The sequence below is a fragment of the Manis javanica genome, chromosome 16 (genome assembly GCF_040802235.1).
Source record: "Manis javanica isolate MJ-LG chromosome 16, MJ_LKY, whole genome shotgun sequence".
NCBI classification, from domain to species: Eukaryota; Metazoa; Chordata; class Mammalia; order Pholidota; family Manidae; genus Manis; species Manis javanica.
The window spans coordinates 20,183,847-20,708,355 of record NC_133171.1 but is presented as its reverse complement, the minus strand read 5'-3'; the positions used below and the strand labels follow the sequence as shown (position 1 = coordinate 20,708,355).

General features: G+C 41.7%; 6 protein-coding genes, 2 long non-coding RNA genes, 1 other non-coding gene and 2 pseudogenes across 26 annotated transcripts in view; 6 read left to right on the top strand and 5 right to left on the bottom strand.

Annotated features, from left to right (window-relative positions):
• Positions 1 to 71,785: 71,785 nt before the first annotated feature.
• LOC118967598 (uncharacterized) lies at positions 71,786 to 82,105 on the bottom strand. The gene is made up of 4 exons (XR_005054773.2): positions 81,655 to 82,105; positions 80,242 to 80,361; positions 77,948 to 78,029; positions 71,786 to 74,689 (listed from the first exon to the last, which is right to left on the bottom strand). It is a non-coding gene; the product is annotated as an uncharacterized lncRNA (long non-coding RNA).
• A 15,009-nt stretch (positions 82,106 to 97,114) lies between these two features.
• Positions 97,115 to 427,610, top strand: CARMIL1 (capping protein regulator and myosin 1 linker 1). 9 transcript variants are annotated; one of them, XM_073224190.1, is made up of 39 exons: positions 97,116 to 97,603; positions 101,006 to 101,103; positions 248,222 to 248,272; positions 253,635 to 253,694; positions 258,328 to 258,449; positions 266,824 to 266,921; positions 267,259 to 267,329; positions 267,590 to 267,663; positions 276,852 to 276,927; positions 281,634 to 281,722; positions 282,889 to 282,983; positions 306,742 to 306,828; positions 313,650 to 313,753; positions 316,083 to 316,160; positions 316,290 to 316,366; positions 319,645 to 319,749; positions 321,142 to 321,211; positions 332,170 to 332,251; positions 332,968 to 333,067; positions 333,170 to 333,224; positions 337,276 to 337,448; positions 338,964 to 339,032; positions 341,771 to 341,864; positions 353,589 to 353,687; positions 362,765 to 362,893; positions 363,611 to 363,742; positions 375,125 to 375,300; positions 378,160 to 378,247; positions 380,861 to 381,010; positions 396,775 to 396,841; positions 397,075 to 397,271; positions 407,358 to 407,470; positions 409,613 to 410,045; positions 413,643 to 413,724; positions 414,836 to 415,048; positions 417,693 to 417,833; positions 420,268 to 420,417; positions 426,585 to 426,743; positions 426,925 to 427,610. In XM_073224190.1, exons 1-38 carry the CDS (start codon positions 97,564 to 97,566, stop codon positions 426,719 to 426,721), a joined length of 4,275 nt encoding a protein of 1,424 aa, XP_073080291.1. In that variant the 5' UTR covers positions 97,116 to 97,563; the 3' UTR covers positions 426,722 to 426,743; positions 426,925 to 427,610. The 9 variants fall into 9 exon arrangements, with proteins under 9 accessions (XP_073080293.1, XP_073080294.1, XP_073080291.1 ...); XM_073224189.1 differs by having other exon boundaries at positions 426,879 to 427,610; XM_073224192.1 differs by having other exon boundaries at positions 97,115 to 97,603; positions 413,646 to 413,724; positions 426,585 to 427,610.
• Positions 215,178 to 215,289, bottom strand: LOC118967624 (U6 spliceosomal RNA). Its single transcript, XR_005054830.2, has one exon. It is a non-coding gene; the product is annotated as a U6 spliceosomal RNA (small nuclear RNA).
• LOC140846688 (uncharacterized) lies at positions 235,549 to 274,495 on the bottom strand. 5 transcript variants are annotated; one of them, XR_012126064.1, is made up of 4 exons: positions 271,936 to 274,388; positions 269,293 to 269,385; positions 268,631 to 268,949; positions 262,997 to 266,455 (listed from the first exon to the last, which is right to left on the bottom strand). It is a non-coding gene; the product is annotated as an uncharacterized lncRNA (long non-coding RNA). The 5 variants fall into 5 exon arrangements; XR_012126065.1 differs by adding an exon at positions 235,549 to 241,638 and having other exon boundaries at positions 263,445 to 266,455; positions 268,631 to 274,389; XR_012126063.1 differs by having other exon boundaries at positions 268,631 to 269,385; positions 271,936 to 274,393.
• An 11,663-nt stretch (positions 427,611 to 439,273) lies between the features above and the next one.
• On the top strand, positions 439,274 to 474,155 carry SCGN (secretagogin, EF-hand calcium binding protein). Its single transcript, XM_036994410.2, has 11 exons — positions 439,274 to 439,633; positions 440,568 to 440,638; positions 445,309 to 445,398; positions 448,740 to 448,829; positions 452,667 to 452,723; positions 453,139 to 453,216; positions 459,542 to 459,597; positions 463,753 to 463,798; positions 464,063 to 464,122; positions 466,821 to 466,889; positions 473,605 to 474,155. The coding sequence occupies exons 1-11, from the start codon at positions 439,552 to 439,554 to the stop codon at positions 473,731 to 473,733; spliced, it is 828 nt and encodes a 275-aa protein (XP_036850305.2). The 5' UTR covers positions 439,274 to 439,551; the 3' UTR covers positions 473,734 to 474,155.
• Positions 474,156 to 488,846: 14,691 nt separating this feature from the next.
• On the bottom strand, positions 488,847 to 491,028 carry H2AC1 (H2A clustered histone 1). Its single transcript, XM_017640314.3, has 2 exons — positions 490,570 to 491,028; positions 488,847 to 489,119 (listed from the first exon to the last, which is right to left on the bottom strand). Exons 1-2 carry the CDS (start codon positions 490,952 to 490,954, stop codon positions 489,112 to 489,114), a joined length of 393 nt encoding a protein of 130 aa, XP_017495803.1. The 5' UTR covers positions 490,955 to 491,028; the 3' UTR covers positions 488,847 to 489,111.
• A 115-nt stretch (positions 491,029 to 491,143) lies between these two features.
• Positions 491,144 to 495,251, top strand: H2BC1 (H2B clustered histone 1). The gene is given in 4 exon segments (XM_073224283.1): positions 491,144 to 491,150; positions 491,199 to 491,286; positions 491,288 to 491,678; positions 494,947 to 495,251. Coding segments are annotated over 3 exon segments (369 nt in total). The 3' UTR covers positions 491,562 to 491,678; positions 494,947 to 495,251.
• Positions 494,959 to 495,498, top strand: LOC140846710 (small ribosomal subunit protein uS17-like; annotated as a pseudogene).
• A 3,239-nt stretch (positions 495,499 to 498,737) lies between these two features.
• On the bottom strand, positions 498,738 to 499,896 carry LOC108383716 (histone H2B type 1-A). The gene has a single exon (XM_073224442.1). It carries the CDS (start codon positions 499,872 to 499,874, stop codon positions 499,491 to 499,493), a length of 384 nt encoding a protein of 127 aa, XP_073080543.1. The 5' UTR covers positions 499,875 to 499,896; the 3' UTR covers positions 498,738 to 499,490.
• Positions 499,897 to 500,152: 256 nt separating this feature from the next.
• On the top strand, positions 500,153 to 501,709 carry LOC108383715 (histone H2A type 1-E-like; annotated as a pseudogene).
• A 20,327-nt stretch (positions 501,710 to 522,036) lies between these two features.
• Positions 522,037 to 524,509, top strand: part of LOC108383710 (sodium-dependent phosphate transport protein 1-like) — a 39,265-nt gene continuing 36,792 nt past the window's right edge. For all 6 annotated transcript variants that reach the window (XR_012126083.1, XM_073224261.1, XM_073224260.1 and 3 more), the window contains exons 1-2: positions 522,037 to 522,156; positions 523,409 to 523,488. Coding sequence is in view for 5 of the 6 variants with exons in the window: in XM_073224261.1 (XP_073080362.1) it covers positions 523,455 to 523,488 (34 nt within the window). In the remaining variant the exon portion in view is untranslated. The remainder of the gene's footprint in view (positions 522,157 to 523,408; positions 523,489 to 524,509) is intronic.

Sequence of the window (524,509 nt, the reverse complement as noted above, 5' to 3'; positions counted from 1 at the left end):
CCCCCCCTGTTTTGAGAGAAATCTTCTGCATCCGTGGATGTTTTGCTGCCCTTGTCTAGCTTGGATTAATACTTAGTTCATAGGCACACACCTGATCATCTACATTTGCCCTCTTACAGCACTAAACTATGTTTTCTACCTTTATCTTGCATGTACCTACCACTTCAGCATTTTATTAAAAATAAAAATAATAATAATAATAAAGGGAGAAATGTGGGATCCACATATAAATCAAGTATAAAAATCAAACGAATATTCATATTTGACCTGATTGTTTATAGTTCATAATGCGTGATCAAAACCGAAAGTTTCTGTGATGACTGCCCTTGTACTGTTCACCATGTAAGAATTTATTCACTATGTAAGAATTCTTTCAACATGTAAGAACTTGTTCGTTATGCTTCAGAAGATTGGAGACTGACGAGAATTAGGCTTGAGATGGATTAATGATTGTGCATTGAGCATTGACCCCCCTATACATAATTTTATTGTTGTTAACAACCATTTGATCAATAAATATGAGAGATGCCCTCTCAAAAAAAAAAAAAAAGACTTCCTCCTACCCCCAAGTTCTTTCTCAACTTTTCTCTACCACAAGAGAAATGTCATCAAAGCCTAGTTGGCTCTTCAACTTATTACCATAGTATACTGAATATACAAAACACAAAATTGCATATACAATGTCCAAAAGTAGGAAGAAGGAGATATAATCAATTCCCACCCGCCCTCACACACACGCATACATACTCATATACAATTCTGTCCTCTCCAAATGGATGATCCCAGAACTGACCCCAGGCATCACAATTTCATCTTCCAATATTTAGGTATATATCTCTAAATTACAAGGATTCTAGTAAACCTAACTAAAATGTCATTACCAAATCTAACACATTTACTTAAAAGTGCTTAATATTATCAAATATTCATTCAGCAGTCAAATTCCCCCAGTTGTACATTATATGTATTCTGGATCAAATCAGGATCAAAAGCCAGTCCATACATTACAGCTAGACTTTTAAAGTCCAACCTTTTACAATTTCAATTTTGTTTATATACAGCCTTTTCATTTCAGTTTTCTTTTAGACATTAGACCCTGATTGGCTCATAATCTAACTTTCTCTGGGTCTTGAAGCTGCCCTTGGTTTCAAGTGTGAAGTGGTACAGGCTCACATCTTGAGGTTAAGTAAGCCTATCTTGCAATTTAGTTAAGGGAAACTAGCCCAGCCTTTTTAAAAATGTTTTTAAGGAGTGGAGAAAGCGGCAATTATTCTCTTAAATGTGGAGTTTATTTGGTAGCCTTATTTATGAAAACTTCAGTTTAGGACTAACCCAAATATCTATTAGAAAGGACTGGGCTAGACGGACTATGGCTTGTCCAAACAATTGGAAACCAAGCCACACTTTAAAATAATGAGGTTGCTGTACATGCAATGACATGGAAATGCCAAGTACCAAGAAATCTTGGTGAATAAACATGAAACAATATGAGTAATGTGATTCATTTTTGCCTAAAAATTATGTGTTTCCATGTACACATAAGAAATCTGAGAGAATAAGCACCACATCTTAGAAAGAAGGTTAAAAATTATAGAGGAATTTTACTTTCTACTTTTTACATTTTTGTATCACTTAAATGTTTTTGACAGTAAGTGTAAACTAGCTTTATAATGTGAAAAAATAGATACTTTCATGTTGAAATATTATGTATATATTGCATATATATATTATAAACGTTACAGTATACCATGTATTATTGTATATTATGTTCACAACATATGAAATGTAATGTATATGTTGTATGTAAGATAATATATAAATAATTTTCATATAATCTTTCTTTCTTTAATATCAGAAATAATTTGGAGCTGACTCTACCAAAGACACACTGTTTTCATCAACTGGAAGAATATTTGAAGACACAACTCCAGTAGTCTTCCTTCAAACACAACAACAATATTGAACCACGACCATGTACCAGACACAGACCTAAGCTCTAGACACTGCAGGAGTCCAGCTCCAGCGAGTCCAGGAGTCCCTGAAGGATGAATGGCAAGGACAACTGATGGAATGAGTGAGGACACAGACACTAGCAAAAGTTGAGCCTGGCCTTTAATGAAAAGTGGCAGTTTGATTATATACTCTTAGATTACATAAAGTACAGATGTTAATCATAGAATTGACACATAGCACAGTTACATGAGTTTGGAGAATAAGATTACATCATTTGGCAGGTCTTAGCAGTTAACTTGTTTCTAAGTAAGCTTGGTTTTTAGTTAATGTGGCCAGAAAATATCACAAAGGTTAGGTAGGTGCCAGACTCTTGGTTTCTTTACAGATGACTATCTAAAGTTCACTGTTCTATTGTTTTTATGTACAGCCCTCATTCTTTCATAGTTATACTCCCATTCTTCATCTCCAGTAGGAAAGAAGGAGGCTCTCCTTAAAAGAACACCATGACCTTTTGGCAGGCAGGGACAAATTTTACAGACTGCACCTCGGGCCTATTTTTAATAAGACTTACAATGGAGATTTTTCTGATCTGGAGTTAGGCAATGCCTTGTTCTCATTTGTTTTATAGTTTATCAGGTTGTTCTCTGGTTGGCTAACCACAGAATAGCATTTGTTCTCTGTATGCACCTGTTGCCATTAATCATTGAATATGTTATTTGGAGACCACGTAGGGGTGGGGGAAGGAACCTTGACCCAGGTAAATTTCCCATATCTTTTTCCAGTAAACTTGGGTTCAGTTCTCATGAGGTCTCACTTTCCCATCATCGGGGGTACTCACAGGGCAGTAGTGGTTTTTTCCAATTTCCTTTAAGGCCAGTACCTAAAATTTTCAGGGAAAATTAGATATGGCCTATTCTCTGAAGGCACAGTTTGAATTGAAACCAAAATAAGCAAATTTATTAGGAGGAGCATTTTGAGCAGGAAGGACATCGGGGTCGCTCCCCTGGGAAGGCTGCGGTGCAGCCCCTTCCATCCGACTGCCCAGACTGTGTCATCAGGCTGGCGGTTCGGACTGGCTCCCAACAAGACACACTATCTTCTTTAATCTCCAAGATCATTCTTTGATGTAAAGATCATTATCTACATTTCACATGTAAGGAAACAGAAGCCTAGAGTGCAAAGTCACTTACTCAAGTCATAGCTGGGATCCAAATCTCAGTCTCTTTCATGCAAAGGTCCATAAAATCTAGAACACACTGACCCTACCCTAGTAAATATAATAAATATAAAAACAAGAGGCATGTATTAAAGATGGCGGCGTGAGAGGAGAGACAGAGGCTTCCTCCTAAAACTGGATACAATTAGAAAATTTAATTGGTGCAACTAATCCTGAGAGAGCAACAGGAAAGATGATGGTGTCAGACTGCACACACCTGGAGATAAGAGCAGACCTCACTGAATGGGGTAACGTACCAGAGCTGTGACTCCATGGGACCCGAGCTCTTCCCCACCCCAGCTCACCAGTGGGAGGAAGAGAAACGGAGCAGGGAGGGAGTGGAAGGCCTGAGACTGCTGACTACCTAGCTCCCGAGATCTGCTCTGGGAGCACAAACCTACACTTCATGGTGTTTTCATGAGACTCGCTTGACTACAGGGTTGGAAAGTTAATACACGCAGAGTTCCTGGGAAGACTGGGATTCCGGCTGCTTGTGGAAAGCAGGGATCCATATCCGGCTGCTCTGGGACAAAAACTTACACCTGTGTGACCGGCCCACTGGCTCAGGCAGTGGAGACAGGCACAGCAGCCAGGAGGTGGGGAACAGCTCTTTCCTACCCCCAGGCACCAGTACTGCTCCCCTGTGACCCCCGACATTACTTCAGGGGCTCAGCAGTTCAAGAATAGAGCTTCTGGACACTAGAGGGCGCCATATACAAACATGAAACACAAAAGGAACCTTGTCCAGAGTAAAATTATTAATACAACTCCTGAGAAAGGTTTAAATGATATGGACCTCATGACTCTTCCTGAAACGGAGTTCAAAATATAAATCATCAACATCCTAATGGAGGTACGGAAAGACATCCAAGAACTCAGGAATGAATTCAGGTCAGAGATCCAATCATTAAAGAACACAGTGGAGGGTATTAAAAGCAGGTTGGATACGGAGGAGGAGACATAAATTAAATAGAAACTAGAGAAGAGGAATACAAAGAAGCTGAGGCACAGAGAGAAAAAAGGATCTCTAAGAATGAAAGAATATTGAGAGAACTGTGTGACCAATCCAAGCAGAACAATATTTGCATTATAGGGATACCAGAAGAAGAAGAGAGAGAAAAAGGGATAGAAAGTGTCTTTGAGGAGGGAGTTGCTGAAAACTTCCCCAGTCTGAGGAAGGAGATAGTCTCTCAGGCCCTGGAGATCCGCAGATCTCCCAACACAAGGGACCCAAGGAAGACAACACCAAGACACATAGTAATTAAAAAGGGAAAGATCAAGGATAAGGACAAACTGCTAAAAGCAGCCAGAGAGAGAAATAAGATCACATACAAAGGAAAGCCCATCAGGCTAACATCAGACTTCTCAGCAGAAACCTTACAGGCCAGAGGGGAGTGGCATGATGTATTTAATGCCATGAAGCAGAAGGGCCTGGAACCAAGATTACTTTATCTGGTAAGATTATCATTTAAATTTGAAGGAGAGATTAAACAATTTCCAGATAAGCAAAAACTGAGAGAATTTACCTCCCACAAATAATCTCTATAGTCTATTTTGGAGGGACTGCTATAGATGGAAGTGTTCCTAAGGTTGAATAGCTGTCACCAGAGGTAATAAAACCACAGTGAAGGAAGTAAAACAGCTAATTATGAAGCAAATGCAAAATTAAATTAACTGTCCTCAAAGTCAATAAAGGGACAGACAAAAAGTACAGAATTTGATACTGAATGTATAAAGAATGAAGGAGGAAGAAAAAGGAGGAGAAATAGAAAAGAACCTTTAGATTGTGTTTGTAACAGCATACTAAGTGAGTTCAGTTAGACTCTTGGATAGTAAGGAAAGTAACCTGGAACCTTTGGTAACCATGAATCGAAAGCCTGAAATGGCAATAAGTACATACCTATCGATAATCACCCTAAATGTAAATGAACTGAATGCACCAATCAAAAGACATAAAGTCAGTGAATACATAAAAAAACAGGACCCATCTATATGCTGCTTACCTGAGACTCACCGTATACCCAAAGACATGCACAGACTAAAAGTCAAGGGATGGAAAAAGATATTTCATGCAAACAATAGGAAGAAAAAAAGCAGGTGTTGCAGTACTAGTATCAGACAAAATAGATTTTAAAACAAAGAAAGTAACAAGAGATAAAGAAGGACATTACATAATGATAAAGGGGTCAGTCCAACAAGAGGATATAACTATTATAAATATATATGCACCCAACACAGGAGCACCAACATATGTGAAACAAATACTAACAGAACTAAAGGAGGAAATAGACTGCAATGCATTCATTCTGGGAGACTTCAACACACCACTCACTCCAAAGGACAGATCCACCAGACAGAAAATAAGTAAGGACACAGAGGCACTGAACAACACACTAGAACAGATGGACCTAATAGACATCTACAGAACTCTACATCCAAAGCAACAGGATACACATTCTTCTCAAGTACACGTGAAACATTCTCCAGAATAGACCACATACTAGGCCACAAAAAGAGCCTCAGTAAATTCCAAAAGATTGAAATCCTACCAGCCAACTTTTCAGACCACAAAGGTATAAAACTAGAAATAAATTGTACAAAGACAGCAAAAAGGCTCACAAACACATGGAGGCTTAACAACATACTAATAAATAATTAATGGATCAATGACCAAATTAAAATAAGATCCAGCAATATATGGAAACAAATGACAACAATAACACAAAGCCCCAACTTCTGTGGGACACAGCAAAAGCAGTCCTAAAAGGAAAGTATGTAGCAATCCAGGCATATTTAAAGAAGGAAGAACAATCCCAAATGAATAGTCTAATGTCACAATTATCAAAATTGGAAAAAGAACAAATGAGGCCTAAGGTCAGCAGACAGAGGGACATAATAAATATCAGAGAATAAATAAATAAAATTGAGAAGAATAAAACAATAGAAAAAATCATTGAAACCAAGAGCTGGTTCTTTGAGAAAATAAACAAAATAGATAAGCCTCTAGCCAAACTTTTTAAGAGAAAAAGAGAATCAACACACATCAACAGAATCAGAAATGAGAATGGAAAAATCACGACAGACTCCACAGAAATACAAAGAATTATTAAAGACTACTATGAAAACCTGTATGTTAACAAGCTGGAAAACCTAGAAGAAATGGACAACTTCCTAGAAAAATACAACCTTCCAAGACTAACCAAGGAAGAAACACAAAAGTTAAACAAACCAATTACGAGCAAAGAAATTGAAATGGTAATCAAAAAACTACCCAAGAACAAAACCCCAGGGCCAGATGGATTTACCTCGGAATTTTATCAGACATACAGAGATGACATAATACCCATTCTCCTTAAAGTTTTCCAAAAAATAGAAGAGGAGGGAATACTCCCAAACTCATTCTATGAAGCCAACATCACCCTAATACCAAAACCAGACAAAGACCCCACCAAAAAAGAAAATTACAGACCAATATCCATGATTAACATAGATACAAAAATACTCAACAAAATATTAGCAAACCAAATTCAAAAGTACATCAAGAGGATCATACACCATGACCAAGTGGGATTCATCCCAGGGATGCAAGGACGGTACAACATCTGAAAATCCAGCAACATCATCCACCACATCAACAAAAAGAAGGACAAAAACCACATGATCATCTTCAAAGACGCTGATAAAGCATTCGACAAAATTCAACATCCATTATGATAAAAACTCTCAACAAAATGGGTATAGGAGGCATGTACCTCAACCTAAAAAAGGCCATATATGATAAACCTACAGCCAACATCATACTGAACAGCGAGAAGCTGAAAGCTTTTCCTCTGAGATCAGGAATAAGACAGGGATGCCCACTCTCCCCACTGTTACTCAACATAGTGCTGGAGGTCCTTGCCAAGGCAATTAGACAAAACAAAGAAATACAAGGAATCCAAATTGGTATAGAAGTCAAACTGTCACTATTTGCAGATGACATGATATTGTACATAAAAAACCCTAAAGACTCCATTCCAAAACTACTAGAACTGATACCGGAATACAGCAAAGTTGCAGGATACAAAATTAACACACAGAAATCTGTGGCTTTCCTATACACTAACAATGAACTAATAGAAACTGAAATCAGGAAAATAATTCCATTCACAATTGCATCGAAAAGAATAAAATACTTAGGAATAAACCTTACCAAGGAAGTGAAAGACCTATACTCTGAAAACTATAAGACACTCTTAAGAGAAATTAAAGAGGACACTAAAAAATGGAAACTCATCCCATGCTCTTGGCTAGGAAGAATTAATATCATCAAAATGACCATCCTGCCCAAAGCAATATACAGATTCAATGCAATCCCTATCAAATTACCAACAACATTCTTCGATGAACTAGAACTAATAGTTCAAAAATTCATATGGAAATACCAAAGACCCCGAATAGCAAAAGCAATCCTGAGAAGGAAGAATAAAGTTGGGGGGATCTCACTCCCCAACTTCAAGCTCTACTACAAAGCCACAATAATCAAGACAATTTGGTACTGGCACAAGAACAGAGCCACAGACCAGTGGAACAGAATAGAGACTCCAGACATTAGCCCAACCATATATGGTTAATTAATATTTGATAAAGGAGCCTTGGACATACAATGGGGAAATGACAGTCTCTTCAACAGATGGTGCTGGCAAAACTGAACAGCTACATGTAAGCGAATGAAACTGGATCATTGTCTAACCCCATACACAAAAGTAAATTTGAAATGGATCAAAGACCTGAATGTAAGTCATGAAACCATAAAACTCATAGAAAAAAACATAGGCAAAAATCCCTTGGACATAAACATGAGCGACTTCTTCATGAACATATCTCCCCAGGCAAGGGAAACAAAGGCAAAAATGAAGAAGTGGGACTATATCAAGCTGAAAAGCTTCTGTACAGCAAAGGACACCATCAATAGAACAAAAAGGTGTCCTACAGTATGGGAGAATTTATTCATAAATGACAGATCCGATAAAGGCTTGACATCCAAAATATATAAGGAGCTCACCCACCTCAACAAACAAAAAGCAAATAATCCAATTAAAAAATGGGCAGAGGAGCTGAACAGACAGTTCTCCAAAGAAGAAAATCAGATGGCCAACAGACATATGAGAAGATGCTCCACATGGCTAGTCATCAGAGAAATGCAAATTAAAACCACAATGTGATATCACCTCACACCAGTAAGGATCGCCACCATCCAAAAGATAAAAAACAACAAATATTGGCGAGGTTGTGGAGAAAGGGGAACCCTCCTACACTGCTGGTGGGAATGCAAATTAGTTCGACCATTGTGGAAAGCAGTATGGAGGTTCCTCAAAAAGCTCAAAATAGAAATACCATTTGACCCAGGAATTTCCACTTCTAGGAATTTACCCTAAGAATGCAGCACTCCAGTTTGAAAAAGACAGGTGCACCCCTATGTTTATTGCAGCACTATTTATAATAGCCAAGAAATGGAAGCAACCTAAATGTCCATCAGTAGATGAATGGATAAAGAGGATGTGGTATATATACACAATGGAATATTACTCAGCCATAAGAAAAAAACAGATCCTACCATTTGCCACAACATGGATGGAGCTAGAGGGTATTATGCTCAGTAAAGTAAGCCAGGCAGAGAAAGGCAAGTACCAAATGATTTCACTCATATGTGGAGTATAAGAACAAAGGAAAACTGAGGGAACAAAACAGCAGCAGAATCGCAGAACCCAAGAATGGACTGACGGTTACCAAAGGGAAAGGGACTAGGCAGGAGGGGTGGGAAGGGAGGGATAAGGGCGGGGAAAAAGAAAGGGGGCATTATGATTAGCATGTATAATGTATGGAGTCATAGGGAGGGCTGTGCAACACAGAGTAGACAAGTAGTGACTCTACAGAATCTTACTACGCTGATGGACAGTGACTGTAATGGGGTTTGTTGGGGGGACTTGGTGAAGGGGAGAGTCTAGTAACCATAATGTTCTTCATGTAAATGTAGATTAATGATAATAAAATGAACAAGAATAAAAAAAAAGGACAACTTTCCAAAATTCAAGGCTATAATCTTCTCGTGTCTCTTTTAATAAAACTAATAGAGCCACTGTGTTGGAAGGTCCCAAGTGCCACCCTGTAGTTTTGATGATTACTGTTAAGAGGAGTCACAGAACTCAGCATATATTTGAACTCATGGTCATGATTTATTATAGCCAAAGGAGGCAAAGCAAAATCATCAAATGTAAATGGTACATGGGCTATGTTTTCTCTCAGTAGAGTCCCACAGGATGCACTTAATTTCTCCAGCAGGAAGTTGTGACAACATGTGTTAAATGTCCCCAAACAGGAAAGCTTATTAGAAACTCAGCCCCAGGGTTTTTATTGGGGGCTAGACTGTTTGACACATATCCAACTTCTACTACTCCCAGAAGAAAATCAGGTGTTGAGCATAAACCATACTGTTCTTACAAATAGTTTAGGCACAGGGAGCTCCTCTTATCAATTAATCATGAGAAGCCTCCCAAAATCTAAGTTCCCAATTGCTAGCCAAGGGCCAACCTTGTAAGTAGAGCCGTCAAGCAATATTGTTCAGGCCTGCTCTGTTAACTCATTTCTACATAGCTATAAAACAATTAGAAGGGGTCAAATACACAGGGAAAATAAATTTATATCCATCTGTTTGCAGGTGAAAGTGGCAAAGCCAATCGATAGCATCTCTTTTCAGGAAATCACACTGCCCCTCCAAAGGTCTAGGATACAGTTCAGAGGCCTAGTGTCACACTTACAGGCCTGACAGCCCTTTGACATCCTCTTTCTGGGGAGAAGTCACTACAGTTCTTGACTCTTTCTGCATTTTTCATAGTATCATGCAGGAAAGTTTTAGGGTCAATGAAACAATCCATAGGAACGGTTTTCCCTATCACCATAACAATTCCCAATCATTTGCCCTGTGTAAGTAAGGCCTTGATATGCTGATTAAAGGTCTTTAAATATGAGATTTGATTTTTAGCTTCTTGGTCACTATTGCTGATTTATTTTCAAATCAGATGACTTGTACCAAGAATGCCAGGTTGGGAAAGACCCTGACCAAGTGCTTGAGCACTCAGAAAGCACTGCCCATCCCAGGTCAGTGTGCTGTACTTGGGAAGCTCTAGCCTTACTTTTGGGGTGATAACTTTTCCCCTGTGCTTTCTATGTAAAATATTGCACTTTGTATATCCCAGTGCCCACTCCCAAAACATTAGGATATGCTACCTGATATGTGTCATAATAGGTTCAGAATCAGAGTTCAGCAATTTACGGATTGTCCAAAACACTAGACCAACTTGTCTGCTCTGAATGGAGTTCTCTCCTTGTTTGCAATTCAGTCTCTACTGAAAATTATGGAGGTGGAGGGTTTGAAGACTACCACACTTAGAAAATCTGAATAAAAATTTTAAAACTCAGATTGGCTCTGATACTATTTATTTATGTTGTACTTAAAAAATGAAGTGTCATTACTTCACCACACCCACATCAACTTGTTATAACCATGAGTCAGATATTTGCCTCTTTGGGCTTGGAAATCATTGAAGTTGCGCATCTGCAAGTATATACTTACAGTGAGATAACTCTGGACAACACATAATATTTGCATAAAAAGAAATGACACATTTGGGTACTTTATGTCCTTTTATGGATTCTACTGAGAGGAAATTTTAGCAAACAATTTGGGTAATGTTCTTTTTCTCTGTTTTAAAATGTGTCTCAAATATTTGTGCTTGGATTGAGTAATCCACAGTCAAAAGTATGGGATTTCCTTAAATCAGAATGCAATTCTGTGTATGAGTAATTGTGAACTGGCATGTCAGAAATCTTTCATAAAAACTTAGAGGCTTTTTCCTACTGTTTTCTTGATTTGCTTTGTGATCAATCACTTCCTACTGCTAGGAAGCAGTGGTCTAGCTGTAGGCCTTATATCTCTTGTTTCCTGCTTTGTTATTTAACACTTCAGGCCTTGGTCGGCTCTTCATCAAACCTCCCTAAAAACAATGACTATATTTTTATTCATCTCTACATTGAGCCAAATGTGGAGAAGGTAGCTGGTACTTACTAACCTTTCGCTAAATGGATGAACACATGAATGAACAACAGGTTGCAAGCTCCTGAAGAATATGAGCTATCTATTTCCACATCTTCCACATTGCATTTATTAGATAAATATATATTCTCCTGAGAGGGAATTGGAGTACTCATGTAAAAGCAGAAATGTGGTTGTGCCGTATTGCTTCTCCACAATCAAAAATTCACAAGCAGTTCTCATCTCTTAGAGACATATGTCAAAATATTTATGAGTGAAAAGATTTAACATTTGGGATTTGCTTCAAAATAATCAGGGGAAAATGCAAGGGGTAAGTACAATCATAGCTAAAACACTATTAACCATGAATTGAAAAATTGAAACTTAGTATATGTTTGAAAGTTTTTATAATAATGTTTCATAGTGAACTTTGCAAGTGATATTGTCATTTAGTCTGTTTATAGATGTGCCCATTCTAGTATGTTATTTTCTCTGGGAAGAGAGAAGAGGTTTTATTTATCTATTACCCACTATAGCAAACATGTGTCAAGCTTTCTGGCAACATTTTAACATCCTTGGTGAATGTATTTGGGGAATTCCCCACCATCTGAGTCCTTGCCTTCCTAATACAGAAGCCAAAAACTCACTTTTCCAACCTCCTTTGTGTCTGGGGTATAGACATGGGTCCTGGACTCTATCCAAGTAAATCAGCAGTTTAGAAGAGTGTGGTGAGGGTGGTGAGGGTGGTGAGGAGGCATTTAGCCTGCGGAAGCACCACCGGCAGGGAGCCTAGCAGTTGCGTCCCATATCCAGGCCTGTGTCCAGGCATGAAGGATTCATTACTGTAATTTGGACATTGTTCCTTGTTCTTTAATCCTCATGGCTGATTCTCAGGCCCTCCTAGACACTACAATATTCTTTAACAAATTACTACTTATTAACTAAAGTAGGTTTGCTTTTTTGTTTTTGCAATGAAATACCTTGACTGGTATATGTAGCTCAACTAGGCACTCAATACAATTTAATACCTCATTGAAGCTGAAAACAATAACCCACTGAAGTCTGAAAAAAGGGCAGGGCCAATATTATGACAAACCTTGTTGGTCATTGTCTTGCCTGAGGGTTTCAGCCCCAGAGAAGTTCACTGTAGATTCAGTGAGACTGAGTAATGACAATGGGACGTTCTAGGGGCAAAAGGGATTATTACCTTGCTTTTTCTCCTGGAGATAAGTTGAGCACTAGAATTCCGTCTGCATCCAACAGCCTGCAGGTCAATAATCCTCCTCATCTCTGCCTCCACCTAGAGCACTGGGTGTGCTCTTTATATAGTGACTTAGTAACAGCTTATTGCCTAAGGGTGTGGAAGCAGAAGCCACGCAGTAGGCCAATTAGATCATCAAGTAGTTTAGGGTCAGGTGAGGATCCTGCCTTAGGAACTTCCATTTTCCCCACAGCCATGCTCAGTGGTTTGAAATTTATTCTGTAAACATAGGGAGGCCTTTGAAAAGGAAGTAATGGGGCTACAGAGACAGTGAAGGAAAGCCTGAATTACCTTGAGGTTTTTCTCATCCAACACAGAGAAAACAAAAGTGAACAGCAGGTGTGCTCGAGCACACTCACTCCAGGATCCCTCCGCAAAGTAAAGCGCCCTTACTTTGGCCACCAGAGGGCATAGGCAGCTCACGTGCCGGCCCCTCTTCCTCATGAGCGGCTCTGTGTGACTGTGCCAGCCCACTGACCTGAAAGTACGTCCATACTCTCCTTTCCCGTTGTGGGACTGTGTCTACAGACCACTGAGGAAAGTAATTCCAACTATGTATGCTAATGAATCTTATCCTTCATTTTAAACATAAATGAGCTCCAGTGGAAGTCAGAATAATGGCCACCAAAGATATCTGTGTTCTCATATCTGGAAACTGAATAAATTAAGTTACAGGGCAAAGGAAAATTAAAGTTGCAGGTGAAATTAAGGTTACTAATCATCTGACTTTAAAATAGGATTATCTTCGATTTTCCATGTAGGCCCACTGGAATCACGAAGGTTCATAAAAGAAAAAGACGGCAGAAGGGGAAGCCAGAGTGAGGCAATGCGACGGGAATTCACGGGGCCCGCCGTTGCTGGCTGCGACGGCAGCGCAGGGAGCCAAGGCTGCCCACACCAGTAGCACCAGAACGCTAGTAGGAAAAGAATAATAAGGATCTTCAAAATCTTTTATCCATTGAATTCATCAAATACCATTCAGAAGGAAAATGGGGCCATACTAGAGAAGGAGAATTGGGGTAGATTTTTAAAAAGCCAAACCTGGAAAGTGGAAATATTCTATTGCAGGTCATTCATTCAAAGGAGGGAGGTCAAATGAGGCAAAGATCCCCTGCCAAGTGAGTTTGGTGAGAGTTTAAAGGACAAATCATTATAGGATCTGCAAAAGAAATTGGAACTGTTACAAAACAAACATCTGTATATGCTCTTCATCATCCAAAGGAAAAGCTGAGGGAGAAAATTAATTTTGCATAATCAACTTATAATAAGACATCTGGATTGTTGTTCAGTGGTTCCTACCATTACCTCATAGGAAAGCTTTCAGTGAGTTGTCCGGCTTTTCATCAGCTAAAAATAATAAAAGTCAAATAATGAGAAAAGTTTTGCAAGCAAAGAATGAACTGCATTGGGAAGTGGTCCTTTTCTTTTATGTGTTTCACCATGGGGACGGAAAAATGAACCAGAAAACAGTACATTAGCAGCCAACAAGTGAACCTGACGCCGATGACATTTTCTTCTTTCCTGTGTGTGATCCGACAATGATCCGCGATGGAGGCCCAACCAGTGTGGCCGCTATCCGCCACTGCACAGAGACACCGCGGACCGCTGATCGTATTCTCTGTGCTGCACTTCCGTCCCCCTCGCTGATCCGCATCATGATGGAGATGCTCTGGCTCCTTGTCCCTTCACCGGTTCCCCACACCCACCTCGACCCCTCCCCCACGGCAAACACCGGGCCCGTCTGTGACCTTTTGCTTCTTTCTTTTCTTTTTCCTTCCTTCCCAACTCCTTTCCTCCCTCCCCTCCTTGTCTTTCTATCTTTATTTCCTTGTTTTCTTCCCTCCCTTGCTTCCTCCCTTCTTTTCTTAGTGAAGAAACTCAGCATTTTCTCATCCACTAAGAACTCAGCTCAAGGGAGGTCCGAGATGGCAGAACCCACCTCCTCCCACATACGTACCAAATCCACGTTACATACACAACAATTTCTTCTGAGGCTTGAGCAAACAGCCTCTGTGCAAGGAGGGATAGAAAGACCTTTTCTAACTGATATACAGAAATACTGGACTTTTGTACACTGAGCTATCTAAAAATGCTGTTGAAGTCTTTGATTCCATTTGTTTGTCTCTAATGTCCCTGGGATTTTCTACATGGACAATCATACATACGCAAACTAAACAGCTAATTCTCTTCCTAATTCCTATAAATCCTGTATTAAATACCTCTTTGTGGAGAAAGTGAAGGTTCCTGTGGCCAGGATTCTCACCTGGCCCTGGTCAGCTGGCTCACTACACACATGTGGGCAATGCCTTGTTATTGACTCTATATAAAGAGCTCTGCCCAGTGCTCTGGGCTGCTGCACGGCTGCAGGGCTGCAGCAGAGCGGAGACTGGAGAGGTGGCAGTACCAAGGACAGAGACTGAGATGGCTGCGGGGGCAGAGAGACCCAGAGGCAGACACCAGCTTGCTGCATGATGGGATTCTTGTGCTTGACCTGTCACCATGGGAATAAAGTTGGGTATAAACCCTTTTACCACAAGAACGTTCCACTGTCATTTTTTTAGTCTAATTGAATCTAGTGAACTTGTCCAGTGCTGAAACCCATTGACAAGACACTCTTCCTCACCACTTCTGATGTCTTTGCCCAGGTTTGCCCAGGTACAACCTTATTAGCACATATCTGTGACCTAGGATATTTTCCTGCCTTGGGAATTTGCTCAACAGCCCTGACATATACACACAAGCCAAAAGTGTGAGGAAGTTACTGTTCCATGAAGAAATCCTTGACAGGAGAGGAGTGCAAAACAGTGGATAAGCATGTTCTCCTTCTGCCCCCCAAAAAGACTTATAAGATGCATTTAATAAGGCATCTGAGGTCCTGTTGGATAAAGCAAACAGTTGCTGCAGCAGACACTTCCGATTTGTTTCTCAGGTCTCATTGCATTAGCTAAATTCTCTCTACAGTGTTGGCTGAAGCGATGAGAGAAGCATCCCTGTCTGTTCCTGACTTTAACAAGAATGCCAATAAAAGAGGGATAGGGATGGCCCTGTTGGAATAGGTAGAAAATGTGGATACTTGTGTCCCAAATGGATGCTCACCAAAGGGCAACCACTGTGATGGACAAAATAACATTCTTTCAGCCTCTTCTCCCAAACACAAAGTGGCCATAATGGGACCAGTAAGGTCTCTTCTTCATGAACATGTCTTCCCGGGCAAGGGAAACAAAAGCAAAAATGAACAAGTGGGACTATATCAAGCTGAAAAGTTTTGTACAGCACAGGATACTGTCAATAGAACAAAAAGGTATGGGAGAATATATTCATACATGAAACCAGTGCCTAGTCTCCAATGTAGCATCATTCCCCAGGGAGAAGCAGCCAATAACCTGGTGGCAGATTGATTATATTGAGCCCCTTCCATCTTTTTTTTTAAATAAGGTATTATTGATATACACTCTTATGAAGGTTTTCCATGAAAAAACAATGTGGTTACTACATTCACCCATATTATTGAGTCCTCCCCATACCCCCACTGCAGTCACTGTCCATCAGTGTAGTAAGATGCCATAGACTATTTGCCTTCTCTGTGCTACAGTTCTCCCCGTGACCCCCTCCGCACCATGTGTACTAAACGTAAAATCCCTCAATCTCCTTCTCTCTCCCTCTCTCACCCCTCCCCTTTGGTTAAACACTAGTCTCTTTTTGGAGTCTGTGAGTCTGCTGTTTTGTTCCTTCAGTTTTTTCTTTGTTCTTATACTTCAAAGATGAGCTAAATCATTCGATACTCTCTTTTGCCACCTGGCTTATTTCACTGAGCATAATACCCTCTAGTTCCATCTATGTTGTTGCAAATGGTATGATTTTTTTTCTTTCTTGTGGCTGAATAGTATTCCATTGTGTATATGTACCACCTGTTCTTTATCCATTCATCTACTGATGGACACTCAGGTTGCTTCCATTTCATGGCTATTATAAATAGTGCTGCGATAATCATAGGGGTACATATGTCTTTTTCAAACTGGGCTCCTGCATTCTTAGGATTAATTTGTAGGAGTGAAATTCCTGGGTGAAATGGTGTTTCACTTTTGACTTTTTTGAGGAACCTCCATACTGCTTTCCACAATGGTTGAACTAGTTTACATTTCCACCAGCAGTGTAGGAGGGTTCCCCTTTCTCCACATCCTCGCCAACATTTGTTGTTGTTTACCTTTTGGATGCTGGCCATCCTAACTGGTGTGAGGTGGTGATATCTCATTGTGGTTTTAATTTCCATTTCTTTGATGACTAGCGATGTGGATCATCTTTTCATGTGCCTGTTGGCCATCTGTATTTCCTCTTTGGAGAAGTGTCTGTTCAGCTCCTCTGCCCATTTTTTAATTGGAGTATTTGCTTTTTGTTTGTTGAGGTGTGTGAGCACTTTATATATATTGGATGTCAACCCTTTATTGGATATTTCATGTATGAATATATTCTCCCATACCTTTTTGTTCTATTGACGGTGTCCTATGCGGTACAAAACTTTTCAGCTTGATATAGTCCTACTTGTTCATTTTTGCTTTTGTTTCCCTTGCCCGGGAAGACATGTTCATGAAGAAGTTGCTCATGTTTATGTCCAAGAGATTTTTGCCTATGGTTTTTTCTAAGAGTTTTATGGTTTCATGACTTACATTCAGGTCTTTGATCCATTTCAAGTTGACTTTTGTGTATGGGGTTAGACAGTTATCCAGTTTCACTCTCTTGCATGTAGCTGTCCAGTTTTGCCAACACCAGCTGTTGAAGGGGCTGTCATTTCCCCATTGTATGTCCATGGCTCCTTTATCATACATTAATTGACCTTATATGCTTGGGTTTATATCTGGGCTCTCTTTTCTGTTCCACTTGTCTGTGGGTCTGTCGTGTGCCACTACCAAACTGTCTTGATTACTGTGGCTTTGTAGTAGAGCTTGAAGTTGGGGAGTGTAAATCTCACTGCTTTATTCTTCCTTCTCAGGATTGCTTTGGCTATTTGGGATTTTTGTGGTTCCACATGAATTTTAGAAATATTTGTTCCAGTTTGTTGAAGAATGCTGCTGTTATTTTGTTAAGGATTACATTGAATCTGTAGATTGCTTTAAGCAAGATGGCCATTATGAGAATATTATTTCTTCCTACCAAAGAGCATGGGATGAATTTCCATTTGTTAGTATCCTCTTTAATTTCTCTTTAGAGTGTCTTGTAGTTTTCAGGGTATAGGTCTTTCACTTCCTTGGTTAGGTTTATTCCCAGGTATTTTATTCTTTTTGATGCAATTGTGAATGGAATTGTTTTCCTGATTTCTCTTTCTAGTAGTTCATCATTAGTATATAGGAATGCAACAGATTTCTGTGTATTAATTTTGTATCTTGCAACTTTGCTGAATTTTAATATTAGTTGTAGTAGTTTTGGAGTGGATTCTGTAGGGTTTTTTATGTACAATGTCATGTCATCTGCAAACAGGGACAGTTTAACTTCTTCCTTGCCAATCTGGATGACTTTTATTTACTTGTTTTGTCTGATTGCCATGGCCAGGACCTCCAGGACTATGTTGAATAAGAGGTGAGAGTGGGCATCCTTGTCTTGTTCCCTATCTTAGAGGAAAAACTTTCAGCTTCTGCTAAGTATGATGTTGGCTGTGGGTTTTTCATATATAGCCTGTATTATGTTGAGGTACTTGCCCCGTAATACACATTTTCTTGAGAGTTTTCATTATGAATGGATGTTGAATTTTGACAAATGTTTTTTCAGCATCTACGGAGATGACCATGTGTTTTTTTGTCCTTCCTTTTGTTGATGTGGTAGATGATGTTGATGGATTTTCAAATGTTGTACCATCCTTGCATCCCTGGGATGAATCCCATTTGGTCATGGTGTATGATCCTCTTGATGTATTTTTGAATTCAGTTTGCTAATATTTTGTTGAATATTTTTGCATCTATGTTCATTGGAGATATTGGTTTGTAATTTTATTTTTTGGTGGGGTCATTACCTGATTTTGGTAGTAGAGTAATGTTGGCTTCATAGAATGAGTGTGGAAGTAATCCCTCCTCTTCTATTTTTTGGAAAACTTTAAGGAAAATAGTTATTATATCTTCTCTAAATGTCTGATAAAATTCTTCAGTGAATCCATCTAGCACAGGGGTTTTTTTCTGTGGTAATTTTTTGATTACTGATTCAATTTTCTTGCTGTTCATTGGTCTGTTTAGATTTTCTGTTTCTTCCTTGGTCAGTCTTGGAAGGTTGTATTTTTCTAGAAGGTTTTCCAATTCTTCTAGGTTATCCAGTTTGTTAGTATTTAGATTTTTATAGTGTTCTATAATAATACTTGGCATTTCTCTGGTGTCCAACATGATTTTTCCTTTCTCATTTCTGATTCTTTTTATGTGTGTAGATTCTCTTTTTCTCTTAATAAGTCTGGCTAGGGGTTTATCTATTTTGTTTATTTTCTCAAAAAATCAGTTCTTGGGTTCATTGACATTTTCTATTGTTTTATTCATCTCAATTTTATTTATTTCTTCTCTGAACTTTATTATGTCCCTCCTTCTGCTGACTTTGGGCCTCATTTGTTCTTCTTTTTCCAGTTTCAATAATTATGACTTTCGACTATTCATTTGGGATTGTTCTTCCTTCTTTAAATAGGCCTGGATTTACATACTTTCCTCTTTGAACTGCTTTCACTGAGTCCAACAGAAGTTGGGGGATTGTACTGTTCTTTTCATTTGTCTCCATATATTGCTTGATCTCTGTTTTAATTTGGTCATTGATCCATTGATTATTTAGGATCATGTTGTTAAGCCTCTATGTGTTTGTGAGCCTTTTTCTTTTCTTTATACAATTTTTTTTAGTTTTATACCTTTGTGGTCTGAGAAACTGGTTGGTTCTATTTCAATCTTTTTTAATTTAGTGAGGCTCTTTTGTGGCCTAGTATGTGGCCTATTCTGGAACATGTTCCATGTGCACTTGAGAAGAATGTGTATCCCGCTGCTTGGGTGGAGTTCTGTAGATGTCTGTTAGGTCCATCTGTTCTAGTGTGTTGTTCAGTGCCTCTGTGTCCTTACTTATTTTCTGTCTGGTTGATCTGTCCTTTGGAGTGAGTTGTGTGTTGAAGTCTCTTAAAACGAGTGCATTGCATTCTATTTCCTCCTTTAATTCTCTTAGTGTTTGTTTCTCGTATGCTGGTCCTCCTGTGTTGGGTGCATAGATATTCATAATGGTTATATCCTTTTGTTGTACTGACCCCTTTATCCCTATGTAACATCCTTCTTTATTTATCCCTTTTACTTTCTTTGTTTTGAAGTCTATTTTGTCTGATACAAGTACTGCAATGCCTGCTTTTTTCTCCCTATTGTTTGCATGAAATATATTTTTACATCCCTTCACTTTTAGTCTATGTATGTCTTTGGGATTGAGATGAGTCTCTTGTAAGCAACACAGAGATGGGTCTTGCTTTTTTGTCCATTCTATTACTCTGTGTCTTTTTATTGGTGCTCTCAGTCCATTTACATTTAGGGTGATTATCAATAAGTATGTACTTATTGCCATTGCAGGCTTTGGATTGATGGTTACCAAAGGTTCAAGGGTAGCTTCTTTAGTATCTAACCATCTAACATTAGCTCACTTATTTCACTATTATAAACACAGTCTGATGATTCTTTATTTATTTCTCTCCCTTCTTATTCATCCCCCTCCACTCTTTATATGTTAGGTGTTTTAATTTGTACTCTTTTGTGATTTCATTTACTGCTTTTGTGGATAGCTGATTTTATTTTTCCCTTTAGTTAGTATTTCATTGGTCTCCTTTCTTTGCCATGATTTTATTTCCTCTGGTGACATCTATTTAGCCTTAGGAGTACTTCTGTCTAGAGCAGTCCCTTTGACGTACCCTTTAGAGTTTGTTTTGTAGTGGGTAAATACCATTAGGTTTTACTCATCTAGGAACTGTTTAATCCCTCCTTCATATTTAAATGATAATCGTGCTGGATACAGTATTCTTGGTTCAAGGCCCTTCTGTTTCATTGCATTAAATATATCATGCCATTCTCTTCTGGCCTGTAAGTTTTCTGTTGAGAAGTCTGGTGACAGCCTGATGGGTTTTCCTTTGTAGGTGATCTTTTTTTTCTCTCTGGCTGCTTTTAATACCCTGTCCTTGTCTTTGATCTTTGCCATTTTAATTATTATATGTCTTGGTGTTGTCCTCCTTGGGTCCCTTGTGTTTGGGAGACCTGTTTTGTCTCCATGGTCTGAGACACTATTTCCTTCCCCAGCTTGGGGATGTTTCCTGCAATTATTTTTTCAAAGACATTTTCTATCCTTTTCTCTCTCTCTCTTCTTATTCTGGTACCCCTATAATGGAAATATTGTTCCATTTCAATTGGTCACAGTTCTCTTAACATTCCTTCATTCCTAGAGATCCTTTTACCTCTCTCTGCCTCAGCTTCTCTGTGTTCCTGTTCTCTGATTTATATTCCATTAACAGTGTCTTGCACCTCATCCAGTCTTCTCTTAAATCCTTCCATTTTTTGTTTCAATTCTGTTATCTCCCTCTGGACTTCATCCCTTAGCTCTTACATATTTCTCTGCAGCTCCATCAGCATGGTAATGACTTTTATTTTGAATTCTTTTTCAGGATGATTGGTCATATCTGTCTCACCAGGCCGTCTCTCTTGTGTTTGAGTGATTTTGGATGGACCAGGTTCTTCTGCCTTTTCATGGCAACAGAAGTAATCGCCGGTGAGTGGCGCATGTGTCAGCTGGGATAACAAAGTTCCTTCCTGCTTGCTAGTCACCTTGCCCTTTTCCGTTGCTTGTGCCAGTTAACTGCACACAGGGAGCAGTCTCTGGGCTAATCCCCTGAACTCCTGTGGGTGGGGCGGCCCTCAGGATAGATGTCAGGTGTTGCAAGCAAGCGGTGTATGTTCTGCAAGAACAGTGCCCTTTCGTGCCTTCTGGACTTTGTGCCAGCTTCCCTGCCTGTCACAGGTAACTGTGTGCAGGGTCCATCCTCTGGGTCTGGCCCAGTTAACTGCGTGGTGAGAGAAAATTCTGTGTGGTTGCTGTGGGCTGGTCTGCTCCCCAGCTGGGCCACAGCAATGGCAGGTCAGCTGATTTGCTTGCACTGCCAGTGGCAGGGAATGACAGTAGTCTGCTTATTGTCATGATGGACTTTGGAGCTGCATTGCATCCAGGAGGTTATGGTGCATGAAGTTCCTTAAAATTCCCAACCTGCTGGCTGAGTGTGCCAAGACAATTTTGTCCACCTGTTAAACCCTTCACCTCTTAAGACTTTTAAAGTGCCCACTTTTCATTTGTCCCAGGACAGCCAGTTGTGGGGATCTGTTCGCAGTCTCAGTCTCAGATTTTACTTTTCTGTTTCTCTAATATCCGGTACACCATGCACGGTGTGTCTCTGCTCCTGGTGTGGATTACTAGGGCTGGTTACTCAGCAGCCCTGGGCTTCCGCTCCCTCCCCGCTCGGATTCTTTTCCTCCCACCAGTGAGCTGGGGTGGGGGTGGGGTGCTCAGGTCTTGCTGGGTTGTGGCTTTGTATCTTACCCTTTTCATGAAATGCTGAGTTCTCACAGATGTAGATGTAGCCTGGCTGTTGTACTGTATATTCTGGTCTCTATTTTAGGAATAGTTGTATTTGTTGGATTTTCAAAATATATCTGGCATTGGGAGGAGATTTTCACTGCCCCATTCATGCTGCCATATTGAGAAATCCCCCAACACCCCTACAGCTTTATAACTGAAAGTGTTCAGGGACAGAAGAAATATGTGGGGAAGTTGGGGTTCCTATGGCCAGGATCCTCACTGAACTTGAACCACTTGATGATGCAACTGGCCTGTTGCTAAGCTCCTGCTTCCACACCTGTAGGCAATAAGCTATTACTGCCCTATATAGAGAGCTCTGCCCAGTGCTCTGGGAGGAGGCAGAGATGCTAGTGCTTGACCTGCCACCGGGAGAACAAGCCAGGTAATAAACACTTTCACTCCCATGTAATGTTCTACTGTCATTTCTTTGGTCACATTGAATCCGTAGCAAATTTGCTGGGGGCTGAAACCCACTGACAAGACAATTGGTTACACTGACAGGATTCATTGTTGACAAAGGAAAAGAACAGGATGCTCTTATGGGAGGGGTGCTTCAGCGGGCTGCCCCTGTGAATGGGGAGACAATGAATTGCTCCCAGTGGGTATGTGGTCTGGGGTGTTGCCTCCTAGAGGGCGGTGCCCCACCCAAAGGCTGGAAGCAAGTGGAGGTGATACCTGAGGCAGTAGGTGTAGCCCTTGGTAAAGTAAGTAGGTTTTTTTAAGAGTGCCCGTGAGGCAAGGGGATGGTGGGTTGGCTGCTTCTCACAGTATTAAAAAAAATCTACTGAAGAGAAGGACAGACTCCAGAAAAAGACCCAAGAAATGGCAGCATGAGAGCACAAGCTGGAAACTTCTGTGAATTCACTGAAGGAAATGACATTGATGTGAGAGGAGGCAACACAAGCAAGCTGGCAGTGAGATGCCATTGAAGAGGTAAAAGATTCCTTACAGAACATGACAGCAGTGCAGCCAGGTGCTCTGAAGGAGGAAAAGACCATAAAGGAAAAAGACGAACTTCTGAGGGAAGCACAGGCACAGGTGGCACAAGAAAGTCAGCTGTGAAGGTAAGAGACCTTCTAAGACTGAGCCGGCATTGCTGTGAGGCACTGTAGAAAAGGTAAAGGTTGTAGCAGAGGAGGCGCTCGGGGGAGGGGAGAGAAAGGTGACAGAGGCACTGACCCCTGCTCTATTGAAAGCATGGCGAGTGATTGTAAAAAAAATAAAGCCCAAGCAGCTGAGAGTTCAAAAAGGGGAGGCACAGCCTTCTCCCAAGGTCATGGAGCACCCTATGCTTTGCCCTTATAGTCAGGCTGAGCTGGTGGATTTGGGCTCCAGGTTTAGGCAGAAGCTCTCTGAGTCAATATCAGTTTGGATCCTATGTCTGAGGGACTTAGGGGGGGATGGGATTGTTCTTTCAGGAGCAGAGATGGGAAAGCTGGCTTCCCTGACAGTGCAGCCCGCCTTGAGGCAGCAATTACAAAATGCACATCAGACCCCAGGGAAACACTCCCTCCTCAATTGGCTTATGGCTGCACTTTGTGCTGTGTGGCCCAATTCGGGTGATCTACCATCCTCTCCTGTTAGATGGCAGGTGTTTGCTGAGCTCCAATAGGTGCTACGAGAGCTAGGCATGAGAAATGCCACCTATAGTCCAGAGAATTATGGCCCAGATGAAGAGATTTTCACTGCTGGGATGAGAAATACTGTACTTCAAACAGCTCCTACATCCCTCTTTGGGTCTCTAGTGGCCATTCTTTCCCCTCACTTAGGGCAGCCCACAAACGAGGTGACACATACAGTAGCAGGCTTGGGAGAGGCTGAAGCAATGAGAACACAGAAAGAAAGAAGGTCTGCTACTCACAAGAAGAATTTACAGGGCCCCATGAAGGTTATGAGGACCCAGATGTGGGTTGATTTAATATGGGCAGGAGCAGATGGAAGGGAATTAGATGGGAAGTCAAATAGGATCTTACTGGAGCTATGGCAACAAATAAAACCAGAGCAGCAGTTCCAGCCATTAAGACCAAAGAGGCAGAGGTGAGAGACAGAGCCACAAGTATGGCCTGTAGGTTTGCAAGATTTTCTGCTGTAGAGTAAGCCAACTTCACTCAAGCCCACACAGGAGGATGATGGGGAACACAGATTGACTGAGGGGAAGGTTGAGGTATCTTCCCTGAGGAACCAGGGGAGAACCAGAGGCCACATGTTGAAATAGCTATCCATTGGTCTCCAGTGAACATACAATGTGTCCTGGCTCTTGTGGACACAGGCTGAATGTTCACTGATTCATGGTAACCCTGAGCGGTTCCCCAGGACCCCCACTATCACAGACAGATACGGAGGGAAGGCTATCAGAGAGAAAAAAGCCCAAATTCCTTTGGGAATAGGGCATCTACCCCTAAAAGAATATACTGTGTATATATCTCCTATCCCTGAGTATATTTTGGGGATTGATATCCTGCAGGGTCTGTGCTTACAGACCACTGCAGGTGAGGTCAGACTGAGGGTATGTGTGGTGAAGGCAGTTCTGAGGGGACATGCTAGGCACCCACCCATAGCTTTGCCTGTGCCTCGGTGGGTGACTAATACCAAACAATGCAAACTGCCTGGAGGGCATAAGGAGATTGGAGAGACTCTCCAGGAGCTGGAAAAGGGGGGTATTATGAAACCCACCCATAGTCCTTTCAATTCCCCAGTGTGGCCTGTAAAAAAGTCAGATGGCTCTTGGTATATGACCGTGGATTACAGAGAACTGAATAGAGTCATACCCCCTAGGCATGCTACTGTCCCCTCTATTGAGGGCCTGATGGATGCCCTCAGCCATGAACTAGGAACATACCATTATGTGGCAGATCTTGCTAATGGCTTCTTTTCCATTGACATTGAGCAGAAAAGTCAGGAACAGTTTTCCTTCACATGGGAAGGACAGCAATGGATTTTCACTGTCCTTCCACAGGGACACCTCCACAGCCCCACCATCTGTCATGGACTTGTACCCAGGACTTGGCTACATGGGAGAAACCGCCAATGGTGTGGCTGTATCATTATATTGATGATGTCATGCTCACATCCAATTCTCTTTCAATTCTAGAAGGTGCAGCACCTAGACTGCTGTAACATTTACAGGAGAAAGGATGGGCTGTGAACAGCACCAAGGTTCAGGGACCTGGTTTGTCTGTCAAGTTCTTGGGGGTCGTCTGGTTTGGTAAGACCAAAATTATACCAGAAGCAGTTATATGAAGTCCAGGCCTTTCCTACCTCTACAACTGTAGCATTACTACAAGAGTTTTGGGGTCTTTTAGGCTACTGGAGAGTGTCCCACACTTGGCACAAATTCTGAAGCCCTTATACCAGTTGGTATGAAATGGTGTCAGGTGGAACTGGATGAGACATGTGCATCTACCTTTACTACAGCAAAATGGGCAGTCAAGACTGGGCAACCCTCGAGTGTGACAGATCCATCAAGGCCCTGTGAGCTGGCTGTTCATGTGACTGAAGACGGCTATGGCTGGGGTCTCTGGCAGCAGCTTGAATGTACTCACCAACCTACTGGATTCTGGTCACAACTCTGGAAAGGGGCAAAGGTATGATACACTTTGATAGAAAAACAACTGGCTGCCGTGTATCATGCCTTGATGGTTACAGAACCCATCACTGGAATGGCCCTGATAAAGTTCATAACAACCTATCCCATCTTGGGGTGGTTATGAGACTGGACCTAAAAGTCAAGGAGTGGTCTGTCATAAACGCCAACTCTGGCCAAGTAGGGTGCTTACCTACAGCAGTGTAGTGCCCTCTCTACTAACCCCTTCAGTGAAGAACTCCAATGCTTATTGGGGCCAGTGACATATACTACTGAAAAGTAGGAAGAACTTGCTTTTGAACTATTAGTAGCAGAGAGTCCCTATCAGGAGGGAAGATCCCCTGTACCCGAAGATTCATGGGACAAAGATGGCTCCAGCCATGGGCAGCCCCCAAAATGGAGGGCCATAACTTTCCATCCTAAGACTGAGACAATATGGATGGAAGATGGTGAGGGGAAGAGAAGCCAATGGGTAGAATTGTGGGCCGTGTGGCTTGTGGTCAACGAGGAGCCCTCCTCTGTAGTTTCATGCACTGACAGCTGGGCTGTCTATGGGGGGTTGACCCTGTGGCTACCAAATTGATATCTTGCCAACTGACTGGTTGGTCACTGACCCCTTTGATGGCAAGAATTGTGGCAAGACTTATGGGCCTGTGGTCAGAGCAAAATAATTACAGTATATCATGTGACAGGTCATGTGCCACTGGCATACCCAGGAAATGATGAAGCAGATAAATTGGCCCACATGCATTGGTTAGAAGGAACGCCTGCCTCTGATGTAGCACAATGGTTACATCATCACTTGTTGCATGCAGGGAAAAAGACAATGTGGGCTGTATCCCATTGCTGAGGCTTGCCTTTAACCTTTAAAGAAGTTAGTAGAGCCTGGCAGGAGTGTGTTGTGTGATCCAAAAGGGACTTATACTGAGTTACACAGAAACATGGGACAATAGCTAAGGATCCTATTCCCCTAATCAGGTGGCAGATAGACTATATTGGGCCTCCACCTGTGTCAGAAGGATGTTGGTATGCGATGACCTGTGTGGACACAGCTACTGGACTTCTAATTTTTTTTCCTACCCGTTGTGCAGACCAGCAGGGGACCAAAAGAGGCCTGGAGCATCTCTTTGCTGCCTATGACCTACCACAGGTGATTGAGAGTGACCAGGGCACCCATTTTACTGGACATGCACTGCAAGAATGGGTACAACAGCTGGGAATCAAATGGAATTTTCATGTGCCATACAGTCCTACCGCAGCAGGCGTGATAGAGAGGCACAATGGCTTGTTAAAATTCAGACTAAAGTCAGATACCAGTAGTCTGCAGGGATGGTCAGTCTGCTTATGGATCATGCTCCAGAATTTGAACAAGAGACCCCAAAAGGGAGCCCAGAGACCCATAGACATGTTAACACATATGCCTGCCTCCTTTATACACTTCAAGTACAAACCAAGGAAGAATCACTGAAGCTGAGGTTCGGGCACCAGAATAATATTTTGCTGCCAGCACCAACTGCACTGAATCCTGGAGACTCCATTGAGTGGGCATGGCCTTGGACCTTTTGACACATGGACCAATGATGGCTGGCTCTCCTGGAACCTTGGGGACAAGGCCTGGAATCTGGCCTCCTGTGTATTCCTGGAATAGCAGCAGAGTGGCCCCCAAAGGTCATAGTAGTATATCCTGAATGACCAGAAGGTAGGAGCATCTTACTAGGAAGTTTTGTTTTATCATTCTGGCCAGTGCATTCACCAGCAGTAGCACTATGTATAGACCCTTCAGGAACCCCCATGGGGAAAGGAGTAAGAGTGTGGTATGCTAGACCTGGAAGGGACCCCCTTCCTGCTACAGTCCTGTCACAGGACCACTCTCTTGCATGCATCCTACATGATGGACAAGATTTGCCTATGTTGGTGTCATTAAAACATGTGTCCTATGGCCCCTAAGGTCTTTGTGGATTGGGAACCTCCTCTGGCTTGAGGAAAATTATAATAATTTTTGTTACCTGTATCAAAATCTTGTTGTATCTTAATTTTTGTTATTATCTCTACATTGTTGTTAACCTCTGTTGCTGTTGTGGAATCTGGTTACAGTGGTCCAGGCTTTCTCACAAAGGGACCATTGCAGAAGATTCAGAGTGTGTAGATTGTAAGGCAAGAATCCTGGAGGGGCGGAGTGTGGGAAATTTGGGGTTCCTGTGGCCAGGATCCTCACTGAATGTAGACCACTTGATGGTGTAACTGGCCTGTTGCTAGGCTACCACTTCCACACCTGTAGGCAATAAGCTATATAGAAAGCTTGGCCCAGTGCTCTGGGCTGAGGCAACAATGCTAGTGCTTGACCTACCACGGGGAGAACAAGCGAGGTAATAAATCCTTTCAATGCAAAGAAATGTTCTACTGTTATTTCTTTTGTCACACTGAATCCATAGCAAACTTGCCAGGGGCTGAAACCCATTGGAAACACAGAATACTTCAAAAACTGGAGAGTGAGGTCTGCTATGGGGTCGGTTCTTTAGCATCGATATAAGTGGAGCATTATCTAATAAACCACATTTTCTGTGTCTTTGAGGGGAGTCACTGACCTACACCCCCAAACATCTGCAACCTCAAAGAAATGTGTGTTGGATGTCTTTATATTAAAAGAAATATTTAACCCTTTTACTTAGAAATAATAATATGCCAATGCTGATTTCTTAGTTTTGACAAATTTTAGTGCTGTAGGGTTTCAGCTCCAGGCAAGTTCACTCTGGATTTGGTGAGATCATATAATGAGAATGGAATGTTATGAGTTAAAGGTCTTATAACAACTTTATCCTCACAGCAGCACATGGAGCAGTAGAATCATGTCCAAATCTGGCAAGTCTGCAATTCCCTCAGCCCCCATCAAGAGCGAGGTAATGAACCCTTTATATAGAGCTCTTTATATAGCAACACAAACAATAATGGCTCATTGCCAACGTGTGTGTAAACGTGTGCCTGCACAGGAAGCCGATCATTACATTATTGCATGTGCACAGCTATCCAAGCCACCACAGGCTGCTACTTCAGCCTCTGCCTGCTCCACCTCCCCAAACTCCATCCCTGGGAAACTATTTCCATCTAGTTAAGATGATCAGCTTGAAATGGTGTGGAATTAACTTGCCTACATCTAAAATTTGGCTTAAAATGTATTTCCTCTCTATTTAAGTTATTTGCATATGTACCTACTCTGAGGCTCACACAAGGCACCATGGGTGAGGGTGGAAAAGAAAGAAAAACTGAGGGGCTCATCAACTTTACTTGAAATACTTAATAAGAGCACAGTTTAACTTTTCTTTTAAGAGTGGGTTTTTAAAATTGTGCTCCATAATTTGATGCTTATTTTAAAAGCTAACTATTCAGAGGGACTTTTTTTTTTCATTTTTGATGAGTGTTAGGCCCTTATAAAACTCCCAGTTAAAAGAATATCAAGTAGGGGAGGAGCCAAGATGGTGGCTTGAGTAGAGCAGTGGAAATCTCCTCCCAAAACCATATACATTTTTGAAAATACAACAAATACAACTACTACTAAAAGAGAGACCAGAAGACACAGGACAACAGCCAGACCACATCCACACCTGTGAGAACCCAGCACCTTGAAAAGGGGGTAAGATACAAGCCGCAGCCCAGTGGGACCCAAGCACCCCTCACCCCAGCTCCTGGTGGGAGGAGAGGAGTCAGAGAGGGCAGGGAGAGGGAGCCCAGGGCTGCTAAACACCCAGCCTACACAGCTGGTGGGAATGTAACTTAGTTCAACCATTGTGGAAAGCAGTATGGAGGTTCCTCAAAATGCTCAAAATGGACTTACCATTTGACCCAGGAATTCCTCTTCTAGGAATTTACCCTAAGAATGCAGCAGCACAGTTTGAAAAAGAAAGATGCACCCCTATGTTTATCACAGCACTATTTACAATAGCCAAGAAATGGAATCAACCTAAGTGTCCACCAGTAGATGAATGGATAGAGAAGATGTGGCACATATACACAATGGAATATTTTTCAACAATAAGAAGAAAACAAATCCTACCATTTGCAACAACATGGATGGAGTTAGAGGGTATTATGCTCAGTTAAATAAGTGAGGTGGAGAAAGACAAATACCAAATGATTTCATTCATATGTGGAGTATAAGAACAAAGAAAAACTGAAGGAAGAAAACAGCAGCAGAATCACAGAACCCAAAAATGGACTAACAGTTACCAAAGTGAAAGGGACTGGGAAGAATGGGAGGGAAGGGATGAATAAGGATGCAGAAAAAGAAAGGGGGTATTACAATTAGCATGTATAATGTGTGGGGGGTGGCATGGAGAGGGCTGTGCAACACAGAGAAGACAAGTAGTGATTCTATAAAATCTTCCTACACTGATGGACAGTGACTGTAATGGGGTTTGTGGGGGGACTTGGTGAAGGGGAGACACTAGTAAACATAATGTTCTTCATGTAATTGTAGATTAATGATAACAAAATAAAAAATATATGTATATATAAAAAAAAGTAGAAGGACACTTGTGGGTAACATCTTAATCAAACTGGTATTTAGTACAGTGCCTCAAGGAGTAGTCTTGAATTTCTACCTGTAAGGCTGGAGGCCCCAGAGGGATGGGTGAGCATGTCATAGGACCTCAGCCTTCACCAAATAAGGAAAGGGGGCAGCAAAGCCCCCTACCCCAGCCTAGTGAGGGAAAGAGACCGACAGATTCCGGCCTGATGACGTGCCAAAATCCCCAGCTGCTGCCCCCTCCCAACCTGGAAAAGGAGTAGTGACTTTCTAGTCCTTTGTCTACTGTAAAGGCCAGTGACACGTGCCTTAGGCTAGCCAATCCTCGCGCCACTGTAGACCTATGCTCCCCCTCCCCCTAACTTCTTTATGAACTCACTGCCGGCCCTGATGGGCACAACTTCTCTGGCCTGTGACTAGCCAGGCCTGCGGACACTGCCCGGGACTGCACCATTAAACTTTCAGCTCCTTTGTCGCCTCCTCGCCTGGTCATTTTGGCTTGATTTTCTCTCGCACTACCACCAGCTACTTTACCTTGGGAAAATCACTTAAAAACTGTCAGGATAATAATGGCTACTTTTCTGCATCTTTATATGTATCAAATGAAATAATATTTATGAAAAGAACTTTCAAGGTACAAAATGCTTTAAATAAAAGGCAGTCTTTTTTTATTCATTTATTCATTCATTCAAAGACATTTATTTAATACTTAATATATGCCAGACCCTTTGCTAGGAGCTGAGTAGGAAAAATGAATGAATATAACTTGGTGACATGGTTTCATACGGAACTCACAATTCTAGTGAAGAATATAAAATTCAGGAAGAGAAATAAATTGTATAATTATAGACATTACTATGAAATAACCTGTATAGAGAAAGGAATAATTAACTATGATCTAATAAGGTAAGGAAGTTATGGAAGGCTTCCCATAGAGAGTGAGGTTTTAGTTGAATCCTACTGACTTACAAGTGAAAATTAACCCATTGTTATGGAGACTACCACCTGGCCCCCTAAAGCCATTCTCCACCTATTCCACAGTAGACAGAGTTGGAAAATAGCTACCTAGCCAGGGTGTACAATCTCAGCCTCCCTAGCACCTAGGTGTGATACACCTGTAACTATGTTCTCTCTTAGAGGAAAATAAGTAACATTTGCGATGTGTGTGTCTTGGCCTTAAAGCCCTGTGTATGATACCCTCCAAGCTTCTTCCCTCTCTCTGCAAGAGCACAGGATGTTTCAAACATCTTCTGTGTTTCACACCAAACTTAGCCACACAGACAAGGACAGCAACCTAGGAGACAGTTGAGCAGTAAGATGGAAAAAAATCCAGAATCTGAATGAACAAGTGCAACTGAGACATCTGCTAACTTGGACTACTCACCTCAAAACTGTTATATGAGAGAAAAATAACTTCTGTTTTATTTTAACAATTCTGTTTTGGACACCTTTTGTTATACTATCTTACCTGTACCATATCCAATTGCCCTAAACAAATACTTCTAAAAACTAATAAGAAAAAGATGAACAAGTCTAATGGAAAATGGGCAAATGTCACAAATAGGCAAGTTATGAAATACAGATGGCCAAAAAACACATGGAAGCAAATGTTCAAACTTACTAGTAGTTAATAAATACAAATGAAAATAAATAAGAGAGCTTCTTGCCCATCAACTAATTTCATTATATACAATGTATATAATTAGATAGATAGAGATAGAGATCTAATAATTTACTTCTAGGTATTTGTTTTAAAGGATTATTTTTCAGAAGATGGGATACATGTAGAGTTGTTACACTATATACATAAATCAGAATTGGGAATAATTTATATGCTTGAGATCATGTTATTGAGTTAATAAATGATGGTATAGCAGAATGATATTCCATCATTTAAAATGATTTAGTAGAGGCCCAAGAAGTGCCATGTGAAGTGAGAGTTATCCCAGCTAACTAGAGATGAATAGGTGTGAATAACAGTATTGTGCACCCAGTTCCTGGGTACAGAAACACATTTTAAGTGACCAAGCCAAGCACAAGAATCATAGAAAGTTTGCCATCCTTTTCCAAATCCTCATTAGAGGAAAAAAAAGTCATCTAGAAATTGTGGCTGTGACCTGGAACATAAAATTCTGGGATGTGTACAGGCCCCTGCCTGAGAAATAATTCAATGGTAGCTGAACATATCTGCTTAACTCCAGTGGTTTTGGTTTATCACAGAAAGCCCATAATAAAAATACAGTATTTTACTGAGGTTTCTCAGAACCATGAAATAACATAAGTTCTGTTCAACAGGAATTTGACTTTAACTTCTAGTGAAAGAGAAGTTCACTCCTAGCCCTTAGAGTTGTGTAGGGTTGTCTTCTTATGCTCACCAATAGTTTACAGAAACAAAAATAATAATATATCTCACTTTACTGCTGTGTTAATTGTTGCCTTTTATAAATTCATTACTCAAAAGTCACTCTGAAGAATATGTAATAATTGGCTATGCTTACTTTAAGCAATCATGGCTAAGCTTGGAGATGCAGAAAGATATCTATTCTGAGAACTATGAACCAGGGAGGGAATCATCACCTTTCTTAAAGCCCAGTAATCAAACAATGAATGAAATATAACCATCTACTTCTCAGCAAAGTTGAAAAATATGTGAAAGAAATATTTTCAACCTCAAGGAGGTGAAAATGCAGTGTGAAAATTTTCTAATGTTGTTTGAAATTTCCAATGTTGTTTAAGAATACTTTATCCTAAAGAAAACCTTCATATTCCACAAGAATATAATTAGTACTACTATGGAGAAATAAAAACATTTATACCAGAAAGGACAAATACCAATCACCATTAATTTATCTGAGATTGTGAAAACATTTAAATATATAACTATTTTCTTATTTTGAAAGGTTTTCAAAATGTTTTTAATAGGAAATAATGTTAATATTTTGCTCACACTAAAACACTAGGTGATCAAAATATCACAATTATTAACATTTAATAGTCATTTACTTTTTATAAAAACACTATCCTGTTGAAATAAAATACATCTTTGAAATCAGGGTTTTACACTCAGAGAGAATGTTGTATTGAAACTAATTTCACACAGTCTATAAAGCTCAGAAACATTTCTGATAATCTGTTTTTTGCCAGAATCAACACGTCATGAATGCATATAAGACAAGAGGTAAATACTACTTTGTAGATGCTTGATATATTTATAAAATTAGCTGAATTATATGCATTTTTTTACTGTGTTTCTAAAGTCTTTGGGTCTTTGACATTTACATTTCTTTTATTTTAATAAATTCATTATTTGTAGCTCCTTTTTATGGAAGTATATTTATCCACATAGTAAGATTATCACACTACATATTAAGGGGAAATATCAGACTATGAGCTCATTTTTGTGACCCATTTTTATGTAGGCATAGAAAAGAAGTCTAGAACACATACTAGCAATATAGTAGTGATAGGGAAAAATTTACAAGGACAGCAATTTACAGGGACAGCAGTCTAGCCCAGGTGGCTCCCCTCTGTCTCCCCCTCCTCAACATAATCAACAAAAACACTCCTTTGATTTCCCACTCAGCCTAGCACCTGATCCCAAGATTCATTCTCTAAACTCCCTCCCCCTCGCCTGCTCGCTTGCTGTGCGTGTAGGAATGTTACAGATACAGAAGCAGAAAGATACATATTGCTCCCTTTGCCATTGTTCAGGCTCAGACTTCTGGGAGATTACTCCCCTCTGCACCCACCGGTGTGAAATAAAGTCTCAACACGCCAAGACCTTTCTTTGAGTGCTGCCTGGTTCTTCCATCAGTAATCCAGTCCAGGCTTCCAAGTATTTTCTGTAACATTTGGTTCCCTGACCAAGAAACCCAACCACGCGTGCCCTCTGTTGCCACTGGTATGGGGCAAACGGTGGGCGGTGAAGGAACAGGAGATCACAATGGAGAAGGCGCGCCCTGCCTGATCATTCAGCAGTCTCCCGCCCAGCCACCCTGGGCCGCCCTGCTTTGCTGTTCCTGCCGGTCTCAAGGAGGCTTGGCAGGTGAGGACCTGGTTCTGACATCAAAATGCAGAAAGGCCCGGGGCCCCTGACCCAGCCAGTCCCACCCATGGGGGTGGAAGGGGTGCCTTATCACCTCCTGGAGACTTCTTAGAAGTCTCACAGGTAGACATTCCCAGGAGAGGAATGTTTAAACTCTGGTCTGAGTGTGTGACTGAGTGTGCAGGGTGGCTGAAGTCATTCAGTCTGCACTGAATCTGTGATTCCACAGCCTGCACTATGGAATCTGAGTGAGCCCTTTGCTGCATTTGCAGTCGACCGCCATGACATAATGGTGACTCAGTTTGGCTGACCTGGCCCGGGTCTTATATGGATGCACCTTAGTCAAGGCTGACCAAAGTCTCCATGAGGAGCATGACCAGACAGGCATCTGACTGGTTTCCTCTCTATAGGAGGCACCCCTCCCTTGTCTGTTGTCACAGCACCATTGACAGACACATCATGGGGTCAGGGCACAGCAAACCCACAGTCCTTGACACTATGATCAAGAACTTCAGGATGGGATTTTCAGAAGACTATGGAGTGAAATGAACTCCTGGCAGGTTGAAAGCCGTGTGAATCTGAATGGCCCACCGTCAGTGTAGGGGGGCCTCTGGAAGGTCTCTAGATGTCCCAACAGTCCGCCAGGTCTGGCGGGTCGTCACTGGAGATCCAGGTCATCCAGACCAGTTCCCATACATTGACTCCTGGTTAGGAGTTGCCCAGACTCCCCCCCCCTTGGGTGCGATTCACTTGCAACAGGCAGGGACAGGGTTGGTTCTTAGTTGCCTCAACAAAGGAGCCTGCAAAGAATCAGCAGAAGCCTCAGCCTCCACAAATTTTTGCTGGTGACCCAGAAGAAGAGCTAATATTGCCCCCGCCTTATGTGCCTCCAAGGCCGTCAGCACCCAGGACTCTGTTCCAGACACCCTGCAGCCTTCAGCCTCCCACCACCTCTAGTACCAGCAGACGCACTCTCTTTGGACCAGCAGCCAGACTGCGCCCTCAGCCAGGAGCAGGTGCTCAGATGCCAGTGTGAGAGACATGGGAGCCTGAGAGGTGTGATGAGGATGGGACCACCCAGCGAGGATGGGACCACCCAGCCGGGCCGGTCCGTGCTTTCCTACCAACCGTTCTCCACGACTGACCTCCTTAATTGGAAACACAACACCCCACCGTACTCAGAGAAGCTACAAGCCTTGGTTGATCTAATGGAATCCTCTTCCAAACCCATTGGCTGACTTGGGAAGACCGCCAATGGAAGCTTCTCTGCACCCTGTTCAACACAGAGGAGAGGAGGTGGACTATAAAAGGGGCCCACCAATACCTGGAAGAGCACGCGCCAGCCAGGGTCCTTGATTGACATGCACGGGCTGAAATTGCTGTCCCTGAGGAGCACCCTGAGAGGGACTTCACCACCCCTGAGGACAGCAACAGATCTACCAATATCAGGATGCCCTCCTCCAGGGGATCAAAGCAGGGTCCAAAAAGCCTATGAACACAACCAAAGTTTCTTCAGTCACTCAACAACCAGGAGAGTCTCCTAGGGACTATTATGAAAGACTGTGTGACGCTTATCGCATCTATACCCCTTTCGACCCTGAGTCACCAGGGAGCCAGCAGATGGTAAACACCTCATTCGTAGCTCAAGCTGCCCCAGACATCAGATGAAAGCTCCAAAAAATTGAGGGCTTTGCTGGGATGAATATCACTCAGCTGATTGAAACTGCCAACAAAGTGTACATGAGCAGAGACGTTCAAGCTGACAGGGAGGCTGAAAGAAGAATGAAGAAAAAAGCCAGCCTCCTGGCAGCTGCCCTGAAAGAAAGAGATGGGCAGAGGGCAGAGAGAAGCCAGCCACCTAGAGGGGGGAAGCCCAGGATCCCCTTAGCCAGGAACCAGTGTGCTTACTGTAAAGAAAAAGGGCGTTGGAAGAACGAAGGCCCCCACTGAGGCAAAGCCCTGAGACCCAGTCACTGCCAAGAGGAGCCTCACAGAGAAAGGCTCCCCGGTCTGCCAGGAGCTCTCAGACTGACAAGGACGGGCTCTCTCACACTCAGCCCCCATGAGCCCACGGTCAGAATGAAAGTGGGGGGCCAGAAGATGACTTCTATGGTCGACACAGGGGAAGAACACTGTGCGGTGACCCTCTCTGTATTCCCTCTCAGCAAAAAGACTGCAACTATTCTCAGAGCCACAAAAGCAGTCCAGCAACACTTTTGCCAAGCCAGTCAATGTGAACTTGGAGGCCACAAGGTCCAACATGAGTTTCTCTACCTGCCCGAGTGCCCCATTCTCCTCCTCGACTGAGACATGCTCTCAAAGCTCGGAGCCCAAATAACTTTTAAAACAATGGGACACACCAGCCTCAAACTACACCCAGGCCAAGAAGAGCCAGGGTCCCTCATCCTGGCAATAACCACACCCAGGGAAGAGGAGTGGTGGCTGTTGTGTGCCAGGCCCCTCAGGTAGCCCACCTGAAGTCAGAGCTGCCTTCCCCTCAGTATGGGCTGGAGACAACCCACCTGGACTTGCTCATAACTGAGCCCCTGTCATTGCAGAATTGACTCCAGGGGCCCAGCCACAAAGACAGCGGCAGTGCCCCCCCTCACAAGAGGCGAGAGCAGGCATGCAGGAGCACCTGATCAGACTCAAAGAAGCAGGTATTCTAATTGAATGTCAGTCGCCCTGGAATACCCCCCTTCTACCAGTCAAAAAGCCAGGAGGAGGGTACCAGCCAGTTTAAGACTTGCGAGCCATTAATAGAGTTGATTATTTCTTTACACCCAGTGGCCCCAAACCTGTGCACCCTCCTCAGCCAGATCCCCGGGTCTGCCAAATGGTTCTCTTGCCTAGACTAGAAGGATGCCTTTTTCTGCCTCTGACCGGCCCCCAAAAGCCAGCTCTTGTTCGCCTTTGAATGGACTGAACCAGACATGGGGTGGCAGATGCAGTTAACCTGAACACGGCTTCCACAAGGGTTCAAGAACTCACCCACTCTCTTTGGAGAGGCACTGGCTGCAGACCTTGCCAGCTTTCCAAGGGAAGCTACACACTGTGCCCTCCTCCACTATGTAGATGACCACCTCCTTGCCAGTGACAACCAGGAAAATTGTGTGGAATGCACAAGGGCCCTCCTGCAGCTCCTGTCTGACTGAGGATACCGAGCCTCATTGAAAAAGGCACAAATCTGCCAACAGCAAGTCCGGTACTCGGGCTTCCTCTTCTCCTAGGGAAAGAGGGCACTAGGGCCGGAGAGGAAGAAGGTCATCATCTCCCTACCCCTGCCCCAGACAAAGAAACACATACAAGAGTTTTGGGGAGCCACCAGATTCTGCAGAATCTGGATTCCTGGGTTTTCAGCAATGGCAAACACCTCTACAGTCTCCTGGGGGGTGGGGGCCAGACTCAGAGCCCCTGTCTGGATAGAAGAGGCAAGGGCCGCCTTCCTGGAAATAAAACCCGCTTTAAGACAGGCACCGGCCCTAGGCTTACCAGATATATAAAATCCCTTTAGCCTCTTTGTACATGACAGAGATAAAGTAGCCCTCGGGGTTCTCACACAGACTTTTGGGTATTGGCAGCAGCCGGTTGCATACTTGTCAGAGAGACTGGACCCGGTAGCAACAGGATGGCCACCCTGCCTCAGGGCACTGGCAGCCACAGTTCTACTCCTTAAGGAGGCAGATAAACTCACTCTGTGCTGCAGTCCAGCTCCAGCAGGGGGGTGTGAAGCCCAAAAGGATGAGACGGAGTCAGTGCACGGACAGACAGGACACGGAGTCAGATGGAGGTGATCTCTCGACAAAGTGCCAATGTCAGCTTTATTTATACCATTTTGCACAAGGATATGATTATTTTTTATTTGTTCTTTTGATTAACAAGCATAAGCAAGCTTTCTTCTTTCTGTTTCTTTCTAATCTATATATGGTTAGCCAAGTGTTAGACAGGTGATCTTTTTCTGTTCCTTGACCTAAACTTTTCCAAGCAACATATACTCTATTGTGTCTCCCATTTCTATGCAAAGCGGTTTCTAAGTAATGCATGTGACCACAGAAACGTGCAGCATGTAGCAGTGACTATGGAGTCTATCAGCTCAGGGTGAAATACATGTCACTCACTACCACAGTTAGCTAGGCAGCTATCATCATCTATATTTCTAATGCAATGGGTACATTTTATCCCCTCATAATATTTATTCTATCGTAAGTAGATGCAAGATAAATATAGAAAGCATGATTTAGAACTGTAAGAAGGCAAGTGTAGATGATCAGGTTTGTGCCTATAGACCAGGTATTAATCCAAGCCAGACAAGGGCAACAAAACATCCACAGGTGTAGACAATTTCTCTCAAAATTGGGGGGGTGAGGTTCTAAGCCTCACCTCTGTTGACCCCCATTTTCTCACCTGATGGCCCCCCTGAGACAGTGCCTGTCTTAGGTTGTTCCTCCCTTGAGGAATCTGACCCGTCTCTGGCTAACCAGCCATCTTCCGGGGCCATACAGGGAGATGTAAAGCTGGTAAGTAAGAGAGAAGTAATGTTCTTTGAAAATGGTAGTTTTTCACTTCTTTGTAGATTTATGCCCTGTGGCTTCTATGCCCAGCATTTGTCTTGAGGTATCTTTACCACTTGGAAGAATTATGGTACTTGGTAATTTCACATATAAGGCACGAATTCTAGTAAATGGCTGTAATTGGGAAAGAAGAAGAAAAGCTATAGAAGTAGCAGTGGGAAGAAAACATGAGAAGGTGGATTAAGTGTCAGACAGGGTTATTCTACTCAGTATTCTCTCATAACTCTATTTCTATAAAACTCTCCATTACTAGTTTCACTAGCATTGTAATAAAAAAGGGGGGGGGGCGTTCCCACCTAGTGGAGATGGGGTGGTCAATGTTTGACTTACTAACAGTAGGTTTTGGTATTTCATGCCAAGATTGCCATCTGGCCCTGCATGTTCTATGCTTCAGGATCACTGTCCTGAAAAGCTTCTGGGAAGTTTATGTTCTCCTTTCTGTGCTGCTTAGCAAAGGTTAGCTTAGTCTTTGGCAAAAATGCCAGCAAAAGCAAAGCCAATAGTATAATGGAGAATAACAAAATTAAGGTGCGTAATAGGGGGAGCCAACTGCGAGGGCCCCTGCTTTGTGGGGGTCTTCCTCCAGCCTGAGCTTTGCTACACAGCTTGAGTAACATAGCTCCTGGCAACTCTGGGACAAAAACTGAATGCTAAGGTCCCCCATGCTGTCGTGTCCCTCATGAACACGCAGGGACACTGCTTCCTCTCCAACTCCCAGCTGGCACAATATCAAGGGCTCCTCTGTGAAAACCCATGGGTCACTTTAGAAACAGTACAGACACCGAATCCAGCAACTTTCCTCCCCACCAAAGAGGGGAAACCGGATCATGACTGTTCTGAAATAACTGATGAAGTATAAGCAAGCCGTCCAGATTTGTGAGATTAAGCAATACAAAATCCAGAACTCACACTGTTCAGTGATGGCAGCAGTTACCTACAAGAGGGTGTCTGAAGAGCAGGTTGTCCAGTAACTACTGCCACGGAGGTCTTAGAAGTAGAGGCCCTGCCTGCTGGATGGTCCACACAACAAGCTGAACTGCACGCCTTCATACGAGCCCTCACCATCACCAAGAGCAAGTGAGCCAACTTCTACACAGACTCTCGATATGCCTCTGTCACTGCGCACATACATGGGGCAATCTGCAAAGAAAGAGGTGTCCTCACAGCAGCAGGAAAAGCAATAAAAAATTAAGGAATAAATACTAAAACTCCTCGAGGCTGTCTGGCTTCCAAAGGAAATAGCAATTCTACATTGCAAAGGACACCAAAAAGGAAACCACCCTACAGCACAGGGGAATCAGATGGCAGATGAAGCTGCCAAAGCAGCAGCCAGTAAGGAGGCAGGGAGAGCTCCTTCCCTCACTGCGGCCCTGACACCCCCGGTGGAGGCCCCTCCACCCAGGTACACTGAAAAGGAGAAAGACTGGGCCATGGCTGAAGGAGCCACCTTAACTGAAAATGGATGGTGGATGCTGTCAGACAGACATATCTGTCCCAGCTGCAACCAGGAGGCCACTCGTCAGTGAATACCATCAGCTCACCCACGTGGGAAAGCTGGACTGGAGGCCCTCCTCAAGAAGCGGTACTACGCCAGCCAGTTGCCAGCGCTGTGCCGAGCAGTGAGCAGTGTGTGACTTGTGCCCGAGATAATGCTCCATCTGCACCATGACTCCACCGAGTGTCCAAAGAGTGGGAGTTGCCCCCTTTGACAACCTTGAGATAGACTTCACAGATGTCCAGCCCAGGAGGGGACTCAGATGCCCCCTAGTGACAGTGTGTACATACTCCCGGTGGGTGGGTTGAAGCCTTCCCAACCAGAACAGAATGGAGCCGGGAGGTAGCCAAAGTCCTCCTGAGAGAAATTGTGCCCCGGTTTGGCCTACCGTCCACAATTCACAGTGACAATGGACCCGCCTTTGTAGCAGATGTAGTGCAAACATTAACTAAATCCCTCAACATTACCTGGAAACTTCACACTGCATACAGGCCACAGAGTTCAGGGAAAGTAGAGCGAATGAATCGCACCCTCAAGGGAACCCTAGCTGGCTAAGTTTTGCCAAGAAACTGGCCTCCTGTGGCTGGACTTACTGCCCCGGCTCTTCCACATGCTCGCTGCACACCTGGAACTCAAGGATTTTCCCCTTTTGAATTAGTGTATGGACATCCTCCCCCGTGTCTAGGAAGCATCCCAGGGAACCTACACCAAATAGGATAATGGAACAAGAGAACAGCTCCAAGCCTCGGGAACTACTCTGAATAAACCACAGTACACCATAGAAAGAGCCCCGATCTCTCTAGGAACCCCAGTGCATTCCTTCCAGGCTGGGAACTCAGTCTGGGTTAAAGATTGGAAAAAAGACCCCCTCAAACCTCAGCGGACTGGCTCCCACATTGCTGTTCTAACCACTCCTACTGCCCTCAGGGATGCAGGCATCACTCCGTGGGTCCATCATTCCAGAGTGAGAAGGGCCCGTCATCCTGATGAAGAAGCACATCAGTGGGACGCCCAGCCAGACCCCCAGACCCTCTCTGCCTCCGCATGGACAATCGCCCTCTGACTAATGGACACCTGCGTGCCGTGGATCCTGGCTCGCATCGGAGTGGTGTCTTTTACTCTGGGCATTGGACTCTCTGCTGTTGCTCCTCCCGGACTCAACTATTCCTCAAAAAGTTGCCCTTTTTTATTGTCTATTGGGTAATTATAGGTTGTTTTGCTGTGCTTACCTGTTTCTCCTAATTATACTCAAGCCTCAGCCTGTATCTCCCCAGTACGACACACCAAGATGTTATTTTTATGCCTATTTGGACTGTGCTTAATTACACAAACTGTGTCAGAATGGAGAAACTCTAAGCTATACAACTTCACATTGTCTTCAGGGGGAAAAAATCCTAGCTCGAAGTGGTTGGAAGTGTGAATATAAGCCATCTAATCCCCAGGCAATCACAACTGGTCCCGTGCTGACCCTCTACCTACCTCACCTGTTTCCTGAAATGCCAGAGTCCAGCTCCAGCGGGGGGGGGGGGGTGAAGCCCAAAAGGATGAGAGTCAGATGGAGGTGGTCTCTCGACAAAGTGCCGACGACAGCTTTATTTATACCATTTTGCACAAGGATACGATTATTTTTTATTTATTCTTTTGATTAACAAGCATAGGCAAGCTATTTTCTTTCTGTTTCCTTCTAATCTATACATGGTTAGCCAAGTGTTAGCCAGGTGGTCTTTTTTTCTGTTCCTTGACCTAAACTTTTCCTAGCAACATGTATTCTATTGTGTCTCCCATTTCTATGCAAAGTGGTTTCTAAGTAATGCATATGACCACAGAAACATGCAGCATGTAGCAGTGACTATGGAGTCTATCAGCTCAGGGTGAAATACAGGTCACTCACTGTTACAGTTAGCCAGGCAGGTATCATCATCTATATCTCTAATGCAATGGGTACATTTTACCCCCTCATAATATTTATTCTATCATAGGTAGATGCAAGATAAATATAGAAAGCATGATTTAGAAATGTAAGAAGGCAAGTGTAGATGATCAGGTTTGTGCCTATAGACTAGATATTAATCCAAGCCAGACAAGGGCAACAAAACATTCACGGGTGCAGAAGATTTCTTTCAAAACTGGGGGCATGAGGTTCTAAGCCTCACCTCTGTTGACCCCCATTTTCTCACCTGATGGCCCCCATGTGACTGTGCCTGTCTTAGGTCGTTCCTACCTTGAGGAATCTGACCCGTCTCTGGCTAACCAGCCATCTTCCGGGGCCATACAGGGAAATGTAAAGTTGGTAACTGAGAGAGACGCAATATTCTTTGAAAATATTAGCTTTTCACTTCTTTGCAGATTTATGCCCAGCACTTGTCTTGAGGTATTTTTATCACCTGGAAGAATTATGGTACTTGGTAATTCTGAATATGAGGCACAAATTCTAGTCAAGGGCTGTAATTAGGAAGGAAGAAGAAAAACTATAGAAGTAGCAGAGGGAAGAAAACATGAGAAGATTGATTAAGTGTCAAATAGAGTTATTCCATTCAGTCTTCCCCTATAACTCTATTTCTCTAATTTTCCTATAGAACTCTTCACCACTAATTTCACTAGCATTGCAAACAAGGGGGGCATTCCCACTTAGGTGGAGATGGGGTAGGCAGTGCTTGACTAACTACCTGTAGGTTTCGGTATTCTATGTCAAGATTGCCATTTGGCCCCTGCGTGTTCTATTCTTCACTGTCCTGAAAAGCTTCTGGGAAGTTGATGTTCTCCTCCTTTCCATGGTGCTTATCAAAGGTTAGCTTAGTCTTTGGCAAAAATGCCAGCAAAAGCAAAGCCAATAGTATAATGGAGAAAAACAAAAATCAAGGTGGGTAATAGGGGGAGCCAGCTGCAAAGGCCCTTGATTTGTGGGGGTCTTCCTCCAGCCTGAGCTTTGCAACACAGCTTGAGTAGCATGGCTCCTGGCACTGAAACAAACATACCTACATACTCAGGCTGAGTCTAAAGAACAACCAAAAACCCTCCCGTGTACATGTGCCCTGATAACCCCCCTGAAACCCAAAAAATGAGACCTTGCAACAACCGCAGACAATTTTATTGCCCCTATTGGATATGTGTTACTTCAGCTACCTATTCAGGAGGGCCAACTAGTAATCCTTGGCTATCTTCAAGACAGGGGTCAGCAAGAATACGTAATCTCACCATAAAACAACCTCTACATTACCAGTGGGGAACTGGGTACACTTGGGGAATCTGGCTGTACAAGTCTAGATATAATCCAGGAGCTCTAATAACTATCCAGCGAAAGGAGCCAAGATTTACCCTAAGGCCACATGGACACTTGGCAGGCTTAGGAGACGCAAACTTCGATCCCCATAAAGTTCTCCCTGCGGGCCCTAGACTGTCCTCAGCAGAAGCTTCATCCCACCTGAAAAGAAAAATGCAACAAAATCCTAGCTTATTCCCTATGTTGCAAAGCATGCACCAACTCCTAAATATAACACTGCCTGAGCTGGCTAAAGATGGCTGGGTGTGCCGCAGAGCCAGACCTCCTTAGTATATTGGAGTAGGGCTCACTTTGCCTCCCATCACTGCTCATAATCATTCCCTGTGTCTGCACCCAGGGCCCCAACTAACTATGGGTGACATAACAGGAAATGCCACCTGCCTCTGGCCCTCTAAAAGCCCCCTGAACCACAGAAAAGAGACTTTTCTGACATCTGTACTAACATCACTGTTAATAAATTCCTAATTTACCTGGCCCCAGATGGCACATGGTGGGCCTGTGAAACTGGACTGGCTCACTGCATCTATAATGCTGCCAGCCTGGACTATGCATCCTTATTTGAGGGCTGCCCCAAATATTCACTTGTAGTGGGCCTGAAGGGAGCTATCTCCTTTCCCCCAGTGAGATTTCTCAGGTGAAACGAGCTGTGCCTTTGCTGACCCCTGCTCTGGTCGGGCTCAGTGTAGCCAGATCAGCTGCGGTAGGCACAGCGGCCCTAATGAAAAGAGACTTAGGGCTCGCTGCCCTAACAGAGGAAGTTCATAAGATTTAGAGCAGCTTGAAACCACCACGATTCAGCTGCAAGATCGAATTGATTCCCTGGCTGAAGTGGTGTTGCAGAATCATAGAGGACTGGACCTCCTGCTCATGTCCCAGGGAGGCTTCTGTGTAGCCCTTGGAGAAGAGTGTTGTTTTTATGCAAATTGGTCCGGCATCATTAGAAGCTCTCCAGCCAAAGTAAAAGAAAACATCCAGCATAGGAAGAAGATGTTAGAAAACATATTAGAAAGATGGTAGAAAAGTCTTGGTTCCAGGGACGGTTTGAATCTCATCCATGGCTAACGACTCTTCTAACTGGCCTTGCTGGGCCAGAGGTTCTGCTGTTCCTTTGACTATTAGTGGGACCCTGTCTATTTAACTGACTCATTAACTTTATCAGGGAACGCATTTCCTCCATGCAGCTCATGTATATGCGGAGCCACTATGACCCTGTCATAAGCCAAGGAGATGATGCCCCCTAAAATGAACTGCTTAAAGGGGCATCAGAAGGGGGAGTGATAGGGAAAAATGGACAAGGACAGCAATTTACAAGGACAGCAGTCTAGCCTAGGTGGCTCCCCTCTGTCTCCCCCTCCTCAACACAAACAACAAACCACTCCCTTGATTTCCCAGTCTGCCAAGCACCGGGTCCCAAGGTTCGCTCCCTAAACTCCCTCCCCCTCGCCTGCTCGCTTGCTGTGCGTGTAGGAATGTTACAGATACAGAAGCAGAAAGATACATATTGCTCCCTTTGCCTTTGTTCAGGGCTCAGACTTCTGGGGGACTGCTCCCCTCTGAGCCGCCGGGGTGAAATAAAGCCTCAACACTCCAAGACCTCCGAGTGCCGCTTGCTTCTCCATCAGTGATCCAGTCCAGGCTTTCAAGCATTTTCCATAACAGTGGGATCTTGAGTAGCTTTTTAAAAAAATCCAATAACCAGACTTCAGCTCAGTACGATTAAGTCAAAATCTTTGGGTGAGGATCCCAGGCATCTACTTCAAAAGCTGCCCAGGTTAGGAAAACTGGACAGCTAAGCTACATGCAAGAAAATAAAACTGGATTACTGTCTCACACAAATAAACTCAAAATGGAATAAAGACCTAATTATAAGACATGAAACCATAAAACTCTTAGAATAAAACATTGGCAAAAATCTCGAACATAAGTGTGAACACTTTTTTCCTGCACACATCTCTTACGGCAAGGGAAACAAAATAAAAAATGAACAAGTGGAACTACATCAAACTTCTGTACAACAAAGGACACCATCAGCACAACAAAAAGGCAGCCTACAGTATGGGACAATATATTCATAAACAATTTATCCAACAGGGTGTTAACATCTAAAATATTTAAAGAACGCATACACCTCAACATCAAAAAACAAATAACTTTATTAAAAAATGGTGAGAGGAACTGAACATTTTCCAAGAATACAGATGGCCATTAGGCACATGAAAATATGCTCTACATCACTAATCATCATAGGAATGCAAATCAAAACCGCAATGAGACATCACCTCACCCCAGTCAGAATGGCCACTCTCCAAAAGACAAGAAATAACAAGTGTTGGCGAGGATGTGGGGATATGGGAGCCTCCTACACTGTTGGTGGGAGTGTAAATTGGTGCAGCAGCTGTGGAAAGTAGTATGGAGGTTCCTCAAAACACTAAAAATAGAAATACAATGTGATCCACTTCTAGGAATTTACCCCCAAAAAACAAAATCCCTGATTCAAAAAGATATATGCACCCCTTTGTTTATTGTTACATTATTTACAATAGCCAAGTTATGGAAGCAACCCGTGTCCATGAATAGAATGGATGAAGAAGAGCTTGGTACATATACACAATGGAATATTATTCAGCTGTAAAGAAAGGAGATCCTGCCATTTGCAACAACATGGATGGGCCTATAGGGTATTATGCTCAGTGAAATAAACCAGGCAGAAAAAGATGAATACTGTATGTTTTCACTTATTCATATAATATAAAAACAAAATGAAGACAATGAACAAAATAATAGTAGACTCATAGACACTTAGAAGTGACTACTGGTTACCATGGGGGAGGGGTTGGGGTTGTTGGGTGGGGAGGATGAGGGGGATAAAGGGAGACAAAAATCCTCAATCATAAGTTGGTCACAGGGATGTTAATACAGCATGGAGAATATAGTCAGTGATTCTGTAGCATCTTCCTATGTTGACAAAGAGTAACTGCACTAGTCAGGGTGAGGATTTAATATGCATAACTGTTGATCTACTGTGCTGGGTGCTTGAACCTAATATAAGATTATGTGTCAATCATATTTCAATTTTTAAAATTATTAGAAATAAAAAAAGCTTCCCCAGGTGATTCTTTCGTGTACAGCCATGGTTGAAAACTGCTAGACTAGAAATACATACACACAGGTTCTCTCTCACATACATACACACACACACACACACACACACACACACACACACACACCTGTAGTACATATACCTGTGATGTGGATAATGGCAAATTTTTTATTCTCCTTATGGCTTATCTGTGTTGTCTACAATAAACATGTACATTTTCTGCAATAAACATGTAATTGAATGCCTGTAACCTTTTTAAAGTAATAAAAATTGGAAAGAAAAGTAGAAGGAAGGATGAGAGGGAGGGAGAAGGCAGAAAATGAACAAAAGGAGGGAAGGAAGGAAGGAAAGTCTCTAACTAAACTTGACCTTGCATCAACACGTGACTTGAGGTAGTGGGGAGGGGAAGCATACATGGGGTCCTTTTGCAGACCTCACATGTGACTACAGTGTGCTCGAGGAGCACGAGAGTGAGCTGGAAAAAGAGCTGACATCTGCTGAGTCTCTAGCATGTGTCAGCGCTTCACTTTTTATCCCGTTTGATCCAATGGTCTACTCTGCAGGGTGGGTGTACCATCTTCTCTTAAAGATGGGGGCAGGGACTCTTAGAGGTGAGGTGACCTGCTGCATCTAACGTTTGGATACTGTAGAAAGCCAAAGCCACTCCCCGCCCTAAACTCGCCGGTGGCGAAGAAGGCTGTGGAGGTGGCCACAAAATGACTTTCCTTTGTATTTCTAACAGTTGTTCATCTGTCTTGCTTTTTTCTTTTGGTTAAGTCATACCTTTCAAAGCTTTTTAGATGCCTCTTCTGCCTGAGCCCCACCTCCTGTTGTTTACCTTTGGGCGACCTCCGATTCTTCACTGCCTGAAGCATCAAAAATGCCTTAAAAGGGGGCTCTTTTGTCCCCTTCTGGCATGAGCCAGGAGCTCTGTCTGTCTTCTCACTAAAAGTCTCTGTATCTCTCAATGGGTCTCCCTGGCTCTCTTACCTTGACTGTTTGCTAAGCTCATTCTTTGACTCCGCAAACAAGAGCTCCGGCATCATCTTTGGGGGCTCATCTGGGATAACTTAGGAGGTCTCCCTGGCCTCTGGGTGAGGCAAGGAGGCTCTTTATTTCCTTTACATGCTCTATGTGTGCCTCTAACTTCGTCAATTTCATGGAACCCAATGCTCACCACCCCAAGGTGGGAGCTTCCTCTTCAAGTTTACAGCCAGACATGCCTCTGACCTGCATTCTAAAGAACTGGGAGCAATTTTGATCCTCAGATCCCTGAAAAAGAAGTCTTCTTTCTTTGTGTGTCTTCTGCACACAAGCTTGGCCTCAATACAAACTCTAATAGAGAGGCTTGGTCCCTGAGAGAAGTATACAATATAATAAGGTTATGCAGCCAAATTTATTTTAATGCAGGGAAGGAAAATAGTCAAAAGTCCCATTGACTACTACAATAAGAGACAAGTTTTCTAAACTTTTTGGTGAAAATCTATTCTACTTATTGGGTACATTATCTTCAAAAAATTGGGACGTTTTTAAACTAGACTCCCTGAAACAGAAGAAATGTATCTTCTGAAATACAGCCTGGCTTTAAATAACTGGTGCTAGAATTGTACTTGCATTTCATTTCCAGCCACCTGGACACACACAGTCCCTATCAGTTCAGAGGCTTCATCAGCCCTGTTAGTCTGGGGCCATCTAAACCTAAACCCAGTTAGGTAAACTGCTCTCCCTTAGAGTGTATTCTTGAGAACTGAGATACTTTTAGTCAAATAAGCTAAAAGGAAAGAAGGCAGTTGGATATCAGTAACTCAAATCTTTGTATCAGTTTATCTGTGTATATGTTCTTTTATGAAAAGTGTTGCTAACTGTAAGGCTGGAGGCTCCAGGGGAAGGGGTGAGCCTGCTGGACAAGCTCAGGCCTCACCAAACAAGGTGAAGAGAACAACAGGTTCCTGTCTGACAACATTCCAGAGACTGATCAGATTACATTTGTGACTAGAGCCCCCCCCCAAGCTAGAAGGGTAGTGGTAACTTTCAGTACCTGGCTAAAGGCCAATGAGAGAACCCCACGTACCCTAGGCGAGCCAATCCCCATGCCACTGTATACCTTTTCTCTCCCTCCCCCTGCCTTCTTTAAAACCTCATTGCCTGCCCTGCTGAGTGTGACTTCCCCGGCCTGTAATACCCAGAATGGAGAACATCACCTGAGAATTGCACTCAAATAAACTACCTGGACCTTTATTGCCTCTTGTTGCCTGCTTATTTCGGCTAGAATTTACCTTACACTAACTGTAGTCATTACTTCTCAATCTGTATGTTTGTGTGTCTAAGTGGGTAAATGAAAAATATTTTTCTATATCTGGATGGTATTAATAAAATTGATTTAAAGACACGTGCTTATAAATTTTGAGCATTCTAAAACTTCCAGAAAATTCTAATAGAAAATATTAAGTATTAATGCTAATTTAGAGTTGAACTGAAATGAACATGTCCTTATGGTTATCAGCTGCCTAAGTACCTAAAGTCATTTAAGTTGATATTATCTGTTAAATCTTTCAAGAATAAGATGCTTAGAGGCTTGACTTTGTCTAATGTTCAGTAAAGGTTTTGTAACTAATCTAACATAGTTGCTAGGAGTGAACTAAATAAGTGCGGCAAGTGAAAACCTTAATAATTGTGTGTTACAGTGTGTACACCTACAAACAGCCTGAGAATCTTTGTGGTAACCTGGAACCTTAAAGTTTTGTTAAGTTGAGTAGACCATATTTTGTGCTTAGAGAAAAATTGTGCTGTAAAGCACATGGTTCCCGAATTATAAAATGTGTTCATAAATTTGTCAATCTAAAGAATGTTAGTGTAACAGTTTACAATAGCCTATGTCTCAGTGTTCACTGAAAATTAAGGTACATAATGGTTTTATGTTCTAATTAAAACTACTTAAAGTAATAAGGAAAGCATTTCTCCATGCTAAAGAATGTGTATTTTGATAACAGAAAGTAACTTTGTTCTAAAGTACAGCTGTTTATTTAAAGAGGGAGAACTCTAAATGCAAAAACAAGGTTGTAGAAAGTTTGTGGAAGAATTTAATATGGTCATGCTATGTGAAATTAAAGCAAATAAGTCTTAATATCAAGTACAAAACAAAACTAGAATTTTGTTTTCAGTTATAAAGACAAAGTTTTCTTAAAAAGTCTGCTCTTAATGTTGAGAGATTGCAAAGGGTTCTCTAATTGTTTCATCAAAGCAGTTCCTCATGCTTAAAGTCTCAAAGAGTTGTCTAAGTACTGTGTAACTTTCTGCATTTGCCTTTAGTCTTTTATTGTCATTCTGATTAAACAGATAAGTATTGTTTCATAGTGACCTGTGACTCCATTTAGGCAAGTGACTTAAAAACTTTCTTACAGCTTCCAAAAATCAAATTCAGAAGAGGTGCTTTTACATCTAATTACCTCTGATATTTTTCAGAGGGTCCCTGGAATATGTCAGAAGAATTCTTTCTCATTGGAGAAAGTATTGGCTAACTTAGCTTATTTTTCTGATATATAATTACCTGCTTAATTATCTAGAAAGAACTGTCAAAAAGAATAATGCTAAACTTTGTTACTAAATGTTTTGTGTTACAGAAATATCAGAATTTCCTTATGTCAACTGTCTTACAGTAAGCTCTCATCAAATCTTTAACCATTGTCATTTGTAAGTCTTTTATTATTTATAGTCACTTTTATTACTCTTAAGCTAGTAAAGAACTAGATTTCAGCAGAACAGGTATTAGTTACATAAGATTAAGTAAACTAAGGAAGATGATTTTGTGGCTTTTTGTTTCAAATGTTGTTGATAAAGTGTTTTAAGCTTTTTCTCTTAAGCTTACAACAGTTTAGTAAATGACTGCCTTTATAAGCAGAATTGAAACTTTATCTTTCTCTCTACCTGATCCCTCCAGAATTTAAAAACTCTCAGTGACTATTTTTATATTTCATGGAAGTCTGTTTATTTGCACAAGTTCAGTAAGAATCTGCTTTCCTTGTAAGAGGACCAATTAAAAACACTGGTTATATTACAAAGGCTTTGACTGAAACGTCATACCTGAGAGACACATGTGTAAACTCCGATATGAACAGACAGCTTTAAGGAACTAAGGTTGACTTTATAAAGCCAACAAAGCCCCTTAAAAGAACTGGCCTGGTACCTTGCTTACAGAGTTCCTAGCAGCCTTACCAGGTGAGTAACGAAGGTCACGACCTGGCAGGTGCAGGAACCTCAAGAATGTTTTGGGCACCTCAGAGAAGAGAGGAATTCACCCAAATGTACAGGTACTGCAGGCACAACCTGATGGCAAGTCTGGCTTGGCTTTCTGGCTTCAAGAAGCCTTTAAAAGTTCAATCTGAAATTCATTACAAAAAGTTCCAGCAAAGCACATTTAAAAGATCCCATGTAATCAATTGCTCTTGCTGCATTTATGCAAATAATCAAGCCAACTGTTAATTATTTTCTTAATCTAACTACTTCTAATAAAAATGAGGGTAATTTTAGAGAAAAGTATTGTTTCAATAATGCAGTCTTATCTATACTAAATCCTAATACTAGTCATTGAGATGTAAACTCGATCCAGAATTCCAGTCCCGCATAATGGCCTGACTAATGCCCCTACTGGGCCCCTTAATAACAGTTTGTGGTTTACTCTTAGTTGCCCCTTGTGTCCTCAGGTTCCTCCAACAGCGGCTAACCTAGATGACCCGGGTCACCACCAACCAGATGTTACTTCACCGTTACGCACCTCCTCCCACTGAACCCCCTCCTTCAGCCTAATATCAGCCTCAAACCCCCATGACGCCCCTTGTCAGCCGGAAGTAGCCAGATCAAGTCGTCGCCCATTACGACCAAAAGGCTGGAATGTTAGGTTGGAGGAAGGAAAAACAAGGACATGCAAACAGAACAGAGAGATGCCATAGGGGGAGAACAGACCAGACCTCAAGGTCCTTGCCTGATATGGAAAGGGGACAGCTCTCCCTGAATTCCATCCTGATGTGCCAACAAAGACCCGGATATCAGCCTCCTCCCTCTTGGAAGGAAAAAACTTTCTAGTTGTCTATTATGTCACCTTTAGCCAATCATACCTCTCCACGCCCCCTAGGATAGCCTGCCCACTCCTCCCCCTCCTATTCCCTTATAAGCCCCCACCTCCCTGACCGGGTGTGACTTCCCTGGCCTGTAATACCCAGACCGCGGAACATCACCTGGGAGTTGCACTCAAATAAACTACCCGGCCCATTGTTGCCTCTCTTTGCCTCTTATTTCTGCTAAAATTTATCTTACAATACAATTTTATTATGTTATAGCAACAACTACATAATCAGTGCACATATTTCAAGAAAAGCACACAGAGATACACCAAAAATGACAGCAGCTGCATTATTAGAAATATAGCACTCAAGAGCATAGGTAACTTAAAAATACTTTCCAGTTCCCAAGTATTTCCTACTTTGGTTATATTTAATAAGTTAAAAATATGAAATAAGACCTAGAGAGGAAGAAATTAAGTATCTTTTCCTTTTCTTCCTCCAGTGAACAATAAACTCAAGTGTCAGTGAAGTCTTCCTAAATCCAATTTGCATTTCCCATGCTGTGGTTTAAGGATATTTTATGCTGTTCCCCTATAAAAACTAAGATTTCCTTTCTCTACATTGTTATTTTGGCCAAGGGTACTTGTGGGTAAAATTGTAACATTTCCAGAGTATCTTGCCTTGGCTTTAGTATCAAAAGGCGTTCAGAGGTGGAAAAAAGTATGGCTTTAGTGCATTTACATCTTTCCTCAGGGGTGGATAAGTCATTTCCATATCAATGGGTAATTACCTGGGCAACAGAGGGCTTATCTTTACCTGAGAGGAGAGGGGGAGGCCCGGTGTGGTTGCTGCTGGAGCAGAGAAGAAAGATGGGCTGAGACTGCAGTTTGTGAGAAATAAATGGGTTTTAAACTTTATTTCTCCCTTTGACTGATCTTGGTTTTTAGGAGTTTTTTGCCCGGGATTTCCTTTCCCTGGGCTGACAGTACTACAATTCCATGTTACAGTTTTCTTCATTCTTTTTTTTTCCCCCTTGAGGTTGCATGCTGGTGTGTTTGAAACAGGAAGTTTAAACTATAAATGAATTAATAAATAAATGGATGAATGAATGAGTGAGTGAATAAATAAATGAATGAATGAATACATAAATGAATGAATATATATATATATATATATATGAGACAGGGACCATGGGTGTAGTCAGAGTAGGGTGAGGGCCTCTGGAAAAAGCAAGGCAGAATATTTTCAGTCAGAGCAGTGTAACTACATGCAAGGAAACCCCCCTACTAAAACTCTGTGTTAAACATTAAGCTCTAGAGTCATTCTTCAATGAAAGCAGTTAATATTCCCCAGATAAAGAAGAGTAGCACGTTTTTATTATGCTAATAATCATATGTCAGATTCACTTTAGCATGCTAAAAGACCCAAGCCTGTGTGCTGTCTTTCCTCCTTCAGACCTGGTGAGGTGATTTGCAATCTGGACAGTTAATAATGGTAAGCAAGCCCTGACATAAACAACATAGTAAAAGGCAGAAAGGATTCCAACTTAAAGATAAGATAGCATTTTAATACTATCTTAAAGATAAGATAGCATGTTAAGAAGTAAGATTCTTAACTTACTCTTCAGCAAACAGACAATAACTAGCCCACCTTGGGGTTGGGCAGGCGGCGTTGTTCGATATGTTCCCAGAACAAGACTTTGGTATCTCAGGAAAAAATCAGAGCAGGAAGTTCCTTGTATTAAATTAATTCTAAATATTCAAGTCCACACCCCTAAACCTTTTATCATGTTCCCCAAAATCCTTAACTGAACATAAAACCCATAGACAAAGCATCATGACAGGCTCTCTTGTCCCCTCCTGGTGTGAGCCACAAGCTCTGTACTTTATCTCTAAATAAAAGCCTCTCCCTGGCACTCCTACCTTGAGTGTTTGCTAAGTTCATTCTTTGACTCCACAAACAAGAACCCCGGTATCATATATATATATATACATATATACATATAACCCAATGAGGAACTTTCTTTTGAAAGCTTATTCAACCATTAACTGGTTATGCCGCAATCTAATGGACATGAACTTTAATTCTAAAATTATTTGGTTATCTACCTCCATTTGTGGACTTATCATATTAAAAAGGAAAGCACAAAAAGCCTTATTTAAGATTAAACCAGGAACATGACCTTTCCTGTATTTGAGAGCCCTTTTGAGTTCCAAGCTGAGTAAAGTGTTATTCAGCTTTCCTCATATGATAAAAAACAAACAAACAAATTTTCATGCATTCATCCTAGAACTTCACCAAGTTCCTTCTTTCCTTTGGGGCTTTCAAAAACTTGCACTGTCTTTGAAAAAAAATAAGATCTTCTACTTTTTAGACTGTGGGTAAAACTGTAACATTTCCAGAATATCTCACCTGGCTTTAGTGCATTTGAATATCCTCAGGGTAGGAGAGAAGTACATCTCCGTATCAATAGGCGATAACCTAGTAATCCAAGGGTTTATCTGTACCTGAGAGGTGGGGGGCGGATGGGAGGGGGGTGGATTTTGCTTCTGCCAGAGCAGTAAAGGGAAACAGCCCAGACTCTAGTTAGTAAGCAATAAATAGATTTTAAACTTTATTTCTCCCTTTGACTGATTTTGGTTTTAGAGTAATTTGCCCCGGGATTTCCTCTCCCCAGACTTATAGGGACCCATTCTGATGGTGGCATTTGCTCTGTTCCCCAAGGATGTCTCTTTTGTTATGCAGAAAACTAATCTACCAATGACAGTTAAAGGTGTGTGCTATAGCAGGAACCTGAGCACTAATACCGTATAGTTAAGAACCTGAGTTCAAGTACTAGCTCTTTCACTTACTAGATGTGTGTGTAGCTTTCATCAAACAAAACAAAATAAGAAGCTCTCATTTCCTAGTACTTGTTAGTAGAATAATAAGAATACTTAATGAGGATGAATTTTTTAAATGGGATAATGGATTTTGGGGGTTTTTTCCCCCAAAAGTGCTTTATGATATAAAATGTATATGTGGTTGTATATTTATTAGTATGTATATCCAAGACATTAATAACAAGATGCTAGTTACACAGCTGATTGCCACAGAAATATGTTTGTTCAGCCTCACAAGAGTCAGCCACAAATCTGAAACATCCCAACAATTACTGGGTTCTTTATTATATTTCTTCTTGAACAGTATATATAAAATTATGGGAAATATTAGCCTAGAGCACCTCAACTATCACACAGTGAATAGACAGCAGGTGTGTTTGTTAGTCAGTAAAATAGATATGAGTGGGGTGGAAAGATAAAAAAGCCAGGAAAGTGCACTAAAAAGACCCAGAGTTAATCAATTAAAACTCAAAAGCCAGGAGTAACAGCCTGGAATGTTTGAATGTTCCCCAGATAAAGGAAGGTTGCATAGCAACCTTTATTGTGTTAATCATGCAGGCCCAGCCATAAACAACATAGTAAGAAATAGGAAGTTAAGAAAATTCTTAACTTACTCTTTAGTAAACAGACAGTAACTCAGCTCATGTTGGGGGACTGGCAGGTGGTCTTGTTTGATATGCTCCCCGACCAAGATGCTGGTTATCCCAGGGAGAAATCAGAGCAGGAAATTCCTTGTTTTAAGTTAATTCTAAGCATTCAAAGACCACTTAACAAGTCTGCACCCCCAGCCCTTAGTCACATTCCTAAAGAATCCTTAAAAGAGGGAACACCCAACCTTTCAGAGCACTCCTCTCTCTGATGTTGCCCCCACCTTCTAATTATGTAACCTTTTTTTTTTTGAGAGGGCATCTCTCATATTTATTGATCAAATGGTTGTTAACAACAATAAAATTCTATATAGGGGACTCAGTGCACAATCATTAATCAACCCCAAGCCTAATTCTCAACAGTCTCCAATCTTCTGAAGCATAAGGAACAAGTTCTTACATGGTGAACAAGTTCTTACATAGTGAATAAGTTCTTACATGGTGAACAGCACAAGGGCAGTCATATTGCAGAAACTTTCGGTTTTGATCACGCATCATGAACTATAAACAATCAAGTCAGATATGGTTATTTGTTTGATTTTTATACTTGATTTATTTGTGAATCCCACATTTCTCCCTTTATTATTATTATTATTATTATTATTTAATAAAATGCTGAAGTGGTAGGTAGATACAAGATAAAGGTAGAAAACATAATTTAGTGCTGTAAGAGGGCAAATGTATATGATCAGGTCTGTGCCTATAGACTAAGTATTAATCCAAGCTAGACAAGGGCAACAAAACATCCACAGATGCAGAATATTTCTTTCAAAACGGGGGGGGGGGGGGCGGTGAGATTCTAAGCGTCACCTCTTTTGATCCCCAATTTCTCACCTGATGGACCCCCTGCAACTATGCCTGTCTTAGGTTGTTCCTCCCTTGAGGAATCTTACCCGTCTCTGGCTAACCAGTCGTCTTCCGGGGCCATACAGGGAGATGTAAAGTTGGTAAGTGAGAGAGAAGCAATATTCTTTGAAAAGGTTAGCTTATTACTTATTTGCAGATTTATGCTCTGTGGTTTCTATGCCCGGGATTTGTCTTGAGGTATCTTTACCACTTGGAAGAATTATGATACTCGCTAATTTTCAATATGAGGCACAAATTCTACTGAAGGGTTGTAATTAGAAAGGAAGAAGAAAAGCTATATAAGCAGCAGATGGAAGAAAACATGGGAAGATTGATTATTTCTTTGACATATCTTCTTGTAGAGTAACATAAGCATGTATAGGTTTTAACAAACTACTACTTAAATTGTGTACACACATTAACATAACAGAAATACAGCTACATAACAAAAGCAGACCTACAATTACCAGCCATATCCAGTGAAACCAAGAAAACGAGTTAGGTACCCTAGGCATTTGTGTAAACTTATCAATGATATGATGGATATTGTCTAACTCAATTTGAATAGTTTGAGAAAAATTAGACAAATTAAAACAACACATTCCTGGGAACTGTTCACATCCCATATGTTCTTTTAATAGTAGATAGTCTATAGTTGCACGATTTTGGAGCACTGCAACTTGCACTTCTCCTATTTCTTGGTTGAGTTCCGACAATATAGATCCAGTCAAATTTGTTGTTTTACTGTATGCACAGGCCAGCTTAGATATCTCCTTCTTCATTCCAATGGTAAGTCCAGGAACCGGAGGGATGAATGCAGCTACAACTGCAACAGCGCCAGGATCTTTGTTGAAGTTTTTTGATGATCATCTTCTGGAATGACTCTTCCAGAGGATGTTGATGCTGGAAGTTCTTCTCCATATCATGTCTTAATTCATTTTCTGGGTAGCCAAATTAGGCTTTGATCCTCTGTATAAACACAAAAAAACCCTTTGCCCACACGTTGATATGACCTCTATACCATTGTGAAGAACCTATTGGAGATCACCACACAGGACGTGCTTTGTTTTTTTAACAGAAAGGAATATAATCAGAAAAATGTAATTCCATAGCTGATCATCTGACACCCTTTAAAAGATCAAAATTAAGGATATGTAAAGCATGCATTAATCATTGATTTGCAGTTAGTTTTATCCTATCAGGGAGTAATCCCCCTTTTCTTTCTTTTTTTTGTTATCATTAATCTACAATTACATGAAGAATATTATGTTTACTAGGCTCTCCCCTACACGAAGTCCCCGCCACAAACCCCATTACAGTCACTGTCCATCAGCATAGCAAAATGTTGTAGAATCACTACTTGTCTTTTCTGTGTTGCACAGCCCTCCCCTTTCTCCCACCCTCCCATTATGCATGCTAATCTTAATACCCCCTTTCTTCTTCCCCCCACCCTTATCCCTCTCTTCCCACCCATCCTCCCCAGTCCCTTTCCCTTTGGTAACTGTTAGTCCCTTCTTGGGTTCTGTAATTCTGCTGCTGTTTTGTTCCTTCAGTTTTTCCTTTGTTCTTATACTCCACAGATGAGTGAAATCATTTGGTATTTGTCTTTCTCCGCTTGGCTTATTTCACTGAGCATAATACCCTCTGGCTCCATCCATGTTGTTGCAAATGGTAGGATTTGTTTTCTTCTTATGGCTGAATAATATTCCATTGTGTATATGTACCAAGTCTTCTTTATCCATTCATCTACTGATGGACACTTAGGTTGTTTCCAATTCTTTGCTATTGTAAACAGTGCAGTGATAAACATAGGGATACATATGTCTTTTTCAAACTGGAGTGCTGCATTCTTAGGGTAAATTCCTAGGAGTGGAATTCCTGGGTCAAGTGGTAAGTCTACTTTGAGTTTTTTGAGGAACCTCCATACTGCTTCCCACAATGGCTGAACTAATTTACATTCCCACCAGCAGTGTAGGAGGGTTCCCCTTTCTCTACAACCTCGCCAATATTTGTTGTTGTTTGTCTTTTGGATGGTAGCCATCCTTACTGTGTGAGGTGATATCTCATTGTGGTATTAATTTGCATTTCTCTGATAACTAGTGATGTGGAGCATCTTTTCATGTGTCTGTTGGCTGTCTGAATTTCTTTTTTGGAGAACTGTCTGTTCAGTTCCTCTGCCCATTTTTTAATTGGATTGTTTTTTGTGTGTTGAGGTGGGTGAGCTCTTTATATATTTTGGATGTTAAGCCTTTATCGGTTCTGTCATTTACAAATATATTCTCCCATACAGTAGGGTACCTTTTCGTTCTATTGATGGTGTCTTTTGCTGTACAGAAGCTTTTCAGCTTAATATTGTCCCACTTGTTCATTTTTGCTTTTGTTTTCCATGCCTGTGGACATATCTTCAAGAAGAGGTCACTCATGTTTATGTCTAAGAGATTTCTGCCTCTGTTTTTTTCTAAGAGTTTTATGGTTTCATGACTTACATTCAGATCTTTGATCCATTTCAAATTTACTTTTGTGTATGGGGTTAGACAATGGTCCAGTTTCATTGTCTTACATGTAGCTGTCCAGTTTTGCCAGCACCATCTGTTGAAGAGACTGTCATTTCCCCATTGTATGTCCGTGGCTCCTTTATCGAATATTAATTAACCATATATGGTTGGGCTAATGTCTGGAGTCTCTAATCTGTTCCACTGGTCTGTGGCTCTGTTCTTGTGCCAGTACCAAATTGTCTTGATTACTATGGCTTTGTAGTAGAGCTTGAAGTTGGGGAGTGAGATCCCCCCCCACTTTATTCTTCTTCCTCAGGATTGCTTTGGGTATTCGGGGTCTTTGGTGTTTCCATATGAATTTTTGAACTATTTGTTCCAGTTCATTGAAGAATGTTGCTGGTAATTTGATAGGGATTGCATCAAATCTGTATATTGCCTTGAGTAGGATGGCCATTTTGATGATATTAATTTTTCCTAGCCAAGAGCATGGGATGAGTTTCCATTTTTTAGTGTCCCCTTTAATTTCTCTTAAGAGTGTCTTGTAGTTTTGAGGGTATAGTTCTTTCACTTCTTTGGTTAGGTTTATTCCTAGGTGTTTTATTCTTTTTGATGCAATTGTGAATGGAGTTGTTTCCCTGATAAGTGTGTAACGTTTTAATCTTACACTTTCTCTCTTCAAACTTTCAGGGTGCCTCTCCTTGCTGAGGTGGCCTATAGTTTTTCTTTCTTTACGTAACTTTAAATAAAATGTTTACTCTGTTTCACTACTGTGTCTCTTCCCTTCAATTCTTTGTTGCAGTGGAGAGAAGCTCCTAGAAAAATACATAACACTCCCCCAACATGTTGTCATCTTGATCCTCTCAGCCCTCAGGGCAACTGGACAGGGCCTAGGGATGTGCTGGAGTCCCTAGGAAGACTCTCCAGTTGAAAGCCGCCTTATTGTTTACATCTGGGTGTTGGACAAAATAACCATTTTCTATCTGTGAATGTCAGGAACAGGACTGGGAAGTCTTGTGACAGATCTGGGTTCAAGTAATAGAGTTTTTTGACTTGTCTTGACCTTTCATTAGTTCTCTTTCTAGCTGTTCCTATTTTGTTGCTTTAAATGAATTCTGCTTTTCCCATAGATGGTGCTGCCTATTCTAACCATGGGATGTCCAAGGACTGGAGCATCTGGTTTACTTACTATAAGAACCTAGTGGTTCCAGATCGAAAATGTGAAATGTCACCATTGGTCTATGTTAGGCTGGAGGAAGGATAAACAAGGACATACAAACAGAACAGAGAGATGCCACAGGGGGAGAACAGACCAGACCCCAAGGTCCGTGCCGTATATGGAAAGGGCACAGCTCTCCCTGAATTCCATCCTGATGTGCCAACTAAGGCCCGGATGTCAGCCTCCTCCCTCTTGGAAGGAAAAAAGTTTCCAGTTGTCTATTATGTCACCTTTAGCCAATCATACCTCTCCACGCCCCCTAGGACAGCTTGCCCACTCCTCCCCCTCCTAATCCCTTATAAGCCCCCACCTCCTTGACCGGGTGTGACTTCCCCGGCCTGTAATACCCAGACTGCGGAACATCACCCGGGAGTGGCATTCAAATAAACTACCTGGCCCTTTGTTGCCTCTTTGCCTGCTTAATTTGGCTAGAATTTATCTGACAGTCTAGACTTATTTGAGGTTGAAAGGTTTCAGACAATTTGTAATGACTCTACATAAATATATTTACTTACTCACCTTACTATATTTATTTAAATACTTAGAAAACTGTTTATGAGCCAGACAATGGAAGAACCTTTACAAATGCAAAATATTACTTTTAGAAATGTAGTTTAATATATTTAAGGAACTATAATTAAATTTGCAAATGGGACCAAAGAGTAATCAAAATCCACCTTAAAAGTGAATGTTACAATGTCACTAAAATTATAAATAGGGTAAAGAGATTTGTAAGAAGAACTTAAAGTATAAGGGAAAACTGAGCTTTTGTATTTGTTAGTTAAATCAAAACTTAATTTTAAAAACCAAAGTGACTCAAATAATTTGGAAGGATGTTTAGAGATGTAAAAAAACTTCAGTTGGAGTTAGTGGAAAAATAGACTATATTCAAAGTGTTATTAAAATGCTAACTGTGAAAGGGAAATTTGTGAATTCAATTTTGTTAAAAATAATTTTAATGTGTTCTGTGCAAAGTAAGTGTATCTCATCATTGCCTTTTTATGAAATTTGTATTTTCATCCTTAAAAATTGATTTGTGAGATCAATAATCTCAATGATCTCTTCGGATTTAGAAATAGGTATTTTGAACTGAGTTCTATTTATTAAATTGCTTTCACCTACATAAAGAGTGACTAATGCACAAAACTCAAAGTTTAAGTCATTTTGGATGAAAATTAGAAATTTATATTTTAGTGAAGGACATCTACACTTCCTTCTTTATTTAAACCACAAAACTGTCTCTCAGATACTTTTAGAATAGAAACTGTGTGTATAGTTAAGTCTAGCCTCCTCAGTTTTCAGTTAGAAAGCCTAAGCACAGAAATGCCAGGTAATTTGAGCAAATATACTGTGAGAAGGACAGTATGGTGTGGTTAAAGGTCTATTGGATTTGGAGTTAGTAACCTGGCTAGTTTTTTTTGTTTTTTTTTGAGGTATAGTTGATACACAATATTATAATGGTTTCAAGTATACAACAGTTACACAAATTATTAAATCCTCACCCCCACTAGCACAGTTACTATGTATCAACATAGATGTTACAGAACCATTGACTATATACTCCATACTGCCCTATCATCCCTGGGAGCAACTTCTATTATGATTGAGAGTTTTGTGCCCATATATCCCCCTCACCTTCTCCACCCACCTACCCAACCCATCCCCCATGGTAACCACCAGTTACTTCTCAGTGTCTGAGTCTACTGCTATTTTATTCACTTTGTTTTGTTTTGTTTTTATATTCCACAAATAAGTGAAATAATATGGTATTTGTCTTCTCTACATGTATCATTTCACTGAGCATAATACCCTCTAGGTCCATCCATGTGGCTGCAAATGGCAGGATTTCTTTTTATTTCTGATGGTTGAATAATATTCCATTGTGTCTATGTACCACACTTCTTTATCCATTTATCTATTGATAAACATTTTAGTTGCTTCCATAACTTGGCTATTGTAAATAATGCGGAGATGAACATAAGTGTGCATATATTGTTTCAAATCAGGAATTTTGTTCTCTTTGGGTAAATTCCTAGAAGTGGATTTACTGGATTGTGTGTGTTTCTATTTTCAGTTTGTTGAGGAATCTCCACACTGCTTTCCACAGTGGCTGAACCAATGTGCATTCCCACCAACAGTGTAGGAGGGTTCCCCTTTCTCTACAATCCTGATAGTTTTAACTTGTTATTTCTTGTCATTTGGATAGTAACCATTCTAGGTGGTGTGAGGTGATGGCTTATTGTGGCTTTGATTTGCATTTCCCTGATGATTAGTGATGTGGAGCATCTTTTCATGTGCCTGATGGCCATCTGTATTTCTGCTTTGGAGAAATGTTTGTTCAGGTCCTATACCCATTTTTTAATAAGGTTATTTATTTTTGGGGGGCTGAGCTGTATGAGTTCTTTATATATTTTGGATATTAACTCCTTATCAGATAAATCATTTCTGAATATATTCTCCCACACGACAGGGTGCTTTTTTGTCCTGCTGATGGTGTCCTTTCCTGTACAGAAGTTTTTTGATCTAATATAGTCCCACCAGTTCATTTTTTAATTTGTTTCCCTTCCTTGGGGAGATGTGTCCAGAAAAAAACTGTACATGCATTTTAGCATATGTTTACTTCTAAGAGTTTTATGGTTCCATGTCTGATATTTAGATCTTTAATTCATTTTAAGTTTTACTTTTGTGTTAATAAGTAATGCAGTTTCATTCTCTTGCTTGTAGCTGTCCAGTTTTCCCAAAACCATTTACTGAAGAGACCTTCTTTTCCCCATTGTACATTCATGGCTCCTTTATCCTATATCCATTGACCATATATACGTGGGTTAATTTCTCAGCTCTCTATTGTGTTTTGAACTGTGGGGTCGGTTCTTGTGCCAGTATCATGCTGTTTCTTGATGACTGTGGCTTTGTAGTGTAGCTTGAAGTCAGGGAGCACAATCCCCTCAGCTTTGCTCTTCTTTCTCAAGATTGCTTTGGCTATTTGGGGTCTTTTGTGATTCCAAATGAATTTTAGGGTGACTTACTCTAGTTCATTGAAAAATGCCATTGGTCATGCTGGTTTCTTTTTTTTATTTATTACTTAATTTTTATTTTGGTATCATTAATCTACAATTACATGAGGAACATTATTTTTACTAGGCTCCCCCCTTCAACAAGTCCCCCTCACAAACCCCATTACAGTCACTGTCCATCAGCATAATAAGATGCTGTAGAATCACTACTTGTCATTGCTGTGTTGCACATCCCTCCCCATGCCCCCTACCCACATTATACATGCTAATCATAATGACCCTGTTCTTTCCCCCCGCCCTTATCCCTCCCTCCCCACCCACCGTCCCCAGTCCCTTTCCCTTTGGTAACTGTTAGTCCATTCTTGGGTTCTGTGATTCTGCTGCTGTTTTGTTCCTTCAGTTTTTCCTTTGTTCTTATACTCCACATATGAGTGAAATCATTTGCTACTTGTCTTTCACTGCCTGGCTTATTTCACTGAGCATAATACCCTCTGGCTCCATCCATGTTGTTGCAAATGGTAGGATTTGTTTTCTTCTTATGGCTGAATAATATTCCATTGTGTATATGTACCACATCTTCTTTATCCATTCATCTACTGATGGACACTCAGGCTGCTTCCAGTTCTTGGCTATTGTAAACAGTGCTGCTATAAACATAGTGGTGCATCTGTCTTTTTAAAACTGGGCTGCAGTATTTTTAGGGTAAATTCCTAGAAATGGGATTCCTGGGTCAAATGTTATTCCTATTTTGAGCTTTTTGAAGACCCTCCATACTGCATTCCACAATGGTTGAACTAATTTATACTCCACATATGAGTGAAATTCCCACCAGCAGTGTAGGAGGGTTCCCTTTTTTCCACAACCTTGCCAACATTTACTGCTATTTGTCTTTTGGATGGTGGGGATCCTTACTGGTGTGAGGTGATATCTCATTGTGGTTTTCATTTGCATTTCTCTGATGACTAGCGATGTGGAGCATCTTTTCATGGGTCTGTTGGCCATCTGAATTTCTTCTTTGGAGAACTGCCAGTTCAGCTCCTCTGCCCATTTTTTAATTGGATTATTTGCTTTCTGTTTGTTGAGGTGCATAAGCTCTTTATATATTTTGGATGTCAAGCCTTTATCGGATCTGTCATTTATGAATATATTCTCCTATACTGTAGGGTACATTTTTGTTCTATTCATGGTGTCCTTTGCTGTACAGAAGCTTTTCAGTTTGATATAGTCCCACTTCTTAATTTTTGCTTTTGTTTCCCTTTCCTGGGGAGATATGTCCAGGAAGAAGTCACTCATGTTTATGTGAAGAGATTTTTGCCTCTGTTTTCTTCTAAGGGATTTATGGTTTCATGATTTACATTCAGGTCTTTGATCCATTTTGAATTTATGTTTGTGTTTGGGGTTAGACAATGATCCAGTTTCATTCTCTTACATGTAGCTGTCCAGTTTTGCCAACACCAACTCTTGAAGAGGCTGTCATTTCCCCATTGTATGTCCATGGCTCTTTTATCATATATTAATTGACCATATCTGTTCGGGTTAATGTCTTGTCTGGAGTCTCTATTCTGTTCCACTGGTCTGTGGGTCTGTTCTTGTTCCAGTAACAAATTATCTTGATTACTGTGGCTTTGTAGTAGAGCTTGAAGTGGGGGAGTGAGATCCCCCCCCCCCACTTTATTCTTCCTTCTCAGGATTGCTTTGGCTATTTGGCGTCTTTGGTGGTTCCATATGAATTTTTGAACTATTTGTTCCAGTTTGTTGAAGAATGCTGTTGGTAATTTGATAGGGATTGCAATGAATCTGTAGATTGCTTTGGGAAAGATGGCCATTTTGACGATATTAATTCTTCCTAGCCAAGAGCATGGGATGAGTTTCCATTTGTTAGTGTACTCTTTACTTTCTCTTAAGAGTGTCTTGTAGTTTTCAGGGTATAGGTCTTTCACATCCATGGTTAGGTTTATTCCTAGGCATTTTATTCTTTTTGATGCAATTGTGAATGGAATTGTTTTACTGATTTCACTTTCTATTAGTTCATTGTTAGTGTATAGCAAAGCCACAGATTTCTGTGTACTAATTTTGTATCCTGCAACTTTGCTGAGTTCTGATATTAGTTCTAGTAGTTTTGGAATGGAGTCTTTAGGGTTTTTTTTTTTTATGTACAATATCATGTCGTCTGCAAATAGTGACAGTTTGACTTCTTCTTTACCAATCTGGATTCCTTGTATTTCTTTGTTTTGTCTAATTGCTATGGCTAGGACCACCAATACTATGTTGAATAACAGTGGAGAGAGTGGGCATCCCTGTCTTGTTCCCAATCTCAGAGGAAAAGCTTTCAGCTTCTCACTGTTCAGTATGTTTGCTTTGGGTTTATCATATATGGCCTTTATTATGTTGAGGTACTTGCCCTCTATGCCCATTTTGTTGAGGGTTTTTATCATGAATGGATGTTGAAATTTGTTGAATGCTTTTTCAGCATCTATGGAGATGATCATGTGGTTTTTGTGATTCTTTTTATGTGGTGGATGATGTTGATGGATTTTTGAATGCTGTAACATCCTGCATCCTTGGGATGAACCCCACTTGGTCATGGTGTGTGATTCTCTTGATGTATTTTAGAATTTGGTTTGCTAATATTTTATTGACTATTTTTGTGTGTATGTTCATCAGGTGTATTAGTCTGTAATTTTCTTTTTTGGTGGGGTCTTTGCCTGGTTTTGGCATTAGGGTGATGTTGGCTTCATAGAATGAGTTTGGGAGTATTCACTCCTCTTCTACTTTTTGGAGAACTTTAAGGAGAATGGGTATTATGTCTTCTCTGTATGTCTGATAAATTCCATGGTAAATCCATCTGGCCTGGGGGTTTTCTCTTGGGTAGTTTTTTGATTACCAGTTCAATTTCATTGCAGGTAATTGGTCTGTTTAGATGTTCTGTTTCTTCCTTGGTTAGTCTTGGAAGATTGTATTTTTCTAGGAAGTTGTCCATTTCTTCTAGGTTTTCCTGCTGGTTAGCATATAGGTTTTCATAGTATTGTCTAGTAATTCTTTGTATTTCTGTGGAATCTGCTGTTATTTTTCCTTTCTCATTTCTGATTCTTTTGGTGTGTATTGATTCTCTTTTTCTCTTAATAAGTCTGACTAGAGGCTTATCTATTTTATTTTCTCAAAGAACCAGCTCTTGGTTTCATTGACTTTTTCTATTGTTTTATTCTTATCAATTTTATTTATTTCCTCTCTGATCTTTATTATGTCCCTCCTTCTACTGACTTTAGACCTCATTTGTTCTTCTCTTTCTAATTTCAATAATTGTGACTTAGACTTTTCAGTTGTAATTGTTCTTCCTTCTTTAAATATGCCTGGATTGCTATATACTTTCTGCTTAGAACTACTTTTGCTCTGTACCACAGAAGTTGGGGCTTTGTTTTGTTGTTGTCATTTGTCTCCATATATTGCTTGATATCTATTTTAATTTGGTCGTTGATCCATTGATTATTTAGGAGCACGTTGTTAAGCCTCCATGTGTTTGTGAGCCTTTTTGCTCTCTTTGTAGAATTTATTTCTAGTTTTATACCTTTGTGGTCTGAAAAGTTGGTTGGTAGAATTTCAATCTTTTGGAATTTACTGAGGCTCTTTTTGTGAGCTAGTATGTGGTCTATTCTGGAGAATGTTCCATGTGCACTTGAGAAGAATGTGTATCCTGCTGCTTTTGGGTGTAGAGTTCTCTAGATGTCTATTAGGTCCATCTGTTCTAGTGTGTTGTTCAGTGCCTCCATGTCCTTACTTATTTTCTCTCTGGATGATCTATCCTTTCGAGTGTGTGGTGTGTTGAAGTCTCCCAAAATGAATGCATTGCATTCTACTTCCTCCTTTAATTCTGTTAGTACTTGTTTCACATATGCTGGTGCTCCTGTATTGGGTGCATATATATTGATAATGGTTATATCCTCTTGTTGGACTGACCCCTTTATCATTATATAGTGTCTTTCTTTTTCTCTTGTTTCTTTGTTTCGAAGTCTGTTTTGTCTGATATTAGTACTGCAACACCTGTTTTTTCTTTGTTGCTTGCATGAAATATCTTTTTCCATCCCTTGACTTTTAGTCTGTGCATGTCTTAGGGTATGAGGTGAGTCTCTTGTAAGCAGCATATAGATGGATCTTGCTTTTTTATCCATTCTATTACTCTGTGTCTTTTGATTGCTGCATTTAGTCCATTTACATTTAGGGTGATTATTGAAAGATATGTACTTATTGCCATTGCAGGCTTTAGATTCATGGTTACCAAAGGTTCAAGGGTAGCTTCTTTACTATCTTACCATCTTACTTAGCTCACTTATTGATCTTTTATAAACACTGTCTGATGATTCTTTATTTCTCTCCCTTCTTATTCCTCCTCCTCCATTCTCTAATGTTAGGTGTTTAATTTTGTGCTCTTTTGTGTTCCCTTTGACTGCTTTTGTGTGTAGTTGACTTTATGTTTTGCCTTTAGTTAATATTGGTTTTGTCTGCTTTCTTTGCTGTGATTTTATTTTCTCTGGTGACATGTATTTAGCCTTAGAAATGCTTCCATCTAGAGCAGTCCCTCTAGAATACCCTGTAGAGGTGGTTTGTGGGAGACAAATTCCCTCAACTTTTGCTTGTCTGGGAATTGTTTAATCCCTCCTTCATATTTAAATGATAATCATGCTGGATACAGTATTCTTGGTTCAAGGCCCTTCTGTTTCATTGCATTAAATATATCATGCCATTCTCTTCTGGCCTGTAAGGTTTCTGTTGAGAAGTCTGATGATAGCCTGATGGGTTTTTTTTGTAGGTGACCTTTTTTCTCTCTCTGGCTGCCTTTAAAACTCTGTCCTTGTCCTTGATCTTTGTCATTTTAATTATTCTGTGTCTTGGTGGTGTCCTCCTTGGGTCCCTTCTTTTGGAAATTCTGTGTACTTCTGTGGTTAGAGTGACTATTTCCTCCCCCAGTTTTGGGAAGTTTTCAGCAATTATTTCTTCAAAGACACTTTCTATCCCTTTTTCTCTCTCCTCCTCTTCTGATATCCCTATAATGTGGATATTGTTCCGTTTGGATTGTTCACACAGTTCTCTTAATACTGTTTCATTCCTGTAGATCTTTATCTCTCTCTGCATCAGCTTCTGGGTGTTCCTGTTCTCTGATTTCTATTCCACTAATTGCCTCTTGCACGTCATCCATTCTGCTTTTAATTCCTTCCAGAGATTGTTTTGTTTCCGTATTCTCCCTCCCAACTTTATCTGTTAGCTCTTGCATTTTTCTCTGCAGCTCCATCAGCATGGTTAAGACCTTTATTTTGAATTATTTTTCAGGAACATTGGTTAAATCTATCTCCCCAGGTTCCCTCTCAGGGGATGTCTGTGTTATTCTGGTCTGTATCAAATTCTTCTGCCTTTCATAGTGATAGAAGTAGTCGTGGGCAGTTGGTGCATGTGTCAGCTGGGTGAACAAATTCCCTTCCTGCTTGCTTGTCACCTTCCTCTCCTGTGAGAATGGTGTCCCCTAGTGGCATGTGCTGGGCAGCTGCATGCTGATAGGGCTTCTTATTCTGTCCCGGGTGGCTGCAGAGGCAGCTCTGCATGGCTTCTGTGGGCATGGCTGGTCTCAGGCTGGCGGGGCTGCACCAGAGGGGGAATGGGTGGGAGGCTGTTTATTGACTTGAGGGGCCTCAGAGCTGTGCTGCTGCCCAGGGGGTTAGGGCACCTGGAGTTCCCCGGGATTCCCAGCCGCTGGGCTGAGTTTGCCATGATGCTTCCATCCAGCTGTTAGACTCCTGCCCCTTTAAGACTCTCAAAAGGCACTTGCCTTTCTTTTGTCCTAGGGGTGCCAACTGTGGAAACCTGCTCGCAGGTTTTACTGTTCCATTTCCCTTGTATCCAGCATACCACGCACTCTGTGTCTGTGCTTCCGGTGTGGATGACTAGGGCTGGGTATTTAGCAATCCTGGGCTCCCTCTCCCTCCCTGCTCTGACTTCTCTCCTCCCGCTGGGGAGCTGGGGTCGGGGGCACGCACAGGTCCCACCAGGCCATGGCTTGTATCTTTCCCCCTTTGTGAGGCGCTGGATTCTCAGTGGTGTAGATGTAGCCTGACTGTTGTACTGCATCTTCTGGTCTCTCTTTTAGGAATAGTTGTTTTTGTTGTATTTTCAAAAATATATATGGTTTTAGGAGATTTCTGCTACCCTAGTCATGCTGCCATCTTGGCTCCTCCCCCCTTGCTGGTTTCCTTTTAAAGATACCTTTTTTTAAAAAATCACATACTTGTTTCCAAACAACAAACATTTATTGAGTTGTTTACATATTTCAACATGCTTTACATTGATTTATTTCACTTAATCTCCAGAATACCTTAGTGAAGGGGATGGAATCCTCATTTTATAGAGACAAGCTCAGCAGGTTTTTGTGAGTAAATGAGGACAAGTATAGGAAATCACTATCTAAAAGTAACATTACTAGTTAACAACATGGTAATGCCTAGAACCCATTTACTGACTTAATTAAATAGTACCTTACTAATTCCTGAAAGGGTATCTCGCCACAACCCTCCTTAACCAGAATGACTCAGGAGACACGGGTCCACACAAGAGATTTTATTATCTGAAAAAGAAAGTGGCTGCATTCAGAGAGAGAGAGAGGGTGCAGCAGCATGGTGCAGAGTTGTGCCTTTTATTGTGGTGGAGTACCTCTTGGCCTGTTGCCTTCGGAGAGGGTCAGAATGTTTAGAAATAAGAAAAAAAAGTATCTTAAAAAAGAAACCAGCAAGGGGAAGGAGCCAAGATGGCAGCATGAGTAGGGCAGCGGAAATTTACAAACAAGCCCAGGCACGCCCAGACAAGCCCAGGCATAATTCTCACTGGTTTAGGTGCTTGGGACCATGGGGTAAATGGAGGATAAATTACTATTTTCTTATAATTCCCAATCAACTTTTCTTTGCTTTCAAATTATTTTCTTTTCCATCTTTGCCCTTTTCTGCCTACAGTGACCAACATTTACTGGTATTGTTAAGCAGGAAAGTAGACATGAGCAGGGTGTAAAGAGAAAAAGGCCAGGAAAATCCACTAAAAAGATCCAGAGTTAATCAAGTAAAGCTCATAAAGCCAGGTGCAACTTGGTCTGGAATGTTTGAATATTCCCCAAATAAAGGAGGGTACCTCAGCATAGCCCACGTGTTTATTATGTTAATCACACAGGCCGGGCTTATTTCTTAACTTTACCTAAATGCTGTTTTTCTCTCCTTCCAGCCCTAATCAAGTAGTTTGTAACCTAGGCAACTAATTCAGCATGCAGGCCCAGTTGTAAACGACATAGTAAAAGGCAGGAAGGATTCCATCTTAAAGATTGTATTTTAATATTAAAGAAGATAAGAAGTTAATATTCTTAACTTACTCTTTAGCAAACAGACAATAACTCAGCCCACCTTGGGGACCAGCAGGCAGCCTGTTTGATCTGCTCCCAGACCAAGACTCCAGACGAATCAGAACAGGACGTTCCTTGGGTTAAGTTAATTCTAAGTATTCAAAGACCACTTAACAGGTCTGCACCCCCAGGCCTTACTCACATAATAAAGAATCATTAAAAGGGGGAACCCCCCAACCTTTTGGAGCGCTCCTCTCTCTGAGATCACCCACACTTCCTAAGTATGTGACCTTTTAATCTTAAACTTTCTCTCTCCAAACCTTTCAGGGTGCATCTCTTTGCTGAGGCAGCCTGTAGTTTTTCTTCCTTTAAGTAACTTTAAATAAAACTTTTACTCTGCTTTACTGCTGTGTCTCTGCCATTCAGTTCTTTATTGCAGCAGGGACAAAAACTGAGGAAAATATAGAATGTTTCCCCAACAGTTCTTAGCACTATAATATCATGCAGAGCAAGGTATGTGAAAAGTTGGCTAATGCTGTCCAGATACTGCAAAGTATAATAACGAATACAGAGGCTGACTGAAATCCTGACCTTGAACTATTTCCTTTGCTTCTCTGAACCTCAGTTTTTTCCATATGTAAAATGAATGATAATATTATCTTAAGAAACATCACATAGAGATTTTAGCACAGTAAATGAATACAAACCATGTGTAATAACATGAATGAAATCCGGTGAGACAGGGACCATGAGTTTAGGCACAGTAGGGTGAGGACCTCCAGCCAAAAAGCAGAGCAAGATAATTACAGTAAAAAAAAATGTAGCAATGTGCGAAGAAGTCCCTATCAAAATTCTGTGTTAAGCATTATACAAAGTCAGTCACACTAATTCTCTAGGGTAAAGATACCAGACTAGGAATATACACATCTTCAGTGAGATCAGGTAAAGCTCAAAAGTGTTTGAGTGTTTGAGCCTGAAGTGTCTGAGTGTTTGAGCCTGGAGTGTCTGAGTGTTTGAGCCTGGAGTGCCTGAGTGTTCTGCAGAGAAAGAGAAATGTCTCAGCACAACCCGTGACTTCACTATATCAATTAGATCATGACACTGTAAAATTTACCTTAGCATTCTAAAAGGCCCAACTTATTTTTAAGTTTACCTATGTGCTGTACTTCCTTCTCTGATCATAATTAAGTAATCTTCAACCTAGGAAAAAGACTAAATTAGCAAGCAAGCCCAGCTATAAACAGCCCAAAAAGTTAAGAAGTAAGATTCTTTTTCTAAAAAAATTTTTTATTAAAGTATTATTGATACATACTCTTATGAAGCTTTCACATGAAAAAATAATGTGGTTACTACATTTACTCATATTATCAAGTCCCCACCCACACCCCAGTGCAGTCACTGTCCATCAGTGCAGCAAGTTGACAGAGATCCACTATGTGCCTTCTCTGTGCTACACTGTTCTCCCCGTGATCATCCACACCACGTGTACTGAACATAATACCCTGCAGTCCCCTTCTCCCTCCCTCCCCACCCACCCTCACGCACCCTTCCCCTTTGGTAACCACTAGTTCCTTCTTGGAGTCTGTGAATCAGCTGCTATTTGGTTCCTTCACTTTTGCTTTGTTGTTATATTCCACAAATGAGAAACCATTTGGCACTTGTCTTTACCTGCCTGGCTTATTTCACTGAGCATAATATCCTCCACCTCCATCCATTTTGTTACAAATTGTAGGATGTTTCTTTCTTATGGCTGAATAGTATCCCATTGTGTGTATGAACCACATCTTCTTTACCCATTCATCTACTGATGGACACTTAGGTTGCTTCCATATCTTGGCTACTGTAAAAAGTGCTGTGATAAACATAGGGATGCATATGTCTTTTTGAATCTGAGAAGTTGTATTCTTTGGGTAAATTCCAAGGAAGAGGATTCCAGGATCAAATGGTATTTCTATTTGTAGTTTGTTGAGGAACCTCCACACCCCGCCCGCTCTGTCAAGGAGACCACTGGAAGCAGGACTGCGCTCAGCGGCGTAGGCAACTGGGAACGGACTTGCAACAAGGTGGTCAGGACTGAAGGGGCCCGGGGCTGCCCACGCTGGCTCCTGTCACCGTCATAACCCCACAGGAGCCCCAGGTGATTCTCTCTCTGGGAGGCCACACCATCGATTTCCTGCTTGATACAGGAGCCGCCTATTCGCTCCCCCTCCATAATCCTGGCCCCCCCTCCTCCCAGTCAGCTACTGTTAGAGGCGTATCTGGGGAGCCCATGACCAAATATTTTACTCAGCCTTTAAGTTGTGAGTGAGACTCAGTGATGTTCTCCCACACCTTCCTAGTGGTCCCAGAAAGTCCGACGCCACTTCTAGGCCGTGATATACATTCTAAAGTACAAGCCTCTGTGCATATGAACATAGAAAGAGATGAGCAATGTCTTCCCTAGCGGAAGCAGACATTAGTCCTGAGGTCTGGGAAATTAACAGAATCATTGGAAGAGCAAAATCAGCCCAACCAGTACAGATTCATCTTAAAGACCCTAATCACTTTCCTCATAAGAGGCAGTGTCCCCTAAAACCAGAAGCTCCTGAAGGCTTGAAACCAGTTATGAATAACCTAAAAACTCAAGGCCTCTTGATAGCCTGTAACAGTCCCTGCAACACTCCCATATTAGGAGTACAAAAGCCAGATGGAAGCTGGCGCCTTGTACAAGACCTACCAGCCATTAATGAGGCAGTCATGCCCCTGCATCCTGTAGTACCATATCCCTATACCCTGTTATCCAGGATTCCCGAGGGGGCAGCAAGGTTCACTGTGCCAGACCTGAAGGATGCCGTCTTTTGTATCCCGCTTGCACCTGAATCCCAGTTTCTCTTTGCTTTTGAGGATCCTGTAAATCCCTCAGCTCAATTAACCTGGACAGTTTTGCCCCAGGGATTCAGAGATAGCCCACATCTATTTGGGCAGGTCTTAGCCAAGGACCTGGCCTCCTTTGATTCAAGGAAGGCAGAAATCATTCAATATGTGGATGATATACTTCTCTGCACCACTACAGAGACAGAGTGTCAGGAAAATACTCAGGGATTAGTGAACTTTCTAGCTGATTGTGGCTGTAAGGTCTCTCATCAAAAAGCACAGATCTGTCAGCAGCAAGTAAAATATCTGGGCCTTAATCTCCCTCAGGGAACTAGAGCCCTAGGAGAAGAGAGAATTCAGCCCATTCTCTGCCACCCATTGCCCTCTACTATTAGGCACCTGGGGGGATTCTTGGGCATCACTGGGTATTGCAGAATTTGGGTCCCCAGATGTGAAGAGTTAGCCAGACCCCTCTACCAACTCCTTAAAGAAGCCCAAAGGGTAGGTACCATAAAACTCCAGTGGGAACCTGATGCTATTAAAGCCTATGAGGTTTTGAAGAAAGCCTTATTCCAGGCCCCTGCCTTAAGCCTGCCCACTGGAAACCGGTTTAACCTATTTGTTACTGAGAGATCAGGATTGGTGCTGGGGTACTGACTCAACCTCGGAGAGAAATGCAGCAGCCCGTAGCCTATCTAAGCAAGGAACTAGACCCAATAGCTAAGGACTGGCCACACTGTCTGAGATCTGCTAGTACCTGAAGCCACAAAACTGACCCTGGGAACAGACCTGATAGTGCATATACCCCATAACATCACCAGCTTACTGAACACCCAGGGAGACCTGTGGCTGTCAGACAGCAGGCTACTAAAATATCAGTTGCTCCTCCTTGAGGGCCCTGTCACCCAGTGCGGACATGCTCCACCCTAAACCCAGCCACCTTTCCACCTGAGTCCATGAGCGAAGGACCTGAGCGTGACTGCCAGCAGGTCCTTGCCCTAAACTATTCTGCCAGAGAAGACCTAAAAGACACCCCCTTAGAGGACCCAGAGCCTGTCCTCTTCACAGACAGCAGCTCCTTTATTAAGCAGGGCCAGCGGAAAGCTGGCTATGCAGTTGTCACTCTGTGGGATACTACCGAGTGCCAAGCACTTCCACCAGGCACGAGTGCCCAGCTGGCTGAATTAATAGTCCTCACTAGAGCCCTTGAAATAGAGAAAGGGAAGAGAGTCAACATACACACTGACTCTGAGTGTGCCTACCTAGTGCTGCACGCCGTGCAGCCGTATGGAAAGAAAGACACTTTCTAAACTCTGAAGGATCACCTATCAAATACCATAATGCCATTTTATTCATAGGGTTCATCATTATCCTCATACTAATATTCAGCCCCTGTATACTTAACCTAATAACACAATTTATTCTGTCTCTCCTAGAAGCCATAAGACTGCAAATGGTGATGGAAATGGAACCCAGGATGGAAATGCCCATCTTCCGAGGCCCTCTTGACTGACCACTGATGGAGACCAACTGCACCCCTTACTGCGCCCCCTCTCAGCGTGAAGCAGCCAGAGCAGTCGTCGCCCCCTTTCCCTAGCAGCAGCGAGGGTCTCCATCTGTAGAGGGGGGAATGAGACGGGGACCATGGGTTTAGGCAGAGTAGGGCGAGGGCCTCTGGAGAAAAAGCTGAGCAATATAATTACAGTCAGAACAATGTAACTGTGCAAAGAAGTTCCTCTCTAAACTCTGTGTTGAGCACTATGCAAAGTCAGAGCTACACTAATTCTCTAGGTACACCAGACGAGGAATATACATATCTTCAGTGAGATCGGTTAAAGCTCAAAAGGCCTGGAGCAACTTGGCTTGGAATGCCTGAGTGTTCTGCAGATAAAGAGAAATGTTTAGCATAACCCACGAATTCACTATATCAATTAGATCATGACACTGTAAAATTTACCTTAGCCTTCTAAAAGGCTTATTTTTAAATGTACCTATGTGCTAATTTCCTTCTCTGATCATAATCAAGTGATCATCAACCTAGGAAAAAGACTAATTTAGCAAGCAAGCCCAACTATAAACAGCCCAAGAAGTTAAGAAGGAAGATCATTAACACACTTTAGCAAACAGGCAACAACGCAGCCCACCTTGAGGGCAGGGCAGGCAGTCTTGACTGACATGCTCCCAGAGGGAAGCTGCTATTCTGAAAACGAATCAGAGCAGAAAATTTCTTCTGTTACTCATCAAAAATGAGCATTCTAGGACCACTCAACAAGTCTGCACCCCTAGCCCTTTACCCCCATTCCTGAAAATCCTCAACCGCACATAAAACCCCTAGACAATGAGTCAACCATGGACTCTCTTGTCCCTTCCTGGTGTGAGCCAGAAGTTCTGTCCTCTCACTTTCTCTCTAAATAAAAGCCTGTCCCTTGCTCTCCTACCTTGAGTGTCTGAGAAGCTCATTCTTCGGCTCCGTGAACAAGAACTCTGGTATCACTGGTAAGAACAATTACCAGGAAGCTGAAGCTAGACAACTACCAGAGGGCTGGGGAATGTTCAATCTCTGATGATGAAGCAGATATAAACATCTTGTTGAACACCCAAGGTATTCACTAGAGACCCTCAAAGAACCACACATTAAGAGTAAGGCTAAAACAGCCTAAAGTAAAAGCTACTTTAGGCTGACCCTAATAAAGATAAAACACAACTTTTGAAAGCTAATCAATAAGATTGCTAGAATAAAACTCAAATTTGTTACCTTTAAAGGAAGATAACAAAATCCAGACACTAAATAATACAACCTTCATAATGTCTAGCATTTAATCAAAGATTCTGGGCAGAGGAAAAAGAAAATGTAACCCAAAAACAATGATCAAAAGAAACTGTGTGTGGGGTGGGGTGTGTGTGTGTGTGTGTGTTTAGGCAAAGAAAAACCCTGAAAAGCAAGCAACTGATAAATAATATTTAAGATCAAGGTGTCCTTTGAGAGAGATGCAGCAGGATGGGATAAGGAAGGAACAGAAATGAGGGAGATGGAAAGGAGAAAGGGCCCCCCAAAGATGACTCAGGGAGTTGATCAAACAGAACCAGAAAGCCAGAAACGACTCAGAGAGTTAATCAGATGAAGACACAAGGTCCAAAAGTGACTCAGGAAATGTCCAGGGTCCCCCAGATAAGAAATATGAGAGGCGCAAGCACAGTACCATCCCTGTCCCCATTTCACCAATCAGAACAAGCCTAGAGAGATGACCGCTGTCAGTCAAGGACCCCTCTGCCCTGCAAAACCACATAAAAGAAGCCTCAGAATGAGCATCCACGCCTGCCTGTCTCACGTTAGGCAGGCCCGCTCTTCTGCTCTGTGCAGGGTCTGTTAAGACTTACTTTGCTTTCTTGACTTTGGTCCCTCGTCTCACTATATCTAACTTCCTTGTGACACTGAGCAGAGTCCTTTCCTTCCCAACATAGGTAAATATACGTTACTGGTTATTTTCTGGCTTTTGGGTTGGATGGTGTTCATGATATTATTGAAATAAATAGAAGATGTTTTTGAATGGACCAATGATGATGGCACATCATTGACCAAAGGTCATCATTGATATAATCCTATGCACCGGCAATGTGGCAGAGCAGGTGGGTGGGGAGTAAAACAAGAGGAACAGAACAGAGTTCAACATGTGGGAGTCTCGGGCGGGAAGAGTACAGCCTTCTAGAGAATGAGGAAAAGCTCATGTGGCTGACACAGAGAAGTATCAACAAAATGTGTCTCTCAGGTCAGACTCTTACCAATTCAAAAGAGTCAGTTGTTTAAACAAGAATGTACATTTTAAAAATCATGTTGTAAACTATAACAGTCATACGGTCTGGAATGTTAGCCTATTTTTAGCAAATAGTTGCACTCACTAAATATTCGTTCATATCCTTTTTTATAATTGTTGTCGGGAGCTGGTCGGAACCGCCAGCCTGGTGACACAGTCCGGGCAGTCGGATAGAAGGGACTGCACAGCGGCCTTCCCAGGGGAGCAACCCTGATGTCCTTCCTGCTCAAAATGCCCCCCCTAATCAATTTGCTTATTTCGGTTTCAATTCAAGCTGCCCCTTCAGGGAAGAGGCCATATCCAATTCCTCCTGAAGATTTTGGGTACCGGCCCTAAAGGAAATTGGAAAAAACCACTACTGCCCTTGTGACTACCCCCAATGATGAAGAGTGAGACCCCATGAATATTAGACCCAATATTTATGGGGTAAAAATATAGAAGATCTGCCTGGGTCGAGGTCCCTTCTCCCGCCCCTACGTGGCCTCCAAATGGCATATTCAATGATTAGTGGTGACAGGTGGGTACAGAGAACAAATGATATTCTTTGGCTAGTCTGCCAAAGAACAGCCCGGCAAACTATAAAACAAATGAGAACAGGGAAATACCTAACTCCAGATCAGAAAAATCTCCATTGTAAGTCTTATTGAAAATGGGTCTGAAGCGCAGTCCATAAAATTTGTCCCTGCCCACCAAAAGGTCACAGTGTCCTTTTGGAGAGAGCCTCTTTCTTTCGAACAGGAAATGAAGAATGGAGATATAGCTATGAAAGAATGAGGGCCCTACATAAAAACAGTAGAATAGTGAACTTTAAATAGTCATCTGTAAAGAAACCAAGAGTCTGGCACCTACCTAACCTTTGCAAGATTTTCTGACCACAATAACTAGGAAGAAGGCCAAGTGATTTAATCTCATTTTCCAAACTCTTGTAAGCTTGCTATGTGTCAAATAAATGATCAATACCTGAACTTTACTTTATGTAATCAAAGAGTATATAAACAAACTGCTACTTTTCATTAAAAGCCAGGCTCAGCTTAACAATTTTGCTAGTGTCTGTGTCCTTACTCATTCAGTCAGTCGCCGACGCCATTCTTCCTTCAGGGACTCCTGGACTCGCTGGAGCTGGACTCCGCCAAACTGTAAAGTTCTGTACAAGACAGTATTATTGTTTGGTTTTCATGTGGAAAAATTAAATAGAAAGAACAAACATGATATTATGAAAAGAACACTTAAAATGAGAGTTCTGGTGTGGACAGTAACTAGCTGAATGATATCAGGCAAATTATTCTCATTGGGCTCCATCTGTAACTGAGGATATTAAAACTTTCCAATTGAGTTCCACAAAACCCTCGCATTTCTTGAGATTGGATAGGAGTTTAGTGAAAAAGAATTGTGTAGTCAGGTAAGTTTAGGAAGTGCTACAACCTCTGTTCCCCCACTCAGAGAGGCTTAATGAACAGCAGATATTAACTACTCAGAGAAGCTCTACAGTGAAGCAACCGATGGAGCTTTATTTATTGCATTGTTCCTGAAGCTTATTTGTCTAGGAAACACTTCTCTGTCACTTTCTTTAAAAACAGGACTTGAGACACACTAGCCAAGATTTATGTGGTCCTTTTCAGTTCTGAAACTAAGATTCTTTCTGAAACCTATACAGTTCAAACGATAGAGCTAGACTTAAACACAACAGTGAGACTCCACTTGTAAACCAGGTTAAAGTAATGAGATGTGAAGTGTGTATATAAATACAGGGGCAGCACCGTGAATGGAGTAAGCAGTCTACGATAGCGTTGCCTTGCATGGATGTAGCCCCCATATTCTTTCTGGATTTGGTTCTTCGTTAAGTTGAAGAACAGCTTGAGAACTTTTACCAACAAAAATTCTCCTGAGTTTTCCCACTCATTCATTTCACAAATGTTGAGTGCCTTCTGTGTGTCCAGCATTGTTCTAGACACTAGCGTGACAGGTGGCACTGAAGTCTTTCAGAATCTTAGTGCAACCTGAACAAGAGCACGTTAACTCTCCTGGACGCCAGCAGGTGGCAGTAGTAGTCAGTTCTTAAACAGCATATTGGATTTAGGAATAAATTGAAATACCACGAACTCTTTTGCTCAACCTACAATCAGAGCTACTCTGTCAAGTTGATGTGTGACCTTGGGACAGTTACTTAACCCCTCTAAAGTGAAATCTCCCTGTCTGAAAAACAGAGATATTAAAGCACCTGCTTAATAAGTTGTTGTGGGTAAAATTTCCAGAATATCTCACCTCACTTTAGTACATCTGCATATTAATAGGTGTTCAGAGGTGGAAATAAGTATGGTTTTAGTGCATTTGCATCATTCCTCAGGGGTGGAGAGAAGTTGTCTCTTTATCAATGGGTAACTACCTGGGCAGCAGAGGGCTTATCTGTACCTGAGAGTACATTCGTCACAGCTGATGGATCTACATGGACACATCATTGTCACCCAAAGTCCATGGTTCATGTCAAGGCTCACTTGTAGTGCTGTACATTCTAAGGGTTTGGACAAATGTATAATGAAATGTGTCCACCATTACAGTATCATACAGAGTAGTTCCAGGGGCCTAAACATTTCTCTGAGAGGTGAGGGGGAGGGCTGGTTTGGCTAATGCTGGAACAGAAGAGAGAGATGGGTTGGACTGCATTTTTGTAAGCAATGAACAGGTTTTAAACTTTATTTCTCCCTTTGACTGATTTCGGTTTTTAGAGGTATTTTGCCGTGGGATTTCCTTCCCCCGGACTTATAGTTGTATTGGTGATAAAATGAGAAAAGGCATTTTAAAGTGCTCGACATAGAGGAAGGACTTGAAAATGTTATTATTTAGAATGGTTGATACTGTTCTCTCATGCCATGTGACAGAAGGTCACCTGGCCAAAATAGCAACACAATCAGGTGACTAAAAGCAGTATTTCTTCATACAGCAATAACAATACTAGCAACAGAGAGAAAGATCTAAATAACTAAAAGTACAACAAAAGGAGTGATACAATCTTAAGGTAATTATATGAAAAAAAAGCAAGAAATTGGGCAGTAATTTAAAATCTTGTTTCCCACAGGCCACTTTTAGAGTATGTTGGTTGTCTGATGACTATCTAGTTGCACTGACTCAAAGTAATTGTGAATTACTTGTATATTTTCTATTCACTAGAAGAGTTATTTGGCTTGCTAATGGAGTTCCCAGATTGATAGCCAGGGGACCACAGGACTGTTAGAAAGTGAACAGTTTGACTTAAGCTTAATTGTTTCCCGGACAAAGGAGACAGTTGTTCCAAGACCTCTGGAATGACACAGTTAAAATGAGCCAGAATTCAGAATTTAAAAGCCTCAGATTCAGCTTACCTTACTTCTAGAATTGATATTGGAGAGAAAAACTGGAGAATAGAGATGGGGCTGAAGGCTGGGTTAGGAGGCCAGGATCCTTTTACAGGCCATTGAGAACTGCTTAAGCAGCAAAGATTTCTGAAAGAGATAGCTATTTTTAGAGATATTCTGGATATGCAGACATAGGTGTTTATTGAATAAATTCATCCATATAAGAATGATTAAGATGCTTTGGGGTGTGGTTGATTTCAGTCCAGTCCCAAGAGTTCAGTTAAAAGAGGCGAACCGAGGTACCATTTGTAGTCCCGAACATTCACGCTTTTCCCTTGTAGCAAACATAAGAAATATTATCCTTTTGGGGAGAGAGCTCCACAGTCTGAGCAACAATATTCTCATTTTTATGAAAACTGATGTAGTGAAATTGAACAAAGTAAAAATAGAAAAATAGAACATAAACATAAAAATGGTGATGAAATATATCAAGGGCTTAGCATCATTAAGTGGCAGCTATTAAACATTATTATTTCTCATATGACTAGATTTTTTTTAAAGCAGACTTTATATTTTAGAACAGTTTCAGGTTCACAGCAAAACTGAGTGGAAAGTACAGAGATTTTCCATATACTCTGTGTCCCACCCCCCACACCCCCCCCCCACACATAACCTCCCTGTTACCAACATCCCATACCAGAGTGGTACATTCGTCACAGCTGATGGATCTACATGGACACATCATTGTCACCCAAAGTCCATGGTTCATGTCAAGGCTCACTTGTAGTGCTGTACATTCTAAGGGTTTGGACAAATGTATAATGAAATGTGTCCACCATTACAGTATCATAGAGAGTAGTTCCAGGGGCCTAAACATTTCTCTGTGCTCCCATTCATTCCTCCCTCCCCTGCTGCCCCTGGCAACCAGTCATCTTTTCCTGTCTCCACAGGAAGGACATTCTGCTTTTTCCAGAATGTCACAGTTAGAATCCTACAGCCATACTGTATGCAGCCTTTTCAGATTGGCTTCTTTCCTTCGCTAATATAAAGTTAAGCTTCCTCCATGATTTTTCATGGCTTGATACTCATGTTTTTTTAATGCTGTATATTTCATTGTCTGTGTTTTTAATTCATAAATTTCAGATTTGTTATTTCCATGAATTTTTCTGCAGCTTCTCAAGAATACCTTTATATTCTTTAACAGGAATGTATATTAAATACGTCAAATGTATATTAAAACTGAGACATCAGTATGGACAATAGAAGTGCTTTGTGACCTTGCTGTAGATGTTCGTAGGATTCTCTATCAACAAATAAAACAACAGATAGTTTTTATTTAGTTAATATTCTTAGTTAAAACATGAGTTTATTTTCTGAAGTAACTGAATGAGTAAATTATAGAGATGAGAAAGTGTTACACGACAACTTTGCTATTCATACCTGTAGATTTTCTTTTTCCTTTTGGTTGGAAGAGGATATTAGCCACTAGAAGCAGGCCTCATTATATTTCTTTTTAATGGGAAGTTAGCTTGAGTATTTTCATGACAACTTGGGTTGTTAAGGAATCTCATTTATCTGCTCTTTTCACTGTCACCTAAAGCAAGCTTGGAAGAAATGTGAAATTAGTTTTTCAAAATATGTATGTTTTGCCTAGTTTTAAAAAGTTGGGCATATATAATTAAATCATTTGTAAATTAAAAAAAAAACCATTGTCTGGATGTCCCACAATTTATTTATCCATTCATGTACTGAAGGGCATCTTGGTTGCTAGATTTTTTAAATAGAGAACTTGAAAATTTTTCATGAACTGCTATCTTCTCTTTTAACTTGGCTTATTTCCTATTCCCACTTGAAAGTTCCTTTCTGGAAACTGTTCCTGATATAAGGTTCCAAGGAGATAAGCAAAATGAGGGTTACACCGAGTATATAGATATTAATTAAAAAAATACTTATACTCATTAATAAAAACAGTTTGATGTTCTTATTGATTTTGTGATGGATCTAAATGCTAAAAATACAACACACACACACACACACACACACACACACACACACACACACACACACACACACACACACACACCCCAAAGTCCAGTAAAGCAAAGCAGATGAAAACAAGAACAAGTATAGCTCATCAGTCAGCAACTATAGAACAGTAATTCGCTCTTAATTATTGTTCTCTAAGTTTTATGCCAACCTTATTGTGGTATCAGAATTCTAAATCACTTCCAATGACCCCTGCCCTTTTATATTCCTTCCCCTGGAAGGAACCTGTGAATATAGTGGGACATCACTATTGTGACTAGGTCACCCCACAAAGCACGGTTTACTTTAAGAAAGGGCCACTGTTGTTGGTAGGCCTGACCTGATCCGGAGGCCCCTACACAGAACAGCGCTCTACAAGCAAAGGAGATCTGAAGCATGAGCGGGATTTGATGCAAGACAGAGTTTAGCTTTGCCAGCATTGAAATCAAGGGGGGTCGCCTGCCAAGGAATATGAACAGCCTTTAGGAACTAACAACGGGCCCTGGCTGACAGCCAGGAATGCAGACCTTGGTCCTATAATCACAAGGGACTAAGCAGGTTCTTCCCAAGAACTTCCAGAAATGAAAATTCCTGGTAATATATCTTAAAATTCTGAGAGGTCTTTTATCTTCTCTGATTACTAAAATGAAATTCCAATGGATTTTTAGTTTTCATGATGTAATGATCTTTTAAATCTCTCTGATGATACAATTATAGATGTTTTCAAATGACCTTATGGTAACATAATGTACAGACAATGATGTACATCCCTTTTCTGTGCACGATTCAATGGGGTCCAACAAACGCGTGCACTCCCTTCCTACGACCAGCGGCAGGACACAGAGCCTGTCGTCACTACACATTTTTCCCTGTGCCTCTTTCCACACACCTCCCAGCCCTACGCCTTCAGGTAACAGCCGATCTGCTTCTTGTCACTATGGATTAAGTTTGTCTTTTGTAGAGTTTTATATGAAACATTTTCTTAATTGTTTTTATTAAAGTGTCATTGATACGCAATCTTATGATGGCTTCAAATATACAACACAGTGGTTCAACATTCACCCACATTATCAAGTCATCACCCCCTCCAGTGCGGTCACTGTCCATCAACTTAGTAAGATGTTACAGAATCACCGACTGTATTCTACATGCTGTACACGTACATCCCTGTGACCGACCTATATTGTGATTGTGAATTATTATGCTCCCTAATCCCCTTTTCCTCTTCCCCCACCCTCTCCCATCCCTCCCCTTTGGTGACTAATAGGCCTTTCTTGGTGTCTGTGAGTCTACTGCTTTGCTTTGTTTTTATACTCCACAAATAAGTGAAATCATTTGGTATTTGTCTTTATTTCATTGAGCTTAATGCCCTCTAGATCCATCCATTCATGATAAATTATCATTATGTACACTTTTGTATCTGGATCATATTGCTCAGCATAATGTTTTTGAGATTCATCCATGTTGTTCCATGTAACATTAGTTCATTCCTTTGTACTGCTGAGCAGCATTCCATTGTTTGAATATGCTACATTTGTTTATTCATCTGTTGTAGACATTTTGTTTGATTCTGGTATTTGACTATTATGACTAAAGCTTCTGTAAATATTCATGTATAAGTCTTTGTGTGGACAAGTATATTTATTTCACTTAGGTAAATGTATACAAGTGAATTGCTGAATGTATATTAAGCATACGGTTAATTTTGTAAGAAACTGCCAAAAAATTTTGCCAAGTAATTGTATAATTTTACATTCCTACCAAGAATGTATGAGAGTTAGGTACCCTATAGCTTCATCAACACTTCATATCATCAATCTTTCAAAATTTTAGCCAGCCTAGTGGATGTGGTGATATTTCAGTATGGTTTTAATTAGCACTTCTATGATGATTCAAATTATTTAGCACCTTCTTATATGCTCACCAACAATCTGTAATGTCTTTGGGGAAATGTCTGTTCAAATGTTCTGCCTATTTTTATCAAGTTGTAAGAGTTGTTTGTGTACTTCATAAAACCATTCTTTGTCAGACACACGTATTGAGAAAATGTTCTCCCTTTTCATTTTTTTAGGAGTCAAAGGGCAGTAATTTTCAAGTTTGATGAAGTTCTCTTTATAATTTTTTCTTTTCTGACTTATGCCTTATATATACTATCCAATAATAATTTTGTCTACCTTAAAGCCCTGAAGATTTTCTCCTGTGCTGTCATCTAGAAGTGTTTATAGGTTTAATTTTTAAATTTAGTTTTTTGACTCATTTAGAAATTAATTTTTGTATGGCATGAGGTAAGGGTAAACAATCACAGTTTTCCATGTAGATATCCAGTTATTCCAGCATCATTTGTTGAAGTTGTTTCCTGTTGAATTACCTTGGCACCTTTGTAAAAAAACTGATAGATCAAATATGTGTGGGTCTATTTCTGTACTTTCTACTCTGTTCCACTGATCTATAAGTCTCTTCTTATGCCAAAATCCCACATTTAATTATAATAGCTTTAAAATAAGTCTTGAATTTAGATAATATAAATACTATAACTTTGTTCTTTTTCAAAATTACTTGGCCATCTTCATTCCTTTGGATTTCCATATAAATTTTGGAATTATCTTGTTAATTTCTACAGAAAATTCTGTTACAATTGTTATTGAGATATCATTAACATCTCTAGTTCAGTTTGAGAACTAACATCTTAACCATATTGAATCTTCTAGTCCATGGTTATTGATGTATCCTACAACTATTTAGGTCTTTACTTTTTCTCATCAGTGTTTTTTAGCTTTCATAATATACCTGTTAACACATAGTTTATTAAGTTTATTTCTATCTATTTAATGTTTTTTGATGCTATTGCAAATGATAACTAAAATTTTTTTCATTGCTGTCATATGGAAGTACAATTGATTGTATATTGGCCTGCTGTCTTGCAGTCCTGCTAAACTCACCTATTATTTCTAGTTTTTTGTAGTTTTTTAGGATTTTCTAGTACACAATTATGTTGTATGCAACTAAAGGTAGTTTTTTCTTCCTTTCTGATCATTACGACTTTATTTTTATTTCCTTATTAGAAAGGCTAATACTTCTAGCATAATATTAAGTATAAGTAGGAAGAATAGATATCCTTGTCTTCTTTCTGATTTCAGGGGGAAAATATTTAGTCTTTTACCATTAAATATAATATTAGCTGTAGGTTTTCTATAGAGATGTTTTATCAAGTTGAGGTAATTCTCTTCCATTCCTAGCTTACTGGGAGTTTTTATTATGAACAGGTGTTGAATTTTCTCTAAAGTTTGTTTCTGTGTGTGTGTGCGTGTGTGTGCGTGTGTGTGCATGTGTGTGCATGTGCGTCTGTTGAGGTAATTGGCGTGATTGTTTTTCTTATTCCTTAAGGGAAAATTTTAATTTCAAATTCAAATTTCTTTAATAGGTATAGGGCTCTTCAGATTTTTCTATTTCTTCTTGAGAATACTGGCAATTTCTGTCTTTCCGGGAATTCATATGTCTCATCTAAACTGTCAAATTTATTGATACAAAGTTATTCATAATATCTCTTTATTATCCTTTTAATGTTTGTAGTGATGCCCCCACTTTGATTTATAATATCAGTACTTTGTATCTTCTGTCATGATCAGTCCATCCAGGGGTTGTATCAGATTTATGGATATGTGTCAGATTTATGGATATGTATCAGATATGGATTTTCACCCCAAATAACCAAATTAGATTTTACTGAGTTTTAACAGTATTTGTCCATTTTCGATTCCATTATTTCTGCTCTGCTCTGTTTCTTCTTCTTACTTTGACGTTATTTTATCTTCTTTCCCTCAAGTCTCTACTGAATGCTTAGGATGAGAACTGATAACTCCTCACTGCGGATGGTCTGAGGTCAGGTATCTCTTTGCCTTGTGTGAACTCTAGGAAGGTCTCAGTTCCAACATCCTGGTTGTTTTTGCCTGACCTTGTGGGATTTCACCCGAGGCATTTCTGGCCTAGTTCTCAGGAAAGACTCAAGGGAACCCCTCTGCAGATTTCTGGAGCTCTCTTCAGTATAGCTCCCTCGTCCTTAGAACACTGCCTCACGTACTCAGCCACCTCCTGCCACTCCAAGCTTTACATCTCCTAGACTCTGCTTACAGTCTCCCTCTTTGCACCCATCTTTCAGTTATTTCCAGACAGAAATCTGGGGCAACCATAGTGGTCACTGTGTTTCTCTTTCAAGGATGACAGTTCTGTCCTGTCAGATGTCCAATGTCTGAAAAATAACAGTTTCTTATATTTTGTACAATTTTCTGTTTTTTGATGGGAAAGAATGTGTAATCTTTGTTAATCCATCATTACCAAAAGCAGGAGTTCCCTCACTACAGATTCTTGAGTTTCCTTTTGTTCCTATGCTCTTCTGTGTTTTGTCAGGGTTTGTCTGTTTGTGTCTCTGGCTTCTATGACAGTGGCTTTCCTTAATTAGATATCAGCGCTCCTTGGAGGTCTATATTTAACAACAGGCATAACAAAGCTGATCTGAAGCTCTACACGAATGAACAGGGCTTATCAGTTTGTGGGGCTCAATTTAGAATGAGAATGATTAATGGGGACCTTTTCATTGGCAAATCTCCATAAATCAGTAACTCACAGGTTTTTCTTTAAAGATGGTCAGTAATCCAGGAGAGAGGAATTCTCTAATCCTCTGCCTGTGATTATAAACTTGCTGCTGGACTTTTGAGAAACAAGCAGAGAAAGAAGTTGTGGAGGGTTTGTATTTTAGACTCAAAATTCTCCCCTTTTCAGTATGATAAGACTTCTCACTTTTGACCTTGGCTGTACCAAGACTTTGTTCTTTTGGTTCAGTCTCTCCCAAGAGTAAACCTCCAAGAGTGGGGCAGGGGCAGGTGGCGGCTGACTGGCTGTGTGAGGCAGAGGAAAGAATCTATGGAGCGTCTAACTGTTCCTTCTAAAGTGTTTGCCAGTCCCCCTGTTTTTTGTTGTTCTCATTCTGCACTCTGTATTTATAAATAATTTGTGTCTCTAGTTTCTGAGATTTTTCTTGGGTCTGCTACAGGAATTAGCTTGCTTTTTATTTGCTTATTCCCCATGGGTTTAGAATTTGTCTTTTTCTGGTCTGTTAAGTCAGTTACCATTCCTCCATCGTCCTCCCCAGTTTCCAAAATGTTGAACTTTATTTGTTACCATTTTCTATTCTTTTTGTCCCTGTGCTTTTATGTTTTTTATATAAATTAATACACTATCTTAAGAGCAGTTTAAAATTGACAGAAAAACTGAGCAGAAAGTACAGAGGGAAAAAAAACAGTTTTTCTCCCTCTGTATAAGGAAAAGTCCGGTTCTTTTCTACTGTGTCTTTCTTTCCTATGTGTCTCCTTTACTTTTACATAAAACATTTCACTTCTGACACTTCTGGCCACCAACCATGTGGAAGGTCTTCCTCACACCAAGCGATTCGCTGTGACACCAGCTGGGTGTCCTACAATCTTACCGCATTCTGATATTGCCTACCTGGAGACAGCATCAGATCACACAGGTGGAGGGCCTGGTCCCATGAGATTGCTCCCATCCTATTTCAGATGCCAATAGCAAGTAATAGGGCTGCAGGTTTGATTTGGCTATAAATCAGATCCCCTCCTCAGTTTTGATTAGCTTGCTAGAGTGGCCCACAGAACTCAGAGAAACACTTACATTTACCAGATTACTAGAGGATATGATAAAGGACCCAGATGAACAACCAAATGGAGACAGACATGGGGTGAGGTCTGGGAGGGTCCCAAGCACAGGAGCATTTGTCCCTGTGGAGTTGGGGTACACTACCCTCCCGGTATGTGGATGAGTTCGCCAATCTGGAAGCTCTCTGAACTCCGTACTACTGGGATTGGATGGACGTTCTCTCACCAGGCATGATGAATAACTCCATTTTTAGCCCCTCTCCTGTGTCTGGAAGACGAAGGGTAGAGGTGAACATCGCAAGCTTCTAATTATGGTTCGGTCTTTCTGGGCATCAGCCCCCATCCAGGTGCCCAACCAGAGTGGCTTCCTTAGAACAAAAGATGCTTCTAGTGCTCATATCACTTAGGAATTTACAAGGGTTTTAGGCGCCCTGTGTCAGGGATGGGGTCAAAGACTAAATATTAGAACAATAGATGTTCCTAGTGTTCTTATCACTTTGGAAATTACAAGGGTTTTAAGAGTTTTGTGCCAGGAAAAAAGGGACAGAGATCAATATACATATTTTCTACCATCTCATAATGCTTCAGTCTCCACCTCCCATAATTTCCCCTATTGTTAACATCCCACATACAGCATCATAAACTGAAGTCCATTGGGAGCTCCATGCATTTTTTTTCCCTCCACTGTCATCGGGAGGAAGCAGAGTCGGTCACGTTATTGCCAGTATTGGATCCTCTGTGTTTAACAGAAAGTCTCCAGTATAACATTTTGGCTATTCCTCTACTTTTCTGTTCTCCCTCGTGCCCACAACTCCGGAGTTACCTGCGTTCTGTTTTCCTGTCCTTTTCCATCTTCTAATCACTCTTCAACCCACCGTAATTTATCTTCTTCCCCCATTTTTCTACTAAAACTGATCTCTCCAAAGAAAGAAATGCTTCCCTTTTTTAAAAATTCAAGTAATACAGGTTATTTCTTATGACATTTGACTTTTTAGCAGCCCAGACACTGTTAACCATTTCCCCTTTCTTAAAATACTGTTATTTCCTGGCTTCCAAACGTGACATCCTATCTTTCTGGTTTCCTACTACTTCTCTGCTGGTTGGCCTCTGCTGTAACCATTTTCTGATATGTTCCCAATGATCCCAGCTCTCGGTACTTGCATCTTTTTGTAGCCACCTCTCTAACTGACCTGGGTCGATCCATGTGACCCACAGAATACAGCAGAAGTGACGGCAGGTTCATTCCAGGAGTAAGTCATGAAAGGCACTGCACTGGCGCTTCCCTGTCTGTCTGTCTGTCTCTGATCGCCCACTCTGGGGAAAGCCAGATGCTCTTCATGAGGACACTCAAACAGCCCTGCCTGAGGAGCTGAGCTCCAGCCAACAACCAGTGAGGAACTGACACCTGTCAACACCACCTGGAGCCCAAGTCGAGCCTGCGATCGCCTGCAGCCCTGCCTGACAGCCTGCCCCCAACCTCAGGACAGACTGAGCCAGAACCACCCAGCTCAATTTCGGGCCTACATAATCTTTGAGATATTAAATATTTGTTTTCAGCTGCCAAGTTTTGGGGTAATTTGTTACTTACACAGTCTCCTTTGTACCTCTTCTTTTTCTGATAGCCTGTAATGCTTCAGCATTCTATTCCATTTCTTTCCTCCTCACATTCTAAATTTTCCTTATTCAATCTCACTTCCTGAGAGGGAATTGCTCTTTAATATTACCTCCCATTGTCATCTAATCAGATAAGCTAGTTTTTCCTATAAAACCTTACAATTTTAAATACCATGTGTTGATGAATCTTGAGTCTACATGCCAGAACTTCTCCTGGAAGGCAGACTTACATATTCTAGCCACCTAACTGCCATCTCCCCCTGGACGTCCCGTAAGCACCTGGAACTCTTCAGATCAAACCTGAACCCTTCGTCCCGACCCATCGCGTGTGACTCCTCAGCACTTCCCAGCCAGGGGCGGCCACCCCTGGGCCTTACGACTCCTCCTGTCCGTCTTGATCCGAAGCTCTGTCATAACCCTGGCTCAGTCTGACAGACAGATACATATATTCACCTCATTTACTGATACTTCTCTCTGCTTCTAGCATTCTTGCCTCTCCTGCAGTCTTTTCTATTATTCCAACCAGGTAATCTTTCTAACAAAAAAATCTCATTGTGACACTGCCTTACTTAAATCTCTTAGGAACTCCATTTTGCTCTTTGGGTAAATTCAAACTCATTTAGTGGTTCATGAGGTCCTGCATGTTATGATTCTTTCTAACCTTCTGTTCTCCCTCCATCTCCATTGATTAAAACCTTCTGACTTTACTTCAGTTACTCCACGTTTTATCCTGTCTTCTGGTCTGTATAAAGTCTGTTCCTTCCATCATGAACATTTCACTCCCCTTCTTTCCGTATTGCCATCATTCCCCATTCCCATAATACTGTTCCCCCACCTCAGCACTTAACAGCAATGATATCAATTGCCTGTCTCTCTCTTTCTCTTGTTTTCTCTTTGTCTCTGCCTGTATCTCCCTAGATTACTTCATAAGAATTCCATGAATCATCTGTGTAATTCACCATCATATCCTCTGGCAATTAGCATGTGCTTAATTCATATTTGTTGGGGAATTTATAAAGGCATCTCTCCTTTTACTGCTCTCTCCCCTACTACCTCCAAGAATTTCTATAGCACTTACTGAACACATCATTTGGCACCTGCCTACCACATTTTCCATTTATTATTTTCCAAAATTGTTCAATTCAATTAGATTAAACTAATTTACCACCTACTATGTGGCTGGTAGTGGACTAGTTGCAGGGCAATCAAAGATCACCTTACTCTTCCTTCTAGCTTGAGTTCCTTGTGGGTGGTTGTGGCCAAGCCCTGGCCACCTGTATACTTCCCATGGCACAGAGACCAAGAGCCTGGTAAAGTGGTGTAGTAACATGAAACTTGGCCTGTGAACATAGCTCCAACCTTTGCTTGACTCTTGCGAGCTATGTGACTCTGAGCAAGTCACTCCACAAATCTGAACTTATTTCTTCATTGTGATAATGATAGTAATTTCATTTTCTAACCCAAGGGGTCACTGGATAGTTCAAATATGTCAAACCCTTATTTCCTTAGTTGTCAGAGGCCATCAGTTGTTAGATGTACTATTGATCAACAGCAGATTTTGTATTTGTGTTGGGGGTGGGGTGTGAGAAATATGTTGTTAATTGTCTAAACCAATTATAAAATCCATTCTGATTTCATTAACATTAAAATTAGAAAATGTGCCTCTTTGAATTAATGCAGTATGGTATCTACTGAAGTGCTTAGTATGGTACCTATTGATTATGTTTTGGATAATCATGAGCTCTGATTACGGCATACTCAAATTGATATTTTCTGGATTAATGACTGACTTGCCTTTCCTTCCTGCTCAGTCATATCTGTCAAGGATTTGTTCTTCTTATTATTGAAAATTTCAAGCGGACATATAAGTGGGAGCACTGAACTCCCTTGTACTCATTATCCAACTGCAACAAAATCAATACAAGGCCATTCTTGTTTCATCTATAACCTAACCAGTACCCCCACCCTACTCTGCAAATGCCACCCCTCTGGGATTATTTTTTCAAGCAAATCTTACATAATATCATTTGTAAGTTCTTTAAAAGGAATATTGTTTATGAAAACCTATATGCTAAGAAGCTGGAAAACCTAGAATAAATGGACAACTTCCTAAAAAAATACAACCTTCCAAGACTGACCAAGGAAGAAACAGAAAATCTAAACAGACCAATTACCAGCAAAGAAATTGAAGCGGTAATCAAAAAACTACCCAAGAGCAAAACCCCCGAGACAGATGGATTTACAGCAGAATTTTATCAGACATACAGAGAAGACGTAATACCCATTCTCCTTAAAGTTCTGCAAAAAATAGAAGAGGAGGGAATACTCCCAAACTCATTCTATGAAGCCAGCATCACCCTAATACCGAAACCAGGCAAAGACCCCACCAAAAAAGAAATTACAGACCAATATCCCTGATGAACATAGATGCAAAAATACTCAACAAAATATTAGCAAACCGAATTCAAAAATACATCAAGAGGATCATAAACCATGACCAGGTGGGATTCATCTCAGGGATGCAAGGCTGGTACAACATTAAAAAATCCATCAACATCATCCACCACATCAACAAAAAGGACAAAAATCACATGATCATCTCCATAGACACTGAAAAAGCATTTCACAAAATTCAACATCCATTCATGATAAAAACCCCCAACAAAATGGGTATAGAGGGCAAGTACCTCAACATAATAAAGGCCATTTGTGACAAAACCACAGCCAACATCATACTGAACAGTGAGAAGCTGAAAGCTTTTCCTCTGAGATCGGGAACAAGACAGGGATGCCCACTCTCCACAGTGTTATTCAACATAGTACTGGAGGTCCTAGCCACGGCAATCAGACAAAACAAAGAAATACAAGGAATCCAAATTGGTATAGAAGAAGTCAAACAGTCAGTATTTGCAGATGACATGATATTGTACATAGAAAACCCTAAAGACTCCACTCCCAAACTACTAGAACTAATATTGGAATTCAGCAAAGTTGCAAGATACAAAATGAATACACAGAAATCTGTGGCTTTCCTATACACTAACAATGAACTAATAGAAAGTGAAATCAGTAAAACAATTCCATTCACAATTGCATTAAAAAAGAATATAATACCAAGGAATAAATCTAACCAAGGAAGTGAAAGACCTATACCTGAAAACTACAAGACACTCTTAAGAGAAATTAAAGAGGGCACTAACAAATGGAAACTCATCCCATGCTCTTGGCTAGGAAGAATTAATATCGTCAACATGGCCATCCTGTCCAAAGCAATCTACAGATTCAATGCAATCCCTATCAAAATACCAACAGCATTCTTCAACAAACTGGAACAAATAGTTCAAAAATTCATATGGATCCACCAAAGACCCCAAATAGCCAAAGCAATCCTGAGAAGGAAGAATAAAGTGGGGGGGGATCTCGCTCCCCAACTTCAAGCTCTACTACAAATCCACAGTAATCAAGACAATTTGGTACTGGCACAAGAACAGAGCCACAGACCAGTGGAACAGATTAGAGACTCCAGACATTAAACCAAACATATATGGTCAATTAATATATGATAAAGGAGCCATGGACATACAATGGGGAAACGACAGCCTCTTCAACAGATGGTGTTGGCAAAACTGGACAGCTACATGTAAGCGAATGAAACTGGATCATTGTCTAACCCCATGCACAAAAGTAAATTCAAAATGGATCAAAGACCTGAATGTAAGTCATGAAACCATAAAATTCTTAGAAAAAAACATAGGCAAAAATCTCTTGGACATAAACATGAGCGACTTCTTCATGAACATATCTCCCCAGGCAAGGGAAACAAAAGCAAAAATGAACAAGTGGGACTATATCAAGCTGAAAAGCTTCTGTACAGCAAAGGCCACCATCAATAGAACAAAAAGGTATCCTACAGTATGGGAGAATATATTCATAAATGACAGATCCGATAAAGGGTTGACATCCAAAATATATAAAGAGCTCACACACCTCAACAAACTAAAAGCAAATAATCCAATTTAAAAATGGGCAGAGGGGCTGAACAGACAGTTCTCCAAAGAAGAAATTCAGATGGCCAACAGACACATGAAAAGGTGCTCCACATCGCTTGTCATCAGAGAAATGCAAATTAAAACCACAATGAGATATCACCTCACACCAGTAAGGATGGCTACCATCCAAAAGACAACAACAAATGTTGGCGAGGCTGTGGAGAAAGGGGAACCCTCCTACACTGCTGGTGGGAATGTAAATTAGTTCAACCATTGTGGAAAGCAGTATGGAGGTTCCTCAAAAAACTCAAAACAAATACCATTTGACCCAGGAATTCCACTCCCAGGAAGTTACCCTAAGAATACAGCAGCCCAGTTTGAAAAGACAGATGCACCCCTATGTTTATCTCAGCACTGTTTACAATAGCCAAGAAATGGAAGTAACCTACGTGTCCATCAGTAGATGAATGGATAAAGATGTGGCACATATACACAATGGAATTTTATTCAGCCATAAGGAAACCAATCCTACCATTTGCAACAACATGGATGGAGCTAGAGGGTATTATGCTCAGTGAAATAAGCCAGGCAGAGAGAGAGACAAGTACCAAATGATCTCACTCATCTGTGTAGTATAAGAACAAAGAATAACTGAAGGAGCAAAACAGCAGCAGAATCACAGAACCCAAGAATGGACTAACAGTTACCAAGGGGAAAGGGACTGGGGAGGATGGGTGGGAAGGGAGGGATAAGGGGAGGAAAAAGAAAGGAGGCATTAAGATTAGCATAGATAATGTGGGGTGGGCACCGGGAGGGATGTGCAACACAGAGAAGACAAGTAGTGATTCTATAGCATCTTACTATGCTGATGGACAGTGACTGTAATGGGGTTTTTGGGGGAGACTTGGTGAAGGGGGAGCCTAGTAAACATAATGTTCCTCATGTAATTGTAGATTACTGATACCAAAAAAAAAGGAATATTGTTTAATAGCTATTTACTTCTCATTGTCTTTTAATCAGAGATAAACTAATTTTTCCTAGAGTTTTTTGCAAGCTTTAGCATTTACATTGCGTATGTTTCCTGAAAGGTCTACATTAACCCAGTTGAGAAAAACACACCTCTTTGAGAAGCCCCCTGACCAGTGGTAGTTGCTAAGGGTGGGATGTTAGTCTGCAAAGCACTACTTGCAGAGTAGAAATGTTGGTTCCCAGAAATCTGAATATATTCCAGTTTTAAAACCAGTTCTAAATGCAATAGGCAAAATCAGAAACTGACTTGGGCAAGTTTGTGGGTTTTTGTTATTGTTGTAGGCTTGCTGATTTCTTAACTTTTTTGTTTGTTTTGTCTCCATGGATTTAATCATTCTAATGATAGTAATATGTTAGATAATTATAGACATTATACATTTTCAACAGGTTTTTTTTTTATTCAGAGTATTTTCTCAACATTATATACTGTATACTATATAGATATGAACATAAACCTAAGACCTAAAAATAGAAATCCATATATAATTTTCCAAAATTATTTTGTTGCTCAGTACATAGTAACATTTATTTCATGTAGTAGTTTAACTATTTTCGTGTAGGAAGGGATAAACCTAAAAGTATGGAGGTTGGAGGGCAAATAAGCTGAGGAAAGTGTAGCATTGGAGGGTTGTGCAGATTGCAGTCAACACACATTTCAGAATTCGAAATGCCTTCTCTAAGCTGGCACCGAGCACCATGACTGTACTGTGCAGGAGACAGTCACTGCTGGTTGGGTTTTACAGTTTTATAAATAGTGTTACTTGGAGTTATCTGCTTGCTATTCTCAAACACATTTGAATTCTGCACCCAAGAAGTAAATGACTTTCCTCTCCGAAATCAGTCAGTCATTTTTGAACATTGAGACAGGAGATTCATCTGAATCTGAATCCATGCCTTCAGAGGGGCAACAGCCAATCAGCGTCTTGCGGCAGTGAAAAAGCCAGATTCTTTATTGAAAGCCCAGCTTTCTTTAAAGGATGCCAAGGAACACTGAATTATGGGACTGCTATGTAGCCTTTCTTCATTCTTTCAGGACCCTCCAGGCCCCAGAGGGAAAAAAAAATCTTTTGTTTTTATTTTCAAGAGTTAACCACATGGTTTGGTACCCTCAGGGCTATTGCTAAAACTTCACTGGTATGTGCCAGAAAATATTATTTAACACACACAGTTGAATGGAAGATAGTTTTGAGATGTTCATTTCCATTTATTGCACAAAACGGTATTTAAAGCATAAAGGAAATGTTCAGCTTTAAGAAATAGCCAACTTCTGAGACAAACAGCCTGATGTGCAAAACTCTAGAACCCATCAGTTAACAAATGGTTATTGAACACCTACTTTGCAGAAGTCTTCGAGAAGATTCAAAAGACTGAAATAAAAAGTCCTACCTTCAAATTGTCTAGTCTAGAGTGCAATGAAGAGTTAAACAGTAAAGACAGACAAATAGTGTTTGCAAACATGTTTCAGGCAATATATATTCTAGTAGTTTTAAACAGGGGGATCACAGCGATTTGAAACACCCTGGAAAATCTTCACAAAGAAGGAACACACTGGACTGGAATTGAAAACACAGAGAGAAGAATCAGAGGACTTTAGAGGGAAGAGAAAAGCAAACAGCACATAGTCTTGGTGAGAGTCAGGGTGTGAAAATAAGGGGTGGGAGAGGGTAGGGTGGGAGGGGGCCAGATTGATAAATGCCTTAATGGGAATATTAGGCTGGCGGGGAGGCGGAAGGTTTCTTCTTGGGGATCCGAGGGCGACCACCGACAGACCACCATCACGCAGGGTTCCCCTTCATATACCCCCTTCCCTTTTTCTGTCCTTTAAAAGCAGCCTAATTCGACGAAGGTACTCCCGGCCACCGGGCACTAGGCAGCAACCGGGGCCCCCACAAGTGTTCTGGGGTGGAGCCCAGGGAGGTCGGAGGCAGAAGAGCCCGGCAGGATCAGACCCACCAGCAGACCGAGTCCGGCCTCAGTGAATAAAGCTCAGCTCCCGGAATATGCCCTGAGGTAGCGCGAGGTTGCGCCGCGAGTGAAAGGCGTTTTTCAAGGCGTCTCACAATTCCCAGGTCTTGAGGCTGAACACGGCAGCTGCGCAGCGCCCGCCGAGCGCACGCAAGGGGCCGTCTCGCCGCGCGGTCCGCGTTTGCAGATTCCGCCGGGCTCCCGCTCACCATTTCTGGAATTAATGACGCCGAAGAAACGCCTGGCCCCGGGGAGGGCTGGAAACGGAAAGCGCGTAGCAGGGTCCCAGGAGGAGCCGGTTTCCGCACAGACGGGGCCGCAGGGTCTGCGGCCTCCCAACCCTCGGCCTCCCCCGGGCCGCCGGGAGGCGGGGACGGCGGGCCGGGAAGGCGCTGCGGGCCCGGCTCTCCCCCCAGGCGGGGCTCCCTCGGCCCCTCTCCCGGCGCAGGGCTTCTGCGGTTGGGCGGCGAGGCTGCCAAGGGGGGCAGGGGCGCCGAGCCCGAGGCCGCCGCAGCGCCCCTCCCCCGTGGGCGCCCCCCGCACCGGGGAACCGGCTCCGGCTCTCGCGAGGTGAGCGGGAGGCGCTGCAGGAGGAGGAGGGGAAGGAGGGGCAGGGGGAGGGCCGGGGCCGGCCGGGGAGCGCGCACACGCCGGCCCCCCGCCCCGCCGCTCTCCCCGCCCTCGCCGCGAGCCTTCCGCGTCCACCTAGGGCCCCAGGTGCGGCGCGGGGCGCGGGCGGGAGCCTGGCAGCGGCCGGAGCGGCGAGCCGGGGGCAGGAGGGTCCGCGCGTCCGCCCCGAGCCCCCTCGGAATCCCGCCGGTCCCGGTTCCGCCGCCGGGAACTGCCGGGACGCGTCCTGTGCAGGCAGTAGCCGGGATCCACCTCGTATTGGCAACTTTCTCCTTTTTTTTTTTTTTTGGCGGGGCGGAGGGCGCGGCAACGTTGTATCCCCGCCCCCGCTTTCTGGCCCACGCATCTGTCTGAAAAATTGCGGGACTCGGGGAAGGGCGGGGACCCGCGAATCAGAGCTGGAGCGGCAGCGCCCGCGCGCCTAGAGGGCGGCCATGGCCGAGGAGAGCGCCGAGGTCCCCGGGGAGCTCACAGGTACGGGTCGGTCGCGCGGTCGTGGATTTTCCGCCAGCCCCCGCGTACCCCTCGCCCCCGACCCCCTGCCCTCCTCCGCCGCCCCGCGGGCCCCGCCCAGGCTGGGCGCCCCTGAGGTCGGAGGGGTGGACGGCGGGGTCGCTGGGGGGCGCCGGGAAGTCTGCTCCCGTCTGACCGCCCGAGAAGCCCAGGCGAGCTGGGGCCCCGGGACGGCTCCGCTGGACCGCCGCGAGCCCGGGGCGCCGGCTGCCTCGGTCCTGGGGGTCCTGGAAGCGAGGAGGACCCTTCCAGGCACCGGCCCACGCCGCTGACCTCGGGGACGTCCGGGGAAGCCCAGCACCGGGACGGCTGGCGAGCAGCGGGTCGTCCCCGGCGTGTGCCAGGCATTCCCCCGCCCCCAGGAGGTCCCCGGCGGGAGGGCGCACGGACTTGGGGGAGGGGGCGCCAGTCCGGTTGTAATGACCGAGCCTGGAAGGCGTGGGAGCCGAACTGGGAGCGAAAGGGTTACAGGACTGACGCAAACTCGGACTAGGAAATTGAGGGTAATGATAAAAGCTTTAGTTTGATAATCATTAACCTGTTTTTCCCCACCCCGCATCTCTTAGGAAACCGGTATAGTACCCCGTGTCAGGTGACCCATTCTTTGGCTCCCTTAAGGTTTTGTGTTTTTTTTGAGGGGGGGCGCGGGGTGGATTTTATGTCTTGCGATTTAACTTAACTATGCGGTGGTTAAGATGACAGCTAAAACGAGGTGGGGGAAGGGCTCTGGAAATCCGGCGGTGGGGCCGGGGGTGTAGGGGTGCTGGTGTGTGTGTGTGTCGCATGTGTTGTAACGAGGTACGTGTGTCTGTGCGCCAGGGCTTTGAGCCCCGGTGACCTGTGCCCCTTGCTGTACCACCCTTGGCACACTTCACGGCCTCCACTCCTCAGAAAGGTGCCGTTTGGTCGGTGCTGACACGAGGAAGTTCTAACTGCCCGTTCGTGCGCATTTGAGGAATTTGCCCCCCGTTTCTCCTTAGCCTCAATACTTTGGAGGAGTTGGCGCGCGCTCTTCCATTAGTGGCTAAAGTCAGCGGGTGAAACTTGATGTAAAGAAGCTGTTGCTACGTTTATACGGAAGCTTCTGCTTTTGTTGAATTAAAAAATTTTTTTACCCGAATTTAGGGTATGAAGTTATTCCCCGCCCCTTCCCCATTGTACTGCCGCCTCTTGCGTCTCCCCGAGCCTGAGATAAAGCATCAGCTGCCTTTGCTGGAGGAGGGGTCTATGCGGTTCTGGGAAGCTGACATCTTTCCAACACCCTACTCCGGAAGAAGACACATAGGCTCAGAGCCTCTGAAGATGCCTCCAGAGGCCCCGGAAAGAAAGTTCAGGGATGGGGCGTTTGCCTCCCTGGCCAGGGGATAAGGGTAGCTGAAGAGGGTGGTGGATTTTTTAAATGAGTTGTCTTTGAGCCTGGTAATGAAAAGGTTAAGTAATTACTTAGACCCAAGAGAAAGGGTGGGAAGGATGGGATGGAAATAAGGTGCCTGGTTTATACTGGTGGTTCCCAAAATTTAACTCTTCTCTGTAAATGGAGTTTTTCTGTTTATGAAGTGTTGCCCGTCTCACATATCATTCAACTGAATGACACATGGTTTTGTGATAGGCCTAATGTGTCTTTTTCTGGGCCTTTAAATGATCTAAGTAGTCTGGGATAGGGGAAATTCCTGCACTTGCTCTTCTCTCATTTTAAATGCTCACAGGCCTTCTCTACTCTAATTAAAAATGACAGCCTTGTGTGAAAACCTCAATATATCCCCTTAAGGTAATCCCCAAGGTGTTTTAAACATGTGTTGTGTATCTTTCTGATTATGAAATACAGGCTTATTATTTTAAAAAGTTACATGCATAGAAGAATGCGAAGGGTATATGTCACCCACACCAATACTCTGAGGTAGCTACTTTTAACCTTTTGGTATATAACTTCCCATCTTTCCATGGGTTTACCTTCTTAAGTCAATTTCAGTTGCTCACTTCCCACACTTTTTTAGGGGAGGGAGGAGTGCCTGTACCTGTTTAAAGTTATGATAAGATAGGAGCTGCATGGAGAGCTCCCAGGGTAGTGAGGACCCGTACGTGCCTGTCCCCTTTCCCCCCAATGTTCCACCTCATTGCTGTTCCCTGAATGAGCTGTGCTTTCTCATGTTTTCATGCCCTTCTTTTCACTGGCAGTGCCCTTTCCTCCCCCCTTCTTCACTATTCTCATATAACTAGGTGACTCTAAACTTTTGTGGGGGGTTTCCAATAAGAATATTTAGATGACCCCTTACTAAACACATTTATTTGTTAACCTGCATATACACTTCATTTAGTGAATCATCTAAAACAATCTGAAATACTGCAAATAGAAGTAAAAAGTCTGTTTTCTACCTGTATCTGTGCACTCACTCTGCTCTGGAAACCAGCGGTCTACTTCCTGCTCCTTCAAGATCCATCTCAGGGGTCCCTTCCTCCTTGAAACCTCATAGAACAAGAAGGGCCTGATCACACCTGTGGTTTGGAAGGGTCACTTTGGTTCATGTAGGAACTGAGGCCTGAGAGGTTGAGACTCTGAATGCAGGGATAAGTCTAGGGGGTCAGGAGCTGCTTAGGAGGCAGTTCTAGGAGAGTGGGGGACTGGCTGTCTGTCTTTCACCAAGATTTCTAGCTTCATTTGTAGCCAGAGTAGTAGCAGGGAATGCAATGAGTTTGATTTGAAACCAGTTCAGTTTGGGGGTACTCATGGGAGTCGGGGAAGACTTTCCCGCCACTGCACATTTTCAAGTCTCCGACTTCTCGATTCCTCCTTTTCCATTGCCTTTAGCACTCTTTGGGGGCATTGTACCATGATGGTTTTGGAAGCACAGATGGCCAGGAACACCATTTTCTAGCTAAATTGTTTGGTCCTGGTTCTTTGCCGTATTTCCTAACCTCAAGGTGCTTACAGACAACAGTAATATTTGTATGGCACTGGACGAGCACAGAGAGTTCTGGGGGCCAGAGGATAACCAGCCAAAGGAGTTAATGAATTGCTGTTGTGCTTATGGTCTGCATGCAATCTAGTGTTTCATTATAGTGTCCAACGATGCATTCTGTGTGTGCATTCTGTTGCCCAGCAAGTTGATGTCTAGCCTTGCAGGGACTGGTATTCTGTCATATACTTTTATATTTGCCTCATCATCTGAACACACAGTCCTAGGCACAAAGTAGGTGTTCATTAACTACTTGGTGACTGGTCACTATCAGGCTTGTCAAAATAAGCAGAAAAAAAATGTCAACACTAAAAAGAGCCTGAAATACTCCTTCAAATGCTCTTTCCTCCCCAATGCTTTTTTCTTATTATTAATAAAAGAGTATAATTAAACTGTTCCCTTCTTTCAGAAAGCATAAAGGATGTTATTGGCAGAAAGATAAAAATTTCAGTGAAGAAGAAAGTGAAGTTGGAAGTGAAGGGAGACAAAGTTGAAAACAAAGTGCTGGTAAGTATGATTGTTTTTCAAAGTATTGTTTGAAAGGACAAGTTTTTCCCTATCTGTTGTTTTGATTGCTTAATTTTCATGCAGCGTGAGTTCTGTGTTTTATACTTTGTTCAAAAGTTCTGATGACCGTTTTCTCCTAGGTTAATTGGAATATGTGCCCATTGAAAGTTAAAAGTAGGGTAATTTAAATTTTGGAGACCAAAATTTTTAAAATAGTATTTCTTAAAATTGTTATAGTCACCTACATTGAGGTCATTTCCTAGAGCCTATTTGCAAATTATTCAAAGGTCTGTGTTACATGAAATTTACTTACTAATTTTACTGTGGCCGATTATGATTTTATTTGTGAGGACTTAGGAATTTAAAAAATTCATCTCATGTCAGTTTAATTAAAATTTCTCAAATGTTCTGTCCTAGAGCATTTTAGAGGTGATGATCTGAGAATGTGAAGACATTTGTCATTTTACATTGGTTTTTGGTGTTTCGGAGGGAAATGCCCGCTGGAAGCAGTATCTGCTAGTGCTGAGATGGGAGTTGGGGTTCCCTTGGGTTTGTTGTCAGGGCTGAAGGACTGGACCTTGTCAGGAAGAGTTGTTAGGGAGTTGTCACTGGCTGAGTTGTGGCTTTAGAGTGGTGAAAAGCCTTTTGTGGTATTTTAGTGTCTTCTGTGTTGAGATCATGGCAAGCCTTAAATTTAAGCTTAGGTGTATGTGTACATCTTGTTTGTTTTAGAATATTGTTTATCTTTTTAGCATTGGAAATTTTCATAACATAGGCAAAAGTAGAGAATAGTATAATATATCGCACCGTGCATACTTTTCATTCAGCTTCAACAGTTTTCGGTTTTGCATCAATATCGTTTTACCTATTGCCCTACAGTTTTGGTCTTTTTTTTCCCCCTCCTGGAATATTTTAAAACAAATTCCAGGCATATGACAGTGAAAGAAAATATATTTAATATTCTGTTTCTTCCATTGAAGTTGATACAGAATTCGAAGTGTCTTTATGATAATATCTGTCTTGAGAAACTTTTAAAATATCCGACTGCCTTCCCCATAGATGGTAAGGATTATGTTATTGGTGGATGACTTCTGTTTCTCTGTTGTCTGTGTGTACAAGTCAGGAAGGCAGAGAAATTGAAGTGGGAACACTTGATTGAGTGGCTTTTGCCCTGCAACAGAATGTGTTCACAGAGACTACGTGATTAAGGTCATCAATAGCAGAAATGACTGGTGCCATTCTGTTTTATTTAGCTTTAATAAAAGGTTTCTTAAAGTATGTTTTTCTTAATGTTGTTCAACCATAGGATAGTGGTATTTGTTTGGAGGTAGTAGGGTAGAAAGAAGAAATTTTGTTTCTGCTGTTTATATGTTTAAAGTAAATCTTCACAAGATAGATCCAAGTTTTTACAACTTGAATATCGAATACTGTTTGCTACAGCGGTCTGACATGGTATGTGGTATTATTTGCTATAGACATTATTTATCATACTAAGAATAAATCCATATCGTAAGTAAAATTTGCAGTTAAAATTTCAAAGACAAATTTAGGTGTCCAATATAATAAAGTTAGCACAGCTTAAAAATAGTTTTATGATTGGTACTTAATGGTAGGGTTTTTTTAGGCTCATCTTAACATTAGCTGGAGTCAGTTAAAGGTGTAACCAAATTACAGATGTATTGAGTGTAAGCATTTGTGTCCCCAAATCGCTCTGGATTCTCTGGAACCTGAGCAGTTTCAGGTGGCTTGGTGTAGGCTTGTTTTGGCTCTTCCGTACTTGCATGGGCAGGAATTATTAACAGAAATAATCGATGTCTGACAAGCCTCAAGTTTGAGCAGGATGGTTGGTCAATGGTGAATTGACCATCTATAAATTGTTCTTTTTGAAGTTTCTGAATTTAGAGACATCCAATTACTTAAATTAAAACATCGGGTCTCTTATAATTTGCACTTCTTTCTTCTGGCTGTCAGTCCACTAAAACAGGTCATAAATGAGTTGGCTTAATATTTTCAGTATTTTTTTTTTGAGTTTTATTTCTTGTTCCATTCTCCCTGTGCTCACTCTTAGCATCCTTCCTTTTTATAAAGCTAGGAGTGTATCATATATTACTTGGTTGCCTCTTTTTATACTTTGAGACTTTATCCTATTTCTTGCTTATCTTCACCTTCCTTGTTTTCACGGTCATAAGAGCTAATATCTGTTGAGCCTCGATCAGTGTGCTAGACGCCTTGCTGAATCCTTAGTTGTGCATTACTTTACTCAGTCCTACCGAACACTGTGAGGTCAGCACCATATATATCTCTATTCGAGGAAATTGAGATTTGGAGAGGCTAAAGTAACTTGCTTTAGGTCATCCAGCTAATTAATAACAGTGTCGGATTTGAACCCGAATCCTCTCACTCAGAGCCTGTCTGCTTCACCATTCTGCTTACAATAAAAAGAAAATATCCTTAGGGGTGCTTAGGGGTTGTTAAGTTTCAACCAATGATGGGGAAGATTTGGGCCTCAGAAGAATCAGTACTCCCCATGTATTTGATTGTTTGATGCACTAATTTGTTTCATACTAATTGAGCACCTACTGTGTGACAGGCACATGGTATGTACAGGATGGTCATAGTCTCTCACTTCATGGATTCAGAGCTCACAGTCTAATTGGGATGAACCATGTCACAGAGGCAGTGCTTTGAGATGTGCTGTGAGTAGAATATTTGGGGCTCTGTTAGCCCTTAGGAGGAAACCCTAACTCAAGCCTGAGGGTCAAGGAAGACTTCCAGAAGGAAGAAACCTAAGCTGACCCTCGATGGATGAGTGGAAGCTGCCGAGGGGAGAGTAGAGACAAGTTCTGGACAAAGGGAACAGAGGCCTGGAAGCCAGAGAGAGCGCAGCATGTTAGGGAAATGCTAAGTTCAACTGGACCAAGGAGTGCGAGACAGAGAATGGCCAGTGACAGAGCTAATTCCTTTCCTTGCAACTGGGATATCAGGTGAGAGGTGGAACTGGTTGAACAGGTCTCTTTTTGTCACCTGTTTGTAATGACCTTTACGTGAACTTTACCCTCCCCTCTCTCTCGGGAGGCGGTTGGTTAAGGACTCGGACTTTGGAGTCATACCTGCTTCACCTGCAGCCCATCCACTTTATAACACTGTTAAGCCTCAATTCCTTTCTCTAATGAAATAGGTATTATAACAGTATCTGTAAATGGTTACTTTGAAGATTAATCTACTTAGCATAATGCCTAAGTAGCACATGATAAACACCCCAAAAATGGTAAAGCTTAAAGGAGCCAAGGTCCTGCATTCTGTTTTCTTAGTGGCACATAAAATGCTGCTCCTTCTGTTCCACTGCCTTTATTGAGGGGTTGAGCCCAGTTCACCTTAAGGCCAAGAAGATTTATTTACAGTTCATGGCCCCTTCCTAGCAGGCTGGAGTACTACTGGCTAGATCCAAGTTTCCTAAGGTGTGCTCTGGTCCGATGAAATAGGAAATGCTGGGGTGACCAGGGGCAGTGTTCTGTGATCAAATAGGTTTGGCAGTCAGGGTGTTAAAGGAAAATCAACTAGTGTCTTTATTGCCTGGCTTTTCGGAGCCAGGAATACATCTATGGGCATTGTGATTGCGAGGAATAAGATCAAGTATGCTGTTGGTCAGAGACCCTAGTGAGCACAGGTTAGGAAACGTGGAGCAGACCCGGGATTGTGCCTCCTGGGGTAGTTAACGGGAAGATAAAGCAGGCTGGAATAGGCTGTTGGTCCTGAGGGTGCTCTCCTGTGGAGTGGCCCTTTGGTCCTGTACTTTTGTCCACGTGGTGGGCAGGCCCGCTGTAGGCTGTGTGCTGGTAACATGTCACCTGGTGCTGGAGTATCTTTTGCTCTTGTCTTTAAGGGATGTCATTAAAAGTGATTCTGTGTTTCTTAGTCTCGTAAACCATTCTCTCAATTGCTAATTGAATCTCCACCTAATTTTTGCAGTACCTGGACTTTAAAAAATGTGTTTTAATTTATGCATTTATAAAATTAATATTTCATTTTTAGCTAATTGTAGGTTCACATGCAGCTGTAGGAAATCATATGCAGAGACCGTTTTTACCCTTTATCCACTTTCCCCTATCTTGCAAAATCCCAGTACTGTATCACAATCAGGATATCGACATTGACATTGTGAAACGCAGAACATTTCTGTCACCACAAGGACCCCCTGAAGACACTGCCCTCCTTAGCCGTGCCCACACCCCCGCGCTTCTCTGACTCCCGGTAACTACTAATCTGTTCTCTATTTTTATGCTTTTATTACTTCAAAAATGTTATTTAAGAGTAAGTAATCACGCTATACCCTTTGGGGATTGGCTTTTTTCACTTTGAATAGTTCCCTGGACATTCATCTAAGTTGTGCGTATCCATTAGTCCTTTTTTTTTTTTTTTTTTTTTTTTATGGCTGGGCAGTATTCCATGGTGTGGGTGTGCCACAGTTTGTTTACCCACTCACCCACTGAAGGACTTGGGGGTTGTTTCCCACTTTGCTATTAGGAATAAAACTAATACAAACATTTGGTTACAGACTTATGTGTGAACATAAGTCTTCATCTCTTCCTGGTACATGCCAGGGAGTGCAGTTGTGGGCTTGCACTGGGATTGCCTATTTCATTTTGTAAGAAACTGTCAAACTATTTTCCAGAATGGCTGTATCATCATGTAGTCCTACCAGCAGTGTAATGAGTGATCCAGTCTCTCTCAATCTTTGGCAGCATCTAGTATTAACTGGGCTGTTTGTATGTTTGTTTTTTTAAGAACTAATGATTGAAAGAAAAATATTGTCAGGAGCAAGCAAGGTCCTTAGTGACCTCTTCCCTCCTGGGTCCCTACTGTTGCCTGTCTCGGGGAGAGGACTGTGGTGTCCGTTCTCTGGGATGGGGCCTCTGACATGTGTGGACGATCAGTCCCTGGTCTCAGCTTTGTTTGTCATTTTTCATTTTGGAGTTTGGATATCATCTTTGCCAACTCCTTGTTCTTCCACGCCCCTCATAAAGTGGGCCAAGAGCAGGACTTCATTTCCCTTTCTTCGTGGCTGAGCAGAGAGGGAAAAGGGTGTGTGGATTTAACTGTTTGGGTCAGTTCACCTATTCTCTTTGAAACAATCTCTTGTTCATTTAGTTTCTTTTGAAAAGTTTTTCTAGAATCTCTTTAATATGTTTTCTTATGTTTGACTATTTATTATTTAGGCTCAATTCAAAATAACAGTAAATTAATGTTAAAAATGTTGACAAGTATAAGGATGTTGTTTTGGGTAACCTGTATCCCTAAAATATTTTGGTAGCAGTGCTGTTTCATTAACTCAAAATATAAACTCTCCTACTGTTTATTTAAAAAACTAGAATAAAAAGGGAGTATCTCTGACCTTAAAGTTTTATAAGCATCTGGCACACTTAATCATGAATCATAGATATTTTCTGATGTAGAAAGCATTGTTATTTTGTAGTTCAACCATTGTGGAAAGCAGTATGGAGGTTCCTCAAAAAACTCAAAATAGACATACCATTTGACCCAGGAATGCCACTCCTAGGAATTTACCCCAAGAATGCAGCAGCCCAGTTTGAAAAAGACAGTTGCACCCCTATGTTTATCGCAGCACTATTTACAATAGCCAAGAAATGGAAGCAACCTAAGTGCCCATCAGTAGGTGAATGGATAAAGAAGAATTGGTACATATACACAATGGAATATTATTCAGCCATAAGAAGAAAACACATCCTACCATTTGCAACAACATGGATGGAGCTAGAGGGTATTGTGCTCAGTGAAATAAGCCAGGCAGAGAAAGACAAGTACCAAATGATTTCACTCATATGTGGAGTATAAGAACAAAGGAAAAACTGAAGGAACAAAACAGCAGCAGAATCACAGAACCCAAGAAAGGATTAACAGTTACCAAGGAGAAAGGGACTGGGGAGGATGGGTGGGAAGGTGGCATAAGGGCGGGGAAAAAGAAAGGGGGTATTATGATTAGCATGTTTAATGTAGGCGGGGGCACGGGGAGGGCTGTGCAACACAGTGAAGACAAGTAGTGATTCTACAGCATCTTACTATGCTGATGAACAGTGACTGTGAAGGGTATGTGCGGGGAACTTGGTGAAGGGGGGAGCCTAGTAAACATAATGTTCTTCATGTAATTGTAGATTAATGATACCAAAATTAAAAAAAATAAAGCATCGTTCTTTTATATGCGGCCATGTGCATTTTGCATGGCCAGTCTAATATTTTCTAGCACCTAAGTTGATTCAGCAGCATGAACTATAGCAGTCAGTTCTCAGACAATATCCACTCTGGAATTTGTTTTTCAGCCACTTTCAGGTGACATCAGCCTTGGCCAGTGATTTCCACACTTAAGAAAATGATTACCCCTTTAAAATATTACGCTTTTAAAACACATTATTCTCCATGGAACCCATAATGTAGTGATTTTTAGGAGTATATTTTGCAAGTTTAAGGTTAAATCCCAAATAGTATAAACCCAATCAGTGATTTCAGGGAGGCTGTTTTGATGAATGTAATTTAGAAATAGGAGAGATTGGATTTTGTTTTGACTGCATATCATAGGGATACTCCCTATTCACCAGCTAAGTAGTACAAATATCACAGTTTTTAAAATAGCTAGTTTCACAATCTCAGTATGCTTTCCAAGTAAACAGAGATGGCAAGAGAAGCTATTTTTCTGGGTTTTGTGTAAAAGTGGTTTATTCTGAGAACACAGTTTACCTCATTGTTAATTTCTACTATGTTAAAATTGGTTTAACACATCAAAACATGTGTTTGTTTTACTCTAGTAGTTAAAATAGATGGATGAATGCAGTTCATATCAGGTGGTTGTAGATTGCCATGGCTTTTGAAGAACACTGTTGGAAAATCATTGTTCTAGGCTTCTGGGTTTAGTTTCCCCTGCAGGAGGCTCTTGTACCAGTTGGTGGGTAATTTGAACGGTTCTCTTTGTGGTACCATTAGGAGTCTCAACTTTTAAGGATCACTTTCAATTCAGTGCCTAGGTAATTTTCAGCGCACCTGGGTGAAGTTACATGACTGTAGAAATTGAGCTTTAGAGAACAGCAACAACATTGAAACGAACTTTGGGAGTGGGTATCAAAGAGCACATGTTGTTGCCAAGGGTCCTGGCAAAAATTCGGGGAAATTCAAAATGAATCCATATTTGAGTGCTTCAGAATTTACCAAAACTCAAAAGTGGAGTCATCTCCCACTGATACCTGGGTAGGGGGCTGGAGGCAGGCTCTGGCTCTGGGCATATGTTTGCAGGAGACCGATCTGGCCAGCTTGAACTTGTTACCTGAGCTGCGTGTACATTTTACTATCTTGTCTGCAACTGCCCCAGTTTCTTCTGTAGGTAGGATAGGCGAGTCAAATGACCCCAGGCAAGAGCATTGACCATATACCAGCCTTGGTATAACTTTTCATTGTTCTTGAAAAGATACTCTTTTCCAGCCTCTGGGATTTAGCTGCCCTGGGACCAGGGCACCTAGGTACAGCCTGGGGAGGGGAGGGAGGAAAGAGTGTGTGAGGAGCCTGAAAGGGGCAGTGCGGAAATTGAGGAGTGAGGAAATCTTAACCAAAATATAGAGGGAACAGGGATAGCTCTTTGTTTCATAGTTATAAAATAGTTACAGAGAAAACATAAAGACTTCAGTAAAGTAACACCTTTATGTTTCATTTCTTCGGAAACACTGTTAATATCTATTGTTAAAGTAGATTGAAAAATGCAAATAAAATTTGGTGAAGGATAGAAGATCTCTGCCCCTCTCCTCATTATTCTTCCCCTTTTAAAATGCTGGTGTCTTTTGATAGAGCACAAGAGTTTAGATTTGTATATATGGGGCATATTGTTGTCTAAATCTTTGTTACTGTGTCCTGTTACACTCTTTCTAAATGGATCACTTTCCCCAACTCTTTGAGAAAAGAAAAGCGTGTGTGCATGTGTGTGTGTTTGTCTAAGCAGTGTGTTCACTTGTACACACTGGGTCCTTTTCCTCCTCTTTGTCTTTGGAAGAGTGTTTTTCTTTCTGGAAAACATTATCTCTTGATGAACTTTGGCCTTTAAGTGTCTTGGTCTCCTTGGATATGGGGAGGTGTCCAACAGGTCCTCTTAGAGGTAGAAGCAGGGATGTACAAATGTGCTGACATGTACCCAGAGCATTTGCAGCTTGTGCTAAGGTTTAGAGATGGATGTGCTTAGTCCCAAAGGAGGCAAATGTGTCTATTTCTGCTGATTCCTGGGGTTGCCGTGTGAGGAGACATTTATGAGCATTGACTGGGTACCAGCAGGGAGGTCCTCCAGATAGAATCTGGTATGGCCAGACTGACTTAAGCTGATTATGGGGAAGTTTGTTCAAATCTTGCTTTCCTTGATTCCTGCTCAGAGGATCTTGGGACTGGAAGACTCCTGGTGGCCATGTGACCATGCATCCTAGCCCATGAGAAGTTTCTTCTGTAGCATCCCTGATAGCTGGGTATCCAGTTTTTCTTTGCCATTTCCAGTGATGGGAAAAGCAAGAGTCCTAGAAAACCCTTTGTTAGTTTGGGCTGGACTCTGCTTCTCGGGTACATCTCTGCATTCATTCTAGTGTGGTCTGCTGGAACAAGAGCATTTTGCTCCCTCTTACTGCTGGGTGTGGTTCAAGTATTTGAAATGGTTGCCGTGTTTTTCCTTGGTGTTTTAGTGCGCAGGCTAAATATGCTCACTTCCCGCAACCTTCTTTCTTGGAGGATGTCGCTTTCAGACTTTTTGCTATTCTGATCACTTTGCTTTGAGTTGTCCCACTTTGTCATTGAGACTTGTAAGCTGTAGGTGTTTTGGGGTCACAGATGTCGGGCAAACACTGTGAAGCTGGATGAAAGAGACTCTCTCAGGGTCTTTAATGGGCTCCTGTAGATGGTGCCTCTTGAAAGTGGGGATGCAGTATATGGTGGACTTGTTCCTGCAGACCATGTGGGAAACATCGATGTGGGTGCAGTCTGCCAAGTGAGGAATACCAGCTGCACATTGCTTGGGCATTGAAAAGCTTTTCTTGGAGTTGTTTTTATTTTGAATGTATGCTATTTGCATTACTAAAGTTTACACAGGAGAGCAAAACTGAAGCATCTCCTAGTCCTATTGATTCAGATGTGACCACTGGAAAAAATATCAAGAAATATGTTTCGCATTTTTCTGTGCTAACATACATATGAATTTATGTCATATTTTTAATGGAATCATGAATGCTATTTTATAATCTACATTTAAGATTTACTTTTTGAGTTCAAAACTTTCCATGACAATAAAATAATATATAGCCATGTTTTGAATTTCTGCATGGCACTCCATAAAGCCAATTTATCTAAGAATTATTGTGAGATATTTAGGTTGCTTCCAATATCTTGCCTTATAAATATGCACATGCTCATATTTATTTCTCTTGAATAAATTCCTGGAAGTAGAATTGCTGCCTGATAAACTTTCCAAAGGATGTATTTCGGAAGTCTCAATAGACAGTAACTCCCTCACTTGATCAATTTTATTATCTTAAAAAACCTGTGCTTAGCAGAATGACTTGTGTAAGTCTTTGTATTTCTTGAGCCAGTTCTCCTTGGACCCTAGCTCCTGAGGCAAACATTTTTCTTGCAATTTAGGGCTCTTCTAATTCCACTTGTATGCATGTTCTTATCTACTACAGTAGGTTTGCAGGCTTGCAGAAGTCCTATGGCTCTTTGCTGGTGGCTGCAAATGGGGTTCCAGAGTCATAGCTCTTGATTATCACTGGCTTGGCTTCTGCTGAGTCAGCCATAGCCTTTTCCCTTGCTGAACCCTAGCTAGGGGTGAGACCGTATCATGCGATTTGGATCTTTGGTCTTTGCACTTGTCCTGGGACTTTCTTACCTTGGGTCCTTGAATGTGCTTATAAATGTTAGTTGAGCAGATTTGCAAATGATAAAGCACATAGCACTTGGATTAGGTGAAATGAGTCAAGAAGTACCCTAAGCTAGTACGCATGCATAGTTAATCCTGCGTCTTAGAATCTACTCTAGTGTCATGATGAAAGGAGACACTGCGTTTCCTCCCAGACAGTTCCACAGGCAGTTTGCTTCATCTGCGTAGCTGACGGTTCATGCCCGAAGCTGCATGGCCCCTCCAACTCCCCCTGCAGCTCCGTGGGGTCCTTCTTTCTGTTCCCACCTCCCTTCCCCACCTCCTCACCCTTCCCCATCTCCCCCACCCTGGGGTGGGGGCAAGCCCAGGCAGTGAGTACCTGTGAGCTCTCCTACCCTTAGCAGCTCCTCCCGGAGCCCCTTCGTCCTTGCCGAGGGTTCAGCCTGCATGTCTCTCCTTTTGAAGCTGCCGCCGTGAACCACGGTGCTTGGGGTTCTCTTTCTAAGTCTGGCAGGTAGGATAAGGTCTCCCAGGAGTCCCCTTTCTACTGCCTTGGAAACAAGCGCCTTAGAACCCTGCATTTTTCAGGGTTACATTCTTAGTCACTTTGTGGAACGGACAAGGGAAACAGAACCACATGCAGGGAAGTCGCTGAGATTTTGGAAGCCTTACAAGGCGCCTTATAAGTCTTTCTGGAGAAGATTCAAGATGGCGGCGTGAGAGGTGAGACGGAGAGCTCCTCCCACAACCACGAATAATATGAAAATATAGTTAAATGACTGCATACAGACCTCACAAACAGAGCAGACCTCAGGAAACAGGGCAACGTAGGAAAGCCTTAATCTGGCGGGACCCAAGCCCTTCCCCCACCCCAGCTCACTGGAGGGAGGAGGAGAAATGGAGCCAGGGAGGGGGTGGAAGCCTAGAACTGCTGAACACCCAGCCCTGGAGGTCTGCTTTGGGTGAGAAACCTACACTGGGTGGTGCTCTGGACACTGGTGAGCTCAGACAAGTGGAGCGCTTGAGAGACCGAGAGTCTGGCCGTTTGTGGAGGACGGATCCACACCCGGCTGCTCTGGGACAAGGGAGAGGCGGGCGGTCTAAGAGGCTCCCTAGCAGCCAGAGGGCAGCTGAAGCGGCGGGGTTTGCACGGAGCTCGCTGCGCGGGGGAGGGGAGAGCTGGACGAGGTTGTCTGGGCACTCTGCCCAGCTGGTTGGGAACTTTGAGGAGCTTCAGGCGCTCCAACCCCCAGCTGCCTACTCAGCTCCGAGGCCCCCCACTGTGACATGCAGCCTGCTGCACCTGCCTCCCAGCCTGCTGGCACCAGCTCGCGAACTGGCAGTCACTGCACTGGGATCAGGCCGACCAGAGGGAGGCCCCACCCACAACAGCTAGAGACGCACAGCACAGAGGCTCACACCTGGGTGCTCGGCCCACTGGCTCTGACACTGCAGACAGGCACCACAAACGGGAACCAGGAAACAGCTCTTTCCTCCCCCCAGGAACCAGCTCCGCTCCCCTATAATCCCCAATCTCACTCTAGGGGCTGAGCAGCTGCAGAGACTGGAGCTTCTGGGCACTAGTGGGCACCACACAGAAATATGAAACGTCGAAAGAACATGGTTCAGACCAAAATCTCACAAACCCCAGAAAAAGGGTCAAATGAAACTGAACTCACCAATCTGCCTGAAAGAGAGAGCTCAAAATAAAAATCATAAACATACTTATGGAGGTACAGAAAAATATTCAAGAACTCAGGAACGAATTTAAGTCGGAGATCCAATCATTAAGAAAATCTATATCTGAAGTGAAACATACAATGGAGAGATTTAAAAGCAGATTAGATGTAGTAGAAGAGACAGTAAATGGAACATAAATTAGAGAAGAGGAATACAAAGAAGCTGAGGCACAGAGAGAAAAAAGAATCTCTAAGAATGAAAGAATATTGAGAGAACTGTGTGACCAATTGAAATGGAAGAATATTCATTTTCTAGCACTACCAGAAGAAGAAGAGAGAGAAAAAGGGACAGAAAGTGTCATTGAGGAGTAATTGCTGAAAACTTCCCCAATCTGGGGAAAGAGATAGTCTATCAAGCCATGGAGGTGCACAGATCTCCCAACATATAAGGGACCCAAGGAGGACAACATCAACACATATAATAATTAAGATGGCAAAGATCAAGGATAAAGACAGACTTTTAAAAGCAGCTGGAGAGAGAAAAAAGATCACATACAAAGGAAATCCCATCAGCTATCATCAGACTTCTCAACAGAAACCTTACAGGCCAGAAGGGAGTGGAATTGATATATTTAATGCAATGAAGCAGAAGGGCCTCAAACCAAGAATACTCTACTCGGCCAGGTTATCATTTAAATTTGAAGGAGGGATTAAACAATTTTCAGATAAGAAAAAGTTGAGAGAATTTACTTCACACAAACCACCTCTACAATGCATTTTGGAGAGACTGCTATAGATGAAAGTATTCCTAAGGTTAAATAGATGTCACCCAAGGGATAGACAAAGAGTACAGAATATGGTTCATAACATACAAAGAATGGAGGAGGAAGAAAAAGGAGGAAAAAAAAAGAAAAAAGAACTTTTAGGTTGTGTTTGTAATAGCACATGAAGTGAGTTAAATTAGACTGTTAGATAGTAAGGGAATGACCGTTGAACCTTTGGTAACCGGGAATCTGAAGCCGGCGATGGCAATAAGTACATACCTATCAATAATCACCCTAAATGTAAATGGACTGAATGCACCAATCAAAAGACATAGAATCACGGAATGGATAAAAAAACAAGACCTGTGTATATGCTGCCTACAAGAGACTCACTTCAAACCCAAAGACATACACAGACTAAAAGTAAAGGGATGGAAAAAGATATATCATGCAACTAACAGGAAGAAAAAAGCAGGAGTTGCAGTACTTGTATCAGACAAAATAGACTTCAAAACAAAGAAAGTGCCAAGAGACAAAGAAGGACATTACATAATGATAAAGGGGTCAGTCCAACAAGAGGATATTAACTATTATAAATATCTATGCACCCAACACAGGATCACCTATATATGTGAAACTAATACTAATATAATTAAAGGAGGAAATAGAATGTAATGCATTCATTTTAGGAGACTTCAACAGACCACTCACTCCATAAGGACAGATCAACCAGACAGAAAATAAGTAAGGAGACAGAGGCACTGAGCAACGTATTAGAACAGACGGACCTAACAGACATCTACAGAACACTGTATCCAAAAGCAACAGGATACACATTCTTCTTGAGTGCACATGGAATATTTTCAAGAACAGATCATATACTAGGCCACAAAAAGAACGTCAGTAAATTCAAAAAGACTGAAATTGTACCAAGCAACTTCTCAGATCACAGAGGTATGAAACTAGAAATAAATTACACAAAGAAAATGAAAAAGTCCACAAGCACATGGAGGCTTAATAACGTGCTCCTAGTCAATGGATCAATGACCAAATAAAAACAGATTAAGCAATATATGGAGACAAATGACAACAATAATTCAACAACAGAAAATCTGTGGGATGCAGCGAAGGCCATGCTAAGAGGGAAATATATTGCAGTACAGGCCTACCTCAGGAAAGAAGAACAATCCCAAGTGAACAGTCTAAACTCACAATTAATGAAACAAGAAAAGAAAGAACAAATGAGGCCCAAAGTCAGTCGAAGGAGGGACATAAAAAGATTAAAGCAGAAATAAATAAAATTGAGAAGAATAAAATAGAAAGAATCAATGAAAGCAGGAGCTGGTTCTTCGAGGAAATAAACAAAATAGATAAACCACTAGCCAGACTTATCAAGAAAAAAAGAGAGTCTACACATATAAACAGAATCAGAAATGAGAAAGGAAAAATTGCTGTGGACACCACAGAAATACAAAGAATTATGAGAGAATACTGTGAGAAATTATATGGTAACAAACTGGATAACCTAGAAGAAATGGACAACTTTCTAGAAAAATACAACCTTCCTAGGCTGACCCAGGAAGAAACAGAAAACCTGAATAGGCCAATCACCAGCAAAGAAATTAAATTGGTAATCAAAAAACTACCCAAGAACAAAACTCCTGGATGAGATGGTTTCACTGCTGAATTTTATCAAACATTTAGTGAAGAGCTAATACCCATTCTCCTTAAACTTTTCCAAAAAGTAGAAGAGGGAATACTCGCAAACTCATTCTATGAGTCCAACATCACTCTAATACCAAAACCAGGCAAAGACACCACAAGAAAAGAAAATTACAGACCAATGTGCCTGATGAACATACATGCAAAAATACATGCAAAAATACTCAACAAAATATTAGCAAACTGAATTCAAAAATACATCGAAAAGATCATCCATCCTAATCAAGTGGGATCCATCCCAGGGATGCAAGGATGATACAACATTTGAGAATCCATCAACATCATCCACTACATCAAAAAAAAGGACAAAAATCACATGATCATCTCCATAGATGCTGAAAAAGCATTCGACAAAATTCAACATTCATTCATAATAAAAACTCAACAAAATGGGTATAGAGGGCAAGTACCTCAACGTAATAAAGGCCATATATGACAAACCCACAGCCAACATTATACTTAACAGCGAGAAGCTAAAAGCTTTTTGTTTAAGATAGGTAACAAGACAAGGATGCCCACTTTCCCCATTTTTATTCAACATAGTCCTGTAGGTCCTAGCCGTGGCAATCAGACAAAACAAAGAAATAAAAGGCATCCAGATTGGCAAGGAAGAAGTCAAACTGTCCCTGTTTGCAGATGACATGATACTGTACATAAAAAACCCTAAAGAATCCACTCCAAAACTACTAAATCTAATACCTGAATTCAGCAAAGTTGCAGGATACAAAATTAATACACAGAAATCTGTTGCTTTCCTATACACTAATAATGAACTAGTAGAAAGAGAAATCAGGAAAACAGTTCCATTCACAATTGCATCAAAAAGAATAAAATGCCTAGGAATAAACCTAACCAAGGAAGTGAAAGACCTGTACCATGAAAACTACAAGGACACTCTTACGTGAAATTAGAGAGGACACTAATAAATGGAAATTCATCTCAAACTCTTGGCTAGGAAGAATTAATATTGTCAAAATGGTCACCCTGCCTGAAGCAGTTTGCAGATTCAATGCTATCTTTATCACAATACCTGCAGCATTCTTCAGTGAACTAGAGCAAATAGTTGTAAAATTCATATGGAATGACAAAAGACTCCGAATAGCCAAAGCAATCCTGAGAAGGAAGAATAAAGCAGGAGGAATTATGCTCCCTGAATTGAAGCTCTACTATAAAGCTGCAGTAATCAAGACAATTTGATACTGGCACAAGAACAGACCCATAGATCAGTGGAAGATAATAAAAAGCCCAGATATAAACCCAAGCATATATGGTCAATTAATATATGATAAAGGAGCCATGGATATACAACGGGGGAAACAACAGCCTTTTCAATAGCTGGTGTTGGCAAAACTGGACAGCTACATGTAAGACAATGAAACTGGATTATTCTCTAACCCCATACCCAAAAGTAAACTCAAAATGGATCAAAGTCATGTAAGTCATGAAACCGTAAAACTCTTAGAAAATAATATAGGCAAAATCTCTTGGACATGAACATGAGCAACTTCTTAATGAACATATCTCCCCGGGCAAGGGAAACAAAAGCAAAAATGAACAAGTCAGAGTATATCAAATAAAAAGCTTCTGTACAGCAGAGGACACCATCAGTAGAACAAAAAGGTGTCCTACAGTGTGGGAGAATATATTCATAAATGACAGATCTGAAAAGGGGTCAACATCAAAATTATATAAAGAGCTCATGCATCTCAACAAACAAAAAGCAAATTATCCAATATAAAATGGGCAGAGGATATGAACAGACACTTCTCCAAAGAAGACATTCATATGGCCAACACGCACATGAAAAGATGCTCCACATCACTAATCATCAGACAAATGCAAATTAAAACCACAATGAGATATCACCTCACACCAATAAGGAGGGCCACCATCCAAAAGACAAACAACAACAAATGCTGGCTTGGATGTGGAGAAAGGCGAACCCTCCTACACTGCTGGTGGGAATGTAAATTAGTTCAATCATTGTGGAAAGCAGTATGGAGGTTCCGCAAAAATCTCAAAATAGAAATACCATTTGACCCAAGAATTCCACTCCTAGGAATTCACCCTAAGAATGCAGCAGCCCAGTTTGAAAAAGACATATGCACCCCTATGTTTATCGCAGCACTATTTACAATAGCCACTAAATGGAAGCAACCTAAGAGTCCATCAGTAGATGAATGGATAAAGAAGATGTGGTACATATACACAATGGAATATTATTCAGCCATAAGAAGAAAACACATCCTACCATTTGCCACAACATGGATGGAGCTGGAGGGTATTATGCTCAGTGAAATAAGCCAGGCGGAGAAAGACAAGTATCAAATGATTTCACTCATATGTGGAGCATAAGAACAAAGAAAAAAACTGAAGGAACAAAACAGAAGCAGACTCACAGAACCCAAGAATGGACTAAGAGTTGCCAAAGGGAAAGGGACTGGGGAGGATGGGTGGGAAGGGAGGGATAAGGGGGAAAAAGAGGGTATTATGATTAGCAGACACAGTGTAGGGGTGGGGGCACAGGGAGGGCTGTACAACACAGAAAAGACAAGTAGTGACTCTATAGCATCTTACTACGCTGATGGACAGTGACTGTGATGGTGTATGTGGGGGGTACTTGATGATGGGGGGAGTCTAGTAAACATAATGTTGCTCATGTAATTGTAGATTAATGATACCAAAAAAGAAAAATTCATTCTGCTGTTTGATTCCCAACTCCCCTCTCTGATGGGGCCCAGGAACTCTTTCTTATTGCATCTGAGCTGACGTATGGACAGTGAAGTCCAGGCTGGATCGGAAGGTGTTACTCGAAGGCAATTTTTTTTCACGATTTTATCTCTCTTAAATTGGTTGTCCCTAGCAACCAAAAAAAGATGCTATCTTTTTCATAGGCATGAGAATGAAATTGAGGCCTCGAGAGAGGCACCCGTGCTGCGGTGCCTGCTATCTTGGACAATTCAGGTTGGCGCTCAGAGCATCGCAGCTCCTTTTCTTTTAAATCGCCACTGGCCACTTTCTGTGCTGTGCCTGAATTCCTGGGATAGCAGAGGAGTTGGAATTCCGGGAAATCTTCTGTACGACTTTGTTCATGGAATGTACCCATGAAAATCAACAAGCCAGCAGAGAATTGACTTCATCCAGTACTTGGCTTGTTTGAGTGGGTGTTCCCATTTCAGTCTCGTGGGCGTCCTGCTCTTAATTGGAACTTTCATCACCTCACAGGATATCATTTGTGAATTAACTGTGAGGTTCTGAGAGCTGTTTCCTTTTAATAGCTTGCTGTTCTAGGACAAACTTTGCAGTTTCAACAGCCCTTGACCTTCTATCATTTTGCCCTCCTGTAAGTGTTGTCTGTGGGGAACATGTTGGGTTGTCTGCATTCAGTTTTTCTCCCTCTCAACAAGGCCTGGATGCACGAAGTTGGTCCAATCTTTCCTGTCTGGTGTTGCTTGTTAACAAAGCAACTGGAGCAAAGGAAAGGCTATTAGTACCTTGTCACTTAGCGTTTTTTAAGCATTGTTCTTGCTGCAGTGATTTTACAAAAGTGGCATCTGTCTTTGTATCTTGACACATGCAGGTTGTGCGTGCAGCTCAACAAGGGGTGGCAGGAGCTATATGTGCAGGAAGCCTTCACGTTGAGTCCTTTTGTCTGGCTCGGTGTTCCCTGGGAATAGCCAGTTTTTGTATGCATGAGAGTAGGGTTTTCCATTTTAATATACTGGAGACTGTTGCTTGTAGTATAGTTAGCCTTCAATCCATCAATGGCTTTTCAAAAATGCCTTCACAGACGTTTTAGTCTTTCCACTCTTTCGGCAACTTTCTCTGTGTTATTGGATTAGTCTACCTGGGTTTGAATCCTGACATGGCTATTTGCTACCATTTAACCTTGGTCAAGTTATTTAACCTCTCTGTGCCTTCACTTCCTACATCCATAAAATGGGTGTAAGAAGAGGACCTACTTCATAGATTCATTTTGAAAAATTAAAGAAGATATTACATATAAAGTATTTTAAAGTGTCCAGCATATAGTAAGTCATCAATGCATCTTCGCTATTGTTACTTGTTGTGAAGGGTGGTGAATGCTCTGATTATGAGAATCTGATTGTATATCCATAGACCCAGATGGCTCAGGCATATTTTGTATAGATATTTTTTTTAAAAGTACCTCTTCTCTGCATCTTTTCCTGGGCCTCTGCAAGGTAGTTGTCTCGATGTTTTCTTGCTCAGAGCTCTTGTCAGTCAGTATTGGCTGTCTACAGAAATGGATTTAGGGGTTTTTCACTCTGCTGCTCTTTAATGAGGGTGCACTGTTTTTGAAAGATCTTTCTCTAAGGAAAGGTTTAAGTGCATTGTTGAGAAATATGTCTCTGAAGGCAGTATTGTGCATTTTTGTGGGTATCTCTTTTTTTTTTACCCCCTTTTCCCTGCAAATCCAGATGTGCTCAGAAGTATCCTCAAGGCTTGCCCCCGCTTTCACTGCCAAGTTAGATTTCAGAAACAGTGAAAATCAGTGGATGGCTCCTGTTCATCCCATAGGGCTGTGCCGGCTCCTTGGGGTGCTGCCGCCCCGCTCGGATTGCCTCCTCTTGGGTTTCAGTTGTGATCGCCCTTGTCCTATGGCAAGGGGCATTTGGGTTTACTCTCTCATGGAGCTCTGCTCTTCCATGCTGGGGATCCCTGGTGTGCTGGATCCTCAATCTGTAGGCGGTGCTGGGTTCTCACCTTGCAGCCGGCCTTTGGATCTGCTTGCTCAGCCTTGGCTCTGTTGATGTTTCGGACCAGATAATTCTGTTGTGGGGCTGCCCTGCCTCTGCATTATGGAGGCCGGCATTCCTGGCCTCTGCCTGGTGGGGGCCGGAAGCAGCATGTTCTTCTCCCAGTTAGGACAATTAACCATGTCTCCCGACATTGTTGGGCATTCACGGGAGCAGAACTGCCCCCCAGTTGAGAACCACTGGTTTAGATCTGTGGGTCCCCAAATGTCAGAGAGCAGATGAGTACTTACAGTCGCATTTAGCTTAAACAGTTCTGTGTGTCTGAAAATTTGCAGTTTGGTAATTAGCTGTGGTTAATCCACCTAAAAATTCATATGCATTTTAAAATAATTTTGAAATGTTTAGATACCTATATGTATATATAACGCAAATAACAGATTGCACCAAACAGAAGTTTGTCTTGTTTTAAGGTACCGAACAGATCGGACCCCAGGTTCTCCATGTGTAGTCTTGAGTATAACAACATTAGCATTACCTGGGAACCTGTCAGAAATGCGCATTCGCGGGACTCCCAACCTGAGCCGCTGAACCACAAACTTTGGGAGTGAGGTCCAGCAATCTGTTCTAACAAGCCCTTTAGGTGATTTGCACACTGAATTTGAGAAACGCTGGGTTAGATTCTTAAGTAAGTTGCATCTGGCGATCCAGAGACTAAGCCTTAATGAGGAAGTGTCATTACCTGCCATATGTAAAACTTGGAAATTTGCTTAGGAAAATGATTTTTACTAGGCAGGTCATGTTAGGTGTCTGCTGGTCTTAGCAGCCCCCTCTGAGGACCTACATGCCTATAGCTTCTTTTCAAGGGTTCCCTTTCCTCAGTGTCCCTGTGCTTGGTACTGGAAACTCCACCCCTTGACCACAGCTGACTGGACTAGGGCTGGTTGTACCTGACCCCCAAGGTAAACATCTGTAAGCCAATCAGTAGGCTGGACCTCACAGCCCTGCCCAACATGGCTGATCTGTATTGAACAGAGATTCTTCCCGTTGGGATTTTAAGACAGAGACACAGAAATGAGAAGAAAGCAGAAGACACAAGATAGTAAAAACCTTCATGTAAGAGAAGCCATGGGAGCATGAAGAAGTGGTTAATGAGCCAGTTGTGGCAGGAATAGTAGAAGCAGGAAGTGGGTGACAGAACCCTGGATGGCTGCTTTGGAAAGAGTGACTCCTAAAGTTGAGTTGGGTGAATTGATCTATTTAAGCCACACTTTATTTAGGAACAGTATTTTTCAGTTTCCTACAAGACCCAACTGGGCAGTTGCTGATAGGGTTTCCTGTCTTACCTATTTCTCTAAATATCCTCGTATTAGACCATCGTTAACTGAGGCATCAGTCCTATATGTCAATCAATATATGTCTATTTCTTGTCACCTGGAAGAATCCAAAAAATACATACATATTTTGAACGATCAAGTGGTCTCTGCAGACAGGTTTCATGCCGTGCTGTTCCTTTGAGCTCAGGTTCTCAGCCTGCCGGTGACTCAAGCACCCAGTAGCCCTGCCTCATCCGCATGGATCCTGAATGGGCTGTTGAAGTCAATGCTACGGGAAAGAATGGGAGACGGAAGCTGTTATGTTGACTTTCTCAAAAGAAATCTGCAGAGCATATTTCAGAAGACCTCAGACCATGCTTCACTTCCTTAGATCAAAGAGGCCGACTCACCGAATTCATTCCAGGACCTACTGCTTTGACTCCAATATAACATTTTCTAAACATTTTTGTTAATTCTTCTCAGTACCCTCTCTTTTGAGGGAGGTGCTAAGAGTTAGAACCTTAAAAAAGAAACCGTTGGAAATGCAGGCAGTAGGGTCTTGAAATCAGCCTTTTTGAATCATTTTCTAAAAATTCAGTGGGCCTAAGGAAATTTCTTTCCAGTTTGAATTAATGACACCCACCCTAATTTGTCAGTGCTTATCTTGTCCTGCCAATCATCTTCTCCTCCTCCTCTTAACCGTTAACATTGAAAAGAATACAAGTACCTTCATGCAGCATGTGCGTTGGGTTGTCATGTAAATCACCTCAGAGGGGGATGCATGAAGACGCACGGTATTTCACATTCGTGCTTGGGTGGCTGGCTGAGTTTAATCAGGATAGTAGATTGTGGAATGTAGGCCAGTGCTTGTTTTCAAGGCCAGTGTTAAAGAGTTGGGGCCTGACCAAGAGCGTGATGAGGATTCTCTTCCTCACGAACTAGTATCCTTGAGGAAACAGGTATTTGAGAGCCCAGAGCTATTTCCCTATTGAATGTTTGTATTGAGCACCCCTACCCGATAGGGATCCTTTCATAGTATACATAAAAGATCTGCCTTGTAAATGACCAGGCCTGGAATACAAAGCTCAGGTGCAAACTGCCTTTCTCAAGGGCCTGGTTGTCTCCTTAGTCAGCAGCCTTATCTGATGTAGCCCATCTTTAATTTAGCTTGTGCAGGATGCAGGGATCGATAACAGATGCAGTCGGGGAGGGAGAATGGCCAGCTGCCAGCACTTGAACTGGGCTTTGCTTTGGGCAGAATGATCACTGTGGTCAGGCAAGGCATGAGGTGCTCCCCGACGACCTCCTTTGAACTTTGCTCCCCAATACACTTCCTTGCTAACCAAGGAGGTCGGATGCTTAAGGAGAAAGGTTGTCACATCTCACTGTGTGGTACTGTGAAGTGTTTGTGCCACTGTCTCCAGCTGTGAATTCTTGTGCAAATGATGTGAATTCTTGTGCAAATGAGTGACTTTTCGTATTTCCCTTTTTACACATCGTTTCAGGGACAGTGATTTATTGACTGTTGGAAAGACTTGGTTTCGTCATTTACTTGGGAGAGAAATCAGATGTACTTTCAGCTTCTGCTTGGTTACCGGTTCCTCCTCATTAGTCCTCCCATTGTGAAGAGTTGATTATGCTGATTCAATGAAGAGATTTCTTAGGCTTTCAGAGACGACACTTCATTTCTTTTGTATGATAAAATTATAATATGTGATGTTTACAAAGAATTTTTTAAATCATTAAAGTGAAACTGGCATCTAAAATTTCACCTACGCTTGTTGGAAAAACCAACAAAGCATCTCGTTTCCTATTGGTTCCACTAGCAACCCTAAAGTTAGCATATAAGCCAGAAGAAACCTTGTGTCACTCTAAGTCCATGTTTCCCAAATTGGAGAACAGACCCTGCTCCTAAGAAGTGAATAGAATGTGCTGGGAGAGCAGTGCTCCACACCCAGGAACTTTGACCCTGCATTTATTAAACTAAACAGGTGTCTCCATTTCTGTATTCTCAGAACCTTTAGCATTCTTAGTATACATGGTACATTTCATGAAGCATGAGTTAACATATGATAGGATACCAGTGTTTTAAGGAACTCAGAGAAAAGCTGACAGCTTATCCATTTCCATGTTTTATCTTTTACATAAAGGAACTATATATTAGAATTTGCATTTTGGGCTGTTGTCATAACTGCTGCTGACTCTTTACAGATTAGCTAATTGAAAAAATATGTCAGGAAAACACATTCATCCATCGTGCTTTTAAGAAGATTGTTGAGCTGTTTCATTTACTAAATAATTACCGTGCACCGTCTGTGTGTAGAAGAGTGGTGTTCTGAAGGAAGAAGGCAGAGACTGGGAATTGCCTGAGATAAAGTTAAGGAAGAAGCCCTGTTTCCAGACATCTCCTCCATTGGGTTCGGTTTGAGAAACAGAAGTTGGGTCGCTATCAGCTGCTTATTAGAAGTGTTTTGGGTAATTACAGACCACTCAGCTATGAAAAACTATTGAGAAGTGGTGTGGGGAAGGTTCCTTAGGTGCATGAATCTTGCTGATTGTGTGCAGTTCATATTATGAAGTCGGTTTCTTCAGAGTGCTGAGCAGCCCGCACGTACGGAGTGGCTCTCACAGAGAAGAGGCGGCGGACTTTTCATGTGTGGTCCTGATTGGTGTGGGAGTGGGGCAATGGATAAAATTATCAGGGACTGAGGATTGTCATGAAATTCAGAAAAATCTTCCAAACAATCAAGCCTGTCCGGTAATAGAATGTGCTGATTTGTTGGGGGGTGGGGGATTGAGGTCCTTGGGCTGGACAAGTTCAAGTGTAGATCGCTTGACCTCTTAACTGGGATGTCCTAGAGGACATTAAAGTAGGAAAATGTTCCCTTTGATCTAAGATTCCCCTTGATCTAAGATCTGTTACAGTATATTTAATGTCACAGTTTTACTGTTAAAAACTTGAAACTTCTGTTCAGGACAAAGCAGTTGCTGCTCATCATCGAGTCTCACACTAACTGTGTGGACGGGCTCCGTGTTTTAGCAGTGGGTTTGCTGATTCGAGCTCCAGTGTAGATGTGAGAAGCATTTTCAAACATGTTTACAGCAGGGTTAGATTTTGGCCCTTCTGACTCTGAGCAGAATTTTCTCTCCCTGAAAATAGTGGAGACTGTCTAAACGGGGAAAGAAGACGCAGAGGCTTTAAAGACCCATTCTCACTTAGGGAACCTGGGGATCAGGAGACCTGAGGGTTGTTAATTCTTTTCAAAATGTTTTCAGGTCTGCTCTCTTGGTTAATAGTGTGGGGATGGAAAAGGCTTCTTCCAGGTACATTGTGAGAATAAATGGGAAGTAGAGTGTTTTGTATTTTAGAGGAAATAACCCAGGTTCAGTTAATAATACATGAGGAGTTTTCTCTTTGTATATTCCCCATTTTTTACTTTTCAAAAGGAAATTCCTAGGTCTTTCCCTACCCCAAGGTGGAATATTATCCCATGTAGAGATGTGAAATATTATCATTTTATTAACTGACATTGATTTTGTTGAGGAATTCAGTTAGTTCGCCCTCTTGCTGCTGTAATTTGACCTGCTGCTGTGAGAATTGTTGCTCTTTCTCTCAACTTTGAACCCTTCAGTTTTATTTAATGAGTTGCATCCAATGGTGGCTGTAGAAAATTTTATTCTAAAGTTCTTGTTTGTAGGCGGTCCCTTTGCTTAGCTGATAGGGCACAAAATAAGTGATACAATGTTTCTCTCATGGGAACCTGTAGATGATTGTGCTGTTTGTGAACATGTAGCCATGTGTAGTTGCGGGCCTGTAGGACTGCCTGTTGCAGGACTGGGAGAGTGGGGCCTGTGCCTGTCTCTACCAGCGACAGTCATGTTCTTTGAGCCTCTAAATGCCCCACCTATGAAAAATTTTTTTTTAACTTTTTAAAAAATTTATGGACAAATATACATAAACCCAAACTTAGCATTTTAACCATTTTAAGTGCGTCATTCATTGTGAAGTATATTTACAATGCCACCACGATCACTATCTATTTTCCTCCCTTCTCTTTCCCTCTGGAAACTTATGTTTTACTTTTTGTCTCTTGTGAATTTGCCTGTTTTAAGTACCTCTTATAAGTAGAATCATTCAGTATTTTTCTTTTAGTGTCTGGCTAATTTCACATAACAATGTTTTCAAGGTTTATCCCATTGTAGCCTGTATTGGAACTTCATTCCCTTTTTATGGGTGAATAATATTCCATTTGTGGATGCATATCACATGTTGTTTATCCATTCATCTGTCAGTAGACACTTGGGTTTCCACCTTTTTGCAATTGTGCTGTGAATGTTGACATACGAGTTAGTCCCTGCTTTCAGTTCTTTGAAAGCTGTGTACCTGGGTGTGAAATTGCTGGTGATTCTATGATTAACTTTTTGAGGAACCACCAAACTGATTTCTGTAGTGTCCTGGCCATTTAACAACTGGGCAATACCTGTGCTTGTAGGAAGTGTTCTCAAATATTTTCCCGCCATTTGGACTTCAAATGAGAAAAGCTCACAGAATGTATTTGTTAGCACTTTGATGATGTACTTATATGATGTCACGGGATTTATTATGTGTCTTCCTTGACTGTTCCTTGTTTGGGTACCTGAGTCCCTTACTTCATTAGGAGGTCCATGATCTGATCTGCATTTCTCCATTTATGGCACCTTTTCTGTACTTTCTACTCCAATAATTGTTTTCTGATTCATTGATGAGATGCGCAACATATTCTAGAATGTCATTTTAAAAGAGCAGTCAGTTTGTAAGAAACACATTGGAATTATTTCCAGGTTTTGTTTTGCCGAACTTAAGATGTGATATATTACTTGTTAATTTCTCTTGGTTGCAGAATAGGACATATTCCTGCTGTCAGAAGTAAATGTTAAAGAAGAAGGTAAAACAGGAAAGTCTTTAGATAATGAGGAACAGCTTCTGTGGGGAGCCAAAATAGTGTGGGAAGGGAATCCGTATTGTTGGAGTAGTTCTACATCGTGTTAGTTCTTACTTTGTTTAAACACTGCTTTTCCCTTGGCTACTCCTGGCATCTAAATCTGAGGTTGAAAGCCTTTTTTTTTAAGAGATGGGGGATGGGTAAAAGATTGGTTTTTCTTGGCTTCATTTTTAATACATGACCAGAATATTTACCTCTCGGGTCAGAATGCTGTCTGCTTATTTATAGCAAGCTGGTGTGATGATGGCAGGTGGCTGTGGATGTCTGTATTCAGACAGACATGGATAAGTCCTTATCTGAGGTAGCCATACAGTTATGCTCCAGCTGAAAAAAGACTGTGTGAATTAAGCTAGATATTTAACACTTATATAAAAATTATACTTTTTATTAGTGAAAGATCAGTGCACTGCTTTTGTGATTTTAGTTTCCCTGAGCCTGTATTTCTAGTTTCTTTTGGTGGTTAAGTGTTCATAGCTGCACTGAAACTGTATTTGCAGGAAATCAGCTTAGAATAGGTACCGTCTGAGGTTGCAGTCAGCTGCGGAATATGTTATAACTTTGAAAAAAATGCACTTTCCAGGAATGTCCTTTCTCACTGTGGCTGAGAAAGCTTTATTAGTAGGATTTCATGTGAGGATTTATGGGATAGAGTATTGTACAACTTTTTCTTTTTGAGACAGTGGAACAGGAAAAAATAACGTTTTTCTCTCTTTACAAAAACCTTTCAGTTTATAATCCTCAAGGGATTGGACTCTGGATTATTTTGTAAGTGAATGTCAAAGGTCAGTTAATAAATATGAAGCCCATTTCCTTCTTCAAGTGTGGTTAACCTCAGGCTGCCCTGGGGTGGGAGCATCTACCTGACTGAGAAAGCCGTCCGGTCATTATCATAGTCAATTATTAATTCAACACATACTCACAGAGCCTCTGCCACACCTCTGGCCTTGTACTAGAAGCTGGGGGTGAAGGAAAAGTGAGACAGTTCATACACTAAGCAATGCACCCATTTGAAATGTTCCGTGCAGTGGTGATCAGCAAATTCACAGCGCTGTGCATCCGTCACCACAGTCAATTTGAGAGGCTCTTTATTAATCCCAAACAAAACCACACACCCTTTAGCTCTTACCCCCAGTTCTGCCGTGAACCAGTGATGTCCTTTTTCTCCATGTGGGTTCTATTCTGGACACGTCGCATAAAAGGAATTATATGTGACCTTCTGTGTCTGGCTTATTTCATTTAACATAATGTTTTCAAGGTTTGTCCATGTTGTAGCATGCATGAGCGCTTCATTCCTTTTTTATGGCCGAATAATAGTCCCTTGTGTGGATGTGTCCCAATGTGTTTATCCATTCATCCATTGATGGATATTTGCGTTGTTTCTACTTTTTGTCTATTGTGAATAATGCTGCTATGAACACACATGTACAAGTTTTTGCATGGACGTATGTGTTAATTTCTCTTGAGCTCCTTACATCTCCTGCCCATCCTATAGTATCCAGGCCATTATATCACAGAATAATATGAAAGGGTCAGATATTATGGGGGCGTGAAAGAGGAACAAATAGCCTTTGTGGAGGAAGGCCCAGAAGACTTCCCCTGAGGATATCATGTCCAAAATGAGACTTGAAAGGTTGAAAAAAAAAAAAGGTTTTCAAACTGTAGGTCATGGCCCATTAATAAGTTGTGAAATCAGCTTAGTGAACATGGATAGCATTGTAAAGAGCTGAACTAAAATAGAGTGGTAGATACCGGAGAACATCCAATGTGGTAAAGGTAAGGATTGCGTAAAATTTCTTTGTTAGCTACGTATGAACATATAGTGAATTGTAGGATAAAACATATTCTATAATCTAGGTAGCAGTCAGAAAACTGTGAAAGTCACTGCTGTAGGGATTTTTGGAAAGGGGATTAGAAGGTTAATCTGGAGGTTTAAATACGTACGTACTACCAGCAGTTGGAGAGACACAGAGCTTCAAAGGAAGAAGACATGAAAATCTGAAGAGCCTTTGAAAGCTTTAAGTTCTGTGTTCTTTATATTTTAAAAACTATTCATTTATTCAACAGATATTGAAATATCTACCATGTGTCTGTACCTGTGCTAGGTTCTGGGGCGTACTATATAATCTGTATGATTCCCGTTTCTGGACTTTGGAATCTGGCAGGTGAGATATATCCAAGTAAAGAAGCAATCATAATGACTTCTGAAAAAACTGGTGGATTGAACACATGAATATCTCTAGTCCTTCCCAAACACCTCTGAAGTGAGAATGCAAAGAAATAAAAAAGATCTGTGGCCCAGAAAGATAGGAGAATAGGAGGAGACTGTAGTAGCTGAGAGCTATCGCCAGATTTTTTGGAAACGGTGGGTAGGGGGGATCACTGACTTCATAGAGTGGAGGCAACTGGACTCTAAGGGCCCCAAAGAGGGATGCCAGTGAGAAGTGAGCCAGTTAGCTCCAAAGAAGCCCAGAGAGGCCCAGGAATTGGCAGCCCCAGGTCCAGCAGCAGTGGGCATAGGATGTAGAGCTGTAAAGAGCAGAAGGTCTATAAAAACTGTTAAACACCCAGTCCCCATCCCCACCCATTAGAGTCAAGTGACTACCCCTCCTCTCATCCTAAAGGAAATGCCAGCGTTATATGGGAAGCTGTCAATCACTAGCCGTGGAACCCCGGGCACACACTGGAGCTAAGACACACCTGTCCACAGCAGTGGCATACTTAGGCAGTGATTCTCAAATGAGGTTGGGGAGGGGAAAGAGGGGACAGAAACCAAACCGCTGTGCATTTGCCATAATCCGAGGGCCCGGCTGTGTAGTTGAGAAAGCCGCCTCCGAGGTGATTCTGAAGACGCCGCGCACCCCCGCCCCAGCCTTGTTTCCCAGTCTCTGATTTTTGTTGCAGGAGACATTAGCCACTATCAAACTACTGGTGCATTATTTTCCTGTTGGTCAATAAGAGTAGTTTGAACATCCCCCGTTTGTCTAGCCATGGGCCGTGTCTTTTGAGAGGTAGTAACAGCAAAAATTGTCCCATGCGCATAGAACTTAAAATCTAGTTATTAGTGATCATATACATTCTAAGTTACATACTTTAAAAATAAGATGTTTTGTCAAGGTGAAGGGTCAAAACCTTTCTCTCTGCCCCATCCTGCCCACACTTCCTCCTAGCACCTTCGTTTTGGGTGTGTCCGAATAAATTTCAAAGCACCAAAGGTTTATAGCGTCCCTGAACAGCCTTGCCAAAGACTGGGCTTCCTGTTTCTAGTAAGCTTGTTGAAATTTTGACTGCTTTAGTATCAGAGTATATATCCACTGTGAGACCAAGATAGCAAAGATCATTGCCAAATTTTAGGCATCTTTCCTTTAATTCCACAAATTTTTTTTTCTCCTGGGAAAATGGCCAGGATGATTGCAAAACATAGGCTTTTAAAAAGACAAAACTTCATGAATGTAAGAATGTAAATTGAGGGCCTCACCCATAAAAATCTGGAATTTCAATTTTAAGTCCTAACACCTTTTTTTTCCTCATTTGTGTTAAGCCGCTGTAATTGAGGCTACTTGCTTGGAAGATTAATATTTTGGTGTGTAAATGTCCTCTTTTTGAGGGGGGAGTCAATCTTCTTCTTGGGGTAGCTTTTAGAATTCCCATCCGTCCTTTCTGTCTTCTTTCCCCTAAGAAATTAATGTAGACAGTTTGCAATATTGCCAGGTTGTAAGGAGATTTGCATTATTGAAGAAAAAAGCTGGCATATTTCTGTAATGTCTCACTATTGCTGTGCCACTGTTTGAAATTTCTTTTGTATGACCCAATAAAAAATAAAAAGCCGGGGAGGGGAATGAATGGGGAGAAGGAGAAACCCTGTCTCCCTTTCCGAGTGGCTGTGGGTAAAATTGAAACATTTCCAGAATATCTTGGCTGGCTTTAGTACATCTGCATATCAGTAGGCGTTCAGAGGTGGAAAGAAGTGCGGCTTTAGTGCATTTGCATCTTTCCTCAGGGGTGGAGAAGTTCATCTCCATATCAGTGGGTGATACCTGGGCAACTGAGGGCTTCTCTGTACCTGAGAGCTGGGTGGGAGGGCCGGTGTGGTTGCTGCTGGAGCAGACAAGAAAGACGGGCTGGGACTGCAGTTTGTGAGAAATAAGTGGGTTTTAAACTTTATTTCTCCCTTTGACTGATTTTGGTTTTTAGAGGTATTTTGCCCCGGGATTTCCTTTCCCCCGACTGACAGTTGCAGAGGGCTTTTATGAAGGTTTTCATTCACTTGTGCTTGTTGCCCTCAGTGGATTGCAGCGTGTGATGAACGCAAAGAAACCTTCCTCCCAAGCTGGCCTGGAAGAGCGCCGAACAGGGGCTGGTCTTGCCTCCCACCTTTTTAGTTGAAAAAAAAATTTTGTTTTTCACTTAGTGAAAGTTCCCTTCCTTAGTGTGGGAACGATTAATTTAAGAGGAAAACAGACTATATTTAGATTTGCAAAATGGGTGACCTGAAGTCTTGCCCGGAGGGAGAGTGGGGTCCTTTCCTGCCCCCACCCTTCCTGTGCCCGCGCTGCCCTCTTCCCCAAGGCGGGTGGCCGTCCCGGTGGCGGGGAGGTAGGAATGGCGGCTTGCCCACAGGCCTGGCCTTCTTCCCTGGGGCCTTTCTTTCCCTGCTCAAGCTGCTTCCCTCTGTGCAGTTAGCTCTGGAGGCCTGCAGGTGAAGTGGACAAGGTGCGGGCCGTAGGCACTTGTCCTCAGCCCCACCTGGATGGGAGGGGTTTAGAATGAGAGGCTGCAGTTTGCTGCAAGGGGCAGGGCTGCCCAGGCTCTCCGAGCTAACAGTGAGCAGGCCTGCAAAGGGTCGAGGACAAAGACCTACTTGTGTGCACTAATCGTGCCAGCATTTCTGAGATCTTTAAATCTTTACCCAGGGAGAGCAGTTTTTTATGGTTCTTTGGGAGAAACCAGAAGTAGTGTATTAAAAAAAAAAAAAGACACCTTGAACTTTCAAATTAAAGGCATTTTAGGGCCCACTTATCTGGAGGTTGGCCAGTTCCTTCTCTGACTTCTTTCCTTTCAATGATTTCTTTCACTCAGAATGGGCATGAGAAACGAAACGATGTAAAACATGGAATGAATTTTGCTAAAGCAAGCCCCTGCGAAACTTGGAGGGGAAGAATTAATGAAAACTGTTGAGTCCAATGAGATTTTTAAATTACATGTTAATTGTTCTGTGTTCTCTGTTCAGCTGGTCTTTTTCTAATGACAGTGGTTTAGACATCTGAATGTAGGGAAAAATATTCTAGATAAAAGGACATAAAGAATCCTAGAAGAAGTCTAAACAGGCAGGCCTTCTGCCCATTTTTAAAGCCAGATTTTTTTTTTAATGTGTGTGTATGTGTATTCACAATTATAGTCAACCTAATTTTTGCTACTCCTCTCTGTCAGTATCTCTCTATTATCCATGTTTTTTCTTGGTATGTCTAAACTTCCTTAATGGAAACTTTGCCATCTTCCTTCAGATTGTCAAGCATATACTTGGAACTGGCTATGATATAGATGGATGTTCTATATATAAATGCTCCAAAATAACTTGTTTTTATGATGGCTAGATTTTGCCAACATATTTAAGGTTTTGCTTTATGAACTGACTTGCTTTAGAATAAGAAAAATAGCAGGGGGATGGACTGAAAAATATCACTGGATCATGGAATGTAATAGAGGGATTGGTACTTCAGACGTAGTGTGTGCCACGCTTTGTTGAATGGAGAAAAAAGAAGATTTGTAATAGCTCCTATTTCTGAAAGCTTCCTATATGCCAGTACTATGTGCAGTAATTATTTTATTTCTCTCAGTAACTGCACGAGGTACGTTCCTACAATCTACATTTTATAGATGAGGAAACCGGAGCCAAGGTTAGATGGCTTCCTCAGTTTGCAGAAGGGGAGGCAGAATGCAGCTGGCACCGTACGTATCGGACTGTAAGGACGGTGCTCATTTCCCCCACATGAAGGGAAGTTCCCTAGTCTAGCATGTATAATTCTAGGAATGCTGTGATGTGAGAGGTTTTGTCCTGCCCACCAATTCTAGCCTCAGCTTTGATCTTTTTTGTTGAATGTAGACATGTACGTCTGGTCATTGCGCACCGACAATGACTGGCGCTCCTTAGTTACAAGCATCCCTTTTGCAGATGGCAGTTTGCACACTGTCGCCCCCTCTGCTGCCCATGTTAGGGCTCTCCAAATACCCACCCTGGTGGGGGGTGCCAGATGGGGGCCTGAGCAGGGCGTGGCTCTCTCTCTGCTGCTTCTTTCCTGTCTCTTATTCTGTGACAGTGCATTCTTGGTTTCTCACCTTTGTCATACAAACAAAGGTACCCCTTCCTATAAACTGAGGTTTGCTGGGACCTGATTCATAGTTTTATTGTTATTTATTATTCTAATATACTAGTTTTGCTTTCACTGTTCTCACTCAGAATTACAGACAACTGAATTAAAGGAAAAAGAAACAGGCAGTATGTAGCCCCTTGCTTCTCAAGTTGTGGTCCATGGACCAGAGTCATTGGCATCATCTGGGAACCTGTTAGAACAGCAGACCCAGAGGCTCAGAGCCTGCGTTCTCACAAGGCCTCCAGGTGGTCACATTAGATCTCCACAAAAAATTTAAGAGCACTGTGAGGCTTCTCTACTTTATTTCTTTGCTTGTTTAAAAAAAAGCTGAATGTTAAGACTTGGTCACAGCTGGAAGAAAGCCTTCAATGTCGTCATTAGTAGTGACGCAGGTCCTGATGATGGTCTGTGGACGACGTTAAATCGAGAAAGGTGTCTTGACATAAGCTGAGAAATGCTTGAAAGTAGCATTTTCAAATAGGATTGAACGTAGCCTTAACTGATCAGTGGTCCCTCCGAAACGGGCCACCACGGGGAGCACTGGCTGCCCAGGGAAGCGCTGTGGAGAGGAGGGAGTGGGCCCCACCCCAGGTCCGGCTGTCGGCGTCTGTCTGGAAGCGCCATCCTTGCACTCCCGCAGCCGGATACACGGTCTGCTTCCCAGAGACTGACAGGGTCTCAGTTTTGAAATGTCCTAATGATTCTGGGTGAGATGCTTCATATTCCAAAGGGCTAATTATTAAATCCTTGTTGTGGTGCTACCTTTGAGCCTTGTTGGGCCGACTAGGAAGCAGATTACGGTAGGTGCGTTGCTCCTGTTCCCCAGAGTGTTCGTCTGGAGGCCCGTGTCATCACTGGGCCCCGACTCCTTAATCAGAAAGCTGCGGGGAGGGGGAGGCTGAAGCTTTTTTATGTGCGCTTTCCTTTGTTAGATAGCGAGAGCCATAACTCATAACACTCCTTGCATATTCTTTTTGTCTTCTCGGAAGCTCTCAAGTTTTTTTTAGTCTGTACTAGAAGCTTCTCTTTACTTAACAGCTTCTAATTCTCCTTTCATCTTTACCTCCTTGACTTCTAAGATTGTTTTAAGTTTGTTTTTAAATATCTGCATTTTATCTTAAGTTATCTCATATTCCTTTTGGAAGTAGTGACAATAAACATTAACTTAGTGTAACTAAAAATAAAAAAGAAAAGTCAGCAAGTGTATTAGTTTGTTTCTGCTTTATCAACTCTGCCTTGCTTGAGCATCTTCCGTATGCAGGACTCTGAGCTGTGTCGGACCGACAGTCTCTAATCTGGTTCTCTTTGCACTGAGGAGCTGTGGGACTTTTAGGCAGGAGGCAGGTCGGCCTGGAAGGTTGCTCTAGCAGCGGTGCCCACAGCAGGTTGGAAGGGAGCAGCCAGGGTGGCAGCTTGGCAGCTGTCTGGGTGGCCTCAGGCTGGAGCATCTGTGTGAAATTGGAAGGGAGCCATGGGGAGCTGGGAGAGACCTGGGGACAAACTGCCCGATAAGAGCTACTGACAGGGGCAGAGAGGAGGGGAAGGAAGAATTTGTGTGACGATGATTATTAGGCGTTGACATTGCCCTGAGAAAATCCTCTTCAGAATTTGGTGTTCTTTTCTCATATCCTGGGAACTTGATAAACTAAGCTGTGGGCCAGCGGAGTTTGCTTTTTTATTCTTGTTATACTTTTTACAAATTTGATGTTTCGGAGCTGTTTGGCCTAAATCCTACTGTAGGAAATGAGGAGTGCAGAGGGCACCTCACCTTGTCTTGTTCCCCGTCTCATGTCCCAGACCTCAAGTCCTCCACCACTAGGGGGTGGGATGGATTGAATTTCCTAAGCAAGACCTCTCATTTTTTTTTTCTTTTCATAAAAAAAAATACTACGTTTAAATAATAAAGTCATCATCCAGTGAATTAGGACACTAAGTGTGCTTTAAGTATTTCTTTGCGGAAGGGGACACCACACTTCACTCAACTGAAGAGAAACATTTTTACAGTCCAGAGGTCTTTTATTCTTTTTATACCTTTCAAGCTATGAATTCACAGGCAGTGGTTCTAGCAGCTCATGCTCCTTTCCATTTGTTCTCATCAAGTGTGCTTTTTTTTCTGTGTGGAGCAGGCTGGCACTTCAGTTGAACCAAAGTCCCTTTCTCTTTGCCTTCCTTCTTTTTCTGATCATTTTTCTTCACATGCTTCAGGAAGCTACCCCAGCTCTTTGCTTAATTAATATGCTCAATACGTACATTAATTCTCTTGGCAAGAATCTTTCCCTTTACTTGTTTGTTTACAACAATGCCAACAGCATGCTGGGCAGTGACCCTCTTCCAGTTTTGCCATGGTAACATTTGTGGGGCATTCCATTAAAAAAAATTTTTTTTTCATTTTGATATCATTAATCTACAACTACATGAAGAACATTATGTTTACTAGGCTCTCCCCTTCATCAAGTCCCCCCAACAAACCGCATTACAGTCACTGTCCATCAGCATAGTAAGATGCTGTAGAATCACTACTTGTCTTCTCTGTGTTGTTTGACCCTCTGCGTGCCCCCCTCCCCCTTTATACATGCTAATCTAAATGGCCCCTTTACTTTTTCCCTGCCCTTATCCCTCCCTTCCCACTCATCCTCCCCAGTCCCTTTCCCTTTGGTAACTATTAGTCCATTCGTGGGTTCTGTGATTCTGCTGCTGTTTGGGTCCTTCAGTTTTCCTTTGTTCTTATACTCCACATATGAGTGAAATCATTTGGTACTTGTCCTTCTCCACTTGGCTTATTTCACTGAGCATAATACCCTCTAGCTCCATCCATGTTGTTGCGAATGGTAGGACCTGTTTTTTTCTTATGGCTGCATAATATTCCATTGTGTATATGTACCACATCTTCTTTATCCAATCATCTACTGATGGGCACTTAGGTTGCTTCCATTTCTTGGCTATTGTAAATAGTGCAGCGATAAACATAGGGGTGCATCTGTCTTTTTCAAACTGGGCTGCTGCATTCTTAGGGTAAATTTCTAGAAGTGGAATTCCTGGGTCAAATGGTATTTCTATTTTGAGCATTCTGAGGAACCTCCATACTGCTTTCCACAATGGTTGAACTAATTTACATTCCCACCAGCAGTGTAGGAAGGTTCCCCTTTCTCCACAACCTCGCCAACATTTGTTGTTGTTTGTCTTTTGGATGGTGGGGATCCTTACTGGTGTGAGGTGATATCTCATTGTGGTTTTAATTTGCATTTCTCTTATGACTAGCGATGTGGAGCATCTTTTCATGTGTCTGTTGGCCACCTGAATTTCTTCTTTAGAGAACTGTCTATTCAGCTCCTCTGCCCATTTTTTAATAGGATTATTTGCTTTTTGTTTGTTGAGGTGCATGAGCTCTTTATATATTTTGGATGTCAGCCCTTTATCGGATCTGTCATTTATGAATATATTCTCCCATACTGTAGGACACCTTTTTGTTCTATTGATGGTGTCCTTTGCTTTACAGAAGCTTTTCAGCTTGATATAGTCCCACTTGTTCATTTTTGCTTTTGTTTCCCTTGCCTGGGGAGATATGTTCATGAAGAAGTCGCTCATGTTTATGTCCATGAGATTTTTGCCAATGTTTTTTCTAAGAGTTTTATGGTTTCATGACTTATATTCAGGTCTTTGATCCATTTGGAGTTTACTTTTGTGTATGGGGTTAGACAGTGATCCAGTTTCATTCTCTTACATGTAGCTGTCCAGTTTTGCCAACACCATCTGTTGAAGAGACTCTCCTTTCCCCATTGTATGTCCATGGCTCCTTTATCATATATTAATTGGCCATATATGTTTGGGTTAATGTTTGGAGTCTCTAATCTGTTCCACTGGTCTGTGGCTCTATTCTTGTGCCCGTACCAAATTACTTGATTACTTTGTAATAGAGCTTGAAGTTGGGGAGCGAGATCCCTCCCCCACCACTTTGTTCTTCCTTCTCAGGATTGCTTTGGCTATTCAGGGTCTTTGGTGGTTCCATATGAATTTTAGAACTATTTGTTCCAGTTTGTAGAAGAATGCTGTTGGTAATTTGATAGGGATTACATTGAATCTGTATATTGCTTTGGGCAGGATGGCCATTTTGACAATATTAATTCTTCCCAGCCAGGAGCATGGGATCAGTTTCCATTTGTTAGTGTCCTCTTTAATTTCTCTTAAGAGTGACTTGTAGTTTTCAGAGTATAAGTCTTTCACTTCTTTGGTTAGGTTTATTCCTAGGTATTTTATTCTTTTTGATGCTATTGTGAATGGAATTGTTTTCCTGATTTCTCTATTAGTTCATTGTTAGTGTATAGCAAAGCCACAGATTTCTGTGTGTTAATTTTGTATCTTGCAACTTTGCTGAGTTCCGATATTAGTTCTAATAGTTTTGGAGTGGAGTCTTTAGGGTTTTTTATGTACAATATCATGTCATCTGCAAACAGTGACAGTTTAACTTCTTCTTTACCAATCTGGATTTCTTGTATTACTTTGTTTTGTCTGATTGCCGTGGCTAGGACCTCCAGTACTATGTTGAATAACAGTGTGGAGAGTGGGCATCCCTGTCTTGTTCCCGATCTCAGAGGAAAAGCTTTCAGCCTCTCACTGTTCAGTATAATGCTGGCTGTGGGTTTATCATATATGGCCTTTATTATGTTGAGGTACTTGCCCTCTATACCCATTTTGTTGAGAGTTTTTATCATGAATGAATGTTGAATTTTGTCAAATGCTTTTTCAGCATCTATGGAGATGATCATATTGTTTTTGTCCTTCTTTTTGTTTATGTGGTGGATGATGTTGATGGATTTTCAAATGTTGTACCATCCTTGCATCTCTGAGATGAATCCCACTTGGTCATGGTATGATCCTTTTGATGTATTTTTGAGTTCGGTTTGCTAATATTTTGTTGAGTATTTTTGCATCTACGTTCATGAGGGATATTGGTCTGTAGTTTTCTTTTTTGGTGGTGTCTTTGCCTGGTTTTGGTATTAGGGTGATGTTGGCTTCATAGAATGAGTTTGGGAATATTCCCTCCTCTTCTATTTTTTGAAAACTTTAAGGAGAATGGGTATTGTGTCTTCTTGGTATGTCTGATAGAATTCTGGGGTAAATTCATGTGGCCTGGGGGTTTTGTTCTTGGGTAGTTTTTTGATTACCACTTCAATTTCATTGCTGGTAATTGGTCTGTTTAGATTTTCTGTTTCTTTCTTGGTCAGTCTTGAAAGGCTGTAATTTTCTAAGAAGTTGTCCATTTCTTCTAGATTTTCCAGCTTGTTAGCATATAGGTTTTCATAGTATTCTCTAATAATTTTTTGTTTTTCTGTGGGGTCCATCGTGATTTTTCCTTCTCGTATCTGATTCTGTTGATGTGTGTTGATTCTCTTTTTCTCTTAATAAGTCTGGCTAGAGGCTTCTCTATTTTGTTTATTTTCTGGAAGAACCAGCTCTTGGTTTCATTGATTTTTTTCTATTGTTTTATTTTTTATTTTATTTATTTTCTCTGATCTTTATTTATGTCCCTCCTTCTGCTGACTTTAGGCCTCATTTGTTCTTCTTTTTCCAATTTCAATAATTGTGTCATTAGTCTATTCATTTGGGATTGTTCTTCCTTCTTTAAATATGCCTGGATTGCTATATACTTTCCTCTTAAGACTGCTTTTGCTGTGTCCCACAGAAGGTGGGGCTTTGTGTTGTTGTTGTTATTTGTGTCCATATAGTGCTAGATCTCTATTATCATTTGGTCATTGATTCATTGATTATTTAGGAGCATCTTGTTAAGCCTCCATATGTTTGTGAGCCTTTTTGCTTTCTTTGTACAATTTAGTTTTAGTTTTATTTCTTTGTGGTCTGAAAAGTTGGTTGGTAGAATTTCAGTCTTTTTGAATTTACTGAGGCTCTTTTTGTGGCCTAGTATGTGGTCTATTCTGGAGAATGTTCCATGTGCACTTGAGAAGAATGTGTATCCTGTTGCTTTTGGGTGTAGAGTTCTGTCTATGTCTGTTAGGTCCATCTGTTCTAGTGTGTTCAGTGCCTCTGTGTCCTTACTTATTTTCTGTCTGGTGGATCTATCCTTTGGAGTGAGTGGTGCGTTGAGTTCTCCCAAAATGAATGCATTGTATTCTATTTCCTCCTTTAGTTCTGTTAGTATTTGTTTCACGTAAGTTGGTGCTCCTGTGTTGGGAGCATATATGTTTATAATGGTTATATCCTCTTGTTGAACTGAGCCCTTTATCATTATGTAATGTCCTTTATGTCTTGTTACTTTCTTTCTTTTGAAGTCTATTTTGTCTTATACTAGTATTACACCTGCTTTTTTCTCCCTGTTGTTTGCATGAAATGTCTTTTTCCATCCCTTGACTTTTAGTCTGTGCATGTCTTTGGGTTTGAGGTGAGTCTCTTGTAAGCAGCATACAGATGGGTCTTGCTTTTCTATCCATTCTGTTACTCAGTGTCTTTTGATTGGTGCATTCAGTCCATTTACATTTAGGGTAATTATTGAAAGATATGTACTTATTGCCATTGCAGGCTTTTCGTTCATGGTTACCAAAGGTTCAAGGTTAGCTTCTTTACTATCTCACTGTCTAACTTAACTCACTTATTGAGCTATTATAAACAGTCTCTGGTGATTCTTTATTTCTCTCCCTTCTTATTCCTCCTCCTCCATTCTGCATATGTTGGGTGTTTTATTCTGTGCTCTTTTTGTTTCCTTTACTGCTTTTGTGTGTAGTTGGTTTTATTTTTTTGCCTTTAGTTAGTATTTGGTTGGTCTGCTTTCTTTGCTGAGATTTTATTTTCTCTGGTGACATCTATTTAGCCTTAGGAGTGCTCCCATCTAGAGCAGTCCCTCTAGAATACCCTGTAGAGGTGGTTTGTGGGAGGCAAATTCCCTCAACTTTTGCTTGTCTGGGAGTTGTTTTAATCCCTCCTTCATATTTAAATGATAATCATGCTGGATACAGTATCCTTGGTTCAAGGCCCAAAGCTGTCTGGCCTGTAAGGTTTCTGTTGAGAAGTCTGATGATAGCCTAATGGATTTTTCTTTTTAGGTGACCTTTTTTCTCTCTCTGGCTACCTTTAATACTCTGTCCTTGTCCTTGATCTTTGTCATTTTATTTATTATGTGTCTTGGTGTTTTCCTCTTTGGGTCCCGTCTCTCGGGAGTTCTGTTTGCCTCCGTAGTATGAGCAACTATTTCCTCCCCCAGTTTGGGGAAGTTCTCAGCAATTATTTCTTCAAAGGCACTTTCTATCCCTTTTTCTCTCTCCTTTTCTTCTGGTACCCCTATAATGCAGATATTCTTCCATTTGGATTGGTCACACAGTTCTCTTAATATTCTTTCATTCCTGGACATCCTTTTATCTCTCTCTGTGTCAGCTTGTCTGCGTTCCTGTTCTCTGGTTTCTATTCCATTCACGGCCTCTTTCACCTCATCCAGTCTGCTCCTAAATCCTTCCAGAGATTGTTTTATTTCTGTGATCTCCCCCCTACTTGCTCCTTTGGCTCTTGCATATTTCTCTGCAGATCCATCAGCATGGTTATTCCTTTATTTTGAATTCTTTTCTGGGGAGATTGATAGGTCTCTCTCTCCAAGCCCTCTCTCTCTCCGGGTTTGTCTGGACTATTTTGGACTGGACTAAATGTTTCTGCCTTGTCATGGTGATAGCAGTGGCTGTAGGCAGGTTGTGGGTGTGTTAGCTGGGGGAACAAAGTCCTTTCCTGCTTGCTGGTTGCCTTGCCCTCCTCCACTGCCTGTGTCTGTTACCTGCACTCCTGGAGCAGCCGCCGGGTTAGTCCCCTAAGCTTCTGTGGGCTGGGTCTCCGTCACAGCAGCGTGGAGCCCTGCGGGGAGTGGCAGGAATGCCGGGCGTGCTGTGCTGCTAACGCTGTGCCCCTGCCGGGCAGCTGTGTGCCAGCAGCGGCCTTTGGGTCTGGCCTGGGTGGCTGTGCGCTAGGTGAGATTCTCAGTGGATGCTGGGGGCGTGGCTGCTCCTGGGCTGTTCCTCCGCTGCCCCTGCTGGCTCCCATGGGACGCTACTGGGCCCCTGTGGCACCGTTGTAGGTGCGTGCAGGCCACTCCCATGTGGGGCATTCCTTTTTGAACAGTTCCCCATTCCCTTGATTTCTCCTATATCACATTTCTTGTAGATATGCATATTTCTAGAAGGTTTAGAAAGCATAGAGCAGGTGCCTCTCATCCTTCCTTGGTGTATTGGTCATTTTGGCGAATTACTGGAAGGTGGTGGTTCAGGCTGAAACGCTCTTATTTTTTCGAATACAACTCCTTGACCCCCAATTAAGTGTTGTGGACTGAGCATGAGGAAATGTTTACCCGGCAGCCTCCCAGGATGCTCTGCCTGGTAGCCAGCCATGTTCCGTTCACTGAAAAGGAGCTCCCCGAAGTTCATTCACGTTGGTCGAGTTAGTCACAGGCAGCTGTCCTGTCTGCCCATGTGTAAGCCCAGCCTTATGGCCCAGGAAGCCCAGTCAGGTTTCCAGGGCTGCTGTTACCCAGTTGTGACGTCACTAGCAGGGACTCGAGCCATCAGAGAAGGTGGAGATGCTTTTTCTTTTGACTTGAAGTTGAATCTGGGCATACCCATACTTAGTGGGGTCTTACTCAATGAGTACCAGCATTTGGAAATTGTGTTTATCTGAGGCTGGACTTTTTGATTCCCATTGGCTCTTTATTCATGAATTAAGACACTTTAGACATAGGAAGGCAAACCAAATGGGGAAGAGTTGCTGTGGTTAAAACAGCTGAGAACATAGACTCCTTTGAAAGGGTCTAGACTAATTGTGAATCATTTTGACTTGTTCATCAGAGGAGTCCTTTGCTTTGCAGCCTGTACTGGGCTTCAGTTGGCTGCCTTCTTGTTTTGACTTCTTTGAATGTTTATGACTAATAACTTTTTATAATGCATACTTAAAAAATTTAGTGTAATAGCTTAGGTAAGGATTTGTGGTGTGTCATAGCACATATACTTCTAATCTGTGTCCTTTGATGCTAACATTTATGCTAAAGTCAAAGAGCTCGATTTCCTTAAAAGGAGGGTGCTAGAGTGTGTTCTTTTCCTTCATATATATATATATATATATAACAATAACAATATTAGACACAGCAGTAATAGTAGTATAAGACCATTTGGGTTCCTGGACCCGATTTCAGTGTGTGTAGTATGTGGGAGGGGGTCTTCCCACACATCCTTACACCATGCAATCCTTGAACACCAGCAGGGTGTCAGAGAACTCAACTCAATTCTGATGCCCAGAGGCCACACCAGGTTTCTGGGTTAAGGGCTGCAAGCCTGCCCTCCACCCCCCACTCCAGATGCTGGCCCCAAACCCCAGGCAGTTCCCTGTGCTTCTGACCTACTGGCTACAGACTGGAGATTCCTACGACCTCCCTCTTGGGTTTGATTAATTTGCTAGAGCAGCTCACAGAACTCAGGAAAACACTTATGTTTACCAGTTTCATAAAGAATACCATAAAGGATACAAGTTAACAGCCAGATGAAGAGAGACAGACACAGGGCAAGGTTCCAATTAGAGGAGCTTGTATCTTCAAGGAGCTTGGGGCCTGGCTCGGTGGCACGTGCAGGCTTTCTGGGTCTTCAAGCGTAGACGCTCTCTCTGACCAAGGAGCAGGATCCAGCCGAACAGAGAGTGTGATTAGCTCTTCTCGGGCAGTTTTGCGAGGGCTTCATTGTATAGTCATAATTGACTAAATTATTGGCTATTGGCTGATTCAGCCACCAGCCCCTGCCCTTTGTCCAAAAGTCTCTTTTTAACATAAAAAAACACCCATTTCACCTCTAAGACTCGGCAGCATTTTCAGAAGCTGTGGATGAAGACCAAATACATCTGGGTAATATATCATCTGAATGACCAAATACATATTTTGTATGACTCATTGTATCCCAAATGGAGTCTATAAATTTGACAGGAGCCAACCCAAAGAGGACGACAGTCTGGATTTTCAAGGGATGGACCCAGACAGTTTAGCGTGTCTTTCAGGCTAAACTGGACCCACTAACTTCATGGAATGTGCATGCTAACCTAATCTGTATTTATTTTTCTAGGACCCATACCTTTTATTAGATTTTTATTAGATTTCCAAAGGGGAGGACTTAGCTTCCTCAACTGGGAATCTCTGCAAAGTGTTTTGAGTGGGATAACACTGATGAAGATTGAGAAATACTGCATCTCTCTATATATTCACCTCTTAAAAAATTTTTCTTACAGCTTGCTGAGAGTGGGTTAGTTATTTCCTGTTTATTCTGCACATTCATCAGCAAAGCTGTCTGCACATGATTCATACAGGCATAAGTCAAAGAAGATTAACCAATGTGCTTTAGTTAATGAACACACACAATCCTGCATCAAAGGCCCAAAGTGTACCCAGAATATGGTGTTTTTTTCTACTATGCTTATGAGAAAAAGCACTCTGATTGGGTAAGATTGGGTGGGTAAAATTGTACTATTACCAGAAATCTTGCCGAGTTTAGTATATCTGCATATCAATAGGCATTCAGAGGTGAAAAGAAGTGTGGCTTTCCTGCATTTGGATCATTCCTCAGGGGTGGAGAGAAGTTAATCTCCATATCAGTGGGTAATTACCTGGGCAGGGAGGGCGTATCTGTACATGAAAGGTGAGGGGGGGGGGCGGTTTTGCTTCTGCCGGAGCAGGAGAGAGAGATGGCCTGGGACTGCAGTTTGTGGGCAATAAAGGGATTTTAAACTTTATTTCTCCCTTTGACTGATTTCAGTTTTTAGCGGTATTTTGCCCAGGGATTTCCTTTTCCCTGACTTATATTTGATGCAGTGAGTAGGATTCCTCTGAACCCGAAATCTGTCATAATGGGTGCGACTTTTGGGAATGATGGGAAGAAGAGGCGCTCATGCCGAGGGACGTGTGTCCACACTCATGCGGCTGTGGAGGTGGCACCCCTGCTGTTGGTTGCGCTGACTCCGGCCTGTGGTCTGAGCCTAAGGCTGCTGCTGCTCCTGCTGCCAGCGCAGCCTGGGCACAACCATGGAAAGGAGCAGAGGTCTGTGGCGCATCTTGTTAGAGAAGCAACTGGCTGCTGTGTGCCACGCCTTGCTGGCTACAGAGCCCATCACCAGAAACGCTCCGATCAAGGTAATAAGCACCTATCCCATTGCGGGGTGGGTGCGAGACTGGACCCAAAGGCCACGGAGTGGTGTGGCAGACACCTGCCGGTTGGATGCTTGAGATGGCATTCCTGCCAAGGAGGCGGCATTCTTCCTTGAAGTGGACGCTGTCTCCCAGCTTCGCTGGAGTGCAGTTGGCAGGGGTGTTCGCTGCCTTTTCAAAGACTCTCATGAAGGGGAGGAACCTTAAAGATCACCTACATCTTTTTGTACTACTCTTGTCTGCCTCTTGTCACCCTGACACACACGCATTCCACATTCCACACACACTCGTGGCCTGGCCTCTGCTGTCTTTTCTGTTAATGTCTAGAATTGTAATTACTCCTTGAGGGGAGAATTTACAACACCTTATTGCATATAATACAGTAGTTGGTCAATAAAATGTGGCCATTGAATATTTTCTGCCTTTACTGAGCACCTGCCCACTGGGTTGCAGGAGTTTAAGAGGTTCAGTGGCAACAGAAGAGAAAAGGTCTTTGCACATGATTTGTTCCCAGACTCCTAGGGAGACAGATGGGTCATCTAGGGGTTCCGGTGGTGAGATAAGAGGACTGCTGGAGGCCACAGAAGGCTTTGAGAACCCCCAAGGAGAGTGGCTCAGCCTCAGTAAAACAAGGAAGACTGGTGAGGGGGAAGGTGGCATTTGAATGAATGTGTGAATTAATGGCAAATGCATATTGTTACTGTAAACCTCATGTATGTTATGTCCCATAGTACTTTATGCAAATAGGAAAGATTAAAGTGATTTTCTGAATAAAAGAACAAAGATGCATTCTATCAACTGAGATAACTTAATCAGTAGAACACAGTATATTATATTGTATTACTCAGGAAAATAAATTTAAGTATTTGATACTGTTTTCATTTCTTTCAGTTAATTTTAGAGAAATCCAGTGCTTTTGTATAAAGGAATAAATAGGGTGATTGTTGCAGTGCCTCTGGACTAAACACACACACTGTTTAGGCAACATAATTGTGTGTGCATGTCTGAACGCTGTACATAATTTTCGGCCTTCTCTTCTGCTGTGGGTGATTTACTTTTCTGGAGACTGATGGATTCTTGCTTAGACCTCAGATGGTGATGGGAGGTGGATGTCTCCTCAGTTACATTCATTCTTTCGTTTTAAATTGTGGCATAAGAATATACAACAAAAAATTTACCATCTACAGTTTTTAAGTGTATAGCACAGTATTCTTAACTGCACATTTTTGTGCAGCAGATGTCTGGAACTTTTTTATCTTGCAAAGCTGAAACTTTGTACCCATTGAACAATAACTCCTTTTCCCTGTCCCCTCAGTCCCTTGGTCACCACCATTCTACTTTCTGTGTAAGTGGCATCATTAAGTATTTGTCTTTTTGGAGACTGACTTATTGCATTTAGCATAATGTCCTCAAGGTTCATCTGTGTTGTGACATGTATAGCCTTCTTAAGAACTGACTAATGTTCCATTGGACATATATGCACCACATTTCCTTTGTCCATTCATCCGTCAGTTGGGTCGCTTCTACCTCTGGGCTGTGGTTGATTTCTTTTCATCCCTCCTGTGTCAGACACTGTGGTGGGTGCTGGGGTAGGAAGTGAACACGGCCCACATGTTACCCTCTCGGGTGTCACAGTGCAGTCAGGAAGAAGCCAAGCAGGTGAATACCTCCATAGAGTCTAAGAGGAGCTGAGGCAGAGATAAGCCCAGAGACTGTCATCTGGTCCACATTTGTTACACTGAACTAACTTTTGAGGAAAAACTAGAATTAGTCAGATAAGGATGAGATGGTCAGTGGAGGCTTTGCTAGGCAAGGAGCCTTCATCTGGGGGAAAACAAATTGGGTTACAGAATTGCCAAAGGTGGAAATGGGGAGAATGTAGCTGAAGGTGGAAGCAGCAGCTAGGAGAAATGTCAGGAAGGTCTTGGGTGCCATCCTAAAGGATAGAAAGCTTTTCTTGAAGGCTTCTGGAAACTGTTGGAGGACTTTAAGCAGTAAAAGCGATAACAGACTTTTTTTTCAGTAGGAATATACAAATGACAATGGGATTATTGCTGCAAATGCCCATGATGTATTACTTTACTTATTCCTTGCTCAATAAATATTTGCTTAATGAGCAGTCATGGAGTAACTGGTCTTTTATCAGGGAAGAGCAGAGACTATTTGGGGGGTTGGGGATACAGGTTCCTTTGATCTTTGTGTTAATTTGGTTGATTTATTACTGAGCATCTATAGAGACCAATTCCCTGTACTGTGCCCTGAGATGTGGTTTCCATCATCCATGTAGTTGAGAATTAGTTGCAACTTGAATATTTGCCTTTATATGAGGCAGGAATATATATTCTGTGGAAGGGTGTTGACATATTGTCATATACCATAAGCTGTTTAATCTGGAAGTATTTGTAGAAGTGTCATCTTGTGTGAAAGCTGATAGTTATCTTAAGACAAAAATGTACTAGGAAAGACAGTCCACTTACAGATTTCAGGGTTAGCCTGTGGGTTTGTTTTTTGTGGAAATGATTTGTGTTCAGGTATTTTTTTCTGCACAGCTCTCATATGGTATTGTTTTGACTTGCTTGGGAGATAATTTGCTTATCTTAAAGAGATTGATTCAACTTAACTGGGAAGTTTGTTTGGTTATGTTAGCTAGACATTTGAAGCCATTGCCTTTTCCAATTTCAAGGTTCATTATTCATTCATTTGTCCTTTTATACACCAGAAATTCAGTCAGTATGCGCTATAGCAGGCACTGTGCTGGATGTTGAGAAGATGAAACAGATACGGCTTGGCTGACCATTTAGGCAGGGAGACGAAGGAAATGTGTATGTAAACATGCACATGAATTGTGGCAAAGCTAGAAACTATTGGAAAGGGTATAATTCTAGGGAATTTGGAGTGGTGTGGGTCGCTGTGCAGAGTAGTTAGATGAGACATTTTTGAGGTGGTGACATTTAAGATGAGACCTGAAGGAAGGGAGAGAATAGCCATGTGAAGAGTGAGGGGAAGGGCTTCTTGGAAGATTCAACAGAATGTGCAAAGGCCTGGAGGAAGCTTAATGGTTTTAGGGGAAATAGAAGGACAATGAGGCTAGAGCATAATGAATGAATCAGAGAAGTTTGCAGGACCACATACACTCTGGTAACTAAGGAGCTTGAGTTTTATTTTAAAATAGGGAAATAACATCATTTGATGTTTAAAATGATTACTGAGGCTTCTTAAGTAGAGAATAAATTAGAGGGAGGTGAGGCATTGAGAAAACTAGTGATTAGGACATTACTGTATAGTGATGTGAAAGAAATGTCTCGGTGTAGGGCAGTGGTTCTCAAAATGGGGTCTCAGCATCAGCAGCGTAAGAAACACCTGTGTGCAGATTCTCAGCCGTATTGCAGACCTGCTGAATCAGAAACTAGGGTTGGGGCCCAGCAGTCTGTGTTAACAAGCCCTCCAGATGATCTGATGCACAGAAGAATTTGAGAACCCCTGGTTTAGGGACTGCCAGAGGAGATGGTGAGAGGTGGACAGGTTCGGGACGTGTTTAGAATATAGAAATGATAGGACTTGCCTCTGAGAGTTGAGGAAAAAGGAAACAGTGATGAATTTGAACAACTCGGTAGGCATGGACCTTATTGAGTGTGATGAAGGAGATTTATGGGGGTGGGGAAAGGACACAGGTTTTGGGTTCATTGAGTTTGGGGTGTCCTTGAAACATTCTAGTGAAGGTGTGGGGCTGTTGATGGTAATACTAGAGTACAGCCCGGAGGAGATGTTTAGTTTCAAGAAAGACTTTGGGACTTGCCAGTGTCAGGGAATATTTAAAGCTATTGGGATAGTTCTGATCTTACTCAGGGGGAGAGAGAGGGAGAAATAGCAAAGGCCCAAGGAGGAGCTCAGCATTCCCAGGAGCATGACCTGCACGGGGCCGGAAGAAGAGCCAGTGCGAGGGGTCAGCGGTGCTTGATGTTTCTGAGAATTCATGAAGATGAAGCTGCGATTTGTGGCATAGACATTGTTAGTTAGGCATTCTCTTCGTTTCAGTCAGTGAAATTGAAATAAAAAATCAAAGATCAACTTGATTTGCACTGGGGATTTTATATTAAAAGAAACTAGAGATACACAGCCCCAATTTTCTGATCACTAGTTTTCCAAATAGTGAGTGTTCATTGATTTCTCTGGCTCCCCTCTGGCTGCTACTTGCTGTGCACAGATAAACTTTGAATGAGCATTTTGTAGTCCTGAACAGGAAGAGCATATGGGCTTTAACAGCCGGTCATATTTTCTTTTATTACTGTATTTAAAACAACATCCAAGATTAGGAAAAAAATTTCCTGGCAACTAGCGTACACAGGCTGCAATAAAAATTGTTACTGGCTATTGATAAGGACTACTGTATACCCCATGTTGTATTTTTGAATCCAATTTCTTGGAATTGACAGTCTTTTAGTTAATTTGTCACTCAGCAAATTCATGTGGATAAGTAAGAAGAAGAAAAAGATTTATAATTTGTGTATTTCTTCGAGCTTCTGTTGATATGGTCAGTGTTTCAGAATTTTCTACTTTTGACATTTGGGTCACAGACTATAAAATGTTGATGCTTGAATGGGAGGCTGTGGGCTCAGGGAGAGGAATGAACATTTGAGCCTCATTTATGTTTGAACCAATCAGTCTAGGGTCTTTAGATTTATTATTTCATCTAATCCTCACTGTGAGGAGTGATATTTCCCCATTTGCAGAAGAGGAAATGAACATATGAAGAAAACTCCTATTCACTCTCAAATCTAAAATTAACCTTTTTGAATGTCAAGCTCATGGGGGAAGATTTGTGTGTGTGTGTGTATGGGGGGAGTTGTGGGAACAGGGTTCACAGAATGGTATATAAATACATATATCAAGAAAAGCCAGAGGTCTCGGGAAGGCATCAAGGACCAGTGAGGTACTTCAAAGGAGACTGAACCCTGGCAAGATACTTAAATTTAGTTTTGCTCACAAGTACTGTACGAGACAGAAAGGTCTCTTAAGATGCTCAGTGTAGGGTTTGTCCTTACTTAAAGACCAACCTAGGAGTTTTCTAGGTAGTGCTTTGAATTTTACATTAAAGTGGTTACAGATAAGGAGCTCCTTGGGGTATTTCATTAAAAGTTTTCTTTCTACTTTGATGTCTTTCTCTCCCTCTTGTGTGCGTGTATAATTTATTTACCTTTTCTTCCATGTAGACCTGCAAGGCATTGTTTCTTTTCTACAGAAGTTCCGTATCTTTGAGTTCACGTGTCACACCCTCTTCACCCTTTCTCCTATGTTCCAATGTATGGGGAGGAGTTGTATCTCATTATCTTAGGTCATGTGGGCTTTTGAAATACTTCCTCAGAGGCTCTCAGTGCCTCTTCTCTCCCTTGGCTCCTTGTGGAAATAGCGGTTGAGGTAATTACACTGAAAGGTGGGGGAAAATTCTGCTGGAATGATGTGCTGGAAAAACTCCTGTTAGTTAACATGGCTGTTTTAATTCAGCTGTTCTTGAGTACATAGTGCTGAGTCTTGGGCTCCACAATTGGTGCCAGTCTTAGGATATATTTCCAGGCACAAAAGATCTTTCAGTCATACTGGAAAGACAAAAATGCATAAGAATCAGTGGGCCACTTAAAATGCCAGTGGGTAACTAAGATCTAAAGCAGATGTTACAAGTTAGTGGCTTGCAGCCTGTTCTAATGTGCTTTAACTATATAGAGTTAAAAAAAACTAAAATTGGATGCCAGCATTTACAGATTCAGAGATTCCAGTCATAAATCTTGATTCCATCAGTTCTTGAAAATTGAGGCGTTGGAACATCAGGCCCACATGTGTACCTAACGGATCGGAAGAGCTAGTGGCTGTGAGCCCTCTCCGCCGAGGTGTGTTCTTTGTAGTGCGCTGCAGTCCCCGTGCCCTAGTGTGCTAACGGACCCCGGAGCCCAGTGTCGGCTGCTGTTTGTCATTGTCTTCCAGGCTGTTGTTTTTCCAGCCAGCCTGCTTTGCTCTCTTACAGTGCCACTTGGCTTCTGTGTATGCTTGAATTCGCTGATCCCCATCCTACACGTGCAGGACACGACATGCTTAGAAGTTTGTATTTTCCTTGCAAAAGCAGAGGATGAGAAAGGTCTTCTTGTCCACTATGAGACATTGCTGGTGTTCAGATTAAGATGTGAATAAGAGGAAGCACATATTTAAGTGGAATTCATAGAGATCTTTTGGAGAAGTTGAATAAGAGATCTGATTACCTCTTTAGTCATAACTAAGTGCAGATTCCTTTTTATTTCAGACAGAATTTTCCAAAGATACTGAAAGTATCTCAGTTATAATTTATTTTTTAGTTTTTATTAAGGTATCATTGATATCACTCTTATGAAGGTTTCACATGAAAAACAATGTGGTCACTACATTCACCCATATTACCGAGTCTCTCCCTATGCCCCACCGCAGTCACTGTCCATCAGAGTACTAAGATCTCAGCTATTATTGTCTGTGTGTTTTAAAAGATACGGTTGAGGGAAACAATGAGAAGAGGAATCTTCACCGAAGGATTGTGTGGGGCTGTTGGATGTATGAGAAGATATTTGGAAAACTTCAGTCTCTGGTTTGGGTATTAGCTCATTATTATTAGTATAAGCAGACAGTCTTTGATGTGAGTTGTTTAATGATGAAACTGTGAAAGAGCATGTGATCCTCTTCACCGTTGGGGATTATGGTTAAAATAGCCCACTTGAGAAGATATTTGCAGGTGGCATATATTATAAGGGGTTAATATCCAAAATATATAAAGAACTCAAACTCAACACCGAAAAAACAAATCATGTGATTAAAAAATGGGCAGAGGACCTGAATAGACAGTTTCCACAAAAAGACATACAGATGCCAACAGACACATCCAAAGATGCTCCACATCACTAATCATCAGGGAAATGCAAATCGAAGCCCCAGTGAGACATCACCTTGTACCAGAGGGGCTGATACCAACAAGACAAGAAAGAACAGGTACTGGTGAGAGTGTAGAGAAAAGGGAACCCTCATGCACTGCTGGTGCAGCCACTATGGGAAGCAGTATGGAGGTATGTAAAAAACTAAAAACAGTAATACCATGTGACTCAGTAATTCCATTTTTCTGGGTAATTTACCCAAAGAAAACAAAATCACTATTTTGAAAAATACATACATTCCTATGTTTACGGTAGTATTATTTATAGTAGTCAAGATATGGAAGCAACCTGTGTCCATCGATAAATTAAGGGATAAAGAAGATGTGTATTTATATATGTATCCATATATATGATAGAATGTATATGGATATATGGATACACATACTACAATGGAATGTTGCTCAGCCATGAAAAAAGAATGAAATCTTGCCATTTGTGACAATATAGACAGAATTAGAAGGTATCATGCTAAGTGAAATAAGTCAGAGAAAGACAAGCACCATATGATTTTACTTATATGTAGAATCTAAAAAAAACAAAATAGAAATAGACTCCTAAACATGGAGAGCAGACTGGTAGGTGCCATGTGCCAGGGGGGAGGTGGGGATGGAGGGATAAGCAAAATAGGTGAAGGGGATAAAGAGGTACAAACTTTATAAAATGAATTAATCACAGGGATGAATGTCCAGCATAGGGAATATAATCAATAATATTGTAGTTTCCTTGTGGGTTGATAGATGGTAATGACACTTAACTGTGGTGAGCATTTATTTAGTGATGTATGTAATTGTCAAGTCACTATGCTGTGTATCTGAAATCAATATAGTATTGTGTAGTAACTATACTTCAATAAAACAAACCCGTTTGTGCACATTGAGGGACGCTATTGTAGGTCAGGAAATTGAAGGTCAGGAGTAGAAGGAGAGGAAAAAAGAGTGTTTAATTTTGCAGTTAGTTCAGAAACCTCAGCGGAGTGAGCACGTGTGGTGTGTCAGGCCGTTACTGCTGCGTGAACTAGAAGGTAGCTGCCGCTAGGGCATAAGATCAGAAAGATAAAAAGAACACGCAAAGTCTAACGGATAAGTTCAGGATCATGTCGTAAGAGGCGTGCCCACAGTACTGTAGGTCACAGACCGGCCTCTGGCCTAGGTCAGGACCAGAGGGGGCGTCAGTGGGATGCTGATGCCAGAGCTGAGCCTCGAAGGCTGAGTAAGAGTTAGTCAGCAAGGACAAGTGGGAAAGAAAGGAGGAAGTGTAGTTTGGAGACTGGAGTGCTCAGCCGTGGAGGGCTTTGCTGAGACTTTTGGGGAGCCCAGGAAGAAAGGGACACATGATCAGATTTACATTTATATTTGTAGGGTGATAACTGGATTACAGTGTGACAGGATAGGAGGCTGAGAGACCAGGAAACTTGTCACCAAGTCAGAAAGTCTTTCTTGGTTTTAGAAGGCAGGTAAAAGGGGACCTGGATGGCCTAGGCTGCGATTTACCAGCTGCCTTGGGTGAGACACTTCTCAGAGGTGCCCGCTCTTTGCCATTTTGAAGACTGGCTCGGATGTTCCCTGTTAGATTTAGGAAGGTTGAGGATAGTTGACTGATTTTGTCATTTTGCTGAGCTCTTAAATTATAGTTTATATTTTAAGATTTTGGGGATTTTGTTGAAGGGAGAGAGGAAGGAACTTATTGTAACATAATTTTGCTTCAAGTTCCGTGGAAGGGAATCATGTTTATGAAGATAAATCATAGAAGAAGTTTTGTTTGATTATGACATGGTTTCTATGGGAAATCGTTCTTCAACAGGGCCGAGCCAGCTTCCCGGGGAGAGGCCTGCAGCATGCCCCCCCCCCGCACCCCCCCCCCCCCCCGCGGGAGACCCTGTGGGGCGAGGCGCCCTGAGCCAGCATCCTGCTGTCAGACAGCTCTTCCTTTGTTTATTTTCATAGAGAAGCTGCAGAAGTCAAGTGTTCTGTGCTGCACGCAAGGACCTCGTAAGTGGGCTGGGGACTAGCCCTCCACAAAGTGTTCTGGGTAAGGATTCCATGTTCCTGGAGCACCACCACTGCAATAGACGCTTTATGGATGCGGCTGCCCGTTCTAGCCTAAGAGGTGTTGTGGGAACTAAGTTTGGTTAAAATTTAGTTCAGGCTGCACCCTCCCTGAAAGAAGCACCTTCACTACTTTAAGTTTTAGTGTTTGCCTTTGGCTTTTAGCAAAAGTTGGTACGACAAGCCTAGTGTGAAAGACACTTACGTATTTTTTTGTTAGACAAATTATTGGTCTATTTTCCTATTAAGAGCTTTATTTAAGGACCTGTACATTTTTTTGTAATGAATAGCTCATATGCTAAATTGCTTTTAGCATTTAGTGCGAGAAAAAACTAACTTTTCTCACTTCAAAACTTGGGAAATTCTCTTAAAGGAAATGCTTCCTTTAAGAAAATCAATTAATTAAAGTAATACCATGTTTGCTGCATTGTATATTTGAAACCAACATATGATTGTATATCAGTGATACTTCAATAAAAAACAAAACAAAACAAGATGCCCTCCCCCCCAAAAAAAACAAAGGTGAAATAAAGATTTATTCAGACAAACCAAAATCACTAAAGTTAGCCACTAGCAGAGGGGCACTAATTCTCAAGCAGAAGGAATATTATTCTAGGTGAATTATTGGAGATGCATGAAAGAGTAAAGAGTATTAAAAATGGTAAATCTAAATGACCATTAATTTAATTAATAAGGTTTAATGTTTTGTGACAGCATTATTTAATAAGCATTAATATCTCTTAAATTCTGTACACATACACATTTACACTTACCCAGGAGAAATGAATGCATATGACTACAAGAATCTTGCACAAAAGAGTCATGGCAGCTTTATTCGTCATGGCACCAAACTGGAAACAACCTAAATGTGTTGATGTGTGTCTTAGCCGGTTGGAGGTCCTGAACGCATCATCAGAAGAATGGATAAACAAACTGTGGTATATTTATGCAGTGGAATGCTACTTTTAAAAAAAGGAACAAATTGCTGATAAATGCAATTTATCATTGGAAGAATCTTGTGGAAGAATCTTGAAATGGGTCAAGCTAAAGAAGCTCGTCAAAAAAAAGAGTACGTACAGTGTGAATCCATTTATGTGAAGTTCAGGAACTGACAAAACTGATGTATAATAATAGAAATTGGAATAGTGGCGTTCTGCTAGGGGCAGGGCAAAGGGGTGTGAGGGAACTTGTGAGATGATAAAAGTATTCTTGATCTTAATCTGGGTGGTGGTGGTGGTGGTGACATGGACTGAATACATTATGCAAAATAAATCAGCTGTAGGCTTTAAGGTCCATCCAGTTTGCTGTAGTAAGTTGTACGTCAATAAAGTAGAAAGTTACACACACAAAATACAAAAATAAAATAAAATAAAATCATAAAATAAAATAAAATATACAATAAAATAATAAAAATATATAATACTGTGTTTGCCTTTTGCCTTTGTTGCCAGGAGCCTCAGAGCTAGAATTTTCAGTCATAATAATCATAAAATCCTACGAAGTGGTTGAAGTGGCAGTCTCCAGTTTTTGTTTGCCAGCCCAGCGGCTCTTTCCTGGTTTATCCATTTGTTTGTGAATACTTACTGAGCCGTCGTCACTTGTGCAGCATTGAGAACACGCTGCACTGAGCATTGAGATAGGCCAGGCGAGCGTGGACGTGAATAGGCTGTAAGTGTGCTGGTCTGGGAATGGTGCTTGTGTGAGTGTTGGCAGTGAAGTTGCCGAGAGGTGGATAGGTTCCAAATAAGTTTTTGAGGGAGAATCAAGAGGATTTGCTGAAGCTTGAAGGTGGGGAGCGAGGGAAAAAGAGGAATTGAGGGCGACTCTTAGGTGTTGATGCTGTGTGTGGCGGTAACGTTTGCTGACACGGAGGAGCAGGTTGGGAGCAGGAGTGGGGGGCTGGAGAACACTTTGGACTTGTTAATTTGAAATTCCTATTGCACACCCAAGTGGAGGTATCCTGTAGGTCTGCTGGGGCTCAGGACAGAGATCCTGTTGCTCCCCACACATCCCCTCCGTTCCCTTCATGTGCATGCTTACCCCCACGACACACTTCTTTGAGGGACTCTGTCTTGCCCACTCTAGCCATGTGATTCTAGGGTGGCTTTGGCTTCCCCGCCACAGGGAAAGGCCTTCTGCTTCAGGCATGCTGGTCCCTGTGCCCTAGTCCCTTGACGAAGGTGAATAGTCTGGAGTCGAGGGGCAGACATGTGACCCAAGCAGGAGTCCTTCATGGGGCTCTTTACAAACATTGCCCTGGAGAGAGAGAAGTTCTCTCTTTCAGCCAGACTCAGAGCTGCCGCAATTCCTGCTACGCTGAGGAAGCCCTTCTGAATATTTGAGGATGATATCCTCTCCCAGAAAGGAAGAGATTGGGCAAATGTGGAAACATCCCTTTCCTGCTGTTTACTGCACTCTAGCTCTCGGACTGCTAGGGTTCCAAGGTGTTAAATGAATAAAGCTTTGTTTGGACACATAAGCTTAAAGAAAGACATTTCTTGACAGCAGAACATGTCAGAGCCTTTAATATAGGTGGTTTTTGTGCCTTCTCAAGATGGGGGTTTGTATGCATTCTCAAATTTATTTGAGTGTGGATTAAAAAAAATGAAGCACCTGTAAATATCCCATTTTCCCAAATGAGGAAACTTGGTCCCACATAGGTTAAGGTACTTCCTGAGGTCATATACAAGTAAGGCCAGCTTGGAAGGTAAATTTGGGTTTTCTGTCTTTTCCATTCATTTCACACTCCTGTATGGGGTTATGCTTTTTTCTTTCTATGAAGTATAGGAAGGCTTGTCTTTCTCTGAATCATAGCATCGGTCCGTGTGTGGGTTTGTGTGTATGTGTTTTAAACTGCAATTTGTTGTTGCATCTTGTGGTTCTGGTTCTTAATTATTGCTCAGGTTTCTCTATAGGCAGGCAGTTAATCTATTAAAATCCTGGAAAGTATGCAGTTCCGTTGGTTTGATTCCATTATAAGAGGAGGAATATATAATAACTCCAGGTTCCTGCTTTTAAATTAAGAAAATGATAGGTCTCTGAAAATATTACACTCTACAAAGCATCATTAAGCAATTTCCATTTTGATGCAATGGCTATTAAAAAGATCTATTTTCTAAAAATGTGGTTGTGCTATTATTTTTAATCTTTGAGATGTTTCTGAAGCCATGCTTGATTGTTAACAATTGCTTAAACTAATAAAGGAGAGAAATAGAATGAAGCATTTTGTAGATCCTGACATGTCTCCAGCTGAGAAATGGTGTGCAGACAGTATATGAGAAGGAGCCTTACAGTTGAGTTCTAGCCTGATCACAGAGTTAAGCATCCGAGTGACCATGTGAGCTGTCCCAGGTCACCCTGCTGTGTAGTGACCGAGCGGGAGCTGATGCCATGCTCAGCTGGTTCACGCTCAGTGCACTTTACCTCGCCTTGTGCTGGCATCTGCATTTTTATTTATTGTCTCTGGGTCTCACATCATTTACAGGCAGTTTAGGTCATTTTACATGTAGTTATGCACATCTTTTATGTGAAGGGTGTGCATCTCCAAAGTATTAATTCCTGGCAGGTCTCCGTTCTGCAGTCACTATAATCGTCAGTCATTTCACCAATCGGACCACCTCAGTTCATATCCTCATTACTTCTCTCCTGAATTGTTATAATCACTTTCTAACTTGCCTCCCTGCTTCCTGTTTTCTGGTCTCTGCCTCCCTTTCCAGCCATGTCTCCTGCTCCTTATTGTGCACATTCTGTGTTCCAGCTTTAGGAATGGCTTGCTCTGTTGATGAGAGGAAGTTTCATGCCTCCACGTTCCTCTGTGATACTGCCCGTAACTGGAACCATCCTCTGCTCATTTCATTCATCCTTGCAGACTGGCTCCCATGTGTACGTGAACACAGTCTCTCTCCCCTTGCCCCTCTCCCACCAGCCTTTGACTTTATAACATGGTGGTGAAGAGGGTGAACTGTGGTCCCAGGTGTCCTGCATTCAAACCCCTGCTATACTGGTTCCATGCTGTGTGACACTGGACAAGTCATTTAACCTGTTTGTGCTTCAGCTCTGTCATCTGTGAAAGAATTAATAGTAGTATTTATCTTCTAGGATTGTTGTTAGTACATGCAAAAGACTTAATACATGTCAGTCAGTCATGAAAGTCCCTGTATGTAAGTCCTGTTGTTATTTTTAGTTTTAGTCTGTTATTATTTATTTCTATTAAAGGTAAAAAAAACTAGTCTTATTCTGTTTATATTGTTCAACCCCCCTTCATAGTGCCTGGTACATTGTGGGCACTCAGTAAGTGTCGCTCACATATTTGAGTGAAAACAATAAATAAGTAATTGAGACCAACCAACAGAGAGCACCTATTTCACTGTCTGCCAAGTTCCACCCTGCTTTGTTACTGAAAAAGGTTTATTTCAATCACTGTTTTAGATGTGCTTTTCTGGGAACAATGTCTAGATATAAGCTTTTATATCTGTATCATCCTCAGACTCAGGACCCATTTAGAAATCTGTTGTAAAATTCTGCTCATTCACTAACAATTGTAGCCTGGGCAGAGTTGCCCTTTAAAAGACAGTGTATAGACTGAGTGTAAAATATCCTGTTTAAATAAACTATATGCCTGTTCTAATAAGTGCTGCTTTACAAAGGCAGTCATTGTGTTGGGTTATGATGTCCTAAGGCCTGAGTCAAATGCTTATCGTCTGTTTGTACTTTAAAAGAATGTGGAGATATGCAGATACATTTCTCTGCTTCCTCATTGCACATCTCCACTTGTGAGTTGATGAATGTCTCGCTGCAGTCAACCATGTATCTGTTCAAAAATTCAAATGGTGGTGCACTTTCCAGGATTTGCTCTGATACATTTGCACTCAGCATCATTTCTCAGGAACTATTTAAAACCCAAATGACATTTATAAACTAAGAGACTTCTTCATTTTTACATTTCTTTTTTTTATTTGTATTTTAATAATTGAGCACATTTCTTCTGAAAGAATGATGATTTCACCTGCGTTATAAGGAGGTTGGAAGGAAACTGAGATCTAGACCAACTCTAGAAATTGAATGTCAAGTTAATTGTCTTATCAAATAGCGGTAGAACCAGCCAACATCCTCTGAGAGATCCGTGCCCTTAATGGCGTCACTGACATTTGAACTGTGTGGAGCTGTCCTCTGAAAGGTGCCATGGAGAACACACGAGTGTGAGGGGCGATTGCGGTAGCGATGGCTCAGAGGCTTTTCAAGTGAGTTGAATGAGGCCGACTGGGAATGAGGACAACACAGTGAATGATTCTTTTGTTACATGGTGAAATAACATACTAGAAAACATTCTTGTAGCAAAGTATGTTGTTTGGTCAGAGTGGATATGATGTAGTGAAGAGTTTTTGGAAACTTTCATTTAGTGATTAATATTTTGACTCAGTGAAGATAGTGAGAAGACATTTCTTTAATCAAAAGTCCTCAGTATATAACGGGGGATACTGTGGCTATAAATACTCGGTGTTTAACGTAGTAGGAGAGCACAGCTCCGTTTGCTGCGACTCTGCTGCTAAGTTCTGTCCCCAGCATTTTTGTCCCTTGGTGGACTCAAGTCTTGCACTGTTACTTGTCAAGTCACAGTCCTCAATTTCCACGCATATGATGGGAAAAGCATAAGGCTTGTTCCACCAGTTTTCCTAGTACTGTCTATGTATTAGTTCAACTGAAAAAAACTGAAAAAGAGGTGGTCCTTTTTTTATTTCTTGTCTGGCTTTATTAGGAAAGCCTATACTTTCGGTAATAGTTTTACCATTTTGTCATTTCTATGAGCAAATACAAACTATTGCACTTACTTTATAGTACCAGTTCAGAAAATTTCCTTCTAATATAATCTTTGTATTTAATGCTTTTCTGATAGGTGGGCCATTGATTGGGTTTTAACAACTATTTTGATGAATGAGTTCTTCTGTTATGAAAGGATTTCACACTTAAATTTTGCTTCTTGCGTTATGCTATTTTTATCTTCTCAAAGTTATTTAAAACAGAATCGGCACATAACTTATTTGGTGGAAGTTAAAGAATGATCCCATTGTTTCAGAATTCAAGTCTCCGGCAGCTTTCCTCCCACAGAGGATTTGTATATTCCGGGGTTGCATGTTCCAGAAGTTTTTGCATATTAGTTGTGTATATTCCATGAATGCAAAGAAACAAACCCTGAATTCCTTTTTTGTGATTTTCACTCCCCCATCCTAGCTCCCAGTTGTTCTTCCACCAGTGTAAAATAAAATAACACTGCCACAACAAACTGATGGAGTGACAGTCAAGAAGTTGCTGCTGTGTTACAGGCAGGGGAGGACTGCCCCTCCCCGTGCACACACCCACAGCCTCGCAGCCTGGACGGGAAGGGGAAAGGTTCCCGTGCTCAGCTATTTGAATCCTCTTGGGAAGTCTCGAGTGTGTGAATTCTGGCTGTTTCAGATGACGGGCTGTCTTCCAGCGAGCACGTAGAGTGGGTGTAGGTGTTCCCCGCCTCTTCCTCTCTTTCCCGTCAGTGGGGTTTATGGAGTCACTGACTAGAGCCTTCCCTGTCATGAGGTGATTCTCTTAGTGAAGCCTAGGCGAAGGAAACCCTTCTCTTTTATGAATCCTGCCCGATTTTTTTCTGGGATTCCTATCATGGAGTCTGTCCAGTTTTCAGTATTCCTCCCTCTGTCGTGGATACTCAGGTGGTAGATATTTTGGATATTCTTCCTTGAGCAGAACAGTCTTGGTTCCGTCATCACCGGTAACCTCAGTGCCTCCATAGCTGACTTGGGACACCCTACCCTGATGACGTCTTCCTCTCCTTCTACCTTATCTCATCTGGTACCCCCACTACAGCCTCGACAGTCCTTGGATCAGTCAGTCCATCGAAGCTGTCCCTTCCTCACAGTTGCATCCTCATCCCGTGTCTTACCTCTCTCCTTTCCCAGCTTGAGTTCCATCAGCAGCAGCCCAGATCACTGCCATGGCATATATCCCCACCAACCTTGTCCCTCTCATACTTTGTCACTGTCACTTGGCTAAACCACAGTCTGGTTAAGTCCATCTCTCTTTCTGTCCGTCTGTGCTGCACTGAGACCCATGCAGCTCAGTGTGCCTGGACAAAACCATGCCACTGCAGTAAGTGTCTCACTCCAAGTTAATGATCATAAATCCCAAGTGGGCCCTTGATGCAGCCCTGACAGTCGTGTCGTGTTTCTGCCGTCTGTTCATCCCCTCACTCTCTTAGATGACTGTTGTATACTTTATACTTGCTCTTCAAACATCCGCTGTCTCCTTACTTGCAGCCCCTTCCTTTTTCACTAACAAAACAGAAATAATTAGATGAGAACTTCCACCTGCCTGTGTCTGTGCCACGCCCCTGGCTCCTGGAGCATGATGTCTGTCTCCATCGCCCTTTCTCAAGGACGCAGCTCCATAAAACTTTCCCTCTTTTCTATTTTATCAGTTTTCTTCTCTCAATGAATTTCCACTGGCATATAAGTTATTATTTTTCCCATTAAATAAAAACATCCTCTCTTGGCTCTGATTTCCCTTATAAATGCTTTTTCTCCTTTTCTAACAATGCTTTGAATGAGTGTCCATATTCAGTATGTCTGATAGCTCCCCTCCCATTCTGTCTGGGTCCCATCACACCCCTCTCCCTTACTCCACTCCCACTACTCTTAGCAGGTCACCAGGGACATGTCACTGCTGCAGCCCGTAGTCAGGCCCCAGTCTCTAGCTCCACCGACCAGCAACATTTAACACGGTTACTTACCCTCCTTCTTGATACGTTCTCTGCGTTCTGGCCTGGACGTACGCCTGCTGATTTTCCTTTTCCCTCTCTGGCTGGTACTTCTCAGTCTCCTTTGCTGGTTCTTCATCTTCGTGTACTCTAAATGGAGTGCCCGAGGGCACTTGGGACTCTGTGCTGTCTACAGTCATGTTTTCAGTACCATCTGGATGAAGAAGACGTCTACATTTATATCTGTAGCCTGGGATGCTCACACCAACTCCTTTATCTGACCATCTGTTTTGAAGTCTAAAAAGCACTTCAAACATCACAGGTCCATACAGCCCCTCAAGACTGCTAACGTGTGTTTCCCTGGGTGATCTTTTCTCGGGGATCCCTTCTAGGAGATTGCTTTTGGGGTATCACAAGTATTATGGGTATCAGGGAACTAATAGACGCAAAAGGAGGAGAAAAAAGTTTGGGGGCCAAATTGCCTTGCTAATTGCTTGGATGTCGTGACAGTTAATATTGCTGAAGAGGATGATGGCTTTGTGGGAGGAGCAGAGAGGGGTGTCGGGTATGGAGCTGGGCTTTGAAAAGGTTAATCAGTGACAGAACCAAACATGGGCAAAGCTTTTTCTGAATCGATCTTGAGACTAGCCTCCTGTCAATTTTTTGACTATAAATTCAGGAATACTGGAATGAAAATCCCCCGCTTGAATTGGAAATAACACCACCAACAAAAAACAGTGTATCCATGGGGGATCCCCATCTCCACCTACCTGCATTCTGCTGCCCATCCCACCCCAGTCTTTCTACCTCAGTTCACACCAGTCCATGCTTTCGTTTACTGAGGACCAAACATTTGGAGTCATTCTTGAATTATCTTCTCACCCCTCATCAGCAAAGCCTGTAGGCTCTGTCTTCAAAACACTGACAATCCTTTTCTTACCTCTTATCCTGCTGTCATGCTGGTCCAGGCCAACATGATCTTTCACCTGGACTGATGGAGCACCCTTCTGACCGTCCTCCCTGCTTCCAGCCTTATCCCCTATAGTCTGTTACCAGATGTACTCAGGCCACGCCATCCTCTCCCAATTCATTCAGAGTAAAAGCCAGAGTCATTGCTGTGACCTGCAAGGAATCACGTGATCTAGTCCTCCATTACCATCCGACTTCGTCTTCAGCTTTCCTCCCCTTTGCTTTTTCCACTTCATCCTTGCTGTTTCTTGAAACAGTCTAGTTGTGTTTCCATCTCACAGCTTTTGCACTCACTCTTCCCTGCCTGGAATTCCCACTCATTTCCAGCCATCCACCTGTCCTTGTGGCTGGTCTCTTCCTTCCTTCAGGTCTTCCCTCAAAAGTCACCTTTCAGTGAGGGCTTCCCTGACCACACGTCGTAACTTTCAACACCCTTCCCACACTTCCTGTCCCCTTTCTCCATTTCACTGTTCCTTAGCATTTAGCAGGATGTAACAGGATGCACACTGTGTCTCTCTCATTCCTTGTCTATTCTGTCTCCTACTAGAGTGTAAGTTCTACAAGGCTAGAGAGGTCTTCTGTTCTGCTCACTGCTTATTCCTAGAGCCTAGAACCTAGGTTGCTTCATGGTAGAGTCTCATAGTATCTGTTAAACAGAAGAACAGCTACTTCTTGCTCTGAGCTTTTGGCTTAAAGTTAGTGTAAATCTGTTTGCCACAAAGCCCTAATGTTAACTATTTTATTTTGTGTTTTCTAGTAAGTATATTTACTGCATATATCAAATTGACTTAAGACCATAATAATAGGAATGGCAGATAGAATGCAAATGGAAAAGAGTTCCTGCAGCTTTTCATGCTGTTTCATTTGAACAAGTTCCACTCATGGGAAAGCTCTTCCTAATACCTTTGGAAATATGTCTGCTTATTTATTCATATGGATCCCACCTTATTAAAAAAACAACAACAAGATTTAAAGGGGTTGATTGGAAATGTGATGATGTAAGGATGTTGCGACCTAGCATGCTGTTTCAAATGCTGGGTGATCTAAATAGACTGTACATTATTTATGTTAATAGTCTCATTTTCAAGAGGTACTGATATCTGCCTATTGTGCAACTTGCATATTCCATGCCAAAACTTTTGTTTTTATGCCTTCGGTTTTGTCTCTCTTGTTTGGCTAATAATGCCTCCAGTCTTCCAAGTTACAAGCTAATTTATATTCTGAGGCCAAAAAGCTATTGAGTATTTGGCAGTTTTCTCAATTCAAGCCAAATTAATCATAATTACCTAAATTCAGCCATTTGATATTTACGAAAAGTCCATTGATGCTGTGCCACTGTGATCACTGCATGTTCACTATAAAGCAAAGGATGGAACCTCTTCTGGTTTGTCCTGGTTCTCTCCGTCACTTACTCTACCAGAGTGAAAATTCTGGGCAAGTATTGTTTCTACTTAGTATCAAATTTTAAAGAAAATTTCAGTTTAGAGATTAACATACTATAAAATTAACATTTTTTTTGGTGGGGGTGGTTTGCAGTTCTGTGAGTTTTTTAAAAAAACGTTTTATTTGGAAATTATTTTATATTTATGGAAGAGTGGCAGCGGTAGTTGAGAAAATTCCCATCTATCCATTACCCAGCTTTCCCTCATGTGAAGAGCTTCCTTAACTGTGGTAAATTGATCAGAATTAAGATAGTAACATTGGTAAAACAATATTAACTCAACTATAGGCTTTATTTGGATTTTTACCAGTTCTTCCACTTCTGTCCTTTATCTAATTCCAGGGTCCAACCCAGAATACCTTGTACCATTTAATTGTTTGTCCCCTAGTCTCCTGCAATCCACATCTCTTTCAAAGCTCACATGGATGGAGAAAGTGCTGCAAGTGGAGTCGTTAGGATGCACAGGTTTAGAGCAGCTGTATGTAATGCTGGGACTAGTTGGGACCTTGGAGATGTTCTGGTGCAGGGGCTACAGAGAGGCAGCCTGGAGGCTGAATGTGTCTGGCATGTGTTGGAACTATGATTTGAATTAGTTGCTACAATATAATGATTAGGAGACTTGGCTTCTTTTTAAGAAATTGCAGATATTTTTTCTCAAGATGGTGGCATGAGTAGGGCGGTGGAAATCTCCTTGCAAAATCATAAATATTTTGAAAATACAACAAATGCAGCTATTTCTAAAAGAGAGACCAGAAGATACAGTACAACAGCCAGGCTATGTCTACATCTGGGAGAACTCAGGATCTCACGAAAAGGGTAAGATAATAAGCTGTAACGCGGTGGGACCCGAGCACGCCCCCAACCCCAGCTCACTGGTGGGAGAAAAAGAATCCGAGCGGGGAGGGAGCGGAAGCACAGGACTGCTAAGTAAGCAGCCTAGTAATCTGCACCGGGAGCTCAGACACACAGCGCACGGTGTGCTGCATATCAGAGAAATGGAAAAGTAAAATCCGAAACTGAGACTGCAAGCGGGTCCCCACAGCCGACTACCCTGGGACAAAAGAAAAGTGGGCGCTTTGAAAGTCTTAAAGGGACAAGGGCCTAACAGGTGGACAAAATCGTCCTGGCACAGTCAGCCCAGCAGGCCGGAATGTTAAGGAGCTTCAGGCACAGTAACCCCCCGGGTGCTAACACAACTCCGAAGACCCTCACGGCGATAAGCAGCCTGCTGTTCTGTACCCCCGACCGGCAATGCAAATAAACCGGCTGACCCGCCATTGCTGCAGACCAGCCGGGGAGCAGCCCCGCCCACAGCAACCACACAGAGTCTTTTCTCCCAGCGTGCAGCTCACGGGGCCAGACCCTGAGGCTGCTGCCTATGTGCAGCTGTCTGGCACAGGCAGGGGAAGCCGGAGCAAGGTCTGGAAGGCACGAAGGGGCGCCGTTCTCGCAGGAGAACACACGCCGCTCGTCCGGGACCCCTGCCAGTGCCCGAGGCTATCCTGATGGCTGACCCGCCCACGGCAGCTCGGGGTTAACCCAGAGACTGCTCCTTGTGTGCGGTTGGCCATCACGGGCAGCAGAGAAGGGCAAGGCGACCAGCAAGTGGGAGGGGACTTTGTTCTCCCAGCTGACACATGCAACATTCGCGGGCGGTCACTTCTATCCCATGGAAAGGCAGGAGAACCTGGTCCCGTCCAAAATCACTCAGATGCCAGAGAGAGGGCCTGGTGAGACTGATATAACCAATCTTCCTGACAATTCAAAATAAAAGTCATGACATGCTGATGGAGGTGCAGAGAAATGTGCAAGAGCTAAGGGATGAAGTCCGGAGGGAAATAACAGAAAGGAAACAAGCAATGGAAGGACTTAAGGGCAGACTGGACGAGGTGCGAGAGACGGCTGATGAAATAGGAATCAGAGAGCAGGAACACAGAGAAGCCGAGGCAGAGAGATAAACGGATCTCTAGGAATGAAAGAGTATTAAGAGAACTGTGTGACCAATCCAAACGGACAATATTCACATGATAGGGGTACCAGGAGGAGAGAGAGAAAAAGGCATAGAAGGTGTCTTTGAAGAAATAATTGCTGAAAACTTCCCCAAGCTGGGAAGGAAATAGTGTCTCAGACCATGGAAGCCCACACAGCTCCCAACACAAGGGACCCAAGGAGGACAATACCAAGACATATAATAATTAAAATGGCAAAGATTAAAGACAAGGACAGAGTATTAAAGGCAGCCAGAGAGAGAAAAAAGGTCATCTACAAAGGCAAACCCATCAGGCTATCATCAGACTTCTCAACAGAAGCCTTACAGGCCAGAAGAGAATGGCATGATGTATTCAATGCAATGAAACAGAAGGGCCTTAAACCAAGAATACTGTATCCAGCACGATTATCATTTAAATTTGAAGGAGGGATTAAATAATTTCCAGATAAGCAGAAGCTAAGGGAATTTACCTCCCACATACCACCTCTACAGGGTATTTTAAAGGGACTGCTCTAGATGGAAGTACCCCTAAGGCTAAATAGATGTCACCAGAGAAAATAAAATCACAGCAGAGAAATCAGAACAACCAAATACCAACTAAAGGCAAAAAATAGAATCACCTTTCCACAAAAGCAGTCAAGGGAAATGCAAAAGAGTATAGAATAAAACACCTAACATGTAAAGAATGGAGGAGGAAGAATAAGAAGGGAGAGAAATAAAGTATCGTCACACTGTGTTTAGAATAACTTAATAAGAGAGCTAAGTTTAACGGTTAGATAGTAAAGAAGCTACCCTTGAACCTTTGGTAACCACAAATCTAAAGCCTGCAATGGCAATAAGTACATATCTTTCAATGATCACCCTAAATGTAAGTGGACTGAATGCACCAATCAAAAGACACAGAGTGACAGAATGGATAAAAAAGTAAGACCTATTTATATGCTGCTTACAAGAGACTCACCTCAAACCCAAAGACATACACAGACGAAAAGTAAAGGGATGGAAAAGATATTTCATCTAAACAATTGGGAGAAAAAAGCTGGCATTGCAGAACTTGTATCAGACAAAATAGACTTCAAAACAAAGAAAGTCACAAGAGATAAAGAAGGGCACTACATAATGATAAAGGGCTCAGTCCAACAAGAGGACATAACCATTCCAAATATATATGCACCCAACACAGGAGCACCAGCATATGTGAAACAAATACTAACAGAACTAAAGGGGGAAATAGACTGCAATGCATTCATTTGAGGAGACTTCAACATGCCACTCAACCCAAAGGATAGATCCACCGGGCAGAAAATAAGCAAGGGCACGGAGGCACTGAACAACACAGTAGAACAGATGGACCTTATAGACATCTATGGAACTCTACATCCAAAAGCAACAGGATACACATTCTTCTCAAGTGCACATGGAACATTCTTCAGAATAGACCCCATACTAGCCCACAAAAAGAGCCTCAGTAAATTCCAAAATATTGAAATTCTATGAACCAACTTTTCAGACCACAAAGGTATAAAACTAGAAAGAAATTCTACAAAGAAAACAAAAAAGCTCACAAACACATGGAGGCTTAACAACATGCTCCTAAATAATCAGTGGATCAACGAACAAATTAAAATAGAGATCAAGGAATATATGGAAACAAATGACAACAACAACACAAAGCCCCAACTTCTGTGGGACGCAGCGAAAGCAGTCTTAAGAGGAAAGTATATAGCAATCCAGGCACACTTGAAGAAGGAAGAACAATCCCAAATGAATAGTCTAACATCACAATTATCGAAACTGGAAAAAGAAGAACAACTGAGGTCTAAAGTCAGCAGAAGAAGGGACATAATAAAGATCAGAGAAGAAATAAACAAAATTGAGAAGAATAAAACAATAGCAAAAATCAACGAAACCAAGAGCTGGTTCTTTGAGAAAATAAACAAAATAGATAAGCCTCTAGCCAAACTTATTAAGAGAAAAAGAGAATGTACATACATAAACAGAATCAGAAATGAGAAGGGAAAAATCATGACAGAAACTACAGAAATACAAAGAATTATTGGAGAGTACTATTAAAATCTATATGGTAACAAACTGGATAACCTAGCAGAAATGGACAACTTCCTAGAAAAATACAACCTTCCAAGACTGACTAAGGAAGAAACAGAAAATCTATACAGACCAATTACCAGTAGAGAAATTGAAGCAGTAATAAAAAAACTACCCAAGAACAAAATTCCCAGATAAGATGGACTCACTGCTTTATTTTATCAGACATTTAAATAAGACATAATACCCATTTTGCTTAAAACTTTCCAAAAAGTAGAAGAGGAGTGAATACTTCCAAACTCATTCCATGAAACCAGCATCACAATTCCAAAACCAGGCAAGGACACCACAAAAAAAAGAAAATTACAGACCAGTATCCCTGATGAACATAGAAGCAAAAATGCTCAACAAAATATTAGCAATCCGATTCAGAAATACATCTAGAGGATCATACACCATGATTAAGTGGTATTCATCCCAGGGATGCAAGGATGATACAACATTCAAAAAAATCCATCGACATCATCTACCACATCAACAAAAAGAAGGACAAAAACCAGACAATCATCTCCATAGATGCTGAAAAAGCATTTGACAAAATTCAACAGCTGTTCATGAGAAAAACTATCAACAACATGGGTATAGAGGGCAAATACCTCAACATGATAAAGGCCATATATGAAAAACCTACAGCCAACATCATACTTAACAGTGAGAAGCTGAAAAGCTTTTCCTCTAAGATTGGTAAGAAGACAAGGATGTCCACTCTCCCCTGCTTTTATTCAACATAGTACTGGAGGTCCTAGCCACGGCAATCAGACAGAACAAAGAAATAAAAGGCATCCAGATTGGTAAGGATGAAGTCAAACTGTCACTATTTGCAGATGACATGATATTGTACATAAAAAACCCTAAAGAATCCACTCCAAATCTACTAGATCTAATATCTGCATTCAGGAAAGTTGCCGGATGCAAAAGTGTAATACACACAAATCTGTTGCTTTCCTATACACTAAGGATGAAGTAGCAGAAAGAGAAATCATGAAAACAATTCCATTCATAATTGCATCAAAAATAATAAAATACCTAGGAATAAACCTAACCAAGGAAGTGAAAGACCTATACCCTGAAAACAATGAGACACTCTTGAGAGAAATTAAAGAGGACACTAATAAATGGAAATCCATTCCATGCTCTTGGGTAGGAAGAATTAATATTGTAAAAATGGCCATCCTTCCTACAGCCATCTACAGATTCAGTACAATCACTATCAAAATACCAACAGCATTCTTCAAGGAATTGGAACAAATAGTTCAAAAATTCATATGGAACCACAAAATACCCTGAATAGCCAAAGCAATCCTGAGAAGGAAGAATAAAGCAGGGGGGATCTTGCTTCCCAACTTCAAGCTCTACTACAAAGCAGAGTAATCCAGACAATTTGGTCCTGGCACAAGAACACACCTACAGACCAGTGGAACAGAATAGAGAGTCCAGATATTAACTGAAACATATATGGTAAATAAATATACAATAAAGGAGCCATGGATATACAATGGGGAATTGACAGTCTCTTCAACAGGTGGTGCCGGCAAAACTGGACAGCTACATGTAAGAGAATGAAACTGAATCACTGTCTAACCCCATACACAAAAGTAAACTTGGAATGGATCAAAGACCTGAATATTAGTCATTACACCATTAAACCCTTAGAAGAAAACAGGCAAAAATCTCTTGGACATAAACATGAGCAAGTTGTTCATGAACATGTCTCCCTGGGCAAGGAAAACAAAAGCAAAAATGAGCAAGTGGGACTATATCAAGCTGAAAAGCTTCTGTACAAGAAAGGACACCATCAATAGAACAAAAAGTCATCCTAAAAGTATGGGAGAATATATTCATAAATGACAGATCTGGTAAAGGGTTGACATCCAAAATATCTAAAGAGCTCACGCACCTCAACAAACTAAAAGCAAAGAATCCAATTTAAAAATGGGCAGAGGGGCTGAACAGACAGTTCTCCAAAGAAGAAATTCAGATGGCCAACAGGCACATGAAAAGGTGCTCCACATCGCTTGTCATAAGAGAAATGCAAATTAAAACCATAATGAGATATCTCCTCACACCAGTAAGGATGGCCACCATCCAAAAGACAGACAACAACAAATGTTGGAGAGGATGCGGAGAAAGGGGAACCCTCCTACACTGCTGGCGGGAATGTAAATTAGTTCAACCATTGTGGAAAGCAGTGTGGAAGTTCCTCAAAAAATTCAAAAGTGAAACACCATTTGACCCAGGAATTCCACTTCTAGGAATTTACCCTAAGAATGCAGCAGCCCAGTTTGAAAAAGACAGATGCACCCCTATGTTTATCGCTGCACTATTTACAATAGCCAAGAAATGGAATCAATCTAAGTGTCCATCAGTAGATGAATGGATAAAGAAGATGCGGTACAGCTACACAATGGAATATTATTCAGCCATAAGAAAAAAACAGATCCTACCATTTTCAACAACATGGATGGAGCTAGAGGGTATTATGCTCAGTGAAAATAAACCAGGCGGAGAAAGACAAGTATCACATGATTTTACTCATCTGTGGAGTTTTAGAATAAAGCAAAAACTAAAGGAACAAAACAGCAGCAGAATCACAGATCCCAAGAATGAACTAACAGTTACCAAAGGGAAAGGGACTGGGGATGGTGGGTGGGAAGGGAGGGAGAAGGGGAAAAAAGGGGCATTACGATTAGCACATATAATGTCAGTGGGTGGGGCACGGGGAAGGCCGCACACCACACAGAAGTAGTGATTTTATAGTATCTTACTATGCTGATGGACAGTGACTGTAATGGGGTGTGTGGGGGGACTTGATAGTTGGGGGAGTCTAGTAACCATAGTTTTGCTCATATTATTGTACATTAATGATACCAAAAAGAAAAAAAGAGAGAGAAATTGCACCAAGTCTGTTCACTGGCTGGGATGATGGTGTGATTGCACGTGGCGGGCAAGTGTGTCGTAACTCACATTAGATGTGCCTTTCCTGATGCTGGCCGTGCCCTGTGCCAGCCTTGCCTTGTGCCGATGATGCTGTCCCGGGGACAGTGCTGCAGGGGCCCGGCCTGCTCTGTGCTGCTCTTGGTTTCCCAGCTTGGAAAGCATGGTTCCGGTCGTCTGGAGGGCAGGGAAGGTGATGGCAGAGCGAGAATGCGGTACAATCTCCTCTCTAGTCCTAGTCCCACTCCTAGTCTTTGTGTATCTTTGGTACCCCTCAAATACCAGAATTTGCGAACTCCTTCCACAATGGCTTCTGGCTTGCAGTCATTTCCTCTTTAGTTGCTCATGGTTATCTAAAATATTATGTCAGTTGCTAACAGTTAAAAATCAGCTGTTAATCCAGATTCATGACTTCTCTCAAGAAGTCAGCTGCTGTTGCAACACTCGGGCTCCATACCCAGCTGGCCCGGTCCCCTGGGCTGGGGTCAGGGCTGGTCCTCAGAGAGCGCTGGCTCATCCGGCCCCTCAGTCCCATTCGCTGGGCTGCCCTGGTCCCCGGGGGCATTTGTGTTTGCAGTGTGCCCTTTAGGTTGCCAGATTGGTGTCTTGCCAGTGGGTTTCAGCCCCAGGCAGGTTCCCTATGGATTCAGTGAGACCAAAGAAATGACAGTGGAACGTTCTTGGGGTGAAAGGGTGATACCCAACTTTATTCCCACGGTGGCACATCAGTCACTAGAGTCCCATCCACTCAGAGCGAGTCTGCATGCAGCAAGCTGGTCTCTGCCTCTGGGCCCCTCTGCCCGCACAGCTGTCCTCTGGGCCTCTGCTCTGCTCTCCTGCAGCCTTGCAGCCCTGCCACCATGTCGTGCCCAGAGCACTGGGTGGAGCTCTTTATATAGAGTCAGCAGCCATGTATGGCCCACAGGTGTGCAGTGAGCTAGTCAGCCAGGGCCAGGTGAGGATCCTGCCACAGGAACTCTCATTTTATCCACAGAGTGCTCCCTTTTTGATCATTATAGAAACACAGGGCAGAGTATCAAAGGGGTGTTAATGTGTGGAAGTCTCAGGATCTAGGCCTGTGTGGCTCAGTATAGCAGGTGCTGGTCACAAGTAGCTATGGAGCCCTTGAAATGTGCTGCTCTGAACTGAGATGTGCTTTTAAGTGTAGAATACACACTGAGTTTCAGAGACTTAAAAGAATGTAAAATGTCTCACTAGTACTTTTTGTATTGATCACATGTTTAAATGATAATATTTTGGATATACTAGGTCAAATAATATAAATTATTAAAGTTAATTTCATCTTTTTAAAACTTTTTAAAAATGTGGTCATATAATTTAAATATATTTCTGTTGGACAGAGAGGCTGTAGATTCTGGTATATTTGAGGTGAGAAAGGGTGAGCAGCTTATTTTCCAAGCTTCGGCTAAGTGCAGAGAACAAATGTGGACAGACTGTGAATAGTAAATTGTTTTCAGAACTCTTGCCTTTAATAAAGTTCGTACTACTCGCTGTAATGTATTCAGTGCCAGTAGGTGGATACAAAGTTGCTCTCTCATATGCTCGCATTAGTGGTGGGCAGTGCAATGAGGTGGTGGCCAGGAGCATCCGACTTAAAGTCAGACAGGTGCTAGCTGGAATTCCAGCTCTTTTAACTGACCTTGGGTCGTTATTTAACGTCTCCAGCCTTAGAGCTCCTGCCCTGTAAAATCTGGACGATGGTGATTCGCCTTGTGTGAAGATTAGGGAAAATAACAAGCGTGAAATGCTCGGTGTTACACTGATAATGCAATATTAGTATGGTAAATAAATGACATTTATTTTTGTTTTAATCATCATTCCTGGTAGTATGGAAAAAATTTCGTTTATTACTTCTGTGTGGTAGGAGTAAGGCTGCCAAAACATATCAGAAAAAAGACATCTTTTTGCTTATGTGATGTGGTATCGGATTACCAGAAAATATTTGTGATATTTTTCCTTCTCAGTGCTTGTAAATACATAGCGTAGGTTTTTATTATAAGCAGATCAATCATTTCTGTTGTTGATGTTCAGTGTTTATTGAAACCCAGCAGTGGATGAAATGACAGGCTGTTTTGGAAAGTACTGGACACCTTGACTTTTTACGGAAGCTGGAAGCATGTGTTGTGGGCAGAGTGTAAAGTGAATCTCTATGTTACTCCGTCAGTGATCCCGGAAAACAGGGACTGGAGCCGTGAGGACGGGCGCAGTGACCGAGACGATGCAGGGGAGCTCTGACCTGCTCTTCCTCTAGCCCTCTGCTTTTGTGATGTTCAGGCATGCATGGGTACTTTTTATTTTTAAAGAAAAGGCTAAGTTTTCCACATGCTCAAACTATTATTATATGACTTAAAGAACGTATTAAAATCAGTGAGGAAGATTAATGTGTGTAACTCCGGGAAACACCTGTATGGGTTAATGCTAGAGGAATCCTGAGTGAAAAAATGAGGGACCAGGAAGGTGTGGTATTTTTGTGTGTTCTTTGTCTCCCCTCTCCTTTGGTTGTACAAGAATTTAGGATTCAGGCCCATTGGTGGCTTGCTTGCAGATAAAAATGCATAGATTGGAAAAAATAATTTTTTTTAAAGCTTGTCTATTTTCCCTGAACTCTATTAAAGATATGACATTAATCATTCTCTGGCTCACATTGCTTCTCTTGTCCTACAACTAGAAGGCAAGTCTTGTATCTCTCCTCTCCACAGTTTGACTTTGCTTGGCAGTGACTTTTCAAATGATTGACAGGACTCCTTCTTGGTGGAGTAGCTTTATGTTAGCTGTGGACAGGCTTGTTACATGCAGATCACTTGGACAGTACAGGGAGAAATGCTTTGAAAGCTAGAACTCCTTTGTAACATGGGAAGTCTGATTACTAACTTGATCCTGGCCGCTGGCCATGAAGTTCATCTGAAATCGCCCACACATTCTAGCCAGCCCTCTTGCCGCCGCCTGTCAGTGTGGATGGCGCTTTCAGGACAGCCTCCTGCCTGCGTGGATCTCAGCCAGTATCTCGTGGCCATGAGGAGCTTGACTTTACCACCTGCTCTAGGTTCTGGTTGCCTTGTTCAGATAGCATAGACACTCTCTAACGGGAATCAGAGGATGCCTGACAAGTGGCCTCTCTTCTCTAATTGTTCTTCTTTTATTAAATAATATATCGTAACTATACAATAATAATGACAATATAATAGAAACTAACAACTGATTGCTGACTGTGTGCCTGGTACTCTCATGACTGATTTGCTCTCATTTGATCCTCTCAGCGATTCTGGGAGATAGATGTTGCTTTTATCCCCATTATACGGATGATAACCCTGAGGTGCAGAGGCCCACTGACTTGCCCGTTCTCAGGCTTGAGTCTGTCAGAACCCAGGCCTAAGAGTAGCTCCTGGGCTTTTAAACATGCTCACTTTGTGGTCTCTGCTCACGTTGTTTTCCGTCTTGCTTACCACTGCTCTAAATATTTCTAGTCTTCAAGTAAATGCAAGTCTTACCTCTGAAGTGACATCTGCATGAAGGATACCAGGCTACTCTCCTTTGTGCTTTTATCCCTCCTATCTGAGCCAGCTGAGGGATGTCCTGCTTGTCTCTCTGTTTTAGTCCTTTTCAATGTATACTTTCCTGATTGTTTCTTGGGCAGCAATCTTGGTTTTTCAAACGTTGCCAGTACTTTGAATGGGGGGGGGGCACTTCATATGTTTTTCTTAAATTTTCCAAAATACTTAGCACAGTAGGGAGTGAGCGCATCAGAAACCATTTAAGAAATAGGTATAGAGCATTCATTTGGGGCAGACACTTGGCTGGCTGACTGCCCTGTTCACCACCCTCTTTATCTTATCCTGAAAAGTGGTGATTAGTCTAAGAGTAGTTCTCAACAAGGGTGATTCTGCCCTCAGGGCACATTTGGCAATGTCTGGCAGCATCTGTGACTGTTACTCCTGGGGGTGGGGAGCGGCTGGCATCTGTGAGTTGAGGCCAGGGCTGCTGGTAAGCGTCCTGTAATGGCACAGGACACTCCTCCAGAACCAAGAATTACATGGCACAAATTGTCAATGGGGCTGAGGTTGAGAAACCCTGGTCTAGAGATGACCATACATTACATCCTGGCCAATTACATATAAGTGAAAGTCCACTAAGGCTTTTTGTGGAAGTTTGTCTTTCTGAGACTGGAAGTGTCTGTTTTGTTTTCAGCCTCTCCTGCCTTCAACATGGGCTTGGGCCTGAAAGTAGGGCTTTGGTCTTTTGACTGGAGATAACAAACATGAAAAGAAAAGTCAACACATTAAGGGAGGGGGAATGAAAAAATAAAGAGTGTTTGGGTTTTCTCTTATTTGCAAACACATTCCTAACTGATGTACCACAGAAACTTGAATTAAGAAACCCCTAAACCCAGTGTCTCACCTAATCCAGAACTTCTCCAACGTTTACAGTGAAATAATTCAGTGCTTTGGGAGTCTAATATTATTCAGATCTTCTGTCTTTGAAAAGTTCTCCCTTACTTTGAAATCTGATGCCTGAAGTTTCTATTCATGGGCCTAGTTTTATGCTCAGCTGGGATTGACCACTGCGGTACCGCATTTTCGCAGATGTCTGTGGGAAATCTACCTGACTAAGTCGGCAAGTCTGCCGACAGGCACCCTCTTCCAGGTGTTCTGGAGGGGTAGGTATAGAACATGACACCCTCTTCTTGGACCAGTCTTCAGAGCCAGAGTCCCAAGGCAGGGCTGTCAGTGTGAAGGACGTCAGCCTTGGGGCCCGAAGCCCTTTGACTTCCTGTGGTGCACTTCAGAATCAGTAGTATATCCTGATGGTTCTGACGCGCTGACTACGTGACTGAGCCAGGAGGGAGCTTCCAGGGCTTTGAGAGCCCCTGTCCTGTCCTCCACCCCTTGGACAAGATGCTGGGAATATCTCCTTCCTCGATTACCTTTGCTTTCTGTCCAACCTACAGATAAGTAAGCTCTGCAAAACCTTTCGGAGTAAATGCCTGCTGTCACCTTGGCTTGTCTTTTCCTCCTGGGCTTTCTGTGCAGTGTGCGTGCTGCTTCTGCTGAATATCTTTTTGTTTTTTTTTTAATTAAAAAAAATTATGGTAAAAACATAAAATTTACCATGTTAACCATTTTTAGGTGTATGGTTCAGTGGTTAAGGATATTGACATTTTTAGGCAACAGGTTTCTAGAACTTTTCCCTCTTGTCTACTGCGTATCTTTCATGGCGATGTAGGGTAGGGAGTGCTTTTATTGTGTCCTTGTATATTCACTGTTTGCCGTGTTGCTTGTTCCCCTTTCTACGAAATGCTTCTCCTGAGGTGCATAGTTTAGGAAAGTCCTCTGGCCAGGCTTTTCCCCACTAAGACTGCTGTGCCCGCCATTCAGCAGGTTTGCTCGGTTGTCTTGGTCTTGACAAGGTCATTAGCTGGGCTTCTAAGTAGAGGTGGGTTTTGAAAAACCAGAACTTTGGTTTAAAGATAGGGAATGTCTGGCTGGGGACCAGTATTCTGCATTGATAGTTTATAAACCTCACCAAATAACTCAGCTGAAAATATTCTCTCATTTTAACACAAGGTCCCCATGTGGAAAGATGTACAAGGTTGTTTTTCCTGGCACTTCTCCCTCTCAAATATCCCATATGGCAACACCCTTAGTTCTTAACGCCTCCTGGCAGCCACGCCCTTATCTTGCTGGGGCTGAATCACAGGTGTTGGGTGCCATTTAATTTTGAATTAATTGGTCTTTTTTCTGCCAGACTCTTATGTGGTTTCTCGAATTCATGAATTAGTCATTAAGTTGTGTTTACCAGAGGGACCCTGGCAATCTGTGGTCTGTCCAGATGACCTTCCTTTAGAAGGATGCTGTTTGTGCAGGCCTTAGTACACGGCGGTGGGAAAAACGGAATCCTCTTGAGGGACCCTTTAATTGCATTTTTTCTTTACTTCCAACTCTTTACCTTCATCAGGTGGGTTTGCGCTTTACTACAGAAGCCCACTTAGTGGGATTATCTGTCTGGGTGGGATGGAGGCTCTGTTCTGAGATTTAGCAAAAACTTTTGTATTATTTTTGTAGCAGCCTTTAAGGGTTGAGCAAAGCCAGTTATTAGAAGAATTTTCCCCAGGAAGACTCACTTCCCGAGTGAACTAAATTGGGTCGGATAATCAGGATTTCCTACTTGTAGGGCTGTTGCCAGGTTCTGTTCTTCTTGAAATTTCAGGTTCATGCGTATACACTACAAAAACTGAAAACAGTCTGATGGTGCATAGATATTCATGGTGTTATTATTCTACTTATTTAATGTTTAATAAGCCTTGAGAAACTGCCGGTTGCTGTCCATCTTGAGTAGGGGTAAGTTTCCTAGCTCAGGGCAAACAACGTGGAATTAAGTGCTTAATGAATTAAGACGCTTGAACTACTTTCTTAAGTTTGAATTGTCTTTCTAACAAGTAAGTGGAAAATTACTTGAAGTCACAAGTATTTCAGCTTTACTCGCTACAGATGGATTAGTGTAGTGTGGTGGGTGCTTTGTTTTTGATGGAATATTATGAATGCTTCAAATTTTATCTCAGAGTTTGAAATGTTTACTTTATGATTTATGCCAGTGCAGGGTATATATATATATTTTTTTTCAGTTAAGCTGACCTGGTTGTAAGCTTTTAGCCCAAAAGCTTGGACCAACTTGTCTTGTTCATTGGTTTTGTCCCTATATGAAGTACCAGAGAAGTGCCTTACATACATTACAAAAACTTTTCAATAATAAAAATTAATATTCATTAAAAAAACCAGCCAATCCACTATGTAGATCAGTTGTTTCTGAACTAAATTATGAACACAACTTACCTTGTGTGTTGCCTTAAAAACATCAGACATTGTCATGTTGGTGGTAATTTTTTTCATGGAATAAAAGACCTATTTTGCTTCTGGGTAAAGCATTATAATTGTCTTATATTTTCATTTCTGTCCTTATTTAGACAGACAGTAGAAACAATGTAGGACTGTGCAGGTAGAAGTGTTACTTTACTGTGATGTGTAAAAAATACACAGGGTTTTTCTGGGGGTTAGAGCATATGCTACAGCTAAATAAGAGTAAAAATTAGAAAATTAACATGTTATGTATTATACTTAAACATTACAATATTTATAAAACATATCATAGGCTATATAAAGTTGGGGCATACAGAGTCATTTTAACCATTATAAGGATGTGGTATATCTCTGAAGTTAAGTGTAAGTAGTCATTAGCTGCTTATATGAAAATCCTAACTTGTCAAACGCTGGACCCCTAGCAAACAGTGGAAGTGTGTACCAAGCATTTCTGAGAAATAATGTATTGTATTGTACCAGGAAATGTATTTGTAAAACAACAGAAGTATATAAGCAATTTATGAAATATAATGACACAAGAGGGGTCCAGAAACGGGAGCACAGTAGTCATGTGTTAGTCACATGCAGTTCATATAAACAGGCATTGTGCTGCAGAAGTCTCTTAGGATGACGGTTTTACTATATGATCATTGTGGCCAAGAATACTGATTATTTCACCTAGTTTTGGAAGCTAAATGTGACTGTATAATCATACTATCAAGGATTTGCTTTGTGCTATGTGTGCATTTGTTATTGGGATCACAGTTTGGCCTTTTCTGCCATGAATGGCCCTGGGCATTGTGGGTGCTATAGAGGGAGAGCCCCCTCTTGGTGTGGGCCTGCTGGGCAGAAGTCTGTGAATGCCACTGGGTGGCTGGAAGGACTTGGGCTTCTGGTTTGTGCTGACACCGTTCAGTCCTGCCGCTGGGAGCGTTTGACGTGCTGTCAGGGAGCTGGTGTTTGAAAACCACATGACAGGGCAGGCTGCCTTCTCAGACGCGCTTCTCTGATTGATGGCTTCCCGTAGCTCTCTGAGGTTCTTTTTGCCTGGTGGTGATTTGCCCCTGGACCCAGGAAGGCAGGAGCATCGGCCACTAAGCAGGCCCAGTGCTCAAAGATAAACATGAAGAAGACACCCAGCAGAGCGAGATCCGGAGGCAGGCAAGCAGGTCCTCAGCTCAGTCGAGCATTTTGGGCTTGTGCGTTTGTGTTTGGAATTTGAAAAGAGGCACTCGGATGGTTTATTAGCAGGCTTTGAGCTGCAGTGGCATTTGAGTTTTTTCCCCTGATACTGGGATTGCCTTCCTTTGACTATTGCAGTAGAGAAACCGAAATGGAAATCATGTCCTGTGCGCGCCTTAGTGTGCACAGTGGGGGAGTGGGAAGCAACATGGAGGCGTTTTTCTCATCTCTGAAGCCAGGAGCCTGGCTAATTGTTGCTGTGTTTCCCACTGTGTAAATTGAAGCTGTGGCCCAGTCTGGCTGAATGGTTTAAAAGTCCTTTATAAAAGGAAAGCACTTTTTCTTCTTAAGTGAAGAAAGTTTAACTTGTTTTTGAGCATGGCTTATTGACCGAAAGGAACTCAGACACGTTCCAGGAGTAAAAGGGAGAACTTACCCAGTCAGGTAGGGCCTGTCACTTTGCAGGGGCCTCCAGCTAAGACATCAGTCAGCCTCTGGAGGGGTGGGGGGCAGGAGTGCCATAATGCAGTCATTCTTCATAGTTGTCCTCTCTCTCACTCAAAAAACTGCGCAGCATTTATAATCCTATTACAAGAACATTGGATTAGGAATAAGATAGGCTTTCCCTCCTTCCATCGACGTAAAAGGGATTCAGGAGAGTCACTGTTCCCTGTGTGAATGAACCGGGGAGGAAAAGGAGGAAGGGAAGAGACTGACTTTCTTTCTCCCTTTGAAATAGGAATAAGAGTGTCTTGCAGCAAAAGGAGTAAGAATATAAAAGATATCTGAGCTCCTTGCAACAACACTTCCATAGACCGTCAGGGGGTTTCAGTTATTTAGCTCAGACCAAGGATCTTTCTGTTGACTTTCTTATCTCCGACTTGTTTAGTCTTTGGGAGCCCTGAGTTCCGGAATCTCACAGGGGTCTGCCAAGCCACAGATGCTTTTTAGGTTGTGTCAAATTCAGCTAAGTTACCAGAAAAAAATTTTTTTCTACCAAAATACTTATTTCTTTTCCCTCTACCTTATTTTCTGGGCCGATGAGAGGAGAAGGGGGGTGTGTGGACAGCTAAGGCAGGAGCTGATCAAGTTACTGGAGCCAAGAGGATTTGGCCCCGTGGTGCTGTAGTGGAGGACCACCGAGAAAGCAGCGTGCAGGGAGACACTGACGTCTTCATTCATTTGAAGTGTTGTTTTTATTGGGGAATGGATATGCATGAAAGCCATATTCATGTGATTTTAGGATTATCAGTTGTAATGGAATGTCTAACCCATTGCTCAGGTTTATAGCAACCTCGAAGAACTGGAATGCTTGGGAAGCAAGGCTCTCCTGGTTAAATTGAAGTTTTATCTGAAACTCGTTTTGTTTTCAGACATGTTGGAAATGTTCCTAAAAAGCCTGAGTGTGCCTTTGGAGTGGAATACTCAGACCGTTCACTTTATTATCCTTTAGTAATTGAGACAGTTTTTCAGTATGTCAGGTGTTCTTGATAAATTAATTCCTTTCTGAATCTTTACATAGAAGATGGGTATAATTGAGCTAATCTTGAAGTGTGGCTTTCTCAAATGCCTTGTTTTTTTTTTAAAAAAGTCCCTAATGTTTTATCTTCTTATTTGTTATTCTGATTAATTTCATTCTTTTAAAATTATTCTGATGGATTTAATTTTCCAGTTAGTTTATGGTTCTGCAAGTTGGACTATGGGTCATTCCTGTAAATGGGACTGTGTAATTGTGCAGCAGTGCCTTTAAAATTTTTTTTAATTGAAGTATAGCTGACATAATATTCTGTTAGTGACAGGTATACAACGTAGCAATTTGGCAGTTATATACATGATGAAATGCTCACCATGGTTCAGTGTAGTTACCATTTTTCACCATACCAAATTATTACAATATTATTGGCTATATTCTCTATGCTGCGCTTTTCATTCCTGTGACTTACTTATTTTAGAATTGGGAGTTTGTACTTCTTAATCCTCGCCCTGTTCCTGTGAAGCGGCGTCTGGTCTTGACGGGGCTCTGAATTAGGTGACGCTTGATTTCAGGGACTCGTGCCCCCTCTTTTCTGTGTCTCCCTCTGCTCCTCCCTAGGATCCGGGGCCTTCACCTGTCCCTTCCTGCCATCATCCCAAGCCTGATCTTAGCAAACTCTTTGACATTTGAATTCATTTATATGACTTCAAGCTTAAGTCATCTTCATGAAGTGACTTAAATTTAACTCATTACCTCTCCCAGAAATAATGGCAGTTAGAACTTTTTCTTTATTTTTGGTATAAAAAGCTCTATATCCTGCTAAAGAATGTCAGGACCTGTAGTTATTTCCTTTAGTGTCCATCAAAAGATCCCTCATGGTGCCCATTTATATATATAGATAAAGGAGATGTGGTATATATATATATATAATAATGGAATACCACTCAGCCATGTAAAAGAATGAAATCTTGCTATTTGCAACAACATGGATGGGCCTAGAGGGTATTGTGTAAGTGAAGTAAGTCAGAGAAACAATATCATATGATTTCATGCATGTGTGGAATCTGAAAAACAAAACAAATAAACAAACAAAAAAACCCAGAAACACTAATAAATATAGAGAACAAACTGGTGGTTGTCATAGGGGAGGGGCTGGGAAATGGGCAAAAAAGGTGAAGAGGTCAAGGGATGTAAACTTTCAGTTATAAAACAGTCACAGGGATGAAAATTACAGCATGGCGATATAGTCAATAATACTGTAATAACTTTGTATGGTGATAGATGGTAACTACACCTACTGTGGTGAGCATTTCATAATGTATGTATATAATTGTTGTACACCTGAAACTAATATAATATTAATGTCAACTATGCTTCACTTTAAAAAGACCTGTAATTGTGAGTAGGGGGTCTTTATTATTATTTTTTATTAAGGTATCATTGATATACAATCTTGAGAAGGTTTCAGTGAGCAACATTGTGGTTAGTGAGTACGGATCTTTCTAAATATGGGCTGAACTTAATCCCATGAGCTTATTGCTTATAACGCCACAGTGTAGGCTGCTCTTTTACTTGTGAGCAGCGGCCACTCAGGACAGTACTGCTGGCCTAATGGAAAACCTTTGCACCTCAAAGTTTCTGAAACTTCAGAAACTCCGGAAAGGAGCGCTTCTGTTTTCTCAACTAAGCAAGAGACTTAAGCCAGGAAAGCCACACCTCCTGTGCATGGAGTTGTCATCCTGGAATTGTACTTGCCTGGAATCTAATTCAGCAAAAGTTTATTGAAGGCCAACTGCACAGAGTTGAGACCACTCCACTATCTGTAGAAAAGCCATTCATTCCTCTTCTAAAAATTACATTACTGAGTGGTGATTAGCTGGCCAGCAGGATATGACTTTTAATTCTATACCTTGGGAATATTTCTCAGGGTGCCAAGTTGGTTTGATTTTGTGAACAAGTAAATTTGAGGAAAGATGGTGCATGAAGTTGGATAGGGATTTTCCTTTTTTTGCTGAAGTTCCCAGAGGGACAGTGTATGCATTATTTCCCAAATCTGCTTGACCACGGGTCTTTTATTTTGTTTTATTTTGATGTTTTTTTTGGGAGCATCTCAGGGGACTAGTGTCCTTGGAGAACACTTTGGAAAAATGCTGCTCTAAACCATGAAAGTATTTTCTCTTTTTTCTAGAGGGCTCTTTTATATTAGTGTATATATGTTTATTATTCAGAGATTAAAAAATATTATTTAAATAGTGTGGTGAAGGATTCCTAGCAGTAAGTTTCTCCATTGGTTTTATAAAGAGTAAACACTACCCAAGTGTGGATAAAATGAAAGTTCCTGTGGCCAGGATTCTCACCTGGCCCTGGTTGACTAGCTCACTACATATGTGTGGAGTATGTTCCTACTGACTCTATATAAAGGGCTCTGCCCAGTGCTCTGGGCGACATGGTGGCACCGCTGCAAGGCTGCAGGAGAGCAGAGCAGAGGCTGGAGTGGTGACAGCGCCGAGAACAAGAGGCCCAGAGGATGGCTGTGGGGGCCACAAGGCCGAGACGAGCTTGCTGCGGGCAGACTCACTCTGAGTGGATGGGATTTTAGTGATTGACCTGCCAACATGGAAATAAAGTTAGGTATTAGCCTTTCACCCCAAGAACGTTCTACTGTCATTTCTTTGGTCATATTGAATCTATAGTGAACTTGCCCAGGGCTGAAATTCATTGTTAAGACGTTGTCTCACCTCCTGGACGTCTGAGCACAAATGCTGAGGCTGGTCATGGTGTAGAGGATAAAGGTAGAGGTTCTTACACAACATTTCTTGACTCCATATATAGGCATCTCTGACTTATAGCATTTCTGTGTGCTGTACTTGGCCTGCTAGCTTTGGTTGCCGTGGTGCTGAACCAACTCCCAGAGCCCTTGGGACTTAACTTGCTGCAAACAAGAAGCTGTCAGTGCACGTTGGGATGGTGGGAAAGCAAGACAGTGAAGGTCTGCTACTCAAAGGAAGAATTTAAAGGGCCCCATGAAGGTCATGAGGACCCAGGTGTGGGTTGATTTGATAAAGGCAGGAGCAGACAGAGAAACTGGATGGAAAGTTAAATAGAATCTTACTGGAGCTGTGGGAACAACTGACACCAGAGCAGTGGTTCTGGCTGCTGAGGACAAAGCAGAAGCCAGAGACAAAGCAGCAAGATGGGCCTGTGTGTCTGTAAGACTTGCTGCTGGAGAGGCGGGAGAAGGTGGGTGTCGTAAGGCCCACCCGTGGTCCTTTTGGTAACTCATTTGAGTAGAACTGGTTTGAGTACAGCTGGGGTGACCACTTGGTGGCAGTGGATCTCCTCAGGCTGGAGGGTTACTATAACTTGTCATAATTTCTTTTTGTGTATTATGTTATGTCATTGTGGAATGTGGTTACAGGGCTCCAGCTTCCTCACACAGAGGCCACTGCAGGGGACGGAGGGCGCACAGACTGAGAGGCGATCCTAGAGGGGTGCGTGTGGGGAAGGGAAGGTTCCCAGGCCAGGATTCCCACCAGGCCCTGTTTGACTAGCTCACTACAAACGTCTGGGCAACACATTGCTATTGACTCTATAAAGAGCTCCAGCCCGTGCTCTGGGCCACACGGTGGCATGGCTGCAGGGAAGCAGAGACTGGAGTGGTGGCAGCACCAAGGACAGAGACTGAGAGCTGCGGGGGCAGAGGGGCCCAGGGACAGAGACCGGCTTCCTGCATGCAGACTCGCTCTGAGTGAACGGGGTTCCAGTGATTAACCTGCTACTGTGGGAATAAGGTTGGGTATAAACCCTTTGTGGGGACGTTGGGGTTCCCATGGCCAGGGTCCTCACTGAACTTAAACCACCTGATGGTGTAACTGGCTTGTTGCTGGGGTACCGCTTCCACACCTGTAGGCAATAAGCTGTTATTGTGCTGTACAGAGAGCTCGGCCCAGTGCTCTGGGCGGAGGCAGAGACACTAGTGCTCGACCTGCCACCGGAGAACAAGCTGGGTAATAAACCCTTTCACCCCAAAGAACGTTTTGCTGTCAATTTCTTTGGTCACAATGAATCCATAGTGAGCTTGCCTGGAGCTGAAACCTATTGGCAAGACAATTGGCGAAAGTCGGCAGGGTTCACTGTTAACCAAGGAAAAGACAGGCTGCCCTTACGGGAGGGGTGCTTCAGCGGGCTGCCCCTGAGAATGGGGAGACAGTGGATGTCCCCCAGTGGGTATGTGGTCTGAGGTGGCTTGCCTCCTAGAGGACTGGGCCCCACCCCAGGACTGGAGGCAAGTGGAGGTGACCCCTGAGGCAGTGGGGTGACTCTTGGTATCGTAAGCAGATCCTTTGAGAAGCATAGTGCTCGGGAGGCAGCAGGGACTGTGGGCTGGCTGCTTCTCACAGTCTTACAAAGGTCTACAGAGGAGACCCAAGGAATGGCGGCACGAGGACACGAGCTGCAGACTTCAGTAGATTCCTGAGGAGGGAAGTGGCATTGATGCAAGAGGGGGAATGGGAACGCAGGCTGCAGACGTCTGTGGATGCCCTGAGGAGGGAGATGGCCTTGATGCGGGAGGAGGCAGCGCTGGCAGCAAGGTGCCATCGGAGACGAGATGGCAGCGCTGCCAGGTGCTCTGAAGGAGGAAGAGGCCATCAAGGAAAAGGACAAACTCCTGAGGGAAGCACAGGCGGAGGTGGCATGAGAACATCAGCTGTGAAACACTGAGCTGAAGGTAAGAGACCTGAAGACTGAGGTAGCATTGCTGCGAGGCACAGTAGAAAAGGTAAAGATTATAGCAGAGGAGGCACTTGGGGGAGGGGAGAGAAAGGTGCCATCAGCCCTGGAAGTGGAGGAGCTGGGGAAGGATGAAGGGGTGATGTCGGAGGTGATGCCGGAGGCACTGGCCCCTCCTGTATGGAAAGCATGCCCAGTGTTTGTAAAGAAAATAAAGACCCAGGAGCTGAGAGTTCCCCCAGGAGAGGAGCAGCCCCCTCCCCAGGTCGGGGAGCCTTCTGTGGTCCGCCCCTGTACTCAGGCTGAGCCGGTGGATTTGGGCTCCCGGTTTAGGCAGAAGCCCTCGGAGTCAATATCAGCTTGGCTCCTGCGTCTGGGGGACTTAGGGGTGGATGGGATCAGAGATGGGAAAGCTGGCTTCCCTGACAGCGCAGCTGCCTTGAGGCAGCGATTACAAAATGCACATCGGACCCCAGGGAGTCACTCCCTCCTCGGTTGGCTTATGGCTGCACTTCGTGCTGTGTGGTCCAGTCCGGGTGGTCTGCCATCCTCTCCTGCTAGATAGCAGGTGTTTGCTGAGCTCCAACAGGTGCTACGAGAGCCAGGCATGAGAAATGCCACCTATAGTCCAGAGAATTATGGCCCAGATGAAGAGATTTTCACTGCTGGGATGAGAAATACTGTACTTCAAACAGCTCCTACATCCCTCTTTGGGTGTCTAGTGGCCGTTCTTTCCCCTCACTTAGGGCAGCCCACAAGCGAGGTGACACGTACAGTAGCAGACTTAGGAGAGGCTGAAGCAACGAGAATATGGAAAGAAATAAGACCTGTTACTCACAAGAAGAATTTAAAGGGCCTCATGAAGGTTACGAGGACCCAGATGTGGGTTGATTTAATAGGGGCAGGAGCAGATGGAAGGAAATTAGGCAGGAAGCCCAATAGGATCTCACTGGAGCTGTGGCAACAGCTGGAACCAGAGCAGCAGTTCCAGCCATTAAGGCCAAAGAGGCAGAGGTCAGAGACAGAGCCACGCGTCCAGCCTGTGTGTTTGCAAGACTTCCTGCTGGAGAACAAGCCAACCTCACTCGAGCCCACACAGGACGGTGACTGGGGAACACGGTTTGACTGAGGGGAAGGTCGAGGTATCTGCCCTGAGGGACCCGGGGGACCGGAGGCCACATGTTGAAACAGCTATCCATTGATCCCCAGTGAACATACAACATGTCCTGCCTCCTGTGGACACTGGGGCTGAATGTTCACTGATTCATGGTAACCCTGAGTGGTTCCCTGGGACCCCCACTATCATAGATGGATATGGGGGAAAGGCTATCAGAGTGAAAAAAGTACAAATCCCTTTGGGAATAGGGCATCTACCCCCAAAAGAGTATACTGTGTATATATCTCCTATTCCTGAGTATATTTTGGGGATTGACATCCTGCAGGGCCTATGGGTGCAGACGACTGCAGGTGAGCTCAGACTGAGAGTACATGTGGTGAAGGCAGTTCTGAGGGGACATGCTAGGCACCCGCCCATAGCTTTGCCTGTGCCCCAGCGGGTGACTAATACCAAACAATGCAAACTGCCTGGAGGGCATAAAGAGATTGGAGAGACTCTCCAGGAGCTGGAAAAGGGGGGTATTATGAAGCCCACCCATAGTCCTTTCAACCCCCCAGTGTGGCCAGTGAAAAAGCTGCATGGTTCCTGGCGTATGACCGTGGATTACAGAGAACTGAATAGTCACACCCCCTAGGCCTGCTGCTGTCCCCTCCATTGCAGGCTTGATGGATGCCCTCAGCCATGAACTAGGAACACACCATTATGTGGCAGATCTTGCTAATGGCTTCTTTTCCACTGACATTGAGCAGGAAAGTCAGGAACAGTTTGCCTTCACGTAGGAAGGACAGCAATGGGTTTTCACTGTCCTCCCACAGATATACCTCCACAGCCCCACCATCTGTCATGGACTCATAGCCCAGGACTTGGCTACATGGGAGAAAGTGCCAACAGTGCGGCTGTACCATTATATTGATGATGTCATGCTCACGTCCGATTCTCTTTCAGATCTAGAAGGTGCAGCACCTAGACTGCTGCAACATTTACAGGAGAAAGGATGGGCTGTGAACAGCACCAAGGTTCAGGGACCTGGTTTGTCTTTTAAATTCTTGGGGGTCATCTGGTTGGATAAGACCAAAGTTATACCAGAAGCAGTTATAGATAAAGTCCAGGCCTTTTCTACCTCCTCAACTGTAACATTGCTACAGGAATGTCTGGGTCTTCTAGGCTACTGGAGAGTGTTTATACTGCACTTGGAGCAAATTCTGAAGCCCTTATACTGGTTGGTACGAAAGGGCATCAGGTGGGACTGGGATGAGACATGTCCACCTGCCTTTACTATGGCAAAACGGGCAGTCAAGGCCGTGCAGGCCTTCAGTGTGATAGACCCATCAAGGCCCTGTGAGCTGGATGTTCATGGCACTGAAGATGGTTATGGCTGGGGTCTCTGGCAGCAGCTTGAACGAACTCGCCAACCCGTTGGATTCTGGTCACAACTCTAGAAGGGGGCAGAGGTATGATACACTTTGACAGAAAAACAACTGGCTGCTGTGTATCACGCCTTGCTGGCTACAGAACCCATCACTGGAATGGCCCCGATAAAGGCAAGAACCACCTATCCCATCTTGGGGTGGGTATGAGACTGGACCCAAAAGCCAAGGAGTGGTGTGGCACGAACACCCACACCAGCCAAGTGGGGTGCTTAACTACAGCAGCGTGGTGCCCTCTCTAGTAGCCCCTTGAGTGAAGAACTCCAGCACTTGTTGGGGCCGGTGACATACACTCGTGAAAAGCAGGAAGAACTTGCTTTTGAACCATTAGCAGCAGAGAGTCCCTATCGGGAGGGAAGAGCCCCTGTACCCAAAGATGCATGGTACACAGATGGCTCCAGCCCTGGGCAGCCCCCAAAATGGAGGAACATAGCTTTCCCTCCTAAAACTGAGACAATATGGATGGAAGATGGGGAGGGGAAGAGCAGCCAATGGGCAGAGTTGCAGGCTGTGTGGCTTGTGATCAGCCAGGAGCCCTCCCCTATAGTTGTCTGCACTGACAGCTGGGCTGTCTGTCGGGGCTTGACCCTGTGGCTACCAACCTGTTACCATGCCAACTGGCTGGTTAGTCACTAACCCCTTTGGGGGAAGAATTATGGCAAGACTTAAGGGCCTGTGGTCAGACCAAAATAATTACAGTATACCATGTGACAGGTCATTTGCCACTGGCATCCCCAGGAAATGATGAAGCAGATAATTTGGTACCAGATACGTTGGTTAGAAGGAAAGCCTGCCTCTGATGTGGCCCAATGGTACATCAGCATTTGTTGCATGTGGGGCAAAAGACAATGTGGGCTGTAGCCCGTTGGTGGGGCTTGCCTTTGACCTTCGAAGAAGTTAGTAGAGCCCAGCAGGAGTGTGTTGTGTGCTCCAAAAGAGACCGAGTTCCACAGCAACATGGAACAATAGCTGAGGGGCCTATACCCCTCGTCAGGTGGTAGATAGACTATATTGGGCCTCTACCTGTGTCAGAAGGATAATAGTACATGATGACTTGTGTGACACAGCTACTGGACTTCTGGTTGCTTTTCCTGCCTGTTGTGCAGACCAGCAGGGGATCAAAAGAGGCCAGGTGCATCTCTTTGCTGCCTATGGCTGACCACAGGTGATTGAGAGTGACCAGGACACCCATTTTATGGGACATACACTGCAAGAATGGGTACGACAGCTGGGAATCGAGTGGAAGTTTCATGTACCATACAGTCCTGCCGCAGCAGGCATGACAGAGAGGCACAATGGCTTGTTAAAATCCTAACAAAAGTCAGATACCAAAAGTCTGCGGGAATGTTCAGTCTGCCTACGAACTGTACTACGGTGTTTGAATGAGGGACCCCGAAAGGGAGCCCTGAGCCCCGTAGACATGTTAGCACACATGGCTGCCTCCCCTGTACAACTGCAAGTACAAACCAAGGAAGAATCACTGAAGCCAAGATTTGGTCACCATATCTTGCTGCCAGCATCAACTGCACTGAGCCCCGGAGACTCCACTGGGTGGACGTGGCCTTGGACCTTTCGACACGTAGACCAACGATGGCTGGCTTTCCTGGCACCTTGGGGACAAGGCCTGGAAGCAAGCCTCCTGTGTATTCCTGGAATAACACCAGAGTGGCCCCCAAAGGTCACAGTATTATATCCTGAATGGCCAGAAGGTAGGAGCATCTTACCAGGGAGTTTTGTTTTCTCATTATTGCCAGTGCCTGCACCTCCAGTAGTACTATGTATAGACCCTTCAGGAACCCCCATGGGGAAAGGAGTAAAAAAATATGGTATACTAGACCTGGACTAGACCCTTCCTGCTACAGTCCTATCACAGGGCCACTCTCTTGCATGCATCCTACGTGATGGACAAGATTTGCCTATGTTGATGGCATTAAAACATGTGTCTTATCGTCCCTAAAGTCTTTGTGGATTGGGAACTTCCTCTGGCTTGAGGATTATTATAATTTTTGTTATTAGGAACCTCCTCTGGCTTGAGGATTATTATAATTTTTGTTTCAAAATCTTGTGTCTTAATTTTTATTATCTCTAAGTTGTTGTTACCCTCTGTTGCTATTGTGGAATCTGGTTGCAGTGCTCCAGCTTTCTCGCACAGGGACTGTTGCAGATTGAAAGCATGTAGATTGTAAGGCAAGAATCCTGGAGGGGTGGAGTGTGGGGATGTTGGGGTTCCTATGGCCAGGATCCTCACTGAACTTAAGCCACCTGATGTGTCCCTGTTGCTAGGCTACCACTTCCACACTTTTAGGCAATACGCTATTATTGTGCTATGTAGAGAGCTCAGCCCAGTGCTCTGGGCGGAGGCAGAGATGCTTGGGCACAACCTACCGCTGGGAGAACAAGCCGGGTAATAAACCCTTTCACCCTAAAGAACGTTTTGCTGTCAATTTCTTTGGTCACATTGCATCCATAGTGAACTTCCCGGGGCTGAAACCTATTGGCAGGATAGGAGTGTTCTCTTAAATATACAGCATCTACTACTGTGATTCACAGAAATTATGTGTTTTGGGATAGTTGCACATATTAGATAATGGATGTTATTCCAATATGTAAATATTTTCAAGACTAAAGAGATGTTAGAATGAAGTTGTAGGGCGCAGTACAATAATGATGTCGGCACAGGTGAGCTCCAGGTAAGATGGTCATTTAACAATGGTGAGGCAGGGGGAGCCAAGATGGCGGCGTGAGTAGGGAGGTGGAAATCTCCTCCCAGAACCATATATATTTTTGAAAATAAAACACATACAACTATTCCTAAAAGAGAGACCAGTGGATACAGTACAACAGCCAGGCTACATCTACATCTGTGAGAACACAGCATCTCACGAAGGGGGTAAGATACAAGCCGTGGCCCGGTGGGAACCGAGCGCTCACCCCACCCCAGCTCCCCGGCATGATGAAAGGAGTCGGAGTGGGGCGGGAGAGGGAGCCCAGGACTGCTGAACAACCAGCCCTAGTAATCCGCACTGGGAGTGCAGACACACACCGCAGGGTGAGCTGGACAAAGCAAAATCTGTGAGCAGGGCCCAGTGACTGGCTTCCTTGGGACAAAAGAAAAGCAAGTACTTTTTGAAAGTCTTAAAGGGACAGGGGCCTCACAGCTGGACGGAAGTGTCCCAGCACACTCAGCCCAGCAGGCTGGGAATCCTGAAGAACATCATGTGCCCCAGCGCGATGGGTGGCAGTGCAGCCCTGAAGCCCCTCACGGCGATAGGCAGCCAGGCAGTCGTTCCTCCAGCCGGCGTGGCCCCTGACACAGCGGTTAAGCAGCTGGAGAACGGCTGTGCATGCCTGCGGCTGTGACGAAGCACCCCAGGAGTGGCGACGCATGCCTGCAGTGGCAGAGATGCCAGGGAGCAGACACGCCCCCAGCACCTGTCCAGAATCACCTCCTGGCACACAGCCACTGGGGCCAGACCCAAAGTCTGCCGCCAGTGCGCAGCTGCCCAGCGCAGGCAGAGGAAACAGGGCCAAGGCGCGAAGGGGCACTGCTCTACCAGGAGAGCACACCTGGTGTGCCTGCCACTCCCCGCAGGGCTCTGGGCTACACTGACGGCAACCCCGCCCATGATGGCTTAGGGGATTAATGCAGAGGCTGCTCAAGAAGTGCGGGTAATGGACAAACTCAGCGGAGAAGGGCCAGGCCACCAGCAAGCAGGAAAGGGCTTTGTTCTCCCAGATGACGCACACGCTACCTGCCTGCAGCTACCTCGATTCTGATGAAAAGGCAGGAGAATGTGGTCCAGTCCAGAATTGCCCAGGCAACCCCTGAGAGAGAGGGCCTGGGGAGATAGATACAACCAGTCTCCCTGAAAAAGAATTTAAAATAAAGCTCATAACCATGCTGATGGAGCTGCAGAGAAAATGCAAGAGCCAAAGGAGCAAGTAGGGGGGGAGAATAAAGAAATAAAACAATCTCTGGAAGAATTTAGGAGCAGACTGGACGAGGTGCAAGAGGCCGTGAATGGAACAGGAATCAGAGAGCAGGAACGCAGAGAAGCCGAGGCAGAGAGATAAACGGATCTCTAGGAATGAAAGAGTATTAAGAGAGCTGTGTGACCAATCCAAACGGAACGATATTCTCATAATAGGGGTACCAGGAGAAGGAGAGAGAGAAAAAGGCATAGAAGGTGTCTTTCAAGAAATAATTGCTGAAAACTTCCCCAAGCTGGGGAAGGAAATAGTGTCTCAGACCGTGGAAGCCCACAGATCTCCCAACACAAGGGACCCAAGGAGGACAACACCAAGACATACAATAATTAAAATGGCAAAGATTAAAGACAAGGACAGAGTATTAAAAGCAGCCAGAGAGAGAAAAAGGATCATCTGCAAAGGCAAACCCATCAGGCTATGATCAGACTTCTCAACAGAATCCTTATAGTCCGGAAGAGAATAGCATGATATACTTAATGAAATGAAACAAAAGGGCCTTGAACCAAGACTACTGTACCCAGCACGATTATCATTTAAATACGAAGGAGGGATTAAACAACTCCCAGACAAGCAAAAAATAAACTACTCAAAAAAGCAGTCAAAGGAAACACAGAAGAGTACGGAATAAAACACCTAACATACAAAGAATGGAGGAGGAGGAATAAGAAGGGAGAGAAATAAAGAAGTGTCAGACTGTATTTATAATAGATTAATAAGAGAGTTAAGTTAGATGGTTAGATATTAAGAAGCTACCCTTGAACCTTTGGTAATCACGAATCTAAAGCCTGCAATGGCAATAAGTACATATCTTTCAATTATCACCTTAAATGTAAATGGACTGAATGCACCAATCAAAAGACACAGAGTAATAGAATGGATAAAAAAGAAAGACCCATCTCTATGCTGCTTAGAAGAGACTTACCTGAAGCACAAAGACATGCACAGACTAAAAGTCAAGGGATGGAAAAAGATATTTCATGCAAACAATAGGTAAAAAAAAGCAGTTGTTGCAGTACTTACATCAGACAAAATAGACTTCAAAACAAAGAAAGTAACAAGAGATAAAAAAGTACATTACAGAATGATAAAGGGGTCAGTCCAACAAGAGGATATAAACATTATAAATATATATGCACACAATACAGGAGCACCAATGTATGTGAAACAAGTACTAGCAGAATTAAAGGGGGAAATAGAAGGCAATGCATTTGTTCTAGGAGACTTCAACAGACCACTCCCTCCAAAGGATAGATCCACCGGACAGAAAATAAGTGAGGACACATAGGCACTGAACAACACACTAGAACAGATGGACTTAACAGACATCTGCAGAACTCTACACTCAAAAGCAGCAGGATACACATTTTTGTCAAGTGCACATGGAACACTCTCCAGAATAGACCACATACTAGACCACAAAGAGAGCCTCAGTATATTGAAAAAGCTTGAAATTCTACCAACCAACTTCTCAGACCACAAAGGCATAAAACTAGAAATAAATTGTACAAAGAAAACAAAAAGGCTCACAAACACATGGAGGCTTCAAAACATGCTCCTAAATAATGAATGGATCAATGACCAAATTAAAATAGAGATCAAGCAATCTATGGAGAGAAATTACAACAACAGCCTAAAACACCACCTACTTAGGGATGCAGCGAAGGCAGTTCTAAGAGGAAAGTGTATAGCAATCCAGGCCTTTTAAAGAGGGAAGAACAATCCCAAATGAATAGTCTAAAGTCACAGTTTTTGAAACTGGATAAAGAAGAGCAAATGAGGCCCAAAGTCAGCAGAAGGAGGGACTTAATAAAGATCAGAGAAGAAAGAAATAAAATTGAGAAGAATAAAACAGTAGAGAAAATCAATGAAACCAAGAGCTGGTTCTTTGATAAAATAAACAAATAGATAAGCCCCTAGCCAGACTTATAAAGAGAAAAAGAGAATGTACACACATCAGCAGAATCAGAAATGAGAAAGGAAAAATCACAATGGACCCCACAGAAATACAAAATATTATTAGAGAATACTATGAAAATCTATATGCTAACAAGCTGGAAAACCTAGAAGAAATGGACAACTTCCTAGAAAAATACAACATTCCAAGACTGACCAAGGAAGAAATAGAAAATCTAAATAGACCAATTAGCAGCAAAGAAAGTGAACTGGTAATCAAAAAACTACCGGAGAACAAAACTCTTGGTCCATATGGATTCATTGCTGAATTTTATCAAACATTTCTTGAAGACCTAATATCTATTCCTCTTAAAATTTTCCAAAAAATAAAAGAGGAGGGAATTCTTTTAAACTCATTCTATGAGGCCAGCATCACTCTAATACCGAATCCAGGCAAAGACCCCACCAAAAAAGAAAATTATAGACCAATATCCCTGATGAACATACATGCAAAAAGACTCAACAAAATATTAGCAAACTGAATTCAAGAATAAATCAAGATTTCATACACCATGATCGAGTGGGATTCATCTCAGGGATGCACAGATGGTATTACATTCAAAAATCCATCAACATCATCCACCACAATAACAAAAAGAAGGATAAAAACCACATGATCATCTCCATAGATGCTGAAAAAGCATTCGACAAAATTCAACATCCATTCATGATAAAACTCTCAACAAAATGGGTATAGAGGGCAAGTACCTCAACACAATAAAGGCCATATATGATAAACCCACAGCCAACATCATACTGAACAGCGAGAAGCTGAAAGCTTTTCCTCTGAGATCGGTAACAAGACAGGGATGCCACTGTCCCCAGTGTTATTCAACATAGTACTGGAGGTCCTAGCCACGGCAATCAGACAAAACAAAGAAATACAAGGAATCCAGATTGGTAAAGAAGAAGTCAAACGGTCACTATTTGCTGATGGCATGATATTGTACCTAAAAAACCCTAAAGACTCCATTCCAAAACTATTAGAACGATTATCTGAATTCAGTAAAGTTGCAGGATACAAAATTAATACCAGAAATCTGTGGCTTTCCTATACACTAACAATGAACTAACGGAAAGAGAATTCAGGAAAACAATTCCATTCACAATTGCATCAAAAAGAATAAAACACCTGGGAATAAACCTAACCAAGGAAGTTAAAGACCTATACCCTGAAAACTACAAGACACTCTTAAAAGAAATTAAAGAGGACACTAACAAATGGAAACTCATTCCATGCTCCTGGCTAGGAAGAATTAATATAGTTAAAATGGCCATCCTGCCTAAAGCAATCTGCAGATTCAGTGCAATGCCTATCAAAATACCAACAGCATTCTTCAACAAAGTGGAACAAATAGTTTTAAAATTCATATAGAACCACAGAAGACCCTGAATAGTCAAAGCAATCCTGAGAAGGAAGAATAAAGCAGGGGGCATCTTGCTCCCCAACTTCAAGCTGTACTACAAAGCCACAGTAATCAAGACTATTTGTTACTGGTACAAGAACAGACCCACAGTCCAGTGGAACAGAATAGAGAGTCCAGAATTTAATCCAAACATATATGGTCAATTAATATATGATAAAAGATCCATGGACATGCTATGGGGAAATGACAGTCTCTTCAACAGATGGTGCTGGCAAAACTGGACAGCTACATGTAAGAAAATGACACTGGATCATTGCCTACCTGCATACACAAAAGTAAACTCAAAATGGATCACAGACCTGAATTTAAGCCATGGAACCATAAAACTTTTAGAAAAAAAAATAGGCAAAAATCTCTTGGACATAAACATGAGCAACTTCTTCATGAACATATTTCCCTGGTCAAGGGAATCAAAAGCAAAAATGAACAAGTGGGCCTGCATCAAACTGAAAAGCTTCTGTACAGCAAAGGACACCACCAAGAGAACAAAAAGGTATCCTACAGTGTGGGAGAATATATTCATAAATGACAGATCCGATAAAGGGTTGACATCCAAAATATATAAAGAGCTCATGCACCTCAGCAAAGAAAATGCAAATAATCCAATCAAAAAATGTTCAGAGGAACTGAACAGACACTTCTCCAAAGAAAAAATTCAGATGGCCAACAGACACGTGAAAGGAAGCTCCACATCACTAGTCATCAGAGAAATGCCAGTTAACACCACAATGAGATATCACCTCACACCAGTAAGGATGGCCACCATCCAAAAGACAAACAACAACAAATGCTGGCGAGGATGTGGAGAAAGGGGAACCCTCCTACACTGCTGGTGGGAATGTAAATTAGTTCAACCATTGTGGAAAGAAGTATGGAGGTTCCTCAAAATGCTCAATGTAGAAACACCATTTGACCCAGGAATTCCACTCCTAGGAATTTACCTTAAGAATGCAGGAGCCTAGTTTGAAAAAGACATACACACCCCTATGTTTATCACAGCATTATTTACAATAGCCAAGAAATGAAAGCAACCTAAGTGCCCATCAGTAGATGATTGGATAAAGAAGAAGTGGTACATACACACAATGGAATAGTACTCAGCCATAGAAGAAAACCAGTCCTACCATTTGCAACAACATGGATGGAGCTAGAGGGTATTATGCTCAGTGCAATAAGCCAGACAGAGAAAGACAAGTATCAAATGAGTTCACTCATCTGTGTAATATAAGAACAAGAAAAAACCGCAGGAGCAAAACAGCAGAGGCCTCACAGAACCCAAGAATGGACTCACAGTTACCGAAGGTAAAGGGACTGGGGAGGATGGGAGGGGAGGGAGGGATTAGGGGGGGGGGAAGAAAGGGGGCATTACTATTCGCATGCATAATGTGGTTCGGGTCCACAGGGAGGGCTGTGCAACACAGAGAAGACAAACAGTGATTCTAGAGCATCTTACTGCGCTGAGGGACAGTGACTGTAATGAGGTATGTTGGTGAAACTTTGTGATGGGTGGAGTCTAGTAAACATAATCTTCCTCATATTATTGTACATAAATGATAGCAAAAAAAATGTTCAGACAGTTAGTACAAATATACTTCTTTCTTGTCTATGTGCTCCATGTTTCTAGCGGTGACTTTTCCATTGGAAAATGATTGACTTTGGGGAGCTCTTTCAAATGTATAGGAAATTAAGCAGCACTAATTGTTCCTTGCTAAGTACCCTAGAAATGCTTATCCTTTCGGCAAATTGAGTCATTAGTTAAACATTTGCATGACCACCTGTGTCATTACATTAGCATTCTGGCATATATTTACTGAGCTACTGTTCAATTTTGCAATAAAAGTGTTTTTACATTTTGGCTTCTACTGTGAATCGTGGCTTCCCTCACACATTTGGGAATCTTATGCCGCTGTTTGTGTTTGGGGGTGTGGTGTAGTGCTGTATCATATTTATTTTCTCAGTGGGAGGAGAATCCGGCATGGAAATAAAAGTCAACTTTTGGTTTCAGTTTTTCTTTTTGGATTTGTTTTCGTTAGTGCTGGGAATGGAAAAATAAAGAATATTACTTTAGGGATACTTTAGGTAGGATGTGCTCTGCTTGACAAAATGCAGTCTTGCCTGTACGAAAGCTTGGCAGGGTCGGGTGGGCTGCAGGCTGCTGTGATAGTGGTTTGCAGGGTGGCTGCTGCTGGGGAACAGGAAGTGGAGGGCTGCCATGGCTGGACAAGGGCCTCCTAGGGTCCTCCCACCAGGGCCTGCAGGACTTCCATCTACCTGTGGTGTGGCCTTGCGGTGCTTCCTGCTACTTGGTCGTGTGTGAGTTAAGAATGTCAGGAGGATAGAGCTTGGAGAGGAAAGAGCTGAGAAAGAATGTCAGTGCAGTAAGTATTGTAAAGTAGCATTTCACGACGGATCCCCAGGTGTGCACACTTGGCTTCCAAACAACTCACACTTTCTTTCATTATTACAGATACCCCTAAACCACCTTTCATGTACTAGATTCATACTTTTCCGTGTCAGCTGAACATAAAATTAGATTCTGAGTACAATTGTGAGGGTAAGTCAGTCAGAGTTCATTCAGCCATTTGGTTTGTCGAAAGCAGAGTCCTGACGCTCATTGGAGTTGACTGGAATACCTCCTTATTAGTAAAGATTTTGCTAAATTTAAAATCTAATAGGGGTCACACACCACTTATATATTTTCTGGGAATAGTCAGCTGTCCTTTTCCCAAGGGAAATAAGCTCACTTGAGTTATTTAAATCACACTTTTTCCATTTCTTGGAATAATTTCCATTACTGTGGCCTAAAAAAGTAGGCAGCTGCAGACAGTAGTTTGAGACAGAATTATAAAGCCATTTGGCTTAAATGAGCTCAGTATGTCACTCTGAGAACTCATTGAGCAGACAGCTAATACCTCCTAATAAGCACCAGCTGCATACAGATCAATGTTTTCAAATGAAACTGAAGGAGGGCAGTCAATTTAAGGAGACAAAACAGGCATGACTTGAGAATCTCACAGAACACCAGATGTAAAATAATGTGAGATAACCAAAAACATAAGAATTATCTGATTGCTTGTTCTGTGAATCTTCCTACCGAAACGTTTAATTCCGGAAGTCTTTACTCGAGTCCTCTGCTCACCCTTCAGAAATGGTTGAAATGTCCAGATGTGGAATTAGTGAGATTTACACGTCTGCAACTTCACTTCACATTTGTATATCACTGTCCCTTGTCCCAGACTCTTGTTTTTTGACCAAAACTTTGAATTAGTCGAAATGTATTGACCATTGTGCCATATAGAATGGTGCAATTATTGATTTACAATAAGGAATTATAATGAAGCAATTCTGTTAGGAGGGTTTTCTCTTCACCGTTTTAGCAAGGACAGTTTCATATGGTCCGATTTGCTAGTTATTTTGGCTGAATTTAACAACCCTTGTGTGATTAGATTACATAGTCTATTTTTGCCTTAATGGAGAAGTTCAGATGACCAAGTTTATCTGAATTTTTAGGTTGTCTTCTGTCTTGCCAATGGTTTCAGGTCTGGTCACGTTCACTATGGATTCAGTGTGACCAAAGAAATGACAATAAAACATTCTTGGGGTGAAAGAGTTATACCCAACTTAATTTCCAGGTGGCAGATCAATCACTAAAATCCCATCCATTCAGAGCAATTCTGCAGGCAGCAAGCCGGTCTCTGCCTCTGGGCCTCTCTGTCCACACAGCCGTCCCAGTCTCTGTGCTCCGGTCTGCTCTCCTGCAGCCGTGCCACCGTATCGTGTAGACCACTGGGCAGGGGTCTTCAGTACCGACATATTGCCCACACCTGTGTAGTGAGCTAGCCGACCAGGGCCAGGTGAGAATCCTGGCCACAGGAACCTTCATTTTATCCACATCTTCTTAGGCACATATTATTAAGTCTGGTTCTATACAGAGCCTTCATTAAAGGATGCATTTAAATTTTGGGTGGATCTTTCTTGGACCCTGTTTTAGGGAATGCTTCTTGGGAGTCCCAGATGGGGAACTCATTATAACCCGATTTTGCATGGCCCTGTGCTTAAGATGCTCTTAGAGCAGGGCTGAGTGTCTCAGTCCCTAGTTCTATTCTCACCCCATTAACTGTTCTTGCTGTATACCTAACAGTTGAATGTAATGTTGCATTTTGGGTTTTTTTTCAAGTTAGTTCAGAAATGACCCCAGCTGTTTCTCAGTTAATCAGATGCTTAAGACTCCTATTTCCACACTGTTTGGCTGCTGCATTTTTATAACACCACAGCTGGCTGACTGTAGCTTTTGCCCTCCACCCTCACCCCTTCCCATCTGCCGCTTCTACTTCCTCACTCGGAATGCTTTGGTGGCAAATTCCCAAATAAGCTGCTGACATCCCAGCCTTGCAAGGCTTGGGTCTTAGATTCATAGTAGCTTCTTTCATGGGGAGAATTTTCCTTGGCCGGGACCCAACCCTGGAGGGACTGCTGCCTCTGAAGCACTTGCTTTGTCTAGGAGGTGTTGATTCTTCTCCTTGACGTGGAAACTTTTGCAAGGAAACTGAAAGGTGCTTTCAGATTGAGCAGCTGTGGCTTCCTGTCTCACTCTCCCCTGTTTTTAAACCTCAGGATCTTATTTGAAGATAGGAAGGTTGCAGTCAAGATTTCCCCGTTTGTGAAAGGTGCTGCTTGTCTTGGATAATAGCCCTTCTTCCTAACAGAGTTCCAGTCCTGGCCTTTTACCATGTGGGTAGCGTCCATGGGAGCTGTTTTTCATTGCCACCTCTTTCAAAGCTTATCAGACTCTCCCTCCAGTGCTCCCCCAGCAAGCTGTTACAGTAAGCATAAAAACAAGCACATTAAGCGAGGATTAAAATGCCGACTTTCTATCTCCTTGCCACTCCCATCAGAAAATAGTGGTAAAGTATGTGTGCATATAATTATATTATGCATATAATTAAACATTGGAAACCACTTCAGTAGGGGAACATCTTAATGCTTTTCTAAGTATGGAATTTTCATTTCAGAATGGGGATCTGGGTGCTTCTGTTTTACTCAATCCTTCATCCCTGTGGGGGTAAAGAGGGAGAAGGCAAAGGAGAAGAGAGTGTTCATTTCGACCACAGCTCTACTCTTGTGTAAGAATAGGATCATTACACATATATTAGAGTGGCACAGACCTACTTCTCCGTGATTATGTTTATTTTTGAGGGTGTGTAGTCTGATGATGAGTTCATATTCTTTAAATAGGAAGACACGAATGGCCTGGCTATTAAAAAGAAACATGGGGAATAACTGTAAACTCTTTGCATGATGTTATTGCTTCTAGGAGCCAGAGACAGGAATATTTCTTATTTTGTACCATCGGATGGAGTCCTTGTGGATAAAATGAGAGTTCCTGTGGCAGGATTCTCACCTGGCCCTGGTTGACTAGCTCACTGCACTCCTGTGGGCAATACATGGCTGTTGACTCTACATAAAGAGCTCTGCCCAGTGCTCTGGGCACGACATGGTGGCAGGGCTGCAAGGCTGCAGGAGAGCAGAGCAGAGGCTGGAGTGGTGGCAGCGCCGAGGACAGAGGCCCAGAGGACGGCTGTGCGGGCCAAGGGGTCCAGAGGCAGAGACGGGCTTGCTGCCTGCAGACTCGCTCTGAGTGAACGGGATTCTAGTGACTGACCTGCCACCTGGAAATAAAGTTGGGTATAACCCTTTCACCCCAAGAACATTTTGCTGTCAATTTCTTTGGTCACACTGAATCCATAGCGAGCTTGCCCGGGGCTGAAACCCACTGGCAAGACAGCCCTACAGTCACTGTGTTTGTGTGGGATGAGAGGATGCTCTGAGATCTGGCTGCCTTATTGCTCTCCTGCCCTGTGAGCTGCTCTAACGTAGGATGTGAAGAGACTAACGGGCCAGCTAGGGGTTGAATCAGAGTTTTGTGTCTGTTTTCATTCACTAAGCTAGTTTTCTTGAGCACCTTCTGGTTGAGAGATGAGGTATACTTTAAAGACATTAGCCTTGGAATCAGACAGACCCTAGTTGGAATTCAGGCTCAGCTACTTTCTAGACCTCTAAAAAATTTAACATTTTTGTCTCAGGGTCCTCATCTGTAAAGTGGGAAAATGGTGATAATTCCTACACCTAGGATTTTTTTGCGAGTTACATAAGGTAATACATACAAAGCGTATAGTACAAGTTCTGACTCACAAGTGCTATTTATTGTTAGTATCATTTTAACTTACATATTAAAAAAGTATACAGTGTGTGTTCTGCCTTCTAGAAGCTTACAGTGTAATGTGTAATGGGGGCCATAAGATACATGTACAGATTTAGGAAAGAGGGGACATCAACCTGCTGTGCTGTCTGTGGGAGGGACTTCATGGCGGAGTTGGGGTTGGGGCCGCCATGTGGCATGACTTCAGGGAGCATCATTTCTGTCACCATCTTTGTGAATGGCTCCCTTTGTGTGCTATAGTTGCACTTCTTGGGGTTTTGAATGGGACCATGAAGGGCAGGTGGAATTTGGATAAATGGAAGAGGAATGAAGGTAGACTTGGTAGGAATGAACAAGGTTCTTTCAGAGGAAGGTGAGACCTCCGAGCTGACAGGAGATGGTCTGTGCTGAGGATGAGCAAGCAGGCTGTGAGGCCGGGGGTGGCTGCACTGCTTTGCTGCCTCCCGGTCACGGAAACCTGGGTGGAGGGAACCTTCTGGTGTGACAGGTCCAGGTCAGGGGGGACTGCCTCTGTTCTCATCATCCTGGCTTCATGGAGTCTCCTCACAGGTGGGACTGCTGTATTTCACCAAGGGCACTTTGCTGATAGAGCCTTATCTCTGTGGAACTCATTGTGCTCTTGAAGGGCTCTCAGACTTTAAGTATATCATGGCATGAATAAAGTGGCAAGATCAATTTTTTCTTATTATTTGACTGCTTTTAATTTTGAGACATGTCTTTGGTAGATTTCAATTTTGAGGATATAAATAAAACTTTAATAACCAAAAGTAAGCAGAATATTTGATGAACTTGTAAATAATTGCAGGTCAGTAAATCATCTGAGTCATTAAAAAAGCATTTTATTGGATATTCAGTATTACATGGTGCTCTGAAAGAGAGGTCAACCTTTTCCTAAAGGGACAGATAGCAAGTGTTTTAGGCTTGTAGGCCAAGTCTTCTGTCACAGACACTCAGTTCTTCTGCCGTTATGATGTGAAAGCAAGTAAGTCAGAGACAACAATGGGTGTGTGGCTGTTCTTCAGTAAAACTTTATATACAGAAACAGTGGGCCAGGCCTGGCTCACTGAAGCAGTGTGCTAACCCTTGCCCTAAGGGACAGAGATTTTGTTAGATTGGGAAGGTAAGTGGAAAATTAAATTAGATAAATTATAAAATTTCCAGATAATTAACTCCACCAAAGGCTTAAAAAAAAGAATTTTTTTTCTATTGTTTGGATTATGCTTCATGTTTAATAATAAATTTGTAAATAAACCTCCAAACTCTTTATCTGTACTTACAAAAAAAAAAATCCCGGGTCTAAGGTTCAGGACAAGCATCTCTTTACTAGGCAACCATTTATTGTTTTTCCTTTGTGCCAGGCACTGTGTGGGTCATTGGAAATTCACCAATAATTTAGCCACAAACCTTTCCTTTAGGGAGCCGCAGTCTAGACTGTGCATTTATTGTTGCCAAATGTGGGCTCATGTCTTGGACCACATGAAATATATGGTCAAGATACCAAGGAACCTGCATTCCAAAAGGGACTTTTGGGAGGGGTACACTCACCTTTTCTCTCTCTACTTCATGTGCATTTGGTACTTTTATATTTTCATTTCTCTTTATTTTTTTGATTGTTAGAGACAGTCTGCTTGAAGAATTTACAAATGGCAAAAATATTTATTTTAATAACAGCTGCCAAAACTCTGCCTTGATAATTCAAAAAGTTGTGTTTTTCTACCCTTTACAAGTTTTCACTTAGTCACCTTAATTCATTTTTTGAATTGCTGTAAACGGTGCTTACCGAATTCTAGACTGAGTTCTTACTTTTTACCACCAGATTACAGAGGATAATATTCTAATAGTACTGAAATATACAGGTAAAAAAAATCGTCCTGTGTCTAGCGGCCCTTCCAGAATGCTGTTCTTTGGACACGAGCCATTCTGGCCCCTGCGTATCTGGTGGAGTGGTCGGGCGGAGAGGAGGGAGGCAGTTCATGGAGGAGAAAGCTCTCAGGTGGGTGTGGGTGTGGGAAGTGGGGTTCTCTGAGCCCACATCATGGGGCCCGCTGAGCACTGTGGCGGTATGGCTGGACAGGTATCCTGATTCTGATAGTGGGGGACTTTGGGAGCCAGGCAGACATTTAACTGATGGGATAGAAAGTTGTTCTCTAAGTAGGGGAATGACATGAAAAAGTGGGGCTTTAGAGAGATTGGTCTTTACATCAACAAAATGTAAGAGGGGCACAGAGAGAGAGAAAGGCCACCAAGAAGACGTGACTTCCAGATGAGAAAGATTGGGCTTAAGTGACTGGAAAAGCTTTTGGAAGAAAGAGTGCTTTTGTTTCCTTTACTCTATGAAAAGTAATCAAAAGAACTGACTTAGCTTGTTGAGGTGAGAGGAAGTTCTTGTAGGTGACACAAAGGAAGAAAATAAAAAAATGGAAATAAAAAAGACACATTTTCTAAATACAGTTAGCAGAGTATTTTAGTTGATGAAACCATGATGAGTGAATGAATAGAAAAATATATAAATGGCAGCCACATATATTCTTCCATAAAAAAATACAGAGGAAAGGCCTATTTTGTTTTGCTGAAGTGGTGGCTTATTTTGAAACAGAGAACAATTCTTTGTCCCTTTGGGGTCTTGGAGGGTCAGCTGGCCTTATTAAGGTGGGCTTGGATTGTGGTATTTGAGGGTGCCAGGAAATGTCTGTACGAGGTCTTAAACCTATACAGATGTACAAGCAAGCATCACGCCAATCCAAACTGTTTTAGAGATGAAAAACAAAAGTCAAGAGTCCAAAGCTGCAAATAATTTCTGAAAATCTGTAATAATTCCTGGAGAAGAGTGTAATCTGCTGCTGGTGACACTAATTGAGTCTGTACCAGGTGGAATGAAATCTATGTTTAAATCTGTTGTTAGTATTTTGGTATTTTCCTTTCAACAACATAATCTTGATAACCTTGCTTGCTTTCTTTTTTGTGTCCTGATTACCTTGGAATTGAAGTCCCAAAATAGAAAACTACGGCCTATGTATTTTTAAAACTTAGTGTGGAAAATTCCTTGAGAAAAAATTATTATGGGAATTTTTAAATATCTGCAAAAATAGGATGACATAATGAACTTCTCATCCACCTACATTTTGTTTTCAAGGTACAGAATTTTTCATGACAACTACAGATTACATAGAGCTTGTGTGTCCTCTGCTGCTATCAGCTATTATTGCTGTGCAGAACACTTTTGGATTTTGTCAAACACTGGGCAAACCTCTATTAAAACTGTTTATTGTGTGTACTGCAGAAGGAAAGTTTGAAAACCAAGAGACTAAGAGAAAGATGACCAATCCAGGTGGCCCATGACGTATCGGGTTGACTCCCCAGCACCCAGCACAGGCCTGCTCAGTAAAGATTCATTTATTGAATGAAAAAAAAAAAAAGACACAGAATTAGGCCGAGGTGGGATGCCATGGTGGATGTCACTGGCACCATCTCTGGCATAGTGCAGATGCAGTGTTCGTTTTGGCTGCTGTTGATGCTCAGAGCCCCCTGTGGCCAGCAGCACTCAGCACCTGTGCCAAAGGCAATGCCTCAGTTAAGATACAACCCAAAAACTTCTGGGTAGTGTTCTGCTTCTAGCTAAAGCTAAACTAATTTTGCAGTGCCAGCTTAGTGCATACCAGGTATTTGAGCTTCCGATAGCTTTCTCATCTACAGAAGGGTGGGCTTGCAGTAGCGTGTCCACTGGCTGATGACTGAGGCTGGTCTGAGCCACCCCCACACTCCCTGCCCTGAGTGGGGGGCTGTGTGCCTGCATGGCACTCCGTGGACATCGGATTGTTCTTCCTTAGCACTGGCTGAAAGTCATTTTTGTTTTTAGATTTGCTTACAGAATGTTACCTCTAGAGCAGAGAATCCAAGAGCATGTAGCTACCACTACATCTCCTAGTCCTAAGGGTTGTCAATACCTCAGTGCCCTAAGAAATTAAGTGAAAGCCCCAGTATGTACTGCCTTACATGGTGAGTATAAAATGAAATCACTGCTAATAACGAAGAGTATTTTGTTAAGCAATCTGTTTATATTTATTTCTTTTCCTGTTGGCAAGCCTAATAGTGTCATCATCAAAATTACGGCTGCCTATACCTTTTTGGATAGACAATAATATTTTATTTTGTCCATCTATTCATCCAGTAAAACATTTATTGTTACCTATGGGTTGAGTAATTGGCTAGGTGCTGGGGATGGAATGATTACTAGGATTATCTTCCCTTCAAGAGGTCATAGTCTAGGGGTCAGTTGGACACCAAATAGTAACACAGTGAGGTAAGTGCACTGATAAAGATACATGCAGTCTTTCAGGAGAATAAAGTCACCTAAGGCATCCATTTGGTGGACGGGAGAAGACACCATGTAGGATGGGGAATTTCACAGTCGTTACCAAACAGTCAAGCTGAGAGTGGTGAGAGAATGGGTTGGAGATACCACACAGTTGCTCTCTGACGCTTCGGACTTCAGCTTGCCGGTTAGGTGTGGGGAAGTGGGTGGAGGGGATTCGTGCAGCCGAGTGACACAGGTGTATTTGTGTTCTGGAAGAATCCCTGGTGGCTATGCGCAGTGTGGTTTACAGAGGGCAAGAACTGGAAACTGAAAGTAGTATGGTGGGCTTGCTGAGGTCCCTGAATGATTCATTCGTGCATTCCATTAACATTTTCTGAGCACCTGCTGTGTGCCATGCCCTGTTCTAGGTACTTGGAATGTATGTTCACATAGAACAAAAGAGAGAAATAATAGGATTTTTAGGTATTATGAATACCAAATAAACTGTAGTGTTTGCTGGTTGTGATCATGACAAACTTTTGAATACATACTTGTTTTGTAGAGGAATATGTTGATTTTGGATATTTTATCTTGGATTTTGGGTCAGGCAGCACTAAAATCGACCTCTGTGGTGCAAATTAGTAAGTTTTAATAAGTCAGCTCCTGAGGTTTCAAAGACCGATTATTCTGCTCTGTCGATTATTCTGGGCCTTAGACTCTCCTTTTCTGCTCCTTAGGAGAAATGGGGAGCGGGGAGAGTGAAACTTAAGTCTTACTTGCCACTTGTTAGCAGATTTGATAAAGGAGGTGATGAAATTAATATTTCATTTTAAAAATTGAGTTGCAGATTATCTGTGGGCTTGTTCTAGACCAAGTTCTTACTTTCTCCCAAGCATGGATAATTCCGTGTATGGATGGGTCTGGTAGGTGAGTACAACCTTGGAAGTTTGGTAGGGGTAAATAGCCCAAGAATTAACCCATTTAATTTTTATTTAACTAAGCATATTAATCATTTTCAGTATAAAAGGAGTTACCCTGACCTGATATAAGGACATGAAATTTATTTTGCTATTTATCTGGTATTAATTTTACTTGAACTTTGCTGGTATAGTTTAGGAGTAACAACTTAAAATAAAAACAGAAGTGAAAACTCCCCAGAGTATTGAAAAAGTAATAGTTCCCACCTCATAGGATTATTGTGAGGATCTTATGAGTTAATATAAGCAGAGCCTAAGGTCTGGCATGAAAGAAATGGTATATAAATACTGGCCATTATTATTGATCGATCTACTTTTGAAAATCAATCATAATTTGTATGAAATTAACAAGCAGCTGGTGAGGATCATGGTAATACTAAATGACACAACATTTGGTTAATACATACAAGACAATGCAGCGTAACAGACTAGATAATAGAGTATCACAGCACCTTTTAACCCCACTGGCAGCATGTATGGGCAGAGTAGACATTTCAAACGCTTAGATCCACAGTTAGTTAAAAATGTTCATAGTTAGCGTCTTACTTTGCTGATGGACAGTGACTGTAATGGGATGTGTGTGGGGGACTTGGTAGTAGGTGTGAATGTAGTAACCACAATGTTGCTCATGTGAAACCTTCATAAGATTGTATGTCAATGGTACCTTAATAAAAAGTAAAATAAAATAAAAAATGTTTATAGTTGTAGACGTAAGTTTGAAAAACACTTGTTATAGGCAGATAAAACATTTGGGCTGTGACTTTTCCTCAGCAGTCCCTAAAATACTAACTCTGAAGAGCATATGCAGAGACATAAAAGTCTGTGCCTAAGTAGGTAGCTCTGGCTCTCCAGAACTATGGTCACCATCCCTGTTTAGAGACAAATGAAACATTAATGGGAATTGTTCTGAATTTTCTAAGGGGTCTAAACTTAAGGGTGCACAAACTCTTAAGTAGCAGTATGTATTATATTCTGCAGTTCAGCAGCTTTTCAAGCTATGGTTTTTGTCACCTTCTTTTGGATTTGAAGATGCAGAATTTAGAATTCCTCCTTGGGGGCATTTTGTTCAACTCAGGGAGCCATTCGTGAGATTCAACTGATGAAGATATTGAGCACCTCATGGGGAGCGATGGGCCTAAAGTGACTTGTTTCTCGGTTGCAGTGACTTCTAATCAAAACGAGTCTGCTGTAACTTGTGGTGGGGCTGATTTTATAATTACAATGGAAGTATTTTTAATATAAGAACGAGGATTTGGGCATGGGGGGAAGCAGCAATGATACATGCATTGTATGAAATGAAGAGTGTTCACCAGATGTGACTGTGGCCTCCTCTCCTAGTGGTCAGTGACTTCTTTGCTTCTGGTTGTGAGCTGGCAAATGGACTCCGTCGTTTTGGATGACTTTTGGGAGAATGAAAAGGAAACAACATAACTGTGAGGGAAGCAGATCATTAGGGGAAAAGCAAAAGGACCCTTAGCTTCCTGTCCCTATTGCTGGCAAGTGGACACGAAAGTCCCACGTGCTTGGGGCCTCCAACCGTTGTTGAGTCATGTTGTGATTGTAGCGTCTCAACTATAGTGTGTCTGTAGGTGTCCTGAAAAAGTTTTGATACCTGCAAGTTAATAAATGTCGAATTTGGCATTGTTCCTTAACGCTCCAGAAGAGTTAAGACTAGAGAGTATTAAAGGGTCGCCATTCCTTCTGGCGAGGTCCGCCCTAGTTGGAACTGCTGAGGCACTGTGATAGGAGTGAAGGTTCATGCTATGTTATCCTGTAGGTCTCCAAGGTACTTAGCCCAGACAGTGGCATTATTATATCGTCTTTAGACGTGGAGTCCAGTTGGCCCTTAAACGGCGTGGGTTTGAGCTGCACAGGTCTGCAGATTCTTTTCAATAAATATACTGGAAAATTTTTCACAGATTTTTAACAACTTGAGAAACATTCTCTTTAGCTTACTTTATTGAAAGAATGCAATATATAATACAAGTACCATACAAAAAACGTGTTAATCGACTGTTTATGTTATCGGTAAGGCTTCCACTCCACAGTAGGCTATTAGTAGTTAAGTTTTTTGGGAGTTAAAAGTTACATGAGGATTTTTGACTTGGTCAGGGATCGGTGCCCCTAACCCGTGTGTTGCTCAGGGGTCGTCTGCACTTTACTTGCTTAGGACAGGCATCACTACCAGCATAGAAACAACTTGGTGAAGGGGAATTCACCTTCCTCTCCTTATTGCTGGGGATTTCCTCCCTCACTGCTGGAGACGTCCATGCATCGTGCTCTCCAATTCAGTGATCACCAAGCATTTCCAAGTGCCTGGGACTGTGCCGTGCACTTTGTATCCCTCACTCTTGGATACCCTCTCCACTGAAATTGTAGTAATTTTAATTGAAAAGACATAAGGAGGACTCATTTCTTATTTGGAGTCTGCTATGGACCAAATGTTTGTGTTTTCCCCAGATGCCTCTGCTGAAACCCTACTCCCCTAGTGTGATGTTATTTGGAGGTAAGGGCTTTGAGAAGTAATTAAGTAATAAGGGTGGAGTCCTTTTGTTGTGATTATGCCCTTATCAGAATGGACCAGAGACCTGTCTTACTCTCCATCTGTGAAGATACAGCAAGAAGGCATACATCTATCTGCAAGCCAGATGCGGGCCTCATCAGGAACTGAATTGCCTGAAACATTGACCTTGGACTTCCCAGCCTCTACAACTTCAGGGAAATAAACCTTTGTTTTTTAAGCCACCTAGCTCTTTGGTATTGTTATAGAAGCCTCAGCTGACTAAGACAGGGACTATAGTCCAACCTTAAGAAATCTCTCCACCCGTCTTTTATTAAATGTTTAAAAGTTATGGCCACCGTTCAGTGATGTCTTTTATCACTTCAAATCATCTTTAAGCATTTAAAAAGTGCTAGCTGCTTAAGACTTAAGTCAGATGGGAAGTAGTTCATCACTTTTCTTTAAAATCTAAAATGGAATAATTGCTGGAGTTGAGTATCAGTGTTATTCTAGGCACTCTGAAACATGAATAATCATGCTGGGAATACTTGAGGCAGCACGCGAAAAGAAAAGGGCTGTGAGTTCAGCGTCTGCCCAGTGATCGGGGCCAGTTAAGCAGGGTAAGAGAAGCTAATGCTGCTATGGGCAGCAGCCATGAGGCTCTTGCCTGCCCTTTTCTCTGGATGTAGGACTGATAATTACAAGAAGTACAAAGTATCAGCAGAATGCAGCTTAGGAGGTAAGACTCAGCAAGCAGACATCTGAGTTGTAAGCACAGGAAAATTTCCCCTGTGAGACTAGTCAGTGGTAGTGTTGGCATGATTGCTAGGAAGCATTCCACTCAGTTATTCAACAGATGACTGGCTTATAATTTGTAAGATTTTTCTGATGGCTCTTGCCTAGTCAAAAAAATAGACTTTAAATTATTACAAAAGTGGAATACTCAAAAGTAATATTTTTTTAGATATACAATGAATTTTTCTAAAATTAATCATTCTGATTAGGCTCATTCTCTAGTGCTGTAATGATTGATATTGCTAGCATATGTTAGTAGATTTGTCTCCAAGCTTCTCTTAAACCCCTGGAACATACCTATTATTATTTTTAAAATATTTTTTAAAATTAAAAAATTGTCAATTTTTGAAAAGGGAGTTTTTTTTTAGACTTTTCCTTAAAAAGTCATATTTTCTGGCTCTTATTTGTGTGCTCTCAAACTTGTGAAAGAACTTTTAGGGTTCATTGTATAATTTGATTTGAAATAAGTAAATAAACCTAAAATAAATCTGGTGGTGCACTTCATAAGAGATACTGAACTAATTTATTAGAGTTCGCTGATTGTACTCTTCAGGGAACATTATATCTCAGTAATGTTCACTAGGTACTCGCTATCCACAGATATTTCACTAATGATTCACTTCTGTCTTCATATTAGGGGTGTGTGGCTGCTGGTATTACTGGCTGGTGGTGTTTTCCCCAGGGCACCGCATAAGCCATCTGCCCGGAGAGCCTGGATAATCACACTGCCCTGCTTGAATGTGGAACCCAATCCCGGACACAAAGGCTGACGGGCTACTGAGCTGACCGTCCCCGATACTGGAGTGAGGGCGCCCTGGATAGGCAGTAGCTGGCAGGAGCCCTGAGCGTCTGTTGTTTTAGGGCCTTACATTTTCATCCCTCTTCCTTCTCACACAAACTGCCTGTCTATGTGGCTGTGAGATCTTAGAGAGGATGCAGGGTCGCAGCTGGTCGGCAATTTTTCTTTCTCCTTCAGTAGTCTTTTCAGGAATCATTAGAACTTTACCGTTATAGCCACTAGCTATGTATGGCTGTTTAAATTCAATAAATTCATTATAGAGATAATTAAAAATTACATTTAAGATAGAAATTCCTCTGTTGTTCTAGCTGCAGTATAAAGGCTCAGTAAGGCACATGTGGCTGGTGGCTGTCAGATGAAAAGCACCTCATGTTCTTCTGGACACTGACATCTGGAGAGATGCGGTGCTATTTCCCTGCTCACTAGGGGAGTCAGTACTGAATCAGGAATGTGGACCGGTTTAGCGTTTGGCCTCCCCCTATATCATGCAGCCCTCCAATTTTAGGCATCACAACTTCAACTAAAAAGTTTGTCTATGGAGTATCCACGTCCTTCTTCTAAAGTCTCTGGCAGAGATCAATAATAGAAGATCTTGGTTCTTACAACGTACTTTTACTTTTATGAATATTTGTGATTCATCATAAGCAGTGTGTGTGTGTGTGTGTGTGTGACATGTCATATGGTGATACCTTGCCACATGTACCATATGTCATTGCTAACCTTCGTCTATAAGATGCCCATGATACAGGCATATATGGGCATCCAGAATCACAGGGTATTGGAGTCAGCAGGACCTTTGAAAGAATCTAGTTTAATCTTGCACATGTGTACAGTATTGCTGACAGTTGATGGTAAGAGAACTTATAAAGGAGTTCAATTTTCCCACAACTTTTTTGATCTTGGGGTTTTCTTTATATCAAGCTAAAATGTTACTTCCTTTAATTTCTGTACATTGATTCTAGTTGGCTCACTGAGAAAGGTGTACTCTGACATATGCAACCCTGTCAGTATTTGAAGATTGTTTTTCTGTCAATCCTATGTCACTCTCCTATATGGTAAGTAGACGTAGTTCTGTCAGCTGCTCCTTAGGTGACATGATTTGCAAGCCTCTCGCTACTACAGCTCTCGCCCTGCCTGGACTGACTCCAGGGGATGGCTCAGATCTGTGTGACCGAAAGTTTCCCCTTTCATCTGAATGTATGTCATGGCTAGATACTTTTGGAAAATCTCGAGTCTTTCTTGAGGGAAAATACGGTCCTAATCCACCTGTTGGAAATATTATTAACTTAGATTTTTTGGGTAAGAAGGAATATTGTCATCTGTAATAAATATGTATTACTTTTATAATCAGAAAATATTACACAATTTTAATAAAACCAATGCCTCTCTTTTTATTCACTATAGTGGGTAGAGTTTGGATGTAGTGAATGGAATTAAAAATAATGTTCCCCGTCTCCCTCCCTCCTTCATTTTCATTCTTCCTTCAATCCATTCACCAATCTTTGCATGCCTGCTGTGTGTGAAGAACCTGTGGCACTGTGCACACGGTGATGAATAGCAGAGGCATTAATCAACAGGTAGAATTATCCTGGCATTGGGAAGGATGTAATAGAACCATGTTTAATTCTCTGTGGTGATGCTTATCAACTGTAGGGTCCTCAGCAGGACTTCAATGTGTTCTTGCCTTTAAGTTTCTGAAACAGGAATGATCCTTGGTGTAGCGTCCTCAGAGGATGTTGTAAAACTTAAAATCACAGGTTAGAACCCAGTAGGTAGGATTTCTGTAAAGATAATGACTATTATTGTTGGGCTGACATTGTTATTGATGAATAATACTTTTGGGGGGAGGGAGACTGATGGATCAACCATGCTAATTTCCCTTTCTTTTTCATTTATTTCTTCCTTTTATGCAGTTCTTTCAACATTTTGTTATAAAAATTTTCAAACATACAGAAATGTTTTAGGAATATTACAGTGAGCACTCACATATCACCACCTAGTTGTTGCCATTTACATTTTACTTCACGTATATATCCACCTCTCTGTCATTACCCATTGTTAATGAGCTTGTATTCACAGAAAAAGATGGATGGCAGCTATTTTTCCTGGGAAATGGGGCTCTTCCCACCATGGTTTTATCCCTCTTCCCAACAACGGTTGTGATGATAGGATAGTATACAGCACAAAATACTATACTTAGCTCTTTTATTCTTCATAATGATGCTAGGAGGCAATATGTGTATAAAATCATCTCTATTTTATAGAATAAAAAATGAGTCAGAGAGATGAAATGACCTAATATCACACAACTGGTGAGGGACAAAGTCAGAAATATGGCAATCACTCTGGTTAGAATAGGTTTAAAATATTTTTTAATCTGTAAAATTAATGGAAAAAAGAGTTGAGATACCATTTATGAACATGAAAAACCCTGTGTTGCTGGGCGTCTGTGTCTGCAGAGATGTCTTCCTGTGTACTGGGTGAAACCTCAACCTGGACTGGGGGTGGCTTTTGACTGTGACCAGGAACGAATTCTCCAACAGGTCGGTTGAGTGCAGGTAAGGAATTCATTAAAACGAGAGTGGCAGTGAATGGCAGCCGCGTGCAGGCAGCAGAGAGCAAGGAAGCAGGAAGAAAAGAGAAGGTCATTGAACTTTCTCGGCATAGGGCAAATCCCTTGTCAACTCCTGAAGCCAGGTCACCTGGTGTCCGGTGCTGGGATCTGCGTGGTCTGGGAACTAGGCCTCTACTGCCCCAGGATTTGGGGGAGCCATAGAGCACTTGATGGAGTGGGGTGATGTTCTGAGACCCCCCCCCCCGCCCCCAAAGCAAAGAAAGGAGCTTTTCAGGCAGGTTCTGAAGAGCAGGATCTTACCGCTGCGGTCTCATTCAGGTCACCCAGGTGACAGGACCTTGCAAGTCCGATTCAGAGATCTCAGTAGCCCCTCCCTACTTGTCTGAAGTAGGACAGAGAAAGTGAAGACTAGTGCTTAAATCTAGAAAATTGAATGAAATAAGTGAAGTAGCAAAGATGCTTACCAGTGGGAAAAGGGATCTCTTACTAATCTCCCAAGAGGCTTGGAAGAGCCGGGAGACAAAATGCAATAATTTGAGCAGTGAGAAGCCTTTATTTATGGCAAAGTACACACTGGAAGGATGGGGACTGCAGGCAGCCTCAAAGAGGAGGTGCACTTTAAAGGCTTAGGATCCTTTTAAGTATTTCAAGAATGGGGTACAGGGCCAAGGGAACTAGACTTGACTTGTGGTCTCAAGTCTCTGTCCTGTGAAAGACATTATGTCATCATCCATAGTTAATCCTCTAGATATTCTGTAAGATAAACTAAACACAAGGAATTTCTTGATCCTTTTCACCAAGATAGTGGTGACCCTCAAGCAATGGAAACATACCTTTTAAGACTGCTTGGCCTGCCTTAAGACAGGGTCTGTTATTGGCTAACTACCATTAAGTATGTTAGGAATCTTACCTCTTAACTCCCTGGTTTGAAAAGTAGAATCTTAGTCGGCTAAGATGGAGCCCCTCCTGTTCTTACGACACTATTATATTTTGGCATTTTTCATCATAGGCAGGAAAATTAATCATGGTGCGTGTCCCATGTCCCTGCTCTATACCTCACCTACATTTGGTTTAAGCTGCTGTTTTGGGGCAGCCAGTGTGCCAAGACGTGGGGTTATACAGTTGTTGAAGTCATGGTCTCCTCTTAAGCCAGTCGAATGACATAGTCATCATTTGTTGGAAGGATTGATATTTTGATATAAACAACTTTACTGGCGTGGGTAAAACTGTAACATTTCCAGAATATCTCACCTGGCTTTAGTGCATTTGCATATCCTCAGGGGTGGAGAGAAGTTCATCTCCATGTCAGTGGGTAATTACCTGGGGAACCAAGGGCTTGCCTGAACCTGAGAGTGTAAAGGGAAGGGCTGGCGTCCTTGCTGGCTTCTTCCGGAGCAGAGGAGAGACGGCCCAGGACTGCGGTTTGTAAGCAGTAAACGGGTTTTAAACTTTATTTCTCCCTTTGACTGATTTTGGTTTTTAGAGGTATTTTGCCCCGAGATTTCCTCTCCCCAGACTTACAACTGGAATAGTTAGAGATGAAGGATGCAGTAAAGGGAAGTTATATTATGTATCTAATTTTACTTTAAAAAAACTGTTGCACATAAACAATGGCTTATTTTGGGTGTTTGTGACAAGATAACTGATTTCAGCAAATGAGCACTCCCTGTGTGGAATTGGCTCATTACTATTGGCATATTTACTTCCGTTTCCCTTAGCAGAGGAAAATGATAAGGGCGAGATGTATGAAGGATGGTTTATTTTAATTGTAAAATGTATTCTGATCAATGGTAGTTCTTAGACTGTCTATGGTTGGGTCCGATTACACTTCCCAAACATATCATCACTTAAAAAAATCGTTCCTTCAATATTTTTCAATGTATCTTTTTCAACATTTTTGTCTAAATCTACCAGCGTATCACACAAAGTGCATTTTAAAACCTCAGCAGGGGCCATGTGCTTGCCCAGGCGGCTCACGTCAGTGTGAGTGTGTGGACACACCGCGGCCCAGCACACTGCAGTAGGCATATGCATTGTTGGGGCAGGGGTCGGGTGAGGACCTCACCAGGGAGAGGGCACAGGGTGCAGAAACCAGGGGCTGCCTTAAGACCATTTGTCAACACAGGCTGAATGACAGCATGAAGAATTTTCGTACATCAAGAACAAAACAAAGCTGTTCTCTGTGATAAATATTTAACACCAATGAAAATTTAGAAACTTTGTGGTCCAGGCATTGCCTTATTTCAGTAGGCTTTTCACATTAAAGAAGAAAGCAAAGTTCAAATGAATCATTTTCAGTTGGCTCTGCTTTCGGCCATTCCTTGATCACTATCTTTGTGGATAACATTGTTAATGGAAGAAAACCAGAAAATGAGGTAATGTGAGGGAATTTGCAGTTTTGGTTTCACTCCTTTGTTCCTTTTCATTTGTTCCTGTTAAATAATCTAAAAAATACATAATTTATATTTTTACTTATAGATAAGTAAAGAATAATTTACTTTGAGGACCTCTTTAATGGTCATTCATCTGTTATTTAGATTTTCAATCAGTGATATTCCTGAGCGTTGCAAGTCACCCTTATTAGCTTTACTCTAAAGTTGCTGTTAGAGATGATCATTTTATAGAGAGGATGGAAGAAACAAGAAAATTCCAGTTATCATAATGTTGAGGTAAGAGTTGTGCAAGTGGAAAGACAGCTTCCAGCTGGGTGGTGGGGCCTGTTGTTCCTGCTGTCGGGTGTTGATTTGTTCTCTTGGCTGGCTGGCTGCCTTGCCCGTGGGGGTCCTTGTGGCTTCCATATGTCACAGATTCTCAGTAAAATGCCTTACAGTCTTTCCTGCACTGTGATTATTTCCTTTTAAAGTTAAATCAGATTTTTTCTTATTGAAGTAGAGCTGACATCCAAAATCATATTAGTTTTAGGTGTACAACACGTATTTCACACATATACATTAAAAAAAAAAAAGAAATGCTTCATGAGTTTGTGTGTTATCCTTGTGCAGGGAGGGGCCAGTCTAATCTCTGTATCATTTAAATTTAAATTTTAGGATACATGCTGCTGAAGTGACCACCACCTTCCTGACTAAATGGTAACTCAAGCATTTCTTTCAGATTCATCCCCTTGAGGGCCTGCAGATGCCCGTGAAAAAGCTGAGCAGATTTATTTTGACAGTACTGCTTGGAAGGCCTGCCCCATATCTTTCCAGGAAAAATTAACAGTGGTCTGCTTTTTTTCTTCTTTTTTGTCTATTTCATAAAAGCCAAAACGTTATAAACAACTTAAAAGTGGGATTATAGCATTATTTTCAAAGTCCTCACTTGGTCATGGAATTATGGAACTAAAAGAAAGAGGTCTTCGATGACCGTCATCTGTATCCTCACGTCGTAAAGCCCCGGGAGCAAAACCATCCCAGGAAAATAAGTCAATATCATACTTTAATCTTTAACCGGCTTCACTAACTCATAGTAATTTAATCTTTGGGAAGTTGAAGGAAGTTCTTCCTGAGCCTGAAAGCGTGGAATGATAGAGCCACAGAGTCCTTGCAGTCTAGCTTATTCTTGGCAGAGATGAGGCAATGAGCTCAGAGACACTGCCTGGCCCACCCAACATCGGACACTAGTTAACAGCAGAGTTGAAAGTAGGCCTGATGCCTTGTGTTGCTCGTCCAGCGCCTCCTCCACTACAGGGAGCCAATTTGTTTAAGCTATTGTGTCCCTGACTCATTAACAGTTTTCATGTAAATAGCCAGCTGATGAGCGGCCTCACCTCTGAGGTGGTCATTCAGCACACGGTAAGGGCCTGGCCCTGCCCTCAGGGAGCAAACAGTCCAGGAAAGGGTTTGCAGGCATTTCTACAGCTTTAAAGTTCCTTCTAGCTTAGTGATTCAACTTGTTTATTCAAATAATTTTGTTATTTGCACATCTCCACAAAAACAAATGCCTCATGATCAAACTGTCACGAAAGGTGAAGTGGTGGTGTGCGGGGTGTCTGAAGGGGGATGCAGGCTGGTGTCTCATCATCAAGGGTGTGGTCAGACTAGAACTCCGGGTGGCGTGGGTAGGATGGCAGCAAACAGCCCATTTGCAGGGCAAACAGTCAGCAAGAATGGAGGACAGTTCGATGCGGGCTGGGGCAGATGATGAGTTTAAAGAGGCAGAGGGTATGTGATGGAAAGTTGCAGCGATTAGCTGTCAACCAAAGAAAGGGTGGTTTTTACGTGCACTTTTGCCCCTGATTTTCCCAGAGGCCCTGGTCATTACAGTGCCCCTGTGGAGAGGCCGTTTTTTGACACACCCTGGTTTTCTATCCAGGACCCTGCACGGTATTCACTGGGCTGCTCAGAGCGGCGCTGCTTAACTGGGTAGAGGGCAGTTTGTGTCTGGCTTATCTGCAGCAACTTTACTTCCCTGGGCTAGCATCACTTTCCACCAAATGAATTCTTAGGCCTTTCCTCACCCAGCTATAGTTTTCCTGGAGAATCCATGAAATTCGAAATCTTGATTTTAGTCACTTAAAATTTGGCAGGTACACTTGCTTGAAAAATGCACACAGATGTGAAATAAATTCAGGTGTATTTCCTTTTATTCAAATAGCTCTGTGTGGGGGTGGTGGGAGGGGGAGAGAGGTGCACTTCTTTTTTTGGATTATCATTTTATCTGTCATTTAGTGCAGATTTGGATGATTTAACAGTACTGGTGGAAAATAGTACATTTTCTAAGAAATCAAAAAAAAGGTTCATGTCTCTGAATATTGGGTTACTTCGAAAGAGGAAAAGCTAGAGGAAAACTGCTTACAAATTAATGAACAAGGCAATTACAGTATTTATCTAACATGGATGGAACTTTGTGGCTGCAATGGCGAGACCCAATACTATTCATGTCTCGGACCTAGTCCTCCAAGACTCTCAACTAGAGATAATTAATTTGTTTGTGCTCAGAATTCATAGCCATGATACGCTTCTTTAATGACCCAGTGACAAAGGAACATCTTTGGCCATGAAAATTCACGAGTAGAGAAATTGGCATGTATATTAAAATAAAGCATGCTGCTTTCCTCCTCAAAGATCTCCTTGCGCAGGAGCGTTGTCCTTACTTTGAGTTAATTCTTTTCTTAATGTGAAGTGCTTAAGATGACAGACCGGTGCATCTTCTAATTACTGACTAGCCTGTTACTTAGTGGAAAGAGGCTTGTATTTGAAAGCTTGATGTTTCTGAGGCCCGTTTATGTGATCCCATTCAGAGGACACAGGCTTTCTGTATTCTGGTTACAAGAGGGAAGATTTAGATCAGGCAGTTGCCTTCTTTCTGCCAGACACTGTGCTAAGTGAAGTGTAACACGGACAGGCCCTTTGAGGTGCATATGAATTGTCAGCACGAGAAGACTTCGAAGGGGAAATAAGGTACTGGTGGTACAAGCCCTGCGGCCTGGTTTTGGTGGCGATGAGAAGCATTGGCAGTGAGAGAGAGGCTTAACTCGTGGGTGCTGCAAGGAACACATGTTTAGAAACTGATGGTTGTGCGTTCGAATTCTGACTCTTCTCTGTTTTGGGGGGCAAGTTAAACTTCTCTGAGTCTTGGTTTGCTCTTCTCTAACAGGAGGAGTATGGCACCATCCTTACAGGGTTAAATGCAGTAAGTGCCTCACCATTCCTGGCTTATCCCTTCCTTTCTTCCCTTCTCAGTTCACAAGAAGAGCAGTTGTGAACTGGAGTGCTGAGAGGAGGCATGTCTTCTGATATTTATCTGAGTGGTCCCAAATGCAAGGCCAATGTTTGTGGCCAGGAAAAGGCCTGGCCCCTGGTTAAGCAGGTATAATACAGACGGCAGGGTGCTGCCCAGCGGCGAACCAAGGGTTCCGGCTTCCCATCTTTGGGCCCTGTGGGAGTGTGGATGTCAGTCTGCCCATGCACTGGGGAAAAAGCCCTGGTCCCTTTGCCCGGGAAGGCTGAGAGGAGACCCGAGTATGAGTAGCTTTCTTTTGTTGGATGGGTGTGTTTGGTGAATGGTGTAAGGTTTCTGAAAATGGTTGCAAATTGTCAAGTTTTGTGAAAGTGTCAGCAATACTGAAAACAGATACGTAATGAGACCTTGAATATTCAGAAGATATAACGGGCTAGCTCTAATGAATGCAAGATGAAAGTTCTGTTAACTTATTAAATTTGAAAATAGCACTAATGAATGTGTAGGGATGGTGTGGATGGAACCTGTTCTGCATAGGTCCTTCATGTGATCATTAGAGACCTGGTAAACCATATTATATCCAGAGGAGACTCTATTTCCAATTTCAGTTGATTTATTGGTATATTAAAGGAATTAAAATATTATTTAGCTTGGCCTTTCAGAGCACCATTATAACTGAACTATGACTACTGTTGTTGTTAATCAGTTATTCTTTGCTGCGTTCTATGCTGAAAAGCCTCTGCATACATCCTCTCATTGAATCTCCACAGCACTCATAGGAAGGAGGTCCTGTAATGTCCATTTACAGCTCAGGATGTGAGGTGTACGGAGATTAGATAATTTGCTTAAGACACAGCAAGTAAGCAGTGGGCTGGCACAGGTGCGTCTGTCATGAATCACTGCACCGTTGGCCTACAGGGTTGTCTAGGAATTGTCTGACCCGCAGAATTTAAATGGTACATCTATGAAGCTTCCATTTCTGTTCTTATTCTCACTTGCTCTCTGTCTTTAGTTCTCTGTCTTGACTTTAAAACCTCCATGTGAATCATGCTCATTTAGCACAATCTATGCTGAAACCCCCCAGAATTTTTAGGGAAAAGAAATAAGGCCCTGTAGGGTGAGTACACCACATCCCTGATTGTTGCTGTGCCCATTCTGACTGCTTTAGGTTCTCAGTATTAGACCAACACATCTTGCTGGAGGCTTTACCTTCCTGGGTATCTTTGGAAGAATTAGAATCAGTTTTCCTGCCATGAAGGTTTCTCAAGGATTTAAAAAGACACATCGTAAGTGTAATGATGACATTTTGACTCATCCCCCTTTATTCTAAAATGCTTTATATAGGAGGGACATAATAAAGATTAGAGCAGAAATAAATAAAATTGAGAAGAATAAAACAATAGAAAGAATCAATGAAAGCAAGAGCTGGTTCTTTGAGAAAATGAACAAAATAGATAAACCCCTAGCCAGACATCAAGAAAAAAGGAGAGTCTACTCACATAAAACAGAATCATAAATGAGAAAGGAAAAATCACTACAGACACCACAGAAATACAAAGAATTTTTAGAGAATACTATGAAAAATTATATGCTAACAAACTGGATAACCTAGAAGAAATGGACAACTTTCTAGAAAAATACAACCTTCCAAGGCTGACCCAGAAAGAAACAGAGAATCTGAACAGACCAATTATGAACAATGAAATTGAACTGCTAATCAAAAACCTACCTAAGAGCAAAAGCTCTGGACCAGGTGGCTTCACCGCGGAATTTTATCAAATATTTCATGAAGAGCTAATACCCATTCTTCTTAAAGTTTTCCAAAGAGTAGAAGAAGAGGGAATACTTCCGAACTCATTCTATGAGGCCAGCATCACTCTAATACCAAAAACCAGGCAAAGACACCACAAAAAAAAAAAAATTACAGACTGATATCCCTGATGAACATAGATGCAAAAATACTCAACAAAATACTAGCAAACTGAATTCAAAAATACATCAAAAAGATCATCCATCATAATCAAGTAGGATTTTTTCCAGGGATGCAAGGATGGTACAACATTCGAAAATCCATCAACATCATCCACCACATCAACAGAAAGAAGGACAAAAATCACATGATCATCTCCATAGATGCTGGAAAAGCATTCGCAAAAATTCAACATCCATTCATGATAAAAACTCTCAACAAAATGGGTATAGAGGGCAAGTACCTCAACATAATAAAGGCCATAAATGACAAACCCACAGCCAACATCATACTGAACAGTGAGAGGCTGAAAGCTTTTCCTCTAAGATCAGGAACAAGACAGGGATGCCCACTCTCCCGTCTGTTATTCAACATAGTACCAGAGGTCCTAACCACGGCAATCAGACAACGTAAGGAAATGAAAGGCATCTAGATTGACAAGGAAGAAGTTAAACTGTCCCTGTTTGCAGATGACATGATATTGTACATAAAAAAACCCTAAATAATCCACTCCAAAACTACTAGATCTAATATCTGCCTTCAGCAAAGTTGCAGGATAAAAAATTAATACACAGAAATCTGTGGCCTTTCCTATACACTAACAATGAACTCACAGAGAGGGAAATCAGGAAAACAATTCCATTCATAGATGCATCAAAAAGAATAAAATACCTGGGAATAAACCTAACAAAGGAAGTGAAAGACCTATACTCTGAAAAGTATAAGACACTCATGAGAGAAATTAAAGAAGATACCAGTAAATGGAAACACACCCTTGCTCATGAATAGGAAGAATTAATATTTTCAAAATGGCCATCCCGCCTAAAGCAATCTACAGATTCAATGTGATTCCTATCAAAATACTTACAGCATTGTTCAATGAACTAGAGAATACATTTTAAATTTCATATGGAAACACCAAAGACCCCAAATAGCCAAAGCAATCCTGAGAAGGAAGAATAAAGCTGGGGGGATTTTGCTTCCCAACTTCAAGCTCTATTACAAAGCCACAGTAATCAAGACAATTTGGTACTGGCACAAGAACAGACCCATAGACCAGTGGAACAGACTAGAGAGCCCTGACATAAACCCAACCATATATGGTCAATTAATATATGATAAAGGAGCCATGGACATACAATGGGGAAATGACAGCCTCTTCAACAGCTGGTGTTGGCAAAACTGGACAGCTACATGTAAGAGAGTGAAACTGGATTATTGTCTAACCCCATACACAAAAGTAAACTCAAAATGGATCAATGACCTGAATCTAAGTCATGAAACCATAAAACTCTTAGAAGACAACATAGGCAAACATCTCCTGAATATAAGCATCAGCAAGTTCTTCCTGAACACATCTCCTCGAGCAAGGGAAACAAAAGCAAAAATGAACTCATGGAACTACATCAAACTAAAAAGTTTCTGTACAGCAAAAGGACACCATCAACAACAAAAAGGTATCGTACACTATGGGAGACTATATTTGTAAATGACATATCTGACAATGGGTTAACATCCAAAATATATAAAGAACTTACATGCCTCAACACCCAAAAATCAAATAACCCAATTAACAAATGGGCAGAGGATATGAAGAGAGAGTTCTGCAAAGAAGAAATCCAGATGGCCAACAGACACATGAAAAGATGCTCCACAACACTAATCATCAGGGAAATGCAAATTAAAACCACAATGAGATATCACCTCACCCAGTAAGGATGGCCAGCATCGAAAAGACTAAGAACAACAAATGCCGGTGAGGATGTGGAAAAAGGGGAACCCTCCTACACTGCTGGTGGGAATGTAAGCGAGTTCCACCCTTGTGGAAAGCAGTATGGAGGTTCCTCAAAAAACTAAAAATAGAAATACAATTTGATCCGAGAATTCTGCTGCTTGGAATTTACCCAAAGAATACAACTTCTCAGATTCAAAAAGACAGATGCACCCCTATGTTTATCGCAGCACTTTTTACAATAGCCAAGATATGGAAGCAACCTAAGTGCCCATCAGTAGATGAATGGATAAAGAAGATGTGGTACATACACACAATGGCATACTATTCAGCCATAAGAAAGAAACAAATCCTACCATTTGCAGCAACATGGATGGAGCTGGAGGGTATTATGCTCAGTGAAATAAGCCAGGCGGAGAGAGGCAAGTACCAAATGATTTCCCTCATTTGTGGAGTATAACAATGAAGCAAAACTGAAGGAACAAAATGGCAGCAGACTCAGAGACTCCAAGAAGGGACTAGTGGTTACCAAAGAGGAGGGGTGTAGGAGGGAGGGAGGTGGGGACTGAGGGGTATTATGTTTAGTACACATGGTGTGGGGTATCACGGGGAGAACAGTGTAGCACAGAGAAGGTACATAATGGATCTGTGGTGTCTTACTGCACTGATGGACAGTGACTGCATTTGGGTATGGGTGGGGACTTCATAATATGGGTGAATGTAGTAACCACATAGTTTTTTTTTGTGAAACCTTCATAAGAGTGTATATCAATAATACCTTAATAAAAAAAGATATAAATAAAATTTAAAAAATGGTTTACATAGGTTATGTATGTTCCAACCCCTGGACTTGCTTAGTGGTATTGAACACATTTTTTTTCAGGATGAAGACTGGGAACTTTTAAAACTCATATCTTAATGCTACTTTTAAAACTCCCAATTCGGAGAACTGAAAACAAAAATCACTTACAAAGGATATGTGTATTCCTCCAACAGTGGTTATCACAGTAAGCCAGGTGATGCAGCACGGCTGGCATGTGTCGTCGTGCAGGTGCCTGTGGCAGCTCAGAACTGTCCTTATTCTCTGTCAGCGTTTAAAACACCATCACCACCAGCATCTTCATTGTCGTCAGAAAACATGTATAAGCCCTTGCTATGTACAGCAGTTTGAATTTTCGCTCACACTTGCTCAGACCATATTAAAAGACTGTGCTAACCAAGTCATCCTTAAGAAGTCCTTCTAATTTCAGGAAGCATAAATTCCATGATTTATGATATAGTTCTAATTTTATGCATTTCCTAAATATTGAAAAGTACTTTGGGCCCATATATGATGCATTGAGTATTTTTATGCTTATTTCTCAAGAGCTAACAGATACCAAACAATTTAAAGTTATTTAAATGGTTTATATTTGTTTTATCTTTGCCTCTGATTTAATGATGTTTAGGGATGCAATCACCAATTTTAGTATCCTTCCTATGGGGAAAATTATGTTATATATAATTATGCTATATATAATATTTATGTTGCATGTTATGTAACAATGATCCTCTAATCCTGTCGTTTCTAGGAACACTTTGGAGTTAAAAAGAAGTCAACTCCTTTTAACTGCTTATTGGAAACATAGTACCATACATCAGTTATATGTAGCACATGAGTTCAGGCTTGCTTGTTTGTGAAGTGAATAAAATTGTGTTGTTTTGCAAGTGTCACAGTGTTCTTTAGTTTCCTCATTCTCAATATGAAGGGATTTAAGTGACAGTTTCAAGGGCCAGCTCTAAACTGAGTGAACTGCCCTATTAATCCCTTGGGCCATGCTGTCTAGTGATATAATGGGTTAGTCTGAGTGTTTCAAAAGCAAGAGTAATGAGAGCTCACTCTTCAGCTGTCAGGTGAGATTATTCAAGAATGTTGCCCTGTCGTGTGAATATGGTTTGCTGAAGAGCAAGCGAACCCCATTATACCGAGGCCGCCTCACTCGTCAAGCCCCAGCCTATCCGCTGCGTCCTCCTCTCCAGGCAGTTGTGGAGCCAGCGTCTTGCCAGGCCTCAGGTGTATTGCTGGGACACGTGGAAGGTATGAGACACGGGGCCCAAAGGACAGGCACTGCCACCCACTCTCTTCATCCCAGCAGCGTTTCTAAGACCCAGCTTTCTGCTCATTTGAATTTGGCAACCAAGGATTTGCATGTAGTTTTGTTTTGTTTAGTTTTTAAATTTTCAGCTGATGGCCCCTTTTTTGTCTTTTTAATGCCTGCTCTTCTTTTCTGACTGAACTGTAGATTCACACTGTAAAATAGACCGCCGTTAATCCTTCTCTACCTTGAAAAATTTTTCCTCAACTGAAAAATGGTGATACTAGTACTGGTCCTTTCCTTCACTGTGATCTGGGAGGAAAAAGGGGCGTAACTAGTGCCGTAGGGCTGTTCCTTACAGCAGGAGGGTAACACAATTATATTAAGAGTCTTTTGTCTTTATTTTTATGTGACGTTTAAGATGTTAGCACTGAATATGCATCAGAGAGGGAAATCTCATTTTTAATGTCATTGATAGAATGATGGCCTAGAAGATTCTTAGAGTTGCCTGCAAAAACTAAGAAAATGTTTTTAAAAGCTATTAAGACCAAACTATCTGTTGTTTCTTTTCAAAGAATATATACAGAAATACAATTAGATGGTTACTATAGGGCATAATAAAAAAAAGGAATGTACACTTCAAGATTTCACAAACCTATTTTGCATGTATCCTTTTCAATTTCAAGAGAAAAAATATAATGTGTAATTCATGAATATTTTACTGGGTAGTTATTTTTTTCCTCTAGAGTTATTTAGTTCAGTATAGTAGCCACTAGCCATAAGTAGCAATTTTAATTAAAGGAATTAAAATTAATTAAAATTAATTAATTAATTAATTAAAATTAATTAAAATTAACTGAAAAAAAATTTTCAGTTACTCAGTCACATTATTCAGATTTTGATCCATAGTAGCCGCATGTGGCTGGTGGCTACTGTATTGGAGAGTCCAGATATAGAATATTTCCAGAAGGTTCTGGACACAGCCCCCCACGGTACAGGAATAGAGGAAAGGCAAAAGAACATTCCAGTTCTTCTCCTTCCCCAAAGTTGCTTTTTCAAATTTAATTAGAATCTCTAGCTTTATATTATTATATTTTAAATGGACATTTGAATGACATTATTAAAACACAAGGTGGTTGGGCAGAAAAGCACAAATCACCCCAAAACATCATTGGTTTCTCCACTGAGAACAAACATGCTGTTCGGAACACTTGGGAAACCCTGGAACCAGTTCTTTGCTCTTTCAGGTTTCACATCTTCCATAAATATTTTCTTCCTTTACTAAGTAACATATTACATAGACCAATAAGTATCACTTATGTACCATCTTGAGTTGTTATGTAATTATTTCATGGGTATTAACCAAACTATTACCTTTGGCAAAATAGCTAATCTCTTATATTCCAAGTTCACAGTACTGACATATCCATCTGGGCTCTGTCATCAAAGTATATCCAGAATCTGACCTCTTCCTGCCATACTCACTGACCACTATGGTCCTGACCATCATTGTCTCTCTTGTGAATTAATGCTGCTGCCCCTGACTGGGTTCCCTGCTCCCACTCTTGCCCTCTCCCCTGCTCTCCATTTGGTCTCAGCACGACGGTTAGATGATTCAATGCCAGGGCACATTACTCTTGTACTCAAAGTCCTCCAGTGGCTCACCGTTTTATTCCATGTAAAGTTGAGGTGCAGACAATGGCTTCTGAGGCCCCACAGATCTCATAGGCCCTGTCCGTACATTGCTGCTCCCTGACCTTGCCCATGCTTAGGGGACCATGGGTGCAGGATCCACTGTAGTTTCCTGCCTTGGGAGAGAAGGTTTAGAAGTAGGCAGGGTCCCTGGCCCCAGGCTAGGAGGTGGTTGATGCCAGCCTGGGGCACCTGGCCTTTCTGGCTTAGGGAGGGAGGGGAAAGCTTGGGAGTGGTCAGAAGCAGTAAAGATAGAGGGGTCACTGACAGCTGCCTCTCACTGAGGCCAGGAGGAAGGTGGTACAGCTTTGCAGCAAGCCTCACGTTGCTAATTTCTCCATTACAGGGGAGAGCAGTGCCTGTGTTTGTGCCTAAAGATAATCAACTTTTCATTTCCTCCCATTGTGCAAAGGCTGGGTTTGGCTTAAAAATCTCTGCTCCAAGGTTTCACTTTATTTGGAAACTTTGAGCCAATTGGCAAAATGCTCAGGTGGAGTTCTTTTAATAGATGAATGATTCTATGGTCCCTGAGCAAAATACTTCTCCAAATAGCAAATCTCATTTATCTGAAGTCTCAAGATAAGAAAAATATGCTCTATTAAAAAAAAAAATAGGTTCCTGTCTTTGTCATGTCCTGTCATTATGCCTTGTTTTTTTTAATTTTGATATTATTAATATACAATCACATGAGCAACATTGTGGTTACTAGATTCCCCCTGTTACCAAGTCCCCACCACATACCCCATTACAGTCACTGTCCATCAGTGTAGTAAGATACTGTGGAATCACTACTTGTCTTCTCTGTGCTGTACTGCCTTCCCTGTGCCCGCCCCTACATTATGTCTGCTAATCGTAATGCCCCTTATTCCCCTTCTCCCTCCCTTCCCACCGACCCCCACCCAGTACTTTACACTTTGGCAATTGTTAGTCCATTCTTGGGTTCTGTGAGTCTGCTGCTGTTTTGTTCCTTCAGTTTTTGCTTTGTTCTTATACTCCACATATGAGTGAAATCATTTGGTACTTGTCTTTCTCCACCTGGCTTATTTCACTGAGCATAATACCCTCTAGCTCCATCCATGTTGTTGCAAATGGTAGGATTTGTTTTCTTCTTATGGCTGAATAATATTCCATTGTGTATTTGTACCACATCTTCTTTGTCCATTCATCTACTGATGGACACTGAGGTTGCTTCCATTTCTTGGCTATTGTAAATAGTGCTGTGATAAACGTAGGGGTGCATCTGTCTTTTTCAAACTGGGATGCTACATTCTTAGGGTAAATTCCTAGGAGTGGAATTCCTGGGTCAAAAGGTATTTCTATTTTGAGTTTTTTGAGGAACCTCCATATTGCTTTCCATAGTGGTTGAACCAATTTACATACCCACCAGCAGTGTAGGAGGATTCCCCTTTCTCTGCATCCCCACCAGCATTTGTTCCTATTCTTTCTATGTTGGCCCTAACTGATGTGAGGTGATATCTCATTGTGGTTTTGATTTGCATTTTTCTGATAATTAGCGATGTGGAGCATCTTTTCATGTGCCTGTTGGCCATCTGAATTTCTTCTTTGCAGAAGTGTCTGTTAAATCCTCTGCCCATTTTATAATTGGATTATTTGCTTTTTGTTTGTTGAGGTATGTGAGCTCTTTGTATATTTTGGATGTCAACTCCTTCCCAGATATGTCATTTATGAATATATTCTCCCATACTGTAGGATGCCTTTTTGTTCTACTGATGGTGTCCTTTGCTGTACAGAAGCTTTTCAGCTTGATATAGTCCCACTTGTTCATTTTTGCTTTTGTTTCCCTTGCCCAGGGAGATATGCTCAAGAAGAGGTCACTCATGTTTATGTCTAAGAGATTTTTGCCTATGTTTTTTTCTAAGAGTTTTATGGTTTCATGACTTACATTCAGGTCTTTGGTCCATTTTGAGTTTACTTTTGTGTATGGAGTTAGTAATCCAGTTTCATTGTCCTACATGTAGCTGTCTAGTTTTGCCAATACCAGCTGTTGAAGAGGCTGTCATTTCCCCATTGTATGCCCATGGCTCCTTTATCATATATTAATTGATCATATATGCTTGGGTTAGTATCTGGACTCTCTGTTCTATTCCACTGGTCTGTGGCTCTGTTCTTGTGCCAGTACCAAACTGTCTTGATTACTGTGGCTTTGTAGTAGAGCTTGAAGTTGGGGAGTGAGATCCCCCCTACTTTATTCTTCCTTCTCGGGATTTCTTTAACTATTCGGGGTCTTTTGTGGTTCCATTGAAATTTAGAACTATTTGTTCCAGTTTGTTGAAGAATGCTGTTGGTAGTTTGATAGGGATTGCATTGAATCTGTATATTGCTTTGGGCAGGATGGCCATTTTGATGATATTAATTCTTCCTAGCCAAGAGCATGGGATGAGTTTCCATTTGTTAGTGTCCTCTTGAATTTCTCTTAGAAGTGTGTTATAATTTTCAGGGTATAGTTCTTTCACTTTCTTGGTTAGGTTTATTCCTAGGTATTTTATTCTTTTGGTGTAGTTGTGAATGGGATTGTTTTTCTGATTTCTCTTTCTGCTAGTTTATGCCTCGGTTTTTAAAGATAGGTATCATTATGTTTAAACCAAGTGATGATTGTCACTAAAATAATATGATTGTTTCGGTATTTCACATAAAGTCTTTCTTGTTGGTACCCTGATGCACCTTTTCTAAATTGTTCAGTTTTGTGGGTTTTTTACCCCGTTGGCACAGTCAAGGGCAAAAATCAAGATATGAAAAGCCATAGGATATCTGAAGTCACCCATCAGAGTGGAGTTTGCTTCCCCTCCATCACTGCCAAAGAGACATTCCCAGCCTGACGGATCGCTGCAGACTAGAGGCACAGCCCGGTCTTTCCGTGGTGAGTGAGCGAGTGAAGGAGTTCTTTGCACACAGGAGGCGAGGCAGGCACGCCAGCGCTTGGCACACTCAGACCTCTCTGCTAGGCCGTCGTCTCCTTGTTCTATTTCTCTTTGTGTTGGCAGGTGAGGTGAGAATTAGATAGTAGGTCTGTTGAAAGTGGGTGGAAGTGAGTGGTAAACAACAGATTTCCAGGTACTTTCCTTACAGAATATGACTATTGAACAGGAAGGATGTCTCAGTTATGTGGTAGGCAGCAGGAAGAAACAGGTAACTGAACTTTTGTCATCAAATTCACAGAGTGTAGCCACTTTTTACCTTCTAAAATTCTGATTTTTCAGAGCTGAATAGGGGCTGAGGGAGCTCAATAAAACATGCTGCTTTCATTCATTCAACAGAGGCTTGAGCATTTGCTGTGTGCGAGGCCCTGGGAACTCTGGCTTTGAATAGGACAGATGTGGCCTCTGCTCCCAGGTACCAGTGTGGTGGGGCTGGTAGATGTTAAATGCATAATTCCACCAATAGTTAAAATTGTGGTAGGTTTTGCATTGCTCAGGAAATGTGCCAATTCATTTGAGACGGAGGCTGAGGCAGGAGCCCCCCTCCTGTCTGAACATCCGAAGCCCCGCGTGGTTAGCCTGGAGGGGGATGTGGAGGAGAGGAAGCGAGGTGAGGCCGCAGATGGAGGCAGGGCTGGCGCCGTCATTCGGAGCCACTGAAGAGCTCCAGCAGAGAAGGGGTATGATGACGGCTGGGCTTTTAGAAGATCACTTCACAATCCTATGTAGGCTGTTGATTTGGTGAGGCAGGAGTGGATTTTGTTAGGAGGCTATTCAAATGGTGCAGGAGCAAGACATTGGTGGCTGAGGATAGAGTCATTGCCGTGGAGACGTGGAGACGGAGAGAGGTGAATGGAATTAAGAAATGGTCAGGCCCCCCTGAGCTTGGTGAAGGATTGAGACAGGGAGTGGGGGTGACAGTGCCTGTATTTCTGGCTTGAGAAACTGAGTGGCCGTGCTCATGACTGAGCTCAAACCCTTAGAGGAGGAGCAGATTCTGGAAGACAGATTGTGAGTTTAATTGAGGACATGCTGAGTTTAGGGGTTGGAAAGACGTCCAAGTGGAGTTAGATAAAAAGATCTGGTGATCCGGGAGAGGTCCCGGCTGTGCATGGACTTGGGAGTCGTCTGGGATCGATGGAAGTCATGGGAGAGAATGGAATGGAGCCAGGGAGTGGGGAATGGACGTGCAACTGAGAATGACCAGCAGGTGCGTGGAAAACCTTGGAAAAGAGGGTTGCAAGTCTGAAGGACTGAGCTGATGCTAAGGAGAGATCTAGTTCAGCTGCGGGATCTCAGTCAGCAGTGCCCAAGGCTGGGGTGCTGTCTATTCAGCAGGTGCCGAAAGCTGGCCACTGGATCGAGCAACCCAGAGGTGACTGGGACCTCGAGCAGGAGCAGTTTCAGTGGAGTTGTGGGAACAGAAGCCAGTTTTGAACAGTCGAGGAGTGAATGTGAGGCAGGGAAATGAAGACATCAGGTGCAGATGCTTGTTTGAGAAGTTAGGTTCAGAGGAAGGAGAAGGTTAGAGGGAGCCACAAGAGGCGTGTAGAATTCGGGGTGTAGCTCCACAGCTCCATATCTCTCTATTTTAACATTTAACATTTAAATATGGAAGGAAAGTCACAGTTAGTCGCTTATGGTTCCTGTAAAGGTGGGCGGCGTGTGATCCAGAGTCCAGCCTGAGGGGTGGACACGTACCCCCTGCGTTTCTGGAGAGGAGGAAGACGACGCAGCTTCAGGGGCAGGCAGCCGTGGGGGTTTGCGGTGGGGTCGTCAGCAATACTCTTACAATAATTACTGTTTTCTTAGTGAAGTACGAGGCAAAGGTGTCTTCCCAGATGCCGGAAGTGGGATCGGTTTGCTGGATTAACCAGTGTTCCAGCTGTGCTTGGCAGCCTCCCCAGTGAGCACAGAACGGGTGGCAGGGTGGGTTCATCCGGGGCTGGAGTGTTTCTGTGTGTGTGTAATTAAGGGATGAGGAACACGCAGGCTGAAGGTGTTACCAGTGGAAGAGTGATGTCGGTGGGATGAAGATAGGTGAGGGCTGATGGACAGGGGGGATGCAGGCTGGTCACCGACCTGGCAGTGTCAGAGGCAGGCAACCGAGTGGTGGGAGCAGTGGTGTCTGGGAACAAGATACCAGTGCTTGCCAGCTATGATGTGCATGTAAATTACCTGGGGATTTCACTAAAATTCAGATTCTGATGCAGCAGGTCTGGGGTAATAAGCTCCTAAGTGATGCCAGCTTCTCTGGACCGTGGATCACACTTGGAGGAGAAGTTAGAGGGTTGTAGTCTGAGAAGGATGCCTGATTAGAAATCCTAGAGGTGGTGCAGTTTAAGCAATAGACAACATGGCCAGGGAATGACTGAATGGACCAGAAGTCAGAGAATGAGAAGGCCCTGATCCCTGAGTCCCTGGGGATGCGAGACAATGATGCTGACACTTGCTACTGGCAACGCTAAGCGTCTTATGTATATCATGTTGCTTATACTCATGGCAACCCCTCAAGAGGTGATGTAGTGTGATCCCTCATTTTACAGATGAGGAAAGTGAGGCACAGAGAGGCCTTTCCCCAAATCATCCTTGGTGGTGAGTGCTGGAGTCAGGATCTAAATTGGGGCAGTTCAACTCCAGTACATCAGCAGAGCCAGTGCCTTTCGGTGAGTGGATACGTTACTGACCCCTGCCGACAGGAGGGGGCAGGGAATAAGATTCTGAGCCCATGTTAGCATCATCTCTGAATCCCAAGAGGGTCTGAGAGAGTGTTGGGCTCTTCACAAATTATCCCATTTAAACTTCACAACTGTCCTACAGAGGTTATACTCTATCCATTTTACAGGTAAGAATAAGATTCAGAGAGAGTATGTAATTGATAAGTAGAAGAGTTGGCAAGTGAATTCAAATTGGTCTGATTCTGAAGCCCATTCTTCCTCTATATCAAGTTACACTCTTATCACCACCCAAAAGTGGAAATTCTCTTCTAATCCTCAGATAGGTTATGGTTACCATGGGAATAATCTCCCTTGCACTGACTCACACTGCATGTTACAGATGATACGTTGTGAACAAAGCTGAGCCCAAGAGATGGGGCATGTGGGCTTGGCTCTGTCTACAACTAGCAAGTCTGCACATCTCTGTAGGTCTCAGGTTTTTGTCCCTATAGATCACTTTCAGAACTATAGTCTGTGAGGACAGTTATAAGGGCTCTTTTTCTATTACTGTTCATTACAGACTTAGCACTTGGTAAGTTATCTCTAATTGCTACACAAGGATAAACATTGTCTCCAATTTAGAGGTGAGATGACTGCAGCCTGGAGATTTGAAGTCATCTGCCTACTACCTCTCAGCTTGCAAAGTGGCGATGCTGGTATTTCTCCTGAGGTCTGTCTGGCTGCGAACTCATGGCATTGCCGCTCTACCACGCCTCCCTGACCCCTCACCCAGCCTCATGGTGGGTCATGCTTACAGGTGCACATGGTGCCATAAAGCAGCCTATATCGAACTTCCAAAATCTGGACCCAGAGAAGAAATACAGTTTATATTGATTCTGAGAAATATCCCTCCCACATATGTTGCACGCACCTGTGCACATGCACACACACGGACGTGGGTACCATGTGCACACTGATATCTCTGAAACAAAAATTTCACAGGAAAGTGCTCGTGGTTTCTATTTGCAATGTACTTGGTTTTCTGTTCTGCCAATGCGTGTTAGTCTATTTTATTAATATGCTTGTTAAACTTGACTGCGTTGATTTAACCACCTACCCATAGACTGTAGCCTTCAATTTGAAAATTATGTGCATACCTGGATTTCTCGATACAGTCACTCCAGATCTTTTCTTCTTCTCTCCCTGTTTCTTATTTCTGAATTTAATGAAGAGTATCTGTCTGGTTATTTATGTGACAGTTTTGAATCTAAGTCAGCCCCCACCCCACATATGCCACCTGCACTCCTGCAACATGGAAGAATATTTCATAAGTTTGCTCTGAAAGAAGGAAAGAAAATGTGTCCTTCCTTCTGTCCCTCCTTCCCTCCCCCCTCCTTCCCCCCTTCCTCTCTCCCTCCCTTCCTTTTACAATTACATAAAGAACATTATGTTTACAAGGCTCCCCCTCCTCACCAAGTCCCCCCTACATAACCTACTACAGTCACTGTCCATCAGGGTAGCAAGATGCTGTATAATCATCACCTGTCTTCTCTGTGTTGCACAGCCCTCCCCGTGCCCCTCCTACAACACTATACATGCTAATCGTAAGGCCCCCTTTCTTTTCTTCCCCCCACTTATCCGTCCCTTCTCACCCGTCCTCCCAGGTCCCTTTCCCTTTGGTAACTGTGAGTCCATTCTTGGGTTCTGTGCTTCTGCTGCTGTTTTGTTCCTTCAGTTTTTCTTTGTTCTTATACTCCACAGATGAGTGAAATCATTTGGTACTTGTCTTTCTCCACCTGGCTTATTTCACTGAGCATAATACCCTCCAGCTCCATCCATGTTGCTGCAAATGGTAGGATTTGCCCTCTTCTTATGGCTGAGTAATATTCCATTGTGTATATGTACCACCTCTTCTTTATCCATTCATCTACTGATGGACAGTTAGGTTGTTTCCAATTCTTGGCTATTGTAAATAGTGCTGCAATAAACATACGGGTGCATCTGTCTTTTTCAAACTGGACTGCTGCATTCTTAGGGTAAATTCCTCAAAGTGGAATTCCTGGGTCAAATGGTATGTCTATTTTGAGCATTTTGAGGAACCTCCATATGGCTTTCCACAATGGTTGAACTAATTTACATTCCCACCAGCAGTGTAGGAGGGTTCCCCTTTCTCCACAACATCGCCAACATTTGTTGTTGTTTGTCTATTGGATGGTAACCATCCTTACTGGTGTGAGGTGATATCTCATTGTAGTTTTAATTTGCATTTCTCTGATGACTAGTGATGTGGAGCATCTTTTCATGTGTCTGTTGGCCATCTGAATTTCTTCCTTAGAGAACTGTCTATTCAGATCCTCTGCCCATTTTTTAATTGAATTATTTGCTTTTTTTTTGTTGAGGTGTGTGAGCTCTTTATATATTTTGGATGTCAGCCATTTATCGGATCTGTCATTTATGAATATATTCTTCCTTACTGTAGGGTACCTTTTTGTTCTATTGATGGTGTCCTTTGCTGTACAGAAGCTTTTCAGCTTGATATAGTCTTACTTGTTCATGTTTGCTTTTGTTTCCCTTGCCCTGGGAGATATGCTCAAGAAGAGGTCACTCATGTTTATGTCTAAGAGATTTTTGCCTATGTTTTTTTCAAAGATTTTTATGGTTTCATGACTTACCTTCAAGTCTTTGATCCATTTGAATTTACTTTTGTGTATGGGGTTAGACAGTGGTCCAGTTTTATTCTCTTACATGTAGCTGTCCAGTTTGGCCAGCACCATCTGTTGAAGAGACTCTCCTTTCCCCATTGTATGTCCATGGCTCCTTTATCGTATATTAATTGACCATGTATTTTTGGGTTAATGTTTGGAGTCTCTATTCTGTTCCACTGGTCTGTGGCTCTGTTCTTGTGCCAGTACCAAATTGTCTTGATTACTGTGGCTTTGTAGTAGAGCTTGAAGTTGGGGCGCAAGACTGCCCCCCACCGACTTTATTCTTCCTTCTCAGGATTGCTTTGGCTATTCGGGGTCTTTGGTGTTTCCATATGAATTTTTGAACTGTTTGTTCCAGTTCATTGAAGAATGCTGTTGGTATTTTGATAGGGATTGCATTGAATCTGTAGATTGCTTTGGGCAGGATGGCCTTTTTGACAATACTAATTTCTCCTACCCAGGAGCATGGGATGAATTTCCATTTATTAGTGTCCTCTTTAATTTCTCTTAAGAGTGTCTTGTAGTTTTTGGGGTATAGGTCTTTCACTTGCTTGGTTAGGTTTATTCCTAGGTATTTTATTCTTTTTGATGCTATTGTGAATGGAATTGTTTTCCTGATTTCTCTTTCTATTGGTTCATTGTTAGTGTATAGGAAAGCTACAGATTTCTGTGTGTTAATTTTGTATCTTGCAACTTTGCTGAATTCCCATATTAGTTCTAGTAGTTTTGGAGTGGAGTCTTTAGGGTTTTTTATGTACAATGTCATGTCATCTGCAAATAGTGACAGTTTGACTTCTTCTTTACCAATCTGGATTCCTTGTATTTCTTTGTTTTGTCTGATTGCCGTGGTTAGGACCTCCAGTACTACGTTGAATAACAGTGGGGAGAGTGGGCATCCCTGTCTCGTTCCCGATCTCAGAGGAAAAGCTTCTCGCTGTTCAGTATGATGTTAGCTGTGGGTTTATCATATATGGCCTTTATTATGTTGGGGTACTTGCCCTCTATACCCATTTTGCTGAGAGTTTTTATCATAAATGGATTTTGAATTTTTTGAATGCTTTTTCAGCATTTATGGACATGATCTTGTGATTTTTGTCCTTCTTTTTGTTTATGTGGTGGATGATGTTGATGGATTTTTGAGTGTTTTACCATCCTTGCATCCCTGGGATGAATCCCACTTGGTCATGGTGTATGATCCTTTTGATGTATTTTTGAATTCGGTTTGCTAATATTTTGTTGAGCATTTTTGCATCTATGTTCATCAGGGATATTAATCTGTAATTTTCTTTTCTTGTGGGGTCATTGCCTGGTTTTGGTATTAGTGTGATGTTGGTTTCATAGAATGAGTTTGGAAGTATTCCCTCCTCTTCTATTTTTTGGAAAACTTTAAGGAGAATGGGTATTATGTCTTCTCTGTATGTCTGATAAAATTCCGACGTAAATCCATCTGGCCCAGGGGTTTTGTTCTTGGGTAGTTTTTTGATTACCACTTCAATTTCTTTGCTGGCAATTGGTCTGTTTAGATTTTCTGTTTCTTTCTGGGTCATTCTTGGAAGGTTGTATTTTTCTAGGAAATTGTCCATTTCTCCTAGGTTTTCCAGCTTGTTAGCATATAGGTTTTCATAGTATTCTCTAATAATTCGTCGTATTTCTGTGGGTTCCGTCATGATTTTTCCTTTCTAGTTTCTGATTCTGTTGATGTGTGTTGATTCTCTTTTTCTCTTAATAAGTCTGGCTAGAGGCTTATCTATTTTGTTTAAGACCCAGCTCTTAGTTTCATTGATTTTTTCCTATTGTTTTATTCTTCTCAATTTTATTCATTTCTTCTCTGATCTTTATTATGTTCCTCCTCCTGCTGACTTTAGGGCTCATTTGTTCTTCTTTTTCCAATTTCAGTAGTTATGAAATTAGACTATTCATTTGGGATTGTTCTTCCTTCGTTAGATGGTGCTGGATTGCTGTGTACTTTTCTCATAAGACTGCCTTTGCTGCATCCCACAGAGGTGTTGGGTTTTGTGTTGTTGTTGTCATTTGTCTCCATATATTGCTTGATCTCTATTTTAATTTGGTCGTTGATCCACTGATTATTTAGGAGCATGTTGTTAAGCCTCCATGTGTTTGTGAGCCTTTTTGTTTTCTGTGTACTGTTTATTTCTAGTTTTATGCCTTTGTGGTCTGAGAAGTTGGTTGGTAGAATTTCAGTCTTTCTGAATTTACTGAGGCTCTTTTTGTGGCCTAGTATGTGGTCTATTCTGGAGAATGTTCCATGTGCACTTGAGAAGAATGTGTATCCTGCTGCTTTTGGGTGTAGAGTTCTGTAGATGTCTGTTAAGTCCATCTGTTCTAGTGTGTTGTTCAGTGCCTCTGTGTCCTTATTTTCTGTCCGGTGTATCTGTCCTTTGGAGTGAGTGGTGTGTTGAATTCTGCTAGAACAGATGCATTGCATTCTGTTTCCTCCTTTAATTCTGTTAGTATTTGTTGCACATATGTTCATGCTCCTGTATTGGGTGCATATATATTTATAATGGTTTTATCCTCTTGTTGGGCTGACCCCTTTATCGTTACATAACGTCCTTCTTTATCTCTTGTTACTTTCTTTGTTTTGATGTCTATTTTGTCTGATAACAGTACTGCTACACCTACTTTTTTCTCCCTGTTGTTTGCATGAAATATGTTTGTCCATCCCTTGACTTCTCGTCTGTGTATGTCTTTATGTTTGAGGTGAGTCTCTTGTAAGCAGCATATAGATGGGTCTTGCTTTTTTATCCAGTCTATTACTCTGATTCTTTTGATTGGTGCATTCAGTCCATTTACATTTAAGGGGATTATTGAGAGATAATGTACTTATTGCCATTGCAGGCTCTAGATTCGTGGTTACCAGAGGTTCAAGTTTAGCTTCTTTACTATTTACCTGTCTAACTTCACTCGCTTATTAAGTTATTGTAAGCACAGTCTGATGATTCTTTCCCTCCCTTCTTATTTCTCCTCCTCCAATCTTTATATGTTAGGTGTTTTATTCTGTCTTCTTTTGTGAGCAGTTTATTTTATTTTTTTGCCTTTCGTTCATATTTGGTTGGTCTGCTTTTCTGCTGTGATTTTATTTTCTCTGGTGACATCTGTTTAGTCTTAGGAGTGCTCCCATCTAGCGCAGTCCCTCTAAAATACCCTGTAGAGGTGGTTTGTGGGAGGCCAGTTCCCTCAACTTTTGCTTGTCTGGGAATTGTTTAATCCCTCCTTCATAAATCGTGCTGGATACAGTATCCTTGGTTCAAGGCCCTTCTGTTTCATTGCATTAAATATATCATGCCATTCTCTTCTGGCCTGTAAGGTTTCTGTTGAGAAGTCTGATAATAGGCTAATGGGTTTTCCTTTGTAAGTGACCTTTTTTCTCTCTCTGGCTGCCTTTAATACTCTGTCCTTGTCTTTGATATTTGCCATTTTAATTATTATATGTCTTTGTGTTGTCCCCCTTGGGTCCCTTGTGTTGGGAGTTCTGTGTACTTCCGTGGTCTGATTGATTATTTCCTCCCCCAGTTTGGGGAAATTTTCAGCAATTATTTCTTCAAAGAAGCTCTCTATGTCTTTTTCTCTTCTTCTTCTTGTACCCGTACAATGCAAATATTGTTCCTTTTGGATTGGTCACACAGTTCTCTTAGTATTCTGTCATTCCTGGAGATCTTTTTGTCTCTCTCTCTGCCTCAGCTTCTCTGGTTTCTGTTGCATTCACGGCCTCTTGCTCCTCGTCCACTCTGCTCTTAGGTCCTTCCAGAGATTGTTTTATTTCTTTATTCTCCCTCCGTGCTTGCTCCTTTAGTTCTTGCATATTTGTCTGCAGATCCATCAGCATGGTTATGACTTTATTTTGAATTCTTTTTCAGGGAGATTGGTTAAGTCTGTTTCCCCTGGCCCTTTCTCTGGGGTTGTCTGCTTAATTTTGGAGTAGACCAAATTCTTCTGCCTTGTCATGGTGATAGCGGTGGCTGTAGGCAGGTTGCGGGTGTGTCAGCTGGGGGAACAAAGTCCTTTCCTGCTTGCTGGTCGCCTTGCCCTTCTCCGCTGCCTGTGTCGGTTACCCGCACTCCTGGGGCAGCCTCCGGGTTAGTCCCCTAAGCAGCTGTGGGTGGGGTCTCCGTCAGAGCAGCGCGGAGCCCTTCAGGGAGTGGCAGGTGCGCCGGGTGTGCTCTCCTGCGAAAGTTACTCCCCCCCTGGGAAGGTGTGTGCTGGTTGTGGCCTTTGGGTCTGGCCTGGGCAGCCGTGCACCAGGCTGAGATTCTGGGCAGCTGCTGGGGTCGCAGCTACTCCTGGGCCACTCCTCTGCTGCCCCCACCTACCGTGGGCCACTCCCTGGCCCCTCTGGCACCACTGCTGTCGTTGCACACAGGCCGCTCCTGGGCCGCTCTATCGCCACTGCAGTGGGCTTGCGCAGACCACTCTCTGCCCCCACCCTGGCACTGCCGCCTCCGGCGTGCTCGGCAGCTCTCCTGCTACTGGGCCAGTGTGTCAGTGTCCGCGCCAGTTGGGGGAATGACTGTCAGGCTGTTTATCGCCGTAAGGGGCTTCAGAGCTGTGCTGCCGCCCAGAGGTTTAGGTCCCCTGGAGTTCCCTGGGATTCCCAGGTGCTCGGCTGAGTGTGCCGGGACCACTTCATCCAGCTGTGAGTCCCTTGTCCCTTTAAGACTTGCAAAAAGCACTCGCTTTTCTTTTTTCTCAGGGTCTCCAGTAGCGGTGACCTGCCGGCATGTTTTGCTTTTCTGTTTCTCTAATATCCAGCACACCGTGCACTGTGTGTCTGTGCTCTGGGTGCGGATTTCTAGGGCTGGTTGTTTAGCAGTCCTGGGCCTTCACTGCCTCCCCACTCCGACTCCTTTCTTCCAGCCGGGGGGCTGTGGCTGGGGGGCACACTCGGGTCCCACCAGGCCACAGCTTGTATCTTACCCCCTTTGTGTGGTGCTGAGTTCTTGCAGATGTAGATATAGCCTGGCTGTTGTACTGTATCCACTGGTGTCTCTTTTAGGAATAGTTGTATTTGTTGTATTTTCAAAAATATATATGTTTTTGGGAGGAGAATTCTGCTGAACTACTCACACTGCCATCTTGGCTCCTCTCATTTTTAGCTTGCAAATTAGAGACCACTTTCATGGGGGCAGGGTGTAAGGGCTTTTGTAGAATGTTTGCCATGTAGAGTTCAATTTTAAATGAAAGACATTCTTAGTAATCTGCATGAAAGAATGTGGATTTAGGTGGCATGGATTTATGGACTGCCTGTGCAGCAGTAGGCTTTAGGCAATGGAGTTATTAAAGAGGCTGAAACAGGTATTTAAGTTTTTAATAAGTGTGCAGTGAGAGGGCTTCGTAGCTGAACTCATTACATATCATCTCCATAAGAAAATATAGGCTTGTCTGCTAAGCTGTGAATCTTAGCAGTAGGTAGGAGTTTTATAAATGTTTCCAAGTGAAAATTTGAAGTTGAAAGTTGAGCTGAGAAGCCTCAGAGGGAGGCTGCTGCTTGCATTTCAGTGAAATGGAGAGGAAATTCATTAGAGAGGTTGAAAATGTGGCTTGTATGCTAAGACCTCTGTGGAAGAATGGGCCTCTCCAAGGAGGTGGTAGGGAAGTTAGAGCTTGATGCTTATGATTAAGGGTCCTGGTATAAGCACATATATTCCTTCTGATGCAGATCTCTCAGCCTGATTTTTTATTAACTTTGCAAGAAAATATATTGAACTGAAAATTTCAGCCTAGGAGATGTCTCAGAATCTTTGTTGATTTTGTTGTTTGTTTTGTTGATAAAAACTATTTTTTAGAAATCCAATAGATATAACTACTTAATCTTACTTTGAGAATATAAATTGAAGATGCTATCATATCAATTATGATATAAAGAGCTGGTATTTGGTAAAGACCTGGTTGCTGGGCTAGGCACTTAGTCTACATTTATATCTTACTTAAAACAACAGTATTAGTCCTGCAGAAGAATAGTCTTGTTTTACAGATGAGCAAACTGAGGCGTAGACCAGGTATGTAATTCTGTCAGGGTTAAACAGCTAGAAAGTGACAGGGCCAGAATTTGAATATGTCTTCCAGATTCCAAAATCCACGTAATTAGGGTGATGACCAAGAGTCCAAGTTTCTGGGATGCAAGATCCTCAGTGCTAAAACTGGAAACGTCCCAGGCCAACAGGACCATTCGGTCACCATGTGAGCAAGTTGCTCGCTATCCCTAGCACCAAGGTAGCGTCCATTATCAGGAAACATTTCCTGACAGATGAAAGAGGAGTTTTCTTCTAGCAGCCACACGTACGCACTATGAGACTTCTAAGGCCAGAAACCTAGGGAAGTCTTGGAGCTAATCAGGAAAGCTAGGGGAACGTGTTTTTTGGGATATAAGCATGAATGTAGCTGCTTTTATTGGCTCAATTTGTGTTGAGCAAGGGCACAATTCTTGGAATGGTAGCATTTGTAGTTGTTCATTCTTGCTTCAAAATACTGCTACATTATTCACTCACAAATGGGCATAATCTTGGGAAAGGCTGGGTCAACTTTGGAGAATTTTTGCCATTCCACCCTATCCCCCTCCCAACTTTTAAAGAATAGTCCTCATACCTGTGGGGACCCTAGTTGACCACCAGAAACAGGGACCAGCAGCATAGAGCTGCTTCTTTCAATGCCTGAGCTCCTTCCTGGATGTATCTCTTTAAACAGATTATTTTGGCCTGTGTCCATTTTCCAGAGGGCCCTGTGTACTTACACTGCCCTTAAAATATTTGTAAAGGAAGTTGGCACACAGGGCCACAGATTGTAAGCCCTGTGGTTGCCAGAGTGAAAGCAGACACGATCATCAGAACATCATATTTCTACATATGGTCAAGGACTGCTCTTTACCCACAAGATGATTCCATATGAACATTCTGGGGGTTCCCCGTCTCTTTTTAAAAATGTACTGACCTGGTTAATACCCCACCAGTGGTCCCTAGAAAACTCTTGTGGTGACTGTCTAGGAAAGAGCTGGTCAAACGGAGACAGGCAGGTCATATGCCTTCACTGCATGTGAAAGACCTTAATTCCCCACTGAGAAACACTTGTAAAAGGGCAGAAACCCCAGCCCACACCTTGTACTGGTAATTGCTGGCCATGACCGTGCTTTGAGTGCCTGTTTTGAGATTTTTTTTTTTAAGATTTATTAATTAGATTCACACAGGAGACCTTGTAATCACTTAATCATCAATGTGCCTCATTGTATTATAATGTCAAAAGGTGTCTTGTCATTTTTATTTCGTGTTTTGTTCAAGTTTTGCTGTGACTATGTTACAAATGAAATTCTCTTCCAGAACGCAGTATTTCTTCTGTGATTGGTGTCTTTTGTTTTGCAGTAGACAGAAATAAGATACAAGCTCTCAGATGATCAGTATAAGGAAAGTGCTGGGAAATGACGGGCAGATTGAAGGCAGGGGAGAGTGTCCCTGGAGGGAAGAGAGAAGGGGGTGGGCACATTCTCTCAGCAACCACAGAGGGAAAGGTGGAGGAGCAGGCCAAGGACAGACACAGATGGACTGAGAGATACACACAGAATCCAGTAGACAAATACAGAACAGAGACACAGGGAGGCAGAGACTGACACATCTCAGAGAGAGAGGGAGACGGACAGACCAGTAGGGACTGGTTGTTTTTCTTGTGGTACTCAAATGTCTCTCATCCCATTTGTGACACTTTTCCATGTTTCTTTCTGGCTTTAAAGTTCTATGATTCATCCATTTTGCATGTTTGCAGACTATTAGGGGAACTGGTTCTTGGAAAGGTGAAATTCGAGAGCCAGTATAAGTAATGAGGAGCATACTCTCTGGAGCCAGACCATCTGGGTTCGAATCCCAACTGTGCCATCTACTTGCTGGGGGACTTGGGCAGGTTACATCACCTCTTTGTGCCTCAGTTTCTTCTTCTTAAAATGAGAAGAATAATAATGTCTGCATAGGATGCTGTGAAGATTAAAGGAGATAGCATGCAAAACTATTAGAACATTGTGCTAACAATATTGACTATTATTACTACTATACTTATAAAATAATCCTAGATATTGTGGGACCAGTTTTCCTTTGAAGGAATGTTCACAAAGCTAAATATATTTTTCTGAATACTGAAGAAGTACATGCCTGGGGCTTTGGATATTGAAGCTTATTGCTTATTTGAAGAAAGAGTGGAAAGATAATAGACTGGGGGTAAGGAGGTACAGCTTCTAGCTCCAGCTGGTACAAACTAGCTGTGAGATTGACAAGGACCATGGGCTTAGACAGAGTCGGTGAGGGCCTCCAGAAAAAACAAGGCAAGATATTTACAGTCAAATCAATGTAACAATGTAAAGTCCCTATTGAAACTCTGTGTTCGGCATTATGCAAAGTCAAGGCCACACTAATTCTCTAGGGCATAGATACCAGACTAGGAATATAGACATCTTCAGAGAGATCAGTTAAAGGTCAAAGGCCAGGAGCAACTTGGCCTGGAACGTTTCAGTGTTCCACAAGCGTATCTCAATATAACCCATAACTTCACTGTAAACAGCCCTGGCAAACAGACAATAACTCAGCCCACCTTGAGGGCAGGGCAGTGGCACAAGTCCACACCCTAAGCCCTCAGTTCCCAAAAGTCCTCAACTGCCTATAAATCCCCTAGACAGCGCACCACCCCGGGCTTTCCTGTCCCCTCCCGGCGTGAGCCAGGAGCTCTGTCTGTCCCCTCGCTGTATCTCTAAGTAAGTCTCCCTGACTCTTCTACCTTGACTGTTCGCCAAGTTCATTATTCGACTCCGCAAACAAGAACCGTGGCATCAAGATGATGAGTTTCTCTAGAGCTGCTTTTAGGTTATAAACTAGGTTTTAGGTGTTTGGTCCGGAGACAGGGAGTCCTTTCTAGGAAGTGACTTTTATGATTTGGCTATTATGTTACTTCTTCTATGCAAACGGTTTTGTGGATTTAAGAGTGTCGAAAAGCTCTGGGATTGAGCATACGAGTACCTCTGGAAGAGAGAAAGGTGTGTGATGTGTTGTAAGTAATAGAGGGAGAAATGGTGACAACAGGAGTCTGGATTCCTGTTGCCATGTTTGTGATCATGGGTATTTTGTTCTTTCTTTTCCTGTTCCCATGGAAGAGGAGCAGTGTTTGAAAAGGGGTCACATTCTGGGTCTGGGATGAACTGAAGGCCTAAGTTGTACTGTGGAGCAAGGGCTTAGTTCAGAGAAGGTGAATTTTTCATCCTTTAAGATGAGTCTTGATTTTGTAATTCAGTTACTGGTAACCTGCTTCCCAGAACTGAACAAATGGCAGTGCAGGCCACATCGGTCTCTGGCGGACTTTATCTTCCTTTCTGTTACTGCCAGACCTCCCCTAATTATCCTGTGCTTGCTGCTGAATCCTGTGTGTCTCATGCAGCAGAATTACATCTTGCTCTTTTCCTAAAGACAGAGGGAAATACTCCCAGCCTTCCTGGAGTATTGGAAGGTTGAGGAAGATCCTGCTTCAGCTGGGACCTTTGTAGGTCCCTGGCCAGTCACATGGTGCCATGGGCTATCCCTCTCTACCTAGCTGATCTGCCAGGGGGTAGAGTGCCAGAGGGCAGCGCTGGGTTGGAACATGTAAATGGAGCATAGTGGTGGAGAGCATAGGCTTTGGTGTTAACAGACAGAGCTGGGTGTAATCCTCTTTCTGCCCTTACTGATTGTATGATCTTGGGTGAATTACACCACTGAGTGTGTTTATTCACCTGTAAAAAGGGGCAATAATGATAGAGAATATGGTCGTTATGAGGATTAAATGTGTGTCTGTGTATTCAGAGATGTTTGCCCATTTCTGGCGCATAGGGAGTGCTTGATCACTCAGGCTGGTTTCATGGGCAGGCGGCCTGTACAGCTGCACAGTGAACTATCCTCAGAAAGGCCCTGCACTTGGGCTAATGTGTTTTGTCACGGTCTTAAAATTCTTAATAATTTTTGAACAAAGGCCCTGCAAATGATGTAGTGATAGGTCTCTCAAGATGGCGGCGTGAGTAGGGTGGGGGAAATCTCCTCCCAAAACCATATATATTTTCAGAATATAGTAAATACAACTGTTCCTAAAAGAGAGACCAGAAGATACAGTACAACAGCCAGGCTACATCTACATCTGCGACAACTCAGCATCTCACAAAAAGGGTAAGATACAAAGCCATGACCCGGTGGGACCTGAGCACTCCCTCCACCCCAGCTCACCAGCCGGAGGAAAAGAATCCGAGTGGGGAGGGAGTGGAAGCCCTGGACTGCTAAATAACAAGCCTAGTAATCCACACCAGGAGCACAGACACACATTGCACGGTGTACTGCATATTAGAGAAACGGAAAAGTAAAATCCGAGACTGAGGCCACAAGAGGGTCCGCACAGCCAGCTCCCCTGGGACAAAAGAAATGCAGACACTTTAAAAGTCTTAAAGGGACAAGGCCTTAAAAGGTGGACAAAATCATCCTGGAACCCTCAGCCCAGAAGGCTGGGGATTTTAAGGAACTTCAGGCACTGTAACCCCCCGGGTGGCAACGCAACTGCAAAGCCCCTCGTGGTGATAAGCAGCTGGCTCTTCATTGACCCCTTTGGCACTGCAAGCAAACCGCTGACCTGCCATTGCTGTGGACAAGCCAGGGAGCAGCCCGGCTCACAGGAAACATACAGAGTCTCCTCCCAGTGTGCAGCTAACCGGGCCAGACCAGAGGCTGCTGTCCATGCGCAGCTGTCCAGCACAGGCAGGGGAAGTCGGCACAAGGTCCGGAAGGCACGAAGGGGCGCTATTCTCGCAGGGACCCCTGCTAGTGCCCTAGGGATGCCCCGCCCATGGCAGCTCAGGGGATTAAACCATAGACTGCTCCCTGTGTGCAATTGGCCGTCACAGGCAGCAGAGAAGGGCAAGACGACCAGCAAGCCAGAGGGGACTTGTTCTCCCAGGTGGCACATGTGCCACTCGCCAGTGATCACTTCTATCACCATGGAAAGGCAGGAGAACCTGGTCCCGTTCAAAATCACTCAGATTCTAGACAGAGGGCCTGGTGAGACTGATATAACCAATCTTCCTGACAAAGAATTCAAAATAAAAGTCATGACCATGCTGATGGAGGTGCAGAGAAATATGCAAGAGCTAAGGGATGAAGTCCAGAGAGAAATAACAGAAATGAAGCAATGGAAGGACTTAAGGGCAGACTGGACGAGGTGCGAGAGACGGCTGACGGAACAGGAATCAGAGAGCAGGAACACAGAGAAGCCGAGGCAGAGAGATAAACGGATCTCTAGGAATGACAGAGTATTAAGAGAGCTGTGTGACCAATACAAACGGAACGATATTCTCATAATAGGGGTACCAGGAGGAGAGAGAGAGAAAGGCATAAAAGGTGTCTTTGAAGAAATAATTGCTGAAAACTTCCCCAAGCTGGGAAGGAAATAGTGTCTCAGACCATGGAAGCCCACACATCTCCCAACACAAGGGACCCAAGGAGGACAACACCAAGACATACAATAATTAAAATGGCAAAGATTAAAGACAAGGACAGGGTATTAAAAGCAGCCAGAGAAAAGAGCCATGGACATACAATGGGGAAATGGCAGCCTCTTCAACAGCTGTTGTTGGCAAAACTGGACAGCTCCATGTAAGAGAATGACACTGGATTATTGTCTAACCCCATACACAAAAGTAAACTCAAAATGGATCAAAGACCTGAATGTAAGTCATGAAACCATAAAACTCTTAGAAAAAAACATAGGCAAAAATCTTCATGAACATATCTCCGCGGGGAAGGGAAACGAGCAAAAATGAACAAGTGGGACTACATCCAGCTGAAAAGCTTATGTTCAGCAATGGACACCATCATTAGAAAAAAAAGGCATCCTACCGTATGGGAGAATATATTCATAAATGATCCAATAAAGGATTGTCATCCAAAATATATAAAGAGCTCATGAACCTGAACAAACAAAAAGCAAATAATGCAAGTTTAAAATGGGCAGAGGATCTGAAGAGACACTTCTGCAAAGAAGAAATTCAGAGGCCAACAGGCACATGAAAAGATGCTCCACATCGCTTATCATCAGAGAAATGTAAATTAAAACCACAATGAGATATCACCTCACACCAGTTAGAATGGTCAAGGTAGAAAAGAATAGGAACAACAAATGCTGGGGAGGATGCGGAGAAAAGCAAAACCCTCCTACACTGCTGGTGGGAATGTAAACTAGTTCAACCATTGTGAAAGCAGTATGGAGGTTCCCCAAAAAACTCAAAATAGAAATACCATTTTACCCAGGAATTCCACTCCTAGGAATTTACCCTTAGAATGTAGCATCAAATGTAGTTTGAAAAAGACATATGCACCCCTATGTTTATCACAGCACTATTTATAATAGCCAAGAAATGGTAGCAACCTAAGTGTCCATCAGTAGATGAATGGATAAAGAAGATGTGGTACATATACACAATGGAATATTTTTTAGCCATAAGAAGAAAACAAATCCTACCATTTGCAAGAAAATGGATTGAGCTAGAGGGTATTATGCTCAGTGAAATAAGGCAGGCGGGGAAAGACAAGTACCAAATGATTTCCCTCATTTGTGGAGTATAAGAACAAAGCAAAACTGAAGGAACAAAACAGCAGCAGACTCACATTACCCAAGAATGGACTAATAGTTATCAAATGTAAAGGTACTGGGGTGGGTGGATGGGAAGGGAGGGACGAGGGGGAAATGGGGGCATTACGATTAGCACACATAATGTATTGGGGGGGCACAGGGAAGGCAGTGTAGCACAGAGAAGACAAGTAGTGACTCTAAAGCATCTTACTACCCTGATGGACAGTGACTCTAATGGCATATGTGGTGGGGATTTGATAATGGGGGAATCTGGTAACCATAATGTTGCTCATGTAATTGTACATTAATGATACCAAAATAATAAAAATTATATAGTCATTCCTGTTACTACTGGGCTATAGTTGACCTCCATGAATTGGGAATAACTCAAGTCAGGAATATTCATGAGATAGATGACAAAGGAAGGTTTCCCAACACCGGCTGGGAGAGCCTCATCCAATCATCCTTCTTACATTTCTCTTTCCTTTCTATTGCTTGTTGCTTTCTCTTGTCTCCAAAGAGTCTTAGGAAAAAGAACTGTGATTCATAGCATATGGTATATTCAAATATAGGTATCTTTTTTTGCTTACACTTTTAGAAGTTATTTATGAACAGCTTTTAGAGCATGTCACCTCTAAAATTAGGTAGTGAAAGTGATATCAGGTAGAAATGAGTTCTGTGAATACCTGTGATTGCAGATATTTGGGTGGAAGGTCTTGAAATGGGCTGTGACTTTCCCATATGTCTCTTCCATCTTGCCCATTGTAGGCTTTCCCAGTCGGTGTTGGGAAACCTTCATCATCTATCTCATGAATATTCCTGACTTAAGTTATTCCCAATACTGGTGACCAATGATTATACAAAGGAGAGTTTTGTAGAAAATACACTGCTTCTGCTTAGAGTTTGTAGACTGGAGAGGCATAAAGCATGCCATAGGCATTTGCAGTCATTCACCTTCTGTGCGGGGATTAGAAGTTTGAGCCCTGTGTTGAATCTGGGCAAATCCTATAACAATTTGGGGCTCAGTGCCCTTGAGTTAGGATTTCTAAGCTTTTGCTCAAATCTAGTATTCTTAGGCTAATGCATGCACGTCATTTGTTAAATGTCAGTTGAGTGACAAAGAAGTTCTTTGCAAGATGAAAAGGTGTAATTCTCCCATCAGACCATGAGACGTTTGGGGGCCTCTTTTCTTTCTGTAGGCCTACGACACCTGCCTGGACCTCCTAGTTGCAGTGGCACAGTAGACATTTAGGGTTGCGGACAGGAGACTGTTGATCCAGGTCTGAACTCAGGCTATTTGCAGCCTGTTTCTATTCCCAAGGTCCCTGTGGGGTACAGGGGCCAGTGGTGTATGGGACTGCGTGACCTATCTCTGTGTTCTTAGCTTAGTATTGGACTCAAGACATCCATACACGGTTATGCCAGGACCGAGGCAGGCAGAGCTGAGAATGGTTGGGCACAGCTTCTTACGCAAATGTTACCTGCTAGTGTGGAGAGATGGAAAGGAGGAGGGCAAATGTGGGTTGTGGCTGTAATCTGAAAAGTGCAAATAACTTGGCTTTCTCATTAAGCCTCTGTAGATACAGTGGGGCCACGACTGCTTGTAGGATACCTGTCTTTGCCTATTACAGAGACGTGTCTCGCAAACTCAACTGAAGTGACCTCTTGGTCCTTTGAGCTGCTCACCGACTGTTCATCTTGAGATTTCCCAGGTGATCAGTTCAGTGTAGACCTTCACACAGTGACTCTTGGAGTCCAACTAATTCTCCAGGGCCAGGAAGGTGTTCCACTTCACACATTCTTAGATGATAGGAGGCACACCTCGTGGCCTGTCAAGGCTTCAGTATCATTAAAGCCTGATGAGTAACCCCAAAGCCCACCAGTCCCACTTCCTGGTGCCGCGCTGACGCTGCTGTTTCTGTCCCGCAGGTGCTCACGCCATGCCGAGCCTTCCTCGTAACAGCCAGAATCCCCACCAAGGTAAGTGCTGGTGAGTTTTCTCTTCCGGCAAACACCCTCCCTAGCACAATACACACGCACTCCTCAGTCCCATGGCCTTGTGGCCGAGGCTGATGTCCGGAGTTCTTTCAGCACACCCCTGTTTCCATTCCTTCTCCCTAGAAAGCACCTGAACGTTGTGGTGATGGATAGTTTTTACTCCTTTGTTCCCTCTCTTTGCATAAAAGCATCCCAGGAAAAGTGCCGAAGCATTTTGTGCTCCACATCCCTGAGGTTTGTGGATTCCAGTCATTTTTCTCTCTCAGCTGGGGCATGGCTATACTTTCTTTAAGTCCGCTTCTTATTTCCTTTGGTTCAGTGGTGGCAGATTTTTCTAAGGCTTTGACATGTGGGAAATAACCTTCATATTACCAGTAAAGTAGCCTCCTCAGCCATTCTCCACGTACTCTGGGGTTGTCTATAAAGAATAGCATGGTTCTTTAAAAGATGTATTTGACATTTTCCATAAGATGTCTTTCATTATATGGTGCAAATTAAAATTTGAACCAATAGCTCATGAATTAGGCACAATAATTGCTTCTTTTATTTTATTTATGGAAACAAAAAGGTGTTGAGCCATTTTGTAGGATATGGACTAAATAGTAACAAGGGATTGGGATTTTTTTTCTGAAAAGAAGAATGATAGCTACATTTATCGAGTGCTGTTTTAGTAAATATGATTTACTCCTTAAAACAAACTTAAGAGAGCCCTGGTATTAAGCCTCATTTTACAGATAAGAAACTGAGCTGCAGGGAGATGTAGTAACTTGCTCAAGTTATAATGTTTCCAACTTAAAATGTTTAGGTGACAGATGGGTGATTCTTAGACTATCAAGCCCCTGATTAACTACATGGTTATTGCTACAATTTAGTTAGTTATCTACTAAGTATATTTAATTCTCATAGTAGCCTTGTAGGTGGGCTATTAGAAAACAGCTCAGAGAATGCAAAGTTGGCTTGTCTAAGGATTCCCAAGCAATGAGTGAAAGGAAGACGAATTAGACTCACTGTGTCCTGTTCTTTCCTGGTTTCTACTGAGCTGAACTGCCTATAACCTGTCCACATACACAGGAAAATGGCTAAGGTTTGGAAGGTGCTCTTGGCCATACTGTACTATGCTGTCTTGACTGCAGTGTTATTTGCTCATTTTCTTAGTCCTGTCTTCTTAATACTCACAAAGCCAGTGTTTTGTGAGTACCTGCAATGTGCTAGAGACAGTGCTATCGTGACAGACCTTTCAGGACTTGCAGTCTAATAATGATTTGCATGATTTTTGCTAAGCTTTGTGAAGATACCCATCCAGTGTTTGCTGGTCAAAGGTGTAGGGTACCTACTGCCTTTTTCTTTCTGATCATACAAATTCTAAGTTTTACAAAATTTCACTGAGGAGTAAGATCATTGGTCCCACCCCCTTTCGATAATATAAAATGAGTCTGTATGTTCATAATGTGTTATAAATGAAATCAATTATTGCATAAACGGTGTTGGATAAGTTACATATTTTCACCATAATCCCACTGGGGAAAAATTATTTGAAGAAGGAAATTTTATGGGCTTGAGAAAATTGTCAAGCAGCCTGTTAAGTAGAGGGCTCCTCGATAACATGTTCACCTTAATGTGAGATGTTGTGATGCGGCAGAGGGTGTGTCCCCTCTTGGGGAATCACCTCCCCCCCTTCTGCTGGCCGGTGCTACGCTGCCTCCTTGCTTTGTCCCTAAGTGGACGCTCGGCTACGTCCTGCGATGCATGAATGTTTCATATCGGCCTGGCTGGGGTACTTTGGGTACTGGTTCTGATTTCTGATATTGTCAGCATCACAAAGAAAGAAAGATTTTCTTCCCAATTATCTTCATGCAGGTTTTCCCCCTAGAGAAGTCTGGTTTCCATGTGCCGAGCGCACGTTGGCTGACGAGCAAAACCAGCATCACTGACATTAATTTTCTAGGGAAATAATTATATTCAGGACAGTCGTACACAACAGGCACTGATCATTACATAGGTTTCTTCTCTTCTTTGGGTGCTGATTAACTGAACATTTTCTTCTTTTGTCTTTTTATTGTTAAATGTACCATCCGTGCAGTCAAATGTACAAAATAGAAATGAACATCTCAGCGATTGATCACGAAGCAAATAGTTCTGCAGTCACCCTCTGGTGAAGCAGGACTTTGCCATCACCCCTGAAGGCTTTGGGGGTTGGGGCGGGTGATTATCAGGTCAGGGAGGGGTGCGCAGAGAAGCCGGCTTCGAGGATCATGCCACGTCAACCCGGCACATAAAGGGGGCTTCTGTTGGTCAAGGGCTGAGGAGTAGGTTGCAGTGGGAGGGAAATGGGTGAAAGCTGGGCAGCTGAGGTGTGGATTGTTGCCTATGGAATAGTGGGAGTTACTGCAGGACAGTCACATAATTCACATTTGGATTGGCCTGTGGGATGGGACTGCCTCGCTGGGAGTTGGGAAGGGTGAGTGAGAGAGCAGCAGAAAAGCTATGGATAGTATGGGCTGATTCCTTCCTCTTATCTAACCAACCACTAATATTGTGGTTCTGTCTTAAAATGACCTCAGAGCATGTGCCTCTGGCTCCTCAACTAGCCTCCTGCCCAGTGGCAGTCTTTGCATTGTTTTTGGGTGGCTGGAGTCAAGGAAGGGACAGTTGGGGACGGGAGAGCAAGCACCTCGGAGAAACAGCTGTGGATGAGATGAGAGAGAACGATCTGAACCTTGCTGTGATGCTGTCAGTATGTCTCAGACACTCCCCTCCTGTCCATTGCCCATCAGTGGTGCACACAACCGCGGCAAGGCACAGACACAGCCCTTCCTCCCTGATTGATCTGATACTGTGGGATCTGCTTCTAGTTTCTGCATTGTCCTGGTTCTTTTAATGCCTCTATGCCTTTGCAAATTCTTTTCTCCAGCCCAGATTTCCCTTTTCACCCATTCTTTGCTAAACAAATTTGAAGTCATTCTTCAGGGCCTAGTTAAAATGTCTCGATGTTTCCTGGCTTCCTGGCACTTTGCTTATCCCAGTGACAGCCCTTTGGTGTCCTAGAAGCATCTTAGGTGACCTGCAGCTAACTTCACTCAGCCACATTGACTGTGGCTGCCCATGTCATTCCAGAGGATGCTGATGACAGCTGCCTTTTCCTAGGTGCTAGGTTGAGAGAGACTATACCTGTCCACACCTGTACCCCCCAGTTGAATGAGATGCCCACCCAGGGTCAGTGGTTTATTCCCAAAACCTATTTATAGCAATTATAATTACAGTAATAAATTTACTTAATTAAAAATATTTCACATAGCAATGAAATAGGCTGCAAAAGGAGACAGTGTCTATGAAATATTGAATCTTGATAAAAGTGAATTGATTAAAAAATTTCAGTCTTGTTAGGGATCAGATAAATACCAAAGGGTGGGGAGCCGGGAGGTGGGTGGGGTTATTCTGTGAGTTTACACTCTCACATTGCTTTGCAAGTGACTTAAAGTTCTCACTTAATTTTAAAGAGACTTGAATCAGAATTTGGGAGCCCTGTATTTATGTGTGGGTGTAGCCCACAGGGGAAGTACCAGTGGAGGGCCAGCCAGTGGGCTTATTAACTCAAAGAAGAAATTTGGCACTCTATCAAAGGCTCACAAATGGAAATATGTTTGTAAGTTCTACTTTGAAATAAATGAACATAGATATGTGTACTTCTTAGAAGATCCCTGCTTTAAATGACTTCAAAACCCAACGAAGTATAGATCTTGATAATGATAAGAAGACTTCTACTCTAATTGAGTGTTTAAAATGTGTCTTCAATGCCACATTTAATTCTTGGAGAAAAAGATAAATGTCTCATTCCTTTCTCTGTTTCCAATCCTGGCATGTAGTTGGCTTTCCATAAATGTCTGTTTGTTGACTAAGTGAATAATGAATTAATTACCTTTCTGCCATACTTCAAGATACAGTTGACCCTTGAACAATGCAGGGAGTAGGGGTGTCAACCCACCATCCTGAACAGATGAAAATTTGTATGTAACTTTTGATTCCCCCAGAACTTAGCTACTAGTAGCCTATTGTTGATCTTATGTAGTAAATGATTAAATATACTCATCTACATCTGTTTTACACATTTATGACACACCTTTGTCTTAATTTTTTGCTATTTCTAGACTATACAGTTCATCTGTTCATTTTTTAAAATGGTTGCAAATCATTTTTCCAATATGTTTATTGAAAAAAATCTGTGTATGAGTGGATGCTCATCCCTTCTCTATTTCCAGTACATATGATCACTTTTTATGTTATTCAAAATATTTATTGAAAAAAAAATCTGTGTATGAGTGGAGATGTGCAATTCAAATCCAAATCCCTGTTGATCAAGGGTCACCTGTATCTAATAGGAGATTTCAGGGTTTCTCTGTTCTAAGATTCTGCCGAGTGTATAATGGGACAGTAGAGCACTAGTGAGGGGAACTAAGGGTCTTGGTGTTTTGTTTCTAAGTGGGTTCCTTTGCATTACATTCCTAGTTTTAATGTGAGAGGGTAAAATAAACTGATCCAACTCAGCTCTCCGTGGCCTCTAGTTCCATGCCCTGTGACTCCTGGCTGTAGCTGGTGAAAGACTGCAGAACTGGTCGAAAGATGAATGGCTATTATCCAGAAAAAATAGGCTGAGAGTGCACAACTGGAGATACTCTGTAGAAAAAGAACTGCTGATTAAGGAGGAGAGAGCAAGGGGTACTCACTGTTAAAACAGAAAGGAAATAAGTCCTCATTTATTTACATGCAGCAGGAGCAGACTTTTGCTTAGCTCTGTGTGTTTCATTCAGACATGTTTTAACATTCCTAAGTATTGTATTTTTCTAAGTCCATTCAAAATATGAATTTTTATGGAAGATTGTAGAAGGAAGGATGACTACAGTCAGTGGTCAGAGTGTATGTAACCCAAAGAGGTAAGGCGTTAGAAAGAGAGGAAAACCAACATTGTCTTTATCCTGATGTGACTTTCTGAAGCAAAATCTTGAAATAAGAGAAGAAAGTATATTTAGGTGGCTCACTTCATGCATTTATTTCTCAGTAAATACTGAAGTAGGTATAAAAACTCCATTAGGTTTATCCCTTGGATGAAATTTTAAAAGGCTTGCAGCTTTCTTTGAACCCTTTGGTAAAGTGAATAATACTTTTTTGAAATATAGTCAGTCAAGGTCTTTTCCTATTGAGTGAATGGAGATATTAAACCAGCCTACCTTCAGAAGATACCTAATACCTTGTCTCCTCTTGAGCTGTCTCTAATGTAGCATTTTTACACTGAATTAGAGGTTTTAAACCCTCATTACAGGTCTATTTCCCCCTCCTTTCTCACTTGCAGCTTGAATTGACATTCAGCTACTTGGAGATACACGGTGTCACCTGCAGCAAGCCAGCCCAGGTGAGTGTGAACAACAGACACCTGGCATAACTGCAAGTCATAACTTCCGTTGAGTTTCTGAAATGGGGAAACACTTTCTGTTTTGGTTCTCTATTGAAAATTTCTTGAGATAACATAGAAAAACAAGATTAGGAAAAATAGAAGTTTCCAAATCAGAGAGTGAACAGGGGCTGTGTGGGTAGAGGTTGGGAATTTGATCTGATAAGGAACACACATTCTCCATTAACTCAGCTTGAAAATAACTAATTAGCTCTTATGTTAGCTGGTGATGTAAATGTGAGAGAGTACTGTTCCGTAGAGATTTTGTACAAGTCTTAGCATGAAAATTTCAGAGTTATTACTGTACTGCATAAGGTCTTTCTGGGAATATAGTGTTGGTATTAATAAAATGTAGGTTTTAAAAACAGCTTTATTGACCTATAGGTGACATGCAGTAAGCTAAAGCATACAACCTGATAACTTGACATGTGTACCCGTGACACCATTACCACAGTCAAGACACTGAGCATATCTTTGATGAGACATGAAGTTTCTTATCAGGCCTCTAGGTAATTCTGCCAAATTAGCTTAGCACAAGAAATGTAGTGCTCTGGTCCCCTCCAAGGATAGCAGCTTCCTGGTTTGGGAGCATATCAATCAAGACTGTCTGCCCTTCCTTCAAGGTGGGCAGAGTTATTTGTTTACTAACGATTATCTTAAGAATGTTTCTTCTTAAACTTACTGTTTTTTTTTAAAATGCAATTTTGGCTTTAAGGTGTGATCTCCCTGTCTTTATTATACTGTTTATAGGTGGGCCTGTTAGCAGGCTAGAGTACATCTCACAAGGATCTAATTGGCACAGTGAAGACATGGGCTGTGCTCAGATACTTTTCCTTATCTGGGGAATATTCAAACATTCAAGGCCAAGTTGCTCTTGATTTTTTTGAGCTTTAACTGATTTCATTAACTCTGAGTCTTTTCTGGATTTCTAGTTTTAACTGATTAACCGAGTCCTTTCTTGGGGGGCTTTATTGACCTTGTTCTCTTTCCACCTCACTTATATCTATTTTTCTGACTAACATACTTACTATTTGTTTCAGTTTTTCAAACTATAAAAAAAATTTGTGTGTGTGTGTGTGTGTGTAATTTGTTGATAGTATTCCTAAAAGAATATGTCAAAATTGTCTCTTTCTGTTGATGGAGATTACATACAAATCCTTGGAACTTTTCCATAGTTCATCTTAGAACAGTGTTTTATCCTGTGTGTTTATCATTCTCCAGAAGATGGAGTATGGAAGAAAAATTATACTACAAAATGGGCAAACATATGCAGGGGTGAATGATCACTCGTCAGTGATGACGTAACCAGGGCCTTCCTGATGGTCCTAATTCAGGAATGCTTGTTTTTATGATTTGGTGGTTGGGATGGAAGCAGAAGGGTACTGTAAATGTTAATGGCAAGGTTATATTCAAAATATGATTTGACTGATGTTTAATTATGAGAGGATATTGATACAGCAAGACAAAGTTTTCCGTGTGGCTGCTGAAAGTAGCTCTGCCACACTGTGTAGTCGTGTCCTTTCAGTATGTCTGGCATTCAGAGGAACTGGGTATAAAGTAGGCCACCTCAGTCCCACGGAGCTGTTCTGTCACTGTACGTACCACAAGAACAGCTCTGTCACATTACTTCAGTTTAACTTTGTCCCAGGGTGTGGACCTTCAAAATGCAATTACAGTCAATTAATGCATTCCTTCCACAGTGTGTCTAGGAGGTCGGGCTCTGGCAATATTAGTCACTTACTTGTAATTAAAGTTTGACGTCTCAGAGTTGTCTTTGGTGCTTTTTAAAATCCTGATACCTTCAGCATCACATCAACCCCTCCACCCCCAGACACACGCACACATGCATGCATGCACACACACACAAGTTAGGATGCAGTAGTATGTAGAGTGGTTATGTGACTCTGTTGTGTTCCAAAGGTTGACAATTAGTAACCTATGTAATCCCAGGACCCTTGATGGGCCAGGTTTCTATTTTCTCTTATATAAAATCATCAGGATGATAGTGTCTGCCTGTGGCACTCACAGTCCAGCCTTGACTGGGACATTATTTTCTAAAGTGCTCTGGGATTTAACTTTTTTGTCATTTTACTATTTTTTATCATTTAGTTATTTCATGAATTCAGATAAAATGCCTGGACCATACACATTTCATTGTATGTATGAGTGACAGTGAGTGAATATATTGTTTAGTCAGCAAAATATAAATTTTACTATTGCTATTTACCTCTTCCCCTCCTGGAAATGTGGGAGGTCTTGATCTTATTTTACAAGTCACATTGCCAATAGCACTTTCTGGTGTTTAAGTTTTATTGCCTTCATGGTCAATAAGTTGAGACCAACGGTTATATGGTCTTAATGGTTGTAGAACTTTGAGCCTTTTCTTGTACAACTGAAACGCTTGTGACTTTTAAAAAAATTACAATGTTAATTGTTTTCTATGTCATAGAATGATTTTGGTAAACCATCCATGGCTGTTTCTATTGGGGGTAAGAAAAACAATTCTCAGATCTGTTGGCTAGGTTAGTAAATGCTTCTTGTAAAATTTAGTCAAGTTATTCTACCTTTAAAAAGGGATGTGGAATGGGATTGGACATTTTAATCTTAAATAAGATATGAGGGCTTTTATCCTTGAATATTACTTTAAGTGTGCACTAGGTATCCAAGCAAAAATTATTTGAAGTGTTCTATTTTTCCCAGCTGAAATAGGAGGTAGAAAGATATTTGAGAGCGAGTTCTTACTCCTGATAAAATGGTTTACTGTCTTAGTTTCACTGTGCCACTTTATTGCAATCTTTACATTATGCAAAGATGGTGACATATTATGCAGAGCTATATGAGGACTTTCATGTAAGCTTGAGTTTAATGGCCTCATTTCTTCCCCCACCTGTTACCTTTTTTCTTCCCTGTCGTTCTATTCAATCCTGTGCAATTATGGATGATTAGGTATTAAGATTAAGTAGAATTAGAATAAGCCAATTACTATTTACCCACACCCAAACTGTGAACTGAATTGAGGTGTGAAGAAAGTAGAAGTAAGTACCCTGCAGTGAAAGATGTAATTGCCCGTGGTGGCTGTGTTGGGGGCAGGGTGGAGAACACAGACACAGCCTCATCCCAGTGTATCTGACTTTTTAAACATTCATACGCATAGACACGTACATATGAAATATCTAAGTCTAACTGCATAAAGCAGCTTTAGTCTTACTTAAGACACCTCCTTGTGGTTTCCTGGGGGTCGATCATTAAATACCTCTAGGTACATTACTGCTTGCTGCCTTGGCAGGGAAACTATTTCTCGGACCAGCTTCTAGGAGATTAATGAAATTTGCCTAGAGAATTTCAGAGCCTACACCATTAGTTTCTGAGGAATGTGCTGAAAATTAGGATGAAAAATGTTTTTTATATAGGGAGCCAACTAACTGGCACAGAGGTGGATGTATTAAATCCCTGTTAACAGATTTTTCTAGGGGTACTTATGGAGAAGAAACATTTACAGGATGCCAAACACATGTCTTTTTCTTTGATCTCATCCTTTTGACAAATAAATGGTATTACATTTCCTTTTACCATAAACACTTTGAAAGACAGATTATTATTATTATTAATTTAGCTAATTTTAGGACAACCTAAAACAAATTAAAAACTGCCTTGTTAATCCTCCTGGTTAGTTGCACATTGAGTGTAGTGTTCTCCATCATATTTTCGTACAAATTAACTAACATTGGGAAGTAAGTGTGTAAGGATATTTTGAGGTCGTGATAAGCCAAAGTGATTGCATGTCCCATGAATATTTTTGAAATCTAAGGTAATGGTATATTAAAGTAATTGAAATTGATTCTTTTTATTTGAAATGTGTCCATAATCAACTTAGTCTCCCTTTTGTGACCTACCCTATATTTTTTGAGGTTGACTTATACTTGTTTATAGGACTGGCTATGTGACCTCAGTGTCTACATTTTTGGTGTAAGTTCTGGACATCTCTAGCAATTAAGGAGTGAATCTTTGTCTAGCACTGAACATTTATTAATTTGTTCCCTTAATATAATCCTTTCTAAGTAACAGCTTTTTTTAAAAAGTTGAAACTTTTATAAGCATGTGATTTTTCTTTTGTTACCAGGCAATGGTTTTAACATCTCATAAGGTGTTTTGTTTTTAAAACATTTTTTTTTTCTCAAGTAATATCAGTCCTCAGGTCATCACTGGAGGATATGTACTTAATTTATACTGTGTAGGAGGAATATGACAGACTGTGTAACTCATCTCAAGACAAAATCTTGTAAAATGAGAAGTCATGTGCAAATAAATATGGATATTCAGTCTCCATCCTGTGGGTGGTCTGTTGGAATCTGCAATTTGGCCCTTAGATACATTTGCTTCAGTTTCTGGATGTTTCTGACACCCTATCTATCCTCTACGCAAACAACTCTTTGAGTCTTACTTAACCTTAGAGTGTTATTTTACGAATGTACATCTTAAAAAGCTGCAATTGTATTGGTATACATCAGTGTGAATATATAGTTCACATCACGTGAAGTTAAAAATTGAAAGAATTGGACTCCTTATTAAGCTGTGTCCAACCTGGTTCTTGCAGATGGTTGTAGAAACTGAGAAGTGTGGCATCTCCATGAAAATGGCATCACCCGAGGATGTGAGTGAAGTGCTGGCTCACATTGGCACCTGCCTGCGGAGGATATTTCCTGGTCTCTCTCCAGTGTGAGTTCTCCTGGGGAAGGGTGAGGAGAGCAGACAACCTGGGCTGCCTCAAAATGGCAAATTGAGAACATGCCTTCTCCTTGCCCCTTCATGTAGTTCCATTTCCATACTTACTGTTTCTCTTAAGCAGTGAATATCAAACCCTTTGTTTTATGTCTGTGGTTTTCTGATAGAGCTGTACCTTACTCTGTACTTGAAAGAGCTTGAGTGATGAAGGGATTTGGCAATCCTTTAATCTCTACGCATAAAACTAGAACAGGAACCTTTTAAGTGTACTTTGAGATTTACTCCCGTGTGAATTTTACTCGCAGCCATTAGCAGAATGCCAGGGGCCGCAGGCTTTGTACAAGGGCATCGAGGATAGTATCAGTGATGAGTGAGAGTGCTTTCTTCTCCTTTTTTTTCTGTCTGTTTAATAGGAAGAAACTTTAAATAAAGAAAACAAAAATCAGCCTCTTTCATTTTCTTAGTTTTCTGTAATATATGTCGGGGATATTAGTACATTTTATCTGTACATGCCCTCGTATTTTTTTGTTAAGCATTTTTCATCAGGATTATGTGCTTGGGTAACAAGAGCTTGTGCTGAGGGAGTACGGATTGCATAAAGGTGGAGTTAGATTTGCTGAGGTGAAAAGGCAGAGAGGTCTTTGTGTCCAAAAGCTCCCTAAAATCATAGTTCATAGAGTGCCTTTCTGCTGGAGAGGGGTGACACACAGATTTTAGAAAGTCCCTCTCCTGCTGCTCTCCCTGCATGCTGAGGAGGCTCTGAAGCCTCATTAGACATGTCTAAGGTGTGTTCCTTGCTTTGTGGGAGTGGGAGGGGAATTTGGGGGACAGTTGTCCTCTATGCAATGTGTCTCTATAATACTCCGCCTGTAATTAAGAGGTAAAGCAGCTGTAAGTCTTTGGAATCCTTTGGGTGACTAAAAGGGGCTCAGTGGGAATAGGCCCTCCATGTCTCTGATTTTTCGAGACCTGTTTGGTGCTTTTCACAGCTTTCCACTGGGCTCTCTCTTTTCTTCACTTCACACACCAGAATGGAAGGGCTGGCCCTGTGCTTTCTGCGCGGTCACCTAGGGCTTTCTCCTTTCCGAAGCTTACCTGTCTTGTGCTTCTCTGAGTAGCTGGGTAGCTGGTTGCTGAGGGAGCTAAGTGACCCCTGGTCTCATTCTAGTGGAGGGGCTGCCTGCTGATTCCTGCCTGGCTAGAGTTTCCAGATGTGAGGTGTCTTAAAGGCAAGCTCTTGCTGGTCTCCAGTCATACACACGCTCTTGTGTGTCCAGAAGAGAGGGGTGGGCAGGCAAAGGTGGTAGAATGAGGTGAGGGGTGAATCAGTAGTGGCACTGGGGAAATACCCAGAAGTAAAACATTCTTAGGACTGGTTTCTATATCATTCGTAAGGCCACCATAGAACTATCTGGGGGTAATAGTGAATTAGCAATAACTACACTGCATTTCCCTTAAGCTCTGTTTTAGTAATATGGTTTTGTACAGGGCCTTCCTGATAATGTCCTTGCTTTCATTGCAAATTAACACAGATGAAATAAGAAAATTAGTAAGCATGGCTTTATTTATTATTTAGCAAGGGCTTATGAGATCTTCAGAGCAATATCTAGAATTTCTATTTTCTTTAAAATGCAGCTCTATTTGTTTAATTGGTAGAATTTTGAGGGAATCATCACTTTTATTTTTGGTTTGGATTCTTATGTTTTTTTCTTCCCAGAGAAATTTGTATTAAAAAAGTGTTTTCTCTTTTGTCTTCCACTTCTGGTTAAAATGTTCAGGCAATAAGTATTTAACAACAAGTATTAAATAATCAGCTCTATTTCTAGAGAGGTGGTTATTATACTACATATATGTTTGTGTCTAAATCCATGACCCCCTCATTACCCTGACCTTCCATTTCTATCTCCTGGCTGCTTTTTGGACATCTCTACAAGGAGGTCTCCGAGCACTTCACACCTAGTATGTCCCAAACTGAACTCCATACTTTCCCCGCTAGAACCTACCCATATCTGATCTTCTATCTCAGTCAGTGGCTTCATCATTTACCTAGTGTCCCATGTTAGAAGCTGAGCCACTTTGCTTGTTTCTTACTTGCATCCACAGACGCCTGAGGTTGGGGGTCACTACAGTGGAGACAGTAGGTAGGTGGCTGGGTGTAAGTGGGAGGTGCGGGAGTGCAGGCTGGCGGGCCAGAGGAGATGTACCTGAAAACGACGGGGAGACCGTGGAGGAGAGGCGGTCCGAATAAAGACACTGATGTGGGAAAGGCACAGACTGTAGTTCAGAAATGATTTGGCAGAGAATTTAAGTAACTTAAATGTATTTGACTTTCATTTCTCTTTACTACCTAGCAAGCACAGTTAGCTTGTCAAAATAAACTCTTACTGTTTTGTGACTTGGATATTCTGCTTTTACTCCTTAAGTTCCTTAGATTGTATTACAGGAATTTGACTGGGAAAATATATAATTATATGGTGTTGGTTATTGTGACTTCAGGGTGGAGAAATGTGTAACTGTCTTGGACATTCCTGGGATGCCTTAAGTCAAAGCTGTCAACACAGGAAAGATTTCCTTTATATAAATAATCCAGAATGCGCAAAATAAAATGCCCCTAATGATGCTCTATGTCCCTATGAAACTATCTGGAATCCTCAAGCACTCTTTGCATCATTTGTCCCGTCAGATACATTTCCTTTGGTCCCCCGCCCTCGTATCCTCCCTTGCTAAGGGTGCTTCTGGTAGGGGACCGATCCACAGGAGGATCGGGGGACAGACACAGCCAGGGAAGCCTTCATTTCAGACAATCAGTTCTTGAATAAGCTAAGTTTGGCTGTATATAAATGAAATGATACCTGCAAAGATCTGAATTTCAGAAATTTTGAAAATAACTCCATGACCAAAATAAAAAAATAACATTACATATCTATAAAATATAATCAGTCCTCTTGACTATAGTCAAGAGAATGCAACTAGGAAAAGAAATAAAAAATTTTAAGTAATATTCACTCATTCACTCCAGTATCTTCTTTTCACATCCCCTCTACTCTATTTGTTACCATGTTTATCTCTTCCTCTTTGCTTTACAAAACATGTTCCCCTCTCATTAAATAAGGAAAGTTTATTTCAAAATATAGAGAAAGTTTAAAGATTAAAGAAGGAAATTTACAATTTATTTATTATAAAAATCAAATTACTGTTAGCATTGTTTCGTTAACATTCTCATCTCTGTGCAATATTGTCATGGGAGGCCTCACCTCTAGGACAATGGCAGTGAGGGGAGAACCTCAGGAAGTATTTGTAGCCAAAGTGTAATTTAGCGTGTTTTCATGGAGCTGTTTGCAGTGGTATTTCTCTTCAGGAAACTTTTGTGTTGCAGCCTTTAGCTTTTCTAATATCAAGAACCTTGGCTACTCTCCAAAATCAAGCCTATTTTTTTTTTTAGATTAATTTAAGTTACTAGGACAAGATAGAATGAATTTAGAAACTGTTCACTCAAGAAATCCCTCAGACATACACAGATGTGTAAAATGTTTCCTGCCCTCTTTTGTCTATAGCTTAAAGGTAGCAAGAAGGTCCCGCCAACAGTAGGATGAGCAGAGTGAGACACCTCGGATTTCAGGGAGGGGAAAGTCACATTTAACTTGGGAAGTCAAGAGAGTACTGTCCTGTGGTGTTTGTTTTCCCTTTTTCTTTTGAGAGGAGGGCCTTTGTCAGTTGTGGGGCCCGGGAGAGTTGGGTGGGGAAATAGCAAAGGCTGGAGCCGGGAAATGGCGGGGGTACAGGCGGGGCAGGTGTACTTGCCGTCCGGAGACGGGGTCCAGCCGCAGTGGTGGGAATCGCGGGCCTGCAGACACCACGGTCAGGTGAAGGTGAGGTGCAGCTGGAGAGGCCTGAGTAAAAGCTGCGAGGACAGACGCTGGAGCCAGTGAAGGCTTTTCAGCTGCGGAATGCAGTGACAGTGCCCCGAGGGGAGAGGCGGCCCGCCGTGCTGCGTCAGGGCGCTGGAAGATGTCAGGCTGCCGCCTTAGGGGCTGACCCTCTAGGTGAGGTCCCTCACTTCCCAGGGCCTCAGGGCCCTCGTCTGTAAAATGGGGGTAATTACATTAATGGGGCTTTGTGAGGATGAAATCAACTCGTGTAAACTGCTTAAACAGTGCTCCAGGCGGTGTAGCTGTGGACTGTCACAGTCAGTTACCAGAAGCACCGGAATGAAAGTCTACCCTCGGGGGAAGGAACTGATGGTATTTGGAGGGAATTTCTCTAAGATTGATGACTCTTTTATTATTACATGTTTATATGTAAGTTCACTGCATTTCTCTTAATTTGCTTTTTGTCTTGCTAAGTGTGGCTCTTCATACCCAGTGTAGGTGACAGAATAGTAGCTTTTTAACATGATTTTTTTCTTAGGCTTTCAACATACTTGATTATTCTTCCATGTATGTGACGTATCTGAAAGCTTGGTGTCGGTGTGCTGGGCCTGTGTTTCTTTACTACCATAATAAGAATGATACTGTAAATCCCTTTATGAAGTCCAAAGCCAATTGATATATGAAAAGGTGACTTTATTGTGAATTGGCAGATAGGAGTTTATATGTAAACAAAACAAAGGTGTTTTATAGGCTCCGGTAATCCCTTCAGTTTTCTAGAGCTGTTGGTAGCATTTTGTTGCGGTGTAGTTTGCATCGATAGAACAAGTACTGTCGTGGAGATAGTTGTCAGATTATATAGGATAAGCTTTAGAATTAAATTTTGAATTGGTTACCTGAAGTGGATCAAAAATTTCCAGATTTTTTTCAGATGGACAGTTGAAGTATGAGATGTGCGGAGCTGGTGTGCTTGTCGTCTGGAGTTCACCGTTCCGTGCCACATACAAGCATTTTCTGAGTTGTGAAATTAGATGCACATCATCTAAGTGTAGGTGATTCAACTACATAGTGTGGCCTGTGCGTGGCAGGCCGTGCGTGTCTGTTTTTTAGAATTGTGGCTCACCTGTTAGGGCTTTTATGCAGATGGCAAATCCTTGGTTTGTTCATCCGTCTGTCTGTATGGCACACCCTCTGTCTGTGTGTGCATGTGCGAGCTGGTCCCTGAGGTGCATACACAGATGGCTTCTTTGCTGTTATTTAGCTACAGGCAGAAAACAACTTGTGGGTTTTCCTTTCACTTACTGTTTCTGTGCATAGTTTTAGAATATTTGAGAAACGGGTAGCTGTCTTCTAGAAGGTTAGTTCTTATAACTGTGTCTCTTATGTAAATAAATGCGCTTGTTTCATGGGACTCCTTTAGTTCCTGAAATGTGTTTTTTTAGTTCCTTAAAAAAGAAAGATGAGCGCTGTTACAGAAATGGAGCTCAGACGGCTTCCTTTGAAGGTGGCTTTGAAGGTCAGGGAAAACGGCAAGGGTCACTTCCTCGCAGTAGGTCCCTGCTCACACAGACATCTGCTAGCTACTTCCTCCGCTCGCCAGTGACTTCCCCTTAGCCCTGAGCGTGGATGCCCAGTGTTGTGTTGGAGTAAGTCTCTGCGTGAGGATTAATCTCTCTCTCCCTCTAATCCTAGACTGCCACCCTCCTATTCTTAATCTTACCAGCATCCTGCCAAAGCCGTTTTGTCCTACTTTCTTCCTGCTTTTGACTAGCTTAACTTCATTCTGTGTGTAACTGCAATGGCGTGCCCTGCAGTTCTGCTGAAATACAGCAAGACTTTTAGAAGAGAAATGTGATCTCAGATGAAGTCAGCCACAAGTCCAGCTTGGTGTCTCCAAGGTTTACTTAATTCAGTTGTGTAAGTGCTTGGGCCTGCTTCTGACTTTGCACAGTATCTGGCTTTTCTGTCTTGTAGCCGGCAGATACTGCCAGTAACGTACTAGAGTGATGGTTCTGAACCAAGATGAACCATTCCGAATTGCTAGATTCTGTAATACCACTTTCATTGTGAATGTCTTCTCAAACCCACAGCCACCCCAAATTAAAGATTTTTAGGATAACATATTTCCAGGTAAAGTAGAGAAAAATCATGCTATACTGACAGATCTCACCCATTTACACAAGAATCGGAAGGAATCAATGACATGTGACATCAGTTGGCTCTACCTGAGATGCTTCAGTCATAAAAATTGCAAAGAAGTAGGAATATTTTCAGTGCTAGCAGAATGTCTATATTTAATGCTTTGTTATATATTTGAGCATTTGTCTAGGAGTAGAACAAGCCAACCAGGCAACTTGTAAGGCTCTGTCGCACATTTTATCTGGAATCCATCCAATCAGAAAATGAAAATAGCTGAAAACATTTTCTTGTAATACTCTACAGGTGATTGAAATTCATAATGACAACTGAAAGCATTGTGTACAGCAGAAGTGCTTTTGAATCATTAAAGAAAGATGAAAATATGTTCAGTATGACTTAGCGGGCTTATTTCACCACTTTGCACCCAGGTCCTGTGACGGTGCTGGGTGACTCTGACCCACTAGCACCCTTCCCTTCCTCGCAGCCCGCGACCTCCTCACCCCCACCTCACTTTACACTGATGGCCACACCCTGCGTCTTTTCTTCTCCTGAAACATCTTCTCCTGGGCTGAAAACAGTTAGTTACTCCCCTCTGCCTCCTGCTTCGAGTCCTTTTCACTCCCTCCCTTGGAAGTACCCGTACTTCGTCAGGGCCTCCAGGCCGTGGACCCCTTGGCTGTTCCCCCTCCTGCCGCCCCTTCCTGCCTTCCTTTCCTTCCCTGCCCAGTTAGCCCGCGTGTGCATCACTTCCCTAGGCCCTGTCAGGATCCGCAGCTCCTTTTGTCTCCTCTGTTTTCCTGGCCCACCTGCCTGGTCAGCCTGGGGCTGCCCAGCAAGCCGGGTGCCCCTTCCTGCACATGTGTGGGCTGCCGAGAGTGGCAGGAGAAAACCCCACAGCTCTTCGACCTCGTGCCACCGCAGTTCACAACCTTCAGTCTCAGTGGGCTCGTGACAGTCCCAGGACTTCTTTCTAACTTCTCAAGTTATTTAGCTCTTTGTGTCCAAAGTCTCCCCCACCCGCCACCCCCGCAGATGCTGTGTGCACAGAGCTTGTCTCATCATCTCATACCCCCTGTCTAGTCTTCCCTGGCTCCTCATTGCCCGGAGAATAAAATTCAGGCCCCTTAACTTGACCTTTAAGGCTCGCCGTGACCTGGTTCCTCTGTCATCCCTCTCTCTCCCTAACACATTTTATTTGCTAACTGTTTTGAATTATATTCAGTTTCTGGTAAGCACAGTTTTTTCATCTCCATGAACTTGTTGTCCCTTTATCTGGAACACTTTCCCCAGCTCCTGGTTTACACTTCCTCCCCTCACGCTTCACCTGATGAATTCTTTATTCTTCCCTCAGGTCTTAGCACAGATATATTAGGTGCCGAAGAGCATTTCCAGACTGTCCAGCCGGAGAAGAAGCGCCCGCCCCTTGCTCCCCCCCAGCCTGTGCTTCCCAGGGGTGGGCGCTTCTGTCCCCATGGTGCCTGCTGGCGTGTCTGACCCTCAGAGCAGACTGCTCGCCCGGTGAGGCCAGGGGTGCCCTCTGTTCTCTTCATCCAATAAAAACCATTCAATAAAGCTTTCGGGTGAATTAATGGATTCCCAGAGTCATTAAATGGTGACTGAGTGATCACTACAACAGCATCAGCTAACGCTGAGACCCTTTGGTGCACCAGAGATCGTGCAGGTACCCTTGCAGGTGTTGACTTGTTTCTTTCTTGCAGTTACCCAGTGCGGTAGATGCTCTTGTTTTACCAGTTCTGTGAATAATGAGACCTTAGGGATGGTCGGTTGTGCTCTTAGCTACTACTTCGTCCTCCTTCTGCACGTGTGGCAGCAATGTTGTCAGGCTCTGGGGGTGACGGTACGGAGGGTGCACGTGTGGTGGGTGCTGGGCATGCTTTCTGCTCCAGAGGAGTCGTAGTCCAGGGGGAAAGAGAGTAAAAGAAACAGCGCTTCCAACATGAAATGCTCATTTTCTTGACGAACATCTGTGTGGTACTAAGGACGGACAGAGGAGGAGATGTCTATTTTCATTTTTCGAAGACTAGTAATTTATATTTAGTATGTACATAATCTAATAATTCATTAATTAGAACACTATTTTCTAACTATTCTAATAAAACTTAAATGTTATAAGATGACTAACAGAGATTATTTACATTTCTAGATATGCTTAGCTTACAAAGGGAAATTAAATAAAGGCGTTTATTATTAAGTTCCTGTTGATTTCCAGCTTCCAGATGCTCAAAAATTGGAACTATATTTACCAAAATTGAAGTGACATCTACCTTTGTTTAAGAAAAAAGGCATATCACAAAATAGATTTCTATGCAGTTCAAAATTTATTGTTGTTATTGATCTTACAGGAGAATCATGAAAAAAGTCTCCATGGAGCCGTCTGAGCGACTGGCCAGTCTCCAGGCTCTGTGGGACAGCCAGACTGTGGCTGAGCAGGGTCCCTGTGGTGAGCATGCACTTTAAAACCCAAATGTCAATGGCTGCAGGAATGTCCCTCTGCCAGGAAGTTAAGTCTGTTCCTAGCATGCTACTGTAAAGGTACAATTAGTTTTAAGGTGTAATTAGCACTATATAGACTTGAGATTTGTGGACAAAAGTCCTATATTTAAGCTGTATTGCGTCCTGCTTTGTACTTACTCTAAAAGAGGGAGGAGAATCTTTGCTGTTTGTTGAAAGAGCAAGAATAATCAGCATTGTCAACCTTGGCCATATTTTTAAGCTTTAAAATTTTAACTTAAAAATCATTTAGCCAAAAACCTGTTATATTTGGCTGTGTATTTCAGGTGGATTCTCTCAGATGTATGCCTGTGTTTGTGACTGGCTTGGATTTTCATACAGGGAAGAAGTACAATGGGTAAGTGAACCTGTGTGCACGCACTTCTGAACACACGCACACACAGTCACTTTCTCTCTCTCACCACCGGAGAATATTCCAATATTTGACTGGCTTATTTGTCTTTATTTTCCCCCCACTATTCATTTTTTTCTTAATATCTTCTTTCCTCAGGTTACATAAAAATCTGCCCGTATCATTATCTAATTCTCTTTGCATCTCTCTTGCTTCCCTGATCATCTCCGTGTGCTATTGGCATAACTGAATTATATTTCAAATAGGATGTCGATACAATTTATCTGACACAAGATACCAAGGAATTGAATTTACAAGACTTCAGTCATCTTGACCACAGGTAAGCTACGTGGTTGGTTCTTTCCTTTCTGCTCCTAAATTTGGCCTCAGAGCTTCACTTCTCTGCTGGTACTCGTAGATGCACGTTATCTTCAGAGAATCCTTTTACAGAGGAATCAGGGGACTCTAAGAATCTCTGTATTTTCCCATTAAATTAATATTTGTAAATGTGTTCATCACTCTGAATGTTTTGGGATGGGGTACAGGTGTGTTCCCCAAATCTAGAGTTCATACTTGGACACTGTGGAAATAGTGTCATTCTTACACCAGCCTCCACTAGCCTAATTAATCTACCCTGTGTATAAAATACAGTACTGTTTTCCCTAACTGCCATTTAGAAGATTTTCTAGGAGGAAATTTTGTGTTGAAATCCTAACAAATGTCTTTTAGTTTTACAGTTTCTTTATGAATAGGGGGTTGCTAGGGTAGATGTGCATGTGTCAGTGGAAATCAGGGTGCTAATATCTGCCTTACCATAGTGATAATAAAACTATGAAACCTGTTATAAGTTCTTTGAGAGACTTTTAGGTTCTAAGATCTTGACTTTAATATATTTAGGGCTGTGGGTAGTGTGATTAGGCCCCAGAGGAGAAGCTTCTTTCAGTTCCCCTTTTTTCTGTGCAAAGACAGACCCATTTCAGTGATTTTGCTCCCTGCCCAAGTTGAGCCCTGCCGCTGGCCCGGCACAACACGTGCTGTGTTTCTGCTAATTTTTCCTGGCCTGTCCCGGTCTCAACGCTGGCTATGCTGCTGCTTCCTTCAGGTGGGCAGATAGTGGCCCTCCTGGGATAGTAGCCCCCCAACCCAAGACCTTTTCTTTCTCACTGCTTGGCACTGAGAGAAGAGAAATTTGGGATTCTACCTCTTATGCCATTTGTACGATTGGCATTGCAGAGAGGATTGTTCCCTCTTCATATCACCAGCATCTTGTCCTGAAAAGTACCATTGCAAGTAATTTTCCCACCTACCTGGCAGGGAATCCAGAACTCAGGTGGGGTCCCGGAGAGTTCTAGCCAACTGCATTGAGCGAAGAAAATGTATGTGAGGTGGGCGCAGCTCCTCCCCGTGCAGCGCGGGTCCGTGGAGGGCACCGGAGCAGCCTCGGCCGGGTCTGTGCTCTTGGGGGAAGCGTGCGAGCCCCTGGGCCTCAGGCTTGGACCTGCTTCCCTTTTGTGGATGCGGGCAGTTTCCTCCTGCTTAGAGCCCTTCTCCTTCTTCCGGTGCACAAGGGACCTTCATACTCACATGTACAGATGTGATCTCCTGTGTAGCTCATGAAAAAGTGAACTGAGAAGCAAAAGGGGAAACTATTTCACTTTGTAAGTATTTTCCAGTAAAACCAGAAAATTGCATGTAGAATAAAGTAGGAGTGGGTAGGCCTACAGTGTCAGGTCTCCGTGTTTTTGGCCCCAGGATCCCTTTACATTCTTAAAAATGATGTGCTTTTGTTCATGTGAGTTGTCTTTTGGTATTTATCATATTAGAAATTACAACTACAATTGAAAATGTTTATTTATTAATTCCTTTAAAAGTAATGTTAATAAACCTATTATATGCCAAGTAGATACAATTTTTACTAAAAATATTTCCCAAAACAAAAATGTCAGCAAGAAGAGTAGCGTCTGTTTACCTTTTGTAGACCTTTTTAATTTCTGGCTTGATAGAAGAAAGCTGATTCTCATATATGCTTCTACATTTACTCTGTTATGATACATTGTTTTGACTGAAATATGTAAAGAAAATCCAATCTTAAGCATATGTGTAGTTAGAAAAAGGAATATTTTTAATAGCCTTTTCACATAATTACAGATATTTTTTACTACTTCACCACAACTCAACAAGTGATGATGGTTCTTAAAGATCAGCTACGGTGTGAAATCTGAAACCCTATCAATGAACTCTTTTATATTTTGTTTCATTAAAATCCATTTGATCCATCTTATACTCTGAATGCTCTTACCCATAGGTGATTTTGTAGCATCCTGCCTTGGTCATTTAGAAAATATTGGTCCACTGAGTTAGGCATAGTATCCAATATCTTGCTGTTGTACAATGGGGTGAAAAAAAGAGGACATCTGTTACGTATCACCACTGATCTAATAAAAAACGTCTTTATGTATGACAAAGCTGTCAAGCTCACTGTGGCAGATACAGGTTCCCCAAAATTCAAATTTATGCTTTAAAGATATAATTTTACTATTGAAGAAAAGTACTGTCAGGTGATTTCCTTGAAAGAGCTACATTTCTGAGAAAATATCTGCTAAATCCCAAGTCTGCAGTGCTTACTGTGCCACTTCTTCTTGGGGTACCATGAGAAAAGGGAGGTAGTTCTGCTTAAACTGTATCACACAAGTACTTGCATGAGACAGTGATCACTTTGGTATATAGAGGAAGCACTTTGTGCATACTTCTGTTTTGCTGCATAGAATATTTAAAAGGCATGTACTCAAGGGCTGAGATTTAATGAGTACTTTAAATTTCTTCATCAAGGTCCTTAAATGAAATTGGCATTTGTTTAAAAAAAAAAAAACTGGGTGTGTGACTGAGTAAAGGATACGATGGCCACAAGCAGAGCTCAGGGCTGCTGCCTTGGTTCGTGCTAAGGGGCCAGCAGATTTGCATCCTCTCTCCCCCCGTTTGCTTTTGAACCATCTGTACAGACACCATCATGATGAAAAGGACAAATTCAAGTACTATTATAAAAATAGCTTTGGACTTGTGAACCTCCTAAGTGAGCCTCAGAGCCCCTGGGGGTCCATGGACCATACTAGGAGACCGCTTGGCCTACAGGAGTTGAAGGTGTGATAGGGCAGCCTGGGATGTTTCTCTGGCTCGCTTTCTTTGTCTCGCCCTTAATGATTATTACACCATCGGTAGGTTGTGCACAGCACCAGTGCTGACCTTTCCAGCTAATCCACTGTGCTTAATTTGGCGATTAATCTTTTGACAGAGGGAAACTGTATCTAGAGAAGCTACTAAAATCCAATTACTTGAAATATTTAGAATATGATCTAAAATTGAGAAGCCTTGTCAAAACTTAAGAGATTTCCTACAGGTAAATTTTTCCTCATTCCTTAGTTGGAGAATTTCCAGTTCATAAGTAAACACTGCATTCATGGATTAGACCATAATTGTCTACTTTTCTCACTTGATTAAGGGCTAGAAGGACTTTTCTCACTTTTGAGACTTCAGATCAGAAGTTGGAAAACTTTTCTTGGGAAGGGCCAAAAGTGAATAATTTCAGGCTTTATGAGATAGTCACTGTTGCAGTTATGTACCACCACTGTTGGACCTCGAAAGCAGCACTAGATAATATGTAGTTGAATGAGTGTGATTGTGTTCCAATAAAACTTTATTTACAGAAATATGCATTGTGGACTGTGGTTTGCTGGCCCCTGTGCTAGGTCAGTGGCCTCTATGTGGGGTGTACATCCTCTGATGTGGGATGTATATACCTAAAGGAAAATGCAAGATGAGCTACAAAAAATATTAGAACTTCTACTTACATTTATTGCTGACTCATTTTAAAATGTCTCTATTTTATATATGTAATATATCACTGTTAATAGTATTTAGAATATAATAAATATATTAAAAATTAGGGTGTTCTTAATTTTTTTTTTACTACAGTGGGCTTGATTATTAAAAACAGGGATCACTGCTCTAGGTGTCATCTCTCCTACCCTGCCTGAATACTTTGACTTTTTTTGAGCTCTGCCAAAATCACCCTAATCTTCAAAGTTTAGCTCCTCTTTCTTAAGGATTTATTTTTTTCCTCATGATTCTTAATATTAAAATTAGAACCAGCTTCCATACAAAGAGGCTATTTTCAGCCTATTTAATGGCCTGCATTAATAGTATTTTGTTAGTCAAGTTACAGTAAATTATATTGGATGAACATTTCTATGTTGGAAGCTTGAGGTGCTAATCCATGAATCCACAGTTTGTACAAAATGGCACAGTTATTTGGAAGGAGTCATACTGGCATAGTGGCATAATTTGAGTGTGATGTGGGTCATTCTCTAAATTCGAGGTGTTTTACAAAAAATGTTGGTAGTTTTCTCATTTGGGTGTGAATTATGGAGAAGCGAATGGAGGAATTAGTTTGGAGCAGCAAGAGGAGAGATGAAACTGGCCACGTGTTGAGCTGCAGTTTGTTAGCAAATAAGGGAATAGTTTTCATACGTGAAGATGAATTTTTCCACTGTGGCGATCAGCTCCCATGTATCTCTATTTGAACACAATTCAGATTTAAGTAAGTAATTTTGCTTACCATTTATATTTATTGAAATGAGAATCTGTGTGCACTTACATCACCATTTTACTAGACTTCCTTTTAGAAAGCTGCACCCTTTTCATATAGTCAGTGCGAAAGTCTTCTGATTGGCTGTCATTCAAAGCTTTTTTTTCATTCCTTTCTTTTTCTTCATTGTGTTTAGTCATCAGAGAAACAGCTTTTCTTAAGAGTCTTTGAAACCATTGATTCTTCTGGACTGGAAGTTCCATGGGCCTGGTCAAAGGGATTAGTTTTAAAAAGCCCATCAGATTACTCAAAATACTTTCTCCTCCATACTCAGGTCGGCAGTTGTCGCTGTAAACAGTGTCCTAAACCCAGTTTTGTTCTATGTTCTATAGAACATAGTCTATGGCTACATTCTGTCTGGATTCCTGTACAATTGTCTCTTTGAGTTACTCAGCCAGGTCATTATCTTTTTGCACCCAGGACTTTGTAACTACCATTTTTCAGGTCCAGTTCAGATCCAGACTGTGAGATTTGGGTCACGTGTGTGGCACTGATAATATAGTAGGTCTGGTAATGGGGAGAATTCATCATGGTTTTGCAGCTCTATCCTCTGGAGCACAGAACGGAGGAAGCAGTAACCTACCTGTGGCGACTCCATCACCATGCGGGGGAGATGGGTTTAGAAGGAGGTGCAGCTCTAGGGACAGTGCCTTTATCATCATCTCATCAGAGAGGCCCTAGTAATGTCCTCCCCCCTCTGATTTGCCTGGGATCGGCTCTTCTTCAGAGATATGCCTGATTTTACAATACACAACCTATGAAGCCTCATGAACCGAGAAATAGAGACGCGTCTACATCACGCTGACACTGCTAACGATCACCTAGCCTGCTGTTCTCTTACTGTAGGCCGTTCTTCTGTTTCTATATGTTCTACCACCTCTCTAGAACTCTTAGGGTCCGTCCAGCTGTTTCAAGGTAGATGGAGAAGCAGCTGAATGCTGTGGTTGACTATTTAATTGCTACCTACCTGTGGCTCCATCTGAACTGAATAGAGGGCCAGGGACCCTTTTGTTGCTAAATGAGCATTCAGATAGGAGAATGACGGTGCTCACACTAGCCCATCTGGTTTGTTTCTGGAGAGGAATAGTAATTAGGAAGTACTTGGAAAAATGCCCACTTAGTTATTATTTAGAGCTTCCAAAATTTTATGTTAGTGTTTTCTTAAAATTTTTTTCAGTTTAGGTATCAGTGGGCTAAAAAGAGGCATAGCTTGTAAAGGCTTTTTTGTACATTTCTCATGGGATCTCTCAAAGATCTGTAAGCCGATGTGTTAAAAAATGTAATTACACTGCAATTTGAGTGTCAGGGAATGATGAGGGTAGAGGTAGTGCTGCTTAGGCAAAGAGAATATATAGCATTAAATACATCAATTTTTCTTGTTCCCAGAAGATTTTTAAGAGGAGCCAATCTCATCAATCCTCTAAAGACTCAGTGACATGCAACACCGAGTTTGAACTGGGCTCGTGAGAACATAGCCAGCAGCTCATTCCCTTCAGACTCATGTTTCTGTGTTGTCATATTTCTTACTCATCAAGGTGACATTCTTGAGCCTGCTACTTCCCCGAAATAGTTTTGAGGGTTGATTAGTGCTCGTCCAGGTTGTCCTGAGGGTGCTGGCGTGACTCTTCCCTGATCTGAGCCCCATCTCTTTATTCCTGCTCTCATTTAAAAGGAAAGAAATGCTGTTTGGAGCATGAAATCCAGTGTGAATAGCATAAGCTTCTGTTTCCATTTCAAAATTTCTGTAAATGATTCTGTAAAACAGTGACCAGCCTGGATCAGATGAACTCTGGTGTGAGCAAGATGATGATATGTTGAGGAATGCAGAGAAAATAGTAGAACTTGTTTTATGTATATTTTTCCTCATCCATTTTATATATGTATATTTTATACTGATTCTGATATGCTGGGACAGTAGCACATGTATATAGTTTATAGGTAAACACAGATTTTAGGGAGGTTTGTGCTCAAAATTCTTCTGAGGAGTGACTGATCAAATTTAGAGACCACATTTTTATACCTTCGGTGATGTCATTTGCAAAATGTTTCACATAGAGTTGGTGAGTGGTCCAACTAATTATTTAATAATATATGGGACATACTTCTATATACATTAGGCTATCAGGAAGGAATAGCTAACCTGTGACATTTAAAATTTTTTAAAGCTCTCCAACTCCCATTTTCAAGCTAAGTATAAAGGAGAAAAGTCTATGTGGTACATGTACACAATGGAATATTACTCAGCCATAAGAAGAAAACAAATCCTACCATTTGCAACAACATGGATGGAGCTGGAGGGTGTTATGCTCAGTGACATAAGCCAGGCAGAGAAAGACAAGTACCAAATGATTTCACTCATCTGTGGAGTGTAAGAACAAAGCAAAAACTGAAGGAACAAAACAGCAGCAGAATCACAGAACCCAAGAATGGACTAACAGTTACCAAAGGGAAAGGGGCTGGGGAGGATGGGTGGGAAGCTAGGGATAAGGGGAAAAGGGGGCATTATGATCAGCACACATAATGTAGGGGGGTGGCCGGGGGAAGGGAGTACAGCACAGAGAAGACAAGTAGTGACTCTGTAGCATCTTACTACACTGCTGGACAGTGACTGTGAAGGGGTGTGTCGGGGGGGACTTGATAATGGGGAGAATCTAGTAACCACAGTGTTGCTCATGTGAAAGTAGATTAATGATACCAAAAAAAAAATGTCTAGGCATTAACATAATTTAGAGGGACGTGTTAGGTAAACCATGCCAACATGCGCAAGTCTCTGTCATCTTTATGGATAATTTTTCCTAGAACAAAATTTTAATTACACCATCCATGGGACATTTAATTTTATAAGTCTTCTAGATTATGAATGTGGATCATTTTTTAAAATTTTAAAAATATAGTACAGGAATTACATTAGAAAAAAATTAGTATCACCTTTAATGCTACCATCGAGGCAAGGTATCCTCATCACATTTTGCTATATTTCTTTTTCTTCTTTTAAAAAAAAACTATCTGTAATTGTAAGCATTTATATCTATTATTTTATATGTGGTTTTTACCAGATACTATCATTGACTGCATCACCCAAATGTGCACCTAGAATGCTGTATGTTTTTAAATTCAATATTGTACCTGAAACATTTCTGATATTATTAAGTATTAGATTCAACTTTTAGTGTGCCAGAATATTTCTTTCAGTGTTTTTGCATGTCATAGGTAGAGATGATGCTGGTTTACCCATTGCATTGATGTAAAACCTGGGCCTTTAGTGTTAAGCTCTTCAGTTCCTGAAAATGACTTCATTATGACGAAAGCTGTACTTAAATCAGATCAAGTGATAGACTAGAATACACAGTAGAGAGGTTCTGAAGTGCAGTCACTACTTGACATTAAATCCATAAAAGGAGATGAGATGAGACCGATCTGCTGTAGTTCCTGAATGGGGGAGCCCAGCAGAGTGCTCTGGAGCCGTGTGGGTGTGATGAGGTGGACTTACCCTCAGAGAAGCTGAAGGTAGGTCGTTAGACACCAGGGACAGCTGCGGGGATTTGTTCTGAGCACTTGGTCAGTGGACAGTGTAAAATGGAAAAATGGCACATGGAACTACCTGACTGGCACTGCTCATTCCTGTGCGTCACTTTTCTCTGCCACCTGTGCACTCATTTTGCCTTTTTAAAGCAAGTCTGATGAAACAACACACGTGGTTCCTTTAGAGTCTGGGTTGTGACTAATTTGGTCACTCTGACCTATCTTCACTATATGTCTCTGAACATCTCTATTTGTAAAATGTAAATAATACGGACCTCCTAGGGTTGTTTTGGGATTTAAATGAGATGCTCTGTGTAGACTGCCTAGTGCTGGGCCTGGTACCCAGAAGCCGTGAAATAATATTGATTTCAGCTGTCTTCGTACCTTCTGCCTTTCTTTTCTATTTCAGTAAAACTTTGAGTATTTGCTGCATGTCATGCCCTAAGGATGAAACTGTTATTGTGTCACAGAAGCCATAAAACTGAAACAGAGAACTTACAATCTGGGGTGGTGGGAACAGATATTTAAGTAACAGACTATAATAGAAAATGATAAAATAAATGCTAAATTGAAATGCAAGCCATGTGCTGGCTGGAGTGACCTGGGGGAACTTAGGGAGGAGAGGATGTCTGATGCAGGCATTGAAGGATACATGGATTTTCACAGCTGACTAAATCAGTAAAAGATAATTCTGATTGTAAAATTGCATGGCAGGTTTGGTAAGTAGTGAATTGTTTGCTTTTGACTTGAGCATGAGCGAGGGAAATGTTGTTGATCGGGAAAGCAAAAGAGAACGGAGGCAGGTCTCTTATACAAGTAGCTTCGCTTCATAGCTGAAGAGTTTGTATGAAACGTAAGACAGAAATACACCTGGGTATCTCAGGTATATAATCGGTACTAAGAATTGCAAGGAAGTGCCACATCGTCCAAGCACTGGGGATCCGTTTGATATCACTTATTATCAAACTAGACACTGTCCTTGCTTGGAATATAAACTTGTCTGACTAGAGAATATACGCCATTCTTGACGGTTAAAGAATTTTTGAAGGAGCGATCTAAAGAGAAGACTTGCTAGTATGGCGGTAGATGTATAATTTCTCTTAGAGAAAGTTCTAGCAAACACTGCCATCAGCCTCTTTTCCTTGGGAAATAGGAATTAGAGTGTCTAGAGGAAATTTTGCTTATATAATATTGAAGATATATCCTAGAAAATATAATTGTTGTCCAGTGGTCCAAATAGTTCTGGATGGTATGTTTGTAAATAATAGAAATTAACAAGTAGACTTGAATGTCATAGATTAAAAATAAAGTGTCAACATGGTTATTGCAAGAGCACTTCATGTTTTTGTTATTTCTGCTTCCAGGGACCTAATACCTATCATTGCTGTTCTGGAATACAATCAGTGGTTCACAAAGCTGTCTTCTAAGGATCTAAAACTGGTAAGTACCTGATGTTGCAGATATTGCTTAGCTTTGTTGAATTTCATAAACCTGATAATTATAAAAAAAAAAAATTTGTTGTTCTACCATACTGGTAAGTTGCATTCATGTTTTTTTCTTGGAAATATCTTCCTATAAATGATGTGCATGACATTTTATAAAGTTTATATATAATGTGAGACGTTTCAGAGAAGTACTTCCTTGTGTTGTTAGCTCCTTCAGGCAGTTTTAGGTGATGAACAGGAAGACACGTGAGTGTGACCTTCAATACTCAGTTGGCCAGCAAGAACTCTTAAGGTTGCATTTGTACAGCTGCAAACAGCAGATTTTATGTTCCTACCTTGCATTTCATCTCCATGTATCTTCCCTTCCTAAGTATTTAGGAAAATGTTACCAGGTAGCAGTGGTTTGTTTGAGTTGTGATAGTTAAGATTAATTTTCTAGATGAGTTTTTGGGCAGATTTGTATGTAAACAAAATGGAATCAAAGTGAAATGGTGGTTTTCATATGGCATGGGGGAACCAAAATTTTGGTCTGTTTTAGTAGTGGAAATAGGAAGCTCAGTTGAGGATATTTTGCAAGTTCAAAACAGCCATACAGACAGGTGCTCGTCCGTAAGTTAGCTTTCTGCTGCTTCATTTAGGACAGGAAATAATTTAGATGTCTTTTATTGGCAACTCTTGCATTCAAGCCTCCAATAATCAGAGGTCATTAGAAACTGAGGGGTTAAGATTTTCCTATCGAAGAGGTAGGATTTAGGTTGGAGCTATAGAAAGTGGAGGGTTAAGATTTGCTAGTGGACATACAGCTGGTTCTCTGCATCTGCCTGGGGTGTGAGTGGCTTACTGGCTTATCAGTATGAGCAAGGGCTTAACTCATTTGGGGCACATTAAGAGCCAGTGTTATATAGGAAAAGAGTGTGGACTTGGAAACAGAAACTTTGGTTTCACATTCTGATTCTTATTACAAGGTGTACGACCTTAGATAAGTTGCTTGACCTTGTAGGGCCTCAGCTTCCTGCATACCTGAGCTTTTGTCTTACTTGTCTCTGTCCAGTGCTTATCAGAGTATGAGGCTCATAATATCTATGCTGTAAAAACTGGTTTAATTAATATGTGCCATATTAGTTTGTTGAATGAATGGACATAGCAGTATAACTAATTTACAAGTTACTGAGATGAGCAAATAATGTATATAGAAATTCTAACACAGTACCTGCCATATTGAAGGCACTTCAGAATGTAAACTGTTGTTATTCTCGTTATCACAATCAAACTAGCAAAGAGACTGAGAAATGAACAAATGTGGGAGCTTGAATTATGGAAACTGTGTTAGCTGAACAGGGGGAGGATGCGAGGTCAGTAATAATGATGGAGCCGGGGGTGGCAGGGGAGCCAAGGGAACTCCCAGGGAACAGGCAGGAAGCGGTGGTGGGAGACCTGGACACAGAAGTCGTCTCCTTGTTTGCTGCTCGCTGAGATGGGGGCCATCTGTAGGGCTGGACCAGCAGAGACTGCAGATCAGAGAGAGGGGAGTCACTCGAGGAAGGAAAAACAGATTAGCCCAGGGACTGTGGCATCAGAAGACAAAATGCTTCACTACTAAGTCAGTTTACCTGGCTCATTCAAACATTCACGCAAATTCGAGATTTTCAAAATTTTCAAAAGGAAGCACAGAGAGCTCTGAGGGGGTTGTGGATGTCCTACTGTCAGAAATTGTCCCAACTCAGTCCAGGCATGTGTCCAGGCCATCGATGCTGCCATTCTGTTATCATTCCTCCCAGGCATCCTTTCCTTTCAGCTACTTTAGACATTCAGGCAAGAAAATATGCATCTAGTCATTTCAGTCCTGGCAAAGTAAAGTATGCAGGTGCTCATATGCTCTCTTGGGCGTCCTGGGGTGGAAGGCAGGCGAGTGACAGGATTTGAGGCCTGCCCTTACTGCCTTTTTCTGTTAGCTGAGACTTAAACACAAAAATACATTTGTATGTTGTTAATACTTGGTATTTTAAAACGAAAAATGGTCTTTGGGATGTCACTTTACAGTCTTTTAAAAGAATAGCAATTCTTCATGTTTTCCACCCAAAATTAAAAAGAAACAATACTTTCATTTGCTGGGTATTGGAATGTGCTGTTTTAGGACATTTTCTAACAGTTTGAGGCAAAGAATAGCATTATACCTTCTTTGGATTTTTTTAAACATGAAGTGCATAAAAAACATGAAATGCAGAGCAAAGAGAGGTGACTTCCCGTGGATTCACTGGGCTGTTAAGGTAGCTCCTTGCTCCTAGGACCGCCGCCTGTGCTGAGACGCAAGAGCGACGTGTTTATGTGCTTCATGCTGATCTTATATGAAGGCAGTTAGCAGCCACTACCCCTAGTTTAAATAAAAGGATAGAGGGATATTTTTTTTAAAAGATGAGGTATGCCAAACATGCAATTAGAGCCAAGTTTCTGTCCCAAATTCTCAACTCACTAAAATAGCAGTAGAACTGGAGTCTTGCTCAGCTCTTTTGGTTTTGAACTTAGGCAAGTCGGTGAGCATCACTGGGTCCTTTTTAATCTTTTTAAAAATGATAAGGTTGGGCCAGTTCCATTGAGTTCTAAAATTCTTTTTATTTTTTTACATTTTATTTTGTTTTATTTTATACAAGTTCAGTAGTTACTTTATAGCAATGCTCTTGTTTTTATCGTGTACATTTGATTTTTAGGTAAATGCAAATTCTTTGAGGGCCATTATATTATTTTGTTAAAATTTTTTTCCTTGGTCAGTGAACATACTGCTGAACAGGCATGTGACATTTGGGGAGAACTACTATGACGGTCACAGCTGTGTGATGTCATACTGATAAGGTGTACGTTTGTGTGTGTATCTCTTTAAAAATGTCATCTACAATTTCTGTGTAGAAAACAATTTGTTTTGTGTATTTGGCACTTATCAAAAAGTAGCAAGAGTAACCTAAGCTCGAATGAATTGTTACGCCTCTCCCCTCCCCATCTTAAAGAAAAATTGGACACACTTTTCATATATTTTCTGTAATAAATTCTTACTGCAATTATACCCAGTGGGCGAATGAAAGCCCTGCTTCAAATCCCTGCTTTGGGACATCATCTCTTTGGCTGCTCTGTGAGGTGGCCCTGGAAAGGTAACGGTACTGTGGGTGCTTCCTGGGAATTAGGATAATCCCTCAAAAACTCTGTTTAAGTAATCACTTTTTATCATGACAGCACAGAGTAAGGTCAGTTCCCCTGGTTGTACACCGTAAGACAAAGAATTATACTGATAAGGGGGCACTATTTTGAACATCACCACCATCAACATCATGTAAATTACAGGCATCAGGTCAGTTGAAATTAATTTTCTCTTCCCTCATCAGTGTGTTGAACATATTAGAAACCCAGAAATGGTGTGAAGGCAACATTGTAGACCAAATGGAATCAAATAGCACATAAGAATTAGAATAACTTTAGATGCTGTGGGACTGATGTGTTTCCAGGTCAGGTTTTCTAAAGGATACTTGATCCTTGTTACATTTCAGACTGTTGCAGTGGTGGTTAATCCACTTGGAATAACTGGATAAACAAACAAAAAAAACCCTAATAGTTTTATGTGGCATTTTAGGAAAAGAAACTGCTTTGATTATTAAATGCATGGCACACAGAACATGCTTTCTCTTTTTTTATATCATAAAAGATTTAAAAAGACCCTTAATTGTAATGAGGCTTTAAAATCAGTTTTTAATGTATAAATAAGTTTATGGTCAGGAGCCATCTTAAATTAGTTTAAAGTAAGGCAGGATATAAATATATATATAAACATTAATAAATAAAAATTTAAAAGAAAAATTATGTACACATATGCCACTAGGGCATGACTCTTCATTTTTTTATAGTCCCCTCAAGAATTTTGCTATTACAGTGAATACATTAGCCATTTCAATTCTTATCTTTATTAAACATTTCATTTTAATTATGCATTTTCATTTAACATTGTACCCTAACATTTAAAATATTTTGACAGATAAAATTTTACAGTGCCATAATTTTTGAAAACAATGTTTATTAACATGAGGCAACTATTTACTGAGCCATTTGTTATTATTAGGTTGTTTCCTGCTTCACTCTATTTTAAAGAATACAGTGGGAATTTTGTAATAGTTAACGTTTACCAAATGCTTTTTCAGGCTCCCTTTTAAAATACATGATATATTAAGACTCAATTTTCATATCTATAAAAAGTGAATAATACTACTTAATAATTTTATAATGAGAATATACATAAAGGGTTAACCTAGGGTCAGGTACATGACAAGAGCTCGGATATTCATCATCAACATTGTTACCACCATTGCTACCACTTAGTCTTCAGTTCTCCATTTTGGGTATCCCTTTATTTGGGGATTCTTTTGGTTTTCCCAAGATTGGGATTGCTGTGCCTCTGGGTGCCCATAGTACTACTTTTCATTACTCTGTCATAATTATGTATTTTCTTCTTGCCTTCTGGATGGCACATCTTGTGTACCAAGAGTGTCATTGTATTCCTAGGACCTTCATCATGATGGTGCAGAGTTGCAGATGCTCAGTCAAGGTTTAATGCATGAAGGAATGATTTATTTAATCAAAACTTCACCTCTGCATATATTTATAAAAATAAAGTGAGGTTGCTTTTAGACTGACAGCATGGTCAAAGAATGTTTTCTCTTATAGTCCACTGATGTCTGTGAACAGATCTTGAGAGTGGTAAGTAGGTCCAGTCAACTAGAAGAATTGGTGTTGGAAAACGCTGGACTTCGAACGTGAGTATTTTTCTGAATACATGAATATGTTGCTTTAAAACTTTTTGCAGTTTCCTCTAAAATTATAGTTAAAAAAGAAGTTGGGCTACTCACATATAGAGCATAGTGTTTACTCTTCTAAAAGAAGGACCCCTATGATCCGTCATTATCACAAAGATCAAGGATTTTATAACATCTTTTGCTCTTGTGTCACTTGATATTTCTGAGGGTGGTGGTATAATGGTTAAGAGTGTAGACACGTCAGCCAGGTGCCTCATAGCCTGAAGCAAATCATTTCAACTCTGTGTCTCTGACTCTTCATTTTTAAAATGGAGATAATAATAGTGCCTCCTTTACAGATCATTGATTATGAGGATAAATGAATTAATTCATGTAAAGTGCTTAGAAAAGTATCTTTCATACTCTAGATGCTATGTGTCAGCTTTGATCAGTGTCAGTGGTAGTCATAGTAATAACATTTTGTATTATGTTACTGCTTTGCTTTGATGCATGATAGCCACGTCTTTCTCTTCTCAAATTCACACTCACATAGTCTTCATTCGGTGGTGTAGCAGCCAATAGCCGAGCCTTATGTGGGGCATAAGAGTTCAGTCTTCTAGAACAAAGAGTAAGGAGGGTTGACAGTTTAATAATCACAGCACTTAGTGTGTTACTTTAAGTTAAACATACCTAAAATAGTGGTTTTGATTTTTGTTAAAATATAGTATCAGCAGTTGTACCCTTTAAACGCAGTAATTACAGAGATCAGATTTGAACTCATCAGGATTACATGAAATGAGAACCAAGATATAGTGAGTGGCTTATTGTCATTTTCCTGAAAAGCAGGTTCACTTCAGGTTTTTTTTGTCTTCTGCCTTATGGAGGGGCTAAGAAGTACTATTAATCGCATCTTGCAGTGTTTCTTTGACAGGGGCAATTCTATATTTTCTTTTGGCTTTTGAATGAGATTTTGGCCAATCAAAATGAACCATATTCTGGCTGTGGCTTTATAGATTCTCTCATGAGGATTATAAATTGGGTGTTGACAAATATATGATATATAGATTAATATTGTAAAGAAAGCTTCTCCTTTGTTAGATTTCACTCTAGCTATTTTAGCTTTAAATGTTTTGCTTGAGCAGTTTTATATTTTAAGTTATTTAATCTTACTATTTTTTTACTCACAGAGATTTTGCACAAAAACTGGCCACTGCTCTAGCACATAATCCCAGCTCAGGACTCCACACGATCAATCTTGCTGGCAACCCCCTGGAGGACCGAGGTACTGCAGCGTTCACATGATCACTGACACCACAATCGTAAGAGGCTTAAGGAGCCATGCCGGAAGAATAGTATTAGGCTTAATTGTTAATTCTGTTATAAAATGCTGTTGATGCTCTTGTTGGCTTCTAGTTCTTTCCACCCTTTGATGCACATAACGCTAAAATTTTATAATGATTTACTTTTTTGAAGAGACACAAATGGGAAGGAGGATATAACTTTTAAATTACTGTGTTAGCTTTTTATTGCTGTGTAGTGAATTATCACAAGCTTGACAGGTTAAAATGATGCAAACTTACTATCTCACAGTTTCCTTGGGTCAGAAGTCTGAGTACAGGTCAGCTGGGTTCTCAAGAGTATCACATGGCTGAAATCAAGTTGTCATCCTGGGCTGTGACCTTGTCTGTGATCTGAGGTCCTCCTCCAGCTCTGGGTGTTGGCAAAATTAATTTCCTTGGGGCTCTGGGTCTGAGGTGGCCGTTTTCTTGCTAGCCGCCCATTGAGGACCATTCCCAGCGCCTAAAGGCTGTGCTCAGGTCCTTGCCATGTGGCCCTTCCTTGCACGTGTCATTTTACTTCCTGCTTGTGGCCAGCAGGGGCACTGCTCTCTGATGCTTACTTTCTGTTACACTGAGCCCCTGATCGGGTCAGGTCCACGCAGGACAATCTCCCTTCTGACTGACTCAGCGTCAGCTGATCAGTGGCCTGTTCACATTAGTGGTATCCCATCTGGTTCATCAGTGCGCCCCACGCCCCCCAGGAAATTTACAGGCTGGTGTACTGGGGACAGGGATCTTGAGGGACATCTTAGGATTCTGCCCACCACCAGTGTCTTCAAATATTGGGCAAAATTCAAACGCGAGAACGGCGGAGCTGAAGGACTAGAGTTCACGATGAGGTGAAAGAAGGTTGTACTAAAAGTGCATGGACAGGATTAAAGAAGAAAATGGCTTTTACTCTAGAGAGAATATTTTGTTTTTATAATCTGTTGCAAATGTTTTCCAGCATGGTTGAATAATGCCCTTTCATCTCGTAATGTTATATATTTGGTGAGGATCAGTTATTAAACAGAGCTGAAAACACTGAGATAGACACAGTTCTGTTTTTTGTTCTTCATTGAAAAAGATACCCGTGTGATATTCAATAAAAAATTTCAAGAGTAACTTACCAGCATCTGAAGTAGTGAATCTAAAGGAAGGTTGATACTGAATTAGAAAACTAGGTCACATGAGAAGCACACGCAAAGGATAAGCCAAAGGTGGAAATAATGGGCGCACATCTCCGGAATGGGAGTTCCCTTGGGGCATACAGTTTCCTTGAGGAAAAACAAGTGTTGTCTGTTAGTCAAATGCTACAAAATGGTGACTATGACAAAGTGGAAACCATGTAGACCTTTTAGAGACAGGAAAGCTGTTTTGGTTTTAGTTTTAAGATGGGACGGATTCCATCATATTCACCTGCAGACAGGACAGAATCCATAGAGGGAAGTAGTTGTTGGAGACATGTGTTCAGGGCAAGGAATCCAGGCCAGGGAAGGACACTCCTTAGTCAGTAGGGACACATTAATTCAACCACAATGAGATGCACTTCTCACCAGTAGTATGGCTAAAATCAAAATAAGTGTTGGAGAGGTTGTGGAAAATGGGAACTCATTCATTACTGGTGGGAGTATAAAATGGTGCAGCCACTTTGGAAACTGGTTAGACAGTTTCTCAAAAAGCTGAACGCAAATTGCCACCTGACCTAGCAGTTTCACTCCTGGTTGTCACCCAAGAGAAATGAAGCACAGAGACTGGCGAGTGAGTGTTTATAGCAGCAGCATCATAATAACCAAAACACAGAAACAAACCGAACGTTCTTCACTGGTGAGCGGGTAGGCACAATGCGGTAGCTGGGCACAGTGAGGACTGCTGCACAGTACAGGACAGTGAGGTACAGACACACACTGCCACACGGTCGGATCTCAGAAACATTTTGTCGGGTAAAAGAAGCCAGACCCAAAACACCACATGTTGTTTGAGTTTGGGACAGCAAGGGGAAGGACTGAGCCTGAGGCCCTTCATCTCCTTTCCTGTCCTGACTGCATGTGCTGTGAGGAGCAGCTGTTCCCATCAGCTTGTTGTCTCAGGTGCAGTTCACGGATCAGACCCTGGCCTTTGCTCTAAGCTCCTGTGGTAGCACTTCATTCTGCTGCATCGTGATTAGATGAGAATGTTTCCCCTCCACCAGCTACTTCTCGTCCCCCAGTCCCCCAAATCCAGCATAAGACCTTGGACATAATTAAATTAAGTCTGATTTCATTGAATCTTAATTCTCTTCTGCAGGTTTTTAATAGCTCTTGAAAATCATGGTGAAATTTATAGAGACTTTTTGGTAGGAAATCAGAATGTGTTCAGTCAGGAGCATGTTTTTTCTCCACATTCCTACCTCTGAGGCCTGATTTTGTGTGTCTTTTCATCTACCTGCAGTCCATTCACAGGTGTTAAAATCAGGAATCATTCCAAGTATGTTTTTCTCAGCTTTGTGCAGGTCTATGAACTCTCGGGTATGGTTTCCGCTCATATACATTTTTTGACACTCCTGCAAATGTTTTTTCAAGCCAAGACTTTCCGCTTTCCTGCCCCTTCTAGATGCATTCACTGTATTTGCCAGTGTTCTTGGACGGCTGCCAACACTCGCATATTCCACCTTTCTTCACTGTTGGGGCTGAGCCTCCTGAACACAAATTCTTTATAGGTTTTTGTTTTTGTTTTAAAATTCTGGCTAAATATTTGAAGATGACTGGTAGCTTTCCTGCTCATGGATGGAAATTCCACAAAATCTCCAATCGAATGCAAAATATTTACAGGACTTTCAATCTAGGGAAGAATTTCCATGATTTTTGTTCTGAGCTTTTCGGTGACAGTACTTCATGTTTGAAAATGACAAAAAGCATCGGGGAGGAGTCGTGATTGAATTGTATAGTATATAAAAGAGGCCAAGCCAGGGAAGACCGTCACAAAGAAACTCAAAGGCAGTTAAGGTGCCTACAATTCTGAGGAATTCCAGGACCAAATGGAATCTGATTTTGCGCCTAAACCACCTACATCGGGACTTACTTGGAAATTCTCAGGAAGAAAGTTGGGCTCTTTCCTTGTGATACGAATACTGATGCAGGAAAGTCCTATTATTTACAGCTCTGTCTCCTTGTCATTATTATGTACAAAGGACAGGCAGCCTTATGTTGCTAAGGAGCTTGTGGTGAGGGAAATACAATTTAATAAGCAGGGGTATAGTGTGTCTGTGCACGTTTCAAATGCTAGCTGCCCTGTTCTTTCTCTGAAAGAGCTGCACAGGCAGTGAATGGATCACATGCACACGAGCTCTCATTCTAGTTGCACGTCCAGGTGTGTTTGCAACTTTCATATTGTAGGTCAATACCCATTAGCAGATCATTAAATCAATTTAATAATTCATGACAAGCATTGAAAAGAGGAGAAGAAATAGAATAGGAAATACCAGAGTACACTGTTCAGGAAAACTTTAGTTTTAGTTCTTTAATGTGTGTGTATGTATTTATTTTCGTATGAAGTTCCTACATCAAGATGTCAAATCTGTTCCTTTATGTGGTCCATGGTAGAAAGGACTTGAAAATCCCAGGTCTGACTGGACTTTATTAGCTAGTTCTGTGGTGAGCCCTCTGGGCTGACCCAGTATCTGAACTGGGGTGTTAACAGTCATCTCCTCACGACTCACCCTTAGGACCCGACATCTTGGATGAAAGTTGAATATTTTGGGAGAATGTAGCCCCTTCTCTCTCTGCTTATTTCATTTCTCTGCTTTACTTCCCTGAATGTTACAAAATCCATGTCTTTTCTTCCTAGTTATCCTTCCCAATTAATTACCCTGGTTTTTATGATCTTAGCCTTGTCAGGAATGTCTCTGTCCTTATTTCTACCCCTCACTTTGTTCTAAATCTGATTATTTTGTTGAAAGATGATTTAGAATCCTGTCTCAGAGTGGTTTTCTTTTGGAAGTGCTGACTTCAAGGACCCAAATATTTTTTTCTTGACCATCTGGCGGCACATCCAGTTTGATCTAAAGGAAACAAAAGAAATAGATTCTAGAATTGCCACTTGCCTTTTTTTGCGCTTTACATTTCTCATCTCTGTGTATTCCAGTGGGTTCTGGAGTCAGAGTACAAGAGGTTCAATTCCAGGCTTTGCCACTTTCTATGCTGAGTTTCCTTGGACAAGTTATGCCTCAATTTTCTCATCCTTAAAATAATATTATGTACTATGTAAGGGTATTCTAAGTGAGATAATATACATAAAAGGATAAGAATAGCCTGTCACTGTGCACTCAGTAATGATTAGCTTTTATTATTCCATTTGATTAGTAAAATAACCTTGTGAAGTTAAGTAGTGCAGATGTTATGATTCTCCTTTTATGGAGGAAGAACTGTGTGTTTGCATAATTTGGACAAAACTTGCAGAGTTCTACCTACTCTGAGTTATTTGGATTCTGATCTAGTGTTTCCTGAGTAATCAGCCAGTCAGTCAGGCTCTCATACTGTGGTTGTGATTTTCTGGTTTGACTCTAGATTTCCTTTGGAAGTGGGAGAAAAGAATGTTGTGCATGCTTTTTTGAAAAATATTGGCTTATTCCGTGCCAATAAGTTTTCTTAAGTATATCACTTTAATTTTTAAAGAAGGCAGGTTTGTATGTGACAGCTATAAAACAAAATTCTTTAGACTCATGATTTCAGCTATATTTGATATTTTTATGGATATACAAGGTCAAATAGTATTTTAAAAACTTCCTGGATTTGGATTTTAGGGCATTTGAAAGTTAGGCATACTTACTTCATTATTTTCAACTGGTTGTTTAATCCTATATTCCTAATTTATTTATTCCTCTATTCCTAATTCTATATCCCTAACTCTTTTACTCAGCCTTAATTTTGAAATGGAAATACTTCATTGTACTTTATTTACATTTTTTAGTGTTCCTGAACTCTCCAGGGAAACTACAGGAATTAGTAGAAATCCGAAGGTCTTTAACTGTGTTTTCTGACATCTATGATGTTCAAATCTATGTTTTCTAAGAGACAAAAAAGAGGTCGTTTCCCCATATCCCATTGCTAGAATTCCACAGGCATAATTTTGTTCAACTATTAATATTGACGCTTTCAATTTACAGGGCCTCCTTATATCTATTTCCTATCATGTGAATCATACTGATTCCAGAATATACAAGTGTTAGAATTATATATGGTATTATCATACATTTTCAAAATTTTTTTTATTAAGGTGTTATTGATATACACGCTTATGAAGGTTTCACATGAAAAAACAATGTGGTGACTACATTTTCCCATATTATCAAGTCCCCCCCCCACACCCCAGTGCAGTCACTGCCCATCAGGGCAGCAGGATGCCGCAGACCCACTGTGCGCCTTCTCTGGGCTGCACTGTTGTTTTCCCTGTGATCCCAACACCACATCATAGGTTTTTAAGTCCATGCATGATTGGTGGGTTAAATCTGCAGTCAGGTTTAATTTCCTGTCTTCATAAATTAATAACATCAGATGGCAAATCATAATACTAAAAATTTTATAATTTTTTATTAGGCATAAATATGTGGAAGCAGAGGAGTGATAATAGTTTTATTTTGAAAGGAGAAATAAAAATTAGACCATTTTTCTTTAAAAAAAAAAGCAATAGAAGGATAATCCATCCACTAAAGTCTCCAAACTAAAGCTTTTCATGATAAATCTTGCTTTAATTCACAGCTCTGAAGGCTGTATTTTGCTTTATTTGGGGAGCAGAATTGAACAGTTTAGGCCAAAAGCCAAAGTCTCTTCTGTGTCATCTTTGTGGGGAAATGTTTTCTCAATGATCCGTTTTTTCCATGGCACTTCTGAGGAAGTAGCTTCAGTAAGCTTTAGGCAGGTCAATTTTTTTGTTTTTCCCTGAAATTTTGGCAGCCAGCCACCTTCAGTTTATTAATTTCACCCCATTACTGAAGTTTGCCAAAGCAGAGGATCCTTTGTGTAATAATTATTATCTTTTAGCAAAAATCAATTTAGTTCTTTCATTTAAAAAAAAATGAACAGTGCTGACCCCAGTTATACTTTTCATTCTGTGAGCACTTAGGAAGGGTGTTTCTTTAAAGAAGCAATATATTTATAACTTGTGAATTCCTAGTAAATTAAGACAAACATTTTTGTCAAGGTAGAAGCTAGTAACTTAGTCTGAAGTTTGATTAAAAAAAGTTTACTAGACTATCTTAATTAAATATGTGCTTTTAATTCTCTTTACTTTTAATCCTGTTTACCTTTAGTCCTAATTATTCCTTTTAAATAAGTTACCAAACCATTATTCTAATTTAGGTGCTTCACTTATTACTTGAATTACTTACAGTATGATAGTTCAATTTCCAGAGAGAATTATTCCTGGATTGTTTATTCCTTTTCATCTACCTTCCTATTTAAAGGTAGTTTATGATTAAGGAATAAACAGGTGGGTGGGTGTCTCTAATAGCATAAAATAATTGTTCCGGTCTGGCCTTGAATGTGGTTGTAGGCATTTCCAGTTTTATGTGGTGTTCTAGGTATGTCTGACACCAAAGAAACTATTGAAAGTAAAAATTGTGATTTCCTCAAAGAACAAAGCAAAAAAAATCAAGTCAACCCCAGTACAACAAATTAGAAGTTTAGTAGTAGGTTTTAACTTTGCTCTAACAGATATTTTTCAGCATGATTTGAAAATACAGAATATGGCTTTGGGGATATGTATGTATATTTAACATAGTCATAGTGTACAGTTTGCTAAATAAAAATACATCAAAGAATTGGTCATGAGTCCGGAATGATAAATCATACCCAAATTTAAGAATGAGAATCTGGTATCCTTCCCTCTTCCATACCTAATATTTTTAAAAGACCTTATTTTTTTAGAGCAGTTTTAAGGTTCACAGCAAAATTGAGTGAGAAGTACAGAGATTTCCCATGTACTCTGTGCCCCCCACTCACACATAGCATCTCCCATTATTAACATCCCCCACGAGAGGTATTTGTTACACCTGATGAGCCTAACGTGGACACATCATAATCACCCGTAGTCCTAGTTTTCGCTGGGGTTCGTTCTCGGAGTTGTATTTTCTGTGGGTTTAATGATATGCATTCATCATTATAGTATTTTTAGGGGGGACCGTTGTGTATTTTCCTCAGTCCTTGTCCCGCCGCAACAGAGAATTGAAGGGCAGAGACACTAGTGAAGCACGTGAAAGTTGTATTTAAAGTTACTTAAAGAGAGAAAAAGTGCAGCAGGCAACCTCAGGCAGGAGAGGTGCCTTGAAAGGTTTAAGTCTTACTGAAAGAGAGAAAGTCTACACACTTAGAAAGTGCGGGCGACCCCGGAGAGAGATGCACTGAAAGGTAGGGGAAAAGTCAAAATCACGTAAATGCAGGCAACCTTAGAGGGAGGTGCATGCTGAAAGGTTGGGGGTTTCCCCTTGTAAGGATTTTTCAGGAATGTGACAAAGGGGTAGGGGTGCCAACTTGTTAAGTGGTCTCAGATGTCTGTCTTTGAAGAGAGAGTAAGTCTTTTCCTATCAGTCTTCTAGGTAGTTCTGCAAAGTTAACATAAGAAATGTACTGCCCTGGTCCCCTCCCAGGATAGCAGCTTCCTGGCGCGGGAGCACATCAGTTAAGACTGTCTTCCCTTCCTCCAAGGTGGGCTGAGTTATCTGTTTGCTGAAGAGTATGTTAAGAATATTACTTCTTAACTTCTTGGATTTTTTTTTTTTTTTTTTTTTTTTTGAGAGGGCATCTCTCATATTTATTGATCAAATGGTTGTTAACAACAATAAAATTCAGTATAGGGGGGTCAATGCTCAATGTACAATCATTAATCCATCTCAAGCCTAATTCTCGTCAGTCTCCAATCTTCTGAAGCATAACGAACAAGTTCTTACATGGTGAACGAATTCTTACAGAGTGAATAAATTCTTACATGGTGAACAGTACAAGGGCATTCATCACAGAAACTTTCGGTTTTGATCATGCAATATGACCTATAAACCATCAGGTCAAATATGAATATTCATTTGATTTTTGTACTTGATTTATATGTTGATCCCACATTTCTCCTATTATTATTATTATTTTTATTTTTAATAAAATGCTGAAGTGGTAGGTAGATGCAAGATAAAGGTAGAAAACATAGTTTAGTGCTGTAAGAAGGCAAATGTAGATGATCAGATGATCAGGTGTGTGCCTATGGACTAAGTATTAATCCAGGCTAGACAAGGGCAGCAAGACATCCACGGATGCAGAAGATTTCTCTCAAAGCAGGGGGGGTGAGGTTCTGAGCCTCACCTCTGTTGATCCCCAAATTCTCACCTGATGGCCCCCCTGCGACTGTGCCTGTCTTAGGTTGTTCCTCCCTTGAGGAATCTTACCCGTCTCTGGCTAACCAGTCATCTTCCGGGGCCATACAGGGAAATGTAAAGTTGGTAAGTGAGAGAGAAGCCATATTGTTTGCAAAGGTTAGCTTTTTACTTCTTTGCAGATTTATGCCCTGTGGCTTCTATGCCCAGCACTTGTCTCGAGGTATCTTTACCACCTGGAGGAATTATGATACTCGGTAAATTCGATATGAGGCACGAATTCTATTTAAGGTTTGTAATTAGGAAGGAAGAAGAAAAGCTATAGATGTAGCATATGAAGGAAACTTGGGAGGATTGATTATTTCTTTGACATATCTTCTTGTATAGTACTTTAAGTATGTACAGGTTTTAAACTACTAACTAATTTGCACACACATATTAACATAATAGGAATACGGTGACATAAACAAAGCAAATCTATAATTACCAGCCATCTCCAGTGAAGCCAAGAAAACCATTTAGGCACCCTAGGCATTTGTGAAAATTTATCTATGATATGATGGATATTTTCGAACTGTACTTGAACCATCAGACAAATTAAAGCAGCCCATTTCTGGGATCTGTTCACATCCCATATGTTCTTTTAACCATAGATAGTCTATAGTCATGAGATTTTGGAGTGCTACAACTTGCACCCCTCCCAGCTCCTGGTTGAGTTCCAACAGTACAGATCCAGTCAAATTCGTTGTCTCACTGTATGCACATGCCAGCCTAGACATCTCCCTCCTCCTTCTTATGGCAAGTCCAGGAGACGGTGGGCTGGATGCAGCCACAACCGCAGCATCGTCCGGATCCCTGTGGAGGCTTTTTGATGATCATCCCCCGGCACGAGTCCTCCAGAGAGTGCTGATGCCGGAAGCTCCTCCTCATATCGTATCTTAGTTCATTTTCTGGGTATCCAAGCTAGGCCTTGATCTTCTGCCTAGAAACAAACAGACCCTTTGCCCACACTTTGACATGCCCTCTATACCACTGTGCAGAACTCATTGGAGGTCAGCACACAGTAACTGCTTTTTTTTTTTTTTTTTTTTAATTAAGAGAAAGGAATATTATCAGAAAAGAGTACCTCCATAGCTGATCATCTGACACCCTTTAAGTGATCAACATTAAGGATATTTAAAGCATGCGTTGATCTTTGATTTACCAATAGTTTTATCCTGTTAAGGAGTAATCCCCCTTTTCTTTCTTTCTTTCTTTTTTTTTTTTAAATTTTTAATCTACACTTACCTGAAGAATACTATGTTTACTATGCTCTCCCCTATATCAGGTCCCCCCTAACAACCACATTACGGTTACTGTCCATCAGCTTAGCAAAATGTGGTAGAGTCACTACTTGTCCTCTCTGTGTTGTGCAGCCCACCCTCCCCTTTCTCCCTCCCCCCCATGCATGCTAATCTTAATACCCCCCTTCTTCTTCCCCCCCCTTATCCCTCCCTGCCCACCCATCCTCCCCAGTTCCTTTCCCTTTGGTACCTGTTAGTCCATTTTTGGGTTCTGTAATTCTGCTGCTGTTTTGTTCCTTCAGTTTTTCCTTTGTTCCTATACTCCTCAGATGAGTGAAATCATTTGGTATTTCTCTTTCTCCACTTGGCTTATTTCACTGAGCATAATACTCTCCAGCTCCATCCATGTTGCTGCAAATGGTTGGATTTTTCCACTTCTTATGTCTGAGTAGTATTCCATTGTGTATACGTACCACATCTTCTTTATCCATTCATCTACAGATGGACATTTAGGTTGCTTCCAATTCTTGGCTATTGTAAATAGTGCTGCGATAAACATAGGGGTGCATCTGTCTTTCTCAAACTTGATTGCTGCGTTCTTAGGGTAAATTCCTAGGAGTGGAATTCCTGGGTCAAATGGTAGGTCTGTTTTGAGCATTTTGATGCACCTCCATACTGCTTTCCACAATGGTTGAACTAATTTACATTCCCACCAGCAGTGTAGGAGGGTTCCCCTTTCTCCACAGCCTCGCCAACATTTGTTGTTGTTTGTCTTTTGGATGGCAGCTATCCTTACTGGTGTGAGGTGATACCTCATTGTAGTTTTAATTTGCATTTCTCTGATAATTAGCGATGTGGAGCATCTTTTCATGTGTCTCTTGGCCATCTGTATTTCTTTTTTGGAGAACTGTCTGTTCAGTTCCTCTGCCCATTTTTTAATTGGGTTATTTGTTTTTTGTTTGTTGAGGTGTGTGAGCTCTTTATATATTCTGGACGTCAAGCCTTTATCAGATCTGTCATTTTCAAATATATTCTCCCATACTGTAGGGTTCCTTTTTGTTCTATTGATGGTGTCTTTCGCTGTACAGAAGCTTTTCAGCTTAATGTAGTCCCACTTGCTCATTTTTGCTGTTGTTTTCCTTGCCCGGGGAGATATGTTCAAGAAGAGATCACTCATGTTTATGTCTAAGAGGTTTTTGCCTATGTTTTTTTCCAAGAGTTTAATGGTTTCGTGACTTACATTCAGGTCTTTGATCCATTTTGAGTTTACCTTTGTATATGGGGTTAGACAATGGTCCAGTTTCATTCTCCTACATGTAGCTGTCCAGTTTTGCCAGCACCATCTGTTGAAGAGACTGTCATTTTGCCATTGTATGTCCATGGCTCCTTTATCAAATATTAATTGACCATATATGTTTGGGTTAATTTCTGGGGTCTCTAATCTGTTCCACTGGTCTGTGGCTCTGTTCTTGTGCCAGTACCAAATTGTCTTGATTACTATGGCTTTGTAGTAGAGCTTGAAGTTGGGGAGTGAGATCCCCCCTACTTTATTCTTCTTTTTCAGGATTGCTTTGGCTATTTGGGGTCTTTGGTGTTTCCATATGAATTTTTGAATTATTTGTTCCAATTCATTGAAGAATGTTGCTGGTAATTTGAGAGGGATTGCATCAAATTTGTATATTGCTTTGGGCAGGATGGCCATTTTGACGATATTAATTCTTCCTAGCCATGAGCATGGGATGAGTTTCCATTTATTAGTGTCCCCTTTAATTTCTCTTAAGAGTGACTCATAGTTTTCAGAGTATAAGTCTTTCACTTCCTTGGTTAGGTTTATTCCTAGGTATTTTATTCTTTTTGATGCAATGGTGAATGGAATTGTTTTCCTGATTTCTCTTTCTATTGATTCGTTGTTAGTGTATAGGAAAGCTACAGATTTCTGTGTGTTGATTTTGTATCCTGCAACTTTGCTGTATTCCGATATCAGTTCTAGTAGTTTTGGAGTGGAGTCTTTAGGGTTTTTTATGTACAGTATCATATCATCTGCAAATAGTGACAGTTTAACTTCTTCTTTACCAATCTGGATTCCTTGTATTTCTTTGTTTTGTCTGATTGCCGTGGCTAGGACCTCCAGTACTATGTTAAATAACAGTGGGGAGAGTGGGCATCCCTGTCTGGTTCCCGATCTCAGTGGAAATGCTTTCAGCTTCTCGCTGTTCAGTATAATGCTGGCTGTGGGTTTATCATATATGGCCTTTATTATGTTGAGGTACTTGCCCTCTATTCCCATTTTGCTGAGAGTTTTTATCATGAATGGATGTTGAATTTTGTCAAATGCTTTTTCAGCATCTATGGAGATGATCATGTGGTTTTTGTCTTTCTTTTTGTTGATGTGGTGGATGATGTTGATGGATTTTCGAATGTTGTACCATCCTTGCATCCCTGGGATGAACCCCACTTGGTCATGGTGTATGATCCTTTTGATATACTGTTGAATTCTGTTTGCTAATATTTTATTGAGTATTTTTGCATCTACATTCATCAGGGATATTGGTCTGTAATTTTCTTTTTTGGTGGGGTCTTTTCCTGGTTTTGGTATTAGGGTGATGTTGGCTTCATAGAATGAGTTTGGGAGTATTCCCTCTTCTTCTATTTTGTGGAACACTTTAAGGAGAATGGGTATTATGTCTTCTCTGTGTGTCTGATAAAATTCCGAGGTAAATCCGTCCGGCCCCGGGGTTTTGTTCTTGGGTAGTTTTTTGATTACTGTTTCAATTTCTTTGCTTGTAATTGGTTTGTTTAACTTTTGTGTTTCTTCCTTGGTCAGTCTTGGAAGGTTGTATTTTTCTAGGAAGTTGTCCATTTCTTCTAGGTTTTCCAGCTTGTTGGCATATAGGTTTTCATAGTAGTCTTTAATAATTCTTTGTATTTCTGTGGAGTCTGTCGTGATTTTTCCATTCTCATTTCTGATTATGTTGATTTGTGTTGACTCTCTTTTTCTCTTAATTAGTTGGGCTAGAGGCTTATCTATTTTGTTTATTTTCTCAAAGAACCAGCTCTTGGTTTTGTTGATTTTTGCTATTGTTTTATTCTTCTCAATTTTGTTTATTTCTTCTCTGATCTTTATTATGTCCCTCCTTCTGCTGACTTTAGGCCTCATTTGTTCTTCTTTTTCCAGTTTTAATAGTTGTGATGTTAGACTATTCATTTGGGATTGTTCTTCCTTCTTCAAGTGTGCCTGGATTGCTATATACTTTCCTCTTAAGACTGCTTTCGCTGCATCCCACAGAAGTTGGGGCTTAGTGTTGTTGTTGTCATTTGTTTCTATATATTCCTTGATCTCTATTTTGATTTGTTCATTGATCCATTGATTATTTAGTAGCATGTTGTTAAGCCTCCATGTGTTTGTGAGCCTTTTTGTTTTCTTTGTAGAATTTATTTCTACTTTCATACCTTTGTGGTCTGAAAAATTGGTTGGTAGAATTTCAATATTGTGGAATTTACTGAGGCTCTTTTTGTGAGCTAGTATGTGGTCTATTCTGGAGAATGTTCCATGTGCACTTGAGAAGAATGTATATCCTGTTGCTTTTGGATGTAAAGTTCTATAGATGTCTATTAGGTCCATCTGTTCTAGTGTGTTGTTCAGTGCCTGTGTGTCTTTACTTATTTTCTGCCCGGTGGATCTATCCTTTGGGGTGAGTGGTGTGTTGAAGTCTCCTACAATGAATGCATTGCAGTCTATTTCCCTCTTTAGTTCTGTTAGTATTTGCTTCACATATGCTGGTGCTCCTGTATTGGGTGCATATATATTTAGAATGGTTATATCCTCTTGTTGGACTAAGCCCTTTATCATTATGTAGTGGCCTTCTTTATCTCTTGTTACTTTCTTTGTTTTGAAGTCTATTTTGTCTGATATTAGTACTGCAACCCCTGCTTTCTTCTCACTGTTGTTTGCCTGAAATATGTTTTTCCATCCCTTGACTTTTAGTCTATGCTTATCTTTGGGTTTAAGGTGAGTTTCTTGTAAGCAGCATATAGATGGGTCTTGCTTTTTTATCCATTCTATTACTCTATGTCTTTTGATTGGTGCATTAAGTCCATTTACATTTAGGGTGACTATTGAAAGATATGTACTTATTGCCATTGCAGGCTTTAGATTCATGGTTACCAAAGGTTCAAGGTTAGCTTCTTTAGTATCTTACTGCCTAACTTAGCTCGCTTATTGAGCTGTTATATACACTGTCTGGAGAGTCTTTTCTTCTCTCCCTTCTTATTCCTCCTCCTCCATTCTTCATATGTTGTGTGTTTTGTTCTGTGCTCTTTTTAGGGGTGCTCCCATCTAGAGCAGTCCCTGTAGGATGCCCTGTAGAGGTGGTTTGTGGGAAGCAAATTCCCTCAGCTTTTGCTTGTCTGGGAATTGTTTGATCCCACCATCATATTTAAATGATAGTCGTGCTGGATACAGTATCCTTGGTTCAAGGCCCTTCTGTTTCATTGCATTAAGTATATCATGCCATTCTCTTCTGGCCTGTAGGGTTTCTGTTGAGAAGTCTGATGTTAGTCTGATTGGTTTTCCTTTATAGGTGACCTTTTTCTCTCTAGCTGCCTTTAAAACTCTTTCCTTGTCCTTGATCCTTGCCATTTTAATTATTATGTGTCTTGGTGTTGTCCTCCTTGGATCCTTTCTGTTGGGGGTTCTGTATAATTCCATGGTCTGTTCGATTATTTCCTCCCCCAGTTTGGGGAAGTTTTCAGCAATTATTTCTTCAAAGACACTTTCTATCCCTTTTCCTCTTTCTTCCTCTTCTGGTATCCCTATAATACGAATGTTTTTCCTTTTGTATTGGTCACATATTTCTCTTAGTGTTGTTTCATTCCTGGAGATCCTTTTATCTCTCTCTATGTCAGCTTCTATACGTTCCTGTTCTCTGGCTTCTATTCCTTCAATGGCCTCTTGCATCTTATCCATTCTGCTTATAAATCCTTCCAGGGATTGTTTCACTTCTGTGATCTCTTTCCTGACATCTGTGATCTCCTTCCGGACTTCATCCCACTGCTCTTGCATTTTTCTCTGCATCTCATCCCACTGCTCTTGCATTTTTCTCTGCATCTCATCCCATTGCTCTTGCATTTTTCTCTGCATCTCTGTCAGCATGTTCATGATTTTTATTTTGAATTCTTTTTCAGGAAGACTAGTTAGGTCTGTTTCCTTCTCAGGTGTTGTCTCTGTGATCTTTGTCTGCCTGTAGTTTTGCCTTTTCATGGTGATAGAGATAGTTTGCAGAGCTGGTACAAGTGACCGCTGGAAGAGCTTCCCTTCTTGTTGGTTTGTAGCCTTTTCCTGGGAGAATAGCGACCTCTAGTGGCTTGTGCTGGGCAGCTGCGCGCAGACAGGGCTTCTGCTTCCTGCCCAGTTGCTTTGGGGTTTATCTCCGCTGTTGCTGTGGGCTTGGCCTGGCTGGGGCTGTTCCTCCAAAATGGTGGAGCCCCGTTGGAGGGGGAGCAGCCAGGAGACTATTTATCTCCGTAAGGGGCCTCTGTGCTCCCTGCTGCCCAGGGGGTTAGAGTGCCCAGAGATCCCCAGATTCCCTGCTTCTGGTCTAAGTGACCTGTCCTGCCCCTTTAAGATTTCCAAAAAGCACTCTCCAAACCAAAACAACAGCAGCAACAATGAGAGAGGGAACAGAAAGAAAGAGAAAAAAAAAAGGAAAAAAAGGGGAAAAACAAGCGATTTTTTTTTTTTTTTTTTTTTGTCCTCAGGTGCCGGTCCCAGGCACCCGCTCACTGGTCCTGCTGTCCTGTCTCCCTAGCACCAGGGTCCCTGTCCTTTCAAGGCTTCCAAAAAGCACCCACCCACCGGTCCCTCAGGGAAGGAACGCTCAATATTCTTTGTCCTCAGGCACTGGTCCCACGCACCCGCTCACCAGTCCCGCCGCCCTGCCTCCCTAGCACCGGGGTCCCTGTCCCTTCAAGGCTTCCAAAAAGCACTCGGCAAAAAGAGAGGAAAAAAAAGGGGAAAAACGCGCGATTTCTTCCGTCCTCAGGTGCTGGTCTCAGGCACCCACCCACCGGTCCCACAGGGAAAAATGCGGGATATTCTTTGTCCTCAGGTGCCGGTCCCAGGCACCCGCTCACCAGTCCCGCCGCCCTGCCTCCCTAGCACCGGGGTCCCTGTCCCTTTTAGGCTTCCAAAAAGCACTCACAGAAAAGAGAAAAAAAAAAGGGGAAAAACGCGCGATTTCCTCTGTTCTCAAGTGCCGGTCTCAGGCACCCGCCCACCGGTCCCGCAGGGAAAAACGGGGGATATTCTTTGTCCTCAGGCGCCGGTCCCAGCCACCCGCTCACCAGTCCCGCCACCGTGCCTCCCTAGCACTGGGGTCCCCGTCCCTTCAAGGCTTCCAAAAAGCGCTCGCCAAAAAGAGAAAAAAAAAAAAAAAAGGGGAAAAACGCGCGACCTCCTCCGTCCTCAGGCACCGGTCTCAGGCACCCGCCCCCAGGTCTCGCAGGGAGAAACGCGGGATATTCTTTGTCCTCCTGCGCCGTTCCCAGGCCCCTCCTCACCGGTCCTGCCACCCTGCCTCCCCAGCAACGGGGGCCCGTCCCTCTAAGGCTTCCAAAAAGCGCTCGCCAAAAAAAAAAAAAAAAAAACCGCTCCGGTTTCTCTCCACCCGCCGGGAGCCGGGGGGAGGGGCGCTCGGGTCCCGCCGGGCTGGGGCTTGTATCTTACCCCCTTCACAAGGCGCTGGGTTCTTGCAGGTGTGGATGTGGTCTGGATGTTGTCCTGTGTCCTGTGGTCTCTATTTTAGGAAGATTTTTCTTTGTTATATTTTCATAGCTCTATGTGTTTTTGGGAGGAGATTTCCACTGCTCTACTCACGCCGCCATCTTGGCTCCACCCCCCAACTTCTTGGATTTTAAAATGCAGTTTTAGCTTTCAGATGGAATCTTCCTGAACCTGGCCTTTTGGCAGGCTGAAGTAAATCTCACAATGGCATGATCCAACTGACACAGGGAAGACATGGGCTGTGCTCAGATGCTTTTCTTTATCTGGGGAGTATTCAAACATTCAGGGCCAAGTTGCTCCTGACCTTTTGAGCTTTAACTGATTGACTCTGAGTCTTCTCTGACTTTCTAGTTTTAACTGGTTAACTCTGAGTCCTTTCTAGGGGGCTGTACTGACCTTATTCTCTCTCTACCCCACTCATGTCTATTTTCCTGCCTAACAGAATGTTTTCAGTGCCCAAAAAGTCCTCTGTGTTCTGCCTATTCATCCCTACTCCCCGCCCACAATCCCAACTCTTGAAAATCACTGATCTCTTTCTACTGTGTCCATTGTTTTTCCTTTCCCAGAATTTCATATAGTTTTCTGCTCCTGTGGTTAACTACTGTTATTCCCTCTCCTCCAACACCAAATGCTGTGGTGTCTTTTTTTACATGTATGTATAATGATAAGACACAGCAGTAATAGTAGTGTAACTCTGGGCTCCTGGACCTGATTCCGTGTGTAACTATGTGGGAGGGGATCTTCCCACACATACTTACACCAAGCAATTCTCAAACACCAGCAGGGTGTTGGAGAACTCAATTCTGGTGCTGTCTGTCTGGAGACAGCACCAGATTCCCAGGTTAAGGACTCCATCCTACAAGTCTACCCTCCACGCCCCACTCCAGATGCCAGGTTGCAAGCCCCAGGCAGTTACTTGTGCTTTCGACCTACTGGCTACAGGTTGGAGGTTCCCACGACCTCCCCCTTAGGTTCGATTAATTTGCTAGAGCGGCTCACAGAACTCAGGAAAACACTTCCTTTACCAGTTTAATAAAGGATACAAGTTAACAGCCAGATGAAGAGAGACACAGGGCAAGGTCCCAGATAAAGGAGCGTCTGTCCTCGTGGGGCTTGGGGCCTGGCCCGGTGGCATGTGGAGGAGTTCTGGTTCCCCAAGCGTAGAAGCTCTCTCTGACAGAGAAGCACGATCCAATCAAGCAGAGCAGAGAGAGATCAAAAACCTCTTCTCAGAGATTTTTTACGAAGATTTCATTGCATAGTCATGATTGGCTAAATTATTGGCCGTTGGCTGATCCAACCTAGCCGCTGCCCTTCGGTGGGGTGCAAAAGTCTCTCATTAGCATAACAAGTCACCCATTTCGCTTTAAGACTGCAGTGTTTTCAGAACTGTGGATGAAGACCAAATATACTTGGGAAATATATATTTGGTCATATGAATGAATAACCACATAATGTACTTCCTATGACTTATTCAATCATAACTACCAAGGAATGTGACTGGATCATATGGTAAGAGTATGTTTAATCTTGGAAGAAACCACTGCACTTTCTTCCAAAGTGGCTGCAACCATTTCGCATTCCCACAAGCAATTAATGAGAATCCCTGTTGCTCCACATCTTGGCCCGCATTTGATTGTCAGTTTTCCAGAATTTGACTATTCTAATAGGTGTGTAGTGGTATCTCGTTGTTTTAATTTGCATTTCCGTGATGATATTTGAGGTGGGTCATCTTTTCATGTGCTTATTTGCCATCTGTGTATCTTTGGTGAGGTGTTTGTTAAGGTCTTTGCCCCATTTTTAATTGGGTTGTTTTCTTATTGTTGAACTTTAAGAGTTTCCTGTATATTTTGAATTACAGTCCTTTATCAGATATGTCTTGAAAACATTTCCTCCCAGTCCGTGGCTTGTCTTTTGTCTTGACATCTTCTGCAGAGCAGAACTTTTTAAATTTTAATGAAGTCCTGCTTATCAATTCTTTCTTTAATGGATTGTGTCTTTGGTGTTGTATCTAAAAGGTCATGGTCATAACCATGGTCCTTCAGCTTCTCTCCTCTGCTATCTTCCATACCTAATTTTTCAGTAAATTATTTTATAGAAGTATAACATTGAAAGTCCAGGGAAAGGAAATCCTGGGGCAAAATACCTCTAAAACCAAAATCAGTCGAAGGGAGAAATAAAGTTTAAACATTTATTGCTTACAAACTGCAGACTGGGGCCGTTTCTCTCTCCTGCTCCAGCGGAAGCCACTCAGCCCTCGCCTTAACCTCTCAGGTTCAGATAAGTCCTGGGTTGCCCAGGTAATTACGCACTGATACAGAGATGAACAGCTCTCCACCCCTGAGGAACCCCTATTGATATGCAAATGCACCAAAGCCAGGTGAGATATTCTGGAAATAATACGATTTTACCCACAAATGTACATACAGAAAAGTCCACAAACCCTATGTTTATATCATAATGAATTTTTACAAAGTGAACGCTCTCATGAACCCACTACCAAGATCAAGAAAGAGAATGTTATGAACATTCCACAAGCTTCTGTAGTGTTCTGCTGTCATCTGTTCTCCAGCATCTGGGGAAAGTAGCTATTTTGACTTCTGTCATGATAGATTGGCTTTGTTTATTCTTGAATTTCAAATATACAGAATTATATAGTATATACTCTTGTATTTGGCTTCATTTTCTTTTGTCTATGAGGCAGTTTTTAATAATGGATTAATTTTTTGGAGTAGATTAGAGGTCTATTGAGGTTATCTATTTAAGTTTTGGGAAGTTATATTTCTCTCAAAAAATTTCTCCATTTCTTTTGAAATGATACATTTTTTGATCTTGAGATTTTTACAGTCTTCAGTAACATTTGCAATCTCTGTAGGATTCCTATTAGTGTTTTCTTTTCATTTCTGATTTTGATTATTTGATCCTTTTCTTTCCTTTTTTTTTTAAAACTGGTCTTGGGGTTTATTAATGTTATTAGTTTATTGAACAGTAAATTTTGTTAAGTTTACTTACTTTATGGCTGCTTTCTATTTGTTTGATTTCTTCCGTTGTTATTTCTTTTTGTTTATGGGGATAGAATGGTATGGGTAAAACTGTAACATTTCCAGAATATCGCGCCTGGCGTTAGTATATCCGCATATCAGTAGACGTTCAGAGGTGGAAAGAAGTGTGGCTTTAGTGCATGTGTATCATTCCTCAGGGGTGGGGAGAACTTCATCTCCCTGTCAGTGGGTAATGACCTGGGCAAGGAGGGCGTATCTGTACCTGAGAGGGGAGGGGAGGGGAGGGGCCAGTTTTGCTTCTGCTGGAGCAGGAAGGGGAGAAGGGCCCGGACTGCAGTTTGTGAGCAATAAACGGGTTTTACATTTTATTTCTCCCTTTGACTGATTTTGGTTTAAAGACGTATTTTGCCCCGGGATTTATTTTTCCCGGACTTCATCTGGCACAGTTGGCAGGATTCCTCTGAACCCAAAATCTGCCATAATGGGTGTGACCTTTGGGAGGGCCGCCCCTAGAGATGATGGGGAGAAGCAGCGCTCACGCTGAGGGACGTGCGTCTACACTCGTGTGGTCGTGGAGGCACCGCCACCGCTGCTGGCCGTGCCGACCCCGGCCCGAGGCCTGAGCCTAAGGCTGCTGCTGCTTCAGCTGCCAGCTGGAGCCTGGGCACAACTATGGAAAGGAGCAGAGGTCTGGGTCACCTTGATAGAGAAGCGACTGGCTGCTGTGTGCCACGCCCTGCTGGCTCCGGAGCCCACTGCCGGGACAGACACCTACCGTACATCATGGGACCGGCCGTTTGCCTTTGGCATCCCCAGGGAATAATGAAGCAGAGGCATTGGCCCTGGTGCACTGGCCAGAAGGAAAGTCTGCCCTTGATATGGCCCAATGGCTACATTAGTGTTGTTGCAGGTGGGGCAAAAGACAGTGTGGGCTGTAGCCCATCAAAGGGGCCTGCCATTGACCTTTGAAGAAGTCAGCTGAGCCCGGAAGGAGTGCCCTGCTCATTGTGCAGATCAGCAAACCACCAAGAGAGGGGCAGCCTATGGCCGGTCACTGGTGATTGAGAGCAATCAAGGCACCCACTTTATTGGACATGCGTTGTAAGGATGGGTGCAGCAATTAGGAATAAAATGAACATGGTCCTGGACATTTCAACACATGGATCAGTGATGGCTGGCTCTTCTGGCACCTTGGGGAAAAGGCCTGGAAGCTGGCCTCCTGTGCATTCCTGGAATAGCAGCAAAGTGGCCCCCCACAATCACGGTTATTTGCTTCTACAGTCCTTGTGCCCTGGATGCACCCCGTGCTGCAGCTGCCGCGTGATGGCTGGAATGGACGAGCTTTGGACTTAATCTGCGTGGGACTTTGAACCTAGCTGAATCCTCTGGCTTGAGAATTATCATGATTGTGTTGCTGTTGTCAAGAAAAAAAGTGCTTAAAGAGAGACTTGACTTTGTCTAATGTCTGGTAAAAGTTTTGTGAGCAATCTAGCATGGTTGTTAGGAATGAATAAACAAGTGTAGAAACATATTTTGTGCTTAGTGAGAGATTGTGCTGTAAAGTATATTTACTGCATCTGCATGGGCTGAATCATCTGGCTTGAGGATTATCAAGATTTTATTGCTGTTGCTATTGTATGTTACTAGATTGGTCGGAAGAGGGGGAACAAGTAAATTGTAAGGTGAGATTTCTGGAGGGGTGGCCTGTGGGTAAAATTGTAACATTTCCAGAATATCTTGCCTGGCTTTAGTGTATCTGCATATCAGGCGTTCCGAGGTAGAAATAAGTATGGCTTTAGTGCATTTGCATCATTCCTCAGGGGTGGAGAGAAGTTCATCTCCGTATCAATGGGTAATTACCTGGGCAAGGAGGGCTTATCTGTACCTTAGAGGGGATGGTTGGGGGCGGGGGGGGGGGGTGCTGGTTTTGCTTCTGCTGGAGCAGGAGAGAGAGATGGCCCCTGACTGCAGTTTGTGAGCAATAAATGGATTTTAAACTTTATTTCTCCCTTTGACTGATTTTTTGGTTTTTAGAGGTATTTTGCCCTGGGATTTCCTTTCCCTGGACTTACAAGTGGGGATTAATTTGCTGTTTTTTCTTTCAAACATCTTGAGATGGATACTTAGATAATTCACTTCTAGCTTCTCTTCTTAATTACATATAGACGACTACAGCTTTCACTCTAAACATGGCTCTCATTGGTTCCCCAAAATATTCATACAGTAAATGAAAATATTTTTTCATTGTGTTTTTTTTTTTCATGGACTCATTTGTTACATAGAAATACATTGCTTAAGTTCTAGTTATTTGGGGATTTTCTAATTGTCTTTTTATTATAATTTCTATCTTAATTCCACAGTGGTAGCAGTTAGAAAATAATAAAGGGATGCTAGAAACTAATAGAGAATATGCTCTGTGTGATTTCACAGCAGTTAAGGAACAGGCTCTGTATTATTTGTTGAGACAGTATATGAGAACATTTACCACTTTTGGCAAATGCTCTGTGTGTACTTTGAAGAAATATATTCTGCACTTATTAGGTACAGTGTTTTAAATATACCAAATAGATCTTTTTTCATTGTGCTCTTGGTATTTTCCATATGTTTCCATAATCTTTTTTTTGTCCATTTTATCATCTACTGAGAGACATGTTTAAAAATCTAGCACTATTGTGTTTGCATATATGTGTATAATAGTACATATATTTTCTTTTTGTTATCATTAAATTTAGTTCTTGTATTTTGAGACTGTGTTATTCAGAACATACAGATTTAGCATAACTACATTTTCCTTAATGAAATGTCTCTTATTTCTACTCATGCTTTTTAAAATCTAACTTGTTTATATGATTACAGAAGCGCCATTTTTTTTTGTTAAAGCTTGCAGTGTGTATCTTTTTCCATGCTTTTAGGTTTACTTCTGAACACATAAATTTCTAAGTGTGTCTCTTAAAAACACCTGGTATTTTTGTTTAGACGATCCACCTTTAACTTTTAGTTTGTGAGTGTTTAGCACAGTTATACTTAATGTAATCATTAATTTGTGTGATGGTGTGTGTGTAATCTGGTTTGTCTTTTCCCTTGGTTCCTTTCTCATCTCACCTTTTTTGCCTTTTGGATTAATTAAGTTTTACAGATTGCTTCATCTTTTTCCTCTCCCGCCATTAACTTGGTAGTTATTCATTCTTTTACAAGAATTTATCAGCGAAATATCAGGACTGCCTCCTCTTTGCAATTAGTAATATGGATTAGCATATTCAGATAAAAAACCTGTTTCGCATTATTTAACCCAGTGATTGTCAAACTTGGGAAATGCCGTGGAGAGATAGGCAGGGGCTCCCAGAATACGCAGCATCCTGGGAAAACACCCATCTAGAAGCTTAGTCAAGTTGTGTGCCTTTTTGTTATTTCTACAGTAGTTATTTCTTGATAATCTTTGATAAAATTTGTAGAGGTTTTGGGGGTTATAAAAGAGCAGCAACCAGCACAGTAGTTCCTTATCAGTGCCTGGAGTTTGACAGGCAGTCTAGGGGGCCATGTGGTTAATCCTGTTTTAGGAGCCCTCCCAAAAACATGCCCCCGGGCAGGTGATGACTCCCAGGCAGCAGGAGGTTGGTTGAAGAACCTGTAGGAAGGTGTATATTCATTTATTGTTTCTTACCTCGCAGAAAGCGGTGCACATTCCTAGCACTCTTGGATGAGTGAGCCGGTATTCATAGTCTTCCATTCTGGCCATTAAAAGTAGACATACCTGATTTTAATACTTGAGAGTTATTTCAAGTCACATAACCTACCTTTGAGAAGTAAAAACACGCTCTAATGCTTTGTCCGAAGTTTTTAGCCCACTAGCTAATGAAGTATTGGAATCTGTCTGCTAAAAGTGAAGCTGTTTGTCTGACTAGTTGATGTCATGCTGTTTTTCTTAACAATAATTAAATCGCATGTATCTGCTCACCCAGAAGACCGAGCAGCTCATTAAGACACAGTTGAAAAGGAGAGGGAAGGACAATTGTATCCCTCTTCCTGAGAGTGTTTGCATTTGAAATAGGGCTGTTAGGAGAGGCTCACACTTGGCCCAAGTGAAAACCTCTCTAACGGATAATGATGTTTAATTAAGCAATCTTCCTTTTCTCCTACCCTATAGGTAGGACAGAAAGGAAAGGACACGTGATGGTAGATGATTAGAAAATAAGGTTTGACATTAGAAAGAAAAAGTAATCACTTAAATTGGAGTCAAATTTAAGTTAATTTTCAGGCATTGTGAAACATGCAGTTTTGGGAACTTGAAAATTCTAATAATCTCTTTTTTTCCTCTCTTAGGTGTATCCTCTTTAAGTATTCAATTTGCCAAACTCCCAAAAGGATTAAAGCATTTAAATTTATCTAAAACCTCACTGTCACCTAAAGGTACAGTATATCTTATTTACTTAACTTTATGTCTATGGTGTTTTTGCTGCACAATGCTACCTTAAATAGTTACGAGGTATTACTCAGTTATGTATCTGCATTTTAAAATACATGTATTATGGTATCTTGGCAGTGTTAAGATAAAGAAATTATGTAATTGGAATTCTGGTTGCCTGAAGTAAAATGCTTTCAGAGTAGAGAAAATTTTTTGAAATACACATACAGTCTTTAACTTTTGAACTTCAAGTCAGGGAATGCTCACCTGGCTGCCCCCGGCCTCATTCCTCACATTCCCAGAGGCAGCTGGGTGTGTTTCTCTTCCTTCATCCTTCGTGTAAAGCATTGCAGGTCCCCTTCCCCATGTCTGTTCCCACCCCCTGGTTCCCATATTTCGGATGGACTGTCTGCTCTACAGAAAACTGGGCCTAACCACCCAGTCGCCGCTGTCTCTACCCCATTATTTGCTGCTCTGGAAATTTCCTTTCCTTCCCCAGATTCTTTCCTGGTCCCACTCATCCTCCTCTCGTTTATCCAGTTGCCCATCAAAGCCTGTTGATTCCATTATTATTTCACCACATCAGCAACCTCAGAATAATACTGGAAATGCCTCTGCGTGCGTCATGCCTCTGCACATGCTTCGTGGTCTGCTGAGAAGCCGTTCTCTCATCCTGTGCAAGGAAAGCCTCGTTCTCCCCTTCCTGCCCTGCTTCTCTTTCCTGTGTGTCTTCTTTACCACTCACACGGAGCGCTCCGTCCTCTTCTGCCTTTTCTGGTCACCACATGTGTGGAGGTTTTTCTCCACACCAAGCAGTTCTGACATCAGCTGGGTTCCTGTAACTCGACGCAGTTCCGATGCTCGCTGCTTGGAGATAGTGCCCGATCCCACACGTTAAGGGCTCCGTGCTCTGGGACTGCCCCCTCAATACCAGCGCTTTAGATGCGAGCTGCAAGCCCAGGTTATTGGAGGTCCCAAAGCCCTCTGCCTTGGGCTTCATTTGCAACAGTGGCTCACAGAACCCAGAGAAACACTTACATTGACCGCTTTATCAAGGGATATGAAAGGATACAGATGAACAGCCAGATGACGCGATAGGTGAGGGTGAGATCTAGGGGTGGGTCCCAGGCACGGGAACTGCTGTCCCTGTGGAGTTGAGGTGTCCCATGCGACCAGTGTGGATGTGTCTGCCAGCCTGGAAGCTCTCCCATGCCTGTCCTATTGGAGGCTTCCTCATTTAGGTTTGATCAGTTATCAACCCTTCTCTAATGATTAACCCCGTCTCTGGCACCTCTCCCCTCTCTGGAGGATTTGGAGGTGGGGAGAAGGCTGAAAATTCCAAGCTTCTCATCATAGGTTTCATCTTTCAGTTGACCAGCCTCCATCTAAGAGCTGCCCAGTGCCACCTCATTACACCGAAAGAGGCTCCTGGTGCCCTTGCTACTTAGGAAATTACAAGGATTTTAGGAGTCCAGGGTCAGGAACCAGGGAAGTCCTGGGGCAGAGACCAATATATATATTTTCTCTTACCTCACACATCCCCAAATATTCTTGCAGAAATTCAGTTTATTTTGTAGAAGTTTCTCTCTTATCATCTCTTCTAAGACACTTCAACAGAATCAACTATTCTTTCCTTTGTGTTATTCTAGATCACATATCTATTACTACTGTGTAAGTATTGTGTCTTCACTACTAGAATGGGCATCTCCCTGAGACCTGTACTCGTCTCTTCTCCCTGTTTCCAGCCCCTCCCTCAGTCTCAGTGTCTGGACTATTGTGGGTGTTTAACCAAAGTTTCTTGAATTAAATACCTTGCCATTTCTTAAATATATCACTGTCTTTTGAGGGCAGTGTGTGTAGTGATTAATAGTGTCAGTTCTCAAGCAGACTGACTTGGGTTGAGTCCTGAGTCCTGGAACTTTTTTACAATATCCTGGTTCCTCAGTTACCTCATTTATAGGATGGAAATACGAGTATCTACTTCATCAGAGGTGGTATGATGAAATGGGTTAATGTAAATACAGTGCACTTTTTTGGGCACGAGGGCCATGCCACCAGCACCACCATCACCACCACCATCTTCATCACCATCATCACCACCACCAGCACCACCACCACTACCTCCACCACCTCCATCACCACCTCCACCACCTTCACCACCTCCATCACCACCTCCATCACCACCTCCACCACCTTCACCACCTCCACCACCTTCACCACTACCACCTCCGTCACCACCACCAGCACCTCCACTACCTCCACCACCACCTCCGTCACCACCACCACCACCACATCATCATCATCTTCATGACCTTGTGCTTTCATGGTTTCTGTGTGCTTTTATTTTGGCCTGGGATAGCCTCAGTGTCCCATCCACAAGTCAGGTGAATTACTGCTCATTCTGTAAGATTCAGCTTCTCTCTCACTTTCTCTCTGGCAGCCTTCTCTTCCCACACCCTGCAGAACAAAAGGTTCCTTTCTCTGTTTCACAGTACTTTGTGTATTCCTCTCTTTTAGTGTGTTTCCTAATATGCTTTGATTGCATTTCAGCTGGAGATTTTTCTGGACAGTACGGGCTTTGCCTCAGTCATTGTTGTGTGCCTGTTGCCTTGCAAGTTCTCTCTGAATGTGTCATGGCTGAGGGGGTGATGCTAAGAGGGCCCTCAGTGATCTTATGTCCATCCAATCATACTTTATTCTGACCATACAGTTACATTGAGAGTGATTTGAAGTTGGGGTATGTTCCCTAAGTCCCATGATTTTATGTGCACACATTTGTATTCACATATTTAAGATTAAGGCATAAAAGAAACCTACCAAAGGGAAAAATTTCCCCAGGAGTCAGGGTTTTCTGTCTTGGTGTCTGAAGCCATCTAAGATCTTTTAGGCAAGGGTAGTCCCTTTATGTTATCACTGTTTCACCTCAGCAAGTCAGTTTTATAAAAACCTTTTTCTGATGATTATCAGTGTATACATTTTTATGGTAAAGATCTAGAAGAGACAGAAAAGTACAAATAAGAAAGCAAAAATTACTTGTAATGCCAGTACCATACATACCATTACAAAACAGTCACTGTTGACAATTTGGTGCCCATCCTTTCATACTGTTTTCTGTTTACATGGTATATGTGTGTGTGTGTGTGTGTGTGTGTGTGTGTGTGTGTGCGTGCGCACCTGCACATATACATATACACACATGTATATAAATGCATAATTATATACAGGTATAAATAAATGCATAAATACACACACACATATACATATACCCATATACACACACATGCATATATGGATTAAATGGATTATACAGTGCTTACCTTTTTATAAACTTTTCCTCCCACATAGTATATTGTGATTGTTTATGTTGGTAAACACATGATCACTTTTAGTGGCTACATGATATTCCTTCGTAATTTGTATTTTTTTTGAGGCAATTGCTAGTTGCCATCCTTTGTTCTTTCCTTATTTTCAATGTTAATCTTTCTTAATCTATATGAATTTTCTACATATTCTAAGTATTAATCATTTGTCATGTGCTCCATAGGTCTAATTCATTTTTATATTAATTTTTATTGAGATGTAATTCACATACAATATCCTGGCTTTACGTGTACAACATGATTCAATATTTGTATATATTGTGCAGTGACACAAGGCTAGTTAACATCCCATCAACATACATAGTTAGTGATGTTTTTTTTCTTGTGATGAGAACTTCTAAGATTTACTTTTAGCATCTTTCAAATATTCAATATCATATTATTAATTATAGTCACCATGCTGTATGGTCCAACACTTTTTTAAGCTATAGGGTTTTCTTCACTTTGTTTATTTTATTTGTTCATTACAATAAAACAAATAAGATGGTTGTGGTGATCCTTTATCCTCCCAAGGACAAGTTTTAGTTCTGAGGTGCCTCCGTGTCTCTCCTCACTGACGCGGACCCCCCTGGTGTGATGGGGGTGGGAGGTTCCCCAGGCAAAGCTGGGTCCCTCAGCTTCCTCGTGAGTGAAGACAAACCTCCTTCCCCTACACTCTTCACAAAGAGGGCACCACTTTTATCTCTTCTCTGCAATAAAACTGTATACATTAAAATGTGTTTTGAGAATTAATATTGTTTAGTAACATTCTGACCCAAAGAATTTTAACTTGTCCTTCCTGAGATCTATATCTTGAAATGTTAGTTTTTAAAAAAAATTTATTTCTTAAAGGCTGTCATTTTTCTTGCAGATTTTTACATAGTATCTGAAAGTTTTGAAGATTCAGAATAACTCAGATTATGTTGCAGTTTTAATCCTTTGCTGAATTTGATTAACATTTATATTTTAGATATATGAAAACATTTATATCCATGGCGCCATAATTCAAGAGATTCTTTTTTTAGTCTCCCCGTGAGCATTCCCACTGTCCCCAAATACCCTCTCTACCCCTCTGATGGTAGCTGAATGACAGTTTTCTGGATTTCTGGTAAACGTCCTGCTGGTTGCCAGATCATGTCAGTGTGAGGCCACCTGGTACCACCTTTTTCCAGCTGTAAATATTCCTGTAATAAATAGAAAGAATGGCCCCAATCACTGGGCAGTCAGAATCAAGTATGGCATGTAAATAAATCTGTATTTAGTTTGGGTTGTAAGAGGCCTAGTAAAATACCCTATTTTTTGTAATTTCCTGCTTTTAGTGTGCTTATTAGCAGAAGTTTCACGTGGTTGTGGACTCACGGTAGGGGAGGAAATCCTTCATTCTGTTCCAGTGGCATGAAGCTGGGCTGATGACGATTCTCTCGGTTCTATTCAGATGTTGGCTAACTGCCAAGTGCCAAAAACGCACTTATCAAGGAGCATTTTTCTGTCAGACTGATCTGACCTTCTAATTTTGGAATTTAATGAGTTTTGTTACACCTCACTAAAGAAGTTACTTTATAAATGATTTTTTTTAATGAGAGTCTGGTATTTTCCATGTTTTATACTGAATTATTCCATTACAAAATACATTAATATTTTTACTAATAATAGGACAAACTGAAGGAAGTTGGTCATTTAGACAATCATAGACATTACATCCAGAAATTAATCTTTTCTATAGGTGTTGCAGGTTCCTTTTATCTAGCTCAGCTGCTCAGGTCTGCCTCCTTCACTGCGAAGCTTTTCTTTCTTATTTCTTTGATAGTACTGACCTCACTGGATCCTGGTTATTGCACTCTCTTGTCTTCCGCTGGACTGGCTTTTAGAGGGTAAGATAGTATCCCCGGGTCTCAGAAGCCTGGTACATAGAGGCTTTAAATAAAGTTTTGTTGCAGTGAATAAATACTCCTTGCGTAGCACTGACCTTTCATGCTGGAGTTTATTTAGTTTCTTTCCTGATTACCTTTGAACTTGAGGGCAAAAAGCAGGTCTTAATTACATGTCTTTCTCAATCCCCAGCATTTTATGAGCACTTAATAAATAGTAAGTTGAAAGCCAAGAAATTCTTCCTTAATTAAGAATTTCTCACTCCACCCTCTGTCTCTTCTCTCTGCATACCCAAATGTGCATTCATCCTTGAGAAGCAAAGTCGGTTCTTTGTAACTCTCCGAAGCTGAGGGCGAGATAATAACCCCCTCATCACTGCCACACACCCCACATCGTACACCCGGAGCAGAGACCTGCCCCGGCGTGAGGCTGTCCTCGAGCCCCCAGCCTTTCTCCTGCACTGCAGCTCTCGATGCAGGCTTGGCCTGGCCCCTCACCCTGATGAAGACTCTGCCCAGATGTGAACAGACCCCTCTTCCCTGTTTCCCTGCAGAGTGGTTAAGACAGGCTGGTAGTTCAAGAAGAATTTTACTGAAAAACAGGAAAAAAGAAATAATTTGTGAAAGTATACCCAATTTAGGAAGAGCCACATTTCCAAAATATGCAAATTAGAACTGTGATCTGTAGAAGCACCAAGAGCTTTGCTGTATCCCTGTTATACTAAGATAGTCACCCTTGATCCTGTGTGTACTGACCTCGCTGAATCCCGGTGAGTGACCAGCATCTCCTGGGTTCCTCTTCTGCAGTGATACACCCCCTGGAGCCTCTGCTTCCCCCTTGAAGTGTCCTGATGAGAATCCGCCTACCATACGGCCTTGCCTGGAGGCTTGTCTCCGTTACTGTGACCACACGTAACAGAACATAGCTCTCTTCTCACAGAACATTCCGGCCCTCATGTTCTCACTCTTTTTTTTCTGAAGTGGCATTATCAGTTTAGTTCAATGAACTGTGACTAGAGCCATGTATGTTATGTATGTAAATAGTGTATCGAATGTTAATGATCATGTTTTCCTTTGACTGCCTCCTACATTGTATGTAGATCACTTTTTTCACTTTCTGAAGAAGTCCATTCCGATGCAAATTTTGCCTTGAGTATAATACGTCAAGTAGAGCAGGACAATCCTCTGCCGACTCCTAAATGCCGTAAACAGCCTCAAGTACCTGCATTTGTTCCTGCGTCATTTAAATACCGAACACGATGTCAAGAATCCCCATAGAGGAGTGAGAGGAGGATAAAAATTATCATTAGGTTGCTTACATAATTTTAAAACTTCAGAGTAAAGTATTTTCTGTCCACATCAGAAGAAGTAGAGCGGAATGCAGCTGATTCCATTTCTCTCTCCTGCCCAGCGTCTGTGGCTGGCTCGCTCTCCTTGAAGGGGTGTCAGGGAAGACGGTCCGGGAGCCGCCTTGCAGGGAGCCTGCTCGTGGGCGGCCTCATCGTCCACTTCGGGGCTGCCGGGCCATTCATAGAAACTCACAAGCCGCACTTTGTTTCTGGGAGTGGAAACTGAGCCTGGATCTTCTCGGTGTTGCAGGGGTGAATAGCCTTTCCCAGTCACTCAGTGCCAACCCGCTGACCGCCAGCACCCTTGTCCACCTAGACCTCTCAGGAAACGTCCTTCGCGGAGACGACCTCTCGGTAGGTTTTCCTTCCCTTCAAAGTGTATTTAATAAGCCTAGAATCATTTCTAAACATGGTCTTCTAACTTACTTCCCTGCATCTCCCTTTATCATGACATTTTAAGGTCATTGAGTTATGAGCTTATGAAGTGTTATAGAGCAAAATTCCAGAGCCTTCCTTAATTTATAATAGTCTCTCACATAGATTACCTTCCCCCCACCCCCTCCCCACACACACTTAATGTTGCTGAAGTCTAAATTCTTTTTTGGAATCACTTTTTCCGAAGGATTTTTTCCCTTCACTTAAAAACATTATTGCACCTTTTACAATTGCCTGATAAGAAAGAGTAGACATATAAACTGAGTTATTTCATTATTAAATAATGTTGTGGGGAAGGCTTTTATTTTCCCCACAAAAAAATTGAAAGGGGATATTGGGGTAAACTCCAGACCTGCATTCTATGAATACACCAGAGAAAAGGGAGAGATAAGAATCAACTGAAGCCACTCTTCAGAGTTTGAGTGTGAAGGCAAAATGCTTCTCCTCAATGGTAAGATTTTTCATGCAGCTGAATCGTAACAGATGTTTGGCAGGTCGTACTGATATAGTGGATTAGGTATCATCTCACTTCCAAATGCAGTGAGTGGCCCGCTCTGGTCACCACCACGGAATCTAGAAGAAATGCCGCCTTACCAACGGGGCACACAGCAAGTGAGCATCTTCCAAGGACCTGCTCTGCATTCTACTGCTTCATGGGGGTGAAACACACCATGAAATTTATTCTCATTTTCCTTATGTTTCATTTACCTGTAAGGCAGGGAGTGTTGTTGCCATAGTCCTTTTTGTAGTTTTTTCCCTCTCCCTTACACTTGAGACGGTTTAAACAATGCCCGTTTCCCGGTGTGCCCTGGCTTGGTCAATGCGTGACGCGTGTTCGGTTGTCACCTGCACTGGGGACTCATGAACCCGCTCCCCCCGAGTGCACACCGGGAGTCCGATGTGAGACCACCGACCGACACAGCACAGCGACGCGCCCCGGGAGCAGGAGGAGGCTTGGGAGGAGGCCTGCAGATCGGACAGTGAGGCTGCGCTAGGAGAGGCAGCGCAGTTACCCAAGGGGCCCGCGGTGTTTCTCGGGCCAGGACTGGTCTTGCCCCAGCTCGCCCCCTGGGAAAGGGGGAGGGCCCCGGGGGGGCTGAGGGGCTGTGGGTCACGCAGCCGGGGCGGGGCGGCACTTAGTGGGAACGGTGCCCCCGGGGAGAGCCGCCCACCAGGGCCCCCCTCTGGAGATGCGGTGAAGTAGGGGCCTGGCATCACCTGAGGGTGGTTAGCGCTCCCCCTGCTGGCGGCGGCGAGTAAAACAGCACCGGGCGAAGAAAGACAAGCGGGCCTTCATGTAAATGAAAGCAGCATTTTTCTGAATCTTTCCGTCATACAGCCTGCTCTGGGTGTCTGGTTATTCTAAAGTATTTACGGACTGATCTTTTCCTCTTCCGAATTCCTTGGTAGAGAGGAGTTTTCTCAAGCACTAGATAGCTAAGCCTCTGCACTTACAAGCCTTCCTCAAGCACTAGGACATCTCAATGTAAGCTTGCTTGTTTTGCAAGTTACTTGGCGGCATCTCGCGAATTTAGCTGTTCGCCTGTGGGCAGGAGCTTGGGCTCAGTTTGTTCTTGGTGGACTGTGGCAGTTGCTACTCACACAGGGCGATTAGAGAATAACAGAATTACTAATTTTATTGTTTTGATAGCCTTGCACCGGGAGAAAGGTAGAGTTTAGGTACTGTGACCCCGGAAACCTGAAACGTCTTAGCAATATGTGAGATTTAAAAACAGAACTAATAGCACTATGAAGCCCTTTCTTGCTAGATTTTGAAAGTAACTAAGAAAGGAAAAATCACAGTGTTGGAGAGAAGGGAGTATAGCCTGAGACCAGCCTGTGGTTCAAATTTAAATTTGAACATATTCAAAGTGATCAGCATTTTGATAAGGTGACTGCCGTTCAGGTGGTATTTCATGTTCAGCAGTTAAAATTAATTAGCACTGTTCCGAAATTGTAAAAATGGAGCTAATCAGGAAAACGAAGGCATGTGTAATCAAAAGGGGGATTGTTAGCCAAAATTCCACTTGGCCTTTTTTTTTTCCATTTAAATATATTTTTATTTTAAATATTCCTAGGATTTTTCTCAAGGAAGGTAATGAAATGACATAAAGTTCTGCTAATCTTCTTGGGAAGAGTAGAAAATAATTCTGGGAGGATTTGGACGACTTCATTTTAAAATACGAAGTTGCATAATGTATGTGTATGTTTCTAGATTCTAATATATTTGTTTGTTTTTTATTTCAAGTGCATGTACAGTTTTATGGCCCAGCCAAATGCCATTGCCCATCTGGATTTGTCCAACACAGAATGTTCCCTGGACATGGTAATATTTTTTTATAGTGCTCTGGGGTTCCCAGAATAGATGTAAACATGGGATAGAAAGGGCTTTCTACTAAAATATTCTCTTAGGCCTAGAAATATTTGAAATAAGAGCACCTTATTTCTTTCTCAGGTCTGTGGAGCTCTCCTCCGTGGATGCCTTCAGTGTTTAGCTGTGCTCAATCTCTCCAGAACTGTCTTTTCTCACCGGTATGAACTTACGCCTGCTATCATTATCATCTAGGAGTGACTTGCTGTCAGAGAAAGGTGTAATGATAAAGGGTGAATGCTGGGCATGAAAGAAGATGGCGCTAAACCAGTGTATGTGAATACTAGGCCTTGAAACTTCAAGTTGTATCTGCATCTTTTTTCGCTGCCATGTGATGTTCCTGTCAGTAACTACAGCCCACCTGTGTAAACTATATGATAATATACTGTTCTCATCTGTGGACTGGCACTCTCTCTCACTGTAGTGACAACTCTTTTGGGAACTTAGTGATGAGCTTGGAAGTAAGTATAAACAACCTCTGGGGAGCAGAGAGACAGCATCCCAAAATCCTGCGTTTTAATTTGTAAAAGTGGAAGACCAGCCTAAGTAGCTCACTTCTACATTCCTGACTTAGGACTGTAAAATAGGGCAGAAGATTAGAAACAGCAAGTATTCATAAAAAGTAGCAATTTAGGATGGAGGGAGAATAAAGAAAACTATGAAAAGTACATGGGTTATGTAAGTATGGAAATCTGGAATTAATGTATTAATCTAATGTATTCATATAGTTCAACATTTAGCACTCATAGTTATGACCACAAGTCACAGACAATATTTTAGTTACTATATGCTCTATAATGACATGGAGACTTGCTTAACATTAGAAATGCCTCCATTTTTATTGACTTCTTTAAAGCTTTATATGTTCAAAGGGATAATCCTCATTTATTTGGAAGATTCAGTTATTCAGCTTTCTTTATTTTACAATTGTGTCTCACAAATGAATTATTCTGTATTTTAATGTTCTATTGGTCCACTACTTTTATATGATATAAATCTTTACAATAGCAAAAATTTGCCTCAAACACCTCAGTAGAATAAGATCAGAGAGTATTTATAATGGTGGGAGAAGTTGAGAGTTTTCTGAGATATTTTTATTTTGAGGGCCTTCAAGGCTATTAATTAAGAATACCCAGTTAACTCATGTATTTGAAGGCAGCTTATTAAGCCATCTATTGGTGGAGCTGTAAGTGACTCAGGGAAGAGTTCGAAGGTGACATCATAAGACTTTATATGAAAATAAAGATTTGCTCTTCTGAGTTCACAGTACTATAAATTCTGTGGCAGCTGGTCTTAAGTAGAGCTATTTAGCTTGTAAAGCGGAATTGCATTAACAAATTACCTTATCTTTCCAATGAAAGGTTGTGATTATTGTTTAATACTCAGTACCTTAACTAAACATAAGCATAGAAAGCCCTTAATAATTCTCTTGAAATTGCTGGATTTATACTGAGTTGTGGACTGTTAGCCAGGCTATTCGTCTTGTTACTCACAGTTAATTTCATAAAAGTGTATCAGTCACTAGAGGTTAGGTTGTTCCACAGTAACAAATGACCGTTCCACCCTGACCCCCATTTCCATGGCTTTCAGCAACAGCAGTTTTGTGACATCCCTTGTGGACTGGCCATGTCACCTTCACTCCGGGGGCAGAGCAGCCTCTGTAAAACATTGACAATTGACAATTGCATAGCAGAGGAAAAAGAGTCCTGGCAGTGCCCATACCAGCTAGCAAAGCTTCTCTTTAGAGGTCACCTGCATCACTTCTGCTTGATGGATGTCCCACTGACCCAAGGGACTCCCAGGGCCAAGCCTGCTTTCAGCAGGGTGATGAACGTCATACTTCTTCAGAAAAGGGCAGCAAATATTTGGAAACCTTGGAAAAATTGACATCTGATGGAGTAGTAGTAGTAGAACTATGTTCAAGGAGTAATCTAACATTTGCTTCTCAAAAAATGAATGGGAGTGTACAAGCTCATATTGTTCCACTATCTAGAACAAGAGTTGTTGGAAATGTCTCATGTATATTCTACCAGATTTCTCTTTACTCTTAACCTGAATTTTCATTCTCTTAAAATAGAGATTCTGGTTACATCGATATTTCTTCTCAGAAAGCCTGAAATTGTTCTGTTTTAAAACTTAAAAAAAATATTTCCTGGACCTCTGTACTTAAATGCTGTTGAATATTACATGGTTAAACTAGACCACTAACTAGGATCGCCTCTGCCCTGAGACTCTGTGAATCTTTCCACAGAATATGAATAACAATCATTAAATGAGTGTTCGGTGTGCATCAGGCTGTTTTACTTATGTGGCCTTACTCAGTCCTTCTATCAGTTCTGTCAGCTACGACAAAATAAGCTAAGTGTCCACATTCCAACTTTGACTCTGGAATCTTGTTTTTCTTACACCTTCACACTGTGGTGTTGACTCTAACTTCCTGTAGAGTTTTAGGATCTGACCCACTTACTTCCCACTGTAACAGCAGGGGGACACATTTGGAAGTTGTAGCCATTTCCTTTTGAAGTTTGGTCTTAACTTTTCTAATATTTAGCCTGAAATGGTTGGATTAGTGGTGTGGATATGAGGGTTGAGCAGGATTTTGCCCTGCTGGCTTCATGCCTCTCAGACTGTCTGTGTTGTTCTTCAGCTCCACATCAGGTCGCCGTCTTGTGGCATCTGAGATACGCTGCATCTAAAAATACTGCTGACCCTTGAACAACGTGGGAGTCAAGGGTGCTAACCCTCCATGCCTTTGAAAATCATGTACAACCTTTGAGTCCCCAAATACTTAGCTAATAATAACCTATTGTCGACCAGAAGCCTTCCTGATAACATAAGCAGTCAATGAATACATGTTTTGTATATGTGTCATGTACTGTATTCTTAAAGTAGGCTGGAGAAAAGAAATGTTTTTTCAAATTGCACAAATCTCAAAAAATTTTCCAATATTGAAAAAAATCCTTTTATACAGTGGACACTCTCAATTGGAAACCATGTTGGTCAAGGGTCATCTGTAGTGTTGAATGCAGGTAATGATCCTTAATACTCGGTGCCACTGCATGGGAAAGCTCTTTGAATTGGTGAGAAATATACAATTTTGACCTCCTGTTTTTTAAAAATCCAAACACGGAGTTCCGTGAAGATCTTTGGGCAAAACACAATGATTTCACTGGCTACCAAGAATGGGGATAAATTGTTTTGAGAACTTAATGAGATATCTTAAATTATCTTACATCATTCCTTTAATTGTGTTGGATGGATTTATTTAGCTTTCAGATACTTGGTTTTTCTTTACCTTTAAATTTCTACTGAAAATATAACTGATTTATAGGATTGCTTCACAGTGTCTGATTAACCAGTGGATGATTTTGCCAACTTGGAAGGTAAGTCCTGAGATCAAGTCTAACTGTTAGTGTGACTCTAATGTTTTGTTTTTCAGGAAAGGAAAAGAGGTACCCCCATCTTTCAAACAGTTTTTTAGTAGTTCTCTGGCTCTGATGCACATCAACCTTTCAGGCACAAAACTGTCTTCTGAACCCTTAAAGTAAGTGGTTAATTCATTTTCTCCAGAGCTTTCACAGTTCAATTTGTTATTAGGAATGTGCTTGAGGGAAGGGAAAAAGATGTGTAATACTAGAATAGACAAGGCAGATGAAAAGGCTTCTTTACTCTGAGGCACAAAAGGAAATCAAATTATTTTTGAGTAAATGTGCATGATTGATATTATTGCATCTTCTGTGAAAGAAAAAAATCTGCCCCCAGCTACCATTGCCTGTATATTGACCCTGTTCAGTCAATTTTAGGTATATTCTTGAGAGTGTGCATTTTAATCAGTATTTGTTCTAAAGCTTTGTACTCACAGTAATGATCAACCTCTGTACGCTTGTGTGCATGCAACATAATCAATTTTTAGGTGCTTTGGTTTCGGAACAACCTAGATCAGCATAGGCTATTTGGTATTTTTACTTGGCAGCCAATGTATGCGTTACTACACACTAATGCAGGTGTAGTGATGAAGTTAAACTTACTAGCAAAATTAAGGTTTAAGAATAATTTGTTATCTGTGAAGTTTCCATTTACTGTTGTCAGTAATAATCCAAAGGGCTGTAGAATCAGATTCTCTAGTTAAAGGCCTTGAGTTCTTCCAGCGTGACTTCATGGGTGTGTGTGCATGTGTGGAATCTCTGTTGCAAGCCTGCTCAATGGTGTTGGATTTTATAGGACTGATTTGTGCAAGTAGAATCCATTCCTCCTTAGAGAAATGTGTGGCTGCATCATCAGTCCAGTCTTCCCAACATGCAGATGAGAGAATGTCTTTTAGAGCGGTGACCAGCTGATAGCTGATCAGCTGTGATCAATTAGTAGCCCGACAGACAGTCAGGATCCTCAAGTGCAAGCCTTACACTGCTTCTCCAGTGCTGTTACACCCTTACGCATCCTACCTCTGTGGGTCCTTTAATGAACCCATCTAAATAGACTTTCATATCCTGGAGTACTTGGGAGCCTCACTTCCTAACATACTCCTTAGGGAAAACCAGCTTTATTTTGCTACTCTAACATTGCCTAATAATATTCTAAACATTATTACGGGTATTCTCAAGCAGATGCAAGTGGGAATTCATCTGTGATGAACACAATTTCATTTTAGTGTGCAATTAGATGTAGTGTTGATTTGTGTGCAAAGTAATAGCAATCCTGTCACGTTTTGCATTTATGATGGGCCTGTACTATATTGAAAAGAATTTTGCAGCAGCATCTATCACTGCTCTTGGGAGGCAGAGATGCAGTTGGCATTTTAAAAAGTGAAAAGGTGCTTAGCGCTTGACCTGTGATTCAGAAAAGGCTTTTTCTTTTCATGGGCTCTGTCCTGTGTGCTTATGTATTTTCGGCAATGTGTGGAATTTGTATCTAATATGTGTATGTTTCTTCCCCTCAGAGCACTGTTACTGGGCCTGGCTTGTAATTATAACTTAAAGGGAGTTTCTCTTGATCTCAGCAACTGTGAGGTAAGAACACTTTTAACCATGCACAGGAAGAAGAGAGAATAGCCTCAAAATTGCTTTGTCTTTTTTCTGTAAAAAGTGTGACACTGTGATTCCAGAAAGTATAAATGAAGCAGAAAAACATACGTTATTGAAGTTTCTGACGTTCTGTATTTTGCTATTTTTATCTACAAACAGCACAGAACACCATTCAGAAATCATTCAAGTATGTTTTTAATGACTTTTTTTTTTCTATTCTTGGTGCCAGTTGCCTAAGTACTTATGATGAAGTCTTGAGATATACAGCCATAACTAGCTTTAGTGTCATGAAAAGTGTAACATACTGCATTCCTTGCAGGGGACAAATGTGTGTAACTAAACTTGGATTTACTAAGGGTGATAGAGAGTGGCTATCTTGTCACTAATTGATTTTTTTAATATCTTGATTTAAAATAGGAAAATCAAGATGTTTCTCAAAGTTAGAGCCATTCCAAATACTTGCTATCAAAGAATACAGAGGAGAATTGAGATTAAAAGCCTATATATTTTAGAGGGTACCTGAACTTTTTCTATCATGAAACTTTTAGTTTGAGTGGAGATTAGTAAGAATATATGCAGACACAAACCACCCAGCCTCCGCAGGGCCTGGCTTTACCTAACATGTCAGGATTAGTCTCTTCTTGGAAGGGGGGAGGCAGAAGTCTCTTCATTCCTGTCCCTGGGCTTTCGTGCCTGCTGTTCTCTCTTCCCAGCACACTCTTGCCATGTCCTCCTCTTTCCTAAGGCCTCACTCTCTGAGGATCTAGCTCAAGTCATCTCCTCTCTGCCTGCCTCCGATTTCTAGAGTTCAGTCCACGTTGTACCCCTACTGGTGGTGCAACCCTGCATGAACTCCTTGACATGACTGAGGCTCAGTTTCTGCATCTGCAAAATGGAGACAATACTAGTGCCTCTCCCACTGTGTTGTTAGGAGGTTTAAAGGAGCTCTTCTTTGAAAAGTACTTCTTAGAGTATCGGGAGACACATAAAGTTTATTTGTTCTTGTTTATCTGTCAGTTTGTCAGATTTCTTTCCTGACTGCTTTAGCCCTTTGTGTTTTCTGATGGTCCAGTACTTACTGATGGCCACATGCATTTGGACACGGAACTATGGAGTGCGTTGCAAAATTGTTAAATTGGCTCCTCTGTACTTTCCTGGCTCAGTTGTAACTTCCTGGAAGGCAGTATTTGTGTCTTACTTTGTTTTCTGTTTCCCTTAGCTCCTAACAAAATGCCAGGCACCAAGCCAACACTAAATATTAAAGAAGATTAATGCTTTACCTCTGTGAAAATTCTGGAAGCTGACAGGTCTAAAATCATCCTGTATAAATTGTTAGCACAGGATTTTTTAAAATTAGTTTTGAGCTGGGGTGAACACCATCTATGTGTTATTTACTAGTCTTTTTATTTAGAAAAAAGAAAAACCAAAAAATAAAACCCCCCCAAACTTGCACTGTAAAATTTTCATTTGTGAATCGATGCTCTTTTATTTATATAGACAGACCATAAAATAGAAACCAACAGTGGTAGTCTGAATTAGTTGTTTGCTTGCCAGCATTTTATTAAGGGGAATGCCCACAATAAAAACCTTTCCACTGGGGAGGAGTGAGAGAGGAGAAGAGAGGGTCATTCTGTATTGAAAAACCCATCGCTGTAAACTTGATCGCTCTATTTTGATCAAACTTCTAAATTAGCAGCGGCCCACATGTTTTACTATCCTGATTAAATACCATATTGCTGCCAGTAAAACATCTTTCATTTAATTCTATGATCAAAACTGGGATGGACATAGTTACCATCTGGTCTCTTACTTAGAGGTGAGGGAACTGAGGTCTAAAGAAGCTGAAATAATCCAGCTCACTAATGTCAGAGTCATGAAAATACACTCTCCTGATTGTTGCTAAAGGTAATATTAAAAATTATTAGGATCTAGTATGGTTAGACGTTTTCTTTTTAAATAAGTAAATTGATAGGTACCATATGCCCAAGGAACACTGTGTTACATTGCTACATAGCTTGTTCTTTAAGCTCCTGTGTGATCCTATTGGGAATGACTTTCAAAGACAGTTAGTTATATTTGGTGAACCATATAAAATTGACATTTTTTTAGGTCAAAATGGAGGATATTGGCAGTTTTATATCATTCCATCGAATGACTAGTATAGAATGACTTTTTCAGTTATAATTTTTTCTCATTAAAACAGGAATCCAGATTAAATGATTGCTCAGTGATGGTAGGGTAGGCCATTATTATGAAAATAATTCCAACTTTATTTTGCCCATTTGTTTATAGACTATGTGATAAAAACCTACTGCTGAGATGAGCCCCTAAAAGTCCCTTAGTACCTTCCCCCACCCTCTTCCCTCGAGTCACAGCACTGGTGACCATGTTTATAAAGTCACATGTTAATTTGATGCTCATGAAAATTGGTGAGACACAAAATTATTTTTCTAAAGTAAGTTGTCTTATCACATTTTTCTTCTTGGGGCTAGATGTCCAAATTTAATGAGGTTTCACTTTGCTCATGTCCATGATATAGTAAACCTCTCCCCTGTAAAGGTGTTTGGGGTTAAGATACTATCCATGAAGCATGCTTGGCACCTTGAATATTGACTGCTACTCTTTAATCGGTGTTTCAGAGTTTATGTAATACTCTCAGAAGAAAGCTTTCACTAACTTGAAGTTTAATGTTATGCATATATGTATTTTTTTTTTTCTGTTCATTCATTGTATTTAGTCACAATAGACACAGTCCTCTCTACTCTTAGCTTGCAAATCAAAATCATGGAAGAAAATTGAGCACGTAAACTTCTCCTATAAGATAAAATCCCCAGCTGTGTTAGTGGGGGCAAAAGTCCTCGCTGATGTCACGATCATCTTGGGAAGTCATTTCCACAGGGACGCTCAAGGTAGAGGGCTGACAGGCTTGGAAGGAGTCACACGTCTGAGGTTATATTACTGGGCAGTTTCTGAACAAGTTCAGTGCCCCCTAAAAATGCCTCTAATACAACAGTCTAATACCAGCCATGGAAGCAAAGAACAAATGTGAAGCACCTAAAGTCTTTCTTATATTTATGAATAAATAGTTCATTTTATTATGTTAGCTACTGTCCACTGATTAATTTTATTTATTATTAAAGTATAGTCGACATACAATACTGTATTCTTTCCAACTGTACAACATAGTGATTCAGCAATTACGTACATTATAAAACGCTCACAAGTACAATTACTGTCACCATACAAAATTATTACAGTTTTATTGACTGTGTTCCCTATGTTGTACTTTTCATCCCTGTGACTTCTTTAGTTTATAATTGGAAGTTTGTACCTCTGTATCCCATCCTCTCTACTCTTGTCCCTCAGGCAACCATCAGTTTGTTCTTTTTATTTATGAGTTTTTTCAGATTCCACAGTAAGTGACATCATGATATTTGTCTTTTCTTGACTTATTTTACTTAGCATAATACCCTCTAGGTCCATCTGTGTTCTCACAAATGTTAAGATGCCATTCTTTTTTTCTATGGCTGAGTAGTATTCCATTTGTATACACCACTGATTAATTTAAAAATCGGATTTGTATGGGTGTCATGGAAAGTAAGCAACCACCATTTAAGATGGTGGTTGAGTTTATTGGAAGAAGAAAATAATCTTGAAGTAGGAATTAAAAGTACCTAGATAGGGGGCTTAGAATAATTTTGCTTATGCAAAATTATCTTTGTTTTTCATAGTTTTTGGTACCTTTACTGTTCAATGCTCACCTTTTCCTTGGGAGTTTTCCTTGTGGCTCTTGGGATATTTCTGTATTCCCCTGAAAGAGGCATTTCACATTCATCAGTTTGAATGAGAGAGGAGATTTTTGCACATGATGATAGTAAAAAAAAAACATACCATGCAGGTTATTTATAAATTATGGAGTTGCCTTCCTATAGTACAAACAGCAGTGTTATTTGGAAGCTTAAATCCAAAATTTGGAGCTGTAATCTTTTGACCTACAAGGGCTAAGCTGATTAAGTATACTTGACCCTTGAACAACACGGGTTTGAACTGCATGTGTCTACTTAAGCACAGGTTATTTCAATAAATAAACCCCCACAGAAGATTTTTTCTATAAGTATAGAATTTATCTGCAAATGAAAGATTAATTTCGGTACAGTTGACCCATGAACAGTGTCAGGGGCAGGGTTAGGGGCACTGCCCCCCCAGCCCGTGCAGTTTGAAATGCACATACAGCTAACTCCCTAAAAACATCACTATTAATGGACTACTGTTGACTACAAGCTTTACTGATAACACAGTTGATTAACACATATTTTATATATGTATTGTATACTGTATTCTTACAGTAAAGCTTGTGGGGAAGTTGGGGTTCCCATGGCCAGGATCCTCACTGAACTTAAACCACCTGATGATGTAACTGGCCTGTTGCTAGGCTACCGCTTACACACCTTTCCGCAATAAGCTATTATTGTGCTATAGACAGAGGTCGACCGAGTGCTCTGGGCGGAGGCGGAGGCGGAGGCGGAGACGCTAGTGCTCGACCTGCCCCCGGGAGAGCAAGCCGGGTAATAAACCCTTTCACCCCAAAGAAGCGTTCTACTGTCACTTCTACGGTCACACTGAATCCATAGCGGGATTCCCATTGGCAAGACAAGCTTAAGAAAATATTTTTTTCAAATTTTTGCAAATCTCCAAAAAATGTTCCCATTGTTATCAATTACCCCTTCATCCTGGTCTTTTACTACCAAAAGATTTATCTTTTTTGTAAGAAAATGACTCAGATTAGTCATGGGAGGGAAGAGAGTGTCGTAGCAAAGGTTGGGTGTGTGAAATCAAAAGGCCCCCTTTGAACCCCGGCTCAGCCAAAGAGTGACTTACCTTCTGTCAGCCTGTTTCTCACCTGCACAGTGGGAATTATAATAGTTTTGGGGATAGTGTTTGGCACAGTTCTGAGCAGCACATGCGAGCCATTACCTGGAGAGGAAGAGGCTTAATATGGAGGAGCCTTCCTGTAAGTGTCAGATTGTACGGCATGGGTCAGTATTGCCTGCCTAAAAATTTTTGTTTAGAAACTTTATAAATACTCTGACTTTACTAAACATTTTTTGGAGTTACCTTCAAAGTTAGTTTAAATCTTCAAAGAAGAATTAGTCTCATTAATTTAGTCACATGTGATTTTGGACACAAAACAATACTATCCTCTATGGCCAGACTTGCCTCTGAATGGCCTGTGGCTGATTCTAATTCCGTCTCAAAGTGTGAGGACTCATCATCCATGCAGATGTTCAAAGAAATATGTTCATTGCCATCAAGACTAGTCCCAAAGAAGAGTTTCAAAACTGTTTTGTACGGTAGTGGTGATACTGCCATTTGTATGTATTCTCTCCATATACCTTCTACCTGAAAGGAGGCAATGAATCTGTGCATCCTACCCTGCGTTTAAAAATCTTATATTTCATAATCACATTTCAAGAGAGGAATAGATAAGTGCTGAAACTGAATTCATCAAGCTAATCTCCTTCCACGTGAGAGAAAAATTCTGATACTTCAGAAAAGATGCAAAGGCTAATTATAGGTGACGCTTCATTGCAGGTCTGGGTGTGGGAGTTAGTTTTTTATGGGAAAACATTCCTGCATGTTATTCTACAATTCATTGCAAGGTGCACCAGATACTAAAATTTGTAATGTGCAGGAAGTTGTAGCAAGTGAATAGAAATCTCTGAGGCACTGCACGCAATTGGGTAGTCATCCACTCAGCTCTGAGGTGAGAGGGGTGTCTGCCGTGTGTGGTCAGCGCCGCCGCTGTACCCCTCACACATCACTTTCCTGTCAGGCTGAGTATGGGATTCAGAACATGGAAGACGTTTCACAACAGGAGGCATGTGTGAGGCAATATAATACATACAACTATTACACCTTGGAAATGATGATATTTACATATTTTTCTTCGGGTCTAAGTTGCCTTTTGGCTTCAGATTCTGCTAGCAGGAAGATATTTTGAACTGGATCTTGTCAAATCATTTTTTGTCTTTGGACAAACCCACACTGCTCACATTTTTGTTTTTTGGCCAGCATTTTTTTTTCTAATTACGGTATCATTGATATACACTCTTATGAAGTCTACATATTTTTTTCACTTTTTCTTTTAATAAGATATTGTTGATAAACACTCTTATGAAGGTTTCACATGAAAAACAATGCGGTTACTATTTACCCATATTATCAAGTTCCCCCCACACCCCAATGCAGTCACTGTCCATCAGTGCAGCAAGATGCCACAGATCCACTATGTGCCTTCTCTGTGCTACACTGTTCTCCCCGTGAACGCCCACACCGTGTGTACTAAACATAACACCCCTAATCCCCGTCTCCCTCCTTCCCACTCCACCCTCTCCCACCCCCTCCCCTTTGGTAACCACTAGTCCCTTCTTGGGTTCTGTGAGTCTGCTGCTATTTCGTTCCTTCAGTTTTGCTTTGTTCTTATACTCCACAAATGAGGGAAATCATTTGGTAGTGGTTTTTCTCTGCCTGGCTTATTTCACTGAGCATTTTACCATCTAGGTCCGTCCATGTTGTTGCAAATGGTAGGATTTGTTTTCTTCTTATGGCTGAATAGTATTCCATTGTGTATATGTACCACATCTTCTTTATCCATTCATCTACTGGTGGACACTTAGGTTGCTTCCATATCTTGCCTGTTGTAAATAGTGCTGCAATAAACATAGGGGTGCATGTGTCTTTTTGAATCTGTGATCTTGTTTTTCTTGGGGTAAATTCCTAGAAGTGGAATTCCTGGGTCAAATAGTATTTCTATTTTTAGTTTTTTGTGGCACCTCCATATTGCTTTCCACAAAGGTTGAACTGATTTACATTTCCCCCAGCACTGTAGGAGGGTTCCCCTTTCTCCACATCCTCGCCAACATTTGTTGTTCCTTGTCTTGTGGATGCTGGCCATTCTAACTGGTGTGAGGTGGTATCTCATTGTGGTTTTAATTTGCATTTTCCTGATAATTAGCGATGTGGAGCATCTCATGTGCCTGTTGGCCATCAGAATTTCTTCTTTTGAAAAGTGTTCAGCTCCTCTGCCCATTTTTTAATTGGATTATTTGCTTTTTGGGTGTTGAGGCATCTGAGTTCTTTATATATTTTGGATGTTAACCCCTTGTCAAATATGTCATTTACAAATATATTCTCCCATACTTTAGGATGCCTTTTTGTTCTACTGATGGTGTTCTTTACTGCACAGAGGCTTTTTAGTTTGATGCAGTCCCATTTGTTCCTTTTTGCTTTTGTTTCCCTTGCTTGAGGAAATGTGTTCAGGAAAAAGTTGCTCATGTTAATATTCAAGAGATTATTTCTATGTTTTAAGAGTTTTATGCTTTCATGACTTACATTCAGGTCTTTGATCCATTTTGAGTGTACTTTTGTATATGGAATTAGACAGTGATCCAGTTTCATTCTCTTATACATAGCTGCCCAGTTTTGCCATCACCAGTTGTTGAAGAGTCTGTCATTTCCCCATTGTATATCCATGGCTCTTTTATTGTATATTAATTGTCCATTTAAGCTCGGGTTTATATCTGGGCTGTCTATTCTATTCCATTGATCTATGGATCTTTTCTTCTGCCAGTACCAAACTGTCTTGATTACTGTGGCTTTGTAATAGAGCTTGAAGTTGGGGAGCGTAACCCTCCCAGCTTTAATCTTCCTTCTCAGGATTACTTTGGCTATTTGGGGTCTTTTGTGGTTCCATATGAATTCTGGTTCGTTGAAGAATGCTGTCAGTATTTTGATAGGGATTGCATTGAGTCTGTAGATTGCTTTAGGCAGGATGGCCATTTTGACAATACTCCCTATCCACTAGCATGGGATCTGCTCATAGTTTTGTGTGATAAAATTTCTCAGGAAAACAATTATTTCTTAACTAAAATTTGGAACTCTTAGGAAAAAAAAGTGATGATTTGAGGTAGTTATATTTAAATCTGTAATATTTGTCACATCTTTTTAAATGGCAAGTGATTTTTTTTTTTGAGGTTCATACAACAAAATACACAGTGTACAATGGCAAGTGATCTTGAGGAAGAAAATGAAATTTTAAAAGTTCTCTCTAGATTTCCATTTTCCTTGCTTCTCTTGTCCCCATTATGGATATTTGACTATTAGATACAACTATTCACTTTGAACTATGAGGAGCATCTGAAATGTTCCAACTGCCTGGAGTGAGAGGACATTCCTTTCTTGAAAGAAATGGGGTGTTATTTTCAACATTTTTCGAAAAGTATTCAGTGATTCAGTTACATTCACTCTTCTTTAATCTTTCTTCCTTTTAAATAATGCCTGCGTGTGGGATCCAGATGAGGGTAATTTAAAAACCAGTTTTAGGTGCACACGTGCAGATACAGCCTCTAATTACGCAAATTAATTTAAAGGACTTTCATTTACAGTAATGCAAAAGCTTCTACTGTTTTGGGTAAGCTTTAGCTTTAGGTGAATTCTAGGTATCTAATAGCTTGTGAATTCAAACAAAGGTTCTTAGTTACTGAAGATCAGTTATTTTCTTATTTAAATTCTTGGTTTTTTTTTTTTTTTTTGGTTAGCAGATTTTAGTTGTGTTTTTCCGGATTCCTTGGTTTTTTACGTTGTGTATTGATGGAGACTTCAGCTTCTCTATTCTTATTCGCTTAGTGCTGATAATGTTTTTTGTTTCTTCTCCTTGGGCTTTCCTTAGCTCGGCCATTGTGTAAGTACTTATGAATCAAAAAATCAGAGTATATTGATATATTTGATTATTTGTTAACAATTGGAAAATGTTTGTTTTATGGGTATATGCTTCAAATAATATCAGCCAAGAGTATTTATAAAAAAAAGAAACAGAATTGAGCACTCAAATGTCACGTGTATTTTTCATCCCTAAATAGAATATTTTTACTGTATGTTATAATAATAATTGGAGATTTTCTTGTGGAAATACTACTTCTGAACAGAGGAATCCTTAATAGCAGTAATAAAATTATAAAGACTGAGGCATGTATGTTTATCTTTTCCAAAGCATAATTATTTTCATGCTCTGAAAATCAAATTGTTTCTTTGAATTGTTTACCTAGGTCATGTCTTGCTTTAACTTTAGCATAGTTACATATGCATTCACCTCTTCAGCTATTAACAAGCTGTGACCTGGAGCAGTACTTCTCAAAAGTATTTGTCATGAGGAAACTGGGCTGTTTTTTTTTCCAATTTCCAAACTATCATAAACCAATACTTGTGCAAAAATAAAATAAAAATGAATCGCTAAAAGGATTTTTCAAAAAACCTAAAATATACAAGCCCTCCATTTTTATTGTTAGATGCAACAAACCTAAAATTATTATTATGACTAAGGTTCCTAGAATGTTTACTGTCAATGTCTGTACTTATTCCATGTCAGCCCAGTAATAAACTCAGCAGACTGCCGGCAGTCCGTGGGCTGTGCTTTGTGTAGAAGGATGATGGGGTCGCTCTAGAGGAGGTGCGGTTAAGGTGGGATTGACGGGGTGCTGGGTAAGCCTGGCAGCTCCTGAGAAAGCAGCGAACTGTAGTGAACCGGGCCGGCTTGTTGCTGGCAGTTTCTCTACACACGAGGTTAGAAGCCCCTCAGCCGGGGAGCTGGTCGGTCTCGGTGTCCCTGAAGTGAGTAGACCGGCCTCCTGGGGCAGTCGGCCTCCCTGTGACACCCCCCTTCAGAGCTCACATCAGGTACCTCGGAGTCATCTGTCACCTTCCAAAGTAGGAAAGGCTGAATTTAAGCAACTCAGCTGAAATACTTCTGAATAAAGAGCAGTCCCAGAAGTCTGCACAAAAACTCTGCTTAACACACAAACAGCAGGGAAATTGGTAGGTTTTGGTTCAGGGAACCCTAAAAATACTGCATTTAAAACAATGAAATGAAGATTCTTTAAATTCTTATGTCAAAACTTGAATAAGTACAAAGTAGCATCTTGTATAATAAATTTGGTGTAGAAGTTTATATAAGTTTCAGTTTTCTTAAATGAGTAGAGAAACCACCATGTTCCTTGGTACATAGTTTCCAATAAATGAAAGTTTTCTTTCCTTTATTAAACAGGAAGTTTACCAGGCAAAAGAGTCACAGCTTGGGAAACTTCACATCCGGCACAATGCTTTACACACATAAGGAACTCAAATACTTGGAGAATGGAAAACAAAAAAGATACTCTGACCTTTGTAAAATATGCTTGTTGTTTCATGAGTAAATATGAAACGTATTGTGTTTTATACATTGCCTTTCTCCTTGGAATAAGTTAGGTAACAAGACAAAATAATTATTTGGTTTTAGTTTTGCTGTAAGCCAACCATAATAATAATAATGTATGTGATTAACATCTTTTTCTCTGGCTCAGTGAGTTTGCACAAATCATTTTATAATCACCTTCAACTATTTGCTGTCTGCTTTGTAACAGACCTCACACACCATTTCTGTAGAACAGTTAGGGATGAGTCCCTCCTAAATTGGTTGATATTCAAAGTTAATTTTTATTGTCTCCTTTGGTTGTTGATACTTGGTATAAATTTATACCTTAAAATCTGTAATAATAAAATCTAAGTAGCAGTTTCTCATGTATAAAAGGGAATTAATAGATTTCCAGAAGTCAGAAATAAAGATAATTCATTTGAGTTGGCAGAGACTGGCTTGCCAGTGGTGACCCTTGGCAGTCTCCATCATCATCCTGTTTCTTTTTCTAATGATTTTTCAGATTTTCATGGTATAGAAGCAGTGACATTGACTAGTGATTGGCTCTTTACCATTAGTGATACTGTATTTGCAGTTGAAAAGTTTTTACTTTTCCTTTGCTACTAGGTTTAAAACAACATGTTAACTGTTTTCCGTCTTTTGGTCACACTTCCAGTAGGTAATTACTGTACCTTGTGTTTGGCATGTATTTCTTTAGCTGAGATCGGGAGGTGCACAAGTATTAGAAGGTTGTATCGCGGAAATCCACAACATCACCAGCTTAGACATCTCTGATAATGGTAAGTCAGAAATCGGAAAAGAAGTAGAAATATTATTTGAAGCAAGTTAGTAAAGGGGAAATAATCTAATAGTCCAATCTAGAAAACACCTTAAAAAATGTTATTTTGCTTCTTGACTAAAGGGACTTTTTAACTTTAACAGAGTTTATTTGTAGAATAATTGTGTGTCAAAGTCTTAATAAGTTGATGTCACAGCCAAAAATACAAGGTCTATGCCATAAAACAATTTAGTTAAAAAAAATCATCAGTCTACTGATAAAGATCCAAGCCCAACCCTTTACATTCGTCATCATAATAAAATCAAGCCCTTGTTTATTCAGAAACTTGTTATGTTAGTTTCAATTCTGATTATAATAGCATGTGAGTATGAACTTATTCAATTTGCAGAGACAACTTTAATTGCATTTACTTACCAGTGAACAGTATGTTGGAATCTTCTCTCACAAAATGATGGGGAGAGGTGAAATTTTCTGTTATTTATCATTCCCAGGTCTTGCTCACTTTATTTAGCTTTTGTAGAGCATGAGTTTATCCCTGTGAAGTAGTAGAACATGAAAAGAAAACAAAAAGTTCCTTTGAAAAGAAAAGGTTGGAATCCCAGGGCCTTTAGGATGGTACAGAAAGTCATCCAACTGCCTGTCACCTTTGCTCGGTTGTGTTCCGCCTGAGAAGCTGTTATACATGTGTGTTTTGATTCTTATTCTCATTCTTTCCAGGTTTAGAATCTGACCTATCTACCTTGATAGTGTGGCTCAGTAAAAACAGATCAATACAACACCTGGCATTAGGCAAAAATTTTAATAATATGAAATCCAAGTAAGAGTTTTGAATTTATTTTATATGACAATGATGAAAATAACCAGCCTCCTGAAAGCTTTTGATTTGATCCCAATGTCCGCATCTTTAAACTCTCTTTAGAAATCTGACACCTGTGTTGGACAACTTAGTACAAATGATTCAAGATGAAGAATCAGTGAGTATTATTTTAAAAACTTTTGCCTGAAATCTTTTGTTTGTTGCAGTTTTACTAATTATTGCTACTGGGTTAATACTGATATGCTTCAGTTAATTTTTTCTATGTATACATTTTCTATTATTTTCTTTAAATGTAGTAAACATTTATGCTTTAATACAATTATAGAACGTATATAAAACTTATTCTGTACTTCATTCAACTCATCACTAATTAAAGGAAGATTGTAACTAATAGATTAAAAGAAATATAAATGGACTCTTAAGCTATCTTTTAATAAGCCTTATACTTCCTAACTTCCTAATACACTCATCTGCAAGCACGAATTCTTAGAATCTAGTTGACTTTATGACCTTATATCATGCTGAGAAACATATTGCTAATTTGAATTCCATCTAGTAACTGTGCAGAATTAGAAGGGACTAAGAAAGTTGTCTCGTCTCAAATTGCTCCTACAGCTCTAGTGATCCTTGTCTTTTCATCCCCTCTAGTTGCTCCTGGCCAAGACTTGGTTCAGAGTAAATAAATTTAACTTTAAATAGTTTCCTATTTTGTTCCCCTTTAAAATACATTAGAAAAAAGAGATTTTGTGGACAAGAAGCACTCTACCTTTGACTCATTTAATTTAAACCTGGTTTATCACACTTTATATTTTACTGATTGCTCTTTAAGATTTTATGTTTTGCTAATGTTCCTTTCCTGTCTTAGTCCTGTTTGGCCACTGAACAGATTTTATGGCTCCTAAAATTCAAATCTATTTGCATTCTTCTGTGAAGGTTCATGTTACTCATGTTTTGTGATAGCTACTTTTGTAAGTCCTGAGAGGGATTTCCTGTATTAATCACGTGAAGTTTGTCACATTTTTAAAAAATAAAATTTTCCCTTCTGAATTGGTGGCAGGAGAAAATTCTGTTGTTTGCTTCTTCAGTGTGAAGGTATGACTTCCAACCTGTGAGCCAGAAATGAAACTCATTATTATGTAATGAATTCAAGCACATGTCTTTGTCCTCCTTTCCTAATAAACCCCATATTTTGCTAGTCTTATTCTGGATTATTAAAAGTAGGGCATAAACAGAATGTAATTTACACTTTTCAGAATTTATGTTGTTTTATATATTTAATTCGACTTTATACCTCTCCGCTTTATTTGACTTTTGAATTTCCCAGTACTGGTCCAGTTTTAAATTTTAGAGAAGCAAATACTACAGAATCATATTTAATATTCATCCCCAAATATTTGTTTCTTATCATGTAGTTTAGGAATTTCATGAAAAATGTATTTCTTAATTTCATGTTTTGTTTATGATACAAGGGTCTTCAAATGCTGTTTCTATAATTTGGAAGTCTCATTTAAAGATAATTTTGGTATTTAAAACACTTAAAAGTATACTTGCAGCTGGTAAAGTTTGCTGTGAAAATGTGAATTCCATCAAGTTAAAGGTTTGAGAAATATGCCACTAATAATGTAGAGTGAAAACTTTTTGGGTTTTCATGTCACTGAATACTAGGTGGCTTTTTCAAAATGCAATTACCTTCTGTTTTTTTCTGCTTTTGAAATAGTAATATGTAAAACAATTTAAAATGATTAGGAGTTGAGTCTTGTGACTATAAAAATTCCACCAATAACTGGCACAATTGGGCTCATTTTTATTTTTTAAGGTTTTTACATCTGAAATCTTTGTTTTTGTTTTTGTTTTTTCGTTACATTCTGACCTTGTGTTTGTAGAGCTTGTTCTTTGACAGTCTGTGGAATGCTGTATCCCCCCAGTACTGCGCACTGTGCCCAGGTGGGATCCAGTGGGCTCCCGTGTCGTGTCGTCTTTGACTACAGACACTGGTTGTCAGACTGCTGGGCGCAGAGTTGTGCGATGCTAACACCGAGGGGCCAAGCTGACAGGAAATGTTATTTTGAGATATTACATACAAACCCGTCTTGTAACCGGTAGAACAGAATGTATTCCTCCTGGGAGTGCTTGTAGCAAGGAGACAAATTCTCAGATTATGCATGTTCAGCTATGAAAAGAAAGTAAGATTTCGAATAGTAATGTTACATGGAAGTGCAGTAAATCAAGAAGGGATGACCTTATACATATGCTTGCAGTTTAGGCTGTTCTGTTCTCATTAATAACTCTGTCTGTTATTTTTAAGTGTTAACTGCAGTGTATTAGAGTTTGAATATAGTACTGGAATTGTTACTTGCTAGCTTGGAGACTTGGCAGTTTTCCGGTATTAGGAAGAAGCCATAATATATCATTTTTGTAGTAGTTGAATGGAGATTATTGAAATGAAGAGGTGTGATTACAGCTTTTTATTAAAGCAACATTGCATTTGTTTCATTTAAAACGTTCACTTTTCCTGAGTCTGAACCATTCTAATTTAGTTTTGTTTTCATTTACTTGAATGTAAGATCTTAAGAAAATTCAAGCAGGCTCACTAAACCTGCCTGAGTCTAAGCATATGCAGGCTTTTTGGTTGAGGTTGTAACTGCTGGACCGTGTTTACCATGCCATTTATCTTAAAAGATTTTGATTCTATTTAATATATTACCTTTTGATTTTACTTTGGATATAGGAAGTTTAGAAAACATGGTCAAATTTGGACAATAAGGGCAGTAAATACAATCACCCAGCAAAACTATAACCAAACACATAATGTGGGTTTCTAAGACTTGAAATCATCAAAACCTTCCTGAGCCATTTGACAGATGCAGCTCGAACAGGTGTTCTTTGGAAGTCAATATGCAGTGGTTAAATGGACACAGATGAACCCCAGGCTTTGTATGTGGCCACACAGAATGCCCAGGCACCTTGAGAACCAAAATCCTATGGGCCACTGTGGAACCTGGTCACGGACAACCCTGGAAACTGCCTCCAGTATCCCCCTCCTTGTAATGTCAGAACTGCTTAAGGACTGATCCTAGAGCGTTGCTCAGTATGGCTGGGCCAGTGTGGACCACCTCAAGGAAGACATCTGATTTCCCCAGTGAGGTCTGAATTCTGACTTTAAGAGCTACGTTGATCTGAGTCCTGGAATTCTCCCCATTTCCTTAATTCAGTTATGGTCAGAAATCAAGGATTGCAAAATCGGATGCCCACAGGGCTAGGAAGGCAGTGTGAACAGGCAAAGGGAGTCTGGTGTGAGCGGGGAGTCACCCTCATTTTCCTGGTCAGATACTCTCCAGGCCAGACAAAGCCTACCTCCAGGCCGAGTGGCTTTCAGTGCCTTAAATGGGCAGTGAGTGGGTCAGTCTGGCTTCCCCCATGCAGCTGATGGTACTAAGGTCACACACATTTGGCTTTTCTTGTCTTTTCTTCATCTTTTTTTTTAATTGTAGGTATTTCTTCCAATTGGTACTTAGAAAATACAGCTAAGAGTGACAATCAGAAAGATACAGGATAAGCTAATAGAGGAGATGTTGTATAGGAATTAAGTGCACAAAGTCTAGAACCAGGCTGTCCTGTTCCCATACAGCTAATTTCTAACTGTGTGACTTTGGTTGAGTTACTCAACGTTTCTGATTCTCATTTGGGAAATGAGAATTACAGCGCCTAATAGATTATTGCCTAACTATTGGGTTACTAGGAGGATTAAATGAATAAACACATGTAAAAAGCTTATGTCAGTTATTATGTGCTGGTTTTTATTTTGCATTTGTCCTTTACTAGTATTTTAAGATGTCATTTCACTTGCACAAAAATAGAGTGAGAAGAGAGAGTGCAGCCAAACTGAAGCCCAGGAATTTCTGTGCTGTATTTTTACTAATTTCATCCTATCCTCCACTTCAAAAGACCTGGCATCTGCCCCTCCAGGTACCTTCCCATGGCTACCCTTAGAAGAGAGGTGGCCAGTAGTCAGCATTAAAATGCAGCTCTCCATGTTTGACTCCAAAGGTCCGTTTTATGTCAGCAACTTCAGGTCCCATTCGTCAGTGTCATTTAAGCAGATCTTTGAAATCGGGTGCCTACTCTTAACGATTCTCCATGAACTGGGTCACGGCGGGTGACGCCTGACTTGATGAGCCTGTGAGTGCTGCCTGTTGTCCCCCCCACAGCCCCTGCAGTCCTTGTCCCTGGCCGACTCAAAACTCAAGACTGAGGTCACCATCATCATCAATGCCCTGGGAAGCAACACCTCCCTGACCAAGGTGGACATCAGTGGGAACGGGATGGGGGACATGGGAGCACGGATGCTGGCCAAGGCGCTGCAGATCAACTCCAAGCTCAGGTGCGCGGGCGGTGCTTGGGCCCTGCGTGTGCGCGCGAGGACGGCCGGGCAGCTCTGACCGCTGGGCGCTGGAGACGTGCCGCGCGCAGGGGGCCTGAGTGTCCCAGGCCAGCTGGGAAGCAGAGGCATGTTCAAGCCTTTTATCAAAATACTGGGGGGAGTGTCCCCGAGTGTAGACACAGCGATTCCGTCCAGCTGTCGTCGTAGAGTTTCACTGCGAGGTACAGCCCGGCTGGGAAGTGCAGCCATTTCCGTGGGCGCTGAAGGCTGAGCCAGGGGCGGGGAAAGGCCGCCAGCCGGGGGTGGAGGGGTTGTGAGGCAGCGTGAAGACAGAAGGACCGACACCAGGGGCTTCCCTGTACTGGATGTGGGCCTGATGTCTTACAGGAATTCCGCGCCCACTCCTCCCGATATAAAGGCTTAAAATCAAGGGAGACGAGGTCCACAGGTTCAAAGACAAGTTCGTGCTGGGTGCTGACTCCTCTATTTAGTGGTCACCATTCATAGCGCTTCCCAAGTGTGGCTTTTCTTAAGGCCTAGCTGTTTGGTGACCACTTCCCTTAAAGACTAGCTACGTGATGACCACGTTACTATCCGTCGTCAGGGAGGTCCGGCTGCCCCCCAGCCCAGGAGGCTGGTGAGTCAAGAGTTCACTTGCGTTGCTCTTTACGGGCTCTTTTTGATGATTCCCTTGCTCTCCAGTATAAGCCAGAGCCTCAACCTTCCGTCTAAACTGCAGCCAAAAGCCAAAACCACAGCAATTCCTTTGAAGGTCAGTATGTATGTGAAGAAGGTCATTGAGATCAGGAAGGGAAAGCAGTTAGAGTTGGGGAGTGGACGTCTGGGGTCACTCAGATCAGTACAAACGATTCCATGTGTCAAGTGAATCGACAAACCCTAAAATAACCTCCGAAGTATTCATATTCTGGAGATAAAATAATACTTTTCTTCCAAAATAGATTTCCTGTTTAAAAGTAAATAGCCTCCTATTTATGGTAACTGAAGTTTTGCCAGCAAAGTGCGTGAGGTTCCTGGGATTGCTGATCACACGTATCCAGCAGTGATGAAAACAGAGGAAAATATGACAAGGTTCCCTCTCGTTCAGAATAGAAAAAGTCTCAGCACCTGAAATTCTTTATGCAGACATAGGACTGTTGAGCATCTTTTGTAAATAGCTCCAGCCTCAGACATGAATACTGACATATGTTTGGAGACTACTTGGGGAGAATATCAGAGAAATCAACCTTTAGAGTTTTCTTGCTTGTAAAACATTAGGTAACTTAATGATTAAGTTAATGTGAGTGTGTTGCTTTTAAGTATGTTTTTTTCATACTACTTGTGAATACAGTGTTGGGGTAAATGTTCATCCTTGTTTTGTTTGAAACAAAGTTGAATATTATTCCTTGCTCATTAAACAAATACCTAGACAGTGTTGCCAAAAAGAGATATTGTCAATGATGGTCATTTCCTCCATTCCTGAGTGTCTGATTATTTATGTGACTTCATTTCAAACAGGACTGTAATATGGGACAAGAACAACATTACTGCACAAGGCTTTCAAGATATAGCTGTTGCAATGGAAAAGTAAGTTTTAATCGGGACTTCTTCCTAGAAAAATACAAAAGAATCAATGGTATCTTTGTCATCTTGGGGTAAAAGAAGTAGCAATAGGTTGGGAGTCAGGAGATCTGGGTCTGAGTCTGTCGCTAGCTGGCCATGGGCCCTGGGAAGGCATTGACTTGACCTGGTGTGAGTTCCCTCATCTGAAAAACGAGGGCAGAGCTACTTGCTGTGCTGAGGACACTGCGCTGTCCTAAAGATTAACTGAGGTCCCGGGGAGGGGTCGCGTGATAGCCGCCTTGCTTCCTCCGCCTTCTGGTTCACAGCTCACTGGCTCTTTGCTTTTCTTGCCCATTATGACGACTTTAAATGCAGTGGTGAGAAGAAAGCTGATGTCCAGAAAATAAAAGTGGTATTGATGAATGGCAAGCCCAAGGCTGACTTGTCTCATTACTGTGAAAGACTTGATTATTTTAGTAACTAAAGTCTGCAATTATTATTTATTGTCAAATTTACTTTCCCAGAAAACTAAGCAAGCAGTAATAATACAAACATGGCTGGAAAAAAGTGCTGGAAATTAGGTGGTTCTGTGCTTTTCAATCCTCATACCTTATTCTAAAGGCAGAAATGATGAAAGCAGATTTAATCATTAAAAGTGAGGTTACAAAATGTAGGTGGGAAATAAGGGGCCAGTAGTATAGAGGTCGGTCCCCTGGGGGAGGGGAGGGGCACTCTTTATTTTGTGTTTTCCCAGATTTCCTAGGTGGAGGTGTCATGCCCAGCACAGTGTTGTGGTTAAAAGCCCAGATCTGGAATCAGGTATCCCCATTCAGTCCCTGGCTCTGACACTAACAAGCCCTATGATCTAGAGCAAAGCATTTCACCTCTCTGATTAATTCTTGTTTGATAAAGTGAGAAAGAGTAAATTCTCTTAAGTGCCTTCCAGTTCTAAATTCCGTGGTTCTGCTTTAGCCAGTCGGGCACCGGCTGTCAATCAGCATGGATAAGGCGTCTTGCACTACCAACCCTGGAGCCTTCAGGATTGCAGAATCCCCTATAATTACTCTGCTTGCACCTCGGGACCTTTGAATAGAAGTATTTATCGACAGATAATTGCATTTGGGTGCTAACAGCACTTACGCCACTCCCCTGCTGTTGTAGACTGCCAGCCCAGGCTGGTCTTTATAAGAAGCCAAGAGTATGTACACCCAATACTCAGCATTTCTGGATTGATGGAACAAAAAATATAACAGTTAATAAAAAAATATAACTTAATCGTATGGTATGCTGTGCTACAGCATGCCACGTGTCCAAAAACCACATTTGGTTTAAATAAACTGTGGTGTTCTATAGAATGATAAAAATGGAATTGCATGAGGAAAAGGGACATCTTCAAGGCTGCAAAAAAGATGTATTCCAGTTGGCTGGCTTCTTCTTACAGCAAACAAAATAAATTTTGCTAAAACAAAGCTATGTTAAAAAGTTACCTTTGTAGAAATGACAACCTTTTCTTTGCTTGTTGTTTTACATTAAGCCACCTTATACATTGGCCTGGATGAAGAGCATTTTTTCCATTAGGTATTACCTATCCAGATTACTGCTCTGATTAAGGTCATTGCTTATTTTCTTTATTATTTCTTCATTATCAGTACCTTATTTTAGGAACTAGTTGTTAATTAACTCTTCCAGTAGAAATCATCTTAAATATTCGTAAGGATCCCATTGTGAGGACTGCTAACCATTTTAAAGGTCTAAACAAGCCAGCAGACTGTGTGGTTCCAGTGGGCTAGGAGAATGACCCCATTGCCATCATGTGGCCCAAAAGGTCAGTCTTCCTGAGTGCCACGTTACAGAAAGACAGATGCATGCAGGGGCGAAGAGAGAAGGCATCTCAGTGCCACAGCTCGTGGTAGTGGTAGGGGAGCAGGTGTCAGTTGCTGTCCCTGCACACAGCAGTCCCGGCAGGGTTGGGGTCAAAGGCCAGAACACACGGTTCTGTGTGTTTTCCTCACACAACAATGACTCATCCTAGCTCTCTTGTCTGACCCGCTGGTCCACAGGGGTGAGGTGACTATAGATCACGTACTCCACAGTTGCTTCACTTGGTGTTGAGAATCTGGCGGGCCTGGCCGACTGAGTGCAGACTGCAGGGTCCCGCAGAGGTCGGGATGCTGAGCAGACAGAAGGCCAGCTCCCACCACCTTCTCTAAAGACAGTCGCTGGTCTTCCGCTTGTTTGTGTGAGGGAGCCGAGAACCTGAACAGACTATTTTGTGGATACTAATGTCCTTGCTTTGCAAGCAAATGTTTTGGTTTTATTTTGTATTTTTCCTCCACCAGTTTGGGTCTGGCTATCACATGTCGTTAATGTGGTGATCCAGGTACATTTGGGTTATTGGTGACTAAAACGCAAGTAGCAAGTTAATGATGGACCTTCTTTCTAACCTTTCTCTCAGTCTATCTATCCAAATCCAGTTTGAAAGTTCTGTCCTTGATGTGATTGAAAACTGACAACAGAACAATAAAACCAGATTCCTTAAAGGTACGTCAGTTTTGTAAGTCAGCATGAACTGACAGGGTTGCCAGCACATGCACACGTGGGCACTGCAGAAAGCTGATCTTCAGTCTAGGGGCTAAGACAGTCTCCTGGTTTAGAATTTTCTTAGATACCCTGGTAACAGTCTTTTTGGATTTTACGAAAGAGTGTCTACTTAAAGTAATAGGAAGTTATTTTTAAATGAACATATTATTTCCCTTTTCTAGGAACTACACGTTGAGGTTTATGCCAATTCCTATGTATGATGCTTCTCAAGCCCTAAAAACAAACCCTGAAAAAACAGAAGAGGCTCTGCAGAAGGTAATGAAGAACCAGTAGCTTGATTATACACATTTGAATTGAATTGTATTAGTAACTCTGAACATATGAACAGTACTTGATGTTTTACAAAGCTGTTTTCGCATTAGCTTGTATTCTTATGATCATGACTGGCATAATGCATGACTCGGGGAGGAATAAAATAAAGAAGACTTCAGTTTATCATGAAACTTGAATGGAATAAAATAACATTCTTACAACGTCAGCAGGCCAGAGCCTTTGCCTAGGTCACTTGCTGTTCGTCCTTTGATGTGTATGCTGATTAGCACCGCCTTTATTGCTTTCATCCTCAGCAGCCAGAACCTTCTCTCCTTTCCTCATCAAGAAATTCACGATGTTACTGAGATCTCCCTTCACCATATTTGTCTATAAATGTGTCTAAATCCACACCCATTCCCACCTCCATTCTGGCAACCTAAGAATGACGGATGCTCTCCCCTTTGAAGTCCAGCCGTCAGGGCGCCTGGCCCCACTGTTCCCTGTGCCCGTGACTTGCCCTATGAGTCATTCCTTAGCTCACCATACCTTCGTGCTTCTCTTTCTATGCTTATGGTCACCTTTCTCTCTATTTTTAGATATGCTCCAATATTTCCCATCTGAAGAATCCTTCTTCACCTTTACTGTGGTGTTACGTGAGGAATCTCTCCTCCCTCTTTGTTTTCTCACCTAGTGGTGCTACCCTCTGTCCAGCCCCCCAAGCTCCACGTTTCCGTATGTTCCATAGCCAGTCACACACCGCGGTCATGGATTCTGTAGCACAGATCTCTTCATTAGTTCCCCTTCCCTCCATTTCTATTAGAGATGCCATGATTTAAGTCAACCTCATCACCTCTCACCAGGCTTATTGCATCCTCGTGTCTGTTCCCCTTTGTGCAGTCAAAAATAGCCATCTTATTTCATGTTCAAGTTGAAAAGACTAAAGCCTTCGATCTCTCCTCCCAAATCCATCCCTTGCCAGTGGTTTTTAGGAGAAAGCCTGATCTCCTTAACTTGGCATGACATTCTTCCCAGGACATGCCTCCTGTCTGCTGCCAAATTTATCTCTAACCAACTCTTTTTTTTTTTTTTAGATAATAATTTTTTATTGAAGGGTAGTTGACACACAGTATTACATTAGTTTCAGGTGTACAACACAGTGATTGAACATTTATATACATGATAATTCTAGGTACCAGCTATCACCATACCAAGTTGTTACAATATTTTGACTATATTCCTTATGCTATACATTACATCTTGGTTACTTATTTATTTTACAATTGGAAGTGTGTACTTTTTTTTTTTTTTTTTTGTGAGGGCATCTCTCCTATTTATTGATCAAATGGTTGTTAACAACAATAAAATTCTGTATAGGGGACTCAATTCTCAATGTATAATCACTAATCCACCCCAAGCCTAATTCTCGTCAGTCTCCAATCTTCTGAAGCATAACGAACAAGTTCTTACATGCAGAACAAATTCTTACATAGTGAGTAAGTTACATGGTGAACAGTACAAGGGCAGTCATCACAGAAACTTTCAGTTTTGATCATGCATTATGAACTATAAACAGTCAGTTCAAATATGAATATTCGTTTGATTTTTATACTTGATTTATATGTGGATACCACATTTCTCTCATTATTATTATTTTTAATAAAATGCTGAAGTGGTAGGTAGATGCAAGATAAAGGTAGAAAACATAGTTTAGTGTTGTAAGAGAGCAAATGTAGATGATCAGGTGTGTGCCTGTAGACTATGTGTTAATCCGAGCTAGACAAGGGCAATAAAACATCCACGGATGCAGCAGATTTCTCTCAGAACGGGGGGGGTGGGGGGGGAGGTTCTAAGCCTCACCTCTGTTGATCCCCAATTTCTCACCAGTTGGCCCCCCTGCGACTGTGCCTGTCTTAGGTTGTTCCTCCCTTGAGGAATCTCACCCGTCTCTGGCTAACCAGTCATCTTCCGGGGCCATACAGGGAAATGTAGAGTCGGTAAGTGAGAGAGAAGCAATGTTGTTTGAAAAGGTTAGCTTTTTACTTCTTTGCAGATTTATGCCCTGTGGCTTCTATGCCCAGCATTTGTCTTCATGTATCTTTACCACTTGGAAGAATTGTGATACACAGTAAATTTGATATGAGGCACAAATTCTATTTAGGGGTTGTAATTAGGAAGGAAGAAGAAAAGCTATAGAAGTAGCAGATGGAAGAAGACATGGGAAGATTGATTGTTTCTTTGACATATCTTCTTGTAGAGTAACTTCAGCATGTATAGGTTTTAAACTACTAATTAACTTGCACACACACATTAACATAATAGGAATACAGTTACATAACCAAAGCAGACCTATAATTACCGGCCATCTTCAGTGAAACCAAGAAAACCAGTTAGGCACCTTAGGCATTTGTGAAAACTTATCTATGATATGGTGGATATTGTCCAGCTGAATTTGAACAGTCTGAGAGAAATCAGACAAATTAAAACAACCCATTCCTGTGGACTGTTCACATCCCATATGTTCTTTTAACAGTAAATATTCTGTAGTTGTAAGATTTTGGAGCGCTGCAATTTGCCTCTCGCTGTTCAGTATGATGTTGGCTATGGGTTTATCATATGTGGCCTTTATTATGTTGAGGTAGTTGCCCTCTGTGCCCATTTTGTTAAGAGTTTTTATCATGAATGGATGTTGAATTTTGTCAAATGCTTTTTCAGCATCTATGGAGATGATCATGTGGTTTTTGTCCTTCTTTTTGTTGATGTGGTGGATGATGTTGATGGATTTTTGAATGTTGTACCATCCTTGCATCCCTGAGATGAATCCCACCTGGTCACGGTTTATGATCCTCTTGATGTATTTTTGAATTCAGTTTGTTAGTATTTTGTTGAGTATTTTTGCATTTATGTTCATCAGGGATATTCATCTGTAATTTTCTTTTCTTGTGGGGTCTTTGCCTTGTTTTGGTATTAGAGTGATGCTGGCTTCATAGAATGAGTTTGGAAGTATTCCCTCCTGTTTTTGGAAAAACTTTAAGGAGAATGGGTATTATGTCTTCTCTATATGTCTGATAAAATTCAGCTGTGATTCCATCTGGCCCGGATGTTTTGTTTTTGGGTAGTTTTTTGATTATTGATTCAATTTCTTTGCTGGTAATTGGTCTGTTTAGATTTTGTTTCTTCCTTGGTCAGTCTTGGAAGGTTGTGTTTCTCTAGAAAGTTGTCCATTTCTTCTAGGTTTTCCAGCTTTTTAGTACATAGATTTTCATAGTAGTCTCTAATAATTTGTATTTCTGTGGGTTCCGTTGTGATTTTTCCTTTCTCATTTCTGATTATGTTTATGTGTGTAGATCCTCTTTTTCTCGTAATAACGCTATGTTGTTGTTTTCATTTGTCTCCATATATTGCTTTATCTCTGTTTTAATTTGGTCATTGATCTATTGATTATTTAGGAGCATGTTGTTAAGCCTCCATGTGCTTGTGAGCCTTTTTGTTTTCTTTGTACGGTTTATTTCTAGTTTTATACCTTTGTGATTTGAGAAGTTGGTTGGTAGAATTTCACTTAATAAGTCTGGCTAGAGGCTTATCTATTTTGTTTATTTTCTTGAAGAACCAGCTCTTGGTTTCATTGATTTTTTTCTATTGTTTTATTCTTCTCAATTTTATTTATTTCTTCTCTAATCTTTATTATGTCCCTCCGTCTGCTGACCTTAGGCCTCATTTGTTCTTTTTCCAATTTCGATAATTGTGACATTAGACTATTCATTTGGGATTGTTCTTCCTTCTTTAAATATGCCTGGATTGCTACATACTTTCCTTTTAGGACTGCTTTTGCTGTGTCCCACAGAAGTTGGGGCTTTGTGTTATTGTTGTCATTTGTTTCCATATGTTGCTGGATCTCCATTTTAATTTGGTCATTGATCCATTAATTATTTAGGAGTATGTTGTTAAGCCTCCATGTGTTTGTGAGCCTTTTTGCTTTCTTTGTACAGTTTATTTCTAGTTTTATACCTTTGTGGTCTGAAAAGTTGGCTGGTAGGATTTCAATCTTTTTGAATTTACTGAGGCTCTTTTTGTCACCTAGTATGTGGTCTATTCTGGAGAATGTTCCGTGTGCACTTGAGAAGAATGTGTATCCCGTTGCTTTTTGGTGTAGAGTTCTATAGATGCCTATTAGATCCATCTGTTCTAGTGTGTTGTTCAGTGCCTCTGTGTCCTTATTTATTTTCTGTCTGGTGGATCTGTCCTTTGGAGTGAGTGGTGTGTTGAAGTCTCCCAGAATGAATGTATTGCAGTCTATTTCCTCCTTTAGTTCTGTTAGTATTTGTTTCACATATGCTGGTGCTCCTGTATTGGGTGCATATATATTTATAATGGTTATATCCTCTTGTTGGACTGAGCCCTTTATCATTATGTAATGTCCTTCTTTATCTCTTGTTACTTTCTTTGTTTTGAAGTCTATTTTGTCTGATACTAGTACTGCAACACCTGCTTTTTTCTCTCTGTTGTTTGCATGAAATATCTTTCTCCATCCCTTGACTTTTACTCTGTGCATGTCTTTGGGTTTGAGGTGAGTCTCTTGTAAGCAGCATATAGATGGGTCTTGCTTTTTCATCCATTCTATTACTCTGTGTCTTTTGATTGTTGCATTCAGTCCATTTACATTTAGGGTGATTATTGAAAGATATGTACTTATTGCCATTGCAGGCTTTAGATTTGTGGTTACCAAAGGTTCAAGGTTAGCTTGTTTACTACCTTACTTTCTCACCTCACTTGCGTATTGAGCTGTTATTAACACAGTCTGATGATTATTTCTTTCCCTTCTTTTTCCTCCTCCTCCATTCTTCATCTGTTGGGTGTTTTGTTCTGTGTTCTTTCTAGGAGTGCTCCCATCTAGAGCAGTCCCTCTAAGATACCCTATAGAGGTGGTTTGTGGGAGGCAAATTCCCTCAACTTTTGCTTGTCTGGGAATTGTTTAATCCCTCCTTCATATTTAAATGATAATAGTGCTGGATATAGTATCCTTGGTTCAAGGCCCTTCTGTTTCATTGCATTAAGTATATCATGATATTCTCTTCTGGCCTGTAAGGTTTCAGTTGAGAAGTCTGATGATAGCCTGATGGGTTTTCCTTTGTAGGTGACCTTTTTACTCTCTCTGGCTGCCTTTAATACTCTGTCCCTGTCCTTGATCTTTGCCATTTTAATTATTATATGTCTTGGTGTTGTCCTTCTTGGTCCCTTGCATTGGAAGATCTGTGGTCTTCCATGGTCTGAGATACTATTTCCTTCCCCAGCTTGGGAAAATTTTCAGGAATTATTTCTTCAAAGACATTTTCTATGTCTTTTTCTCTGTCTTCTTCTTCTGGTACCCCTATAATGCGAATATTGTTCCTTTTGGATTGGTCACACTGTTGTCTTAATATTCTTTTATTCCTAGAGATCTTTTTATCTCTGTCTGCATCAGCTTCTCTGTGTTCCTTTTCTCTGATTTCTATTCCATTAACAGTCTCTTGAACTTTGTCCAGCCTCTTAAGCCTTTCTATCGATTATTTCGTTTCTGTTACCTCCCTCCGCACTTCGTCCCTTAGCTCTTGCGTATTTCTCTGCAGGTCCATCAGCATGGTTATGACTTTTTATTTTGAATTCTTTGTCATGAAGATCGGTTATTTCTATCTCACCAGGCCCTCTGTCTGAGGTTGTCTTAGTGATTTTTGACCGAACCAGATCTTCTGCCTTTTCATGGCAATAGAAGTGGTCGCAGGCAGGTGGCACGTGTGTCAGCTGGGAGAACAAAGTCCCTTCCTGCTTGTTGGTCACCTTGCTCTTCTCCACTGCCTGTGCCCTCTACCCGCACAGCAGAAGCAGCCTCTGGGATAATCTCCTGAGCTGCTGTGGGCAGGGCCACCCTCGGGCTAGCCTAGAGCACTGCAGGGGTTCACAGCCACATCGGATGTGTTCTCCTGCGAGAACAGCGCCCCTTCGTGCCTTCTGGACCTTGCTCCAGCTTCCGCTGCTTGTCCCCATTAGCTGCACACTGGGAGGAGACCCTGCGTGGTTGCTGTGGGCGGGGCTGCTCTCCGGCTGCTCTGCTGCTGTTCGGGTCAGCTGGTCTGCTTGCAGTGTCTGCCCTGGGGAACAAATACCAGGCTGCTTATCGCTGTGAGGGGCTTTGGGGCTGCTTTATTCCCCAGGGGCTTCGGGGGCCCAAAGTTCCTCAAGATTCCCAGCCTTCTGGGCTGAGTGTGCTGGGACAATTTTGTTCAGCTGTTGAGCCCTTGTCCCTTTAAGACTTTTCAAAAGCACCTGCTTTTCTCTCGTCCCAGGGGAGTCCCTATGGGGACCCGCCCGCAGTCTAGGTCTCCGACCCTACCCTCCTGATTCTCTAATGTCCAGCACACCATGCAATGTGTGTCTGTGCTCCCGGTGCAGATTTCTAGGGCTGGTTATTTAGCGTCCTGTGCTTCCTCTCTCTCCCCACTCTGACTCCTCTCCTCCCGCCAGGTAGCTGGGGTGGGGGGCGCACTCAGGTCCTGCTGGGTCATGACTTTGTATCTTACCCCCTTCATGAGATGCTGAGTTCTCGCAGATGTAGATGTAGTCTGGCTGTTGTACTTTATCTTCTGCTCTCTCTTTTAGGAATAGTTGCATTTGTTGTATTTTCAAAAATATATATGGTTTTGGGAGGAGATTTCTGCCGCCCTACTCACGCCGCCATCTTGAGCCTGCTCCAGCAATCTGTGTTTTTATAAGCTCTCCTGGTGATCTCAAAGTTTGAGAATCACTTCTGTACCACAGATGATACTCATGCCTTCCCCAGCACCGTGCATGTCTGTTGAGATTGAAACCGGGTCCGCTCATCCAGAAAGATTACTCAGAGCACCCTTCTTCTCCTAGTTAGGTGATGTAACTAGAATTTCCTGTGCTTCTCTTTCGTTGGCCTTGTGACATTGTTTTAACTTACCTGGTTCCATATTTATTTTTTCCCCAGAGCTCCATGAAGGCAGAGCCCATGTATTTTTCATCTTTTTTTATTCTCAGCAGGTAGCACAGTGCCTGGCTTGCATGCTTGGATGTTCCTTAGACATTTGTTGAATAAAAGGGAATAGGACTGTAGGGGAGAGAAAGCTATTGTGTGGCAAAAGAAATCATTCAAGATTTGGATTTAGACCAGTTTGACTAAAACTGTTCCCAGGTTTGTAACTTCAGTAAGTTACTTCATTTTTCTGAAGTTTAGTTTCTTCAGCTGTATAACAAAATAAGGATATATGATAACTGTGTTTAGCTGACAATATATGGTTCTTCCCAGGTGCCTGACACTATTTTAAATGCTTTGCATAAATTAACACCTGTAATCTTAAAAATAATCCCATGAGACAGGTTCTCTTATGTCCACATTTTAGAAAGGACAAAGGTGATAAGACACCCCAAGAACAAGGTGAGTAAGTAATTTGCCTAATGTGGCCATGAGGTTCAGATGAGAAAGTGTATGTGAAAGTTTATAAACCATAAGGCCACATAAAAATGTTTGATATCTTTATAAGGCAGTTTATAGACCATAAAGCAGCATAAAAATGTTTGATATCTTTATACTTCCTGAAGGATATTAGTTAGCTTATAACAAAAGATGTATTTTAGAGAAGCTAGATTTCTGGTTTCAGACTTGATAGGGAAAGAGTTTGGAAGTCACCACTCCCATCTCCACAATAAGAACAAAAGCTGAACTAACAGAAAATCAGTGACTCTTCTCACACCCACTCAGCCTGGAAACCGGAGAGGGAGGAATACAGAGAAACACAGTGAATCCCAGCTGAGAAGAGCTTACCAAGAATAGAATCTAATGGAGCCAGTAACTCAGAGGAATGCTTAACTGGTAATTGATGAATTACTAGAGGCCTAGAGTGGACTAGTTTAAGAGCTAAAAATCCCTAGGGACCCCGTCTTAGGGATGCCCCGACTGTTTCATGAGTCTTACCTCCAACAGCCCCACCAAGTTTTAGACTGGAGAAAAATCCCCTCGTGGTTCTGGCAAATGGAAGGGGGAATGTGACCATTCTGAAATACATCCAGAGCCTTCTCCTGTCCATAATGAAGGGAAACTACTCAACTTGAGCCTTATCTGACCTAGCAAAAGACATTTATAAAACTCTAGTCCCCTCTAGCCTTCCTGTTTCACATAAGGAAGGGGGAATAAAGGCCAAGAAATACTTCTGAAGGTCAGAGCCCAGGGACTGAGGCCAGCTTAGAAAAAACTAAAACTAAATTTGAGCTAAGATGATAGAATGCTTCCCTTCCCTAAAACCTTACCTTTAATCCACTGTTACTATACCTCAAATCCACTGTTATTACACCTCAAGTGTAATAACAGTGGATTAAAACTGAGGAAAGCTGTAAGACACTCTATTTTAAGAAAGAGTTTCTAGGGAAATCCCAAAACAGTAAGAAAGACAAAAACAAGGACATTAGAAGAAAGTAAAGCCCCTGGCATATGTAGCTGCAGCAAACATTTAACGCACCCAAGTTTCTAGCCAGATTAACAGAAATCCTCACACTAAAAGCCTGATCACCTAAGTTCCTATTACCAGATATACCATATCTAGCTTTCAACAAAAAATTGCAAGGCATGCTAAAAGGCAAGGAAAAACAGTGTGAGGGGGCAAAGGAAACATTGAAACCAGATTCAGATAGGACAGATTTTGGTTACCAGCCAGGGAATTTAAAATAACTATTGATTAATATGTTATGGACTCCAATAAGAAAGTAAAAAACATGGAAAAACAGAAAAGTAATGTAAGCCAAGGGATACTCTCGAATGAAAAAATCAAAAGGAAATGTTAGATATCAAAATACACTGTAGCAGAAATGAAAAATGTCTTTGAGCTCATCAGTAGATTGGGTACAGATGAGGAATCATTGAGCTTGAAGATATGTCATTAGAAACTTCCCAAGCTGAAATTCAAAGAAAAAAAAAAGGTTGGGGGGCTAGCCCAAACAGGATGTCCCAGAACTGTGAGACAAGCACAAAAGATTGAACATCCATATAATGGGAATACCGGAAGTAGAAGAAAGAGGAGGAACGGAAGAAATATATGAAATAATAACGGCTGAGAATTTCCCCAAATGAATGATAGGCACCAAACCCTGATCCGGGAATATCAGAGAACACCAAGTAGAATAAATACCAGAACAACTGCAGGTAAGCATGTCCCATTCAAACTACAGAAAACCAAAGGCAAAGAAAAAATCTTGAAAAGAAGCCAGAGGAAAGAAACACCTTACATACTGAGGAATAGGTTAAGAATTACATCAGACTTCTGGTCAGAAATCATGCAGGCAAGAAGAAATTGGAGTGAAATATTTAAAGTGTTGAAGGAAAAAACCTAAGCAGCGTAGAATTATGTATCTAGCAAGTTTCCTTCCAAAAGTAAAGGAGGAATAATAACATTCCAAGTTATGTTACAAGGGATGAAAAGGAGAAGTTTGGCAATGCTGTTAAAAAGTACCTGCGCTACTTGCGAAATGGTATCGCGTTATTTCAAAGTGGACTTGGATTAGTCGTATGTAAATTGCAAACCCTCGTGCAACCACTAAAATTTTTCAAGTAGCATAATGAATATATAGGGAGGAAGGAGGGAGAGTACATTCGTATACATTACTTAAAACCAGAGAAGGCAGGAAAAGAGGGGAAGATAAAAGAAGAAACAAAGAATAAATGCAGAGTATGCAGATACATCAGTTTTAACATTTGTGGTTTTTTTATGTGGAAAATTGGTGACTTTAAAGCTCATGTTTATTGTTTTTATCTATAATACTTACATATTCAAGTTTTCATTTTAACAGAACTCCATCCTTAATTTTACTCTACTAAAGAACAATATTGTGATTCTGTACTCAATATTTGTGTTTTTTTCTTAATGCAAGATTCCTTCATTAAAATACAGAATTTTGCCTCTTGGCTGCTGCTGTTTTCAGCAGTGAGGCTGGAGATGATGTCTGCCTGGCTCTAGACCGCCCCCAGGGCACTCTGCCCAGGGCTACTGGCGATCGTGATAACACCCAGTGGGCCTTCCCTTTCCATTTGACCTGAGTCGGGCCGCTCACCCTTAATCCTTGGGACGTGGGTTCTCTGTCCTCATTCTGGAGTGGTGATAGAAGGAAAGTTTACCCTGTTAATCCAAAACGAAAATACTTTCAGTGGTCTTTGTATGACTTAAACATTATGGTTCTTTCTTCCCCTCCCACTGGCTTTTAGAAATGAGCTTGGAATATTATCTTTTTCTAAAAAGTTCCCTCCAGGTTTAGTTGGTGAAGCACCATTGGTGCACCCGGGGAAAGTCTGGAAACTGTGGGCTTTGCCTGCACTGCCTGCGTACGAGCTGAGCCTCCTAATTAAACGAACTGCTCTCTGGCCCACAGCCAGGGCTAAATGGGGCTAAATGCAAAAGAACAAATAACAAAACAAAAGCATAGTGCCGGCCTGTCATATTTAAAGCAAGGATCTTTTTTTAGCAAAAATATTTTACGTTGATGGTAATGTCACCTTGGAAAGAGATGGCTCCTTGGGAAGCAGCGAGAGAAAATTAATGTAATATAATGTCATGGTATTAATGTGTTACTTTAATGATCTTTCATTTCAAGGATCTTTTCATCTTAATTTATGCTTAGTGGAAAGGCACATTTTGTTCTGCTTTATTGTTTCCAGGGATGATAGTAATTATAGCCTGTATTTTAATTGTTACTAATTGTTGTTAAGTAATACTCACTTATAACATATGGAAAATGAAAATAAAAATATAATAAATACTGAGAGCCTCACAGTTATTAGAAGTTCTTAACCAGGGAACTATATTGACAAATTAAAAGCCAAATAGTAAGTGGTATTATTTTTTTAAAAAAAGCTGATAAAATATATATGGCTCAATTACCCATCTCAAATCATTATTTTTTAAAAAAACATCTTTATAGGTATCCACTATTCCCAATAACTAACCCTTCATTTTTTATTCAATGTATATCCATTGCATGTCATCTTAAGTGCTTTCTTTCAATCTAGTTATCATTTGTACATTTGAATTTTCCATAGGAGATTGTCTATGTATAGTAAAACAGATTGTCACGCAACTTCAAGTTTTCTCATTTTCCATAGTTCTGCTAAAATTGGTCTTGCTTTTGAGAAAATGTGAAAACCTGGTGGGTTAATGAAACTAGTCTATGTCTGAGTTGTACCAATCTGTATCCTTCAAGTTTTGTGCCTGTTTTACCCTTTTTTTTCCTCCTCAAGGCATTCTGTCAGTGCTGGTGGACTGTACTACTGGAATAAGGCCAAGAGGCTCAGGGAATGCCACCCACGCTTCTTGAGGGATATTTAACTTCTGAATGTTTAGGGGCTAAAACCTCAGGAGAGAGAAAGATTGCAATTACGTGCAGGACAGTGATTAAAAGTCACTAAATGGAGTCTCTAACCCTGCAGGCAATTAAATACTTGGCTGTCTTTGTCAACAACAAGTCAATAAAAATTGCTCCTATTAACTGCAAATTAGATTTCTAACTCCGAACGCCAGCAGTGCATCAGAATGCTAGCAGTTTCCCTCTCCGATGTCTTGTGTGGTCGAGGCAGAGGTGGAATGGGTGAATTAGTGCTTGGTTTTAAGTTTGGCACCTGGTTGCTCCACTTACAGCTTTACTCTCTGCTGAGTCAAAATGTGTTCTTGAGAGATGCATGTACTTAATTTCCAGATAGAAAACTATCTGCTCCGGAATCATGAGACCAGGAAATACCTTCAAGAGCAGGCCTACCGCCTACAGCAGAGCATCGTCACCAGCACCACACAGCAGGTAGGAGGACGCCAGCCTTCTCCCAGGGCCTGCTTCTCCCTGCTCGCTCTGAACGGACGCTTGGAAGGGCAGGGGACAATAATTCATCTGAATCACTCCCAGTGGGACAATGAGAACTGGTTTCTGAAAGTGACAACAGATATAAGCAGATTTTGGGAAAAGATTAGAGGCAGGAAAATGTAGGCTAATTTGAGTGCAAAATATGCACTTTTAATTGTTAATGATTTTAAGATTTTAATTGTCAACAACTTTTTAGGATTGTCAGTAAGCTGTATTTATGTACAAATATACATAAATATATGATTTATTTGCAAATGTTAGGAACCCATGATGACAGATGAAAACCTGAGGATAATCAAATTTGCCACTAAGGAGACATTCTGTTCCTTTCTCTTTACTCCTTTCCACTTATGTAATTAGGCCACAAGTTTCCAGATTCTTCAGAATAATTAAGAATTTGTTGAATATTAATTTAACATGTAAGTGCTAATGAGAAACTGTAGTGCTTTTTACTTAATTCTTCTTTTCTTTACCCAACTTAAGAGAGGAAAAAACTACAGAAAGGAATAAAAATGTGGTCTATTTTCCTCAAAAATATCAACAAAATCAAAGATCATAAGATATTTGAGGAAAGCTGATTAAGATGTCAAGGAAACAATAAGATAAACCAAAGAACTGAGCCCAGATAATTAAAAGTACCTCAGAGGTCTTTTTAAAAAGTTGTACTTAGTAAGTCAGTGGGACATGAGGGAATATTTTAGGATTAGGCTGCTATGAAATGGAGTAGTCAGAGAACAAGAAATATTGCTTAGCAGTTGAAAACATGATAACTGTAATACAGGATTAAATAAACTGATAGAGAACAAATCAAGCTATTTCTGTGGAAGAAATATGCTTTAAAAGATGTAGTAAAACGATGAAAAATGTAAGGGAAAAAATCAGTCAAAACGGTGCATAGATTCAAAATGACCAACTGCCTTCTAATAGGAACTTCAGAATTTAAAAAGAAACATAATAGAAAAATTTAAGAAGATGTAAAAAAAACATTTCACAGGAATCTTGATGTGACCCACTGAGATTGACCCAAACGAATGGGCAAAAGACCCCCCTACCTAGACATGGCCTGGTCAGAATACCTGAATAAAGAAAAAAAAAGTTTTAAGATTTCAAGAGAGAATAAACAACAGGCTGTCTTACAAAGGAACTGGAGCCAGTTCTCAGAATCAGCCAAGTACAGAGGCGTTACCAAAGTTCCAAAGGGGATTTATTTTGGGCCAAGAATTCTGTGCCTACCCATTTTTTCAGGCAGACGTGAAGGCAGAATAAAAATATATGCAGACATAGTCTCAGAAATTTTACCCCCAATATTCCATATGGAAAAGGCTTTTTGAGGAAATTCTATAGCATAACAGAAAAATAACTAAGTCTACAATATCAGGTATCAATAAGAAACTGTAGCAGAAATGAAATCATAAAAGTACAAAAACTGAAAGAAAACTTTTCAAAATTACCACTTTGGGACAATCTGCTTTGAGCTTCAGGATTAAAGAGATAGAATTACATTTCTTTCTCTATGGGTCTGTCATCATTGTCTGTAACTGCATTTTAATGGGTTTAAAATTTTAATACCAACTTAGACAAGAAGGGAAAACCCAGTGTTAGGTAAAAACAGAAGTAAATGTTGGAAGTCTTAATGTAAAAGTAGTGAAACTAAAATCAGGAGTTAAAGAGGGAGAAAGTTGAGTGGTGGTGTAAGTGTGCTAACCTTTTCACTTTTATTTCATGGAATCGACTTCTATTTTCTATTTTTCATAAATCAAAAATACAAATATACGCTTACTGTCTAACTGTTAAAGCCACCAGAAGATTTAAATTACTCATATACAATATTACAAATATGTAAAATATAGATAACTATATAGATATGTATAGAGATTTGTGGAAAGGTGTTCAAAATGTTAATGATGATTATTTCATGTAGTATGATTAGGTAAGTTTTATTTCTCTTACACTTCACAGTGTGGCTTGAATGCTTTACAGTAAATATATATATATATATATACACACACACACACACACACACACACATATATGTATACATATGTATATATATTTGTTGAAGTATCATTGATATACAGCCTTATGTCGGTTTCAAATATACAACACAGAGGTTCAGCAGTTACCCGTATTATTCAGTCCTCACCTCCACCCCTGCTTCTACTATCTGTCATCATAGGAAGATGTTACAGAATCCCGGCTCTATTCTCCATGTTGCACTGCCATCCCCCCATGACCAGCCTCTTGCTCACATTACTTGTTTGAATCACTGTGCTCCTTCATCCCCCTCACCCTCCCCACCCGCTCATCCCAACCCCTCCCCCATGGCAACCACTAGTCACTTCTCAGCGTCTGTAAGTCTACTGCTGTTTTGTTCATTTTGTTTGCTTTGTTTTTATACTCCACAAATAAGTGAAATGATGTGGTATTTGTCTTTCTCTGCCTGACTTATTTCACTGAGCATAACAGCCTCTAGATACATCCATGTTGTTGCAAATGGCAGGACTTCTTTTTATGGCTGAAAAATACTCCATTGTCAGTATGTACCACATCTTTTTTATCCATTCATCTTTTGATGGACATGTATTGTTTATGTAAGAAAAAATAAAGCAATAAATGTTGAGAAAAAGAAAACTAATGATTATGAATATTAGTGAAATAACAGTTTTGAGAAAGAAAACATTATTTTGCCCTTACCAATGGCTGAAAAACTAACTTTTTTTCCTGCAAGGAACTAATAATATTAGCTATGTACTTTGTGACTTACTGTTAGTTCCTGGTTTTGGTGTGTAACATTAAAATCCATGCGGGCGTCAGCATCTCACGCTGAGCATTCGCCTCGGCTTCCTTTATGAGCTGCCATGATCAGTCTTCCCTTAACACAGTGTCTTTCCAACTTTGTTCCTCATTCACAGGGGATTTGCCCATCCAACCAAATGACCGCAGCGACCTTTAATGCTTATTCTTCGAAGTAAGTTCCCTCTTCCCAACCAAGAGGAAATTGTACACGGGGGGCAAATGCGGATATTTAATTCTGCCCGAGCGGCATCGTCCTGAATTATTTGAGTCATGTAGGAGGTATATTGCCATCTTTTCTTGGTAGGGATTTCATAGGACATTATAAATAGCAATTTTCGAACCAATCATTCAGTCGCTTTAGGAGAGACTTATCTCCTTCTAACTGAAGTTTCCAGAACTCTGAATACAGAAAGAATAGACTCTCTCTGACTGATGCCCCTGTCAGCTGCACAGGCAGTCATCATTCCCAGGTGGCACTGAAGGAATGAAGATGTTTGAATGAAACATCGAGGTCTCATAACTGTTCATATATTTGTTTTTGTTTCTTTCTTTGTTTAGGAAAGACCTTTATAAGACTAAACACCCCACCTCTGCTTTTAATCTCTTCTTTTCCATCTCATAAGGCCTCTTAACAGGAGTCAGCAACCTTCCGTGTAAAAAACCAGATAGTAAATATTTTAGTCTTTACAGCTTGTATGGTCTCGGGTGCAACTACTTATCTCTGCTATTGTAGATCAAAAGCAGCCGGACGATATGTACGTGAATGAACATGGCTGTTCCATTAAAACTTTATTTCTAAAAACAGGCCCAGAATTGCCTGTAGTGTGCCAAATTTATTCTTCTCACCCTTAGAGTCTTCTTATGCTTAAAAAAAAAAAGGCAGTTTTATTGCCTTGAGCTCTTTACTCAGCATGTTCTTTTTCCTTTCTTTCAATGCGCAGTTTTATACTTGCCTTCACGACTTCTCTCTACTCCCTCACTTTGTGACCGCTTGAAATGTGCCTTCTGTCCCTGTTTGTCTACTGAAATGGCTCTCGAGTGGTCTCCTGGTCACCAAGTCCAGGGGCCTCTTCTCCCTCTTTTGATGAACAGAGGCAGTTGTGCAGTGGTCAGGGACTTGGGCTCTCAAGTCAGATGATTCAGATTCAAGCACAGGCTCTACTGTCCCTATGAGTGTGAACTGATGTCAGCCAGTCACTAACCTATTTAAGGCTTGATTTCTTCATCTGTAGAATGGAAGATGACTCAGGTGCTGTGAGGATTAAATGAGTTAATGCACAAAAACTACCTGCCACCCCCTAGTAAACATTTAATATTTGTTGGTATTTTATAATCACAGTTACCACTATTATTGTCCACCTTATCTTTTTTGTGTGTGTGTTTTGTTTTGTTTTGTTTTTTATTTTGGTATCATTAATCTACAGTTACATGAGCAACATTATGTTTACTAGACTCTCCCCATCGTCAAGTCCCCTCCCCCACCCCATTACAGTCACTGTCCTTCAGCATAGTAAGATGCTATAGAATCACTACTTGTCTTCTCTCTGCTGCACAGCCCTCCCCGTGCACCCCCTACATTATGTCTGCTAATCATAATGCGCTGTTTTTTTCCCCTTCTCCCTCCCTTCCCACCCATCCTCCCCAGTTCCTTTCCCTTTGGTAACTGTTAGTCCATTCTTGGGTTCTGTGATTCTGCTGCTGTTTTGTTCCTTCAGTTTTCCTTTGTTCTTATACTCCACAGATGAGTGAAATCATTTGGTACTTGTCTTTCTCCGCTTGGCTTATTTAACTGAGCATAATTCCCTCCAGCTCCATCCATGTTGTTGCAAATGGTAGGATTTGTTTTCTTCTTATGGCTGAATAATATTCCATTGTGTATATGTACCACATCGTCTTTATCCATTCATCTACTGATGGACACTTAGGTTGCTTCCATTTCTTGGCTATTGTAAATAGTGCTGCGATAAACATAAGGGTGCATCTGTCTTTTTCAAACTGGGCTGCTGCATTCTTAGGGTAAATTCCTAGAAGTGGAATTCCTGGATCAAATGGTATTTCTATTTTGAGTTTTTTGAGGAACCTCCATACTGCTTTCCACAATGGTTGAACTCACTTACATTCCCACCAGCAGTGGAGGAGGGTTCCCCTTTCTCCACATCCTCGCCAACATTCGTTGTTGTTTGACACCTTATCTATTTAAAGACTCAATTCATGAATCATTTGACAGTGTGCCATTCTAAGTGTCTTTCCATCACTCCTGTGTCTTATCTGTCTCCTATCTACATGACCACTGTCATATTCCAAACACAGTCATTATTCTAAGTTTTGTATTTAATGTTCTTTTCTTTTGACTATCTCGTCTACTTGTATTATTTTAATTCTCTCATCTCTGGATGACTACTAGATCTGTCCTTTCAGTTCTTGTTTCTTTCCAGAAAGTCCTAGGTTTCCAACTACTTATTCAGCATCTCCACCAACATAACCTTCTGAGGTGTCAGGGTCACTAAGAGCAAACTCATCCCCTGGAACTCCTAATGTTGCCATTTCTCCCAGGGACGTCATCATTTAGTGAGGATAGAACCCTTAGGTGGCTTGTCACTGTGCCCTGGACAATTTGCCTGCAGAATGTCTTTGCAGTACTACAAGAGCTAGTTTAGCCATTTTCCGTGTCTCCTCCTGTTTTCTATACCCCATACCCTTTGTATCAGTCAGAGAATCCAAGTCCCTATGTTAAAGGATGAGAGAATTTTAGACCCTCCCAATTGTGAAAGGAGCTGCAGAACAGATGCCCTATACCTTGAATGCTGTGTTCAGACTCCTTAATCGTGTGCCTGAGTTTATGCGATCTTGCCTTAACCTGACATTCCGATCTGCTGTCCCACCATAAAGGGCCTCTGTTCCTAATCAGGAAATAGGACCACAAGTATCTGTAGGTATGCTTTTGCTTATGTTCATTCATTCTTTCGCTTCATACTCCCTTGTCTTTTCTTGATCTCTAGACATCTTTCAGAACCTGGCCTAACAACTACCTTTAACCTCAATTAGATTTGGTCCCTCACTTGGCTAAAATCTTTTAGAACTTGCTATCATTCATTTGTTCATTGAGTGAACACTTACAAGGATCTATGACCAGGCAGGTACTATTGTGGGAAATGGAGCCTTGGCAGTGAACACGATGTGCATATCCTTGTGGGCATTGTATCATGTAGCACTGTATGTCTTGTTACTGTGAATTGTGAGTATTTCTCCCCACTTCCGGGTTCAGTTGCTTGGTGGCAGAAGGGTATTACCTTGTTCAGGACTGTATTTCATTCAATGCTAGGCATTCAGTATATTTCTCTTGAAATGAGTAAGAAAGCAGACAGAGAGGAAGATGAAATTTCCTAGGAGTAAGCTGTTTGCTGGGCCTGAGTGTGGTTGTGACAAGTTGAGAGCAACCACAGATGGCATTTGCTGTTATAGTTCTAAGTCCTGCCCTTGGGATCTTTGACCCAGTATATTTGAAAAAGCCTAAATAGTCACCATTAAGTGTGATATGAGTTAGTGGTGTGATGTAGTTGCCCAAGAAACCAGTTTCACTTTTGCCCATTAATGAAAGTGTGCTTTCTGTGGCGAAAGGCACTAGCCCTGCTCAGCTAACCTGTCCATTTCAGTGTCATAGTCCATTTTATTGAGAAGGGGCATTTCATGAGGGTCCCAGATGGAAGAGAGAATTCAGAGGAGAAATGACCTGGGTCAGAGGGAGGCGCAGGCACCACAAAACGGTGTCACTGTGGGATATTAAAAGGAACTGGGGATGTGAAGCCTGAAGAAAGAAAGATTACAGTAGAGAAGATAGCTCTGTGCGGACATGGGTGAGCCTGTCCCACGGAAAGGAGCTGGTGAGCGCTCAGCATGCTCTCAAGGGGAAGGCGTGGGGCCTGCAGAGAAGGACATGGGAAGACAGATTGGGGTGCAGAACAAAGAAGATCCTATCCAAGAATGACAGAGAACATGTCCTTGGAAGGAAGTCAGCTTCTTGAACTGTGGCAGTTAACAACTTTCCTGGGTTGCTTAGAAAAAATGGAACACTACGGGCTTGGGTGATGCTGGGAGGTTGACATAAAGAACCCGGGGTGGTCAGTCACCGTGCGGTCCCTGACAGGAAGATCCAAGAGGTGACACTCCTTCATGGCAGTCTCTGTTTTTCTCATTTGTGTACCTTAGGGACTTAAACATGAACTGATGGGCAAATTCCTGATTTCCTGTTTTCAAAATTTTAGGTTTGCTCTCTGCGTCATCTTAAATAGTTTAACTGTTCTGGGCCTTGAACTCCCTAGTTGTAAAGCATCAAATGGACTCTGCTAAATCTTAGCAAGTACCTGTTCGGTAGACTCTTGGAGACTTGCAAGATTTTATGTCTTATTTGAAATGAAGAATTAAAACTTTATGTTTCTTTCGGATACAATTTAAAAAGCTCCACTTAAAGGCCATTTTGTTGAGTTCATTTAAACCCTTTCTCCTTGGTGAATGCTTAGTGGCAGACATTTCAGGGGTACGATTATTAAAGATGATCAGCTTTATAGTGTTCTGTCCACACGCCTCTCAAATGAATCTCTTGTGGGCTCAGATGCTTTTCAGTTCCTTTCTTAGAATGTGCTTTGTGTCTTGAGATTAGGTATTTTTTCTTGGTAAAGTATGAATTACTAATGACTATTTTTGCTTTAGGAAGCACAGATCAATAAAATAGAAGAGTTAGAATTTATATCAATAAGAAGATTGAAAAAAACATATAGTTCTCTGCAAGGCATTGTGTAACTTGCAGAAAGTTAAGATGTGACCCCTGCATCCGAGCTTAGATTTCAGTCAAAGAGAGAATAGGTGTGAGGAGCCCTATTCATGTAGCTCCCTCTTTCCCATGGAGAGCTCCACATGGTTCCCTTACGGAGCCTCAGTGGGTTTTACAGTTATAGGAGCTGTTCTCAACATACATCAGCGTTAGCACGGCTGATCCTTTGTCAGGAGAACAGGTGCTTTGAATGGTGTTATTTTAACTGGACCATCTTCATGATACACTAGATAAGAAGATGGGGGTTTAGATGTTGTGAAACTGACTTTATAAAAGATAAAAGCAAGAGGAATATGGCTCTGTAATCAGACCTTAAGTCTTCTGAGCAGTGCAGTAAAGTTCCTAAAATTTATGGGGGATGCAGGGCTAATCTTGGCTTCCTGTAGTTGTTACATCAAACAATTCAAAATAAATAGAGAAATGTGGATTTAAATAAAAAAGAATATAGCTAGACCGTCACCTCTACCAAATGAATTATCGGGTAGGATAGGACTCTTGATAAGTAAGGTCTCTGGAAAATTAGTCATTTTTTAAGAACATGAAATAGGCAATCTGCAGCTCTGATTAAAATATTAGAGAAACTTTTCAAGCCACACTGTGGTTACCTTTTTCTTCAGACTAATTAGCTTTCTTCATGCTCCTCTATATAAATAAGAATATAAAAAAATAATCCTACCCATCTGTATTATTTCTTATTTACAATAGTTATCTACCCCTACCTACCCTTTAGGTTTTACGGTTAAATCCATGGAACAACTGACAATGATTCAGATGTAATTAACCTGGGAGAGGGACCTTAATGAAATAGAAACTAAATGTTATTAATTTTTTTTCCTATGTTAATGTAAGACTTCAACCTTTTTATGTTTATGTGCCTCTTAATTTATATAGAAAACTACCTGATATAATTGAATTAATTTTCAAGGATGTTCTGATTTCCATAATATTGAGATCAACCAATTGGCTGTGGTATCATTTTGTAGTCTTCCCAACAGTCTCATAATTGCACTTTTGCCATTCTTCGTTTCCTCAGTATGTAGCACTATGTCCGACACAGGGAGTACTCGGTAAAAATTAAGGAAGGAGGGTCACTATCTAGGCAAAACGTCACTGCGTATCTATGAGATTCTGACTCATCAAGATGTATTCACTTTTGTTTTACATGCTGCATATCCTAAGGAGGAAAGGGGACAAAAATCCCTTAAATATTTTTCTGGAGTTAATGTTGCCAAAGGTTTCTTATATAAATAGATAAATTAACAATTGCCTTATAAGCTGCCTTCTCAGAATTCCAGTTAAAAGTTTTCATCCTCCTTCATTCTATATTTTCTTCTATCTGAATACTGGCTGTGCTGACTCGGATGCTTGATGTCATTTTTATGGTGTGGAGCAGATGATTGACAGAATATGCGTGAAAGTACAGGACCATCTCAATTCTTTACGAAATTGTGGGGGAGATGCTGTCCAGGAAGATTTAAAATCAGCAGAAAGGCTCATGTGTGATGCCAAGAACTCTAAAACGGTGAGTTTCACTTGAGGTTAACATGAGAGTCATATGTAATAAAAATAAGGTTTTTAAACTTAAATTTCACAACTAGTTCCGATTTCTTTACTTCTCTTCCCAATTTCAAGGTCACTAACAAATGGCAAAGTGAATTGAGCTCATCTTTGCTTCCTTTCTGTACCTGTGCTAATTAGCAATAATCAAAGTACGGAATCAAAAGTACAGGGCCAGTGCGGCTTAAGAGGGATGTAATCGGGTCCTCAGTTGCTGAGAGGTAGTTGTAGTTTAAATAAGTAATAACTAGTTTCAAACATTCAAATTCCAAGTTGAAAACATGAAACTCACCTCTGTCACCTCTGAAAGGAAGCTTCTCTCAAATCAGAATTTGGTCCCTAGAGAAAGGAATGCCTGGGAGTCTGAAAACCTGGGATCTGGTCTAGCTCTGCTATTGGGATCACACAGTCACTGAGTGTCGTGAACAGGAGGAACCTTGTGGCTCAGTCAGCTACTCTCATGCCCTAGAGAAAGACAGGAAGGCACCAGGAGTTGTTATGTGCTGTCCCTATGGTGTCAAAGCTGGACCTTAGTTTATTAATCTGTATAAAGAAAGGGCTTTTGATCAAGAGTAGATTATCCTTAACAATGTATCTCCACCCTTTTTACTAACTGTGTTGATTTTGGTGCTTTTAAAATATTTATTTAATCATGGAGAGGTTACTTTTATTTTCTTTATAGTTGTTGCCAAATTTATACCATGCTGGTGGTGCATCTTGGGCGGGAGCCAGTGGCTTGTTGTCCAGTCCGATTCAGGAGACCCTGGAATCAATGGCTGGAGAAGTTACAAGAGTTGTAGACGAACAGCTAAAGGTTTGTAGTTTCTGTTTTTCTGAAAAATGAAATTGTGATGACTTAACTCTTTGTGATAGCCTTTCATACCATAGCCACTTGTATTTTATAGATTTGGTTGTGTGTGTGTAGGTGTGCATGCACACGTAGTAAACATTAAATACTATGTGTTTTCCAGCTTCATTTCTAAGTTTTAGAATAACTTCCTACATAATGAGATGAACTAAAATCTATCAAATTCTGTTTCATTTTTGACGCTAAATCTCAAAATGTACTTAGCATAGACAGGTTTCCACTGACAAGAGAATGATTAATTTCTACTTATAAGGCACAAAGAGAAGTCTGCTTTAGGAAAAAAATATCTTCTGTTAATATATTTAGCATACAGAATGGGGCTGATGACAGGAGTTCTGCTTACCGTGCCTGGGTGCCTATATGGAGAGTCTGCTTCTAGAAAAATAGGTAACAGTCTTTGGAAGGCACTGGTTGGCAGACTAGGATAGGGATTCAGAATAAATTTGCGAAGCGACCACTAGCAGAGACTCGTCTATAGGCTCACTGGCTGAATGAAAGTCTCTGGAATTGAGTGGCATAGAATCACCTAAGATCAGCTTTTTATTAAAGTAACTTCAAAAAGTAGCTACAGCAGAGAAATTTCACTTTCAGAAAGTTTTCATCATTTCCAGTCTCTGCCTGTTCAAGGATGCCTTAAAAAACCTTGTCTGAATTTTTATAATTATTTAATGTTTTCCGCTGTGTGCACAATTGCTGCATCTAAGGATTTGATGTGCAGCTTGGTAATGACATTGCCACATGCTAATTGTCCTGTTTGTAAATTCAATTACTGAGGGAGAAAATGTTGTGAATTATTTAGGAGTATAAGTCCCTATCTTCCTATATGCATGATAGAGAGAGGCTCTTGTGTATCGTTTTTATTTTATTTGACCTTGGTTATTTTGAATCCATTCTGAGCAGAAACAAACTGGTAGAAAAGGATTGGTTGGTTGGTACAGAATTCTGCAAATCATTTGTTACCTAATAGCACTTGTTTTATCCTCCATGAAGGATAAAATTTGTAAGAAGGATACTTTCTTACATTTAAAACAAAGCCGTCTTTGTTGCATATTTAATTTTGACTATGAAAAATTAAGCTATTCTTTTGTGAAACATTTAAATAATACTAACAAGTATAAGAAAAATGAAAATAAAATCACTTGAAATCCCAGAGAGCACCATTCTTACCATTTTAGTGAATTTCCAAACATTTCACACAATCTTACATCTGTATGTTCATGCTCTACCTGCCTTTTTATATTTGGCACAATATCCTGAATACAATTCTAGATCAGTGAATAATCATTATCATTTTAATGGCTATATAGTATTTCATTATATAGATGTACCCGTACTGGGAGACCTCAGTGTCCTATGTGTCTCTCTTTTACTTCCACATATAACATTCCACTTCCGATACTTATGGTCACCCAGTAATGTGGGTTTTCCCCCATGAAGCAATTCTCTGCAACACTAGCTGGGTGTTCTAAAATTTAACTCAGTTCTGACACTGTTACATGCAGATAGTCTCAGATCCCACAGGTGAAGGGCTCAGTCCCACAAAACTGCCCACACCCCACTCAGATGCCAGACACAAGTCCAGGTTGTCATCTGTGCTTCTGACCAATCGGCTATAAATCTGAGGTTATCATGACCCCCTCCTGAGTTTCAATTAATTTCTTAAGGCAGCTCACAGAGTTGAGGGAAACACGTTTATGAGTTTAAAAGGATATGATAAAGGACACAGATGAACGTGCCGATGGAAGAAATTCATGGGGCGGTCTGTGTGGGAAGGGGAACAGGGCTTCTGTGGCCCCTGTCCTGGCTGCCACTTCCCAGTGCCTCACATGTTCACCATGCCAGAAGTTCCCCAGATGTATACCTTGGGAATTTTTATGTGGGCATGACTGATCACTAAGTCCACCTTCAGCCCTTCTCCCTTATCAAGATAATCGAGGACATGGGGAGCTACAGTGCTGGGAACTCCAAGCTTCGGATCATGGCTTGGTCTTTCTGGTGACTGGCCTCATCCAGGAGCCCTCACAGAATCACCTCATCAGAATAAAAGATACTCCTCTGACCCAGGAAATTTCAGTGATTTCAGGAGCTCTGTGCCAGGAACAGCGGGTAGAGACCAAAATATATTTTATATTATCTCATGGCCAACATCATTTATTTTCTAATTTCTGATTAACCCTATTAGGTTAAATGCCTATAACTGACCCATTCCCAGGTCAAATGGTACATACTTTTTAATACTTTTTTTCATATATATTCACAAACTGTTGTCCAGTAGTAATAGGCAATTGATTGTTCTAACACATCCTCACCATACTAAGTATATTAACCTTTTAATATTTGTCATTGTAATGTATTTTGTAAACTCTTATTTAGTCTTTCTGATTTCTTTACCAACCATTGCTACATCAAGTAATTTTATTATCCACTGTTATTTTTTCCTTTGTAAATTATACATCTGTGACAATGGCCTAATTTTTTCCTTTAAAGTGTTCATGAGAACTGTTTACGTCCAAGAACTGGCTGGCATTTAGTCAGTGTGAAGCACTGCAGCAGGACCTGCCCTGGCAGCCTGCTTCCTCGCCCCGCGGTGCAGCCGGCCTGCCACAGCCACCGCCCGGGCCTTTGGCCTTTTCCCTCTCAGTACCCCAAATGGTTGACGTCCACTCTTGGCACCACACTTAGGAGGAAGTGGAAGGCAAAGGTTTGACATAAAAGGCATTTGAATTCCTAAAAGTCTGAAATAATAAATATATTTAGGACCAAAAACATTGTTCTGTAAATAGTCACGCCCCCCATATTTTGATGCTGACCCCTCTGGCCCCTTGTCGGTGTGACAGGGTTCTCACTCATCACGGCTTCCTTACTTGCAAAGTGTCACAGCGCGCTCTTCTTTCATTCTGTCTCTGGGGTCCCGGGCTCCCAGGGCGCCTGCTCTTTTCCCTTCCCCCACTCACCTGATGCCTTCCATCTGCATCTGCAGGTTCCTTTCCCTCGGGGGAGGGTGAGCAGGCACCGTGGCAAATCCTCAATCACAACTCCTTGATTAAATGTTACTTACTAATTCCCCTTTACCTGGGTGCAGCGCGCTACTTTCAATGGGCCGTAGGCGGTTTCCTTACTGTTTCCCCCCAGTTTGTACAACGAGAGGATAACATTTTACCATTTTTAAAAAATTCTCTATCTACTTATATACCTTCCAATGTCTTAATTTTCTAAAAATTATGTAGGAAAAATGTATTTTGACTACAGTCAATATTCAGTTTCTTGTTAAACTACTGTGGCCCTTATTTATTTCCCTACTAGTATCAGATTCTTCTGGTTAAGAGTGTTTTTGCTATTTCCCAAATCCTCTAAAATCAACATGTTTATACTAGCAAAAGTCAGATGTATTATTTTGTAAGAATAAGTTGTTATTACAGTGAATAAAAAGAAATGGGACTAACAGGCCTGGATTTGTGTCCTGGGCTTTCTGCCGGCTCTTTGCTTCAAGCAAGTCGCCTAACTCACTAGGACTGAGCTTCCTTATGCAAGGTTGTCTTGGTCTCAAGATAATCAGGGGGCCCCTCCCAGCTTTGATATTCTATATTTCTGTATCATGGTCAGCAGGAAACATTCTGAATATTGGATGGAAATAAGTTCATATAGGCCTTTGACCCATCTTTCAAAAAATATTCTCTCAGAGAAGCAAAAGAAATGGCCAGCTGGGCAGCCTTCTTAGAGGGGGAGCAGGAAGTTAAGAGAAATTACTTCTCTGAAAAGAGGTGATATTCTCCAGACCAGCCTGTTTCTAGGTATTCTTAAATGACAACTCTCCTATTTTCCCATTTCTGGTCTTCCTGGAGTAATAGTAGATGAGTAAGTGGGATCCAAGGCTCTTAACATAAAAGAAATGTATTTCTCCCTTCTGGACTTAAGGTTTGGGTGCTAGTTTTGGCTGTAGAGATTTTCAATTCCACTGAAGGCTTAAATTATGAAATACTTCACTGGTAAATTTCAGATAGTAAATGAGCCTGTTGGAATATGTAGGCGGCATTTTCGTAAATTAACTCAATTTGGCTAGAAGAATTCCTCTGAGTTTTCTTAGTTTCCTGCACTTCATATTTTCCAGAGCAAAAGACCGGTCTCAGAGTACTTCAGCACGGAAGTCATGTTTGTTTGTAGTGAGTTGGCTCAGTGAGAAATAATGCAAGTATACCTGGCATGCTAAGGATATTAATCCAATTTATTTTACAAATATTACACAACTTAACAGTTAAGAAATATAGACACTCTTAACTATCATTGGGAAGATACATACAAAATGAAATCCGATTGTCCAATTTCAGATACAAAGCTTGCTCAATTCAAGTTGTCTGAAGGTGGTTATAACAGACTAACAAAACAGAGAAAATGTAAGAAAAGTTAAGAAACATGGCTAAAGTGAGAAAGCTTAACATTTAAGGAAAAGAGAGAAGAGGAGAAGGCGACAGCTGAAGAGGTGGTGGCTGAGAATTTCGGGAATTAATGAAAGACCAGATCTTAGGAAGTCCAGGGAAACCATGCAAGACAGATAAAAGCAAATCCATGTCTAGAATCATCATAATGAAAAGTGGAAAACACGACACCAAAGAGACCTTAAAAGGGGCCAGAGAGGAGAAGCCATCTTACTTAAAAAAAGAACAATATTAAGATAAGGCAGCTTGCATCTCAGCAGTTATTGGAAGGCAAAAGACAATAAAATACTATCCTCTTGCTCCCAGAGAACTACAGTAAAATCCAAAAATTATATACCTGATAAACCTAATTTTTTAAAATGAGAATGAAATAAAAACATTTTTATCCAAACAAAAAACTGAGATGATTTCCTCTCACTAGACTATACTAAATAAACATCTAAAAGGTATGTTTTGACAAGGGGTATACTTCTGGATAAAGGAAAAATTACCACAAGAAAGGGCATCTGAGCTACAGGAAAATAATGAGCAGAGAAGATGCCAAATGTGGGTAAAGAGAAACATCCATTATATGAAACAACATTAATGTCTAATTTGTGCTATAATATTAAGAGGAAATACTAGTGAGATACCAGAAGCAGTCATTTAAGTTCGTAAGGAGTGGGCAAAAGCAGTGTAGTGTCCTCGTTTTATTCAGGAAAAGATTCAAGAGATCAGCCTTAGACGGCATCGTCCAGTGTTTTCCATTAGTCACATGTGGCCATTCAAATTAATTAAAATTAAATACAGTTTGAAATTTGGTTTTTCATTTGCAGTAGGCACATTTGAGGCGCTTGGTAGCCATCCGAGACTAGTGGCTCCTTTACTGGGCAGCACTGATGTTCCCACCACCTCAGAAAATGCTGTTGGAAGATGCTGCTTTAGACAGGAAGCAAAGTATGCCCGTTAAAATTTCTAGTGTAGCAAGAAAAAGACATACTAAATCAGAGGCTGTACAGCATGTCTAGAGGGACATTAAGAAGTGTTTGGGGTTATTTTGGGTGTCATAGCAGCTGGCACAGGCACATGACAATGATCCTAGACATTCCGCAATGTAAGGGTCAGTTCCACTCCCAAAAGAATACTCCTACCGCAAATCCAGTGATGCGCTGGATAAGGCATCACTGGAGAGAAAATAGGTCAATTGAATGGTCCAGTTGGCCAGAAATACATTATTTCAAATGTGTATACATCTAGTCACAGGACTTCATGTACATAAGAATAAATGGACAAAATTACAAAGAAAAATGGACAGATGCACCATTGTGGTATAGATCTTTTAAAGAGCCTGCTAGTAACTAATAGATCGAATAAATTTAAAAAGTAATTATGAAGAGTATTTGAACCACAGAATTCTCACTGTGATCTGGTAGATCTGTATGATCCATGCACCAAGAATATGAGAATATCAGTTCTTTCCAAGGTTACATTTATGAAGAATGCCCCTGAAAGTATAAAGAACAACTCTACAGTTTTCAAAGGCCATCTTCTCTGGTCCCCTTTCAAATAAATTAGAAATTAATAAGAAAAGAAAAATTAGAAAAAACCCTGCATGTTTTAAACTGAAAAATTATTCTTACTCAAGGATTAAAGGGGAGGACATAATTTAAATAGGAGGATATTTAGAATTAAACAATAATGTAAATAGTAATATCAGGACTTGTGAGATGCACATAAACTGCTATGTTCAGTAAAATACATAATCTTAGAAGCCAGTATTGGAAATGAGGAGAGGCTGGAAAACTAATTGGCTGAACGTATGATCATTTTAAAAGGTCGGAGGGAAGAGTCTTGATGCCTACAACTTGCTTTCAAATGATTCAGAAAGGAGATGCAAAAACTGCTAATTATTAGCAATTGGTAAATTTTAGGAGAAGGGTAGGAGTGTTTATTATTCCATTCTTTCAACTTTTCTGGATGACTGGGATTTTTTGAAATATTAGAGGGAAAAACAGAAAAAATTTCCTTTCACATCAGGAATAAGGGAAAAATGTCCATTATCACTACTCCCATTCAACATCGTATTGGAGGGCTTAGCTGGTGCGATGTGACAAGCAATAGAAATGAAAAATGTTAAGATTAAAAAGGAAGAAAAATTATCATGATTTGCATATTTTGTGATTGTAATTTTTTAAATAATTGTCTACATAGGGAACCCAAAAGAATCTAATTTGCAGTTAAATTATTAGGATCACTACAGTAAGGTTGCTGGAGATAGACCAATATGTAAAAATGTATTGCATTTCTGTACATCGACAACACTTAACTGCGTTTTCACATAACAGTATAACTCCTTTTGGGTTCCTAGACCCAATTCGTGTGTGTGTGTGTGTGTGTGTGGTGTGGTGTGTGTGTGTGGTGTGTGGTGTGTGTGTGTGTGTTACAAAACACCAAGCGATTCTCAAACACCAGCCCAGAGACAGCACCAGATCCCCAGGCTCAGGGCCCCATCCTACAGGACTGCCCTCCACTCCCCATTCCAGATGCCGGATGAAAACCCCAGGCAGTCCCTGTGCTTCTGACCTACCGGCTACAGATGGAGGTTCCCACGACCTCCCCCTTGGCTTCAATTAATTTGCTAGAGCAGCTCACAGAACTCAGGAATAACAGGTTTACCAGTTTAATAAAGGACATCATAAAATTTAGCAGTCAGATGAAGAGATACATGGGGCAAGGTCCCAAATAAAGCAGCGTCTGTCCTCACGGGGCTCGGGGCCTGGCCCGGTGGCCCACGGACGTGTTCTCGTTCCCTAAAGCATGGACGCGCTCTCAGACAGAGAAGCGCAGCACACCAAAGGGAGAGAACGGTCTTCTCACTGGATTTTGAGGGCTTTGTCGCATAGTCATAATTGGCTAAATCATTGGCCATTGGCTGATTTAGCCTCCAGCCCCCGCCCTTAGGTGGGTCCAAAAGTCTCTCACCAACATGGCAAGACACCCATTTCACCTTTAAGGCTCTGAAGTGTTTTCAGGAACTGTGGATGAAAACCAGATATACTTGGGAAATATATAGTTGGTCATCTGAATGACCAACTATGTATTTTTTCTTAAAACTAATTATATCACACTTAGAAAATGTCATTGAAAATAGTCACCATTCAAAATAGCAAAAGAATGTAAAGTACATGGGAATCAATCAGAGGAATAACACCACAATGGAGAAGAGTTATAAAACTTGATTGAAAGACTTTAAAGAAAGTCTAAAAGTGAAAGAGTGCCCTGTTTATGACTAGGAAGAGTCAGTATCACAGGATGTCAGTTTTTCCCAAACTCATCTATTATTGGATACAGTTCTAATAAAAATCCCAACAGGTTTTTAACAGAATGTGACAAAGCTAATTATAGACATATGGAAAAGCAGTGTTCAAGAATAGCCCAGGCACTTACGAAGAACGAGAAAATTGGTAGTCTTGCCCTACCACATATTAAGGTATCATAATTAGGATGACATACAGTAAACAACCCAATGCGACAGAAAGGGAGAGCCCAGAAATAGATGCGCACGCGTACAGACTTCAGGATGACAGGCAGCACTGGGGAGCAGCAGGGGAGGAGTGGACTGTTCAGTACCCTCACTCACTGAGGCCCTGGGCTTGTCACACTTTTTTATGTTCCTTAGAGATCATTCACAGGGGGGTTCCAGGCCCTGGGGACCTAGGGTGGGACTTCCCAGTTGCCGTCAGGTGCGAGCTGTGGGTCTGGAGTCCGGTGCCTCTGGTTCTCCATGAGCTTATAAAATTAGATGCAGAATTTCAAACTCATTTTCCTGGATGAGTGTTTTTCATATTCTCAAAGGGGTTCTTGGGCCCCCAAATGGTATTCTTGAGCACCTTATGACACATTTGATTACTGAAGCCCCCACTGGGTGCTGTGGGACCAGCCAGGAATGTCATCGAGCACAGTTTGGGGTACGAAGGATGTAAGGAGAGTGAAAGCAAGAAGGTCTCCTCAGAGAGGCAGCGCGCGCGCCGAGCTGGGTGTGGAGGAGGAGACGATTCATTCTGGCTGCAGAGGGAAAGAGGGGAACGCTAGGCTAAGGACGGTGTGTGCGAGGCAGGCGGACAAAGCCTGGATCATGTGGGGAACTGGAACTACAGTTGGATGTGAATAGTGCCAAGGGGAATAGAGAGATAGGACAGGACACGAGGCCACAGAGTCAAGCAAGTACCAGATGTTTCAGGGATTCCCTTTTGGTGTTTATGAATAATCTTTTTTGTCATATTCTGCTTATGAGGAAACATCTAGGAGTAAATTTAACGTGTTGTAGAGACAGATGTGGTGGAAGGGGTAAATTAGGTAGAGTTTCGAGGGACTTGTAGATATATTGGCGCCATACCTCACAGTAAGATATTTGGAAGAGCAGTTGATTTTGCTGTTGTAGTTGCTGTTCAGACGGAGGCAAGGGAAGGACGAAATGTAACTGAACTTTCCGTGGCAGAACATCCGGGTAGAGATGCTTAATAGATTCTACTATTTATGCATTGTATGTGCCAGGTAGGTGGCTGTAGGTAGACATTTGGTTGAGCATCGCTGGTGTATAGGCAGTGACTTGAAGCCATGGGAAGGATGGATATTGAACAATACGTTTGGTGTACAGAGGACCATGGGACCTGGAAGGAGATGCTGGGTGAAGGACCAGAGCTGGAGGCTGGACACAAAGAAGTGGTCAGGGGCTCCATTGCAAACGTATCTTGTCATCCTTTCTCCCCTTGTTGGCAGCCCTCCCACCAGAAAGCACACCGTGACAGCCTTACATGCCACTGATCACGGGAACGGGGGATAGAGATTGTAGGTAACGAAGAAAGAAGAAGGGGACACTCCTCTTGGCAGTGGGTGAGGGCACTGGAAGAGGACAGCCAGGACAGGAAACAGAAGACCCACCTCAGCTGTTCATTAACCAGCTAAACAACCTTACACTTATCTCCTCTGAACCCCAAGTTCCTCATATATAAAAGGGGTTTGCCAAAAATCTGCCTTCACTTAACAGGGTTGTTATGTGGACCAAGAGAAATCATCAAGTTCGTTTACACGTAGAGTATGAAGTGCTGCATTATATTGCTAGTGTTGGGCTAGAGGAGGTGGTGGGAAACCAACTGCAAAGTGTCTGTTGAGGTGTTTGCTGAGGGGAGGGTGAAATTCCTTCGTACGGGGTCAAAGTGAGGGAATCATGGATGTGTAGAGCAGAGAGACCTTAGAAATAATTTTTATAGGTGAGACTGCAGAGATGTGCAAAGGTTATTCACTTAATGCTACTCACTTAACATTCCATGAAATGTCATGTCAGGGCCCACACTGGAAGCCAGGCCACCTCTCTTTAGGTCAGGGGGTCATTGCAGCTGAATTAGCACTGCCAGGCTGGGGGACCTTTCAGAAAGGCACAAAATACCGATATATAAGATAGAGTCCAGACAGCATATGGATGCCTGTGGTCATTCTTACCAGGAGCTCTGGGCTTCTACTCCATCTGGAACAGAATGTGTTTATTCTAACACCAACAAGGAGTCTGAAGCCACCTTATTGGCACTGTTTGCAGCTTTCTGGGGAAAATGTTCTTAATCAGGGACTAGTCAGAGTTACAAAGGGAAAGAACACTGTCAAAGTACGAGTCGCTTTTGGAAACTTCGCAGATGGCCGCCTCCCTCTTACCTCTCCTCCCCTGATCTGCACGAGGTGTTTCATAAGCACCCTACTGTTCTGCCGCTCATCATACAGTGTAGTGAGAGGTTTTACTAGTGGGACTGTGCTTTGCACATGAATGTTTAAGCGCACAGTCTTTCCATAATAATGCTGTCAGTCTTCCTTCACTCTGGAAGAGTAATGGGGTCAAGCCTGGCTTTTAAAAACTGGAATCTTATCACTAATAGTAGCATCTCTGAAAACAGATTAATAATATAGTCTGTGATACACTGAACTTTTATTGTATGCGAGACAACTGAACACTTTATATATGTAATATAACTTCATCTTCAGTAATTCTATGAGGCAAGGCTTTTTTTTTTTGCCATTTATAGCTGAGGAAAGTGAAACTGAGAGAGCAGTAGCTTAGCTCATTGTCACTGAGCAAGGATTCAAATTTAGGCCTGACATTAATGCTGCTGCCGTTTTCGCACTTAGCAGCCGCATCATCTACCTCAGGCACGTTCACTTCCCTTGGGTGTTGTGATTTGAGCACATGAGGAGCTTCCGCCATCTTCACAGATGCTGGGAGGATGAAATGTACAGAAATCAAACTCTAAAATGCTACAGAAGTGTGTTTTGATTATTATTAATGTTTATTAAAAGCTCTGTGCTTTTGTTTTTCATGTGTATTGTTGTTATAACAGTTACAATTTTGCCTAACACTAAAGCTTTTCTTTTAAGAAAATAAAATGGGCAGTAGTTTCTGTGGTTTTCTATTGCTTACATTTTGCTAGAGCTGTTGAATGGTTCACCCTGATTTGGGGTTTCTGTGATTTGCAAAATCACATAAGAATTCAAGTCTGGTATATTTTCTAGGGATCCCTGTGATTTTATTTTCCAGGAGCAGGGAGAGCAACCTGGTGTGGTAAGTTGGTACATAAAAGCCTGAACTATGTCTTGGTAAATCGCACCATGAATATCTGTGTTAAACACAGCTAGTCAGACGGCAGCATGAAGCTTGGGCGGGTCTGCCAAGTGAGTTAAAGTGGTCACCCGAGGTCAGTGACCATCCCACAGTCACACAGCACCCAGGAGCAGCTCAGAACCATTGGTCGTGCCCCAGGACCCCGTGGTGTCCCCGTTCTCCCAGGGCTCGGCGCCACGCACACCCTCTGGTGGGTTCTGTGGCGGCGCCTCCTGCGCAGCGTCCTCACCTGGCCCCCCCGCGCCATTGCAGGTGTTGCTTGAGGCCATGGTGGATGCTGCAGAGAATCTTTGTCCCAACGTGATGAAGAAAGCCCACATTCGACAAGACTTGATTCATGCCAGCACGGAGAAGATTTCCATCCCACGTGCCTTTGTTAAAAATGTTCTGTTGGAGAAGTCTGGAATCGATATCCTTAACAAAATTAGGTAGGTTTATAATGTTAGTAAACCTAGGGCCTGCAGTTTCTGAGAATGCAGTCGAGGCAGTCGCGGAGAGTGTTACTGTCGGCTTTGCCCTGCGTGCTGCGTGTAGGCATGTCGGACAGGCACTAACTGCATGTAACTAGAGCTGGGCAGGACTGCTTAGGTTTACACATTTCCAAAATAAGACAACCACAGATAGGCCTGTGTTCCTGAAGAGCACACGGTTTTCTGCTCTTTTTAAGTGTTTAATTTTTAATAGGGGAGTACATGTTTGTAATTTTTTTTTTCTGTTTGTGAAGCTTATCTTCTGCCTTTTTAAGTCACTAACTTGAAGACTGAGATCAGTTTACTTTCTACCACCACACTATTAGGGGCAAATGTACAGCCTGTCTGTCTCTCTCTATTTAGGCAAAGAGGCCACTCTTACCTCAGCGTGTTTTCTTTCTGGGTTCTTTTGGTGTGTCTGTGATACCATGAATGTGCTATTAGTGCTCTGGAGTATTTACATAAATTTTGCTTGATACAGTTTGAGAAATATGCCAGGATACAAATGTTCAGGTGTCATCACCAATAAACTTGCCTGTGTTTTACATAGACTCTGGGGTAGTTACCAGTATTACATTATAGCTAATTCTCATGATGTTTTTTTGTTTAGGGAATCAGATGATTAGGACCCAAGTTCAGAAACATCTTACGTTTCCCATTTTAGAGGCAGCAAAAAAGAAGTGGCTTTTATCTGGAGAGTCAAGAGTTGTGCTGACGCATAGTGATGTGGCTAAAATGACAGCTGTAAGAAAGACGAGAGCTAAAATGAGCCAAATATTATATCATCATGATCTAGATAGAAGGCTGATAAGTAAACGCCATAAAAAAGGATTACAAACTTTGAGGGTTGAGAATTCTGCAGTGACTAGACAGCTATTCTGTGTGTATGCTATATGTGTGGTGATTTTTAGAAGTAAAAGACCCGAGTTCCTACTCAACTGAATTGTAAGACAATTGGAAAGACTTCCAGAGCCCCATAGATTAGTGATTTTATGAACTCTAGTTCTTATAAGGTATGTTTACTTATTTCTGTAACTTGTGATTTCATAATTTTTATTAAATTCCCTTAAATATTAAGGAGAAAAAAAATGTACTAACCACCATTCTTTCATATTAATGGACTGAACCACCAATAGATCAGACTCTGATGCCTTTACTGGGGTACAGAATTCTGTCAAATATGGTCACTTCCCTTGAAAATGAACAAATTGTGAAAGAGGAACGTGTATCTGAAAGATATAGGACTCCTCATATCAGTGAATCCATTGTATGTCCACTAACTCGTTACTTGGCTTTTTATAGTGCATGTTACTGAGCGCTGATAGAAAATACGCACCCCCACACTTGAATTTATGTATACATTCATGTGCATGTATGCACATGGAGGTTAAGTAGAATCACTGCCTCTAAAAAGTTGATAAACTCAAATCTAAATCAGTAAGGAAATACAGCATCCAGTAGCAAAGTGATAGAACAATCCCGGGACATTAAAAAAAAGTTGCATTTTTAAGAATCCTTTTTGGTGTTATAATTTGAAATGGGTAAACCACACCTTCCTCCCTCAGAGAGAGAGGGAGAGAAAGAAAGAAAAAAACTAGTGATTATAGTTTTATGAGGAAGTAATTCCCCAAAATGCCTAAAAAAATCAGAGGATTTACTGGGCTGAGACTCAATAATGTATATTTTTAATAAGAGTCTTGGGTGAATCTTATCAGTGGATGCCTCTGGGGAATAATAGAGTAGAGTGTTAGGTAAACCAAATAGCTACAGAGAGAGGAGTTAAAGAAGCCTTTAATCTTTAGCCCAGGAAAAGTTTTAATGTAGACATCAAAGAGTTAGTGCTTCCATTCTTCTCCCCTGCCATCAGAAATCTTCCTGGGCAGAGAAATCCCAATGCAAATTATTGCCTTTAGGATAGAAAGGTTTTTCCCTGTTACATAAGTAGACTTTCAATTTAGCTTTAGGATTAAATAATTTTATTTTCATAACTCCTTTCCCTGCTCTAAAAACTTTGAAATTGTTGACTTGAAAAGCAGATGGAGCTTACGAGACAGTGTTGGAATGTGGGCATGTATCTCTCCCCCACATTTACCTTTAAATGTATTGTGCATGTATTTACATTTGTGCATGTGTGAATTTAGGTAAGGTTTTTCAGACTGAAAACACGTGTGAAATTTGAATTCTTGAGAATACCAAAGAGCTAAAGTGCTCCAAAGTACCTCTTATCTGACCAGGATCTTAGTGGTTGAGTTGTTCATTAGTGAAATCTATAAGCCACTTTCTGTTTTTGGCCACCTGTTCAAGATGAGGGAAGAGGCCTTAAACCTGGAACATTTCAGTAACCTCAGTTCATAAAAGGCAAGAAAACAATGAATTTGTAACGATTCCAGGATGGCAGGTCAAAGCAGAAGCTGTTCAGTATGGTGCTATTTGATGGGTAAAAATATTTTTAAAGAGGAGGATAAGCATAGTAAAGCAATAACCGAGGTTTAACAATCTGACTGGACTTTGTTAATTTACTCCAGCCCAGGTTTGTTTTAATTTATGTCAGTGGATGAATTGTTCCTCACCACAGGATACATATGGTTCCCATTAAGTCTGTCTTTATTCAGGTGCTTTTCATTTCTACCCCTAAATCTTGAGTTTTGAAATTGCAGAGGCTGGTTGAAATTGCTAAAAAAAGTCTATTACCTGTGTGTTTATGGCAGTGTTTAAGGCTTATTTTTAGAAGTTCTTAGCCCTGTTCACACATGGGTGGGGTTTTTTTTTTTCCTGCACAAAGTAAAATGCTGCTCTATCCTTCTGATTTTCACACAGTGAAGTTAAGTTGACCGTGGCCTCCTTCCTCTCCGATCGGATCGTGGATGAAATTCTGGATGCACTTTCGCGCTGCCACCATAGACTGGTGAGTGTCGCGGTGCCTCGGATGGGGCCTCCTGCTCCAGTCCGCGGGGACGGCAGGGCAGTCTCTGCCGTGGGGATGTGACTGCTCTGCAGCTTTATGGGTTAAGATCCTAGTTTCCCTCCTTCCTCTTGGACACTGGGTCTTGCCATTCTAGAATATGTTAGAATTTCTCTAGAGGGAAGGGTAGGGGAGAGCAGAAGTGATGGAATTCAGAAATCCTATTGTCATTCATAATGCAGGTCAGAAGTTTTGGTAGGATATGATAAGACTGAGATCTAAAATTAAGATCATTTTAGATTATTTAATTTGTCTCAGCTCATTTTGTTGCTCTCTGATACGATTATTTGAGAAAGTGGACTACTCTTAGAACCTGGTTGGAAATGAAATATTTGGAGTCCAAAGGAAGTGCTGGAGCGCAAAGACTGTTGTAGTGGTTGATAGCTGCTTGGTGCCTGACCACTCGTCTGCGTATAACCAAGGAGGAAAAACTAATTTTTTCTTCATCTAGAGACTTCTGCACCCAGGTGGAAGCCTTTACTTCCAGTATCAGCGCATATGAAAACTGTATCAGAAACTTGAAGGGAGGAGAAATTAGAATGTGTGATATCTTGATCTAGGTGGTGGTTACATGCATATATATACATGTCAAAATGTATCAAGCTATACACTAAGATTTGTGCATTATATTGTACATACCTCGATTAAAAAACAGGAAAGACGCTTCATGGTCCTCAAACTTCAGAAAGTCCTCCGAGGCACAGATGAAGGTTTTATTACTGGTTATATCTTCTGTCTCAAAAATATTAGCAATATGTTACAGTAGGAATCTCCCAAGCAAGTTACCATATTCTCTCTAGAGAAAAATTTCAGGTTAACTGTGTAGGCTGAGATACCCAGTTTTATGGCTTTGAATTGTTGACACTAGTGGTAACTAAAATGAGAGGAACAGTAACAGCTTTTCCATGAGGCAGACAACATGATTATTTCAAAAAATGCATTTCAGAAAAACTTTTACACTCTCCTCTTAAATCTAAAAGAGAAGATATACTTTTTTAGCACTGCTACTCAAAGTATACCAGTGGACTGGTTGGTCCACTTCCACTAATAGATGGATTCTAGCCCATGACAAGGTTAGTTCAGCAACCAAGAGGAAACATGGAAAAGCTTCTAGAGCAATTTGTTGTGTCCACAATATCCAAACATGTTATTTTTCTGATTTTTCATACTTAATTGTATTTTGCCAAAGTGTTGATTTGTGGCAAACTGGAAATATAAAAAACACAGAGAATTTAGCAAGCACTGGTTTCTAGTCCAGGGCACAGTGAACAGCTATGTTATTGCTTAGAGCTCCCAATTCAGACTTTTCTTAAAATAAGCAGAAACAAAATCAGCAGAGTATCCTCTGCAGGAACAGTTTATCCATAGCCCACAGCGCCAGGGGCTGCCTCAAAAGGCCTGCCTGATAGCGTAAATATTGGATATCGTATCAACGTGCCTGCCAGTGAGAACTAACTCAGAGTTTGAATTTTTCACTTTTTTTTGCATTTGTCCTTCTTTGAGGAGTTTAATTATTCAGAAAATGTTAACATTTTCTTTTTACAATTGAAGAGTTGTGTGAATGCACTTTTGTTTTGAGCTTCATTTTAATATTAATACTGCTTGGATTGTAAGGGGAGAGCTTAACTGCTCTGTGAAAGAAATAGTGTCTTCTATATGGAATTTTGTTTTCAAAGACATTTCTATAAACATGAATATTTTTTTCCCACCTGAGTTTAGAAGTGTTCTTAAACATTCTATGGAATTGTTAGCTGGTTCCCATTGTTTCAAAATAAAGTTCCTGAGGATGAATCAGTTCAGCACTAGAGTATATAGTTTCAGCCCAGTTTATTCTACCACTTACCATTTAATTTTTAGGTTTACATAAAGCATAACACTGAAAATTAATAAATATTATCAAATATGGTATTATTCATGGCATTAAAACAGTAAAAGTAGCAGCAGTTAAAATTTTGTTAGCAATTTCCTTGCTTTCAGTCCTTTACAAATAATAAAGGTTAGAATCATTTTATTTCCCCTCTTTAGATACTTTAAAGCATTAGGTTAGATAGAAAGAGAAATTCTGTCAGAGGAACTATGAAGTAAAATTTTAAAAAAGAACACTCCATACTTTCTTCTAGACTAACTAATATCCTCATCTACCAAAGCCTTACTTTTCATGTGTAATTTTGTAGAGCTTTTCTTAAAGAATGCCCCCAACCCCTTTTCCCAAAGAAAAATTGAGAAAGTTTCAGTGAATTTAAAACCTGGATCTGTCCCTGCAGCCGTAGTGGAAAAAATTCCTAAATCAATTAGGAGAACTTGTCTTTTAAGTGTTGTTTGTGACAGGAAAATATTTTTAAGTAAATTTTGTGATTTCTTGATCTGTCCTCTAAAGAAAGATAATAAAAGGCGCAAGTCGCTCTAGTGTGAGGGTGTTGAGAATGGTCACCAGCCTCAGGGAGACGCATCCTCTCTGCACCCGTCACCTCGTGGAAGCCGGCTTCCAGACGCAGCGGACCTGTCCTCCCGTGCCTCTGTGCCTCAGCCTCTCCTGTGTGTGCCCTGACTCTGCAGGCGGACCATTTCAGCAGACGTGGCAAGTCCCTTTCTCAACAAGAGTCCTTAGCGTTTGAGCTGGCTGAGGAGAAGCCAGTGAGACCCTCCGTTATCGCAGTAGAGGAGCTCACGGACATGGAGCGTCTGGAAGATCTGGACACTTGCATGGTAAGACACGTCCTTTGGCGGCGGCACCGTATCCTGCCCACTGGACTCTGCTATGGCTTTTTTTTTAATGTCTCGCCTTTAGAAACCAGACCAAATAAAACTTTCCCTCAGAGACTACTCTTCAGTAACTTGTTCTACAGAGGCTCTTAGTGAACCTAAGAAGTGTCAGGTCCCCACCACGGCCCTGCACCTTGTTTTTCATTTGTGATTTTGTAGAACTTTTCTTAAAGGATACTCCCATCCCCTTCCCAAAGAGAAACTGAGAAAGATTCAGTGAACATAAAACTTGAATCTGTCCCTGTAGCCATAGTGGAAAAAATTTCTAAATTAGTTAGGAAAACTTGACTTTCAAGGGTCATTTGTGAAAAGAAAATATTTTTAAATAAAGAAACCATTTTAAAAAATGTGGGGAAGGGCTTTTTCCCAAATAAAATATGTAGGGTGACTCTCTCTTTTTTACTCCTATCATTTTTTTTTCCTCTGCTGCTTCCAGTTTTTTCTTTGCATAATTTTTGGGTGTACTTTTAAATTTACATTTCCTGTGTATTTCATGTTTCTGTTTAGTTCAGATGTGCCTTAGAAGTTGGAATATACACTACAGTGTCTACCTAGCAGTAGGGCTTGATTCCTTAGTCATCTTCCAAATGTCACACGGTGCATCCATCTGGCCATATAATTAGAATATTTAGGTTGTTGATAATTTTTTTCTCTGAGGACAATTTTACTTCAATTCCTATTCCATTATTTTAAAATTTGTATTTTTAGTATAGTTCTCACTTTACCGTGAAAACAGTTGTATGTGCCTCTCTATTCAGTATTTTTGGTTTATTGAAATGATCATTATTATAAATAATTCCCTATAATCTGAGAGAATGCTGGTGAGAATAGGTTTGGGCTGGTTTTATGCCCAAAGGTCGCTACTACTGATCTTAGTAAGTTTTAGAGGCAGCAAACTGTCAAGGAACGGTGCTTGTTCTTAACTTTCAAAACCAACGACCTGATGTGGCTGATGTTATTTTTCTAGGCCAGAAGAGAATGTAATACTTTAAATGATTCCTTATTTATAAACCATTGTTATATTTTAGAGTCTGAATAAAATAGCTGAGTGCTCTCCAGATGAAACCCTGTTGTGTATAAGGAGACTCAAAAAGAAAGCTTAAAATACAATCCTAGATTTCAAGTGACGTTCTAGTGCAACTGAAGATGCCAGGTGTCACAGGGTGGGGAGGAAGCCCCAAAAGGGGACCTTTTGAGCCAGTCTCTAGGCATTCTCATGTTTCAGCCAGATTAGTCCCATTTATCTAATAGATATTTTTGAGACATTGCTTAAGATGTTTCTGCTTAAGAATTCTGCTATATATTTAAAGGAAAAAACTTGAAAAAAGGTCACTGGTTTTTGTGATAAAGGATCCTATAGCTAATGTTTTTGGCGTTTAACTTGTAAAAAGAGTTTATCTCTGCCTAAGCATCTCCTGTTTCTATTCTAAATACATATTAAAAAGTAGGTATACTTGGAAGTGAGAGAATTAAAGGTGGTGGCGTGAGAGGTGACACAGAGATCACCTCCAAAAACCACATATAATAAAACAATATAGATAATACAACTAATCCTAAAAGAGCAACAGGAAAGAAGGGCATACACCTGGAGAGAAGAGCAGACCTCACTAAACCGGGTAACATACCAGAACCTTGATCCAGCAGGACCCAAGCCCCTCCACCACCCCAGCTCACTGGCGGGAGGAAGATAAATGGAGTGGGGAGGGGGTGGAAGCTTGGGACTGCTGAACACCCAGCCCTGGAGGTCTGCTCTGGGAGCACAAACCTACATTGCATGGTGCTAAGCCTACATAGCATGGAAAGCTAAGACAGGTGGAATACTTGGAGAGACTGAGATTCCAGCCATTTGTGGAAAACAGGGATCCACATCCAGCTGCTCTGGGACAAAAGAAAGGCAGGCAGACTGAGACTTCCTAACAGTGAGAGGGCTGCTAAAGGGGCAAGGATTGCACAGAGCTTGCTGCTCTGGAGTAAGAATAGTCTACAGAATTGTCTGGGCACACTCTGCCCATCAGGTTGGAACTTTCAGGAGCTTCAGACGCCCCATGCCCCTGGCTGGCTACTCAGCTATGAGGCCCCCCACCATGATACACAGCCTGCTGCACCTTTCTCCTGGCCTACCGGCACTGGCTCACAAACCAGCAGTCCCTGCTCTGATGTCATGCCAGCCAGAAGGAGGCCATGCCTATGGCAGCTACAGACACAAAGTACAGAGGCTTACACACCTGTGTGCTTGGCCCACTGGTTCTGACAGTAGAGATAGGCACAGCAGCCAGGAAGCAGGAAACAGCTGTTTCTCCCCACCAGGCACCAACGCTGCTCCCCTGCCACCCCCGATATCACTCCAGGGGCTGAGCAGCTCCAGAGAAGAGAGCTTCTGGGCACTAGAGGGCGCCACATACAAATATGAAAGGTCAGAGGAACCAGGTTCAAACCAATATCTCACAGACACCAGAAAAGGGGCCAAGTGAAACTGAACCCATAAATCTTCCTGAAAGACAGCTAAAAATAAAAATCATAAACATGCTCATGAAGGCACAGAAAAATATTCAAGAACTCAGGGACGAATTTAGAACAAAGACTGAATCATTAAGAAATTCCATATCTGAAATGAAACATACAGTGGAGCGATATAAAAGCAGATTAGATGTAGTAGAAGAGATGGTAAATGGAATAGAAATTAGAGAAGAGGAATACAAAGAAGCTGAGGCACAGAGAGGAAAAAGGATCTCTAAGAATGAAAGAATATTGAGAGAAATGTGGGACCAATACAAACAGAAAAATATTCACATTATAGGATATAATGGACATGTTCCTAAGGCTACATAGCTGTCACCAGGGGAAATAAAACCACAGTAAAGAAAGTAGAACAATTAATTACTAAGCAGATGCAAAATCAAATCAACTACCCCCAAAGTCAGTCAAGGGATACACAGAGAGTACAGAATATGGTACCTAATATATAAAGAATGGAGGAGGGGAAAAAAAGAACCTTTAGGTTGTGTGGGTAATAGCATACTAGGTGAGTTAACTTAGACTGTTAGATAGTAAGGGAATTACCCTTGAACCTTTGTTAACTACAAATCTAAAGCCTGCAATGGCAGTAAGTACATACTTATCGATAATTACCCTAAATGTAAATGGTCTGAATGCACCAATCAAAAGATAGAGTCACTGAATGGAGTACGAAAAAGACCTGTCTATATGCTGCCTACAAGAGACTCACTTCAAACCCAAAGACATACAGAGAATGAAAGGAAAGGGATGGAAAAAAATATTTCATGCAACTAAGAAAAAAAGCAGGAGTTGCAGTACTTGTATCAGACAAAAATAGATTTCAAAACAAAGAAAGTCACAAGAGACAAAGAAGAACATTACATAATGATAAAGGGGTCAGTCCAACAAGACGATATAACCATTATAATTATCTGTGTACCCAACACAGGAGCACCTACATATATGAAACAAATACTAACAGAATTAATGGGAAAACAGAATGTAATGCATTCATTTTAGGAGACTTCAACACACCACTCACTCCAAAGGACAGATCAACTGGAAAGAAAATAAGTAAAGGGACAGAGGCACCGAACAACATATTAGAACAGATGGACCTAACGGACACCTACAGAACACTCCATCCAAAAGCAACAGGATACACATTCTTCTCAAGGGTGTATCTATTCTTAAGAATATATCATATGCTAGGCCACAAAAAGAGCCTCAGTAAATTCAAAAAGATTGAAATTGGACCAACCAGCTTCTCAGACCACAAAGGTATGAAACTAGATATAAATTATCCAAAGAAATTGAAAAATCCCACGAAAACATGGAGGCTTAATAACGTACTCTTAACTAATCAATGGATCAATGACCAAATAAAAACAGAGATGAAGCAATATATGGAGACAAATGACAACAATAATTCAATGCCGCAAAAATCTGTGGGATGCAGCGAAGGCCGTGCTAAGAGGGACGTACATTGCAATACAGGCCTACCTCAGGAAAGCAGAACAATCCTATCTGAACAGTCTAAACTCACAATTAATGAAAGTAGAAAAAGAAGAACAAATAAGGCCCAAAGTCAGTAGAAGAAGAGACATAATAAAGATTAGAGCAGAAATCAATAAAATTGAGAAGAAGAAAACAATAGAAAGAATCAATGAAAGCAAGAGCTGGTTCTGTGAGAACATAAACAGATAAACCCCTAGCCAGACTTATGAAGAAAAAAGAGAATCTACACACATAAACAGAGTCAGAAATGAGAAAGGAAAAATCACTAAGGACACCACAGAAATACAAAGAATTATGAGACAATACTATGAAAAATTATATGCTAACAAACTGGATAACCTAGAAGAAATGGACAACTTTTTTGAAGAATACAACCTTCCAAGGCTGACCCAGGAAGAAACAAAAAATCTGAACAGACCACTTATCAGCAACAAAATTGAATTGGTAATAAAAAAACTACCTAAGAACAAAACTCCTGGACCACATAACTTCACCTCTGAATTTTATCAAACAAACATTAAGTGAAGACCTAATACCCATCCTCCTTAATGTTTTCCAAAAAGAAGAGGAGAAAATATGTCCAAATTCATTCTATAAGGCCAGCATCACTCTAATACCAAAACCAGGCAAAGACACCACAAAAAAAAGAAAATTACAGACCAATATCCGTGATGAACAAAGATGCAAAAATACTCAACATCATGATCAAGTAGGATTTATGCCAGAGATGCAAGGATGATACAACATTCAAAAATCCATCAACATCATCCACCACGTAAGCAAAAAGGACAAAAACCACATGATCATCTCCATAGACACTGAAAAAGCATTCAACAAAATTCAACATCTGTTCATGATAAAAACTCTCAACAAAATGGGTACAGAGGTCAAGTACCTCAACATAATAAAGGCCATATATGACAAACCCACAGCCAACATCATACTGAACAGCAAGAAGCTGAAAGCTTTTCCTTTAAGATGGGGAACAAGACAGGGATGCCCACTGTCCCCACTTCTATTCAATATAGTTCTGGAGGTCCTAGCCATGTCAATCAGATAACACAAAGAAATAAAAGGCATCCAGATTGGCAAAGAGGAAGTTAAATCTGTCCCTGTTTGCAGATGACATGATATTGTACATAAAAAACCCTAAAGAATCCACTCCCAAACTACCAGATCTAATATCTGAATGCAGCAAAGTTGTAAACAAAATTAATACACAGAAATCTGTGGCTTTCCTATACACTAACAATGAACTAGCAGAAAGAGAAATTAACAAACCATTCCATTCACAATTGGATCAAAAAGAATATAATACCTAGGAATAAACCTAACCAAGGAAGTGACAGACCTATAGCCTGAAAACTATGGGACACTCATGGGAGAAATTAAAGAAGGTACCAATAAATGGAAACACACCCCATGTTCATGGACAGGAAGAATTAATATTGTCAAAATGGCCATCTTGCCTAAAGCATTCTACAGATTCAGTATAATCCCTATCAAAATAACAACAGCATTCTTCAATGAACTAGAGCAAATAGTTCTAAAATTTATATGGAACAACAAAAAATTCTGAATAGCCAAAGTAATCCTGAGAAGGTAGAATAAAGTGGGGGGGTGATTATACTCCCCAACTTCAAGCTCTACTACAAAGCCACAGTAATCAAGACAGTTTGGTACTGGCACAAGAGCAGACCCATAGACCAAATGGAACAGAGTAGAGAGCCCAGAGATAATCCCAAGCACGTATCATCAATTAATATATGATAAAGGAGCCATGGATATACAATGGGGAAGTGACAGCCTCTTCAACAACTGGTGGTGACAAAACTTGACAGCCACATGCAGGAAAATGAAACACTTATTGTCTAACCCCATACACAAAAGTAAACTTGGAATGGATCAAAAACATGAATGTAAGTCATGAAACCATACAACTCTTAGAAAAAAACATAGGCAAAAATCTCTTGAATATAAACATGAGCAACTTTTTCCTGAACGATCTCTTCGGACAAGGGAAACAAAATAAAAATGAAGAAATGGTACTACATCAAGCTAAAAACTTCTGTACAGCAAAAGACACCATCAGCAGAACAAAAAGGCATCCTACAGTGTGGGAGAATATATTTGTAAACATCATATCCAACAAGGGGTTAACATCCAAACTATTCAAAGAACTGACATGCCTCAACACCCAAAAAGCAAATAACATGATTAAAGAATGGATGGGGGATACAAAGAGACAATTCTCCAGATAAGCAATTCAGATGGCCAACAGGCACATGAAAAATTGCTCCACATCGCTAATTGTGGAAATGCAAATTAAAACCACAATGAGATATCACCTCACACCAGTTAGGATGGCCATCACTGAAAAGACTAAGAACAACAAATGCTGGTGAGGATGTGGAGAAATGGGAATCCTCCTATGCTGCTGGTGGGAGTGTAAACTAATTCAGCCATTGTGGTAAGCAATATGGAGGTTCCTCAAAAAACTAAAAAGAGCAATACCATTTGACCCAGGAATTCCACTCCTAGGAATTTACCCAAAGAAAAAAGCAACTTCTCAGTTTCAAAAAGACAGATGCACCCCTATGTTCATTGCAGCACTATTTACAATAGCCAAGATATGGAAGAACCTAAGTGTCCATCAGTAGATGAATGGATAGAGAAGATGTGGTACATATACACAATGGAATATTATTCAGCTATAAGAAGAAAACAAATCCTACCATTTACAACAACATGGATGGAGCTAGAGGGTATTATGCTCAGTGAAATAAGCCAGGCGGAAAAAACAAGTACCAAATGATTTCCCTCATTTGTGGAGTATAACAACAAAGCAAAACTGAAGGAACAAAATAGCAGCAGAATCAGAGACTCCAAGAAGGGCCTAGTAGTAACCAAAGGGGTGGGATGGGGGAGGGCAGGTGGGGAGGAAGGGAGAAGGGGATTGTGGGGTATCATGATTGGTGCACAGGGTGTATGATGGGGTCACAGGGAAGACAGTGTAGCTCAGAGAATACAAATAGGGCCTCTGTGGCATCTCACTACACTGTTGGACAGTAAGTGACTGCAATGGGGTGTGGGGGGGACTCAATAATAAGGGTGAATGTAGTAACCACATTGTTTTTCATGTTATACCTTCATGGGAGTGTATATCAATGATACCTTAATATAAATAAATAAATAAATAGCATACCAAAAACAAAAAAAGTAGATGTACTTGACTAAACAACTATCATAGTTGAAATTTTTGCGCATGTGATGAGGGCTGATGATCTGGGAGGCAAAATGGGCAGATTTGCCTGAATTGATGTGCTTCGAGGGAAACCTCTGATTTTCTTATATTTTTTAACTGAAAGAATAATGCCTGAATGGCAAATCCCTGTCTCCATGATTTTGTTAGAAGTGCTGAAATGCCTGGCAAAATACTTATATGTTTCTGGTTAATAGAGTATGTACCCACCCACTGTTCATAGTATTTTTTGATCCCTTATATGTGAGTTTCATGATGAAAGATATGAAGGTAGATGTGGTAGCAAGTTTCTGTGTCATTTTGGCTTCTTGGCCTGTGGGGTAAACGGCAGAATTCCCAGACTCTTAGGCCTGGCCTTGGTTCATTTGCATGTCAGTAGGTGTTTACCACTGCAGAGCCTCCTGTGGATCCGTGTGGAGAGGTGAAGAGAAAACAGCCCTTCTGTCTTCCCCTCCATTCCTGGTGGGGAATTGGTCTGCGTCTGCCAGTTACCAAGGACCCGCCCATGGAGTCCCAGAAGGGACTGGTGGGGGAAATAGCAAGTGGGGGCCACAGAGCATGAACCCTGGCGCGACGAGTCAGACAGAGCCGGGCCTGGGTAGTGACTGTAAGGCATAAAAGCCTTCCTCCCATCCCAGCTTTTCCCTTGACTTATTTCGGTTTCACTGGTTTCACAGGGGATTATCCCAGGCCGGGAACACCCTTTCCCCCAAAGCTACAGGCTTCCAAATATTGAGATGGCAAGTATTGTTGAATAGTTCGTGTGAATAATAACAGGTTCAAAACAGTTGCACATACAAAACAGCCCTGAGTTGCTTCAAGAATCTTTAAAGTTTCTTCACATATGTCATTACTGTGATCAGTTCCCACCTCCATACTGTTATGATCAAATATCAAATTGTTCCCTTTGTCATTGTTACCCATCAGGAGGTGGCCATTGTGGTGGTAATATATGGTCTTTCAAGTGAGCTGCTATTAGGGTATCTGTGGAGTAAGTCCAGGTGATCCGTAAACACTTAATGTGATCTCTGTAAGTGTTCCTATATAGGCTCTTTGAAGAGTTCCTACAAAATTACAAAGAAAGTGCCTTAAACACCCCAAATACCATATTCCCAATACCCTGCATTAACACATTAACATTAACACATAAGCATCTTCATTTTGCCAGTGTATTTTTTTGATACGATAATTTAAACTCTAGGAGCATAGGGACCTCACCTATCTTCGCTGCTCTTTCCCCATCTCTAAGAGAGCCAAGTATACAATTGGTGCTCAATAAATATTTGCTGAATCTTAATATAAAACATCACTGATAAAGTTAAGCCTCATTTGACCACTACTGACAGTCTCATTCTCCTGCCTCTTTCCACAGGTGTCGCTATCATGAGTTTGATTGGGTGCTTCCTGTTTATTTTGTATGTTTAAATACACATGCATTTACAAACAATATATAGTGTTTGTCTTAGAATTTACATTAATGATATGCCTTGTGTGTCTTTCTGAAGCTTGCTTTTTTCTCTCAGTATCATCTTCAGAGGTTTGTTCATGTTGCTGTATGTAAAATTGTTTTCCCTTTTTAACTGCTGTTGTGTCATATGAATGTACAGTTTTGTGCTTAAATAATGTGAGGGTTAGGGGCATTGAGCCCCTCCCCCACAGTTGAAAATCCACATGTAGCTTTTGACTCCCCAAAAACTTAACTACTAAATAGCCTACTATTGATTGGAAGCCCTACTGATAACATAAGCAGTCAATTAACACATATGTTGAATGTTATGTGTATTATATATCATTCCTACAATAAAGTAAGCTAGAAAAGTTATTAAAATTATAGAGAAAATACATTTATAGTATGTACATAATTTATTGAAAAAATCTGCATATAAGTGGACCCATGAAATTCAAACCTGTGATTTTCAAGGGTTAACTGTACTCATTTTAGTTATCTATTTCCCTATTTGATAGGCTTTTGAATTGTTCCAGCTTTTTGCTATTATAAATCTACTACTTAATGTATGCTTTACTCCCAATCCTTTCTTGGGAATAGAAAAATGAAAAAAGTGATAATATTATTGTTACTGCTCATAGCCACTACCAATTATTGAAGTACTGTGAGGTCATCGAATGGCAGTAGAACGCTAGGCTCTGTGCTAAGTACTTTATGGTCATTATCATATTTAATCCTCCCAACAGTTTATTTTACAAACTAGAAAACTAGGTCCAACCTCACAAAAACATTGGCTAAAGCTCTACAACCCCTGAAGCGGCAGGTCCAGGATTCGAGCTCAGGTTCTGGAAGCCGGATCCCTGAGCATGAGGCCTGCTCTTGAAAGAGAATGACCTCTCTTCACCCACTGGCTCTCTCATCCCGATGGGGAGATGTTCTGGAAGTCACTGTGGATAAGTTCCGAACAGTGTGTAGATGGAGAAGAGGAGTGAACCAATGACCTTCATTCCATTGAAAGGTCGAATTGTTTCCATGGTTTCTCACTTCATAGGAACTTTTTTTTGCTTGCCTGTCATTTTAGGAGTTGAACCGATTGAGTTTCCTCACCTGCAGTTAGGACCTTTAGGTGGATAATTGGGACAGAGTACTTGTTTTGTTGAATTGACCCTTCACAAAAAGCTGTAACTCTCTTATGTATGTATCCGTAGTCACATCTCTAAAGAAGCTTTTGAGAGGATGTGTTTTAAGACAGGGGCAGGTGTCTTTATTCCAGACAATTCAAGAATATTTGAAAATATATTTTTACTTTTTCACCTTTGATTTAGCAAGGCTGTTTTCAGTATGACTTAATGTGTCCTAAAATGAGGTATATTTGAAGAAAATTACCTATAAAGTATGAAATTAGAAGCCTGGAGGCTTAGACTATTTCAAGACATTGCTGATAGAAGCCTTTCTGATAAATAAGAATGGCTTGTGATGGTGATGGTGGTGGTGGTGGTGGTGAGGGTGATGGTGGGGATGTGATGGTGGTGGTAGTGATGGGGGGTATGGTGGTGGTGGTGATGGGGGGATGGTGATGGTGGTGATGTGATGGTGGTGGTGGGGATGGGGATGGTGGGGATGTGATGGTGGTGGTGGGGGTGGTGATGTGGTGATGTGATGGTGATGGTGGTGATGTGGTGGTGAGGGTGGTGGTGGTGGTGGTGGTGGGGAGGGTGATGGTGGTGATGTGATGGTGATGGTGGTGATGTGATGGTGATGGTGGTGATGTGATGGTGGTGGTGGGGAGGGGGATGGTGGGGATGTGATGGTGGTGGTGGGGATGGGGATGGTGGGGATGTGATGATGATGGTGGTGATGTGATGGTGGTGGTGGGGGTGGTGATGTGGTGGTGATGATGGTGATAATGGTGGTGGTCATGGGAAATTCTTTTTGTGTACCACCTTTCCTCTGAAGAGACCCAAACTGTTTACATTCTGAAATTGAGGAGCCCTGTATTTTCATCCTGTTGTATATTGAGAAAAATCAACATACAGAAAATACGAAACAGAGAAAATGAGGAAAAAATGTCAACCCTGGGTAGATGGTGTAGGGGCCTTCCCCGGGATGTGTTTTCAGGAAACTTGGAAAAGATTATCCTGACACACACCCCACCCCCCTCCAAGAATACTTGGCTTTCACAAGCCTGGTATTCTACAACTAGACTTCTTGTTTTTTGTTGTTTTTAAACATTCTTTTATAAATTTTCAGCATATTGAGAAGATGTCCTAACAACTGTTAATGATGATCAATGAGGTTTTAAAAATTATTTAATTAATTGGAGATTTAACGTGAAATGCAGGTAACCAGAATTCCCACTAAGGTATGAAAGTGTCATCCACATTCAGTCGCACTGTGGGTAGGTGCCCGTGCTGGGACCTGGCACCAGATCCTTTCCTGAAGGGTTTTAATGACTGAGGGGGAGGGAAATCAAAGCTACTTCATCATGACGGGCAGTGGGGACCACAGAGCGATGTAAAAGAGCCCCAGAAGGAACACTTACACATGACTGTGGACACCCTCCTCACGTCGTTGCTGGGACTGGCCCTGTTACCCAGGAACCCAAACCTGCAGGGCTTTTCCACATCCGTCCAGTGTTCTGTCCAGGTGCCTTTGGACTTGACGACGTCTTCCTCCCCAGATGGGGTTAATACCTTAGAGGGTTTGCAGATGGCATTTCGCACATTCTTGATTAACAAGAGAGGTCGTATCTCTAAGAGTTTCTGCAGTTTTGTAGCTGTAATTACGCTTCTTACAAAAAGCTAGATTGGATGCCTCAAGCCAATAATATTTTGGCCTTATTCTTTCCTTATTCCTTTGCTATGAAGGCTTTTTATGTAGCTTTTCTGCTTGTTTGTGGATGGTGTCTCTCCCCCCCTTTCTTGTGATGCTGTTGCTTTATCTCTCTTCCATTCATGTTTTTTTCCTTCCTTTTTGCTGCATGGAGACTCTCTGCTGTACAAGTGTAAGTACTTCTTGGTGGCTGTGCAGCTCCTGGCTGTACTAGTTCACATTCTTGTGCTCCGCTGGCTTCCTTGCTGCCCAGCTGATCTCCCAGGGTGTGTGCTGTCCTCGTCCGTCTGTGATCCTGCGTGAAATAGGCAGCGATTTAGAGACAAGACTGGAGTTTACAAGATGGTTCAACTAGCAGAACAGGCGATGAATTTCACGTAACCCCAGCCATGTGTCTGAAAGCAGGGGCAGTGCTGATGAAGCGGGTTATGCACATTCAACAGGAGAAAAGTGCTTATTCCTTTCATGTAAAAAAAAATTTTTTTTTAAGACATGATTATTTAAACTTCAGGGTTTTTCTAATTTTTGTCATATTGCTTATTTCCTAGAGTTAATGAAAATCAAGATCGTGATTTGCTTTTTGTATTAGAATTTTACCAATTTGCTTCCCAACTATTTGGATTTTGTTAGCCAACTCTCTTGTTTGTTTTGCTTTTTTAACCTCAGGAAAAAGAAAAATAGCGATTCTTGAGCTTGGAGTGAGAGTGTTGTTTATTATTCTTTGTGCAAACCTGGTGAAATGAACAAGGAAATTACTGTCCTATTTTTGTAGTGATAGGAACAATTTAACACTTGCTTTTAAGAAAATCAGTATGTCTAGGAATTATACATTAAACATGAGTTGACCAGGAAAAAAAAAATGATCTTGTTTGTAAGGTTCCAACATTAGTCCTTAACTTGTGGTAAAAGTGGAAGTACCACTATTGAGCTACATAGAGAATAGTCTTAAAAGAATTATAAAAATTGGATCAAATGATAAGGTTTCTGAGCAATGTAGACATTATGTCACTTTTGGACTCCTAGAGCGCAGGGCCTTGCATTTCATTCACACTCTGCCATGGTGGGGATTTTCTGATGGCTTGTGATGTCAAGATGAGAAAGAAGTTTTAGGTTTAGAGTTTTCCTTCTAAAGTTACATTTTAAAGGGTTTAACACATTAAGAGTATGTAATTCATACTTCCTGAGGGTGTGAATATTGAAAATTACTTCTTTTTACTTATAAAATGCATTATTAATGGTAAAGTAATTTTATCCAGGCCTGAAGTAATAGTGGCCAGTGTTAATGATGAATCGATGTGAGAAAGGTCCACTTGCTGTGTATACATTTCCTGCTTCAGTCGCTGAACACCTTCATCCAATGGGCACTTTGTGATTTCTCTGATTAGAAAATACTTAGGCCTTGACAGATGTTCAAGGAAGGGAATGAGGACTAAGAAAGAGTCTGAGAAAACTAGCCCTTTCATTGTTGTACAAGAGAGTTAACAGTTCTGAAGAGGATGGTTATATCCCAAGATGCTATTTATCTAACAGGTATATGGGGAGGGGGAAGGAGGGCGGCTTGTAAACCAGATTTCTAGAGAAACATGGAATATTTGTTCCTAACTGTACAGTTCGGTGGATAATCACAGCTCACATTTACATTTCCTCCTGCCTTACATTTATATGTAGAGGGATCATAACAATAAGCTAATAAAATCAAGCAAGTCCATATTTTTCTATAAAACTGTTAAGGAAGAAAAAATTCTCAAGAAAAGAAAAAATGAGAGAAAATAAGATTCATTCATATTTTTCTTACCATTGCTATACTTAAACCCCGTGAAAAAAGAGATTATAAAATAGTTAATCCATGAAAAGGAAAATGTATAAAATTGGTCTTCATTCTTTATACCAAGCTTAAAACCTAGCCTGATTTCAAGTCCTGCTTATTTTAGCAAAAGACCATCGGTCCTGTCCAAACATGGCAAGACTTCAAAACTGACAGACATGTTAAATACAGTATGAGTTTTACGTGAAATGCAATTAGAAGGTATTTGCACTTTTAAAGAGCATTTGAAATAAAGGAACGCGTTGAAAATGCATGAGGCGCATCTTCCTGATATACAAATTTTATAAACTAGGCTTTGAGGCATTAGAAAGCTAGACCAAAAAGAGCAAGTTAGTTCCCCTTTGATGTGAACCGTCAAAAAATGCTGATGATTTTGCACGTTTCTCCATATGTCTATAAAATTAGGTTGAACTTAATGATCCATTTATAGATGGGCATAGGTTTGTAAATGTGTCTCTTTATATCTTTCATATTATTCATATATATATGATTGTATATGCTATATGTAACTCTACATACCTTTTCACATGCTATATTTGAAATGTCATGATGGTCATATGTTTTACATGTATTTGGTATGTGTTACAAAGGTTAAGTAGGAAAACCTGAGCCACATGATTTTTGCCCATGGACACTCTTTGTATAACATCTAAGTAAGAGTCACAGGAAAGAATTTTGGAAGACATCTTCGTTTCATGTATTTTTAAAATTTATTCATAACTCTCTTAATGAATTGGCTGGAAATTATATCCAAACTACTTCTTGAGCCTTTTGCCTATCATGGTTGGGTACAAAGTGGATAGAATACTGAAGAAATTTCCTTGACTAAATACAGCATATATTTTAGTAGTTTGTGTCTCCCAAGAATTAAGTATTTTTAGAGGTTTTACTTCTGAATAGACCAGAAAGGTGACGTCACTACCTTATACTGCCAACTGCAAGGTCAATTTGGGGGAGAACCTTGAAACTGGATTCCTTTTTAGTCTCATTGGATTGACTGTGGTTTTTTTTGAACCCAAAAAAGCGTGTTGCTTCATTAATAGATATTCCTCAGATTGTCCATCTTTAATAGAAGTTTGAAAGAACCAAATCAGCAATTTTCATTGTGTATTTCAGGAAGACCGTATGGATTTAAGTACAATTGCTCTCTCAGCAAAAGTAAGAGCAGAAGAATGTCACTATTAAAACTGGCATAAAATTGTCAAAACTCTTAAGCTGTTTGCTTTAAGCATCGGTATGAACTGATTCATTCTTTGAACCAAAGGAAGTTTATCAACCTTGTGGATTCTTTTCTTTGAGAAAGCCTTAAATGACAACCTGTTAAATTAAATGAAAGTCTACAAACTAAATTCTTTCAGTTATGTTATCTCTTAGTTTACACAAACACAAGTTTCTAGTATCAAACCAGTTAAAGTCCATCCATCTGTATGTTGGTAACGAATGGTGTGGTAGGAGGGATGCTGGGCTGGCCTTTGAAAGGGGCTGTTCCTCTTTCCTCTCCTGCTGATACCTTGAACGGGAACCTATCTCATCTCCGTGACTCAGTTTCATCAAGTTTGTGTAGGAGATGACCAGGGTTCCCTCCTGCTTTTACGTGTATGGTCCTATTTGTGGAAGAAGCTAACGCCTTGCATAGGTTTGTCTTTACATAATCAGCAGCTGGCACCAGTGCTAGAAAAGTGCTCTTAGGAAGCTTTGGCTGTGGTTTGGGTTTTGGACTCATTTTTTAAAGGTCCAGCAGGATCAACGACGTCTTACAGGGGAGCAACAGCAGATACAGAACTCCAAATCATGGCGGCTTTTTCCTAATTAGTTTTTGCCCGTGATGTAAAGATCAAAATCTTGGTGACAGAAATGTGGAACAAAACAAACTACTTATATCATTAAAGTGACAGAGTTCTCTTTTGCTTACATTGATGTTGCTGTGATAAAGAACAGTAAATGCTTGTCAGTTTTTAGTGACTGATGTTTACAATCTCTCAATCTTTTTTATATCCATTTTAACATGTGTAGCTTGGAGTTAAATTCTGTATCATTCCTTGTTCTTTTCAGCCATATAAATAGAATTTAACTGATCAGGGCTGGGGGAAGAAGAAAGAAGCTGGGTATCTTATTTGAAAAAATTATAAATATTAAGAACGTATCGGTTAAGTTTTCTCAGTCAGGCTGTCTGATGTTACCTGCCATCTGCTAATGAAGTGAAAAAAATAATGAGCATAAACTGTTGATCCCAAATCTTCCCCTTGCCCCCTTGAGATGTTTCTGAAATTTGAAAGGCAAGTTTTCTGTGATTACCTGTCTCAGTGCCTTCTTTATCTTATTGCTAGATAACTCCTAAATCCAAACGGAAGAGTATCCATAGCCGAATGCTGCGGCCTGTTTCCAGGGCCTTTGGTGAGTATTTTGCTAATGCCGATCATTTCCTTGTAACTATACCCTCATCAAGAAACACAGGCCCCTCAGGGATGTTTCTCAGGGATGCCCTATATGAGCAGCTACTGAGAAAGGGAGTTAAGTGATTTTTGAATGTAGGTTTGCTGTTCTGTGATAGAACTGAGAAGACTTTTGGGAATTCTTTAATCCATCTCTCTGCAAAAAGCTTTGGCCTTGGCTTTACTGTATTTTAGAAATGGAGTTTGATCTGGATAAAGCGCTGGAAGACGTGCCGATTCACGTAGAAGACCCTCCTTTCCCCGCCGTCAGACAAGAGAGGCGGAGCTCAGGATTCGTTTCTGAGTTGCCCTCTGAAGAAGGGAGGAAGCTGGAGCACTTCACCAAGTCGCGGCCGAAGCGGGATAGGAAGCAGAAGCCCACCCAGGCAGCGGTAGGTGGACGGAGAGGCCCTGTCTCCGCCCTTCCCCTTTTCTCCTTGGGAAAGTCTTGCTGAAGTGCCTTGCATTACGTGAAAAGAGACGCGATGAAGAGAATAGAAGCTCTTCATGAGATACTCATGCAAAATATCTCCATTGGGTACTCGACAATTTTAGAAAAGATAATGCTGTCAGGTTACCAACTCTTCAGAACAGAGCTGCCTTTGAACTTCTTCGACAGTCAGGAGTGTGAAATAAATAGGCAACATCTGTGGAATTTTATAGTGTCTGAGTGTAAGAAGATGGGAAAAATAGGTACTAAAGAATTTATTTATAATCAAAAATTGGTTTGCATTTGGTTTTGACCTGGTCTGGTGCCTTTGCTTTTGATGACCTGTAACGTGACATCATGGTCAAGAGGTCGTACGTAGGACAGCTGTGCTGGTGGTGTGATGGCTCACTCCCTTCAGTCAGACTTTATGAAAAAGTCTGTGCCTCTTATCTTTCCTCCTTATCTTCCTGTCTCCCTGCTACCCACCGAAACCTTCATTCTGTACCTCTCCCCCCGCAACACCGCCCTGCCGGGGCCACTCCTGGCCCAGTCCTGCAGCCACTCCTCAGCTATCACCGTCTTGCCTCAGCCATTCCTTGGCATAGAAAGCGCCACCCTTCTTGAAAGGTAATTTCCTACAGGACCTCTGAGTCATCACCCTCTTCTCCCCACCCACCTTTCCAGGGATGCCTCTGCAGTTTTCCCTGCCTGGCTTTTGAATGTATTATTTGCTGTCTGGGTGATGACATCTAAATCCGTGGTTACACGCTCTCTGTTGTTGACCAGCGACCTCTCTGCTGAACTCCAGATGCGAGGAGTCTCCGGTCTCCTGAGCTTGAATTGCTCAGAGCCTCTCAGGCTGAACAGATTCAGAACTGGGAGCTTGTCTCTCTGTAATCCTGCCCTTCTCCTTCTATCCCCTGCCCCTCAGGGAGCCACCAGTTTCAAATTAGAAACCTGGGTGTGATCCTGAATACCAGCCCCCCACGCCAACCCCAGCCTGCTCTCCCCTTCCTCCTCGTCACCCCTGCCGTCCCTCCCTCCTGTTCTGTTTCCATCTCAGTGGGGCAGCGTTTTTCTTACTGCTTCCCTTCCACTCTCCTTCTCCCCTCCATGCACACCGCCTCGGCTGACCGCTACTCATCCTTCAGATCTCTACTGAGGCAGCACTTCTTTCAGGAACCCTTGTCTGTCTCTGCCTCTGTGCTCCCACGGGGTGGTCCTGTGACTGCAGGGAAGGTCATTCTCAGAGACTAGATGTGCACAGTGCACAGCCTGAGCAACCTTCTGTGGAGGCTGTGGTTCCTCCAGTGCCTGCTCTTTACTCTGCTACAGCTTCAGTGTTCTAGTCTAAGCACTCTCTCCGCATCTGCAATCTCTGTGTGGGAAGGCACACAGTTCATTAGCCATGGTTCTATGCTCGATGCTCAGGATATGTTTGGAATATAATAGGTGTTCAGCAGTATTCATTCGATGATACTATGACTAGAGACATTGATGGATAAAGGTCACCACGGATTGTCTGTGTGGTCAGTCATTTACTCTACAGGATCAGGCTAGTTGTGTTTAGTTTATTTCTCTCATCTGAGTCTGAATAGCTTGACATTGCTTCAAAAAAATGAAAAACATTTTTAGTGCATTTTTTTCTGATTTACTTGATTTTTAACTTGTTAGTGCACTACTACATATTCTTAAAGCAATAAACTTTTTATTCTCTTTTTTTAAATAAGGAAAAGGCCTTTTCAGATAGGCAAGAGACAACCTCCCACACTAGACTCTAAATGATTACTAAATAAATGGTTCCTCTTTGGGTCTTTCCATGTCGAGAGTCCTGCTTGTATGTGAAATGATGGTTCAAGTTTACCCTTGACTAAGTCAGCGACCTATGGACAGAGAATGTTGTGTACTTTTTTCTTTACACATTTAAAAAAGAAGAAGAAGGAAGCAAGTATGACAGAGTTCTGGTGGAGGAATGTGCTAGATGCACCCTAGTGAGAGTTAAACCTCACCCACAGTGACGCCGGGACTCGGGACAGCGCACCTGAGGCTGTCCTGTCCTCGGGACTCAGTGGCACAGCGTGTGTCCTACGATAAGGGATTGTGACCATGGGTTACATACGTGTAATTTCTTCCCTGCGGCTTTGTGGACTGAGCACAGCTTGCTTTTCCTCCAGTCCGTACTGAAAATATGCTTACTTCCTTATGGTTTCCCAGTGCCTGTGGCTCTGGGGAACCTGCACATCTGACAGCTCTGGGAAGCTGCCACACAGGCACAGCAGCCACACCTTCCAGTGGAGAATGAGGAGGTCACAGCTTAAATTCTTTACTGGTATTCTTCACAGCGATCATTTAACGCCGTCATCGTTTTCTTTTTGTTTGTGTGCTAGGATCGTGTAGACTCAGTCCCCTCTAAGTCTCTTTCAGCTTTTGTAGGGCTTGTCCTTGACATCCAATGTCTCTAATGAATTTTCTAGTTGTCAGAATGCTCAAAGCTAAGGTCTGGACAGTTTTTACATTCAATGTTTCTGCCACCAAATGTGTGGGTTCCCTTACTCCTCCAACCACCACCACCACCAATTAATTATTCAACTATCTGGACACCAATTTGGTGTCCTACAATTCAATTCAATTCTGACACTAACTACCTGGAGTTAATGTAGACCCCACAGGTTAAGGGGTCCATGGTGCCCCCACTTCAGACTCCAGTCCCGGGATGCCACCTGTACTTCAGACCCTACTGGCTATAAATTCAGTGGGGGTCCCAGGACACGTCCCTATGTTGGGGGAGGCGTTGTGTATTTTCCTCCGTCCTTTGTCCCCACCACAACAAAGAATTGAAGGGCAGAGACACAGTAGTGGAGCAGAGTAAAAGTTTTACTTAAAATTACTTGAAGGGAGAGAAAGTACAGGCAACCTCAGGGAGGAGAGGCACCATGAAAGATTGGAGAGAGAAAGTTTAAGGCTACACACTTAGAAAGTACAGGCAACTTCAGAGAGAGGAGCGCACGGACAGGTTTGGGGTTCCCCCTTTTAAGGATTTTTCTGGAATGTGACAAAGAGCTAGGGGTGTGGACTTGTTAAGTGGTCTCAAGATGTTCATCTTTGGTGAGAAATTAAGTTTCTCATCAGTCCTTCCATGATTCTGCAAAATTAGCTTAACACAAGAAATTTACTTTCTGATGCCCTCCCAGGATAGCAGCTTCCTGGTCTGGGAGCACATCAGTCAAGACTGCCTGCCCTGCCTCCACGGTGGGCTGAGTTATTGTCTGTTTGCTAAAGAGTATGTTAAGAATCTTACTTCTTAACTTCTTGGGTTTTAAAATGTAATTGTAGTTTTAAGGTGGAATTTTTCCTGTTTTTATTATGCTTTTTATAGCTGGGGCTTTTAGCAGGCTAAAGGAAATTTTACAGTGGCAGGACCTAAGTGACACAATGAAGACATGGGTTGTGCTGAGATACTTCTCTTTCTCTGGGGAGTATTCAGACACTCCAGGCCCAGTTGCTTCTGGCCTTTTGAGCTTTAACTGATTGACTCATTGACTCTGAGTCTTCCTGGCTCTCTAGTTTTAACTGGTCAACATTAGAGTCCTTTCTAGTGGGCTTTATGGCCTTATTTTCTTTCTACCCCTGCTCATGCCTATTTTCCTGCCTAACACCTAGGTCTGATAATTTGCTAGAATGGCTCACAAAACTCAAGAAGATACTTTACTTACTATTATTGATTTATTATAAAGGATACAGCTCAAGAACAGCCAGATGGAAACGATGGGTAGGGGGTGCCACCCTCCCAGCCCCTTAGTGTGTTTGCCAACCCCAAAGCATTCCACACCTTGTCACTTAGGAGTTGTTGTTTTTTTTAATTAAAGTATCATTGATATACAATCTTACGAAGGTTCACATCAACAATATTGTGGTTTCAACATTCACCCATATTATCAAGTCCCTCGTCACCCCCGCGTTGCCGTCACTGCCCGTCAGTGGAGTAAGACGCTGTAGAGCCCGTACTTGTCTCCACACTGTGCTGCCTCCCCCGCGACCTGCCTGTATCGTGATTGCGAATCAGGTCACTCAGGAGCTTTAATGGACATGCCGTTAAGAGGCATGGTTAATTAAACCATTGGTCATTGGTAATTGACTCAAGCTCTAATCCACTCCCCTCCCCAGAGTCAGTGGGTGGGGCTGAAAGTTCCAGCCCTCTTATTACGCGGTTGGTTTCCCTGACAGCCAACCCCAATCCTGAAACTACCCAGGGGCCGACCCAGGAGCCACCTTTTAGCATAAACTCAGGTATGGTTGAAAGGGGCTTGTTATAAATAACAAGATATGTTCCTGTTACCTCTATCGTGCAGACCATTCTAAGAGTTTTAGAACCTCACTACCAGGAACTGGGCACAAAAAACAAATATATACATTTCTTAGTGTATCACACAAGCTAGTAAGTGCCAACATGTCAATTTCTACTGGGCCAAAATAATGTTGCAGCTATTGATTTTTGTGCCAAAAGTATACAAATAAATATGTAAATATGAAGAGTAGACAACTTAGTTTTTTAAAAAAACTAAGTAAAAATTTAATCTTGGGTCAAACAATAGTTATTCTAAACTACCAGACGTTTTATGAATAATTGACATAGACATCTTACCTATACATTTTAAGTCTTTACCAAACCTCTCCAAAAACATCCCCAATCTATTTTTAATAATGAGATAAAATATTCAATTTCTTATTTTTTCATTTCATCAATGTAAATATAAGAACTTCTACACACTACATTATGGCTGATGAGCCCATAGAATTTAAAATCCATCTTTTCCAGGGTGGAAAATGAGGAGGGAAGGTAATATGCTAGGGCCTTGATATTTCGGTGTATTTCTTCCTCACACCATAGTCCAATGTGGGTGCACCTGGTCAGGGGATCACTTGCTCACACCATAGTCCAATGTGGGTGCACCTGGCCAGGAGATCACTTGCTCACACCATAGTCTAATGTGGGTGCACCTGGCCAGGGGATCGCTTGCTCACACCATAGTCCAATGTGGGTGCACCTGGCCAGGGGATCGCTTGCTCACACCATAGTCTAATGTGGGTGCACCTGGCCAGGGGATCACTTGCTCACACCATAGTCCAATGTGGGTGCACCTGGCCAGGGGATCACTCAGGCACCCAAGCTGCTTCCGTCCGGGGCTCAGCCTCCTCTGTGGTCTTTGGAGTCCTAGCCATTCACCTGGAGGGTGACATGACGCACTAAGGCTCACACCCACGAGGTTTGATGGGCCAGGTCTGAAAGATGAACTTCATTGTCATCGGAATACCATTAGCCAGGACTTGTCCCATGGCCATCCAACCACAGGTGAGCCTGAGAAACACATTCTCAGGGATGAAGGAGTGTGAACTTGGGCTTCCCATTCCCTGCCAGTCAGCTGTTGCTGCTCCTGCTTTCACCTGCCCTGACTACAGGTGAGCGTGTTCCCTAAAGGAAAACCACTGAAAAATCTGCAGAGAAGAATGGACTGGGCTTTAGGGAACTTCCAAGCTTCTAGTCCTCATCTCGCACTGAAAGAGTTTTAAGACCATCTGCTCATTATTCAAGGGAGCATGAGGTCCAGGACAAGTACCTGATCGGGCTATGATCATCCCATGAGTCATTCTGATATACCGTACAATGGCTGCACTTTGCTTGATATGTCAATGTTAATCAGTTTCCCAATGTGTTTTTGGTATGGCCCCGTGTTACTTGGCCCAGTGATGAAAGAAACCATCTCTAATTAAAATTGACTAAATACTAGATATTCAGTTTTCTCCTACATGCTCTGAATCGCAGTATCACAAGGCTAGAAGGGATTTTGAAGTCATCTTGTCCTCATCAGGTACTTAAAAAGCTCTACATGGCCAACAGTTGACCAGTCTGTCCATCTTGGCCTCTTTCTCTGATGCAGACATTTTATAAAAGCTCTTAACTATTAGCAAATTATTTTTTATGTGGTGGTAGAATCTATCTTTATAATTTTAACTTAACCATCTTGTACCTGTCATCTGCAGTGGTACATGTTACTTAAATCTCTTCTACTTCGCAGACTTGTAAATATTCGTGGGTCATTAGTAGATCTTCCTTCTCTAATCTGAATTTCCTAAGCTCTTTCAATGTTCTTTATAGGATACTGTCTGGAATCCATTTACAATTCTTTATTACTCTTTTCTGAATAAATTGCATTGTGGCCCCAAAAACAAAATAGAGTACTTTAGCAGGATCTAGCCATATCACCTCCCTCTTTCTAAATACTTCTCTTTATTCAACCACAGATTGTATTCACTTTCTTTAACAGCTGCTATGAGTTGTACTCTCAGGCAGGCCTGTGATCTGTATTCATAAGCATATTTCAGACAGAGGTAAAGGGGGTACATGTATCAGGAAATCTGAACTAGCCAGAAGTCCTGGTATGCTTCTTGTTACACTGGCCAGCAATGAACCGTATTTCCAGCCCCAGCTGCAAGAGTATCTGGGAAGATAAGTATTTCAGTCGGTCACACTGATTCTCCAAATAAGTCAGGGTTTGGTCACTGAGTGAAGCGGTGACTAGACACTGGGTAGACGTGGTGGACACGTAGCCATTTCTGATGTCAGCTACTCAGTGGAGAAAGCTTCCTTCCTAGTTTGCTAGTTTTTTTTCAGTGAATGGTGGTTTAATTAGATATTTTTCAATATTTATGGAAACTGATAATTTTTTTTCTCTTTTAATGTACTGTTTTGGTAAATCATATTAACAGATTTTTCTGATGTTTTACCATTCTTGATCATGATATTTTTGCTTTGTTTTAATATACTGCTAGGCTTGGTTTATCCTATTTTATTAGGAATGTTTCACTGTGTGCATAAATGTGAGCGACCTATATTTTTTCTTTTTTCTCTTTCTTGTGTAGACTATTTGGGTTTCAAAATTACACTACCTTAATAAAATTAGTTGGGAAACTCTCTCCTTTCCTATTCTCTGTAACAGTGTGCACATAATAGAGATTTTCTGTTCCTCTCCTGGGGAGCCGGGTGGGCCTGATGTGTTGTCTGTGAGCTGTTTGTATGTGATGCTTATAGATTTCTTACTAGGGTTTGATCTCTTTTTCTGTAGATCTATTCAGATAACCTAATTCTTCCTGAGACCATTTATGGTAATTTATATTTTTCTAGGATGTTGTCCACTTAGTCTAATTGTTCATTTAGTTGTTTACAGAATTCTTTTAAGATTTTAATCTCTTCTGTATTAATAGTTATGTCACATTTTTTTCATTTCTAATATATTGCCTCTTAATTTTGCAAGGTTGTCTCTTCTATTGTTTTCAAAGTCAGCTTTTAGTGTTAGTCCTCCCAAATTTATTAATTGTCTTATCTTTTTATTATATTTCCTTCATTTTACTTCTTTTAGATTATTTCCTGACTTGATAGTTTAACTCTCACTTTCCCACGTTTCTTACTAATATTTGCTTGTAAGATTCCATGATTATTCAACTCACTAATAGCACTCTTCGGGAATATTTGTTCACAGTTACCAGTGTACCTAACTGTCCTTGCCCTGCCCATCTCTGTCCATCCAGCCCGTGAAGATACTATGAGACTGGGCAGCTGCCTTGTCAGAATCCAGGCGCACCACCTAGTGTATTTCCTAGGCACATTCGTTTTAGTAATCGGCAAACAGTGGTCTGAACTGTCTTTAGTCCTCAAGATCACCAGCTTATCTTGTCGGCATTCACAAATTCTCCTTTCAGCATGTATTTATACAGCAGAGGGGCAAAATCTACCTTGTGTATCTCTCAAATAACAATAGCAATTGTGATTCTTGATTTATTTGCAAAATCCCTTCTCTGAATAAAGATGCAGTGTGTTCCATCTCACTCAGGGCTGAGGTTTCTACTCCCCCTTTCCAGTAGCTATGCTCCCCTTTTTAATCTGAAATATATTCTCCTTGAAGTAAAAGACCAAAATGACATGGGATTTTGAGAACTTCTGACGTCTTCATGCCCTTTCCTGTCCTTTCGCTAGAAATCGAGCTAAAACAGCATGTCCTTTCTGGCCTTGAACTGTTTTACCAACTACGTTTTCATTTTAGTCTTCAATTTTTCTGCTGCTCTCCTTGCAGGCTGCGGGCACTTCTGCTTCCTGTTTTAACAGATGCGTTTAAACCACTTCCACTGACAATCTCCCGGTGATACAGGACTTCTCTTAACCTCTCAACTCTCAGTCTCTTTATCTCTAAAATGACAACGTTGGGCTGGGAGACCTACAAGTTCCCACCTAGCCCTGAAAATTGGCCTCTCCTGCAGGAAAGCCACCTGCTTCGTCAAGCCCCATGCGTCTCCATCTCTGAAACCCATTAATGTTCTTCAAGTTCCCGAGACCCCTTTGTGCTGGCTATGAATTCTGTTTCAAAGCAGGAAAAGGAAAGGACTGAGAGGAAAAATTACTGCTAGTAAAACATAATTTTTTCTCCAAATGGGAAAGGGAATTTGAGAAGAAAACTCTGAGGGGAAGCGTAGGTGGGCTGGAAGTTCAGCCGTGGGTCCTGGGGTCACATCTTTCTTATCTGTCAGTCAGGTGACCTCTGTGGGCACCTCTCACCCTCAGAGCCACTGTTTGATCAGTGACCTAACAAAAACTAGGATAAAGCTATCTTTACTTTTCAGTTCACAGGGTAGATGTGAAGTTGAAATGATGTGTGAAACATAGGAACTGTCGAGCACCCTGCAAACTTAGGGAGCTCTGTTGCTGTGAACTGTAGAGATTCTGTTCTACAAAAGGCAAAAAATGTCTGTCCTCACAAGTTCTCTACTACTTTATCTTTTGTAATCAACATAAAAGTTATTCAGTGGGCTTCTTTCTCTCTATAACTGAGTTTTAGAACTTTCTGATTCTTTGCTCTATTGCAATACATAGGAAAGCTTTGCCCCAATGTAAAACATCATTCAGACAAGAGGTATAATTGTTTGTATGATTCGCATTTCACAGGGTTCTTTGTCATCTGTTATCTGCTCACTCTTCACCATTTCACAGACATGAACTCAAATACCCAGTTCATTTTCATAACGGTGTTTTCCCAATGAATGAAGTGGATGATTGTTAAAAGCAAATGATTGGTTTTAACATTTTCTTTAAACAATGCATATGCAGACATGAGGCAATTTCCCCCAGAGGCAACTTGAGACTTGCAAATCAAGATTGTAGAAAATAACTTTCACCCATTTTGTGGCAACCTCCAGGCCAGATTTTCCTACCATGGGAGAATTTGTCCTTGTGCCCACAGAATGGGCAAGATACAGGCTCTTTCTCAATGGCCCACAACCTATCTGTGTGAAATACTTAATATGCCATTGCAGACACAAATTGGGCATATGTTACTGAGCTCACTGTGAGTTGTCCATTCAAAGAGAAATGCTAATTTGGTGAATAATTTCCTTACAGCTTCTCACCAGCTTCTCACTGACCAGAATTGTAGCATGTCCCATGCCTACCCCAAATAGGCAAGGAGGCAGAGGTGCGGACCTGGCTTATACAAATGAGTATTCACACCCTGAAACCAGGGTTCTTCCAGCAAGAAAGAAAAGAAGCTGATGCGGGGGTTTGGAGTAGCCACAGTTAGTGCTGGTCAGGGTCCTCTCAGCAGTTTACCCTGTCCACGCACCTCAGGCCCTGCCCACTGGGATTATCACCATTCTCAAAACTTAGCATGTGTCTAATTTTTCCAATCGTTCTCTCTTCCTTTACTGTATGCCTGCAGTGCCTGTACTCTGCCTTCAGAAGCTTGGCTCTTCATACCCAGTGAGGTCTGAGCTGCTTCTGATACATGCAACAGTGTCAACCCTCCACCAGGCTTTGTGTTCATTCATAGTGCAGTCCTCACTTCGGTTTCTTCTTCTGTCTCTGTCACGGTTGTACATACAACTTCCACGTGGCTTCTCTTCCAGTAGAATTCAGCGGCCCTTATTACAGTGCCTTGAATCTAGCAATAAATCTTGGCCCAATTAAGGCAAATGTAACTTAACTGTGCACCTGTTTGCTTTGCAGGTCTGTGCTGCCAGCATAGTCTGCCAGGATGGTGACCAGAACGGTTTAATGGGGAGAGTGGATGAAGGCGTCGATGAATTTTTCACTAAGAAGGTGACCAAAATGGATTCCAAGTGAGTTCAGTCATTTCACTAATACTATTTAATTCACGTTTAAATTACTAACAATTACAATTAAGGTTAGAATACTAAGGCTCATTTATTTTATATATATATATCATAAATATTTATTTTTATTGCTTATTATTTTATTATAATAAATTATGTATAAAACTCCAGGCCAGTAATATCACTGGCAACTGGGGACTTGATAGCAGTGCAGATTCTCAGACCTACTGAACTAGACCCTGGACATGGGGTCCGGCAATCTGTGCTTTAATAAACCTCCCAGGGTGTGCAGAGACATGCCTCTCGGTTTAAGAACCATTGGACTAGCCCACAATGGACCACAATAGACACCATCCCAAGGTATTTTTTACGGCTTTATCACCTTCACCTGAATGATTCTGTTACAGGGCCGTGAGCTTTGACAGCTGAAATTACTTACTTGTAAATTCTCCTTGTTCATAATTCAATGTATGTGGGGCAACATCATTGTTGGCGGCACAACCTTGACTGTGTCAAAAGAGGCTTCAGGGTTTGCCTCTTAAATTTAAGTTCTCTCTGCATTTTCTTATTACTAAATGGAGTTTTCTTCAAAATACAATTCAATGAAATGGTACTTTTGTTAGCTGTTGTTTAACTTAAAACACTCCAGTTTTTAAGCATGGTTTGTACCAAGGTATTTAATCCCCAACTAAATGTAGAACCATCCCAAAATCACTCTCAATGTGGATTTGTGTCTGTGAAGTATTCTTCACCTTGAAATACCAAATTTAAGCCTTACTGATGAGCTGAGGGTGGGCAGGCTGGGCACAGATGGGGAAGAAACTAGTCTGTTCTATAGATTGACGAGTCTTATCTTGTCTCAGCAGGATGGTGAGGTGGGAAGTAAGGTAAATTTTTATATCCATAACAGTATAACTTACTGAGTGTTATAAGCTTTAGGACCTGTTATTTGTCTTCTTTGACACTGACCTTGAAGGTGGACATACTAGGTAAAATCCTATTCCTCTCTCCTTTAGGAACCAACCTAAATGTCATTTTTTCTTTGAATCTCTACCATGACTGTTCCTTCCCCACCAGATTAATTGCTCTTTCTCTACTGCTGACTCGGTGCTTTTATTCATCCTCTGCACACATCTGTTAGAGCATATATGATCCTGTGAGTGTTTGGTTTTTAATTTCTTTACAGTGTGAGGAATGGGTGGATATATTCTCAGCGAAAGAGATTCAAACAATACCAACATAAACAGACCAAAATGGGAAAGTCCCTTTTAATGATTTGCTTTCAAGTCTCTTTCTTTCCCCCATAGAAATGCTGTTCTTTCGCCCTTGGTCTTATTTTTCATTCTAACTTCAGTGTATGACACAGCCTATACTATATAGACCATCTTCAGTCACAATTGGTTGAATGAATCGAGACAATCTTTGCCTGTTTCCTCATAAACTACAGGCACCATTGCAGGCTGGCCTCTTCCTAAACTTTGGAAATTGATAAGCAGTTAGCAGAAAGGTTTATGCGCAGTTGATCTGGGTCTCTTCCCAAACAAAAGCCCATTTCCTTCACCCTTCCCGCCTATCCGTTTCTCGACTTTCTGAACGTTCTCTCTGTGGCAGTCCCGCCCTGACACTCATCGTCTGTCTTCTCCCTTGTTACCTCTCAGTGGTGTTGCATTTAAGCGAGGATCCAGATCTGTGGGTTGAGCACCGAGGGTGGATCGCAGATGTTATCTGCTGATCACTGAAGTCCTTCTGAGGGCTGTGGGGAAATCTGGCTCTTTCCAGTGCTTGCCGAGTTAAAGGAGGTCCTTGCTCCTGTGTCTCGAGTGAAGCTGGCTGTGTCGGAAGTCCTTGCGAGTGCAGAGGCCTTGGACTAGAGCATTTCAGTGTTTAAAAGGCTCACCTCTATTCCCGGTCCTACCACTAACATCTTCAGGTTCCTGTTCTTAGTTGTGTGCCTCAATTTCCTCACCTGTGTCTGCAATACTCTATATTCCTCTCTGTTTTCCTAAGTGCAGTGACTCAGATCAACCTGTTAAAATGCTTCAGAATAATTGCTGTATAAGCAGCGATCTCCATATTTATATTTTGGTCGATTCTTGCTAGAACTTTAATTACTATAAAACGAACAGGTTTTGTTCTTTTGAGTCACAGGAGATCATCAGCAAGAGGCCCAGAGTCCCTTGAGCTCAGTGAAGGCGGAGATGAAAAGAAAAAGCGAGACTCCCGGAAAAGCAGCTTTCTCCATTTAATCAAATCGCGGGCCAAGCCTGAGCGGCCGCCAGCACTCCTGATAGCAGAAGAGCCCTCCTCACCCAAAGGGGCCGTCAGAGGTCCAGCCGTGGACTCACCCAGGAAGGACATGAAGCCAGCTGAGCACAGTGGCAGCTCTGAACGGATAGAGGAGATGAAGACACCCGACTCCCTTGAAGAAAGTCAAGGGGAAGATGCGGGGAGGGCGGGACAGAGTGACGGCAAGAGCAGCAGCCCCCAGGGAGGGCGGCGGTACGGGGTCCAGGTGATGGGGGGCGGCCTGCTGGCCGAGATGAAAGCCAAGCAGGAGAGGAGAGCCGCAGACGCGCAGAAGGTAAGGGAGGGTTTGCTGTGACTTCTTGTCCTTTGTTTGGTAGCACTTGGTTTCATGGGTGAGGAAGGTGCAGAAGGCCGATTCGTTGAACAAAAGTCCCAAACCTAACTTTTTCCTAAAGAACCCGGAGCACAGATCACGAAGGCGTGGCACTGTTTTCTCTTTGGCACTAGGGCCGCTGCCCTGGAGCCGCAGCCACTGAAGGCGGGTCGTTGGCCGGGCACACACGGGCCTTTTCCCGCCCCTCCGGGCACTTCCCATGTGTGTCGTAGAAGCGTGTGGCAGCTGTTCCAGGTCGACGCTTAAATCTGGGGAAGAAAGTTAAGTCTGTTGAATCCAAATGGAGACTTGAGGGTGTCTGGAGATAGAACTGACAGGCAAATAAAAAACATTGAAACCAGACTCTAATTAGGAAAAGGTGGGTCCATTTTTCAGTTATTCCATAATTTATGCCCTTTTCCAAACCTAGAAATTCCTTGCTATAGTCTGGATATAAAAGTTAAAAGAAAAAAAATCAAGGTATTCTGTTAAAATTAACTGAATAGTAATGAATACCTGGCCATTAGTTTTGTCTATTCCTAAGAAGATACATTTCATAGTTTAAAAATTGCTGAATTTCTCCAAAATCTGGCTTCATGCATTATTTATTCTTTGAACCTCTTTTTAGAGTATAAGCTGTGGGTTTTTTTCCTCCCCTTCTTACCTCTGTTTTCTCCTGCAGCTACTTGACAGATTGTACCTTTACTGTGATCACTAAGCATAATTATCCCCAGATTTAGCCCAGGTTTGGGTTTCTGTGCATTATCCTCAGCCCTTTTACAATGGTAAAACTAGGTTCTCCAAAGAAAGGAAAATTGCACATCTATTTTATGAGAAGCATCAGAATAAAAATATTCTCTCCAGTGAACCCTTGATTTTTCAGAAAGTAAATGGTAAACTATATGCCATGATATGGAGAGCTGTTTTAATTTACTTCTAAACAAATGATTATTTCTACATTAAATCCTGCATCCTGCATGATTTTACAACTAGTCACCATAGTTCATCCACCAGCACCTTCCGTCTCCAGCAATGTCCTGGTCGCAGATCCCCCCTCACTCACTCATTGACCCTTGGAAAAGGGCTGGATCTGGGGACATACAACTATGTTCTGTTTTAACAGGGGAGGCATGATATGGCCTTCCCTGGCCAGAATGCTGAATAAATATTGTGACCACAACATTGGTGAGTCAGACACCCAAGGAAATGTTTAAATTTTAATCCATTTTGTAGAATTTCTTTACGACAATGAATGTGCTATTTTCACTAATGAGCTGTTTATTCTATCTCTGTTTCCATTGATGAACAGCTGCCTTTTGGTAGAAAGATGAGCAGTGCTAGAGGGTTTTTTCCATGTGCTTTGGATTGGATATATAATTGTCTCAAAGTGGCAAAATTTATAGGGTTTAGAATTTTTATTCAAAGCTTGCACTATGATGTCTCTGTGCCATCTAGTGTCTATTTAAAATAACAATAGTAAAAAACCTCAGTGTTTTAAAGAGTAAAATAGTAGACAGCTTCAGTGTATAAAAGTCAGAGGTGTGTTCTGTCAGAAAAGTGAAATTATAAGAGAAAGGTTTTTCAAAATTAGTTTTAGAATATTTTCCCCTTAAGTTTTTTAAAAAGTTAGGGACATGTTCTTTATAAAATCAGGGACATAAGCATCAGTGGTCAAATGCACTGTTTGTTGACAAAAATATATACGTGGTGTCTTCACTCTCCTTTTAAATAATTCTCTACACTGTCCACATTTAATACATGTGTAAAGCTGTGAAAATGAAAACACGGCATTTATCATTTATTAACAAGGGAGAGTAACAGGTATTGAATGGTTACATCTTTTCTTCTGGGGCCACCTGGTTAGCTACCTGCATTCAGAGAATATTGCATTACACTATTTCATCCTTATTCTGCACAATCATTTTTGGTATTTATTTAGAAATGCTGGGAGGAAAAAGTAAAAACAACCCCTAGGATTATATTTGAAATGCAGACAAGTGAGGCGCTTAGGGTATAAAATTTAGGGAGGTGCTTTCCCTGCACCTGCATGAGCCTGAAAGGGCAGGTCTCCTTTTAAATTTGTGCCTGACACCTTGCTTGACTCACCCTTTCCCTGGCCTGTTTAAATAGCCCACATTACCATTTTTTGTCTGAGTACAAACAACACACCCTTGCCTTCCAAGAGACTGTAAAACACTGGGACAGGCACTATGCAGTTGATGACGGGCCAAACCAGTTGATAATGTCCGAACCATTATCCTCTGGACAGCTGTAGCTTACGGGTGCAGGCACTCCCTGCTGGTCCATGCTGGGACTCCATGGCTGGCCCCCACCCTGCGGACGCTGTCCTAGGCTCACTGGGTTCTAGGCGCAGCCCCTCCCATGGGGAATCCTTTCCTCGGGATCACTTTACCAAATGATGCCCAGTAACATGCCTGTTCTAGCTGTGGTACCCGTGTGCACATTTATTCTCAAAGACCTCTTCAGTGCCCTAGGCAATGTAGGACTTTGGTGGTCTTGCTGGAAAATTCCTCAGCATTCCTGTCATGTCACGTGCCTCCTCTGGCAGAGCTGGCACTCCTGGCAAGTGAATGGCTCTGGCAGACTGGTAAATGTGGTAAATAAGTCAGATTCAACCGTGTTTCAAATAATCCCTCCTATATCATCAGTAGCCATTTAAAGGTAGGAATTGAAGGCATATGTTTGCTTTTCAGGTTCATCGGAAGCATGTATTGAGCAGGAGTGGGCAGGCCTTAGGGATCATCTTGCCTCCCGGTCTCCCCGCCCACTTTATCTTTGTTTTTAGACAGGAAATAGATGTGTATCATCTTTGTCAGTAGGATTCTTAGGTATTTTTAAACAAACAGTAGGCTTTTCTTTTCATATTTTTTTGTATCGAAATGCAGATGCTCCGATGTGGACTTTACTGTAAGGAAGACATCGACTCTGAGTCTATCAGTCACGACTCCTACCCTGACGCAGTGGTGTCTGACCTTCCCCACCCTATTCCTCAGTATTTACCTCCTAAACAATAGATCTGTGTCCTTTGGTTCCGCCTCACTGGCAAAGAGGACCCTGCCCATTTTAGGACCCCTTCACCTATTTTGTATAGGGAAGTTGACAAGATTTCCACTGCTTTTAAAACTTGGTTTTTGGGATTCAACTTGGAGAGGGTCCTGTGAATTTATAGTGTCGGCAGCTCCATCACATGGAGCTGAAGGGGCTGCATAGGTGTTCAGAGAGTAACAGGAAGCAGGAAATGTCACCAGGCCCTCTGGCTTCCCCTGACCCCATACACCTCTCATCTGTGGGGATCACTGTGAGGGACTGGCCACACTTTGGACCCCGAAGAGTAAAAACAGGAAAGAACATGTTCCTCAAAGTTTTGTCCCAGCAGGAGAGCCTCAGGGTAACCGAGAGGTCAGGTTACAGTCAGTGTAACAGTGGTAGCGTTAAGGAGCCCATTTTTTGTTGTCATTTATCATCTACTTCATTCTTTTTTTAACACTTTAAATAAATGTGCACTTTTGGGGATTGGGGGGGTGCTTTAATTTTCAGAAGCTTGGGAATGATGCCTTCTCCCAGGATTCTTCCAGCCTGGTCTTGAGCAGCACAGAACGGGTGGATGGAGGTGGTGCAGGTAAGTCAGGCCATTGCCTTCACTCCCTTAGGAAAAATACCTGCCTTCTGGTTTTGCGTCTTATATGTGATTGACCGAAGAAAAATTAAGATGGGGAGGCAAGAACAGGCCTTTCATGTTATGTGTTCTCAGCTTTCACACATCTCTTCGCCTGCTCCATCCCCAGGGTCACGTCTCCCACAGTAGCTTTGTGTCTGGATAGGGCACTTTTTCTGATTTCTCCAAGAGATGAAATTTCACTGAGAAGAACTCCCAAACTGGGCATTTAGGGAAGGGGGCAGAGGTGCTGACACGGCTAGTGTTTGTAAAAGTAAGCCATATATGATATGTGGAAGGTGGGTCTTTTGTTGGATATGAAGGAATATTCTTCCCTTTCAGCTTGAATATCCAATATCCTTTATCCCTCTGATTTTTCAGGTATAGTAAAAAAATGGGCTACTCTAGAGGGAAACTAGAAAGTAACTATTGAAATAGCTCATTAGAAACTCATTTTGCTGTTTGAAGTTCTTGGGCTTAACTTTCGTACCTTCATGCCCTAAGAGTTGGGATAGATCTCAGATTTAACCCGCTTAGGTTTGCCAGTCGTCTAAATAATGAAGGCAGCAGAAGGGGTGGAGGAGGGGCGGGAGATCATAGCCCTCAAGCCCTTCTCATTCAGCGTGAGGTTGTGGGCCTCAGCATAGTCCTCCTCATTGAGGACCTGCAGCCTGACCCCTAATGGATTAATGTCCAGACGTGAGGTGCCTGTGGGGGGTTCTACCTGTACCTTGTGCCAGATCTAAGAAGGATCTCAGTACAGCTGTGGGAAGAACTACTGCTCTGTCTTTGCATTTAGTATGGGCGTGCACACTATGCAGTGTAAGGTTTGTCAATAGGGGTGATCAGAAGAGCAACATCAAATTCATTGCTTTTCTACAAAGAATTTCAGTCTTGGCACCAGCATGTTTTGATTGTGAAAACATGCTAGAATAAGCGTGTTTCTGTTCTAAAATATCTCTGATGAGAAATGATTATAGCGGTTTGTACGAGACTTCCTAGCGTCAAATGATTGGTTTCTTTCAACTTTGATTTTTAAAGTAAAGTGTGCTTTTTGTACTGTTTTCATTTTTAGTGCCCAAAGTGCACCCAGGTCTTCCAGAGAGCCACTTTGGCTTGGGGACACCAGAAAAGAATGCTAAAGCAGAACCCAAAGTGGAGGCAGGCTCCAGGCCTTGGAGCTCCTGCAGCACACCTACCAGCCCCAAGTCCCTCCTGCAGTCCCCCAAACCCAGCCTGGCGGCACGGCCCACCATCCCACAGAAGCCAAGAACTACCTCGCGGCCTGGTAAGGGTTCTGCTGGTCAAGGAGCTACACCTTGACCAGGTGGCCTCCCGGAGCAGCTGGACTGGGACTCCACAGACGGCTCCAAGGGCTGCTGGTGAGCACCGGCCCAGGGGGTCTGCAGGAGGCCATGAGAAACCTGCCAATCACTCCAGACAAAGGCTGAAGGGTCCCTTTGTTCAGCACCAAGCAAGGCCCACTGACTCAGAGATTGTCCTTGCGTTTGGGGCTACGCCGGGTCGGAGGACAAGACTGGGAAAACAGCCTGTGTTGTGTTGGCCCATCTGCAGTGCTTGATTTAGCTCTGAAATCTACCTCCATGCTGGGCACCTTTCAGTGTAAGGAGGGGGATACAAATAGGGAAAGCCTAAGTACCCATGTTCTTACCCCATATTCTGTGTAACACTCAGGGTTTAGAACAGGTCTTGGTGAACTATGGGCCTGTTTTTGTAAATAAAGTGTTACTGGCACATAGCCGCACCATTTATGTACATGTTTCTGGCCGCGTTTGTGCCAAAATGGCCGATTTTGAGCAGTTGCGGCAAAGGCCATTCAGCCTGCAGAGTCTACAGTGTTTGCTGTTCGGCCCTTTACATGAACCATGTGCTGACTCTGAGTTTAGAAATCTGACGATAGAAGAAACTTAAAAATACTAGAAACCAATTGTGCTCCGCCTTACTCTCTCCTACAACTGCCTCGTTTCCCTATCAGGTTGTTTTTCTTTTTCCCAGCTTTCTGTTGTAAGAATTTATAAACATATAAAAGTAGAATGGTAATATAATGAACCTCTTCACTTTATTTCCCCATGAAAATCAGGCAAATAAGGATAGAGATACATAGATCACGCCCCTCATGGTCACTGCCAAGCCTGGTTGAACACGCAGCTCTGTCGGGTGCTGTTCTGACCGCTCTGTGTGGATAGACTCTTCGTATCCTCACCACAGCTCCGTTTACAGATGCGGAATCTAAGGCATGGAGACGTCGACTTTGGCAAGTCACGCAGCTAGTGGGTAGCAGCCAGACCCTAGGGCTTCACCACCCAGAGTGGTGACCTCTCTTCTACTGGGCATGTGTTCAGGAAAGCAAGGTGCCAGCCTCTCCCCGGTCATTCGTCAGTATGCAGATGATTTGGGGAGAAAGAGAAAAAGGCATTTTTCCCATTTTCTCTCAAACATTGTTTTCATTCACTGAGCAGGCCAGCCTGATTAATACTCTCTGGTCTTCGCAGCCCATTGGTCCCTCAAGAAACCAGTGCACAGTCTCCAAGTAGAGGCCACAAGGAAACAGGGACACTGGGGCCACCTCAGGCAGCCAGCCCTTGAAGCAAACTACTTAGAACTTCCTAAGTCTGCTCCCCAAACCCAGACTCACTGTGATGGGGACCACAAAAAGTGTCTCGGTGCACACGAAATATCTTCATAATAGAAAGAGTGTGGAGTATGAAGGCAAAGAAAATAGTTCAAGAACTTTTTGCAAATGATGACTAATCAAAAGCAGGTTGGCATTTTCGTCAGCAAGGTGTGTCTCTAGGCTGAACTAGGGAAACTTACAAATAAGGTGAACCGGATCTCGTTTGTAGAGTATTTTGGCTCCCCAGTTGCGAATGCTGAAAACAAAGCTAACTGGAGTACCAATATTCTGTTGCAAGAAGCTTTTATTTTAGTTTATTTGCTAAATGTATTCATTTATTTCTTAGTACTTAGATATGGAGAAGTATGTTTTTATAGAGCTTGAGAATTCAGCAGGCATTTTCAAATACACCATCTCATTTCCTCTCCACGATTCTGAGAGATTGTCAGGCTAGATAGAGTTATTCTCACAGTGTCCTGTCACACGCGTGCTTTCGTAGTGCAGCATGTAGTGAACTTGGTTGGAATTCTAACACTGAAGAGAACCTGACTGAAGGCTGTCTCCTCCCGCACATGCACACACACACACACACACAGGCATGCAGGCATGTGTGGGTGCACACACGCACACACACGTACCTGACGAGTATTGCTTACCTAGCTGGTAAGAGAGCAGAGAGCTCAATTCAACAAATCCTTTCAATTAGAGTGAAACAGCACAGACTTTAGAATTAAGAGACTAGAGTTCTAATCCTAGCTATTTTGCCATCTTTTTACTTTACCGGGTCATTTAATCTCTTCTTTTGTGCAGCGTTCACCAAAGTCCTGTCCAGTTCTTAAAGTCCGTGACTCTAAGTTACTCCTAATGGTTGCAATATGTGTATCTAGGTACACGTTCCCATATTCCTGCATGCACTACCTCACTGGATTTGACAACAGGTAAAAGCATTGTGTTATAAATGTTACATATTTTCAAAAAAATCGAACGCCTTTGTGTTTGAGACAGAAGCAACGTTTAGTTCACTTGTAATCTAATTTTTAAAAGTCAGCTCATGGAAATAATGTGCCTGTTAGATGCACATCTATGAAGTTCAAGGATTTTAACATTTCATAAATATTTAAACATAAAAATGCTTAAAGATTTTAAACTTTCATAAACGTGAAACTAATTTTTGGACAGGAAAATTCTGTGATGCTTTTTAAAAATTATTAGCCATTTGTATTTAAAGATTAACTGGCTTCTGTTTGAAGAATCCAGTTTGTGGAACAATTTGACGCGTGTGTTTGTGTCTCCCTAGAGGACATCCCGGACTCCCCCTCCGGCCCTAGTTCCCCTAAAGTGGCTCTTCTTCCACCTGTCGTGAAAAAGGTTCCGTCAGACCAGGAGAGAGGCGGCCAAAGTAGCCCCCAGCCCAGTCCCAGGACATTTTCCCAAGAAGGTAAGAAATTTTTTCTCTGGGTTTTCCCTCTGCTGGGAGAGTCATTTCAAGAGAAAAGAATTAATCCTGGACTTAGCAAACATCTAAGGGTTTGTTTAAGTCAGCATCTCTTGGATTAAATTTTTGGGACCAGAGCAGTTGCTTTGTTCAGAAATTTGATTCAACGTTACGGTTGACACTGCCCCATAATAAAGGCCCACATACAAAGAACGAAAAGCCTAACAGGCACCTAACGCAAAGGCCTAACTTTTTTGAGGTAATAATCACCACGTGCTCCTGCACTCGCCCCCAGCGTATTAGGAGTTCCTTAAATATTATTTTGTGACTTTATTTCCAAGGTCCGTATTTCTAAGAGATTCCCCTTGTTGTAAATGACCTTTGCTGTGATTCAGGAGCTGCTCACCCAGACCCAGGAGACGTCACGGCTCTTTTTCCTTGCTCAGTCATGAGATGAAATGTTCTGCTCCTCAGAAGCATGGCACCTGCGTGGACACTCTAAGGCCATCACCACACCACTTTGCTCCTTTTCATTTGCTAGGATACGAGCAAAGCAAGATAATCCTGGGACTTGAATGCTGTCGCCCAGAATTGGCCCAAGAGTTGTTACCAGTGGAGTTGAGGTGTATTTGGGGTGGATCCAGCACCCCACCATTTCTTTCCCACACCTCCCTTTTTCTCTTAAATATACAGTTAACTGTTGGGTTCTGTCCTTCATAAAGCGTAATGTAATTGCAGTCTCCAAGCCCCACCAGTAAAGAAATTTTAGAGTCACACAAGTCGTTACCCATGTCCAGTTGGCCCTCTTTGAAGTTCGGGGTTGTTTTGTTTTATTTTAGATTTGTTTTTATGGTTTAGAATTCTTTGACCTTTGTAACTTTGACATCTTCCTACATTGCCAATTTTTTTTATTACTAGTTTGGGTTGAAATTAATAGAAAGTGTTTCTGAGTACGATCTTTGGGACTTGGGATTCTAATTAAAAAAATAACACAGCCTGCTTTCTCACCTCCGTTCTTCAGATTTATTTGGTGGGTACAAGTTTCACTCTTACTTACTGGCTATAAATAAAAGAAGACTGGATTTTGACCAAAGCTGGTAAACCACTTCTGTCAAACAGAGAAACTAAAGCAGTGAAAGGTGGCTGGGAATCATTTCACAGGGAATAAATAAGTAGAGGGTTTGGTGTTATGGCCACAGCCTTTGGAAGTCCTGGTGTCAAAGAAGAACCTCTGGTGGTGCCAGATCAAGTGGCTTGAAGCGGCAAGTGCCCCTGACCGCGCTGCCTGTGCCACCGTGGTCCTCCCCCACTCTCACCCTCATTTTCCCTCCTTTCTGCGACGGCTGACTTTGTGTCTTTACTTATAAGGAAGCTTTGAAAATGTCTGAAAGAACCCTTTTGTAGAGAAATTGGAGGGGGGAAGGGGTGGTTGTCCATCTTGTCAAAAGCAATTGCAATATGGAAGGTCAGAAGATTGAATAAAAAATAATCGCTTAACATTTTTTAAAAGTAATGTATTCTAGATGCCTGTATGAATAAAACAAGGCCTAGAGTAACCCCCCAGCCTCATGGAAGAATGGGTACCATGCAGCCTCCATGGTTAACAAAGTAGGAAAAATCCTGGATGCTGGCAAAATGCCCGTAGGCCCTTGACTAAATCATGTGTTCTTTCCCCAGGCTCTGAGATATGAACGAGCTGCACCTCAGACATTTCAGAGCTTCAGGGGTAGATGTTTGATCCCCTTTCTCACTGCCCCAATAGCAAATATTCTGAGTGTCCATACTCCCCATCTGGGGTCCAGAGTAAGTTAATCAGAGATCATTTGATGGTATCAGTGGTACTGAAACTGGACTGGGAATATGCATGGGGTCTGAGAACTGTGTGTGAATGCACAAGGCGGTAAGAGTTTGACATCGGTCCATCTATCAGCTCGCCCACTCAGCCGGCCCAGGAATGATGGCCACTTGTGTGCCCCGTCCTTTTCTTGAGAGAATATTCCCGATGCGCTTCTTCCTATTTTCCTGTGGGTTGTTCATGCTGGTCGCTTCATTTCCTTGTTCTGTGCCTCCCTGTGGACTAGCGCGCCCATCTAATTTCTGAAACAGGTAAATTACTGTGATTCTTCTGGATTATTCCATAATGAATGTGGTATTTGTTAATCCATCCTGGAATCAAAATGGTGACACTGGGGCCTTTTTGTCAGTACTGTTTTGGGGCCGACTCAGAGCTCACCCCATTTTGCACCACATTTCCATACTGTTGGCTGTTGAATTCTGTAGATGTATCTGTTCTGGACCAACACTGTAAGTTCTTGAATCCTTTAAGTGGGGTGGGTAAGCTGATGCTTAATTTTTAATATTAATATTCTTTAGTATTAATGTCAACACACTGATGTATTTCTTAATGTTAAGGGTAAAATGAATCCCTTTTCCTCAGTAGTGCAAAGAGGAGATTATTACAAAAGACATTCAGATCATGACAGTGGCAAGCCTTCCAGTAGAGGGAAAAGATCTTCAAAACTGTACTCCACCATTGCAGAAGAGGAAGTGAATGCAATTGGGCACAGGAAGTCACAGCCAGCAAATGGTTAGAGCCTTCGATCATCACCCCTTGCTGACCCGAAGCTTATGAACCGGCACTAACAAAAACAAACTTTAATTGGGTGTCTTCTTTCCTGGGTCTGGGTCAGGGATTATTCATACAGCTAATTATTTTCTAAATGGCAACAGGATGGTCCTTCATTTGGGGCAAAAAGTTTTGACTTAGAAATCTAAAATCAGAAACTCTTATAAGGAGATAAGTTACTTTGGGCTATGGTGACGTGTCCTTTCAAATTTTTGTGATCATGTGAGTTTATATGTATAGATGGGGTCATGCCTCCTAGTCTCCTCCTTTATCTCTTCATTCTTCTATTAGATTTAAACTTGATTGGATCACAAATTCTTAGAGTAAACACAATTTAGAGCATATTGGCCCAAAACCTTACCATACACTTCTTTAGGAAAGAATCAATAAAAGACCAGCAACTAAACATAGACCCTGCATCATGCACATGATATTTGTACAACAATGCGAATTTTATGGTAGACATTTTATGACCCTTTAGTAAGAAGGAAAAGGTACCAATTAACTTTTCCACCTCTAGGAACCATTTATTCTGTTTTACAGCAGTTCCTGTACGGCTTCTGCCTTCCATTTGACAATGTAGTGTATTCTGTGATGTTGTGTCCAGGGGAAGCCCATCCCGGGAGACAGGGTTTGAGTCTGCTGTAATCTCCAGTGGGAAATTTTAGAACAAGTACTGCTGATTCAGAGAGGACATGTCTTTTCTGTGATTAAGCACTCATCGTTTCCCTGGTTTTACAACTTGTTATAAATATGACTTGACAGTCTTTTAAAGGATTGTATCTTAGTACCGTAAAAAGGAAAAGAATATAAAATAAACTGATAGCTGAGATTTCCTTCAAGGCCTCCTTCCCTTAAAATAAGGTACTTTCCTTCCTGTAAAACTTTATTAGAGATAAGCATATGAGTATATGTAGGCTCCCAGAGACGAATGAATGGCCCAGCAGTCTGGATATAACTCCATCCCCTTCACTGCCCTCTAAGAAAGCACCCCAGAAGGCAAGTCACTGGAAATGACCTGATTTACAGGAATAACTTCTCTTTATTGCAAAAGGGTAAACCATTCTCAAACTTTAGCACTTTAAAGCTGGTAATAAACATCTTGTGACCCCCACTCGTAGTTTGATGTCCCTGTGAGTTATGACACCTCAAGTGGGAACTGTTGTCTTTGGGCACTTGCCTTGGCATAGGTTTACAAAAAGCAACAAAAAAACACGGACCAGCTCTCCACCAGCAACATCTGAAGCAAGTGTCCTTGGCCAACACCACTGGATGAGCCATGTGCTCTGACTTGCCTGGTAGTGAGAGACCCGGGTGTAGGTGATGACACACCCTGCAGGACAGTGAAGTCCGTATTCACAGAGGGTAGAACGTTCTGTTTGCACAGGGTAGCATGTGCCCTAGAGAAAACCAACTAGTCAGTTCTTCACTTTTGAAGGATTTCCTATACAGTAGACCTCTTTATAGATACGTGGGTGTAAGTCTTCTCTCTACAAGAGATTTTCTTTGATGTTTTCAAGGAAATCTTTTATCTTCAAGTCAAAGAAAAACTAAACACCTGAGACATCTATTTTCTGAAGAGACAGAATTATTTTTTAGAGTGCATCAAATGAGAAACTCTGTCTCTATATTGTCCTTTTTGATAAGGACATGCAAAGTTACATAAGTTTGGGAAATTTACATACAAATTACTGTGTCCGGTGACTTTTATCACATGATTATTAACGAGGCACCCTTGACGCAATGCAATCTTTCTGAAGCCTCTCAAAGCACTTTATACAACACACAAAGAGACTACCTCCAATACCACAATGATCAGCCAGTAAGGCTTTGAGTTAGAGTAACAAGACCAAAGACTGGTAGAAGCCACATCATAGAAAGGCAAGAAATTCTGCGTCCATCTCAGATTTTTCCTTGACCTCTTGGGCTGCATCAAATTTTGATGAAACTAAATAGGACCATCGTGTATTGCTTTTCTGCCTTGAGTTTTCTTGACATACTGACAGGAACCTTAAAGGTTATTTTTACAGGAGCTTCAATTAAAGTCAATTTAAGTATTATGTTTTAATTTTGTTTTGTTAGTGCCGATTCCTAGCACTTCGATTGTCTTCACCCTTTAGCAGTGCATACATAGCAGCCTGCTTTTTGAACAGTACCTGGTTAACAAAGAGCATGGAGTGGAGCAATTCTATTAAACCATGTTGTGTACTTTCCTTTAAGAGCAGCTTTATTTATGCTAAAACAGCTTTCTTATTTTCCTAAATTATGTATCCGTGTAGCAAAGAGAGACTGTTGTTCTCAAAGCATGCTGCATACTTTTATCATGATTATTATATTTTAATTTGTGTGGCTATTTTAATATTGACTTGATAGGTAAAATGCTTACTTTCTTTGAATGGAAGTATTTGTAACTGCATCTTTTATGTTACATGTCATTTCCTCTCTACATTAAATTATAAGCTGTGATGTTTTCATTAGATTATGTCCTATTTTCTTGAAGAATATAGTTGGTTTTGACACTGTTTGCGTTGCAATGTGTCCCGTGTGTCGCCATCCTGTTCTGTGAGTCCTTTTATATGGCCCTTGCTTCTCCCACGATCCAGCCTGTAACCAACATGTCTTTGGCTGCGGCTTATAGTCTGTTAGTCTCTGTTCTGCTTTTTTCACCAGATCTGGGTTCTACTTTAAAGAGTTCTTCAAGGGAAACTTAATGGTTGGCATTTTCAGCTCATGCAAAAAAGTATAATATATTCAGGGCTGACTACTGAATATTATTTTAAGGTCATCGTGTTTTCCTCCTGGGGCGTATGATTGATTATCAGTAGAGCTTACAATGGAAAACTCAAATTTTCATATGAATCTCATTCTGAGTTTACATGCACATTTTAGAAGCTTTAACAATTAGCATGTATGTATATATACACATACACACAAAGTCGAATCATCATACAGAATGACAGACTTCATGTTTGAGCCTCTCTGTGCCAATTATTGCCACTGTAGTGGGATGTGAATATACATGGAATATTTGTGTTGAATAAATTATCTGTTCACTTACCTCAAGTATCTTTTATAATTTTAAAGGTACATGGAGTGGTAATAAATACGTGTGTGGGTAGATGTATAGAAATGCTACAGCACATTAACTGTGTGAATACTTGCATTGAAGAAGTGCAGTTAAACGATCTGATATTTTTTACCCTGTATAGTCAGGCATTAAATCAGGCTGCCTAGGAAAAGGTTGATCTGAATTTTGTAAGTGTATTAAAATAATTTCTGGAGCTTTAAGTCTGAAGCACCATAATCTTATTTGGCTCTTCAGTAATGGGAGCCTGACGAAACCTAACTTCAATATAATTGTAATTAGCATCCTAATTATTTACAAGCAAAAAGATGCTGCCCAGACTGGAAAACAGTCTGACAAAGAACACTCCCCCTACAAAGTCGTCTGCACTAGCGATCTGCGCTGATAAGAGGTAGGAGGCTGGGAGGCCAATGCTTTGGCTTCCAAACTCAACTGACTTGGCTGTGACTTTAGTTCCTTCATCTCACTGTGCCTCAGTTGTCCTGCTGTGAAATGGTGCCTACCTACCACACTAAGCACATCAAATGAGAAACTCTCTCTATATTGTCCTTTTTGATAAGGACATGCAAAGTTACATAGGAAATGGCAGCCTGATACTAGACTCATTATCATAATCACAATTGGTGGTAAATATTTTTAGAATGAATTTTTAAATAGTGTCACTGCTGTCATGAATTGCTTTGACAGGCCTCTAGAAAAAAAACATGTCATTATTCCTCTCAGTGATTATGTTGGCCAAACTACAGTCTTTGCTTTCATTAGTGGTACCAAGTCTATGTCACCAACCCAGAAATCGGCCTGGTAACTCTGTCCTCCCCATCCACCCTCCCTAGCTTCCCCTCCAATCCTAGAGGACTCAGAAGCCATTATCACTTGGACAGAGACTGAAAGACAGTCTGCTTTTTGCAGGAACAATTCCTATGTTGCATTTATCTGAATTCAGTTAGCCCTGCTACAATGACCCTGGTCCAGGGCTACCTCAGGTTTAGTCTGTGACATAAACATTTTTGACTGCATGAATCTCTCTGTTTTTAGAGAGATGTGGTGTCATATAACATGATTAGAAATGGGATTTTGAGGAAGCTAAAATACTGAGAAGGATGAAAATATTTTTTGATCTAAGAATTACAGCAAATATGTTTGCTCTCAAGACAAATGTATCACCGTGTTTTTTTCTTCCTTTGACCCTGTAGTGTTGGAAATTTATTTTTGAGTTAACTTGATATGGAAGAACAGCTTATTTTGGCTTTAAAGTGAAATGAATAAAATTTTCTAGCAGATTTCACTAATAATGCTCTATTTTGAAGTTAGATTATTGCAGTGTCTTCAACATGAAGATATTCTAAGTCTTCTCTACTTCGTCCTGTTCACAGTTCACATAGAAGCGTAGAACTTAACTCTTTGTGTATTGCTGTCAAATTATCTCTGTGATAAAGGGCAAGCTGTTTATAGAAAATTATTTACCCTTTTCCTGAAACCTGGCTTGTTAACAACTTTCAAAGCACCAAGTGCATTTAATTTTTTGCCCAATTAAAGCTGAAAAATAAAAATCAATTATGATATTTATTAATTCCTTTTCCTCTCCATCTGAGAATTTGCTCAAAGTTGTTGGGTAAAAAGGAATCCAAAGTTTAAAAATGACTTAATTTTATGATTCTATTTGAAAGGTTTATCCTTTTCAGAATTTTGGGTAATTTAAATGTAATTATCTAAAAACTTAAATTTTTGTTGTTTAGAGATCAGAATCAGGCCCTAACAACTGAATTGGCAAGAGACCTACTACTTAAAATGTTTGCTTTTTGACTATTAAATTCCATGAGCTTTTACTTCCTGAGACAGTCGTTAGTGGATTAAACATTTAAATAGCCAGTTCCTGGCAGTTGGAATTGGCTTTTTTTTTTAAGCATAATGCTAAAATAAAAATGATTAGAAGCATCAAATAAGTCCTGGTCCTTTTCCAGGACTGTGTTTTTGATTGGATCATTGGAACTTCTGAGTAATGAGGTAGCTACCATCTTCTTTCAAGCCATGCAAAATGTGTGGTGATTGGTATTTTTAGCTTAAGTGGTGTCTATACAATAGGCTTGGTGAGTAATATTTAATAACCCCTAATAGCCTTGTTGGAGTCTGGCATGTGAACCTCTTCCCCAGGTGTGGTAGCAGTGAAGCCACGATCTCATAGGGACGAGCACGAACCTGGGCTTTGAAGAGAGAGATCTAGCCTAAGTCCTGAAACCAGGATTCAGCCTACCTTACAGGGTAGTTGTGAAGAGTAGAAATGATAAAACGACATGTGTACAGGGTCAAAACCAGTAATGATTCTCCCACCGCTGCTGCTTAAAGCCTCAGTGGATCCTTCATACTTATATGTGATCAAAACAGCCACAGTAATTGCAATTCCTTTACCTGGAGTCTGGTTCCAAAAGGGTTGAATATGTTATAGGCAGTATTAATTCATTTTCACAAGACTTTAAACTATTCATTTCATAAAGAGTGGAGCTGAGGTTTTCTGAGACACAGAAAGGTCTGATAAAGATTGCTGAGCTTTTCCTTACATCCTGCCCCAAAAGCAGAGATGACCCAACTCTTTAAGTCGTGAAGAAGGCATCGAGTGGGACGTCTGTCCTGCAGCGCCTCCTCCAGGCTGTGTTTGTCGCCTGCTCTTTGCGGCGTGATGTGACCAAGGCTGTCACCAGGCACGGAGCAGCTTCAGAGCGCTCCCCCTTCCTGGCATGAATCTTCACCTCGCCCACATCCTCGCCTTCTGGGGTCCTTGCTCGGATTTTTTACTACATCTGTGAGACGTCCATCCTCTCAGAGACTGGGTTTTTTTATGTTATCTTGTTTTAATTTGTTTCTGTTTTTGTTGGTTCTTTTTTAACTTCTGTCTAGTGTCCACGTGTAATTGGTAAGTTGTTTCTGAGACAGTCCATCCTGAACCCTTCCACTCTTTGGGGCCCTTGTACCTCACCCCATTGTTGGTCAGGCCACTGATACTACCTTGCTGATGGACTCTAATGACTTCCTTCCCCTTCTGTTTCAGTTTCGAGGAGGAGCTGGGGCCAGCAGGCCCAGGAGCACCGAGAACACAAGCAGTGGTCCCCCAGTAAAGATGGCCCCCAAGGGAGCAAATCTAGCGACTCTGGGGAAGAAGCAGAAAGACAGTTTATTTTTGTGTAAAAGCCGTCCATGCAGAATCCAGGTGTGCGGGGCGCCTGTGTTCAGCCATCGGGGAGGAGCCGGGGGCAGCACCTCCCCCTCCTTCCTGAGCTCACTTCTCCTGGTGCCTTTTTCTTTTGTTTTTCCTTCTGTCTCTACTCTTTCTTTCTCTAAACAGATCCATTTTTTGGTAATCAAAGCACATTTGTTTGGTCTTCTCCCAGCTTTGGCATTTGATTTCTAAGCATTGCCTATGCCTTCAGTGAATGCCAGCGATGATCCCAGGGGCCCTACTCGAACTGCTCTGAGGCAGCTAGTTTGTCCTGCTAGATGAGTTTTTGGAGGTAAGCAAAGTAACCGGATGCACCCTCACACAAATAACGGCATCCAGCTGCCTGGGGTACTACTGCGTACCGGAGTCAGACCTGCACTTGCCTACAGAGCAGTGTATTCTTGATGTATGCATTTGCACATTGTAACTATATTAACAGAGCACACTAGTAAATACTTTGTACAAATTATGTATATTAGGTCTGGCGATAGCTTTTACATTCTCCCACGGGGACCTCCTTGGTTCCTGGTGTGGGATTGTACATCTGAACTTGGTCGGTGACCTTTGCGATGCCGTCAGCAAGCACGGAGTGCAGGAGGCCCACAGCCATTTTACCATGTGCCCCGATTAATGTGTATAGTTGATTGGAATGAGGTTTTATGAATATTTGTGTTTTATGAAGTCTTTTAATTTCTGTCTGCATATTAGCTTTTAATGCGTGATTTTAAGAGAGAATACTTTGACACCTGTAAAAAAATCAAAATACTACTCTCTAAGACATTTCACAAATACATTACAGGCTGAACATATTTTATTCATATGTATATTTATAGCAATAAAATGATTTTACAAATGGAATTCTGAGCATCTGCAGTTGCTTTTCTTAGGATTATCTTGTGGTGGTGAATTTGATTTTGCCTCCAAAATCCAGAAAAATCACAGTTCCCAGATAATCAAATCTCTTAAATTCAAAGTAAATGTAACTTGCTAGTTCCGGTGCCTTCTCTCACCTTTGAGGAAAAGGTGGAATTTATCCAAAGGTTATATTACCCCTTTGATCCGGCTCCCATTACCTCAAATCCAGGGTCGTGTAAGGGATGAAAGCATGAACTGTGAAGGTGTTGTGAAGAGTCACCAGCGAGTGTGGTCTCCTATTGGAAGGAAGAGTCATAGAAGGTGGGACTTGTGTGATGCAGCTGTTTCCCTCCTTAGCGCCCAGCATGCGCACGCACACACTCACACTTGGGTGCCTGGCATAGACCAACTACTAGTAAATGTGGGCTGGTTTACTGCCGCTGCTTAGGATTCCATGAAGGCAGGCAGGCAGAAAATTGTTTCCTCCAAATGTATCCCTGCCACCAGAAGTGCTGATAGGAACAGACACCTCCGACCGCTGTCACAGTAGGAGAGTCGCAAGAGGACAAATGGGCCTCGGCGAGCCAATACGCTGTAGTAGGCGAACAAAACCCAACCAGGGCAGTCTGGCGTGGTGGAGCCCACGTCCTGGAGGAACAAAGTGATCTGCAGGGAGGGTTAGTTCTGTCCAGGAGGCTGCAGAGGAGACCGTTGTACGAGGCCATGAAGTGACACCTCCATAGTACAGGGACTTTGTGTGATTCATGGTTGTAGCCCCCGTAAGTGTATGATGTGACCTAAAGGAGACCTTAGAGAGTAGCGGCGAGATAAACGAACAGAACGATATCAGTCTAAAAGTAAATTCCCGTTGATTTAGAGTATTATGTGGTAAAAGTACACCTGGCACCTCTGGATTTTAGCATCGGAGCTGTTCTGGAGAGAGTGGACAGCAGGCCAGACAGTGGATAGCCTTGGTAGGCCTATTAACTCCTTAATAGCTTTATTAAGCACTTGGAACTTGATTGACCCTGTGTGCAGTAGGAGCCATTACATATTTGTAATTTTTTATATTACATAATTTATAATTGCATATTTGTATTATAAGCTATAATGAAATAAGAACTGTGATGTACAGACAAACCCTATCTAGCTGCTGGAGAAAGGCCGTCTCCATGCCCTTGACCCTTCCCTGGGCCAGCTCATTTCCTCCTGTGGTCTAGCTGCTTTTGTTAACGATACATTTTAACTCTCCATTTGCAAAATAGTATTCCCAGAGAGAAGTAAATGGAATGATACATTTTCATTTGCAAAGAAGAAAGAAATGAATCCCAAGTGTGAAAATCCTAAATCGAGGTAGCCTTGGGATTTTTTGTTTAACATTTTTAACTTTCTAGATAAAAGCACTCCCCAACTGTGACCCTGCAGTGAACACCATGGGGCCTTTTCTTGCTCTATCCTTCTCTGCATTTTTCCTCACAGGAAGAGCATTAACCGACACCTTCCACTGCTTGTCCAGGAAGCCCTGGCCAAAGGCTGATTGTGAACCTGACCATTATTTCCACTCTCTTTAAAAGGTGCTAAGAAAACAGTGGAGGTTTCAGACCCTTTCTGTTGTCACTGCTGTATTTTTGGGTCCTGCTTTTCCTGCGTTACACACTCCAAATAGAAATGTACGTTCCTGACTCTAGCAGAGAGCTGAGCCATGATGGATGGCTGGGACCACAGCCCTTGGCCAAACTCGAAAATCAGAGCAGAGAAGCAAAGTACGGAAGACGTGGCAAATGGAAGGAGGAAGAAAAAGAATGCCATTTTCTCTCCTCTCTCTTGTGTTTTGATTTTTCATTTGTTTCTCCCGAGTTCTGACTGGACAAAGCAGAACTGTAACAAAAAGCCACGTTTTGAGGCCTCCTGGCCTTCCTCTCCTCCGAGGTGTGGGCGTTGGGCCGGTCAAGCTGTCTGCTCAGTGACCTCTGCTACTTCAGCATCGCAGCCCTGCGGCTCTTGGCTCACGTACACCGCGTGTCACAAAGCCGAGAGCGGGAGAAGGCTCGGTCCACTGAAATGGGCCATAAATTTCATCTGCTGGTGCCATAATTAATTAATGTGAGTTAAGATCTACACAGTGTTTGTCTCACAGACATGGAAGAGCAGCAAATTTGGCTTCTGGGGGATCGGTCAGCACTGGCCCAGAGCCAGGGTGGTCTGTCTGGGCTTTGAAATGTTGATCACTGTTGGCCACTGTCACCAAAATTGCCAAGCTTAAAAGTGTAGAACACAGCATTGGAAACCCACAAGTTGCATCTCAGGATTTCTTAGTCTCAGGTCAGACTTCACCTTGTTTCATGATCACACCCTGAATCTGTAGCTTCCTTTGTCAGGACAGTTTACAAAGAGATTAAGTCTCCAGCCTACACCTGAAAATTTTCTCATGAATTAAACACTCCCGAATTAGAGATTTCTCGTAACTGATAGAGTTGAAATGTGTGTTCTCCAAGGGCACTATCGATGCTGTTACTAGATAGCGGCAGATTTGAGTAGAACTAGGGTGATGTATGCATACTTTCTAATTTCAGCTTGCACTAGATTTAACTGAAAATGAGGCTGTCGCTTCCTTTGTGCACTGGTGGGCCTGTCTGACGCATCCGCACCCGACCTGATACTCTGGGATTAGACGCACTTCTGTGCCTCTATTGACATACTCTGGTCATGAGGTCATTTTTGACTATGAAAGCATATCTAACCTTAGTTTCTGAAGGTATAAAGAAGAGAATCATCTCAAAGACAGAAACATTGTCAGGATGATGGACACTCATGTTTACCATATGATCAGAGGGACCTAGACGCAGAAGAATCACTCTGGGAAGATGTGCTTTGAGCTCCCAGACATTGAGTCTCTGCAGAGAATTCAGAGATGAATTGTACATGAGTTCTTCCATAAAGGAGTGTCCTTGCCTGTGCCAATAACCATGGAAGAGGGAGCCCCAAACTGAGAGGTGCTGGTGAGGGAAACTCATCTTAGGGGCAGTCCTAGACCAGTCAAAGGTCAAGAGGCCACGTGTGTTCTTCTCCCAGGTCCTCAGAGGAGGGAGTGTAAAGGCAGGCCATTTCCCACTTCGGAGATCAAAGAGCTCAAGGGGACATTTGACCCTTCAGGGGCTTCGTTCACATGGAGGCCTGGCCAGGCCTTGAAGCCTGTGCTCTCAGTGATCAAGTGATTTTGAGGTTGGCTCCTCATGTGCCATCTTCTCACTCCCAGGTGACCTCATGCCCTCCCAAGGCTACAAGTCCCACTGTTGTGATGATGGCGCCCTAATCTCTTCCTCTCAATCTCCAGTGTCATCATGATACTCTGTGTGCACCAGAAACTCCTCATGTTTAATACCAATGCTCATGCGTGTAGAGTGACCACATGGCATGCCCAGTAATAACATTTTACAATTTTGGAGACATCTCAAGACTCAGCTCTCACTGGAGATATGGGGCCAGAATCGCCATGCCCTTCCATCTCCATATTGCAGAAACTTTAGCAAAAAGTTGCTGAGCTTGCACCAATACCTTGATGGTGCCTTCATTTGCTACCATTGCACAGGAAAAGCATGGCTTTTTCCCCCAAGGTGGGAGGGCAGGCAGGACCACTTGCAAATGAAGCCCTGATTTGCTGGCCCGATCTGCTGGGCTCCAGGACAGGACCCTGAGCCGAAGCCTGCACTGCTGTGGCCCAGGCACACAGAAGAGGAATTACAGATAATAAAAACGTATGGTTAAGACAGAGGCCCCGTCGGACTCCTGGTTGGAGGGACGGTGCACTCTGAGGAATAGGTGAACAAGTTCACGTTCCATTAGCAGAGAGCTGAGCTGTGATGGACGCTGGGACAACAGAGCCTAATGTGTTTAGAGGGAAGTAGGTCTTTGGGGCATCTTCCCAGTACCCTGGCCTCTTCCCACCCTCCACAATGCTTGTCCTTCTGCTGGGCTGTCGGGTGGGAAAGGGGCTGAGCTTGCCTGGATGGATTCATGAGTCCCGGGAGCCTCAGAGGCTGAGGAAGGGAACAGAGGGCAGGAAAACGGCCTCCCTGAGTGCCCTCGGGTCTGAGGGCCGGCCTGAAGACGACTTAAGGGTTAGGGGGATTGAGCCTGTCCAGTAAGAAAAGCAATCTGTTCAGCCTTGTCACTAAGGCGGTGCTCATTCTGGGAGGATCGCTGTGCAAACAGCCCGTCCTGAACAAGCTTTATAAACACTGCAACATCTGAAAAGCTTCTGTGCAGCAAAAGACACCATCAACAGCACAAAAAGGCGTCCTACAGTGTGGGAGAATATATTTGTAAATGACAGATCCGATAAAGGCTTGACATCCAAAATATATAAAGAACTTACACGCCTCAACACCCAAAAAGCAAATAACCCGATTAACAGATGGGCAGAGGATATGAAGAGACAGTTCTCCAGAGAAGAAATTCAGATGGACAACAGACACATGAGAAGATGCTCCTCATCACTAATCATCAGGGAAATGCACATTAAAACCACAATGAGATATCAACACACCAGTAAGGATGGCCAGCATCGAAAAGACTAAGAACAACAAATGCTGGCGAGGATGTGGAGAAAGGGGAACCCTCCTACACTACTGGGGGGAATGTAAGCTCGTTCAACCACTGTGGAAAGCAATATGGAGGTTCCTCAGAAAACTAAAAACAGAAATAGCATTTGACCTGGGAATCCCACTCCTTGGAATTTACCCAATGAATACAACTTCTCAGATTCAAAAAGACAGATGCACCCCTATGTTTATCACAGCACTTTTTACAGTAGCCAAGGTACGGAAGCAAGCTAAGTGTCCACCAGTAGATGAATGGATAAAGAAGATGTGGTACATATACACAATGGAATACTATTCCCCAGTAAGGAAGAAACAGATTCTACCATTTGAAACCACATGGATGGAGCTGGCGGACATTATGCTCAGTGAAATAAGCCAGGCGGAGAAAGACAAGTGCCAAATGATTTCCCTCATTAGTGGAGTATAACAACGAAGCAAAACTGAAGGAACAAAATAGCAGCAGACTCAGAGACTCCAAGAAGGAACTAATGGTTACCAAAGGGGAGGGGTGGGGAGGGAGGGAGAAGGGGACTGAGGGGTGTTATGTTTAGTACACATGGTGTGGGGGATCACGGGGAGAACAGTGTAGCACAGAGAAGGCACATAGTGGATCTCTGGCAACTTGCTGCACTGATGGACAGTGACTGCATTGGGGTGTGGGGGGGACTTGATAAAATAGGTAAATGTAGTAACTACATTGTTTTTCATGTGAAACCTTCATAAGAGTGTATATCAATCATACCTTATTAAAAATAAGTAAGTAAATAAATAAACACTACAACATCAAATAGCTTGAAAAAATTCTATGTCACTAATGAGTTCAATTGAAACAGGGAGAAGGAGATTAGAAACGGTCCTGGGAGCAGGAACATGTTAATCACATCGACTCTGGAAAGGGCAAGAGGTAGAAGCTTTCACCTCAGTAAATTCGGTTTATTTGGTTGAATACTGGTCTGAAGTTAGCGCTCCAGTTGCTCTGGAAAGGCAAACAAAGCAAGACCCTGAGGTGAAGGAGGGGACGCTGGCAGAGCCCAGACCACTGGCGCCCTTCATGGCATTAGCATTAATGCACAAAGAGTCCCAGTGACAATGACCACTATGATCAAAGCAGCAAGGACACCTTGTGCACATGGATTTCTTGCAAACTTAATGCCAGCACGCTGCTTTTGAAATTCTAAGGGTTCAGGCTACAGGGAGAAGAGCTGAGTGACCACTGAGAGGTAGGTTTCCCTTTGATGGTAGACAAGCCGGGGGCTGATGTTACTGTGACAAGATGCACTGTAGGTTAAGGGGGAAGAATGCAGTGTGCCTCCTTGTCTCACTCCCTTCCCCGCTGAGGCCCAGCAAGGATGAAGAGCCGTGCAGGACACCCAGAGATCAGAGGGCCTGCCCATGCCCATTACAGCATATCTAGCATCTTCGCAGCAAATCCTCTTTTATTGATTCCCCAGATCATTTGGCTTCACAGTATATTCCCTCTTCTCTTTCCCTGACTTCTGAGAACATCTGAAATGTAAGTCAGACTTCTTGCCGCCAGTTAAGGTTTCCCATTAGGTTAACTTGTTCAATATTTGTTTGCACAGCTATTATGCATCAGGAGATGGTCTGGGTGCTGGTCTGGTAGGACAAAGTTCCTATCCTTTAGCTCATGAAACTTTGAACTTTGGAGCTAACAGTCTTAAAGAGGAGATAGAAAACAAATTAATGAATTACAATTTCACATAATAAATGTTCTGCATGACAAGGGAGAAGAAATGATGGGAGGGGCAATTATTTGGATATGAGGGTTTTTTTTTTCCCTACAATATTGTTTTCTATTAATTTATGCTCCCACATTGTGGTGGGTGCTGGGAGGCACCAGCCAGATCTCCATTCAGGGATAACAGATTGATGACCTCAGCTGCCACTGGCAAACAACCACAGCTGTCAGCCCCCTGCAGTGTGCGGGACTTGTCTTAGCTGAGGACAGCCAGTTGCCCAAGGCCACACCCCCTTCCCTGGAGGCTCATCAGATGGCCGATCAGTGCAGGAGTGTAAAGGCCTAGCCCCTCACCTGTCTCAGCACAGCCTCAAAGATTCCCCCCATCTTCAGAACTCTGCGTAGAGAGGTTGAAGCCTCCTTCGAGACAACACTGGGGCCTCACTGCTCCCTCTGCCCAGGCCTGATTCCTTCCTTCCTTTCGGCAAGTGTTGATACCAAAACTTCCTGATAACCCTCTTAAACACCAATCTCCAAGCGAGAGTCAGCTTTCGGGGGAACCCAATCTGTGTCATCTTTGAAAAAAATGAATTTAAAGTATTACAGTTTTAATCGGTTATGTTGAACTTTCTTAACAGAATGTATTTATAGTTCATATAAAATACTCATTGGGTGGGTAGGCCTCATTTACTTCCCAGACCTCCTGGGACTGCAAACCTTGATTCCTTCCCCAGCAAACACTACCATTCTATTCTTTTTCCCAGGAGAGCTTGGGAAACCAGAAGAACCTGCTCTCGGCATTTCCTGGCCTGAGGGATGGTGCCCTTTGGGGAGAAGGTCTGCCCCTACAGCCTTCTAGGAGAGCAAACTAATATTCCATTTGCAGAGGCTGCATAAATTGGTTTCTAGAAACTTCCAGGAGTTACGCTTTTAGCTTCTCCCCAGTGCTGCTGCCATCTGTCCTTATCACCCCAGAAGAACTGGGCTGTTTTCTCTGCATTAACCATTAACAAATATTTACAGAGTATCTACTGTATGCCAAACATTAGCCCATGAACTTGCCCTCTCCTTGGGAACCACACCTGGTCCAGCATTGCCAGCAAGCTGTCCAACCTGGGAGCTGCCCCAGAGAGCTTAAGTTTCTTGGGAACTTTCAAAGCCGCAGGAGTTGGTTTAGGGCCCTTTGGCTTGAGTCTGCCGTTTTGTGTTTTTCCACTCCATCATTTTTTCCTTCTCTTCGCACAGTAGCTTCCTATTCCCCACGGGTGCTCCACAGGCCTCCCGTTTCTCGGTGTGCTTGTTACCGTCTATGGCACATGCCAGTATGACGGTCTTAGTGCTTAAAGGTTTCCAGCGTTTGTGAAATGTTTCCAAAGGAGCTATTATTCACAGTTTTGCAGTGATGAAACTGAGAAAATAATTAGGGGCCTTCTGAAATTCCTCCAGAAAGATGAAGAAGATGATAGTAAGAATAGTGATCATTAATCAAGTTTTGGCTACATGGGAGGCACTTTACAGACTTGCCCTTTATGTAATCCTTTAAGCCTGTGAAGTCGGCAGCATTATCACCGACATTTAAAAATAAGGAATTTAAGGCTCAGAGAAGTTGAGCAACTTATTCTAGATCACAGTCCGTGGTTCAAGGAGTCCATCACTAGAAACACTCACTCTTACGCACTAAGCTCTCCTACGAAGGGGAAGAAGCCGCCTCCCGACTCCCAGTCCAGAGCTCTGGGAAGGAGGGCAAAGCGCCGGGAGTGAGGAGAAAGTGCGTGAGTGTGTAAGTCCCACAGTGCACCCCACACACAGACATGGAAAGGGCGCCCTGTTTCCTGCCAGAGAGAATAAAAAAGCCTTTCTTGCTTGGCACTGACTGAACTACTAAGTGAGCAGAGCCCAGGCTCCCCAGGCGGTCCATCTGCATCAAGATCACGCTGGGAGAGGTGGAGGGAGGGGGCCCCCGCTCCAGAAGATGGGTCATTTCATTATCGTCAGGAGCCCCAGGGGCCCAGGGCAGCCAAGCTGTTCGCAATACTGATTGTAGCTTTAATATAAACCCATGCAGAGCGGGGCATTGATTAGCTTACAACTCCCTCTGAAGGAAAAGTCAGGGTCCATTAATGTAGGCTGGTGGCATTCAAAGGAACCAGGGACTTCCTGGGATTGTAAATCCAGGTTCTGTCCCTGGAAAACACTAGCAATTCAGGTTTTGTTTTTGCTTTTTTTCCAGAGAGCTTGGGAGACCAGAGGAACCTGCTCTTCTCATTCATCCTCTTGTCATTTCCTGGCCTGGGGATGATGCACTGAGGGGAGGAGGTCCACACCTGTAGCGGCTTCCCCCTTTGTGATCAAGTCCAGAGAACTGAGGAGTGCCAAGGCCATTAAGCTTAGAATGTTTTATAGAATACTTTCTTTTTTTTTTCTGGTATCATTAATCTACAATTACATGAGGAGCATTATGTTTACTAGACTCTCCTCTTCACCAAGTCCCCCCCACAAACCCCATTACAGTCACTGTCCATCAGTGTAGTAAGACGCTGTAGAATCACTACTTGTCTTCTCTGTGTTGCGCAGCCCTCCCCGTGCCCCCCACACATTATACATGCTAATGGTAATGGCCCCTTTCTCCTTCCCTGCCCTTATTCCTCCCTCCCTACCCTCCCATCCTCCCCAGTCCCTTTCCCTTTGGTAACTGTTAGTCCATTCTTGGGTTCTGTGAGTCTGCTGCTGTTTTGTTCCTTCAGTTTTCCTTTGTTCTTATACTCCACATATGAGTGAAATCATTTGGCACTTGTCTTTCCCTGACTGGCTTATTTCACTGAGCATAATACCCTCTAGCTCCATCCATGTTGTTGCAAATGGTAGGACTTATTTTCTTCTTATGGCTGAATAATATTCCATTATGTATATGTACCACATCTTCTTTATCCATTCATCTACTGATGGACACTTAGGTTGCTTCCATTTAGTGGCTCTTGTAAATAGTGCTGTGATAAACATAGGGGTGCATCTGTCTTTTTCAAACTGGGCTTCTGTATTCTTAGGGTAAATTCCTAGGAGTGGAATTCCTGGGTCAAATGGTGTTTCTATATTGAGCTTTTTGAGGAACCTCCATACTGCTTTCCACAATAGTTGAACTGATTTACATTCCCACCAGCAGTGCAGGAGGGTTCCCCTTTCTCCACAACCTCGCCAACATTTGTTGTTGTTTGTCTTTTGGATGGTGGCCATCCTTACTGGTGTGAGGTGATATCTCATTGTGGTTTTAATTTGCATTTCTCTGACGACTAGTGATGTGGAGCATCTTTTCATGTGTCTGTTGACCATCTGAATTTCTTTGGAGAACTGTCTGTTCAGCTCCTCTGCCCATTTTTAAATTGGATTATTTGCTTTTTGTTTGTTGAGGTGCATGAGCTCTTTATATATATTTGGATGTCAACCCTTTAGATCTGTCATTTATGAATATATTCTCCCATACTGTAGGATACCTTTTTGTTCTATTGATGATGTCCTTTGATGTACAGAAGCTTTTCAGCTTGATGTAGTCCCACTTGTTCACTTTTGCTTTTGTTTCCCTTGCCCAGGGAGATATGTTCATGAAGAAGTCACTCATGTTTATGTCCAAGAGATTTTTGCCTATACTTTTTTCTAAGAGTTTTATGGTTTCATGACTTACATTCAGGTCTTTGATCCATTTCAAATTTACTTTTGTGTTTGGGGTTAGACAGTGATCCAGTTTCATTCTCTTACATGCAGCTGTCCAGTTTTGCCAGCACCATCTGTTGAAAAGACTGTCATTTCCCCATTGTATGTCTATGGCTCCTTTATCATATATTAATTGACCATATATGTGTGGGTTAATGTCTGGACTCTCTATTCTGTGCCTCTGGTCTGTGGGTCTGTTCTTGTGCCAGTACCAAATTGTCTTGATTACTATGGCTTTGTAGTAGAGCTTGAAGTTGGGGAGCAAATCCCCCCCCAACTTTATTCTTCCCTCTGAGGATTGCTTTGGCTATTCAGGGTCTTTGGTGGATCCATATAAATTTTTTAACTATTTGTTCCATTTAGTTGAAGAATGCTGTTGGTACTTTGATAGGGATTGCATTGAATCTGTATATTGCTTTGGGCAGGATGGCCATTTTGATGATATTAATTCTTCCTAGCCAAGAAGCATGGGATCAGTTTCCATTTGTTAGTGACCTCTTTACTTTCTCTTAAGAGTGTCTTGCTGTTTTCAGGGTATAGGTTAGGTTTATTCCTAGGTATTTTATTATTTTTTTAATGCAATTGTGAATGGAATTGTTTTCCTGATTTCTCTTTCTGCCAGCTCATCGCTAGGGTATAGGGAAGCCACAGATTTCTGTGTATTCATTTTGTATCCTGCAACTTTGCTGAATTCAGTATTAGTTCTAGTAGTTTTGGAGTGGAGTCTTTAGGGTTTTTTACATACAGTATCATGTCATCTGCAGATAGTGACAGTTTGACCTCTTCCTTACTGATATGGATTCCTTGTATTTCTTTGTTTTGTCTGATTGCCGTGGCTAGGACCTCCAGTACCACGTTGAATAACAGTGGGGAGAGTGGGCATCCCTGTCTTGTTCCCGATCTCAGAGGAAAAGCTTTCAGCTTCTTGCTGTTCAGTAAGATGTTGGCTGTGGGTTTATCATATATGGCCTTTATTATGTTGAGGTACTTGCCCTCTATGCCCATTTTGTTGGGAGTTTTTATCATGAATGAATGTTGAATTTTGTCGAATGCTTTTTCAGCATCTTTGGAAATGATCGAAATGATTTGTGTCCTTTGTTCTTAGCACAGCTCTTAGGAGCCAAACACAATCATCTAAGCACTCTGCAGTCAGCCAGCATGAGTTTTCCTAGCAAGCATGGCCTAGTTTAGACTTTCCTCCGCATCCTCATACCCTGCTTCAAATCACAGTACCTTGCAGAATCTCTGTTTAGGTGCAAGTACTTACAGCGCATTATAGCACAGCAGGGGGCATGCCCTGTGCAATCAGGGTTTGATAATTGCTGTTAACTGTCTCCCTGTTTAATGGTGATCTCTTAGCACTACCACTTTCATCCCTCCCGACTGCACCCTCACCCTTCCCATACACTACAATTCTAAATGTCAAGTTCAAAGACCTCAATTAACACCAACACCACTTTCAAGCCTTTAATTGAGGGAGATCTAGCCAGAAAACCCCAGACACAAAGTTTGGAAGGCGAGTCAAGCGTAAGGGGGATTCTGTGAGTTTGACAAACACGTTAAAAGGCAAAGCCATGAGCAAAGGATGGACACCCTGAGACACCTCCTTCCTTCCCGGATTCCCCACGGCGCTGAAGCAGCGCTGTGGACCTGGCAGGACAGCTTCCTGGGCGGGGCGGGGACCGGCGCCCCGGGCCAGGGCGGCTCCAAGCGGCTGCTTTCGCGGGGAGCCCGCGGTCGGGGCTTGGGGGCTGCTCGGCGACACAAAGGCGCCGCCAGCCGCCTCGCCAGCCGCCCTCTCGCCCGTCCCACAGCAGGTGCCCAAAGCAAATCGGCGAAAGAAGCAGGCGAGGGAGTCTTAAGATCTCATAAAGGAGCCGTCACCAAAGTTCTCCAGGTGTCGGTTGCCTGCCTGTGTCAGAGCTGGGTGGTCAGCACCATGGACAGCGCCCGCGGACCGACCTTGGAGCGCTTGGACGCGGCTGGCTTCTGGCAGGTCTGGCAGCATTTTGACCCAGAAGGTGAGTAGCACAAGCCACCAGCAGAGTCCGGTGTAGACTGGCTCAGCTTGCAATCCAACGAAAGACCTAGAATTTTCCCCTGCCGTATGTCTTTCCTTGCAAGGAAAGTTGTCTTCCAGAGTTGTTAATGCATGATACTACCTAACAGGCGTTGGGTACACTGGGGTTAACCACATCTAGATAGCCTGTGAAAATTCAGGGTGATAGGGGGGACTTGTCCCCTGTCCCCAGTCTGTGTGTGTGTGTGTGTGTGTGTGTGTGTGTGTAATGATATACCATATATATAAGGACAAATATAATTTATATATATATAATTTATATATATGTATGTATGTATATATGGCTTGTGGGCTGACAGCTATTTGAAGGCAGCCCTCCCTAAATGTGCTCTTTTTTACTCAGATACTTTGTTATGTAAGCCCCATTCTCTCAAAGGGAGGATGAATTTGATCAGCTTTCAAAAAACTACTACCCCCACCCACCAAAAACTACTTATAAGGAAAATAGAACAACTTGTTTGCTTTATCTTTATCAATAATTAAAAAACCATAAAGAAAATACCTGTGTGTATTTTGGCCCTACAAACTAAGATTCAATACTTATCTGTTAAATTTTTACAAGCTTCCAAAATCCTTTGATTGGATTGTACTCTAAAATTTGTTTATCTGTGTATTATAATTCATGTATTTAATAGCTTTCTACTTCCAAATATTCATATAATGCTAGCACAAAGCTGGGTTTGCTCTTGAATGTGTGTATACTCTTCAAATCCATGTTTCTAGAGATAGAGATTGCTGCTTAGTTACTGGAATAGCAAAGAATAGTATCTATGGGGATTTTATAAATTATGAGATTAAAAACAGATTTAGATAAATACCATCCCACATTTTTCTATCTAAATGACTATTATTTATGAATATCTTCTTGCATTTAGAAAAAGGTTACATAGAAGAGAAGGAACTTGATGCTTTCTTTTACCACATGTTGACGAAATTGGGTACCGATGTAAGTACTTGTGCCACTAAGTATTAATTTGTATATCTGTTTGTGAATCACAAGAAGCATCCAAGTCTTATGCTGGCTTGTCCCTGTTAGTCCCATCTGACCTTTCTCTTCCTTGCATGCATGTAATTTTTCTACTTCTCCTGGCAACACAGAGGGAGTTGGGCAGCTTTTATAAAAGGTACACCTGTTGCATTGAATACATTGTTCACTGACTTTCAGTGTAACATCTGTCAGTAGATCCTAACTGTAGATTCAAACAGTTTTGTTTTGAACATCTCCTTGGTTACGTCTCTGTAAATGGATTTAAACTGGAGGTAAGGTAACTCACTTGGTTCAGAGGGGTAGAAAAGAGCTTTAAGATTCTGGGTCTTGAGTACATTTGACACTCCTTTGATAGCAAACCGCAAACAAATCATTTAGAATCATTTTTTCCATTATTCTTTTTATTAGAAGTGGTTACAGATTTCTTAGGGGATATAAACCAGAAAATAACTAAGATACCCAGAGACTAGATATAAATGTAAACCAACCTAGCCAGTGTCCATGTCCCTCCCTGATGGTAAATCTGGCCTGGAGAGATGTAGATTGACTTCTGAAGATCCACTGTACCAAATCAGAGGAAAAATTCACACATGGACACACCAGACTGGGGATGGGAGAACCTGCTAAAGACTCTCCCAGGTAAAGCATGGTAAGGGCTCAGCGAGCTCTGGAGACAGAGGCCTTTAAAATGAGTTATGGAGAGAGCTTATCCTCAGATGTAATTGTTTGCATGGGAGAATATTGCAGCGCGTCGCACTTTCCTGTAGGAGCCCGATGAGAACGACAAGGAGCTCTCTGCCACCAATGAAAGATTGGGGAGGGTATTTCCGGGTGTGCGTGGGCAGCCAGCTCAGCATAAAAGAGGCTGCCATCTGCCTCCAATAGCCACGTGGACCTCCTGGTCTCTGTCTCTCTGTCTGTCTGTCTGCCTCTCTTTTGTTGGTCCCTCTTGGTTTTCTGCCCATTTCCGAACTGTTTCTCATCTTTGTGTTTCATGGCTCTCATTTCCCATCATCCCTTGGCTTTCTCTCTCACCTCCGTGTCTCTTATCTCCCTCGTGCCTCTCTGAGATCTGTTTCTTATTTTCTCTCCATCTCTTTCTCTTGTCTCTTTGTTTCTCTTTTTACGTCTCCAGTCCGTTTCTCAAAGCTCTTTCATCACCCCTCCTCTCCCTGTCTTTTATTTCTTTTCCTGTCTCCCCTCTCTTTGCCCTTACTTTCTTTTATCAGTTTCTCTCCTCTCGTTTCTCTCCTTCCCCCGACTTCCCTTCTCTCTCCGCCTTACTCTTACTTACCTGCTGTCACTGAGAAGGCTCATGGTGTTCCAGAACCCGCAGGTCAGATGCCGTTTTGTCAAATAGGACAGGAGTATTTGAGGGAAAAAAGATGAAGGCAAAAACCACTCAAAGTCTTGGAATAAACTGGATGGTCAAAAAACCTAAATCCACAGAGACTTGGAACTTCACACCTTTTCTGAAGGCTCCTTGCTTTACTGCTTTATAGGAAAGGAGGAGGAAATTTGCTGTCAGGTTAAAACTGGAAGTGTCTCATTTTCAGTCACAAGGTTGGGGGTGGGGCTACCGAGGCACAGGGTCTGCCTGAAGCCAAGGACACTGTGAGGCGTCTCTGGGACTTTGGCTCATGTCAGAGACATTGTTGCCATTACTGAGAGACAAGAGGGATGCCATTTCTTGCGGCCTTGCTGTTCTTACCGCCCCTCCCTCAGATCTGGCCTGTGGACATCTCCTCTCATACAGGGCAAACACGGTCCTCAGAGGAAGGAGACAACAAATGACTCATCTGTGTCCTGTGCCACTGTGTCCAACACAGGCTTTGCTGAGGCTGGAGGTGGAGGGGTCAGAAGGTTGCAGAGCCCTTAGGCTAGTAGAAGTAAATTTCACTGTGCTGAAGAATTATCTGTATTAAAATGCTGATGCCTGGGTCCCATCCCCTACATATTTTAGTACAACTGAGGTCTGCCTAGGATCTTGCATTTTAGAGTCACCTTAAGGCCATTGCATCTACTTCACCCTCTGTTCCCCCCAGGGACAGCGACTGCCTGTTGAGAAGGGACTCTAATGTAATCAGGCCGGTCTCACTGAGCTGTGGCAGCAGCCCCAGACATCTTTCCTCAGCATCTGGCCTGGGAGACAGCTTTTGGAGCCAGGGTGATAAGCTGTTCAAATGATAAGCAGAAAGGCTCTCATTCGCCGTTGCCCCCTTTCAAAATGCTGAGGCATTGCGCCGGGGAGCATGGTTATAGGGACATTTGTCGGGCACTCTGTGCTACCTGGACATGATTAAGGGCTAAGGAAACTATTCCTAATTCCCTGTAGAGAAGTGAGTAGGCCCTAAGCATGTCCTTAATAAGAGGGCAGGACTCCCAAAGTGGAAGACCTTTAAGCTGAGGGACAGTCAGCATTTGTGACACCTCCTCTCCACCAGCGATGGCCCGTCGAGCGCACAACTAACAGCAGGGCGGCCTCCGTGAACGGGCAGCTCTGCCCTTTGGAGTTTGGGCATGACAAGCAGCTCTTCGGACACTGACGACCTCCACTTCCCTCCCCTGATGAGCGAATCACAGAGACCCCGGAAGAAGGACTTTGAGGTCCTGACAGCAAGCTGCGTGGCAGTCAGCCTGCGGGTAACCACCTGCTCCTCAGAGCCTCCGGGGGGGTGGGCTTAACGGAAGCGCCAGCGCTCTTTCTCCTGCTGTAGCTCCCCCCACTCCGAGCCCCTGCCTTTTTTCTTTTCAAGTGCTCAGAATTGGCTTCTGAACTGGGTCTAGATACAGCCAGTGGGTTGCGCAGAACATCACTTTCTGTGGCTGTGCACACATCCTTCATGTCCAGGTTGTGGCCCCTCCTGGGCCTCTCAAGGTTTCAGTGATAAGTACCCTCCTGGGGCCTGGAGTCTTGGCTAAGGGGCGCAGGGTTAGTGCTGACGGGAAATCACAGCACAGGGAGTCCCAAGGCTCTTTTGCTTTGGGTCCAAGGGACAGTCACGGGCTTTGGGGTTAGAGGTCTGAGAGGACAGAATTCAAGTTTCTGTGGCTTCAAACTAATAGTGACATGTAGAATCTGGTTACAGCTTGTTAAAAAGAAAGATACAGACTCAACATGGGGTCGTTTCTGCTGGGCCAAGTCACCAAACTGGGGCCTAATACTTAAATCCAATTACAGTTTCAAACTCCCCCAGAAATGTAGTCAGTCAGGGATTTTCTGGTCTGCATCATGTATAAGACAGCCCCTGGGCCTTCTCTAGCTTTCCTAAGAGAAGATGGGGTGTAATCTGTATTATAAGACCCCATTCTCTTCCCCCTAAGAGAAAGTGAGGTTGACTGAAATAATTCTTTCATTTTTTAATAATAAATTTCTCCCCATGCTCCTGTCTATAAAAACCTCCCATTTTGAATAGTTCCTTAGAGCAGCTCTCTACTTGATAGACAGAATGCTGCCGTATTCATGAATTGCTAAATAAAGCCAATTTAATCTTTAAATTTACTTGGATGAATTTTGTTTTTTAACAAGCTTCTTTGACTTCACATTTATTTACTTTGAAATTTAACTTTCCGGCAACATGGCCTATGTTAGTTAACTTTCTGTGAGAATGCCCAGCTCACCACAAAGAATCATTCATTCATTCCCCAGATACTATATTTCAGAGACACAGGAGTGACTGTGATGCTGACAGACCTCTTAATCTACAAGGCCAAGCTGAAGTTCAAAGGGAAGAGCTGCCTTGTTGAGTGATTTCCATCATGCGGTTTTCTATGTGGTGCAGGTACATATACATGCACCCAAAACCAAACACACATTCACGGCACCGAGACTAGAGAAACTAATCTCTCCATATTTAGTGGAGTGTCCTACAAGGAAGATTGGTGGGCAGGGATAATGTGGTAGTATTAGGGAGAATAATTTTAGCATGACTGATCAAGTTTGGAGTCTTGGAATCTGGTACTCTTGGGAGTATCTGTGCCTTCAACCCCTGCGTCAGAATTCATTCTCCATTGTTGATTATATATGTCATCTTCCTTTGTGATAACCCTGCAGTCAACTGATGAAGAACAAATTAATCTGTAGAAAAGGTTGTGTATGTATATAGCAAAGATGTGACATCTTTTGTAATTCAACAATTGCTTTATTACTTTGGTTTCCTCTTTAATTATTTTCCCCTTCTAATTATTTTTTCAAGTCCAAGGGGAAGATTAAGAGAATGAGCTATGGCAAAGTGGGGGCCTAGAAGAGCTGTGTTTTTCACTTAAAGCCTCTGAGTTCTTGGGAAGAAAGTTAGTATGTTCACAACAATATAATATTTTGTCACAACAGAAGATGTAATAATGTTCAAATTTATTTTTCAACAGCCTCTAAGCTTCCCTTCAGTCATATTTTAGGAGCTCACTAGCTGTAAGTCTTACATAGTCAGGATCCTGATTAGTGGTTATTTGCTCAAGAAATCTCCATCACTGTTCTCTTTGCTACAACACGGTAGGCTTGCTTTAAATGGCTAAGTAACCTGCTTTCCAGGTTAGACTAACATAATTATCAGGCTGTTTGCTGTCAATATTTGATATCCTAACCACAACCCCAGTGGCTTAATGTGGTTCTTCTCTCTGGCCTGTTGTAGGATGTAGTCATCGAAAATGTGCAGAGGGTGAAACAGCGATTTGTGACTACCCACGATGTCTCTAAAGATGGTCACATACAGATGAAAGAGGTACAGTTTTCACAACTGTAACTTTTTTGACTGTGCCTTCTTGGGTTATAATGTCCTCTGAAAGGTAATGAAAATCTTACATTTGATTGGGAAATTAGAACTCTTTGCAAGTCAGTTGGTCTAGATCACATTTTTGAAGTAATCACCTTTCCTTTTTATGTGTTTAGTAACAAAGAGAACATGATTCTTCTATTATTTTATTTAGGTCAATCAAGATTTATACTTATTTTATAACTGGGGAATTGGTATGCTGGAGGCCTTTCAGTTGCTTGATCCAATGTTTGTCTTTTTGCAGTATCCTGTTCAAATTCTGCTTTGATACAAGGAAAACATACTGTCAATAAATGAGTCCAAACCTCAGCATCAGCTCCCAGTGGAGGTTGGAAATATCCCTGAAGATCATTAAAGACAAAACAGACAGCAGCTGTCTTTATCTCAATTCAGCCCACATTTATTGAGTGCCTTCTAAAGGCGCTGTGTTAAACATGCAGCACCTCTCTGATAGTCTATCTTTAACCTAAATTTTTTCTTCCAGTTACAAAATGGTTTACAGTCTACAAGGGATTTCCACACATATGTTATTTTATCCCACAGTAGCTAAAGACAGACAGGAAACATTGTTCTATTTTACCAGTGAGAAAACTAAGTTACTTTTCCAGCCTCGTATGGCCAGTATGTGGCACTGGTTTACGGGAACCTTCACTTACAGGTATGAATCTATTTGGTTCATACCATATAGTTATGAATATATATATAAATGAGCTAATCTGAAACCAAGATATTTAATCCATAGTCAAAAACCTGCCAGACAAATTACCAGAAATCTGAAGTCTCTTGATGCTGCTGTACTTGGACAGTCAGTGTTACTGATGATAATACTTTTTTCTTCAGTAAGATACCGTATTTTCTTATGGGAGTAGGGCAAGATAATGTGTCCTTATAAGAAACAGACATGTTCACCAGGAGGCTGCCTTTTCAGAAAACTGGTGAATTAAATCCTAGATTTATAAGTGTAGCTATCTCCAACATTTTCACTCAAAGGCAAAAATGATATATGTAACTGACGATTACATTATAACTGATGTAAAAATAGCAGTGTATCCAATAATGGCAAAGTAAGCACAAGCCTCAAGCTAGAAATACCAGAGTATTCACGACCACCTCTTTACTGTTGCATTCTCCAGCCCACAGAACAGAGCATAGCACACAGTGGTGCTCAATAAATATTTGTTGACTTAATAATGAATATATGAAACAGGGCAAATAACTGAAAATGATGTCATTATCTTGCTAATAACAGGTAGACCTTTCTGAAGCAATTGGGAACTGGGCATCCGTTTTGACATCTATGCCAACCATTTTGTCATGGAGTCCTGCAAATGAGCATAACTGAGGTTGTCTTTTGCAGAAAAGAGGATGGTACAGAATTGCATTAGTCCCAAGGTCCCTTAAAATCTGAGTCTGTTAGTTTCAGGAAGGGCTCCTCTACCTTCTCCTGCTATACCAGTGACTATTTCACTTATTCCCACTACAGCTGGTTGTAACATACAAACCAGTCCACCTTGACACATTTTAGGTATTTTAGCACCAAGTAAGATAGGGAAGTCACAACTGACAGCCAAAGTGGGGCTTGGGGGTTACCTGGGTATCTGATTTGTCTCCTCCGTGCCACTCCGAAACTGAAGACAGAGTGGGTCCCTTCTGTCTTAGGACAGTGAATTACATTTTAATTTGATTTCTTAGCCTGTGCCACCCCATGTGATAAAACACTTCGTCCTGAAGAACAGTTCCCGTTCCTATTGACCTTGTGTGGGTGGGCAGGACAAGCAAAATGTCAGCATAGTGGGATATGAAACCCCGAGCAAGTTCCTTAATCCCAGCCTCAATTTCATCACCTTCATTAAGTTGGCAGTTACCATTTACTGAATGCTTAATATGTACCAGGGACTTCGCTGAACAGCTTATAACTAATGGCTCCTTTTATATTTAGTCTTCACATAAGCACCAGGTTATAGATATTACTATCCCTATTTTATAAATGAGGAAATTGAGGCACAGATGTATCAATTAGTGTCCCAGAGCAAATAATAGGTGAGCAATGGAGAAGGAATTTGGATCCACTCTAAAGCCATTAGCAAAAGGTGGGATATGTACACTTACCCAAAGTTGGTATGAGAATTTGATGAAATATAAATGAAAAGCACATTGCCAGTGCCTGCCACGTAGTAAGTATTCAATATGTGGTAGCTATTATTTACATGATGTGTGCTTGACCTGATCCATATCCAACTAGAAAATATGAATAGGAGTGTGAACTAGTCATGCCTACAAACCACCAGAAACATTTGCTCTGGACTCACTCTGGGACATTGTACAAAATGCTAAGAGAACTACCTGGTTATAGAAGAAATGACCATTGTTTATGGGGGATAACTCAGAAAGAAGACAATATACACTGCAATATCCTAGGTTTGGCAGCGAACCCAGACAAACATGCCTATGTGCTAAAACAAGTGTTATAATCATGTAGGGGAAGAAAATGTTACCTTTGTTCATGGGAGTAAAGTAAGTCAATAGAACCAGTGCTAATACAGAAAGCTGGATTGTTGAATTTTCCACAAGTGAACCAACAACTACAGTATCATATAGACACTAATAATGCACAAGAATATAAACTGCAGCCAACATTCAGGGATCAAGCCAGACTGCAATCATTCCTCCTTTCGCATATGGCACTGAAGTGACTCGTGTACACAGCATCTCACCAGCACAGCACAGTGGTTGTGAGTGTGGGCTTAGCTGAAGTCCTGACTCCACCGCTTCCTTACATAACTATGGCAAGTTCCTTATCTCTCTATGGCTCAGTTTCCTTAATTGATAAATAATATTAATAGTGTATTATGTACCCCATAAATTGTTCGGATTAAATGAGTTAGCATACTTGAGCATTTAGAACAATTTATGGCACATATAAGAATTAATTATTTTTATTCTATCATTATTATTATAGGGTTAAATGAGTATAATATTGGAGCTTCTTAGAATAGTGCCTGAAGCATATTAAACACTAACAAATTTATAATAAATAATAATTATAGTAATGATCATTATTGTTTTGGATTGTAAAGCAGATACCAATAGTGTTTCATACTTTGTAAGGGTGCAATACTTTTTGAAAGAATTAATGAATCAAAAATTACAATCACAGGCAAAGAACCTCGAGCCAGGTGCTCCTTCCTGAATGACCCGGGCTCTTCTGATCTGTAGTGTGGTCCACCTAGCCTCTCACCCACGGGGCACTGGCCAGAGGCACTGACTACTATTTCTCTCCATTATTTTAGCTTGCCAGCATGTTCTTATCCGAGGATGAAGGCTTTCTTCTGCTCTTTCACCAGGAGGCCCCCTTAGACAGCAGTGTAGAGTTTATGCAGGTAAGTGTTTGGTTGTATGTCTATGGAGTATGAGGGTTGAGAAGTGGCCAGGATCCCAGCCATCTTGTGGGGTGGCCACCAATCCTGCCTGGCCCCCAGGGTTAGAGAAAGGCTTAGACAATGGGCCAGAGAGGTAAGCTGAGGAATATAACTGGAGGTTTATAAAGCGGGGGACTGCTGTAGACTGGAGAGCAGACCCCGACCTAAAGAAGAGAACCCCGTGGAGCTCCAGGAAACGGCTACCTTTTGAGAATGCTGTTTAGACATCAAGACTCTATGTGAAACTACTTATTTTTAAATGTTGTTGATTAATTCTAGTTTTGAAGGTACAATACAGCCAAAATGTAAGTTAGAGTGCTGATCCAGCTAGAGGCCTGTTGCAATCATTGTGTTTTGAGTAAAAGCTAAAGGCAGAACCCAGGGTTCCTCTTATCTCTTCTTTCAGCTTCTAGGTGTTACTGTCTGTTGTTGAAAAAAGACCAGAGAAGGCAGAGCAGGTCTCCAAGGCCAGAATGACAGATACACGACAGCTACTGCATTGGTGTCCTGTTCCTGAAATAGCTACCATGTCCCCATTTAGGAGATAAAACTTGCTCTCTTTTGCCACTACTTTACCTACGTCTGGTCTAGTGGAAGTCGTGGCAAATTGAGCAGGCACATGCGTAGACAACTTACAGAAGAAATTTGAATAGACAACAAATATAAGCTGGTAACCAAAGAAGTGCAAATTAAAAACAATTACTTTTTAACAACCAAAGTGGTAAAGATTTTAAAAGGATCAGCAAAAGGTAGCTGGCAAGAGGGGACTGAGATTGTTGCTCATGCGCTGTTGGTGGGCATGCACATTGGAATGACTTTATGGAAAGCAATTTTGCAAGAATTTTGTAAATCAAGATCCTTGAAAATTTCATTATCCAGAGTTAATTTAAAAAATCTTTACCCTTTAACTTATCGATTCTAGTCCTGCAGGTATCTGTCATAAGGATGTAATCAGAGATGTAGACAAGTTTTCTGCGCAATGATGTTCGTTTCATGTTGCGGTGTTACTTATAGTTAAAACTGAAAGTAACATAAATGTCTAACAATGAAAGAAAAACTAGGCAAATCATGATACATTCATATGATCCATTCATTCCACAAATACTATGAGTACCTGCCATATGCCAGATACTCTTCTAGGCACTGGACGCTAATGAGAGAAAACCCCCGGCCTGGAACATTATATATTACCAAAGAGCAAGCTTTCAAAGAACATCTAATGGCATGGAGGAAATGCATTACAAAAAAATGTTAATAAACAAAATTATATATGCATTATGATCTTAGCTTTGTTTAAAAAGTTGTACCCCTTAACAACTGCATAAGAAAGACAATAGGTGAATACACACATGATAAATACTGGTTGTTTTTAAGTGGTAGGATAACAGATGATCTCCATGTTCTCTGTACTTCGTTATTTTCCAATTGTGTGTAGAATCATACTTGTTTGCAAATTATTTTAAATAGCATTTCAAAGTAATTTTCATTTGTTTAAATGTAAGTAATAAATAGGCCACCCACCCGTATAGGCAATACGACCTCCAATCTAGTTTGGTCATGTATATAATAGAAATATAATGGAAAGGAAACACAGAAATGATAAGCAACTATCTCTGGGGTAGGAATTACTGGAGATTATAGTTTTCTTCTTTTTATATTTCATTGATTTTGTACAGCAAATATGACTTACTTTTTTAAGCAGAAAAAAATGTATTAAAATGTTAGGCTTTATGTAGTCTTGGATAATCTTGAGAAATGGAAAAAAGAAATGCCATTCTGGAGGCTTCCTATTTTTTTTTAACTTAATTCCATTTTCCACATCTCTGCGAGTTTGTCAATTTCTTCTGTAAGGAAGAGTTTTCCCTTTCTCTCCCCAATTTTTTTTTAAATGCCATTTTTTACTCTTAAATTCTTTTTTTTTTTTTTTTATTGTTTGCTTTTTCTTTTAGGAGGCAAGCTAGCAAAACAGTTCAAGGCCACAGAAATAAACAGCATTTATGTGATTATTCTCTGGTAGTTATTCTCCCTTTCCAATCTATATCCCTCACCTCCTATCCTCCCCAAAGACCTCCTTTTCTTTTTCTACCCCAAATTATCCTATCTTGAATTCTTTTTTTAAATTAAATTTGTTATTATCTGTTACTATCCTATATATTTTAAGATATTCTAAGTTAATATCTTTACATTCCCCCTCAGCCACAGGATCTTAAAACACTTTAATCATAACGTACACCTACCAACTCTCATACCATTATTGTCCAGGATATTGGTTGTGTCTTGTTTTCTTTAACCCCACAGATTTTATGCAGTCAGCATCTGTTTCAATTTGCCCACATTTCCCATCGTCTTTGTGAACGATTCCTTTCCGTGTCTGAGATCTTCCTTCCTGGAGTGTATACTTTACTATGAGTCTCTTGGTAATAAACTCTGGTTTTGTTTGCCTGGAAATCCCTATTTTGCTTTTATTCTTTAAAGATAGATGTGCATACCTTTCACATGAAAATCTTTGGCCCTCCAATGGGTCAGTTGTAGTAAAATTCAAAGTTAATATAGATGGAAAATGTTTGGAGAGTAGCGTGAGAAAAGCATGTAAAAATGTTTTTTGTTATTTTCAATTCTCATTCTAAGTTCTGGTATATTCACACCATAAGAGTTAGAATGTAAACCACATTTAACTAGTCAGTTTTATAAGTCTGGCCAAAGTCAGACAGAAACGTCGGTGACAAGGACCGACCAGGGTGAAGTTTCCGCACACTTCCTGCCACTCGCCAGCAGAAGCGCCGGGCGCTCCCACTCTTCCTGCAGCGCCCGCCTGTCATCTAGAATTAAGGTCCCTGCAGTTAGTGACTCAGGTAACCCATTCCACGTCTATGGAAAATTTCATTTTGTGCGGGAATTAGGGAACTTCTCAACTTGGGAGGCTTGCACATGGAGAAATCAGAGGTGGTCAAAATCACACCGCTTATTTAAAAAAGCAATTCAGTGTTTCCTTTAAAATATTCAGCTGTTCTGTCTTCCAGTGCAGTAATTTTATCTGCAGCTGAATGAATGCTGTCCTCAAATCAGTAAGAGTTGGCATGTCACTAGGAATCATCAGAGATGTTTTATTTCCCTTATCCTGAGCCACACAAATGAGATTCCTGAGGGGCTTTTTCTGCACTGCAATTTATTTTGGAGGGGTTCGCCCTTTCATTAAGGTTACTGTTATTTCGGGTTTCAGTCTTACGTAGGTGCCTCAGCATGACTTCCCACCTTGGGTGGCCCCAGGATTTGTCTCCTGTCTACCTGGCGTGCCGGCTAAGTTGTCAGAGATCGGCATGTACCTGGGACAGACGACGGTTGCAGTCATAAATTACTTCTCTGCATTTGTGCTTTCCTATCATGCCAGGTCTCTTAGAGGTCTTTTCACTTCGTGTCAGCTGAGCTGTGTATTTAAAGAGTTGTGTTTAGAGTTTTCTGCATTTTTAGGAATTTAGGGTAAAGAAGGTTTCTTACTTTGCCATATTACCCCTAACTGAAGTCCATGCCTTCATGTCTTTCTATTTTCAAGCTTTCCAAAAGATCCCGTTGTCTAAGTGCATTGTGATGCTCCGAAGTAGCTCCAGGTGAATTCGATGATTCATTTCTAGTGAGTTCTGTCCAATCTCTGTCACCAAAGAAAGCCTAAAACCACCTAGGCAAGTTTTATTGGCACCCTTTCTGGTACTGTTTTCAGATGCTGAACCACAGCAGACAACAGTATAAGTCAACCCCAAATTATTCGAGGACAAATGGATTCATGGCTTACGTGTTTTTTAGATCTGGCGCAAATATGATGCTGATAGCAGTGGCTTTATATCAGCTGCCGAGCTTTGTGTAAGTGTTGCTGGGAATGGTCGCTGGGCGAAGGGTGAGTTTGTCCATCACTGGGAATTTGATATATGGTTATCGATAGCTTGACTACTGTGCTTCCAAGAAGCATGATATGTATTTACTACATAAGAAAAAAAAAGTATTTGTGTTTTGAAGGTTTGGAAAGTGCATGTGACATTGATCTCTCTGGGAAAGAGACAAAATTGAGGATTTATGACATCTTTTTCATGACTGGAGCTATTCTTTGGGTTCCATAAGCTCCCTTTTAAACATGACAGCCCTCCACGCTTAGATTTATTGCTTGCTAAAAGCATTTTATCTCCTTAAAACAAACCATAATCTTAATATAAAGCCTCTCCAGACCTTTGTGATATACTTGCTCACTATATAAAACATGGCTCTTCTCTTGACGTCACAGAACTTCCTCCGAGACCTCTTCCTCCACCACAAAAAGGCCATTTCTGAGGCCAAGCTGAAAGAATACACCGGCACCATGGTAAGTCACTGAGCAACATGATCAGTTCCCCGCCGCCTCCCCCCAGGCGCAGAAACAGTGCCTGTCACAGGGCAAGTGCCCAGTAAGTGTTTGTAGCTAAATGAATGAATGAGAAAAACCTCAGCTCTGGAAAACACTGGCTAAAACTGAGCTGCTTTAGCCTCTTTCTTGGGATGAGACTGCAGACTGCATGTATTTGAAAGAAAAAGCTGGTCACCTGTCCTTGGGGAGACCTGGAAAGTCCAATCAACACCAGGTTACTAGGCACCAGGCCAACAAATGTTAATCAAAGCCACATAGAAGCAAGTAAGCATGATTGACTTAGGCAGTCAGGACTGGACACGGGAGCTTGATGGTTCTACTCATTTAGCATGTTGATTTAGCACAGTTGAGAGTCAGATAGATGGGAGATGTGTCCCACCTCTGCCACCTATTAGCTATGACCTTGGAAAATTGTCAGGCCTCCCAATGTTACTTACTTCATGTGTAACGTGCGGGTTAGTACCTAGTTGCTGTGAGGCGGGGAGTCGATGCGCCCTGCAGTGTGTCCAGGACATCATGAGCGTGCAGTGCATGTCGGCTTTTATCGTAGTGGCTGTTATGGTACTTGCTGTCATTATTTTGGTTTGCTCCTCATGGCATCCAGGTCCTAAATGACCCTGAGATTATTTTGGTGTCAAAGCTCCCTGAAAAAGGGTCGAGTAGAAGTTGCCTTTGGCGAACTCTTCTTCACATTATGTTCCAGCACCTAACTTGGTGCATTTCTTCCAGGACTGATCCACGATTTGTACTGAATTAGATCTGGTTTCTCTACCTTTTGTCTCCCCCCCAGCCCCCTTCCTATCTCCAGGTGTGTGCTTCATTCCAATCAGACTCTGTAGGTTTCTTAATTAATAAGAAAAGAAATTGCTGGTAAAGGCTTACTTACTTGTAGGATTGTTACATATATTCTATAAGGAGTTTTTGAACAGATCCGACTTACTGAACCTTCTGGTGAATAGTCAGGGATTCATATCACTGAAAAGAGTTTGTGGGTTCCTGGTAAAATGTGTACCACTAAGTTGATTTATTTAGGCCTTTAGTTGACGTTTCCAAAACTGTACCATTTCTAACAACTTCTCTACAGTGTTGGCATTGTTCATGTTATTTTACATATTTGATGGTTGAACTTAGAAAGGGTAAGTGACTAAGTCACCACCAAGTTGAATTGTTTAACTCATTTTAAAGATCAGGTAACTGGGAAGTGGTAAGTCACCCACCCAAAGCGATCACACTGGCAGCTGGGCTCTCCTGGCCTTCAGGGCCGGGCCTCCCCGGCTCTCACTCTGTCCTCTGGCTGTTCTGAATGCTGCCACAATAAGGGCATTTGCCATGTGCTGCTGACCATGATAAACTGTAGATTGTCTAGACAGAAACAAAGCCAATGCCAAGGACAGAATCGAACCCTGGGCCAGGATTTCAGTTGGAAATAGTTTGGCTTCTTACTATGTCGATCTGTTCTAACAGCATGCAAAATGATGTTTGAAATCCTGAGTGAATGCTCAGCACCAAGGAGTGACATGGGAAATCCCCTAGAAACACAGTTTCTCAGCGACAGAGGAATCTCAAGGTTCCTTTTGTCCTAATTTCCAGCCAACCCCTCCAACAGAGTAAATAGTACGAAAAAGCAAATTAGACTGAAACTGCCCTGGGGGAGAATATCACAGAGATTATTTTTCCAGTTGAACATTTTTCAACCTTGATTTGACACAGTGTTAAGCATTGGCTGTTGTTATCTTGATTTTATTAACTTATAAAACATGTACTACGCAATGAAATACTCGCATTTAGAATCTCCAGCATGTTTCCAGTATTTCCTTGAATATCTTTGGCTCTGAAGGGCTTCCCTCCACCTCTAACTGTAATACTAAACCACTGCTCTCTGACTTCCTGACAGAGCCCAGCTACTTTTTCCCTACTTTTCTTTACCTAGTTCTTGCTCATACTTCAAGATTCAGTTAAACATCATCTTACCCTAGAAAATCTTGCACAGTGAATCCAAGTACCTCTCTACCATTGTCTTAGCATCGTATCTTCCATTAAATTCATTCCACAAATATTTATTAAATACTTGCTATGCTCTGGCACTAGTCCAGGCTGAGGATTCAGCAGTAGGCAAAACAGACAAAGGAGAGACTGACAACAAAGATAAACATAATAAATAACAAATCATTGCACGACAGAGGGTAACAAGTATTATAGAAAAAGTGAAACAGTAGAACAAGAAAGGGATTGCAGCCAGGATTGGTAACTGGGGAGAAGGTGTCATTTTCAGTTAAGGTGGTTAAGGTAGGTCCTTCTAGAAGGTGACATGTGAAGAACCAAGGGTGCCTGCAGCAAGCACAGGGCCTCTAGGGCTGGAGCATGCCTGGGATTTTAAGGAGCTGGAAAAGACCAGTATGACTGGAACAGAACAATCAAGGCTGAGGCTGAACTGAGGCCAGACCATGTCAGGCTATTTAGACTATTTTGAGAACATGGGGGTTCAGTCCAAGAGAAATGGAGAGTCACCAGAGAGTTTGAGGCAGAGCAGCCAAGATCTGGCCACAGTGCTGAGAAGAGCCCAAAATGGGCAGGGAGGGAGTCAGGAAGAGCCATTAAGAGGCCATCGCTGACATCCAGGTGGGAAAAGATGGCGTCTTGGACCCGAGGAGAGGAGCAGAGGAGATGAGAACTAGACATATTCTGAAGATGGAATCAATAGGATTGATTTCCCGGTGAATCAGCTGGGAGTCAAGGTTGACACATTAATTCTTTATGGATCTTTACTCCACTAGCTTGTGGCATCATCTCTGTGCCCCCAGCCCTCACATGGAGCCTGGCATATCGTTGGTCGCTTAATACAGATTGTCTGAGCTGCTGCTCCGGCTTTAATTGGTGCCGCAGTTCTAACAACATTCTATTGGGCTGCCCATCAAGCTTTCCTTTCACTACCCCAGCCTTTATCAAGTCAGCCCACACCTGGGTCCTCGAGACCTTCACGGGGCCTTCTGCACCTCTCCTCTCAGCCATGGCCCGTACTTCCCTCCGTGCCCTTGTTGTTTCAACCTCCCCCAGATCTGCTAAAGTACGAGTAGCCTCCCTTATGGGGTGCCCTAGGTGGGGGGCAAGAGTGTTCACTAGGGACCCAAAGAGATGTGGGAGCTGTGTGCCGCACCAGGTTTCTCATCCCTACAGTGAACACCTCCTCATCAGGGCCCTGGGGGTCCATATTATAGATGATATTTCTCATATCAAATTCCCGCAGTACCTGTTGGAGCTCTACGTATGTTTTCCAACTACTGGGAAAATATGGTAAATCACCCTGATTAGGCCAAACTACCCTGATGGCAGCTGTCAGCCATTCCAGGAGTGTCTGATTCCCTGAGTTGTGACGGGCATTTTGCAGCCGCTGCCGGAGGGAAGGGTGGGGCATCAGGGAAGCCATTCTACTCATCTGAGTACTCGACACAACAATGTTCTCCACCCCCACATCCCAGAGACATAAAAGCCATGTAGGCAGAGATTCCAATGGGCTCTGTCTATACGGGACACTTATGTCCACCAGCTCATCCTGGATGCAGGGGCAGGGCATGGAGGGCTCCACAGCCTGGGGAGGGGCTGCTCTTCCCCCTGAGGAGCCCGCGGTTTTTTCATTTTTATTTTCTTAATTACAGCTGGGCGGGCCTTTAAAACAGGAGAAGATGGTACCTTGGCCGGTGGCCTGGGCAGCAGATCCGCCAACGGCCCCCCCCCCCTCCTCTCCTTTGGGCTCCTCCACCACGGGCTCTTCCACCATCTCCGGGCTGGGGGCACCACTCTTCCCCCCCTCCCCCACCTGCCCCACGGCCTCCTGTAAGGCGGCGGCTTTTCCTGCCATCTCCCCACTCGCCTCTGCTAAGGAATCTCCTAGGAGCGTGACCTGCCTTTTCAGTGACTGTCTCTCTTCTTTAACAGCTTCCCATGGGTTATCACCCCGCTCCTCCTGGCGATGCTGAGGTGTGTCCCTCTCCTGTATAAGTCACTCTCCTGTATAACATTTAACACTATCTTGATGAAGAGAGACCTACAATGGCAGCCACTACACGGCCCCCTAAGGTCTCCAGGCAGTCTTCCAACTCGCAGAGGGCTAACTCTGCAGCTTCCAGTGTTTCCACCCCGCCCCAGTTCTGGGGAAGGTCCCACCCCTCTAGGAGGTACTTTACCCTAGACCACTCCCCCAGCTGGGGTTCCCAACTTGGAAGCCCCACAGCTGGGGGGTAATGACAGGTGAAGTGGCACCTCTGCCACTGCACCCACTGGGGCCTCCCCACCATCCACAGGAGCAGCCCTCCCAAAGGTTGCACCCATTATGACAGATTTCGGGTTCAGGGGAGTCCTGCTAACTGCCGCCAGATGTAAGTCTGGGGAGAGGAAATCCTGGGGCAAAATACCTCTAAAAACTGAAATCAGTCAAAGGGAGAAATGAAGTTTAAAACCTGTTTATTGCTTACAAACTGCAGTCCAGGGACATCTTTCTCCTTTGCTCTGAAAGAAACCAGCAAGGAAGCAACCCCTCCCCTTAACCTCCCAGGTTCACACGTGCCCTCGGTTGCCCAGGTAATTATCCAATGATATGGAGATGAACTTCTCTCCACCCCTGAGGATATGCAAATGCACTAAAGCCAGGAGAGATACTCTGAAAATGTTGCAGTTTTACCCACAGCGTCAAATGCTTTACTTCGGAGATGTAACCTACCAAATGAATTCAAATCGACCCCCATAAGGATCGGCACATTTGAGAGCCGTCTGAAACATCAATAGTAAACGAGTCCAGGCAGAACATCCAATGAGAAGAGGAAAGTTAAGGTCTGCAGACCTTGTCTTAGTCTAACTCCTAATCAGTGTTCTGGACAAGGAAGGAAACAACTTGTTAACAAAACCCAATCATGACATCTAATTGAGAGGTGCTGCCAATACCTGGCAAGGGGCAAGATTAGCTGTCTCAATAGAATATTATTAGATAATACTGAAATTTTAAAAATTTAAGCTCATACGTGTTGGAGATTTTAAGTTCATTTACCTAATTAGGGCATGGAACTCGAACTACTGTAAAACAACAAATTAAAACCTGAGACCATGGCAGACAAGGAGACGTATGAGGCTGATCATCCCCGTCCTGTACCCTGGCTCCCGATCTTGTCCTTCAGGCCTGCAGTAGAGTAGCTGGTGCCCCCACTTCTTCCTTCCCTGGGTCTGACCCAGGCCCACCTGAGACGCGTCTGGGTTCAGTCCTGAGACCTCTTCTGTGCCCACCCTCACCCCACTGGCGATCTCAACCAGTCTCATGATTTTAAATACCAGTTAATGGTGACAATCCTGATTTATAGCTCTGGCTCAGGCCATTTCTCTTAACTTCTTGGGGATACTTGAACTTAGCATGTCCAAAATGAAATTCTGACTTTCCCCCATAAACCTGCTCTGTTAATGGTCTTCCCAGTTAACATGAGCCTCCACCCTTTAAACTGTTTAAGCCAAAACTCTTGAAGTCATCCTTGATGCCTTTTTCTCTCTCTCACTCCACATCTAATCAACAAATCCTACTGACTATATTCAAGATATATCCTGCATCTGGCCATCTGTCAATCTGTTCCAAAACACAAATATTTCCCAACTGGGTTATTGAAGCAACTTCCCAAAAGATCTCCCCAGTTCTACTATTGTTCCCTGCAGTGTCTGTCAAATCCAGCAGCCAGAGTGATCGTGCTCTATCCTATCATGTGATTTCTCAGCTCAGAACCGTATCTTCCTTCCAGCCTCCTGGCTCGGCGATCCACCCCAGTCCTCAGTCCCAGCATCATCTCGTACAGTGACAAGTGGCCCCAAGGAAGACCCAGCCTGGCTCTGGACTCAGCACCCAAACCCCTGGGGGCTCAGTGTCTTGGGAAAGATAAGCCACCGCAATTTTCTCTGCTCGATGCTGTCCTTTCTTCTTCCTCCGGGATCCCCTTCACAGCAGACTTAGGTCACACTCGTGTCTGCTTTGTCCTGTCTCAGCCTCTCCCCCTTTTCCTTCCTAGAAGCTCCTGAGGCTTAGAGAGGACAGGCTTTCCCCTATACCAGATCCTCTTCAACTACTTTTTACCTTCCCTGGAAAAACAACATTTCTTCTGTACTCTAGAAGAAGAACCCTGTGATATGAGGCAGTCATAGTCAATTTAGACAAATATATAATCATAAGGGCAAAACAGAAAAGTGCTTCAACAACTTTGAAAATGAATTCCCATTATAAGTATTTCTTACGATCATTTCCCCTTCTGCTTTACAGATGAAGATCTTTGACAAAAATAAAGATGGCCGGTTGGATCTTAATGACTTGGCAAGGTGAGTAGCATGGATATGGTGTCATAGATTCAGAAAGATCATGCTGGTTTGGGGACAGCACACACTTCTTCTTGAAAGGCACAGATCAAGTCTCACCTAAAATCCTGAAGATAGGTGCATCTTACCAGATAAATAGCGGTGGTTCTGCATATCTTGGGCTAATAGGTAGCTTTGTGAAGATAATGAAAGCTCTGCTCCTCAAAATTCATAATGTGCAAAATTTTCATAAAGTTTCTTGGACAGGTCATGGGCCCACCCTGCCCTCAAAAGCCAAACATTCATGGTCCTATATAGGGAACCCATAACAGAAATAGTCCTGAATTCCACTCACTGATTCTGGGAATGTGGAGCAGTCAGTTCAAGATAAGTGAACTACCTGGACAAATAAGCCAGACCCCAGCTGTGCCCTCTGGCCACTGAGCGTTGCTGTTTTCTCTGTGGAGCACCAAGCATCCCAAGGCCTCAAGCGGAGGAGGAAAGAATGACAGCAGCAGCAGCTCAGGGTCTGTGAAAACGCAGCCCATGAGCCTGGTGTTGTGACAGATAACGGGCACGTCAGCGTGTTCTGTTCAGCCTAGCTGGCCCCAAAACAACCAGGGGTTTCCCACAAAAGGAAAAAGACATTTTGAATAGACGAAGAGAGTTCAAATCACTGGATCCAGAATACACGGATATACCCTTAGCGGGGAGCAACTACACCACCAGGTGCTCCAGGGCCAGGCTGGCTGTCAGTTGCAGACCGGACGGTGAGAGAGGGCGGCAGTTACAGGGGGGACGGCAGAAGCTGGTGTCACTGGGAAAGAGGAAGCCCAGGGCCTGAGGGTGAGTTTTCAGTGACAGGGAGACTTGGCATTGTCACAAACAGATGTTGGTTTTGTCCCTTAGTGGATATTAACCTGAGTTTAGAATCTGCAAAATCTGTGCCAGCCACTTCGTCTGCCCGTTCTTAAAAGGGACCTGTGAAAGGGACACACCGGGACAACTCTCTCCTCGATAGTGACCAGGACATTGACCCCAACACTTTTCAGGGTCTTCCATTTGGGGCCTCAAAGGAGCTGTGAGGCAGCCTATGTGTCTCTCTTTGGCTACTTACCCGAGGACCTTCATCCTAATTTTGGCTACTTTGATGAAGAGGCACTGAGAGACCAGCCAAACCAGATGGGACACGAGCGTTTCTCCCCGAAGCTTAGGACACAAGGGACCTCAGCCCTGCGGTGCTGCCTGTATCTCCTGAGTCCCGCTCAGTTCCCACAGCTGGGACCGCCCAGTGAAGGCAAGGTTTTCTCTCAAGTGGAAGTCAGTCCCAGCTCCTCTGAGAGCTGTGTGGGACAGCGCAGCAAGAGGACCCAAAGCACCTAGAAGGTCCACTCAAAAACGGCAGTCCTGATAAAAACAAACAAATGTCTTTGATCTCGTGGCTCCCTCCACCCAAAGTGCCTACCCACCTGGCACTTTGACTCAATTAAGCAATTCCCAGGGGTTGTGCATCAAGGACCCTTGAGCGCCTTCTGGAAGCTGGAATGTGCCACTGTCAGTAAGCTGCTCTCAACTCGGGAAGTCTGAACACTTCCTTTACTCCTGAAATAAAATCCACGGACAATATAACCTACCTATACACACAATGCAAAAATAGTTAATATAATGCACAAATTATAACACATAAAGGATAAACAAAAGGAACACAATAATAAGATAACTTGTATTTCAGTGTGTACATGGGTAGATACAACAACAGTGAAGACATAATGAGGTGGTCAGTTGCTTGCATCTTGGTGTGGAATTACCTTGAATATGGCAGTTCAGATGCTGACTGATAAAAGTGTGGTATTTTGACAATTCGTGTCAGGAACTCAATACTGTTGATGTGATTTTATAAAATAACATGTAAGCCTTGATAGAGTTCCAAATGAAATAATGCACAACCATCCCTCAATTTACACAACTCAGTATACCGTATGGATAATTTACACAAATTAGTCAACTATCTATACCTTGAGAAAAATACCCTGACTGCTCAGGGCCAATGGATAGAGAAGGACAGTGTCCTTGCAGAATCCCAGGAAATTCCACCCTCTGCTTGGCTCAGATCGATTCTCTCCACCCTGGGCATCCAAAGGGGCGAAACTTTCCGACCTGTCGAATGATATTTTTCTGCCTTTCTCTGTATGTGCCCATGACCGTGAATACAATGCCAACCCAGTGTGTCGGTCTTTTGAAACTGACTGTATTACACCGAAGTACAATTGTGATTAAACAGAGGAGCCAGAAATACATTTCACTTTCCAAAACAAAAGCCATATCGATTTTTATTGAGTATCACTTATGTACCATAAAACTACTCTTCTAAAGTATATGATTCAGCATACTTTAGTATATTCATAAGGATTTTCCAACCATCACTATTACCTAATTCCAGAACATTTTTATTAAGCCAGAATGATACTCTGTACGTATCAGGAATTTCTCCTCCCTCTCCCACTAATCTCCTTTCAGCTTCTATAGATTTGTTTATTCTGGGCATTTCACATAGATGGTATCATACAATATGTAGCTTTTCATGCCTGACTGGGGTTCTTTATTTCTTCATATGGATTTGTGGGTAAAATTGTAATATTTTCAGAATATCTCACCTGGCTTTAGTGCATCTGCATATCAACAGGTGTTCCTCAGGGGTGGACACAGTTCATCTCCACATCAATGGGTAATTACCTGGGCAACCAAGGGCTTATCTGAACCTGAGAGGTTAGGGGGAGGCCTTGCTTGCTTCTGTCCTAGCAGGAAAGAGATGGCCCTGGACTGCAGTTTGTAAGCAATAAACGGGCTTTAAACTTTATTTCTCCCTTTGACTGATTTTGGTTTTAGATGTATTTTGTCCCAGGATCTCCTCTCCCCAGAGTTACAGGATTCAAGCTACTGTCTAGTGTTTTTTTCATTTCCTCCTCAAGAACGTCCTTTAGTATTTTGTATAGGTCACATTTGTTGTTGTTAGTAATTGTTGGTTTTTTGTTTAGTGACTTTTTTTGAACTAATTCTGTAAAGTCTGTATCTTTGCATGTGTGAACACTGAAGTCTCTGCTTGGTTGGCTTAATGGTTAGTTAATGATTTGACAGATTTCTTACATGCCTGGAACCAGTAAGTCTCCCAGTATTTGTTGAGGGGCTGTATGTACATGTTGGGGCACATCTTCAACATTTAAGCAGGCAGTTTGCAACTCTGTCGTAGCTGCCTTCACTTGTGTAAAGCCTGAAGATAAGTCAGAGGTGTGAGCTGGGGGCCTTCTTGGGTCTTTCCTGAGCACGCACACAGCCCTATGCATGTGTGTGGCCTTCTAGATTCCCAGAAATACGTTAAAGCTTATAAAAGCCTCTATGGACATCTTATTCCCCAGCTTTTCCTTTTAAACTTTTTGATTAGCCTATTGTTGATCTGCACTCTCATCGACTACTTTGGTCAGCTGTGATATTAAACAATCACCTCTAATTATTTTTGACAACTGTCACCAGGGTAAATGGTTTTCCACTGAGTAAGCTCAAAATCAGGTCAAATAAAGACACCCTTGCAAGTGGGGTCTTTTAGGGAAGCATAAAAGAAGTCAAGTAGTGGCCCTTCTCTGGTACTTAGGCTTTGAAAGAGCTCCAAGCCCGTTCTGCCCACTACGGCAGCTGCCAGATGGCTGGCCTTACCCTGGCATAGTGGACTCTTGGTTTCAAGAGTACCATAGAGCTGGGGGTGAAGGGATGAAGCAAATTAAAATGCCACAAAATACATCACTGTTTTATCAAGATTTAGTCATTTTTCCAGAACAAGCACTCTCCAGATTTCTGAAAGCTTTTGGCTAATCTCCAGAGTTTTGAAAAAAATTATTCTAACCATTTTTTGGTCATTTTTCTCATTGCTTTTATGAAGGAGCTAATTTCCATAAGCCCTTACTCTTCCATTTTCCATCCAGATGAATTTTTAAAAACCTCTATAAAAGTCTTTCCCAATTAATTTCTTTGTTTTTCTCATGTGTACATTCCTATTTTTTAAGCATCTATCCTATTCTGCAGAATTATATGGAAATTGTCTGCCCTTTCCTCACACCAGAGTTATGAGTTTGCATGTCACTGGTAGCTGACAGATCATCATGTGGATTCCTTTTTTTTTCCATTTAGGATTCTGGCTCTTCAGGAAAACTTCCTTCTCCAGTTTAAAATGGATGTAAGTAGCAACACTTCTTTAGATGGGTTTATAACATTCATGTTTCTCTACATATTCGAGAAGGAGAGAAGAAAGAAAGAAAAGATTTGAGGAGAGAAGAAAGTAATGCCTTTAACTCATCTAGAGACTGACAGGGCTCACTGTTGGGATCAAGGGGTTAAGGGTCATTGACTCAAAGTTTATAAAAATTGTTTAAGACCTGAAAGAACTGTGCAACTTAAGTTTCATACTGCTGGATTGACCCACTGTTTTCTCCGTACACAGGCTTGTTCTGCTGAAGAAAGAAAGAGGGATTTTGAGAAAATCTTTGCCCACTATGATGTTGTAAGTGCGCCTCTTTATTGTGCTGGTTATCTTTAGGTAAGAAGCTTGTTTAACCCCTGTGTGGGGTCATCCCACCCACAGACCCTAAACTTATATGACGAGTAGCAATCGCACATGCATGCTGCTGTGCCAAGTTACCCTCAAGCCTCTCTGTGTAACTTCCTAGAACTAAATAAAAATGGAAAAAGGAGTATTTATGGTGATAAGAGAATAAAATCACAATAGTCTTTTTGTATCTTAGCTTCAAATTGGGAGAAAATTTCTCCTTGATATCAATCTAGAATAAAAGGTTCAAAAACAAAAACAAGAAATCAAATAAAAAACTGCATCCAACCCAAAGAAATACAAGCAAAGTGAGACCTACCCAACTGTCTTGCCAATGGGTTTCAACCCCGGGCAAGTTCACTATGGATTCAGTGTGACCAAAGAAATGGACAGCAAAACGTTCTTGGGGTGAAAGGGCTATACGCAGGTTTATTTACAGGTGGCAGGTCAGTCATTAGAATCCTGTTCACTCAGAGTGAGTCTGTGTGCAGCAAGCCGGTCTCTGCCTCTGGGACCCTCTGCCCGCACAGCCGTCCTCTGGGCCTCTGTCCTCGGTGCTGCCACCACTCCCAGCCTCTGCTCTGCTCTCCTGCAGCCTTCCAGCCCTGCCACCGTGTTGTGCCCAGAGCACTGGGTGGAGCTCTTTTATTTTATTTTATTTATTTATTTATTTATTTTTATTTTATTTTTTAAAATTTGGTATCATTAATCTACAATTACATGAGGAACATTATGTTTACTAGACTCCCCCCTTCACCAAGTCCCTTCCACATACCCCATTAGTCACTGTCCATCAGCATAGTAAGATGCTGTAAAATCACTACTTGTCTTCTCTGTGTTGCGCAGCCCTCCCCATGCCCCCCCACACACACTATACATGCTAATCGTAATGCCCCCTTTCTTCTTCCCTATCCTTGTCCTTCCCTTCCCCATCCTCCCCAGTCCCTTTCCCTTTGGTAACTGTTAGTCCATTCTTGGGTTCTGTGATTCTGCTGCTGTTCTGTTCCTTCAGTTTTTCTTTGTTCTTATGCTCCACATATGAGTGAAGTCATTTGATACTTGTCTTTCTCCACCTGGCTTATTTCACTGAGCATAATACCCTCTAGCTCCATCCACGTTGTTGCAAATGGTAGGATTGTTTTTCTTCTTATGGCTCAATAATATTCCATTGTGTATATGGACCACATCTTCTTTATCCATTCATCTACTGACGGGCACTTAGGTTGCTTCCATGTCTTGGCTATTGTAAATAGTGCTGCGATAAACATAGGGGTGCACTTGTCCTTTCAAACTGGGCTGCTGCATTCTTAGGGTAAATTCCTAGGAGTGGGATTCCTGGGTCAAGTGGTATTTCTATTTTGAGCTTTTTGAGGAACCTCCATACTGCTTTCCACAGAGGTTGAACTAGTTTACATTCCCGCCAGCAGTGCAGGAGGGCTCCCCTTGCTCCACAGCGGAGCTCTCTCTATAGAGTCAGCAGCCGTGTATGGCCCACAGGTGTGCAGTGAGCTAGTCACCCAGGGCCAGGTGAGGATCCTGCCACAGGAACCCTCATCTTATCCACAGTGACATACAAGCTGCTTCTCTTATAGGATCAATTATTCGGTTCTTATTTAGAGAGGAGAAAATAATAATTCAAAAGCACAAAGTATGGGAAAGAGCTCACATTTCTTGAGGACAAGGTAGGGTGATGAGAAAGGAAGAAAAGTGAGAAAGTCGGGAAAGGTGCAAGGAGACATCATCCTCGGGCCCAGCGGACTGGGCATCTGCGCGTCATTTTCTGAGCAGAAGAGGCAGTGCGGCCAAGTGCTTGAGGGCGTAGCGTCCGTGACCCGTCACCTGGGTCTGAAACATGGCTTATTAGCTGTGTGAACTTGAGCAGGTTCCTTATCTATAAAATTAGGTTGATGACAATAATAACAATAACTACCTCATGGGGTTGTTATGAGAAATAAATGAATTCGTGTTTGTAAAGCTCCTAGAAGAGTGCCTGGCATATAGCAAGCACTATATTATTGCTTGGTTAATACACTAAGGGAATAAATTTTTTAAATAGTGTGGTAAAGTTTCAGGCTGAAGAAATGGATCAATTATCACAACTGGAACTTAAATTGAAGTATTTTAATGCGCATTGTATTTTATAGACACTTTTATGAGTAGAAAAAATAAAGGTTTTTGTACAAATCAAATAATTCTAATATTTTCATGTAATCTAGTCTCTCATGAGTTAAAAAATGTATTTTAAGTCATTAAATCATTGCTAAATCATAAAGCAAAATCAAAAGATGTCAACCTACCCTTCAAAGGATCAATATGATGTGCAATTGACACTTTTCTGAATCGAAGCCTGGTATTTGGGAAGCAAATAAAGTCAGAGTATGTCTATGTCATGTTAATGCTCTTTGTAAAAGCCAAGGAACTTAAAAACGATTGCTTCCTGTTTGATAATATGGGGTAGTTATTTACAAGGAACTTCTTTGATTTATTTGCAACATTCACATCCTGCACAGAGAATGCGAGTTGGAACATGGTGTTTCTCACCCTGTTGGCAGTCACAAAAGAGTACTGATTTGGTCTTTTTGTCTAACTTATTCTTTAGCTTTGTGACTTAAGAAAAAGATATGTGGTTTTGATTGGATCTTTTATCTTTCAGAGTAAAACTGGAGCCCTAGAAGGCCCAGAAGTGGATGGGTTTGTCAAAGACATGATGGAGCTTGTGCAGGTGATTTCATGAGGCTGTGTAGATTATTCCCATCACGAGTTGGGGTTGCCATTTTTATTGATTCCATTTGTTTTATTTTTGGGAATCGGTAGAGCTGAAGATAAATGCTGGAGAGAGTATCTAGGAACATTGTCTATTTAATAACTATTCAGCTTCTTTGAAACCCCACAAATCTCCCTTCCTCCCTTTGTTATGGAAAAACCTGAAAAACCTGGACTGGTTCACTGACAGAAGAACAAAGCGGCACTTAGAGGTCTTGGAGTGTTGAGGGTTTATTTTTACACAGGCAGGTTCAGGGGGGAGTCATCTCCCAAGGTCCGAGCCCCAAACAAAGGCAAGGGGAGCAATAGGTATCTCTCTGCTTCCGTATCTGCAACATTTCTATGTGCAAAGCAAGCAAGCAAGTGGGAGTTAGTTTTGGGAGTGAGTGCCTGGCGGAGCGGGGAGTGAAGGGGAGGAGGAGTTAAGGGAGTCTCTGCTGTCTCTGCTAAAGAGAAGCAGAAGGGAGCCACCTGGACTCAATTGCTGACCTTGTAAATATTTCCCTATCACCTTAAAATCATTTGTAGTTTCGATTAAGTGATGTCCCCATAGGAGCTTCTTGTTATCATCATTTAAAAGTCATCTATTTCATCAAAGGAGCACAGTGCCACTGTATATATTACCATTTTATGTTTTGATTATAGAAAGCACTTTTTCTTAGATTTGGTTATTAGAATAACAAACATTTTAAATTTAATTGCATGGAATAAATCCAATATGTGGGGATCTAATTGCTTTTTACAGGGGAGCTGCTTTAACACCTAACCTAAGATGGCTACTTACCCATCAAAACATTGTTGTGGTTTGATGTGATTTAGGCTGTAACCTACATCACAGAGCTGTTTTACCCAGGGTAGACAGTGTTTAAAACAAGCAATCTCCTTTGAGATCCTGGTGAACTGTATTGACAGGCTACATGATTCAGTTAAAGAGATACTTCCAGTTTGTTTTCTATGGGACTGTGTAGCCACTGAGTTTAGTAGTCTCAGATCTTTAGGGATTTTTTTGAGGTTTGTAAAGGACACAATGATTGTCTTGATTGGCCCAGATGACAACAAATTAGAGTAGCAACCATCCACTGTTTCTGAAATTGCAGACCTGTTTGAAAAATCTGGTTAAAACTAGTAAGTTCTACCTCAGAAAATTTCCCAGATCCCAATTTTTGCATAAATCTCCAGGAAGTTCACATACCGTGATTGAGCAGCCATGGATAAGATTTTTTTCCCGACGTCTACTCAGGATGACAGAGATGTCTTCCCTGATTTCCAGCTCCTGTTCCCATCCCAGTGAATCCTGTGGCTCCTCTCCATCCCCTTCACCTGCTGCTTGTGTGGAAGATTTCACAGGTTTTGGCAGAGCCAGAGAGTTGATGGGTGTGGGTGTGGTATTGCCTTTTACATTGATTGCTAAAGGAAAAACCCCATTCGACTCACTACCTATTTAATGCCAGAATGACTTCTGTAAGAGAAACCAAGCAATTATCTACGGGACATTAGGCTGCATGGTGAAGGCCTTGCCAAACTGGAGTTTTAATTTGGTTTTGATAAAATAAATGGGGTGGTAAGCCTGTTTTTCAGAGCTGCTGGGCCCCCTTTGGACCATGGATTTGGGGCCACTGATAGCCTAAGTGCAGAGCCTGGGGGCTTCAGATCCTTTCAGACCTTTTCAGTTGTCACTGAGCTGGGTGATGGCTTCCAAAGGTTAATGGGAGATAAATGGCAGTAAAACCTGTAACAGCAGCAGAGTAGAGAAGACATTTTTCCAGAGAAATTATAGAAACAGAAAAAATTCTAGACCATCCAAAAACATGATTTGGAAGCAGGAGTCTGCCTTACTCTGACAGATTCACATCACCTCCACGGGAAACCAGAGGATCCCACTATTTTTGCCTTCAATCCTCTAGTTCTGTGGGGCTTCTGGTGCAACAAAAAGCACCTTTTGATGCGAGTACCTGCCAATTTAAGAGAGCTGGTTTCTAAGAACTGAGTGGTTGGTAGAACAAAAGCAGTTGAAAAGGGGTTGATTTGTTGAGCTAAAAAGGAGCTATACAGTAGTGAATTATTAACGTTCTCCTCTGAAGCCAGATAATTAAGGATGCCTACCTTTATTGGCTTTTCCTAGTCTTCTAGGTTGTTTAAAAAAATATTCACCATATAATTTAAAGGATATAGTCGAGGGATGACCACTGGGTAATCTGACATTTCTTGGCTTCAACTAGTGTTATCTCCTGTAACTTTTTTCTTTATTTTCATTTTATAAGAAAGGACCATGGGACAAGTAAACAAACAAATATCTGGGATTTATTTTAAAAGAAACTATCAGAGCATAACATCCGGTCAGCAGGGAGTTGGCCCAGTTTCTAAGTATGCAGATATAGTCAGAATCCCTGATATCTGCAGTAATAATCCTGAAGTCAGCTTATTTTAGTCTTTCATTCTTGTACAACCATGTATGACACATATGTTGAATTTGTATTAATAAGATTATTTGGTTACCAGGACACTTTTTTCCTTAATCTCTGGAAAATAGTACCCACTGCTGTCATCTGTCAGTGTGACAAGATAAGAACTCTCTTGAGGGAGCAGACAAAATAATTTCTGCTCAAGATTTTTTAAGAGCCTATAGTTCACTCAGCACAACAAGAAAATCAAAACAAGAATCTACAGCTTAAACTAGAGAGTGGAAATGCAAGACATTCAGGATTCCTAGCACCCACGAGGGAGAAGAAGAAATATGACCAGTAACATTGGAAGCCAAATAAATAGGATGCCAGAGACGACAAGTATGTCCACCTGCAGCTTCCCCAAAGTTCAGGCCTCCCCAAAGTTCATTCTTTTCCCTGCTAGGTACCCCACTGCTTCTCTCTGTTGTTGACAAGGAGATGGTTGGCAAGAGGAGACAACACTTAACCTAAAAGACTGAATCCCATATATGCCCGTCCAAGGAGCTACTAGCCCGTGCACAGATATTATTGTTTCGTTTCATTCTTTAAGTTATAAAAATGATCTATACATCAGAAAGAAATTTGAAAGGAGAGAAAAGAAAAAACAGAAGTGTAATCTTTACAATTGAATAGACCTACCATTAACTGAATTTATTTCTGTATGTATTTTCATATAGTTGAGTTGTACTGAATAAGCATTTGCCAGTAAGTCATTGTTTTAGAGACTCTAATATTTCACAAGTAGTTAGACATAATTTATATTAACATTCCTCTTTTGCTAGTAATTTAGATTGTTTGCCATATTTGTGATTCAAAATAATAGTGTAGAGAGTGTCTTTATATGTAAATCTTTCTCTTTCAGGCCTTATTCCAAGAATAGAATTACTAAATCAAGAGATTTGCACACTAAAATTCCTGGCACCCACTGTCAAATTTTAGCAGACTTCTGAAGAAAGAGCAGGGTGTGCGGCTCCACTTCCTTCCTAGAAGTCCTCTCCTCAACCCCGCCTTACCCCTCCCTACTCACTATGCAGAAAGCCAGCAACTTCGTATTGACCCGGGATTGTCCATCAAGGGAGAGAGCAGTTTGGCATATATTTATTTTTCTCACTATGATAATGACTTAACGTGCTGCCATCCTTAGATAATACAAATTTTAAGAAAAAAAGTGATGGTTGGCAAGGAGAAGGCAATGTAATCCAAAAGAGTGAAAATCTAAGGAAAGATAGTTGGGGGCTGCGGCACTTGCAATGTTCTTCAGGAAGCTCCTCCCGTCGCAGCGCAGCCACCTGTGTGTCCCACTGTCCAGGAGACTTCCCAGTATCTGATCGGGCATTTCCATTTGCCCAGTGAAATTATCACCAACATAATTCCTCATTTCATTATAAAATATGCAATGGCAGGTAATAATTAGAAGAAATGTGGGACAGGACTGGCTCTGGATGTGGCATTTGTCATCATTATTTCTTCCAGACCAGCACAGGCTTGCTGGCAGAGAACTGGCCGAGGTCTTCCGCAATAATCTCTTGGCCTTTACCTGTCTCCTTGGTGTTTTTGATCACTAGTGTGGTTATTGCAAAGTGGAGACAGAGAACACATTATAATTTTGCACAATTAGAGAATGAGTTTCTGAATTAATAAATATTCTGATCAGTACAGAGACATTGTAAGCGGGATACAATAAAATGGATTTAACCACCATCAAAACCATAATTCAGTCCCTCTAGTGGTCATAAGGTGGTGCAGGCAGGGCCTTGGAGTCTGGATTCTAGCAAGGATATTTGGGGAGTGCTGGTAGAGCAAGGGCTTGGATACTTGGATATTAGCTTTCATCATTTTAGGAGAGATAGCATGTGCAGGAAAAGGAGGGCGTATGACAAAAACATAAAGACTACATTTGGAGACAGAATTGCTCACTAATTCCATTGATATAATTGGGCATTTACTATGGGCAGGCACTAGGGGATAGAGCCAGCCTCAGAGGTTCCCTTATTCCCAGAATTCAAGGGGGAAAATAAGCATTTTTCAGCCAACTATTTCAGATCCACTCTCATACTTTCCCATGAGTTGGATGAGAAAAAAATGCATTTTTGCATGGAAAGCTATGGTACAGTGCAGTGATAAAGAGTTGTGCCCTTGGGAATGTCTGCCAGTTTGTATCCTGGTTCTGACATATAACAGCTGTGTGACAGACAGCTTAATTAACCTCTCTGTGCTTTAGTTTCCTCGTCTGTAAATTAATGGTAGATATAATCTCCTAGGTTTATTCTGAAGACTAGAATTAACATGTGTAGAGCCCTTAGACTGGGAGCCTGTGTGCACTTATACTGCTGACTTGCTATTAAAACTGAGGCCCTCAGTGGTTTCATAGGACTTGTCTTCCACGATTCAAACATTTCTGAGCAGTGGCGTTCAGGTCTCCTCTCTCCTAATGAGGTTACAAACATTTAAAACAATGCAAAAAGTCCATAGAAGCTTCCCTTACATGCACCCACATTCATTACCCCCCACTGCCAAGATTTATACATCAATAATATTTCCATTTGCTTTAAGGAAATAAATTCCTTTTGCAGGAAACAAATTAGAAAAAAAGCTTAGAATAGCTTTAGTAAGGTAAATACATTGGCAAATTAATTCATGCTAATGTGTAAATGACTACCACCTGAGTTTTTTCTAAGAATGGGAATTTGCAAAGAGGATCCTGGCTGTAGCAAAAGTAGTTGAGGATGCTGAGAGGCAAATGTCCCTACCCGACTTTGCAGGTGTACAACCAATGATCTCCCAGTGCAGAGCCACAGAGTGTAGCTTGCAGTTTTCAGAATCCCTAGGCCACGTTTTCCAGGGCCACACCTATGTGTATGTGTCATTGACACCCAGAGAACTATCCTTTGTGAGTCACAGCCAAGAGAACCCATTGACAGTGTGCTATGTAGTGGCCTCTTAATCAGTCATTCAGGGACCCTGGACGAAGGCCCCGTGGAGCTCCTCCCCCTGACATCTCCCGGGACCCTGCCCCACTCTGGGGCTCATTCTCCTTGCTCCGCCACCTGGTTCCCAGTTCCTGCTGCTTTCTTCCCTCTGTTAAAACCTGCTGTCAGGGATGGATTTAGTGTCATTTACCCCGTGAGACAGTTTAAATTAGCTTGTCTTAACATGGCTGTCTGGTTGAAGAATGAAAGGTTTTATTTCCTACTGAAGGTTTTTTTAGAGATTTATTTGGAAGAAATTTTTTAGAGATTTCTTTGGAAGGGATCTTGGGGTGGGGTGATGGGGAAATGCTTCCCAAGGCTCCTGAAATCAAACCGTGCAAATAGCAGCCCGCTCTGCTCGCTCCTAAAGCTGGCTGAGGGGCCAAGGGGTTTGGAGGTCCGGTTGGTCGGCTTTCCCTCTTCTCCGGACATTGACTTCTTAATTAAGGTTCATCACCATTCATACATCTTCATTAGGCCAGCTCTTTGTCTGTGAGAACTGTGAACTGGTGATGAGAACACTTAATCGGAGACAGAAGACTTGGGATAGAAATGCTGTTGCGACGCCCCAGCTTGGTGGCGCTCTCTGAGCCCCACTCACTGATCTCTAAATGAGGGGTGATTATTTGCCTCCCAAGGTTATTGTGAGGATTGAATCAAATCACGCATGGACAATGACGCAGTTCAAACATTGCTCACTTTTGCATGCCTTTGAATTTAAAATTATTTTCCTAGCCAACAAGTATCCCAATTCCTTCTTAGACCCTAAATATTCATGATATAAATGCTACATCGCCACCTCAACAACATAATATTTTAGTAAATTTTAATTCATTATAACCCTTTTATAAAATTGGAGGCACAGAAACCTCCCACAGAGAAGAAATAGAAAGTGTCTTCTCTCATTAGGTTAGCAAGACAGAATTTGTGATGATCCTCTGCTCTAAGGCACGATCTTATTATCACGGTTACCAGAAAGACAGGCTTTCTGTAAGAACCGCAGAGAAGTGATGTGGGAAAAGAAGTTCTTTGCCTAAAGAGACATGCCAAGAAATAAGCCTATTGATGGAAAACTTAATCTTGGCAATACCTGGTGGAATGAGGTATAGAATCTCTCCCCCATGGCCTGTCTCCACAGAGGCTCCCTCAGAAGGCCGGGTGTCCCCCAAGCTTAGCAAGCATGGAACAGGGAGGTGGGAAGCCTTAAAGGGTGGGACTGCCACTGGCTTGCCTGTTCACATGGTATTTTTGTTGTCCTCAGCCCAGCATCAGCGGAGTGGACCTTGATAGATTCCGGGAGATTCTTTTGCGTCACTGCGACGTGAACAAGGATGGAAAAATTCAGAAGTCTGAGCTGGCTTTGTGTCTTGGGCTGAAAATCAACCCATAATGCCCAGAGTACATTGCCTTTTGTCTTTAGGGGGTTTCTGTGCTCCTGCTAGTAAAATTGTATCTGTGCTTTGCTGTTGGGGACCCAGTGGGTAACCTTTCTTACAATTGGTGTGGTATTCAAGAGCTAAAGGAGGGACTCCAGGGCCTTCTTTATAGCGTGGGGTTCTCCCGCCTCACGAGAAGCCCCCCAGGCAGTGTCTGTGGGATTTCCCCCTGGACCCTTGGCTTTTCAGTCCCTACAGAGACTCAGCTAATCTGCTGGACATGCCCTGCTTGTCCTCCCCTGTTACCAGGAAGGCAGAGCGGCGGAGTCCCATCTGTGCTCTTCATGTGGGCTTTCCGTGGAGTCTGAGTGGTGGGTGACACCCGAGGCAGTACTGTGACTTCTGCAAATAATTTTTGACCTGGAAATAAATCTGCAGCTGGAAACAAAGATGCCGTGGTGATTGTTTTTGTACTGTGGACTTATAAAGTTCCACCTGATGGTTTGACAGGTAAACTACATCTCTAATTTGTAGGAGTCAAGTAGCAAACAGAAGGAGGAGAAGGGCAAGATTCTAGTGGAATCCACACCATCATCCTTCCGTAATTCTCAGATGCCTGGCCTGGTGAGTTGGCATGAAAATACAAGTTGCCGATAATACTTTTTATTCATTACATGGAAAAGACAGAACACTCATCCTGGGCTGGGTTTTGCTCTTAAGTGCTTTATAATCTTGCATTGCCAGGAAGGTAGGACTGCAGAAGAAATTTGGAGCAGATGTTTCCCAGGTAACCAACAGAAAGCATCTGCTCCTCACGCTGTCCCTGACCCTCCATCAGTGTCCTCTTGTGGATCCATCAGCGCTGAGGTCCCCCTTGCCCTGAGTCCTGTGGGCTCCTCTGTAGGCTGCTGGTCCCACCGGGGACCCTGGCTCCCCTCACTCCTGGAACACTGAGGGTCCCCATGAGGGGGCTGCTTTCTGCTGGGTCAAGGGCAGAGGGATTCATGTGGGAAGACCTCACTTGTTTTACTGTCCTGACACTTCATTCTCTACAACCTTATATCAGCTGTGCAGGAATTTCAGGTTAAATGAAGTGTTACAGGTAATTCAGAAAATTTACAATGTAGAATGCTATGTTTAGAGCCATTTATAACCCATAAAATTTCACCACTCACAGGGGTTCCCCTCAATAGCATGCATGCCCTTGTCCTACCCCGGTTCTCTTCCCCTCAGGTGTCCCTTACCTCAGAAATACAGATAATTAATATCAATAACTACTAGGTGGGTTTGTTCCACTCAAGGAGTGTGTTCACTCAAAAATATTCTCAGTAAGTTTGAGTCTCACATCCTATAATGCGGGTGCTGGTGGGTTTGTTGATGGATGGCTGTCTTAGTCCATTCCGACTACTGTAACGAGAATACCATGAACTGGGCGGCTTAAACAAACATTTATTTTTTATAGTCCTAGAGGCTGGGAAAGCCAAGATCAAGGCCCTGGCAGATCTGGTTCACAGGCGGCTGTCTTTTCACTGTGTCCTCATATGGTGGAAGGGGTGAGGGAGTTCTCTGGAGTCTCTTTTATAAGGGCATTAATCTCATTCACGAGGCCTCTGCCCTATGACTTAACCACCTCCCAAAGGCCCCACCTCCAAATACTAACACACTGGGATTAAATTTCAACATATGAATTTTGGAGGGACACAAACATTGAGTCTATAGCAAAGGTCAAGGAAGACAGATGTCCTTGGACCTAAGCTGGGAAGCCAACGGGGACCAGGGTGCTGCTGGAGGGGCTGCCAGGGGCACAAGTCTCTTAACAGAGCCCATATGTCTGTTGTATATGTTGTGTATGTTTGAGGTGCTGGGGAAAGGTGTGATGGGTGGCACTCTCAGGAGCTGTGCTCCATGTCAAAGATGCTTGTTCATTCAAATAAGAAAGGGAGCAGTAAAGTTAATCTGTTTGCAGGTGACAGGGTTTTATATATAAAAAATCCTAAAGCCCCCACCAATAAACTGTTAGAACTAATAAATGAATTCAGTAAAACTGCAGTTTACAAAATCAACATCCAGAAATCAGTTGGCATTCTATATACTAACAATAAATTATCTGAAAAAGAAAGAAAACAATCCTACTTACTGTGATGTAAGGAGATATAAGAAATACATATTTGGTCATTCATATGACCAAATACATATTTCCCAGGTATACTGGTCTTTATCCACAGTTTCTGAAAACACTACAGAGTCTTAAAGGTGAAACGGGTGTCTTGTCATGTTACTGAGAGACTTTTGGACCCTCACCCAAGGGCGGGGGCTGGAGGCTGGATCAGCCAATGGCCAATAATTCAGTCACTAATGACTATGCAGTGAAGCCTTCACAAAACCCCTGGAGAAGAGCTTATCTCTGGGGTCAGCTCGGCTGGATCCTGCTTCTTGGTTGGAGAGAGCTTCTGCGCCTGGGGAACCAGAACTCCTCCACAGGCCACGGAGCCAGGCCCCAACCTCCACGAGGATAGAAGCTCCTTTAATTGGGGCCTTAGCCTGTGTCTCTCTTCATCTGGCTGTTAATTGGTATCCTTTACAGTAACCTTTATTGAACTGGTAAATGTGTTTTCCTGAGTTCTGTGAGCTGCTCTAGCAAATTAATCGAACCTAAGGGGGGAGGTTGTGGGAACCTCCAATCTGTAGCTGGTAAGTCAGAAGCACAGGGAACTGTTTGGGGCTTGCAACCGGGTCTGGATTTGGGGTGGAAGGGCAGGCTTGTAGGATGGAGCCCTTAACCTGGGAATCTGGTGCTGTATCCGGACAGAGAGCATCAGAATTGAGTTGAGTTCTCCAACACCCTGCTGGTGTTCAAGAATTGCTTGGTGTAAGTATGTGTGGGAAGACCCCCTCCACATACTTACACACATTGGAATAGGATCTGGGCACCTGAATAGAGTTATACTTCTATACTATAGCATAGTATACTATATTTCTGCTGTGTATAATATTGTTATTGTTATTCATATATGTGGGGAAAAAATATACCATTGCATTTGGTGTTGGAAGAGTGGGAATCACAACACTTACTAAAGCATCAAAAACAATAAAATACTCAGGAATAAATTTAACCAAAGAAGTAAAAGATCTATACACTGAAAAACTGAAAGGCTCTGATGAAAGAAATTGAAGACAACAAAAATAAGTGGAAAGCTATCCTGTGTTCATGGATCAGAAGAATTAATATTGTTAAAATGTCCATACTACCCAAAGTCATTTATAGATTCAATTTAATCTCTATCAAAATTCCAATGGCATTTTTTGAAATAGAGAAAACATATTAAAATTCATGCAGAACCACAAAAGACTCTGAATAGCTAAAGCAATTCTGAGAAAGAAAAATAAAGCCGGAAGCATTTTTTCCGATTTCAAACTATATTGTTACCAGTGGAGGAGTTACTATTCTTCCCGGGATCGTGCCTCAGAGGCGACAAGGAATGAGGCCAGCAGACGGGAGTGTGGAGTGACCAGCAACGCTTTTACTGAGGAGTGTAAAGGAAAGAAAGACTCGCACCAACTGGGAGGGCTCCAAGGGAAGAGGCTGTTGGGGCTGCAGTGTCTAGGGTTTATAAGCACAAAAATGGAGACATTCACAGAACTGATAGGGGCCTGTAGCTAGGGCCCAGCTGGGTTCAAAAGGCAAAACTTCCTTATTTTTCAGGCTAAATTTTCCAGGTGTCCAGGGCGTGGCTTCTTGCTTACAGCGAAGTCTTAACCCTAGGTCCCTCCGGACTGCAACTCACTGGGGCCTTGAACTCTATCTGCCTGTGTCATACTAACACCTGCCTCAATATTATGAAGCCACAGAAGCCACCGTAATCAAAATAGTATGGTACTGGCATAAAAACGGACACATAGATCCATGGAACAGAATTAAGAGCTCAGAAATAAACTCTCATATACATAGTCAACTAATATTTGACAATGAAAGAAAAATAGTAAAGAAAGAATAGTCACATCAATAAATGGTGCTGGTGAAACTGGAAACAGTATGGTGACTGTACTTAACAATATTGTATTATATCCCTGAAAGTTGCTAAGAAAGAGGCCATTCTGATGCAAACAAAGCCATGGGAGAAAAGTAAATTAGAATTCAGAGACAGAGAGAGACAGAAATAAAGACAGAGAGAGAGAGGAGAGGCTGCAAATAAGTCTGCAAGCTTTAATTCCAAAACTCATGAGGAAATCTACCAAAAGAGATTGCTACAAAATTATGGATTGAATGTTTATGTTTCCACTTAATTCATATATGAAAACCCTACTCCTTCCAATGTGGTGGTATTAAGAGGTGGGGCATTTGGGAGGTAATTAAGATCAGATGAGCTATTTGAATCAAAATGGGATTAGTGTCCTTACAAAAGACATGAGAAAACTTGGTTTCTCTCTCCACAGTGATGAGATACAATGAGTTGGCAGTTTGCAACCTAAAAGAGGACCCTCATCAAAATTTGACCATTTTGGCATTCTGATCTCAGACTTCCAGTCTCTAGAAATATGAGAAATAAGTTTTTATTGTTTATAAGCCACCCAACCTATGGTATTTTTGTTATAGCAACCTGAATGCACTAAGATAAAAGTCAATACTCAGAAAACAAAATAATGAAATAAAAATAACAGTGTCATCTGAAAATAGCTCTAAAATAAGTATGTTTGTATTTGCTTAAATGTGTGTAGCTTATTTCTGGAAGGAAATTTGTAATTCAATTGTCTCTAGGAAAAAGAACTGGATGGGTATGGATGGGTGGTAAGGACACTTCACTGACCATGCTTTGTTTTGAACCATATAAATGTATTTATCTATTTAAACTAATTTATATGATAAAGGAATAAAAATATCCTTTTAAGAAAAACAATCAATTATTTAAAAACAGGCATAATTTAAACAGAAACTGGTGGATGAAAATAAGAATGCATTAGAAACTTGGAAATAAAATGTATAATCATTGGAACAATATCAATGCAAGAAATAACTTTTGACTGGTCATAGCTGGAAGTAATTATGAATAGAAATAGGGCAGATAATTTCAGACAGAAAGCCACACAGAGACACAGTGAGATAACAAATAGGAAAAAGAAGCTAAGAAAGATTGTAGCTGTAGTAAGAGACCATAATGTATGTTGACAGCAATTCCAAACAGAAAGAATAGCAGCAATGGTGGATAAACATAACTTGAAGAGATAATGGTTGAGTTCCCAGAAATGAAGGAAGACACGAGTCCTCAGTATATGAATACATATTGCGCAGTAAATAAAAATCTCACACCAAACATGTTCAAACTTGAAAATAAAAGTTAAAATTCTTAATGAGAAAAATGATATATACTAAATAATGATAAATAGTCAAAAAGCTGTCAACCCAAAATACATTACCTAGCTAAACTACCACTCAAAATGAGGGTAAAATAATATATCTGATACGCAAATATTAAAAGGGCTTTATCATCATCATCCCCATAGGCTCTTATTGGAAGAACTAAGAGGATATATTTGAGCAAAAGAAAAGTAAATCGAAAAGAAAACTGTGAAAGGCATAAATAACAATAAGCACAGAACCTGATTCTTAAAAATCTAAACCTTAGTAAAATGGTCAGAGATTTGGTCAAAAATCAGTACACAAGGATGTTTGCTATAGTATTACCTGTAATAGTTAACACCCAGAGACAACCGAAGCACCAATGGTAAGGATGCAATTAACACTGCATTTGTAATATGGAATATTTTCATAGCACACAATGAAAATGTTTTAAAAGATAAAAATGAGATGCTTTATTTGGTGATCCCTAAGTCTCTTCTAGTCCTAATAGTATAAATCTATTATATTAATTGATTGAGACCATAAGACTCAATCTTTAATAATTTTTTTTAAGTTCTGACATCTATTCCAAACTTTGTAATACTTTGTCTTCACTAAAAATCTAGACTCTTCTCAAAATAGAAATACCATTTGACCCAGGAATACCACTTCTAGGAATTTACCCTAAGAATGCAGCAGCCCGGTTTGAAAAAGACAGATGCACCCCTTTGTTTATTGCAGCACTATTTACAATAGCCAAGAAATGGAAGCAACCTAAGTGTCCATCAGTAGATGAATGGATAAAGAAGATGTGGTGCATATACACAATGGAATATTATTCAGCCATAAGAAGAAGACAAATCCTACCATTCGCAACAACATGGATGGAGCTAGAGGGTATTATGCTCAGTGAAATAAGCCAGGTGGAGAAAGACAAGTACCAAATGATTTCACTCATATGTGGAGTATAAGAACAAAGAAAAACTGAAGGAACAAAACAGCAGCAGAATCACAGAACCCAAGAATGGACTAACAGTTACCAAAGGGAAAGGGACTGGGGAGGATGGGTGGGAAGGGAAGGATAAGGATGGGGAAATAGAAAGGGGGCATTACAATTAGCATGTATAATGTGTGTGGGGGCACGGGGAGGGCTGTGCAACACAAGAGAAGAAAAGTAGTGATTTTACAGCATCTTACTACGCTGATGGACAGTGACTGTAATGGGGTTTGTGGGTGGGACTTGGTGAAGGGGGGAGCCTAGTAAACATAATGTTCTTCATGTAATTGTAGATTAATGATACCAAAAAACAACAAAAGTCTTTGCCCCCCCGCCCCCAAAAAAAATTCAGCAGTGAAACCATCTGGTCCAGGCATTTTGTTCTTAGGTAGTTTTTTTTATTACCATTCTATCTTGTTGCTGGTAATTGGTCTATTCAGATATTCTGTTTCTTCCTTAGTCAGTCTTGGAAGGTTGTATTTTTCTAGAAAGTTGTCCATTTCTTCTAGGTTATCCAGTTTGTTAGCATATAATTTTGAACAGTATTGTCTCATAAATCTTTGTATTTCTGTGGTGTCTCTAGTGATTTTTCCTTTCTCATTTCTGATTCTGTTTACACCTGAGGTGTAGACTCTCTTTTTATCTTGATTAGTCTGCTAGGGGTTTTTATCAAATTTTTTCATTTTCTCAAAGAACCAGCTCTTGCTTTCTTTGATTCTTTCTATTATTTTAGTCTTCTCAGTTTTATTTATTTCTGCCTTAATCTTTATTATGTCCCTCCTTCAATTGACTTTGAGCCTCATTTCTTCTTCTTTTTCTAGTGTCATTAATTGTGAGTTTAGACTGTTCATATGGGATTGTTCTTCTTTCCTGAGGTAGAGCTGTATTGAAATATGCTTCCCTCTTAGCACAGACTTTGCTGCGTCCCACAGCTTTTGCAGTGTTGAATTATTGTTGTCATTTGTATATATTGCTTGATCTGTTTTTATTTGGTCATTGGTCCATTGATTATTTAGGAGCATGTTATTAAGGCTCCATGTGTTTGTGGGCTTTTTCATTTTTTTGTGTGTAATTTATTTCTCGCTTCATACTTTTGTGATCTGAGAACTTAATGGGCTTTCCTTTGTATGTGATCTTATTTATCTCTCTGGCTGCTTTTAATAGTCTGTCCTTATCCTCGATCTTTATCATTTTAATTTTTATATGTCTTGGTATTGTGTTCCTTGGGTCCCTTGTGTTGGGAAATCTATGCACCTCCATGGCCTGAGAGACTATCTCCTTCCCCAGATTGGGGAAGTTTTCAGCAATTACCTCCTCAAAGACACTTTTTCAGCAGGGCTACATTTAGCTTGAGTGACAGTAACACCATCTTAGTTGAGTCTACACCCCATGCTGACCTTTAGAAAAGATATGTAGGCCCTAGAAGAGCTACATGAACAGGAAAACGGTGGTAACTGAATGTTCAGGTAAAGGGACATAGTATTTGCTAACGTTGCTTAAGTTAGCTTCTGTAAGACCTGCTTCTGTGCCAAGCTCCTCCTTGTTGCACCAAGGAGGATGTATTTTTTTCCCTTAAAAAGTTTTGAGAACTGAGGATGGGCATGCATGATTTGTGTTGCTACTTCACCCCATGCAGCCACTGGCAAATAAAAGCTGACATCTAACCTGGTTTTGTTGGTGTCTGAATGGTCTGTTACTCGCAGCAGGCATTACATTTTTCTATCCCTTTTTCTCTCTTTTTCCTCTGGTACTCCTATAATGTGAATATTGTTCTGTTTGGATTGGTCACACAGTTTTCTCAATATTCTTTCATTTCTAGAAATCCTTTTTTCTCAGTGCCTCAGCTTCTTTGTATATCTCTTCTCTAATTTCTATTCCATTTACTGTCTCTTCTACTACATCTAATCTGCTTTAAATCCCTCCATTGTATATTTCATTTCAGATATGGAAGTTCTTAATAATTGAATCTCCATCCTAAATTGGCCCCTGAGTTCTTGAATATTTTTCTGTACCTCCATGAGCATGTTTACGGTTTTTATTTTGCACTGTCTTTCAGGAAGATTGGTGAGTTCAGTTTCACTTGGGCTTTTTCTGGTGTTTGTGAGATTTTTGGTTGAATCGGATTCCTTTGACGTTTCATATTTGTATATGGCGCCCTCCAGTGTCCAGAAGCTCTGGTCTCTGGAGCTTCTCAGCCCCTGAAGTGATGTTGGGGATCGCAGGGGAGTGGCACTGGTGCCTGAGGGCCAGGGAAGAGCTGTTGCCTGCTTCCTAGCTTCAGTGCCTGTTCTCCCTGTCAGAACCAGTGGGCCAAGCACACCGGTGTGAGCCTCTGTGCTTTGCATTTGTAACTGCTGTAGGCAGGGCCTCCCTGTGGCTGGCAGGCCAGGAGGAAGGCACAGCAGGCTGTGTATCACAGTGGGGGGCCTCGGAGCTGAGTAACTGGCCAGGGGGATGGACCTCCTGAAGCTCCCGAAGCTCCCAAACGTTCCCAGCCAGCTTGGCAGAGCACACCCAGACAACAGGGTCCACCTATCCCTTCTCCCGAGCAGCAAGCTCCATGCAATCCATGCCCCCTCAGCAGCCCTCTTGCTGCTAGGAAGCCTCTCACACCACCACCTTTCTTTTGTCCCAGAGCAGCTGGGTGTGGATCCCTGTCATCCACAAACAGCTGGAATCTCAGTCTTCCAAGTATTCCACCTGTCTTAGCATTCCAACCCCACTAATTACCAGAGCACCATGCAATGTAGGCTTCTGCTCCCAAAGCAGATCTTCAGGGGTGGGTGTTCAGCTGTCCTAGGCTTCCAAACCCACCTTGCTCCTTTCTCTTCCTCCCGCAAGTGAGCTGGAGTGGTGGAAGGGCTTGGGTCCTGCCAGATCAAGGCTTTGGTATGTAAATTCCTGAAGAGGAAATCCTGGAACAAAATACCTCTAAAAACCAAAATCATTCAAAGGGAGAATTAAAGTTTAAAACCAGTTTATTGCTTACAAACTGCAGTCCAGGGCCATCTCCCTCCCTCTGCTCTGGAAGAAGCAAGCAAGCAAGCCTCTCCCCTTAACCTCTCAGGTTCAGACACACCCTCAGTTGCCCAGGTAATCACCCATTGACATGGAGACGAACTTCTGCCCACCCCTGAGGATATGCAAATGCACTAAGCCAAGCGAGATATTCTGGAAATGTTACAATTTTACCCACAGGCCACCGCTCCAGAAATCTTGCCTTACAATCTACTTGTTACCCTTCTTCCACAATGGTTCCTGGGCAAGAAAACTGGAGCATTGTGACCAGACTAATGACATAACAATAGCAAAGCAATATAATTATAACAATCCTCAAGCCAGAGGACTCAGCTAGTTTCAAAGTTCCATGCAGATTCAGTCCATAGCCCGTCCATTCAACAGGCAGGCAGTAGCTGAGGGTTCCGAGCAATCATCACGTGGCAGCTGCAGCCAGGGGGGTGCATTTAGGCCACAAGGACTGTAGGAGAAAAAAACCTTAAGGGCGGTAAGATACATGTTTTAATGACACCTGCATAGGCAACTCTTGTTCATTAGGTAGGATACATGCAAGAGTGGCCTTGTGATAAAACAGTGGCAGGAATGGGATCTTGTCCTGGTCTAGTATACAAGACTCATCCCCCTCCCTGTGGGAGTTACAGAGGGGTCAGTATATAGGGCTATGGGAGGTACATGCACCAGCCATAAAGATAAAACAAAACTTCCCCACAAGATGCTCTTACCTCCTGGACGTTTTGGGTACATGACCATGACCTTTGGGGCCGATTCAGCTGTTATTCCAGGAATAAACACGAGGCCAGCTTACAGGCCTTTTCCCCAAGGTACCAGAAGGGCCGGCCATTGCTGGTTCATGTGTCAAAATGTCTGGGGCCAGGTCCATTCAAGTGTTTCCAGGGCTTAATGCAGTAGGGCTGGCAGCAGGATGTTGCTCTGCCGGCCATATCCTGGCTTCAATAGCTCTTCTTTGGTTTGGATGCACAGTTGTATAGGGGACGCAGCAAGGTGTGTGAGCACATCTACAGGGCTCAGAGCTCCTTCACGAGGCTTCTCATCCAAATGCCACAGCACCATCCATAGAACTGACCAACCCTATAAACTATTGGTGTCCAGCTTTAGGCCAGATTTCAACAAACTGTTGTACTTCTCTATCATGCCTGCCCCAGTACAATTATATGGTACTTAAAATTTCCACTTTATACCTAATTGCTGCACCCATTCTTGTAACGCATGTCCAGTAAAGTGGGTGCCTTGATCGTTCTCAATCACCTGCGGCCGGCCATAGGCTGCAAAGAGACGTTTCAGGCCCCTCTTGGTGGTTTGCTGATCTGCATGACGTGCAGGAAAAGCAACCAATAGTCCAGTAGCCATGTCCACACAAGTCATGGCATATGAATATCTTTCTGATATGGGCAGAGGCCCAATATAGTCTATTTGTCACCTGGTAAGGGGTATTGGCTCCCTTACTATGGTCCCATGTTGCTGTGGGACTCAGTGTAAGTCCCTCTTTAGAGCACAGAAGGGACTCCTGGGCTCTGATGACTTCTTCAAAGGTCAATGGCAACCCCCACCAACTGGCTACAGCCCACATTGTCTTTTGCCCCATGTGCAACAAACACTGGTGTAGCCATTGGGCCACGTCAGAGGCAGACTTTCCTTCCAGTTAGTGCACCAGGGCCAATGTGTCTGCTTCATTATTGCCTGGGGATGCCAAAGGCAAATGGCCAGTCACATGATATACGGTAACAGTCTTAGTCTGACCAGAGACCCATAGGTCTTGCCACAACTCTTGCCCCCAAAGGGGCTGGTGACCCACCATCCAGTAGCCATGATACCATGTCAGTAGCTACAGGGTCAAGCCCTGACAGGCGGCCCAGCTGTCAGTGCAGACAACTATGGGGGAGGGCTCAGGTGATCATGAGTCACATTGCCCACAACTCAGCCCATTGGCTGCTCTTCCCCTCTCCAGTCCATCCATATTGTCTCAGTCTTAGAATGGAAAGCCACAGCCCTCCACTTCAGGGGCTGCCCACAAGTAGAGTCGTCTGTGTGCCAAGCATCTTCAGGTATAGGGGCTTTTCCCTCCTGATAAGGACCCTTGGTTACCAATGGCCCAAAGCAAGGTCCTCCTTTCCACTGGCAGAGGTCACTGGCCAGTAAGATTTGGAGTTCTCCACTTAAGGGGCTAGTAGAGAGGAGGACGTTGCTGAAGGGTGCGTTGTCAGGGAAGCCAGTCTACTCATCTCAGTACCTGACACAACAATGTTTTCCACCCCCATATCCCAGAGACGTAAACCATGTAGGCAGAGATTCCGATGGTCTGTCTATTCTGGACACTCATGTCCACCAGCTCATCCTGGGTGTAGGGGTGGAGCATGGACTGCTCCCCAATCTGGGGAGGGGCTGCTCCTCCCCCTGAGGAGCCTGCGGTTGTTTCATTTTTATTTTCTTAATTACAGCTGGGCGGGCCTTTAAAACAGGAGAAGATGGCGCCTCCCGAGGCGGTGGCCTGGGGGGCAGATCCGCCCTGGCCCCGCCTCCTCTTCTCCCTCGGACCCCTCCCCCAACGGCTCCTCCTCCACCATTTCCAGGGCTGAAGGCAACACTCCTTCCTCCCCCTCCCCCATGGCCTCCTGCAAAGTGGCTTTTGCAGTGTCTCCCTCACTGCTAAGGAATCTCTAGGAGCATGACCTACCTTTTCAATAACTGTCTCTCTTCTTTAACAGCTTCCCATGGGTTATTGCACAGCTGCTACAAGCAATGCTGAGGTGTGTCTCTCCCGCTTAAGTCCCTCTCTCTCCCTGCTCACCCTCTTGATAATCCTTTTTCTCTTGTATAACATTTTACTATCTTGATGATGAAAGACCCTACAATGCCAGCTGCTGCACGTCCCCCTAGGGTTCCAAGCAGTCTTCCAATTCACAGAGAACTAATTCTGCAGCTTCCGGTGTTTCCACCCTTCCCCCATTCTGTGAAAGGCTGCACCCCTCCAAGAAGTACTTTACCCTAGACCAATTCCCCACTAGGGGTTCCCAACTTGGAAGCCCCAAAGCCCCACAGATGGTGGGATAGTAACAGGTGAAGTGGCACCTCTGCTGCTGCACCCACTGGGGCCTCCCCACCATCCACAGGAGCCGCCCTCCCAAAGGTAGCACCCATTATGACAGATTTTGGGTTCAGAGGCACCCTGCCAACTGCCGCCAGATTTAAGTCCAGGAAGAGAAAATCCCAGGATAAAATACCTATAAAAACTGATATTAGTCAAAGGGAGAAATAAAGTTTAAAACCCGTTTATTGCTTACAAACTGCAGTCCGGTGCTGTCTCTCTCCCCTGCTCTGGAAGAAGCAAGCAAGCCAGCCCCTCCCCTTTACCTCCCACGTTCAGCCCTCAGCTGCCCAGGCAATTACCTGTTGACACAGAGATGAACCTCTCTCCAGCCATGACGATATGCAAATGCACTAAAGACAGGCGAGATATTCCGAAAATGTTAGAATTTTACCCACACCTGGGAAAAGCATTATCTACTGGAATTTTCAGTGGGGTATCCCATCAGGATCACCAGAATGACTCTGCACCCCTGGGTGAGGGAACCTGTTGTCCTGCTGCAAGCCAGACATGTTGAAAGGAAGTATACCTGAAAATGGAACACTTGGCACTGAAAGAGGGGAGAAGGTGAGGGTCCTGTTCTGGCACATCCTGCAGGCACCCAGTCCATCTCCTTTTGCTTGACGAGGCTGCCTCCCCTGGCCTGGATGGATGGCAAGTACAACCAGGTCAAATTCCTAAAGCAGTAGCCACATTAAACAGCGGGAGAAAAGGTTAAAAAAATAGTTTAACAAAATCCATGAAATGATGCCCCATCTTACTAATTGTAAACGGAAATTTGAATGGACTAAAAATTCTGTTGGCAAAGTATCACCTTCACTTACTCAGGTGCTGGACTAGAATCACTTTTGATCACAGGACAGGGTTTCTTAAACAGGTAAGCACGGAAAGCAATCCTAACGCATTAATGTGTCCCCACAAGACGCAGTGTTTTCCATGATCATTTTCCTCCCTCCCACTACTGCAGATGGGCAGAGAATGGACAGATGACTCCAACTGGGACAGCTCCCATCCTCTGGGAATTGGACTTAGGTTAAGGAAATTGTCTCTCTCAAAGGCTGAGTCTGAAATCTACAAAATTAAGCAGTTGGGGGTGAACTCTCTTCAAAGAGTTCTTGATCCAAGTTCTATGTGATAGTCTCCTGCTTTCTGCATGGTTGACGCCAGCCAGCAAAGACTAGTGTCCAATCAGAGTTGATCTGAGGAATCTTACATTCATTTGCCTATTGTTTATATTCAAACCAAATTGAGTTTACCTAATACCTCATTTGAATACACATTGTATAAATAAGCCCCATGGCTTCAGAACCTGCTATTCTCTTTCTTTAAGATTGTGGGAAGCTGTGTCTCCTTTTACCAAGTCTTCAAGTTTGTTGTTGTGTCAAAGGAAGGCTCCAGAAGTTGCCATCAAACTTAGCAGACAGACACGAAGTACCAGCGACATCACAGATGTGCTCTACAATAGCACTTATGCTTAAGGTCCAGAAATAAATCTTGAATCAAGTTCACCCCAACACTGGAATCTCTACAGAAGCTACATGAATGATGAACTCGTTTGTCAGTGACTTTTGAGCACCTCAAGGGTGAGTCCACTTACCTGGCTCATTGCGAAAGATCTTGACTGTCATCTACAAGGAATTCCAGAGCTTACTGCCTCCTGGTGCCTGGGCTAAGCAAGTGTGTGCAGGGTACTGTGTCCTGTCACTGAGTACACCAGCTACAAGTGAGTTTTTTAAAAGGATGCTAAGAACAAAGCCAGAAGCTCTTTTCAAAGCTACGTATACTTTCAGGTTAAGAGCTGTAATCTGAAATTTAATGTTTTTTGATTTGGGACTCTTCCTGGATTTTTCTCCCCAAAATTTGTGTTTATTTATTTCAATAAACATCTAACTTGGAATAACTTTAGATTTACAGAAAAATTATAAAGATAGGTACCGAATACCCCTCACCTGGTTTTTCTATTGTCAATATATGTGCATTTGTCACAATTAAGGAAGTCACATTGGTACAGTACTGTGAACTGAACCCAAAACTTTGGATTTCATTAGATTTCATCTGATGTTCTTTTCCTGTTCCAGGAGCCAATCTAAAATACACAACATTTACTCTTAACGTCTCCTTAGCTGCCTCTTGGTTGTGAGTTTCTCCTTGTTTTTGATTACCTTGGTAATTTTGAGGACTCATAGTAAGACATTTTGCATAATACTCCTCAACAAGGCTTGTCTGATGTTTTTCTCATGGTTAGACTGGGATTATGGGTTGTTGGAAGATCAGAGAAGTGAGATGCCTTTCTTAACGTCACACTATGACACATGCTGCCAATGTGGCTTACCACTGATGATAACATTCATCATCTGGCCGAGGTAGCTGTCAGGTTTCTTTACTGTGGTTACTCCCTTTCTTCCCTGATTTTCCACACCCTTTGCTTGGCAAGTCTGGGGAGTTAAGCTCTACCTGCTTGGTGGGGGAGCATCTATATAAATTATTTGGAATTAATCTCCTTAGATTTTTCACATATCCCTCATTTATTTGGTCATTTATTTAAATCACTGTTATTCTGATTTTAAGATTTCATTAAAAAAGTTTTAATTGCCATGTTCTAAATGTTACTGAACCAAAGAAACCTGGATCTGCTGGCCCAAGCTGCAGCAAGTCAAACACTGACACTGGGGTGTAATGAGAAAAATAAGACATTTATTGCAGGGCACCAAGCAAGAACAGGTAGGTAGCTAATGATTAAGGTCCCGAGCACCCCATTAGCTTACAAACAAGTATTTTTTAAGGCAAAATTATAAGGGTTTGCAGGGTATGTGATCAGCTTGTGCCCATTCTTCTGGTCAGTCAGTCGTGAGATACGCCATTACCTCGGGAATCTTAGTCATCAGCCCCCTGGCTCCACCCAGCATCTGTGGTCAGCTGGTGGCTCATCTAGTGCTGGTCTAAGTTCCTACAAAACATTTTAAGGATATATAAGTCGAGTTTACTTATGGCCGTGAGGAGGAGCTAAGACTCCTATGTCTGTTTAGTTCGCTTTATCTTGTTTGCAACCTTCTGTTTTCCTTAATCTCCACCTAGTTTAATTCCCACACTATGGGGCATAATGGAGGGACTTGGGATTCTCTTTGTTAATGAGAAGTCTAAGGGGCTTTACCAAGAATAAGGAGTACCTACTTAGTTTCACAAACATTATCTAATTTATTCAATATACTTGGGGATTGCCTTTTTAGTTTTCAAAAATTTTCCTTTCGTGCCCTCCCCATTTGCATGCCTTAATTGGTATTTACGCATTCATTCAAGATATGATTGACTCCTCCATAACTTGATTGCCCCCAACTGACATATTTTGTAGTTCATTCTCATCTTTAAACTTTACAGAACTTTATACTTTTCTTCGTACCTTCACACGTCTTGTGTGCAGATCTCAAGTATTTAGCAATGACTTTTGTATTTTTAGATAACCAATGAGATTATTTGAGTAAAGTAATTGAACATTGTAAATTTATATTTGTCAGTATAACCAAACATTCCTTTCCAATTTCTCTTTATACAGTGCAGTCAGATCAAATGAAACCTTCTGTAGTTCAAGTTTTGAAAAATCTAAAATTGTTACAAATTGACACCTTGTCAAATTCCTGCCTATGAAACTGACAGTAGTATCTCTTTATTACACACAGTACTAGCTTTGAAATGTATTTTTTAAATCAATTTTGAGAATCAACTTTATCTTCCATTAATCAAGCAATATTCATATATGCCCTTCCACTACATTTTAACATTAACTTGCTTTCTTACTGACATCTAAAGACTTCACTATGAACCATACTAGGAAATTCCTTTTCAGAAAGTCCTTTGGAAAAACCACATAGCCTTGCCAGATCGGCTAATGTGCTCTGGGATCACCACCAGTTAAACTGGAACTTTAAAAATTACGTCGTTTTAATCCATCATAAATTAAGCATGGTCTTTAACTCATTTAAATACAGGCCTTAAAATAGGATTCCCTGTTCGCCCTGACTCAAGAATGTGATCTTAATGCTAGAGTAATTGAAATTGGAATCTAAGGACTCCAGCATATGTTGACTAAACCTCGCACAAGCCGATCCACCCAATGGTACCTTAGGGTCCATTTTAACTTTTGCCTCTAGTGATGCTATTGAGCCAATGAGGGCAGCTCTGAAAAACTCAAAAGCGGGGTTTGAGTACTGTGATTTTAGGAAGATTTTAGTTTGTATATATACTTAACAGTCCATTGTTGGAGAACAATTTACATCTCTATCATCCATGACCGCCTTCACAGTTAACTAAATGGCTCTGAAAAGAGCTTTTGTTTTATTTCACTTTCCACACGCCCAGGCCGAATCATTCACTGGGATTCACCACCTGCAGTATCTACTCACCTTGGCCTTTGATGACGCTCGTCTTCTTGGGCAGCAGCACAGCCTTAATATTTGGGAGGACGCCGCCCCGCGCGATGGTGACTTTGCCCAGCAGCTTGTTGAGCTCTTCGTCATTGCGGATGGCCAGCTGCAGGTGGCGCGGGCTGATGCGCGTTTTTTTGTTGTCGCGGGATGCGCTGCCGGCTAACTCCAGAATCTCAGCGGTCAAATACTCCAGCACCGCAGCCAGGTACACAGGAGCGCCTGCCCCGATGTGCTCTGCATAGTTGCCCTGGCGGAGAAGACGATGGATCCGACCCACCGGGAACTGCAAGCCGGCTCTAGAAGCGCCAGACTTGGCCTCAGCACGCGCTTTGCCGCTCTGCTCTCCGCGCCCAGGCATCATCGGTTGGGACGGGTAGCAGCGAAAAAACACCTCCCTGGAAGGACGTTGCTGGGACTGTTTATAGTCAGACGGTGGGATGTGAGTTGCCGTCTGATTGGCTGGTGGTCGCCTATCCAATCAGAAAGTCTTACTAAAAGCACCTCATTTACATAACGCCTCAGGCAATACCAGTTACATACAGGCTGCTCGATGGTCAGTGCGGTGTCCCGCCCTTTCTAAAGCTCCCAACTTTTTTCTTATGAAGATTGGAGGCTAGAAGCTGTCAGTCTACAACTGTGGTTTTCAAAGGATACCGCTTTTCCCAAAAAAGGCTTCAAGGAAGCTGTGACTAAGGCAGAAATGGAAAAGATGCTGCAAGGAAAGCTCCTCGAATCACATTCACAAAGTGCTGAGGCAGGTCCACCCTGACCCTGGCATCGTGAATTCGTTTGTCAACATCTTCGAGCACATCGCAGGCGAGGCGTCGCGCCTGGTGCGTTGCAACAAGCTCGGCCCTCACCTCCAGGGAGACCCGATGGCCGTGCGCCCGCTGCTGCCCGGGGAGCTGGCCAAGCACGCCGTGTCCGAGGGCACCGAGGCCGTCACCAAGTACACCAGCGCCAAGTAACTTGTAATCTGAAACAGCGTTTATTTCCCAAAGGCTCTTTTAAGAACCACCCAACACTTTTCTGAGTAAAGGCTGTGGGTTCGTTTCCTAACTAGGAACAGATCCTGTTTTTGTAAGGTAGGTGCTTGGGTGTACTTCAAGCTCCTGAACCTGGTTAAATTTGCTATCCATTTTAGTAAGTTTTGGTAAGTTAAGCAAATTGGTCTCTAATTTTGTCTCCCCTGTATTTGTAACCATGACTCCTTTATTATCCTTAATTTTGTATTTGTGCTTTTTCACTTTTCACAAGCCACATTAGTTGTTGGTTACTCTTTTGTTTTTTCAAAAATGTATTTACTTGCTAATTATGTTTGCATTTATTAGTTTTACTGGCTGTCTTTTCCTAATTGTTTTTTTAATGTTTTCATTATTTAACCTTTATGCTTTCATAGCTTCACTTTTTTTCCCCCAGCTTCTTTAGTAGGATGCTTACTTTATAGACCCATCTTCACGTTGCAGAATTTTGATCTAAGTGAGTTTTAGTTGCCACGATTTAGTTAAATAACACCAAATATCCAACAACCCATTTCAGATTTCATTCATGGTGAGTAACTGTATAAATCACAAACTTTACTGCTGGCTCTTCAGTTCACAGGTCACTGTGCAAATAACAGATGCACATCATGATCAGGGACTTTCAAGTCACTTATTTAAAAATTTGTGGGTGACTGAGCACTGCACATTTTGTTCAGTTTACGCACAAGTAAAAAGCATGTATTTTAGTTGCTTCCTTGTCTCCCAATGATAAAGTTACATGACAAAAATTAAGAGAGGGATTCAACTGACAAGATGAAAGAGCAGCAAAGAATAAAAAGTATGACTTTGGACATGGAATTCGAATTGAACATAAACAATTATAATCAGAAGAATTAGCTGACTGTGGGAATGTTGACACTGTCACTATTGAGAGAGTCCAGCTATGCAACTAGAGGAACTTAGTGAAGGTGAACTTGCTGACATACGTAGGAAGTGTTTGTGACAAAAAGGATGAAGTTGTACCAGAGAAAGTGAAGCTGGCAAACACTTCATATTAAAGAACTTCTCAGGGATATTTCATGACATTAAAAATGCAAAGGATAACATGTTGAAGCTAATCCAAATTTGGAAAGAAACATGACAATTCACTAAAGTGGTATAGGAATGATGCTCACACTATATCAGAAGCTCTATGATGAAAAGGCAAGTGCTGTTAAACAATTCCTTTTTGTTTTTCTCTTCACATGGGATTTATTTAATTTATTTTTATTTTGGTATCATTCATGTACAATCACATGAGCAACATTGTGGTTACTAGATTCCCCCCATTATCAAGTCCCCACCCCATACCCCATTACAGTCACTGTCCATCAGCATAGTAAGATGCTATAGAGACACTACTTGTCTTCTCTGTGCTGTACTGCCTTCCCCGTGCTCCCCCCAACCTTATGTATGCTAATCATAATGCCCCTTAATCCCCTTATCCATCCCTTCTCACCCATCCTCCCAGGTCCCTTTCCCTTTGGTAACTATTAGTCCATTCTTGGGTTCTGTGAGTCTGCTGCTATTTTGTTCCTTCAGTTTTTGCTTTGTTCTTATACTCCACAGAGGAGGGAAATCATTTGGTACTTGTCTTTCTCCGCCTGGCTTATTTCACTGAGGATAACACCCTCTAGCTCCATCCATGTTGTTGCAAATGGTAGGATTTGTTTTCTTCTCATGGCTGAATAATATTCCATTGTGTATATGTACCACATCTTCTTTATCCATTCATCTACTGATGGACACTTAGGTTGCTTCCATATCTTGGCTACTGTAAAAAGTGCTGCAATAAACATGGGGGTGCATATGTCTTTTTGAAACTGGGATCCTGCATTCTTAGGGTAACTGTTCAAGTATTCTTGATAATTAAAAAAAAACTTTCTCAGTGTTTTAATATTTTAAATTACAATGTCTTAAATAAATATTAATTTTTTTCATTCCCCAGTTAAGTGAGTTTTTAAATTCTGGATACAAATTTTTAGGGATCATGTTACAATCATGATTTTTCCCATGGTATTAAGATTGCTTTGCATAGTCATTTTTAAGATTTCACACTACCTGAAGAACTGCCTGTATTTATACTTTGTCATTTCTTAGTGTAAGCATTTAAATCTATCATTTTCCTTCTGAGCCGTGCTTCACCTTATTCCCATAGGTTCTGTAAATATTCTAAATTTTCATTAACATGATTGATGCTAAGAGAAGCAGATTCCTTCATATCCCTCTAGAAGCCTGGAAGTTGTCATAGAAAAATGAAAGCAGCTGTTCAACTGTCTTTCCTTAGAGTTGCACATCAAATGTGGACCAAGAACCCAGCTTTATGGAACTTGGTGGAACAAAGGTTGGAATGGATTTGCAACCTCTGAAGACTTTAGTAATTTCAGCAAATAAGGGTAAAGCGTTAGTCCAAGACAGTCCATATGAAAGTAGAGAAAACACAGGGTTGTTGTTGTTTTTTTTTCAGGTTTTAAAATATGTTTTAAGGTGCTGTCTGTCTGTTGCCCACCTCTCAATCCCTGAGTAACAGAGGATGGCCAGATAGAATTTTCTGAGGAAAAGTTCATGGACAAGTTAGGGTTCTGTTTTAACTACAGTAAGGTCTGGTTTGGTAGAGGCACAGTAAAGTACCTCTAGCTGTTTACTCCTCCCTGAAATCACTGCAGTGACCCTCACTGGAACTCACCCTGGAAGCAGGGGAAAAGCTGTCTTTCCCTAATTCAAGGCTGTGGTTTTGTTAACATCACACAGCAGAGAACATAATGGGTACCAATAAGAGAAGGGCTGGGGAGAAGGACCTAGATGGTATAATTATCTTAAAGCCAGCATAATGCCTCTGAACGCAGAAAGGGAGAAGGAGCAGCCCTTAAAGAGATGCTTTCCAGTTTCCTCCGAGATGGGACTATGAGATGATGGGGAACCCCCCCAGGGAGGCCAGAGCCAGACGGAGCCGGGTCACCTGAACCAAGGTCCACTGCACTGTTTCAGCAGGTGGGCTTTGCCAGCCCTTTGTGTCGGGCTAGTCATAGGCAAGTGGCTATATTTTGTGGTTTCTCCTTATTTTGTCTTCCAAAAACAGGTTTTAAAAATTGTGTTTCCCTTTTCTCCACTCTGTTCAAACATTCACTCATTAAATGACTGTGTGTACCTAAGGGAACAAGACAGGGGAGGTCCTGACTCTCACTGTTTCCTTTCTAGTATATATAGTAAAGTAGACATAAACACGCCTCATTTCGGTCAGTTTTCAATAAGGGAGATAAATTAGATGCACAAGGAGGCCTTTGCATTTCTGTAGCTTACTCCAAAATATTTAAGTCCTGCTTATTTGCAGGTGGTCAGGAGGATGGCAGACATTCAGACTAAGTGTGCCTACTAAAAGCGCTGACCGTCTTTCAAAATAAGAATAAGGTCCTGCTTGTATATACTGGCAAGGAGACTCTCCATGACACAAGAACATCGTCTGGGCCTCAAAATGCCAAAGAATGCCATTGAGGGCACCTACATCAACAAGAAATGCCCCTTTACTAGTAGCATGTCCATCTGAGGACAGATCCTGTCTAGCGTGGTGACTGTGATGAAGACATTCAAGACTACTGTCACTCACCTAGACTACAGCTATAACCAAGGGACAACTGCCTTGAGAAACATCACAAGAACATGTCCATGCACCTGTCCCCAGGCTTCATGGATGTCCAGATCAGTGACATTGTCACACTGGGCCAGTGCTGGCCTCTGAGCAAGGTTGTGTGCTTCAACTTCCTCAAGGTGACCAAGGCTGGCTGGCACCAAGAAGCAATTCCAGAAGTTGAGACTGGATGCCTGCCCCCTCTTTCCAAACAAAATAAAACTATTTTCCCATTCAAAAAATAAAACAGAATACTAAAGCCCAGATAGTATGAAGAAAATTTTATGCGAATCAATGTTTAACTAAACCTTAGGAGCAGTTAGTTACTATGCAATGTATATCGGTGAATTGTGTCGTGTAAGAGGATATGTCCAAGTCCTACCCCTGGTACCTATGAATGTGAACTTTGTTGGAAATAGAGTGTAATGAAGATGCAATTAAGAATGAGATGAGATCATCCCGGATTTGGGTATACTTGTAAGAGAAAGGAGAAGGACAATCACAGGGCACAGAGATAGAGAAAAGGGCCATGTGGAAAGCAGGCAGGCAGAGATTGGAGTGATGCAGGCCAAGGAACACTAGCTATTCCACCCACCACAGAAGGAAGCCAGGAGAGGGGCATGGAACAGATTCCCCCTCAAAGCCTGCTGGCACACTTTGATTTTAGACCTCTGGCCTCCAAAGCAGTGAAACATATTTCTGTTGTTTTAAGCCCCCTAGTTTGTATAACTTGTTGCAGCAGCCCTAGGAAACTAATAAATGGAGTTTCCTAATAAGGAATTCATTTTCCAGAAGAGGTTATCATTTCACCTACTTCAACTTCTTCAGCTCTGCATCTGCAATCACATGAGGGCTGACAGAAGTAATATGAGAAATCATGTTTCAATGATAGAAATGATGATCAGTACATGTGTTTTTAGCAGACGCATGTGCATGAATGGAGTAGGATACCCTACCCAGTATCCTGTGGCCAGAGAATTGGCACCCTTGATGAAGGAATCAGTCTAACTGCTAAGGAAGATTCAGTCATCTGATCCCAAGAGAATTATTGGTGGAATACTGCCATCTGATTTTTATATCATCTGTCTCCAGTCTACTATTTATGTAAAATATTAATTGGAATCCCTAAACAGGAATTCTTAACTTACTATACTATGTATTTCTTTAGAAGTCTACTTGATACTTTACACTATATAAATTTTCTTAAAATAAATTTGCATGTAATAAAATGTGAATTTTAACCATGAAGCATTACCAGGTTGATATTCAAAATATTTTTTTAAATATTTGATACAATAATATTTGTGTTGAAAACAGCATGATCAAAATTATAGTATTTTGAGGTTGTGATGAGCATAAATATTTTGAGATGTGTAACCAGATCTGTGACCACAGTGAGGAATGAAGCTGTGATTTCCATTAGACACAGGAGTGGCTTAATATGACTGGTCTGTTTGCTACACTCATTTCTGAAAGGAATGCTAAAGTTCAGTTAATGGTTAGTGAAAATAAAAATTGTTCTCATCTAGGATTAATTTGTTCATTGGGTGGAGAGTGAATTTTAGGGAGACATGTTAGGAGCAGTGAGACAGGTTCAGAACAGTAATCCAAGTGAGAGATGATGGGGCCTGGGACAAAAATGGCGGTAGTGGAGATGGTGAAAAGTAGTCAGATAAAAATACATAGGAAATAAAATCGACATATTTTGTAGATGAAGTGGGGGCTAAACATAGGGACTTTCAAGACAAAAATACATTTCTGACTTGCACACCATGTAAATGGGGTGGCCTATGGGTTCAGGGAACTTTGGAATTTGAAAACACTTCTGTCAGGATAGATTGGACATCTTATGAAGAGAATTTGGAGGTGGCTAAGCAACATCAGAGCAGTGATGTTGAGAAGGCAGTTGAATTTTCTGGTCCGAGTTCACGTAAAACCCTGGACTCCAGATATAAATCTGAGTCATCTGTCATAGGTGTTTGGAGCAAGGTGTGTGGTTTAGGCCTAGACAGAGGTCATTGCTACAGTGTCCAATGTGGTAGCCACTTTTAGTTATTGAGTACTTGAAAGGTTGCAAGTCTGAACCATACTCTAAGTATAAAATATGCATTGGATTTCAAAGACCTAATTTTTAAAAATGTAAATTATAATTTAATCTGTATTACATATTTATTTCAATATATTGAGTTAAAATATTTTATTTAAATTATTATCACCTATTTATTTTTCTTACTTTAAATATGGCTACTGGAAGGTTTAAAATTGCATATGTGGCCAATATCTGTGGCTTGCATTTTATTTCTTCTGAACATTTTTGAAATTGAAAACATGCTCTGCTAAAGACATTAAGAGAATGAAAAGACAAGACCACAGATAGAGAAAATATTTGCAAATCATGTATCTGATAAAATATTTTTAAAAAATACTTGAAACTCAGCAGTAAGAAAATAAACCCAATTAAATAATAGGCAAAAGATCTGGGCAGACACTTCACCAAAAAGACATATAGATGGCAAATAAGCATATCAAAAGATCTTTAACATCATTATTAGGAAAATGTAAATTAAAACAGTGAGATATTAGTCATTAGAATGGCTGAAATGCAAAACGTATTACCAAATGCTGGTGAAGGTGTGGAGCAACAGGAATTCTCATGCATTGCTGGCAGGAATGCTGAATGGCACTGTCACTTTAGAAGATAGGCAGTTCCTTGTAAAGCTAAACATAGAACCTAGCAATCGTGCACCTGGTAATATTTACCCAACTGTTTGAAAACATGTCTGCACAAAAGTCTACACATAAAAACCTACACATAAATATATGTAACTATACACAATTGCTAAAAGTGGAAGCAATCAAGATTCCTTCAGTAGGTGAACCGATAGGCAAATTGTGGCATACCCATACAACCGAATGCTCTCCAGTGATGAAAAGAAACAAGATACTAATTGACGTAGCAGGTGAATCTTAAGTACGTGCTGCTAAGGGAAAGAACCAACCTGAAAAACAGTGGGAGTTGACCATTAGGGAATCTCAAGGCCCTACCAGAGCAGCGGGGATCTAAATGGAGATTTCTGCTCCCATACCACGTGACACAGATCCCTTGTCCGTTAGCCCCTCGGAGGACTTCCAGCTCCTCGGAGGCATTCAGAGTTAGTGCAGGGCTGTAGGGTCTTTTCCTATGTATTTTTTTTACTGTATTCAAATGGTACTAAAGGTTTTTTTGTTTTCTGATGTAAAGACATACCAAATTTATTTTTAAAAAATATAAATTATCAAATTGAGGATTCCAGTTAAAACTACAGGTTTCTGGGAAGTAGTATAATTTAATGTCAATTTCAATGTTTTTGATAGCTTTAATGCTTATCTGCTAAGAGTCCAGATAACACAGTAGGTTTTGAACCCAGTCCCGTAACCTGAAAATTGGACATATTTTGATAAATACTCAATGACCCAACTTGAAACATCTCAGTATTTGAATCCAGGAGAAAAACACTTCAATGAGCCTATCACAGAACAAAATGCAAGTGATCCTGCTGTGACTGCTAAGTAACACACAAAAAAGGGAATTCACTTAATGTTACTCCTGCCAGTTGTGATCAGCTAGAATGATGGATTCCAGTACCAAATACTTGATGTGGTAAGATCTCTACACCCCAATTTACACCTGTTCTAAAATAAGACGTTTAGAGACCCAGTAAATGTGCAGATGATTAGGGCAAGGAACTCTGGGCTTCCGCCCTCCAATCGCTGCAGCTCAAGGCTCGCTCGCTTTCATACACCACAGCCCATGTAACACCTTTAACGCTCCCATGCTGGACTATTCACATCTACAGCCCCGGGCCCTTTCCACTGTCACCTGAAAATACTTTATCAAAATGGCTAACTATCCCAAAGGAAAACAAGTCAGGATCCACTTGGCAATCCTGACCCACATGACACGGGATTATTGGAGTGTCTATTCAGAGGTCTTTTTAACTTATTCCTGAGCTTTCACTTTAAATGCTGCAGGTGCTATAAGCAATCCAATAGAGCTAAAAAACTAGTCATGCTTAAGTATTCTAGTGAAACCTCATTTTGAGTGTTTTTAAGAGTGAACTTGCAAAACGGGCTAATAGTTTATAGCTAAACCTGCAGTTTGTTCTAGTGACTGACCCAACTCTGCTAACGAACTAAGAGACTACAGTCCTTTAGAAAGTGTGGGGGGCTCTTAAAAGAGCCTTTGGGTTATGAAACTGGTGGCCTGAGTTTTACTTAGAGCTGGTGTACTTGGTGACGGCCTTGGTGCCCTCGGACACGGCGTGCTTGGCCAGCTCCCCGGGCAGCAGTAGGCGCACGGCCGTCTGGATCTCCCTGGAGGTGATGGTCGAGCGCTTGCTGTAAAGTGCTAAGCGCGATGCCTCGCCCGCGATGCGCTCGAAGATGTCCGTTACTAAAGAATTCATGATACTCATGGCCTTTGAAGAGATTCCAGTGTCGGGGTGAACTTGCTTTAGCACCTTGTAGATGTAAATCGAATAGCTCTCTTTCCGGCATTTCTTCCGCTTTTTCCCTTCTTTTTTGAGAGTTTTCATTAGAGCTTTCTTAAAGCCTTTTTTAGAGATGGTGGTGCCTTTCGAGACCAGTTCTGGCATGGTTGGCAGCACGCAGCTCTCATACGGTAAACGACTGATATTTAACGACGGCAAGGGTGGTATTTATAGGTATGGCGCTCCTATGACGTGTTGGGTAGACAACACCTGATTGGATAATAGTAGTGGCATGTATGTAAATGAGGTGATTTCTGTATGGTCCTCTGATTGGATACAAGGATACTGTCCTATCAAATGGCAAATCACAACTTGCCATCAGACTTAAATAGGCCCTATACTTACCTTACCAGTAACTTACGTTATAACGGACACTTTTGATTATGTCTGGACGTGGGATACAAAATGGTAAGGCTCGCGCTACGGCCAAGACCCGGCGTTAGGTCCCCATGGGCCGTGTGCACCGCTCGTTCCTCAAGGGCAACTACGCCGAGCGGGTCGGGGCTGGCGCGCCCGTGTACCGGGCGGCGGTGCTGGAGTACCTGACCGCCGAGGCCCAGGAGCGGCGGGCAAGGCGGCCCGCGACAAGGAGATGCGCGTCACCCCGCGCCCGCTGCAGCTGGCCATCCGCAACGACGAGGAGCTCCGCATGCTGCGGGGCAGAGCCACCATCGCGCAGGGCGGCGTCCTGCCCAACGTCCAGGCCGTGCTGCTGCCCAAGAAGACCGCGAGCCACCAGAAGGCCAAGGGCAGGTGAACACCTCACAAGTTGTAAAACTAGTGAGTCACCTGAACAATTGAAACGAAGCAGGGGGGAAGAAACCCAAAACTCAAACCAAAAACTCTTTTCCAAGCCACTCACAATTTTTGACAAAGCTTTTCAGGTTTACAACGATTACAAAGTAACGTTCATCAGCAACAAGAATTTGACCACAGCAACTCCTAACAGGACTTGAAAATCTAGCTCTGGTGACTAAAACCACCTGGAGCAGTTCACTCTAATGCGTACTTTCAGTAACAGGCCTGATGATCTTAGGCAGAAGTTTTTTTTTAACAGTTCGAAGGAGAGCAGCCATCCTAGCAGGTTCTTGGTCAGAAGTGCCATTCATTCTTGGGAATGGGAGCAACTTTATATTAGGACTTCACATAACACATTCCAAGAAAAAGAATAATGGGGAATCTGACTTAGGGTTTGTATTTTAATGAGGACAGAGTTAGGACTGAATGGGATTAGAAGCAAGAGGAGATGTAAACTAGCAGCTGTCAGCTCAACTTGTTTGGAGAACAGTACCTACAAAAGTCACGTTGGGTAGCAAGCAAATCACAGCATGTATCTAGGCAGCCCATTTCCTCAATTGAAAAAACAGGAAAGCTAAATACAAAATTGTACAAGAATGCGAACATCACACCTCCAAATACTGTGAGACAAAAATGCATACTCTTAAAAAACTACAGAATTCCTTAGACATTCATGAAATCATTTTAGTAATACTGTTGGCTATAAAATAGCTAAACAAAATTGAAGGGTTTTAAAATTGCAAGGACACAATTTTAAAAACCTGTATTAATATTTTGAAATGCTAATGAGGTGTAAGAACCTCTGAAAAAGGATATAAATTGCCCAAATTGACCCAGAAAGCAGTGAGGACTAAGATAAATGGGAAAATTGAGGACATCACTGAGCTTCTGTCCTCAAAGTCGGTTTTCAAATGTGGATCCTCTTTTTAAATCTACAGCTAATAAAACGGTTCCAAATTATTTTGTTATGCTTTTGAAAAATTTAATTTAGAAAGCATCCTAAATGCACCATAAGTTTTAAGTAATCCATAAATCTTCCATTAAATATGAACGTTAACTAGCAGCTCACTAAAAAATTACCAAACAAATGATAAAAAAAGGTAAGGTAGTTCGAATGTTAAGTAAAGCAAACAATTCACTTTATAAAGTTAAAAGGAACTCTTAATGTTGAACTTTAAATGCTTTGAAATCATTGTATATTTAGTTGGATAGTTTTTGTTTCATAATGGAATACTAGTACTTTTAGAGGACTTTTTCTTATCACTACTACTTAATATTCTGAACCATTAGACAAAAGATACTAAAATGATTCTGCTGCACTAGAGAGAAAATAAATGTAGGTGCAAAGCACAAGCATAAACTGCAGGGTGATGCCCTAACAAATGGGAAATAAGTGTATTGGATATCAACAGTTCCCTTCAGAGCCATCTACACTTTCAGAGAAGTCATGAAGTTTCAAAAAACAGCATTTCAGTGAATCACATTCAATGTAATAATAGCCACTTCAATATGCTGGTGTAAATCCAGGGAGAAGAAATCTCGGGGCAAAATACCTCTAAAAACAGAAATCAGTTAAAGGGAGAAATAAAGCTTAAAACCCATTTATTGCTTACAAACTGCAGTCCAGCGCCGTCTCTCTCCTCTGCTCTGGCAGGAAACAAGCCAGTGAGCAAGCCCCTCCCCTTCCCCTCTCAGGTACACACACGCCCTTGGTCACCCAGGTAATTACCCACTGACCTGGAAATAAACTTCTCTCCACCCCTGAGGATATGCAAATGCACTAAAGCCAGGCGAGATATTCTGGAAATGTTAAATTTTACCCACAGCTGGTATTCATCTATTCAAAATGATTTGTTCATGTAAATTGTGTTATATGAGAAACCATTTTAATCAGTAAAATAAGACTTTTTGGGTGAATGTTGTATGTTTTTCATTTATGAATTCATAAAATCATGGCAAACACTTTGCAAAAGAAACAAAATTCCACTGGAATTAGACTGTAGAAAATGGAGATTGTAGGGGAATTAAAGACAAATGAAATTGAGAAGGAACAAGGATAAATAAGGATTGATGTTGAAGTCCAGAAGAGGATTGGTGCATCTGACATCTAGGTGTTAATGAGGAGTACAGAGGTTCAGTGAGCAATCATGCTCTCATGCAGTGTTACCCACAGTCCAAACAAGGGAAACTGCCTTACTGCTGCAAGTAATGCATTCACAAGGATATAATCTGGGAACAACAGCATTGATAGAATTCAAATACACAAATTTATATTCAATGTAATAGAGCCAATTTTTTCATTTTCATTTTTTTCACAACATATTAAAAAATACATTTTACTATATGACCAAAGTCACACTCAGAAATACACCTACACACCAATGGATAAAAAGAAAGTTTTCAGAAACAACATACCATTGTGGAAGGATTCTGAGATTACTATTTAAATGATTCCATTTTGTTCCATTGTCTTATTGTGTATCTTTTTTCTCAAAAAGAGCACCAGAATGATGAGAATGGCCAGTCAAATCAGCCGCACAGTATACAGGTCTAGCCAATAAAGGAACTGGGCCCTCAGGCCAAAATGATTGGTTCAAAGAGTGGGGATGACACCTGAGGTGAACCACGAAGAAACTTCCCTGGGATTTGCAGACCTGGAGACTGAACAGACACATTTGCAGGGGTACAGGGAACCTTAAGAAAACTGAGAGAGCTGCCGGTGCCTGACTCTCTTGCTCTTACAACAAATTAAGAAAATGAAGGTGACATCATAAAAAATCAATTTTGTGGCTGTTGAAAGAAGAATGTGTATCTGTGTATCCTAGATTGCACTCTCTGAGGACTCAGCCCTAGCAGCCTCTCTTTGTTTGAAGGGTTACCTCAATGGAATACTGCTTCTCCCTTTTTCCTTCATCTATTTCATGGATGTGTTTATTTCATTTGCAAGCACATTTGTCTGGCTTTGCCAAATTTTTCTGTAAACCTGAAACTGCTTTAAGAAATGAGGCCTATTTTTAAAAAGCTGTTCCAAAAGACTACCTACTATACTTCAATTTTTATGACATTTTTGAAACAACAGGAGGGATCCTTGTACTGATGGAGATATTATTAGTGGCCATATCTTGGTTGTGACATTGTACTAAGTTTTGCAAGATGTACAAAGGTACTTTTTGGGGAAACTGAGTAAAGGTTACATGGTATCTCTAGTATTTTTTACAACTACATATGAATTTACAATAATCTCAAAAAGTTTAATAAAAACATTTGTAGGTTTAGTGTATGCAGAAAGAAAGAATGCAGATAAGAGAACTTGAGTTCAAAAAAGGAAAAGCAATAGAAAAATCATTGAAACAATAAAAATGTCTTTTAAAAAGATCAATAAAATTGAAAAGGTTCTATCAAGATGATAATTGAGGACACACAAATTACCAATCTCAGAAATAAAATAGGATATAACAATAGATGATTAAAATGGTAATATGGAAACTGAGCAATCAAAAACTAGCAGAATTTATCCAAGATAAATTAGAAAAACAGAATATTATAGTAATATTCTAAAAGACACTGAAATAGAAACTAACAACCGTCAGCAAATGAAATCACCAGACCCAGATGGTTTCACTGGAGAATTCTATCAAATATTTAATGAAAAAATAACACCAATTTTACATGCTCTCTTCCAGGAAACAAAAGAAGAAAAAAACACTTTCCAACTCAATTTATGTCTAAAATTACCTGGATAGTAAAATCAGACAAAGACAGTACAAATAAAAACTACAGACCAGTATCCCTTATTGACATAAATACAATATTAGCAAATCAAGTCTAGCAATGGATAAATATCAAGGAATGCAAGGCTGGTTCAATATTCAAAAATCAATCAACATAACCCACACTATTAGCAGTATAAAGAACACAAACAACATGACCATAACAGTGAATGCAGAGAAAAAATTTACCATCCTTTCCTGATTAAAAACTCTCAGTAGACTAGGAGTAGAAGATAACTTCCTGAGTCTGATAACAGACATCTACAAATATTCTGCAGGTAACATCATACGAATGAAAAGAGAACTCAATACTTCCTCATAAGATCAGGAACAAGAAAAAAATAGCATTCTTACCATTAAATTGAACTTTCATAGTGAAGTCCTTCATAGCACAGTAAAGCCAGAAAAAGAAAGGCATGTGGATTTGAAAGGAAGAAGCAAAACTTCTATTTGAAGATGATGTGGTTGTAGAAAATCAAAAATCTTCAAAAACAAAAACAAGAAACTGCCTAAATACTAACTGACATGTAAAGGAACAAGAATATCTTAGACAATTTTGAAAAAGAAGACTGAGGTGAGAGGAATCACTCCAATTCACTCCAATTTCAAGACTTATTTTATAAAACAGTAGTCAAGACTGTATACATGCTAGTGGGAAAGGTGTAGATAAACATATCAATTGACCAGAACAAGGAACCCACAAATAATCCTAGACAAGTATGGTTAACTGATTTTTGGCAATGATGAAAAAGAAATTTAATGGATGAATAAGTCTTTTCAACAAGTGATGCTGGAGCAATAGGCAAAAATATGAAACTCAACCTGCCTTACACCTTTTACAAAAATTAACTCAAAATGGATGGTAGATATAAATGTAAAACATAAAACTATAAACCTTTTAGAAAACAAAGAGGAAAGTCTTTGGGATTCAGAGCTAGGCAAAAAAATTCTTAGACATGAAATCAAAATGATCCAGAAAACTAAAAAATGGTAAATCCCATCAAAAGCAGAAACTTTTGTTCTATTGATGTCCCTGTGAAAAGGATGAAGAGACATGCCACAGAGATAAAGAAAATATCTGAAAACCATATGTATGACAAAACACTTATATTTAGAATACATAAAGAACTTCCCAAGCTCAAATAGTGAATAAAACCCAAATTATCCCATTTAAAAATGGACAAAAGTCACAAAGACACTTTATGGTAGAGGACGTACAAACGGCAAACAAGCACATGAAAAGAATAAAGCAGGAGAGGAGAATAAGGCACATAAGAGGGGGTGGGATCGCTATTTTAAATAGAGTGATTAAGGAAGGACACTGAAAAAACATTTAAACAAGGACTGGAAGCAAGCAAGGGAGTGAGACAAATGGCTATCCAGGGGAAGAAATATTCCAGCAGAGGGAAAGGACAGTGCACAGAAATATATCTGCATATTCCAGGAATAATTAAGAAGCCCAAAGAGACTGGAGCATAGTTGGGGTTGAGGTGGCAGGATATGGTGCCAGAGCCTCTCTGAACTAGAAATGACAAGAACTAGGAGACTGTTAGTAACTTGTAGTTTTCTGCTTCCAGGATTCAGTTTGGTTGGAGAAATGTCTTCTTGCTTTCAGCTTTTATTTAATCTATTAGGCCTGGGCTACTATCTCATCTTTGGCCAAGCAAAGGTCCAGGACTAAACTAAAGAACAGAGATTCACCCACTTCTGAACCATTAGTTCAGATACTTAGCTGCTCATTGCCCTCACAGACTTCCCATTCATGTCTGCCTGACTGATTAGACATTCAGTTTGAATTGACTTTGTTTCCAGTATCTTTGCAGAGATAATATTACATTATCTGTGTAATACTGAAGGTTATGCCAGAAGATTTTACAAAGATTGGGGGTGAGGGATAGGTCAAGGCTAGTTATTTAACTGTGAGTTTCTGAAAGCATAGGCATATCTGAATTTCTGTGTTCCCCCCTTTTCACTGTTACTGTAACATAATAAGCAATATAATTTGGTCTCTGCCCCTCGTTTCTCACACAGAGCTCCTAAAACTCCTAACTTCCTAGGTGATAGAGATCTTATAATGAGAATCTCTCATTATAAAATTCGGTCTTGGTTGCTGTATCCTGACACAAGAGCTTCTAAGACCCTTGGAATCACCACAGTGATGAGAATGTCTTTTTGGTACTAATGAGATGATGTTGCCTGGGGGCCACAGATAGCTTCAGGGTGGGGTACTAGTCTCCAGAAAGACCAAGGCATGATTATTAGAAGATTGGAACTTTCAACTCCAATATCCTACCTGCAGAGAGGGGAGAAGAGCTAGAGATTGAATTATTCAATCAATGGCCAATAGTTAACCAATACTACTTATGCAATAAAACCTCTATAAAAACCTGAAATGACAGGTTCTGAGAGCTTCTGGGTTGGTCTCTGGTCCCTTCTCAAGTACCTTGCCCTTTGCATCTTCCCTATTTGGCTGTTCCTGAGTTGTATCCTTTATAATGAATTGGTAATAGTAAATAAACTGTTTTCCTGAGTTCTGGGAGTTATCCTAGCAAATCATCAAACCTGATGAGTGGATCATGGAAAGCCCTAACTTTGTAGCCAAGTCAGAGCCACCATTGTAACACCTGTAGCACTTGGACACGCCCCAGAGTCAGCCTCTGCACAACTACCTTCCTTATGGCCATCCTGACCTCTACCCATGTATGGTCTGTGAGTCCCTGCAGATCCCCTGCATTTCAGTGAAGAAATATTGCCCAGTTTTTCTCCTATTCTCTCAAACATTTGTTCATGCACCATTACTGTCTTGGATGCCTTTTTCTCTGCAATCTGTTAGAATCCTGCCTTTACTGAGCTTCATTCATTATTCACCTCATTCACCTAATATATCTTCCAAAAATGCATGTTAAGACCTAACCTGGAAAGGAGGAGCCAAGATGGCGGCGTGAGTAGAGCAGCAGAATCTCCTCCCAAAACCATATATATTTTTGAAAATACAACAAACACAACTATTCCTAAAAGAGAGACCAGAGGACACAGGACTACATCCAGACCACATCCACACCTGCGAGAACCCAGCGCCTCGCGAAGGGGGTAAGATACAAGCCCTGGCCCAGCGGGACCCGAGCACCCCTCCCCCCAGCTCCCAGAGGGAGGAGAGGAGTCAGCAGGGAGGGAGAGGGAGCCCAGGACTGCTGAACACCCAGCCCTGCCATCCACACCAGAGCACAGACACACAGTGCGTGGGGTGCTGAAAACTAGGGAAACGGGACAGTAAGACCTGTGAGTGGGTCCCTGCAGCTGGCACCCCTGGGAAAAAGAAAAGTAAGTGCTTATTGAAAGTCTTAAAGGGACAGGGACCCCACAGTAGAACAGAAACGTCCCGGGACACTTAGCCCAGCATCTGGGAATCCCGGGGAACTCTGGGCACCCTAACCCCCTGGGCAGCAGGGCAGCTTGGAGGCCCCTCACAGTGACAAACAGCCTCCCGGAGCAGCAGCCTGAGGCCGGCCATGCCCACAGCAACCACACAGAGCTTCCTCCACAGCGGCCGGGCAAGAATCAGAGGCCCCATCTGCATGCAGCTGCCCAGCACAAGCCGCTAGGGGTCGCTGTTCTCCCAGGAGAGGAAGGCCACAAACCAGCAAGAAGGACATTCTCCCAGCCGTCACTTGCGCCAGCTCCCCACAACTACCTGTATCGCCATGAAAAGGCAGAATAATTTGATCCAGACCAGAGTAACAAAAAGAATTCAAAATAAAGGTCATAACCACGCTGATGGAGCTGAAGAGAAAAATGCAAGAGCTAACTGACACAGTAGGAAGGGAGACTACGGAAATAAAACAACCTCTGGAAGAACTTAAAAGCAGAATGGATGAGATGCAAGAGGCTGTTCATGGAATAGAAACCAGAGAACAGGAATGCAGAGAAGCTGACACAGAGAGAGATAAAAGGATCTCCAGAAATGAAACAATATTAAGAGAACTGTGTGACCAATCCAAAAGGAACAATATCCACATTATAGGGGTACCAGAAGAAGAAGAGAGAGAAAAAGGGATACAAAGTGTATTTGAAGAAATAATTGCTGAAAGCTTCCTCAAACTGGGGGAGCAAATAGTCGCTCAGATCACAGAAGCGCACAGAACTCCCAACACAAGGGACCCAAGGAGGCCCACACCAAGACACATAATAATTAAAATGGCAAAGATCAAGGACAAGGACAGAGTTTTAAAGGTAGCTAGAGACAGGAAAAAGGTCACCTACAAAGGAAAACCCATCAGGCTATCATCAGACTTCTCAACAGAAACCTTACAGGCCAGAAGAGAATGGCATGATATATTTAATGCAATGAAACAGAAGGTCCTTGAACCAAGGATACTGTATCCAGCATGATTATCATTTAAATCTGAAGGAGAGATTAAACAATTCCCAGACAAGCAAAAGTTGAGGGAACTGGCCTCCCACAAACCACCTCTACAGGGTATTTTAGAGGGACTGCTGTACATGGGGGCAATCCTAAGACTAAACAGATGTCACCAGAGAAAATAAAATCACAGCAAAGAAAGCAGGCAACCAAACACTAACTAAAGGCAAAAAATAAAATCAACTACTCACAAAAGCAGTCAAAGGAAACACAAAAGAGCACAGAATAAAACAGCCAACACATAAAGAATGGAGGAGGAGGAATAAGAAGGGAGAAAAATAAAGAAACATCAGACAGTGTTTTTAATAGCTCAATAAGTGAGTTAAGTTAGAAGTAAGATAGTAAAGAAGCTAACCTTGAACCTTTGGTAACCATGAATCTAAAGCCTGCAATGGCAATAAGTACATATCTTTCAATAATCACTCTAAATGTAAATAATCACTCTAAATCTAAATGTAATCAGAACACACAGAGTAATAGAATGGATAAAAGAGCAAGACCCATCTACATGCTGCTTACAAGAGACTCACCTCAAACCCAAAGACATACACAGAGTAAAAGTCAAGGGATGGAAAAGATATTCCATGCAAACAACAGGGAGAAAAAAAGCAGGTGTTGCAGTACTAGTATCAGACAAAATAGACTTCAAAACAAAGAAAGTAACAAGAGATAAAGAAGGACATTACATAATGATAAAGGGCTCAGTCCAACAAGAGGATATAACCATTATAAATATATATGCACCCAACACAGGAGCACCAACATATGTGAAACAAATACTAACAGAATTAAAGGAGGAAGTAGAATGCAATGCATTCATTTTGGGAGAACTCAACACACCACTCACTCCAAAGGACAGATTCACCAGTCAGGAAATAAGTAAGGACACGGAGGCACTGAACAACACACTAGAACAGATGGACCTAATAGACATCTATGGAACTCTACATCCAAAAGTAACAGGATACACATTCTTCTTAAGTGCACATGGAACATTCTCCAGAATAGACCACATAGTAGGCCACAAAAAGAGCCTCAGTAAATTCCTAAAGATTGAAATCCTACCAACCAACTTTTCAGACCACAAAGGAATAAAACTAGAACTAAATTGCACAAAGAAAGCCAAAGGCCCACAAACACATGGAGGCTTAACAACATGCTCCTAAATAATCAATGGATCAATGACCAAATTAAAACAGAGATCAAGCAATATGTGGAAACAAATGACAACAACAACACAAAGCCCCAACTCTGTGGGATGCAGCAAAAGCAGTCTTAAGAAGAAAGCATATAGCAATCCAGGCACACTTGAAGAAGGAAGAACAATCCCAAAAGAATAGTCCAATGTCACAATTATCGAAATTGGAAAAAGAAGAACAAATGAGTCCCAAAGTCAGCGGAAGGAGGGACATAATAAAGATCAGACAATAAATGAATAAAATTAAGAAGAATAAAACAATAGAAAAAAAATCAATGACACCAAGAGCTGGTTCTTCGAGAAAACAAACAAAATAGATAAGCCTCTAGCCAGACTTATTAAGAGAAAAAGGGAATCAACACACATCAACAGACTCAGAAACGAGAAAGGAAAAATCACAAAGGACCCACAGAAATACAAAGAATTATTAGAGAATACTATGAAAACCTATATGCTAACAAACTGGAAAACCTAGAAGAAATGGACAACTTCCTAGAAAAATACAACCTTCCAAGACTGACCAAGGAAAAAACACAAAATCTAAACAAACCAATTACCAGCAACGAAATTGAAGCGGTAATCAGAAAACTACCCAAGAACAAACCCCCAGCCCAGATGGATTTACCTCGGAATTTTATCAGACATACAGAGAAGATGTAACACCCATTCTCCTTAAAGTTTTCCAAAAAATAGAAGAGGAGGGAATACTCCCAAATTCATTCTATGAAGCCAACATCACCTTAATACCAAAACCAGGCAAAGACCCCACCAAAAAAGAAAAGTACAGACCAATATCCCTGATGAACGTAGATGCCAAAATACTCAACAAAATATTAGCAAACCAATTCAAAAATACATCAAGAGGATCATACACCATGACCAGGTGGGATTCATCTCAGGGATGCAAGGATGGTACAACACTTGAAAATCCATCAACATCATCCACCACATCAACAAAAAGAAGGACAAAAACCACATGATCATCTCCATAAATGCAGAAAAAACATTCAGCAAAATTCAAAATCCATTCATGATAACTCTCAACAAAATGGGCATAGAGGGCAAGTACCTCAACATAATAAAGGCCATATATGATAAACCCACAGCCAACATCATACTGAACAGCGAGAAGCTGAAAGCTTTTCCTCTGAGATCGGGAACAAGACAGGAATGCCCACTCTCCCCACTGTTATTCAACATAGTACTGGAGGTCCTAGCCACAGCAATTAGACAAAACAAAGAAATACAAGGAATCCAGATTGGTAAAGAAGAAGTCAAACTGTCACTATTTGCGGATGACATGATATTGTACATAAAAACCCTAAAGACTCAACTCCAAAACTACTAGAACTAATATAGGAATTCAGCAAAGTTGCAAGATACAAAATTAATACACAGAAATCTGTGGCTTTCCTATACACTAACAATGAACTAGCAGAAAGAGAAATCAGGAAAACAATTCCATTCACAATTACATCAAAAAGAATAAAATACCTAGGAATAAACCTAACTAAGGAAGTGAAAGACCTATACCCTGAAAAATACAACACACTCTTAAGAGAAATTAAAGAGGACACTAACAAATGGAAACTCATCCCATGCTCTTGGCTAGGAAGAATTAATATTGTATAAATGGCCATCCTGCCTAAAGCAACCCACAGATTCAATGCAATCCCTATCAAAATACCAACAGCATTCTTCAATGAACTGGAAGAAATAGTTCTTAAATTCATATGGAAACACCAAAGACCCCAAATAGCCAAAGCAATCCTGAGAAGGAAAAATAAAGTGGGGGTATCTCGCTCCCCAACTTCAAGCTCTACTACAAAGCCACAATAATGAAGACAATTTGGTACTGGCACAAGAACAGAGCCATAGAACAGTGGAACAGAATAGAGACTCCCGATATTGACCCAAACATATATGGTCTATTAAGATATAATAAAGGAGCTATGGACGTGCAATGGGGAAATGACAGCCTCTTTAACAGCTGGTGTTGGCAAAACTGAACAGCTACACGTAAGAGAATGAAACTGGATCACTGTCTAACCCCACACACAAAAGTAAGTTCGAAATGGATCAAAGACTTGAATGTAAGTCGTGAAACCACAAAACTCTTAGAGAAAAACAGGCAAAAATCTCTTGGACATGAACATGAGCAACTTCTTCATGAACATATCTCCCTGGGCAAGGAAAACAAAGGCAAAAATGAACAAGTGGGACTATATCAGGCTGAAAAGCTTCTGTACAGGAAAGGACACCATCAATAGAACAAAAAGGCATCCTACAGTATGGGAGAATTTATTCATAAATGACAGATCTGATAAAGGGTTGAGAGCCAAAATATATAAAGAGCTCATGCACCTCAACAAACAAAAAGCAAATAATCCAATTTAAAAATGGGCAGAGGAGCTGAACAGACAGTTCTCCAAAGAAGAAATTCAGATGGCCAACAGACACATGAGAAGATGCTCCACATCGCTAGTCATCAGAGAAATGCAAATTAAAACCACAATGAGATATCTCCTCACACCAGTAAGGATCGCCACTATCCAAAAGACAAACAACAACAAATGTTGGCGAGACTGTGGAGAAAGGGGAACCCTCCTACACTGCTGGTGGGAATGTAAATTAGTTCACCCATTGTGGAAAGCAGTATGAAGGTTCCTCAAAAAGCTCAAAATAGACATACCATTTGACCCAGGAATTCCACTTCTAGGAATTTACCCTAAGAATGCAGCAGCCCAGTTTGAAAAAGACAGATGCACCCCTATGTTTGTCGCAGCACTATTTACAATAGCCAAGAAATGGAAGCAACCTAAGTGTCCATCAGTAGATGAATGGATAAAGAAGAATTGGTACATATACACAATGGAATATTATTCAGCCATAAGAAGAAAACACATCCTACCATTTGCAACAACATGGATGGAGCGGGTATTATGCTCAGTAAGATAAGCCAGGTGGAGAAAGACAAGTACCAAATGATTTCACTCATCTGTGGAGTGTAAGAACAAAGAAGAAACTGAAGGAACAAAACAGCAGCAGACTCACAGAACCCAAGAATGGACTAACAGTTACCAAAGTGGAAGGGGCTGGGGAGAATGGGTGGGAAGGGAGGGATGGGGGGTGGAGAATTGGGAGCATTATGATTAGCATGTATAATGGGGGGGGTCACGGGGAGGGCTGTGCAACACAGAGAAGACAAGTAGTGATCCTACAGCATCTTACTATGCTGATGGACAGTGACTGTAATGGGGTTTGTGGGGGCATCTTGGTGATGGAGGGAGTCTAGTAACCATAATGTTCCTCATGCAATTGTAGATTAATGATACCAAAATAAGAAAAAAAAGGATTGTAACAGATGATGGAGGACTGCCCCTCACTTAATCCAAAAGGAGCCTTAATTGAATATACTGTGGGGCCTTGGTCTCTGAGGCAAAGTCTACACTGTCTCTCCAACTCCCCAAGAACTGAGATGGGCTTTACTTTATATCCCTTCTAGATCTTCTCTTTCCTGACAGATTTTTCTGGGAATGTTGTACTAGATCATTTGCACAAGAATCCTGATCTCAGGATGTTCTTCCAGAAAATCTGACCTAAATCGGTTGTTTCTACCAGGGGACCTAGGACACAGACTCTCAGGAGAGCCTTTTTGGAGTTGGATCACCCACAGGCCAGATGCCACAGGGACCTACCTGACATCAGTAAGAGCAGTGGTGGTGGCCATGGCCTACAATAGCTTTATGATTGTCCAGGCTCTTTCCTTGGCTCATTGGAATGGGAAATGGATTACAGGTGAAGTGGACTGTACCAGGTTGGTTAGTGTCTCTAGTGCTGAGAAATATGGGGAAATAGCAATTACAGCAACTTGGTAGTTTTGTTGGTCAGCAGCACTGAGGTGCTCAAGCTATAGAATGACATCAGATAGTGGTATGAAAGTCAGACGCTTTCTTGGCAGCATTTAAAGACATCATGATCTCCACTTGGCAGAAGGAAGACCTGTTCTGAAGGATTTCATTTTCAGAGTAGCAGAAACACAAAGAAGGCTGGTTTCGGGGGGTATAGAAGGTCTTTTATGATAAAATCAAGTCCTGGGTAGACCTGAAACCTCTCCTGTGAGAGTGGCCAGTACCTTTGCAGCCTCCGTTTGTCTGAAGACCATACAGAAGGCGCCGTCAATGCAGATGCTTGCAAGAAGGTATCTGTATAGCCAAGTTCTACCCTCACTTCCTCTAATGCCTGACACATGATAAACCCAATACTAGACAAATAACTAGGTCAGGTCTTAGCACAGCCTGACTGCTGTAGTGCTGGCCCTGCTAAGGGAGGGGAAGGGATTATTCACCAGCAAAGTGGCAGGGACAGGAGAGCATGCCTGGAACACAGGACCAGGGTCCTGGGGGCAGGAGGTGAGACTACATAAGGGGAAGTTTGTAATATAGGGACATAGTCTGTAACTCAGTATTTCATACCATGGAAGCCTAAACAGTAACTCCTGAAATGGTCCACTTCTGCCAGGTTAGTACTTCAGAAGCAATACTGCATTCCATCTGGAATGGCAGAGAATGATGACACTTCAGAAAACTTACAGGATACTAGAATGATGGTCTCTAGCATGTTCCCATTCAACTCACCAGTGTGGCCCCAGCAAAATTGGATTGTAACAGATGATGAAGGACTGCCCCTCACTTAATCTAATGGGAGCCTTAAGTGCATATGCTGTGCCAGATGGTGAACCTCGAACAGAACAGATAGACATGGGCTCTGTAGCTGGCATATGGGTACTGATTTACTGAAAATGTTCTTTGGAGTAGCCAGCAAGGAGGATCAGAAGCAGTTTCCCTAGCTGGGGATGGACGGCAGTACCCATGCACAGTCTTGCCAAGGACCATGCTAACTTTCCAGCCCCTCTCACAATATATCTGGAAGGGATTATGTGGAACATCACACTGCTCCTCTATATACATGAAAGCACATTAAGTGCACCTGAGTAGTCAGGTGTGGCAGGGACTCTGAATGCCCTGTAAAGATGCGCACCCACCAGAGGGAGGGAGAGGGAAGCCTACAAAGTATCAGGGACTCGCCACGTAAGTGAAGCTTTCAGGGGTCCAGAGGTCTGGAATATGCTAGGATCTCCTCTCCAAGGCAAAGGACGAGTTATTGTAACTTGAAAGTCCTACCACGAAGAAGTAACCTCATAATGCTTGTTAGAAAAGGCATAAAACTCGTTAGGTTTTGGAGTCACAACTTACACCACACTCAGGAATACTATAGTGTCCCATTTATCAAGGACCCTCAAGAAGGCTGCCAGTTTTGAGTGCTTCCCAGGAAAATGCTTACAAAAGCAGCAGCTGTGGGGTCAGTTACCTTGTTGCTTGAGCAGCAGACCCCACGGTGCTAGGCAGAGACTCTGTCAGTTCCCAATAGGAGAGTCATAGCTCAGATCCCTGGGATTCTGGAGCGAGGTTATGACTCTGAAGCAAAACATTATACTCCATTCAAAAAGAAGCTGCTGGGCCCTGGTCATGTGGGACATCTGGCCAAGGGTGATCAAGTTTACTCTGCACCCAGGGCTACATGCTCTCATCAAGTCAGAAATTCAAGCAGACTCAGAAGCAACCCATTTTACAATGGAAGTAGTGCATCTAGAATCTGGCTTGAGCAGACCCAGAAAGCACAGAAACATTTCACGGACAGGTGGCCCAGACCTCCATACGACCTACCATTGTTACCTTACTGTTTCTCCACAACAGAGGGTGACCTGTGACCCACTAAAAGAGAAGGAAAATACTTAGGCTTAGTTCAGATATGTTGGCTTAATGTATTGGTGCACCTCAAGAGTGTACATGTGCGGCACAAAAGCTGCATTCAGGCAGCGGCCTTGAAAGACAGAGTAAGGGAAACTCTTCCCAATGGGCATTGATTTAGTTGATGCAATTTATTATTTCTCCAGCTTTGTGTAGAGAGAAGTGGCCAGAAGTCAGGCTGCATCCAAAGTCCCGGGGAATGACAGATGGTTTACTGGACAGCAAGGGCTCTGGACACACGTGGGAGTTCAGTGACAAAAACGTCTAGAGAAGAGGCATGTGGATGCAACTGTGAGAAGAAGTGCTATGTCCGAGGAGCTTTGTATTACGTATTAACTTTGCACCAGGAAGCATCCTCTCCAGAAGAGACACTAAACAACTAGAGGAGGGATGACTCAGCCTGTGACATTAGCCACTCCCTGTCCTTGTCTGCTGAAGAGATTAGCTTTGGCAGCAGTGGGGAAGACCATGAATAGGCCCCAAGTCCTCGGCTTCTTCTCCTTAAGCTGAAATAGCTATGATCACTGCAGAATATCCAATCTATGAACAGCAGAGACCCATGCTAAGTAGTCTATGTAGTTCATCTCTCAAGAAGCCCAACCAGTCACTTGTCAGCAAATTGATTATATATTACCTGTTCTTTTCTGAAAATGTTAGCAATTCATCTCACCTGGGATATACATATTTTCTGGAAATGGGTCTGCCTTCCTTGCCCACCTCAAACAGCATCGCATCCTGAGCCCTTGGAGTGTCTGAATTATGGACACTGGAGATAAATGACATCGCCTCAGACTCATTTGACAGCAAAGGGGCACTTGTTCACATGATTCAATGGTCGTTTCAGGCTGAATCTGCAGACCTGACAGAATGCCCCACTGAGGCACTCACTGGGTGATAACCTATGGGGCTGGGCTGCTGTATTCAAGATACAGATGAAATAATAGACTTTCTATGATGCTGTGAACTTCTTTTCCATCACTGCTAGTGACCTACTTGGGAATTTGTGCTTTCCTTCACACCTTTATTTTAGGCATATATAGAGGTCCTACTTCCCAGAACAGAGGAATGCTTCCAGGCAGGGGCATAGTTAGGATTATTACAATCGTTGTCAGGCAGTCTTGCGTAGGGAGGCCTCCCTGACCTCAGCTCAGGAGAGGGTCCTTGGCGCTGACTGAGGGTTCACAGACAGGTCGAACGAGTGACAAGCAAGAGGGGATTCATCAAAGCAATAGTGACGGTGAGTGTCAAGCTGTGTAGTGCCAGGAAGAGTGGCTCCTTTATTTGTGCAGCCGGGCAGGCGATGAAAAGCAAGGGAAAACAAGAGGGAGAGAGAGAAAATTCACGCTCTGGGTAGGACCGATACCTTGCCAACTCCTAAGGCAAGGGCCACCTGACATCCAGTGCCCACTGGCGTCTGCACAGTGTGGGAATGATCGCCCTACCAGCCCAGAATTGGGGGAGCTGGGGAGCACAGGTTAGAGTGGGTTTATGTTCTCGGGACTTTGTAAAACAAAAGGAGACACTCAGGCAGGTCCAGGTCACCCAGGGGATAGGAAGTGCAAACCCCATCATCAGAGGTCCCCACAGTCACTTCCTGACTTGTCTGAAATAAAACAAGGAGAGCGTAAGGACTTGCATTTAAGACTAGAAAACTGAACTAAATGACAAAGTGACAAAGACACCATGGAGTCGGGTCTCTCACTAACTTCCTGACGGGCTTGAAAGAACTCAGAGACAAAACACAATAAGCTAGGCAGCAAGGAGGTTTCATTCTCAAAGGAGGGCGTGCAGGCAACTCTGAGAAGAGGTGCCAAGCAGGTTTAAATCAAAGGGGAAGTAAGGAAGTTTTACTTAAAGTTGCAGTACACACTCAGGCAGGAGTGTGCGTGTCCTGAGAGAGAGAAGGGGCACATTTAAGGGCTTAGGGCTTTATAGGGCCTTTGGATACATGGGTCAGGATAAGGCATGATGCATGTAAGTCATTAATTTTTGCCTGGAAGTTTGGTTTTAAGAATAGGGTTGCCCGGGTAACTGCTGATTTGTGTCCCGGCATTCTTCATCCATCAAAGTGGACAGTTTTCTGTTGGTTTGTTTCTTGGAGGTTTATTTCTTGTCTTGGACACAGACATTAATTGATTATTGTGACTGGAAGAAGGAAAGCATGAGAAGAAAAATAACATGTTAAAGAGTGACCTAGCTTTATTCACAAGGCAGTATGTTTCGTAAGGGCATGATGCCTGTCCCATGTCCCTGCTCCACCTCACAGTGACCTTAAACTCCAAATGCTGCCCTGTCATTGTGATCCTCTCACTGGCAGACCAGGAAGTACAGACTGGCAGGAGTAACTGGCTCTGATGGTCATGAGCAGGTCGGCTGGTGCTGCCTAATGGGGACAGGGACAAGCATGTCTGGAGCTCAGGGTACGTCTAGTACTGCCCTGCCCATTTTAACCGTGAGTGGGTAATTATAGCAACCACATCCAGACAAAGGCATGATCTCACCCCAGGAGATGAACGACTCGTCACCCCACTCTGTACCCCATGGCAGAAGTACTGGCCAAGGGAGAAGAGGTCAGGGGTGACTGGGAGAAGAGAGGTCGTGCATCAAGTCAGTTAAGTCCCAAGGACTGAGTAGAAGAGTGGGGATATGAATGTCTCGCTAACTCAACTCTTTGCTTCTTGTAGAATCAGCGCTGGGGATTTCATGTGAAGGGAGAATGGAACTGAGCAGTGGGGAGGGCCACAGACGCTGTTGGTGTTCTGCGTCTCTCCCGGGCTGCTTTACTTTTGGGGGCGCACAAGGTCCCCTTGTGCTCTCACTGTCAACAGCCAGAACACACATCACTTGTGTGAAGCCTGCCCTTGGCTTCCAGCCTGAAGCTTGCTGGAGTACTTGACCTGTACTCACTGAAGGACAGAAGTGCCTGGCAACTCTGGACCACCCGGAGGCAGCTTCAGCCAGTGATTGATGGATACTGGCATGCAAATACTCCAACTTCTTCAGCTTTAGTTAGGACAACTCCGAGCTGTGGCTCATATTGTTCCCACGACTCTCTTGTAGAGTTAACCCCAAATTACCTTCCTCTGCACTTAGCATGTTATCACACTCTTATTTGGTGTGGGTAAAATTGTAATATTTCCAGAATATCTCACCTGTCTTTAGTACATCTGCATATCAGTAGGTGTTCAGAGGTGGAAAGAAGTATGGCTTTAGTGCATGTGCATCATTCCTCATGGGTGGAGAGAACTCCATCTCCAAGTGGGTAATTACTTGGGCAACAGAGGGCTTATCGGTACCTGAGAGGTGAGGGGAGGGGCTGGCTTGCTTGCTTGCTTCTTCCGGAGCAGGGGAGAGAGACGGCACTGGACTGCAGTTTTTAAGCAATAAATGGGTTTTAAACTTTATTTCTCCCTTTGACTGATTTTGGTGTTTAGAGGTATTTTTCCCTGGGATTTCCTTGCCCTGGACTTACACCCTCTTACCTGCTGCTTTAATTGTTTTGTTTTGTGAAAACATTATCCATTAAATCAGTTTTGCAGGAACCTTAATCTCAATCTACTTCGTGGAGAGGCATCAAATTTATTTTGGTAATACTATTAGTGATACTTTGATGTTATGCAGATATAATCAAGCAAGAAAGTAATTATAGTCATTAGGAACAAAGATGTTTAGCCTAAGAAAAGTGTAACAGTATAAAATCAAAGAAGTTTTAAAAAATCACTCTAATATTCAACTTGAATTGGAAATATCAGGCAAAATTATCATTTTAAGTTCTTCCACTGAAAAGGTCTGTGAGTAATGAGACCCAGGAGCCGTAAGTACCACAATGCCCAGAGTGGGTGGCCTCTAAATGTTGTTTCCTACTGAAAGGAACCAGCACTCCTCACAAAAGCCCAAGTCTAAGAGCATGAAATACAATATGAGCCTGGAAAAAATTTTGTGCTAGGAAACAAGAAAGCTAAGACCGCAAGGGTCATGTGATAACAACATAGGTGCCAGTTTGAAGGGACTCCTACTGGCCAAAGAAGAGACAATCTGAGCATCAAAAAAGAACAAGGTCTGCAAGGGATTGAAACACATCAAATAAAATCCATGAGGTCATCATTTTATTTAGTCATTTTTGCTAAAGCACTAAATTATGATTCTGAAATTTTATAAAGTATTTACCCTGACTTTCCTATTAGATCTGTATTTCAGGGTAAGTGAATATTTGATGGCATCATTTTCCTGTTTTGTACAAAATGCCAACTTATAAATGAAGAGAGCATGATAGGATTAAAAAAATTACCATTTTGCAACTTCTAATGAAATAATGGATCTAGGCAACATTTACTAACAGCTGCTAAGAGCCATAGGTGAAAGGGTTATGAGAACTTTATTAATGGATAAATCATGCTGAGACTGTCTGAACCCACCGATCGATCTTATCTGACTAGAAGTAAGACAACCTGGTATCATGAAAGTGTTCAGCACCCCTATGAAGTATTACTGCCCTGTATCTAACCAAGCCTCTTCATATGCTAGCAGTGTCTAATATGTAAGGAGATAAAGAAATGTATCAAATGACACTAAAAGGAAGCAATTAGCCAAATCAACTTCGAGAGTCACTGTGTAAATTATCCTGTCTTGTTATTATTGTTGTTGTTTTTAAGTAACAGTAAATATAAAGCGGGAGAATGAATTGTTATAAAATTAAAGAGACATGAAAACCATAACAATTAGTGTCATATGTGGATCCTATTTGGATCCTCATTTAAATAAATCAAATATAAAAGAATAACTTTAAAACAATTGGGAAAATTTTTGTAATGACTAGGTATCAGATGATATTAAGGGATTATTGTTTATTTATTAGATGTGCTGATGGCATGTCAGTTATGTTTTTTAAAGTCTTAATGAATTATATATCCATGCTGTATTTTTGTAGGAGAAATGACATAGTGTCAGGTTTACTTTGAAATACTACAGAAAACAACCATTGGGTATATGGAAACTAAAATGGCCAACTACTGATAATTGCTGAAGCTGGTTAATGAGTACATGGATATTATTAGACTGTTCTACTTTTTAAATATGTTTAAAAATTTCCATAATAAAATGTTAAATAAGGCTTAAGAAAAACAGAATCCAGAAGTGATTTCAAGGCGTACCAGAGAGCAGCATAATGCTTTGGGGCCAGCAAACTGAAAGATGGTTCCCTTCCGGGTAATCATTACCTAGAGCGAGGGACATTGGTGATAGATGGGAATGTTGTTTATTTAAAACATGGACATTGAACAACTGACCTGGGCCTTTCAATCACTAAAAGGGCCCTTGTGCCAGAAACTGCCAGCCTTCGTGCCAAACAGGACAAGGGGTACAAACGTTCTGGACCAGCAAGAAGGGAATCAGAAGGACCTGAACTTCTGACAAAGAAATAATTCAGCTGAATATAACAAGGCATCAAAGCCTCTTGGGCAAACAGTTAAAGGTTTTCAACATTTCTTTAGAGAGAAAATAACTGGCTCAATTTATAGAGCGTCTACTTACTATATGCCAAACATTTATTAGCCACTTTAAAACAATAAATATAAAAATAAAAAATGTATAACTACAGAAGACATTATCTAACTGATTTCAGTAACCGATTAAGGGCTTAGATGTTCCTCTCTGATCAGTAGGTTGCCTTCTATGAATTCCAAGGTAAACGTACCCCAGGTATAGCTACAGATAGGTGGCTGCACCAAGAGAACTTACAGTCATAGCCGGTGAAGCCACTAAGGAAGGCACACCTTTCAGAGGACGTGCCTTAATAAAGTATATCTCTCTCTGAGCAGCTTCAATCTCAGGCAGATATGACCTTTGCAAGAGGGAAGGGAAGGGGAGAACAGTGGTGGGAGAGGGAAGCGAAAAGAGGCAAGAACGAAAGAAGGAAGGAAGAAAAGAAAGAAATAGGGCATTTAGAAAGCCACAGCATTCCTGTCAGAACAGTATTGTTCTGTGTATATCCAGTACTGTTGCAATATCAGTATTGTTCCGTATACATCGCTCTGTCAGTATATCCAGAGCCATCCTCAATAAAAAATCTTGGGAGTACTTATGGAGCAGGTTGACCCTACAGGCAGGGAGACGTGGAGAGCTTGTCTGCTGCGATCCTGAACCGCCTGGCAGATGGCCAGAAGGTTTCCAGTTCACTGGATGATTTTAGGACTCGCATCCCCTCCTCAAGATTCAAGGCAAAGGCGAAAGGGAAGTTAAAAATTAAGCTTTTAATTTTAACATAATGGGGTCAAAGGCTTTGCAGAATGATTTAGAAGAATAAAAAGAGTAGATCCAGAGATTTATTATTTTTTAAAGTTGAAAGGAAAGTCTGCCTTGAGGAAGAAGGAGTTATTTTTCTGCCCTGAATCAGGTTAGTCTTTCTCATCCACACTACTCCGGAGGTTAACAATCAAGTAACTCCATGTAGGGTGATAAAAGGGGCCTTTTCTGTTAAAGAGCTTATCAGAGCTATTTAGTAATTTGGGGGAAAATATCTATTTTCACAAGGGAAAGAAAAAAGAACGTATTTCTAGCAATGAGTGTGAGGTGGACAGATGTGTGGATAGACAAGGCAAGGGAAGGGTGTGTTGTGTGGTGTGTGATGCTCATGTGTCTGTGAGTGCGTGATGTGTTTATGTGTGTGGCTTCTTGGTGTTTGATATGTGTGATTTGTGTGTATGTGTTGTGTGTGGTGCTGAGATGTATTCGTGTGGTTTGTATGTGTGTGAAGTTAGGTGTGTGTGATGTATGAATGTGGAGTGTTGGTGTGTGTATACTTTGAAATAAACAGCAGCCCCAGAAGATGTCCCAGTGTGTGATAATGGTAGTTGAGAAACTGCTCTTTTAAAAATACTTTGCAGATTCCATTTAGGAATCTGTCTTTGGAGCATCTGGTGTCATATAAGCTGATGTGGTCAAATCTCAAGGCGCAGACCAGTGCGTGATCAGTGTGCGTCGGTGCTGAGCTCCCGTCAGGAAGAGCTGTCTGAAATGGGACCAGTTCTTTCAATTCACCCACTTTGTTGAGCTTTCTGCCAGCAAAGGCAGACGTGGGGCGGTGGCCGTGCGTCCGGCAGAGGGGTGCGTGCGGACTATCTGCCTCTCTGTGAAGGGCGACATTAATAAGCAGATAGTTATCTTTCAGCTTTATTAAGATATTAAAAAATTAAACTTATTTTACCTCTCTATTCCTTTTCTAAAATTCTTTCTTTTTATAATTAAATTTTCTGACCTTTAGCAACCTCGTCCTGCTTGAATAACTTCTTCTAACATTCTTTGCAGGGCAGGTGTACTGTCAATGAATTCCCTCAGCTTTTGTTTGTTTGATAATCTCTGTTTTATTTTTGCACTTTTGAGAGATATTTTCATTGCATACAGAATTATGGGTTGGCAGGGTTTCTTGTTCATTTTCTATGCTCTTCAGGTTTTCCATGTATTTTTAATCAACCAAAATACCATAAAAGTGAAATGTCAAAGGAAACGCATGGTGGAGTTGGATGGGTCTTGGTGTGATGAAGCATGTTACCTTGTGACGCAGGATTTAAGTCAGAGAGGAGTGCTGGGGGGCGTTTGGTCAGTTTCTCCCTGTGTTATGCTGACATCAAAGTGTTTTGCACTTGCAGTGGAGACCAAACCCTTCAAGAAGAAGAGAAGCAACTGGAACCCCTTATGCAAATGGATAACCAGGTCCCTCCCAAGAAAGGTAGAAATTATTCTCTTACCCCATCATGTAGGCTTTCTTCTTCTTGAACATGATACCATAGATTCCAGGTGAGAGGATTTTTTCATAAAAATACATAAGGGGTTTTAAAAAGGCTCAGGAAAGGAGGTGAACAAAGCAATCCTGCTATGGTTTTCTGTTAGAAAAACCCTAAATGCAAAGAATCCATGTACCCTGGATGTTCACACTTTGATTCTAAAACGCTTGTCAGTTCACCACTTGATGAGGAATATTGCAAAGAGGCGTCTGTTTTGGTTCCATCTCAGAAAGGACATAGATTCATGGATGGAAATGAGGTAGGATGAATGTTCCTGAGTCACTGCGTCCTTGCACATGAACAGTTATGTATTTTCTGAACATGTTTAAGGCCCTTGTTTATCCAAAGCAGGGCAAGGAAAGGGTCATGAGGAATCACTGCTATAGACTTATAATTATGTCCATATCCTGGAGAACAAAATCCCAGGAGAATGGGGTGGGCGAAGGATTATATACTTTTTCAATTTATGTAAAGGTTAGTGATCTATTAAACTTTTATATTTCTTCTTGTATTAATTTTATATTTGATATTTTTATATTATCCATTTCATCTATGTTCAAATTTATATGAATGGATAAAACATATAAATGCATAAAACACCTAAGCATATAAAATTATATATATATATTTAATATATGTATATATATATCTGTATCACTGATTTCTGCCCTTCTGCCTCACATCTCCTTACTCTTAGGTTCTTTGGGTTTGTTCCTTTGTTATTTTTCCAAGTCTTTTAGTTCTTTCTTCTTTTCTGATAAATATATTCAGCAGTGTACATTTTTCTCTAACTGTCCATGGGTTTGATATGCAGTATCTTACTGCTAGCCCCAAGCACTTCAGAATTCTCCTGTGGTTTACTTTTTAACACAAGGTGAGGACCACACCCTCACCACATGTGTGGTTTAGGATGCACTCTTGAATAGAACCAAAATGCAGAGGAAATAGCAGAGAGCCCAGAGCCAC

Bases quoted from the DNA above. Each gene is read 5' to 3' on its own strand.
- CARMIL1 (XM_073224190.1), top strand. From the start codon at position 97,564: ATGGCCGAGGAGAGCGCCGAGGTCCCCGGGGAGCTCACAG. The intron at 253,695-258,327 runs GTGAGTGTGAAC...TGGTTCTTGCAG, and splicing joins CCTGCAGCAAGCCAGCCCAG to ATGGTTGTAGAAACTGAGAA. The intron at 332,252-332,967 runs GTAAGTCAGAAA...CATTCTTTCCAG, and splicing joins CTTAGACATCTCTGATAATG to GTTTAGAATCTGACCTATCT.
- SCGN (XM_036994410.2), top strand. From the start codon at position 439,552: ATGGACAGCGCCCGCGGACCGACCTTGGAGCGCTTGGACGCGGCTGGC. The intron at 440,639-445,308 runs GTAAGTACTTGT...GGCCTGTTGTAG, and splicing joins TGACGAAATTGGGTACCGAT to GATGTAGTCATCGAAAATGT. The intron at 463,799-464,062 runs GTAAGTAGCAAC...CTCCGTACACAG, and splicing joins TTCTCCAGTTTAAAATGGAT to GCTTGTTCTGCTGAAGAAAG.
- H2AC1 (XM_017640314.3), bottom strand. From the start codon at position 490,954: ATGATGCCTGGGCGCGGAGAGCAGAGCGGCAAAGCGCGTGCTGAGGCC.
- LOC108383716 (XM_073224442.1), bottom strand. From the start codon at position 499,874: ATGCCAGAACTGGTCTCGAAAGGCACCACCATCTCTAAAAAAGGCTTT.